This window comes from Leopardus geoffroyi, chromosome C1 (assembly GCF_018350155.1).
Source record: "Leopardus geoffroyi isolate Oge1 chromosome C1, O.geoffroyi_Oge1_pat1.0, whole genome shotgun sequence".
NCBI classification, from domain to species: domain Eukaryota; kingdom Metazoa; phylum Chordata; class Mammalia; order Carnivora; family Felidae; genus Leopardus; species Leopardus geoffroyi.
In genome coordinates, this window is record NC_059328.1 from 189,510,142 (window position 1) to 190,068,332 (window position 558,191).

Here is a 558,191-nt window from a genome sequence, read left to right on the forward strand (position 1 = left end):
GTCTTCCATTGAGGTCTTTCATCCATTTTGAGTTTATTTTTGTGTATGGTGTAAGAAAGTGGTCCAGGTTCATTCTTCTGCATGTCGCTGTCCAGTTTTCCCAGCACCTCTTGCTGAAGAGGCTGTCTTTATTCCATTGGCTATTCTTTCCTGCTTTGTCAAAGATTAGTTGGCCATACGTTTGTGGGTCCATTTCTGGATTCTCTATTCTGTTCCATTGATCTGAGTGTCTGTTCTTGTGCCAGTACCATACTGTCTTGATGATTACAGCTTTGTAATACAGCTTGAAGTCCGGGACTGTGATGCCTCCTGCTTTGGTTTCCTTTTTCAAGATTGCTTTGGCTATTCGGGGTCTTTTCTGGTTCCATATAAATTTTAGGATTGTTTGTTCTAGCTCTGTGAAGAATGCTGGTGTTATTTTGATAGGAATTGCACTGAACATGCAGATTGCTTTGGGCAGTATTGACATTTTAACAATACTTGTTCTTTCTATCCAGGAGCATGGAATCTTCTTCCTTTTTTTGTGTGTCTTCTTCAATTTCTTTCATAAGCTTTCTTTGGTTTTCAGTGTATATATTTTTCACCTCTTTGGTTAGATTTATTCCTATGTATTTCGACAACAGTTTTTTATTGAGCACTTAATGCATGCCAGGTCTTAAGCTAGGCACTGGGGATAGAGCAGTGAACAAAACAGACATGACATTATAAATGTGTTCTCTCTCCTCTGTGCTCCAACCCAGGAGAGAGAACCCTAAAGTTTCACATCCCAATGCTTAGCCTTCTAGCACTCAGAGCTCTCTAGGTCCTGGATGTGGAAGCAGCTCAAGAATCCTTTAAGTTAGTCGCTGAAAGGAACTTAGGAAGGAGCTTGTAGATGATCACATGACAACATAGAAGGCTTCAATTATAGGCTGTAGTGGGGGAAGAAGCACAAGGAACTGTTGAAGGTAAACCATTATTTGTGTATTTTTTAGCGTATGAGCAAGAGAAGAATCTAGGTGTCTTATCAAGGAAAACTCAACATTGATGCTAAATAGAAAGAATAATAGAACTTTCAGAGTGAGATGAAACAGTATTAAGAATTGGTTTGAGGGGCGCCTGGGTGGCGCAGTCGGTTAAGCGTCCGACTTCAGCCAGGTCACGATCTCGCGGTCCGTGAGTTCGAGCCCCGCGTCAGGCTCTGGACTGATGGCTCAGAGCCTGGAGCCTGTTTCCGATTCTGTGTCTCCCTCTCTCTCTGCCCCTCCCCCGTTCATGCTCTGTCTCTCTCTGTCCCAAAAATAAATAAACGTTGAAAAAAAAAATTAAAAAAAAAAAAAAAAGAATTGGTTTGACTAGGTTAAGGAAAAATATTTATTGTAGCCATTTGTGTGAATTGTTGCTTAATTATACGGCATCACTAGGTGTGTTCAACTTTCATGATTTGTTGCTTGCGTTGCAAGGTCTTCAGCTAATAGAGAATTGATTTTTAGAGGTTATAAAGACTTTGTAGAGATTATATGGCATAGCCTGCTCACAATTTTAATTTATTTTTTTTTTTTACACTTTTTTTGAGATACAGAGTGAGACCACAGGCGGGGTAGGGGCAGAGAGAGAAGGAGACACAGAATCTGAAGCAGCCTCCAGGCTCCGAGCAAGTGTTCAGCACAGAGCCCGATGCAGGGCTTGAACCCACACACCGTGAGATTATGACCTGAGCCGAGGTTGGTCACTTAACCTACTCAGCCACCCCGGCGCCCCAGTCTGCTCACAATTTTAGATTTTAGAGGGAGAAGCCTAGGGCTTCTGGAACTAGTAACATTATTGGGCTTTCACTTTGGGTTTTTCTCCTATCCTTCTGAAATGTGCTTAAGTATGCTGCTATTGTATTCATAGGATTTTATTAAGCTTTCAAAGAGGTGTAGCTTTAGAAGGAATTGGGAAACTTAAAAAAATTTTTTCTTGATACAGAACTTTTGAGGTAGATGCAAATGTGTTTTGAATGTTAAATTTACTTAGATTTAAAAATACATATCTTCAAGCAAAGTTGCCATGACAACCTTTCTTAATGTGTGTATAAATTTTATGTCTGTCTCTGAGGTTTTCATCTTTTCCAGTATAGGGTCTAATCACAAGAATCACTGTGGAGTATTTCTGTCTGCATGGTGCCCTGTGGGAATTATGTAATTTTGGAAAAGGCAAATCAAGCAATAGGGCAGTACTGTAGCACAGCATTCCCATCAAGATAAATGTCATCTTGTTCTCTCCATGATCAGAAATTGATCTGGTTTCAAACCCAAGGTGCAATTTTGGATTGAAGTAGAACAATGAGTCTGTTACGATTTTCTGTTTTTTCTAGAAGATTTATAGGAGGGCCTGAGAAGTTGGGAAATTCTGGAGCAAATCTCTTAGTTAACCCCCAGACTGATCTAGTCTCCCTGGGATCATCTAAATCTAAACCACAGTTGATATCATAGGTCAACTCAGAACCAGAAGAGACTTCTCTACAGTGGCCAGGCATGTGTATGCACAGAGACACCTCATAAGTTCCTTCTGGCCTGAACTCCAATCCAGCACTGCTAGACAGATACCATTATTAGACCTCCTTTTACCCCACTTCATATATCCTTGTCTGTCAAGCTCAATTTTGGACATTAGGGGCCAAGAGAAGAATAGTAAGATTTGGGGGACCCGAAGTTTAGGAGGAAGGAATTCTCACCCTTAATTCTGAAAATGTGGATTTATTAAGCAGTGGAAGAAGGGGGTAGTTTTTGTAACAACAACTATGACTTTTACTTAACTTAATTTTAACATAGATACCTGAAATTTTGAGATACTTGCTAAAGAGCTGTGTGTTTTGTATTGTAGTTTCTCTGTGGTGCAGTTTTTAAAAATTAATGTTTATAGTAATTTAAGAATCCCTGATGACAGCTAATTAACTAAATTGAGGTCAGAAGTATGATCTATTAATTTTTTAGCTTTGATTCACTTTAGTCTTAATAGGTTTGGTAATACTATGGTACATTAAAGAGAATCCATAGAAATTTTCTAATCCAATCCCCATATAGAAGGGGGAAATTTAAATTGAAGGATTATTTTATATGGGAATATGCTCAGGCTTATACTTTAAAAAAAAAACATGTTTTGATTTCCTTTTTTATTTCATCTTATTCTCTCAAGGAAGAATTATTTTTAAAAAAGGAAAAAGCCCCTAAGCAAAAAGAACTGGCTAAATTAGTGTACTATGTATTGATAACTGAGAGAAACAGGATAATAGTGTCCTAAAAACAAACAACACTTGAAAAGAGATGTCCCACAGTCCATTCTATGATGTCTATAAAGATTTTTTAGTTTGATTGTGGGAGGCATAATTAGGCCTGACTACAAAATTTGTGGGACCCAGTGCAAAATGAAAATACGAGGCCTTGGCTGGGGACAAAGTCAGTCTCCCCTCCTATGGACTTGCTCTTTGAAACTATGGTGGATGAGTGACCCCTAAGGGATCACCTAAGGAATTGAACTCTGCACCAGGATGCATTACTTACCTGGATCAGGGGTAGGCAAGACAGTCCTGATCAGTGAACATGCTGTAGTGTGTGGCCAGCCCAGGGCAGGAATGACTGCTTCTTTGCCCTGCTTCAAGATGCTCCAAACAAACTGCTTGTGGGACCCCAGACCTCCCCATGGGGGGGGGTGCACCCCAGGCCCCCACTGGAGGATGACCATGGCAAAAAGTGGGCCTCCCTCACCAACTCCTCTGCTAATGTAATCCTATTGCTGCCCTGAGCAAAAGATGGCACTGCTCACCAGCAAGGGTAGGGAGACAAAGGTCAGGTGGGGCCGAGGACACCAGGCAGCAGGGAGCTGGTCACTGAGAACCTGTCAGGGAGACAAGAAAGTAGTCTCCAAGCCCCAAGGCATGCTACATGATCCCAAGGGACTCCACTTACAAAACACGTATTGAAAAGTAAAATTTTTAAGAATTTCATGACAGTGCCCTCAAAGTATTATACTCCAAGCATATGGTCCTCTGAACAGTGGGATTCTGTGGGACTGCACTGTTTGCAACCCATGAAACCAGCCCTGGACACATCTGACCTTAACACGGCATGGTGCTGTGACTGTGATTTTTGAGAGCTATGCTTTCTGATTGTATGCTAGTTGTCCTTGCGAATACCCATTAATGTTTTATTTATTATTTATCATTGAGTGGTTTAAAATTCTGTTTTAAAATTATGTACACAACAGGCAATAAATAGATGCCAAACTTTAAAAAAGGCAATTTCGTAGTACGCATATATATTAAAGTTGCAAAAGTGTTCTAATACAGTAAAAATCTCATCTTGAACCTCCGTTTCACTGATGGAACTTTTACTTTTCCTGTATTTTAATCACTATTGCCAAAGATTTTTCAGCTTAAAGGTAAAATGGAAATTTTCTGTGAAATTGCATAAAATCCTAGGAAATATTTCAGTGATATGAGTCATTTACTTATTCATAGGGGTAGACATTTAGATAATAGAAGTAGCTAACAGAAATCTGTGAGAAATATATTGTTAATTCCTGTGGAGGAGGAAGGAAGAAATCCTGCTGATGTATTTTTAAGTGTAGTTAAATTCAGTGTTCCCTGCCATTTCAAAATATCAAAATTATTCTGTTCTGCGCCTTTCTTTCCAAGAGGCTACATAAAATTACTTTGACAAAATTATGAATAATTTTTCTTGCTGTTAACCTCTTTTACATTCCATTTCATGAACATAGCAATCAGTGGTCAAGAATATCCTTATTTTGGGGGCACCTGGGTGGCTCAGTTGGTTAAGCATCCGACTTCAGGTCAGGTCATGATCTAATGGCTCATGGGTTACAGTTCCGGGTCAGGCGCTGTGCTGACAGCTTGGAGCCTGGAGGCTGCTTTGGATTCCGTGTCTCCCTCTCTCTCTCTACCCCTACCCCACTCATGCTCTGCCTCTCTCTCTCTTAAAAATAAATAAAAACTAAAAAATTTTTCAAAAAGGGAATATCCTTATTCTTATCAACCTTGCATTGCATAAGTAAGACTTACTAATGCACTGTGGTATTTAATTAGCAATTTTGTCAAAGTATAACCTCTTTTTTTACATTACTAACACTGACAAGAAACAGATTGTTTTAATTTTTTTTTCTAACGTTTATTTATTTTTAAGACAGAGAGAGACAGAGCATGAACGGGGGAGGGTCAGAGAGAGGGAGACACAGAAGCTGAAACAGGCTCCAGGCTCCAAGCTGTCAGCACAGAGCCTGACGCGGGGCTCGAACTCACGGACCGTGAGATCATGACCTGGGCGGAAGTCAGCCGCTTAACCGACTGAGCCACCCAGGCGCCCCGAAACAGATTGTCTTAATAAAGTATTGGAAATCATACATACTGTAGATCAGTTAATATTCAGCAAAGAGGTTCTAATGGTATTAATGCATAATCAACTGGTACGTTTAAAACTGTTAGCAACTCATGTTATTAAATGAAGGTCAGTACTGTATAGTTTTCAGTAATAAAAACCCAGTTAGTACATTTTGAGGCTTGAAGTTTTATGAAATCTTTAACATAATTTAAACAAAAATGTGAACAAAAGTAAGTAATTTTAGAAATCAATTTTTGTGAACTGACTTGTAAGCTGCTGTGAAAAAACTATTACCTGTTTTATGTTTTAGCTCTGAAATTCAGTGTTTTTTGCAGGGCAGGATACATAAAGCCTATTTTAGTAAGGACTAAAGAACGGATGAATTTTTATTCTTTAAAAACATATACTTTTCAAGATAAACTGTCTACCCCGTGGTTTTACCTATACACAGAGATATATTACCATGAATAAATTTCAGGCTTATATTGTCCACTTTCACAGTTTAATGGAAAAAGTTATTTTCTCCTTAACTATAGAGAACAAAATGATGGTTACCAGAGGGGAGGTGGATGGGTGAAATAAGCGATGGGGATTAAGGAGTGCACTTCTGATGAACGCCTGGTGATTAAAATAAAAACTTAAAAAATATTTTTTCTCTTTTTATATTTCACAAGGAAAGTAGCTATTTTGTTGTCTCTGAAAGAAAACTGTTATATATTACTAAGTATTTAAGTAAAATCCCTCCAGGTTGTATTCTGGTATATGATATTCCTTGTCTTTATTAGAATAATTTCTTCTTAAAAATATTTTTCACTGGAATTGGATAGTATGAGAGGATTATTACTGATTTTGTTTGGTGCACTAAGGATATTATGATTACATAGCAAAATGTCCTTATTTTTTAGAGATATATACTAAAATAAAGGAGGGGTTAAATGTCATGTTATATATGCTTAACATTCTTCAATGTCATGTTATACTTAAAATTCTTTAGTAAAGGATACTATGAGAAAATAAGGTAAAATAGAAGCTATTGTTATATCTAATTAATGGGTATTTTGTATTCATTATACCATTCTCCATACTGTATATTTCTAATTTCCATAATAAGGAAACAAAAAATATGACTTTCAATAAAAATGAAACAAAGAATGTGTGAGATTGATGGGCAACATAGCTCCTGACTTTCTGAAAATGAGTTGTCTTTTTGTATTGTTTTGTTTTTTTACAAACTAATTTCAGACGATTAGTATTTCTTTCAATAATTTTAAAATTATATAATAAAATGTATACTCATACAAAATACTGTAGTACATTTTTAGCCATTAAATATCCCTGAAATTGAGACCAAAGTTCATATTACTAAAACTAAAAGTTTGTATCAATCACTACCACAGGGTTCAGATGAAAAGCTTTCCTAAAAATGTAAAGCTTAGGGGCACCTGGCTGGCTCAGTTGGTGGAACATGCTACTCTTGATCTCTAGGATGTAAGTTTAAGCCCCCTGTTGGGCATAGAGTCAGCTTAGAAAAAAATGTGAAGCTTAGATTCCAGTCATTTATCTTTTGACTGTATATACAGAACATTTTTTTCAAAGGTTTAAAATGCCCAAGTTATATGCACTTGGCATTAAAATTTCCTGATAGTCTTAAATGTAATTAAAACCCCAAAATGCATATAAATACTATGAACATATTAATCACCAATAATTTTTTTTCTTGTTTGGGGGTAAGGATGGGAACTCAATTAACCATGTAATTGTTTAAATAAACTCTGCTTGCAGAAAAAGCATTTGACAAAGTACAATATCCACTCATGATAAAAATCCTCAACAAAGTAGGTTTAGACGGAACATACCTCAGTATAATAAAGGCCATATGTGAAAAGCCCACAGCTAATATCATCCTCAATCGGGAAAAAGTGAGAGCTTTTTCCCTAAGGTCAGGGACAAGACAAGTATGTCCACTCTCACTTTTATTCAATATAGTAATGGAAGTCCTAGCCCCAACAATCAGACAACAAAAAGAAATAAAAGGCATCAAACTGGCAAGAAGAAGTAAAACTTTTGTTCCTTGCAGATGACATGATACTATATATAGGAAACCCTAAACTCCACCAAAAAACTACTAGAACCAATAAATGAATTCAGTCAAGTTGTAGGATACATCAACATACAGAAATCTGTTGCATTTCTTTTTTTTTTTTTTTTTTAATTTTTTTTTTCAACGTTTATTTATTTTTGGGACAGAGAGAGACAGAGCATGAACGGGGGAGGGGCAGAGAGAGAGGGAGACACAGAATCGGAAACAGGCTCCAGGCTCTGAGCCATCAGCCCAGAGGCTGACGCGGGGCTCGAACTCACGGACCGCGAGATCGTGACCTGGCTGAAGTTGGACGCTTAACCGACTGCGCCACCCAGGTGCCCCAGAAATCTGTTGCATTTCTGTATAACAATAATCAAACAGCAGAAAGAGAAATTAAGAAAACTCCCATTTACAATTGCACCTAAAACAGTAAGATACCTAGGAATAAACCTAACCGAAGAGGTGAAAGGCCTATACTCTGAAAACTATAAAACACTGATGAAAGAAACTGAAGATAAAACAAAGAAATGGAAAGACATTCCATGCTCATAGATTGGAAAAACAAATATTGTTAAAATGTCTATATTACTCAAAGCAATCTACACATTTAATACAATCCTTATCTAAACACCAACAGCATTTTTCATAGAGCTAGAACAAACAATCCTAGAACTTATACGGAAGCACAAAAGACTCTGAATAGCCAAAGCAACCTTGAAAAAGAAGAGCAAAACTAGAGGCATCACAATTCTGGACTTGAAGTTATATCACAAAGCTGTAGTAATCAAAACAGTATGGTACTGGCATAAAAATAGACACATAGATCAGTGGAACAGAATAGAAAATGCAGAAATGAGCCCATAATAATCTTTGACAAAACAGGAATGAATATCAAATGGGAAAAAGTATGTCTCCTCAGCAAATGGTGCTGGGAAAACCTGACAGCAACTTGGAAAACAATGAAACTGGACCTCTTTCTTACACTCTACACAAAAACAAATTTTAAATGGATTAAAGACCTAAATGTGAGACCTGAAACCATAAAAGTCCTAGAAGAGAACACAGGCAGTTACTTCTTTAACGTTGGCTATAGCAACTTCTTTCTAGATATGTCTCCTGAGGCAAGGAAAACAAAAGCAAAAATAAACCAGTGGGACTACATCAGAATAAAAGCCTTCTGCACAGTGAAGGAAACAATCAACAAACTGAAAAGGCACCTATAGAATGGGGGGCACCTGGGTGGCTCAGTCAGTTAAGCGTCCGACTCTTGTTTTTGGCTCAGGTTATGATCTCACAACTTTGTGGGTTCAAGCCCTGCTTGGGATTCTCTTCTTCCTCTCTCTCTGCCCCTCCCCGACTTGTGCTGTCTCTGTCTCTCTCAAAATAAATAAACTTAAAAAATAAAAGGCAACCTATGGAATGGGAGATTTGCCAATGACATGTGATAAAGGGTTAGTATCCAAAATACATAAAGAACTTATACAACTCAAAAAAACAAGTACAAGTAATTCAATTATAAAAGGGCAGAAGGCATGAATAGACATTTTTCAAAAAAGACATCCAGATGGCTAATAGCCACATGAAAAGATGCTCACCATCACTTATTATCAGAAAAATGCAAAACCAAACTACAATGATCACCTCATACTTGGCAGAATGGCTAAAATCAACACCACAAAAAACAGGTGTCGGCAATGATGGGGAGAAAGGAGAATCCTCTTGCACTGGTGGTGGGAATGCAAACTGGTGCAGTCACTCTGGAAAACAGTATGGAGTTTCCTCGGAAAGTTAAAAAGAGAACCACCCTACGATCCAGCAATCACACTACCGGGTATTTACCCCCCAAAATACAAAAACACTAATTTAAACGTATACATGTACCCCAATATTTATAGCAGCATTATCTACAATTGTCAAATTATGGAAACAGCCCAAGTGTCCATCAGTTGATGAATGGATAAACAAGATGTGGTGTATAGATATAGATACATATACATATACATGTATATAATGGAATATTCGCCATAAAAAATGAAATCTTGCCTTTCGCAATGACATGGATAGAGCATGAGAGTATTATGCTAAATTAACTAAGTCAGAGAAAGACAAATACCACATTAAATTCCACTCATATGTGGAATTTAAGACACAAAACAAGCAAAGGGAAAACAGAGAGACAGAGGCTAGCCAAGAAACAGACTCTTAACTATAGATGATGGGGATTAAAGAGTGCACTTGTTGTGATGAGCACGGGGTGATGTATGGAAGTGTCGATTACTATATTGTGGACCTGAAACTAATATTACACTGCAAGCAAACTGGAATTTAAATAAAAACCTAAAAAAGCCCTCTGTTTGTATTTCTCCTATGTACTGTGTAATATCTCTAACAGGAAACATAATTGCACAAAAAGGAATTCTTTTACATTTCATTGAAATATATATATTCCTTCACTGAAATATGTTATTACATATATAAAATATGTATACATATATATCCGACTTGGTATTGCCTGAAAAAATCATATGGCAGCCAGAAAACTAGTTTTGAGTTTCTCAAGGTAAAAAAGGAAAACATCATGGGGCACCTGGGTGGCTCAGTTGGTTATGCATCCGAGTTCAGCTCAGGTCATGATCTCACAGTTTGTGGGTTTCAGCCCTGCGTCTGGCTCTGTGCTGACAGCTCGGAGTCTAGAGTCTGCTTCAGATTCTGTATCTCCCTCTCTCTCTTCTCTCCCCCCACTCGTGCTCTCTCTCAAAAATAGATAAACATTAAAAAAAAAAAAAAGGAAAACATCACAAAAGTATCTTCATGAAGAAGGAAGACATTCTTATTTAATAGTTTCCAAGCATTTAATGTAAAAAGAGGAAAATGGACAATTATTACAGGAAATACTTTGTGCAGATAGGAAACAGCTGGTTTTATTCTTTAGGTGCCATAGATGCTACTCTTTAATAGATTTTAAAAATTTATGAGAAAATCCATTTACACTAAGTACTGATTGACATTCTTAATAATATTAAGGATACTAAAGCTGATAGGTTGATGCCATTTAAAAGAGAGAGGGGTGCGTTGGTGGCTCAGTCGGTTGGGTGTCTGACTCTTGATTTCTGCTCCAGTCGTGATCTTGAGGTTTCATGAGTTCCAGCCCCATTTCAGGCTCTGAGCTGGCAGCACAGAGTCTGCTTGGGATTCTCATTCTCCCTCTGTTTTCTGCCCCTCCCCCACTTGCACTGTCTAGTTCTCTCTCAAAATAAATAAATAAACTTAAAAAAAAGAAAATTTCAGGGCAAAGAGTTAATAGTGAAAACAATGGTTATGGTTAATTAGCATGTCAGTGGTGTGCAGAAAGAATCTGAGTGGAAAGTCTGGAGTGAATGGGTATGTCTCATAGATGTTGTAAGATGAGCAATGTAAACAGTTCCGTTAAACAACATTTATTTCTTTAATTTCTTAAGAAATTAACAAATCCTTAATTTCTTCACTTAAGGATACAGTTACTAGAATGATATACATCAGAGTAATTCCACATAGTATGTCTTTATTCCAGCAGAGGAATTTGACACTTTTTCACCAGTCTTATGACTACAATGATGAAATATTGAATAATTGTGAATCCCTTAAGGTCCATTTAGAACTGGCCAAATTTAAGGTACAGTCGTTCCCCCTATCCACAGTTTCACTTTCTGTGGTTTCAGTTACCAGACATCAACTGCAGTCGGGAAGGAGATGCCTATTCCTACATTGCAATGCCTACCTCATTCACTTCACTTCATCTCATCACATAGGCATCATCTCACATCATCTTAAGGTTGAGTACAGTATAACAAAATATTTTGAGAGAGACATAGCACATTCATATACCTTTTATTACAGTATAATTGTTCTATTGTTACTTGTTATTAATTTCTTACTGTGCCTAATTTATAAATTAAACTTTATCCTAGGTATGTCTGTATAGGAGAAAATAGTATATGTAGGGCTCAGTACTATTCAAGGTTTCAGGCATCCACTGGGGGTCTTGGAAAGCATTCCCTATGGTAACAGGGGACTACTGTATACTAACAGTAGTCTGAACAACTAAGCGAGGTTTATAAGGGTAAGCCATCAGGCTCCTCTTTTTTGCCTTGATTTGCTCAACATGAGGCTATGATGAACCCGAAAGTCTTGCTTATCAGATCTGTAGATGATGTAAAACAAGATTATTTATTTCCAGAGACGGTAATGAGGATTACAGTTTTGGCCAAAGCCAAGTTATAATTTATTGGTTATAGAGAACTGCAATTTGGGGCACCTGGGGGGCTCAATCTGTTAAGTGTCCAACTCTTATACCAGCTCCGGTCCTGATCTCAGAGTCCTGTGTTTAAGTCCTGTGTTGAGTTCCTGTGCTGGTGTGAAGCTTACGAAAGGGAGAGAGAGAGAGAGAGAGAGAGAGGGAGAGAGAGAGAGAAAAGAAAAGAAAGTAAAGAAAGAAAGAAAGAAAGAAAGAAAGGGAAAGAGAGAAAGAGGGAAGGAAGAAGGAAGGAAGGATTGCAATTCGATTTTTAAAAGAATCAACTGTATTTGGTATGAGTGGATTAATATGCAAAAAATCCAGGAATATTTAATGCTTAGTTTGAATCAGTGGGGTGCCTGGATGGCTCAGTAGATTAAGCATCTGACTCCTGATTTCAGCTCAGGTCATGACTCAGGGTTCGTGAGTTTGAGCCCTGCATCAGGCTCTGTACTGACAGTGCAGAGACTGCTTGAGATCCTTTCTCTCTGCCCCTTCCCTACACTCTCTCTCTCACTCCTAAAATAAATAAACATTTTTTTAAAAACATTGGGGCACCTGGGTGTCTCAGTGAGTTGAGTCCGATTTCGACTTGGGTCATGATCTTGTAGTTCATGAGTTCAAGCTCCACATCGGGCTAGCTGCTGTCAGCACAGAGCCTGCTTCAGATTCTCTGCCCCCCCCCCCCACCTCTGCCCCTCCCCTGCTTTCTCTCTCTCTCCTCTCTTAAAAATAATAAACGTTAAAAAAAAATCTATACTGCTTACTTTTAATCAAGCTGATGATAAAATTGCTTTAAAAATGTTACCTTGGGGGGCGCCTAGGCAGCTCAGTCGATTAAGCATCCAACTTCAGCTCAGGTCATGATCTCACAGTTCGTGGGTTCAAGCCCCAAGTCAGGCTCTGTGCTGACAGCGTGGAGCCTGGAGCCTGCTTCAGATTCTGTGTCTCCCTCTCTCTCTGTCCCTCCCCTGCTCACTCTCTGTCACTCTCTCTCTCAAAAATAAAAAAATGGGGGTGCCTGGATGGCTCAGTTGGTTAAGCATCTGACTTCGGCTCAGGTCACGATCTCACGGTTTGTGAGTTTGAGCCCCAAGTCGGGCTCTGTGCTGACAGTGCAGAGCCTGGAGCCTGCTTCTAGTCCTGTAATCTCCCTCTGCCCCTCCCCCACTCACATTCTATCTCTCTTTCAAAAATAAACATTAAAAAATAAAAATAAAATATAAAAATATTAAAAAAACATTTAAAAAATTTAAAAATGTAAGCTTGGGCAGTATTAATAAAAATATTTGCTCTAATTTTGGGAGATAATAGTTTCACTGGACTCTTCGAAAAGTAATCCATGTTTATTGTAGGAAAAGGATGAACAAAATCAAAAATTCTTATAATCCCACCACTCAGATAATATATATACACACGATACATATATTTTTATAGAACTTCTAGTTGTCTTCCTTTTTGCTTAAATTATCATGGTGGCAGCTGATATCTATCTAAATACTTGGATCCTTAGATTCTGCTGAGTGGTTTTTAAGTTTTTATTTTAATCCCAGTTAGTTAACACAGTGTTATCTTAGTTTTAGGTGTATAATACAGTGATTCAACAGTTCCGTATATCAACTGGTGCTCATCAGGACAAGTGCACTCCTTATTCCCCATCATCTATTTAATCTGTCCCCTCACCCACCACCCTTCTGGTAACGATGAGTTTGTTCCCTATAATTTAAAGACTCTGTTTCTTGGTTTGTATTTTTTTTTCCCTTGGCTGATTTATTTCTTAAATTCCACACATGAATAAAATCATGTAAAATCATATGCTATTTGTCTTTCTCTTATTTCACTTAGCATTATACTCTTTAGGTCTATCTATGTCATTGCAAATGGCAAGATTTCATTCTTTTTTTTTTTATGGTTTAATAATATCCCATTGCGTGTATGTTTGTATTACATCTTTATCCATTCATCAATTGATAGACACTGGGGTTGCTTCCCTATCTTGCCTATTGTAAATAATGCTGCTATAAACATCAGGTATACTATCCCTTTAAATTAGTGTTTTTGTACTTTTTGGGTACCAATACTACAATTACTGGATCATAAGGTAGTTCTATTTTTAACTTTTTGAGGAAACTCCATACTGCTTTCCCCAGTGGCTGCACCACTTGGCATGCCTACCAACGGTACAAAAAGGTTCCTTTTTTCCCACATCTTTGCCAACACCTGTTGTTTCTTGTGTTGTTGATTTTAGCCATTCTGAAAAGTGTGAGGCGATTCCTAATTGTCTGCTCAGTGTTAAAAGCTCCTTGCTTAGTGGTGATTCCCAGCTGCCAGAAATTACAATCATACACCTTCAGAGCCAGAAGGGCCATTTCATCAGCATTGCTTGGGCCAGAACTATAAATTGGGTCAGACCAACTGAATCAGAATCTCTGCGGGTGGGTGCTAGCAATCCTATTTTTTAAAAATTCTTTTTGGGGCGCCTGCGTGGCTCGGTCGGTTAAGCATCCGACTTCAGCTCAGGTCACGATCTCACGGTCCGTGAGTTCGAGCCCCGCGTCGGGCTCTGTGCTGACAGCTCAGAGCCTGGAGCCTGTTTCAGATTCTGTATCTCCCTCTCTCTCTGCCCCTCCCCTGTTCATGCTCTGTCTCTCTCTGTCTCAAAAATAAATAAACGTTAAAAAAAAAAATTAAAAAAAAATTCTTTTTAATGTTTATTTATTTTTAAGATAGAGAACACGCGAGCGAGCACAAGCACGAGCAGGGGAGGAGCGAAGAGAGAAGACAGAGGATCTCAAGTGGGCTATGTGCTTACAGCCCAAGGCAGGGCTTGAACTCACGAACCATGAGATCATGGCCTGAACCGAAGTTGGATGCTTAACTGAGCCACCCAGATGCCACAACAATCCTGTATTTTTTTTTTTAAATTCTTTAATGCTTATTTATTTTTGAGACAGGGAGAGACAGCATGAATGGGGGAGGGTCAGAGAGAGAGGGAGACACAGAATCTGAAACAGGCTCCAGGCTCTGAGCGGTCAGCACAGAGCCTGACGCGGGGCTCGAACTCAAGGACGGTGAGATCGTGACCTGAGCCGAAGTCGGATGCCTAACCGACTGAGCCACCCAGGTGCCCCCAACAATCCTGTATTTTAACAAGCCCCCAAAGTGATTCCAATCCATGCTGAAGTCTGAGAACAAGATACCTGAGTTAAAACCTTTGTTTTTTTCAGATAAAGAAGATCCAAAGAGGTTGTCACCAGTCAATTTAAGAAAGTACCAGTATTTTCAGGCAGTGATTCCTAGGATAACCATTATCCCTCAGGGAGATCTGTTTATTGGACTAATTGCTAAGAAGTATTTGAAAGAATGCTAGGTAGAAATAAGTATAATGGGGAAAGAGTCCGTTTACCACTTAACTCACCTGGTGGGCTTGTTACAGTTCAACACTTGCCTTTTGATTTACTCAGGTTTGAAACAAAAGTTTCATCCAATTTGTTTTATTCACTTGATTATTCATACTATTTTATTCCTTGAAGCAAGTTTATGTGTCATTTAAGTAACTATCCCATTCCATCACTACTGCTCTCTAATGAATCCCTAAAATGTGATGCTACAGCTTTCATTTTTAACAAGCTCCTTATACTTAAGTTTGAGAACCACTAATGCAAAAGATGTTTGGGGCACCTGGGTGGCTCAGTCAGTTAAGCATCGGACTCCACTTCAGCTCAGGTCACATCTCTCAGTTTGTGGGTTCCAGTCCCAAGTCTGGCTCTGTGCTGACAGTCTGGAGCCTGCTTGAGATTCTCTCTTTCTCTCCTCTCTCTCTACCCCCCCTGCTCATGCTTTGTCTCTCTCTCAAAATAAATAAAAAAAAATATGAAAAAAAATGTTTGAAGAGGTTATGTAAGAATAAAACTAGATAGACTGGACATTTTCAGTATTCTTTAATTTGGGTTCCACATCGAAAATTCAAAATAACTTGCTAATGTGTATGTCAAACACCCAATATAATAACACCAGAGATTGCTCCAAAAATTTGGAATGGCATAACATTCAAATGATTTTTCAAGGAAGTATAATATAGTTTGCCCCAGCATCTGGGAAAAAAAGGTGGCGGGGGAATCACCGTAGAAGGACAAAGATATCACAAAAAGCAAGAACGAGACCTGAAATAATGGATCCTGTTCTAAACTGCAAATGTAGTCAACCTTGATTTACCACGGTATAAATTAAGGTCATGGGCAACTCAGCAGTTGTCTAATATTTTAGGTGTTTAAAATTTTAGGTTTTTTAAAAGATTACATTGTGTGGAGTAGTCAAGATTTAGGAAAACATACAGTATGTGGGGAACAAGAACAGAGTAACTCCGAAAATCAAAATGATCTACCTTGAATTTTTGTAGCATTTAACGTTTTTCAAAGTGCTTTCACATATACTATTATCTTATCCCTGTAGCAGCCATGTGAGTAAGAAAATTATCATCAGCAAAACCATTTTCAGAACTTTAAATACTGGATCCACGAAGAAAAAAGGCGTGGAATTGAACCAGAGAAATGACAGAAAAGGATGTCAGTGAGGAAGAGAATCATGGAGAGGGCAAGCACAAAAAGCTGAGGTCCAGGCGACAGGGAATTGAGAGCCGAACGGAGACTAACCTGGCCGGGTGGGGGTGGGGGCGATAGCTTTAGTGGGCAACTAAGCGCAAAAAAGCCTGGGTGCAGGAAATACGGGATTATGAAACTGGAATTTACTTATCTGTACCAAAGAGGATGGATAAGGTCAAAGAAGAAGAGAAAAATGGAAAGCAAGGCGCACTTAAAGCTGCACGGAACTTTTGTGGGCTGCTATCCTTCAGTCCAGTGACCACGGAGTTCGGCCTCAGGTTGAGAATAACGCGAAGGGGAGTCGAAGAGGGCGCGGGCGGGAAGACAGCAGAGCCGGGTAGCGCGTTCACTCGGACCAACAAAAGCCGCCGGAGACACTTAACGAGCCACGCAACTTGCGGGGGCCGAAGGGTTAACCGCGCGCCCGACTCCCGCGCGCTTCCCGGCCCCCACTCCCGCGGTCGCTAGGAAACGCCGAAAGTGGGGGAGGGGCGGGCGGCGCGGCGGAGGGTGGGAATCTTTTTCGGGCGCCCGGGGGCGGAGGGAGGGGAGCGCGCGTGCGCGCGCCCGTCCGTCCGTCGCCGCGGTGACCGTCCTCGGAGTCCGTCGGCTCGCGCCCCGCCCCCGTTCTGCTGCCCCCTCCCCTGTCGCGCGCGGGGGGTGTTTCTCGCTCCTCGCGAGTTGCCGCCGCCGCGGTCGCCGCTGCTCCTCCTCTCCCAGTCTTGGGTTTCCCAGGCACTGCTGCCGCCGCTACCTCTGCGGTCTGTATGAGGAGGAGGAGGATGTGAAGATGGCGGAGCTGCAGATGCTGCTGGAGGAAGAAATCCCGGGGGGCCGCCGGGCCCTCTTCGACAGTTACACGAATCTGGAACGGGTGGCAGATTACTGCGAGAACAACTACATCCAGGTGTGAAGCATGTCCCGGCCTGGGCGCGTCGGGCCTCTGGTGGGCAGCGCGCGGGGGATCCCCGGGCCGGGGGCCGCGCTTGGGGGCGCAGGGCGCGCGGGGCTGGGGCCGCGGCGGGGACCCAGCCTAGCTAAGCCCTCGAGGGCGGGGGAGGGGGAGAATAGGGTGGGAGCTGGGTCTGGTGAATTGGTGAGAAACCTCCGGCTGGAGGAAATTGTAGCTTTAAAACATTTTAAAAAGCCATGAATCAGTCCTCGTTGCGGTGTATGTGTCGTGTCCCCGCCTCTTCGCTTCTTCTGCCCTCGGCCGCCCCCGCACTCGGTACCCGTCAGTGTTCGGGATGGCGGTGGAGGCGGAGAGTGTTTTTTTCTATTTGACAGAATCCTGCTCCCCCATATGGCAGGGGTGTGGGGGGGATTGATGGATCACCCCCTCCCCCAAGCTCTGGAGGATTTTTAAGGGGCTATGTTGTTGCAAAGTAAAGTGCCTCAGTTTTATATTCATGTAAATGCCTCAAGAGACTGGTATTTTTGTTTATTTTTTAGTTTCTAGCCGGGGTTACTGTAGAAGAGCAGTTGTCTGTTGGAAGTTATTGCCATTTTCCTCCTTATGGAGAACGAGAAGCTGCATGATAATGACCACCACCCCCCCTTCCCTCGACAATCCCGTTAGAATAGTTAATTTTCCTGTGGGAAAAAGAATTATAAGTATTTTTCAGCAAGGATTAGGAAATGATCCTCATGATTTAATTTTTCCCGAGATGGTTGGTTTGGTACAGAGACTCAGAGTGGTAACGCTCGCTGTGTGTATGTGTATGGAGGTGGGGTGTGTTGGGTGAGATGAGATGCAGCTGCGCCTGGATACAGCAAAAGATTCTGTGGATTAAAAAAAAAAAAATCCTTCTTGAAAAATTATTTGAAAGGGTAGGTTAAAACAGTTTGCAAATTAAGCGTCTTTTGTTTCTTTGTGGCTTATTCTGGAGTCACAGATTCTACCTCCATTTTTTCCCTTAACGTTTAAATTCTCTTGGGATAAAGGTGGAAATGGAAGAAGTGTGTTAAATTGTTCTTTCACTATGGTCTTCTCCCCCACCACCCCCCGCCCCGCTCCCACCTCCATCTCTCCAGGCATCCTTCTTAATATCAGTTATATTGGGAAGCATTCTTTAGTCTTAGTGTAAACTAAAAAAAAAAGGTGTTGGAATTTATAGGTTTATAAATTTTGTAAGGATCACGTGGTTAATCAAGGAGGTTATTGTGAGATTTTACTAAATTAGGTATATACTTAACTCTGTATTATCTTGTAGCAACGATTTGTATTGAAGAAGGAACCAGGCATAATCCAAGGCTTTTCCCTCCAAAGAGACTATTGAAACTAGTAGGAACAGAAAAAAAATGTGTCTTGGGTCAGAGATTCATGCAAAAAAACACAGTGGTCCGTATTTGGAGGGTGCTTCTTAAATACTGAGTGGGATAGAAAAGAGTCAAACATTAAGTTGTTCAGTGTTCAACTGCATGTATTCAAAAGTCTTGTATAGCTTGCCACTGTGTAAAGGTTGATGAAACACACCTAGTGTCTACAGAATTTCATAGTGTAGTTAGTAGGAGAGGCTGATCTGTGAGCAAATGAATAATGTAGTGTGTCAGTTTATACTCTAAGGGACTGAAGGTGGGGAGAAGGCCAGGAGGAAGATATGCTATTCAAAGGAATTCACTGTCTCTAGGAGAGGCAAATCTAAAGGACTGAAGTGGTAATTCCATTGACTGCAGCATATTATGGGAGTTATAGGTCAGAAGAGAAACTGAGAATGGAAAAGTGGGTAGCGGTTATTACCAGTAATAAAAAAATAAACAGATTTGTCTCTCTTTGGAACATAATTTTTATTATAATTTGAAGGTATAGTTTTTCTTAGATTACAATTGATACATGAAGGTAAAGTACATGGATTAATAAAACTGAGAGGTTAAAGGGATTAAGGGTTGTCATCTTTTTAAATATTTTATACTATTCTGTCATTACTGTCACCATTATCTGTTTTAGCAATAGGACTAATAATTTAGTGTGGTTTTTTTAAATGCATAGTATAGCTATTGATTAATGGAATTAGATTTAAAAATATTTTTTCAGTTTAACATCTAAAATAGATTTTACATGTTAGATTAGATTTTACCTCTTAGGTTATCATCTCTTTTATGTGGGTATAATATTGGTGTTTTTCTCTTACGAGATGACAGCTCTTACGTGATTTGTTTGTAGTAAAGTTGATAAATGGAACATGCTGATAGTGGATTTGTGCTGACCTAGCTGTACATTTGACCCAACTGGCTCTCCTTGTGACCAAAGAACTGACCAGCAGGGGTTTTGATGCTGCCTCTGACCCTGTAGAAAATGAAAATTAATTGGTTGTATATGATCACATAGTCAGTTTAGCCTTGTTTTAGCATTATATCCTAACTACTAGCTCAAGTTAACTAACCCAACACTTACTTTATTTTGTGGAAATGTAATTTTTGCCAGTAAAGTAGAAAAAGATAAATCTGTTGAATCATGTGTAACAAAGGGTAAGGGTCTTTGTTCAGTGTTCTTAAGTAGCTGGTTTTAAGCACAGGAATAGCCACATAACTAAGAGAAATAAGAATGCTCTAAATGTGGATTATATTTAGTGTGGAAATTGAGCAAAGGAAGGAAAATGATTTTGCTATCCTTCTGGAAACAACTGTATCGTGTTTAAATTGTTCCTAATAAAAATATCTTTCAGATACATTATCAGCATTAGGAGTGACCAGATACTGCCTGTGTTAACACCCACAATCTATAGGTAGAATGGCGTTGTAGACAACAGTGTTGTAGACAGCGGTTTTCCAGGATACTAATGCAGTTAATGTTAGAAATTTAAAAATCATCTTCAGTAAAAATTTAGATGGTTTTTGTTTTATTATTTCAACCTCTAGAAAAAGTGACAGTAAAAATATTTTTTCTAAAATGTGATGCTAAGAGGCACCTGGGTGGCTCAGTTGCCTAAGCGTCTCTTGATTTCTGCTCAGGTCATAATCTCACAGTTTTGGGAGTTCAAGCCCTGTGTCGGGCTCTTTGCTGACAGTAAAGGAGCCTAATTGTGATTCATTCTCTCTCTCCCTCTCTCTCTCTCTCTCTCTCTCTCTCCCTCTCCCTCTCCCTCCCTCTCTCCCCCTCTCCCCCTCTCCCTCTCCCTCTCCCTCTCCCTCTGTCTCTCTCTCAATCACTCTCTCTCTCCCTCTCCCTCCCTCTCTCTCTACTCGTCCCCACTCATGCTCTCCCTGTCTCAAAATAAATAAACTTAAAATTTTAAAAAAATTTGATGAAAAAAAATTACAACTAAAATTGCTGATATTTCCTGATTGATTTTAATTCTTCTCTGTGAAAAAGGACTTAGTAATTGTTAAGGACTTCTGTAAAGATACATGTAGGACCTGTGTTCTTTTTTTCATTTATTAATATAAACATTGATACCTAATCTAAAAAGTTTCCAGAAATTTTAAACAATGTTTTGATTGACTTGGAATCTACATTTTTACAAATAGAAGAATTTTATTTTACTATTTTTTTAATGTTTACTTTTGAAAGGAGTGTGAGTGGGGGAGGGGCAGAGAGAGAGGGAGACAGAATTTGAAGCAGGCTCCAAGCTCTGAGCTGTCAGCAAAGACATGACTTGGGGCTCGAACTCCTGAACCGTGAGATCACGACCTGAGCTGAAGTTGGACACTTAATTGGCTGAGCCACCAGGTGCCCCAAAAGAGGGCACCTATTTTATAATAGTAGGAGTTGCTTTAATGTTTGGTAGATGAAATAAATTTATAGTTGTTACTTTCCTAGAGTAACTCTGAAAAACCAACTTATTATTAACATTTTTCCTTTCGTTAGATAAAACAGTTAATTGGTTTTTTTTTTGTTTTGTTTTGTTTTTTTTTAGTTTTTTTTTGTTTGTTTTTTAGATACATAGTAAAATCCCGTTGTCCATTATTTGGAGTAAGAGCAAAATCATCCAGTAACATGGTTTTGCTCAGAAGAACAGAAATTAAAAATGTACCTAAAGGGGTGCCTGGCTGGCTTAGTCCATAAAGCATGCAACTCTTGATCTCAGGGTCATGTTGGATGTAGAGCTTGCTTGAAAAGATAATAAAATAAAAAATACTTTATAAAAAATTTTTACAAAATGTGCCTTAAATTTTATGTGAAATATATATATTTTTTGCTTTTGAGTAATAGAGATGTCATTAATGACTTCTGTTTTTTGTCTTTTTTAAACATTTTTTTTTAAGTTATTTATTTACCTTGAGAGAGTGAGAGAGTGTGTTCTGGGAGGAGCAGAGTGGAAAGGAGAGAGAGAATCTCAAGCATGCTCCATGCTGTCAGGGCAGAGCTCAACTCTGGGCTCCATCTCCCGTGAACCATAAGATCATGACCTGAACTGAAATTGAGACTCTGATGCTTAACCGACTGAGCCACCCAGGTGCCCTCGTTTTTTGTCTTTATCAAAAAGGATACTCCCAGAATTCATTAAAAATTGCATGAAAAGTTTATAAGGAGTTACAGTTTATTTATAATGCTAAGACATTTGTTTAACTTGACACAATACCTTCTGAGTGTACAGTCTTCTAGTCCTATGGCATTGTTTTCAAGTTTTGAAGGAGATTTTGTTATAATACAAAAAAATCTGATACATATAGTTCTTAATTTCTAAATATTCAAACTATTGTATTTACATTAATTTTCTATTGCTGTTGTGACAAATTGCTACAAATTTAGCAGTTTAAAACAACACAAACTTACCATTTTATAATTCTGGAGAATTGGGTTCTTTCTGGAGGCTCTGGGGGAGAATCGGTTTCCTTGCCTTTTCCAGCTTTCAGGGACTACCTGCATTCCTTAGCTCATGATCTTCTTTAAAATTCCAAGCCAGCAGTGGCATCACTGCAACCTCAGCTTCTGTTTTCACATCTCTGACTCTCTGCTTCCATCTTCACTTCCCCCTTCTCCCTCTGCTTCTGTTGTCACATTTTCTTTTCTGACTCTGACCATCTGCCTCTCTTTATAAAGACTCATGTGATTATATGTTGGGCCCATTCTGATAATCTTCCAATCTCAGGATCATTATCACACCTCCAGAATCCCTTTTTGCCATGTTAGGTAACATATTCACAGGTTCCAGGGATTAGGATGTGGTCATCTTTGCTGGGGGGTGAAGGTTGTGGGGGGGTGGGCGGTGGGGGGAGGAGGGAGGCACTATTCAGTTATAATATTTGAACATAGCTTTTCCTTCCTTTGGGTACCTAAGCCCAAAACCTTGGTACTGTCCTTGACTCTTATCTTTTGCATTGGATAACAAATGGCTCTGTCTTCACATGTCTGGATCTGACTACTACCACCTCTTCTGCTACCAACCTGGACCAAGATATGATTATCACTCAGTTAGATTATAGCAAAAGCCAGAGTGATCTTTTTTAAAAATCTAAATCAGGGGCGCCTGGGTGGCGCAGTCGGTTAAGCATCCAACTTCAGCCAGGTCACGATCTCGCGGTCCGTGAGTTCGAGCCCCGCGTCGGGCTCTGGGCTGATGGCTCAGAGCCTGGAGCCTGTTTCTGATTCTGTGTCTCCCTCACTCTCTGCCCCTCCCCCATTCATGCTCTGTCTCTCTCTGTCCCAAAAATAAATAAACGTTGAAAAAAAAATAAAATAAATAAAATAAAATAAAAAATCTAAATCAGATCATGTTCTGTTCAAAATACTGAGATTTTCTGTCTCATTCAGTTTAAGAACTAGAAATTAACATTGCCTACAAGATACAAATGATCTAGCTTTTAGTCTTGAATCCTCTCCTAATGTAATTGTCTTCTCTTTTGCTAATTGTGTTTCAGCCACATTGGCCTCTTTTTCTTTTCTTTCTTTTTTAATGTTTTATTTATTTTTGAGAAAGAGAGCACAAGTGGAGGAGGGACAGAGAGAGGGGGGTGAGCAGAGGATCCGAAGTGGGTTCTGTGCCGACAGCAGCAAGCCCAATGTGGGGCTCAAACTTGCCAACCATGAGGTTGAGCCACCCAGCTTCTCTGGCTCCTTTTCCTTGAACATAACAGGCATAGTTCTGCTTCCACATTTTTTTTTTAAACAAACTCTAGCCGTTTTTATTGAAAAATTTTGCATGATTTACTTTTCATTAGTCTGTGCTGTCCATGCTTCTAATGATATCAGAATCACCTGGATCACTGATAGCCAGTATGCATACTCTGTAGTATTTCCCACATACTGTGTCCAGTTCAATATTATTGCCATTGTAGTGGACACCAGTTTTGGCCACTATGATGTAGTGTCTGTTTCAGATTTCCTCAGGGGTGGGCAGTTGTGGCGAAGATGACCAATTTCACTTTGCCATGTCTGATCATTTTCAGAGTATGCTTCTATCCCAGCACATACTTTCCACTTTTCATTATGAGCTGGAGCCTAGAGTTCATCAACTCTAGCGACTTTTTCATCTTCTTTGTGGCCACCATCTTCCTGTCTTAGGTGCAGGATGGCCCCAACTAAGAGCAGACTCCAAGGTTGCTGGGTGCAAGAAAGGTACCTCAAGACTTTTTTATTTTGCATTTACTGTGCCCTCTACCGGGAGTATTCATCCCCCAGATAGTTGTATCACTGGATCTTTTTACCTTTTTCATGCCTTTGATCAAATGTCAACTTTTAAATTTTTTTAACTTAAAAAATATTACAAAATTGTTTTTTAATTCCAGTGTAATTAACATAGTGTTATATTAGTTTCAGATGTACATTATAGTGATTCCACAATTCTATATATTACTCACTGTTTTCATGGTGAGTGTACTCTTAATCCCCTTCACCTGTTTCACCTGAACATCCTCCTGGTAACCATCTGGTAACCATCAGTTCATCCTTTATATTTAAGAGTGGTTTTTTGTTTGCCTTTTTTCCTTTCTTTATTTGCTTTACTTCTTAAATTCACATTTAAGTTAGTGAATTTCACCTGTGAGTGAAATCATATATTTATCTTTCTTTGACTGACTTCACTTACCATTAGACCATCTAGTGCCACCCATGTTGTTGCAAATAGCAAGAATTTCATTCTTTTTTGTGGTTGAGTAATATTTTATTGAACACAAATACCACATCGTCTCCTTTTTTTAAAACTTGTTCTAACGTTTTTATTTATTTTTGAGAGTCAGAGCACGACTTGGGGAGGTGCAGAGAGAGAGGGAGACACAGAATGTGAAGCAGGCACCAGGCTCTGAGCTGTCAGCACAGAGCCTGATGTGGCGCTTGAACTCACGAATCATGATCATGACCTGAGCCATCCAGGTATCCCTTCTTTTTTTTTTTCATTTGAGCTCTATGCCCAGCGAGGGGCTCAAACTCACAACCCCAAGATCAAGGGTTGAATGCTTTAGTGACTGAGCTGGCAAGGTGCTCCATATCATGTTTTCTTTATCCATTCATCCATCAGTGGACACTTGGGTTGCTTTCATGATTTGGCTGTTGTAAGTAATTCTGCAATAAAGATACAGGTACATGTATTTTTTCAAATTAGTGTTTTGTATTCTTTGGGTAAATACCTAGTAGTGGGATTACTGGGTCATGTGGTAATTCTGTTTTTAATTTTTTGAAGAATTTCCATACTGTTTTCCACAGTGGCTGCACCAGTTTATGGTTCCACCAACACTGCACAAGGGTTCCCTTTTCTCCACACGTTGTTTCTTGTATTACTGATTTTTGTTATTCTGACAGGTATGAGGTGATTGTGGTTTTGATTTGCATTTCCCTGATGATTAGATCTGGAGCATCTCTTCATGTGTCTGTTGGCCATCTGTATATGTCTTATTTGGTGAAATGTCTGTTCACATCAAATGCTTAGTTTTTAATTGGATTATTTTTTTTTGGATGTTGATTTGTATAAGTTCTTTATATATTTTGGATATTAACCACTTACCACATAAATCAACAGAATACAACATCAGTATATAGAAATCTGTTGCATTTCTATATACCAGTAATGAAGAAGCAGAAAGAAAAATTAAGGAAACAATCCCATATACAATTACACCAAAAATAAAAAATATCTAAGAATAAACTTAACCAAGGAGGTGAAAGACCTGTACACCAAAAACTATAAAACATGATGAAAGAAACTGAAGATAACACAAACAAATGGAAAGGTATTCCATACTCCTGGATTGGAAGAACAAATATTGGTAAAATGTCTATACTATTCAAAGCAATCTACAGATTTAATGCAATCCCTATCAAAATACCAACAGCATTTTTCACAGACCTAGAGCAAACAATCCTAAAATTTATATGGAACCACAAAAGATCCTGAGTAGCCAAAGCAATCTTGAAAAAGAAAAACAAAACGAGGTATCACAATCTCAGATTTCAAGATATACTACAGAGCTGTCGTAACCGAAACAGTATGGTACTGGCACAAAAATAGACACGTAGGTCAATAGAAAACCCAGAAATCAACCCACAATTATATGGTCAATCTTTGACAAAGGAGGCAAAAATATGTAACGGGAAAAAGACAGTCTTGGGACACCTGGGTGGCTCAGTAGGTTAAGCATCTGACTCTTGATTTTGGCTCAGGTCATGATCTCACAGTTCACGGGGTAGATTGAACTCTGCATCAGATACTGTGCTGACAGCGCGGAGCCTGCTTGGGATTCTCCCTCTCCCTCCCTCCACCCCCCTCCACTTTCTCTTTCTTTCTCTGCCCTGCCCCCACTCCACTCACACACACTCTCTCAAATTAAATAAATACACATCAAAAAAAAAAGGAAAAAGTCTCTTCAATAAATGGTATTGGGAAAACTGGATAGCCACATGCCAAAGAATGAAATTGGACCATTTTATATTTTTACTGTTTATTTATTTATTTTTTATTTATTTTTTTATTTATTTATTTTTCAACGTTTATTTATTTTTGGGACAGAGAGAGACAGAGCATGAACGGGGGAGGGGCAGAGAGAGAGGGAGACACAGAATCGGAAACAGGCTCCAGGCTCTGAGCCATCAGCCCAGAGCCTGACGCGGGGCTCGAACTCATGGACCGCGAGATCGTGACCTGGCTGAAGTCGGACGCTTAACCGACTGCGCCACCCAGGCGCCCCTGTTTATTTATTTTTGAGACAGAGAGAGACAAAGCATGAGCAGGGAAGGGGCAGAGAGAGAGGGAGACACAGAATGTAAAGCAGGCTCCAGGTTCTGAGCAGTCAGCACAGAGCCCAACGCGGGGCTTGAACTCATGAACTGTGAGATCATGACCTGAGCCGAAGTCGGACGCTCAACCGATGGAGCCACCCAGGCGCCCCAGGACCATTTTCTTATACCATACACAAAAATAACTCAAAATGGATTAAAGACCTAAATGTGGGAGCTAAAACCATAAAAATCCTAGAAAAGAGCACAGACAGTAATTTTCTGACATTGGCCGCAGCAACATTTTTCTAGATATGTCTCCAAAGACAAGGGAAACAAAAGCAACAACAGCAAAAAGGAGAAAAAAAAAAAACAACTATTGGGAATACATCAAAATAAACAGCTTTTGCACAGCAAAGGAAACAAAACTGAAAAACAGCTTACTGGATGGGAGAAGATATTTGCAAATGATATATCCAATAAGTGGTTAGTATCCAAAATATATAACTTATGCAAATCAACATCCAAAAAAGAAATAATCCAATTAAAAACTAAGCAGTTGATGTGAACAGACATTTCTCCAAATAAGACATATACAGATGGCCAATAGATACATGAAGAGAGGCTCCAGATCTAATCATCAGGGAAATGCAAATCAAAACCACAATCACCTCATACCTGTCAGAATAACTAAAATCAGTAACACAAGAATTCATTTATCAGTTCTAGTAGTTTTTGGTGGAGTCTGTAGGGTTTTCTATGTATAGTATCCTGTCATCTGCAAATAGACTTTGACTTCTTTACTAATTTGGATGCCTTTTATTTCTTTTTTTTTGCTGATTGCTGTGGCTAGGACTTCCCAGTACCATGTTGAATAAAAGTGGTGAGAGTGGATAGCCTTGTCTTGTTACTGAATTTAGGGCAAAAACTCGCAGTTTTTCACAATTGATAATGATGTTAGCTGTGGGTTTTCACATAAGGACTTATTATTTTGAGGTGTGTTCCCTTTCAACCTACTTTGTTGGGGGTTTTATGATAAATGGATGTTGCACTTTCCCAAATGCTTTTTCTGCATCTGTTGAAATAATCATAGGTTTTTATCCTTTCTTGTTCATAGGATGTATCTCGTTGATTGATTTGCAAATATTGGACCACCCTGCATCCCAGGAATTAATCTCACTTGATTGTGGTGAATGATTTTTTTAAATGTATTGTTGGATTTGCTTTGTTAATATTTTGTTGAAGATTTTTGCATTTGTGTTCATCAGAGATACTGGCCTGTAATTGTCTTTTGTGTGTGTGTGTCTTTATGTGGTTTTGGTAAATTTGGAAGCTTTCATTGCTTTTTTAGCTTTTTTTTTTTTTTTTTTGCATAGTTTGAGAAGAATAAGTCTGTCTTTCTTTCTTTCTTTCTTTCTTTCTTTCTTTCTTTCTTTCTTTCTTTCTTTCTTTCTTTTTTTCCTTCTTTCTTAAATTTATATCCAAATTAGTTAGCCTGTAGTGCAACAGTGATTTCAGGAGTAGATTGCTTAATGCCTTTACCCATTTAGCCCATCCCCCCTCCCACAACCCCTCCAGCAACCCTCTGTTTGTTCTCCACATTTAAGAGTCTCTTATGTTTTGTCCCCCTCCCTGTTTTTATATTATTTTTGCTTGTCTTCCCTTGTATTCATCTGTTTTGTCTCTTAAATTCTACATATGAGTGAAGTCATATGATATTTGTCTTTATCTGACTGATTTTGCTTAGCATAATACCCTCCAGTTCCATCCATGTAGTTGCAAATGGCAAGATTTCATTATTTTTGATTGCTGGGTAATATTCCATTGCATATATAGACCACATCTTCTTAATCCATTCATCTGTCGATGGACATTCGGGCTCTTTCCATACTTTGGCTGTTGTTGATAGTGCTGCTATAAACATGGGGTGCATGTGTCCCTTCAAAACAGCACACCTGTATCCCTTGGATAAATGCCTAGTAGTGCAATTGCTGGGTCCTAGGGGAGTTCTATTTTTAGTTTTTTGAGGAACCTCCATACTGTTTTCCAGAGTGGCTGCACCAGCTTGCACTGCCACCAACAGTGCAAAAGAGATCCTCTTTGTCCGCATCCTCGCCAACATCTGTTGTTGCCTGAGTTGTTAATCTTAGCCATTCTGACAGGTGTAAGGTGGTATCTTGTTGTGGTTTTGATTTGTATTTCCCTGATGATGAGTGATGTTGAGCATTTTTTCATGTGTTGGTTGGCCATCTGGATGTCTTCTTTGGAGAAGTGTCTATTCAGGTCTTTTGCCCATTTCTTCACTGGATTATTTGTTTTTTGGGTGTTGAGTTTGATAAGTTCTTTGTAGATTTTGGATACTAACCCTTTATCTGATAGGTCATTTGCGAATATCTTCTCCCATTCTGTCAGTTGCCTTTTTGTTTTGCTGATTGTTTCCTTCGTTGTGCAGAAAGAAGCTTTTTATTTTGATAAGATCCCAGTAGTTCATTTTTGCTTTGGTTTCCCTTGCTTCCGGAGACGTGTTGAGTAAGAAGTTGCTGCGGGCAAGATCAAAGAGGTTTTTGCCTGCTTTCTCCTCGAGGATTTTGATGGCTTCCTGTCTTCCATTGAGGTCTTTCATCCATTTTGAGTTTATTTTTGTGTATGGTGTAAGAAAGTGGTCCAGGTTCATTCTTCTGCATGTCGCTGTCCAGTTTTCCCAGCACCTCTTGCTGAAGAGGCTGTCTTTATTCCATTGGCTATTCTTTCCTGCTTTGTCAAAGATTAGTTGGCCATACGTTTGTGGGTCCATTTCTGGGTTCTCTATTCTGTTCTATTGATCTGAGTGTTTTTGTGCCAATTAATTCTTTTTTAGATGTTTGGTGAAATTCACCTGTGAAGCCATTTGTCTGAGTGTTAGCTTTTGATGATTCCTTCTTGGTCTATTTAAAGTTATAACATACTTCTGCCCTTTGTTTACTCCCCTTTTTTCTTGTACTTTTCTTTCCATGCTTTATTTTTCTTCATATTGTTTACTGTTTAGCATATGGTGTATCTTATTTATTTATTTGCATATTTCTGTCCCCTGGCATATGAGCTTCATGAGAGCAGGGAGTCTTTTTCATTGTCAGCATCTGGAACAGTGCCTGGGACAAAACAGACATTCAATAAATGTTTGTTAAAAGAATAAATTAAGGGTTTTTCTCATAAGCAGTGGAAAATATCCTTTTGAAAGAAGTGAAATAAATTAGTTTCCCGAAATGGAAGAGTTTTTATATTTATGTACAGGTAAATGAAGTTGGTGAATACTTTTCATTTGTTCAGGGTATTTAGTATAGATGTGACCAACAGAATTGAAACTGGTTAATTTACGTGTGGCTAGTGCTTTAGAGTTTGTTCAGCAGTTCATTTACTTTCACTTAATGCATGGCTTATTCTATAGTGGATGCTTCTCAAATATTTGAGTGGATCTACAACTTTTTGGGCAGTGAGCAAGGAAGATACTCCTATTTATAAAAAATCAAGTAAGTAAGGGGCACCTGCATGGCTCAGTCAGTTAAGCATCCAACTTTGGCTCAGGTCATGATCTCTCAATTTGTGAGTTTGAGCCCCGCATCGGGCTCTGTGCTGACAGCTGAGAGCCTGGAGCCTGCTTCGGATTCTGTGTCTCCCACTCTTTCTCTGCCTCTCCTCCACTCGTGCTCTGTTTCTCTCTCAAAAATGAATAAATATTTTAAAAAATCAGTTAAGTAAAATCAAGCTTAGTTATGACTCTGCTAAACCAAAATTCTGTAAACATAGGAATTTTGTTCATTTTTTTTCCTGTGTCCCCTATGCTTTGTTGAGTAAAATGATTGAGATTATAACTCATACCATTAAAAAATTACATATATATGTATATATATTACATGTATAAAAAATTACATATTCTTTTTCATTTAAGAAGTACTTAGTGAAATAAGTCATACAGAGAAAGACAGATACCATATGTTTTCACTCTTATGTGGATCCTGAGAAACTTAACAGAAGACCATGGGGGGAGGGGAAGAAAAAAAATAGGTTAGAGAGGGAGGGAGCCAAAACATAAGAGACTCTTAAAAACTGAGAGCAAACTGAGGGTTGATGGGGGGTGGGAGGGAGGGGAGGGTGGGTGATGGGAATTGAGAAGGGTACCTGTTGGGATGAGCACTGGGTGTTGTATGGAAACCAATTTGACAATAAATTTCATATTAAAAAAAAAGAAGAAAAGAAATACTTACTGAGTATATGTCCATGCTGGGAAGTCATTGGTAACTCATGGAACAGTCTAATTCTGTTACCATTTAATTGCTATGAAGACCCTGTGTTCAGTAGAGTCTGAATTAATGGGGTTTGGACTAAATATAACATGGCACAGCTTTTCTTTTGTTGTGCTTGCTGTTATTTGGCTTTATCCATTTATCCATTGAAGAATTTGAATAGAGGCAAGGAGATGCATTGTTAAGAACTTCCAGAACCTACAAAACAATATGGAATAGGGGAAGCAACAAGGGATGCCTTTTTCAGTATGTACTACAAATCTTTTTCGGGAGATAATGCTTGAATAATGATCCCTTGTCTTTTCCTTTTTGTTTTTAATTTTTATTTGTTAAAATTTTTTTTTAATGTTTGTTTATTTTTGAGAGAGAGAGAGAGACAGAGAGAGAGAGAGAGACAGCCGGGGAGGGGCAGAGAGAGAGGGAGACACAGAATCCAAAGCAGGCTCCAGGCTCTGAGCTGTCGGCACAGAGCTGGACGTGGGGCTCGAACTCCCAAACCGTGAGATCATGACCTAAGCCAAAATCGGATGCTTAACCAACTGAACTACCCAGGTGCCCCTCCTCTTCTCCTTTAAAACATTTATTGTAGAAGAGCAGGGCAGGTTCAGAAAGAATTTGAATAACCTAGCTTAATATATAGTACTGTTTTTGAGAGAAGAAATTGAAATTTATTGACATTAAATTCATATGGTTTCTAGGTTTTTCATCATCTGCACATATGATTATGGTATAGTAATATGTATAATTATGAATTTTATTCATGGTTAATTCTACATATAACATAAATTTAATGTCGGCAATTTAGTTTGTGGTGTAGATGTATTATGTAATAATAAGGCATTGTACCCCAGCTTTTTCTTCTTTTGAAATGAATAAAGACTGGATCTCTTGGATTATTAACATGACTTTTTTTTTAAGTAGATTAAAGTCTCATTAATTCAGGGGTTCTTGGGTGGCTCAGTCAGTTAAGCATTCGAATTTGGCTCAGGTCTTGATCTTCTGGTTGGTGAGTTCAAGCCCCACGTGGGGTTCTGTGCTGACAGCTTGGAGCCTGGAGCCTGCTTCAGATTTTGTGTCTCCCTCTCTCTCTGCCCCTCTTTTGCTTGCACTCTTTCTTTCTCTTTCAGAAATAGTAAAAAAAATTTAAAAAGTCTGATTAATTAGTATTGGTTTAATATTATTTGATATTATACATAGGCTGTTTTGACATAAGATATGTGAATTAGATCAGGTCATTTTTTTTCTTCCAAATTTTTATTTAAATTCTAGTTAGTTAAAATATAGTTAAAATATAGTGTATCATTGGTTTCAGAAATAGAATTTGGTGATTCATCACTTACATGTAACACCCAGTGCTCATCATAACAAGTGCCTTTAATACCCATCGCTCAATTAGCCCATTCTCCACCTGCTGTCCTCTGTCAACCCTCAGTTTGTTCTCTATTGCTTACCTCTGTTTATTTTCCCCCCTTCCCATATGTTCATGTTTTGTTTCCTAAATTCCATGTATGAGTGAAATCATAAGGTATTTGTCTTTCTCTGACTGACTTATTTTGCTTAGCATAATACACTCTAGTTCCATTCATGTTGTTGCAAATGGCAAGATTTACTTTTTTGATAGGTGAGTAATATTCCATTGTGTGTGTTTGTGTGTGTGTGTGTGTACACATCTTTGTCCGTTCATCAGTCGATGGACATTTGAGCTCTTTCCATATTTTGGCTATTGTTGATAATGTTGCTGTAAACATCAGGATGCATGTGCCTCTTCAAATCCGTATTTATGTATCCTTTAGGTTAATACCTAGCAGTGCATTGCTGGATGGTAACGTAGTTCTATTTTTAACTTTCTGAGGAGCCTCCATACTGTTTTCCAAGTGGCTGCACCAGTTTGCATTCCCACCAACAGATGGATTCTCCGCATCGTTGCCAACATTTGTTCTTTCCTGTGTTGTTAATTTTAGCCATTCTGATAGGTATGAGGTGGTATCTCATTGTGGTTTTAATTAGTATTTCCCTGATAATGAGTGATGTTTGAGCATCTTTTCATGTGTCTGTTACCCATCTGGATGTCTTCTCTGGAAAAATGTCTTTTCATGTCTTCTGCCCATTTCTTAACTGGATTATTTGTATTTTGGGGGTAGAGTCTGGTGAGTTCTTTATAAACTTGGATACTAACCCTTTATCAGATATGTCATTTGCAAGTGTCTTCTCCCATTCTGTAGGCTGCCTTTTAGCTTTGTTGATTGTTTCTTTGCTATGCAGACTTTTTATCTTGAATTCCCAGTAGTTCAGTTTTACTTTTGTTTCTCTTGCCTCCTGAAACATAGTAAGAAGTTGCTTCAGCTAAGGTCGAAGAGGTTGCTGCCTGTGTTCTCTAGGATTTTGATGGTTTCGTGTCTCACATTTACGTCTTTTATCCATTTTGAAATTATTTTTGTGTATGGTGTAAGAAAATGGTCCAGTTTTATTCTTCTGTATGTTGCTGTCCAGTTTTCCCAACACTATTTGTTGAAGAGATTGTCTTTTTTCCATTGGATATTCTTTTCTGCTTTGTCGAAGATTAATTGCCAGTATAGTTGTGGGTCCATTTCTAGGTTTTCTATTCTGTTCTATTGTAAATCAGGTCATTTTTGGCTACTGCTTTAATCCTAGTCCCCTCTCTGCCTTTCCAAATGTAACAGTTGTCATCAGTTTGTTAAAACTCTATTTACCTGGGGTGCCTAGGTGGCTCAGTCGGTTAAATGTCCGACTTCGGCTCAGGTCATGATCTCATAGTTCATGAGTTCGAATCCCATGTCTGGCTCTGTGCTGACAGCTTAGAGCCTGGAGCCTGCTTCAAATTCTGTGTCTCTCTGTCTCTCTGTGCCTCCCCTGCTCATGCTCTCTTTCTCTCAAAAATAAATAAACATTAAAAAAAACACCCTTATATAACTCGGGTTTTTTTTGGTTTTGTTTTATTTTAAACAACATTGATGTCACATAGAACTCACCATTTTAACTATCTTAATTAAGTGTACAATTCATTGATTTTTTAATGTATTTACAGAGTTGTGCAACCATTACCAAATCTAATTTCAGAACATTTTCATCATCCCAGAGAAAACTTGTACCCATTAAACAGTCACTCCGCATTTCCCTGTGCCTTCACTCCCTGGTAACCATAAATCTACTTTCTGTCTCCATTGATTTGTCTGTTCTGGACATTTCATATTAATGGAAACGTAATATGTGGCCTTTTGTTTGTGGCTTATTTCACTTAGCATGATAATATTTTCAGCATGTACATGTTTCAGTACAGGCATACCCTGGAGGTATTGGGAGTTTGGTTACAATGCACTGCAATAAAGCAAGTCAAATGAAATTTTTGGTTTCCCAATATATATATAAGTTATTTTTACACTATGTTGTAGTCTGTTAAGTGTGTAGTAGCATTATGTCTAAAAAATTGTATATACTTTTTATTAAAAAAATATGTCATTGCTGGGGCACCTAGCTGGCTCAGTCGGTAGAGCATGTGACTCTTGATCTCAGGGTTATGAGTTCAGGCCCACATTGGGCTTAGAGATTACTTAAAAAAAACACCTTATTGCTAAAAAATGCTACCCATCATCTGAGTGTTCAGGGAGTCATAATTATTGGTCATAGATTACCATAAAAATATAATGCAAAGTTTGAAATATTGTGAGAATTAAAGTGTGACAGGGGCAGGAAGTGAGCAAATGCTGTTGGAAAAATGGCACCTATAGACTTGTTTGATGCAGAGTTGCTACAGAACTTTGAGTTTTTAAAAAACAGTATCTGCAAGGGGCGCCTGGGTGGCGCAGTCGGTTAAGCGTCCGACTTCAGCCAGGTCACGATCTCGCGGTCCGTGAGTTCGAGCCCCGCGTCAGGCTCTGGGCTGATGGCTCAGAGCCTGGAGCCTGTTTCCGATTCTGTGTCTCCCTCTCTCTCTGCCCCTCCCCCGTTCATGCTGTGTCTCTCTCTGTCCCAAAAATAAATAAACGTTGAAAAAAAAAAAAACAGTATCTGCAAAGCTCAGTAAAGTATGCTTGTACTTCATTCCTTTCTGTGGCCAAATAATATTTCATTATATGGATATACCACATTTTGTTTTATCCATGCATCAGTTGATGGATATTTGGGTTGTTTCCACCTTTTGGTTATGAATAATGTTGCGTGAACATTTGTGTATAAGTTTTTGTGTAAATGTATATTTTAAATTCTCCTAGGTGTATGTAGGAATGGAATTCCTGAGTTATATGGTAACTTTATTTTTAACTTTTTGATTGACTTTCAACTTTTTTTCTGTAGTGGTTGCACTATTTACATTTCTACCAATAGTGTATGAGAGTTCCAATTTGTCTACATCCTTGAGAATATTTATTATTTTCTGCTTAAAAGTTACAGTCATTGTTGTTGGTGTGAGGTGGTATGCCGTTGTGGTTTTGATTTATTTTTATTTAATCACTAATAATGTTGAGTGTCTTTCCATGTGCTTATTGACCATTCTTGGGAGAAATGTCTATTCACGTTCTTTTCTTTATTTTTAATTTGTTCACTTTTAATTGTGTTGTTTGCCTTTTTATTGTTGAGTTGTGAGAGTTCTTTATGTATTTTAGATAGCAGATCCTTACTAGATGTGTGATTTGCAAATATTTGTTTCCAGTTTGTTGGTTGACATTTCATTCTTTGTTCTTTAACTTTATTTTTTATTTTTTAAAATTTACATCCAAATTAGTTAGCATACAGTGAAGCAATGATTTCAGGAGTTGATTCCTTAATGCCCCTTACCCATTTAGCCCGTCCCCCCTCCCACAACCCCTCTAGCAACCCTCAGTTTGTTCTCCATATTTATGAGTCTCTTCTGTTTTGTCCCCCTCCCTGTTTTTATATTATTTTTGTTTTGCTTCCCTTATGTTCATCTGTTTTGTCTCTTAAAGTCCTCATATGAGTGAAGTCATATGATTTTTGTCTTTCTCTGACTGACTAATTTCACTTAGCATAATACCCACGTAGTTGCAAATGGCAAGATTTCATTATTTTTGATTGCCGAGTAATAATCCATTGCATATATATACCACATTTTCTTTATCCATTCATCCATCGAGGGACATTTGGGCTCTTTCCATACTTTGGCTATTGTTGATAGTGCTGCTATAAACATGGGGGTGCATGTGTCCCTTCAAAACAGCACACCTGTATCCCTTGGATAAATGCCTAGTAGTGCAATTGCTGGGTCCTAGGGGAGTTCTATTTTTAGTTTTTTGAGGAACCTCCATACTGTTTTCCAGAGTGGCTGCACCAGCTTGCACTGCCACCAACAGTGCAAAAGAGATCCTCTTTGTCCGCATCCTCGCCAACATCTGTTGTTGCCTGAGTTGTTAATCTTAGCCATTCTGACAGGTGTAAGGTGGTATCTTGTTGTGGTTTTGATTTGTATTTCCCTGATGATGAGTGATGTTGAGCATTTTTTCATGTGTTGGTTGGCCATCTGGATGTCTTCTTTGGAGAAGTGTCTATTCAGGTCTTTTGCCCATTTCTTCACTGGATTATTTGTTTTTTGGGTGTTGAGTTTGATAAGTTCTTTGTAGATTTTGGATACTAACCCTTTATCTGATAGGTCATTTGCGAATATCTTCTCCCATTCTGTCAGTTGCCTTTTTGTTTTGCTGATTGTTTCCTTCGTTGTGCAGAAAGAAGCTTTTTATTTTGATAAGATCCCAGTAGTTCATTTTTGCTTTGGTTTCCCTTGCTTCCGGAGACGTGTTGAGTAAGAAGTTGCTGCGGGCAAGATCAAAGAGGTTTTTGCCTGCTTTCTCCTCGAGGATTTTGATGGCTTCCTGTCTTCCATTGAGGTCTTTCATCCATTTTGAGTTTATTTTTGTGTATGGTGTAAGAAAGTGGTCCAGGTTCATTCTTCTGCATGTCGCTGTCCAGTTTTCCCAGCACCTCTTGCTGAAGAGGCTGTCTTTATTCCATTGGCTATTCTTTCCTGCTTTGTCAAAGATTAGTTGGCCATACGTTTGTGGGTCCGTTTCTGGGTTCTCTATTCTGTTCCATTGATCTGAGTGTCTGTTCTTGTGCCAGTACCATACTGTCATGATGATTAGGCTTTGTAGTGTAGCTTGAAGTCTGGGATTGTGATGCCTCCTGCTTTGGTTTCCTTTTTCAAGATTGCTTTGGCTATTCGGGGTCTTTTCTGGTTCCATATAAATTTTAGGATTGTTTGTTCTAGCTCTGTGAAGAATGCTGGTGTTACTTTGATAGAGATTGCATTGAATATGTAGATTGCTTTGGGTAGTATCGACCGACATTTTAACAATATTTGTTCTTCCTATCCAGGAGCATGGAATCTTTTTCCATTTTTTTGTGTCTTCTTCAGTTTCTTTCATAAGCTTTCTATAGTTTTCAGTGTATAGATTTTTCACCTCTTTGGTTAGATTTATTCCTAGGTATTTTATTGTCTTTTGTGCAGCTGTAAATGGGATAGATTCCTTGATTTCTCTTTCTGTCGCTTCATTGTTGGTACATAGGAATGCAACTGATTTTCTGTGCATTGATTTTATATCCTGCAACTTTGCTATATTCACGAATCAGTTCTAGCAATTTTTGGTGATATCTTTTGGGTTTTCCGTATCCAGTATCATGTCATCTGCGAGGAGTGAAAGTTTGACCTCCTCCTGGCCAGTTTGGATGCCTTTTATTTCTTTGTGTTGACTGACTGCAGAGGCTAAGACTTCCAATACTATGTTGGATAACAGTGGCGAGAGTGGACATCCCTGTCTTGTTCCTGACCTTAGGGGGAAAGCTCTCCCTCTTTCCCCATTGAGGATGATATTAGCGTTTGGGTCTTTCATATATGGCTTTTATGATCTTGAGGTATGCTCCTTCTATCCCTACTTTCTTGAGGGTTTTTATCAAGAAAGGATGCTGTATTTTGTCAAATGCTTCCTTGCATCTATTGAGAGGATCATGTGGTTCTTGTCCTTTCTTTTATCGATGTGATGAATCATGTTAATTGTTTTGCGGATATTGAACCAGCCCTGCATCTCAGGTATAAATCCCACTTGGTCGTGGTGGATAATTTTTTTAATGTAGTGTTGGATCCGGTTGGCTAATATCTTGTTGAGGATTTCTGCTTCCATGTTCATCAGGAAAATTGGTCTGTAGTTCTCCTTTTTAGTGGGGTCTCTGTCTGCTTTTGGAATCAAGGTAATGCTGGCTTCATAGAAAGAGCTTGGAAGTTTTCCTTCCATTTCTATTTTTTGGAACGCCTTCAAGAGAGTAGGTGTTAACTCTTCCTTAAATGTTTGGTAGAATTCCCCTGGAAAGCCATCTGGCCCTAGATTCTTGTTTTTTGGCAGATTTTTGATTACTGATTCGATTTCCTTACTGGTTATGGGTCTGTTCAAATTTGCGATTTCTTCCTGTTTCAGTTTTGGTAGTGTGTATGTTTCTAGGAATTTATCCATTTCTTCCAGATTACCCATTTTATTGGCATATAATTGCTCATAATATTCTCTTATTATGGTTTTTATTCCGGTTGTGTTGGTTGTGATCTCTCCTCTCTCATTCTTGATTTTATTTATTTGGGTCCTTTCCTTTTTCTTCTTGATTAAACTGCCTGGTGGTTTATCAATTTTGTTAATTCTTTCCAAGAACCAGCTTCTGGTTTCATTGATCTTTTCTACTGTTGTTTTTTTTTTTTGCTTTCGATGACATTAATTTCTGCTCTAATGTTTATTATTTCCTGTCTTCTGCTGGTTTTGGGTTTTGTTTGCTGTTCTTTTTCCAGCTCCTTAAGGCTTAAGGTTAGGTTGTGTATCTGAGATCTTTCTTCCTTCTTTAGGAAGGCCTGATTGCTATATACTTTCCTCTTATGGCCATCTTTGCTGCATCCCAGAGTTTTTGGGTTGTGGTGTTATAATTTTCATTGGCTCCATGACCTTTTTAATTTCCTCTTTAACTTCTTGGTTGGCCCATTCATTCTTCAGTAGGATGTTCTTTAGTCTCCAAGTATTTGTTACCTTTCCAAATTTTTTCTTGTGGTTGATTTCGAGTTTCATAGCGTTGTGGTCTGAAAATATGCACTGTATGATCTTGATCTTTTTGTACTTACTTAGGGCTTATTTGTGTTCCAGTATATGTTCTATTCTGGAGAACGTTCCCTGTGCACAGGAGAAGAATGTATATTCTGCTGCTTTAGGATGAAATGTTCTGATTATATCTGTTAAGTCCATCTGGTCCAGTGTGTCATTCAAAGCCATCATTTCCCTTTTTTGATTAGATGATCTGTCCAATGCTGTGAGTGGGGTGTTGAAGTCTCCTACTATTATGGTATTACTACTGATGAGTTTCTTTACATTTGTGATTAATTGATTTATATATTTGGGTACTCCCACATTTGGCACATAAATGTTTACAATTATTAGGTCTTCTTGGTGGATAGACCCCTTGATTATGATATGATGCCCTTCTACATCTCTTGATACAGTCTTTATTTTAATGTCTAGATTGTCTGATATAAGTATGGCTACTCTAGCTTTCTTTTGTTGACCACCACTTGTTTCTTTAAAAAATTTTTTTAATATTTGTTTATTTTTTATTTATTTATTAAAAAAAATTTTTTTTTCAACGTTTATTTATTTTTGAGACAGAGAGAGACAGAGCATGAACGGGGGAGGGGCAGAGAGAGAGGGAGACACAGAATCGGAAACAGGCTCCAGGCTCTGAGCCATCAGCCCAGAGCCCGACGCGGGGCTCGAACTCACGGACCGCGAGATCGTGACCTGGCTGAAGTCGGACGCTTAACCGACTGCGCCACCCAGGCGCCCCAATATTTGTTTATTTTTGAGAGAGAGAGACACACGCACAGTGTGAGCAGGGGAGAGACGGAAAGAGGAAGGCACAGAATTCAAGACAGGCTTCAGGCTCTGAGCTGTCAGCACAGAGCCTGATGCAGGTCTTTAATTCACCAACCGCGAGATCATGACCTGAGCCAAAGGTGGACACTTAACCGACTGAACCACCTAGGCGCCACAACACTTGTTGTTTTTTGAGTTTTTGATTTTAGCCATCCTGACAGGTGTGAGGTGATATCTCATTTTGGTTTTGATTTCCATTTCCCTGATATGAGTGATGTTGAGCATCTTCCTGTTTTTTTTTTTAAGATTTTATCTGTTTATTTATTTATTTTTAAATTTATTTATTTATTTTGAGAGAGAGAGAGCACCTGTGTGCTATGTGCACACAAATGGGAGGAACAGAGAGAAAGAGGGTCAGAGAGAATCCATACAGGCTCCAACTCAGCATGGAAGGACTCGATCTCACGACCGTGATATTGTGACCTGAGCTGAAATCAAGAGTTTGATGCTCAACTGACTGAGCCACCCAGGTACCCCTATAATAACTATTTTAGTGACTTTGTTGCTAATTTTAACATTTGTGCCAATTCTAGTTGGGTTTCAATTGATTTTTGTTCTTATTATCAATCATTTTCCTTTTTTTTTTTTTTTTGTCTGGTAACTTTTGATTGATTACCACTCATTGTGAGTGTTAATTTACAGGGTGCTTGATTTTTTTTTTTATTTTCCTATAAATGTTCTTGAGGTTTATTCTTTTAAAAAAATTTTTTTTAATGTTTATTTTTGAGAGAGAGAGAGAGAGAGAGACAGTCAGAGCGTGAGTAGGAGAGGGGCAGAGAGAGAGAGGGAGACACAGAATTGAAACAGGCTCCAGGCTCTAAGCTGTCAGCAGAGTCTGACGCAGGGCTCAAACCCTGAACCAGGAGATCATGGCCCAAGCTAAAGTTGGACACTGAGCCACCCAGGCACCCCTTAAGGTTTATTCTTGAATGCAGTTAGCTTACTTGGAAACCATTTGATCCTTTTGTGTTTTTTATGAAGTTGAAACCATTAAGAAAACGATTTTGTGCTTTATGTGTCTTTTTTTGGTGTGAGGAGTTCTCACTATCGTAATTATTCTAGGGCTAATTATTCCCCACTACTCAGAAAGGAAGACCCTCTAGTGTAACCAGTTCCCCATGAATTGGGAAGCTTTCCATTTTGGCTGAAGGAGCATGCATTATTTCCTATCTTGTGTGAGGACCAGGCATTCTTCTTTATAATCCTCTTGGCTGATTCTCTCCCCACTGTTGGGTAGTTTTCTCCTATGCATGTACTGATCAGTATTTTGCTGAATACTAAAGGGAGACCCTCTGGAACATCTCTGGATTTCTCTGTGTAACACTCTGTTACTTTTAACTTAAGAACTGTATTTACCTTGGTCTTCCCAGCTTCTTGCCTCTGTCTACTGAACTCCAACTTTTGCCAATAAATAAGTAAGTAAATAAGTAAGTAAATACCAATAATACCTGTTTAAACAGAATTCTTTTCTCCTTCCAATCCAGGATCCAGTTTGGGATTTCTTATTGCAGTTATTTGTCATGTCATTTTAATCTTTAAACTAGAACAATTCCTTAACTTTTCTTAACTTACGTGGACATTTTTGAAAGGTATATGCCAGTGTTTTGTTTTGTTTTGTTTTGTTTTTGATTGTCCCTCAACTGGTATTTCTCTGAATGTTTCCTTGTGATAACAGTCAGTTTATGCGTTTTTGTATATTTGGCAGGAAATAGTGATAATAAGTTCTCAGCACAGAGCATTATAATTAGGAGAGTATCATTATTGGGGATGTTAAATTTGACTACTTGTTTCAACTGGTGTTTGTCATGTTTCTGTTATGTAAAGTTACTTTTTTCCTTTTTTTAATGAGTAATATTCTCATGTTGATTTTCATATCCATTTATGATTTTTGCTTGAATCATTTATTGTTTTGGTAGTTGTAAAATAATGATTCTATAACTGTCATTCTTGATGTATTCATTTGATATTTGGATGTAGAAATGAATAGGGATTGCATTCCTGCTCTCACTGTGGTTTGTGCTAGCGAGAATAGTGTGGAAACATTAGTTTTTGTGGCAGTGTTGCTTGTCCAGTAACTAGATTCATGAGTATTGAGGGCTAAGATGTGGCACATTTATTTCTTGGATGATGCAATTTACTCGGCATTATGGATTCTAGGTACAGCAGTAATTATATGCCAATTTACTGATCATAGCATAATAAGGTGGTGTGTTTCTCAGATTGAGTTTCAGTGGTTACCTTCTGTTTATTCTCACATCTTTGTGTTAGCGATATATCTGTTCTGGGTGGGGCAATTCTGTAATTTTGTTATGGACATGGTATCTGGTGGTGCATACTAGAACTTATTCCTCTCGTGTTTCCTATTGTTTGGGAAACAATGCCTTGTAGAAATTTCTCAAAGTGAGTGTGGCACTGTTCTCCACTCCACCCCTGTATATATTGAAATATAACTGACATGTAACATTGTGTAAGTTTAATGTATACACTTGAAGATTTGATACATGTATATGTTGTGAAATGATTATCACAATAGGGTCACATCTCTGTCATGTCACATACTTGTTTTTGGGGGGGAGCGGCAGTGAGAACATTTAAGATTTACTCTTTTTTAAAGTTTTTATTTATGTATTTTGAGAGAGAGAGAGGAGAGAGGGAGGGGCAAAGAGAGAGAGGGGAGAGCGAGTCCCAAGCAGGCTTCACTCTATCAGCACAGTGCCTGATGTGGGGCTTGATCTCACAAACTGTGAGATTGTGACCTGAGCTGAAATCAAGAGTCAGGTTTAACTGAGCTATCCAGATACCCCAAGATTTACTCTTTTAGCAACCTTCAAGTATATGATATGGTATTTTAACTGTAGTCACCATGGTGTACATTAGATTGCCAGAACTTATTTCATTTTATAATTAGAAGTTTTTATCATTTGACCCAATATCTTACTATTTCTCCTACCCTGCAGCTTTTGGCAGCCACCATTCTATTCTATATTTCTACAAGTGTGGCTATTTTAGATTTCACATTTAAGTGAGATCATACAGTATTTATCTTTCTCTAACTTACTTCACTTAGCATAATGCCCTCCAGGCCCACCCATGTTGTTGGAAATGGCAGGAATTCCTTGTTTCTCATGGCTAAATGGTATTTGTGTGTGTGTGTGTGTGTGTGTGTGTGTGTTTGTGTGTGTGTGTGTGTGACATTTTCTTTATCCATTCATCTGTAGATGAACACTTAGATTATTTCCTTATCTTGGCTATTGTGGATAATGCTGCAGTGAACACATGAATACAGATACCTCTTGGAGATAGTAATTTCATTTTCTTTGGGTATATAAAATCCCATTCCTGGGTCATTTGGTAGTTCTATTTTTAACTTTTGAGGAACCTCCATCATATTTCCATAGTGGATGTACATTCCCATCAACAGTTTCTCCACATCTTTGCAAACACTGTTATGTTTTTTCTTTTTAATGATAGCCATTGTAGTAGGTGTGAGGTGCTATGTCGTTGTTGTTTTGATTTGCATTTTCCTGATGATTAGTGATGTTGAGCATCTCATTGTGTACCTTTTGGCCATTTGTATATTTTCTTCAGAAAAATATATATTCAATTTCTCTGCTCATTTTTTTTGCCCAGTTGTTTGTATTTTTTTTAAAGATTCATAATTTATTTTTTTAACTTAAAAAAAATTGTTTAATCTTAGAGCGTGCGCGCAAGCAGGGGAGGAATGGAGAGAGGGAGACACAGAATCTGAAGCAGGCTCCAGGTTCTGAGCTGTCAGCACAGAGCCCGATGTGGGGCTTGAACTCAAAAACTGCGAGATCATGATCTGAGCTGAAGTTGGTCACTTAACCTACTGAGCCACCTAGGCACCACAGTTGTTTGTATTTTTGCTCCTGATTTTTTGCTTTTGATTTGATTACTTACATATTTTGAATATTAACTCCTTACTGGATATATGATTTACAGATATTTTCTTTAATTCTGTACATTGCCGTTTCATTTTGTTGATGGTTTCTTTTCCTGTGAAGCTTTTATGTTGATGTAGTCTCACTTCTTCATTTTTACTTTTGTTGCTTGTGGTTTTTAGTGTCATATCCAAAAAGATAGTTGTGAAGATCCATGTCAAGGAGCTTTTTCCTTGTGTTTTCTTCTAGGAGTTTTATAGTTTCAAGTCTTATATTTAAGTTTTTAATCCATATTGAGTTAATTTTTGTGAGTGGTGTAAGATGGGATCCAATTTCGTTTTTCTATATGTGATTATCCAGTTCTCCCAGCACCATTTATTGAAGTGAGTGTCCTTTACACATTGAGTATTCTTGGCTCATTTGTCAAATACTGGTTGACTGTAGATGTGAAAATTTATTTTTAACTCTTGATTCTGTTCCGTTGGAGTGTCTATTTTTATGTCAGTGTCATAATGTTTTGATTATTACAGCTTTGTAACATAAAGTCAAGAAGTGTGATGCTTTCAGCTTTGATTCTTTTTTCTTAGGTTTGCTTTGGTTCTTTGGGGTCTTATATGATTTTACATGAATTTTAGGATTGTTTTTTCTATTTCTGTGAAAAATGTGGCACTATTTCTTATAACTGAATCCTGAGTCATACACCCTTGGTCCCTAAGAGGTTAATATTAAGACATTTGTCAATAGTCTCTGGGTGTGGAGAGAAACTGATGCATATCAGGTTGTTCTGTGCTACTGTTTATTATTTTTGTATTGAGGTATAACTGGCATATAATATTATGTTTTAGGTATACAACAAAATGCCTTGATATTTTTATATATTGGAAAATTATTACCACAGTAAATCTAACTAATAACATCCATCACTGTACATAGTTATGGAATTTATTTTTTCTTGTGATAAGAACTTTTAAGATCTATCCAGCAACTTTCAAGTATATCATACAGTATTATTAACTATGGTCACCATGCTGTACATTCCACCCTTGTAACGTATTTATGTGCTGTTTATTGACTCTAATATCTCTCTTGCCTTTGAATTAGAGTGTAGTAGCATCATTTTTTTTTTTTTTTTTTTTCTGTTTATAAGGCAGAGGTGGAGGAGCATGGTTGAAGGGCCTCTGATGATTTACCTGGCCTGCTGGGACTTCTATCTTGAATATTTATTTACATTTATGATCATGTATGCTTTAATATTTTTCCTTATTATGGACACCTTTTTTTGTAGGTAGAAAAGCATAAATATGAAAAGGGAAATCAGTCTGTAAATGATCGTTTCAGTATTTGTAATTATAAATTATTTCAGAATTGTAGAGAAAATACATAGGTTCTCAAAAGGACTTATTTTGTTAGATTTGAGTTTAATGTTTTCAGGTTTATGTTAATCCAGGCATAAATAAGCCAATTAAGAATTTAGATGTATTTCAGGGGCGCCTGGGTGGCTCAATTGGTTAATCCCTGGACTTCAGCTCAGGTCATGATCTCACAGTTTGTGGGTTTCAGCCCCATGTCAGGCTCTGTGCTGACAGCTCAGAGCCTGGAGCCTGCTTCGGATTCTGCGTCTCCTTCTTTCTCTCTGCCCCTTCTCGGCTCATATTCTCTCTCTCTCTCTCTCTCTCTCTCTCTCTCTCTCTCTCTCTCTCAAAAATAAATGAACGTTAAAAAATTTAAAAAAAAAGAATTTAGATGTATTTATTTCTATCAAAAAGAATGAAATCTTGCCATTTGCAATGATGTGGATGGCACCATAGTATATTATACTAAGTGGAATAAGTCAGAGGAAGATAAATACCATATGATTTCACTCAGATGTGGAATTTAAGAAGCAAAACAGATGAACATAGGGGAACAGAAGGAAAAAGAAAACAGGTAAAAACAGAGAGGGAGGCAAACCATAAGGGTCTCTTAACTGTAGAGATTAAACTGAGGATTGCTGGAGGGGAAATGGGTGGGTGGGATGGGCTAAATGGGTGATGAGCATTAAGGAGGGCACTTGCTGGGATGAGCACTGGGTGTTATATGTAAGTGATGAGTCACTAAATTCTACTCCTGAAACCAGTACTGTACTATATGTTAACTGACTTGAATCTAAACAAAATCTTGGAAGAAAAAAAATAATTTAGGTGTGTTTCTAATTTCCTGTGACTTGGAATGCCAAGTGTTACTGTTGTTTTGTTATTTTCCAGATGTTCTTTACATTAATGATAAAGCTTTGTGTTTAATCTTTGTTTAGAAAGAATCTTACCTAGAAGTGTAAAGTTACCATCTCACAATTGCAAATAAAGACTGACATGAATATTATTGTTCATAGAAAGGGAAGTTAGTCTTTAATGATTGTTCAAAAAAATTACACAGGGCCAGCAATTGCTTTTAAACAGTAAAAATATGTTGTAATGAGAAACTAAAGAATCATATAATTTTTTGTAAATATTTTCTTTTTTTAAGCATTGTTTTATTCTTAAAAGTTTTGTTTTATTTTAGTTTTTTTAAAAATTTTTCTTTTAACATTTATTCATTTTTGAAAGACAGAGAGAGACAGAGTGCAAATGGGGAAGGGGCAGAGAGAGGGGGAGACAAAGAATTTGAAGCAGACTCCAGGCTCTAAGCTGTCAGCACGGAGCCCGATGCGGGGCTCGAACTCACAGACCACAAGATCATGACCTGAGCTGAAGTCAGCCGCCCAACCAACTGAGCCACCCAGGTACCCCCTGTTTTATTTTAGTTGTTAATTTCGTCGCCCAACATAGGGTTCAACTCATGACCCTAAGATCAAGAATCACACGCTCTACCAACTGAGCCAGCCAGGTCCCCCTACATTTTCTTTTTTCAATAAGATTGCTTGTGATAAAAATTTGCTTCTATTGTAACCCTGTGTGGACTTTTCCAAACAAGACTTCAGAATATGTTCTTTCCCAACTACTTAAATATTTGAGAAATTTAGTGTTGCAGACATGCACAAACCAGAAAAGTCTGTAAAATGCTATTTTTGTGTTTGGCATCTTTTTCAAGTTTGTGCTAACAAAAAAGATACTGTATCTTTGTTGATTTTGTTGTGTCTTTGAAGGAGATAATTCTACTTGGGGACATAACGAACTACTAGTAAGCATGTTTGTATCACCATTGTGTGGGATATACCATGTTGCTGGCTGAATGAATACATCAACTGTAAGAAGGCAAATGAGGAGATGAGAAATACGTCTGCTATATTTTGGGTTTATCCATTACTGGAGCTGTATAATCATAAATACAGCACATATCTTCTTTTTGTAGTTCCTATGGTCTTTGACTCCTCTGTCTCCTTTTTATTGTCATTGGCTAAGCTATACACACACACACACATACATACATATATATATATATATATTTTTTTTTTTTACCTTCTAGATTAAGGGGATATAAACTTGTATTCTTTTTTCTTATCCTATCTTTTTGATTTAACATTTTGTTTTTGAGGGAAGTGACATTGACCTGTAAAGTAGGAAACAATGAGCTACCCTACTCTGGGGAGGGCAGGTTATAAATTAGTAAACTGCTGACAAGAAGGAGGACATGTATCATGAAATGTCATTTTTTCCTGTTTCTATTTTCTAGTCTTACAGTATTAGCTCTTATTTATTTAAAAAAAATTTTTTTTTAACGTTTATTCATTTTTGAGACAGAGAGAGACAGAGCATGAATGGGGGAGGGTCAGAGAGAGGGAGACACAGAATCTGAAACAGGCTCCAGGCTCTGAGCTGTCAGCAAAGGGCCCGACGCGGAGCTTGAACTCGCTGACCGCGAGACCATGACCTGAGCCGAAGTCGGCCGCCCAACCAACTGAGCCACCCAGGCGCCCCTATAAATTTTTTTTTAACGTTTATTTATTTTTGAGACAGAGAGAGACAGAGCATGAACGGGGGAGGGTCAGAGAGAGAGGGAGACACAGAACCCGAAACAGGCTCCAGGCTCCGAGCTGTCAGCACAGAGCCTGATGCAGGGCTTGAACTCACCGACCATGAGATCATGACCTGAGCCAAAGTCGGACGCTTAACCAACTGAGCCACCCAGACACCCCAGTGTTATCTTTTAAAATTGACCCCATAACCCCATACATGGAGCCCTTGGTTTTGCTACCTCACTTCATATGCTATAGTGGATTTTTAAATTTATTCAGTCATTCATTATTTACTAAACTTTAGTTCTATATTTTTTTTAATGTTTTTATTTATATTTGAGAGAGCGAGCAAGAGCATGAGTGAGGGAGGGGCAGAGAGAGAGAGAGAGAGAGAGAGAGAGAGAGAGGGAGGGAGAATTCGAAGGAGACTCGTGGCTCTGAGCTGTTGGCACAGGGCTTTGACACGGGGCTTCAACTCCAAGCTGTGAGATTATGACCTGATCTGAAGTCAGACGCCTAACTGACCAAGCCACCCAGGTGCCCCTGTTTTAATTTTGTTAAGCATTGCTTTACTTAGTAGTTGTTTTCCTCTTGAGTTTCAAATGGTCTTTTGGTCTTTAAATCATAATTAAGACATAGTGATTGCCCTGAGGTGTGCATTAGGTACTTTTATTGTTAGTTTGTTTAGAGCCATTGCATGTCCCTCAGAGAGTCATCATAAAAAGGTGAAAAAATGATGGGTTTGGTTTGTGGCTAAACCATGGAGGTGAGTTGAGTGGAAAGCTTTTTTTTTAGTATGAATATCATGAGATCTAAGCTTCAGTTCTATAGTCCTACATCTAGTAATTCTTCTTTTTTTCTTTTTTCATCTGTAAATGGAAAGGATGATATCCTGACTCTTATTTTATTCAAGTTTTGTTCATAGATCAAAGGTTTTTAACTAATATTTATTGTTTTGTGTGAGATTCTGGTGGCATAAGGAATTAAAAAGAAACTAATAAACTATGATTCTTGTTCTCATAATACATCTAGTCCTATAATCTCATAATGGAAATAGGATCCAATACACAACCATAGTATTCCTAAGTGGCATGATGAAATTACTTCCCAAGGAAAGATGCAGTGGGAAGTTGGAAAATAGTTGTATTCAGCAGACATTTATAGACCTTCACCTTGTGCTAGCCTTTCTGGTCAGTGAGAGAACAGACATAAGTAAGATAGTGGTCCCCGTTGTTAGAGTTGGGAATAGAAATTACATAAGGATTGGATTCTACTTTTGAAATACTTTAGATTTATTCTGAACAAACTGTATTATATAATATCTGTTACCACTCTTTGGTTTCAAACTGCATATTGTAGTTGCTTTTTTAGTCATTGGATGTTGGTAATGAATTTTTGGTTTGGCAGTTTGTTTAAAGCCTGACAGTTATGACAAGAACATTGACATATAGGAGTTATCATTTTGTAATATTTTCAGAATTCTGCAACTTGGATACTTTCTAGATACTTAGAATTTGGTATTAACCAGGTAATCATATATTAACATGAAAGGAAAATGATTTGAAAGAAGAAGCTTAGTAACTCTATCCTAAGTAAAAATAACGTCATTAAGGTTCAGTCTAGTACTTTTAAGTTTATTCATTCCTGGTGAGTAATAGTCTCCACATTAAGCATGAAAAGTTCTTTAAAACTCAATCATTATTTTAATTGGTATGAAGCATGCAGGATGTAATTAGCTTAAGAAGTAGTGGTAAAAATACGCATAATTTATATATATGCCTTTTATAGGATAAAGGGACTATGGAAGATTTTTTTTACATGCTTAATTATGAGTTATGTGTTGACAGGATAATTAAAAGTTGTATGTTAGTAGATTTATGAGACAGAATTTAATGATGGTGAAACTAAGTTACTGGAAACCTTTCCTCAATTTTTTTTTAACTCAACAATAATTTAATATTATTCCCTCCAGGTGAAGTAAGGAATTTCTTATAGTGTTAATTAAAAAAGTTAAAGAACTTTTTGTTTTCTGAACCATTTGGAAATAAGTTGCTGACTTGATGTCCTATTATTGCTAAACACTTGAGTGTGTTTTTCCTACAAACAAGAACATTTTTCTATTTAATCACAAAATAATCATCAAAATCAGGAAATAATATTGATATATTTTCATTATCAAGTCCTCATATCCATTGACGTTTTGCTGACTGTGCTAATAATGTTCGTTATTAAAAAAGAATACAGTTTAGAAATATGTTGTATTTAGTTGTGAATTTTAGCCTCCTTCAGTCTGAAACAGTTACTTGTTTCTTCATTTTTCTTTGCTTTTCATGGCCATAATACCTTTGAAAACTTTAGGCAGGGTTGTTTGTTTATTTGTTTAGTGTTCTTCAGCGTTTAATGTTTCCTCATGATTAGATTCAAGTTAAGCATTTTTGGTAAGAATGTCACAGAGGGGCACCTGGGTGGCTCAGTCAGTTAAGTGTCCGACTCTTGATTTCGGCTCAGGTCATGATCTCATGGCTTGTGTGTTCGAGACCTGTGTCAGCCTCTGTGCTGACAGCACAGAGCTTGCTTGGGATTCTCTCTCTCCCTCTCTTCCTCTCTCTCTCTCTCTCTCTCTCTCAAGATAAATAGACATTTAGAAAAATGTCACAGAAATGATGCTGTGTTATTTCCTTGCTTCCTGTCAAGTTTGTCTTGATTGCAGTTTGTCCTATTACTCATGATTCACTTTGTCTTGTTATTGAATATGTTTATTTGTTCACTTGACTGAACTTTGTTTCTGACAGGTTTCTCCACTGCTGAAGTTACTCTTGAAATGTTTCTCTGCAATTAAAAAGTACCTTGTGGGACGATGCTTTGATACAATGCATATGTCCCATTTTTCATATAGCTTTTAGCCTGTTTTATTCATAGGGTTAAAATCCATTTTTATCATTACTTATTTTAATGATCAAATTGTCCTGCATGTAGCCTTTTATATTACTTTTTATTTGAGGTGAAAACATCTTTTTTTATACCATATCTCTTTTGTTCATAATGTTTCAAATAGAGACACAGAATCTTAGCTTAAATTACTGCTTGTTTCAGAAATGTGTAAACCCTTAAACTGGTGTAGTGCCAACCAACAACATTACTGTAAAAGGTGTTTAGTTATAAAAATGATTTTCTGTAGTTACTGGAATTTTGTATTCTCTAAAAGTTCTTACAACTGAGAAGTGTCTCCACTCAAGCTATAGTAAGTTAGTGTGTCATGGGTCCCCATGACCATCCTCAGGTTTGACAGTTTGCTGGAAGGACTCACAGAACTCAGGAACATTGTTCACAGTTTTCGTTTATTATAGATTAAAATTAGCAAAGGAAAAAGGCATGTAACATGGAGTCCAGGAGGAAACAGATACGGACTTCCAATTTTCTTCTCCCAGTGGAGTTGTGACAGTGTATACTCTTCCAGCAATGACATGTGACAGCACATATGAAGTATTGCCACTAGAGAAGCTCGCCCAAGTCCTGGTGTGTGCTGTTTTTATTGGAGCTTAGCCATATAGATATGGAGCTCCCTTGTGGCTGACTCTAACTCTGGCTCCCTGGCTCCCACCCTGAGAGAGCTGACTGGTACAGCATGACCTAGGGCCCCTGGTGAACAAAATGGATTTCACCATAAGTCACATTGTTAGCATAACTAACAATGGCCCTGGGCCCCAGGTATACAGAGATACTCTTATCAGGCAAGATATTACAAGGACTTAATACCTTTTCTCCCAGAATCTGACGAAGGGCCAGTCCTTTCTTTGGAATGTGCAGGATTTGAACATTCTATGCCTGCTGCACAGTTGATCACCTCCAATAAAAATGAAGTAATTGTGTTTAAGGAAGGAAAAAAAAATCTCTCTACTGAATTCTTTGTAGTGCTAAATGTAATTTACAAAGAAGTGACTTATTTTAGGCACTTGTGAGATACCAAATGGACTATATTTTAGGGAAAACTTGCCCATCAGTGCAATAATAACTGTGTACACTGTATGTTAGCTAACTTGACAAAAATTATATTAAAAAAAAGAATCAGTGCAATAAAATAGAAAGGGTAGGCTTTAGGGAAGACACTATTCCAACCACTTTGATATCTGAGTGGAAGGGATCAGTAGTTGTTAACATCAGCGTCACAGAAGTTACGACGATATAATATTGGTACGTACTTAGGCTTTAGTTAACTGTGTGTAGTTGTATTCCATAATGTGGATTACTGCATGATCTTTTTTGAATATTATAGTTGACACGATGGTTTATTTCTCTGTAACCTTAGGACTAAAATGTTAAGAACTTAGAGAAATATATCGCTCTTTATATAGAAGTAACTATTTTTTCTTACGAATTACTAATTTACCTTCATGAAAAATCAAATTAAATTAAAAAAATGAAGCCAAAAGTCTTTAAGAATCCTACAGCTTTGAAGTTGACAGAATCATCGTAACCATGTAGTCCTGTATTTCCCAAACTAGCATTGCATAATGTGTACAAATATTTGTGTTGTAAAGTGGATACTGCAAAATGTGCCCCCTTTTAAACCTATAAGGCACAATATAATTTTAAATGTTCTGGGATGTCTTGCATTGAAGAAACCTTTTAACTTACCTAAATGTAGTGTTTCATGAAATATAATAGTCCTCAAAACTATTTTATGCATGCCCAACAGCTCTTAATAAATACTATAGCATAGTCTTAGAATTGCTGTTGTAGTTCATTTTTTTCTTTTTAGTATATGTGCTACCGAAGTGAGCAAGCACCATTTTCTTCTTTTTATAAACCTAGAAGCTTATATCCATAGAATTTGAACATTCTTTTGAAGTTCTCTATCCCTGGACCATAGCTTTTAGACTTTCATCTGAATTTGTATTTAAATATTTTAAATGGTTGCAGTCCAAATGTTTTACACTTCTTTGGTACTCAGAAGTTTGTCTGCTTCCCCTCCCCTCCCAACCCATACTTCCCACATGGCTTAAAACAAAAGTCTGTTTCTTGCTCTTAGAAGATCTGCTCTGAATTTAAGCATCTTCTATGGCTCTCCTGTCCAATAATAGTAGTCACTGGTCATTTATGGCTATTTAACTTTTTAGAGTCATTATCTATTTTACATACCATAAAATGCATCCACTTTAAAGTGTACAGTTTCGTAGGTTTTAGTATATTCATAAGATTGTGCGGCCATCACCACTATCTGATTCTGGAACATTTTCATCACTCCAAAAAGAAACCCCATACCCATTGTCAGTTACTTTCCTATCCCCCTCTCCCTCTGTCTTAGGGCAACCTTTGATCTTTCTCTCTATGGGTTTACCTGTTCTAGGCATTTCATATAAATGGAGTCCTACAATATATGATCTTTTGTGTCTAGCTTCTTCCACTTAATATGTTTTTAAGGTTCACCGTGTTGTATTAGTATATCATCCTTTTTTTTTTAAATAACAGCTTTATAGAGATATAATTCACATACCATGCAATTACTCATTTAACATATAAAATTTAGGGGCTCTTAGCATCTTTACAGATTTCTGCAGCCATAACTACAGTTAATTTTACAACATTTTCTTTACCTCAAAAGGCACCCTTTAGGTATCACCTTTTTCTTTAAGTTTATTTTTATTTATTTTGAGAGAGAGATAGAGAGCAAGAGGGGTAGGGGCAGAGAGAGAGGGAGACAGAATCCTAAGCAGGTTCCGTGTTGTCGGCACAGAGCCCAGTGTGGGGTTCGAACTCACAAACTGTGAGATCACAACTGAGCCAAAGTCAAGAGTCAGACGCTTAACTGACTGAGCCACCCGGGAGCCCATTTTTAATACAAAAATTTTAATGATATAATTGTGCTAATTTTGTTTAATCCTTTCTCTGTTGGATGTTTAGATGGTTTCCAATTATTTGTGTAACAGGATATTAAATGAGACTTTTCCTGTTGTCTTAGAGTTATAGTTCAGGCTCCAGAGGTGAGGACAATATTCAACAGTTATCTCCATATTTTAATAAAGGGTGTTAGATTACTCATATAGGATTTGTTGAAAGATGAAACTGCTTTTTAACCCCCCTTATTCTCTGTATATCCATGAATATACATATTTATGGATATATAGCCATTCTTTACATACATACATTACACACATATATGTAAATGAATGAAGATTTCTTTTAAGAGGGGCATAGAAATGCTGTGCTTCTCCTCATCTCCAAATAAGTCAAGAGAGTTTTATGAAAATCAGTCATGTCAGTTGGGGTTATCTGCTAAAATAACTGAGATTTCACCCCCAGCTTGAAGCTTACTAATTTGTAGAAATGCTTGAGCTGTGAAGTACAGGGAGAGAATTCTGGGTAGATCCTGACCCTAGTTGAATTGAGCATGGCATGGGAGTGGGCATGAAATTATTGCCTGACTTTCCTGAGAAAAGTCTGAAGGTTAGATCCATCCTGGAGTAGAGCAAGAGAAGACCTAGTACTTCTAGAGTTTTAGAGGGGCAAAAATGCTGATTTCTCTCCCCATGGACAAAATAAGTAGAGCAGAAGTTAGTTGGGATAGAGCTATCTTTTAAGGATCTTGCCCAAGAAAACTGCCTGCTGTGGGGAGTTATCCCTCTCAGAAAGAGGCTATGTGATTTGTGCCTTTTAAAAAAAAATTATTATTATTATTATTATTATTAAGAGAGAGTGCATGTATGAGTCAGGAAGAGGCAGAGGAAGAGAGAAAGAGAACCTTAAGCAGGCTCCACACTCAGCACAGAGCCCGACACGGGGCTTGAAAAACCAAGAGTCAGATGCTCAACTAACTGAGCCACACAGGTGCCCCCTGCCTTCTAAGCTAAGATCCAAGTATGGGAATTTGCCATAGAATGAATCACCTTCAGAGGATCTCTGAGGAACCCATAAAGTACTTCACACGAAAGAGGGTCAGAATTTGGTGTTACTCACGTAAGTCCTTGCACTTTTCCTTTCATTCCTCTTGTTTTCTTCTACCATGCTGCTTCTGATTCTGAAGAAATGAACTAGAAGTAGCATCATGAAGTGTGCAGGAAGAGTGGAAGAGCAAGGTAGAAGAATAATGAAAGAACATACATTGCTTTCTAATTCTGGTGTGTGCAATTTTCAGTTTAGGCTTGAGCTGAGGAATTAGAATGAAAATTGAATTTCTGATTTAGATTGAAATGATCCTTTTGAAGTTTGATAATGAAACTATTTTAATACCTGAAAATTACTACAAAAGCTATGAAATCTAGTGACATAATTTAGGAGCAGGAAAAGGAGACCCCAACATAGCATGGTTTGGAGAAAAGATTTAGTTAATTTATGATTCTACCCTGGAGTTCATTTTATTAAACTTGCTATTATAAATAACTGCAGAGAACATCTGTGAACAGAGTTTTTGTCCATATTTCTCTTTAATTCTTTATTATAGTTTCCCAGAAGTGGGTCAAAGAGTATGAACATTTTAAAGACATTCAGTACAGTCTTGCCAAATTGCTTTCCAGAGAGATTGTACCTCAAATACATCGTTAGCTAGTTGTGGATGGTTATCTGTCTTAATTTACCTTCACCAGGATTGATTGTTGTTTTTGAAATTTTTTGCTAGGTTAAAGCTGTAAAAAAGATGTATCTTTTGATTTACTTTGCTTCAATTACTGCTATAGTTAATAGCGAATATTTTATCAAGTTTTTGGTGGCTACTATGTGTTTCATCTTAATTTTAATAGTCTTCTGAGATAAATGGTAATCTCTTCATTTTAGAAGTGAGAAAATTGAGACTTAGAGTAGACATCTCAAAGTTTACTGTGCATACGAATCACCTAGGCATCTTGTTAAAACAGATTCTAAATCAGTAATTCTAGGATTTGGTCCAGGGTTCTGCATTTCAAACAAGTGGGTTCCATATGATGCTGTTGATCCTAGTCAGTACACTACGCTTGAGAGACAGATGCTTGGAAAAGTTTAAAACCTTGCTTATGGTGGCATAGCTAGTAAATGGTGGAGACAAAAATTTGTTGGATTACAGGCTTTAAGCATGAAACTGCTCTGCTAGTGAGGTTACACGTCTTTTTGTTTATTATGTTACTTTTTCTTTAATGAATTTCCTGTTCTATCCATTGCTCTACCTTTGTGTTGTTCTTAATGATTTTCTGTCGTAAGTCTATTGGTTGTAGGTTTTTTAAAAAGTAGACCTTGTTTTTAGACTAGTTTTAGGTTTACTGAAAAATGAAAGTATAGGGAGTTCCCATATACCCCTAATCCTCCCCCCCCCCCCCCCCCCCGCCGCCCTTGCCCTTATTATTGACGTCTCGCGTTAGTGTGGTAATTTGTTACAACTGATGAGCCAATGTCCATAATTATTATTCATTGAAGTTGACTAGGATTCATGCTTGGTATTATGTATTCTGTGGATTTTGACAAATTACAGTATCATAAAGAACAGTTTCACTGCCCTAAAATTCCCCTGTGCTCCCCTTGTTCATCTCTCCTTACCTCCCCAAACTGCCAGCAGTCTTTTTACTGTGTCCATAGTTTTGCCTTTTTTGGAATGTCTTATAGCTAGAATCATACAATGTGTAGCCTTTTCAGATTGATTACTTTCACTGAGCAATGTACATTTAAGGTTCCTCCAAGTCTTTTTATGGTTTAATAGCTCATTTCTTTTTATTGCTGAATAATATTCCATTGTATGATTTGTTTGTACAATTTGTTTATCCATTCACCTATTGAAGGACACTTTTGCTGCGTCCAAGTTTTGGTATTTGTGAACACAGCTGCTATAAACATCCTTGTGCAGGTTTTTGTGTAAACCTAAGTTTTCACCTCATTTGGGTAAATACCAAGGAGCATGGTTATTGCATCACATAGTAAAAGTATACTTAGTTTTGTAAGAAACTGCCATACTGTCTTCCATTCACCAGCAGTGAAAGAAAGTTCTTGTTCCACATTCTTTTCAGAATTTGGTGTTGTTGGTGTTTGGTATTTTAGCCATTCTAATAGGTGTGTAGTGGTATGTTATTGTTTAATTTATAGTTCCTGGTGACATGTTGAATCTTTTCATATGCTTATTAGCCATCTGTATATCCTCATTGGTGAAGTATCTGTTCAGATCTTTGCTTTTTTAAAAAAATTGATTGCTTACTATTCTTGAGTTTTGTTTTTAAGTAGGCTGTATACCCAACTGGGGTTTGAACTCATGACCCTGAGATCCAGAGTCATATGCTCTACCAACTGAGCCAGCTAGGTGCCCCTACTTATTCTTGAGTTTTAAGAGTTCTTTGTATATTTTGGATGCCAGGCTTTTATCAAATGTGTGTTTTGTAAATATTTTTTTCTCAATTTGTGGCTTATTTTTTTAACGTAACTGTCTTCTACAGAGTTGAAGTTTTAAATTTTCTGTCTCAAATTTGTCTTCAAATTTTTTTATTACTTTAATTTTTCTTTCTATACCATTGGGTATGGATTTTTGTTTATTTCCATTTTGAAACTTCATTTTATGATTTAAAACATTTTGTGGTATAACGCTTTTGAAGATCATGGTTGTCTTTTTGACCATTGCTTTATATTTAGCAAACTTTTTCCATCTAGAGATCAGATAACATAAAAGGGGCTGTCATTTTTTGAGCTCTTTCATTGTGCCAAGTTCTGTGCTAAATTCTTGGCATGCATGATCTCATTTAATCATCCATGTTTTTTACTGTCTGAAATAATTCTGTCATATCCTCATCTGTCTCTTCTTATATCCAAAATCTGTCTTTTTTATTCTTATATGATTACCCTGCTTCGTACTTCATAGATTAAAACCATTAGACTAAATCTCCTTCATCTTTCCGCCTTAAAATCTACAAACCTTATAGCTGCAGCAACTTTCTCCCTTTTCTCTTTTCCATTAATAGAACTGTTCTCCTTCTATCAAAGACCAATTGCTCCACTTGAGCTCTTTCTCAAATATTTTGTTCTTTTGCTTACACTCTCTTGCCTCTTCAACTGTTCCTGTCCCTTTGGATCATTTACCTCAGCATGCAAACATGCTCTGTTATCTCCCATCTTAAACTTTTTTTTAACCCTGTATTTTCTTCTAGCTGTGGTCCGTTTTCTATAATTCCCTGTATGAACAAACATTTTTCACAGACTTACCTACCTCTGCTTCCTTCACTTCTTAACATTCATTCTAATCTGGTTTCTATAGTACTGTTAAACAAAAATGACTTTTTTCAAATTCATCAAATGATTCCATATTGCCACAGCCATTCACTGGATATGACCTCATCTTTTCTGACTTCTCAGTAGCACTGACCATGTCTTCCTTCTTGAAACAGTCTCTTATCTTGGTTTCTGTGACATTGCAGTCTCAGGTGTTCTACCTCATTCGTCCTTTACAGATTGTTTACTTTCTCATTATCATAGTCTCTGAAGGTTGGGTTCTGAAGCATAGTTCCTAGTCATCATTTCTTCTCTTTATACTCTACATCTCATTCATATTTTCATTTTAATTATTTTTTGGGCACTTACTTTGTATTGCTTGCTGTTTCTAAGCAATAGTGGGGATTCAGGAGTACTCTGCATTTCCATGCTTTTAAATACAGTATACTTTACATTGTCTTTTAAATTTCTTGACTTCTGTCCCAAATAGGTTCCCACTTCCATTTGACTTTCTTAGAGACAACTTAGATTCAGCATGACTCTAGTAATTTGGAAGTGGGAATGGACTTAAGGATTTAGTCTTATATCCTTATAAAAGAGACTAGTGATAAATAGTAATCATGGAGGTGAGATCTTACATGCAATTATGAAATTCTTTTGATATTTGAATTTTGAATTTTGAAATTTTGAATTTGAAACTTTTGAGATAGTGAAGGCTTGTCAGTTTTAATTTGAGTTCTGTCTTGTAAATGACATGTGCTCATGTGTAGTAAACCATTTGTGTCTCCTTCAGTATTTTCTTGATATATTGTGGCTAAGTATGGTGTCAGCACTATAATGGTAAAGTTTCACTGGGAAGTAAAAGTAGTTTTTGTTGATTTCATAATCACAAATAGAAGAAATCAGTCACTGCTTGTTGATGTGGGAAGCATGTTCATGCTGGTGTTACTAAACACCCTTTCCTTGTAGCTAATGAAAGACCTTAGTAATGGCTAGATTTGGGAGATAGGAGTCTATTTTAATTCTAACTGAAAAAAATTTGGAAGAAGTAATCTGTACCCATTAAACAGTAGTCCCTCATTCCCCTCTCAGCACTGGTATCTCTACTATAATTTATCTGTATGAATATACCTATTCTAGTTACTTTATTTTTTAAAACTTTATTTATTTTGAGAGAGAGAAAGAATGTGAGCAGAAGAGGGGCAGAGAGAGAGAATCCCAAGCAGGCTCTGTGCTGCCAGAGCAGAGCCTGATGTGGGGCTCCAACCCACAAACTGTGAGATCATGACCTGAATTGAAGTCAGGAGTTGGATGCTTAACCAACTGAGCCACCCAGGCACCCCCTAAGTACTTTATATAAGTAGAATCATAACATTGGTCTTTCATGTCTTGCTTATTTCACTTAATGTTATGTTTTCAAGGTTCATCTATGTTGTAGCATGTACCAGAATTTCACTTGTTTTTAAGGTTCTGTTATATCCCATTGTTTAGTTCCACCAGATTTTATTTATCATTCATTTGTGGAGAGGTATTTAGGTTGTTTCTACCTTTTCACTGTTGTGAGTAATGCTGCCGTGGACTTTAGTGTATAAGTATCTTTTTCAGTATTTGCTTCAAATTTTTTGGGTGTATACCTAGAAGTGGGATTGCTGAATCATATTAGTAATTCTGTGTTTAACTCTTTGAGAAACTACCAAACTGTTTTCCATAGTCTCCATACCATTGTACATTCCTACCAACAATGCAAAGGGGTTCTAATTTCTTTGCTGCCAGCATTTGTTATTTTCTGTTATTTTTTTTTAAGTAATAGCCATTCTAATATATATAAAGTAGTGCCATATGGTTTTCACTTGTGTTTTTCTAAAGATGTAATGTTGAACATGTTTTCATGTGTTTTTTGGCCATTTGTATATCTTGGGAGAAATCTCTATCAAGTGTTTTACTCATTTAAAAAAATTAAAAAAGATTTTTTTAAATGTTTGTTTATTTTTGAGAGAAAGACAGAGCCAGAGTCGGGGAGGGGTAGAGGAAGAGGGAGACACAGAATCTGAAGCAGGCTCCAAGCTCCAAGCTGTCAGCACAGAGCCCGACGTGGGGCTTGAACCTATGAACTGTGAGATCATGACCCAAGCCAAAGTCAGACACTGAACTGACTGAGCCACCCAGGCGCCCCTAAAAAAAAAAATTGTTTAATGTTTATTTATTTTTTTTTTCAACGTTTTTATTTATTTTTTTGGGGACAGAGAGAGACAGAGCATGAACGGGGGAGGGGCAGAGAGAGAGGGAGACACAGAATCGGAAACAGGCTCCAGGCTCTGAGCCATCAGCCCAGAGCCTGACGCGGGGCTCGAACTCACAGACCGCGAGATCGTGACCTGGCTGAAGTCAGACGCTTAACCGACTGCGCCACCCAGGCGCCCCAAATGTTTATTTATTTTTGAAGGAGAGAGAGACAGAGTGTAGTGGGGGAGGGGCAGAGAGGGAGAAAGAGACAGAGACACAGAATCTGACGCAGGCTCCAGGCTCTGAGCTGTTAACACAGAACCTAACATGGGGGCTTGAACCCATAAGCCATGAAATCATGACCCTGAGCCAAAGTCGGGTGCTTAACCAACTGAGCCACCCAGGCACCCCAAAGTGTTTTACTTATTTTTTAATTGGGTTTCTTGTTTTTGTTGTTGTTGTTCAGTTGTAGGAGTTCTTTATATATTCTGGCTGTTGATCCCTTATCAAATATATGATTTACAAATATTTTCTCCTATTCTGTGGATTACCTTTTCACTGTCTTGATAGGGTCATTTGCACAGAAGTTTAAAACTTTGATGAAGTCCGTTTTATCTGCTTTTTCTTTTTTAAATTTTTTTTTTCAACGTTTATTTATTTTTGGGACAGAGAGAGACAGAGCATGAACGGGGGAGGGGCAGAGAGAGAGGGAGACACAGAATCGGAAACAGGCTCCAGGCTCTGAGCCATCAGCCCAGAGCCCGACGCGGGGCTCGAACTCACGGACCGCGAGATCGTGACCTGGCTGAAGTCGGACGCTTAACCGACTGCGCCACCCAGGCGCCCCTATCTGCTTTTTCTTTTGTTGCCTGTGCTTTTAATTTCATCTGTCACCTTTTAAAGTTTATTTATTTTGAGAGAGTGTGCACCCATGCACACAAGCAAATGAGGGTGGGGCAGAGAGAGAGGGAAAGAGAGAGAATCTCAAGTAGGCTTAGAACTGTCATCATGGAGCCTGACGGAAGGCTTGAACTCATAAGCCTTGAGATCATGACCTGAGCTGAAATCAGTAGTTGGTAGCTTAACTGACTGAGCCACCCAGGCACCCCATCCCTTTTTAAAATTTATGTTTGCTTAGTGTACATATGACATTATAACCACATTTAAAAATATTTCAAAAGGAAAAAGTTACCCTAATATTTTAAGTGATGTAAAAACTTCTCTTTTCCCCATTCTTGCTCTGTGAATGTTTTTACATAATTAAATGCATACTGTATATTTTGTTTGTACTCATTTACAGATTTTTTCCATGATTAATGAAAATATAATGTGTAACAATGAGATAGCAAATATAAATATTACATAATATAGCAAAATATTAACATTTTTAATGAGTGATAATAGATTTGCTTAATTTTATTTTTATTTATGTTTAAATATTTAGTTAGTTTTGGGAGAGTGCAAGCGGGGGAGGCTCAGAGAGAGGGGGCACAGAGGATCTAAAGTGGGCTGTGCGCTGACAGGCTGATAGCAGTGAGCCTAGTGTGGGGCTCGAATTCATGAACTTTGAGATCATGACCTGAGCTAAAGTTGGACACTCAAATCGACTGAGCCACCCAGGTGCCCCAAGTTTGCTTAATTTATTTTTGCACATTTAGTTCCCTTTTTTGTTGTTGTTTCTAACTAGGAGCTTATTTTTTAGTTAACCCTATTCCTAATATAGGAAAATATAACAGCCTTAGGGTCTAGCACAATTTTCTGGGCACCTGGGTGGCTCAGTCAGTTGAGCATCCTATTTCAGCTCAGGCAATGATTTCATGGGTTCGTGAGTTTGAGCTGGTGCAGAGGCTGCTTCAGATTCTGTTTCCCTCTCTGTCTGTCCCTCCCCCGCTCAATCTCTCTCAAAAATAAAATAAACATTGAAAAAAAGAATCTAGCACTTTTTACCATAAGTTCATACCATAATACTTACAGGTTCAGTATTACTTTAGCTTTCTTAAGAATATTTGGCATCCCGAGGTGCCTGAGTGTCTCAGTTGGCTAAGCGTCCAACTCTTGATTTTCGCTTAGGTTATAATCTCACAGTTTGTGGGATCAGGCCCCGTGTCGGGCACTGTGTGCTGACAGCGTGGAGCCAGATTGGGATTCTCTCCCTCCTCTCTGCCCTTCCCCTCACTCATGCGCGCACACTCTCTCTTAAAATAAACATTAAAAAAAAGCATTTGGCATCCTTGTCATGAGCTTCTCTTCATCTGCCAAAGGAAGATAATTACAAAGCAGATTTAAAACAGTGTGGGTATGTTTTTAAAAACTTTTTTCCCCTTGTTAATTACTTGGTAAAAATAGTGCTTTGTTTTTGTCATCCTTCCTCCATCCCCATCATTTGTATGGAATAGTTTCCCGTGTTCATGTCTGTTTTGTGTTATTTTTTTTTTTTTTGTAAATTGTCCATGTTTATTGAATTATGTTGTGTCTCACTGTGTCATGTATGACTTATTCTAGTTTGAATGCCGTACTGTCTTTTTTTTAGACTATATTCTCCATCCAAGAATCTGGAAGCAAAGCATGAATATATTCTTCCATAGGCATCATAGAAACTAATAGTTGAACAATTCTGAAGGCATAGTAGGTGTATATCTCCAATGTTTTGCACGTTCTTTTGGCAAAAACTTTCCAGTTGCGTGTAATGATTGTCATATATTTTAGAAGCTATTATTTGAATTTCAGTGGAATTTAGTGGTGGGTCTTTCTTTCAAATTTGGTTTAGTTATGAGATTTGTTGGAATGCAGAATTGGAAGCTCAGTATATAGGTATTATAAGAATACTCCCCTCTGCCACGTATTGAGTCAGATGCTGTGAGTCTGCCATGACCTAATTAGGTTAATTACACGTATGATATTTTACCTTCTTAACAGTTTGGTAAGAAGGAAAACGGCTACTATACCAATCTTAAATTCCAGCACATCCCAGTCTTAATGCAGGGGTGATAGTGAACTCATGATACGTTAATAATACCGAACTATATGTTTTCTGAACCAGGGACTCTTTTTCATGCCTCTTCGTCCTTGTTGAGGCTGTTTTCCCTAGTTGGAATAACTTCTCTCACCCTTGCTTGGTAGTAATAACTCCATTTTTGAGACTCTTTGGATGGTCGTCTAGGATAGTGTTCCTACTTGGATATCATTTGTATCCTTGAAAATTTTGTGTTGATATTTTGTTTGTTTGCTTTTCTCTGTATTGGACTGAAACTTCTTGAGTGCAGAGAACATGTATTCATTTTGATGTCCTGCTGCATAGTACGGTATATGTCATGTAATATGTGTTCAGTGAATAAGAGTTTATTAAAACGGGCACCTGGGTGGCCCAGTTGGTTAAGCATCTGACTCTTGATTTTGGCTCAGGTCATGATCATCATGGTGGTGAGATTGAACCCCATGTTGGACTCTGGGCTGTGCATTGAGCCTGCCTAAGATTTTCTCTCTCCCTCTCCCTCTCCCTCTGCTCCTCCCCTGCTTGAGCGCTCTCTCTCTCTCTCCAAAAAAACAAAAAACAAAAAAAAACAAAATTATTAAAATAAACTGATGGAATTAAATTATATCATGGAGGGTCTAGAAGGAATTGTTTAATACTTTAGATGGGCTAACACTGAATGAGAACTAAGTACCTATATTTTATCTAATCTGGTTGTAGTTTATACTCAGAGCAAAAATAATTGTATTATTTTCCAGGTAGTGTAAGGTACTGGACTAGACTAGGCAAGAGATTTAATGCTTGGGAATAGAAAGAAACTGACAGTAGATCTCCAGGGTGTTATCTGTAGAGGAAAACTGTCTCCTGCATGTTCCCACTCATGCTCTCTAAATATTGTCATTCTCTTCCTGCTCCCCTCCCCATTATCTATACAATATCTGCCAAATCTGTGGTTCTATTTAGTAGAAGTAGAAAGGAAAAATAAATAATGGTAGGAATCTGGTGGTAGTGATATTATAGTTTTGAGGTGCTCTAGAGGGGGTAAAGTTCTTACTCTTTTTATTTCCCAATACCAATCCCAGAACATCAAATTGAGAAGTAAGCGTAAATCTTCTTCTTAGGGGTACACAATAAGGCGTGAATAGCTTGGATGGTGCCAAACCATATGGAGATCCAGGAAATCTCCGTTATAGCAGTTTTTCTCCGTCCCCACTCCCCACCCCCACTGGGTGATAGAGGTAACCGTGATTCTCTGAAACCTTAAGGTAGATACAGCTCAACAAATAATATGTAACTTCCATGTGTAATGTGATATGAAGATATGTAAGGCATAGTACTTCCCCTCAAAGGGCTTACCACTAGGGGGCGTGGGAGTTTGGGTCAATGAAACATGCGCATATTATAAAACGTGTTCTAAGTCTGATGACCGAATGCTGTGGGAATGAGTTCTCAATAAGAAATGATGAGTATCACAATCAGGGATGGTTTCCTTGAAGAGGCAAGGGATGGGTTGTTGAAGTTGATGGGTTACAGGTAAAGTAAATAGGCTAAGGTAAGAAGCAATGATCTATGTTTTGAGAACCATAAATTTCATTAAGCTGTAATCTAAGGTCCGAGTAGGGTTGAATGGGAGATAAATTCTAGGCAATATTAAGGGAGGCTGTAAATGATAAATAGGGGAGTTTACATAGAAGTAGGTATAAAGAAGCTATGGGGGTTTCAGAACTGATTTAGGAAGATGAATTTTTAGGACAGTCGTCAGATTGTAAGATACTACAGCTGACCTGGAAACCTGTGTAAGTAGCACTAGAAAGGTAATGAGGACCTGAAGTAGATTGTAGGCAGTGGAATTGAAAGAAAGAATGTAAGACACAGATTGAATATAAGTATCTTGGCAACTAATTAGGTGTAGGATACAGAAAGTTGGAAAGTATGTTAGATCATGGAGTAATGGTGATAAGAAACAGAATTAAGAAGTCGTTTTGGGTAAGGTGATGAGTTATGGATATATTGAGCTGGCATAATATGCAAGATGAGATGCTATGTCAACTAAGATATGGATTTTGCAGAGATGTAAGGTAAGCTGTAAATAGATTTTAAAATTCTGTGCTTGAAATTGATAGCTGAGGAAGGAATAGTTTCTTTCTGGGGAGTGAAAGTACGATAAGAAGAGAAGTAGTTTGAAGACAGGTTTTGGGAAAATCTCCACGTATAAAGTAATTGGTATCATGAGGGAAACTAAAGACATAGCAAAGTTGGAAGGATTAATCATTGCATAATATGGACCTGCTAGGGAGGTTACTTTATTCTGTGTAAGAATCTGTCTTTGTAGGATTATTATACAGAGCATACATTGTAATGTTTTTCTGTAAACCTATGATAATTTCCTCTTTTCTAAAAGTCTTTTTCTTTTTTCTTAATCTCATTTAAGTAGGAACATTAAATAGCTGGGTTGAAGTGTTATTTATGCCTTTAGTACATAAATTATATAACCGTAATCTAGTCAGTACTTAAATATACTTATAGCAAAGGTCAGTCACAGGCATTTATTTATCAGACATTGCTGCTTAGGAACTGCAAAACAACCTCTGTTAAAGTACTATTCACTGTTTCTTTTATAGGAAATAAGATATTGTAGCTTCTTTGTAATTAATAGGTTTCTCTGTTAAAGGTAAAGTAGAAATTCTGATACCAATTTTTATTGAACATTTTATGGGGAAAAAATCTCAACTTTAGTAAATATGCTGGTGAAGTGATCACAAAAATCTCAAACTTAGAATATCAGTTCTTGTTATACTAGATTCTTATAAAACCTTAATGAATGTCCTTGGGTTGACTTATTCATAGTAGATGTGCAGCAACCTCGACCCTTTACAACTTCATTTTGGACTTAGAAATAATAATAAAAAATCTTTGAGCCCCAAATAACTGTTTTAGTAAGCATGCAAATGTATAATACATTTCAGAAAGTTTAACTAAAAAAATTGTTTTGGAACATTTATGCCTTACAGATATTCCTTAGAGTTGACTAGGGCAGAACACTTAAGTTTCTCTTCCTTTTTATTAATGCATGTGTTACAGTTAAAAAAAAAAAAAATAAAGTAATACCTCTGAGGCGCATGGGTGGCTCAGTCAGTTAAGTGTCCAACTCTTGATTTCAGCTCAGGTCATGATCTCACAGTTAACGGGTTCGAGCCCCAAATCGGCGTCCATGCTGACCACGTGGGGCCTGCTTGGGATTCTCTCTCTCCCTCTCCGTCTGCCCTTCCCTTGCTTGTTCTCTCTCTTAGAATAAATAAATAAACTTTAAAAAGTAATAGCTTTATTTTTTTCTGACACATAAAATTAATACTTGCCTGAAGTAATCTTTATGAAAAGACCCAAATAAATTATATTCCCAACATTCAGAGAAAACTTATGTTGATATTTTGGGGCTTATTTTTTTCTGACTCTTTTCTTATGCTCATTTTTACATACAGGCACCTACAGAATCAGGATGATTGTGTTAAAATTGCTTCATAACTGGCTCTTTTGCACTTATTTTGTAGATATATTTCCGTCTCAGTAATACATAGCAATACTGTTCTCATTACTGTATGAATGTACTATATAAATGTACTGTTTCATCAGTCTTATGTTTCTTTTCCTTCCCCACTAATTGTGTCATCAGTGAACACCCTATTTGTGCCTTTTTCATAATTGATTATTTTTCTGAGATAGATTTAGAGCTATAAAGGTAGTGGAATTTATATAAGCTTAGATCAGAATAGTGAAACCCTTGGAATAGAGGTATGTTTTTAGGGTAAATTATGACCTGATAAGCCAGAGAATAGTGTTTTATAGTGTCAGACTCAGGTGTGTCAGAATATGTTAGTTGATCATGCTGAAGTGTTTCCAGAATTGCTGTGTTGAAGGATTGGAGGGGTAGCTATATATTTGAAAATGTGTGTTCTTTAACATTCAAATTGAGTGGTGGAGGATCTGATAGAGAAGATGATGAGGATGGCCTCTCCCCCAAATATGGGGAGAATTAGGTAATAGGTTGGGGGTAGAATTAATGGCTAAGCCAAAATTAGAGGTGTCTGAATAAGTTCTGATTCCAGTATTGTAATCCCATGATTTAGAGGCCAAGACAGAATAAGCTTTTTACAAATTAAGAATGAAAAATATATACAGTTATTTGTATAGGGAGTTGTTTATATATAGGGTGTTTATCCTATGAAAACATTACTCATGTCTTCATTGTTAACCTGTTTTGGTTATCAGTGCAAAGTAATAATGATGTAAAAGTTTCCTGATATTTTTATTTGAAGATTAATAAGGGAGTAGAGTTTTTTTTACACATTTATTTAAGACTTGTCATAAAATGGTTTACCTGATTAAAAAGATACGTATAATACAAGTAATCTGTGGGAATTACTTTTTTTCTGAATCAGCTGTGTATACTATGTTAATTCATTATTTTCTTGGTTAAAAATCGACCTATGTGTTTGACATAATTGATAATTGTTTTCAACATGCCTTTTCCTCATACTATCATATTATGTTTATTTCACTGTACTTCTTAGTTTTTATTAACCTTGTTTAATTCACATTAGTAATTTATTTATATGTCTTCTCCCATAATAGATCCCTCAGAGCAGATACAATGTTTTAAAATTCCTTAGCTCTGAGAGCAGTGTCTTATATATATGATAGTTATGTTACATTGAATGATAGGTCAACATTTTTTTTTTTTTGTAACAGTGGCCATACAGTTCTCCTTCATTGTAGTGTTCATTTTCAGCATTTACTTCTATGTGTCATTTTTTGTTATTTTTGTTTCATAGAGTTTATGTAAACCAGATTTTTGTCTCTTCTAATGAAAATAGTTACTAAGCTGTCTGTGAATTTTGTACAAGAATGAGTATTATAGGTTAATGAGTTATTTCTAGTTAATTGAATGCAATCTTATTCTGTGGGACCAAGATCAGAAAAAAGTATTTATCTCCCTAGTCTACATGTGTTCTGGGGCTGTTATCTTAATGCTTACAGGACTGTATTTGCATTCTTTTTTCATAATTACATATGAACTGACATAGTAATTCTTAGGCTTAAGTAAAGATCAAACCCTTTTAAATGGAAAGAAAGAAATCTGACTGCCTGTATTGACTTGATTTATTTTGAAAAATAAATGTAATTTTTATGATAATGTTATTTAATGTTCAAACGTAAACTTAGATATAAGCCACTTAAAATTACAGCTGTCTTGTAACAAGACATAGTTATTAGTAACATATTTATTACTATAAATATGTAATAAATTTATAAACAAAACAAAATACTAAATTAATAAAATTTAAGTCAGGAACACTAATGTCATGGGTAATATTTTGCCAAAACTTAATAGTCCTTGAAATTTGAATATGTGGTGGGTTTATAGATTCTTTTTTCTAACTTTTTTTTTTTTTTAATGTTTATTTATTTTGGGAGAGTGAGGGAGAGAAAGAATCCCAAGCAGGCTCTACACTGTCAGCGCAGAGCCCAATGGGGGCTCAATCCTATGAACGACAAAACTATGACGAGCCAAAATTAAGAGTCAGACCCTCAATAGACTGAGCCACCCAGATGTCTCGGTTTACAGATTATTTTGAGCAGTATTACAGAGTGTACGATGGACTTCTCGGGGGTTCCTTGGAATGACTCAAGTCTCCTGGTTATTTAAGCCATTGCAAACCCTTTAAAAAACTTTAATTGCTTGTACAGCACAATGTAGTGTACACTTGGTCATCATTTGATGCAAATGCTTTATTTATATATTGTTTGCCTCTTTTATCTCATTAATTTGCTTTGCAATTAAAGTAGCATGACTTTGGCCTGACACAGTTGAGCCCCAAAGCAGAGCTGAATTTGCTTTGCGTCTTAGTTTTTCAGTAATTCCAGAGGATTTATATTATGTAATGTTAATATGTGAATTTTAAAATTTTGTAAATACATTATTGTGGAAATTTAAAGTCAAAAAATTATTAAAGACATTTGCTGATTTCTGGGGAATATCTGTGAACTTTCATTTGGGATACCGTGATTTAGTCTCTCTCATAGTTATTCTTAAATAGATGCTGTCTGACACCTTAAAAATCCTATAATCTGTGGCTCTTTATTGAATAATCTGCCTAGGTGTAGTATGAAAAATTTTGGCAAATGTCAGAATAGAGGAATTGGAGTTTTGTTACCTTCAACTGTAGGGTATCTGTTAAATTTTTAAAAATTAATTTATGGTATAATTTATAAGCATAATTCTAATTTTATATAAGTTTGATGACAGTATAATTTTTGTATCCTTTTAAAACTTTGTTGTTTTTAATTTTAATTTCAATACAGTTAACTAACATACAGTGTTAGTTTTAGGTGTATGGTACAGTGATTCAGCAATTCTATACATTGTCAGTGCTCATCATAAGAATACTCTTTAATCCCCATCACATATTTCACCCATCCCCCTACCCACCTCCCTTTGGCTACAGGAGAGTTCTCTATAGTTAAGAGTCTGTTTCAATTTTTACATCTTTTGTTGGCATTGACATTTGTGAAATTTGAAACAGATATGCCTGTGTTGAAAGTAGCTGACAACAGAGAATGATTTTGTGTTTGTTTTTAAGACTATTTTTTAGAGCAGTTTTAGGTCCACAGCAAAATTGAGAGGAAGGTATAGAGATTTCAACATCCGCCACGATATTGGTATATTTGTTACAATTGATGAACCTATCTTGACACATAATCACCCGAAGACCACAGTTTCACTTTAGAGTTCACTCTTGGTGTTTTGCATTCTGTGGGTTTTGACAAATGTGTAATGACATGTATCCCTTATGGTATCATACAGAGTATTTTCACTGCCCTAAAAATCCCCTGTGTTCCACCTATTCATCCCTTCTCTGACCAACCCCTGGCAAACCACTGTTGTTTTTACTGCCTTCATGGTCAGAGTCTTACCTTTTTCAGAATGTCTTATTGTTGGAATCATACAACATGTAGCCTTTTCAGATTCATCTTTTTTCATTTAGTAATAAGCATTTAGGGTTACTCCATGTCTTTTCAGTGCTTGCTAACTCATTTCTTTTTAGTGTGGTATGATGTACCACATCTTGATTGCTTCTAAGTTTGGCAATTATGAATAAAACTACTATAAACATTTCTGTATGGGTTTTTGTGTACACATAAGTTTCCATCTCCTTTGGGTAAATACCAAGAAGCTGGATTACTAGATCATCTGGTTAGAGTATGTTTAGTTTTGTAGGAAACCAACAACCTGTCTTCCAAAGTGGCTGTACCATTTTGCATTCCCACCAGCAGTGAATGAGAATTCCTGTTGTTCCACAGCCTCGTCAGTATTTGGTGTTATCAGTGTCCTGTACTTCAGACATTCTGATAGGTGTAATGGTATCTTGTTGTTGTTTTAATTTACATTTCCCTGATGGCATATGATGTGGAGCATCTTTTCATGGGCTTATTGCCATCTGTGTGTCTTCTATGATGAGGTGTGTGTGAAGGTCTTTGGTCCCTGTTTTAATTGATTTTTTTTTCCCCTATTGTTGACTTTGAAGAGTTGTTTTTATTTTGAGTAACAGTCCTTTATCAGTTGTGTCTTCTGTAGATATTTTCTTCCAGTCTGCGGTTTGTCTTCTCATTTCTCTTGACATTGTCTTGTGTAGAGCAGAAGTTTTTAATTTCAATGAAATCTAATTTATCCGTTATTTATTTCATGGATCTTGCCTTTGATTTTGTATTTAAGAGTCATTGACATACCCAAGGTCACCCGGATTTTCTCCTGTGTTATCTTCCAGGAGTTGCATAGTTTTGCAGTTTATGTTTAGGTCTATCATCCATTTTGAGTTAATTTTTTGTGAGGAGTATAAGCTCTGTGTGTGTGTGTGTGTGTGTGTGTGTGTGTGTGTGTGTGTGTATTTTATTTAAATGTCCAGTTGTTTCAGACCATTTGTTGAAAAGACCGTCTTCCCTCCATTGTATTGCCTTTGTTCCTTTGTTAAAGATAGTTAACTGTTTTTATGTGGTTCTATTTCTAGGCTGCTTTGTTCCATGAAACTTTTTTGTCCATTTTTAACCAGTACCATACTTGATTAGTATATCTGTCTTGATTACTATAGCTGTAGAGTGAATCTTGAAGTTGAGTAGTGTTAGTCTTCCCACTTTGTTGTTCTCCTTCAATACTGTATTGGCTATTCTGTGTCTTTTGCCTTTACATTTTAGAATCAGTTTGTTGATATACACAAAATAATATGCTGGTATTTTGGTTGGGGTTGCATTGACTCTGTATTTCAGATTGGGAAGAATGGGCATCTTGACAGTATTGAGTCTTCCTATCCATTTATTCAGTTCTTTGATTTTGTTTGTTGGAGTTTTGCCATGTTCCTTATATAGATCTCAGACATATTCTGTTAGATATGTACTTGAGTATTTTATATTTTTGGTTATTAATGTAAGTGATATTGTTTTTAATACCAAATTCCACTTGTTCATTGCTACTCTATTCATTGCTGGAAAGCTGTTGACTTTTTTATGTTAACCTTGTATCCTGCAACCTTGATGTAATCTTTTTATTAAGTTCCAAGAATTTTTTTGGTCAATTCTTTGGGATTTCTATATAGGTGATCATGTCATCTATGCCCTTTCCTTCTAAAGGGTTTCAGGAATAACTTTTTTCTTTTAATACATTAGAAACCATTTAGTTTTATTAAATATATAAAGTTCATACTTGGTCTAAATAAAGCACTTAAAGCACACCACTGTGTGCTCCTTGGTGAAAAAATAGATTACAAACAATCAAGAAACATTTTTGGGGATGCCTGGGTGGCCCAGTCAGTTAAGTGTCCGACTTCCGTGCAGGTCATGATCTCACGGTTAGTGGGTTTGAGCCCCACTTTGGGCTCTGACAGCTCAGAGCCTGGAGCCTGCTTCAGATTTCTCTCTCTCTCTCTCTCTCTCTCTCTTTCTCTCTCTCTCTGTCCCTCCCCCACTCACAGTCTCTCTCAAAAATAAATAAATGTTAAAAAAATAAAAGCATTTTTGTTCTCCTGATACAATCATCTGAGAGTTGTGCGTTCTTTGGTTTTCAAGACAGGCCAATTATTTAGTAAACATGAATGTACAATAAATGTATGCCCTTGTAGAAAAGTAAGCTATACTTTTCTCTGATGTATGTGAATATTCTTTCATTTCAATCACATCAGCTGACATTCCTGACTTCTATATATTCATGACTTCACTATTATGAGGATACATCAGGATTTTAAAGGACTCCCAACTTTTTTTCCTTAAAGAGCAATTGGTATAGCAATTTATTTATAAAATTCACAGTGTTCCTTTGCCTTACTTTAATGTAGAAGAATGATGCCCTAAATACATACTTCTTGTTGGTTTACATCAATGTTATATCAGCCACAAAAAGCATCTCTCATATATTTTACATTACAGGGTCTTCAGTCTTCTGTGGAAAAGTAGATATACACAAAGCCTACCTAGTATAAAAGGGTCTCATATCTTTGATCAATCAGCTACATGATTTCATATATTCACTAGGAACAAAGGCAGAGCATGAAATGATAATATTTGCTCTTCAAAAAATCTCAAATACTATCCAATATAAAAAGGTACATTGAAAATATTTGTTTGTCCAGATATCCATCCCCTTGATCCTTTGAGGCATACTATCAAATAAATTTTCCAAGTGTTTTAATTTTGAATTATTCTCTAGAGTTAATACTCTGATTTAGAGTAATTTCTGAAAAGTGTTAATGACTTGCTGCTTTTACTGTGAATTCAAGAAAAGTTGTTAATTGTTGTCATTGTGTTGAGCTTTTTATTTGTTAGGATGGAATAGTGTCTTTCAGGCTCCTTACGTGTATAATCAGAATCTAGAAGTCTGTATGGTGGGGTTTTTTTTAAGTATTTATCTTCTACCAGATTTAGTTTCAACTCTGTTGTTAATTCAAGTATTGATAAGAGTGAGATTACTGTGCTCTCTTCAGCAGCACATATACTAAATTTGGAACGATACAGAGAAGATTAGCGTGGCCCCTGCGCAAGGATGACATGCAAATTCATGAAGCATTCCATATTTTTTTTCACTCATATGAGGACTTTAAGAGACAAAACGGATGAACATAAGGGAAGGGAAACAAAAATAATATAAGAACAGGGAGGAGGACAAAACAGAAGAGACTCATAAATATGGAGAACAAACTGAGGGTTGCTAGAGGGGTTGTGTGTTGGGGGGGGATGGGCTAAATGGGTAAGGGGCACTAAGGAATCTACTCCTGAAATCATTGTTCCACTACATGCTAACTAATTTGGATGTAAATTTTAAAAAATAAAAAATAAAATTAAAAAAAGAGATTACTAAGGATTAAGATAGAAAAGAGAAAAAAAAGCTAATATAGTTATCTTTAACTCTTTGCGAGATAAACTGAGTATAATTTGATTATTTTGTTGACTGCTCCTTCTTCAAAAGAATTTTGCTCTCCCTGGAAAAACATATCTAGGGTTGTTAATTTTGACTCCTGTACTGTGTAGGAAAGAGAGGAGAGTGGAATGTAGTGAACTTTGCATAGCTAATGAGCACTCAAAGAGATAATGACAGCATATCATGATTTGTAGTTTTAGAAAGTGGTTTTACATTCATTATCTTATTTGGTATTCACACTACTTAGAATGGTTGATATAGAGGTTTATCTCTTTTGCTTTCTAATTGAGGAAATTGAGAAACTGTTAATCTTGTCCAAGTTGATACCTTGTAAAGTAAATAGTAGAGATGACATGAAAATAAAAGGTTTCTTGTTCAGAGGCTCATGTACTTTCTACTGAACTACAGTCTCTTTTCTTTTTTTATGTTAAAAATTTTTTTAACGTTTATTTATTTTTTGAGAGATAGAGAGAGACAGAGTGTGAGTGGGTGAGGGGTAGAGAGAGGGAGTTACAGATTCTGAAGCAGGCTCCATGCTCCAAGTTGTCAGCACAGAGCCTAGCGTGGCGCTGGAACTCATGAACCGTGAGATCATGAGCTGAGCTGAAGTCGGACACTTTAACCGACTGAGCCACCCAGGCACCCTAAACCAAAGTTTTCTATAGAAGATGGTGTCTAGCATTTAGCAACATGGCATATGTATCTTTACCATTGTTTTGCCTTGTGACCTTGGAAATAATGATTTAACCACTTTTTACTGTGTGCTCTGTTCTTCAACCAGAGTTTGATACTTGACAATTTATGTCCCATAGAGTTATAGCACTTAAAGTGATTGAGAAGAAAGATTTAATTATTTTAATTTTAATTTTTCATTATTTGCTGCAATTATTACCTATTTTTATTTACAGTGTCATTTTTACTTATCATTATAATTGTTTTATCATTATTATTACTTTAATGAGACATTACATTATACCCACATTTCACATTTAGAATGGAAGGAAAGAACAAATTCAGAAAACTAGAGAAATGGATGCTAGAATTTATACATTCACATCAGCTACTTTTCCAGACAGTGATCTTGAGAAGCTATGTACTTGCTGCCATTGCTCAAAATATCCAGTGTATCGGGGCACCTGGTGGCTCAGTCAGTTGAGCATCTGTCTTCGGCTCAGGTCATGATTTCATGGTTCATGAGTTCGAGTCCTGAGTCAGGCTCTGTGCTGACAGCTGGAAACCTGGAGTCTGCTTCAGATTCTGTGTCTCCCTCTCTCTCTGCCCCTTCCTTGCTCATGCTCTGTCTCTCTCAAATATAAATAAACATTAAAAAATTTTTTTTAAAAATCCAGTGGATCTCATTTTTAAAATAATGGCTATAGGATTTTATGCATCTATACAAAGATGTATCTATTCAACATGAAAATATTAACTCAGCCAACAGTTGTTGGGTTTACATGATACTGATAATTAACATTCAGAACATTTTTAACTAGTGTATGTAGATTCAGAAACAATGGATTTTATGAGCATTTTTGTAGAGTAGATTGATAGAATGAGTTATCTTTAAATTGATGATTGTTTTTTCCCCCTTTAGTCAGCAGATAAGCAGCGAGCTCTAGAAGAAACCAAAGCCTACACCACCCAGTCCTTAGCAAGTGTTGCGTATCTGATAAATACCTTGGCCAACAATGTCCTGCAGATGCTGGATATCCAAGCATCCCAGCTACGAAGGATGGAATCTTCAATCAATCATATTTCACAAGTGAGACCATACTGCTTTTCTATTTTGCCTATGAGGAACACTATAAACACAAGCAATCTGTATAATGCTGGCAGGCTTTATCATGTGAGTTAACTCACATGTATGATTTGCAAAATACAAATTCAGTATCAGGTTGTTTTTGATTCTTTTTGTGGAGCGATTCTCTATGAATTTGACAGGGAAGCAGATTTTAATACTTTTATTAAAATTCAGTAGTCATGTTAAAATAATCATCTTTGAGTGAAAATTTCTCTGGTTTCTTCCAACTTGTACTGAATTCCACATTTCTTTATCTTCAAAAAAAAATATTAATGTGATAGCCTAATCACTTCTTTACATTTTTTTTTCTGTTGGTAGGACTTTTGTTTAATCAGGATGGTACCGTATCTCAGTAAAGAAAATATTAATTTAAGTGAACTTATAAAATTATCTTTATATAGAACTTAAAAAAGTTTAATGTTATACTTTTTTCCATTGTAAAAGCCATTCCCTTAATATATAGAAAAATAAAAAAATGGAAAAACAAACCCTTTCACCACTGTTTAAACTTTTTACTTTTAATACTTTATTCCAATACATTTTTCCTATAAATAGTTTTAAAAACGTAGCTGTGATTATATTATGTATAGAATTTTGGATTTTGTTCTTACTAAGGATTTTGTAACTTACTATGACAACAGATATCTTCCCATGATGTTACAAGCTCTTCATAAACATTTTCAATGGCTGTATAATATTGCATGTGTATGTCACAGCTTTCGTAACCATTTCTGTATTTGGGGGCCATTTAAATAATACTGCAATGAAAAGCCAATTTGTAATTGCAAAATGAATTTTAAAAAACATTAAAAAGATAAAGGTTTTGATCTGCCTGCTTCTCTTTGATGAGATCTTTGGAGCTTTTCTAGTTTAGCTGTCTTGTTACTGAGTAGCAGAGTTCAAGATGCTTCTGAAATTGACTAATCCAACAAATTTTCAAAGTCTGAAGCTTAATTTGTGTAATTAAATAAAATAGAGTCCAGATAATCAAACCAGATATGAGAAGACTCACTTATATTTGCTATTTGAAAGTTCACCAAACTGATTTAGAGGGACTTCTTGTTATTTAATACTATTTAATCTTAAAAATGTATTTGCCACTGTAAGGTTTTCTTTACATCCCATATGAAATTCTGTAGACATTGTATAATTTACTGCTTGCTATATTGCTGTATCTCTTAAAGTAAAAAACAAACCCTCCCCCAAACCCCCCAAGAATTGGTGAGTTTTAGCGAGAAGTAAATTTTATTTGGAAGTGACCCCTTAGAAGAAATAATAATAATGAAATAGATGAACTTGGTTTTCTGTAAAAGGAGGGATATTGACAAATTACTAATCTGATAGAGAATTTTGGGGTTTACAATTAAGAATTTTAGAATTTCTGCATATTTGAAGTCTTAGCAAAGGAGCAAAAAAGACTATGAGAAGAAAAGTTCAAATGCAGAAGAGACATTAATAGAGTTTCTAAAAAGGATGAACGATTTGTTATTAGTTTGTGAAAGTAGAAGAGATTGTGAAGATAGATGATGACAATAAGTAAATAATAATGAAAGATAATCATCTGTTTTTTAAAAGTAATCTCTATACCCAACGTGGGGCTCAAACTTATGCCTCTGAGATCAAGAGTCAGATGCTCTACTGACTGAACCAACCAGGTGCCCTGATAATCATCCGTTTTTTGATTAGAATTCTGTACTACTTTGGTAGAGAAGGGTAGCAGTTTTTTTTTTAATTTTTAAAACATTTTTATTTTTTGGGAGAGAGAGAGAGAAAATGAGATGGAGAGGGGCAGAGCGAGAGGGAGACACAGAATCTGAAGCAGGCTCCAGGCTCTGAGCTGTCAGCACAGAGCCCAATGTGGGGCTCGAACCCATGAATGGTGAGATCATGACCTGAGCTGAAGTCAGCCGCCCAACTGACTGAGCCACCCAGGCACCTGAGAAGGGTAGCAGTCTTAAGGAGGAAGGTGAATAAGTCTACTCTAAGTTGTAATTATATGTATGAATTCAGTTAATGAGAACATTTTATTTTTGAGTGTCACATAAATCTACATATAATTAATAGTCTAATTAGTACTGTCTTTTAAAGCCATTTTAATGGAGTAAGTGAAAAATGGGAGAGATGAATGGATAGAGATTAGTAGGTCAGAAATAACAGGGGCCAGGGGCACCTTGGTGGCTCAGTCGGTTAAGCATCAGACTTCGGCTTAGGTCATGATCTCATGGTTCATGAGTTCGAGCCCCACATCGGGCTCTCTGGTATTAGCACAGAGCCTAGAGCCTGCTTTGGATCCTGTCTGCGCCCGCCTCCCCCACTGGTTCTGTCTGTCTTTCTGTCTCACTTTCTCTCAAATATATGTAAACTTAAAAAAAAAAAAAAAAAAGGGAAATAACAGGGGCCTGAGTCAGAGCTGTCAAGAATATGTTGACTCTTCTTCATTTGAAGTTGAACAATCCCTGGAAGGGTGAGGGATCTGCAGTTGTATAATACCTGTTAAGTCTATACAAAAGAGTATGCTGGGTGAGAGGTTGAATAGGAGAAATGGGCTGATGGAGGTTATAGCTAAGAAATAAGTAAATTTTAAAAATTATATATTTTTTAGTATTTGCCTTAAGGGTTGAAATAATTTTCAGTTATACTTAATGCACAGGTAGAGTCCTTTGTTTTAAAAGTCAATTGAGGGCACCTCTGTGGCTCGGTTGGTTGAGTGTCCAACTTTTGATTTCACCTCAGGTCATGATCTTGCAGTTTGTGAGTTTGAGCCCCGAAGCAGGCTCTGTACTGTCAGTGCAGAGCCTGCTTTGGATTCTCTGTCTCCTGGTTTCTCTTCCTCTCTCTCTCTCTCAAAAATAAATTAAATAAATAAATAAACATTAAAAAAGAAAAGTCAGTTGAACATCAGAGTTATTTGATACTCTTTAGACTGAAAGATTATAGTATGAGAAAACATTTTCTGTTTACAAAGCAAATACTTAGTAAATACTCTAAATACAAGGATTGGCAAACCTTTTCTGTAAAGGACCAGCTAGTCAATATTTTAGGCTTTGTGGGCCACATGTGTAGTATCAGTTTCGTGTTATTCTCTGTGTGCGTGTGTATTTAAACAACTATTTAAAAATGTAAAAAGCTATTCTAACTTGTAGGTCATATAAAAGCAGTCTGCAGGCCAGATTTAGCATGTAGGGTGTAGTTTTTGCAAGCCCTTGTTCTTAAATACTGTTATTTTCTAATGTTTGGTAATTATATTTATTATTATTATTATTATTATTATTATTATGCTTTATTAAGAATATTACTATGTTTTTAGAGGGAGCCAGAACGTTCTTATGATATCTTGAGATTAGATTTCCCTTTCCTTTCCTTTCCTTTCCTCTTTTCTTTTCTTTTTTTTCTTTTCTTTTCTTTTCTCTTTTCTCTTTTCTCTTTCTATCTTTCTTTCTTTTTTTTTTTTTTGGCAATTTGAGCAAAAGTATTAGGTTTAGAGAATTTGGAGAGAAGATTGGATTGAAGAAGGAAAGAAATGGAGGTTCAGTCAGGTCAAAGACCAGATCACATATTTATTGGAATGCTAGTAGGTATTAAGAGTTGTTTTGTAGGAATTGTCTGGTAGAGTGGTTCAGGACTAGGAGATACTAGATCTCTGATGTATTTGATTTCTTTCCTCATCAGTATCTTTTTTCTGTGTCATGGGTAGGAACCTTATCACTTTTCAGCCGCCTAGTGCTCTACCTCTTTTCTCCATATGTTTGGGAGTGGGGAGGGTCAGGGATCTAAGTTTTACTTTGATTCTTCTGCTGACTTGTGTGTCATTTGACTTGAACTTCAGTTTTCTCATCTGTAAAATGATAAGACTGATTAGATGATATCTGAGCTGTTTTCCATTTGGAATTCTTTATTCTTTTGAGGTTCCTACAAATGAACTTGATTTATATTTGCTTTTTTTCTTTCTATTCTGCTGGCTCTGCTAGTCACCTCAGTCTGTGCCCTGCTGACCTCAACCCTCCATCACTCTGATATAACTGAACTATTGCCTAAATTATTCTGAATTAGAATCTGCAGATGGGAATTCCATTGACTTAGCCAACTGAATGGCAGAGGTTTTAAAAAACAAAATAGAATTGATTACGAATATTTAGTATCAGACTTTTTTGTACTAAACATAGTATGAAGTAGTGCACTAATTTACACCACACTCACCATATCCATAAGAAGTATTAGGATAGGTTCTTGATGTAGATTACCTTAGGTAGTTTAAGGGTGGCAATTTAATTTTTATTTTTTATTTATTTTTTAAAGATTTTATTGTTAGGGCATCTGGGTGGCTCAGTCAGTTGAGCGTCTGACTTCAGCTCAGGTCATTATCTCACAGTTCATGAGTTTGAGCCCCACATTGGCTTGCTATCGTCAGCCTATCAACACAGAGCCCACTTTAGATCCTCTGCCCCCTCTCTCTGCCCCTCCCCCACTTGTGCTCTCTCAGAAATAAATATTTAAAAAAAATTTATTTTTAAGTAATCTCTACACCCATTGTGGGGCTCAAACTCACAACCCTGAGGTCAAGAGTCACATGTTCCACTGACTCAGCCAGCCAGGTGCCCCAAGGATGGCAATTAAAAAAAATTTTTTTAAACATTTATTTTTGAGGGACAGAGAGAGGCAGAGTATGAGTGGGGGAGGAGCAGAGAGAGAGGGAGACACAGAATCTGAAGCAGACTCCAGGCTCTGAACTGTCAGCACAGAGCCCGATGTTGGGCTCGAACCCACAAACTATGAGATCATGATCTGAGCCGAAGTCGGATGCTTAGCCGACTAAGCCACTCAGGCGCCTCCCAAGGGTGGCAATTTTAAAGAAATCCTATCTCTAGCTTTGTTGCTGTTATCTTATTTCTTTGGAAGCATATTATTTAAAAAGCTAACAAATTTTTAATTTTAAAACTGAGAGTAGGAGTTAAATTAACATTAAATATTTTTCAAAAATATATAGTTATCAGAACAAACATTTAATTTTACTGAATTACTTGTATAAACATACATAGCTACTTTTAAGTTAGTATAGCATTATGTGTAAGGATGAATGCTATTTACTGTGTCCTTGACTTTGTGTCCATTTCTGGTTAGTTAAAAAAAAAGGTTTATGAGAACATTATTCAAACTAAAATTCTTTTTTTTTAAACATATTTTTTAAGTTTACTTATTTCTTTTTGAGAGAGACAGAGACAGTGTGAGCAGGGGAGGGGCAGAGAGAGAGGGGGAGAGAGAGAATCTCAAGCAGGCTTCTCACTGCCAGCACAGAGCCTGACATGGGGCCAAACTCACAAACTGTGAGATGACCTGAGCGGAAACCAAGAGTTGGATGCTTAATGGACTGAGCCACCCAGGTCCCCCAAACTAAAATTCTTATAAGCTTATAAACTAAAAATTTTCCAAGCCAGGCCTGTCGCTTTTCTCAACTTAACCTAAAGAGTCAATACTGTCTACATTCAGTTCATCATGGCTTAAAGTGTATTTATTTTGAGACAGAGTGTGTGGTGTGAGTGTGAGGTGGGGGAGGGGCAGAGTGAGAGAGGCTACGAATCCCAAGCAGACCACACGCTGTCAATGCAGAGCTGGACTTGGGATTCTATCCCACGAACCATGAGGTAGTGACCTGAGCCGAAATCAAGAGGTGGACACTTAACCGACTCAGCCACCCAAGTGCCCCCTCATTATGGCTTAGAAGAAGATCAGGGGGTTCAAAGGCAACATAAAGAACTTAAAGAGTAGTGTTCTTCCCACTCTAAGAGCTGACTAGAATTTATTTGGCCAAGTGTTGAAGTAGTTAACAGAGAGTGAAGGAAATAGGAAGGAATGATTATTAAATGCTATGAGAAGGGAAGTAATTCTTCTCAAGGGCTAGATACTAAAAGGCGGTGGAAGTTCTAACCCCTCAGGAACTTACCATGGAAGGTAATTTTTAAAAATTTATTTATTTATTTTGAGAGAAAGAGAGAGTGTGCATGTGTGAGCAGGGGAGGGGCAGAGAGAGAGAGGGAGAGAGAGAATCCCACGCAGGCTCTGTGCTGTCAGCACACAGCCCAACTGGGAGTTTGAACTCATGAACTGTGAGATCATGACCTGAGTTGAAATCAAGAATTGGACATTTAACCAACTGAGCCACCCAGGAGTCCCAGGTAATTTTTTGTTTAAAAAACTTTGTAGCCTTGGGGTGTCTGTGTGCTCTGTCAGTTAAGCATCCAACTCGATCTCAGCTCAGGCCTTGATCTCAGGGTTGTGAGTTCAGGTCCCACACTGGGCTCCGTGCTGGGCATGAAGCCTACTTAAGAACAAACTTTATAGCCTTGTTTAAAAATTCGATTTTAAATTAAGGAGATCCTTTGAAAGGTTATCAATATGTAATTATTCATAGAAGATAGGGTTTATACAGTTTTTAAATTCTTACGTATAGTTTATATTGTTTTATAAAAAATGAATAAGTGAAGATTGCCATTTAGTAATAACTAATTTGTTTTATGAAAGATGAATAATTTAAAGCCTATTTGTCATTTAAATAATTAAATGCTTATTTGAAACATTAACTTATAATTAAAAAATTGAGACATATTAGAAAACACCCAGCTTAGTTGAGTTATTCCACCTAACTATTTGCAGATGTTTTCTCACACTGATGATCAGCTGAAGTAGTACTGTCCAGTACAGTCACCTTTTGATTATCTGTGTTAATGGGCCACAACAATGCATGGGTAATCCTAAAACAAAGTACTTTATACAGTACCTGCCTGATATCTGTTGTGGCCTGAGCATGTGTTTGGATCCATGAAGGAGATGTAGGAGTGGGTCTCAGGCTTGCAAGGGAGTTGGGAGCCATTATGGTTATCTGAGGGTGATAAGAGGTATCGTAGAGAGCTTGGGTTTGGCACTACTTGGCTAAAGTGTCATGGGGGAAGCCCACAGCATGTGAGACCAGACTTGGCAATAGCCATGAGAAGGATAGAGAAACAAATTAATAAGGATCTGTTAATAGGAATAGACCACACAGTTGCAGTGACATTATTTGGTGTATTTTTTGGTTAACAGGTAACAAACAATAGTAGTATTTATTAGAAGTTACTTGCATTAGTTTTGGTCATCTTTGCTAAACACATTTTTTACTTGCCACAGGTAAGTGCTATTATTGAGACCTCTACTAAATAAGACTAAATTTATTATCATGTAACCAACAACTCTAGAAGTGACAGGATAAATTTGAAATACTTTTTTTTCTATTAAAATTCTTCCTAAATATCAATGTTGAACTTGTACTTCCAAAATTTAACTTTAACACATTTTAGTTTTGTAATTTCAAAGAATATGAAAAGGCAAGGCAATGATGATTACTGAAGGCTATGAATTTGATTTAGGAAAAACAGAGTAGCCATATTTCTAATAAAAAAATATAAGAGCTTTAAACAAATTATTTTAAAACTAATAATTGGCTGTGAGTTGATGAATGTTGAAGCTGGATTTTAGGTATATAGAGGAGTGTTCATTCTCTTACTCCATCTAATTTGAATGTGATTTTCCCCAAGAGAAACCTTTGAAAAATTTGAAGTAGGTGATTGCTGAAAATTTCAGAATGTTATAGACCAAACTTTCTTCTCCTTCCTTATGGAGTAGATTTATTGTTCTCTGTTACTATTCAGATTCTAAATAAAATCATAGCTGTCTATTTTCTGAAGATATATTTGATTCACAAGAACTCCTACAGTTCAACCTAGTGTGGTAGTAGGATGGGAAGAATACAACTTATGCTCTTTGATTTTCTTAACCATATATTACTTTTATTACTGTATATGTTTTTAAAAAGTTAAGGACACCAAATATCTATACTTACCCAGTCGCTAGAGACATTAATCTTTTTTTTTTTTTTTTTAAGTTTTTTTTTTATTTTTTTTATTTTTATTTTTGGGACAGAGAGAGACAGAGCATGAACGGGGGAGGGGCAGAGAGAGAGGGAGACACAGAATCGGAAACAGGCTCCAGGCTCTGAGCCATCAGCCCAGAGCCCGACGCGGGGCTCGAACTCATGGACCGCGAGATCGTGACCTGGCTGAAGTCGGACGCTTAACCGACTGCGCCACCCAAGTGCCCCTAGAGACATTAATCTTAAGTCAACTCTTGTAACAAGTCTGGAAACAATTGATATTTGAGAGTGCATAATGTAAGGATAAGTGAATTAGTCTCTCCTCTAGATCATTGTTTCTCAATCCGGGTAGTTTTACACCTGCAGAGACATTTGGCACTGCAGACATTTTTGGTTGTCACAACTTGGGGTGCTCTTGGTATCTTCTGGGATGCTTCTTCACATTGTACAATACTCAGGACAGCTTCCCACAACAAAGAATGATCTGGTCCCAAATCTCAATAGTGTCTCTGTTGAGAAGCCCTGCTCTAGTTTTTCCCAGATGTAGGTATTCTTTTAAAATAGACAACTAGAATATTATATAGTGAAACTAAATTCTTTTGATTTCCCATGTATATATCCTGTTAAGAATTATGTTTTAGAGCATGCATTCAGTTTTTACTGGTAATTAATACAAGAAGCAACATTTTTCTCTTCAGAATTCCTTCAACCAAATCCTTTTAGAGTTTAGTCCTGGGAAAATTGTCCCTTCCTCATGAAGGGATATATTTCCTTGTAATTCATTGTACTTTGCCTTCTCTCCTAGGAAGATGTAAGAGCCCAATTTTATGTCCTTTTATAGCAACTAGCCCTTATTTAGGCTCATAGGTCTGAGATCTTTTTCTTTGCTATACTGGTTTTTGTTTTATCCTTAGCATAAAGGTTTGTGGGTTTGGGCTGTGTATATAAAGAGAACATAGAAGTAATATGTAGGGGCGCCTGGGTGGCGCAGTTGGTTAAGCGTCCGACTTCAGCCAGGTCACGATCTCGCGGTCCGTGAGTTCGAGCCCCGCGTCGGGCTCTGGGCTGATGGCTCAGGGCCTGGAGCCTGTTTCCGATTCTGTGTCTCCCTCTCTCTCTGCCCCTCCCCCGTTCATGCTCTGTCTCTCTCTGTCCCAAAAATAAATAAACGTTGAAAAAAAAAAAAAAAAAGAAGTAATATGTAAATGCCCCAGTCACCAGGTATGATCAAATGTTTTGAGTGCTTTTTTAAAAAAAAAGCCTCAATTTTTTCAAACAATTAAAAAAATGTGCTTACTATAAAATGTAACTATATCTTAGTGCAGATATGGAAAGTTGCTTCCCCATTTTTATTTTGTAGAGATTTATTCATATTTCCAGGATGAAAATTTGAAATTGAAGTTTCAGTTTGCAGTAAGCTTAGAATTCTACTATGGTTGCTTGGGTTTGCATTCTTATGGCTTCATTTTTGAATAGGATAATTATGTTTCTAAAAACAACATGGAGGGGCGCCTGGGTGGCGCAGTCGGTTAAGCGTCCGACTTCAGCCAGGTCACGATCTCACGGTCCATGAGTTCGAGCCCCGCGTCAGGCTCTGGACTGATGGCTCAGAGCCTGGAGCCTGTTTCCGATTCTGTGTCTCCCTCTCTCTCTGCCCCTCCCCCGTTCATGCTCTGTCTCTCTCTGTCCCAAAAATAAATAAACGTTGAAAAAAAAAAAAAAAAAAAAACCAACATGGAGGGGCTCAGTTGGTTAAGCATCTGACTCTTGATTTCGGCTCAGGTCATGATCTCACAGTTTGTGAGTTTCAGTCTGGCATTGGGCTCTCTGCTGGTGCCCCCCCCCCCCCAAACAAATAAACTTAAAAAAATAAAAAGTGGGGTGGAAACAATGTCTCAAGAAAATAACATTCTCTGATAAATTTTCCTTTATTGATGTGTTTAAGACCAGTTATATAAAAAATAGATACAAAAATGTGCCTATTTTCTTTGGTTTTTGTTTATTTTGAAGTGTACTTAATATATATGAAATCTTCTTAGCTCATATTTTTAATGATTTAGAATGTGACTCATTAAAAATTATTCAAAATGAGATTTTTATTTCTCTGAAGTTAAAAATAAGTAAATACCAACATTGTCACTAATACACTAATTTCTTTTTTTCTTATACAGCTCTACCAAGTAGTTGAAAAGGAAAGCAGATTTTGTCATTTTTACTTAACATGCTCAGAAAAAGCTCAAAGATTATTTTTGTTTTAAAAAGAAATACTTAAATGATAAAGTTACTACCTTGGCCAGTCTTTGATTCGATACTTTATTTAGATACTAGTTGTGAAGCTTACGGATCCTGTTGGCTTTTAATCTTTTGGCTGAGGGGCACCTGGGTGGCTCAGTTGGTTATGGTTGGTGACTTCAGTTCAGGTTATGATTTCATAGTTTGTGCATTTGAGCCCCACGTCAGGCTCTGTGCTGACAGCTCAGAGCCTGGAGCCTGCTTCAGATCTATGTCTTTCTCTCTCTCTGCCCTTCCCCTGCTTGCCCTCTGTCTCTCTGTCTCTCTCAAAAATAAACAGACATTAAAAAAAATTGTTTTTAAGTCTTTTCATTGAAATAAGAGGCTTTGAATTTGTTTCAAGTTTCCTTCATACCGTAGGTAGTTTAAGAGGATAGATAATCAGCTTTCATATTTCATAAAGTGATATTTAATACTGTCATATGGTTATCTTTTCTGTATTATTACAGATATTTTATTTTTTGTTTTTGAAAAACGTTTTGAAAGTGTTTTTTATTTTTGAAGTTTGTGTATTTATTTTGAGAGAGACAGAGACAGTGGGAGTGGGTGAGGGGCAGAGAGAGAGGGAGAAAGAATCCCAAGCAGGCTCTGCACTGACAGCACAAACTCTTGATTTCCACTCAGGTCATGATCTTGTGGTTTGTGGGTTTGAGCCCTGCATCAGGCTCTGTGCTGGGAGTGTGGAGCCTGCTTGGGATTCTCTCTCTCTCCCTCCCTCTCTGCTCCTCCCCAGCTCTCTCTCTCTCTCTCTCTCTTTTAACATAAATAAAAACACTTTAAAAAATTAAAAAATATAAAATAATTGCTCTTCATATGCCACTAAATTACAGCCTGCTGTTTGAAAATGCTGTTTAATAGTATTAATTAAATTAATAAGAAACATAGTATTATCTGTGTACAGAAATTCACCCTCTATTAGCAAATGGAAAAGTAAAAAAACACATCCTATGTGAACATTTAATAAACCCAATAAATTAATGAAATATTTTATGAGTATTGTGTCATAAAAAACAAATTTTTTTGTAAAAAAATGTTAACGTTTTATTTATATTTTAGGCCCTTCTTTTTTTTTTTTTTTTTTTTTAAACGTTTATTTATTTATTGAGAGAAGACACAGCATGAGCAGGGGAGGGGCAGAGAGAGAGGGAGTCACAGATTCTGAAGCAGACTCCATGTTCTGCGCTGTCATCACAGAGCCTGATGTGGGGCTCGAACTCACGAACTGCAAGATCATGACCTGAGCCGAAGTTGGACGCTCAACCTACTGAGCCACCCAGGCTCCTTTTTTTTTTTTTGTTTTTTTTTTGTTTTTTTTTTTTAATAAAAGCATTTTAACACCAATGGAAATTACACTAATAGGTTATTTTAAAATGTAACCATCTTAACCACTGGGGCTTTCTTGATTATTGTATTAGTATAAATATAAATGGGGTTTGGGAAAAAATTAGCATGCTTTAACCCAAGGATTGGCAAACTTTTTCTGTAAAGGCCCAGCTAATAAATATTTTAGGCTTTGCAGGCCATACAGTCTTTGTTACAACATTCATCTTTGCCCTTGTAATATGAAAACATGTAAGTGAGTAGAAGAGCAGTGGTCCAATAAAATTTTATGTATAGAAACTGAAATTTGAATTCTGTATAATTTTCACATGTCATTTTCACATGTCATGTCATGGCACTAATTTTCTTTAGACTTTTTAAAACCATTAAAACATGTAAATACCACTCCTGGGTTGTAAAAACAAAAAACTTCAGGTGGTAAAAAACTTAGTGGGCCAGATTTGGTCTGCCAGCCATGATTTGCCAGCCCTTGCTTTAGCCTAGAAATGGAGAAAGCCAGTAGGTCCAAAAAGGAGAAAATTTAGCCATTAGGGTTAAGAATATAAATAATGATGTTAAGTCACTGAGCACCTATATTTTGACTTTTCCGGTTATTAGAACTATACATTCTCGTGTTGCACTTACATTATATTTTTCAGACCGTTGATATTCATAAAGAGAAAGTTGCAAGAAGAGAGATTGGTATTTTGACTACCAATAAAAACACTTCAAGGACACATAAGATTATTGCTCCAGCCAATCTTGAACGACCAGTTCGTTATATTAGAAAACCTATTGACTATACAATTCTAGATGATATTGGACATGGAGTAAAGGTAAGTATAATTTTTGTCAGCCTTTTAGAAATAGCAGTCCATAATGAAACGCTTTAGAAAATGAAGCTTTTATCTTTTCTGGAGGCCCAAGTTTTGGCCCAGTTGTGGTTCTGAAGATTCCTTACTACTATAACTATTTTATCCTTCTTGCTTCTTCTTAGTGCTATGTTGTCAAGTTTTAAGCAGTCATCTGTAAATGAAATGCATTTATTTAAACAGTTATGATAATACATCATGTAGATTGGGCAAATAAGTGTGGTATAATTTCTGTAGTCTTTTAATGACTTAATATGACTGATTAAAAGATTACTTAGCATGTTATTAAAGTATTTACCTTACCTCAAGAATTTATCAGCAAGCTTCTGGCATTAGTTTTCAGAAAGAACATAGTAAACAAACATGTACTTTGAATTTTTCTAAAATAATTCTGTCTTAACATTTGGGTGAGAATAGTGTAGACAAAAGTAATATATGAATTAATATTTCTACCCATTTTGAATATGTAGCCATTATGTGTTTTGGCTATCTTTTAAAATGTATTAGAGTGCCTGCTGTATATATAAAATACCATGATCAAAACTGAAGTGCATATAAATTTCAATGAAATTGGTATTTATACTTAAACTATTTGGAGCATCAGCTAAGTATTAAGTAGCTTAAAGTTTACATCTTAATCATTGATTTGAAAGGCAGTGACTTATTAAATGTGACTTTGGATAAATATATACAATATACTTATAAGTGAAACTGTATAGTTTATGCAGTTGATTTATGTCTTTATATATAAGCAAATGTAAATTAAAAAAATACACTATACTAGTATGGCTAGAAATCAGTTAAGTCTAAATTTAATGTATATCTTGGTAAAAGAAAACATACAGTATAATTAAAAAAAATATTTTTCTTAGAATTTTAGTATAAGCATTATTATCTGGAATTTGATATTTAATTTTATAAAATACTTAAAATTTTATAATTTTGAGATTTTTTTTCAAGGCTAATAACTGCAAATAGAAAATTTTAGGATACTGCTGGAATCTACTTCCAAAAGGCACTTAGAATAAAGCATAATATTTGTGCTTGCCCATTTACATAATAAAAACATGATTTCCTTCCCACTCCAATTCTTACTTAATTCAAGTAAAATATTACTCTTTTGGGACTCTGTAGTCCTTCTTATTTGGACTTTCAGTGTTTAGGCGACACTAATGTGAAGAAATCTTTAATAATGTTTTTTGAATAAAGCAATGTCATATAATTTCATCAAAAAACCTTCCTGTTCATGACACATTCTGCTTTGACCACTCTTTCTATGATCTACTGAAACATTATTTTTTAATGCTGAATGCTTAACTTGTTTTTTCTTTGTTTTTTTCCTTTCTCTTCACATCCTGAAGTTCCAACTAACCTTTCAATGCTTTTTTTCCTTACCTCTTTTATTTGCTCCATTTATGCATTAAGTGGTTGCTTAGATTTAAGGTAAGAGATTCCAGGGCTGGATTTCCATTCTTTGTTCTTATGTAGAATATTACATATGGGGAGTGAAGAGATACTCGGCACTTGGCCTTCTAAAATCAACAAATAATTCCTCTTTTTAATATTTAAAACTTTTTGTCATGCAACTTTGTGGTGTGTCTTCATGTTCTGTGAGGGCAGATTTTTTTGTGTTGTTCACCACCTTGTCCTGTGCTCCTAGAACAGTGCCTGACACACACACTAGTGGCTTAGTAAATATTTTTGAATAAATGCTTATTTTGCAATGTTAATATGTTTTGTGAAAATAAAATGTAAGTTACCGTATCATAAAATGTCATTATGGAGTAAAATTAGCTGGATTTTTGTAAATGTAGAATTTATGTTATGGATTGGAGGGCCAACTAATGTGCTTCATTTAACCCTCCCCCTGTGTAATAGCCTTTTTATTCTATAAATGGTGTGCTTTATTATACACTTGTGGCCAGTATGTCATTATCTCTTGACTCTTAGTCAATGTAAAGAAAGTGAGAAGTGGAAAATATTCAGTGTTATGGGTTTTTTTTTAAGTTGCAGTATCATGTATTTTGCAAAAATCAAGATTAGTTTCTTTTTTTCCAATATTTCAATATAAACTCATTTTAAGAGTTTTTCTAGCTGAATATTAATTACATCAAAACATCAAAAGTTCATGATAATATTTAACAACAGGTTAAAAATTAGAGAAATATTTTGTTATGTGTTTCAGTAACAGTTTAGGTATTTTTTTCTTTTCTTTTCTTTTTTTTTTTTTTTTTTTACAGTTTTAGTATTTTGGAGAATTAATGGTAAAAGACATTCAAGTATATTCAAGAAGTCTTTTTAAATACAGTTACTAAAATCGTATTCACCAAACTAAGCATGCATTTCCTTTTTGTTCTTATTTTCTTAACTGACCCTTGTAATTTATTTTCAAATACATTTTCTTTCTAAACCCTGTTATTTGCCATGTCTTCAGTATTGAAAGTGATAACAGGAAGATAACTGAGATCTGAATCATTAACTTTTAACCACGGCCACTGACATTTCAACAGATCTGATAGAGAGATGTGACTAGAGGAGTTGAGGCAAATAGTACTTCTTGTGTTATTTGAATAGATGATGTTGGCTCCAAGCCCTCAGTCTTGCTGAGTGAAGGCATGTGGAATTGTGAGGAGATTGCTTTTGCATAACAAAGAACTACACCCAAAGCAGTGTGTAGTTGCTTGGCTCTTTTCCTGTAAATACTATATGCAGATTTTGGCTGTTGATGTTTTAAAGTGATTGAAGAGAACAGAAAGATTACCTGAATGAAACACAGAAGTGGACTAATTCTTTTCCTCGTAAGTTTAGACCAGCTTGCCTAAGCTGCTATCCCATGCTCATTTCCTCCAGATTCCTTCTTGACCTTCCTGGGTTCAGGATCTGTTCATGTGAGAGATAGACCAAAATGAGTGGGAAATGAGAGAAACTCCTAGAAAGCAAGGAAATATCACACTTGGATAAGATTCCTTAACATCTTTGCTCTTTGTACCAAAAACCTTCACTCTTTGGGTACTGTGGCTCTATATAGGTGTTGCTGTTATATCTGGGTGCAGTTTACTGAGCGAGAAGAGTACCCTGCATTCATCCTAGAAGCTACAATGCACCAACGTTCTGTCTTTTCTTCCTTCCTGTCCCCCTCCCCTCTTTTTTTTAAGCACATTGTTAATAATTTTTGGTGAACCAAAACAAAGTAGAGTGAAAAAAGTATTCAGCATATAACAAATTATTTCTCTTTTAGTGCTGGTATAAAAATAATTGGTTTTCAAAGGGTGATGAATGGAATAATATAATACATTAAGGTAGAAAATAGAATTTAAAAATGTTAAAGTTGGAAAGGACTGTGGATAATAAACCAGTTAAGTGGTTTTCCAGCTGAGCTTGGAGACCTGTGGGTTATATCAAGTGCCCTAGAAGTCTCCTGATGTTTGTTGGTAGGATTATCTGCTACTTTGATTTCCTCAGCTGTTCATGAGTTCTGTCTTTGCTCTTGTTGCTGTTAGACTTTTGATGCCTTTCAGACTCTAAACAAAGATAACACTTTGGGACCAAACACATGGGATTTGACTTAGAAGAATCCTCTGTACTAAAAGTTGAATTTTTAACATTTTGTACAGCGTGTTCTGATAGTGGTTAATTTAGGTTTTTTTCTTTAGTTGAGTGGGGAGAACAAGTTGTAGAGTTTAATTCATAAGACCTTTGAAAACAATGTCGTGATATTTGTACAACAAAAGGCATAAAAAACTAAATGGTGGAATGCCATATTGGAAGTGTTTTAGTATGTACCTGAGGCCATATAAAAGTGTAATTTACCTTGAACTATACATACTACTCCTCCTTGTATATTTAAATCCTGCTTTTTAAAAATGTTTATTAATACTGATATTTCTTTTTTTGGAGATTTCTATATAATTTGTAGACATTCCTTTTTGTTTAAAACATAGTCTTATTCTAAAATATTCTAAGTTCCTTAAAAGCAGAGAAATCATTTTATAGGCCTTTGTGTCTCATTCTGACCATGTCTCCCTTGTCTCCTATGTCTCCCGTGCCATGTCTCCCTTAATTTTCATATTCCTGGCATGCCTGGGTGGCTCAGTCAGTTAAGCATCCGACTTCGGCTCAGGCCATGATCTTGTGGTTTGTGGGTTCGAGCCCTGCGTTGGGCTCTGTGCTGACAGCTCGGAGCCTGGAGCCTGCTTCGGATTCTGTGTCTCTCTCTCTCTCTGCCCCTCCCATGCTCATGCTCTTTATCTCTTAATAACAAATAAATGTTAAAAATTAAAAAAGAAAATTTTTTCATATTCCATTGCCTACTAGTCTAGTAGATGAAAAGTGGTTGATAAATGAGGAATATACCACAGATAACCATTTTAGAATGTGTCTGGTACTATTCTGTCACAGCAGGTCATCTGTCAGTGGGAGATTTCTTCATAGCAGAAGTGTCCTTTGTGAACTAGAGATATCTGGCCAGCCAGCTTTATAAAAAATACTGAAGTTCACAGGGTTCTGAAAAAGCACTGAGATTTGTAATAAACATTGTATTTTGATATATCAAGGTTCAAGGAGTTATTGAATGTACCAAAAAAGCATAGAGCAGGAGAGTAGGAGCACTGTAGAAAAAATATTAAGGCCATAAGAATGAGCTTGGTGCTTGGTGCTAGTTGTAGAGATCTCCAAAGCCTGGGAGATAGGACCACTCTTTGAACATAAAAGAACTTTTCTACCTCCGGTATTACCTACATTCCTTAGTCACAGGCCAATGGCAAAGTATTTGAGCATTGTCACTTAAATGAAATAATTCTTCTGTTTTGAGGATTTCTTTTTGGTGGGAAGAAAAACGGGGAGAATGTTTCCTATTGTTTCCTCCTTATACCTAATACCTGCTTTACTTAGCTCTCAATGATGACTTTCCCCTTTATAGAATTAAAAAATGCCCACATAATTCGATGGTTAAAAGCTTCATTCTGATTTCCAAAAAAGACTTTGAAGTATAATGAACATGCACACTCATGATTCAGGACCATTAACTGCATGTTTATGAACCAGATGATAGTTCTGCTTATGTTTATAGTTTGTTTTTAAGTTTCATGTGGAATTGCTGTAATGAAGTAAGTGTAGCTCTGCTTTGTTTTCTTTGTCCTGAGTTTATGGTGCATTCTCGTTCTCCTGTCTCTCTTTCTCTCCCTCCCACCCCCCCAGCTGTCCACTTCTCCACACACAAAATTTAGTCCTGTGTTTTGCTGCTTGTGAGGAAGTGATGTCTCCCCCATAAACTTCCCTCAAAATAGTGTTTAGAACCATGATGGCTATCAAGTGAATTTTTTTAATCAAATTATTTTATATTTGAAATAAACTTTCTTTAATTATAATACAGATCCTGCCTGTGATAAACATGTTAAGTTTTTATTTGTTTTTTTTAACATTTCTTTATTATTGAGAGACAGAGCATGAGGATGGGAGGGGCAGAGAGAGAAGGAGACATAGAATCTGAAGCAGGCTCCAGGCTCTGAGCTGTTAGCACAGAGCCTGACATGGGGCTTGAACTCACAAACCGTGAGATCATGACCTGAGCCGGTCAGATGCTTAACTGACTGAGCCACACAGGCGCCCCGACACATTAAGTTTTGTTTGGCAGTTATTCCTATTCTTGCTCTTTTCCTCTAATTAGATGGCAGTATTTATACTCTGCATAGCATATTCATCGTTTTACTTAGCCTTTTTCACAAAGGAAAACCACCTTGAAGAAGTATTAAAAAACTCTTTTAGCTTCATATAAAGGTACAGTATCAATAAAGTATAAAATTACAGATTTTTTGGACATTCTACAGGGACTCTGGTTTCTTACATGATTTAAGTTACTTATCCAAACCCCATTAACCAAGCAGATACAATCATTTGATGATTCTACAGATCATGAAATGTATCAAGTTTTGTTTATGGAACTGTCCACTGGATTTTAATATATAGGTTGTTTATTTTATATATTTTTATAGATTAGAAGACTTCTAGAAGATACTGCAATTTAAATAAAAACACTTTATATGCCAAAACCTTGAATCAAAGTTGAAAAGCTGTTTTCAAGTATTTTAGCTATTCCATATATAGAATAAAAGTCTCTTTTACTTTTTCTACTGCTGCTCCTTTTCCTTCCCGTTTCTAGCAAATTGATGTAGTTTAGTGTTGGCTCACCTACTTCTCCCTCATCACTTAAAGTAACTTTGGGTTTTATGTTGTTTAAGGTTGAGCTTAAAGGACTTTGGTTATTACTATAAAAAATCTGATATCATAAATTAAGATTTACAGTTTGAAAAGCTACTGGTTATTTGTCCTATTACTCTTGAAATTTTACCTGAATGTGGATTGATGTTTTAAAAACTTCTGGCATTTTCATTTTAAGATATGATTAGTATACCCTCTGCTTATTAATGAGGGGGGAACAAGGATAAGTTAATCTGTCTTACTTGATAACTGGTTTGTTTTGTATTTATTAAAAGTAACACCAAAGGATTCCAGATAAACGTTTCACTTGAAAAAATATTGACATCTCAAAGGTATCATTTGTCATTAAAGATTGTTTTAACATCACACACAACTTATTCACTGGGCTTATTCATTTGCAGAGTTTGTTTCATGATATATTATTTCTTGCCTATTCAGGTAACAAGTAGTATTTCAGGATTTTTAAAAATTTCATTTAAGCCAGAGTAATTTTGGCAGCCTCAATACTCGGTATTTGGTTATGATTTGTTTTCTTAAAATTTATATTTTGAAATTATAGTTATAAATACATTCTGATTTCAGTGGTGTAATGTCTTGCAGTTTCATTTTATAAATAAAATTGAATACTCCAGACATAATCTTATTAGAAAAGTTAATATCTTTTTTTGAAGTGTTGGTAATCCACAATATTGGGGGCTTAAAATAGGGTCAGGTATGAACCTATATGTTGAACATATTTACTCTAACCCATTGGTAATCTCAGACAATTTGAGATTGCATTTGAACTATATTTGTGAATGACTTATCTTACCTCTTTAAGATATCCAGATTTCTAGGGCTTTCTATATGAATGCTGATATACTTCTTTGGTGGCATCATTTGTTTCCAGATTATGCTACTCTCTTTCTCTCATATTTTCAATTAGAGAGAGATGGAATAGTGAGGAGTGATGGCCCAGCTCTGATTTAGGACGATGTTACATCTTTCCCATAATCTTTATTTTCGGCCTGAGTGGGTCTAATTCCCATTGGAACTAGTACATTGCCTTTGGCCTCTGTATTGCTCATAATTGAATGGGATATCTCAGCCCTAACTTTCTAGTTCAGATGTTTAGGAACATGACTTAACTTCTGGCAGCTTTCAGGTAGGTGATTCCTTCATAAAAGAACGTTAAAGAAATCTGAATTGTAAGGCTGATCCACTATTTTAAAAACTGAAAATTTTTTGGTATATCATACAATTTGACTTTGTATTCTCTAGTTGCAATGGATCAAAACTATACTGCATATTGGAAACATGTATTTTTTATGATATACTTGCTATCTAAAAAACAAGGAATTGTTTAAAGGCATTATTGTTTTTGACCAAGTTTTTCTTTGTTAAAACTAAAGTTCTTATGGTTATCCTATTTAATTTCAATTAAATGTAGTATCAAATAGTCTAACCAGTGATCTGTTGGTGTGATGGCCTAATGGCAAATACAGTCTTTGCATACAAGTTTACAATCATTTGAAAATCTCATGTTAGGAAGAGTCCTTTGAGTACAACTGTAGAATAATAGTAGAGTAGAAATTGCATATGAAATGCATGGCCTCTAATTTTTTTTTCCTATTTAAACCTTCCCCTCCTTTGTTAAATAGCATAACATTATTTCCCAAAAGTGACATTTTGTTTCACTGCATACGAGTTGATTTTTCCTCCAAATTTTTTTAGGTGAGTACCCAGAATATGAAGATGGGTGGGCTGCCGCGTACAACACCTCCAACTCAGAAACCCCCCAGTCCCCCTATGTCAGGGAAAGGGACACTTGGGTAAGTATGTAATAATTGAAAACCACTTCATGTAGTGTTGTTGAAAACTAAACACTACATATGTTTAAACTATTTTTTAATATTTGAAACAACATTTTCTTCCCAAGGTTATCCTTTTTTCTGGGAAACATCTTTATAATTTTAAAAAGATTTTGTTTGAAAGTTATTTTTCTGTTGAATTTTAAATTTGAGGTAAAATCCTAGCCCAAGTTCATGGTTTATTATAAATTGTACTCTAATTTCAGAAATGTTTTAGAGTATTCTGATTGTGCTTATTTTAGACTATTCTTCTGGAGAACACTGTAAATTACAAAATTCTGTATGTCTTGTGTGGTTATGAGAATACTGAGCTTTAATTCTATCTCACAGAAGTGAGCTCTGGATTTGACTTTTGGCAGAAATGGCCATTTAATGTAAAAGCTTAACATTTTTCTTCTGTAGCATCATAATATAAACATTTGGTTTATCATGGAGATTTGTGATCAGGTGGACACAAAAGCCAGATGACTAAAATGGTGGTCCAGCTGTGCTCCTGCTCTGTGGTTTTGCATAGTCAGCCTCTTAGCAATTCAGTTTTTTCATCTGTAAAAGGGGGTAATATTTGTTCTCTATCAACTTTTCAGAGTCATTGTACCACAAATTGGATTTTTCAAAAAATGTGTAAGACAAAGACAAAATGCTTTGATACCCATTGGCTTGATGATACATGCTTAAAATTTTTTAAATTGACAATCTTGTTTTTGGCCCCCTCACCAAAAAAAAAAAAAAAAAAAACAGCAACAAAACCAACCAAACAAAAAAAACCATAACCAAAAAAACTGAAAAGAGAGAAAAGAAAAGGGAAAAAAGAAAATGACAAAAAAAACTAATTAGGACAGGACAAGATGAATTAGAATATAAAAGAAGATAATGTTGGTAGAGGAATTATAGTTAGGACAATGGGAAATAAAAGGATAAAAATTAATTCCGGCCAGGAATAGGATGCTTTTATTTGGGGTCAGCAAAACAAATTCTGCTTAGATTAGAGAGGAAAGCATCTAGTAGATCAAATAAGATTTAAACTTCAGTGTAGTATGTTTTTATTTATTTATTTATCTATTTATTTAATTTTTCTATTTTTTAAAATTTACATCCAAATTAGTTAGCATATAGTGCAACAATGATTTCAGGAGTAGGTTCCTTAGTGCCCTTACCCATTTAGCCCATCCTCCCTCCCAGAACCCTTCCAGTAACCCTCAGTTCTCATGTTTATGAGTCTCTTCTGTTTTGTTCCCCTCCCTGTTTTTATATTATTTTTGTTTCCCTTTCCTTATGTTCATCTGTTTTGTCTCTTAAAGTCCTCATATGAGTGAAGTCATATGATTTTTGTCTTTCTCTGACTAATTTCACTTAGCATAATACCTTCTAGTTCCGTCCACATAGTTGCAAATGTCAAGATTTCATTCTTTTTGATAGCCGAGTCATACTCCATTGTATATATATACCACATCTTCTTTATCCATTCATCCATTCTTTCCATACTTTGGCTATTGTTGATAGTGCTGCTATAAACATGGGGGGTGCATGTGTCCCTTCAAAACAGCACACCTGTATCCCTTGGATAAATGCTTAGTGGTGCAATTTCTGGGTCATAGGGTAGTTGTGTTTTTAGTTTTTTGAGGAACCTCCACACTGTTTTCCAGAGTGGCTACACCAGCTAGCATTCCCATTCACTGTAGTATGTTGATGACATGGTAGGCTGTAGTGGTGCAGATGTAAGAGTAGAGAGATCAAGAGGAAGTATTTGTTTTCCTGTGGAATGTCTATATTTCTATTATATGTAGTACCTAACAGATTTTGTTAGGTTTTAAGTCAAGATTGTTAGCAAGGTAACCCACTGTCCTCTTAGTAAAAGAAAACTTTCTGTTGCTCTCAAATTTTGAAGATGTATTCATATACCAGTATTTGTTTCCCTTGTGTATTAGCAAGGGCTCTGCAGGATCTTTGGAGACCAGAGTTGCTGAGCACTACAAACCAGTTGATGGTCACAGTGTGGCGTTTTTGCATAATCTTTGTCTAGCCATCATATTTTGTTCCTTTGGCCCTTATTTTTTACTTTGTATTTATCATTGCCTTCACTGTATTGTTCTCAGTCAGCAAGGGTTTTTGTCTGCGTGAAACAGAACATTTTTATTGTCTGGAAATGAGATGTTTGGAAATGAATCCGTATCTTATTTTTTTTTTATATTTACATTATAATTTCAGATGCCTAACCTTTTTAGTATTTTTTTTTTTAATTTTAGAAAGAGAGAGCACGAATGGGGGAGAGAGGCAGGGGGAGAGAGGGATCCTCAGCAGGCTTCACCTCAGCACAGAGCCCGACCCAGGGCTCAATCCCACAATGCTGGGATCATGATCTGAACCAAAATCAAGAGTCTGATGCTCAATTGACTGAGCCACCCAGGCACCCCTAAACTTTTTCGCATTTTATTTATTTTTTTAAATGTTTATTTTTGAGAGAGAGAGAGTGGGGCAGGACAGAAAGAGAGAGAGAGAGAGAGACACCCAGAATCCGAAGCAGGCTCTGAGCTGTCAATGTAGAGCATGATGCGGGGCTCGAACTCACAAACCATGAGATGATGACCTGAGTGGAAGTCCGACGCTTAACCTACTGAGCCACATAGGCACCCTACTTTGTAGTATTTTAAATCCACGTTCCTGATACTCCTTTTCCTTCCTTGGACGTACTATATCATCTAGTGCCCTTTACTTATTTTTACTTATTTTTTTATTTTTTAGAGAGAGAAGAGAGCAGGTGGGGGAGAGGGGCAGAGAGAGAGAGAGAGAGAGAGAGAGGGAGAGAGAATCTCCAGCCTCCACACTCAGTGCAGAGCCTGATGTGGGGCTCCATCCTACCACCCTGGGATCATGACCTGAGCTGAAATCAAGAGTCAGATGCTCAACCAACTGAGCCACCCAGGCACTACTGCTTATTTTTAATTATTAATGTGCATATGTGTTTATGCAAGATTTTGAGGGTAGTAGAGTGGACAGGGTCACTACAAAGTGATCTCACTGAAAATCTATCTGGGCTATTGAGTAGCCCAGGAAAACTGTATTTGAAGGAACCTTGGGACTCTGGGAGGAGTGAATTATTGAGAAATTTGTAAGGGAGTAACATCATTTCAGGAAAAGATAGCTTTTTAATTTTCACATCTTGAGATCCCAATTTTTATTCTTTAGAAACCAGAATTGTATCTGCAGAATGTCACTTTCATGTCAGTTGAGTATTTATCATTGTCATAAAGAATTTAGAAACTTAGAGATGAGAACTAATTTAATAATCATTAATATGCCATTGTGCATCCTATTTCGTATCATATTTCCTCTTTTTTTTAAATTTATTTTTGATGTTTTTATTTATTTTTGAGACAGAAAGCACGAGCTGGGGAGGGGCAGAGAGAGAGGGAGACGGGACCCAAACTGAAGCAGCCTCCGTGCTGACAGCAGAGAACCCAATGCGAGGCTCTAACTCATAAGCCGTGAGATCATGACCTGAGCTGAAGTCAGATGCTTAGCCAGTTGAGCCACCCAGGGGCTCCTCCTCTTACTTTTCTCATTCTCTTCCTTTTAAAGGAGATTTTGAGAAGAAGGAAATATATTAATAAAATCCAGTCTGTTTTGTACTTTACAGTCCAAAGCAAAATAAGTAAAAAGACTTAGGTGGTCTTTTTTTTTTTTTTTTTTCTCTCCCTTTTAAATGTTGAACACTGAGGAAGGTAAGAGGTAAAAGAGATCAAGGTAAAAGTTGAGTGAGGTGAGAAAGGAAGTGAGGGGAGAATGGAAGGAGAGGAGATTAACTTGTGTATTTCTATGTGTGGATGTGTAGTGCAAGTTCTATGTATTTACTATATAGAAAGGGAAATGACTTGTTAGAGTTGCTATTGATGATCACTGTGGGGGGTTGTGGAGCCAAATTATAGATTTATTTACCCTATCTTTGAATATCTTTGGTTAGGGAGAGAGGGGTGAGGAAGATAATTAGTGCATTCATGCAGTACAGTTGGGAAACTTTGGCATGGTACTAAAATAATTTGAACTCATTAAAAAAAAAAGTCTGGGAAACACTGGCTTACTTGGTGGGAGAATCTTTGTGCTCTCTGAGAATGAATGAACAAAATTGCATTAGTACAGGGAAATGAGGTTGGAGACTAAACAATAGCAATACTCATTGAAACCCTAATGACAAAGAAGTGATACTTAAGGAAAGACTGAAATTGGTAGCTGGGTTATGTGAAAACATTTTCCTGTCTCTGAATACAAATTGTATTTCACTACTGGCAACTCTTTGAATTTATTGTGCCGAAACTTGCTAATCACACAATACATACGCTCTTCTTTTTGTAGGCGGCACTCCCCCTATCGCACACTGGAGCCAGTGCGTCCTCCAGTGGTACCAAATGATTACGTACCTAGCCCAACCCGTAATATGGCTCCCTCGCAGCAGAGCCCTGTGAGGACAGCTTCTGTGAATCAAAGAAATCGAACTTACAGGTATTTTCTCTACCTCAGTGCAAAATGTGATGGTCATAGTACCATAATTTGTTCAGATTACTTCAGTTAAATCTCTCTCATTTTCCAAGCACTAAGTTCTTTTCCTCACTCTACTCCCCCAAACCTCATCTGATTCTACTTCTCTCTTCTCATGTTCTGATGAAGCTTTGAGGTCAGGAAGTTGAAAAACAGAAAAAAAACACATCTTAAAATACCGACTTCTCTACAAAATTAATAGTTTAGTTGACCTGGAAAAAGTTGTGGACCAGATATGGGAAAAAAAGTTATGGATCAGATGTGGGAAATTGCAAGTTGTTTTTTGGTGGAACTTTACAGATGAAAAACTATATGCAATAAAACATTAATATGGAATGGTATATCAGGATATTATTACAAATAAAATTAGTTTTTAATTATTAATCAAATAACCTGTTTAGGGAAACTTTTTATTATAAAACACGTTTCTTCAGACAATAAAGGAAAGTAATAGTATTTTTATATGTTGAACCCTATCACTTACCACTTATATATTTTTCCTTCTTTTTCAATTTCTTTAATAGATGCTTATTAAAAGATGGTCAAAGCAAGTTTCTTGAACTTAGTATTTTTCCTGTTTTAAGAAATTAATACTTGAAGTGGAAGATTTTTGAATGATCTTTATTTAGCTATGTGTTCATTTCAGCAAATTTTGGGAAATGCTGGCAGTATCTTCCTATATATAAATACTCATGCTTTGGTGGCTCTTACTTCTTCAGCAGCAGCGGGAGTAGTGGAGGGAGCCACCCGAGTAGTCGGAGCAGCAGTCGGGAGAACAGTGGCAGTGGGAGCGTGGGGGTTCCTATTGCTGTCCCGACTCCCTCTCCTCCCAGTGTCTTTCCAGGTAAAACACAAATGGTACTTCATCTTTACTTGTCTTTTTTCAATTTGAATTCAATGTATGATTTAACTATAGTGGGCTTTTTTCATAATCAGGATTTTGTTTTCTTTAGGACTCTAATGATGTTGGGAAATCTTTATGCATTTTTTATATGTTTATTTTGAGGGAGAGAGAGAAAGCATGTGTACATGTGCACAAGCGAGCAGGGGAGGGGCAAAGAGAGATAAGGAGAGAGAGAATCCCAAGCAAGCTCTGTGCTCAGTGTAGATCTCATGAATCGTGAGATCATGACCTAAGCTGAAATCAGGAGTTGGACACTTAACCGGCTGAGCCATCCACTTGTCCCTCTGCTCTTGTTATTTTTGACCAAGTGATTTCTGAGTTCATGTTCACATACTTCTCTGTCATTTAGCTTTATGCCTTTGGTGCTGTGGCTCAGTTGGTGCTTTGAGGTTTCACGTACCACCTGGATATGAGTTATATTCCAGCCAGTGTTATGACATTGCATGCCTTTGGACACAGTGGGTACTTAGTGTGAGAATCACATTCAGTGGCAGATTTTAAAGTAGTTTTGGCACTTAAGTTTAGTGGACTTAGGGAATTTAATACTGTCTGAAATACTACCTTTTTTTTCTGAAACAGAAAGATATGCTTGTTTAATGTGAAGACACCAAAGTTAAGCTTTATTTTAAAAGTATGACACAGAAGACATAAGGATAGAATATTTAAAAAAAAATTTTTTTTTAATGTTTATTTATTTTTGAGACAGAGAGAGATAGAGCATGAACGGGGGAGGGTCAGAGAGAGAGGGAGACGCAGAATCTGAAGCAAGCTCCAGGCTCTGAGCTGTCAGCACAGAGCCTGATGCGGGGATCGAACTCACGGACCGTGAGATCATGACCTGAGCCGAAGTCGGGCACTTAACCGACTGAGCCACCCAGGCGCCCCGAATATTTTGTATTTAATTTACTTATAATAGCAAATAGATAATACCTTTTTAAAAATCATAAAAAAAGATTTGTGTTTTCTAAATTCTTTTTTTTTTTTTTTTTTTTTTACCAAATAGGGTGTTTATATCTGAAATATATGTTTATTTTCTGATTTGTGTAATTCAAAATGGAATACTATTTTTCTAGTGTATTCTGTTTAGATTTGTATACTGTTTACAAAATATTATGCTAAAAATTACAATATAAAGAGAGCACTTTTCTTCCAGAGTAGTGGCTTTTAAGTAAAATGGAATGCTTGTTTCTAATGAGTTAAAAAATCTGTACATTACCCTGAACATTTTGAATTATTTGCTAATAATCCTTTAGTATAAGCTTAATTTTTTCTTTTTCTTTTTTTTTTTAACACTCTCTGTATTCTTTGGTTAGTGTTAAGCACTGGATATCTAACATTAGGTTCTCTAATGCCTTTTCTAATCCTGCCTAATGGGTCTGCCTCATTAATGCTGCCTCTTACTCCTCTTTCCCCTCAGCCCCTGCTGGCTCTGCTGGTACTCCTCCCCTTCCTGCTACTTCTGCATCTGCCCCTGCCCCTCTTGTTCCTGCTACTGTCCCTTCCTCCACTGCCCCAGACGCTGCTGCTGGGGGTGCCCAGACCCTTGCTGATGGCTTCACTTCTCCAACTCCCCCTGTTGTTTCTTCCACTCCCCCTACAGGTGAGTATGGCTTGTTCCTTGGCAGGCACATCCAGTCATCTGGCTCTTTTACATGGAACTCTGGCTTTATGACTTCTGTTTGTTTGTGCTCTATTTCTCTCTCTCTCTCTCTCTCTCTCTCTCTCTCTCTCTGTGTGTGTGTGTGTGTGTGTGTGTGTGTGTAAAATCTGAAGAGTAATGGACTAACTAGAAGATGGCATGTGACCACAAGAGTAAAATGTACTGAGGAAATCAGGGTAAAGTTGACATACATTTTTCCAGTAGAGTAACACAAATATACATTTTTTTATTGCTTGAATTTCACTTACTAGAGATTTGTGAATTTAGTATGGAGCCCTCTTCTGTACAGTTTCGAGAAGTTATCATTAGAATTATTGTTACAGATTACGTCTTTAAGAAAAGTCTATGAAAATAATTCTAAGGTATATTTTATAGGTAATATTTAACATATTGAATGTCTCTGTAAGTCTTTTAAAGTAGCACTGGAAACACATAGTAGACAATGGACTTTTTAAGAAATTCAGGCTTACTTAAGTGTTACTTAAAGTTGGCTGGTGTTTTAGTGTTTTAAAACTGCAACTTAAAATCTGTTTTGATGGGGAAGGGGAAAAGGTTCACTTTCTACAAAATATATTTGCAAAGTTAATAGTGATGCTGGTTAGTAAATAAATTCTTTATTATAAAAATGTATGTGTTTGGACGTGTATCACCTTAGCTTGCTAAATACTTCATAGAATATATATATTTAGCTCTTCTGCTATAACTAGATGGTTGTGTTAAAGGACACTTAGCTAAAATGGATTTTGGATGGCGTTTTATGGGATAACTTCTATAATAGCACTTTGTAAGAAAAGCTTCCATAGTGTACGAATGTAAACATGGACTGTACTTTGATCTATACACACCTCTATTAGGCAAGACTGTCTAGTTAAATCTAGGAATCTTACTATACTCCAACATCAATGCAGTAAAAAATACATCTTGAAGTTGGTTGTAGGCCCAGGAAGAATAAATCGCTCCCACCCAAGAGTGAATATTTTAGTAATAAAATCATAATTTAATAGTAGGTACTGGTTCAGAGTTTACCCTGAATAAACATTTGTTACATGACTGAATAATTATAGTTTTTCTTAACAAAAATCAAGGTAAATGCCTTAATAACATATCAATATAATCTTTTTAATACAGTTTTTGAATCACCAAGTACTTTTTTCTTTTCTTCTTATTAAGGTATAATTTACATACAGTAAAATTCACCCTTTTTAGCATGTATTTCTGTGACAGATGTACACAGTAATGTCACCACAACTTCAGTCAAGATGTGGAATAATACTGTCATCCTTGAATTTCCTTCATGCTCCCTTTGTGATCAGTCCTTCCCTTTCACTCCTAGCCCCTGGTAACCCTTTGATCTGTGTTTTTTTCGTTCTTTTTTCCCTCTAAAGTTTTGACTTTGTTAGCTTGTCATGTAAATGGGAATATATGGTATGTCGCCTTTTGGGTCCGTTTTTTTTGGCACCAGTGCATTTGAGATTTATCCATGTTGCTTCAAGTTTCATTATTTTATTACTGAGTAGCGTTGTATCCTTCGGAGGTACCATAGTTTGTTTATCCCTTGGATTATTTCCATTTTGGGGTTATTATGAATAAATTGCTGTAGGTACACACACACAGACTTGTGTGTGTGTCAGTTTTCAGTTCATTTGGGTAAACACCTAGGGATTAGGATTGTCGGGTTGTATAGTAAGTGAATGTTTAACTTCATAAGAAACTGTCAGATTGTTTTCCAAAGTGGCTAAATCATTTTATACCTCGACCAGCAGTGTGTTAGACTTCCAGTTGCTCTGCATACTTGTTAGCATTTGCTATTGTCACTTTGTCTTTAAAAAAAATTTTTTTTTAATGTTTGTTTATTTTTGGGAGAGAGAGAGTGCAAGTGGGGAGCGACAGAGAGAGAGGGAGACACAGAATCTGAAGCAGGTTCCAGGCTCTGCTGTCAGCACAGAGCTGGATGTGGGGCTCGAACCCACAAATCGTGAGACCATGACCTGAGCCGAAGTCAGATGCTGAACTGACTGAGTCACCCAGGCGCCACCCACCCCACACTGTTTTTAAACTATAGCCATTGTAATAGGTGTACAATAGTTTCTTGTGTGGTTTTGGTTTGCATTTCCCTAATGTCTAATGATGTAGACTATCTTTTCATTTGCTTCTTTGCCATCTGTTTATCTTCTTTGATGAAATGTCTGTTCAAATGTTTTGCTCCCCTCACACACCTTTTGAATAGGGTTGTTTGTTTTCTTACTGAATTCTTTCATTTGTTTTGTTTTGTTTTGTTTTGTTTTGTTTTGTTTTGAGAGAGAGTGAGTGTGTAGAAGTGGGAGAGGGGCAAAGGGAGAGAATCTTAAGCAGGCTCCACGCTCAGCACAGAGCCTAACACAGGACTCAATCTCATGACCCTGGGATCGTGACTAGTGCCCAAAATCAAGAGTTGGATGCTCAACCAACTGAGCTACACAGGCACCCCTTGAATTCTTTTTTTTTCTGAATAAAAGTCCTTTATCAATTTTATGATTTGGAAATACGTTCTTCCATTTATGACTAACTTTTCATTCTTGTAATGGTATCTTTTAAAGGGGGAGTTCTTCATTTTGATTGAGTCTAGTTCATTGATTTTTTTCTTCTATGAATTGTGCCATACTTTCAAACTTGTTAGCTTATGCAAGGTCATAAAGATTTTGTTCTGTTTTTCCTAAAAGTTTTTAGTTTTAGGTTTTATAGTTAGGTCTGTAAAATTAAACTGTAGCTTTGTTTGCTTTTTTAACCCAAGGCAAAATAAATGCTTTATTAATAGTATCAATAGATTGTCTTTTAGTAGTGTTTTTGAATTATTGATGACTTTTGTGAGATTTTAGACTGGATGTAATCTATAAAATTCATAATGTTGTCAATTATCAGGATGTTTTTAACTTGAAGATCATAGGTTTGTATTAGTTTGTTACAGATTAATTACTAAAATGCCAATAATGTATTTGTATCTGATGATTCAAATGACAAAACATACCTTTGAAGTAATAATTTATTAGTATATATGTTTTTACATTTTTTATTGTGGTTATATAGACTTGACAGTAGATTATGTTTAAAAAAATTTTTTTTTTAATTTTTGAGAGAGAGAGACAGAGTGCAGATGTGGGGAGGGGCAGAGAGAGGGAGACCCAGAATGCCAAGCAAGCTCCAGGCTCTGAGCTGTCAGCACAGACCCTGATGCAGGGCTTGAACTCATGAACTGTGAGATCATGACCTGAGCTGAAGTCGGAGGCTTAACCAACTGAGCTACCCAGGTGCCCCCTGGCAGTAGATTATGTTTAAGCTTGAATACTCCAGATTTTTATACAACAGAATTGATTTTTAGGTTTTGATGCTGTCGTATGTAAAATTAAATGATATAGCAGATCTTGAGTACTTTCAAAATATTCTTTATATGAGTTCATACGAAACCAAGTTTGATAAATTTTTGGAGTTCCTGAAGACCAGTTTTAGTCACGTAAATCCTTTTTACAATCATGGATAAGATGAAAAATTGCCAGAAGTGTTTTTCTTTCTTTTCTCCTCTCCCCTCTCTCTTCCTTCCTCCCTGCACTTTCTCCTCCTCTTCCCCTTTGTTTTTTATTTTTTAATGTTTGTTTATTATTTTTGAGAGAGAGCGTGAGCAAGGGAGGGGCAGAGAGAGACAGAGACACAGAATCTGAAGTAATCTCCAGGTTGCGAACTGCCAGCACAGAGCCCAGTGCAGGGCTCAAACCCAAGAACCAGGAGATCATGACCTGATCCAAAGTCAGACGCTCAACTGAGCCACACAAGTGCTCCTATCCTCTTCCCTTTATCTCTCCTCTCCTTCCCCTTTCATCCCCTCTCATGTCTCCCTTCCCTTCTTCTCTCCTCCTGTTTCCTCCCCTCCTTTCTTGTCTACTGGAGTGGTCTCTCCAGGGTGTTCTAGTGCTTTGCTTGCTCTGTTATAGTAGGTCTTCAGCTGAATGATGTTAAGTGGAAGTGGAGTCAAGAGAAAATTTAGGAGCTGAATTACATTAGGGACTTGGATAGATTATGAAAGAATGTCTTTAGTTAGCATTACCTGTTTAAGTATTCTCAGCACAGTTGAGTGAAATTGCTAATAAATATGTATAGGTTCAGAGATGGTATTACAAATAAGATATATTTTACCTTTTTGTGTCTTAGATTTATTCATAGTTGTAAATTGCTTAAGCTCTAATTAAGAAATTTATTTATTTATTTATTTATTTATTTATTTATTTATTTAGAAGGAGGGGCAGAAAGAGTTGGGGAGAGAGGGAATCCCATGCAGGCTTCTTGCTGTCAGCACAGAGCCCAATGTGATGCAGGGCTCCATCTCACAAACTTTGAGAACATGACCTGAGCTGAAATCAAGAGTCAGATGCTTAACCAGCTGAGCCACCCAGGCACCCCAACCTCTAATTTTAAGGCAAAATAATCTACCTTCGGAAATGGAGGGGTTTTTTTTTATTAAAATTTTTTTTTCAATATTTGTTTATTTTTGAGACAGACAGAGCATGAGTGGGGGAGGGGCAGAGAGAGAGGGAGACACAGAATCTGAAGCAGACTCTAGGCTCTGAGCTGTCAGCACAGAGCTGGACACGGGGCTCAGATGCGGGGCTTGAACTCAACTGCGAGATCATGACCTGAGCTGAAGTCAGATGCTCAACTGACTGAGCCACCCAAACACCCCTTTAATTTTTTTTAATGTTTATTTATTTTTGAGAGAGAGAGAGAGAGAGAGAGACAGAGCACAAGTGGGGGAGGGGCAGAGACAGGGAGACACAGAATCTGAAACAGGCCCCAGGCTCTGAGCTGTCACCACAGAGCCCTATGTGGGGTTCGAATTCAGGAATGGTGAGATCATGACCTGAGCCGAAGTTGGATGCTTAACCAACTGAGTCACCCAAGTGCCCCATGGAGGTTTTTGATTGAATAAAGACATATTTGATTTGGAATTATGTCACTTGACCTTTTGTGAAATACTTTGTATTCCTTTAAATGAATTGGCTTTGCTACCTTAAATTTATTGCTATTGTTATTATTACTATTATTGTTTTGGATAAGACTGTGTGTCAAACATTTTTTCTTTTTCTTTTCCAAATGTCATTTTTGTTTAGTTTTTAGTGGCCATTTTTGAGGGGTGGAGGAGGAAGTAAGCCACAGATTTTAGTTGTGATGATTTTGAAACCCTGTCAAATTATTAGTTTAATACAATTATAGTATTAATTAGTAATCTGTTTAGACCATAGCTTTTCCAAACCTAGTTTTATTTACCTACTTTCTTGCTTTTGCACTTTCTTTCTTTTTTAGTTTAATACAATTATAGTATTAATTAGTAATCTGTTTAGACCATAGCTTTTCCAAACCTAGTTTTATTTACCTACTTTCTTGCTTTTGCACTTTCTTTTTTAAAGTTTATTTATTTATTTTGAGAGAGAGCACAAGCTGGGGAGGGTCAGAGAGAGAGAGGGAGACACAGAATCCAAAGCAGGCTCCAGACTCTGAGCTGTCAGTGCAGAGCCCGATGTGGGGCTTGAACACACAAACCATAAGATCATGATGCGAGCCGAAGTTGGACACTTAACCGACTGAGCCACCCAGGCGCCCCTCTTGCTTTTGCACTTTGATATGTTAGCTGAGCAATAGCTGTGGCCTTGTATGATGTTTGTCAGATAGCAATTAAGTTAGCTAAGCATTGTTATTTTTAATCATGTTATTAAGATTCAGACAATAAAGCATTTGGTTGTCTGAGATAATTTTCTTTTAATGGCAAATTTATGCTCTATCCCTTTTCCAGGTCATCCTGTTCAGTTCTACAGCATGAATAGACCTGCCTCTCGCCATACTCCCCCAACAATAGGGGGCTCGTTGCCCTATAGACGCCCTCCTTCCATAACTTCACAAACAAGCCTTCAGAATCAGATGAATGGAGGACCTTTTTATAGCCAGAATCCAGGTTAGATTTTCTTTTGCATTTTATAGAATATTTAAAATTTCAATTACAGAAGAAAAGACCTTTAATTACAAATGACTAGCGCATGATAGGTGTTTAGTACTATTTGTTCAATGAATGGAAGAATGACTACAAGGTTGCTAATACTATATCATCCATTTCTTTTTTTTTTTTAATCAGTACACGATTTCCATATAAAGTAGAACTTAATTTTTCCAAACAATCTTTTTGATTGTGCTGGTGATTATTTGCTTTTAAAAATAATACCGTGGTGAACAGTATTTCCTTCTTATTTTATCAGATATCCTTGTTCTACGAATACCAAATAATGAAAATTGACTGTATATGAACATAGTTTATAAGTGGCATAGTAAAGGAGAGATGGTATTTTTGAAGCTGTTTTGTGCTAGGCAGTTATACTGTCGTATTCACGTCTCATACCAAACCTATGATGGGAAAGCTAGGACTTGGACAGATTGATCCAGATACTACAGTCAGTCTTTCATCATGCATCATGCATACAGAAAAAAATTAATCTGGCACATATTTAAAGTCATGCAAACATTATTTTTGCTTCTTCCCCAGAGAAGGTAAAAGCAAATACTAGACACTGTGACTATTGTGGACATGGTATATCAACTTACTGCGTTTTTCTGGATTTTTGCCAAGAGGCCAGTAAGTCTGTATATGATCACCTTTAATATTAAGGGACAACCCATTCCATTTTTGATAAGCCCTGAAACCAGTCGACCATGGCTACCTTATGGTGAAACCTCCTTATTCCTTGGGAGTTATGCAGAAGAAATTTGATCCTCTTTCTAGATAAATACAGTTTACTTATTTATTTTTAATGTTTATTTATTTTTGAGAGACAGAGAGAACACAAGCCAAGGAGGGGTAGAGAGAGAGGGAGACACAGAACACGAAGCAGGCTCCAGGCTCTGAGCTGTCAGCACAGAACCCAGTGAGGGGCTTGAACTCGCGAACCGTTGAGATCACGACCGGAGCTGAAGTCAGACGCTTAACCTAAGACTGAGCCACCTAGGTGCCCCTTGATAAATGCAGTTTAAAGAATGAATGCCTTTATATATTATCTCATTTGATTCCTCTAATCATGTGTTCATTTTCATCTGTATTTTATAGGTGAAGAAACTGAGGCTGAGGTGATGTCAGGTTAGGATTTGAACTTAGATCGTCTGCCTCTGAGTTCCATGTTCTTTCATACTATCCTACCTAACTTCGGACTTTAAAAAATCTTCCTCTTACTCTCGTAGTCTCTTTTTGGGAGGTAGGGGGTTGGAGGTGAGGAGGATCCCACAATGTGATATAAAGTGCTTGAGAGCCTGAGACCTCGTCAGTCTTTTATATAGTTTTATCCTGGGAATAGTGCTCAGTAGCTGTTGGATGTAGAATGAATTCCTGTTCCTTTACTCAAATCCTTTGACTCTTTTGGATCCCTCTTACAGATTAAACGCCATATTTACACTGTAGTGTGATGACCAACTGCCTGAGCTGAAATACACTCTTGCTGCTGTCCTTGATTACACTTAATGATTTTTTGCTGTGCCATTCTTTTAAACTCATTTTGAGCTTAATTTTGACAAATCTGCCTATCTTTTTCATACATTCTGATTTTAAATCATGTGTTCCAAACTCATTTTTATACCTAAATGCAGTTTTTATTTTTAAACTTTAGTTTGTTAGTAGATATGGCTTATTTCATAGTTGTGTTGAAGGTAAGGTCTTTCTCTGGCCCTCCTTGGAAGTCTAGACAAATACTGCTTATGGCCCATACACCCTTCCCTATGCTCAAGTAGAATTTTGAAAGAGTGGTGTCAGTCTAAAATGGCTGGTTCCCTAATGGAGCTGAGAGATACTTCACTGTTACAGTTGATGACCCATGTGTATATGATATTCAGGAAATAGGTACAAGGATATTTACTTCTTTTTGGGTACATATACACGTATAAAATATTGGTCTTATGAGAACTGTTGGTGGAATTTATTTGAAGGCTATTTGAGCACATACTTAAATGTGTTTTATGTACATATTTCAGTACTTTCTTTGTAAATCTGATCTTAACGAAAGTATGTGTTAAAGCAGAAAAATGCCCTACTCTCAGGAATAATTTTAATGAAAGTATTTTTCACACTCATGGATATAAAACGAATTGAGATTCTTGAGCCTTGAATATAATGTGTGAGATAATTCATTTATTTATTTTTTTTCTCCTGTATGCCTCTCTTTTAAGTTCTGGCTTTCATCTCTAGGGATTTGGTAACTGTTTAAAGAGGGTGACTGCAGCTTTGTTAGTTTGTTAATCATGGTGCTTTTTTGAATTAAAATTTATTTTTCCTGAATCATGTTCTTTGAAAAGCTTTTCTTTTTTTTTGCAAGAATCAATACTTTGCAAACCAGTGTCCTAAGGCTAGTAGGTGTTTCTTCTTTTTATTTGCTTTAGAAAATTATGTGTCTTGTATTATTCCCATGGGTCTTACCTTCATCCCTGTTTATTAATATTTAAAATGAAAAAACGTGTGTTGTGCTTTCTCAAGCAGCTAATTCCCTGATTTAACAAAAATGATCCCAGCTGTGTTTTTTATGAGCCTGTTTTTTTTACAATCAGAGGCTTAAAATGGATGTGGACTTCTGAAGGGATGAGCTGACAGGCTGGGATTCATGTGTCTCTAAATTCAATGTGATTTTCTGTGAGATGGAAATCTAGCAGCACTGTTACTGTAGTTGGTTTGAGTTGAAAAGGCAACCAAACATAGGAATTAAAATATGGAATTATGAGAACTGTTGGTGGAATTTATTTGAAGTGCCAAGTCCTAAGAGTACAATAATTGTTTTGTAATGATCCTAAGGGTACAGTAATTGTTTTCTAATGAGATTATTTCAGAAGCAATTTAATGAAAGGAACACTTTGATCAGGGCATAACTGAAATCCCTTTGGCTCTCATTGTTTCTTAAAAATGTAGTCAAAGAAATAGGAATACCAATGTATCATTCATCTTGTCAGCTGCAAAGAGAGTCACTGAAACAAATAGAGCTAACAAGTTAACAGTTTTTATTTTAAATATCAATATGAAGCACTTTGGTGGTAAATAAGTATGTGTGTGTTTGTACATTTACATATATAAACCTCGTTTGGTAAGTGTCTTAGTTTAGGCTGCTATAACAGAGACTGGGTGGTTTATAAACAACAGAAATTTATTTCTCATAGTTTTGGAAGCTGGAAGTCAGAGATCAGGGTGCTAACATGGTCAATGTCTCGAGTTCTCTTCTGGGTTGCACACTGCTATCTTCTTGTATCCTCACATGGTGGAAAAGAGAGGAAGTTCTCTAGGTCTCCTTTGTAAGGACACTAATTCCATTCATGAGGGCTCCACTCTCATGACCTAACTGCCTCCCAAAGTCCCACCTCCTAATACCATCACATTAGGATTTCAACCTATGAACTTAGGGGATACATAAATATTCAATCCATAACATTAAAGAATCAGTAATGTATTTAAGTACCAACACCTTTTTTAATAGATATCCTATATTATACTGCTCATATTTTCTTATAGCAAAGATTTAAAAAAAATCTAATTCATAAAGTGGAATGTTGGTTGCAAGAAATGTGACTATATATAGTTTGTATGAGGAATTTGTGAATGAGTATTGTGTTTTACACAGAGAAAATGCCAGGTTTTAACCACTGAATGTTATTAAAAACAACTAAAAAGAAACAATGAAAAAATTATATTGGGTTGGTGATATTGCAGAAGAGAAATCAATAACATATATTCACTAAATGATACTTACCATAAATTTCCAGAAGAATGCAGATGTGGTAGAGCTTTAGCAGAGTATGAATAAAGAGCAGTGGCAAGAAGCTATTTTCAAATCCTTATTTTAGGCAGTCTTTAGTGTTTGTTAGAGAATGCTTACTCTAAGAACGAAAAAGCAAGGGAACAACTGAACAGTGGTATGTATATTCTCAGATGACCAAGTAAGCCAGATAGGCCCTTTACACTGATTATTAATACAAGTTATGTTTTTAAACTGTTAATTTGCTACTTTCATTTGGCATAACATCTTGTGACTCTTTTGGTTCAAAAGGAATAACAACAATGATCCAGTTCTTTTAACCCTTCTGAGACTACAGAATTGATAATTATTTGGTAACCATATACTCTTCCATCAAAAAAGCCTCCTTACTGAGTATCATTAAGTTCACTTTTAAATACTCCTTGCTACTCATGTTTAGAAAATATTTCACTTTATAAAATGTTTACTTTTGAGAGAGAGAGAGAGCCAGAGAACGAGTGGGGGAGGGGCAGAGAGAGGGAGATGCAGAATCTGAAGCAGGCTCCAGGTTCTGAGCTGTCAGCACAGAGCCCAATACAGGGCTCAAATCCACAAACTGCAAGACCATGACCTGAGCTAAAATTGGATGCTTAACTGAGTGAGCCACCCAGGTGCTCAGAAAATATTTCACTCTTAAAATGAATTGTTTAAATCATTTCCCTCACTGCAATGTAAAATATAAGCAGCTAAACCTGAATGGGCTGTCAGATAAATACAACTTCTAAAGGTGGTATTCTTTAATGGTTTTAGTAGTAGTATTGAGGATGTTTGTTTTGTCTGCTTTTCTCAGAGTATTTATAAACCTGTAGAAATAAGATGTAAAATCCTAAGTGATTTTTCAAAACTTTTTTTTTATTTTTTAAAGTCCATTTATTTATTTTGAGAGAGAGAGAGAGAGAGAGCAAGCAGGGGAGGGGTAGAGAGAGTGGGAGAGAGAGAATCCCAAGCAGGCTCCACACTGTCAGTGCAGAGCCTGACATGGGGCTGGAACTCAGGAACCATGAGATCATGACCTGAGCAGAAACCAAGAGTTGGATGCTTAACTGACTGAGCCACCCAGGTGCCCCTCAGAACTCTTTGAACTGGATGTTTTAAAACAATAAGCCTCAAAGATTGTGCTACAAAGGATTTTATAAATAACCAGGAAGGTCATGCTTGGAAAGGCTATATATTTCATCAGCACAGACTCATAATGTAAATTTGGTTTGCTTGCAGAGCCTTTTAGTGTGTGTGTGTGTGTGTGTTTGTGTGTGTATTTGGTCCAGTCACTTGGTGAGGACATCTTCTCACATTAACATCATTAGTGTATATTGTGAACATAAAATTACTACATTTAGAGACCTTTTGGTGGTTATAGGGAAAGGGTGTTGTCATATGAGGAATCATCTTAGCTAAGTGTAATGAAAACAAATGTCTACTTACTCGCTGCCCTTCCCTGTTCACAAGATGCCTAGGACTAGACTGAATATTGCAAATAATTCTTCTCATCAGATTCCTGCTTAAATCTCCTAGAATGGTTGATTTTCTATTCAGCTCTAAGAAAGATAAATCTAGTTTAAAGTAGGATTTTCTGGTTCACAAGAGTTCTGGTCAGATAGTAGGGAGGAGGAAGATGGCGGCATAGGAGGACGCTGGGCTCACCACGTCCTGCTGATCACTTAGATTCCACCCACACCTGCCTAAATAACCCAGAAAACCGCCAGAAGACTAGCAGAACGGATTCTCCAGAGCCAAGCATAGACGAGAGGCCCACAGAAGAGGGTAGGAAGGGTGGAGAGGTGATGCATGCTACACGGACTGGCAGGAGGGAGCTGGGGCGGTGGAGGGGCAGCCCACCAGGCAAGGCAGAGCCCTCGAGTCTGGCTTGCAAAAGCGGAGGGGCCAGACTGCGTGAGTTCTGACAGCCAGTGGGACTTAACGTCTGGAATGTTATAAGTCAATAGCTCTGCTCTGAGAGCAGGAGGGCGAGAGGACACTGCAAAGGAGAGGTGTTGAGCCCCGGAAGACAGAGCTCAGCTCGGCGGGGAACAAAGACGCTGGCCAGCACCATCTCCCTCTCCCATCCCCCTGCTGAAATCCCAAAGGGAACCAGTTCCTGGCACTGAACTTGCTTGCACTGCACAAACACCCAACGCTTCTGTGGATCCATCCCTCCAATGGGTCTGCTTCCCTCCTGGTGCTGCAGGGCCCCTCCTGCAGGGGACCACCGAGGGCAAAGCGAGCTAAGCCTGTCCCTCCCGCCTCTGTGCACCTTGTAGATCCACCCCGGCTAATACACCAGATCCCATCAAAGCAGCACCACACGCCTGGCAGTGTGCAAGTAGCCCAGACAGGGGCCATACCACTCCACAGTGAGTCCTGCCCCTGGGAGAGGGGAAGATAAGGTACACACCAGTCTGACTGTGGCCCCAGCGGTGGGTTGGGGACAGACATTGGGTCTGACTGCGGCCCTGCCCGCCAACACAAGTTACTACAGACAGCACAGGGGAAGTGCCCTGCAGTTCCATGCCACCCCAGGAACCATCCAAAATGATGAAACGGAAGAATTCTCCTCAAAAGAAACTCCAGGAAGTAGCAACAGCTAACGAATTGATCAAAAACGATTTAAGCAATATAGCGGACCATGAATTTAGAATAATAGTCATAAAGTTAATCGCTGGGCTTGAGAAAAGTATAGAGGATAGCAGAGAATCTATTGCTATGGAGATCAAGGGACTAAGAAATAGTCATGAGGAGCTAAAAAATGCTATAAATGAGGTGCAAAATGGAGGCAACTACAGCTTGGATTGAAGAGGCAGAGGAGAGAATAGGTGAATTAGAAGATAAAATTATGGAAAAAGAGGAAGCTGAGAAAAAGCTAAAAAAATCCAGGAGTATGAGGGGAGAATTAGAAAACTAAGTGATGCAATCAAATGAAACAATATCCGTATAATAGGAATTCCAGAAGATAAAGAGAGAGAGAAAGGGGCTGAAGGTGTACTTGAACAAATCATAGCTGAGAACTTCCCTGATCTGGGGAAGGAAAAAGGTATTGAAATCCAAGAGGCACAGAGAGCTCCCTTCAGACGTAACTTGAATCGATCTTCTGCACGACATATCATAGTGAAACTGGCAAAATACAAGGATAAAGGGAAAATTCTGAAAGCAACTAGGGATAAACACGCTCTAACATATAAAGGGAGACTGGTAAGACTAGTGGCAGACCTATCTACTGAAACTTGGCAGGCCAGAAAGGAATGGCAGGAAATCTTCAATGTGACGAACAGAAAAAAATGCAGCCAATAATCCTTTATCCAGCAAGTCTGTCATTCAGAATAGAAGGAGAGATAAAGGTCTTCCCAAACAAAAACTGAAGGAATTCATCACCACTAAACCAGCCCTACAAGAGATCCTATGGGGGATTCTGTGAGTGAAATGTTGCAAGGACCACAAAGTACCAGAGAAATCACTACAAGCATGAAAACTACAGACATCACAATGACTCTAAACGCATATCTTTCAGTAATAACACTGAATATAAATGGACCAAATGCTCTAACCAAAAGACATAGGGTATCAGAATGGATAAAAAAAAAAAACAAGACCCATCTATTTGCTGTCTACAAGAGACTCATTTTAGACCTGAGGACGCCTTCAGATTGAAAGTGAGGGGATGGAGAACTATCTATCATGCTACTAGAAGTCAAAAGAAAGCTGGAGTAGCCATACTTATATCAGACAAAGTAGACTTTAAGTTAAAAGCTATAACAAGAGATGAAGAAGGGCATTATATAATAATTACAGGGTCTATCTATCAGGAAGAGCTAACAATTATAAATGTCTATGTGCCAAATACGGGAGCCCCCAAATATATAAAACAATTAATTACAAACATAAGCAACCTTATTGATAAGAATGTGGTAATTGCAGGGGATTCTAAATACTTCACTTACAGTAATGGATAGATCATTTAGACACAGGATCAATAAAGAAACAAGGGCCCTGAATGATACATTGGACCAGATGGACTTGACAGATATATTTATAACTCTGCATCCCAAAGCAACAGAATATACTTTCTTCTCGAGTGCACATGGAACATTCTCCAAGATAGATCACATACTGGGTCACAAAACAGCCCTTCATAAGTGTAAAAGAATTGAGATCATACCATGCATACTTTCAGACCACAATACTGTGAAACTTGAAATCAACCACAGGAAAAAGTCTGGAAAACCTCCAAAAGCATGGAGGTTAAAGAACACCCTACTAACGAATGAATGGGTCAACCAGGCAATTAGAGAAGAAATTAAAAAATACATGGAAACAAATGAAAATGAAGACACAACAATCCAAACGCTTTGGGATGCAGCAAAGGCAGTCCTGAGAGGAAAATACATTGCAATCCAGGCCTATCTCAAGAAACAAGAAAAATCCAAAATATAAAATCTAACAGCACACCTAAAGGAAATAGAAGCAGAACAGCAAAGACACCCCAAACCCAGCAGAAGAAGAGAAATAATAAAGATCAGAGCAGAAATAAACAATATAGAATCTAAAAAAAACTGTAGAGCAGATCAATGAAACCAAGAGTTGGTTTTTGGAAAAATAAACAAAATTGATAAACCTCGAGCCAGGCTTCTCAAAAAGAAAAGGGAGAGGACCCAAATAGATAAAATCATGAATGAAAATGGAATTATTACAACCAATCCCTCAGAAATACAAGCAATTACCAGGAAATACTATGAAAAATTATATGCCAACAAACTGGACAACCTGGAGGAAATGGACAAATTCCTAAGAGCCCACACACTTCCAAAACTCAAACAGGAAGAAATAGAAAACTTGAACAGACCCATAACCAGTGAAGAAATTGAATCAGTTATCAAAAATCTCCCAACAAATAGAGTCCAGGACCAGATGGCTTCCCAGGGGAATTCTACCAGACATTTAAAGCAGAGATAATACTTATCCTTCTCAAGCTGTTCCAAAAAATAGAAAGGGAAGGAAAACTTCCAGACTCATTCTATGAAGCCAACATTACTTTGATTCCTAAACCAGATAGAGACCCAGCAAAAAAAGAGAACTACAGGCCAATATCCCTGATGAATATGGATGCAAAAATTCTCAATAAGATACTAGCAAATTGAATTCAACAGCATATAAAAAGAATTATTCACCATGATCAAGTGGGATTCATTCTTGGGCTGCAGGGCTGGTTCAGCATTCGCAAATCAGTCAATGTGATACATCACGTTAATAAAAGATAACCATATGATCCTGTCAGTCGATGCAGAAAAAGCATTTGACAAAATTCAGCATCCTTTCTTAATAAAAACCCTCGAGAAAGTCGGGATAGAAGGAACATACTTAAACATCATAAAAGCCATTTATAAAAAGCCCACAGCTAATATCATCCTCAATGGGGAAAAACTGAGAGCTTTCCCCCTGAGGTCAGGAACACGACAGGGATGTCCACTCTCACCACTAATGTTTAACATAGTGTTGGGAGTGCTAGCATCAGCAATCAGACAACAAAAGGAAATCAAAGGCATCAAAATTGGCAAAGATGAAGTCAAGCTTTCACTTTTTGCAGATGACATGATATTATACATGGAAAACCCAATAGACTCCACCAAAGTCTGCTAGAACTGATACATGAATTCAGCAAAGTCGCAGGATACAAAATCAATGTACGTACAGAAATCAGTTGCATTCTTACATACTAATAATGAAGCAACAGAAAGACAAATATAGAAACTGATCCCATTCACAGTTGCACCCAGAAGCATAAAATACCTAGGGATAAGCCTAACCAAAGATGTAAAAGATCTGTATGCTGAAAACTATAGAAAGCTTATGAAGGAAATTGACGAAGATATAAAGAAATGGGAAAACATTCCATGCTTATGGATTAGAAGAAATATTGTTAAAATGTCAATACTACCCAAAGCAATCTACACATTCAATGCAATCCCAATCAACATTGCACCAGCATTCTTCTCGAAGCTAGAACAAGCACTCCTAAAATTCGTATGGAATCACAAAAGACCCCAAATAGCCAAAGTAATTTTGAAGAAGAAGACCAAAGCAGGAGGCATCACAATCCCAGACTTTAGCCTCTACTACAAAGCTGTCATCATCAAGACAGCATGGTATTGGCACAAAAACAGACACATCGACCAATGGAATAGAATAGAAACCCTAGAATTAGACCCATAAAAGTTTGGCCAACTAATCTTTGACAAAGCAGGAAAGAATATCCAATGGAAAAAAGACAGTCTCTTTAACAAATGGTGCTGGGAGAACTGGACAGCAACATGCAGATGGATGAAACTAGACCACTTTCTTACACCATTCACAAAAATAAACTCGAAATGGATAAAGGACCTGAATGTGAGACAGGAAACCGTCAAAACCCTAGAGGAGAAAGCAGGAGAAAACCTCTCTGACCTCAGCTGCAGCACTTTCTTACTTGACACATCCCTAAAGGCAAAGGAATAAAAGCAAAAATGAACTATTGGGACCTCATGAAGATAAAAAGCTTCTGCACAGCAAAGGAAACAAACAAGAAAACTAAAAGGCAACCAACAGAATGGGAAAAGATATTTGCAAATGACATATCGGACAAAGGGCTAGTATTCAAAATCTATGAAGAACTCACCAAACTCCACACCCGAGAAACAATCCAGTGAAGAAATGGGCAGAAGACATGAATAGACACCTGTCTAAAGAAGACATCCAGATGGCCAACAGGCACATGAGAAGATGCTCAATGTCGCTCCTCGTCAGGGAAATACAATTCAAAACCACACTCAGATACCACCTCACTCCAGTTAGAAGGGCTAAAATGAACAAATCAGGAGACTAGAGATGCTGGCGAGGATGTGGAGAAACGGGAACCCTCTTGCACTGTTGGTGGGAATGCAAACTGGTGCAGCTGCTCCAGAAAACAGTGTGGAGGTTCCTCAAAAAGTTAAAAATAGATCTACCCTATGACCCAGCAGTAGCACTGCTAGGAATTTACCTAAGGGATACAGGAGTGCTGATGCATAGGGGCACTTGTACCCCAATGTTTATAGCAGCACTCTCAACAATAGCCAAATGATGGAAAGAGCCTAAATGTCCATCAACTGATGAATAGACAAATTGTGGTTTGTACGTACAATGGAATGCTACTTGGCAATGAGAAAGGCTGAAATACGGCCTTTTGTAGCAACGTGGATGGAACTGGAGAGTGTTATGCTAAGTGAAATAAGTCATACAGAGAAAGACAGATACCATATGTTTTCACTCTTATGTGGATCCTGAGAAACTTAACAGAAGACCATGGGGGAGGGGAGGGAAAAAAAAAGGTTAGAGAATGAGGGAGCCAAAACATAAGAGACTCTTAAAAACTAAGAACAAATTGAGGGTTGATAGGGGGGGTGGGAGGGTGATGGGTATTGAGTAGGGCACCTGTTGGGATGAGCACTGGGTGTTGTATGGAAACCAGTTTGACAATAAATTTCATATTAAAAAAAAAAGAGTTCTGGTCAGATGAATTCTTAATTTGGTCCAGAAAGAAAATGCTGTGGTATCTGAATTAATTTAGACCATCACCTAAAAAGTTTTCCCTGGGGTGGGGGGTAGCATTTGGGGTTGCCTTTGTAAACTCCATTTGGAACTGAATTTTTTTTTTTTAACATGGACGGGCTTTGAAAAAAATCTAACTTGTTTTGCTGTAAAGTAATTCTGTTTTAGAAAGATTTGGGATTGGTTTTTACCTGGGGTGCTGTCAGTGGACTTCTTAAAACCAATATGGTTTCAGATTTTCACTTTCAGAACTAGCAAAAAAATAAATACTCATCTTAAAAAATAATAAACTCTACTTACAAAAGCAGTGTTCTGAGTTAAACACCTAATCATTCTTGTTTAGTACCAGCAGTTCATTTTTTTTTTTTTTTCAATTTGGATGAGAAACAATATCTGAAGTGGGAAATTTCCTGCTTTTCTGTTCTAGGAGAGGTTGGGACTGGTGCTAACAGAAGAGGAACATTTCATCTTATTTGATATGAACATATACCTGATTCTATTTTTCTAGAAGTGCCAGTTGCTGCCTGCTGTTCTTTCTCTTTTATCAGCTTTGTCTCTGCTATTTCTATGTTCATTATGTCATCTTCTCCTAAGTTTGGAAACATAGGGTATTGTGACCATATCAAATTGTTCCAAGTCTTTGCAAGTGGGAGACATACAACTTAAGGGTTTACTATCAAGAAGTATGACTTAAGGGAAAAACCTAATCAACAGGTGTCTTTTATAAAAAGAAAAGGTACCCATTTCTAGGGTTATTCTGCTCTGTCCCTTATATCTAGATATTCTTCAGGATTAATAACTTAGCTCTTGTCTGCATTATATATGTTCCTTAGTTACCCAGAAGTACCAAGTGGCACTTTTTTCACACTAAGTTCTCTCCTTTTCTTTTGTTTATGCAGCCTTGATTTTTTTTTTTTTTTTTTTTTTTTTTTTTTTTTTTTTTTTTTTGTGCCAGGTCCTGCATTAGGTTCTCTACGTGCATTAGTTTTTTGATTTTTTTAATCTTTGCAATCATTCTGTAAAGTAAACCACTCTTTTTCATTACATTAATGGATTAGGCTCAGAGAAGTTTTTACTTGGTGTTCCAACAACAAGGAAATGGTAAATCAGATATTTGACGTTGAATGACTTTAAAGTCCAGTCTCTTTCCACTAAGCAATCTTTCACCTAAGGTACTTCTCTATTTCATATCCAAACACTTTACTTTTCCAGGTTTGTATGTTCTCCCTGGGCCATTTTATGCTAGTCATATAGAAACATGTCCAGTCCTGTGAACTGGTCATGCTGTTTTATACCTCTAAGCCTTTGCCCGTCACTTGTTTTTCAGCTTCCTTTGATTCTCATTCTTGTCTGTGTATTGAACTCCTTTTTCTTCTAGTGCCTGTTCAGAGGTAATTTCTACGTGGCCTTCCTCACCACTACCCCATCCTGTACCCCCACCACCGTCACACTGCACCATCACTACTGCTGCCTCTCGCATAAACATTGTTGGGTTAAGGTTATTATTTTGTTTTATATTCCCAATTACAATGTGATCTCTTTGAGGGTAGTGACTCTTATTCATCTTCTTAGTTGTATTGGTCTTAACTGTAATTTGGAGTTAATAAAGGTGTTCTCTTTTTATAAAAAGATGTATACCATACTTAATACCCCTTCTGAAGGAAACTATAACTGTAGAATTAATCTTGGGCAATTGTTGGGCATGTATCTGGTTTATTTATATACGTTAAACGTTTGTTGAATGCTGACTAGTGCTAGGCGCTGTACCAGTGTTTGAGATAGAAGGAAAGACACCTTGGGTGGAGAGAATGATTTGAATGAGGCCAGTGTTTTTTTTTTTGTAGGAGTTGGGATTATGAAAAATTATAATGACTCAGACCTGTTAGAATGGTTTTGATACTCGTCTCCTAGCAAAGTGCTTACTGCTTACTAGAAAGTCAGTAAATATTTGTTTAGTTAATGAATGAAGAACTACTTAACTTTGTCTGTTAATGAAGCAATGAAAAGTATAAATTTAGGATGTTGGGATGTGATGTTTTTTTTTTCTTGTATTGATGAACATTAAACTTGTAACCTTTAAAATCCTGAAAAACAAATTATTCATGATAATCTGAAGATATTCTTTCTTCGAGAAGACATGTTAGCGATATGACCAGATCAGTTTGCCATTACATATTAGACTAGATCTGTATATAATAAATGCTTCCTGTTGCAAGTTTTGAAACATTCTTAAAACTCCCCCTAATACTTTGTATTTTTTGTGTTAATGTATTATCCCTTAAAAGAGGATCTTTTTGTAAAATATTTGTACATAGTGGTTTCCCTCCTTATATGTTTGTTTTATTGTATTATCCTTTCCTTTTAATGTAACTTGCCCTTACCCCTTATCCTCCACACCTTTTTTGTTTTTGCAGTATCTCTTGCTCCTCCTCCTCCCTCCATCCTACAGGTAACTCCTCAGTTACCTTTAATGGGATTTGTGGCCCGAGTCCAAGAAAATAGTAAGTTTATGTCTTCTTTATGCTGTAGATCAGATTATAGGCATAAAATGTCATTTATATATGATTGGCTGAATAGTCATTCATATCGCTAATACTTCAAATATTTGAATATTATGAACAAGTCACTGTGTGAGCAGCTAGTGTGAATGATAAAATAAGATGAAGTTCTCTACTTTCAGGTAACTTAAATCTGGTAGTGAAGATAATACAAAAGTAAAATAAAGCACGTATAAGAACAAAAACCACTTCTAACCAAGGAGATGCTCTTTAGTCATCAGATATCGCATCTTTTTCTCTGAGTTGCTCAAGCAAGTAGTAGCCTAGTTTTCTGTCACTGGAGTTGTAGGGTGTTATGGCCGGCTTGAGAATCTTCCCCAGTCTTGGGATTCTAGGTGTAAAAATGGCCATGCCATGGTAGGTCTCAGGGAAGCAAAATTATCAGTCTGTCTCCCAGGAGACCTCATAGATTGGCAGTGAATTTACACTGGCCTGTGGTCTCGTGTTGAGCAATGCAGGATCAAATAACTAATATTATTGACACATTCAGTCTTCTCCTAGGGAAGCATTAAGGAAGCTCAGGAGACTGATGTCTACAAAGCAGGAGGCCTATATCAATATTCAGTGAGGAATTGCTGGTAAAGAGACCAATGAATATAGTCTGTATGATAGGTGAATTCTCTTTTTGTCAGCAGTCTACACAAGGAGCCCACATCACAATTGTAAGGTTGCATGATGGGCATGGAATCTGAATGAGAGGCATTACATTAATGAAAGTTTTAATGCCATCAGTATGAAGGAGCCCAGTGTATGCATCTCATAACAGGGATGGTCTCACCAGTGGGGTAGAAATACTGGCACTCTGTTGCTTAGGACTCCTACTTCTTTGGAAATGGGCATTGCCAATTCTAGAATGTAAGCTCTTATGAGAGCAGGAATTTTTGGTTGTTCTGTTGGCTGGCTGTTTCCCCAGCACTTAGAGAAGCATCTGACACAGTCCTGGTATTTTTTGTTTTTGTTTTTGTTTTTTTGTGCTTCTATAGCTAACTAAATGCCCCCTTTTTATGAACACATTTCTTTGTTGTATTTTAACTGGCTATAATCCAGTCTTACTTGCCTGAGGGCTCAGTATCTCTTTCAGGTGCCTTTACACCTCTGTTTGCTAGCTTCTGAAAATAGTCTATTTAACTTCTGTTTATTGGAAGGTAAACCATGAGCAGCTCCAATGTTTATCATAGTGTGATTGCTTTTTGGAATAGTCTTTTCTTTCTTTCAATAGTAATATACATTTCTCACCTAAAAATGTATAAAAATAAGAAAACTTTGTATATGAGGTGAGCTGTGGCTGATTTTACAGACATAGCAGGACTTCTACATTCAAATGAATGTTGTTTTTTTCAAAACATTCACCTTGGAAAGATACATACCTGTCTTTGGAATTATCTTCATAGTTTTCAGGTATATTATTTTGAAAATACTCTGTGGTTAGCAGATACTTACTTAGTCTGTAATAAGATTGATGTTTGGAAACAGTCTGGAATTATTTGGAACCAGGTATCCTGGGCTAATTAGTGCAGCTATGATTCTATTATTCTTCTTAAAATCCTTCTATGGCACCCCATTACTCTTTGGATAGAATTCAAACTGTTGAAGGCCCTTCCTGCTTAATCCTCTTCAGCTTCCTCATGCCTCTTCCTGCTGAACTTTGGCTAGTTCTTTGAAGAGTTCCTACTTTATCTTTTTTTTTTTTTTTCTCCCCTTTACATCCGACATGAAATATCCACCTTCACTCCATCCTACCCTCTGGCCATTAACTCTTACTTATCCTTCAGATTCAGGAAGCCTTTCCTGACCCACGTAAGAGTTTTGGTCTGTTCCTCTGTTTTCCATAATGACTTAAAGCACTTACCACACTTGATTATATAAGTGATAATTTGGTTGTCTATGTCTCTATGACTTAAGCCTACTGCTCTATCCTAGTGCTGAGCATAGTAACTAGCCATAGTAAGCTTTCAGTTCATCTTTGTTGAATGAGTAATAATGAACCATGACTTCAAAGTTATCAAATTGATCTCTTCCCATAGTGTTTCTTTTAAGATCATAGGCATTGAAGTTCAAATTCTTGCTTTCCACTTATTTAGTATAGTAGTACTTAATCTTGGAAAGCCAGTTTCCACATCCATAAAATGAGGCTTAAAAACACCACCTCCCAAGGTAAAGATTAAATGAAATAAAGTGCTAGCTGAGTAATTAGAACATTTTAAGTAAAAAATGGTAGCTTATGTTACTCTCATTAACTCTGAGGCATTATAAGAAAAGGTAAAAAATGAGCAATGGCAGAATCTTTGAGTAATTTTGTAGTGTAATTTCTCAAGGTGATTGTTTTGAAAGACAGTATTCCTTTGGATCTTTGTTTTGTGTAATTGTTTAAAGTCAGTTTCTTTACCTTGTAAATGCAAATAGGTTATGTTGTTTATATTGTTGATTCTTACCCCAACCATATGCAATTTCTCATAAAATATATGCTAAATCACATTTCTATATTTTTTGTTTATTTAAAAAACCCATTAGTACTAAAAGAATTTTTTGTTTCTAGAGAGAGAGAGTGTGAGTGAGGGAGAGGGTCAGAGGGACACACAGAGAGAATCTTAAGCATGTTCCATGCTCAGCTTAGAGCTTGATGCAGGGCTCGATCTCACAACGCTGGGATCATGACCTGATCTGAAATCAAGAGTTGGACGTTCAACCAACTGAGCCACCCTGGCGCCCCCCTAAAGAATTACTTTTTTCTTTTTTTTAAACTCTAAGGATTTTTGAAGTTTATTCCTGAGAGAGAGTGTGCAAGTGCAGGAGGAGCAGAGAGAAAGGAGAGAGAATCCCAAGCAGGCTCTGCACCATCAGTGTGGAGCCCAACATGGGGCTTAAATTCATGAACTGTGAGATGACTTGAGTCATAATCAAGAGTAGAACCCTTAACTGACTGAGCTGCTCAGGCACCCCCAAGAATTACTTTTAATGAGGAAAGTTTTGAAGTGCATAAAGCAGATAGGTTGGGAGGTAGAGTGGCAGCAGGTGAAAGAATATTGGAATAGGACAGAATATGATAATGATATTATCATTATCCTGTGGCTAATGATGTGGCTTATCCTCACCAGACATCAGCAGTCTTCTCAAATCCATTTGATTGAATCAGTAGGCTTATATGAAAGATAGAAAATTAACAAGATCGCTTAGAGGATTTCACAGAAACAGTACTAATACCTCATAATAAAAATTAATACATAAAATTGCGTAGCTGATAAATGCAGCTTTACTCAGTTTTTGCTGAGCTGTGCTTATTTATGTACCAAGTATTTTGAAAGCTTTGAGTTCCCAGAGTTTGGAGATAATCTTTTAGATGTTATTATATGCCGATACCTGAGCAGTGGAAGCAGATCTCTACAAGGAGAGATTTTTAAATCACTCTTGGGTATTTAGCCTAAAGAAATTCTGGATCCTATATTAGTCTGAATTGTTAAAATTCTTTCTATATATAAAAAATAGCAAACACAAGCATCTTCATGGATGAAGTTATCCAGTCTTGTGATTTCCATCCCACTAAATTTGGTAAAATGCTATTAAAAAATTGAGAGGAATGCAGATTACAATATTTGATTATTCACTGGTGCATTCTAATTTATTATAAATTAAATATGGTTATAAATGTCCAAATTAGTAATATTTCTGATAACCACCACTCACTGGATATAATGTAAAGCCAAACTATATTGTATTTCTTTCTTTCTTTGAAAAAGAGGTTGATGTATTAGTATAAATAGGTTCCAGGAGGCTCTAATAATAATTGTTTTAGCTAAACTTTAACACCCATCAGCCCTGACCCAGAGAGAGGAGAAAGTCATGCTTGGAGATTTGAAACATTATAGTTGGTGGAGAGCCTTCCCTTACTCATTTTTTGAAAGAGCATTATTTTCAAGTCTAGATTTATATACCATGTACGTAGAAGCTTGGATAGGAAATATTGAACTTCACATAACATGTAGTTTTGTTATCAGCCTGATACATTCTTAGTTTCAGATACACCACCTCCACCACCACCTGTGGAAGAACCAGTTTTTGATGAATCCCCCCCTCCACCTCCTCCTCCAGAAGATTATGAAGAGGAAGAAGCAGCTGTGGTCGAGTATAGTGATCCTTATGCTGAAGAAGACCCACCGTGGGCTCCAAGGTCTTACTTGGAAAAGGGTAAGTTTCAGAGGGATATCTAGAGGGATGGGAAGAAACCTCTACATAGAAATGGAATTTACTGGTACTGAAGAGAATCTTACTTTCTACTGATAGGTAAACTTTTGCTTGTAATAATCTGTGCAACGTTCTTATTAATTTAGTTTACAAGGCTCATGATTTTTGAAAGCCACACTAGTAAAATTCTGTGACTATTTGATTTTATATTGTTTATTTATTGTTCTTACTGAACATGCTTTTTTATGAGTGGTTTCTTCAGTAAAACAAAAATTTTAAAAATAGGGCTTTAGTGGAATGCCTCAGGAAGAGGATAGTTTTTCTAAATTATTCGTTATTCCTACCCCCATGCTTTGAAGCACTCTTTTGTGGTATCTTCTATCAGATATTTTAGTTTAAGCATCTCCATATGAAACTTTCTTCCAAACAATAATGATTTCTTAGTTTCTTTGCAAAATAGTATTTGGCATTTCTTTTAGTAAAAAGTTCCTCTAAACATATTAGGTAATAGTAACATGACACTTCTGGGACACAGACTTCCAAATCTCACCAAGACTTATTAGCTCAGAAAAAATGTGTGCTATCTTGAAATTTTCTGTTAAGGAAATCAAAGCTACTGACTCACTGGTTTTAAAAACTGACCACATTAGAATCACCTGGGGAGCTGACATTAACAAATAATGGACTTCCAATTTGGCCAAGATAAAGCAACAGTAATCAGATTTACCTACCCTCCTAAAACAAGAATGAATCCAGAAAAAAAAAAGATAAAAAATAATGATTTTCAGACATTGGATAATAGGCAGTGGTAGACTATGAGAAGGAACTCAAACGAGGTAAACCTTTGATTGTCCTAGCTTGCTTTACTTGGGGAAGTTTCTGGGTCATAGTGCAAGGAGATGGAACCCATACAGAACCTGGAGATCTCACTGCATAGACAAGATAGAGATCAGAGTCTTAGGAGGCCACAGAGAAAAAGTAGTTACACAAAGACAGAAGACAGAGCCCCGGAGATCTGCAGAAGGGTCCCCTTAAGATTTTGGGATTGAATATTGATCTGTGCATGTGTGTGAAGAAACTACCTGAGATTGGAGAAAGAACAACCAAAAAGAAGTATGCAAAAAAATCATTCAAAATAACAAGCTTGGGAACAGTTCATGCTCCTGAACCAGCCAGAATAGACCATGTAATACACAAGGCATAGAGAAGAGGCCTCAAAACTCTGTCCCTCGGTGATGGGTCCAAATTAGCCCTAGACTAAAGGTTGTTGTGGATTGCCCCAATAAATGCTTGAATGCAGACCTTGAAAGCAATCCAACTGACTTCAGGTAACTTAATTGATCTCCAGAACAAAATCCAACATTGTTCAAAAAAGCAAAAAAAATCCAGTGCACCAAAAAGTAAGATTCACAGTGTCAGCATCCAATCAAAAATTATAAAATATATATAAAAAAAGGGGGGGGGCGGGAAAATGTAAGTCGTAACTAAAAAGTCAGTCAATAGAAACAAACCTAAAATGACTGAGCTGGAGGAATTAACAAAGGATGTTATATAGCTATTACAAAAAATATTACAAACGCCACATATGTCCAAGAAAGTAAAAGAAAACAAAAACATGAGATAGAAGTAGAATATCTTTACAAAAAGAGAGAAAACCATATAGAATTTCTTAGAGATGAAAAATCACAGTATCTGAGGTACTTCAGAAGAAAAAATCAGCAACTTTGATGATATGACAATAGAAACTATCCAAAATGAGACATGGAGAAAAACCAAAAACAGAGCAACAGATATGTGGGACAGTATGAAATAATCTTCATTTGCAGATATGATCTTATGTGTAGAAAATCCCCAAGGCAATCTACAAAAAAAGCTGGTATAACTAAAAGGCAAGCTTATTAGCAAGACTATAGGCTACAAAGTCAATGTGAAAAGTTAATTGGATTTTTATATACTAGCAACACATACTTGGAGATTGAGATTTACAAAACTGTACCTTTTGTAGTAACATCAAAAATATGAAATACTTAAGGATAACTTTAATAAAATATATGTAAGACCTATATAATGAAAACTATAAAACATGAAAAGAAATTAATAAGGGCCTTAAATAAATTGAGAGATACATTATGTTCTTTGATCATTATTGTTTAAAGACTGGCTTTCCCCAAATTGAGCTGGAAATTTAATGCAATTCCAATAAAAATTCCACCAGCCATTCTTATGGAAATTGACAAGGGGATTCTGATAGTTACATAGAAATGCAAGACATCTAGTAGAATCAAAACTGTTGTTTTTTTTTAAGACTAATGTTGGAAGATTTAAACTAAGGCTATAGTATTCAGGACAGTGTGGTGCTGATGTTAGTATAGAAATATAAATCAATAGAATATAGATCCACATATATTGTTTGACAAAGGTGCCAAGGTAATTCAGTGGAAAAGGATAGTGTTTTCAACAAATATGCTCTAACAGTTGAATATCCATCACCTGTGGAGCTTACAATAACAAATAGCAGACTTCCACTGCTGGCCAAGGTAGAGCAACAGTAATCAGATTTGCCCTACCTAAAAGTGAGGAATAAATCCAGGAAAAATTTTATGTATGGTAAAGTAAAGGTACAAAGCTAATGTTCATGTACTTTCTACCCTTACTTTACACAAAAATTCACTTGAAATGTATTATAGACCTAATGTAAAACCTAAACTATACAACTTCTGGAGAAAAATACAGGAGAAAATCTTTGTGTCCTGGGATTAGGAAAAAAAAAATGTATAGAGTGTATAAAAACATGAAGCTTAAAAGAAAAAATTGACAGACTGAATTTCATTAAACTTTTCTTCTTCAAAGACACTGGTAAAGAAAATGACAAGGCAAGCGTAGATTAGGAAGAATTTTCGCTAAATTACTCAGTAAGGAGGCAGACAACTTGAGAAAAAAAAATTTGAACACACTTCACCAGTTAGGTCCATGAATTGCAAATAAGCACATGAGAAGATGCTTAACATTATTAGTCACTAGGGAAATGCAAATTAAAGCTACAGTGAACCAAACTAAATACCGCTACACACCCTCTACAATGGCTGCAGTTAGAAACACTGGCAATACCAAGTGTTGGAGAAAGTGTGGTGAAACTGTAGCTCTTAAGCACTGCTAGTAAGAGTGCAGCATGTTTCAGCTACTTTGAGAAACAGTTGGCAGTTTATGAAGTTAGACATACACCTGCAAGCTGGTCTGTCAGTTCCTTCCTATTTACTTAAGAGGAGTGAAGATCTATGTTCACACAAAGACTTGAACTCAGATGTTCATAACTGCTTTATTCGTAATAGCTAAAACCTAGAAACAACCCATATATCTTTCAACTAGTGAATGGATAAACTACTTGTGAGATATCCATCCATTCAGTGGAATACTGTTCAGCAATGAAAAGAAACAGACTTACTGATACAAGCAACAACATGGATGGATTTCACACAATTATACTAATGAGAGAATCTAGACACTAAAGACTCATACTTCATGATTCCATTTAAATGAAATCTGGATCAGTAGTTTCCATGGTGAGGAAAATTACATAGGAGCAAAAGGAAACCTTGGGGTGATGGGCATGTTCTATATGATTGTGGTGGTGGTTATATATTTGTCATATATACAAGTGCATATATTTGGCAAAACTTATTTGTTGTATTTTGTGTCTGAATTAAACCTTAATAAAGCAGTTTTTAAGAAAAACAAATGAGCCCAAGGCACTACACTAGGGTGTGGCTTTGGGCATTGACATTTTACAAACTCCCTACCTAATTTTAATACTGTCCTAGTTAAGGGATGACAGTTTTCAGCTCTGAAGAACCAGCTCAGTTATTCCTTGAGAACGGCCAATGAAAGATTTTGCTTTCTAAAAACGTACTCCTCGGTGAACGTGTAAAACTCTGGAGAAATTTTAAGAGAGGAAAATTAGTTGTTTTCAGTCCAAGTAACCCTTTAAAGTTTAAAAGAATATGCCTGAATTGTTCCCAAAGATATTTTTCAAAGTTTGATTTAGCTGATAATTTCAGATCTTTTAAAACATGAAAATCAGTTAAGCTCTTTCTTACTCTTTCTGGCAAAACAAAAATAACCAACCATGCTTAGCTTGTGGTTGCTTTTTTTGTTTGAGTGTGCATCAATGTTAAGGCTACTGTCTAATGACTCATTTTGTTGTCTTAGACCTTAGGGCCTGGTTCTCAACCTGCCAGCATTTTAGAGTCATCTAGGCAGCATTTAATATGTCTGCACCTCCAGACCTATGAAATCAGAATCCATGGGCACAGAACCCAGGCATCAGAATTTTTTAGGGTTCTTCCAGGGTGGAGAACCACTGTCATAGGAGGTGGTTTATCTTAACCCTTGATTACTGCCCTTACCTGCCAAATGGAGATAATGTGTATATGTAAGTATCTTGATTTAACTTGGGTAAAGAACAGATGTTTTCTTTATTTTTTTTAAGGTTTATTTGTTTTTAGAGAGAGAGAGAGCATGTGCATGTGTGCAAGCAGGGGATGGGCAGAGAGAGGGAGAGAGAATCCCAGGCAGGCTCCCCCCCTCTCAGCACAGAGCTCAAAACGGGGCTCAATCCCACGACCCTCAGGAAATCATGACCTGAGCTGAAATCAAGAGTCAAACTTTGACTGAGGCACCCAGATGCCCTAAGAACAGATATTTTCATGTATTTATTATGTGCCTGACATAATGCAAGACTTATTACGTTAGTAAGGCAGTTAATCTCCCCATTTTGCAAACTAGGAAATTGAGGTTCAAAAATTATTTATATAACAGAAAATGTTAGTGTTTCAGAAAAGCCAGTATATCATAATAGCTATAAATGATAATAAAAGAAGCTAACATTTATATAGATAATGGTTACTTATCAACAAGGTCCTAGGGTACATATTGTATGTGCATTGTTTCATTTAATATGACAATATTACGTTGTTTTGAGGTGTTAGCACTATTGTAATTCCCATTATACATTTGAGTAAAAAGAAGCTTAGGAAAGTTAAGTATGTTCTGTAAATTTGTAAGTGCTAGAGCTGGGATTTGAACTAGGTGGTATAAACCTAGAGCCCTCATTCATTCATTCATTCATTCACTGATTTTAGAGAGAGAGAGAGAGTGGGGGAGAAGGGCAGAAGGAAAATCTTAAGCAGGCTCCATGCTGAGCATGACCTCAGCCAAAATCAAAGAGTCAGAAATCAGGAGTGCCTAGGTAGCTTAGTTGGTTGAGCATCTGGCTCTTGATTTTGGCGTAGGTCATGATCTCACAGTTTTGTGAGTTCAGGCCCCACGTCGGGCTCTGCACTGACAGTGTGGAACCTGCTTTGGATTCTCCCTCTCTCTCTGCCCCTCCCCTGCTCACACTTTCTAAATAAATGAACTAAAAAAAAAATAAAAGAGTTTGACACCCAACCGACTGCGCCACCCAGGCGCCCCAAGAGAGCCTACATTCTTAACCACTGTCCTTAGCTTGCTCTCAAACCTGGGATTGAGTTTTAGCTATACTATTTAATAGTGTTAAATTCTTCCTGGCAAACTTCAACCTGTTTGTCAGTGTCCTATTTTCTATTCCTTCCTTCTAACAAGCCATCTGTTCTTGTGTTCTTGTAACTTCTTGTTAGAAGTATAAACAGTGTATGGTAATTTATCAGATAATATTTCTGTCCTCACAAGACTATGACAGTCCCTTGTCTTGTTCATCTTTGTATCTCTAGAAATTAGCACGGATGCTCCATTAACAATTGTCAAAAAGTGAATAGTGCCATTAATTCTATCTGGGGATTCCAGAAGGCTGCTCAGGGAACATGGCTTTGTGGTGTGTCTCAGGCAAAGAAGAAAGATAGAAAGGGCCATCCAGGCAGAGGGAATCCTCTTGAGTGAAAGGGCAAGGTGGTTTGGGATATGGTGAGTAGTGTCACATGCAACATGGGTGGATGGCACGGAGAGGGTGGGGTAGGAGTGTAGGAAGAGAAGTACGTTGTAATTAGCGGTGGGAAGCCTTGAAATACCACCAGCCTGAGGTGTTTGCATTTTTTTTCTTTTAAAAAAATGTAATGGTGGAGGGAAATTGTGTAAGATTTTTAAGCAGATTAATAACTTCCCATGAAAGTTATATTTTAACTTTTTTGAAAAAAAGATAATCTGAGATAAGAAAACCAGGAATTTATACCTCCCTAAGCAACAGATTAGGGCGAGGCAGTGGTGCTGAAAATCTTGTTTACATAAATAAGTAGATGCAAATGGAAGTATTTTTATGTGGCACTGTCACTCATTTTTTAAACTCCTTCAGAGTTTATGTACCAAAAATCAAATAATGTTCTGTCTTTAAAAATTATGTTTGTGATCATGTGTCAGCTGATAACTCCAGTATAGTATTTTTTAAATTTTGTTAAAAGCAAAGGAAGGGGAACAACTTGCAAGCAGGTTGGGTTAATCAGTGGAGTAAGTCCTTTTTAATACCACACCAGATTCTTGAATTGTCCTTTTGGTACCCAGAGCTGTTTTGTACTTTAAGGTGGTCCACAACTGTACTTCTGTGAAGTAGGAGAAAGATAAATAGGAAATGAGAATTTTTATGACTGATGTCTGGTTGAAGGTATCATTTCTAGCAGATCAGATTTAGGAAGGAGTTTTTTTTTTAAATTCTAGTATAGTTGACATACAGTATTATATTAGCTTTAGGTGTAAGGAAGCAGTATGCTTTGAGAATCTAGAAAGTGTCTCTATAATTACCTGTCACTCATACTGTTTAGAAAATCTTCAGGTACAGCCAGCGATATGTGTGTTTGTGTGTGTGTGTGTGTGTGTGTGTGTGTGTGTGTAATGTTTATTTTTGAAGGAAAGAGGGACAGAGCACGAGCAAGGGAGGGGCAGAGAGAGAGAGGAAGACACAGAATCCAAAATGGGCTCCAGGCTCTGAACTGTCAGCGCAGAGCCTGACACGGGGCTCAAACTCACAAACCACGAGATCATGACCTGAGCTGAAGTTGGTTGCTTCACTGACTGAGCCACCCAGGCACCCCAGTGATATGTGTATTTTTAAAGACTGCTGCCCTAAGTAGGGCAGTGACTGTCATGATGGAGAAAAGTATTTGGATTTGAGGGACATAGGAGGTAGAATTAACAGGACTTGGGGGATATTCTCCTGCTAATTACTTGCAGTGGGTTTGCATTTCCAGAAGCATCAAGAATGTTATCAACTCAAAAAAACCACAATAAACAAAAACAAAAAACTAACAAAACCTAGGTTGACAAAGTACTAAGTACTCTACATATCTTACATTCTCTTACATTTAGTTAAACTTCTGTTGCATTTGTGTTTAGGTGTTTGGTTATGTTTTGAGAAATCCACACTATAAACTCTTCCTAGACTGGGGCGCCTGGGTGACTCAGGCATGAGTCCAAGCAATCCCTCTCTTTCTGCCCCTCCTTCTCTTTCTGCCCCTCCCCGCTCGCCATTCTCTCTCTCTCAAAAAAATAAACTTTAAAAAAAAAAATTAGGTTCCTCTTAGAGTCCTCCAAAGTATTTTCTGGCATCTGTAATAGATTACTATAATGGCAAATATTCAGAGATTAAGAAAGCCATTTAAATTTTACTAAAGCAGCCCAGAAACAAAAATTAACTAGGGTAAGTTGCATTACATCCTAAGTCCCTGTTGTAGTTTTGTTTTTCTATGTGAAGATTAAGGTTGTATGAAAAACTAATAGTCAGTATATACTTATCAGAATGATGGCCAGGTGGAGACTGGAGTTCTGCATGGTATAATGAAGATGCAGAGGATCTTTTTATAAAAAAGATAAATCTTTACATGGAGTTGAGCAAGTTACAGGGTATCCCAATTTAACTCTAACTTACTGAATTTCCTACAAGTTATATGTGTGAACAATGGGAATCTACTATATATATTCTTTCAAAACACATGCTGCCTTATGCCAATAGAAGTTCTAGGGAGTTTGAGAAAGAAGTAAATCTGCTATTCCCTTATTCTCTCTCAATTTCTCACTTGCCTTTTATGGTGCATCTCACTGCACTAGTATAATTCTCATGTTTAAAGATTTACACAATATGGTGCTTCAATACAAGCTCAACTGAAGTAGCAGCCATCTTTCCCGATTCTGGGATTGTGCATCTTTCTTCAATGAGGTATTTGTCCATAGGCTCTTGAAGGTAAGTTTGACTAAATGTGATTTTTTTTTTCTTTTCTTTCTTTCTTTTTTTTTTTTTTTTGCCATTTATGCTGTTTTGAACCTAACCTCTCCAAGATGGGATTCCACTGTATATAAACTGGGTATTAGGAAACAAATTTTTTAGTCTGTGTTTAGAAAGTTAACTGTTTGAAGTGCTGCAGAAGTTGGGAAAGGATGGATATTATTCATTTATTTGTCTTTCTAGGAATATTATTCTTTTCACATCCTATTTTTTTTTTCCCTCTAGTTGTGGCAATTTATGATTATACAAAAGACAAGGAAGATGAGCTGTCCTTTCAGGAAGGAGCCATTATTTATGTCATCAAGAAGAATGATGATGGTTGGTATGAGGGAGTTATGAATGGAGTGACTGGGCTCTTTCCCGGGAATTATGTTGAGTCTATCATGCATTATTCTGAGTAAAGCTCAGCAGGGCTATGCTTCCCTGAATAGTCAGGTCTTCCCAGATTATCAAAAGGCCCTGGGGCTTCCCCTCCAGTGAAATGAAGGAAAGATACAAATGACACAAACTACTTACGTTTTTTTGGTTTATTCCCCAGTATTAAAAAAGCAAGCTGAATCTGAACAAATGGGTCTTTCTGCCATTATTTGTACTATGCTGACCTGTTTGGATTAAAATAAAGTGACCATTTCTAAATATATCAGAGGTATAATAGCATAACTCTGTAAAACAAATCAGGTTAAGACTGATTCAGAAAAAATCTGGGATTTTTCTCAGGAATACTGTACACCCTTGGGATTTCTCCTCCTGCAGAATCTGTGGCATTGGATGCTCTTCAGTGCCTGTGCTAAAGGGTCAGCCTTGTGGTCTCGCGCCGTACCCGCACCCCACACTTTCTTCCACTTGTATGAGGAGAAGTGAACTAGTATTTAAATACCATACTTAACCATTTTTATAATTGTTTCGATGGCTTATTTCCTCTTAACACTGTAAATTCTGCATTCTCTCAGCACTTTGAGTGCACCAGATGAGTTAACGCTGCTGACTTGCATCCCTTCATGTTTTTCAGTTTGTAGATTGAGGATGATGAAATGAGTCCCCAAACATTCTGAGGGTGGTTAACAGTCGCTGGCTTGATTTTAATGTGCTGCTGCTGCATGAGACTGCATTGCCACTAATGGCTTGTGTACCCAGATGTGTGAAGTGTGGTAGCCCGGATCGTATACTGAAGTAGGCGCGTGAAGCTAGATGTGAGGTCCTGAGGTTCTGAAGAGATTGAACTGTAGAAACGTTCTGCTCAATAGGCATCCTAAACCCTTGCCTTAGGCATTCTTTCCAGGAGTAGAATCTTGGAGGTCAGACCAGTTATTTCGTTACTTCTTTCACTATTTAGAAAAAATTCTTTTTTGGAAAATAGCAGCTACTTTCAAGTCTCTTAACAGTCACTGGGAACAAAAGTCTTGCTACCGTCCTCTCTGTTGTTAATGGCCAGTGTTAGCTGCTGCTGAGTAGTTTACTCAATTCTAGGAAAGGGAAATACTCTCCCAGTTTTGTGTGACTGGCTTTAGTAGCTTCTGTTGGTGAGAATTTGAACCTTGTACCTCAGACTAAGAATCGTGGGATAAGAGGTGTAAGGGCAAATACTTATCTAATTACATTGCTAAAAATTAATGTAATGTTGAGAGAAACAATAACAAGTATTTCTTTCTGTCTGTACAAATTATAGCTTCAAATGCAGTGGAGTTTGTAAGGCAGGTGGATTTACTCATCTTCTTTAATCAGTATAAAAAATAGTGGAAACGTCCAGGAGGGCTTGCTGCTCAGCAGGTGGAAGCTGCGGCGATGACCCAGCTCACAGACCCAGCAGTGCTGTGGGTTTGTCCCAGTCCCAGGGACTTGGCCAGAAGAGCCTTTTGCCAGGTCATTTTCCGGTGCTGGGTGAAAGGGGAGAGGCAATAGCTGCATTTACTTCAAGTGAAGGCCTTTAACAGGATAGTAGAGGTCGAGAAATTTGAAAAATGAACAAGTGCGCACTAGTGTGTGAGGGAACTCGGTGTAAGCAAAAGTTAATATTCTGCTTACAAATCTGAGCACAGAACTTCATCCCCATTTAACTGAGACCCATATACAGAGTTCCCTTATCAAGACTTTTCGTTTTAAAGTTGTAGGGGTTTTCCTCCCACACACTGCAGGTTAGCTGTTTGCTTTTAGATTTCTTCAACACTTTGAATTTAGTGTTCATTAACTTGCCTCTGCTCCATGCTTTTGTTAGGTCATCTTGACATTCTTTACTCCCTGTTTTCCTTCAAAGTAATGGCCCTGAAGTGTCGTCTGAGCCTTCGGGTTCATTATGGACCTGGATAGATTAAACTTTTCTTAGTGTTGGTGGATAACTAGGAAACCTGTTTTGAAATTAGATGTTCCAGTTTTTACTTAAATAGCTTTGTGCTGAGAAAGCTTAGTGGATTTTTAAGGCAAGGAGGTATTTTGAAATCCAGTATAGTTCTCACAGCTCACACCTACAGAAGCAGAGAAGATAATTGTGCAAAACAGTTGGTGGTAGTCCGCTTGCCTGTTGGACCCCTTCTGGATTGTGGGGTGCAGAAGACACTGATGAAGTCCTTCATACTGAAGACCTGCAGCAGAGGGGGATCCATGGGTCAGCTTTTTCTTTATTATTTAGTACTAATCTGTGTGATTGTTTTAAAAAAACCTGTTGGATTTTCGGTATATTTTAAATTTTTGTACAGTTTTGAATTTTCTATATTGTCTTGGAAGGATGCTATGTAATGATGATAGGCCAGGCCTACACTAATTGGAGACTTTTAATGTATGTAATATTTCATAGATTGCATGCTATTAATAGTCTGTGAAGGTAGTATTTCTTGATTTATCGTAAGTTTCCCCCATTTATCTTTTTATAAACTACAAGATGGTAGTAGGAATTCCAAATGAATACAGAAATCTTACAGGATACATAATATTGTGGCAAAGATGATCCAAGTCTAAAATCTTGACTAGTAAGCAACCATTCTGACAGGATAGAGGGAATCTAATGGGAGAGGGGATTTTTTTCCTCCTCAAGTGCTTCTTTTTTTTTCCATTTAAAAAAAAAAAGTGACTTAAGCACCCCACCCCCTGCCCGTTGCTTTTGGTACTACTATTTAAAAGGCCATGGGGAAATTAATGAAAATACACTTTCTTGTTGACCTTATGACAGGGCAATAAATTTAAAAACCAAAATCTAGCCCCGAGAGATTCAGCCTGTATTGGGAGTAAATATGAGTCTTTTGAGATGTCTTGATCAGTATTTTCCATTCTTTTGGCTAGTTGCCTTCTATCTCCCTCAGGGGCACCTGCTGTTCCCATCTTAGGGTTGGCAAGGGCCTGCTACTTTTGCTGTATTCCTAAAAGTCACTAGGTGGGACATTCTTATCCCTCCCTTTCTTTCCCCCTCCTGCTGCTGTTTATTACCCAGCTAGAGAGAAGGTTTTGTGCATCTTTACAGTGATGTCTGTGATGCAGGTGTGCTCCTTAGCTGTCTTATGTTGATTACTGATGATTACTTAAAAGATTTTTCTGCTGGAGAGGCATCAAAATGATGGTAGTTTGCTTTTATCCTTTTGTGTTCATTTTCTTTTAGCAGGTACCTTTCTGCATTAAGAACTGTTCCTTTATTTTTATTACCTTTTCTCCTTGGTGGAGAGAGCATGACATGTTCTGAAGGCCACCTTGCCCTCTGAAAAGGGTTTGATGGAGGAATTGGCAGGTGACTGCCAAGTCTTCAAAAAGAAGGGATCTGAATCACTTCCCATCTGTTCACTTCTGAACGTCTTTGGCCAGGAACTCCTGACTGGTGTGAAGGTGATGATTTCCCTCACATGATTTACTTAGGATCATAGAATTTTAGAGCTAGAGGATAAAAAATTTTAGTTCATTTTCCATTTTAACTGAGGAGGTTAGACATTTCGTTTCAGATAACAGCTAGTTAACAGTGGTAGAGTTCCTCAACGCCTGGTACTCTTTCTACAACTGTCTTAATTGAATGTGCTGTTTCTTTAAAAACTGAGTTCTACTTGATGTCTTCAGGAAGATACTTGAAAAGATATGCTGTTTCGATAAATACCATCAGTATTCAAATTGTTTAAAGGAGTGTACTAAGTGCAACCTTAATTAGTGAAAATAATCATTTTAACCCTCTACTACACTCAGTACTATGTAGCAAAAATAGGTTCTATTATTTCAACACTGGCAGGAGCACAGCAAAAAGCCTTATTGAGAGAGCCTTATAAGACAGTTCTTAAATGGAGGCATTGTGCTCATAACCTGAAGTTTACTTTATGCTGATCTTTGTTCCTATTTCTTAAGAATTTCATAATTCTTAAAATTGACAATAGGGCCTAGCTATGTATAAATGATCCTTGCTAAATATCTTGAGGTTTTTTTGTAAAAAACACAAAAAGCTTATTTTCACATTAAAATGGTAATGTCTTTTGCAACTTCAGAATTCTATGGAAAAGCAGTTTTTCATACTTTGTGTCCATGCATCTTTCTTCTTAAAATGGTTTACAAAAAAGAATGTAAACACTTGTGATCTGGCCAGTTGTATTTTTAAGCTCCTGCAGAGAGGGTTGGTGTTCTGAGTTGAGTAGAAATCATGCAGGAAAACTTGAGGGAGCAGTCTGTTGCCAGTAATGTTTTTTGTGTGTGCCATTAAGCCACCTCCAGATGAGTGGGGGAACATTGACTTCTTAATTTCAAAAATTGTATTTGAAATTGTTGCTGTGTACTAAGAACTTGACCTAAATAAAATTCTACAAAGTCCAAATGTCTTGTGAATGTATTTATGCAAGTAACCAAAGAGGTTAAGTACTAACGTGAGTAAGCTGAAGTGTATCCTTCCGTGTTGCTCTAAATTGTTTTCTGATCACTTGCCCCCAAATACAATTCTCTTAATATAAAAAGAGGAGTTTTTTTTTGCCTTGGTTTGGCAAACACACAGTGTACATACCTTGACATGGCGACATGGCAGGCCAACACATAATGGTGATAGCAAAGCTTTAAAATAAAAAAGGTTGTACTTTAAGAAGAAAAATCTTAAAATTTATTATCACTACTTAATTGCTAATGTATTCAGTAGCCAAAGCTTTCTCATCTGTCAGTAAAAACTAAAGGTTAACGAGTTGAATGTATTTAATTTGTTCTTACCGCACAGCCTATTTATGGGTACCACCAACATGAACAGCGAAACCAAGTTCTTAATGATGTCAATCCACAAACAGTCAAGTCCCCATGTTTAAATGAAATCTATGTATTCTTTTTATTAAGAATTGGGTAAGCTGACATAATGAAAACACATAACTGAAAACAAATTTACACTGACTGTATGACTACTGTCCTAAGCCATTACAATATTTCACCGACAGTAACTGGTAGGAGTAATTTGGAAAATAACTTAATCCAGCAGAACAAAAAAAACATCGTCAGTAGTACTGAATATATCTCTCTCATATATATATATATATATCTCTATATATATCTATATATAGGTTTGCACAATCAGGGAGCAAGGCACATAATGAAATGAGAGCGTACATTTAAGCAGAAGAAAATAGCAACAAAGCTGAAAGAAAAATTGTAACTTCACCTTTACCGAGCTGTGCATAATCATAATGGTTTGAATAATGTCCTCTTATCAGGTACTTTATAATGCAGTTCTTTTTGCCGCCTTTTTCATGCTTTAAAAAACTATATTCCTACACTGTATCTATTTATTTATAACAAAGCTCCCACAGCCTGGATGTCAGTGTAAGCCTTGACTCCATTTTTTAAAGAAATGGGAAAACGAGCAATCCCAGTTAAATATAATGTGCAATTTTCCTTTGAAACAGTAAACAATGATTTTTACAATATTTAGCACAAGCTAATGATACCGTAATTGTACATTTCTATAAAAGGAGTTCACTAGTGGCTAATGATAAAATTAAGCAAAATCATTTGAAACATTCCAGTTAATGCTTATTTTCGAGGAGGGATTATTTACAAGTAGAGAAAAAATATATAGGAAGTAGGAATCATGAAAAGTGGCAGTTTTTGGTATTAGGTTACAATAAATCTAACAAACAATGGACAGTTCCCAAAATGCAAAGACTTTAAGTGCTGCAAGCATGTTCTGCCTAAGAAGAGGTTGAGGCTTCAACAATGATGAGCTTGGTCTTAATAGCCATCCGTAATCAATGTGGTCACTTCTGAACTTAGCTACCTTTTAATACGCAGTACTTGCCATCACCCTGACTCGACTTACTTCTCTAAATGTCTTTGGTAGAAAGTGGCCACTCTTCAGCTAGATGAAGCCATCTCTTGTGAGACAGACATTTTTTCTATTTCTGCACAAACTACAAATACTCATCTTCCTTCTCTTTCATTAGCACCTCAAAGTTTGCTTGTTGGATTTTTTTTTTTTTTTAAATGCTATTCCTCCAAAAGAGTTCAAGGCACTGGGGATTATAGCAGATAGTGTCTTCTCTTCAACAAACAAAGAGCAAATGAATTGGAGATGTTTTCCCTTATGTGTTTCTCAAGTATATTCTTTTTATTTAGCAAATTTACTCTACAGCTATATTTCAGGTTTCTTTTACATACAGACCTTCTGAGGGCACAAGAACAGAGCACTTGTTTAGTTGGAGAGACAGCCTGGTAAAGGTATAGAGATGTTCTTTTACTGAATGTTTAAAGGAAAATAAATCTTAAAAAATTGTGAGATATTGTATTGCATTTCTCTGTACATCAAATCTCAGCTTGTGAGTGATCACATATTCCTACAGGGTTCAGGATAACCCACTTTATATAAATAAGTGATGTCAATAAAACAAGACTCGAAGTGCCAAAAGATACTTGCAACCTGAAAGGGAGTTTTAGGACTAGACATCCTCTCATCAAGTGTGTAAGTCCAAATTATTATACCTACTTTACTTAAAGCAAGTAATTACCCCTGTAATCATACAGGGCCATAGAGGTTTAATTGGTCTAAACTTGAATAAAATGTGAGACATTCTATCAGTTATAATTTATTAGCTCTGAAGGTATATGAAAAAGCTTGTTAACATAAAACTAGGGAAAAAAGGTGACAAAGGGTTCTGTTGGTGGCTTGATAGTCAAATAAAACCAATCCATACCATTACCTGACACTTTTTTTCCAGGCTATTTTATAACCTTATATCCCTGACACAAGGTGATAAGCAGCTGTATTCCCCCAGAACAGCAGCTTCTCAAACTCTAACTGGATGCGCAGCTCCTATTAAATCTTGATCTCAGAGTTGTCACTCCACTGGAATTACTTATTCACGACCTCCCAATTTTGTTTAAACTTTGTTGATAAACTTGGCATTGTTTTTAGTGGCAAGTAAACTTACACAGAGAGAGGACTTCCGGGAAAGTTCACAGCCCTTAGCAGAGTATGCCATTGGTGGGCGGGAGCACCTTGATTTTAGAGGACTGTAAAACACCATCACATCTACATTACTTTGAAATTTTCTCATGAAAATCATTTTCCTGTAATTTTGAAACGTCATCTTTCTCATCTTAAAAAGTCCCCAAAATTAAAAACAAATTTACAGTTAAATGAGTACCTATGAAAACCTTAAGAATACTTAAAAATTACAGCAGCTAAAGAAGTAATGTATTTGAGTAGTAAAAGCCCAGCTGAATAAAACTGCAATACAGAATAGTCTAGCATTTGTATTATTACGTAGAACCTAGTGTAAGTTGTTTTATCAACAGAATAGGCTCTGCTGCCTTTCCAAGTTGGTGCCAAAACTTTAAGCCCAGGGTGGTCTAATTCTGAAATTATCTGTGGTAGAAGTTAAGGGGGTCACTAATTAACTGAGTCACTGGCTGAAATAGGCACCTGTTTGCACTGCCCTCAGCAGCACGATGAGCTCATCCATGCTGTTCATTTTTCAGCACAGCCAAGTCTCAGCTGTCCAGATTTTCTTCTCTGACCAGATGCAGCTATGTGGGGTTGGAAGAGCTGCTGAGCAGAAGGCAGTGGAAGAAGGCACAGTATTAGTGTCCTTTGGCAGCAGGTGTTCTCCACAAACACACCAGAGAAAAGTTACAAAAACAGAGTAGTGTCAAAAAACCAAACCAAAACAAAAAAGCCCACAGAACTACATCCCAACAAAAATCCAAATTTAAAAACACTCCACTAGGGAGTAAAACACTAGAAGTATAATCTAATTTTTTTTTTTTTTTTTATTCGTTTCACAAAAAACAAATGGGAAAGTTGATTAATAGCCTTCTCTGTCTTTGGAGATAGGTAAAAGAAAACAGCCTATTGTAGACTAGCCATTGGATTGGGGTAAGAATGACAGAGTTCTTCCTCAGGCCCTGCTCTCTTCTCCGTGCCATGAGCATTCTAAAGGATGGCTGCTCTTTCAGGAAAGTGATATGCTGGAAGCTTCAGTTCAAGATGACTATCAGGCAAGAAGGCCTAAGGAATCCTACAATGACTAAACAGAGGCTGTACCTTAGGGCTCAAATCATGGGTGAAGGAAGACTGAGGGCACATTATCGTCCCCCTCCCCCCCAAGCAAATCTGAAGTCCACCTATATACACATATACGTATACGTATACATATATATAAAGGCCACCATCACAACAAAAACCCTAGTGATGAATATGCCACTGGATTCATATTAATAACTTTACCCCACAAATAAGGGTGATCCTTAGAATATAAAGCTGCAGGCAGAACACAATGGGAAATTCCTTCTCTCGTGAGTTACAGTGGAGCGTGGCAATCTGTATTCAACCATTACCCAAACTGCTGTGCATGTTAAATTAATTAACGCAGATGTGTTAAAGGTCGCTTTAAAAGCCTAAGGATATCAAGCACACAGAACTTTGAGAACAAATGAAAAAGTCCAAAGTACCTTTTAAAGAAGCAGGGCTTTAAAAAATGCACAAAGGTACACATTGCTCTGTAAGCACATGAATATGCAGACCGATACCCTGGGGCCGTGGCAATGGTGAGGTGCCACTTCACATCCTCTATGGTGCCATACTTTTCTGGAGGTGGCTTTATAGGAATATCTTGTGTATACAGTACAACTTTTGCTTATTTTTGAATTATTTACTATCTCTGCCCCACTGCTATGGCATCACTTTTTCCTTATGGGACAATCCTTATTTTGCACTGGTAATCCGTATTCACAACAGGTAGAGACTTTCATTTACAAGATGTGCTCATTTATCACTGCTGGGATGGCTAGTTTTTATTGTGTAAGAGCAGCTCTGAGGTTGCATTTTATTTGTAATGGTCACTTTATCATCATAAACTGATGAGACAGTACATAGTTCACATACCAAGGAAAATTCACAGGACAAAAAAAAATTTTTGCCTAAGTATAATGTGAAGCATACAGGATTGTAGGGTGTGATGAGAGTGATAATTCTGTGTTATACCAAATTGCACATGCATATCATGTATTGTCACTTTGGACTACACTACTCCATCAGAACACCTGGTTAACCTGGACAAATCTCCACAACCAAGCTATGGCAAGCAAGAATCCTAGTGCACTCCAGTAGCTGAGGATGAAATTGTCAAAAAGCTCATTTATATTTTTCCCTCCCTGTAGGACAGTCCCATGCTTAAATGAACTACAACCTGATTAATGATACCTGCACAGGGGCCAGTTTTGTTCTTTCCTAATCACCCATCCTAGAGCAACACACAAAAAATACGCATTTCAGAAGGTAACTTTGTTTTTTGTAATGATGCACTATTTCGGACATGGGATGTGTATACTTGATATAGCAATTGTCTACAGATACCTACTATCAACGTCTACCTAAAGCACACACTACAACTGGTGGGACGGAGCATTCCAGGGGTACTGTGTCAGACATTCTCTCACAACAAATCAAAGCAAGGATCATGAAGCCAAGCTTGATGAGGCTTCGCAAAGCTTATGAAAAAGATTCCAACGGTACAAAAAGAACTACCCGGGATTATAGTACTAAATTATCCATGTATTGTAGGTGAAGAGCTTACCTGTGACAGAACACATCCTAGATACGGGTGGGATCATGGCAGCAATACTGCAACTAGAATGGTTTGGTTACATCATATATTTACTGCCTATGCACGAGCACGAACAGATATGGTGCCTGTGAAAACTTCCCCATACTGCACTATTTCTCCATCCGTGATGCTGACAGAGTTTCCTGATTTAAAGTGCCCCTTCATGTACAGTCATGAAGTGTCAGTCAAGCAGTTCGAACTTCAGCCAAATGGGGAAAAAACAAACACAAAAGCCCCATTGGTACACCAAACATTCTGTTGTCTTCTCAAATTGAGACACCAGCACATAATACATCTATTCCTTAAGATATAATACACAACGTGCACAGACAGGCTGTGCATGGACACTTATAAAATGCCTTCTAAATAAGTCATTATAAGTTTTTGGTCCAATCCACATGATAGATAATAGAAATCATAAGGGACAGGACACAATCCCCTTCCAGGCCTCTTCCACCCAAGATACACAAACCCATTTTCAGATTAGGAGAGAAAAGGAATAAATAGATTCACTCTCAGCTATATATATACATATACACATACATATATGTATACATATATATACATATACATACACACTATATGTGTATAGCTATGTGTGTCCACGCAAATGTACACACACATAGAGCTGGATACTACCTGAATAACAACATCATACTAGGAGGCTCTGAACACCAGAATTCATAGGTGATCAGGTGAGCTGATTGTAGAACTGATTACAGACACCATGAAAATAAAGTCCTATGGTAGCTACTACCAGTCTCTTGAGAGCTTGGTATTCTGGTCTCTCTTGGGGGGAGCGGGAGGGGGTCCTCTCCGCAACGTTGCATAGCCCGATATATGACTCCCCCCGTAACCAGCTTTCTGTTGATCAGAAAGCAGTTCAGGGGGGGGCGGGGGCAATGCCATATCATCCATGGTGGCTGTGGGTTCTGCTCTGGACATGCGGGAGGAGGAGAGTGAGCCATGCCGGGTGATGGACTTCCGTTGCAGTGTCCTGTTGAGGTCAGCTAGGAATCCAGGCTGGACACTAAGGCTGGATTTGGGAGAGGTGGGCACTTGTGGCACAACTGTGGCCATTGTTGGCTGCTCAGAGATCTCTGCTTGAGTGAGGCGGGTGCTGTCATTCCGTTTGGGTCGTGTGGGGGGAGGGGCCTTCTTCACGGATGTTTTGGACCATGGCTGGGGTTGAGGATTGACAACTGCCACTTTTGGAGAGGTGTTTCCCGAGAATACTGCCGGAATCTCTATGGGGGGCAGAGGAAGCTCTATTTCAGGTGGAGGAGGTGGAAAGTCAGAATCAGATGGAGGAGAAGGAAATTCTACCACGGAGTCTTTTCCACGTCCACTCAGAACGGATGCTTTTGCTGATACACATCCTTGTTGGAGAACTCCGGGAAGGTTAACTCCAGAAAGATTCAGTTTTCCAGGTTTGGGGGGTGCTGCCGGAGGGGGGCTCTCTTTGCTGGGAGACCCTGACGGTTCTGCTGGCGATGCGAACTTGCTCACTAGACTGTCTACGGAGGGTCTTTTGGGCTCAGGGTGCTCTGCGCAACCGCTGGACTTAATGCTGGAGTTTCGCTGTGGGGTTGGGGGAGGTTTCTTTGCCCCGGGGCTGGACGTCTTACTGGTCTTTTTGCCAGGAGATCCACTTTTGTCGGAGGCGGAGGCTGGAGAAGCTGTGGGTGTGGCTGGCAGTGGTGGTGGGGCTGAGGCCGGCGGTGGTGGTGGTGGTGGTGGTGGTGGTGGTGGTGGTGGAGGAAACACCAGGCTGCTCTCAGGTGGAGGAGGAGGGAAATCCGGAGAAGGGACAGGGATGGAGCTGGGCTGCCACTTAGGTTTTGCTTTTACAGCAGGAGGGGACTGAGGGGCCACATTTGCTGTGGGGGGCTTTAAGGGCTGTGACTCCACATGAGGAGGGGTTGGGGGGGGCGGAAACTGGCTGGCTATCTGCTTCACTACCGAGGGCACCGAGGGCACCGGAGATAGTGGGGAGGGAGGCGGTTTTACACAGAAGCTCTGCTGCTTGGGTAACGTGGGTGGCGGAATAGGGCCAGGAGGAGCAGGGGGAGAGGGTGGAATGTGGGAAACAGGAAAAGCTGGCTGCTTTTTTGCGGGGGGAGCCGGAGGAGCAGGTGTAGGTGGCACAGCTTGTGTCATGACAGGTGGCACGGTCTTGGTGCCGGTCGGTGGGGGCACAGTCACAAGGGGTTTGGGGGGTGCCTGGGGAGGGAGGGGTGCAGGGGCAGGAGGGGCAGGTGGTGGTGTGGGAGGAGCCACTTGAGTGGCATGCTGCACGTGATGAATCTTCAGCGGGGGAGGGGGAGGGGGAGGGCTGAACTGTGGGAGGCATGGGGTGCAGGGCACCGGTTTTAGCTGGGCCATAGCTGAGCCCGGGGTGGGGGGTGGGGGCGGAGGAGGGGGTGGGGGAACCACTCCATTGGGGGGCACCAGGATCTGAGGTTTTCCTGACTGTGGGGTGGAAGCCAGAGACTGTATCACTGAGGGTGGTGGAGGCTTGAATAGGGCTCCCGAGTGCTGAGAAGCGTTCTGCAGCCTGGTTATTGTGCTGTACTTGACAAACATCGTGGCTGCTGAGCCTGCAGAAGGTGCAGACTGGCTGGGCAGGGGAGGGGGAGGTGGGGGGGGGAGGGGGCGGGGGTGGGGGTGGGGGCGGGGGCGGGGGCGGCAGAGGTGGGGAAGGCTGTGAGGCGGTGTAGGGGGTGACCAGCTTGGGCTGTGGGGATAAAGGGGGCATAAGTGAAGTGTAGGGTCGATTCAGAGACTCCATTCTGGCCTAAAAGGAGTATAAAAGGGGTGGTGGGATGGGAGAGAGAAAACACAACAAACACAACAGTTACAGAGGTAAGCTTTGTGTAAAACTAAACAGCAAGGAATCTGGGTCATGCAAGAAAGGACTCAGCGGTGGGACATCACAAAGGCGAAAATCAGACTCCCTGGGCAGCAAGGCACAGCATTTGATCACCCAGCAATACTCTCAAACGGCAAGACTGCCTAACGATCTAGGAAAAAGGTCCTGCTGCAAAAGCTGTTGACGGGTGATGGGCGGCCTGATTTCTGAGCCCTGACTTTCTCACACCTGCCCTGAATGGGCACCCCCGTGGGTGGACCTCCGAGCACAGATCCCACCCGGACTGTGGCAAGTGGAGACGTGATGGGTCGAGTTCACCTTTCAGGCTGTGGCTGCATCCACATCAAGCAGATGCCATAACTGGGTTTAGGAGTGCTGGTGGAGGGCCTCCTGAGGAATGAGGATGGCTTTTTGATGCTAGCAAGCGGACACGTGAGAATATGAGAATGTTCAGCAGGCGTGCACAGTCACACAGGAATGAATGAGCTTGACACACACACTCGTGTTCGTGTGAGACATTTGCATCCAACATGCACAGAAGTCCAGCAATGCAGGTAAAGGGGGGGGCATTCTTTAAATTTGTGTTACTGGAAAATACATAAAGAAATGCTTCATAAACATTACAGCAAAAGATCATTAAAATACCATCACAGAAAAAGCCAGGAGAAAATGAGAGGAAACCTTTGAAAACTAGAGTAAAGAAGATATATCAAGAAATGGGAATGAGAGTTTGCCAACAACCTGCTGACCAGCCCATCTGGGCATCTCTGGCATTGCCTGAATTACCACATTTGGTCATCCATTTCACGGAGCCAACTCACACAAGAATGTGGTTCAAGTACTTTTGAAAAGAGCAAAAGAAGGACCCTTGGTTTATTAAGTTTGGGTACATCTTTTAGGTTCTTTGAACAAACTGTGAAGATCCAATATAAATCATTTGTTTCCAAATTATGAATGACATCTAATTAGCGTCAAAAATGCTTAGGTTAGTAGACTAGAAGGCTGAATTCTAATGCCCATTAGGACACTCACATGTTTCTTTAAAAACTGCACAAAATAAAAGCATTAGTCTGGGAGATTTGGTTACAGGAGTCACCCAGGTTAATGTGTTTCCAAAGAACAGTCCCTGACCTTAACTTGACCCTGTCTTGGCTGCTGCAGGGGTGCAGACCTTAGCTGTGCTGGCCTTCTCATTTGGCACCTGAGGCTGAGGTAACAGAAGAAACACAGGGGTGGGGGGTCAAGACAAACAGACTAGCACCCCTACACAGCAGGGTGCACGCTCCTGAAACTACTAAGGCGAACTATGCTGCTTCATCACACAGCATTTGGACCTTTGTTTTCCTTGGCCTTTCATTTCAAATGCACATGGAGAACACCATTAAAAATTTAGTAAGGGAGAAGACTTTTCTTTAGATACCTGAATTGTATAAATCTGCTTTTCTACATATATAAAATTATTAGTACCAGATAGGGCTGTTCCACCCAAATTGATTAAGTGGGGAAAGGTAGACCATAATTTCTTAAAAGTATGAACCCCTGATATGGGAGTTAAACAAACTGGCAGTGTTTTGAGAATTTAGGTCATTAGAACCAATTCTCAAATATTTATTTCTAAGACAAAGTGTTCCATCCCCACACTACCACTAATGCCTCTAAGAGCCTACTACTAAGAGCCTACTAATGCCTCTTCCTGAGGGCCAGTTTATCAACCACATAAATAAATAACTGGATAAATTAAGGGAAAATATCTGTTTAATTCACATTGGTGAATACACTTGTGTAAAGTGATTCAGACCAAAACAACAACAACAACAACAACAACAAGAAAAATCACAATGATTATTGGGTAAAAACACAACAGTCAGGCCAGGTGTGCCACTGGTCCTTCGGTGATGGTGTGGGCTCCTGCCTGCTCAGAGGGCAAGGACAGCTGGGACGCAACACTGCCCACAGAACTTCACAGGTAGTGTGATATGATGTCTTCTACTTGGGCTAAAGAACCTCTGTATTTCTGAATAGTCTTGCAATAATCATACTCGTCCTTCAGTGTCATTGAAAAAACTACCATACAAAGCTCAGGGATCCAAAATTTTAAGGGGATTCATCTGAATTTAGTCTTCCACATATACTAAAATTTGAGAGAATTCATCAATGTGCAGAGAAATGCCAAAAAAGCGTAAAGGAAAAGACGACAAAGGAGTCTAAATAAATTAAATTAATAACAAATAATGCACCACAAGCAGCTTCTCTGGAACAAAATTAGGGCACTGGCACTAAATGGCGTTACTCCATCCAAACTGATTAAGGGGTGAAAAAGAAGAAATTGTTATTTCTTAAAAATGTGAGCCACTGATAAAGTCGTTAAACTGCTAGTTTGAGATCTTAGGGCATTAGAGTCAAGTGACAGATACTCATTTTTGAGGAGAAGTCAAAGTAAGAATACTGAAATAGGGCCCAGAGAGTCCTAACCAAGGAATAAAAGAGCAACAAACTAAACCCATGAAACGTCAAACAGATTTCTTCCTATCAATGAACACAAGTGTGTTACCTACCTTGCTGGACTCTTCTAACTGAGTGCCCCGTTTCCAGGCTTCAGAGAAGATGGAGCTCACAATGCTCTGGGAGCGGACATGTCCTGCTGGCTGAGTGTCAGACACTCCACTGTCAGACTGGTTCGAATGGTTTGACTGAGACTCTTTAAAAGAGATTTTCAAATATAGGATCAAATAAGTCATTGTTGTGACAATGTGAATGTGCACACTTAGCTCTTTTACACAAGACAAGATGCTATGCCACAGTGCAACAAGTTACTTTTACTCAAACTCATTTCATATAAACACTGTCTGGACCTTCCACTAGAAAATTTTTATCTTAGGGCTAATAGGAAATCTTGATTCTTTTTAAATAGTTCACCATGACAGGCTGACCATTACAATGAAAGGTTCGTGTAACATTACTGGTATCCTGAAAACTTCTTGTAAGAACTCCTAGCAATTAAGAGAATCAGTAAACTACCAATAGAGGAGTTGAATTTTTTTTCCAATCACATCTTCATTACACCAAGACTCAATCTTTGTATACACCCCTGCTTCAGACCATCCTAGAGAGTTCTCACTTACAACTTCAGATCATACATGAAGTCTACTTCCTTTTTTGCCTGCAGTGACTAGTACTTAGGAACTACACCTGTGTGAGAAGTGTTTTCTAGGGATTCAGGTATTGGCACCACAAGGCAGCTAGCCACACTGCAGCCTGGCCTCCTGGTAAGGCAAGAACACCTCTTCGAGGGAGCTGGGTATGGTGAAGGGTACACTGCAATCTGACATCCAGGGAACTGGGGAGATTAAGTCACTGGACCCCAAGTCAGGCAAGATAACCATGCAGAAGGAAGCACCTAGCTCAATGATGGAGATTCAGGTGTTAAAGTAGTCCCATCCAATACTTGGTGAAGGGGGGGTTATTATCAGATTGCTTTATTAATCAAGTCCAGCCAAGGTAGCCAAAGAAGTACACAGATAACAGCCACAAACTCCTATGGATAAAGTCAGGACATATCCTCAAGGCAAAAATATAAGCTATGAGATAAAACCTACTCTGTTTTCTTCTTTCTCCACCATCTAATTGCTGAGTGTTTTTTAAGCTTTTAATTTTAATTCCAGTATATTAACATACAGTGTTAGTTTCAGGTGTCCAGTATAGTGATTCAACAATTCTACCCATTACTGAGTGCTCATCATGGTAAGTGTACTCTGTAATCCCCATCACCTATCTCACCCATCCCCCCGCTCCCCCACCCCTCCTCTCTGGTAACCAGCAGGTTTGTTCTCTATAGTTAAGAGTCTGTTTCTTAGTTTGAGTCTCTTTTTTCCTGTTCGTTTGTTTTGTCTCTTAAATTCCACATGAGTGAAATCATATGGTATTTGTCTTTCTCTGGCTTATTTCGCTTAGCCTAATGTTCTCATGCTGCATCCTTGTTCTTCCAAATGGCAAGATTTCATTTTTTATAACCAAATAATATTCCATTATGTGTGCGTGTGTGCGCGTGTGTATACCACATCTTCTTTATCCATTCATCTATCAATGGACTTTTGGGCTGCTTCCACCGTTTGGTTATTGTAAATAATGCTGCCATAAATATAGGGGTGCATATATCCTTTTGATCTAGTGTTTTTGTATTCTTTGGGTAAATATCCAGTAGTGTGATTCCTGGTTCTATTTTTAATTTTTTGAGGAACTTCCATACTGTTTTCCACAGTGGATGCACCAATTTGCATTCCCACCAACAATGCACAAGTGTTCCTTTTTCTCCATAACTTCACCAACACTTGTTTCTTGTGTAATTGCTGAATGTTTTTTAAAAAGTTGCAACTTCACTAGCGTATGTCCCTATTTAACTGCTATTCAGGACAACAGCCTGTAAGATAAGAGGCTGGAATATGTGAATCCTTGAGCTCTCTTCAGCATGAATGCACATGATTTTGCAATTTATATTTACAAGGCTGCATAATACTTAACACACTGTATAAGAAGGGATGATGCTGGACTAGGAAAAGACACCACACCATGTCATAAAATGTGTGGAAGAACCTGCATTAATGCTATATAAATTTAAAAAATATATATATTATGGCATCTGTTTTCTCAATCTTTCCCTGAATTTCTTTTTCTAAAATCTTACTTGTGACATATTCTTACCTTGTCTTTCTCAATCCATTGTCTCAAAAGTGTCTTCCCTTTTTAATAAACATTTTTACAAGAGTTTTAGATTTATAGAAGAGTTGCAAAGCTAGCAGAGTTCCTGCACACCTAGCACCCAATTTACCTCATTATTAAGTTGCTACATTACCCTGGTACATTTGCCACAATAAAGGAACCAACACGGATACGTCACTGTTAACTAAACTCCACAAGCTTTTTTTGGACTTCACTTATAGTTAGTTGTCATGTCTCCTATGACAGTTTCTCAGACTTCCTTTGTTTTTGATGACTTTGACAGTTTTGAGGAGTAACAGGTCACGTATTTTAGAGAATGTCTCTCAATTATTATTTTGTCTGATGTTTTTCTCTTGATTAGATTGAGTTATGAAATTTGGGGAAGAAGACCAAGAGAGGCAAAGTGCCAATTTCATCACATTATGTAAAGGGTACATGCTATCAACAGGACATATTACTGAAGACACTGACCTTGACAACTTGGCTGAGCTAGTTTTTGTCAGGTTTCTGCACTGTACAGTTACTCCCCTTCCCCCACACCTAACCATCCTCTTGGCAAGCAAGTCACTATGCCAACCCACACTTACGGGGGGAATTAAGCTCCATCTCCTTGAGGGAAGAGTGTCTGCACAAACCACTTAGAACTCTTCCATCCAGAAGATCTGTCTCTTCCCCATTTATTTATTCAAGAATTTATATCCATATGGACTGATGGCTGTTTATTTTATAATTTGGGTTATGATCTTAGTTATTTTGTTGTTCCAACTGTTACAGCTTTGGTCCCTGGACACTCTCTCAGGTGGCTCCTGTGTCCCTTTGCACAGACTAATCACTGTGTTTTTTGAGCACTTCCTTCATTACAAGCTGCTCCAGGCTCCTCTTATTCTCTGCCACAGCCCTAGAATCAGCCATCTGCCAAAGAGCCCTAGTTCTTTTGTTCTGGAAAATGGAATTAGAAAACCAAGATCTAGGCTCTCTGCATTTTCACTTCACTGCCACTGGGGTGTCACCACTCCTAGCCCTCTCTGTGGACAGTACTAGGAAATATATGTATGTATACTAACCGATGTGTATACACATTCTCATTTTGTTTCGTAGAGATGAAATAAAGTCATACAACTTTTTAGTCAAATACTTCTTTTTAAAAAGCCCGTATTTTGGGGCAAGTAGGTGGGTTAAGCGTCTGACACTTGGTTTCGGCTCAGGTCACTATCTCCCAGTTTCGTGAGTTTACTCCCACGAAAGGCTCTGCACTTGGCAGCATGGAGCCTGCTTGGGATTCTTTGTCTCCCTCTCCCTCCCTCCTACTTGCACTGTGTCTGTTTCTCTCAAAATAAATAAATAAACTTAAAATTTTATTTTAAGTACATAAAATAAAAGTCCATGTTTTTATTTTATCCTAAAGTAAAATAGATTCTGAAAAGTAGAATTTTCTTAAAGCATATACACATAGCCTGGTAAAAACACAGTAAAAGATTAATTCATATGTTGTACTAATAAATAATGAGAGGTTTTTTTTTTTCAAAGATCTCTTAAAGTCATTATTTCTTTCATAATATGTAAGAACAAATAAAAACATTCTGCTTTTAGAGGACATAGTTACTCATATTCATGAAATATTTTGAAGGGAAAAGAAGCATTTTTAGGTGTGATCACCACATACTTTAAGGATGTGGGATCTGAAAACAAGTACCTTTTGAGTATCATTGATTTTCTGTGAAAACTTTAGTTAAGTTTGATGACTTAAACAGCCTCCTTAACTGTGATACTGAACTAATTCTAGTTATTTCCACTCTGTTGAAATGTCAGGAATCCTCTGGGGAAGGAGGGAATTTCATCATGGATTCTCAGTATGGAGACTTTCTCCAAGGAACTTTTCTACCCCTGAGTATGAATCAACAGTTGTTTTTTGGCAGTATGATTTTTTTTTTTTCCATTTATTTACTTGAGCATAGGGGGTGGGGCAGAAAGAGGAAGAGAGAGAATCCCAAACAGGCTCCACACTGTCAGCATGGAGCCCGATGTGGGGCTTTAACTACGAAACCATGAAGTCATGGCTTGAGCTGAGATCTAAGAGTCACTCAACTGATGGAGCCACCCAGGTGCCCTACTATGACTGAGTTTTAAATAAACTTTACAAATATATAAAAACACTCCTGAATTTACAACTCTATACTGCTGTTCCATTTCAAATACATTTGTGATCTAGCCCATGATATTGTCCCCTCTAATCACCAAAAAATTTATTTTATAATTTAGACATTAGGTATAGCTCTGCTTTTAACAACCATGCTGAAATAACCAGGTCTGCCATCAGTTCATAGAGATATCTTCGTATTGGCAGTAAATAGTGCTTTCAGTGTTTCAAACTACCTGGGATGCTCGAAGAACTGGATCCTGATTTAATGCTGGAGCTGGATAAGGAAGTCCAATCATAAGCCGACTCTGTCCTCTTCAAGGCTTCTTGATAGTTCATGTAGAGCTGCTTCCCATACTAAACAGAAGGCAGTAAATGGTGACGTGAACTTTACTGGGTATGATACAGATGGGTGAGGTAAGACAGGGGGATGCATTTCTGTTTACTGATTCATAGTTTGCATTAAAATTAATACCTATAAATACTTCAAAAGTTATTTTATTACCAGTAAATTATAATCTACTCTTATTTTTCATTTTAATAAAGATACCAATAACTTAACACTTCATTCATATTCCTTATCAATATAAAGATTTTTTTTTTGTTATTCCTAAGGCAACTCTGATTTTATAGCTGTAATAAATTTTATTTTACTTAATGGGCAAAAATATTCCTTCATGTATTATGTATAATCTTCAAGATGTCCTTAAAATTTTTTTCAAGAACTTCCTTTTTTTAAAGAGTTTTAGATTCACAACAAAATTGAGAGGAAGGTACAGAAACTTCACATATGCCCCTGCTACTACCCATGCACCATCTCTCTTTTATCAACATTCTCCACCAGAGGGTGCATTTGTTTCCATCAATGAATCTACATTAACACCTTATAATCAAAGTCCATAGTTTACCTTAGGTTCACTCTGGGTGTTGTACATGCTATGGGGTTTGAAGAAATGTATAAAGACATGTATTCACCATTACAGTATTACACAGAGTATGAATATTTTCACTGACCTAAAAATCTGGTGTCCTGCTTATTCATCCCCCTACTCCCACCTTGAAGCAATTTAATCTTCAAAAACTTTCTTTGACTTAGGCTAAACTCTGCTACAGAAGAATCATGTAATGTGTTCTCCAGAGCCAAAATAAATCAGTCTGATGCTACACTTTTACCAGCAGTATGATTTCATGGATACCAACTGTTAAATGTCTATCTCCTCACCAAGGAAAGAAGACATTTCAAACATAAAACTCAGAAAACACTGACAAAATCATAAACATGAAATGATTAGAATTGTCATGACAATCAAAACCACATGAAACACCTCATCATATTCTATCATCAAACCAAAAACAAAACAGAAACAAAAACACCCTACCTTTGCAATGCGAATACCATTAACCCACTGATGCAGGGTCCTCACATCATCGCAACAAAGGTACTTGATATACTGAGATTTCTTCTGGATCTGTGGGTGCTGCAATATTAAAGGCAAAGTCTAATTCAGTCCCCTGGAGAACTAAAGAAAAACTCTATCAAAGCTGAAACATACCCTGACAAGTTATAGGCCATTAGAGTAATGTCCGAAAATAATTTAAACCTCTTATGTGGGCATAAGGCCAAATAAAATGGCCCATAAGTATTTTTACAAAATAAACTACAAAGAAACTTATGTTAAATTTTAGGTCAAGATATATGCAAGGTAAAAAATACCTTCATGTCATGGCTAATTCCCAAATACCTTCTGTATTTCAGAGAAACAGAGGCCATCAGGGTTAACAAATCAATATAACTCTTCATCTGTAAGACTATGAAAGGGAAAATTTTGATTTCACTTTGAACCCATTGGAATCATGAGTTCAGAAGACTCCAAATGAGAGCGTCTTCGGTAAAGCTTCTAGAGCTTCTGTGGAGGTGAACCAATGGGTGGAGTGGGTGAAGTGCAGGACACAGCACCTAAGACAGAAGTGGGTGCTCACACCTGGTGCAGTGGTGCCCCCTTTGTGGACTGAGCACTGCCCTGCACCCCTTCTACCCACCGCACGTACCCTCCAAGGAATGAGCAGCCTTTCAACTGCATCATCAGAATGAGTTTTCACAATCCAATGTACTTTTCAAGCTGTACTTGCAGCTAGGATGGGAGATGACTGACCAGACCAACTACGCAATGCAAGTGCTAGAATGGACTGAAGGAATTTTAACTCTACTGGGCCACAACCTGGAAAGAAAAGCCCCAAATCACACTGGTTCTGGATGTAATGGTTGTTAATTTATTACTTCTTTTTTCAGTTATTCTGAAAAAAACTTTGAAATGGCTATATTTTACCTGGGGAAATATTTACAATTATGTTCAATTATGAGAGGCTTTAAAGATTCTCTAACCACATTTGTTGTGGGAACCCATGAGATCAATAAAATAAGTTGGTTGAGCATCTGACTCTAAATTTTGGCTCAGGTCATGATTTCACGGTTGTGGGATCAAGCCCCCACAAAGGACTCTCCGCTAGGGATTCTCTTTCTCCCTTTCTCCCTTTCCCCCTCCCCCCATGCACATCAGTCTCTCTCTTCCTCTCTCTCTCTCAAAAGAAAAAAAAGATCCATCTCTCTGGTCTACAGTGTGAGGAATTTAAATCCATTTATTTTATTCTATGCATTGCTTTAGAAAGCTCAGCTCCTATAATAAAACATTTAATACCAAAACCAATTTAGTTACTAAAGGCTATAGTCAAAGTTTTAAACAATAAGTCCTCAGCAAAAAGACGTTAGCAAAACAATACTTAACAATTTTCTCTCCTAATTCTATAGGTTCCACGGCCTTCTCTTGGCATATATTTCCTCATCCTTATTAAATTACATTATAATAAACCACCATAGCAATCTTGAAAAAGTAAAGGAGGACAGGTAGAGGAGATGTATTTTCCATATAAGAAAGAAGAATTCTATCTCATTCATTCATGTAACAGAAATATTAAGAACTGTTAGCCAAATCTTTAAGTAGGTGTTGGGATATACTGTGAGCAAAACAGAAGAAGTCACAGTCCATGCAGAAGATAAAATGGGATGGGGCACTTGGGTGGCTCAGTCGGTTAGACGTCCAACTTCAGCTCAGGTCATGATCCCGCAGTTCATGAATCTGAGCCCCACATCGGGCTCGGTGCTTACAGCTCAAGAGCCTGGAACCTGCTTTGGATTCTGTGTCTCCCTCTCTCTCTGCCCTTCCCCCCTCACTCTGTCTCTGTCTCTCAAAAATGAACATTAACAACAAAAAAAAGATAAAATGGGATGACTTAAAAAGAGCTTTTTTCAGTATTGCCAGCTAGCTCTTGAAGAGTAGCTGTTCTCCATCTCCTGCTTCACTCAGGCACTGCCTACAGGACACGGTGTGGAAATCTGAACAAAGGTCTACAAGGTGGCACTTGGCCTTTACCACCACCCCCTCTGGTGATTCACAAACTGTTCTTGACCGATTCCTTCCATTTCCCGAGAGCAGGGCTACCTACCACGCATGGGCATTCAACTGCAGCAGTGGCCCTGCCTGAGCGTTTGTGTTCTACTCATTCTCTACATTAAGGGAGTATTTTTATCAATAAAATATCAGAGAAAATCAAAGAGAAACAATCCTCCATCCTCTCATTTCTCTAACCTGGGAATCCATATAACACCCTGAAGAATACTATGGATATGATTATTTGAGTATCTGCAGATTACCTGCTAGTTTAAAGTTCATTTTTGGACCTCATAACTTCTCTTTTTTAACTTCCCACGTAATAGAGACAATCCTTCTATAGCCTTCATTACGGTCACCCAGGCTCCGCAATAATACCTCAGGCAGTTGCCTGTTCCACCAAAATATTATTTTCTTAAAACTGGCATTTATTGGGGTGCCCGGGTGGGTCAGCTGATAGAGCATGGGACTCTTGATCAGGAGTCATGGGGCTCTTGAGCCCTATGTTGGGTGTAGAGATATAAAGTGGCATTTATTGAGCACTTAGTACATACCCGCCATTATGCTAAATATGTCACATATATTAATTAGTGCATTCCCTCCTCAGGAAAACCTGATGAGTTACATATTACTATCTTCACCAAATGAAGAGAAACTGAGGCTCAGTACTCCAAATTGCTCACATATTCATGCTTATTAGTGAAAGAACTAGGATTTGAAACCATGCCATCCATTCCAGGGCCTGTACCTTTAATTATAATGTCATACTTCTGTCTTATGTGGTGATATCTTCTTCCAAAAAATGATGCCTCTCTCCTCTTTTTCCCCCATTAACATTCCACCACTGTAAACATCACACAAGAGCTAGGAGCAAGTGTGGAGGAAACATTCTTTGTCAAAAACCAAAAGCTTAACATTTAGATTCTTAAAGATTGCAAAGAAAAAAAATATATATATATATAATCAAATTGTTTACTCTCTCTCTCAAAATAAAAATGAATACACTTAAAAAAAACAAAGGAAAAATGTGAGAATTAAATAAAAATATTTAAGAATACAGTAGGAAATTCCGGATTACTATTGTACTATCAGATTAATTTTCTGTTTATGCCAAAAATTCGATTGAGATAGGTAATTCTTTTTTTTTTTTTTAATGATTATTTATTTTTAAGAGAGACAGAAAGACAGCATGAATGGGGGAGGGTCAGAGAGAGGGAGACACAGAATCTGAAGCAGGCTCCAGGCTGTCAGCAGAGCCCGACACGAGGCTCGAACTCACAAACTGCGAGATCATGACCTGAACCAGCTGGATGCTTAACCGACTGAGCCACCCAGGTGCCCCGAGACAGGTAATTCTTAAAACTAAGTAAAAGTAATGCTCTAAAATCACAGTCCAAGTGCCAAAGGAAAACCAATGAATATATACTACCCATTTATTACTTTGGAAACACAAATAGGCTTGAAAATTAATTCTCTCACTAACATGTAAGAAGTTAAAAAACAAAATACATAACACTCAATCCTACTACTTCCACCATTATCATATAACATCTTTCTTTTAATAATGGTGTTTGAAGTTCATTTTCATATTCCACCTCTAAATATTAACCATTTTTTCCTTCTTACCTAACATACTAAAATAGATTACTTTGCCTCATTTCTTTAGGAATAAACATTTAGACCTGGGTAAGATGAGCTATATTCCAACAATTACCATGGTATATGTATTTTAGAAATGTAAGTTTCCTTTAAGTAACGTATATACACGCATACACATGTATCCAACATGTACGGAGCTCTTTCAGATAATAGATAACGTATGTCCTATTTATTCCCTCATTGTCATATTTCATGAGTAAACTCTTCCCATCATTTTTATTAATACCTTTAAAAAAACTAATTGCTGGGGCACCTGGGTAGCTCAGTTGGTTGAGCGTCCGACTTCAGCTCACGTCATGATCTCACAGCTTGTGAGTTCGAGCCCCACATCAGGCTCTGTGCTGACAGCTCGGAGCCTGGAGCCTCCTTCAGATTCTGTGCCTCCCCCTCTCTCTGCCCCAACCCACTTGCATTCTGTCTCTGTCTCTCTCAAAAATAAATAAACATTAAAAAAAAAAACAACAAAAAACTAATTACTAAGGGGCGCCTGGGTGGCTCATTCAGTTAAGCATTGGACTTCTGCTCAGGTCATAATCTCATGTTTCGTGGGTTTGAGCCCCACATCTGGCTCTGTGCTGACAGCTCGGAGGCTGGAGCCTGCCTTGGATTCGGTGTCTCCCTCTCTGCCCCTCCCTGCTCATACTCTGTGTCTTTCTCTCTTAAAAATAAATGAACATTAAAAAAATAAAAAAATAAACTAGTTACTAAACAATGTGCTTTATTACTTTCTACAAGTGTGTATTATATTTCCTGTATCCTGCATTTTACTGGAAGAACTGACTCAGTCATTATAGCCCAAAGGTGATAAGTAGAATCAGACCCTATAAATATTTACATTTGTGTAGATCCTGTGTGGCAGCATTTTTGGGTTTGTTAGAACTCATATGCCCAAGAATAAAAATACTTACATAGGCAAAATCTAGTACAGATTTTGCAGGAAAAAAAGGCAGGTCTTAAATACTAACAGTTGTGTCGTCTCAAGAACATTGATCCCTCTAAACCTCAGTTTCCATATCTGAAAAATGGGGACTCTAGAACAGATCTGTGTGACACTGTCATGCGGTGCTTCTAGCGCAGTGTCTGCTACCCTAGAGTTCTTCCATAAATGACAGCCATTATTTTTACTACTATTTGTGCCTAGCGGTATGGTTTATTTCAGTACCTTGAACATTTTTAGATATAAATAGGTAGGCAATATAAATATATGAATTCAGCTTAACCTACACTTCACTAAAAGCAAATATGAAGTACATAAATTACTATATAAGCTAGCGAACAACTCCTCTGAACAAAAATATTCCTGACCTAAGAATTCTGTGAGCTGCAAAAGGGATTAAAATAATAGTGGTCATAATTAATTCTGGCTGTAAGAGACACTGTTTGTTGCCTTCCTCACAGCTATCTCTTCTCCCCTACTTCTTTTCTGAAAGAGCCTCAATTTTGTTTGGAAGTCTGTCAATCCCTCATCTTAGGGTGTGCATTCTGATTAGGCTAAGCCAAAAATAAATGGAATTAACATAACCAAGGAAAGACCTGTACTACGAGAACTATAAAACACTGATAAAGAAATGGAAGATGACACAAAGAAATGGGAAGACAGTCCAATCTCATGGATTGGGAGAACAAATCTTACAACGCCCATATTACCCAAAGCAACCTATAGCTTTAATGCAATTGCTATCAAAATACTAACAGCATTTTTCATGTAACTAGAACAAATAATACTAAAATTTGTATGAAACCACAAAAGACCAAAAATAGCCAAAGCAATCTTGAAAAAGAACAATGAAGCTGGAAGTATCATAATCTCAGATTTGAAGATATACTACAAACCTGTAGTAATCAAACAGTATTACTGGCACAAATAAAGGACACATAGATCAATGGAACAGAATATAAAATTCAGAAAGAAACCCATGCTTATATGGTTAATTAATCTATGCCAAAAGAGGCAAGAATATACAATGGGGAAAAGACAGTCTTTTCAACAAATGGTGATGGGAAAACTGAACAGCTACATGTAAAAGAATGAAACTGGGCCACTTTCTTACACCATACACAATAATAAACTCAAAATGGATTAAAGACCTAAATGTGAGACCTGAAAACCATAAAACTCCTAAAAGAAAACACAGGCAGTAATCTCTTGGACATCAGCTCTAGCAACATATTTATGAGTATGTCTCCTCAGGCAAGGAAAATAAAAGAAAAAAAAATAAACCCTTGTGGCTAGTCGGTTAAGCATCCAACTTCAGCTCAGGTCATGATTTCACAGCTTGTGAGCTCAAGCCCCATGTCAGGCTCTGTGCTGACAGCTCAGAGCCTGAAGCCTGCTTCTAATTCTGTCTCCCTCTCTCTCTGCCCCTACCCCACAAAATGAATAAATGTTAAAAAAAATTATAAAAAAAAACAAACTATTGGGACCACACCAATATAAAAAGCTTCTGCACAGCAAAGGAAATCATCAACAAAAGGACAACCTACAAATGGGAGACGATATTTGCCAATGATGTGTCAAATAAGGGGTTAATATCCAAAGTATATAAAGAATTTACACAACTCAATACCCAAAAAGACAAATAATCTGATCAAAAAATGAGGAGAGGATCTGAACAGAACTTTTCCAAATAAGACATACATATGGCCAACAGACACAGAAGATGCTCAACATCACTCATCATCAGGGAAACGCAAATTAAAACCATAATGAGATATCACTTTACAACTGTGAGAATGGCTAAAATTGAAAACATATGATATAGCCAGTGTTAGGATATAGAGAAAAAGGAACCTTTGTGCACTGTTGGTGGGAATGCAAACTGGTGCAGCCACTATGGAAAACAGTACGGAATTTCCCCTCAAAATTAAAAATAGAATTACCATATGATACAGTAATTTTGCTACTGGGTATTTACCCAAAGAAAACAAAAACACTAATTCAAAAAAATACATGCACCCTTATGTTTACTGTAACAATATATACAATAGCCAAATTATGGAAGCAACCCAAATGTCCACTGATAGATGAATGGATAAATAAGACATGGTGTGTGTACACACACACACACACCCCCAGAGGAGTATTCCTCAGTCATAAAATAATGAGATCTTGCCATCTGCAACATGAATGAACGTAGAGAGTATAGTGCTAAGTGAAATAAGTCAGAGAAAGACAAACAGCATAGGATTTCACTCATATGTGAAATTTAAGAAACAAATGAACAAACAAAAAAAGACAAAAACAGGCTCTTAAATACATAGAACTGGTGGTTAAGGGGGCATGGGTGGGGGGACAGGAGAAATAAAGGGGATTAAGAGTACATTCTTCTTAATGAGCAAGAAGAAATGTATAAATTATTGAATTATATTGTACACCTGAAAGTATTAAAACACCATCTGATAATTGTGCTTCAACTTAAAAAATAATTAAAAAAAAAAGGTACGCATGTCCTCAGGCCAATGATTCTCAAGAGAAGGACTGTTGGTAGCTCCTGGGAAATATTTCCTCACTCTCAGACAAATACAGGGAGTAATAGTCCCTCTTCTGCTGCTGGATTTTTCTAGATCCACTGCATCATGGATCCATCATCCAGGTGATGCCTAGAACTACAGTGGTCATCTGTACCTGTGAAGTAAGCCAGCCTGAGGATAAGCTGATAAGGCAGAAGATGGAATAGGGAAAAAGGAAGAAATTTCGGTTCTTACAGCCCTGACTCCTTGAAATAACCAACTCTTACTGTCTTCATGTTATGAGACCCCTAAATAACTTTCACTTATATGGGGGTTATGTCTACTGATACTTACCTTATAAGAAATTAAAACTGAGAAAAATTAAAATACAAAAGTATACAAATATATGTTCCATTACCTAAGACAGCAAAATTATCATCACATGTCATGTAATCTCTTAGAAAACTCTACAATGCATTTGTGAGAGAATGAGAGTGTAAAAGACAAATAACATCTCAGCATTACCGGAATAGTAATTTTGACACCACAGGCCCCTTGACAGAGTTTCAGGGACTCCCAGGGAGCTTGGACTTTATTTTGAAAACTACTGGATTGAGCTACTTTGTAATGACTTTTAAAAAATTATTTGTTGCTATAACCTAAATGATACAGTCGTATTCTCCAGGAAAGGATTATTTAATAAAGGGGTACCATTACAATACAGTTAATTTTACCAAAGCAATGAAAACTCTACCCCCAAACTCAACTGACAATTCTCAGAGAAAAGAAAAATCAATGACATAAACATGTAGACATAAGTAGTTACCCAAGAGGTAACTAAGATGGAACCAATGAGGAAAACTTAAGTCATCTCCATAATTATCTTGAACTTTTATTTTTATTTTTTTAAATGTTTATTTATATTTGAGAGAGACAGACACACACACAGAGTGCAAGCAGGGGAGGGGCAGAGAGAGAGGGAGACACAAAATCTGAAGTAGGCTCCAGGCTCTGAGCTGTCAGCACAGAGCCCGACCTGGGGCTTGAACCCACGAGCTATGAGATCATGACCTGAGCTGAAGTTGGATGTTTAACCAACTGAGCTACCCAGGTGCCCCTATCTTGAATTTTTAAATGTTTTCTTTATCAGTGTTCCAAAGATTACTAAAAATGCACTAAAAATATCAGTTCTCAAAAGCACAGTTATAGTCTGTGTGAGAAGCTCAAAAGTTTGGATAAAAGAGGGAAGAAACTCACTAAAAACAGCTCAGACGGGTCATAATATATGCATTGGCTATCAGGGCTATGGTTTGCTGGAAAAAGTGACAAAAATCATTTCTGGACCAGATATGAGCCAGTCCACTTTGAAATTGGGCACACTGCCCCCTGATGGTTCTGCTGGGTAAATACAGGAAAAGAACTAAAACACAAAATACCTATTTCCCACTTTTGGCTTTGATCTAAGTTTCCTAAAATTAGCCTGCTTTTAGATAAAAATCTCAAATGTAAAATTTAAATATTTTGTATATTCTGACCCAAAGCTTATACAGTATCCATTTCTTAGCAACATCAATCTAATTAGGGCTATTGAGTTAGTGGTCAGCTGTGGTTTAAGCATATACTTCTTTTCCTTACCATCCTTCACTATTCTCTTCAAAACTTAAAGAGAAGGCAAAAATAGTATACTTAATAGAGATATAAACTATTCTAAAATGTCCAATAACTAGCTCTATGTCTAACATCAATTAAAATTCCTAAAAAGAGGGGTGCCTGGGTGGATCAGTTGGTTAAACATTCAACCTCAGCTCAGGTCATGATCTCGCGGTTCATGAGTTTGAGCCCTATGTCGGGCTCTGTGCTGACAGCTCAGAGTCTGGAGCCTGCTTCGGATCCTGTGTCCCCCTCTTTCTCTGCCCCCCCCCCCTCTCAAGAATAAACATTACATTTTTTTTTAATTCCTAAAAAGAGAAACATGCTTACCTTTAGCACCAGACAATAATCTGTGGGTGCTTTGTATTTGTTCCGATAGTCCTGTCCATAATAAACATTGACATGATCCAGTTGGAGAAAGCACACCAGTTCTCGAGAGACCTAAGATAAAAACACCCAAAAGACTGAATGAACAATAACGTATAAAGAAGCAAATATCATACTTGGTTAACAGTTTCTAGTGGAGAATAAAAACTTTGCTTAGTGGAAATAGTGATATTTTGTAGATAACAAGACAGTGAGATTCTCTATAAATGTTCCTTCTTTTATCCATAATGCAACAAAAAGGCAGTCCATTTCACTTACTGTCTGCCATTCACAATGAACACACTTACTTGGAAAGGGTGGCATTTTAAAGAGACTTTAAATATAATATGGTATATTAAATACAACATAGTATAACAGAGCTCTGGAAAAAAATGAATCGTGGAGTTCAGTGCTTGTAATGCATATCTCAAGTACAATGATTCTTAAGTCAGCGTTTCCTCACCTTAAATAGAGGCAACAAAATATACCTCTTAGGATGGTGGTTAAGACTGGATAAGATGATGCTGTAAAGAGTTTAAAACAGTGCTGGTCCTTAGTAAGCAGAGAAGTGACAGCTACCAAACGGGCCCTCAGCAGGAGCATATTATCCCAGTGAGGCTGAAATGCCTATAATCCCAAAAATCTATTCTCCCCAAACAATAACAAGCAAAACCTACTCTGACAGAAGTTCCACAAATACTAAATAACAGTATGATTTCAAATGTGACAAGATAATTGAGATGGGCCCAATGAATGACCAAAGTGTGACCACTTTCAGGGGTCTTTTTCTTTATAACAGATCAATAAACAAAGCAGTATCCTGTGTGTCCTACAAGAGTTGAAACCATCAGAGCCTGGATTCACCCTGTCAGCATACTCACTGCAGATTAAAATCAATTGCCATAATGAGGAAGCTCAAAAGCCAACAGAAGGGACACACCTTTGCTTTTCCTTTAGGGACATAGTAGATACCAGATGCTCGCAAGAGAAAATAACGCTTTTTCCAGGACTTTTTACCATCATCTTTCAGCCACAGTACTCCTTCAATTTCTGGTACAGTTACAGAACTTCCACAAAAACATTCCTAAAATAAGAAGATGATTTGGAAAGACATGTGATCTTTTGATTCTCAAAACTGTGTTTAGCCTGTAAAATCCATGATACTATAATTAAACCAAAATGGCTTTGTAGTAAAACCACATTGCTAATTTTACCTCAGTTAGAACATCCTATTCTAAACATCATGTAGATTTATTGTGAAATAACTATGGCTATCCCTATGAACTTTCACCTGACACTTAAAAAAAAAATTTTTTTTAAATGTTTATTTTTGAGATAAAGTGGGAGTGGGGGAGGGGCAGAGAGAGCGGGAAACACAGGATCTGAAGCAGGCTCCAGGCTTTAAGATGTCAGCACAGAGCCTGACATGGGGCTTAAACTCACAGTCCATGAGATCATGACCTGAGCCAAAGTTGAACGTTTAATTAACCGAGTGAGCCACCCAGGCACCCCCCCCTTTTTTTTTTTAACTTAGAGAGAGAGAGAGCGCGCACACGAGCGAGCATGGGTATGCAGGTGCGGGTGAGAGGGGCAGAGGGAGAGAAAGAATCTTAAGCAGGATCCATGCTCAGGGTGGAGCCTGACTCAGGGCTCCATCCTATGACTCTGAGATCATGACCTGAGTCAAAAATCAAGAGTCAGATGCTCAACCAACTGAGCCACCCAGGTGTCCTTACCTAACACTGTTTTGAACAAAGTAAGCTGAACTGTCAACTGAGCTGCATGTAACAGGATTTAAATGCATCTGTAAACAGCATTTACACTGTAACACTAAATTTAATAAATTAGTATAACACTAAATTTAATAAAAGTCTCAGAGCTAACATAAGCATTAGATTTTATTTTTTCTCCAAATTAACAACACATTTTGATTAGCTGTCAAACTAAATTTTAAAAGAAAGCAACCTGCTAAGTGATAAATTAAAATTCACAATTTATGGGGCGCCTGGGTGGCGCAGTCGGTTAAGCGTCTGACTTCAGCCAGGTCACGATCTCGCGGTCCGTGAGTTCGAGCCCCGCGTCGGGCTCTGGGCTGATGGCTCAGAGCCTGGAGCCTGTTTCCGATTCTGTGTCTCCCTCTCTCTCTGCCCCTCCCCCGTTCATGCTCTGTCTCTCTCTGTCCCAAAAAAAAAAAAAAAAAAATTCACAATTTAAAAATTATCAATTTATATGATTCTAAAACAAAGAGGTCATTTATTTTCTAAAGATTTAAAACTAGGTTGGAAGCAATGTAAACTCAAAATTATGAATTCTAATGTCTATATTAGATAAAAATGTAATTAAAAAATCAGTTATGTATTTGGTAAGAGAAAAATAGAAATCCTCACTAAATATTAACATAGAATATTTTGAACCTAAATTAATTTCTCTCTTCTCCAAGTACAGAGAAATCAGGAATTATAAAGAGGATTTTTTTTTTTTTAACGTTTATTTATTTTTGAGACAGAGAGAGACAGAGCATGAACGGGGGAGGGGCAGAGAGAGAGGGAGACACAGAATCCAAAGCAGGCTCCAGGCTCTGAGCCATCAGCCCAGAGCCTGACACAGGGCTCGAACTCACGGACCGCGAGATCGTGACCTGAGCTGAAGTCGGACGCTTAAATGACTGAGCCACCCAGGTGCCCTAAAGAGGATTTTTAATTGTAACTAGTATTACTATGAAAAGGTGAGTGTTGATCTTCATTTTCCTAATTGCCTTTTTGCTAACTAAGTTTATTCTGTTTTTTAAATATACTAACTTCTTTGATTTTAGTTCTCTAAAATCAGCAAAGGCCAAAAAACAAAAAACTGAATTATGTTTGAATTTATTTTATTAACATTGGGGCGTATGTATGTGTGTGTGTGTGCGTGTGTGTGTATGTATGTATATATGTGTACATCTTAAAAGATCATGATTTATAAAATTATTTGAATTATATAAAGGTAAGGCTTGAAGTATTCCATAAATAACTAAGTATATTCAAATTTCTCTTTGGGTAAATAGATAAAACACCACAGTCATGTCCTTCATTGACTAGCCTTTTTTCCCCACCTGTCTGCTTCTAACAGCTCATGACTCCTTTTTAGTCCACTGATATATTACTTGGCAAAATAACAGATTTTAAGAGGTTCTTCAGTGGCCTAACAGTCACATAGTTGAATTCTCCCCCTCAGGATATGGAGGAATATAGGCTTCTCTAGTTGCAAGTGCAATTATGAATATATAGCATTGATATACTCAACTTCAAAAAAGGTGCTTAGTATTTTAATATTTTAATGTGCAGGAAAAAAGACGGTGAGGGGAGTGAAGAGTCATACCTCCAACAGCACTTCTTTATTTCTATCTGCCATCTCAGCGGTTTCCTTTTTCCCCAGAAGATAATTCTGGAAAAATAAATAGATGAAAGTTAAGGAATAAACCCACCCTATTATTCCCTTGGAACAGGTGCATATATGATTTCTTCTAGAGATTTCGCAATTGTGTCTTCTTGTATAGAATGAGAAGAATACTGCTCTGAAAAGTAACTGGTGCATGAGCATCAGGGCTAAAATGCCTCCTCCTCCTCATTTTTCCCAATATCTTGAACTATTCCATAAACAGCCCTGCCCCAAATCCGGAGGTGATATCACATGTAACAGATGGCAAATGTTTTCAACAACTGATGAAAGGACCTGAAAGGTTTACAAATTTAGTAGAGTAAGGCAAATTTCCTTAAAATATGCTAAGCTTAAGTGATCCAGATACAAAAATTTTAATTTGTGTTCTGGCTTTAAGAGAAGAAAATCTCAATTCTCTGAGACTATCATTATATCATTTGCTTGACTCAACTAAAATCTGAATTCTAATTCTAAACTTTTTCATAATCACGTATAAAAGGATCTATTAATATTCCCAAATGTGTACTGTTCACTAAAAATATCTGGTAAAAATGTATCATGATTAAGCTGTCTGAAGGATAATTATTTAATACTTTTAACACTGCAACCATTTTTCATTACTTCCTTTTATAGTGGAGTTGTTTTCTCTTACCTACTGATTTTTATAAAATATTTGTGTTAGGAAGTATTAAACATTCTGAAATAAGCAAAGATGCCAAATAAATCAAGGTAACTTAAACTAGAAGGTAGAATCATTTATAATCAAGGTTATTGAGATATTTTAAAAAGTCAAAATAAAGTGTCAACTGGATAAATGGAGGAAGTAGAGAATTTAAATATGAAAGTACTTTTCTTTGATAGATGAGAAGCTCACCAAATAAACAGCTGAGTTCAACAGCTCTGGATTACAAAGACGAGAAACCTGGTATCTCCCTGGAGTTCCTTCTGATGCCCCAAAGGCTCACCCCATCTGGCTCTGTGAGACTGGTAGCCTCTTTGAGGCCTGACACCAGGGCCCCAGCAGACCTTCCACTTCAGCAGTAGTGAATGCTCCCATGAGGTTTTGCAACCACAATGCTCCAACCAGGTGGTTGTCAGTTTTTTGGTTTTTTTGTTTTAAACTCTATTAACTTAAAAGTAATAGAATAATGTAAGGTGAACATTTTAGAATCATGGCTTCTGTAAGTTATTCAGTCTCACCTGTGGGTTTTTGAAAAGTGCATATTTTTCTATACGTTCCATAAATATAAGCTTGTTTTGGCTATCTCTTGTCCAATTAAGAAGATTTTCAACCAAGTTTTCATGGTCTTCAAAGATTCTCTCTGTCCCAAGATAAAATATCAATATTTTGTTAGTATTCATCAGACCTGCATCAAAGGTATGCAACCTTGTGAAGTAATTCAGAGCGGAACCACACAATTTTAACTGACATTATAGTCCCTGGCCCTTAGGGATTATCTGGTCTTCCCTCTATTTTCATATAAGGAAATGTGCCCAGTGGTGTTAACTGATTTCAGCAAAGTCACACAGATGCTACATGGAAGAATTAGGACTAAAATCTAGGTCTTCTGACTTCTGCATCTTCCTCAGCCTTAAGCCTTTGCCATCCCACCCTTGAAAAAACAAACACCAAAATCCCCCAGCATGTTAGTTGCATTTCATAAATTCTTATATTAAGTATTCCCAATAGTATTTAGTTCTTATCATTTAAAAAATTTCCAAGATGTTTTCTTCTTTGGTCTATTGGTTTTAATTTTAAACAGATGTATTTTCTAATTTCCAAATTAGGAATCAAAGAACATGTCTTATATATTAACCCATGTTCAAGGAACACATCCTAGATATGGATTTTTTGAAATTTCCTTTCAGGTGCTTATGGACTGACATTTGAATCAGTTTTTGAAAATATTCCATCTCTGCTTGAAAAGAATGCACACTGTCCTGTTATTAGTGTTCTTAATATGTCTATTAGATCAAACTTATTTTTCAAATCTCCTATATCCTTTTTGTCTGCTTGATTATACTGATCACTGAAGAGATTCTTAGGTGAAAAAGTTCTGCTACAAAGGCTGACTTGTGAATTTCTCCTGGTAGTTCTGTCAACTTTTGCTTTATACATTGTAATGCCATTATTAGATTAACATTTAGAATGATTACATCTTCCTGGTGAAGATGTGTGGTTTCCTTTCCTAGTGATGCATTTTGCTTAGTCTATTTTGTCTGATCTTAACATAGTTATCTTTTTTTTTAGTGAGTATCTTTCACACTCCTTTTACTTTCAATCTTTCTGTGTCTTTAGGTAATAGGTCTTTGGCAAGCAGGTGCATTTTACATTTTGTTTATTCATCCTTAATAATCTTTACTGTTTAACTGAATAATTGACACTTCTTATAATTTGTTTTCACCATCTTATTCTGGGTACTTAGTAGTCCCTCGTTTTATTCATTCAACAAATACTGAGTGATCACATACTGTCTGAAGTATGTATGTTTGAAGCACTGTGCCATATATGATTAAATTAACAGTTTGTTAAGATACTGTAGCTAATTGTAATAGAGAAATATTACATGTGTGGGTCTTTAACCTATAACTCTGGATATATTCCAAAAACTAGCATCCAAACATTTTCTGTGTACCATGATGCCATATCTATAAACTCAAACCTAATTCTCTCAGAATAGTTATCAGCATTATTAGAATATATTTTATACATGTTAATAAACTAATAACTTATGGCTTAGTTTTGGGGGTGATGTATGTGTGTTCTGTGGCCAAAGAATAATTAAACTTTTATTTCTCTGGAAACTGCTGTGAAATATTTAAAGATACAAGAGGTAGGAAGAGCAATGCAAATACTTTTTAAAATAAAATATAAAGTTGAAATTGATTACTGATTCAATAATACCTAATAAAATAATAATTGCCAGGTTGCTATAATCACACAACTAATAATATAAAAAGAAAACTTTTTAAAGAGTCCATGATGGCATTAAAAATGAGGAATTTTTAAAATTAGAAAATACCACACATTACAAATCATAGAAAACTAAGATTTAGTACATCTAGCTAAAAATTAAAAAGATGTTTTATGTTTTCCCTGTTAAAAGTCAAATGCTCGTCTAAGGAATTTAGAACAGGGATGCCTCAGTGGCTCAGTCAGTTAAGCATAGGACTTTGGCTGAGGTCGTGATCTCATGGTTTGTCGGTTCGAGCCCCGCGTCAGGCTGTGCTGACAGCTCAGAGCCTGGAGCCTGCTTCAGATTCTGTGTCTCCCTCCCTCTCTTGCTCTCTGCCCCTCCCCCACTTGCACTCTGTCTCTCTCTCAAAAATAAACATTAAAAAAAAAAGGTAAGACTTGTTTTTAAAAAAATAAGGAACTCAGAACAAATGTGAATAGATATAATGATTTTTAACAAGTGTGTCTATGCAGTTACTTAAGGGAAAAAGTATTTTCTTACTTAAGAAAAAAAAAGTTTTAGCTGTAAGATCTGAAGTGAACTGGGAATGATCTTGCATTCAAAGAAATCTCAAAATACTTGATGAAAAAAAAGATAGTGTATGAAATCCAAAGTTATTATAGAAAAAAATATATATAGATGTCTCAAAGTGTTTTTGTTAACACGCAAGCTGTTAGAATTACATAGAAACGAAAAAGTCAGTAAAGCAATTATACTACTAACCCATTTGTAATTCAGAGATGGTTTCTACGAGTGACCAGTCTAAACTATAACCGCAGTGGGATTTGTCCATTAGGTTGTCCAGCACTTGTCTCACCGTCTGCCTCTCATCCACCATCATTGTTTTAGAACTATCGTCAGACATGTGAACTCTGATCACCAACTATAACAGGTAAAAGGAAATTAAAAACAAACCGAAAAATAGGCATTCTAGAAATTTCTTCCAATATCAAGCAATGTTCTGAGTAATGTTCTTAGTTAAATATAAATTAAAACACAAATAATGACTTTATTATGCAAGAAACTCTAAAATTAGGTATCAAATAACCTACCTAAACAAATTTAAAGCATTTTTAAGGTTATCAGAAGACAACTGTGTTTTAGAATTTAAAACAAAGTTATTTCTTTATAATACATTTTATCTCCAAAAATACATGCGGAAAATGTATTAGGAAGAAATACCCCTCTATCTCTCCGTACCTTAGAAGTATGGTATATAAGCAAGGCAATTCTTTATAAATCTGATTTTAAAAATCCCAAACCAGGAAAACACCCAAATATCACCTTTTTCACTTGAGCCTCTTTAATTTTCTCCAGGGCAACTCTGATCTTCTCAGCTTTCAATTTTGCTGCCTGTTCTTCCTGTGAACACAAAGCACTTCAGGTAAACTGATGCTAAAATAATGAGAATTTTTGAAAAGCCTTTTTATCTTAAGGATGTTTGCCAGCATTGAATTTTAGTAAGAATATAACTTCAGCCACTTACATAGAGCACATTTAAAAAATAACCCTACTCACTAAGTAAGATAGACATACAAAGAACATTTTTAAGATGAAGACTTGAAGATCTCTTATAAGACCAGATTCCACCTTCTAAAGGAAAAGCAATCTGTAATGTAGTAAATCTATCAATCTGAAGCAGATAAATTTCAGGTTCTGAGGTAGGAGAAACAGGAATGCATAATGTGCTGTGTATGGTCCTGCCAGTTTGTCACACCTGCACAATCCCTCAACTCTGAATTTACACTCGCCTCTGAAGTCCGGGCAATCTTCTGCATACTAATGTTTTGTTCTATTATACTAAAAATGTATCTTCATCATAAACAGCAAAAAAAAAAAAAAAAAAAAAAAAGTATCAGTTTATTTCTTTGCACTGACATAAAAGTCCCTAATAAAAAATACATGTGTGTTCCCATTAATATACCAATTCAGATAGAGAAGAATGCATTATACACTAGGTTTCATTCTACCTTAAAAAATATACAATATAACCAATGTCTTATGTCAGTTAAACTCAAATTTGTTTCTACTAACTCACTGATGAAATTTTTAAAATTTCAAATATAATTTTCCAAATATCTAATTTCTAGTAACTTCTTTATAAAATTTAGATAAGTAGTAATAAAATTATCGAGAACTACAACTACAGTTACACAGTTTAGTTTTTCCTAAAATAACATATAGTACTGTAATACTGGTACTTACTTGCACTTTCCAGCAATAGGCCATTGTATACTGTAGCCTTAATCTCCAGTTGAGAAAAACTCATATAAGTAAATCTTCACTTATGAAGGATTACTTTCTATTTCTAAGCTTTTGATTACTCTGGAAAATATCTAAGAAAAACATACACTACCATCTTATACATTCCTATATTTCATATAAGACTTAAAACAAAAGAAAACCCTGGTTATATCAGCCAACTTCACCTGGATTATGATTAAAAAATACAATCCATATGTTACTCTTCATGAAAAAGCTAAAGCTTCCAGAGTCAAAAACAAAAACGAACTTCATTTATAAGATTTACTCCCTGTTCTCCTAAATTGTTGTCTTTCTTGTTTCTGAACTGTTCTCTTTCCATTTCATAATCTAGGCTATCTTCCCTCATTTCAAGCTTAATAGTTACTACTCTGTAGAACAGAGAAGAAAATAGTGGTTAGAGAAGATACTGGGCTCCTTTGCCAGAAATCAGATCCTTTTCAATGAAAGGAGCCAGTGAATTAACATAATAACTGAGGCGTGGAAATACTATCTGTAAACCCAATTAGGGAACAAAGAACTTTATTTTAACAATGGAGGGGGTAAGATAAGACTTGATTCTTAGACTATTCTAGGTATATTCATTTGATTAAAGGATTAAATCCTGTACCCCCCCCCCACTTTATGCAAATAAACAACATAAAATATGTTGCCTGTGTATTTCACAGTAAGTTTCTTTTTTCTTTTTAATGCAGGCTATACAGTGAGAAAACTATGCTACTGTCATTAAAACTTAGTTTCTAGAATTCTGTGTCTTAGAGAAACAAACCATTATTAAATTACCAAACCCTGGGTTTCTAAGTACAGCACTACTCTAGAAAGGAATTTTGAATACTAGCATTTCTAGTGGTTTTTATGAAATCAGTTGACAGGTTTTTTTTGTTTTTTTTTTTTTGGGTGGGGGGAGAGGAAAGAAGGAAGCACGAGTCTTACAAATGTTTTCTCAATGGGATAATGATCTTATGTTCCTCATGGCTCATTTCCCACATCTTTGTATTAGTATGAATAGCTGTTACAGAGAAGAAACATTTATCAAGGCATATTTTCAAGTTTTACTTCATGTCTCTAAAAAGCAAATTTAAATCTCAAAGTCTGGTGAGGAAAGACTGATATGCAAAATCAATGCTTTGTGTATTTGTAATATAAACATGAACTTCCAAAAGGCCAAATACTTTTATAACATTATAATTATTCTGCAGAAGTTAAAAAAATTGTCTCCAAAGCCAAAAAACATTTTTAAAAGAAAAAGAATATTCAGGAGATAGACAAGCTACAGACTAGGAAAAAATATTTGCAAAATATTTATCAGACTTATCCGATAAAGGACTATTTATCTAAAATATACTAAGAACTCTTAAACTCAAGAAAATGAACCCAATAAATGGGTAAAAGACACAAACGAACAACTCACCAAAGAAGATACACACGTGGCTAATAAGCCTATGAAAAGATGCTCAATATCATATGTCTTTAGGGAACTGCAAATTAAGACGAGATACCACTACACAACCTATTAAAATGGCCCAAATCTAAAACACTGAAAACATCAAATGTTGGTAAAGTTGTGGATCAAAAGGAACTCACATACATTGCTGGTGGGAATGCAAAATGGTACAGCCACTTTGGTTGTTTCTTATAAAACTAAACATGCTCTCACAGTATGATCTAGTAATCATGCTCCTTAGTATCTACCCAAATAAGGTGAAATTTACCTCTACCCAAAAATCTGCACACAGATGTTTATAGCAGCATTATTTATAAATTTGCTAAAACTTGGAAGCAACCCAGATATCCTTCAGTAGGTAAATGGATAAACTGTGCTACATCCAGACAATGGAATATTAGTCAGTGCTAAAAACAAATGATCAAGCCATGAAAAGACATCAGGGAAACTTTAACGCATATTACTAAGCAAAAGAAGCCAATCTGAAAAGGCTGCACACTATATGATTCCACTTTCTTTTTTAAAATTTATTTATCTGAGAAAGAGAAAGAGAGTGGGCATGCGTGGGTCCAAGTCGGGGAGGGACAGAGAGAGAGTCCCAACCACACTCCGCACCGGCAGTGCAGAGCCTGATACAGGGCTCAAACTCACAAACCGTGAGATCATGACCTGAGCCGAAGTCAGGTGCTTAACCAACTGAGCCACCCAGGCACCCTGCACACTATGATTCCAACAACAGGACATTCTAAAAAAAGGCAAAACTATGGAGATAGTAAAAAGACGAGTGGTTGCCCAGGGTTGGGGAAGAGGGAGGGATAAGTGGAGTGAAGCTATTCTTCATGATACAATGTTAGATACATGTCACTATACATTTGTTCAAATCCAAGACTGACCTTGTTAATAAACTGGAGGGTTCCCAAGAGGGAACCCTACTGTAAACTATGGATTCTGGGTGATAATGATATGCCAACAAAGGTTCATCAGTTGTATCAAATGTACCATTCTGGTGGGGGATGTTGATCACTCTGTACCTTCCCCTCAATTTTACTGTGAATCTAAAAGTTCTCTACAAACATAAAGTTTATTTTAAAAAGGGAATATACAGGGGCGCCTGGGTGGCGCAGTCGGTTAAGCGTCCGACTTCAGCCAGGTCACGATCTCGTGGTCCGTGAGTTAGAGCCCCGTGTCAGGCTCTGGGCTGATGGCTCAGAGCCTGGAGCCTGTTTCCGATTCTGTGTCTCCCTCTCTCTCTGCCCCTCCCCCGTTCATGCTCTGTCTCTCTGTCCCAAAAATAAATAAACGTTGAAAAAATAAAAATAAATAAATAAATAAATAAATAGGAATATACAAATTTAAATACTGCATTCTGATACTGGTTATAAATATAAAGATAATATTTTCATATTCCCCTTTTAGTATAATATTATTTGCCAAATACAAAAGAACACAATCAGTGCTACCTTTTGAAGCACTGATTAAAAAAAAGTCATTCAATTGTAAGATTAGTTTCAATGAAGTTTTTGTTCCACAGGCTAACAGGAAAAATGCTGACACACCAGAAGAAAGAATTAATGAAACAAGAGATACAGTGCAACCATTTGACATATATTAAACCAATTAGATTTCCTAGTCATCAGTAAGAAACCATCTTTATGTAAAGCACCCTAGGTGGGACTATGTAGAAATTTTTTTTTTGTTGTTTCTTTATTTTTGAGAGAGAGAGAGAGAGACAGACAGACAGACAGACAGAGAGTGAGTGGAGGAAAGGCCAGAGAGAGAAGGAGACGCAGAATGCAAAGCAGACTCCAGGCTCTGAACTGTCAGCACAGAGCCCAATGCGGGGCTCCAACTCGTGGGGTCTTGAACTCATGAACCATGAGATCATGACCTGAGCCCAAGTCGGATGCTTAACCGACTGAGCCACCCGGATGCCCCTAGGTGGGGCTATTTTAACATCCAAATTCAGCCCTTCCATGTACTTAAAGTACTACTCTTGATCTGTTTTAAAACTATATCAAGTTCAAATTTAAGAACTATGTGCTTAATGTCAACCTAGGCAAATTTTAGTTTATTCTTCTCCAGTTTATTAACAAGGATGATCCTTGCTAGAAGCTTTTTGAAGAAACAACTGATCAAGATACCTCTTACTTTTAGATTTTAGAGTCTGAATATCATCACTGGAGCAAAATTGAAAATAAAAATATTTATATCAAATTGCAGGATCATAGCATTTTATGCTTCTTATGGATAACCTCTTCCTCGGAAAGGTTGATTTCACCTACATTATCATGTTGATCCTAACAACCTAGAAGAGGAAGAAATTGTTTTAAGTTCATAAAGTGTACAATAAAGATCACTCTTTGTTGATATGTTTAGATTATATAGTAAGAAGACATATGGCAGTTTATTTATAAACTGACTTCAATACAAAGAACAAAGCTTTATTCATCTCATGTTCTCTTCTTTTTGTTAATGCAGAAACCCTCAGGTCTTAAGCCTTCTCTGCCCCTTATCTTTTGACTATCCCTTTCTCCACATTGTTTGTCCCACAGCCATCCTAAACATAAGTAAAAGGTATCTCACACATACAACAACTTTCTCTCCTACCCTGTCTCTTAAAAGAGCAAAAGACAACCCATTTTCAACCTGAAAAACTCCTGTGGGGCTATCAATAACCATCAAATGCCAAGCCTCTTCAAATTTACATAAAGAACAAAACTCAGTGAAGATCTTCTGATTAAATGAAAGCCAATGCTGTGGTTACACAGTGTTGAAGCATTCTCTTTAGTGTAAAAATTAAAATCTCACAGAAAGAGTGACAGTTGCTAAGAGATGGCCAATGAATTCCTTCAACTAAGAAATTATTAAGGCTTTGATGGTTCAGAACAAATCCAACTGAAATTAAGGGGTTAAAAAGTGGTTAGCAGTTTCTTTGGGATCTAGCTTCACATTTTACAAAAAGTTATGTAAATTTAAAAAGATTCCAAGGAAACTTTGAGTGGTAAATAGCTCACTGCCTATGAAATGTTCTACTCTTTACTACTTAGAGCCCAAATAATAATAGTAACAACTAGTTTATTTCCTTGGAGAAATCAGGACATTTAACATTAACTGAACACCTAAAACTTGCCACACACTATGAGGCATTCTTGCACATAGTATCTCACTTAATTCTGAATTATACAAGGCCAATATCATTATTATATCCATTATACTGATTAACCAAGGCCCAGAAAGACTAATCTTTCTAAGATCATACCGGCAGTTACCAAATGACTAACTACTTGCTCTCTCCACTATAATGTTGTCACAGTTCCTTTTGTTCTTAAACGTTATAGCACAAACTTATGGGAAAGCAGTAAATAAAAACTGCTTGTGAAAAATGAAAAGACTTACAGTAATATAATAGCACTTTTGTAACTTCCCTGAAGCAAAGAAAATGGTGGTTAACATTATTAACCGTCCTTAGAAGTCACTAAAGGACCACTGTGTTATGTGACAGATGTTTGTTGAGACTATGCAGGCTTGGGTCTGAGTGCAGGGGAGAGAGTTCCTGCTCTCAAGGAGCTTACATTTAAGGAGATAAAACAATAAAGAAATAGATGTATGATAAGTCAGTCAGGGATAAGTCCTACGGAAAAAAATAAAGCAGGGTAAGGGAGTAAAGAGTGACAAAGACACATTGTTAGATGAGGAGGTCAAGGAAGGCATTTAGAATGGTACCCAGAGTTTTAAGGGCATCAGATCAACAATGTGTCCTTTGTCCACTGCTCCATTTATGGCAAAATAGTTCTGTGCTGGCACTAATGCCATTCTTAGAAGAAACTGGTTGGTATGGTTTTTGCAGAGGTTCCCGGCTCAGAACTGTATGTAGGATAGTTAGTTCGGTAATAGAGGTATAGGGACAACTGGATTTATGATGGAAAAACAAAACAAAACAAAACAAAACATTCCCTTTGCTGCCTTGGCTTAAGCACAGTGCCACTATGTTCATTCTACTGGGTGTCACAATGTCTTAGTTTGGAAAAGTGCATATGAGAGGTGGGTCGTAACTGGGGCATGATGCTTTTTTGGGTAAAGGGAACCAGACTGCCACAAAGGTGGCATGCAAGAGGTATAAATTCATTTTAGCTTCACAACAGCCAAATTCTGTGGTATTGAGGACACTAACATTGAGAAGCTCCTGCAGCATGGGTTATCTGGGGATTTCTACCACCTCCTTGACTCCATGCCCCATCCCAGCCTATGTGTTTAGGTTCTATGCTAATGAATCACATTCTTGCTCAAATTTCTTGTTGTATGTAAGCAGGGACATAGCTGGAGTCAGGTGTTGGCTATATAGACCAGCAGTTCCAACACCTAGGTAATGGGAGAAGGAGATAATCCGAGCAGAGATGGCTCTGATGCTGCAGTTGGTATCACTGTCTGTTGGGCAGAGGGAAATGAGAGTTACTGACTGGATAACTCTCCCTGAGATAGGAACTTTGTACTGTTCACTGCCAAAGCCCCAGGGTTGTGAACACAGCATGTATCTGTTGAATGAAGTTATTCTCTTCAACAGTTTGCCACTACATTTGGAAAAAAAAATACAAACTCTTTAAGCATGCTGTGAACAATCTGGTTCCTGCCTACTTCTCCAAACCCAAATCAAGACCACTCCTATCTACACTCAACTACTGTGGCTCCAGCAACATAGCCTTTTTTTCAACTTCTCAAACCTACCTAACTCTTCTCCCTGAGCCTATCTATATGTAACACTAACCTTCACCCTCAAGCTGGCTTCTTTTCATCCTTCAATGTTTAGGTTAAATGCTGCCCATTTAGAAGGGTCTTTTCTGATTTTACCATCTAAAGAAAAAGTATCCCTAATATTCTCCCTAGTACTCTCTATTGTTTCACCTTGCTTCCTCCATAGTATTTAACATAATTTAGAATTTGCTTCTATTTGCTTGTTAATATTTTTTTAATCTGTCTTCCTAAGTAGACTGTGAGCTCCTGAGGGTAGAGGGATATGTCCATTTTATACAAAGCTGTATCTCAGCCCCTAGCATAATACCTGACTCAACAAATATTTGTTCAATAAATAAACAACAGAAATGGTAAAATGTTACATCTGAGTGCAGTATACAAAATGGACTGGAGGAAAGAGAGGCAAGAATGAAGAGGCCAGTGCGGTAACCTGATAAGAGGTAAGCGCCTATTTTAGGGTGGTAGCAATGGTAATAAAATGGATGGGTGAGCCTAATCCTGCAATTTCTTCATTGTAGCTTTAAGATAGTAACTGAGAAGAAAGGCACTATCAATGGTAACGAGGGCTCACACTTGGGTAACCAGGACAGTGGCAGCATTCTGAACAGAACCAGAAATGTCACAAGAAGAAGGACATAAACTGTGAGGCCCCAGGGTAAGTGTGAGTAACAAAGCTAGAGATCTGTAGGAGTGGAGATGCTGGGAAAATGCTGGTAATCTTTAAGAAATGCGATAGCGATCTGGAAATATGTTGCTCTCAGGTAAAGAGATCTCATCTAGAACAGAGATCCTAGTTGAAGCTATGAGTGTGGATTCTGGGGAGACAGAGAGTAAACAGAGTAGGAGCTGAGGAAAGGAAAAAACTTTGCTATGGTTATAAAGTATAACGTGGCTATTATCTGCTTAGAATTCTACATTTCCCTACCATAAGCTGCTTCTACCCCATTCCTAGATCACTTTAAAGAGAAACTCAAGCGAGAGAAAGGATTTCACTGCGGACTCATGGGTCTTTGAGCTGCTCCTCTCAGAGAGATTTTAATTTTAACCTTATTACCCTCTTTCACAAGTTTATAAGGTTAAGTAATACATTTTAAAAAAAAACCCTCAGACATAATAACTTAACACACATTACCCATTATCACCACACATATTCCAAAGAAACTATAACCAAGTCTGAATTCTTGAATTCATTCTTGAACCATTCTTGAATTTAACAGTATTTAAATAAGATAATGAAATAAAAACATGACTTGAAAAGAGGTAAATCTATTCAGCTTCCCTATTCTGTTATTCCTTAGTTAATAAAGACAGTGGCTAAGGGATTTCTTTTTAAACCCACCACCGCCTCGCCTCCCCCCACCCTTTTTTTTAAAGGATTTTAAATTGATGTAAAATATCAGCCCAGTGAAAATCCAGTTGGACCAATTCAAACCATTCTGAAGGCAGAGAACTGAGAAATTAAAATTACAGCTTTCTCTTCCAATTTGATTAAACTAATGTAAATTAAAGATTCTGTTTATATAAATAAATGTTTTAATTAAACAAAGTGTTTATAATGCAAACAAGAATTAGAGAACAAAATTTGCTAAAGAAACTCAGAGCATGGATAACCACTAGTAATGAAAGTTAAAATTAAAGCAATGTTTTTTGGCTTTAAAATGAAATAAAATGTTAAACTAAATTGGTCAGGTCATTTACAAAAGTTAAAAACTAGTGAAAAATTATGGAAAATATTTTCCACTCTCAATATTTTCTGATATTGAGAGGAGAATATTAAGTCATTATATCTTAAGTCATTAAGATCAATAAATAATTACCTTCAGTAAGAGAAAAAATAACTCTACTAACAACAAAAGTGCTTAAATAAGAAAGTACAATCTGAGAGCACAATCAAAACTGGAAATTATATTCTACCTAAAAGGCAACAAATATTTACATGCAGGTGGAAAGAAGAAGTATCACCTTGGTCAGCAAATGAGAAGGTTTTCCTGCAATGTTTCTCAGAAGAAGGGAGGTTTCCCTGTCCAGATAGGAGTGCTTGTGCAGAAAAAGAGAGAAAAACAAAAAAGGCAATAGAAGTCAGCAGAGATTTTATGTGTTTAAAATATAAAGTAGACAAAGAATGATTCTCTATCATTAATCTCATGTTTCTTTCCTACAGTGAAATGTGTTCATAAGAAAACTTAAAAAAAAAAAAAAAAAAAAAAAAGAAGAAGAAAAGGATGGAGAGGCAGACACCATCTATGCCAGCAGGCATGCCCTACCTGACTCCTGGTGGTCCCTCACTCTGAGAAAATGGACCATGCACTGCACAGATCACAGAGCCAGTTGGTCTTCTTGGGCAATGTTTGTGAGTGCTGTGCACACGGCACAGATAAATAGGTGTTGAAGACCAATGACTAAATGTATTCCTTCCTCTTATTAAAGCCTATAGAGACCTATATAGCTTTAGGTAGTATATTCTTATGAAAATAGAACAAGTCTATATCATTTCCAAAACTCTGCAAGTATTTCTGATCAATTCAATGATAGCTACACCAAGAGAAAAAAATGTCCATAAATATTTTGCCTAGTGGATATCATCTGTTTTCAATAAAATCTTATCAATTCACTCATTATATCAACACTAATAGGACTATATTGCACAATAAAGGACTTACATAGCAAACAAATGACATAAACAAAATATTAACAGTATAGTTTCTTTACACTGATTAAATTCAAGCATTTAATATATTTTCATAAGAATGGTTTGTGAATAATGAAGTCCCTAACTATCCTTTTCCCCCTTAATAAGTTTTTAGTAACATATTCAACGTAAGTTCATGCAATTGTATTTGAACTCACAGAGTATAAATTATAGTTGTTTCCATATATATGTAATTCAAACTTGCCTGTCCCTAAATAATTCTGAATTAGAATTTATTTTTTAAAGCTATGTAGTTACTAACCACCATTTAAAACAATACATCGACCCTGCTGAGTGGAATTACAGAAAATACTCTATGATATTACATTTTATAAATATAACTGTATATAAAGTTATATTTTGTAATATATAAATATATATTTTATAAATATAACTGTATATCAAGTTATTCTTGAGAAAAAAATTCTTTGGAAAGAAATTTAAGTGAACGAGAGTAGCACCCACTCTCAGAAAATTGTCAGAGATAATAAAACACACTACTTCTAAGATTAATATTCTATTAAGATTAATCTTATATTAATTCTAATCTTAATTCTATTCTAAGATTAGAAACACTGTTACAGATAATATTAACTTAATCTTTGCTCATATCCACACTACACTGAGTTGAGTTTGCTATTTAATATTTGATTGTCTATATAATTTATGCTTTAATACAAGATGAACCTTATAAGCATACCTGCCCCTTTCACCCATTCCTGCAAAAACAAAAACAAACAAACAAACAAAAAAAAAAAAAACAAAGGAAAAAAAAAACTAAGGTTAAAAAAAATTGGGCATATTCATTAAGATTAGCACTAACAGGATCAAACAATAACAAGAACAGAGACAATTATCTCTAGGTCCTCATTTACCTAAATAGTATAATCCTCCTGAAGGAAAAGATTAGTTGGCTTATCCATAAAGACACAGGGCAAGAGAAATTTCTAAAATTGCAATTTAATTATTTAATTGTTGAGGTTAACAATCCACTAAGACCAAGGAGAAAACTGGGAAGGACAATTAAAAAGAGCAACTATAACTTTCACTGCTCTTCCATTCATTCATTTTTTGCTCACATGCAATGGCAACAAATGTATTTTATTTAATTTTTAAAAATTTATTTATTTATTTACTTATTATTTATTCATTCATGAGAGAGAGAGAGAGAGAGAGAGAGAGACCACACATGCAAGGGAGGGAGAAGGGCAGAGGAAGAGAGAAAGAATCCCAAGCAGGCTCCAGGTTCAGCATGGAGCCCGGTACAGGGCTCAGTCCCACAACCCTGGGATCATGACCTGAGATGAAATCAAAAGTCAGACACACAACCAGCTAAGCCACCCCAGGTGTCCCTGGAAACAAATGTATTCTTACACAATTATGTAAAATACACAGAAAACTATTTCTTAAAAACCTACTCCTATTTCCTTTATCTTATTCAAAGATTACTTTTTCAGAAAAAGATCCCTCAAATAAGTAGAATATCTATATTCAGAAAATTATATTTCAAATTAAATTTAAAAAATCTGCTTCGTGCCATCAAAATGAACTATTATTTGGTGAATATAATTCCAGACATTAAATTTGAGTTTAAACTTAAAAATCATACAGGATTTACTCAATTAGTCCTCAAACTCAAATCACCTCAAGACTTCAAATCACTAAAAAAGAAACCTGTGATCTAATCAGTGAGAAATAATGATACCTAAAGGTATTTGTTTAAAGACTCATAAATAGAAGTTATACATTTAAAAATATTAAAAGGTTTGGGGCACCTGGGTGGCGCAGTGGGTTAAGTTCCTGACTCTTGATTTCCACTCAGGTCATGATCTCACAGTTCATGAGATCCAGCCCCTGTCAGGCTCTACACTGTCAGCCTGGGATATTCTCTCTCTCTCTCTCTCTCTCTCTCTCTCTCTCTCTCTCTCCCCCTCTCTCTCCCCCTCTCTGTCCCTATCCCACTCGCATGCATGTTCTCTCTCTCAAAGTAAATAAACATTAAAAAAAGAAGAAAGTATTAAAAGGTTCAAACAGCCCAAAATAAAAGGGAGATAATCATTATATTATCATAGCTGGTGTACCAAAAATAATCCACATCCAAAAAATTAGACCACAAACAATATCAGAACATGATCATAAATTATTCTGTGCTTGGGACAGTCACATAGGTATTCACTGCTTACTCACTAGCTGGGAGGGAAGCCAGGCCGGCATGTTTCCTCTAAGTTTTAAGTATTTGTAGCACAAAAATGAAAACCTAGAAACCACAAGCAGCCAACTCCTTCCTTCAACAAATGCCTTACTTTATCTTCCCCTAATGGTGCCAGTCATGTGTTGCTCTACAATTCCTCAGAAAGTGGGCTAGGATGTCAGGAGAACTGGTTACTGGAGAAAAATGCAAGAGGGATGAGAAAAGTGGTATGCAGTTGGAGGACTGAGAAAAGCAAAGGCCACAGTGGTTTGTGCATGTCCTTAAATTAGTCTTCTGTCATGGCACACAGTGCTGGTAACAAAAATGCACATCACTTCATTTAAATAGGGCCTTCTTAGATTTTCTTTCATTCGCCACTAACAATACAAAGACAGTGGCTTATTTTCAATCCATTTCACTGGTTTATTAGCTTATTTTCTCTTTTCCATTTTCCCCTTTATTTTTTCAATTATTTATTAGGTTTCAACTTTGAGCCTGGAGCCATGTAAGGCACTGGAAATGCAAAGGTGATCAGGATAGGCATTCCGTTGCTCTCACAAAGCTGAGTCTAACAGGGAGATAAACTGGCAACTTTAATACAATATGTTAAGTGGTATGGAAGCAGGTAGGAGGTGGAGTATCTAATACAAAATTAGGGGCTCAGAAAGTATTTCTCAAAATGCTTAGAGTCCCGGAAGATGAGTAAGCAGCAGCTAGGGGTGTTGTGGGAGGTAGAAACAGAACAAATAGAGATATCAGAGGCTCTAGAAGGGGGCAGTACTACCTTCAGGAAGACATTTCAGAAAATGGGGATATTTGGACTGTCACAATGAAGAGGAGGAGGATGTTATTGGAATTTATTATGACGGAAACAGAAATGCTGGATGCCCTGAAGCATGGAACAATGTCACATAATAACGGTAAAAGTCCCACATCATACATGAACTTTTACTGTCTTTATATAGAAAATCATATAGATGGAAAATACTGTTCCTAATATTCTGAGCTTAGACCCCAACTCCGTTTTACATATAAATACAATATATTTCTGTGTAATTTTAATATTCAGTGACTCTTCCAAGAATGCTATTTACCTTGTGAAATAAATTGGGGGAAGCCTGCACTTTCTTTTGTCCAAAGTTTGCCAAGAGTTATTCATTACGTTGGAAAATCATTTCACCAATGGAAACCTAGCTTAAAGAGTTGCCAAACCAGAACGGACAGTATCACTGTGCACTCTGTCACATGCAAGTAAATGACAGGAGAGATTTGAAATTCCTTTTAACAGAATTAAGAACTAAATACTATTAATGAAAAGACATGAAATGCAAGGACTTCTCTGAGCTTCAGTAATAAAGACTTTTAAAATATTCCATATTACTATCTTATTTAAAATAGTTATAGCATAATGAGAAATCTATGCTGTAAAAATATCAACTATCAAAATAATTTTATTATTGCCTCATCCGATTTGTAAGATAGTGAATGGTTTTATCATAATTAGAAGACTCATTTGTAAAAATTTTATACTTCCCCATTTTCTTTTCTTTGAGCCTATAAGTAGCCTCAGCACATTATCCCTACTTCAGTTAAGGTTATTTTCCTTTTTCTATTACCAAATATAGGTATGTTTTGTCTGCAATTATTTGTCATAAAATGTTTTAGTTCTAGGCCCACCCATATTTCTCCTTTTTTCCTGTAAAAAATGACTTCTGATCTGCTCACCTTTCTTAAATCCAAATTATCAGTGGGTATATGATTATGTTATTATGTCTTTTAATACAGTGGTGGTCAAACATTTAAAAACTGAAATACATTATTATATTTTAAGTTACTTTTAGTTATTCTCCACCACGGGTATTAATTAGGGCATTAAATTTATTTTAAAAAGTAGGTATGTAGGTAGGGTATAGTATCTATGAATTTCACTTGGGATAAACATAGTGATCTATATTATGTGTTATAAAATGGGGGTACTGGGACTGGAAGGATTAAGAACTGAAACAAGTAGATGGCAATGCAAATATTACAGCAAGTGTCGATGATGCTTAAGAGTATAAGGGAGGGGCTGAAGGTGAGGTAAGAAAAGTGTTTTTCACTATGCAGGATATATCCCACTAGTGGATTATGAAATCAATTCACTGGGTTACTAGGTTATTACCAGGGAAGGGAAGGGGATGGAAAGAAATGGAAGGAGGGTCAGAGGGAATCTGATTCGGTTGGACAGGGGTCAGGAACTTGGCATCTTCTTGTTATTCATAGATGATTCTGAAGCAGAATGAATCAGAATATAATTGAATATAATACAATAATATAATATAACTGAATATAATACAAGCCACAAATAAAATTTAAAATTTTCTAGGGGTGCCTGGGTGGCTCAGTCGGTTGAGCGTCCGGCTCAGGTCATGATCTCACGGTCCGTGAGTTCGAGCCCCACATCAGGCTCTGTGCTGACAGCCTGGAGCCTGCTTCGGACTGTGTCTCCCTCTCTTTCTGACCCTCCCCCGTTCATGCTCTGTCTCTCTCTGTCCCAAAAATAAATAAACATTAAAAAAAAAATTAAAAAAAATTTTTCTAGTAACCACATTAAAAAAAAAGGAATGGTAAAATGAACATTAGTATCTTTTATTTAACTGAAAATATCCAAAATAATATAATTTCAAGAAGTAATCAATAAAAATATTAACATTTATATTTTTAATATTAAGTCTTTGAAATGCATGGTGTAATTTATTTTTATAGCACATCTCAATTTGGATTAAGCACATTTCAAGTGCTTAATAGCCACATGTAGCTAGGGGCTACCATAAGGAACAGCATAGCTCTTAAGCATCCAGCTTTGTCAACCACTGATCAGAGGGTACATTTTTGAAGAAAGAAATTGGGTTTTCAGTGAAGCATCAGTGTGGAAGAGTCACTCTACTTGACAACCCCATTCGGAAGAACAGCTACATTTGTCCATACCTTAAGAAATATACAAAAGCCCTTAGTTTCAGAGTAAGAAAGAAAGTATGTAGCTTTAGGTTCTGATACAAAATTTCTTTATATCAGATATCCTACCACCTATATAATCTTACCGTATTAACATTCAGTTGTACTGTTTCATGCAGTTGCTCATTTGTTTTCTGCTAGTTTAAGACTGGTTTAATTTTAATTCAAAAAATTTAGGTATATGACCAGTTTTCATCATCAGGAGTTCTAAAGAATGCATTCCTCTTCATTGCTATTTTAGCAGTCCCACGGACAGGTTTACAGAACTTACAGGTGTCAGCTCAGCCTGTTCTTCTGTGAAGTCAGTATGATGCTTGGCCTGCTTGCTGGGGCATCTCAGAGAAATAGCATGCTGTGAAAATGCAGGAAGGAAGAAAATGATAGGTAAAGGAGGTGGAAAAGGGCCAGTCTCATTATCATGCAGGAAGAGAAAAAGATCACTGAAATGAATCGTTGAAACAAAATAGTAATGAAAAGTTGCATGCATCTTTAATTATATTATGCAAAAATAAAAAAGAACCAGATGATCTAACCCTTGATAACTTAAGGATAACCTCACTACTTTTGAGACAGCAGAGCTCTATGGGAAGCTATGCACAGACACCAAGTCTAATACCAATTCCTGCTTCAACTGGGCCCTGACTGCTGTTTGGCAGTACTCTTGTTAGTCTTTTCCCCCCACTTCCTAAGTCATTCCCTCTAAAGCTCGTTCTAAGCAGTTTCCAAGTTGGTCAAGCTTCTAGTTTCACCCTTCCACCTCTTCGTGTGACTTCATTTCACCCCATTACTAAGAACATCACATCCCTCAGTGAGGATTTTCATCACTAAAATGTATCCTTGAACCATACCTCTTTCTCATCTTTTTCTCCATTTCTGTATGAATAAATATATATTAAGTATGTCCTAGATCCCATTCATTTCCCCTCATTCCCAGTCTCTGTATTCAACTAGTCCAGCTTATTGGGAGTGGGAAAGACAGAAAAATATTAATACTTCTAGGTACCCACCTCTTGTTAAACTAGTGTTTTCTCCTTTTCACTGCTAAATTTCCTGAATTCAGCTATAGTATACTACCCTTCACTTATCTCTCAATTTCCTGCAATCTAGCAACTATCTTTTTTCTCCAAAGTCTGCATCCTTTGAGTTGTAATGCATTCTACAATTCATTCTCAAAGTCATCAATGATCTTTTAACCAAGGATTTCTATCTTTCCTATCATAGCACTCACTACACTGTACTGAAACTGAAATTGGTTGTCTGTACTGGCACTTTCTCCTCACACTATAAATTATAACCTCCTAAGGACACTGTGTATTATGTTCACAGTTTTACCCCTTACAGCCTAGTGCAATGCCTAGGCACTCAAATATTTATGGCATGAATAAATGACTACTGCTTCTTGGATTTCCCACCACAAGCTTGTTCAGATCAAGACTGTTTCTGCAACAGATGTTGGCAAGGATGTGGAGAAACAGGAACCCTCCTGCACCACTGGCAGGAATGCAAACTGGTGCAGCCACTCTAGAAAACAGTGTGGAGATTCCTCAAAAAATTAAAATAGAATTACCCTACAACCAGCAATAGCACTACTAGGAATTTCTCCAAAGGACACAGGAGTGCTGATGCACAGGGACACATGTACCCCAATGTTTATAGCAGCACTATCAATAATAGCCAAAGTATGGAAAGAGCCCAAATGTCCATCAACTGATGGATGGATAAAGAAGATGTCGTATGTATATACAATGGAATACTACTTGGCAGTGAGAAAGAACGAAATCTTGCCATTTGCAACAACGTGGATAGAACTAGAGGATATTATGCTAAGTTAAATAAGTCATTCAGAGAAAGACAGGTATCATATGTTTTCATTCATATGTGGAATTTGAGAAACTTAACAGAAGACCATGGGGGAAGGAAAGGGAGAAAGATAGTTTCAAACAGAGAGGAAAGCAAAACATAAGAGATTCTTAAAAATACAGAGAACAAACTAAGGGTTGATTGGGGGTGCGGGGAGGAGGGAAAAATGGGTGATGGGCTTTGAGGAGAGCACTTGTTGGGAGGAGCACTGAGTGTTGTATGTAAGTGATGAATTATGGGAATCTACTCTTGAAGCCAAGACTACACTGTATATACACTGTATGTTAGCCAACTTGATAATAAATAATATTAAAAAAAAATCAGCCAACATGCATTTATTGAGGGGCATCTATAACTGTGCCCAGTACTGGTAAATATTCAGAAGTAAAATAAATGACTTTATTAAAAAAAACTGTTTTTTCTTTATTGAGGTATAATTGACAAAAAAAGGACTCAAGAAAAAAAAAAAAAAGACTTTTTTCTTTGCCCTGTCTACACTGTCTCATTAAACATATTCTCTAATGTGCCAATCACTCTATCATGGGAGGCCTATCAAATGTATATTGCCAATATCCTCATTCTTGGGAAATAAATAAAGACTGCAGTATTAAAGACTAAAGGGGCATGATAAATGCAATTGACTGCCAAATGGTATGGGGAAGCAACTGTATATATAAAAAAACAATAAAGCAAATGTTGCAAAATACCAAAAATTAGTGAATCTGAGTAATGAGTTCTTTGTACTATTCTTTCAAGTTTTCGAAAGTTTCCTATTATTTCAAAATAAAAAGTTTGTTCATTTGTTTATTTATTTTAATTTGCATCCAAGTTAGTTAGCATACAGAGCAATAATGATTTCAGGAGTAGAATCCAGTGATTCATCCCCTACATGTAACAAACACCCAGTACTCATCCTAACAAGTATCCTCCTTAATGTTCCTTGCCCATTTAGTGCATCCCCCCTACCAAAAACCCCTCCAGCAACCCTCAGTTTGTTCTCTGCCAAAATAAAAAGTTAAGAATCTATTCTCTGTAGACTCCATCTCACACAAACTCCCATCTGAAGTGTTCAACAAAAAGAGATGACTGACTATATACCATGTTAGTATGACGGAACATTAGTTATTAAAATTCAACACATTGAGGGGTGCCTTGGTGGCTCAGTCAGTTGGGTGTCTGACTTTGACTCGGGTCATGATCTCACGGTTTGTGGGTTCAAGCCCCACGTCAGACTTTGCACTGACAGCATGGAGCCTGCTTCACATTCTCTGTCTCCCTTTGTCTCTGCCCCTCCCCTGCTCTCGTTCTTTCTCTCTCTCTCAAAATTAAACATTAAAAAAATTTTTTTAATTCAACACATCCTCACCAAAAATGAATATATGTATGCAAAGTGACAACAGAAGTAGAAATAGTACATGTGCAAAGATTAAATGTCATTACATTAATACAGATGAAAGGGATCATGGAATGATATAGTTTATTTAATATTGGGTTCCACTTCCACAAAATATTCAAATACTTTACTACAAAAAATTATCTCCCCCAAATCTAGTTTTTACCTCAAAAATGAATCTGGGGGTCAATCAATTCAACACATCAATTTTGCTATAAAAATGTTCAATTCCAAAAACTTTTCTTAGCAAGCTATCAAATTTTCCATCTATCAATCAAAAACTCCAAAAATCTCTGCAAAGTTAGTAAAGTTAGTTATGAATCACCACTTTTTTGAACTGAATCTATAACATATTAAAATGAAGTGTCATTTACAAGCCAGAATCTTGTGCTGGTGTTGGAGTGGGGGGGGGGGGGGGGACGGCAGGTGCACAGAAAAGCATTGATCTCATATAGGAGCCAAACCATAATCAAGAAATGGCCTCACACCAAAGAACAAAACACTTCCTTTTGATAGCTAACACCTTAGATTACAACTGGAAAAAAGAAGTAGAAGTCAGTGGACACACATTAGGTTTCAATAAAACATTTACATTCATCCTTTACTGATGTGTGTGCATCTTTCACAAATATTAAAAATGAGCACAGCATTGATAGTAAAGAATGCAGACCCTAGGGCTGGAATAGTCATTCCAGTCTGAGCCTCTCAGCTTAGCCATTTACTGGCATTGTGACTCTAGGCTTACTATTTAACCTGTTTCCTCATGTGTTAAATAGAGTGATAATAGCATTTTCTCCAAAGGCTGTTGTAAGAAGTGAATACCATTACTATTTATTACAAATGTGGGAAACCACCAACCTTCATCTGAATTTCATTTATGGCTCAATTCATTTAAATTAGAGCTAGTTTAGAGTTGTTAAATTTTAACAATACATTCAGGAATATACTAAAACACCACAAGATGGGGATATTACTGCGTGAATCTCTTCACCCTTTTTCTTCCTCCACCCTTGTATTTCTGTCTCTTGGTCTGGGTCTAAGAGCACTGGTCATTTTGAGTTTATTTTTGTGAATGGTGTAAGAAAGTGGTCTAGTTTCATTCTTCTGTATGTTGCTGTCCAGTTCTCCCAGCACCATTTGTTAAAGAGACTGTCTTTTTTCCATTGGATATTCTTTCCTGCTTTGTCAAAGATCAGTTGGCCATACTTTTGTGAAATAAGTCATACAGAGAAAGACAGATACCATGTTTTCACTCTTATGTGGATCCTGAGAAACTTAACAGAAGACCATGTGGGAGGGGGAAAAAAGTTAGAGAGGGAGGGAGGCAAACCATAAGAGACTCTTAAAAAACTGAGAATAAACTGAGGGTTGATGGGGGGTGGGGAAAGTGGGTGATGCACATTGAGGAGGGCACCTGTTGGGATGAGCACTGGGTGTTGTATGGAAACCAATTTGACAACAAATTTCATATTTAAACAAAAAAATAGAGCACAGGCCAGTCTAGCCTTGTCTTGATTCTCCTTCAATTCTGTGATGAAGCAGCAAGGTATTGCAGTATGAGCTCTACAACCAGACTGTCTGGGTTCAAACCCTGGGGTAACTTATTTGGTCACTCTCTGCTTCAGTTCCTTCAGTTGTAAAAATGGAGGTAATGCTATCTATTCCATAAGACATTGTGCAGATTCAGTGTGTTAAGACATGGTAGGCACAATGCCCAATACAGAATAAACGCCCAATACAGTAGGGGCTATTATTTTCCTGTTTTTCACCCCTCTTCTCTCTATTCCTCTTTCACCAGCCATTATGTAACCAGTAAATGTCTGAATGCTTTAAAATTATTTCTTTTATATTTTATAGTCCTTATTCATTGAAAAAACAGATGAATCTATTTCTATTCTTGTTCAAAAAAGGTCCTTTACCAGCCCTCACAACACAAAACTAAAAAGAAAAACAAAACAGGCCTAAAATCAAATAGAGATGAAAAATCGCACAGATTACTAAGAAATACACAAAACAAGAATCAGGGTATACATGTAAATGTTGATTGGGGTGGTGTGTTTGAAAAGTGTGAGAACTAGACTTTCATCCTGGTTTTCAACAAATCTTCAGTTCTTTCATCTGGTACCTATTCTTTCTACTATTTATTAACCTCAGAAAGCCAGTGAAATTGGAATTAAACCCAAGTTGGTACATGTGAATAAATTTCAGTCAAATGTAGTAACACAGCCATCAGAATTTTAAGAGAAAAATAGCTGCAATAATTGAGAAATCAATTAATAATCCCTATCTTTTAGATATGCAGTCCTCTTAAAGTTTGAGAAAGCCTTGTGCTCTCAAGTTAATACTTCAGACCAAAAGGTTGTTTGCTAAGAATAACTCAGGACTTAAATTCCAGTGTGGTTCCCCACCTCCTTGTGCTACAATAAACACAATTGCTATTTTCTTTCCACTACCTCAAAATTTCTAATTAATTCTTTAAATAGTTCTAAAAAGTGAAGGAACTGGAAGAATTTATTGCACAGAACCTATGATATGCTATTGGCATATCGAGTTATAATGGTATATCAATGAAAGATTTCATCTAGGAAAGATTTCATTTACTGGATCAGATACTAAGAAATTTTTTCCTATCATAATATTTATAGTACAATCATCAAGTATTAGTAGGATTCAATAAAACGTTTTGAATCTGCCATAAACTACAATAATAATAGCTCTTAAAAGCATTTTCATTTTAAAAGTACAACTTCATGTATAAAGTTCCAAATTCAGAGGAATCATTAAAGTTTCAATCTCACCAAAAAATAAATATAAAGGAATGTTTTAGCATTAACCTTTTATCAGTGAACCCTATTCTATATAAAATTTATAACATGAAATTACCATTTAAATTTGCCAACTACTATCTAATTGAAAACTATTGTCTTATCAGTTAACATGAATAAAAGTGCCATAACAATGCCAGGAAATCAGCTGCAACATTTATTTCACATGGGTTAAGATACAAAGAGGCTACATTTGAATTTATTTCAACCACAATGGATTCCAGTTTAAAAATTTACTAGATGAATACCACTGGTAGACTTCATAAGAATTCTGACTGAAATTATTCTATGATCCATTTTTATGTTTATCCATGGAAAATATTTTATTTTAAAGCATTCTTTAACATTCAGGAAGTAATCGTTTTTTAACAATCAGCTTCAGTTTATTTTTAAGATACTGATAAAAACTGGGGGCAAATGTTATAGTTTCGTAATTCAAATATAGACTCCCCAGTTACTTGAACTACTTACTGTCTTCTTTGGAATAAATAAATAAGTAAACAAATACTAAGAAGGCTTAAATGAAATAAATAAATAAAGCACAGTATTTCAACAAAAGTTAGGAAAGAGAAAGGCAGGGAAAAAAAGACTTACTCTTCCAGATGTGAAAAGGTACTGTGCCTATCCTGGTTTCAGAGAGCAAGAGGGCAAAAAGATAAGCCATGGTATGGTTTCATTTTTAGATGGGCACTTTGACTACCCATGCCCCCAAGATAGAACAATACCAATCTCAGATTGATTCTTCTAACCTGGCTCAGATGTCTGGCAAAAAAGTAGGAGGCAGCATGACTGGCAAAGCGAGAGAAGGAGGGAGAGGTAATGGGAAAGCAAATCCTGCAGGCCATTGCATGGAGCTGGGGTTTAGAGTAAGATACAAAGTCTTTGGGTTCGAGAAGACGGGTAAAACCCGACCTACCTTTTAAGAGGATCACTCTGGCTTCTGTATGGATGGTATAATGTTAAGGGGAAGGTGAATATAGGAAGACTAGCTGGGAGGCTATTGCAAAAATCTACATCAAAATGATGTTGGCTTGGTGGCAGTGAGGGTCATGAGAAGTGATCAAATTCTGGATATATTCTGAAGGTAAAGGAAACAGAATTTGCTACGACTGGAATGGGGGGTGGAAAGAAAAGAAGTAGACTAAGACTCCAAGGATTTTGTTTGATGCACTAGAAGGACAGCAGAGCCACTGACTACGATGGAGAAAACTTTTCTCCCAGACTTTTAGTTTGGGAGAAAAGATCAGGATTTCAGTTTTAGATGAGTTAAATTTGAGCTACCAATTAGACGTCCAAATAGAGATACTGATTAGAGATAGGATGTATGAGCCTGGAGGTCAGGGTGGAGGTGCTGGCAAAAGACACTTGTATTTCTTTGAGTCTAAGATGACTTAATGCTGGTACTTTCTTGATCTTCATCAGGAACTGTCAAAAGAAAACTTCACACAGAATATATCTGCCACCTCACTGACAGTGAGTGACAAATGCCACCTGTTTCTAAAACATGGTCTCTCAACCTCGGTACAATTTTGGGTTAGATAATTCTTTGCTGTGGTGGCTGTCCTGTGTGTTGTAGGATTTTAGCCATACCCTTGGCTTCTACCCACTACGTGCTAGTAACACCCTTTTATCGGCGATAACCAAAAATGTCCCCACACACTGCTGAATGTCCCCTGGGGGGAGTGCAAAATAGCTCCCAGTTACCACTGTTTTAGAGGGATTAAAATATGGGGAACAGGTGCGTCTTAGATAAATGAAATAGGGTACTAAAATATGGGAGTTGTCAGTGCTTAAGCTCACAAGACTGGATTTGGATAGAAAAGTAGTCTGAGGACTGCACTTTGGGGTACTCCAATGTCAAGAGACCATAGACATGAGAAAGAGATTGTGAAGGAATGGTCAATGATATGCATCCACTCCTTCCCCAAATCAAACTAAAACAAAGATAAATGTTTTTTTTTTTCTGTTGCCTTTTAAAAATATATTTATTTTGAGAGAGAGAAAGAGAGCAAGTGAGCCCATGCGTGTGTGCACAGAGTATGAGCAGAACAGGGGCAGAGAGAGAGGGGGAGAGACAATCCCAAGCAACTCCACGGTCAGCTTGAGCCGGACATGGGGGCTCAAGCTCATGAACTGTGAGATCATGACCTGAGCCAAAATCAAGAGCTGGATGCTTAATTGACTGAGCCACCCAGGCACCCCTTGTGTTGCTTTCTAAAAAAAAAATTAACAAACTCACAAGACATGACAAAATTTTGGAAGCTAGAAAGCATTTGGCTGAGTGGTAATCAACTCATAGACCCAAGGAAAGCTGAATGTTGAGCCAGCACTGGAGAAAAGCACAGGAACAACCCAATGTACATCATGTAACCTTAAAAGTCTCCAGAAGCAACAGAAATGATCGTGGGAAGAAAAGCAGGAGGATTACTTGAAAGCATACTTAAGAAAGCAGTTAATTCCCAGATTCCTTCCTTTACTCGCCCACCAGCAGTGGTCTCAAGTTCAGACTGACAGTCACTTATAGGACCCAACAGACCATAGCTTGGCACCAAGTTTACTTAGTTCTGCAGAAAGACAAGCATGCTAGCATGAGACATGCTATCTTTAGAAGGAATTATACAGTCCCCCAGGAGCCTTTTGTGGACACACCATTGTAAAGGACAGAGATCATGTAGGTAAGTACAGAAATCACTCTGGCTTAGGGAAACTTCATACTCCACATGAATCAGCAGTACATTTTAACAGCCAATGAGTATAGGTTCTAGGATCCCTCAAGGGATGTATTTATGTTCACTTACAAAAGTGACACACTGCACACTGGGAAACAAAGGACTGTGTCTTTTCATAGGCTTCTATAGTTTACTCAGTCTTCCCAGTCCATATGCACTCACTAATCAGGAGTCGGTTTGCAATAAACAATATTACCTGGAAACATTCTGTATTTATTAGTCAAGTTTCTAGTTAAAAAAAAAAAATGCCAGGAGAAGGAAAACACCCAAGATTGTTTCCCATGAAAATAAGGGCTCAGACTTGCTATTAACCCTTTTCTACTTAAAGTGATTCTCGGGGCACCTGTGTGGCTCAGTCGGTTAAGCACCTAACTCTTGATTTTGGCTCCAGTCATGATCTCATGGTTCATGGGATCAAGCCCCATGTCAGGCTCTGTGCTGACAGTGTGGAGCCTGCTTGGCATCCTCTCTCTCTCTCTCTCTCTCTCTCTCTCTCTCTTTCTCTCTCTCTCTGCCCTGCCCCTGATCATGTGTGCGTGCGCGCTCTCTCTCTCAAAATAAATAAACTTAAAAAAAAAAAAAAAGTGATTCTTGAAGGGGAACTTTTGCCTTAAAGGGAACATATAGCAACGTCCGGAGATGTTTCTAGTTGTCACAACTGTCACAACTGAACTAGGCGTATGTACTCCTGGCACCTAGTGGATAGATGTCAGTGATGCTGCTGAATGTCCTACAATGCACAAGATAGCTCCCACAACAAAGAATTATCTAGCCCAAAATGTTAGTAGTGAACGTTGAGAAATCCTGACCTAAAGGGATTAGACAGAAGTTCACATACTGAACACTGAGGACCACCTCACATTGCAAGCCTTCTCAAATGGGCTGTTAATGCACTGGCAGCCAAGCATATGCCCTCCATGCAGGAGAATGGCAGAATCTTCTCTGGAGAAGCTCACCCACCTGAGAGAAAAGACCTAAGAATGATCCTACAGCAAAGACTGCAAAAGACAACAAAGAATTTTAAGATGATAGTAACAGAACACTAATTTTGTTTGAACCAAGAGACTTAATTAACTGGGGGAAAGTTTGGAGTTGAAATAGTGATAAACATACAAAAAAAACTGTATGTTTTTAAACTTAAAGACAAGTTTTAATTCCAGGTAAGCAAAATGTAATGTCCCAGAAAGGAAATGTAATAAAAGCACACAGAGCCTGGGGCACCTGGGTGGCTCAGTGGGTTAAGTGTCCGTCTCTTGATTTTGGCTCAGGTCATGATCTCATAGTTCCTGAGTTTGAGCCCCGCACTCAACGGGCTGTGCGCGGACACTGCAGAGCCTGCTTGGGATTCTCTGTCTCCCCCTCTCTCTCTCTACCCCTCTCTCACTTGCTCCCTATCTCTCCCAAAATTTTTTGAAAGAAAGAAAGAGAGAGAGAGAGAGAGAGAGAGAGAGAGAGAGAGAAAGAAAGAAAGAAAAGAAAGAAAGAAAGAAAGAAAGAAAGAAAGGGACAGGTATATAGAATTTAGCACCAAACTGCATGTATACAGTCATGATAATACAAACACTGAATAGTATCCCAACCAAAATACACTGGGAGGATAGGAAGGGAGAAGGGAGAGGAGCTGTCTAAAAAGGAATTGTCTAAATCCTAATCTTCCAGAACAAGAAGTCAGAAGATAGCACATATAACTATAATAAATCAAGAAATAGTAATAGAAGTATAGATTTAATGATATAGATGTAAATACCCTGAGAATCAGCTAAAAGAGCAGACAGTTCTAACCTCTGAGAGAATATAGCATGTTTGTACACATGTGTAGCAGTGTTTTCTGTAACAACCCTCACAGAACTATTGGGCTCTTTAAACTCCATGCATGCAAATGTAATTAAAATATTCTTTAAAAATTGTATTTGAGGGGCCCTGGGTGGCGCAGTCGGTTGGGCGTCCGACTTCAGCCAGGTCACGATCTCGCAGTCCGTGAGTTCGAGCCCCGCGTTGGGCTCTGGGCTGATGGCTCAGAGCCTGGAGCCTGTTTCCGATTCTGTGTCTCCCTCTCTCTCTGCCCCTCCCCCGTTCATGCTCTGTCTCTCTCTGTCCCAAAAATAAATAAACGTTGAAAAAAAAAAAAAAAACTTAAAAAAAAAAATTGTATTTGAGTGTAGGGACAATTTGATACATGGGTTTGGGATCTAGTAAGCCTCAAATGGTTTTCTTAATTTGAAGAACAGACTAGATCCATAAAAAAGTGCACTAAAACAAGTTCCAGATTTGTTAAACCACTTTTCTACCATCCAGGCAAGGCAAAAGAACAGGCTGATAGAGAAGGCTTCAAATCTTTCCCTGCTTTATTCCTGGTTTACTCACCAAACTTTATACTGAAGTCTTACATTAAACATGATACTACTGAACACAGGTATCCTTGCCTATGAATGCCACAAGGTCACATTTGAAGAGTTTGCTAGGAGAGGATTTTTCATTTTTCATTTTATTGTATGAATTTATATAATGAGTATATTTTTACAGATGAAACACAAAGATACTTAATGATTAGTTCATAACCTGACCACATACATCTTGACCCAACTCAAAATAACCTGATTAGAAAGAAGGAATATCAATATATAAAACAAAGAATAACCAAGAAAGCATAGCCCTAATAAAATATTGCTCATATTCCAAAGGGTAAATCTAAAAGACATAAATGATACATACTGTGGAGCTGGTGCTAAATATAATCCCCAAATACCCTAAGACAGAAATCAATTTTTAAGTTCTCTATATAATATACATACCACTTAAATGAGCTTCATTTTAAATAAGTCAAAGTTTATTTTTTAGATTGATATAATGTACATATTCTTTACAAGCAATAAAACCCAAGTTTATCTCCAAACCACCATGATCCATGCTTCTTTTATGCCGCACTGTGCCCAGAACAAGCTAGGTACATTAATGGGTACAAGGAGTTACTGATAGAAATTAATCTAATGAATTAAATCAATGGGGGGAAAATCAATAATGTTGAGTAATAGGTGTAAATTTTAAATTTCTCTGTGATTCTTTAAATCATGTTTGCCAAGATTTTACCTTAGTATTGACTATTCACAAATAGATTATTTTACCCTGTGGTAGAGAGCATTGTAAACAGAAACCAAATGGAAGGCTGGCTTTATTTTGCCCACAGTGATTTTCTTCTTTCTTGCTGTTTACCCTGTAATAATATTGCCTTCTTCTTGACAAAAATATTCAATAAAGAATTTACCTACACTAAACTCAACTTTTGCTAAACTCATTTTAACATATATCCATTTCTTACTCTTGCCCCAACACATCCAAAAAACTGTCTTTTAAAAATCCATTCACATATATTATCCCTTTTGATTCTCTGAACCACCATATGAGGAGTACACCCTGTGCTATTAGCTCCATTTTACTTAGGAGAAATTGATGTCCACAGAGGTTGAATAACTCATTTAAGGTCCTAATGGTAGTGAGTGGCAAAGATAACACTTGGAACCAAGTTTTCTGATTCCAAGTCCAGTGGCTTTTTTCACTACAGTACACTTACTCTTTGATAACAAAATAGAATACTGGAGGACTACAGTGGTGATAGGTATCTTTTTCATAAGTTGTTTTATAATAAACATACATTAAAAGCAACTATTATCAGCTTAACAACTATAACAGCTTTGCAAAATGTTATCAAATATAAATCACATTTCAAGTTTTTAAATCATGTGAAACAAATGATATTAATTCAAGGGCTTCAAACAGCCTAAGAATAAAATGAAGAAACTCTCTTAATTATTCTGACACTGCTGTATCTGGTAATATATTCCTTCTGTAGTCTGATTTGAAAACTTAGCTTAGAGGGATCCTTGACAAATTTTAAATGTAGAAAAAAAAAGATAGTTAATTAAAACTATGTTTAAAAAAATATAATTTCCTCCTTTTTTTTAGTACTAAAATACCAGGAAAAAAAGTTCCATCTACTTACCTCAGTAATTGGCTGCCCCTGATGTGTCAAATCCAGTTCTTGAGGGCGTGTTACTTTATCAATATCCAATGAGTCCATGCTGGACGTTGCAGAGGTGATGCTAGAACGAGAGGAGTTACTAATAGAGCGCACTTCAGCATCGCTCACTGTGCCTGCTGATGCTGTTCTTCTGTGCTGATTAGTTACTGACGGCTTAGTGTCTTCTAGTACAGATTGCTGAGCAGCCTCATCCATGCTCAAGGAAGCCTGCTCTAATTGTGCAGTGATGTCATCCAGGGAGTAGTTGGCATGTGACACTTTAGTTACTCTGTTAGACGAGGACGACAATCCTTTCAAAGTGCCATGTTTTGATGCATGTCGGCTAGCAGGTAATTTCTGAGTAGGTTTTGTTTCTGTGATTTGACGCTTACTATTTCCTGCACCAATACTGCTGAGCTCCTGCTCTATTGAGCAAAGATCGGCCATCAGGGCATCCAGATCCACAGTTTCTCCCTGATTCAGAGCTTCTGCAATAAACAATATACATGATGTGTCCAGATCACACTGAATGAGAATTTATACATTCTATTATAAATCTGCTAATGAATGCAGGGGAAGAAGCAAAGAAATGTATCCTATTGGGCCTAAAGCCTACCAAATATATATTTCTAAGAGTTTTTTGTTTTAAATTCACAGAGAAATTTTTAGAAGCAAATAGTCCATCTTTTAAGATTTATAGTAATCAGCAGAGAATAAAATTATGAGTTGAAAGATAAAAATAATGCAAAAATCATATACTGTCCCATGGTTTTAACCACATCCCCCATCCAACTTTTTACCGTAGGCTATATGCTGTTAATATGATCAGTGCCTTGGTAGAGCTGTTAATACCTGAAGAGTTGAGAGCATAGAAGGAAAAATACAAGGCCTAAAAAAATTGCAGATTACGATGTCAATTCCAAATATTATAAAGTTGATTAGGCAGAATACATTAAGTAAAGGCCAGAGGAGCTGATTTAAAAATTAACAGGTAATGTCACTGGACTTTATTTCAATGAAAATACAACAATGCAATTAAGTTTGTCATAGGGTCAACTTGAGTATATACCTGGTCAAATTATTAATCACTAGAAAACTATTTTAGTCATGTTCCAGTTCAGTTTGTTCTGTGATCATTTCAATTAGTAATAAAATGCACAAACCAAGAAATAAAGGAACTTACTGAAGTTATGCATGTACATTGAGCTATTCAGAACTGTAACTGCATTGCTTCCACATTATATAATTTAGTATGCTATTTTACATTTTATTTCCAATTACATCTTACCATTCAAGTTGTATATAGAGAAGCGATAAGAAAAATTGGCCATATTTGTTTCCTGACGAAGAGGAGATCTTTTTACTGGTTCCATGGGCTTGTCAGAATCTAAGCTCTTTAAAAAAGAAAGTTTAATAAGTTGTATTATTTTCAGGCTTCGATTATAAAAAAGATAAAGTTTGATTAGGTGAACTTTCATAGAAAGGTTAATAAAACCAAAATCTTTCTAGTCCTAAGGAAAAGTATAATTGTTTTTCATATTATTTTGGCTATAATTTTTTTTTCAATTGTTAGATACATGCTTACTTTAAGGCATTTAAGACCATCCTAGTTCAGAGTGAGTATCATTCCGAATACCTCAAGTGATGAACTCATTTTATATAAATTCATTATAATCTGAGCGTATGAATATGGACATGGAAAGATAAGAAATAGAAAGGAACAATGCAGGGAATTCTGTTATCTCTTTCCTCAAAGGGATTTGTTTTTGGTCCAGCATAGTCTCATTCTTGGTATGAAATACCCTGAAGATAAGGCAAAATTCTGGACTCAAAATGAGTGAAATCCAAGATCATTTTTTTCTTTGTATTTATTTTTATTAAAAACTTGGTTTTTTTAGTTTTAATTCTAGTTAATATACACTGTTATATTAGTTTCAGGTGTACAATATAGTGATTCCACAATTCTATACATTACTCAGTGCTCATTATACCAATCCCCTCCCCTTTGGTAACCATGAATTTGTTCTCTATAGTTTAGAATCTATATTTTGGTTTGTCTCTTTTTTTCGTTGGCCTTCTTTAGTGATATACTTGGATTCCTTTCTCTTTATTGTTTGCATATGTATTACTGGTTTTTTATTTATGGTTACCATTAGGTTTGTATATAACATTTTCTGTATATAGCAGTCTACATGAAGTTGATGGTCACCTAAGTTTGAACCCATTCTTTTTTTTTTTTAATTTTTTAATTTTTTTTAATGTTTATTTATTTTTGACAGAGAGAGCATGAGGGGGGAGGGGCAGAGAGAGAGGGAGACACAGAACCTGAAGCAAGCTCCAGGCTCTGAGCTGTCAGCACAGAGCCCGATGCGGGGCTCGAACTCACAGACTGCGAGATCATGACCTGAGCCGAAGTCGGACGCTCAACCGACTGAGCCACCCAGGTGCCCCTGAACCCATTCTTTACTCCTCTCCCCCTCATGTTTTAGGTATATGGTGTCATACTTTACATCCTTTTATTTTGTGAATCTCTTGACTTATTTTTATAAAAATACTTATTTTACTGCTTTTGTGCTTCCTACTTTTCTCACTCCTAACTTTTGGTCTTTCCACTCAGAGTCCCCTTTAACATTTCTGAGATTAATAAACAAATCCTCCTCTCCTTTACCCCAAGTGTTTTTCAAACTGTTGCTTCTATGCTCTATCTCAGTGGGGCTGTTTGTTGTGCTGCCTCTTCATGGGCAGTTTCCTCTAGCCCTTCTGGGTCTCCCAGAGCCAAGCCCCCCCCCCTGATTTTAAAGTTCTAAGTGTTAAGCTCCACTGATTATAAGAAGGGACATTCAGCCTCTCTGGTTTTCAAAGCCAAATGTATGGGGATATGTCTTCCTCATGCAGGGTCCCTCATGTGAGCATCTGCTTCTCTCCCCTCTCCACACCCAGGATGCCCCTCCCTCATGTCTCTGCCCTTCCTTCTCTCTTGGATGTGGCTTCTTCACTACATTTAGCTAAGGAGAGTTTGTTCTGCCAGTCTTTAGGTCATTTTCTGGGTCATTTACACTGATGTGGGTGTTACCTAGTTGTATCTATCAGACCAAGTGAGCTTAGGATCTTCCTACTCCACCATCTTCCCCAGAAGTTCTGAGACCTAAGATCTCAACAGAGAGTGGCTACAACTTCAAACAAGGATGGAATATCCTTTTTCTTCTCAAACTCTATTAAGAGGAGGACAAAATGTAATCCAGCTGTGATACTGCCTATAAGTCTAGAATTACACTGTACTTAAGGACAGTGTCTTGTAAGTTATCTTGCTAACTCTTTAAATGACACTTTTCCTCTCTAACCTTTCTACAATAAAGAATATAAGATGCTTACAACAGAGAAATTCAGGGGAAAGGTCAGTAGTTGGTGTCTACTTAAATAAATTTGCAAATATTAGGAATAGTCTTTTAAAACTTTAATTTCTATTTAAAATCAAATAGATTTCAAATACAAAAAGAATGCTGGATAGTCTTTTTGTAGAATCATGGAATTAGATTAGAATGGCGCCTTCTTTATTCACTTGTCTCAAGATAAAAGGAATCCATTCAGGTAGTGTCCAACCAGTTTTTAAAGCTATCATATGAAGGATTTCTATAACCATTCACTGCCTTATTTCAAAGTTTCACAAAACTGTCAGAAAATTCTTTCAACCTCAAACCCAGTTCTTCTGCAATTTAAGTCCTAATGCTTCTCTCAGTGGAAATGAAAAGTAACAGGTAGATAATATTTTCTGTAAAAGAACTTGAATATAATTGAGGACATATTAAGAGTCCATCTATTTACCAGTTCAAATAAACAGATACTTGTTATAATTATCTGCTGTGCCCACAGTGCTGGGGGAACAGGGGAAATAGTAAGAAATACTCCTTGACACCAAGAAATTGGTAACCAAGTAGTATGGTTTTTAACTCTTTTGGGGTGTTTGGGCAGGATGGGGGGAAGTATCATGAGAATTTTGTAAAAGCTATGTATGACCCTTCTTCCAAGAAAAGGCAAATACACAAAAATTTTTACAAATGATTTTAGAGGATTCACGAACCACTTAGAAGTCAAACTCAATTTAATATAAAGTTGAAAATCCCATTAACACAGTATGTATGATACAGGTGCACAGATGACACTTTGTAGTAAATTAAAATAATGAAACAAAAACTTGAGGTTTAAGCTGCTAATAAAGTACATAAACCATTTTTTGAAAATTTCTAAAGTGTTGAAAAGCAACTTGTTAGCAGTGAGCCACAGCATGCAGTGGTTTTAATTTTGTCTCTAAAGACACATTTATACAATAAAAAACCAAAAACAACAACAACAAAAAACAAAAACAACAATGGGGTGCCCAGTAGCTCAGTCAGTTAAGCATTTGACTTCCACTCAGGTCATGATCTCATGGTTCATGAGTTCAAGCCCTGCGTCAGGCTCTGTGCTGACAACTCAGAGCCTGGAGCCTGCTTCGAATTCTGTGTCCCTCTCTCGCTGCCCCTCCCTCGTTCACACTCTGTCTCTCTCAAAAATAAATAAACATTAAAAAAAATCTTATAAAACAAAACAGTCACAGCATTAGGTTAGGAGCCAACTTTTTTGGTGAGTGGCTCTTTACATTATATGGCAACAAATTTAGAACACTGGGAAGAATACAAGTACCAAACCAGTAGAAATGCCATTTGCAGTGAAACAGCATGGAGTTACTATTCCACCTTTAAAAAAAAAATGTTTTATTACCTATTTTTGAGAGAAAACGGGGGTGAGGGGCAGAGAGAGAGGAGGAAAGGATCCCAAGCAGGCTTCGTGCTGTCAGCACAGAGCCCAATGTGGGTCTTAAACTTACCAACTGTGAGATCATGACCTGAGCTGAAATCAGGAGTTGGATGCTTAACCAAATGAGCTACCCAGGCACCCCACTATTCCACCTTTTTTAAACCCAAGATCCAATAAAACAAGATGAAAAAGCTTTGCCACTATTTTAAAATGCAGCCAGGAATGAAGTTTTGTCAGTATTCTAGAATTATGTAATAGAAAATACTTGCATATGAAGACATTACTTATGTTGTAAAATATATTCATATTTACTAAGTTATGTAATAAGATTTGCTAAAATTTAGACTTTTAGATTTTAGGTTTTAAAACTTTTTTAGCTAGCAATCTCAATTTACAAAAGAGATTTTAAGTAATCCCTCTAGATGAACAGAACTTCTGCAACAAGTATTTTTTTGTTTTTAGACTTCTTAAAATAACCACAGAAGATAACACTGTGTTCTAGAGTTACCATTCATTGACTTTTGAATGTTTTGTACATTTTCCCTTTGTACCAGTATTTAAAAATGAAACCTATATCCATATCCTTATGTCCACACAGTAAACTTTTAGCACACAGTGATGACTAAAATCATCGAATAATTTTTCAAGTACTATTTCTAACCTGAGTGAGTTTGTCTAGCTCCCCTAGCCAGGCTCCAAACATTTTGTCCAGGTCCTGATCTTCCTTATCACTGTCTTCTTCAGCACCATGGTCAATTTCTTCATCTGATAGCTGCTCCATCTGAAATACAGATACAGTTTGGGTAGAATGAAGAGTAACAGGCTGAACTTGAAAAATTATGCAGTATCTCTTGTGATATATATTGCAACTTTCTGGAGTTAAATCTTCAAAACTAGAGATCACATTACACAAAGGAACTAGAAATCATTAATGGAGACAGGACTGACAAGTGAATAGGAATGAGCACTTAAGTCTCAAATTTTTAGGAAATTGTGAAAAAGCAAAATGTATCAGATTATGACCAGAATCACAAGTTAACAGTAATTCTAAAATTGCAGAGCCCTCCCATTAATCAGAGGATTTTATGGTAGTACGGTTTTCTCCACTAACTGATCCTATAACACTCCAAACACCACAGAGAAACAATTTCAGAAGACTTCAATCCAGCAAGTTATTATCTCACTTATTCTGTAAAAATCTGTTTAGATGCAAATAAGTATGTATCCTGCAAAACTTTAGTCCAAAAATCACCTCAGAGAAAAGACAAAACAAAATATTTTATCTAGGTTAGTTTGTTGAATTAGTTCCTCCTCCTATATTCTTTCTATCTTATTTTCTCATTAGTTACTACAAGATTGAAGGAACCAGATTGAAATTTTAAAAACTTTAGAAAACTGGAATTGAAAACTTTAAATTCCTATACAAAGTTTCCTATATGTATGACTTTTCAAGTGTAATTTCATGAAAGAAGAGATATTTTCCTTCTCCTTAATCATAGGATATCTGACATGGAACCTACACATTGTTTTGAGGAGGCAAAAAAGATTACACAAAACAAAGATCAATTACTGACCAGAACTTAAAGTTCTTAAAGTAATATTATCTGATTATTATATTTCAATATAAAGGCTCTGAAAAATCTTTTAAATTTTCAGTACAGTTAGCATACAGTGTTATATTTGTTTCAGGTGTACAACAGAGTGATTCAACAATTCCATATATTACCCAGTGCTCATCACAAGTACACTCCTTAATCTCCATTACCCATTTCACCCATCTCCCCATTCTGGTAACTATCATTTTGTTCTCTACAGTTAAGAGTCTGTTTCTTGGCTTGGCTCTCTCTCAGACATCTTTAGTAAAGATTACCTTTGCTTAAACCAACATATTCCAAATTAATTTGACCCCAAGTCCTTTACCTTCAACTTGGAGTAATACCTACTAACTTTCCCAGGGACACAATGAATATCATCATTTTATATTCCATACTCTTGACTCACATTTCTGAAATACTAATTTTGTTCCAGTGGATCTAGGCAATATTTGGAATACTGCCTGTCAGTTGGTTTAAACAATTCCTCAGAGATTAAAGATATCCTAATCTCAAATAAGAATTTGTACACATATTATACTTCCAAAGCAACAATCAACAAAACTGTGATCCTTAAAATGTGGTTGTATGCTATGTGAGGAATTTCATTGTCTAATGAAGTATCATGAAACTAAATTTTAAACCTTATTTTACTAGATAAAATTTTGCAGAGTCAAATAATGCTGCAAAATCAAATTGAACTTAGTTCTAAGGATGTGGAAAATCAGATCATATCCCATTTAATCACTTAAGGAAAATAATTTTCTTAAGCTTAATACTACAAAGGATCATAGCTTAGCAATATCTCTAATGTAAACTGATAACTCTCATTTCTTAATTTCACTACCTTAAACATGTATAAATCAGGACATTCTTTTTTTCTTAAGTTTATTTATTTTGAAAGAGAGAGAGAGAGAGCAAGAGCAAGAGAGAATTCCAAGTAGGCTCTGCGTTGTCAGCACAGAGACCGAGGTGGGGCTTGAACTCATGATCCATGAGATCAAGACGTGAGCAGAGATCAAGAGTCAGATGCTTAAAGGACTGAGCCACCCTGGCGCCCTGCCCCCCGACCAGGGCTTTCTGTCTTGACAAATGGAAAATACATCCACTAATTCCCCAATTCATACATTTGAGTCTTAAAGAAATTTGTTTTTATAATTCACTTGTGTTAATAGTTCAAGGATTTTTATTCATTAATGAATTACAGATCTATCTCAACAGAAAACTGATATCATACTTAATCACTAAATATACCCAGAAAGACATAAAATGTTTGTACAAAGAAAAACCTGACGAGGTAATTTAATTACTCAAATAACAGTTGCTAGCTTGAGAACATCTAGGGGTAGTAATACCCAGTCTTCATAATGAAGACCAAAAAGCAACAAAACTGGAATTTAAAAGTCAACTTCCTCTTCCTTCCTAATCTTAAAATTAAATACACTGGAATAACCCAGAAGCTAAAATATTCTAGCAGGAATTCTGCTTTGAGATAATGATTATGCCTGCACTTCCCTTCTGAGCACACACTGTAATTGCTCATAAGGAAAATGCTATACTGGAAAAAAATAGGAATATAATTTTGCAGAGCATATGTGAAATAGTTCAAAATGAATATAAGTATTTTAAAGTATCACAGAACTAAACAGAACTATAGCCACCACATCAAAGACTAGTGTGTTAATTTTGAGTTTTTTCCTATTACTCAAACTCAATAATTATTCAGATTTATTAAATCTTTTTAAATATTTTCATTAATAGTTTTACCTGGATTACTACAGATTAAAGTAGAGGAAAATATGGCTAGGGAGCAATATGGAAATTATGAAGCAACTATTTGACTTTTACTATTTATGTAACTTTTGCCAATTTTTTCCATTCTTGAATTTCTGTCACTACATGGGTTATTCTATAAAAATTAACTTAAGACACTTATCCAGAGACTTTTCCAAAAAAGATTTAGGTCCTAAAATATTTCTTAACATATCTACACCCTAAAATACCATTCTCCATTCTCTAGAAGCTTAAGTTGATCTTTACTCTCCTACACCCAGAAATGGCATCATTTCTAATTATTACACACACCAAATAGCACCCCCCACCCCAAAGTTGTCTTGGCTGTACTATTAAAGTCAGCAAATCTGGTACAGAAATTCATTCCTTATTACATATTGATACCTGTCTCCAATTAGATCGCAATTCTAAATCTGAATTTTCCCAACATAATGCCCCTACTGGAAATAACATCAGAAAATGCAAATAAAATAATACAACAGTCAACTGTCCCTCCAAAGATGAAAAAATTAAGGAAAAGAAAATAGAACTTATGACTCTTGTTTTTAAATTATAATGCATACTAGAATACTATTAAATTATCCTATGACTATTATATTAGGTACTTTGGGGGTGAGGGGAATATTCACTTTAATTCCCTGCTCCATTACATCTGAGGGAAATTATGTTCTGAAAAAATAAATGTACCCTAACACAAATGAAAAGGTTTATTCCCCAAAGGGCAGACTTGCTGAATATAAAATAAAATCCATAGTCACTGGCAGATCAAGAAAACCCTGAGTAATCCTGGACTTCAGGGACCTCTGTGACCTCTCTTCCCACTCTACCCTCCAACCACACAGTCCTGCCTGCTATTCCTTGGAGCAGGAAGTGGGGGGAGGGTGTAGATTCTGTTTTGAAGATAGATTGAGAGATGTCTAGTAAATACCCAACTGGAAAAAGTGAGGAAGGGTTAGGAGTCAGGTAATGAGAAGGTTTGGTTGCCTGATTATTTCAAAATCATACGTTTATTAGAGAATAATCACAGATTGCAGGTAATAATGAATGAACTAATATTTTAAGCTAACTTACATTTATTTTTTTCATGTAGTAAAAACAAAAATAATGGGGGAATGATCCACTGTTGCTTATATGCAGGTTGGGTTTCATTTTACAGATAACAGTCAATAATTGTGCTTCAATTATTACAGGTTAAAACTTACATATAGCAAGCTCTACTACACACAACAAAACAATTCATTTAGTATTCCTTAGTAAGAAACAATATTATTTCCACTAAATTTTCTATGAAGTTAATTATTTAAACATATTTTCCCTATTAGATTTCCTCTTGGGAGATATTTTGGTTTACTATTCAATTTTCTCACTGTGAGATAGAATGGTGATCTTTATCAAGAAGGCTGGGCTTAGAGTAGGATTTAAGAATTTGAATAAATATATTCCAGGTAGGACAAATTATAAAGAGCAAAGGAGAAAGCCTGTGTTTATAAAACTGTCATGACACTGACTCAAATAAAACAAGAGTTTGAAAAAGTGAGTTTTAAGAGGACTAAGGTCATATATATGACTTTGAAAGCCAAGTCTATTTTCCCCCCAGAAGGCAACCGTATTTTCAAACACAGAAGCAAAGGGGTAGGGGGAGAAATGGTATTTTACTCAGAAATGGTATTTTAACTGTGTAAAAGTTATTAGGAAGGGGCTAATATTTAGAGGACTACTGTGAATATTATGTACAGATAATTACACAAATGGAAATTGAAGTCCAAGTCGTATGTTTAGAGAGTGGCAAGAAAAATACATGGTATTAAACAAAGGTGCCTTATTTATTACTGAAACTTTTGTCCCTTTAACAATTCAAAAATAATTGTTTTTTTATTAAAAAATATATATATACATACATATGTATATATATACATACATACATATGTATGTATATATGTACTTAAAACCACATGAAAACTCCCAGAATGCAGCAGTACAAAGCTGCCACTACAGCATTTCTCCAGGTCTAACATGCTCAATGTTCCAAAGAGGCAAGAGAAGCTTTGATTTAATTTAATGTTTGCTGTACACCTGCTGTGTGCTAGACACTGGGGGAAGAGAGACGGACATGATAGCCTCTGTCTTTAAGGAATGTATAATCTAGTAGGGGGCAGACAAGGAAACCAACAATGATAAAACACAGTGTTAAGTACTACAACAGGGGTATGTTATGTGACTATAGTTTAATTTAGTTTGAGGAGACTGGAAAGCGATGACGCTTCAGTCCAGACCTGAAGAATGAATGTGCAAGGCAGAGAAGGGGAAGAGTGTTTTAGACAGAGGGACCACGATGTGCAAGCAAGAGCATAAAGCTGTGACAAAGTAAGACACGTTGAGAATTCTAAGCGACTTAACATTTTTGGAGCATAAGATATGTGGTGTAGACCCATGGAAAATGGGGCTGGAAAGGAATTATCGGCAAAATTATAAGCCATACCAGAGTTTGGACTTGATGCTGATTGGCAATCTATTTCCAGTTGTGGTCTCCTGATGACTTACATTAAAATTATCTGGGGTGCTTCTTTTAAAGTCCGTTTTAAGATGGTCTGTCTAATGTCTACTGAATACTAATTTCCAGGGTCCTAAGACATTTTTAACAAGTCATCCCACATATTCTTTATGCCTACTAAAGTCTGACAACTGCACAGTGTGTTGTGTTATAATTATAACTGGGTGGATTTGCAAGAGAAAAGTGATGCAGTTTCACACAATCACAATTTGGTTATAGGCAGAGCAACCTGGAATGAGTATTCTCAAAGCCCATAAATAATTTAGGCAATGAGAAGATCCCTTAATTAACATATCTCAATTACTCCTCCATTATACCACAGTTCCAAGCTTCTTCTGAGTTATTCATTGAGATAAAATTTTCATTTTTTATGTCCAGTTGTATTTCAGTAGCTCTATCACAAAAACAGTTTTTGAAAAACCTCCTATGCTGCTCTAATCTGATAAATAATTCCAAAGAAAAACAGGCATTAGATAAGCGAGGCTGTAAAAACTTCCAGGTTCAAGGAGTGCCCCCAACTGTGCAAGATACAACTCCTGCAAAATAAAAGCAGGAGGAAGGAAACTTAAATCAGACAAAAGAAACAATAAGAAAAAAACTCTGTTAAAATTAGCAAGGCACAAAAAGAGGAAGAAGACTCATCAAAAGCAGGAGAGAGGAAGCCACAGCAGAGAAGGAAGAGGGGAGAAACAGGACACAACATAATGTACATCAAGTGAGAACTGTGGGGAATGGAGGGCCATTAACTCCTCATGTGACTAGGGCATCCAGAGGTGTGCTTGATTCACTGCTTTCTTGATCTACAACTCCTCAACGTAGAACCTTTAGTTCTGCTGTGAACTAAATGTTACCATTTGTAAACTGCCCAAATGGAAACTGGGAATTTAACAAACTAACTGAATTTACACAAGCTCTTCACAGAATCAAGACATTGAATACCGTGTTGTATGTACAGCAACTTTTCCCTCTGGTTTTATCTTTTAATTTTGTACGGTCTTTTTTCCTTTTTTTAAGATACTGCTAAAAATTTTTATTTTTTTAAATGTTTATTTATTTTTGAGAGAGAGAGACAGAGTGCGCGTGGGGAAGGGGCAGACAGAGAGGGAGACACAATCTGAAGCAGGCTACAGGCTCTGAGCTGTCAGCACAGAGCCCGACATGGGACTCAAACTCATGGACCACAAGATCATGACCTGAGCCAAAGTTGGACACTTAACCTACTAAGCCACCCAGGCACCCCAAAAGTTTTATTTTTTAAGTTATCAAGCGTGTAAATTTTTTTTTAAAGTTTATTTATTTGAGAGTAGGGAGGGGCAGAGAGCAAGAATCCCAAACAGTCTCCGGACCGTCAGCACAGAGCCTGATGCAGGGCTGGAACCTGCAAACCATGAGATCATGACCTGAGCTGAAGTTGGACACTTAACTGACTGAGCCACCCAGGTGCCCCTCCTGGTGAATTCTTGCACTGTTCTGGTCAGTAAATTATTCACAACCCAAAAATCTCATAAATGTTTATGTACATTTTTAGTTTTATTTTATCATTCATTCTTTTCTGTAGTTATCACATTTAACATAGGTAGCTTAGTTTGGCATGAGAATAAGAACCTTAATTGATTACTCCCAAAATTTCATTTTTCTTTTATTTATATATTTATGTTCCATATACATACTATGTTTTTTCCTGAGGATTCTTTTCTATTATGAGCCTATTCTTATATAAACATCACTTTATACTTTATTAATTTATAAAGCAGATGAGTTTTTTCAAAAACTCAAAAGTTGCTTTTTATAAATCAGTCACTGAAGTTTTCTCTGTTAGGGTTAGTGGCCTTTAACAGAAATGGCCCAAATTTTACCTAAGGTCCAATACTTCAAATACTTTGCCTACAAACAGCATTATGCCAAGTACTATGCAAGATACAAAGAAAGCAAAAAATACATTCCACTATTTCAAAGAACATTAATCCTAACCATGGGAGAGATGGTAAATACTGAAGTATCTTGATTAAAAAATTCTCTAAAAATGAAGTTCCTATTGTAGGCCTGTGCATGAATCAAATCTAAAGGAAGTTATGGTCTCCTAAGTGTTGAAAGGGATCAAGAAAGAAGCAAGGTACTTGTTATTCGAAGGCTTCATGGGAGCAACCTGAGAAAACTGGCCACCAGGAAACTTGCATGCCACCTTGTCCTATGAGAGTGAGCTGACATCTGGATCTAAGTTTTGTAGTTTCCCATGGAACTAAACCTCCCAAATCAATAAGAGAGGTGTATTACTCTTGGTTGGCCAAGATGAATCCTTCCTTACCCAGGAGACAGAACCACTAAGGGAGGTGATTCACCCCTTATGCCTTCTCCTTTATTTATGTCTCAGTTTTTGACAACCCAAGATGTAACTAACACATCCTCTTCATTATTATGTACATTAACTCTAAGGTAACTAAAGATAATAAAAAGAAAAAAAAAACAGCATAAAACAAACAAGAAATTTTTTTAATAGTTGATAGCGATTATAATGTTTAAGAAAACTATAAATCAAATCAAAGGCAATATGCTAATTTAATGTTTTATTTATAAAGCACTTAAATGCACCCCTGGTAAAGGAATTCCTTTCACAAGATAATGAACCATATTCATTTCTTTATTTACATTGTATTTGTCATAATATTGGATACTGTTAATATACTAAACTCTAAACAGGAATACCTTATCTGAAGCGAAAAAAAAAATCTTAGTTCAATGGTCTCAAAGAAACCCCTAACATTCCTAATAAATAAGAAGTTCTAATGATCAATCTTATAATTACTAATTATATAGTACACCATAAACCATAATCTGAAATAACAGAATAAAAGCCCAATAAAACCAAAAAACAAGAACAAATAATAGTAATATTCTTTTGTTTATATTCCAGTTTTTGAAGTTCAAGAATTGTGAGAGAATAAATGTCTGTTGCTTTGACGCACCCAGTGTGTGATGAGTTGTTACAGCAGCCTTAGGAGACACATACAGTCACTATACATATCAGTAGAAATGGGGCTTACATGACTGCTGACAGAGATGTTCATGTTGCTTATTCTGCTCCATACCTGGGACTGTCCCTGCTACATACCAGTTATTTCTGGAGACAGCTGATATTGTGCATACACTCTCCGACTTCAACGAGAGGGAGAGTGCTAGACAGTTTAGAAGCCATTTGGACAGGATGAATCATCACTATGTTTGAACTCAAGGTTTCAAACAGACAGGTAAATATGGAATAGATAGAAATAAAGATAGACATGTTTATGTGTGTTTGTAGGTATGTCCACACAAAGGGCCTAATAGCAATAACATCCCAGTAGCAATTAGCATACTTAGCATCCAGGTTTTGGTTTCTAAATACACACTCTACCCAAAAAGTAACCAGGGGCCCTTGGATTAATGAGTCAAGAGTTGGGGCTGGAGGAAAAAACAAACAAACAAGATGAGAACCTAGAATATCTTCTGTGCCAGAAAGTGCTCAATAAAGATAGGGACATGTCTGTCATAAGGGCATAGAGGCCAGCCGGAAGGAGGTCCCTGGAGCCTAATATGGGACAATTTAAGCATTAAAATCAATTATGACAGGAAGAAGCTACATAGCCCATTAAATAAGAATCCATGAATCCATTCTGATACAAACAAACATATGGGAAAGAAAGCTCTTCTTCATAGAATGCCAATGAATTAATGTAGATGAAATGACAGATCACCATTTGTAACCATTGTAGTAACAACTGATTCAGGTAAGAATGATCAACAGATAACAACTGATTCAGGTAAGAATGATCAACAGGTGAAGATTTGAGAAGACTATTTACAAATTGTCAAAACTATCTCCCCACAAATTGCCTTAACCAAGTGATAAAAGTTAGCATCACTAATTGAGGCAAATTAATATCATATACTTTCTCAGAAATAACACACTGAGAAGATATATTACCATTTTGTGGTGTTCCTGACAAAATGCATTACCCGAATCAAATCGTAAGACATTTTACAAAATAACTGACCTAAAGTTGAAAAAATGTGAAGGTCAAGAACACAAAGAAAGCCTGAGGACATGTTCCAGATTAAAGGAAACCCAAAAAGACATGACAACTAAATGCAATGCTCAATCTTGGACGGGATCCCAGACCCTGAGAAAATACATAAATATAGGTATAAAGAACATTATTGGGACAATTGCTAAAATTTGACTACGGGCTGTGGATTAGATCACAGTATTGTATCAATGTTACATTTCCTGATTTTGATAACACTACTGCAGTTATGTAAGAATATCTTTGCCCTTAGGAAACACACTAAAGAATTTAGTCATAAATGTCTGCAACTTATTCTCAAATGGCTCAGAAAAAAAAATGTATGTGTGTATGTATGTGTGTAAATATGTATAAAGGGAGAGAGGAATAATAATTAGGCAAAAAGTAAACTACAGTTGTTTGTATAAGTCTTCTTATAATAACTTTTCTGTAAGTTTCAAATTATATCAAAATAAATTTAGAAAGAGAGAGAAGAGGGGTGCCTGGGTGGCTCAGTCAGTTAATTGTCTGACTTTGGCTCAGGTCATGATCTCATGGTTTGTGAGTTCGAGCCCCGCATCAGGCTCTGCGCTGACAGCTCAGAGCCTGGAGTCTGCTTAGGACTCTGTGTCTCCCTCTCTCTCTCTCTCTCTCTCTCTGCCCTTCCCCCACTCATTCTCTCTCTCCCTCTCTCTCTCTCTCTCTCTGAAAAATAAACACTAAAAAAAATTATAAGGGAGGGAGGAGGGGAGGGAGGGAGGGGAGATAAAGAAAAGTCTGCCCTCAGGAAATTGTAGTTCAGTTAGGAAAACACAGGATGTCAACTAATACATCATGTAAAATTCAGAAACAAACTTAAAGGAAAAAACCATATAAGCTGAAAAACATTTTTACCAAATAAAATAATGCAGCTTAAGGTCCCTGAAAAATAACTGCAAATTTCTCCAACACATGATTTTTATTACCGTATGCATGTGTTACCATTCCTAAACTGCATTTGCCTGGTTTACTCAGTTAACTTTTTTAGCTTATTTTGGTCATTATAAAATTAGTTTTACTTAATGCAAATAAAAGCTTACCACTTTAGAAAAACGCAAATAAAAGCTTATCACTTTAGAAAAATTTCTAAATAGAAAAATATCTATTTAGAAAAAATAGATAAATCTTTCACAGAAGCAAAGACTATCATTTCTAACCTTCGGATGAAAAATGAAGTAACTAGGGGTGCATGGATGGCTCAGTCGATTAAGCATCTAACTCTTGATTTTGGCCCAGGTCATTGGGCTCTGCACTGACAGCACAGAACCTGCTTGGATTCTCTCTCTCCCTCTCTCTTCCTCTGCCCCTTCTCTGCCCATGCATGTACTCTCACTCAAAATGAATAAACTTAAGAAAAATTGGTTGGGGTGCCTGGGTGGCTCAGTCTGTTGGGCATCTGACTTTGGCTCAGGTCATGATCTCACAACTTGTGAGTTCGAGCCCCATGTAGGGCTCTGTGCTGATAGCTCGGAGCCTGGAGCCTGCTTCGGATTCTGTGTTTCCCTCTCTCTGTCTGCCCCTCCTCCACTCATGCTCTGTCTCTCTCTGTCTCAAAAATAAATAAACATTAAAAAAATTAAAAAAAAAATTGGTTAATGTCATAGTATGTCAGGAATAAGTCAGAATGTGTTCTAAATCGAAGACTAATACACTTGACCCTTGAACAACACAGGTTGGACCCCAGTTTTATGCAGATATTTAAGATAAATATGGTACAGTACTATAAATATATTTTTCTTCCTTGTGATTTTAATAACATTTTATTTTCTCTAGCTTACTTTATGGTAAGGATACAGTAAATAATACATATACAAAATATGTGTTAATAAAGTGTTTATATTGGTAATAAGGTTTCTAGTCAACAGTAGGCTATTAGTTTCAGGGGAGTCAAAAGCTATACTTGGATTTTTGACTGCATGGGGGTCAGCACCCTTAGTCCCCACACTGTTCAAGGGTCAACTGTATTTAAACATTTTTTTTTTTTTTCGTTTTATTTATTTTTGGGACAGAGAGAGACAGAGCATGAACGGGGGAGGGGCAGAGAGAGAGGGAGACACAGAATCGGAAACAGGCTCCAGGCTCTGAGCCATCAGCCCAGAGAGCCCGACGCGGGGCTCGAACTCACGGACCGCGAGATCGTGACCTGGCTGAAGTCGGACGCTCAACCGACTGTGCCACCCAGGCGCCCCTGGGGTCAACTGTATTTAATCAAATAATAAGGCGTAAGCTAAATACAGACTTCAAGATGGTTTTTTAAGTTGCTTTGATATTAAAAATGTTGTTACTAAATGTGAGAACAAAGGGAGTGAAACACTTGTATCCTGCATTATTCATCAATATATTCCGTGACCTCCTGCCTGACATCTAGAATAGTAAGTGCCAGAATTGACCAAATATCCCCTCTTCAACAAAGCTGTCTGCTTCATTTCATCTCCCTCATAAATGTAAAAATCCTACGAAAGACATTTACAACACATTGCTGATAGAACATACATTCAATACAGTCCCCCATACAATCAGCCAATCCATCTAAATAAAAGTCACATCACTAAACTATAATTATCACAGAGCAATTCATCAGTGTCAGCACCAGGAGGCTCAACTATTTTTCTCAGCCTTTGCCCTCTTTCTTATTTTGATGACTACTATCTTGGTTCAGATCCACACTACACTGTCCTCACGTTATTCTACCAACTTCCTAACTGACCTCTCTTTTTTAATCCATCACTGTCAGACTAATCTTCCTTAAAAACTTTTTTCATGCCATGATTCTGATCAAACACCCACAAGGGTTTCCCATGACATTCTGAATTAAGTAAAACTTCATCAAATGATTTCACACCCTCTCTGACATGGCCTCAACCGAAATTTTCAACCTTATTTTCTACCTTTCATACTCAGTATTCTCAAAAAACAAGCATGCTTTCTTAACATAGCCTGTGTTCATGTTTTCAACCAGACTGCAACCTCGCAATCTGTCCAAAAAAAGGGGGGAAAATACATTTTTTTCTCTCCCTAAAATCCCACTGAAGTGACAGTAAACAATTGCAAAAGGGAATAAACTGAAAGGCAATGAAGGCTAGAGAAGGCAAAGGCATCCAACGATCAGAGATTCTGGCAAATTTTTGGAAGACAAAAACAGGAAGATACAGAAAGATGAACCAGAGCAGGAGCCCTCAAAGCAGGCATTTTTCACTCAACATTTATTCAACAAATATATATGAGCACACAGTGTGTGCCAAACACTGTTCTAGAAGCTCAGGTTATAGTTATAAATGTGACAAACAAGGGATCTGTTAACAATGAACTTGGATTCTAGTTAAGGTAGAGAAATATTAAACAACAAAAACAAAAAAATAAGACCCATGACAAGTATGGTGATAATTAGGTTACAATTATAGGGAAAGTGATGGGAGTAGCTTCTCTAGATTGGATACACAGAAAAGGTCTAATTAGTGATATTTAAACTAAGATATGAATGACAAAAAGATGTCAGACATGCACAAATCAGAGAGAAGAACATTCCAGGTACAGCACACAAATTTGGTGCGTCAGGAAACAGAAAGAAAGAATAGTCTGATAGGAAGAGAGAGCCAGATCATTCAAGGATTTGTAAACCAAGAAACAGAAGTTTGGATTTTATTCTAAGAAAGCCCTCTCGAGGTCAATGACAAGTCATTCCTCACAAAAAGCTGCAGCAGAGGTGAGGACCATTTTTGGAGGTAGACGATAAAATGCGCAAAGGGATAGAGGTGGGAAAAAGGATGCTCAGCAGGACAAGAACCAGTATTCCCCACACTGGCAAACCTAGGGAAATTCTGGCACTTGCTTCTGGGTTAACGAAGCTAGAAAAAACAGCTCTCTCAAGCCTAGTAGCAAGCCTAGGTAACCAATATAAATGCCAGAAGCAACCAGATGTAAAACAATAGGGAGTGGGTGGTCCTGAGAACCAGAAGGCACAACCTCAGCTAAAAACATTCAAAGTTTTAAAAAGTTTATTCTAAGGGCACCTGAGTGGTTCAGTCATTAAGCGGCTGGCTCTTGATTCTGGCTCAGGTCATGACTTCATGGTTTGCGATATCGAGCCCCACATCAGGCTCTGTGCGCTGACAATGTGGAGCCTGCTTGGGATTCTCTCTCTCCCTCTCTCTGCTCCTCCCCTGCTTGCTCTCTCTCAAAATGAAAATAAACTTTAAAAAAAATAAAAAGTTTATTCTAGAATTTGATGAAGTTGTTTAACCTTGTAAAAACATTAAAACTCAATGAATTTTATACTTTAAAAAAGTTAATGTTATATATGTGTATTATATCTCAATTTTTAAAAAAACTAAAAAAAATTTTAAGCACTGTGCTAAACAAAAAAGAGTTGGATGCTACTTTCTCTCAGACGCCCATAAACTTTGTACCTCTCTATGGCATTTACAGCAAATCAGCTTTATATTATGTGTACTTTGCCTTATCACCCTCCACACCCAACTAGGTTGCAGACTTCCGGAGAGAGATCATATGGTTCTCATTTGTCACCCCAGAGCCACTATCAAAGAAATATATTTTTCCTTCATCTGAATTTCAACTTTTTTCTGTTAAATATTTCTAATTTGATGGACTCCAAATAGAAGATGACATCTAATTTCAGAGGACTCAAAACTAAAGGTGCGCTCCTTTAAAAAAGAAAAAAAAAGTGGCTAATTTATCCAATTTTCTTTTTTTTTAATTTTTTTTAAATGTTTATTTATTTTTGAGACAGAGAGAGATAGAGCATGAACAGGGGAGGGTCAGAGAGAGGGAGACACAGAATCTGAAACAGGCTCCAGGCTCTGAGCTGTCAGCACAGAGCCTGACGCGGGGCTCAAACTCACGGACCGTGAGATCATGACCTGAGCCAAAGTTGGCCGCTTAACCAACTGAGCCACCCAGGCGCCCCTATCCAATTTTCAATAAATACTAAGTTTAAGGAACCAACACATTTATTTTTTATGTTTATTTATCTATTTTGAGAGAGACAGTGCATGCAAGCGAGAGCAGGGGAGGGACAGAGAGAAAGAAGAGAGAGAATCCCAAGCAGGTTCTGCACTATCAGCACAGAGCCTAAAACAGGGCTTGATCTCACAAATCATGAGGTCATGACCTCAGTGGAAATCAAGAGTCAGACACTTAACCAACTGAGTCACCCAGGTGCCCTGGAACCAACACTTAATTTAAAATTAATTTCGCTATCAACAGAAGAACGGTTTAAAAAAAAAAAAAAAAACTGAAGAAAATTCTACAATGCACTTTAGTTTTCACAAAATATTTTTATAATATTTCTATAAGGCTGTTTCTAGGGATATGATTTGATTCAATAGCTATATTAATAATATGACTCTCCTGGGGCACCTGGGTGGCTTAGTAGGTTAAGTGTCTGACTCTTGATTTTGGCTCAGGACACGATCCCACATGTTCGTGAGATCGAGCCCTGTGTCTGGTTCTGCACTGACAGTGCAGAGCCTGCTTAAGATTCTCTCTTTCTCTCAAAATAAATAAATAAAAAAATTTTTTTAAAAATGACCCTCTTAACAAGTAACAAACGAGTAATAGTAAGAGTTCCTGCACATGACAGAAACCTAATTGAAATTAATTTTATAAACAAAGAATATAATCAAATTCAAAGTTTAAAGAAATTTGTCAGTACATTTATCACACTGTATCTCTTCTCTCAACTTCATCTCTATTTCTCTCCTTTCCAAGGTTTCATTCCAAAATTCTGTACTCCTATTCTGCAACCTGCTTTAAATCTCCATTTCTTTCTTTTTTTTTCCTTCCTCTTTATAAAGAGAGAGTGCACGCACACACACAAGTGGGAGAGAGGGGCAGAGGGAGAATCCTAAGCAAGTTCCATGCTCAGCATGGAGCCTGATGTGGGATTTGATCCCACAAACCTGGGATCATGACCTGAGCTAAAATTAAAGTTGGACAATCAGCCAACTGAGACACCCAGGCGCCCCTGTATCTCCATTTCTTTAGATTCTCTCTTCTCATTCTGTCCCATCAATATTTTTGTCTCCATATCCCTGAAAGAAGCTACTCCCAATTCCTAAATTTCACAAATCACTAAAATAGATTTTTAGAATTAGCCAGAACACTGAATTCATACAACTGCTAAAATAGATTTTTAGAATTAGCCAGAACTCTAAATAAAAACTCAAGATTGGGGAGAAATCACTTTACTCGTAAATCCCACATATAGTAGTAGTAGTTCTTCCATCTTTGCATATCAGTATTTTATTCTGGCGGGAGTCACAAATCCAACCAGAGATGGCTCATTATTCCTGACATTAACCAGCCACAAATGGAAATGGGTAATATCTAATGGCCAAGAATTGCTTTGGGTGAAAAGATAGGGCAAATAGTTACTGAAATTTTCATTAAGAATTTGCAAAGGTGTCAAACAGCAAATGCTAAAACATCCTTTAAAATTTTTAACACAAATTCTGGTTAACAAGAAAACTCAAGTAGGTAAATATTTCATTTTTATGACCTAAGTCTGAATTAGTAAGGAGAGAACCTTCATTATCTTATACTAGTGAAAGGGTCTATTTAAAGAAAGTCTGCAAGATATTCCTAGCCTAAGTCATCTAAGACTAAATAAGGACTCAAGAGAGACTGGAAATTCTTATTCTGCCACTTAACTAACTACAACTTCAGGCTAAATCATTTAAATCCTTAGGTCTTATTTTCTTAATATGCAAAAGAAAAGATGGACTAGCAAATCCAAAAGTCTCACCCAACACCTCCCAACCAATTTTGGTTCTAATTTTTTAAATTTATTTACTTATTTTGAGAGAGAGACAGAGCCTGCATGAGTGGAGGAAGGGCAGAGAGAGAAGGATAGAGAAAATCCCAAGCAGGCTCCATGCCCAGCGCAGAACCCAATGCTGGGCTCAATCCCATGACCACGAGATCATGACCTGAGCCAAAATCAAGAGTCCAATGCTTAACTGACTAAGCTACTCTGGCACCCCTGAAGTTTTATTTTTTAATTACTGACTTTATACTCTAAATAGCCTTAGGAAACTCAGTGACTCCATCAAGTGTAATAACATTCATATTATAGTGATCTTACAAGAAGAAGAGAGAAAAGGGGGTAGAAAACTTATCAAAAAAGTAATGGCTGAAAACCTCCCTAACCTGGGGAAGGAAACAGATATTCAGATCCAGGAGGCCCAAGAACCCCCCACAAATTCAACCCAAGGAGATTCACACCAAAACACACAGTAATTAAAATGGCAAAAAGTAGTGACAAAAAAACTTTAAAAGCAGCAAGAGAGGGGTGCCTGGCTGGCTCAGTCAGAAGAGCATGTGACTCTTGACCTCGGGGGTCATGAGTTTGAGCCCCACACTGACAGTAGAGACTAAATAAATAAATCAGTAAGTAAATAAATAAGAAAAAAAAAAAAACTTTAAAAAAAGCAGCAAGAGAAAAGCAGACAATTACATAAAAGGGGAATCCCATAAGGCTATAAGCAGATTTTTCAGCAGAAACTTTGCAAGTCAGAAGGAAGTAGCATGATATATTCAAAGTGTTGAAAGGGAAAAAAGCTGCAGCCAAGAATACTCTATCCAACAAGGCTACCATTCAGAATGGGAGAGATAAAGAGTTTTCCACACAAACAAAAACTAAAGGAGTTCACAACCACTAAACCACCCTACAAGAAATATTAAAAGGGATTCTTTGAGTATAAAGGAAAGACCATAAGTGAAAGTATGAAAACAAAACAAAACAAAAAAACACAAAAGCAGTAAAAATAAGTATTTCTGTAAAAATCAGTCAAGGGATTCACAAAATAAAAGGATGTAAAGTATAACACCATATACCTAAAACATGAGGGGGAGAGGACTAAAGAATGGGTTCAAACTCAAGTGACCATCAACTTTATATGGACTACTATATCCATAAGATGTTATATATAAACCTAATGGTAACCACAAATTAAAAATCAGTGACAGATATGCAAAGAATAAAGAGAAGAGGATCAAAATATATCACTAAAGAAAGCCAACATACCATGAAACAGAGCAAGAGAAGGATCAGAGAAACTCTATAGAAACAACCACAAAACAAGTAGCAAATGGCAATAAAAATATATCTATAAGTAACTATCTTGAATGTAACTGGACTGAATGCTTCAATCAAAAGACATAGGGTGATAGAGTAGATAAAAAACAAGACCCAATTATATGCTGCCTATAAGAGACTCATTTTAGACCGAAAGACACATGCATTTTGAAAGTGAGAGGATGGGGAAACATTTATCAGGTAAATGGATGTCAAAAGAAAGCCAGAGTAGCAATACTTATATCAAACAAAACAGAATTTAAAACAAAGACTGTAACAAGAGTCAAAAAAGGACACTACATAAAATTAAAGGACACAATCCATCAACAGCATATAACAACTGTAAATATTTATGCACCCAACACAGAAGCACACAAATACATAAAACAGTAAATAATAATTAACTCTAATAAAATAATAGTAGGGGACTTTAAAACCCGACTTACATTAATGGACAGATCATCCAAATAGAAAATCAACAAGGGAACTGTGGACTAGATAGACTTAATAGACATATTCAGAACATCCCATCCTAAAACAGTAGAATACACATTTGTTTCAAGCGCACATAGAACATTCTCCGGAAGAGATAACATACTAGGCCACAAAACAAGTCACAACAAATTTTTAAAAGTTGCAGTCATACCATGCATCTTTTCTGAGCACACACTATGAAACCAGAAATCAACTACAAGAAAAATCTGGAAAGAGCACAAATACATGGGGATTAAATAACATGCTACTAAGCAATGAATGGGTCAACCCAGAAATCAAATAAGAAATACAAATTACATGGAAACAAGTCAAAATGAAAACACAATGGTCCAAACTCTTTGGGATGCAGCAAAAGTGGTTCTATGGGGGAAGTTATATCAATACAGGCCTATCTCAAGAAGTAAGAAAAATTTCAAATAAACAACCCTACACCTAAAGGAGCTAGAAAAAGAACAATAAAACCCAAAACCAGCAAAAGAAAGGAAATAATAAAGATTAGAGCAAAAATAAATGATATAGAAACTGAAGAACTAGAACAGATCAATGAAACCAGGAGCTGGTTCTTTGAAAAGATCAACAAAATTGATAAACCTCTAGCTAAACTCATAAAGAAAAAAAAATGAAGAAAGAAAGAAAAAAAAAGAGTTAATGAGAGGACCCAAATAAACAAAATCACTAAGAGAAGAAATAACACCACAGAAATGCAAACAATTGTAAGAGAATATTATGAAAATCTGTATGTCAATAAATTGGACAACTTAGAATAAATGGATAAATTCCTAGAAATATACAACCTACCAAAATGAAAGCAGGAAGAAATAGAAAATTTTAACAGACCAATTCCAGCAATGAAATTCATCCAGTAATCCAATCCAAGAACTCCCAACAAATATAAGCACCTTCACAGGCAAATTCTAACAAACATTTAAAGAAGAATTAATACCAATTCTGTTCAAACTATTTAAAAAAATAGAAGAGGAAATTCATTCTCTTCAAAATTCATTCTATGAAGGCAGTATCACCCTGATACCAAAAGCAGATAAAGATATCACAAAAAAAGAGAACTATGAGCCAATAACTCTCATGAATAAAGATGCAAAAATCCTCAACAAAACATTAGCAAACCAAATCAAATAATATGTTAAAAAAACTATTTTCCACGATCAAGTAGGACTTATTCCCAGGATGCAAGGGTGGTTCAATATTCGCAAAACAATCATTGTGATACATCACATCAACAAAAGAAAGGTAAAAACCATATGATCATTTCAACAGATGCAGAGAAAGCATTTGACAAAGTACAACATCCATTCATGATTACAAAAAAAAAAACAAAAAAAAAACAAAACAACCCTGCAAAGTAGGTCTAGAAGGAACATACCTAAACATAATAAAGGCCTTAATTGAAAAACCCATAGCCAACATCATACTCAACAGTGAAAAACTGAGAGCTCTTCCCCTTAAGTCAGAAACAAGAAGGGGTGCCTGGGTGGCTCAGTTGGCTAAGTGTCCGACCTTGGCTCAGGTCATGATCTCATGGTTCCTGAGTTCGAGCCCCGCATCGGGCTCTGTGCTGACAGCTCAGAGCCTGGATCCTGCTTTGGATTCTGTGTCTCCTTCTCTCTCTGACCTTCTCCTACTCATACCGTCTCTGTCTCTCAAAAATAAACATTGGAAAACAACAACAACAACAACTTTTATTCAACATAGAACTGGAAGTTCTAGCTGTAGCAATTAGACAACATAAAAGTAAAACCCACAATAAAGAAATCAAAGGCATCCAAACTGGTAAGGAAGAAGTAAAACTTCTCTTACTATTTACAGATGATATGATTTTATATATATAAATATATAAAACTCTGATGGGGCGTCTGGGTGGCTCAGTTGGTTGGGTGTCCGACTTCGGCTCAGGTCATGGTCTCACAGCTTGTGAGTTCGAGCCCCACGTCAGGCTCTGCGCCGTCCTGCTTCGGATTCTGTGTCTCCCTCTCTCTCTCTACCTCTCCCCCACTCATGCTCTGTCTCTCTCTGTCTCAAAAATAAATAAACATTAAAAAAAATTTTTTTAAAAAGAAAACTCTGATGACTTCACCCAAAAACTATTTACAACTGATAAATGAATTCAGTAAGTTGCAGGATACAAAATCAATATACAGAAATCTGTGGCATTCCTATACACTAATAATGAGGCAGCAAAAAGTAAAATTAAGAAAATAATCCCATTCACAATTGCACCAAAAATGATAAAATATCTACAAATAAACGTAACCAAAGAAGTAAAAGACCTGAAATCTGAAAATTATAAAACACATGACAGAAATGAAGACAACACTAAGAAATGGAAAGACATTTCATGCTCATAGGTTAGGAGAACAAGTGTTGTTAAAATGTCTATACTACCCAAAGCAAATCTACAGATATAATTCCATCTCTATCAAAATACCAACAGCATTTTTCACAAAACTAGAACAATCCTAAAATTTGCATGGAATCACAAAAGACCCCAAACAGCCAAAGCAATCTTGAAAAAGAAAAACAAAACCAGAGGTATCACAATTCCAGACTTCAAGTTATATTACAAAGCAGTAGTAATTAAAACAGTACTGGCATAAAAACAGACATACAGGTCAATGGAATAGAACAGAAAAACCAGAAATAAACCCACAACTATACTGTCAATTAATCTTCAACAAAACAGGAAGAATATCCATTGGGAAAAAGAACATCTCTTCAACAAATGGTGTTGGGAAAACTGGATGGCTACATGCAAAAGAATGAAACTGGAGCACTTTCTTACACCATGCACAAAAATAAACTCAAAATGGATTAAAGACCTAAATAGGAGACCTGAAACCTGAAAACAGAGCACAGGCAGGAATTTTTCTGATGTCAGTCACAGCAACATCTTTCTAGATATGTCTCCTGAGGCAAGGGAAATAAAGGCAAAAATAAACTACTGGGACTATCTCAAAATGTGAAGTTTCTGCACCGTGACAGAAACAATCAACCAAACTAAATGGCAGAAGGTATCTACAAATGACACATCTGATAAAGGGCTACTATCCAAAACGTATAAGGAACTGATACAACTTAACACACACACACACACACACACACACACACAAATCCAATTAAAAAATGGGCAGACGACATGAACAGACATTTCTCCAGATGACATCCAGATGGCCAAAGGACACATGAAAGGATGCTCAACATCACTCATCATCAGGGAAATGCAGAAGAAAACTACAATGAGGTATCACCTCACACCTGTCTGAATGGCTAAATTCAAAAACATAAGAAACAACTGTCTGGCAAGGACATGGAGAAAAAGGAACCCTCTTGCACTGTTGGTGGGAATGTAAATCCAGTAATTGCACGATTGGGTATTTATCCCCCAAATACAAAAACACTGGATACATGCACCCCTATATTTATTATAGTGTCATTTACAATAGCCAAACTATGGAAGCAACCCAAATGACTACTGACTGTTGAATGGATAAGGAAGATATAGTATAAACACACAATGGAATATTATTCAGCCATAAAAAAGAACAAAATATTGCCATTTGGATAAATGGCAACATGGACAGAGCTAGAGAGTATTTTGCTATGTGAAATAAGTCAGTCAGAGAAAGTCAAATACCATAAGATCTCACTAGTATGTGGAATTTAGGAAACAAAACAAATGAGGCATTCCAAGTGAATTCACAGGTTAGCTTTCCTTTTCGGTTAAAAATACAACCAGAGTTGGGTTCCTCTATAATAAAACATACCAATTTAGGACAACTGTTACCTACATGCTTCTCTCTCAGAAGACAAGAAAGAACAAAGTTTAAATTACTATTTGAGAATATTGACAATTCTAGGTTCAAATAGAATTAACTCTGCTTATTTGTACAAAAAAATAGTAATGTTTCACTTCAGATTAGTACTCTTTGACAAGAAATAATACTGTTCATTCAATAAATGTGTAATGAAATACTACTATGAAGTTGGGCACTGTACTGGTAAGTTACAGGGAATACAGCTATATAAAGAGTAAAATAGGGTCCCTCCCCTCAGGCAATTTTATTAAAGTCTCCAACAACAAAACAGAACTTTTATACCGTTTATACTTTTTACTTTTAAAATGAATGCACCTACTACATGGTACAATATTTTAAATTTGAAATGTTTTTATATTACACACACACACAAGCACGTGGTGGGGGAGTTTAAAGACAAATTTTGTAAGGACACATTCAGCATTTTCAGAATAAATAATCTCTACTCTTTTGTTATAACCATTCACCAACTAGCTGATAACTGTATTTTTACTCTACTATACATGATTACAAAAAATTAAATATGTTTCCCCAAAAAACGTACTGGAAGTAAAATCAGTCAGGGGTTGTTAGCCAAATAATCATCCAAATTATCTATACAGATGTCATAACATAGGAGTTAGTGTATTTTAGTCAATTCTCCAGGATGAAACAGGTTTATAGCTAGGACAGCTAATGTATCTTTAGAGAAAACACTTTTATACCACTGTAAATAAACATAAGCAACAATGCCATTATTCAAAACTCTTTAAAAGCTTTGGTCTGTGATCAGAAAAAATTTCTTTAACAGACCTTTGAAAGAACACAACTTCCATGGATGAAAAATTTCATTGAATATACTGCAGAACCTCATACTCCTTATCCTGATAACTATATTTCCAGAAACAAACTAAAAAAAAATACCCAGACCAGAAGTGGGGGAGGATGTGGAACAAGAGGAACATTTTTGGTAGGTACATACATTCCTCATCACTTCAGAGAGCCATTTGGAGATTACATATCTAAAGATCCTGCAATAATACCTCTAAGTGTCCAAGTACTTAAGAGACAAATGTCAGGAAAAATGTACAAAAAAATTCACCACAGCATTCAAAAGGTGAATGGAAAAACTGGCTCATTCTGAGAAAAATATGAACCAGATCTAGAAGAATCAGCCTGAATATTGTAAAGCCATCTAGTTGAAAAAAAAAAATGAAAATTTTAGGAGGCAAATATAGTTTATGGCTTGTATGTAATTCAAAAGCACAGAACAGCAATAAACAAAATTTTATGGATATGTGTATTAAATGCACTAAAACACGAAGCAGAACAACACAAACTGTTATCCAGGAGAAGATTTCTGCTGTACCCATTGTATCTCTTCAAATAAGTTATTTGAAGAAAATAAAAACTGATTACTACAGTTGATGAGTATATGCAGATGTCTATCATGTTTTACACTTTTATTTAAAATGTTTTAGGGGCACGTGGCTGGCTCAGTTGGAAGAGCACGTGGCTCTTGATCTTAGGGTGGTGAGTTCGAGCTCCACTCTGTAGATTACTTGAAGTTAAAAAATAAAATTCTTCAAAATTAAAAACTAATTAATTAATTTATTAATTAATTTCTTTATTTCCACTTCCACCACAGGTATAATCATACTTCTATAGTGACAGGTTGCCTGGAGACAGAGGGGAAGAGAGATACGACTTGCAAAGAGTTATGAGGAAACTGGGGGACGATGGAAATGTTTACTATCTTGATTGCAGTGATGGTTTCATGTGTGTATGAAAACACATCAAATTGTATACCTTAGTGTGTAGTTTATTTATGGAAATTATATCTCAATAAAGTAAAAGAAAAATTTTTCAAGAAACAAGCAAACCAAAAAACTTTAGGGCAGAATTAGAGTCAAGGTAGTGGCTAGCCATGAGGGGCAGGGGTATAGAGAAGCAGATGTGGGGTAGGGGGCTTCTGGCACACCTGTGTTTTTCTTTTTTTCATCTCTGTACTGGTTACAGAAAAACAGTCAAGTTGTAAAAGTGTACACTTATGATATGTGTACTTTTCTGTATATTTTTCTTCAATACTGTTTTTACTTCTATTTAAGTGTTTATTTTTGAGAGAGAGAGAGAGAAAGAGAGAGAATGAGGCAGAAGATAGAGGGAGACAGAGAATCCCAAGCAGGCTCCCCACTGAAACTCAGAGCCTGACGTGGGACTCAAACTCACGAACTGTGAGATCATGAACTGAGCCAAAACCAAAATTTGGAGGCTTAACCGACTGCGCCACCCAGGCATCCCTCAATACAAAGTTTTTAAAAGAGGATATAACATCTACCTATGACCTAGCAATCTGACTCCTTTATCCAAGAGAAATGAAACATCTGTCCACAAAAAGACCTGTACAAACATATTCATAGCAGTTGTCTTCACAATGGTCCCAAACTGGAAATAGCCCAGGTGTCCATTAATAGGAAACTAGATAAACAATCTATGGTACACACTGCTTGTAAAATTGAATATTACTCCACAATAAAAAGAAACAAACTACTAACGCAAGCAATAACATGCATGTGTCTAAAAACATCATGCTGGGTGCAAGAAGTCAGGGATAAAAGAGTACATATGCACAATCAACTAATAGAAAGTTATAGAAAAGGCAAAATTTACCTATGGTTGTAGTTGCTTCTAGGAGAAGTAACTACCTAGGATAGGGAGAAGTAGAGAGAGAGTGGGGGAAGGTAAAGGGTAGTCATAGAAATGTTTTAGATCTCACTAGAAATGTTAGGAAAAAAATGCTCACTATGAATATGGAAAAATTATGTCTATCAAAACTAGTGAATAACTAAATTAAGTGTTTAACTGGTACCTTTAATTCACCTTCAATAATCCTCAAAAGCATAATGCAAAATCCAAATTTAAGTTTCTGAAAAAAGTCTATAATTTCAATCGCGGTGAAGAATGAATTTTCTTTAGGTCTCCCTTTGCTGTGAAGTCTCACTTTACATATTTTTCTTCTATAAACATCATTTCCCAAACATTAAGAAAATGAGAATATCTTGTCCCAAGTACTTTTGTTTGTCTTTCTTTTTTATTTTGAAAGAGAGAGAGAGTGAGTGAATGGGGGCAGGACAGGGGCAAAGAGAGAGGGAGAGAGAGAATCCTCCTGCACTGACTGTGCAGAGCCCAACGTGGGGATCCATCTCAGGAATTGGGAGATCGTGACTTAAGCTGAAATCAAGAGATGGATGCTTAACCAACTGAGCCACCCCGGTGTCCCCTAAGTGCTTTATTTTTAAGATGGATTCATATAATAATATTATACACTACGAAATGGAACTCTTCTGAAAGGTCCATTAACAATAATAATTCAGTAAGACTGTATAGTGGTTTCTAAAATGGAGGTGACTCTACCCCAGGAGGTAGGAGTGATGATCTAAGAAGAACGTATTAGGAGCTCTTTTTGTATTTAATCTGTATCATACGTATGTATTTTAAGTATAATATAAGGTAATAGAATATATAGATTTCCTTAACACACAAAATGACACTGGCATCTTCATTATGGCCACCAATCAATCACACCTGATATAAAGTAATCCAAGTATTCTGGTACTAAGTGATTCTAAGTACTCTGAGACAGTGATAGTATTTGCTAGATTCTTTTTCAATAATGAAATAAAGAACACGACTTTTTGGAATGTGCTACAAGAAATGGGTTCAGAGAAGATACAGTTTCAACAGTAAACGATTTCCTTAATAGAAACAGTATTTTATGGAAAAACTATTATATAATCCTTCATGAAGCAGCTGTTTTGATTTCAACAAAAGAAAGTTGGGGGCAGGAAGTAAGATTTAATTTCAAAAGCAACTACTGCCAGCAAAAGACAAGCTGAAGCAAGAAGATTGTCAAGTGTTATAATATTTTACTGATGTAGTTGAGGAGTGACCATCGTAGTTTATATCAAACAGGTTTATTAGTTGTTTCATGGCAAAGTATTTAAAAAGAGGTGTCAAAAAGTTAAGCATTTATTTTTTTACAAAGAGTCTAAATTTGCGGACTTTCTGTGGTGACTATAGTAGCATACCACCTAGCCACTGTTTTCAACAGCAAAAACAAAAAATTGGTTAATCTGTACCTTAAAAATCAATGAGACATTTTAAAACTCAGTAAGAAAATATGTTTTCCAAAAGAAAACAAGGTGTGTCATCTTGAATCATTCACATATCCTAAAAACAGAGAAACCATTTTCTAAGTCTTTCAATGCTTTCCAGGGTTTTCTATGGATTTTGAACACATTTATTAAAAATATATCAGTGCAAATCCTCACACTGGAAAAGCAAACTTTACTAGCTAAATCTGCAAAAGTGATGGATGGAAATTAAACAATGGGTATCTCCAGTAAGAAAGCACAGCCAAATATATACTTATTCTTTTTGGGTATATGTCCCTATATAAGCTGCCTTCTAGTTAAGACAAGCATTAAAACCAAGTACCAAATTAAACAGATTTCAGATGCAGACTTTGGAATTTCTGTATTACCAAGTAGTAAACCCAAGATTTTTTCAAACATAATGCAGCAGAGTCATTGCTCCTGCTTTAAAAAATATGTATTTATTTTAAAATTGTAAACAAAAAGGTTTTGTAGCCATTACTAACATTTATAAAGTACTCCACTCATAGATAAGGGGATCATGATTCCCTTCACTAGTCTCTAAAACCATTTGTTACAATATAAAATAAACTAATCAATAAAGAATTATTCTTTATAAATAAAGTAAACACTATTAGACATTATTAGATTTTAGTGAATCCTTTCAGGAGATGTAACCAACTGTAAATAATTCTTCAAATAATAGTTTTCATTAAAAACTTTACTCAATTTCTATTCTACTTAAGGGACTGAGGTATTTCAGATGAGTAAAAGCAGGGCCAATAATCCAAAATTCAGGGGAATTTAAGACAGTACAATTATCTACAACACAAAGCAAATCAAGTAAGGTCTACAGAAATGAAGAAGAAAGCAATTCTGCTTGGTGTCTAACAGCTTCACAAAGAAGGTGTATGAAGCTGGGTCACAAAGGGTAAGTGAGATTTTGACTGGAAAAAAATAGAACAAAGCATGTCTGAGAACCATGGATAGAGGCATGAACAACCTGGGGTAAGAAAAGAATATACTGTATATAGTTGTTTTGCTGTACTCACTTAGCTAACACTTTTCTTCACATATCAAATTTAACAAGATTCTTTTAAAGGTATTTTCCAAAAAAGCATCTACCTCTTAAGAACCGTTACAAAATTGGTTTACTGCAATTCTACAATATTTAGGCCTATCTAAAATGTTTACAGTTCCAATTATCTCCAGATAAACTATTCTTCACCAGGGGGCTTAAATTTTAAGTGTCACACAATGACAAGACACCATTATGGACCTCCCAACCTTTTCTTCTCATGTAAAGGGATGACTTACTTGTCCTTTCTTTTCTAAATCTAATCCCTCCCCTTTTTCAAATCCCAGTACCATGTGCTTTCTTCTTGGACTCTGCTCCCGTGATTACATTCTCTACTGATTCCTTGTATCCTGCACTTAAACTGGCATCCTCTCTGTTTTAGAGGGGTGAATACCTAGCTCTTCTGACTTCTCCATTACATCTAGCTCTGCCCAACGAAGAAAAACAATATGTATTTTATTAGCAGCAAAATATATACTGTTTTAAAAGCCGGGGCGCCTGGGTGGCGCAGTCGGTTAAACGTCCGACTTCAGCCAGGTCACGATCTCGCGGTCCGTGAGTTCGAGCCCCGTATCAGGCTCTGGGCTGATGGCTCAGAGCCTGGAGCCTGTTTCCGATTCTGTGTCTCCCTCTGTCTCTGCCCCTCCCCCGTTCATGCTCTGTCTCTCTCTGTCCCAAATAAATAAATAAACGTTGAAAAAAAAAAATTTAAAAGCCAATCTGTAAATCAAGAGTGATGTATTTTAAGACATCTGCCCCAACATGTGGTAAATTACATCTTAACGTAACAGCAGTAAGAGCATGGGATGAAGCTTTAGAGAACATGTAATTTGGGGGTTTTCTAATATTTCCCAATAAAACTTTCCCAGATGAAATTTTTTTATTTAAATCCAAGTTAGTTAACATAGTGTAATGATTTCCGGAATAGAATTCAGTGATTCATCACTCACAAAAAACACCCAGGGCCCATCCTAACAAGTGTCCTCCTTAACGTCCCTTGCCCATTTAGCCCATCCTCCCGACCCAAAACCCCTCCACCAACCCTTAGTTTATTACCCGTATTTAAGAGTCTCTTATGGTTTGTCTCCCTCCATTTTTACATTACTTTGCTTCCCTTCCTCTACGTTCATCTGTTTTGTTTCTTAAATTCCACATATGAGTGGAATCATATTTGTCTTTCTCTTACTGACTTATTTCACTTAGCATAATACACTCTAGTTCTATCCATGTTGTTGCAAATGGCAAGATTTCATTCTTTTCAATCGCTGAGTAATATTCCATTATATATATACCACATCTTCTTTATCTATTCATCAGTCGATGGACATTTGGGCTTTTTTCTTACTTTGACTATTGTTGATACTGCTGCTATAAACACTGGGGTGCATGTCTAGATGAAATCTTTTTTACTTTATTTTTTTTCTTAAATGTTTATTTATATTTGAGAGAGAGAGAGAGAGAGACTGTGTATGAGTGGAGAGGGGCAGAGGGAGTCAGAGACAGAATCGGAAGCAAGCTCCAGGCTCACAGCTGTCAGCACAGAGCCTGACACAGAGGGGCAACTCATGAGCAGTGAGATCATGACCTGAGCCAGAGTCAGACCCTTAACCAACTGAGCCACCCAGGCACCCCTGAAATCTTTTTGTTTTTTTAAATGTTTGTTTATTTTTGAGAGAGAGAGAAAAATAGAGTGTGAGTAGGGGAGGGGCAGAGAGAGGGAGACAGAATGCAAAACAGGTTCCAGGCTCTGAGCTGTTAGCACAGAGACTGATGGCGGGGCACAAACTGTGAGATCATGACCTGAGCAGAAGTTGGACACTTAACCGACTGAGCCACCCAGGTGCCCCTCCAGATGAAATCTTTATACAGCATCTCAGATACGTAAAACTGACACAAGTGCTGCTAATACTATTCTATGTTCAAATATATTAATTTATTACCAACTCAAAGAGACAAGTTAAGGATTAAGTATGTTATAGTCTTATAACAATCTAAGCAAACCATTTATTACTGTAAAGTTTTGTTTTGATTTCACCCAGATAAGTAATTCCAAGTAGGTAGCAGCTTTTGTAGTCTCAGGATATGATTCAGTTAAATTGAAAAAAAAAAAAAAATTTTGTAAGTTTTTTCTTTCAAAATTGGTTTTGAATATGTTGTTATAGTTTTTTTTTTTTTTCAATGTTTATTTATTTTTGGGACAGAGAGAGACAGAGCATGAACAGGGGAGGGTCAGAGAGAGGGAGACACAGAATCGGAAACAGGCTCCAGGCTCTGAGCCATCAACCCAGAGCCTGACGCGGGGCTCGAACTCACGGACCGCGAGATCGTGACCTGGCTGAAGTCGGACGCTTAACCGACTGCGCCACCCAGGCGCCCCCATATAGTTCTCAATTTGTTAAAAAAAATTTTTTTTACCATGCAACAAAACCTTTATTAACATTTTGAATAGCTATCGAAAAAAACATCAATTCAGCTTTAATGAAACTGGTAATATCTAAACCTAGAGTGGGGCAAATGGCTAGAACGCAGAGTAATGCCATCATTGGGTATATAAATTCAAGACTGAAGAATTAACAGCCACCCCTCAGATGGAGAACCAGGTGCAGGGTTGATCCTTTCTGGGTGCTGTAATCAGAAAGAGTGCGGCTATCTTCCAGCAGCTTTGCCTGCAAAAAGGTGAGCCTCTGCTGGTCAGGGCAGATCCCTTCTTTATCTTGGATCTTAGCTTTCACATTCTCAATGGTGTCACTGGGCTCCACCTCCAGAGTGATGGTCTTGACAGTCAGGGTCTTCGCAAACAACTGCATACCACGCCTCAGATGCAGGGCAGGGTACAGGGTCGACCCTTTCAGGATATTGTAATCAAAAAGAGCCTGGTCATCTTCCAGATGCTTGCCTGTAATAATGAGCCTCTTTATCCTGGATCTTTTTCTATGGTGTCACTGGATTCCACTTCCAAGGCAATAGTCTTGCCGGTCAAAGTCTTAGTGAAGATTTGCATTTTGACCTGCTAGCGAATGCAAAAACACTAAATCCAATCACAATGAGTCACCTCCACACCAACACACAAACACCCAAACACCCGACAATGCCAGCCACTTGTGAACTAAATTTTTTTGTGTATGTATGTGAGGGTTGCTGAGTCCTTTCAATGGAGAAAAAACAGTCCTTTCACCAAATGGTGCTGTAAACTGGATATACACATGTGAAAGGATGTGGTTGGACCCATATCTAACACCACACATAAATATTAACTAAACATAAAAGCTTAAACTATAAAACTGTTAGAAAAAAACATATGGGAAAACCTTCATGGCATTGGATTTGGCAATGATTTCTTGGACATGACACCAAAAGCATCAGCACCAAAAGAAAAAAAAAAGATAAAGTGGACTTCATTAAAATGAAAAACTTGTGTACATTAAAGGATACCATCAACAGAGTGAAAAGACAACCCATGGCAATGGGTTGTAAGTCACTGTAAATCATGGATCTGATGTGAAATTAATACCCAGAATATATAAGGAATTCCTACAACTCAACAACAACAATAAAAACCCAATTTTTAAAAATGGGCAAAGGATTTGGATAGACATTTCTACAAAGATACACAAATGGTCAATAAGGACTTGAAAAGATGCTCAATATCACTAATCATTAGAAAAATGTAAATCAAAACCACAATAAGATGCCACTTCACACTCATTAGGATGGCTATGATAAAACAAAACAAAACCCTGAAAACAGCAAGTGTTGCTGAAGATGTGGAGAAGCCAGAACCATTGTACGCTGCTAGTAGGAGTATAAAATGCTACAGCCACTGTGGAAAACAGCATGGAGGTTCCTCAAGAATCAAACATACAATTACCATAAGATCCTGCAATTCTACTTCAGGGTATATACCCAAGAGAACTGTGGTGTGTGTGTGTGTGTGTGTGTGTGTCTGTGTGTGTGTGTGTGTGTGTGTGTATACACACACTTAAAAAAAGAATGAAATTCCGATTCATGGTATACAATGAACTTTGAAGACATTATGTTAAGTGAAATAAGCCAAATACAAAAGAACAAATATTGTAGGATTCCATTTACATAAAGTCCCTAGAGAAGTCAAGTTCATAAAAACAGTAAGTAGAAAAGTAACTACCAGGGACTGGGGGGGGGGGGGGGTACAGAGTTATTATTTAATGAGTAATTTCAGTTTGGAATGATGAAAAAGTTCTGAAGATAGTGATAATGGTTGTACAACTTTGTGAATGTACTTAATACCACTGAAATGTACAATTAAAAATAGTTAAAATGGTAATTTTATGTTGTATATTTTACAATAAAAAATTTGTGTGTGTTATTTATTTTATTATGGTGGCAGTATAAAAATGTAGTTAAGAAAACAAGCTTAAGAATTATGTTGAATGGTTTCACACCCAGCTCTGTCATTTTATACTTCTGTAGTCTAAGCCTGTTTGCTCAGACTGTAACAGAATCTACTTCATAGAATTATGGCAAGAATTAAATAAATTTTATATGTAAAGCATTAAAAATAAGGCATGTCATTTAGTAGTCACTTTTTATCATTGTAGGTTTAAAATACATTTTTAATGAGATTTAAGTGAAACATCCACAGAGCCCTTGAAGGTCCTCCTCAAAATTCCAGAGTTCAGTAAAACACACACTGAAAACCAGTGATCTAATCCAAATTTCTCATTTTACAGGTAAAGGAATTAAAATCCAAGATAAGAGGTTAGCCTAGGTCACATATCTTGTTTTGCTAATATTAATTATTCTAAAATAAGAGTTTGAGATGAACAATGTTGACATTCAAATACTTCAGAACCAAAGCAAAGCCATGAGATTCTATAGACTCTATGAATAGTGTGATACCATCCACCATGCTAATCTAAAAAATACAGTAATTATGTATGGGGTGAAAACCAAAAGGTAGCAAAACCAAAAGGAAAGTCATCTTAATTATTCTCAAAGACATGCTTAAAAACACTTCTTCAGAAAATAGTGTTAAAACATTAGTGAAAACCAAATTATATTGACCAAGAGTATGAGGCACACCCAATATGTGCACACTACTCCACTCCTGTTAGCCACTTACTATACAATCTTAGTGAGACCTCTCAATCTGAAAAATCAGCTGCTTTTTCTACCAAATGGAGCTAATATGCACCACGAGGAAACATCTACAAATAATTCTTTATTAAATTCAAACAGAAGAGGGGCGCCTGGGTGGCACAGTCGGTTAAGCGTCCGACTTCAGCCAGGTCACGATCTCGCGGTCCGTGAGTTCGAGCCCCGCGTCGGGCTCTGGGCTGATGGCTCAGAGCCTGGAGCCTGTTTCCGATTCTGTGTCTCCCTCTCTCTCTGCCCCTCCCCCGTTCATGCTCTGTCTCTCTCTGTCCCAAAAAAAAATAAATAAATAAACGTTGAAAAAAAATTTTTTTTTAAAGAAAATAAAATAAATTCAAACAGAAGAGAGCAGCAGTCCAAATTACACAAAATTTCTAATCCAAAAACTCATGTATTAAAGCTTTGTTGACATTTTTGTACTTCTTTGGATAGGGCTAGATCTGGTTTCTGGGAAATTCGCAACACAAAAAGCAAAATAACAGAGACAATCTTTGAAGGTCAGACTCAACAAGAGCGGAAAAGGCTTTTGAGCGTCTCTATTTTGCCCTTCCCCCATTGGTCTTACTCCTCAATTGGGCTGTCAAAGGACAGTGCCACCTCTGCTTGGAATGTCCTCCCCATCTACATCAGCTGAAATTCTACCCATTGTTAAAGGTTCCACTTAAATGCCACAGCTTCCATGAATTTTCCCCCAGTGCTCCCAATCTAGAAATGATCTCTCTCTCCTCTTTGCTCCCACATTTTGCAGCTCTACTTCAACATTTTATTATATAATGCATTGCATTACAATTATCTACCTTAACTTCTTCCCCCACCTTACCCTCAGGTAAATCTCAAGAGCAGTAGGCTAAGGAAGAAAGGAATCAACATTTGCTAACACCTCAGAGCCTTGCAAGGTGCTAGGCATTTGGCATACATTATCTCATTCAATCTCTTTGACAACCACCTGGGGAGATAAACTGGTGGTGTTATTCCCATTTTACTGATAGAAAAGTACTGCTGAGAGTTAACAGTTTTGCCGTCACACTACTAGACAATTCCAGGTTTATGGAGCCTCTGGTTTCCCTGGCTTCAAAAAGCTCTTTCCATCAAGCTGTGCTGCAGGTCTTGTCCACTTTGTGTGTCTCTCACTCTAACAGACAAGAAGGTATTCCACAAAGATTCGCTGAATTTAATATTCCTCTGAACTCACTACCACCCTTTTAACAATCCGTTCACGCTCTATCCCTAGCCCATTACCTTTACGGTTCCTATACAGATTTTACATACACACAGGCAGCTCTCCAGATCTTCAAAAGAAATGCTGCAGACATATCAACCCTTATGGGGAGGTTAAGTGAAGAACCTTTCAGTTCTCCCAGACTTCCCCAACTGCTCTTCCCACAAAATAGAAGAAACCTCCCCCACACGAGACACATTTGATGCGATGCTTATACCCTTCCAAAAAGCTCTTATTTCATACTCAGCAACGTCTTCGTGCTTACAAGCAGTAAAGGCTTATGCGGTTCCCAGTTCACACTGTGGGGACACCCTAAGACACTGTCTGAATAAGAAAACCGCATCTTACAGACTCTTGAAATGAAGGCATCCTAATAGTATTACTCTGCCTCCCTCTCCTCCTTACCGTCCCCCGCCCCCCCCCCCCCCAACGAACTGCAGTTTGGATTTCCGGCGGGAATGCACACGGACACAGCAACATGAGAGGGGGCTCAAAAGCAAGAGCGCAATTACTTAGCCTGCTTAATTAGAAACAAGACGCAGAAGGCGCCCCGCATTTCTGTATCTCTGCAATGAATTCATGTATGGAAGGTGGGGGCCACCGAAGCCCGAGGAATCCCAGACATGGAATCACTGGATTCTGCGGCGAGTCGGGGAAGAGTCCTTTCCTCCTCGCGGTCCCGGGCCACCAGCCCCCCGCACTGGGTCCAACCCCAACCGCACCCTCCAGGCGGTCCTGTATCTCATTGTCTCCCTCCGTCGCTGCCCCCTGGGGCGCAGGGGGCAGCCCAGGCCCCAACGACCCCCACCCACCCACCCGCCGCCGCCGCCTAGCCGGGCGTGGTCCCACGAGCCCGGCCCGGCAGCGACCCCGCCCCAGGCTCGGCTGCCCGCACCGCGCCCGGACGGCTGGGCCGCGCCAGGCGCCGGGAAAATGGAGGCGGGAGCAGAGGCAGCGCCTCACAGCCCGCGCCCGGCCGGCTCCCTCCGCCCGCCCCGAGGGTGAGGCTAAACACTCACCGCGGCAGCTGCTCGATCCTCCAGCGGCCCCGGGCTGGCCAGCCGCCGCTCGCGCTGCTCGCGCTGCTCCCGCCGCCACCCCGCCGCCTCCTAAGGCGCGGCGCTCCTTCCCCGGAGACGCCGTGAGCGCCCGCAGCTCTCGCGCCGCGCGCACCGTGACTGACTGACTGACCGACCGGGCGGGGCGGGAGCGCGCAGCAGGCGGGGCGGCCGCAGCGCCCAGCGGTGGCCGATCCCAGTGGGGCCGCGTCCGGCCGAGGCGCAGAAGGCGGAGCTGAGTGCCGGGGAGCGGACGGGCGGACCGACTCACGCCCCGCCGCTAGCTGCCCCCGCCCGCCGCCAACCACTCACTTCCGGCGCAGGCGGCCGCGCCCGCCCCTCCCGGGCGTCCGTCCGCCGCCCGCGCCCCCCGCCCGCGCCCCCCGCGCCCCCCGCCCGCGCCCCCTCGCCGGCCCTGCTCACCCTCCCTGCAGGCGCCGGACCGCACCCAGCCGGGGCTGTGCTCCGTGCTCCGCCTTTCCTCCGCGCGCGCCTGTGAACCGCCTCCAGGAACCAGTGAATCACAGAATGAATGAGCGAGGAAGGAAAATCCCGGTGCCGTCCCACCCCCTGCTCGCCTTTCGTTGGACGCAGGCCCAGTGGCCTAGGTCCCAGGGCCGTGAGACACACGGAAGCTTCGAGCAGATCTGTCAAAGGACCTGTATGCATGCACCTTTATGTCATCCACGTATCCAAACACCCCAGCAACGCATCAGATGTCTTAGGTGCTTAAAGGACCATAGTCGTAACAGTCTGTGAGGCATTTTTTTAGGAAAACCCATTTTGGCCGACAACTCTGTATTTTCATGCACTGTATTGAGAAGCTTTTAGAAATTGGACATTTCAATGATTTTTAGTTACTTTTTACCTTTGAAATGTGCTTATCTTGCGTTCTGAAGTTTTGTCACCACCCCCACCCCCCTTACTGAAATTGTTTAGGAATAAGGTGTTGGCATTTTTCTGGATTACCAAGCTCTAAATTCCTCAGATACTGCTCATTTTGATACAGGCTTGACTTACTCAGACTTTTAAGGTTTAATCTTAAGTTTTTATATCTTTATTTTGACCTCCTAAAGTTCATCAAAGAGAGAAGAAAATAGAATTAAATTATTTTTGCCTGGCTACATGCAAAGTAAGTTTGTTGACAGCATTAAAACAATTGACCGATTGGAAATAGTTGTAGTGAACATTCCTTTTTCATGCCTTCCCATCTGCTTGCTAAGTATGAGTATCTGCATCTTGAATTTTCACAGATGAAGGATTGACTATACCATTTCTGACACCTGGGCTCCCTTTCTAAGAACCAGAGTGTTCATTTCTCTGTCTTGGGGCCATATCCTGGTTTGGTTAATTACATTCCATTTTTTTCATATATTCTTGAGGACTTTCACGTGGTTTCAGGCTTTTTGCACAATCTGTTCCAAACTGGTGCACAATCCGTTCAAACTGGTATTTAGAACCATACAATACAGTTACTAGTTGCATTTCACGCTTGAGATATTTGTACTTTAGAAACATAACTGCACTTTTGCATTTCAAGTTTGTAGGTGCTTTAATATTCTTCTGTAGAATAACGTAATCTTATAAATGAAGATGGTGCTGCTGACCGGTTCCTTGCCTTCTGTTCCTTTCTGTGGAATTCATCATTTATTACCCCTAATTATAATTATTTTAGTAAGTTATGATCTTGCCTAATGAATGTAATACAACAGTTTATTTTTATATCTTCCATAATACTAGCATAGTACCTTGTACAATAAATATTTTTAAATTAACAAGTGTAAACCTTTTGATAAGTGATAACTCATATGTATCTGTCTACAGCCTTTCATCCCATTTCCCTTGTGGCCAGGTTTGTTGAGATTATGCACACCTGAGTGCCAGACCTAATAAATTTCTTTTGTCATCAAACGCTATTACCAGGCTGAGAGATACTATACAAGGAAGATATTCACTTCACTGAACTTCCTTTAAAAAATAGATCATTGAGTGCTTTTTAGATAGCTTTTTCCTCCCAGTGCTTAGGTTGGTCAAGGTTAAGAAAGAAAGATAGAAAGAAAGACAGAAAGAAAGAAAGAAAAAGAAAAAGAAAGAAACACACTTTCAGCCATTGAGAAAAGTAAGCAAGTTCTTAACATTTAAACCATAAAACCATTCATTTATTAAACAAGGGTTTATTGAGCTCTAACAAATGCAAGAAAGTCATGGCAGGGTGGCTCTTGCCCTCAAAAAGAACACAGTCTAATGGGTAAAGGATGCAAGGAAGTCACTATCGTAGAGTCCATTCCCAGCTCAGGAAAGCCTTCCAGTGGAGGCGATTCTTGAACTGAATGTTCAGTGACAGGGAGGAGCTAACCTGTTAAGGAAGAAACGAGCTGGCATTCCAGACAAAGGCAACAATGCCTGTGCAGGAATGGAGGCACCAAACAGCACAATGCTTTGGAGGCTCTGCAAGCAGTTCCATTTTGTCCAGACAAGCAGAGAGAAGGGTCAAAGAGGAGGGAGGAAAAGGTAGAAGGGCTTCTTTAAAACAGGGGAGGGGGAGGGGGCTCATGTGTTAAACCCAGGAGTTTGAACTTGATACTCCAGGAAATATAATAAATAATAAAATCTTTGGAGATTTTAAACCCCAGAACACCTGAGTTTGTGTTTTGGAGACCAGGGAGACCAGACTGGGGCAAGAGTAAATTAGAAGGTGATGGCAACAACCGGGACAAGATATGCTGCAGGTGAAGTGGGCAGGATGGACTAGATGGGAGAAATACTAAGGAGAGAGACTCCATAGGATTTGATGTGTAATTGGATATGAGGGAGTGAAAGAGAAGGAGAGAGCTAGGATGATCCTCAGGGTTTTGGTTTGGAAGCCAGACTGGAATGTAGTAGCCATCTCTGTGAAGTAGGGACCCCGGAAGGAAGAGCAGGTTTCAGGGGACAGGCTGAATACCTATAGGAGAAAGACACCAGGTATATGGTACATCAAAGGATCTTAGTCTGTCATTTCCGAAAGTGTGTTGTTTGGAACTCGAGTTCCACACGATTTTAGTAGGTAGGATTCTAAAAACATAAAATTGTCCTTTAATCGAATAAGTGAAAAAATGTTAGGTTAAAATTTCGTGGGTTTTTTAACTAGAGTGGTTTTCAGGAGTTTTAATATGTTAATGTTCACTGTGAATTTTTTAAGAGATACATGTTACATGCAGCATTTCCCGAATGTATTCAACCTTGAACTGCTTTTTTCAGTGGAACATCTCATAAAACATGTGTTTCACACAACACACTTGGGGAAATGCTGACCTAAGCCAGATTTTTGGCTTAGAGTAGAGAAAACTGTAGCCCCAAGAGAAGTGACTTGCCTAAAGTTAAATAGCTATTATTAGAAGACATTGGACTAGAATCCACATCTTCTGACCCCACTCACATGCTCTTTCTGCTATAATTTCTAAAGCTATGATAATTTTTAATGATTACCACCTTATATAAGGTAAAAATGTTTGTACATTGGAAAAGTGGGACCAATTACTACCTTAGTATGATCTTTCTGATAATTTAGCAGGAGCCTTGTAAAATTAAATCACCTAACTAAATAGGACATCCATCTAGTTGCCCTAGCCCTGAGGTATCTTTAAATAAAGAAACTTTCAGGAATGAATAGAAACATAAAAACTCTCCCCAGAAATTTTAGTGTTGATTTTCCCCCTTCATCTTGAAGAAAGGACAGGTTCCAAAATGTGCTGAGACTATGAAAATCCACACCAGGTTTTGACTTCCTCTCTGGCACAATTCCCCTGCTTCTGAAGACGCTAATAGCTAATGGATGGGAAGATTTTCGTATCCTAAATTCATAGTCCTTTTCCCCAGAGGAGAAGTTTTAGTACTTCCTATTCTTAGAGAAAGGAGACAAATTATTTGTTCCCAAGAGACTTCTTGGGACAATAGGACACATTCTTTTTAAGAGTAGCTTTTATACACGTTACCTTTAAAATTAGTCACCACAGTCTTATGTTTTAGTAATTTAAACAAACTATTTCATTTCTAGATGCTATCTTCATTTTTAGTAGGCACACCAAGGACCATCCCATGTAGTGTAAATATGTTGAGTGAATGACTAATTATTTACTTAAAGAAATCTGTAGTCATAAGTGAAAAGAACACTACTTATTTATCAATTTATCAAAACTATTTCTTTAGTGTCTACCATGTCTCCAGCTCTGTTGAATCATTTTAAGCAGTACTAGAGAAATACAAGAAGTAGTCTCTGATTTAAAAAAGTGATCTCACCCATTGTTGGAAAGGCCGGGGGGAAAAAAACAACACAACTCATTCTCATATCCTGTATGTGGGAATGTAAATTGTTACAAACTTATTCTGGAGGGCAATTTAGCAATAGACATTAAAATACCTTAAACAGTTTATCTCTTTGACCAAGCAATTTCTCTTCTACGAATTTATTCCAAGGAGTAAGACCAAAACGTTAGCTAGGATATTGTGAAATGATGGCAAATATCATAAATTCCCTAAATGTCTAGCAATGAGGTTAAGAAAATGATGATTTTTAGAAGAATAGTTTTTGATATGAAGAGATATGCACAATATGTTGATTAATAAAAAATTACAAACATGGATAATATGAATTCATGAAAAAAACATATTACATAGGAGAAATGTAGAAAATACCACAAGAAGACAAAAATGTTTATTGCTGAGTGGTATAAGATTACGGTACTTTATTTCTTTATCTTTTAATGAATTTGTATTCTTTAATTAGAAATTAAAATGAATGAACTAAGTTAATATTTATGAAGGTAAATAAATCTCTGAAACAAAATGTTGAGGAAAGTAACACACAGAGCATAAAATATTTAACAGAAAATAAAGTTAATTTTAATATAAAAAGGCATCTCTGCATTCAAGAAACTGTTGGTGAGGCGAGAACCAATGAACTAACCTGAGAACAACTAAAAACTCAGCTCTGATACAGATTGTGAATACAATAGGAGTTAAGAGAAGAGAGAAATTGGGGCACCTAGGGAGTTGAGTCAGTTAAGCTTCCAACTCTTGATGGAAGCTCTTCCAACTCTTCCAACTCTTCATGTCATGATCTCGCCTTTTGTGAGTCTGAGCACAGAGCCTGCTTGGGATTCTCTGTCTACTTCTCTCTCTGCCCTTGCCCTGCTCGTTCTTTATCTCTCCAAAAAAATTAAGAGAAAAGAAAAGAAAAGAAAAGAAAAGAAAAGAAAAGAAAAGAAAAGAAAAAGAAAAAGAAAAAGAAAAAGAAAAAGAAAAAGAGAAGAGAAATTGAATGGGACTGGAGCAGATTAAGATGACTTCCTGAAAGAAGTGAGACGTAGCTCGCACTAGGAATCTGAATGCCAAGGGGAGAAACAGGGTCAGGGGTAGTAATATAAGGTGAGGCAAGAGCCTTGCACAGCCCATGCTAATGTTACCCCTCCCAGTTGAACATTAACAACTGCGGAACACTTGATCTTTGCCTATAACAGTATGTTTGTTTCTTTCTCACAAGTGGGATTTACATGTAATATGAATATGTAATAAGTAGAGTATTACATATTCTTTGTAATTTTTTAAAACGTTATATTAGATTTTTTTTTTAATTTTTTTTAACGTTTATTTTTGAGACAGGGAGAGACAGAACATGAATAGGGGAGGGTCAGAGAGAGGGAGACACAGAATCTGAAGCAGGTTCCAGGCTCTGAGCTGTCAGCACGGAGCCCGATGCAGCGCTCGAACTCACAGACTGCGAGATCATGACCTGAGCTGAAGTCGGCCGCTTAACCGACTGAGCCACCCAGGCGCCCCTAGATTTTTTTTTTTTTTTTTTTTTTTTACACATAGCCCTTCTACAGGAGGGGACATGCTATCTGCAAAATCTGTAGAACTGGACATTTCCAGATATTTATTTAGAACAAACAACAGCTGTTATGCAAGAGCAGTTACCACAACCTGCACTCTTATGAGTGTTCTGTCATCCACAATCAGACCATGTGGAAATTCAACCAATCAGAACGCAGCAATTCTCTGATTATGCACATGTTACAGACTGCTACTTTTGATCCAGCTTTCTAGTTCAATAACTAAATTACTAGCAGTAGTATTAGCTACACATGCTAACTGAAAGAGTGACTAGTGTTTAGTGCTTAATAATAAACTATAAAGGCTATGCCCATCTCAAAAATGTCTGCAACGGGAAAGAACAGGGCATCACATGACTTTCCATCAAGTATCCCTTTAGTGTGGGTTATTGCCAGGTCTACAGTTGCCACTGTAAACAGGGAAAACATTCTAGAAGCAGGGAGGGGTGGTTAGGGCAGAAGAAGGATGCAGTTCAGTCCATGACAGCTGCCCAGTAAATATGTATTGAATTGAAGGAACTTATCTAAGGTGAGAAATCAAGGCTGAAGAAATAAATACACACATACCTCCTAGCCACAGAGACTGGCAACATCGTAATTGAAGACTGGGGTGGAGGTGGGGGTGAAGGACAGGAAACACACATGCACATATACATATATGTATATATTATATATAATACATGGTTTATTGATATGATCACACATGATATATTCAATTATAGTGCAAGATAGGTTTACTATGTTGTTCCTCATAACCAAAGAATTCACTGTGCAAAATAGCAATGGACATAGTGCATTAATGCAGTCTTTCCATTGACCCCTGCACATTCATTTATGATTCTTTGCTTCAGAGGATTTGTGTCTCAGATTGCCTTTGAATAAATGTATATTTTGGGGCACTTGGGTGGCTCAGTCGTTTAAGCCTCTGATTTTGGCTCAGGTCATGATCTCACGGCTTATGAGTTTGAGCCCTGCGTCAGGCTCTGTGCTGACAGCTCAGAGCCTGGAGCCTGCTTTGGATTCTGTGTCTCCCTCTCTCTCTGCTCCTCCCCCGCTTGCTCTCTCTCTCTCTCTCTCTCTCTCTCAAAAATAAGCATTAAAACAAAATTTTTAAATAGAAAAATGTATATCTTTAGCTTACCCTAGAAGAAGTAATCAAGAGTGTTCAATCTGTAAAAAAAAATAAAATATTATGTAGGTTTCCAGACTTAATGGTCAAAATGCATATATGCAGTATATAGACAAAATATGCATTTTGGAACAATTAGAAGTGTTATTTTACCGAAAACATTTTTAGATTCTTCTATTATATATTTATCACTTACCACTTTATTCCTTTGTAATTCCTCTAGGGGATTGATGATTGAGTTAAGAAAAGGCTCTCTCCCTTTGTTGCCTCATGGTCATATCTGCATGATTCTTTGAACTGCTTAGGGAAAAATCATTTGAAAAATATGTCATGGAAAAACAAGGTAAACAGATGACTGGCTGATCACTGATCACTAGAACTTTTGTTCAGTTATGTGCTTTGAAGCAAGGCTATGCCAAATAATATGACATCACCTAAGGTGCTATCACTGAGTCCCATCCGTCATGCTCTTCAAATGTCCCTAATTTTCCCTTCTTCATGGTCCACGCCACTGCTATACCTCTCAAGATCTTCAGTATCTCTAACTAGAGTTTTGCAAAAGTCTGCGGGCTTATCTCCCACTAGCCTCTCCCTTCTCCTTTTGATAATGCCCTGCAATAATATTCCTAACCAATCTCTGGTTCTACCAGGACCACTTTCACTGTGTCGTTTTTTCTGTTAAAAACAAGCCAAAAATACAGTCTTTTTATTTTGGAGAACTATACATCACAAAACATCAAGTAAAGTACAGGATGATCCTGATTTTGTTGAAATCAAAAACTCCAAACCCACATATATATGCATACATACATATATACATACATAAATGACACAAGTTACAGTTATTATCTTATAGTGCTGGAGGTCAGAAGTCCAAAATCAGTCTCAGCTGGCTAAAATTGAGGTGTTGACAGAGTTGCATTTCTTCTGGAAGCTCTGGGAAGAATCTGTTTCTTAGCTTCTAGAGGCTGCCTGTATTCCTTGGCTCATGGCTGCATTCTTCATTTACAAAGCCAGGAGCATAACATCTTCTAATCTCTCTTAGTGTCTGACTCTGACCCTCCTGCCTCCCTCTTTTAAGCACCATTGTGATTAATTTGGTACCATCCAGATTATTCATAATAATCTTTCCATCTCAAAATCCTTAACTTTATTTATTTGTGCCATCTCTCTTTTTTTCTTGATGAGTCAGGCTAAAGGTTTATCAATTTTGTTTATCTTTTCAAAGAACCAGGTCCTGGTTTCACTGAAATTTTCTATTTCATTTATTTCTCTATTTCATTTATATCTACTTTAATATTACTTTTTTCCTTCTTTCTACTAGCTTTGGGCTTTGTATATTCTTCTTTTTCTAGCTCTTTTAGGTATAAGGTTAGATTGTTTGTTTCAAGACCTCTCATTACATCTGAAAAAAATCACTTTTGCTATGTAAAGTAACATATCCATAGGTTACAGGAATTAGAACATAGATATCTTTTGAGGGGAGGAGCATTATTCTGTCTACCACACCCAAACATTAGATACATAAAAATTTGCATGAAAAATTAAGAAGTTTGCTATCTCTAGATTAAGAACTTCAGGTGATTTTAATTTTTACTCCTTTGTGTTTGATCAATATTCCTACTTTTCAAAATGCTCTTGCATTACTTGTTTATTCATATAATGACAACAATGAAAAAACTCAATGTCATTATAGAGGACATCTGCTATTTTCTCCGCCCTGTCCTCTTCTCTTTTTCTGGAGACAGTATTTTTCTTTTGGATCTACTCCTAATCCAGCCTCCAACCTCAGCTGTGTGGTTCTAAGAACAGCTGGCAATCATGGTGCCTCTTTACCGGTTACGTAGCTGGATTCTCGCACAGAGTTGTGACACGGAGGCTTTTGTTTCCAGGAAACAACTTTATTCCTGCCAGCACTGCTCAGTTGGGTCCATGCCCAAAGAACTGAACCCCAAAAGCCACCTGGCATAGTTTTTAATATATTTTTTTGCTTCTTTGTCTCCCATATATGGCAACACACAAATATGCAGTCTGATTAAGTGGTTTTATGTTACGAGGTTGTGAGGGATGTTGTCACATATGCCTATAGCCTTGAGGTTTTTTCTTTTCTTAGGGGGGGACCCTACCACGGTTATAGATGAGAACATGTGATCCACACTGGGGTGACCAGGGACATTCCCAGCATTTCTTTCTTTCTTTCTTTTAACCAGAATTAGGGGAAAAAGTCTTCTTCTCTGATGGGGCACTCATGAAAAGGCAAACTAGAAAATGTTGGTGACCATGTTTTTTTTTTCTTTTTTTTAACGTATATTTATTTTTGAAAGAGAGTGAGGCTGAGCATGAGTGGGGGGGGGGGGGCGGGTTGTGCAGAGAGAGGGAGATACAATCTGAAGCAGGCTCCAGGCTCTGAGCTGCCAGCACAGAGCCCGACCCGGGGCTCAAACTCAGGAACCACAAGATCATGACCTTAACTCAGGTGGGATGCTTAACTGACTGAGCCACCCAGGAACCCTGGTGATCATGGTTCTAATATCATTGAAAACATGAGAGCAAAGCAGAGACGAGGAAAACAGAGAGGGAGAATCCCAGTGGTATTTTGCATGCATGGTTGCAATTGTCTAATGAACTGCTCGCTATATTCCTCTCCTTCCCTAGGTTTGGATATATAAACCAATAGACTCCTCTTTCTACCCAAACTGGCTCTTACTATAATTTGCAACCAAAGAGTCAGGTTAAAATAGTTAGATATGTTTTTAAGCCCATAGCTATTCCCTGTTGCTTATTACTTACTGTCTCAAATTAGCTCCCCTGACTGGCTTCAAAGCTATTTACCACCCCCTCCTTCTCTGCCCCCACTTCTCAACATTGTTGCACTCTGGCTGGCCTTCTCATCTTTCTTCACTCACTTTACGGCCTTTGCTTTTGTGGCTTTGCTCTTGTTCCAGTCTGGACTGTTTTCTCCTCCCCTCCCTGCCCTTGCATCCAAATCCTGACCAACCTTCCCGGCCGCCTCTAGGACACTCCAGGAAATATCCACCAAATCAGCCACAGAAATATCTCTTCTCCATATATTTATAATACGTAAGGTCTGTATCATGCACTCAATACCTATGTCCACTTTTTATGATTTGATAAACCCCATGAGGACGAAAACCATACCATGTTTTAAAAATTGCCCTCATATGGGGCGCCTGGGTGGCGCAGTCGGTTAAGCGTCCGACTTCAGCCAGGTCACGATCTCGCGGTCCGTGAGTTGGAGCCCCGCGTCAGGCTCTGGGCTGATGGCTCAGAGCCTGGAGCCTGTTTCCGATTCTGTGTCTCCCTCTCTCTCTGCCCCTCCCCCGTTCATGCTCTGTCTCTCTCTGTCCCCCCAAAAAATAAATAAACGTTGAAAAAAAAATTGTCCTCATAGAACACATTGCTCATGTTGATTGAATTACATGTTAAGTCAAAGCTCAGAAATATTAAGGTGTAGTTCTTTTTGGATGAAAGCATAGGCCATTGTGAATATTTATAAGTTAGAAATGGTCTGGTCCACTGAAGACAGTTTCATGATACTAAATTGTCATCCTTATATTAGCATGTTTTCTCATTATTTCCACAGAAATAATTTAAGAATGGGAAGTAAGACCTAATGGGAAAAGATGAAGAAACCAGAATCAGTTAGCCATGAGGGAAAAAAATGGAAGTGAACCTAACAATAATGTTAACATTTGTGAAAATTTGCTATACAGAAGAGAGGGCTCTTCTCCCTAGGAACTGAGATTGAGTCAGGGAATCAACATACAATCACATGATGAAATATAGGTGTGCCTAGATAAATTTATCACCATAAGAGTATCAAACAATTAAATGAATTCTGAACTTTGTATTATGTAGTTCTATGGTAGTTCTGAAAAAAAAAAATTGGGAGGAGTAGGGAGAATGGCTTAATGGTGATTTTATCTAAAGGTAAGAAGTTGAATAAAATGACCACAAAAAATTTTTACTAACTGTAAGGATATATTTTATAAAAATTTAGTATTATACAGAGGAGGGAAAAAATTTGAATTACATTTAAATGTTATAGCTATGTATGCAGATGCGTTTGTTGTTTTCTCCACAAAAGGAGAATGTCTTGTTCTAAATACATGCAGGGATAAGTTAAAAACTTTGCCTGATCTATTCATCTGCTTTCTTCCAAGGAGAAACTTAATTATGTTCAGATATAACCCAATTTCTGGCTTTGAAATTATTTCTGCCTTTTTTACTTCAAGTATAAAGGTACATTTTAAATCCAAATCAGGTATGAAAACCATTTAAGTGTATTCTCTACCTTGACAATGACACCTTTCTCACAATAATTCTAACAGCACAAAACAGCTCAATTCTATGTAGTACTGTCCATCAGGACCAGTAGAGCACCAATGATATATCTATTACCAGCCTAAAAAGTGGTCTCAGGGGAGGGGGGGATGAGTAGGTGGAGCACAGGGCATCTTTAGGGCAGTAAAACTATTCTGTATGATACTATAATGGTGGATAGGTGTCATTATACATTTGTCAAAACCCATGGGATGTTTACAAAGAGTGGTCCCTAATGGAAACCATGGGCTTTAGTTAACAATAATGTATCAATATTGCCTCATCAGTTGTAAAACATACTGCACTAATGCAAGATATTAGTAATAGGAAGACTTGGGAGGGGAACAAGGCATGGAAGGTGGTACGGGGAAATGTATGAGAATTCTGTAGATTCCACTCAAATTCTCTGTAAACCTAAAACTACTCTAAAAAAAATAGCCTAATTTTTAAAAAGTGGATTCCAAGTACCTGAATGAGTCCTTAATTAGAGAAAGAAAGTAAGCATAAAATAGCTATCTTTTGTTAAGAATATTACGTATAGCCAATATATATCTGTAATAAATGGTCTGCCCAATCTTTTAAACAGCCAGGAAAATCCTGTTGCTGTAATGATCAGAGTCTCATTGAAAATAAATTAAATTTGAAGCCATGAACATTCGTGTGTGTGTGTGGTTCTGCTTATTCACTATGAACCAAAATTAGGGAGAATACCTGATTGTTGTCCCTATGAAACCAAAAGCACTTGTGACAAAATTTTCCCTTTCCTTTTCTACCCCCCCAATAATGCAGTATTTCAGCCCTAATTTCAGACAGTCAGGGGAGGAAACTATGTTGGTATCAATGCTGGTCCATCGTGGGTCTAAAGTAGTTAATATGTTCATTTGCTGTTCTTGTCATTACACTGTATTTTTAAAATTAAATTAAATTAAATTTTATTTTATTTTGTTTTATTTTATTTTATTTTATTTTATTTTATTTTATTTTATAAGATTTATTTATTTATTTTGAGAGAGAGAGAGAGAGAGAGACAGAAAGAGATTGAGAGCTGGACAGGGGCAGAGAGAGAGGGGGAGAGAAAATCCCAAGCAGGCTCTCACTGTCAGTGCAGAGCCCACTGTGGGGCTGGAACTCACAAACCATGAGATCATGATCTGAGCTGAAGTCAGATGCTTAGCCGACTGAGCACCCAAGCACCCCAAATTAGTTTTTTTAAAGATTTTGTTTTTAAGTAATCTCTACACACAACGTGGGGCTTGAACTCACAACCCTAAGATCAAGAGTCACACGATCCACCAACTGAGCCAGCCAAGTGCCCCTACACTGTATTGTAAAACTTGAACAGATAATGAGGATAGCAGTCCTCTAGAAAGAATGATTCCTTTCAAAACGCTTGCCCTTATGGACTTTACAGATCAGTGCGGAATCTGGACATTATTATTAAAGGCAAGTAAAAGGGTCCTATGGGAACACATCATGGGGCATATGCTTAGGGAATAAGTGGTGTCTGTGAGCCCAGGGAATGAAGGGCAGAGAGGAATTAACTGATTGAATGAAGGAATGGGGAGGTTTGAGCAATGAAATAGGACCATATATCCAAATGCACACTGGTCCACTAAATGCTTCGTATATATTTGAAGATCACATTCTCAAATGAACACATCTAGTTCTTACCTGTGGTTCACCACCGTTTCTAGAGAATATCAGTTGTCAGGAAAAGGGACTACTACCCTTTTTCAATAAGGAAAAGAGGTATGTTTTCCGTTTTATGCTTTTTTTAAGCATTTGTATTCAGTTGTTCTGGCTATGAATCTTAATCCTCAACTGCTAATTTGCAAAAAACACCACATTTCTTTGTTTTCTGGAATTAATTTTGACCCGCAATCTCCCCTCCCACAATGTAGGCAAGAAATTCAAGCTCAGTTGTTCCTGGCACTCCCCTGCCCTGTTGCTCCCCATCCTTTGCCAAGCAAGTACGAGGCTTCACATAGCCTCAAAGCACTGGGGAGGTCCCTTCTGTCATCCACCCACTCTGCGTTCCGTGGAGGTGCCCACTGACATAGTTCTCAGAGTCTCTCAGATCCATGACTCTTGTGGCTTTCATTCAACCATCGGGTACAGGCATCTTTGATGAGCTAGAAATATTTGGCCCCTTCTTCAGGCTACTACCAGGGAAGAGATGGCAGGAAAGGAAGGGTGCACAGAAATGTCTAATTTTCCTCAAGGCACAACCTTTTTCCCTTACATGCATACTCAGTTCTCTTTTCCCTCCAGGGAATCTAGCATAGATTTCTGAAGGGGGAAGAGGTGGGCAGTTTTGGCATTTGGAAATAAAACCAAGTAGGGAAGTATCTTGTAGGCAACTTCTGCTTTCTTTCCTGTGACATATTTAATACTCCCCTGAGGCAAAGAAGCACGTGGCCTACTACCTTCCTGAATTTAGGATGAGAAAGAGAAAAATATACAAGGACGCCATAAATAGATGTCTCAAAATCCTCATCCTCCCACACTGTCAGATTGCCCAAGCTTGCTTCGCTGAATGAGAATCTTCTGCCTGAAGTCTTAATGCGAAAGGGTCAACTACTAATAAGCTACATGGTATCTGCCCTCTTCTACAAATTCAGTTGAAGTTCTGATGAGAAGGAAAAGTCTAAGATCAGAGATATGAGGAAAACGGGTGTATGGAATTCTTTCCTTGGTTGATATTTATTAATACAAGATTAATTCCAGTATGTAAAATGTTCAAAGCATGAGCACCTATAATATGGATCAATTGATAAAGTTGAAAAATTTCAGTAGTGACTTTGTCCTTTGAGAGCCTGATTCTCGCATTAAAAATATCAATGAGAGGGGTGCCTGGCTGGTTCAGTTTGTGGAGTATGTGGCTCTTAATCTTGGGATTTTGAGTTTGAGCCCCACATTGGGTGTAGAGGTTACTTAAAAATAAAATTTAAAAAAAAAATATTGATGAGAATGTAATTTAGATAGTTAACAATTTATACTGTAAGAAGAATCCCCAGGTGATTTTTGGCAAATCCTCTCACATGTATTTATGTTTAACTCATTCATTGATTTTTTTTCCTCCTAAAATAATTTGGTAAAGAGTGAGGCAAGTCACTACCAGTAGTTTCTTCTATGATATATATTGGCAATGTCTGTAATAACTTTTGCTGTGTAATTACTATTTTTCTTTTTTAGAAATGTAGAAATTAACAGAGGGAAACATAGGAGTTTCCATTTTGTCTGGAGATTTCCTATGCTCTGCTCCTCTGCTCCAGTTTTGGAGACACTTATGCACGTGATAGCAATGCTAAGTAAAAGTTATAATTAGAATATCATGGTAACGTAGGATGAGATACATCTTTGCAGTGCTTTGCTGTTGCCACAACAAATAATGGGAAACCACAAGGGCCTTTTATGCATTTTTCTATTGAGGGAATGTCCGTGTAGAATATTTGTCAAAACTGTGAAAGATTTTTTTTCCTAAATGTTTTTACTATATTTCCTATTTACATTTTAAGCTTCTATTTGTATGACAAAAACTTTCTTTCTCTTAATTATTATCCAAAGGGAACATGATCTTTAATTAAATATCAGTGTTTGTTTGAACTGTTCCTCAATTAGATCATATTTCCTTAAACTTATTCTAGAGGAGAAGATATGTACATCTGCCACTGATTATCCATGTCTATATATCATGGTTCACAGAATCAGGGACATTAAAACTGCATGCGTGGAAGGCCAACAAAAAAAGTTACTAGCTCTCAGTGTAATATGAGGATGTGTGTCTGATTCTTTCCTTAAGGCTCCAGAAAGGGAGAAAAATCTTTTTCCTCCAGCATTCTCTAAACAGCATAGCAATTGAAAAACAAATCATCTACATGTAAATTTTTTTATCACATAGAAATGTGTACTCCTACAGTTTCATATAGAACGAAGAATTATCACAGAACATTCCTTCTGGATGTTTGCCTTGTCTAAACTGCCATTCGAATCTGTGTTTATCGGGTAGACCTGGACATTCATTCCTTTAGAAAAACTTTTGTTAGGGCTTGCCATGTGTCAGGTACATTCCTAGAAACATAAGATCAAAGGCAATCTAGGACTGAAAAGCTGAATTGTCTCCAAGGATCAGTATTGGAGCTCAGCCCTCCTGAATAGCTTGACTTGAGGGGTGGAGATGGGGGGCTCACAGTACGTGACCAAGCTCTGGACATGGAGTGGGTGCTTTGAGGTCAGCCAAGGCGATGGGAAGCTCTCCAGTCAATCTCCTGAGAGTAATAGCCACGAATCATGTCAGAGCAATGAGTAGAACCCCAGGCAGGGGTTAGCAGTAGGGAGGCCTGGAAGCTGGTGGCACTACCCTTGTTATAGATCTGGGACTTGCAGGTTCTGGTTCCCAGGAGGACAAAAACAAGGTGGATCCTAAGGCTAGAATAACTGGAGTGGCAACATACTCTTGCTTGTTACCCAAAAGCCTCTCCACTTCCCTCCCTGGCAGTTGGGGGTAGCCATTCACTTGCATTCAATTGCATCCAATTCTAATGCAAGACATATTAAAGGATGTCTGTTGGGAGTAAGGGGAAATTTTTGGGGAAATATTTTGCTTTCCTGAGAAATAGGAATAAGCATTATTGGCAAGAACCTTTTCTTTTTGTTTTCCAGCCTTGAATGTAAGCATGCTGCATGCTGCATCAGTACATAGTGATCAAAGACAATGCTAAGGATGGTGGAGAAAAGAGAATAAGGTTAGCTAGGTCTTTGACACTGTGCAGCCACAATCCTAGCTCTGGATGCCACACCTCCAGGCTTCTTGTAATTAAAAAAACAAAACAAAACAAAACAAACCGCACCTGTTTGGTTAAGCCACCTTCGGGAATTCTGTTGCCTACAGTCAAATACATTCTTAATTGAAATAGAAACCAAGATAGAAACTCCATGGAAAATAAGGGATAGAGGTGAGGATTTAGCTATTGAGATAGGAGTAAGAGATGGGAGATAGGTTATAGGGAACTAGGTCAAAACTCAGTGATTTACAACAAGAGAATGTATTCAGACAGAGCATAACTGGCAGAAAGATAGTTTTCAGGCTTCTTATCCTCTGTGCACAGAAACAGGATTGCACTCAGAACCTATGAGAGGACAATGGGTGTAGTTTAGGGCATGGAGAATTTGGGGGGGCAGAGAAGACAGAGAAGTATCAAAGTCTTGTCTTTCATCATCAAATTCTTCTTAAAATTTCATCCTATTGTTTAAAAGCATCAAAATAATGTCCCTCATCATATAAACCAAAGAAGCAAACACAATTTTTCTGGAGTTCTTGGAAAGTCACATGTTCCCCCCCTGCCATTAATAAGTTGGTTACAGTGTCTATTAAAGACAAATTGATCTAAATTACAAAAACGAGAGTCAAGAGATCTTATAGGACTAACACCTATGAAGACTTTTCTCAGTCTGAAAAAGTATAACAATAATATAAATGTAGTGTTTTATTAGCAAATAAAGCATCACATTTAAAGATGGCTAAAACCTTTATTAATCAAAGGTAGAGGAGCACCTGGGTGGCACAGCCGGTTAAGCATCTAACTCCTGATTTTGGCTCAGATCATGATCTCACAGTATATGAGTTCGAGCCCCGTGTGGGGATCAGCGCTGCCGGCATGGAGCCTGCTTGGGATTCTCTCTCTTCTCTCTGCCCTTCTCCCCCTCTCTCTCACACTCTCAAAAATAAATAAATAAAAACTTCTTTAAAAAGTAGGAGCAATATAGAAGGTGTTAGATGTAGGAAAATAAGTTTTGTCATCTGAATGTATAATTAAATTCTACCTCGAATTAAAGAAAACATTCTGGGAATCCATGATGGAGTCTTGGGAAAAGAAGGGAAGAAGTAAGTTTAGGGTTAAGAGGTGAGGAGATAGCTGTGCTGGAGAGACTAGGAAGTTCTAGGAGACAGAAGGGCCTTGAAGACAGACTGGGCTCCACCCAGGACATTAGTGGTGAAAAGGAGATTCTTGCTCCTCTGATCCTATTATCCTCTGGGAATAGAATTCTGGGAGCCAGAGTCTAACATCCTTTCCCAGGAGAGGAGAAAGCCATTTATTTAAGTGGGAAGAAAGTAGTCATTGCTGACATTTTCCTATCCTTTTATTGGTGGGCAAGAAAGTGGCTAGGAAATTGTACCAGACACAGTTTTGCAGGTGGGAACAGAGCGGTAGCATCTAAGGTAAGGCCAGGCATGGGGTGAGGTAGCAGGAAGCGGGTTATCTAAGGTCAGGCCAGGTGTGGGTTACCCGAGGTCAGGCTAGTGATAGTTTTAGAATTTAACTGTGGGTTGGGGCAGATGTCTTTTCCCTAGACTTTCAATATTCCAAGTATCAGTTTCAGGCCTACCGCAATAAAGCTCTGGTCTGCTGGGTTACACAGCACTTCATCCAGAAAGAGTTTGATCCACTGAATATGTCCTAGGGTGTGAATTGTCTCTAACAAAGTATAAGGTTCTACTGAGGTCTCAATTCTAGAAAGCCTGACCTCACTATTGACTTTGCACCCATGCAGGGCCCTTTTCCCTTTCAAAAGCTCTTACTCTTCAATTTCGGACTTGATTCCTCCAACTGTGTCTCCAATAGCCCACTGACCAAATGGTTGACCTTTCTGAGAAATCTGATCAGGAACTTGAATAAACAGGGAGGTCCCAGCTTCTGACCTGATTTGAAGCTGCATAGATGTGAACCCCTTTCTCAGGGAGATTGAGTAAGTTGGTTTAGGAACCTTGTCCCCCACCTATCAAGGGAATTCTTCTCAGTTGAAAACTGCTGTTTCTTCAAGGCCAGGGAGAAGGATTCAGCCCAATGGGGACTCTGACACACTTAAAGTATGGGGAAAAAATGAATTCTTCATTCAGAGGGGGCATAGGTGATTCCAGCGTCTCCCTGACCCAACAAAGACCTCTTTACCCACTTGATTATGCTTGACATTCCTTTCCTTGACAAATCCTTTTATGGACAATTAGAATATAAGACAAGCGCCTAGTTGAAGAGATACATTGACTGAAACTCATTCATACCAAGGTAATAAACCAGTTAATCAGTAAGCTTAAGTGACTGATTTGGGGGAAGCTACTGGGTCCTTGAAGTGGGTGATGAGGTGGAGAGAAGCCTCCATTGAGCAGCAAGACTCAAATGAGTCTTTTCTAAAAAGAGGGAGACGAGGACTCTAAAGGAAAATGTCATTTATTCCACTCAAGAATATTGCTTTTGAATTACACAATGCACACTTCTCGTTTTTTTTTTTTTTTTTAATTTTTTTTTTCAACGTTTATTTATTTTTGGGACAGAGAGAGACAGAGCATGAACGGGGGAGGGGCAGAGAGAGAGGGAGACACAGAATTGGAAACAGGCTCCAGGCTCTGAGCCATCAGCCCAGAGCCTGACGCGGGGCTCGAACTCCCGGACCGCGAGATCGTGACCTGGCTGAAGTCGGCCGCTTAACCGACTGCGCCACCCAGGCGCCCCCACACTTCTCGTTTTATAGAAGGATTTGCATGTGGGGAGGAGGATTTAAAATGTCCAACTTCACTACAAAGCAGTCTAATTCTAGAAAAGGTAGTTTCAGGTTTCCATAGTAAGCTACTATTTATTATTATTTACCATTTCTATTAATTAGAATAATAATGATAATACAAATGTACATACGACCACAGGTTACTTATACAGAAATACTGAGAATGTGCGAATTCACATGATTCACCCAAATTGTTGGTTCAACCCATTTTTCAAATAGGAAGAAGTTGAAATCCTATTATCCCTCCTCATATTTGTGATATCCTGTCTCCATTTACTTATATTTCTTTTTTTTAATGTTTATTTATTTTTGAGAGAGAGAGAGACAGAGAGAGAGAAACAGAGTGTGAGCTGGGAAGAGGCAGAGAGAGAGAGGGAGACACAGAATCCGAAGCAGGCTCCAGGCTCTGAGCTGTCAGCACTGAGCCCAATGTGGGGCTCAAACTCATGAACTGTGAGATCATGACATGAGCCGAAGTTGGATGCTTAACCAACTGAGCCACCCAGGCGCCCCTTTTTACTTTTACTTCTTAGGAACTCACCTCTAATGTCAACTCAGGGCTTTTACTTTCCATTTCAATCCCTGAATAAATGATTTTCTAAATATTGCTTACAGTATTTATTTTATCAGGAAATTATTGCATTATGAATCTGCATTGTGAATTTGACGTGCAAGCCAAAAGCAGAAGTTTGAATAAGTGAGTGTTCCATATGAATTAAGTTGGAATTTGGCTGACATTATTTTTCTTACTGTACATTCAATATATGCTGTAGGCATCGTATAAAATAATAAGTTTTTATAGCCAGGAGGAAGTGTTGGAGGCCATTTTTGTCAGTGTTGAATATTTTATTTTATTTTAATTAAGGTTTTAAATTCAATTCCAGTATAGTAACATGCAGTGTTATATTAGTTGCAGGTGTACAATATAGTGATTCAGCAATTCTATACATTACTCGGTGCTCGTTATGATAAGTGTACTCTAATCCCCTTCACCTACTTCACCCATCCTTCCACCCACCTCCCCTCTGGTAAACACCAGTTTTCTCTCTGTAGTTAAGAGTCTGTTTCTTGCTTTTCTCTCTCCGTTTTGTTTCCTTTGCTCATTTGTTTTGTTTCTTAAATTCCACACGAGTGAAATCGTATGGTATTTATCATTCTCTGACTGACTTATTTCACTTAACATTATACTCTCCAGTTCCATCCATGTTGTTGTCAACGTTGAATATTTCTTTAAAGTCTCAATAAGAATTCTGTGGTTCTTGGATCATTTTAAATCACATTTAAAAGTCAGATATATGGAAATTAAGGACGTGACAAAGTAAAAAGGAAAAATTATGAGAAAAGAGAATCCTAAAATAATTGTATAGTATTTTTGCAATTAAAGTACTTTCAGAGTACTGAAGAGAATAACAATTTGATTTTGTGAGAGGTCTGAAATTAAGATTAAACATGTTTCAAAAACTCTTTTCAAGTGCTGTAGCAGAGATGTCCAGTTGTACTGACAAAATCTGTTCCATAGCTGTTGTTGGACATAGCCACTGAGCCAGGCTCTGGATTTCCCAGTCTCCCTTGCACCTAAGTGTGGCCATGTGATAGTTTTGGCCAATGGAATGCGAGCAGGAATGACTTTTGTCACTTCTAGGCCAAGGCTTAAGAAGCAGGCATAACTTTCTACTGCAATCTCCTCTTCTGTTTCCTCTTTATCCTCCTCCATCCAGCTGGAGGCACATGACGGTGGGGGCCTGATGGAGGTGGGGCCACAAATAAATTGAACCTTGATTCCCAAGTCACCATCTGGAAGAAAGCTGCCTGCCAACCAGAAGTACTACATGAGCAAGAAGTAGGCTTCAAAGTGTGTAACAGCTATAAGGCAACAGAAATTTATTTGTACAGCAACTAGTGTTTCTCCAGCAATGTAAATACCCTTATTACTGTCATTTACTGGAAATTTCCAATAAGAGATTCTGCTGGGCTTACTTTAATGAATAGATGAGATTCACTTGCAATTAACAGACCATTTGGACATAGATTTTTTTTTAACTGTGATAAAAAAGCACATAACATGAATTTAACCACAGAGAAAAATTTAAGTGTACCTTGTAGTATTGCTAATTATATATACACATCATTGTACATCAAATCTCTAGAACTTTTTTGCTTTGTATGACTGAAACTTTATACCCACTGTACAACATCTGGACACATTTTTAAAGTCTTTAATAACTGCTTATGTTCTTCAGGAGGTAAACTGTTTTCTTGAAGTCTTAATTTCAGTACAAGCTACGTATAACATTTAACATTGCATAGCTCTTGCTATGTGCCAGGCAATGTTTTGTTTTTTAATTTTTAAAAAATGTTTATTTCTGAGACAGAAAGAGACAGAGCATGAGTGGGGGAGGGGCAGTGAGAGAGGGAGGCACAGAATCTGAAACAGGTTCCAGGCTCCGAGCTGTCAGCACAGACCCCAACGCCGGGTTCGAACTCACAAACCATGAGATCATGACCTGAGCCGAAGTCGGTCACTCAACCGACTGAGCCACCCAGGCGCCCCTGCCAGGCACTGTTTTAAATGCCTTTTATATATTATCTCAATCTGACCCCCAAAAATATACCAGACCTCTATTGCTGGAAAAATAAAACTGTTTTGAGGGGCAAAACTCCCCCCCTTTTAAAAAGTTTATTTGTTTGTTTAAATAAATAAACTTAAAATGAGAGAGAGAGAAACAGAGAGAGAGTGCACACTGGTGTTAGCAGGAAGGGGCAGAGAGAGAGAGAGAGAGGGAGAGAAAGAATCCCAAGCGGGCTTCATGCTGTGCTGCTCCATTCCATGAACCCATGAGATCATGACCGGAGGTGAAATCAAGAGTCAGACACTTGACGACTGAACCACCTAGGTGCCCCAAAATACTCCACCCCTTTTTTAAAAACTTAAAAAAAAATGCTTATTTTTGAGAGAGAGACAGAGTGCAAGTAGGGGAGGGGCAGAGAGAGAAGGAGACACAGAATCTGAAGCAGGTTCCAGGCTCTGAGGTGTCAGCACAGAGCCTGACACGGATCTCAAACCTATGAACCATGAGATCATGACTTGAGATGAAGTTGGACGCCTAACCAACTGAGCCACCCAGGTGCCCCAAAAAACTCCCTTTTAATATCAAACCTAGGACTGATTATTACATATTTTAAATTAATGAATCTGAAATAATGAAATTTAGTATAAAGGAGGATATTTAAAATATTTACAAGATGATTTATTATAAATATAACGTTCATTAAAATAGATGCACAAAAAAGACATGTTTCTGATATTTCTAGTTATTTTGCTGTTTGTGGTGGTAACTGCATTGGTTTTTCTTGCTGAGTTGCTTTTCTTAGCCTGGACTGCCACAGTAGATTCATGTTTTTGCCCTAGACTTAGGCATCTATTAAAAGAGTTGGTGAATGGAGCGATTATAACCCAGGATCAATTTTCATCCAGAAAGCAAACCAACCCCTTGGACCTTGGACCTGATGGACCTTCAGCTAGAATAGGAGTTCTATCCTCTGCCATGGTGACTCCAGCACTACTTTCTAGAGTGGTAAATAAACACAGAAAAATGCCAGGCTTGCCCTTACCTACAAGAAATAAATCATTACAGACATTCAGAGCACACTCCAAATCATACAGAAATGCTTACTCTAAATGCACCATCACTGCTGTTCAACTTGGTCACATTTTCTAAACCAATAGTGTGGGGTGGGGAACCTTAAACTCCCTAGTTTAAATTTAGATCAAGCTCCCGTATAAAATTCCCATACTCACTCTTTATTTTAACCTCCCAGAGTAATACTCTTTTTAATCCTTTGCTGTCTTTCCTGCTTATCTGCTTTCATTTTTTTTTTTTTCTTATATCCTAATCTACTTTATAAAACCTGTTCAGGCTCTATCAAGGCTAATTCTTTAGTCTCTTCTTGGTGTTCAGCAATCACCTTTCTTTTGGTCCCAACAGCTGAGATCCCAAAGCCCTCACTCACACATTCTTTCCTACACTTATATTTGGGAACAACTCTTGATCAGGTCTGAGGCAATTTAAAGAGCCCCAGGCCAGTATCCGGAAAACTCAGCCTCAAGCCCCCTTTCTGCTGATGCCATTTGAACATTCTCCCTGTATTTATTCATCATCTATCCCCCTGCCATTCATTCCCTTCCATGTGTCCGGCACAGCGTAAAACAACAAAGACCCAACAAATACTGAGACACAGTCTTTATCTTGAGAGTCTTTCAGTCTGGAAGTAGACAGACAAGTTAACCAGCAATTGCAGTAGTGTTAAGTGCTGTGACATGGCCATGTACAGGACACTGTGGGAACCTCTGGGAGAGGCATCAACCTCTAGAAGAGAGCATAGGGTGGGTACAGAAGAGGGTTTCAGAAAAGCTTCCCAGAAGAGTTGATTTCTTTTTTTTTTTCAATTTTTTTAACGTTTATTTATTTTTGAGACAGAGAGAGACAGAGCATGAACAGGGGAGGGGCAGAGAGAGAGGGAGACACAGAATCTGAAACAGGCTCCAGGCTCTGAGCTGTCAGCACAGAGCCCGACGCGGGGCTCGAACTCACGGACTGTGAGATCATGACCTGAGCCGAAGTCGGACGCTTAACCGACCAAGCCACCCAGGCGCCCCTAGAGTTGATTTCTGTACAAAGATCTGAAGGATGAGTAGGAGTTACTCAAGTACATAGGGAAAAATGTGTGTGTGTGTGTGTGTGTGTGTGTGTGTGAGAGAGAGAGAGAGAGAGAGAGGGAGGGAGGCTGGAGGATAACCAGAGCACAGCATGTTTCAGGAATGCTAAGTAGCCCTGTTTGGCACTATAACATAGGAGTTAAGATCATGATCTCAAAGCCAGACCACATGGGTTTGAATTCTGACTGCTGCTATGTAACCTTGGGCAAGATACTTAATCTTTTTTGCCCCAGTTTCCTCATTTATAAGATAGGAATAACAATAGAAACTCTTATAGGATTGCGATGAAAAATAATAAACTTAATATGTACAATTACTTACAATGGTGCCTAATAATAGCATATTACATATATGCATATGTATATATGTATGCATATATATACATATATATAGCATATATACAATGGTGCCTATTAATAGCATAATAATAAGGGTTTGCTATTATTTAGCTATAGTATCCAATAAAAAATAGGGAGTGGCCAAAGAAAACTCTTGTGTGCCAAGAATTAGGACTTTAAAACCATTCACTGAATCCCTATTGCCTTCAGGATAAACAGGGAAATTATGCATCGTATTGCTGCTTTAAATATGTCACTTTGCTGCAGTGTAGACATCTGCCTGAAGTCGTTGAGCCTGGAGGAAGTTCTGCTTTACCTAGCTCCCTTGAAGAGAAGATGGTGAGCTTCTTGTTCCATCCCCTCTTCCACTGAGCAGCTGCTGGGAAAGGTGATGCCTGGGGAGCAGGATGGACTGGGAAAACAATGAGTTCATATGTGGTCTTTGAAGTGCTTGTGGATGCAAGTGTAAACATCTCTTAAGTAGCTGGATATTTAGGTCGAAAGACAAGATTTGGAAGTAGTCAGCATGAAGAGGCTACTTGAAAGCCTAGAAGTAGAGTTAAGATTATCCAGGGAGGCTGAGTAGATGGATAAAAAGAGAGGTTCCAAGAATCCTGAGAATGAAAGATAGGAAGAAAAGAACACTTGAAGGATATCGAGAAGGAGTAACTGGAGAGGCAGGAGAAAATCCAGCAGCATGCAGTGTCATACAAGCCTAAAGGGGAAATCACTTCAGGAGGCAGGAGTGATCACCAGTGTCAAATGCTGCTAAGAAGTGCATAAGATAAGAACGCAAAACAGTCCATTTGTGATAGGGTGAACTTTGGCAAGAGGAGTTTTAGTGGAATGTTTGGCAGAAGCCAGCTAGCAATGGGCTCAGGGTAAATGGGAGGTGAGGGAGAAAGGAGAGGAATAGAATTCAGGATGGAAGATACAAGAGGACAGTGAGTTTGGGAAGCTAGTGAATTCAAGAAATTTAGAGGTGAAAAGGAAGGCCTGGAGCATGATAAGTACAGGTACCTGTGGAGGTGAAGGGTGAACTGTTTAAATGCTGGTGGTAAAGAACCAGCTGAGAAAGAAGAGGAAAAAGGGTGAAAACTGGAGACAGGTGAGTTGGGAGCAGGTGGGGGGGATAGGAGGAAGGACCCTTCTTGCACTGGGCAGGAGAAGAAGAACAGGGATGAGTATGAAGGCAGAAAGTCGGGGAACTGAAGCTGAGGGAATTTTTTAATTATCTCCACTGTCTTGGGAAGCAGGAGGCTAAGTCTCTGGTTCAGAGGGAGTGATTCAGGGATAGAGTAGAAGGGTTGAGGAGAGCGAGAAAAATGGGAAACAGTGAGAGGATACCCTGGAAGAACATGTAGGCCTATTGATATCCTAGTTTGTTTTTTTTTTTTTCTGGAGACCTTGTTTTTTCCCCAGTGGTCTAACACAGTAGAGAAAAGAGGACTGACATTGTATTAGATAAATAGATTTGAAATGAAAGGCATCTGAGCAAAAGAATTCTTAGGATTGGCTGAAGTGATGAACTGTGGATGGAAATATAGAAGGCAGAGTGTAGGAGGGATTTACATGGGGCACGGAGGGGAACATGTAATCAAATAACAAGGATGTTAGTGCCTTGTAATGGTGTCCTCTTGAGTAGTGCACAGCCTACACAGCCTTTTGTGGCAGCCTTCCATGATAGGCATGATGAGATTAACATTCACAAGATCTCCAAAATAAAGGAAAGAGGCAAGAGGGGAAAGAGGGGCTTTGATTTTTAAGAAGGTGCTAATCATGACCTAAACTGACTATCCACTAAAGAGACCCAAGCCCAAACAATATAGATTAGTTTGTTCCCAAGACCCTTTTTGTGCATTGGATACAGCAATGGTTCTGGATGCCCTAAGCCCTAAGGTGGAGTAGAGTGATTGGAGGAATTCTAAATTTTGGTCCTAGTAGCAGGGATGTCCCCTTGTGAATTGCATTATATTTATAGCATAATATGATATACATTAATATAATATGAGAAGTATAATATGTAATACATATAATATAATATAATACAACATATAATGCTACATAAGTACATAACACTTATAGTTATTAGGCCCTAACTAGTTCCCTTTTGTCAACATTCTTGACTTGTTACTTGAACCTCTCTGGGGTTGGAATCTACCTTTTTCACTACGGCTCTTAGGCTTAAACTTCTGGTCCTTGGCCCTAGTCCCTATAGAAATTTGTGCTTGCTAAGACCTCTCTGTTTCTGATGGCCATCAACCTCCATCTCTGCTTCTGCCTGTTCCTGGATGCCTTGGATGCTTGGGTTCTTCTTTCTTTTTCTTTTATTTATTTTTTTATGTTTATTTATTTTTGAGAGTGGGGGGAGGGGCAGGGAGAGAATCCCAAGCAGGCTCTACACTGCCAGCACAGAGCCCAACTTGGGGCCCAAACTCATGAACTGTGAGACCATGACCTGAGCTGAAGTCAGACGCCCAACTGACTAAGCTATCCAGGTACCGGGGTTCTTATTTTCTGGCCCTCACCTGCACCTACATGGAATCTTCCTGACACTAATCTAGTCCTTGTTAGTCCAATGCCTAACCTAGAACAGTCCCAGAGCTCCTGGTCCACAAGAGTGTGTCCGATGGGACACTGCATCCTAGATTTTCTGGTGCTTTTTGATCTGGTCCATCTCACACCAACTGACCTTCAGTTACATTGTTCTATTCCTGTCTCTGAACTTTTTCAAAATATCACTCCTATACCTAGAATACTTTTATCCTCTTTTGTGGTATCTTTCTGCCACTATTAGGTTTGGGGATTTTATTTTAAACGTTTCTTTTTGAAACCATATTCCATAGAACACTGGTGTGTGAAGGGAAGTTAAAAGAATTCTGTAAAAAGAAATGAGTGATTTCTGTGGGCAAATGTTTAAGAAGTACTTGGATAAATAAAATTAGATTCTTTACTTCTCAGGTACCTCTCAGAACACTTATTAAGCTAATATGCATTGAAAATTCTCTATAGGAATCTATCTGTAGAACATTCCAGTAGAGCCCACTTTTATGGTATACTTCTTAACATCTTTTGGGACTTTTGAGTAGCACAGCTTGGAACTGTTTTAGAAGTTAAAAAGGACACTATTTAATTATAAATCATGTATTCATTTAATTATTTTTCGTTCATCCAGTCAAGCCTTATAGAAAGCCTACGATCTCAGGCATGATGTTATTATACTACAGACAGTAGGGTGATTATATATTAGAGACATTATGATAATTAACCTCTGAGGAACTCACCAACAGATGTAAGCTTGGTCATGTTCTCTGAAACTAATCCCCTTAGTGATAACTGATCTTAAATATGTTTTACTGCTGACTGACCTCATGCAAAATTTGTTATTTCTAATATTTTTTAACATTTTGAAGCAGTTGGTATAGAGAACTTAGAGTCAGAAGGTCTGCTTTAAGTAGCCCTTACCTTCTTGGGCTTAATTTTATCTGTTAAATGAGGATGATAATTGTCTATTTGGTAAGGTTGTAGTTAGGGTTAAGTCAGCTCATATATATGGAAGTTATTTTTAAAGGGGCATAAAAATATAATTCACTTTTTCAGAAGGGATAAATTATTAAAGAAAAAAAAAACTATGGAAGAAAACCATGTTGGCAGCATTAATAGATACTTGAAGCATTACAATCAGATGTTCAAATTTATTTTTCATTTTTTAGAAAATACTTCTTAGGCAGAGAACGCAATGTTGGTCTAAATCTAAATAACAAAACAATTTTACATTTTTCAAATTTAACTTTTTAAGAAGCTATAGGGTAGGGGCGACGGTGTGGCTCAGTTGATTGAACATCCGACTCTTGATTTTGGCTCAGGTCATGATCTTGCAGTTCATGAGATCAAGCCCCGCATCGGACTCCGAGCTGACAGAACAAAGCCTGCTTGGGATTCTGTCTCTGTCCCTCCCCTGCTTGTGCATGCATGTGCATGCTCTCTCTAAATCAATCAATCAACTAATCAATCAACCTTAAAAAGAAGAAGAAGAAGAAGAAGAAGAAGAAGAAGAAGAAGATGATGATATAGGGCACTATTAAGTTTCTGCTCTCTCTCCCAAATTAGCATTACAATTTTATTTGCAATCCAAACTTTGTTTGGGGGGAGTGGTAAATTTTTCTCCAACTAAGATATGCATTTAGTTGGGCAGGAGATATATTAAACAAACAAAAACTTTTCAGTGTTTATTTCAAGAAAAGGCTGTTTGTAAGAATCAGATCATTTTTATGTGTATTGGGCACTAAACTGTTTACTGGAATCAATTTAATTGCCCTATGTGAATCCTAATTTGAAAGTCAAGTGTGATAGAAAAAGAGGAAAATGGTGAGAAGAATGTAACCATCTGAGTTAATGAATCTATTTTTTCATGGAAAGGGAACTCATGCACATTGTTTTAGAAAGACAGTGTTCTCAGGACACCTGGGTGGCTCAGTTGGTTAAGCGTCAGACTCAGCTCAAGTCATGATCGCGCAGGTTCATGAGTTCAAGCCTTGTGTCGGGCTCTGTGCTGACAGCTCAAAGCCTGGAGCCGGCTTCCGATTCTGCGTCTCCCTCTCTCTCTGTCCCTCCCCTGCTCACACTCTGTCTCTGTCTCTCGCTTTCAAAACTAAACATTAAAAAAAAAAAAAAAAAAAAAAAAAAAAAAAAGAAGAAGAAGGAAAGGCAGTGTTCTCACCAAACACACTGTTCTGTGTTCCTTAAACCCAGAGAAACCACTAGGGGATCTACCCTATGGCAGCGCTCTATTTGAATTATTAGTCAACAAATTTCAGCACAATGGAAACTGTAAAGAATATAAAAAGACCTAGAAAGTTTCTTAGCTATTCCACCTCTGAGATAAATGGCTCCTTTTAAGGCAAGTATCTTGTTGCTATTTCTTACGTGACAAATTAAACCATGTGTGTTTTTAAGTCCAGGGACTTTATTAATGTGGAAAGATATGAAAGAATTGCCTAAGGTAAAAGTCATAACGCTACTGATTTATTGCAATTAGCTAATTTGACTAACTCTTTTACCGTGAAAGGAAGAGAAACTCCCTGTGAGCTGGAGAGGACCTGAGAGATCATCTTTTTACTGGTGAAGAATCTTGGGTAATTTTTGCTAATTCAGAATGATGGGGATTGTATAACACCATACTTGGAGGCATCATTTCTTATTGTAAACATGGAAAAATAATTGCTTTAGACACGCTTTGTTTGATGTATGGAGAGCCAACCATTTTTTTGTGTATATAATTCTAACTACAATAAAGAGCACTGTCAATATGTAGTCATCTTTTTTGCAAGTAAAAGAATTCTTTATCCTTCATTGGAAAAAATACCTTTCCCCTGCTCTGTCTGTTTCTTTTCTTTTTTTTAAATGTTTATTTATTTATTTTTTATTTTTGAGACAGAGACAGAGCATGAACTGGGGAGGGTCAAAGAGAGGGAGACACAGAATCTGAAGCAGGCTCTAGGCTCTGAGCTGTCAGCACAGAGCCCGATGTGGAGATTGAACTCACTGACTGTGAGATCATGACTTGAGCCGAAGTTGGATGCTTAACCGACTGAGCCACCCAGGCGCCCCATCTTTTTTTCTTTTCTTTTTTCCTTTCTTTTTTCTTTTCTTTTCTTCCTTTTCTTTTCTTTTATCTTCTTTCTTTCTTTCTTTCTTTCTTTCTTTCTTTCTTTCTTTCTCAGTTGTTTCTTGTGACATTGTTCTAAACATCTGAATTTAAAATTGTATCTTAGGGAATGAAAATACTTCTATTTTTTCCAAATAATGAAATTGACTCAGAAAAATAGCACTGGCACTAGTTGGAAATGTAACTAGTTACAAAATCATACATAATTTGTACAACCTTGAGGTTTGGAGCTGCTTACGGAAACTCATGCCATCAAACCCTCCAACTCAATCAAATTCAGCTTTGTTAACATCGGCGCTGGCTGTGTAGCCTCTGTGTACACAGGCAAGAAATAAAAGGAAGCACTACTACTAGACAGCAGTGCTACCTATAATTCCCATCATTGGAGATTTACTCCTTTGAAATAAAATATTCTAGGAGCGGTGGATAAAAATCCAGAAGCCTCCGGAAGAAGTGCAACACTGGACCATTGTCTGCTATTAGCACCTTGGGGATAAGCAATTCATTCATTTTTGGGAAACATTAGGACAGCTAAGAAACAGAGGTCACTGATGTAGAACACTGGCCGGGGGACGAAGGGCGTCAAAACTCTGATTACTGCTCTGCTGGTAACTAGCTGTATGACTTTGAGCACATCACTACCCCCCTCTCCTAGCCTCTAGCCTCTCTTTCCATAGTGGTAGAATTAAGGTATTGTTCAGCACCAAATTCTACAACTGTACTAAGGAAAGGAAGGTGGAGTGAAGTGGAACCAGGCTAGTGAAACAATGAGTCTTGTCCCATCCTGATATTTCTGTCTCTGCAAAGTGAGAGAACTGGAAGGCCAGGTCCGAAGCAGCTTTCCAATACTTTCTCAACTCTTCGCGCCTATCTTGAGTTGTCTCAGGTGAACAGTGGCTTCTAATCAGGGAGCGAGGGCCCAGTGGTCAGATTTGCTTCACTTTGAGTCCTACCCAGACTGGCTCACACTCAGCTTTTAAATTCTTTTTTTTTTTTTTTAGCATGGTTGTGAACCCACTCCTTAACGACTACTCACTTTGAGTGCACAATAACCCAAAACGACTCCAGTTTTTTCTGCCCTATTGAACTCTAAGTCCCTGAGTGGTTTCTATTCAGAGTGGTTCAAAATTGCTCTTTATTATTTTCTTAAATGTTTATTCATGTTTGAGAGGGAGAGAGACAGAGTGAGAGTGGGGGAAGGGCAGAGAGCGAGGGAGACACAGGATCCAAAGCGGGCTCCAGGCTTGGAGCTGTCAGCACGCACAGAGCCCGCCGTGGGGCTCAAAGTCACACAACGGGAGATCATGACCAGAGTGGAGCCCAGCCCAAGTTAGACGCTTAACCGACTGAGTCACCCAGGAGCCCCCATAATTTACATTTGAAAACAAAATTGGTTTTGGTAAACTCTTTCCTGGGTAGCTGAAAAGAATTGACAATTTTTATCCTTTCTTTTGTGTTTGTGTGATTTTGTTTTTTTATTATGCCTTGTCAAGTGGCCTGCCTGGATATGAGCAAACCCAGATGGGCATGAATGAATCCAGGGCAATGAGTATGTGAGTGTGGAGTGTGTCCAGGCCTGGGTGCCTATAAATTTAGACATGCCTGGATTTATGTATAGGCTAAGTTTGGGAAACCCCTTGTAAGAATGTGAGTGTAGACATTCAGGGCCATGGTTATGGCCTGTGACATGCAAATGTCTTGTTCAGCCAAGTCTAGATGTGAGATTAGACATGTCAGAGCCTCCTTTGTCTTTAACAATGCTTTTTTCCTGTATTATATCTTGTATACTGTATCACTGTAAAAGAATAAAACCTATTCCCCTAATCCAGTCAAGAATTCAGATATATTAGGGCACCTGGGTGGCTCAGTTGGTTAAGTGTCCGACTTCGGCTCAGGTCATGATCTCGCGTTGTGTGAGTTTGAGCCCCCCCCCCCGTCGGTCTCTGTGCTGACAAGTCTGAGCCTGGAGCCTGCTTCGGATCCTGTGTCTCCCTCGCTCTCTGCCCTTCCACCACTCGCACTCTCTCTCTCTCTCTCTCTCAAAAATATAAATAAATAAATAAATAAATACATACATAATACATACATAAATACATACATAAATAGAATGCACCATCGGGTGCCTGGGTGGCTTGGTCAGTTGAGCATGTGACTTTGGCTCAGGTCATGATCTCATGGTTTGTGAGTTTGAGCCCCTGGTCGGGCTCTGTGCTAACAGCTCAGATCCTGGAGCCTGCTTCCGGTTCTGTGTCTCCCTCTCTCTCTGCCCCCCCCCCCCCCACCTCACTCACACTCTCTCTTTCTCTCTCTCTCCCTCAAAAACAAACATTAAAGAGAGTGTGATGAGTTTACTAAGTCAAGGCTGATTCTGATTCACTCAGGATTCCTTTCAATGGTAGAGCCGGTTTATCTGACAACTCCCCTTAAAAAAAAAAAAAAAAAGCTATGCAACCTCTTACAAAATCCAGATCCTGTGTTCTTTCTGATTTTTGAAAAACATCAGGTAAATGTGAGTTAAATGTCTTTTCTCACACATCATCTCGTGTTTAGAGAGAGGTCAACTCTGTCATTCTTCTCTTCCTTCTTGTCCGTTCTCTGATGTGCTCTATGGGAGAAAAAAACCCATATCCAGAACCTGTATTGGAATGGAGTTGTTGCTTCTGATCAAGGCAGCAATAGGATAAAACAGATTTGCAGGGCTTGAAGATCTTTACACCCAAGATACTCCCATTCTTTTTCGATTTAAAAAGTAATAAGTGAATAAGGTAAATAATACAAATAGGTGAAGAAGATCTACAAGGACCCTTCCAGAAGTCTTCAATGCATATAGACATACACACATGTATTTTCTGTCTCTCTCCATCTTTCTTCCTTTCCTTCTTTTTCTTTTCTTTCCTTTTCTTTCTTTTCTTTTCCTTCCTTCCTTCCTCCCTCTGTTCCTCCCTCCCTCTCCCTCTCTTCCTTTTTCCCTTCCTCCCCTCCTACCCATCCTCCTTCTCTTTCTCTCTCTCTTTTTTGGTGGAAACCAAGAGAGAAACACTGGGTATCTCAGTGTCTCCCACCAGAACTTGTATGTATGTATGTATTTATTTATTTCTTCTTCTCCCCCAGCTTTATTGAGATATAATTGCCATGCAACATTGTGTAAGTTTAAGGTGTACAACATAATTGATATATGTACATATTGTGAAATGATTACCATAATAAGTTTAAATAATACATCCATTACTTCCCATAGTTATAACTTTTGTGTGTTTGGTGATAAAATCTACCCTTCCTTTCTTTCTTTCTTTCTTTCTTTCTTTCTTTCTTTCTTTCTTCATTCCTTCTTTCATCTTCTCCTTCTTTTTATATAAATGAACTCATACTATTCATCCACTTCTGTTTTTTTTCTTTTTCCCCCTACGGTCATATAATATTTCATTGGCTGTGCTGTAACTTACTGAACCAGTCCCCAACTGATAAACATTTTAACTCTACGTTTTTACTTGTTAGTTGGATGAGTCAACATAGATAAAGAACTCTCACTTTTTAGAAAATCTGCTTCATAAGATTAACCCTGGGTGAAACACATATCTTCAGAGCAGAGATTTCTTTTTGTGTTTCTTGACAAGTAGTAGGCACAATCCCTGCAGGCAAAGCTTTTTTATGTTGTGAAATCAGCATGATACCTGGTATAGTCGCTTGTATTACATATGCTTGGTATTTGTTAATTGGTGATAATGACAGTGTTTCATTTTAGAGGAAAGAAGTAAGTTACTGAGAGATCAAGCTGCAGGACTGTGAGGATGGTGAGAGTAGGCCAAAAGCCAACCCTTGACTGTTGAACTTGGTCTTTATTCATTAACTGTTTCTCATTATTGCAAGGACAGTTATTACCATTACAATAAAATAGCTTGTTTTGAGCTAGGAGGTATAAATAAAGACTGGGAGATTGATAAATCTCAAGACACAAAAAAATCTAAAACACAAGAGATGAAAAGAGGTCCCTGTTAGTGTAAAAAATAAATTATTATTTTTAGTAGTAGTATTGTGATGCCCCAAATGAAATAAAATGATAAAAATTACAGTGTATTAATTTATATACTGAAAATAATTGAAAACAGTGCCTCACAGTATTATTCCCCAGGATGAGCAAAAACTACAATTTTATGCAAGATAATTCTGTATTCTCAAGCACCTCTTCTATAATTCCAGGAAGATGTGATTTATGGTATAGTGAGCAATACCGATGACCACATTTCTCTTGTGGGCTGCAGCCAATGCCCAGCCTCACCTTCCTCTTCACTAAGACATGCAGCAGACATCAATCATCATTACTGCACAGTCTGTCTGCATCCCTAATTAGGAAATAACACACAGTAGAGCTTAGCAGCAGAGTATGCAGTATGATGCATTTAAAAAAAATTGTCTGTGGCAAAAAGCAATCCCAAATAAATTGCTTGTGTACTGTGAGCCCAGGACACCACAAGGTCTTAGGAAGCCAAAAGCCAGTTGTCTGGTAAAATTTCAAGAATCTAATTGAACATATTCTGCTTGCCAAGGCAATTTGTAATTGTGTTTTTGAGTACAAATAAGGATATTTTCAGGACTATTTCTCATATTTTTATGGTAGCTTTCCAGGTTAATTTACCTTGCCATGGTTGCCTCATGCTGTTTCCTTGGCTGTTTATTTGGCATTTGATGAAATTTGCTGTTGCTGACTCTAGCTCAATGAGAGATTATTACTGGATGGGAAAATTGCATGATTTGTGTCTTGTCATTGATTTGCTGCTTTGTTGTTTCATCCTATTGTCGTGATTCATCTTGGCTATTTCTGGGCAAGAGAATGGTGGAAATTATTCTGACTTAAGGAAGATAAAGGCATTTGAAACTGTATCAGGGAAGGGAAAGGGAACTAATATTTACTGAGGACCTACTGGGTTCTAAGCAGTACTCCAGGAACATTTTCTTCTTTTATCCTCCTAATATACCTGTTAGGTCTTTATTATTATCTCTACTTTACAAATGGAAAAACTGAAATTCAGATTACATAATTGCTTAATGTCACACAGCTTGCACAGTGGAGCCATGATTGGAAACCAAGTTTGTCTAACTCCTATAACTCTGCTTCTTCAAACAATAATAGTACCTTATATGTATACACAGCTCTATCATTTATAAAGCACTTTCCCATAAGTTATCATCTTAATTTTCCCAACAGCTCCATGAGGTATACACTATTATAAAACTTTATAGATGAGAATGATGAAGCTCAAGAAGGCTATGACTTACCCAAGGTCAAACACATAATAGATGAAAGGGCTAGGACTTGGTGACTTATGAATATAAGGTCATCACTTTCTCCATGATGATGAGAGAGCGAGGGGCAAGCTGATGGCAAAGGCTAACAGCACCTCCCCACCCCACCCCATGGGATATATGTGGTATTCCACAGACACTCCTGGCTGCCCAAGAACAGGGGAAAGGAAGGAAAGCAAATGGTTGACTGATAGAGATCACAGTCATGCAAGACAGGAGTCTTCTTCGGTTTATGGATAACTTAGTAAACTGCAAGAAAAAGACAATCTTATCCATAGCCTAATCTCCAGAAACATATAGACTCTGTTTCCTGGAGCCCTAATATCACCCTCATCAAGATGTAAAGGGATTTAAGTGACAAGTTCTTGAAACAGGCAGAGTGACCTTCTTCTAGGAGGTGACTTCTAAGTGTCATCTGCCTCAATGATGACACTTTGGTAGGGGCAAAAGGGAATCTTGGCTTAACATTATCCTGACCCCACCCCCACCCCCACCCCTCAGCCCCAGGATCCTGTGAGTCTCCTTAAACACATAAAAATTCCTTTGCAAACCTCCTTTGTCTTTAACCCCCAAGTATATGTTGGCAATTATACTCCAAGCATATGGCCCCTGATATACATCTGAAGGGTCTCATGACCGAAGTTTTACTAAACAGTAATAAATGATGTTTTCTTAACAACAGCTTGCCCCTAAAGGTCCTGGAAACCTTGCTTCCAACATTCCTTAGAGGCTTACACTGTCCCCAACCCCCTCCCAACCTGAAGGTATATAATCAGTCACTCTTCACAACCCCAGTGCAGCACTTCCTGCCCAGGGGCTTGTCCTGTACTTTAATAAAATCACCTTTTTGCACCAAAGACATCTTCAAGAATTCTTTCTTGGCTGTCAGCTCCAAACCCCACCATTACTCCTAAACCCCATCAATGACACTACTGAAGCCTTTGAGGAAATCAATTCCTGCTTAGAAGAATGCAAATTGCCTTGCACCAAGTTATGTGTTTATCTATTTCTTTCCATATCCCATACACTTGGAAAAATAACTTGTGAGAAACACAGCTTAAGACATAGATGTTGGTATACAGTGAAAGGCAAGGTAAAAAGACCAAGGAATGTATTAGTGAATTAGAAACCAGGCCAACAATACACACTTGTGGTTGAACATAAAAGTAGCAGAAGTTAGATTTGAGGTCATGTACAAACTGGGGCATCTTGTTGTAGTGTTGATGATGCAATTAGATGGTTTTCAGCCATATTTAATAACGGACTCTTGCCCAAGAAAACAACTCATTAAAAAGTTGGAGTGGAGTGGGGGAGAAGTTGGGGGAGCAAGAGGAATTTTCTTTACTTCTTCTTAATTACACTTTCTAACTCCCCACTCCCTTCTCTTTGAATTCCCCACCCTCCCCAAAACATTTACCTAATAAAAACGGTGGCACCAGGATATAAATGACTGGTATGCTTACCTTTTCAAAAAGAAGCCTATTAACACAACTGGACTTCCAAGGGGTAGAATGTCCCCTGAGAGGGTTTTTTGAGTAGGGGCAGTTTCTGTTGCTCTATGATTACTTCTGGCAGCCACATCCCCAAACTTGCCCATATTCCCCTCAAAATACTCTTTGAACATGCTTTCAGCAACACATATTTATCAGATACAATTTGTGGCGGACACTGCCAAATGTTGGGGATATGTTAGTGAGAAAATACGCACACTCTCTTACAGAATATAAGCTCCAAGAAGGCAGGGTATATAGTATATGGACTTAGCATCATTCTATGCCAGCCACAACCCCATTCCCACTTTAGCAAATGACTGTGTGCTCCCTTGGGCTCAGTAAAAACAGAGAACTAATAGAATGTGGATGGGTTATGGGTTCACGGATGGAACCATTGAAGCCATGAATAGAGTATTGGCAATAGATACTGTGTTGCAGTGTTTCTTTCTCTTTTCCTCCCTTTCTCCCTTTCTTCCTACCTTTCCTTCCTTCTTTTTCTTATTACCACTCAAATTATTCTTTTTTTAAAATTAGTTTTTAATGTTTATTTATTTTTGAGAGAGAGAGAGAGAGAGAGAGAGAGAAAGAGAGAGACAGAGCACAAGCAGGGGGAGGGCAGAGAGAGAGGGGGACACAGAATCTGAAGCAGGCTCCAGGCTCCGAGCTGTCAGCACAGAGCCCGACGCGGGGCTCAAACTCACAAACTATGAGATCATGACCTGAGCCAAAGTCGGTTACCCAACCAACTGAGCCACCCAGGCGCCCCCCACTCAAATTATTCTTAAATGCTGAAATGGACTTACAGAAATTAGGCTGTAATTAGGCTGGTCATTAGGGATGACCATTTTGGGTCTAGTCACACAGCATAGACCTTGCGCACTTACTAGCTGTGTGCCTCTGAGGTTCATTTGCTCCATCTGCCAAGTGAGGACAGTTAATAGCTACCTTAAAGTAGGTACTACATGTACATAATAAGTGCTCAGGAAATGGAGCTGTTATAATCACTGCTAGTTAAATTTAGAACTCTTCATTAAGTAATTCATTACCTTTATAATATTGGAGATATTTTCTTTATAATAATGTAGGCATTATTTGTGGAAAGATGATATTTATAATAATAATTCTGCAATTCCCAATTGCAATGTATTAGTTGCTGGACTTTTATTTAGCACATTCATAGCTTAGGTTGTTTTGGTCATTCTAGGTAGGTTCTTTATATACCTAAGCAGTTGAAAAGCCAACACACATTTGTAACACATATAATACTTGCACGTATAGGTTTACATGATGCAGGAAACTGTGTGTACTTCCCCTTTGGTCTTTGATAATTTTTTTCCCTTCATGACACAGAATAACGTGACCAAATGGTATGGCTTGGCTGTGTTCTCTCAAGTACCCTGTGGAGTCCATTGTGTCAGCTTAATGCCTCAAGTTCAAGTGCAGCTAAAGTTCCAGTGCTTAAGTACCAGCTTTGGAGAGTGCCTGCAGAGATGCAAAGCATCCATGTTGGCGGCCCTAATTCATTAAACTTTTGGCCTGATTTAGAAAAACAGAGAGATCCTATGGTACCCAAACCAAATTAAATTGTATTGTATCACGAGAAATAACTAAAATTTGTGAACCATTCTCCAATGACTACGTAGCCATGTGGTGTGTTTGAAGGTTTTGCTGAGTCCTTTGGCTCTCAGATCCAATGTTCTGGCTCCCACCAAAGTTAGTTTTCATTAGAAGGATGCATTCTTATTAACTGCATACTTTATTTAAAAGACAATATGCTTAGGGGCTCCTGGGTCACTCAGCTGTTTAAGCATCCGACTCGATTTTGGCTCAGGTCGTGATTTCACGGTTTGGTGAGTTTGAGCCCCATGTCGTAGGGCCCTGCATGCTAACAGCATGCAGTCTGCTTGGGAGTCTCCCTCTCTCTTTGCTCCTCACCTGCTCAGGCTCATGCTCTCCTGTCTCTCTCAAAATAAGTAAATAAACTTAAAAAAAAAAGACAATATGCATAAATGAAAGAAAAAAAAGCCCAACTATTTTTTCTATTTGCCTTGTATAGTTTTCTGGGGCAACACGATAAGTGTAACTATATAGTAAATATGTCTAAGCACAAACACTCTAAGTGTTTTTTCCATTCCCGGTAAGATTATACATTTACTCTAATAATGCTGCTATTGTTCAATATATGTTTAGAATCGACTTCAGGGCCTCTAGCATTTTCTTTGGAATATGCTCAGTTGTGGAAAATCTTCATCTTTTGAAGATGGATGTGAGTTTCAAAAAAAAGAAAATCACCAATGGTCATTTGGATCCAGGTCTGGGCAATCGAGCTGCATAATTCCACTTGTTAAAAGAAAACAAAATGTGATAAATATGAAAAAAACCTGACAAAAGATTGTGGTAAATGGTGCATATAAATCAACTTTAATTCAAAAGAGTTCTAAAATCACTGTAGGCAATGCCAACATTATTGGAATTACATTGCCTTCCAAGGTGACTGCTTTAAAAATCTAACTTTTGATTCTTTTGTAAAAATTTAGTCTTGTAACTTACTGGTGATACTTCATGCCAATGTAGCCTGACTTAGAAGGAAATTCCAAGTACTCAGGGACTGTGCTTTCAACAATTAAGATACATTTTTACTCAAGTTCTTAGTATGATGCCAAGCATTTTATGGCAGTTGAATCAATAGTAGATGATGATGATGGCTGGCTTTGATACCAGTGGAGTTGATAATGTAAGAAGACATGGCAAGACATGAGTGGCCATGAGCTGGCTTCTTCAGGACTGCTGGCATTGCCTTAGAATAGAAGGAGGAACATTGCTACTTACTGCTAGTGTTTTGTTCTTTTTACATGGCAGCTTATAAAACCTGTGCCTTATGCTTGCTTCTAACACAGCTTACGGAAAATGTGTAGTGAAGCCACTGTATGCTGAAGAACAACCACTGAAAATGGAGACATTTGGCACAAAGCAACCTTGGAGTGGCTCATTTTCATGAGAGGTCTTGCTAATCATATCAGTGACCATGAACCCAGAGGGAGACTCATAGATTGTTGACCTGCAAAGTACAATCCACTGACAGTTTTCCAATATCATTTATACCTTGGGAAACATTGGCATTTTTATTCCAAGGGATATTAATGGATTTCTATATTCAAAAATTTATAGCATATGCTCAGGGCACCTGGGTGGCTCAGTTGATTAAGCTTCTGACTCTTGATTTCAGCTCAGCTCACGAGCTCATGGTGGTGAGCTCAAGACCTGTGTCAGGCTCCGTGCTGGGCATAAAGCCTGTTCAAGATTCTCTTTCTCCCTCTCTCTCTGCCCCTCCACTGCTCTCACTCTCATGCTCTCTCTTTCTCAAAAAAGATTATAGCATATATTCTAAATATACAAGAAAAGAATTCTCTGTGGATTTTTCCCTGAGGGAGTTTACACATTAGCAGAGGAAATCAAATTAGGCAGAAATAATAAAAAAAAAAATGCAGAATAGAAAGTAATGAAAATTATTTGAGAGGTACAGGTAAAATGAAATAAGTGGTTGGAAGAAGGAGAGTCAAGGAATATTCTGTGGAGGAAGAAAGATTTGATCTGAGATTTGAGAGTGAGACCAGAAAATAGCACATTAAATATGTAGAAGTAGGGGCGCCTGGGTGGCGCAGTCGGTTAAGCGTCCGACTTCAGCCAGGTCACGATCTCGCGGTCCGTGAGTTCGAGACCCGCGTCGGGCTCTGGGCTGATGGCTCAGAGCCTGGAGCCTGTTTCCGATTCTGTGTCTCCCTCTCTCTCTGCTCCTCCCCCGTTCATGCTCTGTCTCTCTCTGTCCCAAAAATAAATAAACGTTGAAAAAAAAAAAAATATGTAGAAGTAAAAATCCATGAGATGGTACGTGGAAAGGGTGAGTTGTTTAGCTGGCTGGAATGTGGGAGTGTGAAGAAGGAGGGGCTGGAAATAGGTAGAAGCAGATGAGATTTAGATTGTAGGAAGTGGGGAGGAGTAAACAGATGGGTGGTACCATGTGACCTTTGCTTCACTAAAAACAATCTGGCTGTACTGTTTCAGGGAGAGATCTCTTTCACCTAATGTTCAACAATTGGCTAATATTAAAAGATTAGCTTGAGATGTTGTCAACCATATTAGATGTGAACCAAACATGAGGTGTAAATGTATCTTTAATTCTGTGGTTGTAACATTTCTGACTGACTTAGTAAATTAAACTTTTCACACATGAATGGTGCTGGTGTAAATGTGTTAGCTTTATACTGTCCAGTAGCTGGACATAAAAAAAGTTAACTGTTGAGCTTGATAAAGTGCACTCAAAAATGCAAGTTCAGGTATGAATTGCCTATTTTTTTTTTTTTTTTTTTTTTTTTTATAAAATGACGAGTCTGGAAAAATCCTTAGGGCAGAGGTAGGACTCTATTCGAATAATTTACCTGTTTATAGACCTTTAAGCAAGAGGAGGAATGATTTGTTCAAATTTTCTTAAACCTCTGTCTGCTTCAGAGTGCAGGTTGGTGCAAGCTTCTTTTTAGTTCCTCAGGCTACAATAAACCCAACATGGGCTCTCTTCTTATTGGTGGATACAAAGCCATGTATCTGGCATTGGAATGCAGGTCCGGATATCAGACAGCTTGACCATGTTACCTTCCATTATTCTGCTTATTCTGTTTTCAAACAAAACAAAACCAACTCCTAAACCTGAAACTTGTGATCTGTGCTCAGTTAACACCAAACTAGGAGTCAGTGAAGCGATCAGCACGAGTACGTGGGCATCATTACAATGCTGAGTCACTCTCAGAGGTTCGTGCTTTCACTGAATTAAAGTTGCAATGTATTGAGTGTAGCTTTTAACAACACAACGCTCTCATAACCAAGTGTGGGAGTAATAATAGAACAAGCAAATTAGAGGGAACTGGGGAAGGGATTCCACTACTGAGGAAGCAAACCAAGGGAATTGCTTTTACATGACATGTGGATTTGGTTCCCCACACGTTCTGGTGTCCCTTCCAGATACAGATTTTTTTTTTTTCATGTGTAACAGATGACTGAAAATGTGGACTGCACACATAATAAATTCAGTGCGTGAAGAACTCTGTATTTTAGGATAGTGCTTAGAATGTGTTTTTTGATACTTTTCTTCAGAGTACTGAGATTAAGTATAATTTTATCTCAGTGCTGTTGACTGTAGATGACAAAGGACAGTGGAAGATGTAGATAAAATGTATCAATGAATGTTCAATTTTACTTTGTCAATGAAATATGCCTACTATGTGCCAGATTCTGCTAGACTCTGCAGGGTGTACAAAGTTAAGGAAAGCACAGTCTTTTTCTCAGGAGATAGGGAACATAAGATAAATGTACAGTTAACTAAATTACTAGGGAGGATATGCTAAATGTCATGAATGAGCTTATAACCAGCATGCCAGGGTAGCTTGGAGCAGAAGAATGCCCAGGAAAAGTTAAAGGGAAGCAATAGGTGTGAATCTCCAAGAATCTGGGTGTCTAGGAAGATGGTGGCCCCATTCATGGAAATATGGAAGTCAGAAGGAAAAGTAGATTGCCTATGAATGTGTTGAGTTTGAGAAAGGAGGGAAACAAGAGAATTTGAGAATAAGGATGTGTATGGACGTGCAGGTATAATAACAATAGAATTTGTGGAGGAGGTAAGATCACCAAAAAAAAAAAAAAAAAAAAAACAAAAACCCACAAAACATAGGGAAGGAAAAAAAACTGCTGGAAACTTTTAGGGAAAACCCATTTTCAAAGGACAAAAGAAAGAGGAGGCAGTGGCATTCAGATTCTGAAAGAATGGTCTGAAGCAGTAGGAGAGCCTGGAGAATGAAGCATGTTGAAATTTAAAAGAGGGTTTCAGGAAGAAGGTGAACAACACTCAGGATTGCCAATTGAGGGCTCTAGGAGGATGCAGACGCAAATGGTGTTGAGTGATTACAAGGTGATGGATGCCTTTTAAGAGGGAGGTTTTGGTAGAATGGCAGGAGCAGAAGCCAGATTAAGTATTAAAAGTATGCGGAAGCATATAAAACAAATTACACAAAGATCACACATTTTCCTGTTAGGGCAACTACTCTGCCTTTAATGTCAGGGAAATAATGCAATAGTAAAGGAAATAATTTTACAATAGATTAAGCATTAAAAAAACCCCACATTTGGTAAGGTTATCTCAATCTTTCTCACACATGCCAGTGTGAACCCTTTGTTGAGATAATCGAGTGGCTTGTCTTCCATATTATTCACACTTGCTAATACTATGAATGGAAATTACATATAGATAGCTATGCCCTGAAGTGGGAGATGTCTGGATTAGGTGATGGAAAATAGCAGAGAAGGTACACTTCAAAAGGCTTAGCATGTGAAGGCTACTTTAGTCATTGATTTTTCTCTGTCTTGGAGTGTTGATTTCTCCTCCAGACTTCTGTGCTTCTCTTTGGATCCCAAGTTTTTTTTCTTTAATGGTGTTTTGAGTGGTTGCACACTAAACAACAAGACTATGGTTACCGAATTACACTGCAAACATCCCTTTTGCCTTCTTCAGTAGGATTAACCAGCTGGATTTATGGAAACAACAATAAGATTGCAACAACAGTATCTTTTATCTTTATATTGCTTTTCATTTCTCAAGCCGTATTTGCATATGGCTCCTATTTGACCTCAAATCAGTTCTATGGGGGATAAACCTAGTTTATTTATTTATTTATTTATCTATCTATCTATCTACTTATTTTTAATTTACACCCAAGTTAGTTAGCATATAGTGCAATAATGTTTTCAGGAGTAAATTCCAGTGACTTCCCCCCATGTATAACACCCAGTGCTCATCCCAACAAGTGTCTTCCTTAATGCCTCTTACCCATTTAGCCCATCCCCCCCCCCCAGCCCCTCCAGCAACCCTCAGTTTGTTCTCTGTATTTAAGAGTCTCTTATTAAACCCAGTTCTTTTATTTATTTATTTATTTATTTATTTTTAATTTTTTTTTTCAACGTTTATTTATTTTTGGGACAGAGAGAGACAGAGCATGAACGGGGGAGGGGCAGAGAGAGAGGGAGACACAGAATCGGAAACAGGCTCCAGGCTCTGAGCCATCAGCCCAGAGCCCGACGCGGGGCTCGAACTCACGGACCGCGAGATCGTGACCTGGCTGAAGTCGGACGCTTAACCGACTGCGCCACCCAGGCGCCCCAAACCCAGTTCTTTTAGATGGAAATGAAAGGGCAGAGGGAATATATGATTTATAGGGAATAGGATGAGGTGATTTGATTTTATCTCACTCCTGAAGAGCCTTTCCCCCTTTCCGTTGGATAATCCTTCTATAAAATCCATTATAGTTAATGGATGATAGTTAAAGGTATTTAGAGTTAAAGAAGGGGTACTCAGGGGGTTGAAGATGAAAGGGGTGAAGTTACAGAGAAAGATAATCACTCATCCATGAATTCTTTTGTCCATTTATTGACCTCACTATGTGCCAGGTGTTGTGTGAAGTCTGGGATATAGAGTTGTTTTGGTGAAGGACAGAATATTCTTTTCAGAGGACAGAAACTTGCTGTTGGAGAAGAGTTTGGTGGCAATTGGTGGCAGGAAGAGTGGAGAAGGAAAGGAAAAGCCAACGGTGAAATTCCTGGACAACGTATGGAGTAGGCTGCTATGGCCAATTTCTTCCATCAGGAATCTTTCCAAGCCTCAGGAAGAAGGTTGGTTGCAGATGGAAGATTGGAGAATTCTCAGGTAGATCTTTGAGTTGAAACACTGCTGGACTTCAGTAAATGGTTGGGGAAATGTGCTGGATTATTCTGCACCAGTAAGACTTCACAATAGCTTTGAAGAGAGAAAGTCAAGAGCAGCTTCTAATCCGAAACCATGAGAAAATTTAAGAATGGATCAAAATATCTTTTCTATCATATTCCTTTAGTGAGCATTGGCATATTTTCAAAAAATCTAAACATGCCGAGACTGGAGGGTCATGTTTCAACTAGTATGTTGATTTAATTCTTACTCAAGAGAGAAAATAGACACTCGGATCATCAACCCCAGTTTTTGTGGAATCAGATTTTTTTTCCTCTCTCTGAAAGCTCTTATATAAGAATTGTCTAGAATTAAATGACAGGTAACAAGTTCATAGCCCAGAAGGAACATTGTGTCTCTGGGCTATCAAAACACTGATCACCCATCCAGCCATTTAGCAGGGGTTCCCTGGAAACTTTCCAGCTTCTAATGAACAGTCAAAATATGTGAATGGGAAGACTAGATTTGGCAAGCTGTCTGATGACAGAACGCGGATGTGTATCCTGTGATTTGGCAGAAATGTGGTTATGTTGACTGTGTTGACAGTTGACAGAGTCTAGGACAGAATGCCATTGAGCAACTACTCTGAAGTTGGGCATGTTTTTTTCCTGGTAGAGGGAGGGGTGTTGGTGGTAGTGATTGCATATTCTTCGCTGGTAAGAACGACATAGCCTCTGTAGAGTTCACAACTTCAGCTGGCTCCACTCATGGCTGATGAAGCAAGCTAGAATGGCAAGTTCTATTGGTGGTTATCTGAGCCAGTCTGCACAGGTCTCTGATTGCTGTGAGTCAGCATGTGTGAGGTTCCATGGACAGTAAGGAACCAGAAATACTGGTTTCTACCAACTGCTGGACTCCTAGGGACTGGTGTGACTAACTGACTGTAACAGGAGCTTCAAATCCTTTCTTGGAGGAGGCAGCGTTTATAAATAAATAGAAGACAAATACAACAGACTCAAACTGAAATTTGTGGCTTTTGTTTGATGTGGTGAATGTATTTGACCTAGCCCAAGAGAGAAAACTGGAGTCTCTACATATATGCAATCTCTGTTCAACATCATCTAAAAGGATCCTGTACAGTGCTGAAACTTATAATCATGTGATTAATAGACTGATAATTACAGTGTTCTGCAAATGAGAATGTGAAATGATAGTGAGTGGGGAAGAATAGAATATTCAGCATTTTAATAAAACAAAATAAGAACACAATAATAGTCATTAGAGTATTAAGTACTTATTGCATTTGTTTCTAAATTCTGTTTTTAGTTGCAAATAATCTAGCATTTATTATTCCTTTTATTATCCCATTTATTAATCTAGCAATTATTCCTTCATTTTCCCCTCTGCTCAAAACTAAAAATTTACTTACAAAAATAGCCAAAGCTCTTCACAATTAATCCCTCTTACTTTTAAAAATAAGGGAAGCAACAACAGCTGAGTAGAATACATTTTTTCACATTTCAAGCAATCTTCATTTAAAAGGTATACACAAAGGCATACGTATTTGTTTTTCACCCCTTTTTGGAATTATAAGCAGATTGATCGCTCTGGGGCCTGGATTGGTGCTATTTATTTCCCAGGCTGATACAGCAGAGTTCATAGTTCCTGATTCCGGGGATTAGGAATACAAAAGCTGATCTGTGGGGAGAAGGAGAGTTTTCTGGAGACACGTGCAGCTGCTGCAGGCCAAGCCAGTACATTAGCCAATCCAACAACAGCACTGACGTTTGCTCTCAGTTTTTCACTTCTGGACAGGGAGGCAGATGCTGCCAAAAGGGCTCCTCATTCTTACCTGAAGGCTGAGAAGGGTAAAGCCAGGGGGTCTGATGATCCATGATCGTTTCCCTTCCAGCGGCCTTTTCCCCTGGCACGTTAGTTGTCGGGATCTTGAGTAATCATGAATTTAACCCGTAAGGCACCTGGATCCTACTTTATCCAAACCGTAAGAGACTCTTAAAAACTGAGAATAAACTGAGGGTTGATGGAGGGTGGGAGGGAGGGGAAAGTGGGTGATGGGCATTGAGGAGGGCACCTGTTGGGATGAGCACTGGGTGTTGTATGGAAACCAATTTGACAATAAATTTCATATTAAAAAAAATAAAAAATAAATAAACCTAAGTAAGTAAGCCTGTCTTCCTTTGCTGCTGCCTGCCCTCTGCCCCCTTTTTATGGGGGTAGGAACATTGAGATTTAAGTGGGTGATTTTTCTCTCTGTGAACTGAATTCCATTTTTAGAATGGGTTCCATAGAAATAAGAATTAAACATTGTTTTGCTATTCCCAATACATTTTGTACTATTAATTGGTCTAGCCATTTCAGAATTTAAAACAGTGAATGTTCAATTAAATTTGCATAAGGGATATTCTTCTCGGGAAACTAGAAAAAAGAGAAAATTTAAATCCATTTAGATTCATTTATATCACCAATATGCATAAATGACAATAGGCATGCCGTAATCCTTACACTTAGCTTATCTGATGTTTCATGAAGCTGTCAACTAATCTGTATATCATCCAGATGTCTTGCTCACCAAATTTCAGAGTTGGATCTGTGAATATTTGCAATTTTTTTTTTTTAATGTAGCATACATTACCGGTTGTCTCAAAGTATTTCAGTAAACATGTAAGAGTCTTTCAGGGCGCATGGGTGGCTCAGTCGGTTGAGTGTCTGACTTCAGCCCAGGTCGTGATCCCGCACCTCGTGGATTCGACCCAGCATCAAGCTCTGTGCTGACGGGCTCAGAGCCTAGAGGCTGCTTCAGATTCTGTGTCTCCCTCTCTTTCTCTCTCTGCCCCTCCCCCACTCTATCTCCCCAAAATAAATAACTTTAAAGAAATGATTTAAAAAACCTAAGAGTCTTTCATTATATATAGAAAGCTAGAATAATCTAGGTGTGGAAGCTGATGATGGGAGGGGACTCAACCAAGTTTCTGTCTCCGGTCTTGCCAGTGCCAGGCCAGAGGAGCACAGACAGATCATGAACTTCCTCTGGGTAAGTGTCACAGAAAAACAGGGAGAATCTGCAAGCTGGGCCAGGAGGTATTACTATGTGGAGATATTAAACACAGTCACCAATTAAGGACTTATGATAAAAACAAGTGTTTAGGGAACAATTACATCTTTATAGACTCCAATAGGACATTTTGATAGGTTTCCCAACTTTTCCACTTCCCACTTAAAGAGGGCTGCATCTCTGGCTGGGATGGCCGCCTCCCTGAATTTCAGAAGTGCTAAAATAACAAGCAGTGTCTGGCTGGGTGATTTTCCACATTCACCCTGTTTAAAGGAAGAAGCTTGTTCTACCGTAAACACTTATGGGAACTGTTTGCTTTGGATGGGCTTGGTCCACATGGGCTGAGGAAGGCCTTCTTGCTTTGGTTTCTTGCCAAGGTAGAAATTTGATGCCAAAGGCTTCCTAGTCATGTAGAGGCGTCCTCTGATTTGAATAAGTTTGGTCTGAAGAAAGTGTGTTGGAGAGCCTAGAGTTATAGCAGTGGCTTGAAATAGTAAGCTTCTACTAACCTAGCATGGTTGTTGTATCTTGGATTGAATATTTCTTGAAACTGCTTTTGCCTTACCAATGGTTCAGAAAGGCTTTACCCTGAGACTATACTGTACCTCTATAGAAACTTCTGGGATTCATATATTACCTTATATCTATTAAACCTAGGGGATAAGCATTCTGGGTGATTTAGCACAGTCATGAACATACATAGAGTCCATGGACTCCAAGTGGGTATATACAGGCAAGTTGGGTGTAGCTGGTGTAGAAGCGAGTATTACATTCTAGTCATTCCATTACTTGCTGTACTCAGGGTGGATGATTTGTAAGAGTTGTGATTCGAGGCACAGGCTCTACAGATAAGCTGCCTTGAGTTTGAACGCTGCCTCTACCAATTATTTGGCATGCGACTGGACAAACTGTCTAAGTTCACCATGCCTCTTTCTTCACCTCTGTAAAATGAGGATTGTCATAGGGTCTCAATAAGTTAACATATGTGGAGCGCTTAAGATAAAAGCCAAAGCCAAGGTAAGGGCTCAGTAAATTTCGTTTTCTCCTTCTCTTGAAATCACAAATGATGCCGATTGATTACTTACTCATTGTCTAGCTTTATGGTTCTGGTTGGAGAGGGAATTATAGGAGAATGAGAAATATGTGGATGTACCATCTGGTCTACCTTCACACCCATACGTACCCATTATCGGTGCACAAAAGCAAAATAGGGCCCATTGAATGCTCAAACATATATGAAGACTGTTCTCAGAAGTCATTTTTCTGGCTTGTGTGTTATTAGGCAGATCAGTTCTGGTTTTAATTTTGTTCTGTCCTTTGATAGTTGAATTCAAGCCATGCTCCCTGTAGCTTAATCTTACCCCGTGGTTGCTGTGTGCCAGTCTGATAAGACTACTTAACAATGACCTATGGGAACTGTCATTTTCATACACAAAAATAGCGGTTGACCAAATCTATATATTCTCTCAGGTGTGGCTACACACTCTAAAATACCACATAGCAAGTGGGAGGTGTGGCATTTACAAGTAGCAGATTATTGTATAAACACTTCCTGTGCCCCAGCCTGCTCTGACTTCAACTGCTTTTTTAAGCCACTGATCCACAGCTCTTGTTACGAACCATAACCCCGGCACCTCTCCCATGCAGCTCCACTAGCCACTCCCTGTCTTGGATCCTGGCTGCCTTCTGTCACAGTCTTGTAGATCACATTATTTGAATCCAGTGTTCCCTTGTGGTTCACTCTGTTAGGGACCTTGCAGCACCCCCCCGCCCCCTCCCCGGCCTGTGGAATAAAAGGTTAGAAACATGGAATTTGAACCTGAGTGACTAGGTTAAAATTCTTGCTCTGCCACTTCCTATTTGTGAGAACTTGGACAAGCTTCTTAATATTTCTACGCCTAGTTTCCATATTTGTAAAATGGGGAGCATCCTTGGGCCCACTTCATAGGGTTGCGGTTGTGGTAGGAGTCAATATTTATGAAATATGTTGGAGAATGCCTGAAATGTATAGTAAGTGCATGTAGATGTTTGGTTAAATAAATAAGTGCAGTGATAGTAAGACACACAGGGCACTATAGGAGCAGCTAGTCCTTAGCAAGATTAACATTTTGTTTCCATTCAGCTGTGTCCCAGGGTTGAGAACCTCTTCCTCCTCAGAGAGAACAGAGAAAAGAAAACAAGCCAGACCAGAGTTTGCCTGTTGAGTATCAGGACCACTCTTAGTGCAGGTCAGCCTGTCCTGATCTTTTGCTTTATTTCCAGAAATGAGCCTTTGCCCTGATCCTTGGACCAAACCTCTACCTTGTATCTTTTTTTTTTTTTTTTTAATTTAAGTTTTTATCTTAACTCCAGTTCCTTGTAACTTTATTGTGGTGACTGAGTCTTTGTCTTATTTTCCTGCATCCTTAGTCTCTGCCTTAGTTTCTGGTCAAGCCCTCAGTTCTTCTAGAGCAGAGGTTCTGCCTTGAACTTGACCGTCTGTACTTGAACTCCATTCTCCACCAAGGGTTCCAGCTCCCAGCTGCCAGACCTCTTGCTGCCTGGATCTCTAGTACTTGTTCTAGGATTCCCCATTGCTTTATTTCTTCCACTTGCTCAGCCATTCACCCATTATTTTACTCTCCTGACACTATGCCCTGCCCACATGGCTGGTCCCTCCTTAAGGCCTGTTTTGAAAGCATTTACCTGACCTTCAGAAACAGGTGTTTAGTGTCTGGTCTTATCTCACTGGAGGGCTGTTCTGTCCCTGCTCAATCTTCCCTACTGATAGAAAGAAGGTGGGAAGGGCTGAGACATTCTCTGTGTTGCTCACGAAGTGACTTACATAGTTTAGGTTCTGGTTCAAAGGGATTTTTGGAGTGTGTGTATTAGGAGGTATCTGTAATTAAAGTGCATTGGTGTAGGTGTACTTAGGAGTGCATTGCTGTATATAAAGTTTGCTACTTGGGACTTTCTCTTCTTGATGCCCAAGTTAAGGAAATTTCTTTGCTAATTTATCTCTCTGAAAAGCCAGTCTTGCTCAATACCAGTCATGTATATTGTCCCACTACTCATCAATTAATGAAGTCATAATACTGCAGTTTTGATTTTTCACTTCAGTCCTTTCTACATGTTTTTCATTCTTAGTGTTTACATACATGTTCAATATTTCAGGAAACCATGGGTTTCTCCCACCGTTTTCTCCACCGTTCCCATTTTTTGCTCCCTCAGACTTTTTAAAACCTTGAATACAGTTTAAATGTCAGCCAAAATAATTTCTTTCCATGAACTCACTTCTGCTGAACATGGCCGCTTTCTTCTTGAATAAGACAATCTAATCATCTCCATTAAGATAATAACCTCAAAGCCCCATTACTGATGAGGGTGGTGTGAAAGTGAGGCAATAGTGAAAGGGAAATAGAGGGCATAGTATAATCCCCTGCTTTTAGCACCATAACCTAATTTTCATTAGGCCCCATGTAGCTGCCTAATTTCCATTAGGCACCTGCTGATTTCTTGTAGCCCCACATGCAGAAGACAATCTCATTTTCCCTTCAGTTCTATTTGGTACTTAGATTTAACTGAAAACTTAATTATAAGTGTTAGAAGTTATATGCAAAGTATTTCTCATTTGTGAATTATTTTATTATCAAATTTTTATGGTGTGCATTTATTTTCTTGGTTGAAATAACTTTCATTTTAAATAGCATCTGACATTTGCAAGGGTTTTAAAGCACATTCACGTGTGTTATCTCATTAATTCTCCCAACAGCCCTGTGAGGTAGGTGGAACATATTATTCCTATTCTACAGATGAGGAAATAGTAGTGCAGAGAAAGACTGGAGGAGGGTAAACTAGAAGGTGTGTTTGGGACAGCAGTGCATCGGAAGGGGAGCCTCAGGATATGGAGTGCTGCTTATAGCTCTGGCACTGTTGATTACTAACTGTGTGTCTCTGGGCAAGTCACTTAATCTTTCCATCCCTCAGTTTCTTTGTCTGGAAAGAGGGACTTTGAGACTCCATAGACTTTCTTCCAGTTCTACATCTGGATAACATTTGTTTATCTATCTATTCATTCATTCATTCATTCATTTATTCTTATTATTTTTTATTTTAGAGAGAGAAAGAGAGAGCAGGGAAAAGGGGTAGAGGGAGAGAGAGAATCTTAAGAGGCTCCATGCTCAGCACAGAGCCCAATGCAGGGTTCCATCCCATGACCCTGGGATCATAACCTGAACTGAAATCAAGAGTTGGACGCTCAACTCACTGAGCCACCCAGGTACCCCTGGATGATGTTTGTTTAAACAGGTATGTTCATATTTACCTCCTCTACTCAACCTCTGACAAGTGAGGAATATGAACACACATATGCACACACACAACAGACAATCAAGGTACTTCTTTGGACCTAGAGTTGAGGCAAAGCAGTCCCAAAGTGAAGGATGTTGCTGACTGGGATCCCGAGCAAGGGAACTGGGAATGTAGGAAAAGATGATTTGTTTTTGAAAAGGTGTAATATTCATTGTAGGGAGTTTTGAGGTGGCGACTTGTGCCCGGGATGGTGTTTGATCCACTTCAGAGCCCACCTGGATGAGAGGATTGGAGAAGGTTGGAAAGTATGTCTCTTTAGGGGAAAAACAAACTGAACATCAGTTACAAAGTTTCACTCCATGATGGTTAATAGAAACAGGGTAACCGTCAAACTTTGTCAAAGATGATTTTTTTAGAGTAGTTTTCAGTTCACAGCAAAACTGAGAGGAAGTTACAAGGATTTTCCATATAACTTCTGCCCCTATACATGCATAGACTCCTTCAATATCAATGTAACTACTAGAATTTTGGAAAAACTTCCATAAAATCTTGAAGTATAACTGCTTCCATAAATGTAAAACTATGAAATGCCTTTTGAAAAACAATGGATTTATTATTAATCATTGCATAAGAATCTTGTGGTAACATTTTGGGAAGAGGAAGCCTTTCTCTTCCTCTCCTTATGTTAGTTACAATGTTATGGCACTAACAGTCAATAAAGGATGTGACCACAAGAGTATCTGTTTTGTAACACAACTAATAATCTTGAAGGATTTCAATTGTGCTTTGTAACGTGTTTGTTTCGTGTGCCTATGTGTTTTCATATTTTTATCAGCTTAGAGGCTTTTACTGATCATATAATGCAAGTCACTGGTATTAGGTAGAGCCATCATCTTCTCTTGATCAGCAGTAATTGCTGACAGAAGAATTTCATGGCAGCATAGTTGGAATACTTCTTCATTGAATCGAAAATGAAGTAAATTCATTGTGGGCAAGGAGCCTGCCTGTGTCATTCACCTGTGTCACCTGAGCGCCCAGGAATAGTAGACCCTAAATAAAATTGTAGATGCATAAAACATATTCCTCCCAAAACTGTAACAATGTTTGTAATTATCAACAGTGGAAACAGTTGCATGATGCTACAAGATGAGTAAATTAAGAGACAACCTTGTTGTGTGAGGTTAAGCTATGGCTTCATGTTGTACCTTCAATCACGATATTTAGTGCATGTCATTCCTTTATTTCTATGATCACAAAGTAGTGAAGTGCCCCTGGTTTTTGAATAGACAGTGATAGTTTCTGTAGCTGTGTTATCAGGGATTTCTATTTCTACTAAAAATTTTGCAAAGCTAATAGCCCATGTAGGGTTTGGCGAGGATGCTATATGCATTCTGATTACTCCTAGAGCCTGGAAATAGAACTCAGCATGAAATTACTAAATGGACTTTCCTGTGGTCTCAGGAACTCTGAGCATGATAGGGAACAAGTACCTCCACATTGAGAGGAGCTAGACCAACTTCAGGGGTTGCTAAGAGATGCCCTAAAAATTAAAAAGAAAAAAACCCCCTGTTTTTAACATTTATTTATTATTGAGAGACAGAGAGACACAGAGTGTGAGCAGGGGAGGAGTAGAGAGAGGGGGAGACACAGAAACTGAAGTAGGCTCCAGGCTCTGAGCTGTCGGCACAGAGCCTGACGTGGGGCTCGAACTCAAGAACTGTGAGATCATGACCTGAGCCCAAGTCGGTTGCCCAACCAACTGAGCCACCCAGGTGCCCCCCTAAACAGTTTTTATTGTCCCTCATCCAACTCCAATAAGCATTCTTGGAAGAATTTTTTTTAGAAATAACAACTTTATTGAGATAAGATTCACGTCCCATCAAATTCACCCTTTTAAAGTATACAATTCAATGGTTTCTAGCATACTTACAGAGTCGTGTGACAATTACAACTATCTAGTTTTAGAACATTTTTTCTCACCTGCAAAGAACCCTGTACTCATTAGTGGTCACTTAACTTCTCTCCTTTTCCTGGCCCCTGGCAATCACGAATCTGCTTTCTGTTTCTATTGATTTGCCTATTCTGGATTCTGGACACTTCATTTCAATGGATTCATACTATACGTGGCCTTTTGTGTCTGGCTTCTTTTGCACAGCATTATGTTTTCAAGGTTTATCCATGTTGTAGCATGTTTCAGAGTGTCACTTTTTTATGGCTGAATAATAGCTGATTGCATGTGTATTCCACATTTTATCCATTGATAATGGACATTTGGTTGTTTCCACTTTTTGATTGTTATGAATAATGCTACTATGAACATTCATGTGCACATTGTTGTGTAGTCTCAGGAGAATAGAACCTCTGTTCCCTGGAGTTTGTGAGCACACAGTATGAAGTCTGTTCCCTGACTAGACATGAAGCTGGCTGGAGCTGCCCTTCAGAGTAAAGAGAAAAGAAGAAATTGTAGTAGGAGTAAGCTACAATTCCACGGTAGCAGGGTAAAGATTGTGTTTTATAGGGACTAGAGTAACACCATGGAGAGTGTAACTAACTTGAAAAGACCTTGACCAAGAATACTGTCTGTGTATGGGATTACTGCCTGAGCAAGAGCTAAGGGAGAATCATTAATGGTCAGCAGGTTAGTCTATTCTATACTTGAGGAAACAGAAATGTGTTGGAGAACCCCAGTGGGTAGTGTTTTTCTAAAGAACACACATACTTTTCCCACAGGAGAGTCAGGAGAGTCACGGAGGACACCAATGGCCAAATAAAGTAGCACCAGCTAAATAAACGAAGACCTCTTTGCTGCATTACTTCTCCTTTCTCCTCCACCCCTCAACTGGGAGGAACAACAAACAAGATTGAGGTGTGGTTGGAATAAGGACTGTATTCCACTTCCCCATTGCAGTTTACTGGAATTCATTAGGACCTGACGTAGAATATAGGGGAAGGGAAGATTTGAAGAAGAGGAAAGAGAGAAGTTTGGGTATTAGAGAAGACTGAACCTGTGCGACACCTTGAAATATGACTGTTAGAAAAATAGAAAGCACCTAGAAAAGTTACATATTTTCCCTAAGATATTGTCTGGGGTCAGGAAAACGATCTGGCAGAGCATGTTTGAAGCACAAGAATGGGGGGAAAAGAAACTAAACCTATTTCCTGTTTGCAGTCTACAGAGTCCAGCCTGATTAATGGGCCCCAGAATTGTGCTAAAGATGGTGTAGTGGCTGGTGGTATTCAGTACAGGGGCTGTCAATCAAAGGACCTTGCCACCCCCACGACAAAGGTAGGTGCCTAAGCAGGCTGACCAATTTGAATGTCCTACTTCCAGGTGACAGTGATGGGTCCAGAGATGAGTACATGACCCAAGCAGGGCCAAGCAGAGTCCTTGTCTAGAGAGGGGTAGGAATTTTGGTAGTCTATTTCCTCCCGAGACCATGAACTGTAAGCTGCTGTAAGAACTGTTGCTTCTAGGGTCAACTTTCCCTCCATGTGGAGAGTGCTTGCTGGAGAATGAAGCCAATCCAGAGGGAAGTGATTGAGAGACAGACTGTCTGATTCATGATGCACTGTTTGATGAAAAATGTTAAAAAAAATTCCTGCACTATTGGGACATAGAGTTAATTATACCCCTTAATTCTTGGCATAAATCACCTCTAGTCACCACCTCTCATTTTATTTATTAAAAAAAATTTTTTTAACGTTTATTTATTTTTGAGACAGAGAGAGACAGAGCATGAACGAGGGAGGGGCAGAGAGAGAGGGAGACACAGAATCGGAAGCAGCCTCCAGGCTCGGAGACGTCAGCCCAGAGCCCAACGTGGGGCTCGAACTCACGGACCGCAAGATCGTGACCTGAGCTGAAGTCGGACGCTTAACCGACTGAGCCACCCAGGCGCCCCGCACCTCCCATTTTAAAAATTATTGCTCCCTCTCATCCCCCATTCCCTCTCACATTCTCTTTCCACTACAGGCACCCGCTTAAATGCGTTTTATGTTTTTCAGAGGCATATGCATGTTGAAGAATATGTATTGACATGGTTTTGTGTATATGTATCCTTAATATAAATAAGTGGCATTATATTATAGACTTCACTAAGTCCTCCACTACCCCCCCTCCCTTTTTAAGACCCAATACTGTGTTTTTACGTTCTAACAGCATTACTGTATGTAACTCATTGACTTGACTGTGGCTTGGGCTCCTTGGTTGACTCAGTCTCTTTCATAACCACACACAGTCCTGCTCAGCATATCTTCATGCATGCCTGGGGATATACCTAGGATTGGAATTTCTGGACATTTCAGTTACCACATAAACCAATAAATCATTTTTTTTTTTTTTGGCTTAAACCATGTGGCAATGGGTTTATGCCACTTGCAAGCAAAGGACCCCTACCTAATGTTTGTGCATTGGAGGTGAGGGGCATCTTGTCCCCTCTGCCTGGCCTCCTCTAATCCCCTTCAAGGAAGCCAAGAGTAAAGCAGCATTTATGATGTCCTTCCACTGCTCTCCACTCATGCTTTTAGACCCACTAACTGGCTTTTTTTCTCCTTTGGGAAAACTCTCATCACTTCCCAGTTCACGTGATGGATAACGTGAATCTATACGTGTTGTTTTACTGAAAAAGTATTTTAATTAAAAAAAATCCATATTAAATGCTCCGAACATAGAAAGATGCTTTCAAACTTTGGAACCACAATTATGTTTGGGACTCTCTAGAAACGGAAATGTCTATTAATGCTAAAAATACCTTACTAGATCAATCATCTTAATAATAAAATCTTATTAAAACAATGTTTTCTCACCACAGGAATGTAAGTTATGAGACCTTGGTTAGGGAGATTTCCTTCTGTGGTACACAGATCTTTCTCCAAATGTTTTTGTTTATGGAACATTTTGGGACTTCTCAGAATTTTTCCTGTCACACACTGCTGCAGAAACTCCCATTCATGACACAAAGGTCAGTTGAAGTAGTGAAGAATAACGAAACAGCATTCTATTCCTTGACAATGAGTTAATATTAATAAGGCGAAGTTCAATAGGGATAAATTCAAGGGATGTAAATATAAAAGTATTCATCAATGTGAACCCTAACACTGAACGGGTTCAGGACGAGGTAGACCTGGTTTGACAGCACCTCATGTAAAAAAAGACACAGAGGTGTTAAGTGACCCTAACTTAGTTGGAAGAGGCTGTTAGAAGCACCGTGCAATCTGAGGCAGCAGTAATCGAAGTGGTGTACTGAGTTCAGCCTGGGAGTCAAGGGAGGAATCACTCCCTTCTGTTTTGCTGGTTTTGCCATCTCTGGAGGATTAGTCTGAGCACCAGGCTTAAAAGAGACAACGACAACTGGGAAGCTTCAGGGTAAGGACAACTGGCATGGAAAAGAAATCTAGAAACTATCCCGTCAGCAAACACCAAGGTCATACCAGCTGTTTAACTTCACTTTGCTCCAAGTAGCATGTCAGTTGAGTAGAGATGCTGGGACTAGAACACTGGTCTCCTGGCCTGTGTTTAGTGCCCTTTCAATTACCTTGTGTCACTGAAAACTTAAGGCTCCATGTGGCGGTCTTGTGGGAGGCAAACCTAGGACCGATGGAGTTAGTGAACCAGAAAGCAATACGTGTAACATAAAGAAGACTAAACATTCTTTTTTTTTTTTTTTCAATGTTTATTTATTTTTGGGACAGAGAGAGACAGAGCATGAACAGGGGAGGGTCAGAGAGAGAGGGAGACACAGAATCAGAAACAGGCTCCAGGCTCTGAGCCATCAGCCCAGAGCCCGACGCGGGGCTCGAACTCAGGGACCGCGAGATCGTGACCTGGCTGAAGTCGGACGCTTAACCGACTGCGCCACCCAGGCGCCCCAAAGAAGACTAAACAAACAAACACCCAGCAAGTGCTCTCCAACAATGGAAGGGGTGGTCCCCAAAGTTGTGGTGAACTTTGTCATGGATATTCTTCCAGTAGAGATTTGATAATAGCCCTTCAGGGATATTGTAGCAAGAACCCCTGTATGGAAAAAGACATTGGACGATCCTCTTTGTTTTCATAACTGTTACTTTATATATTGGGCTGGGAAGAAAATAATCATATAAATATTCTGGCAACCTGCTATGTTTTCATCTGTCAGTTTGCTAACCAGAGCTGAGATCTGAAAATAAAATTCCGTTTGAAAAAATATTTTTCGAGCTGGTGGCAGTTAATGACTCATTGATATATTTATGTCAATCTTATTTCTGTTTATCCACTGATCAGAAGTACATTGGTGTTGATGTCTCTCACACTTCAGCCATTTCCCTTAACACAGAGTTATACACAGAGACCAAAAAATAAAAGAATAATCATGAAAAATCAGGCTCTGGGAATGGAATTGCCCGGGTACAGGGCTAAAACCAAGTCACCTCACAGGCTCACAAAGTCTGGTGTTTATGCAGCCTCAAGGATCTTTATTTTTACTGTGTGTCTGAAGCTCATGACATGATCAAGGTTAGTAACTATGGAGACTGGAGTGATTTATTTACCACTGAGGAGGTATAGCACTGACACGATCAGAACCGTCTTTCTTATGCAAACATAGAATCTGCCTATCCTTTATTAAGGCGATCCGTGGAAAAAAGACGAATGAATGGAACTGAAGAATCTGAGGAAATATTTTAAACAAAGGCGCATGAGAGCAAAAGGGAGAAAGAAAGGGCTTGGAGAATTATGGGGACTGACGTTCCTTCTCACCTCCATGGTTCTGCTTGTCCAGTTTTTTTTTGTAATGCCTTTCTCCATCCAGAATGGTGACCTTCTCCTAGCTTACCCCACCTTCTACACAAAACCTTCTCTATAAAAATAGCCAACATTTATTTCTCCCTTCTGTGACTGGCATATATCAGACAGCTTCTGTGCCATGCCTATTGCAGTGGATTACATTAGACTGAACATATATTTTTTTAAATTTACATCCAAGTTAGTTAACATATAGTGCAACAATGATTTCAGTAGATTCCTTAGTGCCCCTTACCCATTTAGCCCATCCCCCCTCCCACAACCCCTCCCGTAACCCTCAGTTTGTTCTCCATATTTATGAGTCTTTTCTGTTTTGTCCCCCTCCCTGTTTTTATATTATTTTTGTTTCCCTTCCCTTGTGTTCATCTGGTTTGTCTCTAAAAGTCCTCATATGAGTGAAGTCATCTGATTTTTGTCTTTCTCTGACTGACTCATTTCACTTAGCATAATACCCTCCAGTTCCATCCACGTAGTTGCAAATGGCAAGATTTCATTCTTTTTGATTGCTGAGTAATACTCCATTTATACCACATCTTTTTTTAATCCATTCATCCATTGATTGACATCTGGGCTTTTTCCATACTTTGGCTATTGTTGATAGTGCTGCTACAAACATTGGAGTACAAGTACCCCTTCGAAACAGCACACCTGTATCCCTTGGATAAATGCCCAGTAGCGCATTTGCTGGGTCGTAGGGTAATTCTATTTTTAACTTTTTGGGGAACCTCAATACTGTTTTCCAGAGTGGCTGCACCAGTTTGCATTCCCACCAACAGTGCAAAAGAGATCCTCTTTGTCTGCATCCTCACCAACATCTGTTGTCTGAGTTGTTAATGTTAGCCATTCTGACAGGTGTGAGGTGGTATCTCATTCTGGTTTTGATTTGTACTTCCCTGATGATGAGTGATGTTGAGCATTTTTTTCATGTGTCTGTTGGCCATCTGGATGCTTCTAGACTGAATATTTTTATTGTTCCCAGGGTTGCCTCACAGGCATTTTGTGCTCTGCTCAAGAGTGTCTGGCCAATAGGTTAAGTAGGGACTGAAATCCAGCCCTATTCCTTTCTCCATGCCAATAGCCCATCTAGAGGAAGGATTTTCAGATTCTCATGAAACATCAAATGGACCAGCGGTGGCCCTGATTGTCCCCTAAGTATATTCCTTGTGTTTGCCATATCTCCCCGAAGAGTTTGTATGCCCCTTGAGGGCAAGGGGCCTATCAGATCTACTTCTGCATTTCTCATAGGGCCTGGCCTTAGACAAGTGCTCTTTCATGTGACTAGAACAGAGACAAGAAATAGAAGGAGGCCTTAACTTAGGAAGTGAAGCTAGGGAAGATGGCCTAAAACAGAGAGAGAAGGGAGAAGTCCTGGGGAAAGAAATCAGAAGCAAAAGCATTTGCAAATGCAGAGACCATTTTTTGATCTTGCTTCTTTTCTTACGTTTCAAGGATGCATTGGTTTTCCATGGCATTTCTGGCTTTCAATGTCTAGTTCTGGCCAACGGCTTCTGAGCACATGAGTGGGAGCTCCTCACAGAGCTTGCTGGGGCTCTGTTCTCCGTGTCTGTGTCTTACTGGTTGCCAGGGCTAGACTGGAGATCAGTGATGAGGCCAGGGCTCAGCACAGTTTTGGAGTTACAAATGGGATGCGAGAGAGGTCTGTGGGCAATAGCCTGACACATTGCAGTGGATTCTATGGGAAAACCCCCAGGAAAATCCTTCCCGTCCCAAATGACATCTCTTTTCCCGTTTCAGAATGAAGTTATCCTTTGTCATCACTCAGCTGTGATTTTTGCAAACCAGGTTTTCAGGGGGCACTTACCTCAGATTCCTATGTCTGAGTCAGGCCTGGCTGACTTTCTTACATTTAATTTCACTCTTCTCAGAGTTGATGTAAATTGTGCACATGACTTAAGAAGAAATCACAGGCTGGGGGCACCTGGGTGTCTCAGTCAGTTAAGCATTTGACTCTTGATTTAGGCTCAGCTCATGATCTCACGGTTCATGGGCTCAAGCTGTGCATGGGAGCTCTGCACTGACAGTGTGGAGCCTGCTTGGGATTCCTTCTCTCCCTCTCTCTGCCCCTCTCCTGCTCATGCTCTCTCTCTCTCTCCAAATAAATGAATAAACATTAAAAGAAGAAGAAGGAGAAATCACAGGCTGCCTCATTGTTTCCTCCCTGAAACTTCTCCTACCTCAAACCCCAAACCGAAAATACCATCGACTCACCACTCTTGAGGAAGCCACAGGAGGAGCCAGAGCATGCCTGAGGAGTGATTGACATCAAATACCAGTTGCAAAAAGAAAGGAAAAAAGCTCATCAAAAGTATGGAACACTAAGAATTGCTTTATTTTTAGGCAGTAAGAAAATGAGAACCACTTACTGCAGGCAAGCCTCATCAGCTGGGATGGGTTTTGGATGTTCAGAGGAAGCAGAAAGGACTGTTGTCATTCTCAGGAGTAATGGAGTCCCCTCCCTCTCTGATATATGCATAGACCTTGTTAGCTAATGTCTTTCACATCTGGGCAGAAGTAACACAAATAAAACTATGGCATGATGCAGCATGAACAGACTAAACAGTAAAAAGAAGGCTTAGCATGAAAACTCTGTATCCTCAAATAGACCCATTTTGTTTAAATAAGCCCTGATGTCCATAAACAACAAAATGAAGAGCCCTTGAAGTAGATGTTGCGAAAACTCCCTACTGCCTACGCATTAGCAACAACCCAAGACTTTTCCTTTGCGGCGTGAGATGGCAAAGGTACTTTTCCTCTTCGTAGGCCTGGACAAAGGAACCTCTGAGACTTTGGACAAATCCCTCGATGTCTCCAAAGTCCAGTTAACTTATCTGTGAAATGGGGGTTAAAGTGATATCATATGGGGTTACTGTGAAGAATAAATGCCATGATCCATGTAAAACAGGCATTGAGTGCAATGCCTGGGAGATAGAGCTCAATAAGCACTTCTTGTCATTATGGTCTAGCTCAGTGGTGAGGCACACAGACTCCAGTGCTAGCATGTCCGTCTTCCCCAATGTTGGAATTCTCTCTTTTTAAAAATTTGTGTTACTAGAAAACCCTCAACTCACAAAACCTGTAGGGCACCATTCTCTCTCTCCTGGGGTCTTGAGCAGGAACACATCCAATGGTGACAAAGTGGTAGAACCAGAAACTTTAACTGTGCAAGAGCCCTGATAACTCCTGCCTGCCCCCTCCCAGATTAACCCTGGGGGCTCAGGGATGCCCTCGAGGATCTGGGTGTCCAGTTGAAGTGCCAGTGCCTCAGCTGAGACCAGGTTCTTGAGGAAAACACCCAGAGGCTCAGAGAGAATTCTAGGCTATAGAGCAGAGCAGAAGTCCCAGCTCCATTTGCTAACCAACCTGACCTTTGGTGAATTCCACAGTCTGGGAGATTCAAGGCTTGGAAAGTCACCCAGGGCTGTGTAAACTGAAGAGAACTTCCAGCCTGGGATTACATCCAGAGGTAGAGACACTAGCTTTATTTTATTTTATCTTATTTTATTTTATTTATTTATTTTTTTAAGCAGTGGTAGGAGGGTGATAGTGTCTAGATTTTCTCAGCTAAATTGCATTGTCAACATATAGCTTCTATTTGCTATTGCTTTCCTATATACATCCAATCTTAGGGGCACCTGGGTCAGTTAAGCATCCAACTTTGACTTGGATCATGATCTCACAGTTTGTGGGTTCGAGCCCCACATCAGGCTCTGTGTTGACAGCTCAGAGCCTGAAGCCTGCTTCAGATTCTGTCTCTCTCTCTCTCTCTCTCTCTCTGTCCCTCCCCTGCTCATGCTCTGCCTCTCTCTCTCAAAAATAAATAAACATTAAAAAAACTTAAAAAACCCAATCTTAAAAACCTCTGAGTCTTTCTGTTAGTGATCTGTAGGAAAGCCAGCACTAGCCAGGAGGGGAAATCCAGCACAAGAAAATGAGAGTCAGTTCTGGGCAGCACTGTAAATATGCAGGAATGTTAATTGACCCTTAATGAGAACTTACTATGTGGTGGGAATGCAAACTGGTGAAGCCACTCTGGAAAACAGTGTGGAGGTTCCTCAGAAAGCTAAAGATAGAACTATCCTACAACCCAGCAATTGCACTGCTAGGTATTTGTCCAAAGGATACAAAAATACTGATTCAAAGATAAAAGAACTTACTTTGTGTCAGTCAATGTGTTCCATATACTGTATCTCTTTGAATCCTTATGAGAGCTCTAGGAAGTAAGTATAATAATTACCCCCATTTTATGAATGAGGATGTTGAGATTCAGAGGGGTTAAAATGGGTCACACTGATGATGGTGTGATAAGAGTCTGGAATCAAACCCCATTCTGAGTGATTTCAAAGCCTGTGCACTGGGCCAAATGTTTCCAATTGTCTCTTTCTGACCCTCTTCTTTTCTACATTTCTTCTATTCCTTATTCCGTCCTTTCCAAAACCTCCACCAGAAAAGGCATTTGCCATAGACATTTGAGTCTTCATTGAGTGAATTTAAATCAATGTGTCACAATTCCGGAGAGATAGTCTCATTTTAATATCATTCACCAATTCTAAAAATAAAGGCTTTATTTCATTGAAGGGGTTTGGGACATTCATTATTCAGTAGGCAGGGATATGTTTTTGGAACACTACTCCTAAAATAATATACTTTTTGCTCTAGGGCTGGCCATACTGCTAATAATAGTAATAACAACAATTATAATAGCAATGATTGCAACAGCCATTAGAATGGCACACGCTGAGTTATGGTGTGCTATCCCTTTATGTAAATCATTTCATTCAAGCCTCACCACAATCCTTATAGGTGGGCCTTGTTATACTTATCAATTTACAGATGAAGAGACTAAGGCTTAGAGAGGTTAGGTAACTTGTTCAGGATAATACAGTTAGTAAGTGTTAAAAAGCTGGGATCTGGGGCGCCTGGGTGGCGCAGTCGGTTAAGCGTCCGACTTCAGCCAGGTCACGATCTCACGGTCCGTGAGTTCGAGCCCCGCATCAGGCTCTGGGCTGATGGCTCGGAGCCTGGAGCCTGTTTCCGATTCTATGTCTCCCTCTCTCTCTGCCCCTCCCCCGTTCATGCTCTGTCTCTCTCTGTCCCAAAAATAAATAAACGTTGAAAAAAAAAATTAAAAAAAAAAAAAAGCTGGGATCTGACCCCAGGTGTGTGTGTCTTCAGAGACTGGGCATGAACTCACCCTCTGTGCCATGCTGGAGAAAGCTAAGCTTTGGGGGGACCCTTTGGAACTAAGCCAGAGGTTCTCCTTACCTTCTTTCTTTCTGCAGATTACCCTCCCTTCTTGCACAGATGGCCATATAACATGAGATTAGGTGGCAGGGGTGCCTTGATGAAGTCTCCATTTCATAGAAGCAGCACTGGAATGATTCTGTTTCTGGCATCCCAGTGCAAAGACTACTGAGTCTCACCATCACTGGAGCATTAGCTTAGCCACATTCTACACTCTTAGTTCTGTACCTTGTCTCAGTGGGGTGATAGTCCCAGGCTCTTTTTCCATCTACCTGGGGATTTATGCTAAATACATTTTCCAAGGAGAAGTAGGCCAAGGGCTGTCTTTTGCACACGTTCAACTTAATGACCGCAAACTGGAGTTGAAATGGTTTGTGGTCCCAGGGATTTCATAGGATAATCAGTCTTCTCTGTTTCAGGTCAAGCCCCCAAGACTAATACTCAAAATATACTTGAAACAATTATTCATGCTTTCCTGGAAGGAAAGAGTCTATGAAGTATAGAGAAAGCCTGAAGACCATGCTAAGTGTTACACCACCTCTTGTGATATTCCCTATGGGTTCCATTGAAAGGCTCAGAAAAGGTTCATGCATAATATACATTTGCTGTATCACTTACATACTCTCCATCTTTGGTTTTGTCTATTTGATTCTATATATGTGATTCTTCTGTGGAAGACAGGAAAGCAAGTGGGAAGGTAAGCTCACAAGAAATGTTGAATGTGCATAGAAAGTGAGCCAGCAGCTTTTGAGATATTGGTGAGATTCTTAGGATGTTATCCTTGGATGGTAATGTAGATAAGGAACAAGGAAATAGCTTGGGAGACAGGCAGAATTCATGAGATGTGTTAAATATAGATAATAAGTTAACAGTCTATAAAACATGTTAAGGAAAGAATAAATGAAATATATGATACAAAAAGGTATGAATGTTACTTATAGATGGAGAAAGGGATGGAGAGATCAAGTCATGATTGTGCCACCTCTGGGCTGACAGCTGTATCATCCCTAGATGGCTACCCATTGGTGACACCCATTTTGGTCCCACGTCCTCTGCACAAAAAATGAACATAAAACCCAGAACTGCTCACTAGGCTAATTGGGAAGCCATACCTATGGCCAGGTGAACTTGCCCCTGGATCTCTTTGATGGAGCAAGTTGTGTCATTATCCCAGGGTACCTTCTGTCTGTTGGACCATTGCTGCACCTTCATCATTGGTCCTCATCATCACACTGTGGGTGGGATTGGCTGATGTAGAGGAGAGAGGGAGAGGAAGAGAAAAGTAGAGACAAAAGAAGAGAGAGAAGAGATAAGAGTGTGGTCCTTCCACCCACTTGTACCTTATTCCAAGTGTGTTCAACTCGTTCCCTCTGTTTCTCATGGTGCATTTTAAGTAGACTTAGTAACCATGCAATTGGAGAATATTCAATTTTGAGGCTTTGAGCCTCTCTGTCTTGTGGCCTCAGGGATGGTTTGCTTTGGTGGTGCTCTCAGAGGTAAACTCCCACATCCCTATCAGATTGTTACCATTTGGATCTTTTCACTCACATTATCTGTTTCCTTGGATAAGACGCCAGGGGTAGATACTTCTACTCCATCAGAGGGCCTGGGAAAGAGCTATGCCAACAGAGTTTGGAATAGAAGCAAAACCCATTTTGGAGAGCTCCAATGTATGTTAAAAAAAGAAAGTAGTCACATAAATGTGTTGTATCACATCCTGAATACAGTCTTGGGCCCTCTGCCAAGGTTGTCACTAAATGTTTTTTATGAATTTGATTTTTTTTTCATTAGGAAAATTACCAAACCTCTGAGTTACCAGAGGCACAAAAGAAGGACAACATGGGCCCCCTGTCATTCATTCAGAGGACATTTGGGAGGAAGGAAGAACGGTGGTTTGTAAAAATGGATCCATATATAACAAATGATTTTAATAACTGAGTGACTTAGCATCTCACGTTGAGTGACCTCCTCAATATATTATTTATACCTTTTGTGTTTTTTCTAATATAACATCTTTTTTTAAAAATCTGCTTACAGTATTCTGTTGTTCATGTATTGTGTTTTAACCACAAACTTTTTGCCACTATCAGTCACATGGCTCTAAAATGAAATATAGATTATAAAAGGAAACACTTCCCACACATTTATGAAATGGTTTCCAGCTGGTCTTAAAAGTGTCTCTGATTCCCCCTGGATGTAAGTGTTTATCTGCTAATGCTTAGCACTTGGGACTTTCCCTGTTCGGTTTCCAAAGTAGGAACATGGAGATAAAGGGAATGTTTTAAGAGATTAGTATTTGAGAAACATAAAATTGGATGAAATAAATATTGCACGTATATAAGCAGAAAATTTTAAGCACTATATAGTGAAATTATGCTTCTTCTCAAAACAGACAAACAAACCTAAAGCAACAACAAACTCATCATGTCAGAGAATACAAGACTTGGTTGTTTTGTGATCAGGAGGAAGAAGTGTATTCACAAGGGTTAAGATTATTGTGTGTGTGATGAAGTCCCAAATAATAGGTCAATTCCTGCAGAGGACCCTAGGTCCTTGGATGGAATCCCTGTGGAAAATTGTATTTGGCAAAGAGAAAAGGACCTATCAGGTCCCCTGGGCCCACTGCTCTGCTGTGTTAGTGGCTCTGAAGGTTTTTCATGCTGCCACAGGCACTTGGGCCTTGGAGATGACTCCTTGATGGCTTGCTAACAGGAAAAGAGTTAGTGAGTCATCGCTTGCAGGCAACTTTAGGGACCAGGGAGACCCTTGCCTCTGAACTTACGGGTTTAGATAAATGTACATTTTCTTTTTCGTTACACAACTTGGCCTTCCTGCCTGTGGTAATAGGCTTTTTATCAGTTACAGGGCCCATTTAAGTCAATCCAACTTTGGACTTCAATGAGATAAATGGTGGCATCTTTCAGGGGTATAGTGGAGAAATCACCCTCAAAATGATAAAGCATTGAGGTGCAAAGTAATAAAGTCCAGAAGAATGCTCCACGTGATAACTTTGTTTCTAAAAGTCCTCTAACTTCAATGCATCCATCAATCATGAGCCCTTTTTTCCTTCATTTTAGCTGTCTCTGGCCAAAATGGGTGGGGTGAGTCTCTTTGGACAACAGTAGGCAGTTTCTCCCTAGTTAATGGGCAAAGTAGCAAGATTTATGTCAGGAAGCCTTGCTGGAAAGAATGAAGTGGCCTCCCAGAGCCACCTAATTCCTTAGCAACAACTTTCCAGTTGAAGTCAGGGTGGCCCTTCCCAAACAGGATTCCCTCAGAACAGTAGTAGTTGCTTAAACTGGTAATGTTTTTGATTGTTTTTTAACCATTGTGTATGGTAAAAAAAAAAAAGTGTAAAAAATCCTGGGTTGAACACATTTCAAGGAATTACTCTTCTGCAGGGCATTAAAATATTTAATGCATTAGTATGAATCACATGTCTTGGAATTAATGGTCTACAGAACACAGTCTGCAAACACTGAAGAAAGGAGGTGACCTGTGGAGAAGTGGTCCATACCAGGCATCACTGACTTCTTGACTGCCAGAGGTTAGACAGTGCCAGTAGACATCCCCAGGTGTGACTGGGGGATTGGTGTGAGAAGGAGAAAAGGAAGCAAGATACAACAGAGGCAGCGAGGTGGTAGACATGCTCAGTGACTTATATTTCCAACTCCTATGTGTGTAGGATTGGGGGCCCTTTTGGGTAAGAATCATTCCCACTACTCTTGCTATAGAGTAAAACTGACTTGATCTTTCCAGGCGAGGATGGTGTTGAATGACACAACTCTCGGTATTTTTGTCAGGTTGGGTTCCCTCTCCAACATGGCATCTCTTTCTCCAGTTATGTGTACGTTATAAAAATGTGTGTATTATAGAATTTCCATGTTTTATTTTGGTCAGGAACTTAAGTTATCTCAAGGATAGTACATGGAGTCATAGATACTCAAGAGTAAATCCATAGCAGGTGTTCACTGAGAAGAGAAATAAGACAAATAAAGATATTCTGAGGCCAAGGAGATGGTGTGTGAAGTGAGCAAAAGTGATGGGAGGCTTTTGAAGGCAGAGATGGTGAAGAAAAGGCCACACCAGAAAGGGGGAGCCAATAGCGTAGGGAGGCCAAGAACGAAACTCATTTCAAGTTTTTCTGGAGGTAGAATCCAGCAAAACAGTTTGTGTCAAGTAACATTAGAGAGTGGACCCTAAAAGTAGTTCATTATTATTATGAATGATGGGAAAAATGCAAAAGAGTGCATAGTAGACAATAAAAATTCCTCTTTCATACCTCTAGAGATAGCCATTTTTAACTTGCAATATGTTTCCATATGTACGTATATGATTATGGTCATTATGTAACTACACATATTTTATGTGATTAAAATCACATATATAATTTAATATTCTGCATTTGGATTTAATACTTAATATATGTACTTTATTTTTCTAATGTTTATTCATCTAAAATTTTTTTAAAAATGTTTATTTATTTTTGAGAGAGAGAGACAGAGCATGAGCATGGGAGGGGCAGAGAGAGAGAGAGGGAGACATAGAATCTGAAGCAGGCTGCAGGCTCTGAGCTGTCAGCACAGAGCCTGATGCAGGGCTTGAACTCACAAACTACGAGATCATGACCTGAGCTGAAGTCGGAAGTTTAACCTACTGAGCCACCCAGGTGCCCTTAACGTTTACTTACTTTTGAGAGAGAGAGCACGCATGAGAGTAAGGGAGGGGCAGAGAGAGAAGGAGACAGAGGATCTGAAGTGGGTTCTGTGCTGACAGCAGACAGCCCCATGTGGGGCTTGAACTCATGAACTGCGAAATCATGACTTGAGCCGAAGTCGGATGCTTAACCTACTGAGCCACCCAGGTGCCCAATACTTAATGTATGTACTTTAAAGCACAAACTACAGTACTTTCACATAGTTACATAGTTATTTTCCTGTTAACTGATATTTATATTACTTCCAATTTTTCATTATTATAAAAAATAAACATGTAAATGACACACTGAAAAGATAGGGCTCATAGGAAATAACCAGAAGGTAACTTTATTTTTGTCTCTCAAAATTTGGACTTTAAAAAATTTATTCAGTGAGGGAAATTATTCCCTTGACCCTGAATGAAAACTTTGGGCAGCTCCATGACTTTTCTGATCACAATGTCCTACAATTGCTTTAAGTCTCATTATCTCCATTCAGAAAGTAAAATATACAGTCTGGAATAAGAAGCCACATTATCTAGGGGCATGTGGGTGGCTCAGTTGGTTGAGTGCCTGGCTCTTGATTTTGGCTCAGGTCATGACCCCATGGTCTGGGATTGAGCCCCACATCAGGGTCTTGAAATTCTCTCTCTCCCTCTGCTCTTCTCCTCCCCTTGTGCCCTCTCTCTTTCTCTCTAAAATAATAATAAAAAGTCCACATTCTAATCTTCATTTAAAGGTGAGACCCGTCCTATTGCAGGCAGGCAGTGGCAAGTTGTGGTCAGTTTTTTCTTGCTGACCACCTTCCCTCCTCAGTGGCTACTCTTTCTGACTCAGGGCAGGAGGAGGAATGAGGGGCAGGGGGATGGGATGGGAAAGTTCTTATGCTCAGAAGATGAGCTGGCAGCTTACGGCTCACTCCTTCCCTGGGGTGCTCTCCCTTGGTGGAGAGGTGATCCCCTTGGGTTGGTCGCTCTCCCTGCGGCCCCTTGTCTTCCAGCCACCCACTCAGCACAGACTTTCTCTGTCAGGGTTCTATCATTGGCACCCAGGTGGTTGTGCACAGCATCCTTTTAACATGGCCTTTTGTATACAGTCTTGCTAGGAGTTCTGCACCTGCGTCCCACCACGCACACATCCCTGATCCATTGTATTACTTCCCATTGTATTACTTCCCAGTCACTACAACTCTCTCAAATGTGAGTTAGGAACCAGTGCCTTGTGCCCTGAACTGCATGACACTCATACCAAGCTTGTTAAATGGTCCTCTTGAATTCCTCTCCTGGGGCCTGAAGTAAAGGGAACATACCACCTCTCTCTTTGGTGGGGAAGAGGGACCCAGGACACAATTCCTCTCAAGACACTCTTCCAAAACCCTCTTTCTCCTTTCTCTCAGCCCTTTTTTCATCTCCATCGTAAGTCAGAAATTTTAAAGTCTTGTACAACTAATTTTCAGCTAAATCCTTGGGGAATTTTGCATTTGGATTCATACCTCCTTTGGAATGCAGCAACTGTTGTATCTTTGTGCTTCAGTTGAAGCATCAGTTTTAATTCCCATTACAGAGAGAGATGTTTGTAGGTACACTTCTGAATTTCTCTTAGGATGGTAATTTGCCTTAGGATGGCTTTCCAGAAGGGGAACACTAGCTCAAAGGATTTGGAAAAAGTATTTTCATTCTAAATGCCTGGTTGTTTTCGTCAACCGTGAGACTGAGGGGGAATAGCTGGGTCTAACTCACGGATGAAACAGGTTGTTATGGGCAAGCTAGACCCTGTGTTAAGTGGTGCCAGGGTGGGTATTGGAATTCTCCTATGTACCTATAATTTGCTTACCTGTTTAGTGTCAGTAGTGTGATGTTCTTCTAAGAAACTCCCAGTGCAGGAACAGTTAAAAAGGGACAAGGCCCACGTTTGCAATGGAAATAGGAGACGCATAGATGTCACTGATATTGAAATAATAATAGTGAACATTTCCATAGCACTGAACGTGTGCCGGGCCCTGTTTTAGCTACATTAACATATGTTAATTGATTTAGAGCTCACATCAACTTCATGAAGAGGTACTATTATTATTCCCACTTTATAGATGAAAAGGCTGAGGCACAGGGAGGTTAAGTAACTGACTCAGCTGCTAAGTGGCACAGCTGAACATTGAAGCCGTTGGGGTGCATAGTGTGTGTCTATCTAACCATTGAAAAGAACTGCCTCTGACACTGAACAAAGCACCATTTGTTAGGATTATCCTCAGAGGTTTTGTTACTCTTCCACGAAAAAGACCGGTAACATTCTCAGAACTAACCTGATTTCCAGCGGTGAGAAGCCGGAATGCGCAAAATGCAGACTGTCGTCTAGTTGGCTGGGCACCAGCTCCATTCTGGTGGTAGCTGGCTTTGTTCGAACTCCTTTGATGAGGAAGGTGGGACACACAGCACGGTTGTGTGTGGTGCACACTGGATGCTCAGTAGAGGGTTATTGTGTGCCTGAATGACACCGAGTCTACTTAGACAATGACACAAATGCCTGCTTTTGCCTTTGTTTTCTATCTCGTCACCATCTTTAATCGTCACAGCAACAGTGTGAGCTAACATGACTGCCTCTGTATCACAAATGCAGAAGCTGAAGTCTAGATTAAGGAAGGGCTTTAGCTTCTCCAAGGTGGTGCGTGTAGCCATCAAAAATGCAGTTTCCAGACCACATCAGTTATGCTCCCTTGTTCACCTAATACCTGTCACTTATGTGCTATGATCTGTCACAAGAGTAACATTAAGTATTAGCTGATGAATGCTCTCTTAAAATAGTCCACTTAAAAGACCCAACTAATGTATCCCCGTTTAGATTCCTCAAACTCAGTCTTGCTATTAAAATATTTCCCTGTGTCTCCAAACCGATTGTTCAGATCCCTTTCATTAAAATTAAACAAGAATAATTTCTACATAATTTGGAACACGGTGGGCTTTGTTACAAAATCCCCATACTAGCATTTTCCTTACATGGCATATTTAAAAATGAAATATCCCATTCCATTATATCCTCTTTCTGCATACAAGCCCAGCAGCCCATGGAGACATGTCCTGCTTCCAGCATTGCAAGAACAAATGCCCTGACCTGGAGTCAGAGGACCTGAGTCCTAGTGCTATCCTATTCCTCTACCAGAGTGGGAGAGTATTTTAACTGCTCTTGACTTTAATTGTCTCCTACATGAGATGAAGAGGTGTGACAGGTCGAGGAAGGTTTTGGTTGTGCCCATCACTAATCTGCTAGGAATTCTTCCCTGCTTACTCTCATTACAGCTCTCGAGCAGATTCTATGGCTGCATTGGAGATGGCATGTAAAGTGAAAGTAGTCACTGTCTTGGTAAATATGAACACTTAGCTCCCACACAGTCCTACACCTAACACTTGTGGTCTGGGATAAAAGTGCAAATGGAGGGAACATACTTTATGTCTAAATATTTAAAATTTATACATCAAGCTAACAAACTGTTAAATAATGTATGTTTTCCCTTTCTGCTTTGAAAAATATAGCTTTATTATAATCTGGAATTCTCTTACTCCTCAGAGTTCCATGTTGGAATGCGGCAGTATGGGGAGATGAGCCACTGGCCATGGCTTATCACTTTCCATCCAATACCTGCAGTCAAATTATGAAGGGCCTTATGTACAAGTGTGTGGTCACCCTAACCTGCATGTCTAAGTTCTGCTCACGCTGCTGGAAACAGCTGTCCCCCGGTCATCTCTCAGGCTTAGATGTGAGCACCCTGGTGGTGGGCAAGGATTTGGGCAAGAGGATTCTACAAGTCTCGGCAAGCTATTTGGGCAAGTATGCTTGGGTCCTGCAGGCTCCTCACCCTGAAAAAAGAGGCATCACTGAAGAGGGCCAGAGTGCAAGATTCTCTAGAGTGCAAGGTTCCTCTGACCTGATTGTTCTTCTCTAGCCACCATCAAGGGTGCTCATTCTTTTCGCCAGTGGTCATTTGTGACGATAAATGCTGATTACCCCCAAATTTATATTTCCACAGAAATCAAGGGTGTAGAGAGTTTCACAAGGTCAGAGTGTTCAACAGCATCACAGGCAGCAAAGAAGTCCAGTAAGCCAATGCCTGGAACGTGTCCATTGGGATGGGGAATATGGAGGTCATTGGTGGCATCAGGTAGAACAGGTTCCGATTTAAGAAAGTTGAAAGGCATTGAGAGATGAGGAAAAGGAAGTAGAGGGTGAAGAGTGTAATGCATTTTTCCAGGGAAGGGATGTTTATTAAGGTTCCATGTTAGGCATTTCACATATTCTTATTTAATTCTCATGATAATCCCATAAAAAAGTGCCACTATCCTCATTTTACAAATGATATGTCTACTTGCCTGTAAATGATGTGAATTTCTATTTGAATGCCAAGTATCTAAAACTAGACAATGCGTAAACAGAAAGTCAGATAATACAGAGAAATTAAAAGGCAAGTCAGTAAGCAGTATAGCCTTCATAGCTGCCTTTAGTATCTAGACAATATTTTATTATACCTTGCCTGTCTCCTTTGTTTAATCTTGGCTCAGGGCCCATCTGTTTTATCATTTGACAGGATTTAAAGTGCTATTTCTAACCTTTGCCAGTAAAAATATTCAAATCACATGGTTTAAAGAATAATTCATTTCAGATTGTCTCTCTGTGGGGAGGCAGATCTGATGAACTGGAAAAACTGCACTGTGAATTAGAACCATGAATTCTGGTTCTGGTTCTTGCCATTGACAAACTACAGGATTTAGACAAGATAAGATAAAACAATCCCTTGAGTTTCCTACCTCTAAAACAGAGATAACGATATCTGCTTTCCTTATAGGACTGATGCTCTACAGATGGCAAAATCTGGTGTTTTTGAGTCAGAGGAATTCAGAGCCACCTAATCATGTCATGCCTCAGGCAGTGTGGACTTGAAACGGGTTTACAAATATTTGTAGCCAAACACGTTTTGTTTCGTTTTATTTTATTTTATTTTATTTTATTTTATTTATTGTTAGTGTCATCTCATTATTTTTTAAAACTATAACTTATTGTCAAATTGGCTTCCATACAACACCCAGTGCTCATCCCAACAGGTGCCCTCCTCAATGCCCATCACCCACTTTCCCTTCTCCCCTACCCCCCATCAACCCTCAGTTTGTTATCTGTATTTAGGAATCTCTTATGGTTTGCCTCCCTCCCTCTCTGTTTGTAACTTTTTTTTCCCCTTCCCCTCCTCCATGGTCTTCTGTCAAGTTTCTCAAGATCCACATATGGGTGAAAACATATAGTATCTGTCTTTCTCTGACTGACTTATTTCACTTAGCATAATACCCTCCAGTTCCATCCATGTTGCTGCAAATGGCCAGATTTCATTATTTCTCAATGCCAAGTAGTATTCCATTGTATATATAAACCACATCTTCTTTATCCATTCATCAGTTGTTGAACATTTAGGCTCTATCTGTAATTTTAGCCAAACAGGTTTTAGAAGAGAGTGGAGTTTATCTGATTTTAGAAAGGAAAAACAGTGCCCATATTGCATATTCCCTAGACCCCCACTGAGGTCTAGGGAATACCCTATAATCTCACACATGAATATTTCATTAGCAAATCATGACTGTTCACATAATGAGAGAGAGACAACCTTGTTTTCATTTAGGTCAGTACAGTAGACTGAACAATAGCTACCCAAAGATATGAGGTCCTAATCCTTGGAACCTATAAATGCACCCTTATAAGGAAAATGGATCTTGGTAGATATGTTGAGTTAAGGATTTTGACATGAGACATTATCCTGGATTATCTGGGTGGGCCCTAAATACATCAAATGTATCCTTATAAGATGAAGACACAGGGAGATTTGATACACATGGAAGAGGAGAGGACCACAGAGGCAGAGATCGGAGTGATGCAGTCACAGGTCAAGGGATGATGGCAGTCACCAGAAACTGGAAGAGGCAAGAAGAAGATTCTTCCCTAGAGCCATAGGAGGGAGTACAGCCTTGCTCATGCCTCAATTTTGGCTTGGTAAAACATATTTTGAAAAACTCTGGCCTCCAGAACTGTGAGAGAATAAACTTCTGTTGCTTTAAGCTACCAAGTTTGTGGTGACTTGTTAGAGCAGCCACAGGAAACTAATACAGTCAGAGTTATGAGTTATGAAAAAAAGGCTACATTTTCAGTTTTTTGCATGTGGGTGTTGGCAATAGATTGTGGACCTATGTCTAGGATGGGTACCCAAGTATCTTTCAAAGTGATTGTTATGCCTGAAACTAATATAACACTGAAGATTAACTATATTGGGATTAAAAACAAAAAAGGTGGTTTTTATTCTCTCTTGTTCATTCACAGTCACTCAGAATTGTGGGGCAGTTGCCTGGACCTGCCACGAGCATTGCTCACCCTGACAGAAGCAATACTGAGTGACACCAAAAGACATTGAGGTGTGTCGGGGGAGGAGGGCAGGGTGGGCTTATCCTATAGTAAAGTCGGAGCTGGGGCAGCAAGGTGTTTTACTGAAGGTGCACAGCAATGCCTTGCCATGGATCAGGCAAATGGCTGGCTTCAGGGATTCAGGGAGTAGCAGTGTGTCTCCACAGGTAGGTGATTCTCAAGAGCCCAGGTAAATAAGCACAGGTAAGAGAGTATGAGTCTCAGGTATCAGGTGAGGTCAAAACAAGGGCTAGGACATCAAGGGATATTGGTAGCAAATAGGTTACTCTAAGAGAAACTTGAAAAAATAGCGATGATGCAGAAGCTCAGTTGTATCACTGTGTGTGTGTGTGTGTGTGTGTGTGTGTGTGAGAGAGAGAGAGAGAGAGAGAGAGAGAGACAGAGACAGACAGACAGGCTGACTGGCTAGGGTACTTAGATGAGAGAGGTTCTTTATTAGAGAACATCTTGAAGTGGAGAGGGAATGATGACTTGGGATGTACACGGGGCTCTACCAACGTCCTGAGCCAGACTGGCGGCAAAGAAAACTCAAGGGAATCCCACAGGGGTGACTTGGGCAGCAGAGCAGGAGCCTAGGTTAGCACTGAAGCACTTGTCATGGGCCAGAATAACCCGGAGATTGATCAATACTCAAACCGGCGGGGAGCAGTGCTGAGACCCCAGAGTACTTCCAGTGCTGGACCTGGAAACTGGGATGAGCAGGGTATGACTGGGCTCAGCAATAGAGCCCTAGGCCAATGAAGGAAAAAATCTCTGGGGTAGGCGGCAGGACGGAGACAACAGCTGCTGATGTTGTCAACATCGTTGTCTTTGTTTTTGGTTTAAATTCAACTTCCTGATGATAAAATGGTCCTTGTATCATAATGCAACCATTAGTCTATGATGAAATGACTTGAGATCTCCATTTTAAAACTCATTAAGTTTATCTGAAGGCTATGTAAGAAGTTATGATCTAACCTGAATGGCCAAAACAGGGCCTGGTTAAGTAAACTACAGGCATCTGTGCAACCAAACATTTTCTAGCCATCAAAATTATATTTATAGACAGTTTCTAAAGGCCTGGGAAAATGTTTATCTTATAATGCTGTGTGAGAAAGGCAGGATACAAGATTGTTTATAGAGTAGGGAAAAACAAAATAAAAACTGCATGAAAAACAATTAGTAGCCAATCCATCAAAATATATTAATATAATGATAGCTTCTGGATAGTAGGGCTAAGAGTATTTTTCAAAACATCAGCCCTCTAGTTTTTTATTTTCCAAATCATCTGTGCATCCCCTTCTTTCTTAGTTGTTTTGGTGTTTTATATATATATCTAGTGTCATGGGAAGGATCCAATAAACTCCTTTCTGAAAGAGCTTACACTTAACTTTCCTTAATTCAAAGCATTTTGTGTTTCATAGTCACTAATATCTACAAATAAAAATGGCATTGTACTAACAGTTTAAATTATACAAACTCTAGATACAAAAAAAAAAAAAAAAAAAAAAGCAACAACAACAACAACAACAAAATCTACCCCCCTCACCTCACCCCTGTCAAGTCTAAGAAGAAACGAACTTCTTTTTTAGTTCTCCCATAAAGCCAAGCCGGCAAGATTTGGGCTGTGGGAAAGCACTTGGAGAATCGTAATGTGGCACAATATGGCATGAATTTGCCATTTAAACACTTTTGCTGCAGGAAGAGGCTGCTTTCAGAGGTGGGTGTGGAAGAGGAGAAACTGTCTCTTCTGTTCTAGCCGGCAGATTTCCTCCAGGGAGTGAACACTTCAAGGTTCTTCTCAGGCATTATCTCTTCCAGGATGTCCTCCCTTCACCCCACTCTAGGGTGAGTGTCCTCCCTGCTTCCTCAACACCCTGTGTGTGCCTCTGTCACTGTACTTCTCGCATGACATCATTTCCCCGACAAGGCTGCATGAGGGTCTCAGGGTGGGAGATACTGTTTCACTTATGGTGGTCTTCAAAGTGCCTAGCAGATCCCCTAGCAGAGAGTAGGTGCTGAATAAGTATGTGTTAAATGAACTGGGAGATTCTCCAAAATTGTGAAAGAAACTGTATTAGCTCCCTAGGGCTGCCATGACAAAGCACGGCGGCTGGGTGGCTTAAAATGACAGAAATGTATTCTCTCACAGTTCTGGGAGCCAGAAGTCTGAAGTCAAGGTTTTAGTAAAGTTGGTCCTTCCTGAGCCTCTGAGGGAGGGTCTGTTCCATGCCTGTCTCACAGCCTCTGGTGTTTGCTGGCCATCCTGGGTGTTTTTTTTGACTTGCAGCTGTATCATCCAGTCTCTGCTCTGTCTTCACATGGTGTCTTCCATCTCTGTGTGTGTGTGTGTGTGTGACTCTTCTGTGTACGGTGTCCCTGTGTTCAAATTTCCCTCTTTCTTATGAGGACACCAATCATATTGGATTCAGTAGGACTCTAATTCAGTATGACCTCATCTTAGCTTGATTACATTTGCAAAGGCCCTATTTCCAAATAAGTCACATTTATAGGTGCTGGGGCTGGGACTTGAACATGTCTTTTTGGGGGACACGATTCCACCCACAACTGAAATGATAGGGAACCAGCTGGTGCAGCCAGCATAATACAATGACCAGGCAGAGAGGGCACCTGAGACGCTACTAGCCCTAGGCAGCTGGGAGCAGGGGGCTGGGTCAGCCTGTGATCCATAAAGCACAACTGGGCAGGAAATGGAGAGCCAAGCAGGTGGGTGCTAAAAACGAGGAAGGAAGAAACCGAGTTTCAGAAATTGGGCAACGTTGCCAGGCATAGGGAACAGGAATTTGGGGTTCGTGACACAGAAGAGCAATTTGCTGAGATCTGCTCCCATCTTGTCTTAGACGGTTCCTCATGTGATATCTGATGGTCTCTGGCTCATGGCACCTACTTAGCATCTGACTCCAGATGTATATCAGGAGTTTTGGCACCGAATGAAGTAGGTAAGAAAAAAAGTCAAGCATTTTTCTCTTCCGACTTGTAAAAGGAAGAAAATGTGTTGGCTCTGAGTATCATAACAGCATCTACGGGAGACACAGTGAACTACACTCTACCGTTGTCCTAATCATGCATTTCCTGGAAAATAAAGCCCATAAACTGGTAGCATATTTGACACAGATGAAATTCTCATACGTGGCTATATGGTAAATTTTACGTGCAAAAGAAGACATGTTGTCATTTCTCTCCGAAAGTAGAATTTAAAAAATGTTTACCATTCATTGTAAAGAGCAATTAATAATAACAAAATTGGAAATTATCCCAGTAAATGAATACCTCGATGTGGAATGGTTCCATAAGCTATTCATTTTTGAGAGTCATTGTTTTTCCTCTGAAATCTCAAATGAACTGTTGGCTCTTTAACCTGAGGAGGATATAGGACAGAATCTTGACATTTCCATGATAAGAGACCTCAACCCTTATGCTTGTTATGTCTTAGTCTACATTTCTTGTCCAAGAATATCCAAACTTGGGACAGCTGGGTGGCTCAGTCCGTTGAGAGACTGACTTCAGCTTCAGCTCAGGTCATGTTCAGGAGTTTGAGCCCCACATCGGGCTTGCTGCTGTCAGTGCAAAGAGCCTGCTTCAAGATCCTCGGTCCCCTTTTATTCTGACCCTTCTCCCTCCCTCCCCCTCCCCCACATTCTCTTTCTTTATCTCTCTCTCAAAAATAAAAATAAACATTAAGAAAAAAAGAGAATATCCAAACTTAAGATTTTCAGTCTTGAGTATCAGAAAGTGAAAGGAAAAACTAATGAGTTAAAATGTTCTTGCTTTGATTAGGACCATGTCATTTGAGTTTTGTGTAGTTGAAGTAAACATATTACAAATCAAGGAGAAAGGCAAAGAGGAGGTGGCATGCTGGAAGGCTGATCCCAAAGAAGGGGGAGCCCTAGGATCGAGATCTACCAGAATTTCAGGAAAGACCATTTACTTCCTTGACTCCTCAACGGGAGACTGAGAACTGGGCCTTGTCATGTGCTGCAGTGGTTTTCAGTTACCTCACGCATGCTTTGAGCCTGTTTTGATAACCAAGCACATCTTTTGCAACCCAGGCAAAAAGGAAATATTTGTTCTACTGAAGGAGCTGGACTAGATCTGAGCATTCCAGCCTCAAACGTAATTAAGACTCAAGAAGTTCTCTTCTTGAGCCAGAGTTCAAAAGAAGTTTATACTGACTTCACAATTGGCTCCAAACAAAAGTTTCAGCACCCTTTTATTTAAGGTATTAACTTACTTGACCCCTAGTTTGTATGTGACACTGGTTGAGGAGAAAGGGGCAACATGAAAACATATTTTAAAAATCTGGTTTTGAACTATGCCTGGTATGCAAAAATATTTAATTCTTCAAAACTTGGCATTTAGAGAAGAGGGTGGATTTAAACAGAGGATGACCAGCTGGCTAATTACATGTTGCCAACATTTCCCTCTGGCTACTTACTGGATGAGTCCTGTTTATGTCAAAGGCTGACTCTGTCCTTTATCCTCTTTCATGGCCAAAAAATGGAATGCCATGCATTTCACTTAAGATGAAATGTTCTGGCGAAACCCAAAGCAACAAAGCCTGCATCACTTTCTTGGTGGGCCGGACAAGGCAGGTGATAGCAGAGAAGCAGTTGTGGGGAGGTTTCATGACAGGCTATACATTATAAACAGCTAAGATTCCAGTTGATCATCCTCTCTGTGTTCTTAAGATGCTGTGAAGCCAGAAGCTACTGACAACACATTCAAAGTGAGGTTTTCCAGCATGAGAGCAGAAATGGACTTCTTGAAGCCCCACCTGCCTAGCTGAGTCCTACAGATTAATTGAGGGTTGCAGAGTATGAACTAGGAGTGGCTTCTACTCATTGCATGATTTCTAAAAAATGGGCCTCCAGGGACCTCTGCAGTGGGTTGCTCAAAGAGTCAAGTAGAAAACTGGTAGAGTCTTGAAGAGAATGAGGGATAGAGATAGAGGGGAAATGAAGGTATGTGTGAGGGCTGCATGCTAGGTGTATCACCCAAGTCCATCCAGAAGAGGCTTATCCAAGAGGCAGACTCTGGTAGGAATTGCAAACTCAAATACCTCCAGGCAGGGACTAGAGGAAAATACAAATGTTAGAGTAAGACCATAAGGAATGGTGGGGACTGTGTTGAACTGCAGAACACATATCTGGTATAAAGGATTTTATTTTATTTTATTTTTTATTTTATTTATTTATTTATTTATTTTACATTTATTTATTTTTGAGAGACAGAGAGAGACAGAGCACAAGTGGAGGAGGGGCAGAGAGAAGGAGACACAGAATCCGAAGCAGGCTCCAGGCTCCAAGTTGATAGCACAGAGCCCGACCCGGGGCTCGAATTCATAAACCGTGATATCATGACCTGAGCCGAAGTCGGACGCTTAACCGACTGAGCCACCCAGGTGCCCCTGGTATAAAGGATTTTAAATAAATTAAAAATAAATTAAAACACCATGCTGACCAGACAAAACATATCTGTGAGCTGTATTGTGCTCAAGGGCCATCAATCTGTGACCCCCCTATCTTGTGAGAGCTCAACATTGAGGGTCTGAATTTTTGGGCTGTGCTTATTTGTTAACAGTGTCTTGAAAACTGCTTTACATGAGGGAAAGCTATTGTCTAAACTTTCTGTCATGATCTAAGATTATGTAAATTTCTTTTTTTTCTGTTCTTCCTCTATTGTCATGAAATGAAGGACATGTCTTTGGAAGGAAGATGTCCATCTTGGAAATTGTCAAGGGTCCTGCCCTTCATTTCCTCAATGAATAGCTGGGGGCAAACACTGAGAATCCTCCTTCATTGCTCACTCCAGCCTCAGGGGTTATCAGCACACCCCTCCCGAATCCCAGGCACACTGGGCTCGCTTTTACTATGTCCTCCCCAAAGCCCAGTGGCACTGTGAAGGAAGCAAGCCATCATAACAGTGAATTTTAAGTCGGTTTTGTGAATAGGTCTGGACGTTTTTGTTGATTAGAAGGAGAGATTATTTTGTTGCTTTGTATAAATAAATCAAATAAATTCCTCTTCAAGTGGGTACCTCTATGGGTGGGAGCCTGAATAAGATTTACAGTTGGGATAGTAATATTGAGCCAGGGATGCAACTATGGCTTTTTAGATCCTCTAGGGCTCTAGCAACTTATTTTTTGACCTGTCACCTGAGAATTTCTCTTTAAACTCATTAGGGATATTAGTTTAAAGTAGGTTTAATATATGCTATATATTCCTTGAGCATATCCAAGGCTAAATATTATGGTAGTTCCATGCTACTGGCCTTACCTTACCCGTGTTACTATTGCAGAGTATCTCAGGGTCCATTGTGGTCAGGCTGGAGTTTCCCTGCACACCTTTCCTCTGGTTAGACTATAGCCTTCAGGATCTTCTGCTACAGTTACACATAAACATGCATACCCTATGCTGCCAGAGCAAAAAGAGCACTACTGAATAGTTACTAACTACTTGGTGTGTATCTAGTAGTTGTATGTGAAAAGTGAAATAGAAACATGTATCAGACGGGTGATACAAAGGAGAGGGCCATCAGTCTAGTAGAGGGTTGGAAAAGTAGATCGGAGTCAGCTACGGGAAGTTTTGCTAGCTGAACTGAGGAGGTCAGACATTTTCCTACATTCAGGGAGCCCTTGAAAGTTTTTGAGCAGAGAAGTAAAATGTGGAAGAGGCTTTTTAGAAAGCTTGACTTGGCAGACATTCCAAGGTGGTTCAGAGGAGGGACAGACTATAGGCTTGGAAATCAATGATAATAAATCCAAGCATTAAACCATCTAGAGACGCATAATAGTGACAATGGAATACAGAGTTATGAGGATGAATAGCTAACATTAACTGTGTGTTCTCCATGTGCCAGCTACTGTTTTAAGTGCTTTATAACATTAATTAATATTTGCAACAACACTTTGAGGTGGGTATTATTAAATATCACTGTTTTTAAGAGAGGGAAACTGAGTCCCAGAACTGTAAAGAAAGTTGCTCAGTGTTACCTGGTTAGGAAGTATCTGAGCTGGGATGCAAATCGGGGTGGTCTGGCTGCAAGCCCTCCCCTTCCACCATGTTCTACACCGCGTTTCAGCAATTTGTAGCTGAGTCTCTTGGTCCTTGGCCTTCCCCTGCAATTGTGGCCAGGCTGGGACCCAGCCTGGGACCATTGGTATGACTCTGTCTCATTGTCTATTATGTTTGTTCACAGACCTCTACCTCAGACGGCACACTTGCCCAGCTGTTGACTTTGAGACCCTGCAAACACTTGCCAATGCTTGCATCGATTTCAAAGGAGACCTGTGAGCAAAGAATGGGAGATAGGGCATAAATACTATACAAATATCTCCCATGACTGCTCGTCACAGAGGGAGGAAAGAAATTCAGATCATTCTGCCCTGTTGCTTTCCATTAGATGTTAATGATGTTACCTTCCTGTCCTCCTTGACCTTGGTTCGGTAGTTTAGGATGCATTTATTTCCAAAATGGGAGTTTTAGAACTTACTTGCTGTTAAGTTTGGTGTTTTACTAGCATGCTTCAGTTACCATCAGATGAGAAAAATCTTTTGTGAACCCAAACTAGCTATGTTTTTCTCAAAGCTACTGTGGAAGATCCCTAAACATTTTGAGCCTGTAGATATTGCAGGCCAATGCAGCCTTGTAAGAACAAAACCAAGAATAGAGGTTTGTCATTTAAGTTTCCTCTAACACTACTCTTACAAATTAAAAGCCTGATGCACAGTCAACCAGAAGGTGGCCTAATTACATCATGTTTAAATTAAGGTAATTCCACATAGGCTGCGTAGAACAATATATATTTTTCTCATTATGAAACTTTTCTGTATAGAGATAGCCATTAACTCAGCGAAAGTTAATTTTGGCAAAGGCTCTACATTTACATAGTGTTGCTTTTTAAAATACTACCTTATAATAAACACTACAGTATTAAAGGAATTCTGTTGTAGAAAAGCAGATAATACTTAGTTGTCGACCTAAACTATTTACAAATGATCGTTATCGTATCATACAATGGAGGAACTTACATATTTGATTTGACATCAATTTCAACGGACGCTGATTGAGGACTTGCATATTATTACTAAATCCATATGGTGTAGTTTTATCGCCAGGTTGGGTTCTCTGTGCTGAATTGTATCAAGAATAAGTTGTTTACTGTTTTTGCAGGATGCCCTCTGGTCAGGCCTACCTAGCTACACTCTGCTGCGTCAGCAGATCAACCTATTGATTAACTGTTGAGTCTATTTTTAAGTTTAAACTTTGACCAGGCAGTTATTGGAATAGATTTATTTTTGCAAACAAGCAGATTGCAGAGGCAAGCGGGCTTAGAAGGACTATTGAGAAATCTTGAAAACAGTTTGTTTAGAAAGTTAAACAAATGTCTTTATTCCATAAGATAAACATCTAAATCTGAGTGGCTGCAAACAGAGGTCCTTTAATGTTGAAATTTAGAGATGCATTGATAAACTTGTCAGTTTTCTATAAAAATATGTTACTGAGATACGTAAGGGTAAAGTTACTAGGAAACTCATGAAACAAGTTTTAAAATTTTTCAGTGATTCTTATTTGATTTAGTATGAGTCCAGCTTTAGTCAGAATTGGTAATAAAAAGTAGGACATTTATTTTTTAACAGTAGAGAAAGTTCATCAAATCCTTGAGGAAAAGTTTAACATTTGGGTCACTCTTCCTAATAATATTGGGTTTGTAGAACTGATATCGATCGAGAACTAAGAATTCTATTTCTGCTTAGGAGCTTTAAAAATTGATTCTGTGAAATCAGTTTTTAAAAGCCAACCTTCCCCAAATCTACATTTCTTATTTAATTTTACTTTATATTATTTTACTGTATTTTATTTAATATTTTTCCCATAGAACTGAGAGCTTTTTTCTGCTTTAACAATAAAATTCCTTAAAATGGGTTTTGGGCTGATGACACGTTAAAAACAATCTTTTTAAAAATTTAAAACCATATAACATGCAAATGCCTTACAATAAAAGATTTGGATGACATTTTTTGGAAGCATATTTCATTAATTAATTAAGTTTTTAAGGAAGCTCTATGCCCAACGTGGGGCTCAAGCCCATGACCCCAAGATCAAGAGTCATAGGCTCTACCATCTAAGCCAGCCTGGCACTCCTTAGGTGGTATTGTGTGAAAGAGCCCCTGCTTCCCCCTTCCCCTTACTGGCTCTGGCTGCAGTTCTGTGCATGGCTCCAATCTTCTTTCTAGGTGTTTATACACACTGGCACAGAGACACTTGACTTTTGAGTTTTCCCCTAACATTTTAATTTTATTTTCATAAAATTAAATTTACTGATAAAGCAGTAACAGACCTAACAGGACAAATGATGTTTTGCTCCTCCAAATAGTTAGTAGTAAATTAACAGTTGAAACAACCGCTTAAGCACAGGTATCCCATTAGGGACTCTTTTCTCTGGCCTTATTACTCTTGGTCACAGTTGGGTAATTCTTTTTTAGTGTCCAGGGGAACATAAGAGATATGCTACACTCTGTCAGGACCATTCAGCAATTTGTTTCTGTCTTACGTTATTACTTTTATGATCAGAAAGAACAGGGCAGGGGCGCCTGGGTGGCGCAGTCGGTTAAGCGTCCGACTTCAGCCAGGTCACGATCTCGCGGTCCGTGAGTTCGAGCCCCGCGTCGGGCTCTGGGCTGATGGCTCAGAGCCTGGAGCCTGTTTCCGATTCTGTGTCTCCCTCTCTCTCTGCCCCTCCCCCGTTCATGCTCTGTCTCTCTCTGTCCCAAAAATAAATAAACGTTTAAAAAAAAAAAAAAAAAAAAGAAAGAACAGGGCACTTGAAAGCCTCACTGAGGGTCGCCAGAAACAGATTCTGATGACCCTCAACCATGCCCTCTCTTCTTTCCCTCTCTTTCTGTCTTGTCCTCTCTTTGATTTTCATCCTTTTTCCTTTTCCTAGGTCTGTTAGGCACCCATGACTGTTGTTCACTTTTGGGATAAAGCATACATATACTTTACACGTGAAATTACATTTGCCGAGTGTGTCACACCCAAGTGTCAATGAGCACTGATTTCCTGGCATTCTGGCACAGCAAATCCTGCAGTCAAAGAGACCCAGGTTTGAATCCAACAATCGCTTGCTCTGTGGTCATAATAAAGTACTTAATCTATACCTAATTCAGGTTCCTCTTCAATAAAATGGGGATAATAAGATCTGCTTCATATGGCTGTTGTGAGGAAACAGCAAAATAATGTATGTAAGATTGCCTAGCATAATCTCTCAGTAAACAGTGATTATTATCCCCATAGTGTCAGCACTTGCCTAGGGAGAGTGTGAGGGAGATAGAGAAAATTTCAGTAGATCTTGATCAGTGTCTTAGCTTCTGGGAAGGCACTTTTAGCATTTGCAAAAGGTTTCATTGAAGAAGTGGAGAGAGTAAGGATCAAAGGTAAAATGACCTGGAAAATCCATTGGATAAGATATTTTGAATTAGACAAAGTTCAAATGGGTAAGTACAAACAGTATACAGGACAAAATCAAAATGCTACCATGCCAGATGGGGAAAGGTGGACTTGAACTCACTATGGCAGCCATGATAGAATTGGTTAACTGTTGTTTACTTATAAAGCCAATAAGATAGTGGGATGCATGAAAGGCAGGAAGTGGCCTGTCAGCTCTTCCCAGCACTGGTTGACCCCAACTGTGGCTACATTGTGCCTCCCCTTGAAGGAGGATATGGGGGGCTGGCAGAACTCCAGAGAAGAGCAAAAATGTAATTAAGGCTTGGAAAATAAGGGCTAAGAGGAAAGGCCAAAGAGCTGTGGGGTTATTTAGTTTAGAGAATAAAGGTCTAACAGATTTGACAAGTCATTATAAGAAAGACATTGGTTGTTTTCCATCTCCACAAATAACAGGACAAGAAGAAAGAAGCTTACATTGCACTTTAGACGGTTTTGGGGTGGAGAATTATTAACTAGGAGACTTTCAAGGCTCTTTTTTTGCAACTGGGGGAAAAAGGATTAATGTGCAGTTGTGGGTGTGTCTACCCATTCACATTTACCTACAAAGGAAGAATGAAGGTGGTATTCAAATATTAACTTTTCAATTATTTTGAAAACAAACCAGGTGCTTATTGTTTGAAATCATTTAGTTGTTTAAGTCTATTTATTCATTTTTGAGAGAGAGAGAGAGAGAGAGAGCTGCATGAGAATGAGGGAGGGGCAAAGGGAGAGGGAGAGAGAGAACCTTAAGGAGGCGCCATGCCCAGTGTGGAGCCTGACGTGGGGCTCGATCCCACAACCCTGGGATCATGACCTGAGCCGAAATCAAGAAAGAGTTGCGTGCTCAACTGACTGACTCACCCAGGTGCCCCATATATTATTATTATTATTATTTTATTTTATTTTATTTTATTTAGAGAGCTGGAGAGTGGGAGTGAGGGGGAGGGGCAGAGGGACAGAGAGTGAGAATCTCAAGCAGGCCCCATGTTCAGCATGTAGCCCGACACAGGGCTCAATCCCATGTCCCTGGGATCATGAATAGAGCCGAAATCAAGAGCTTGTCACTAAACTGACTGAGCCACCCAGGCACCCCAAAATCATTTAGTTGTTTACTATTTAAATCCAGTTACTAACAAAAAGTTAGTTTGAGGGTATAGACACAAATAATACAGGTTTAGGATTTTCTGAAACAAAACTCTGCCCCATTAGAATGGTTTTGGCCAACACCGGCTAAAATGCTCTTTGAGGCTACATTTATTTATGTAACCTCAGAAGTAACTGCATTTGACTGCGACATTTAGGGAGAATTTGATGAACTCTAGTGCTGGTGTCCATATCATTGCACAGTGACACTATAATGAAGGGTTCTCTGCCTTTCATTTATCCTCTGAGGATAGGGATGGAGAAGGTGGGGCTCTGCAAGCATTTCAACTCAGGATGTGGTGGTGTCCAAGTTAGAGGGAGAGGAGCACATTTGCTTCGGTAAATATGTGGTCCGTCAATGCTTCCTGCTATCTTCCAATTTAGGTGACTGGTGGCCAACTTCAGTTTGGATGCTTCCTTGGCTCCTAAGTAAGGCCACCCTTGGTGAGGATTTCAAAAACTAAAAATAGCTTCACTTGTCATATTTCTCTTCTTCTTTCCATCTACCATTCTTTCTGTTATCTTGTCTGTTATTCATTTTGAATTGTATCAGTAATATAGAACAATATATTTTGGGATCTTTCCATATTAGTATATACAATCTACTTCCATCATTTTAATGACTGCTTGTTTATTCTTTCATATGGATATAACTGTCATTTATTTTTGCCATCATTTAAAAATATTTAAGCTGAATGATCATGGTGAAAGTCAGAATAATAATGACTTCTGGAGGGCAGTGATTAGAGGTGGCAGGTGGAAACATTCTGGGGGCCTGTAAATATTCTCCATCTAGGTCTGAGTGGTGATTACATGGGTGCATATACATATAAAAATTGTCTCGTTTTTGTACTTCACAGACTTTATTATATGTAAATTATATTTTAACAACAAAGTTTCAAAAAGTGATGAAAGTCATTATACTTTAAAAATATTATGAAGTATTAAATTATATTTCTGAAGAAATAAGTCAGGGATATAGAAAAGGAGAGTTGGGAAGAATAAGAGATAGCATTTATTAAGTACCTTCTTTCTTCTAAGCACATTATGCAATTTCTCATTTAATTTTTCAACAACTCTTTGAAGTGGGTATTCTTATTCTACTTTGTAGATGAAGAATCAGACTCAAAAAGGGTAAGTAAAGAGCCCAAGTTCACATGTACTTGACAAGTAGCAGAGTCAGGATTTGAACTGAGATCGTTAAGGCTCAAGTTCTGAATGTGATTCTAAGGGAGAGGCTGTTCAATCGAAGCAGGCAAAGCTCAGCAGCAGCAGAGTGCACTGCCCAGGCTTATGCTCTGGGCAAGCGGCAGATCCTCTGAGCTAGCCCACTGCTTTTTTTTGTGCAACACCTTCCTTTTTGTTGGACAAAGTTATTCTTTTCTATATCGTGGAAGAAAATGTGTTAGGTGAGGATTTACTAGAACCTTCTAGAAAACTTCTACTGTCAAAGATGAAAACATTTAACGTTTAGGAAAGGGTAAACTAAACTACTTGAGAGTCTGAGAACTTTCTTTTCATTTTGGTCCTGGGAAAACTTGGAAATTATATGCTTTTGTAGAAAATGATTTGGTTTTTAACCTCAGAAATGTGTATGAGAGTTAAGGATTTTCCTGTTTTGGAACTTGTGGATGATATATCATTTATTTAAAGATGATAAGAATAGTTTAAATGACAAAGAAGAGGATCTGGGACAATTTTGGAAAATTCATTTAAAAGCATAGATTGCATGAACTTCTATATTTTGGTTACAGAGACTGGCTCTCTCTTTTCTGGTTATTTTCCCTTAATTTAATTCATTAGACTTTTTTTAATTTTTAAATTTTTTATTTATTTTTGAGAGAGAGAGAGAGAAAGAGAGAGAGAGAAGGGGAGGGGCAGAGAGAGAGAGAGAGACAGAGCTTGAGCATGGGCAGGATGGAGAGAGAGGGAGACACAGAATTTGAAGCAGGCTCCAGACTCTGAGCTGTCAGCACAGAGCCTGACACTGGGCTCAAACCCACCAAATGTGAGATCATGACCTGAGCCGAAGTTGGATGCCCAACTGACTGAGCCACCCAGACACCCCTAATTCATTAGACTTTAAAAAATCTTCTTTTTTAAAAAATAATTTTCATTATTAAAAACAACTTTTCCCCTTCATTCTCCTCTGCTTGATAATTTTCTTCCACTTCCCATTTACCAACGTTATATATGTTTTTATTATGTCTCAGCACTTGACATGAGGTTGTGTATATCGAATCTACTTAACTGTATTTTAGAGATTGGTAATTGTACTCTTTTAGTAATGAGAGAGTGCAGCAAGAACACATACTCCTCACATAATCAGTTCATTCCCATAATTGGAATAAATTCTATTCTTAAATGTTATCTATTAAGAACCATAAAACTTTTAAATCCTCAAGAGTACATTTGCTAGAGTTGTAAATAATAGAATCTTAGATTGTTAGGCATGAAAGAGGTCTAATTTTATATAGGAGGAAACAACAGCCCAGGGATCTTTGGTGCAAATTGGTTTCTTTTATCAGGCAGCAATCTGACTTATATAACTTAAAGTAAATGATATCATTTCTTTACAGTATTGATTAAATGAGTTTTTTGATGCATGCTTCCTTACTTAATTTGGTTTTGCAGGTGTGCATTATATACTGCATGCAAAGTTGAAAATGCCTTTTGGACCCTCTAGTCATTTAGTTTATAAACATAGAATCACTAGTAAAGAAAAAAAGGAAACAACAAAGGTACAGCTTATTTGGGCTCTTTGGCATGAAAGTCGGTTACAAGTCAGAAGAGTCACCTCAAAAAGACCCTTGAGGTTAGTGTTATGCCTAGAATGGACATGAACAAAAGCATAGACCTATATTTTCCCTGCTAGAATAGAAATTATGTGCTAAATAGAATCCTTGGCTCTTTTTGACCCTCTCTCTGCATTGAAGAACAAGATAGCCAAGTCCAACCACGTCTGCTAACTTTAACGTGGTAATGGTTTTCTGATGATGACAAGTCCACAAAGCAAATTCAAACCTATGACTTGACAGAGACAAGGTTTTGTTCAAGATGAGTTACAACTACTTCAGTAGAAATGTGTTTTGAAATATTATCTTTGGAATGTATCATTTTATGACATGTAAGTCTAAAAGGAAATACATCCCTCTTCCCCAAATAATTTTCTTGTTTTTCTTTTCTGATTACAAAAATAATAGGTTGATGCAGAAAATCCAAGCAACACGGAAAAGTATTAAAAAAATAAAGTCATCTTGGCTCCCAAGAAATGTTAAAATTTTGGTATCTCTCTATGTATTTATTTTATCTTGGCTCCCAAGAAATGTTAAAATTTTGGTATCTCTCTATGTATTTATTTTATCTTGGCTCCCAAGAAATGTTAAAATTTTGGTATCTATGTATTTATTTTATCCACCTCTGTGTGTATATATTTATAAAAATGATATCATACTCTAGTATACTTTGTTGTTTACTCAACTACCTGTCATGGAGATTTTCTTTCCTTTAATGAATACTGAATTCTTTTTAATAGCTTCATAGCAGCCCGTCATATGGATGTATCACAATTTAACCAATCCCCAACTGATGGACATTGGGTTGTTTCCAGTTTATTAGTATAACAAACAAGTACTTAATTAACATTCTTACGTATGTATCTTAAACTCAAGAACTTATCAGTAAAGCAGATAAATTCCTAGAAGTCTGGTCCCTGTAACTGGCTTGCTTTCCTAAAACAGTTCTTTTTAATTTTACCCATTTTCATTGCTGCAACAACATTTGAGAGTATAGAAGATTTTTCAATCCACTGACTTGAAAGTCTTCAAATATTCAAAATTAATATTTATTACTTTTGGCAAACAAATGTCAAATGTTCTTAATGACTAAATTAAAACATGTGCTATTACTGATTAGTAGGCAAGACAAATCTTTCCAACTGTTTGACAAGCCATCAGGAAAAATAATCCCTTCTTCCTCCATGATCTTATACAATACTTTCTGTATACCCCTTCTGAAGTACTTATTTGATTTTGAGTCATGTTCTTAGGTGTCTTTCCAGTTAAAATGTTAGCTCCCTATGGGCAGGATCTGTACCATAACCTTGAAGAGATCTTATGAAGCATGTCTGTCCCTCAGGATTCTTTGTAGATGAATTTACAGTCACATTTTCCACTTGCTTCTCCCCCATTTAGCAGCTTCCACTTCCTCTTTTTCCTTGGGTTTTGAAATATAAGTATAATATTTGCCCAGGACAAACAGACTCAGGGCTTGGGAGGCCGCATTGTGTAATGGATGTTAACTTGGCCTGGTTTAGCTCTTGGCTCTCTGATTTATGAGTTCTATGACACTGGGCAAATTGCTTAACTCCTCTGAATCCTAGTTTTCTTCTCTGTAAAATGGAGATAATGTGTTCTACTTCAAAAAGCGTTGTACAGATTAAAGGAGATCGTGTTTTAAAGACTTCAGCAAGGTGCCTAGGGTAACGCTTGATAAAAAGTAGCTCTAGCCATTATTATTTCCTCAAGAGTACAGATATACTTAAAAAAAAAAAAAAGCCATTGGCTATTTCTTGCCTTCCACTCCAGTGGACACATCAACTTCTGGATTGGAGACCATGAGAAATTCAAAGTTAACGGAGATTAGGTCTGAGATTTGTGACAAAATCAATCTGGAACAGATGTCCATTGATAAAATTTATGTGTTTTGTTTTTAAATGGTTATTTATTTTGAAAGAGAGAGAGAGCACACGAGCAGGGGAGGGGCACAGAGAGAGGGGAACAGAAGATCTGAAGTGGGCTCTATGCTGACAGCAGAAAGCCTGATGTAGGGCTTGAACTCAGGAACTGTGAGATCATGACCAAAGTCAGACACTTAACCAACTGAGCCACCCAGGTGCCCCCCAGATTTATGTTTTTAAAACTGACAGAGGTGCTTAGAGTATTGAAATAAAGAAAGAATAGGACTGGGCTAGGTATTAACCATAGGAATATTTTATTAGGATACAAAATAACTTTGGGCAGTCTCTAACCTAAAGCACTACATTATACAACTCTAGGGAATTTAAAAAGAAAAGAAAAGAAAATGTAAAAGTTGAACTATGGTGACCTTTGTTCTTTCCTAACTAGCAACCAAACTTTCAGGATGACAACCTGCTTTTGCCTTTTTTGCCCTAGGACCATTATTGGTATTTACCAGGTTTGCCTTACTGTACTTGAGCGTATGTGGCTGAACTTATTTTCCATGTAACAGTTGAGTCTTAAAAATGTGGGATCATCTCGTGGATCTGCTCACTAAATTTTGGTCAGGTTTCTGCATCCATTGCAGGAGGTGGCTCTGGGAAAATGCTGAGTCACTTGTGTGTCACATTTCCAATACTGCTTCCCTCCGCATGGATCTCTTCTACATAAAGCCAGTTATAAACAGCAAGTGCACTTCTAAAAATCTATGGAGCAAAAGACAGCAACATCTTCTGGAGTTAAGCAGAATTCACATTTGGGTGAAAGTGAGCTCTCTTTCACAGGCAGAGTTTTTAAAAAGATGAGCAAAATGCAGACTTCCTGAGACCAAGTAAATATCCTTTTCTACGGAAGCAGACACTTCTTCCTCTTCCTCTAAGGAAGCCAGATCCTGATTCTTTTTTGTTGTTGTTGTGGTTGTTCAAGACTTAGCAGAAACACTATGCGTTATTTGATAAAGGATTATTACAACACAATTTCTATCAGGGTGAAGTGCTTCACTTGACTTTTGGCCAGCTAAGCTCACGGTCATTTAGCGCTTCTGTAACGTCCGACACGGTCACACGCCTCTATGTGTATGCATTCTGTATTCTTTTAGGAAGCATTTTTTAAATGTCGTTTTAATGGAATCTCATTAGAAGCAGCGGTTGGACTTTGCATGTGACCACATTTGTTTTCCCTGGTGTGGATGGACATTCAGATAGTCTATAAGCCCTTTTGAGTGATGGTACCACCCACCTGTGAGGCCAAAGCGGTTGTAAAATCAGTTTGGTGTACAGAAGGTCTTTTGGTTCTTTTGTCAAAGGAAACCTATAATTGTAAAACTCCTCCTTGATTTCATTGTTTACATAGACATAATAATGTTCCCTTGTCTTTTTTCTGGTTATGTGGTATGTGGTCATTCTCGATGTTTTGAAGAAGTTAAGTAAGACCCTTAAGTAAACATCTTAGGGAAATAGCTAAGATCTAAAGCTGGCAACACTTGGTATTTTCGTCTATTAAAAAAAAAGGACAAAGATTTTTTTTTCAGAAGCCTTCACCCTCTCCCCCCACCTCGACCCCCGCCACCCCCCCCCCCCCCCGCACCGTCTCTAGTATATCGTTGTGGACTTTTGCCCCAGAAGACTATGTCTCCACATAAAAGTTATGTAATCCTTACTTCCCGAATGGGAACCACCTGAATACTTAGAAATAACAGTGGCCTCCCACGTGGACAGGCACCTTGGCTGCTGTGTGACTGGAGTCCTGCAGCGCAACAGGGGGCCTGCGGGAAGGGACAGGGGAGGAATCCTCTGTAGCAAGCACAGCTGTGTAGCAGGGCTTTGATCCCACAGCGAGGCTGACTCCAGTCACCTCAGTCTCCTTCAGCCACCTGACTGGGCGGGTGTGCTGCCACTGCTTCTAAAGACTTCTCTCCTTTTTGCTTAGGTTGGTTGTGGGATGAGGATAGAAGATGGGAAGTCAAAGGAACAACAAAGTATTTGTTTGTTCCTCCATTCATTGATTACAAATGCAAACATTTACGAAGTGCTCCTTATGGCCCAGGCACTGTGCTCAATGTTTTACATACATCGTCTCTCTTAATTCTTACACTAACCAACAAGCAGGCAAATTGCAACCTTCATTTAGCAGTTGAGGAGACCGAACCTTTGCAGAGGTTAAGAAACTTGCCCAAGGTCACACCATAGTGAGAGGCAAAGCTGGGACTCTAACCTGATGTGATGCCAAGGCTGTGCTCTTAACCACTGTGCTATACTGCCTCCCTGTGTTGGAACATCTTTTATCTCTTATCCACAGCAGGGTGGGAGAGAAGTAGAAGATAAGAAACCTGCCAGATGCTAGATGCCGGGGGGGGGGGGGGGGGGGGGCGGGGAGGGGATACTATTATATATTTGTCATTATATTAGCATATTATTATAGTAAGGCATGTTAAAGTGTTATGTTTATACAAACAACTAGGAAACTTAAATAGGCTCCGGCAAACATAATGCAAGCTGTTTGATCTCTAAAATATGATTATAATGATCTCTTTCTGTTGGGCTCCGTCTCCGGTTTTCTGAAGTGATCTTTTGTTTTGCATGAACAGTTGTTGCTTGAGCAATATGCCAGCTGTAGGGGAACAATTCATGACTCTACCCCCTGCCCCCGTCTTTCTTGCCTCCCCACCACCTCTGATCCTCCCAAGTGCTATTATTTTGAATTTATATGATTGACAGAGATGAGACATTTATTTCTTTTACAAAATTTATTGAAGCAAAAGCATTGCCAAAAGAGGTCCCAGCATGGTATCTGGTTCAGACACAGCCCTTCAGGGGAGAAAACGGCTGCCAATACAATTTAGTTGGAAGGTGGAGAGGCTGAAAGAGGAGGAATACTTTGGGGAATTTTGAGCACTCTGTTCTCAGAGTCTCCTATTTTGGGCACCCTGAGGGATAGTTCCATCTCAAAGCACAAATTAAAGTAAGAAGAACTTCTGAGATTACATAATGTCCTCTGATAGAGACATCAGATTTAGGGTTGGTCTAATTTACTTTGACTACTCACTTCTGAAAATTGCCTCTGGGATATAGAATCACCCTTAACTTGAGCCTCTCCCCCATTCCATATTCTGTGTCAAGGAGTATGCCCAGATAACCCAAATCAGATAACCATACAGATAGCCAAAATCTATATGTATTCCCCAGGTCTTCCTTACAAGTATAAAGCTTTTTGTCACAGTGGAGGGACTCTGTCTTCTGTGTTTGTAGTACACTTTCAAGTGCTAGAATTACTGGCAACAGAAATGAAGGGCTTCAAAGAACCAAAACTACAGCACCATTTCCATGATGATAGAACAATATCTCTTGTTGTCCATAAAAGTAACCACAGCAAGGGCACAGCTTATGTGCTTGTCTTTTTGCACGATGCCTGTGTTTGAGAATAGCCGTTTGTGGGCTTTTCTTTGATGCCTTTTATGTTCCTGAAACAAAGCGTTTACATGGTTCAGAAAGCATACAATCTTTCTTCCTTGTTGACCTATTATACCACATCTTTTACTCTTTGCAAGACGAATCCCGACAGATCTCAGCAGCACTGTGTCTACTCAGTTGTAGCAAAGATCAATTGTACAAAATTCGGTAAAAGATTCAAATGCTGCAGTGCCATAGCATATTGTTTAAAAACTACCGTCTGATGTACCTGAAAAGTAGATCAGGACAAAAGAAAGAGCAGAATGAGAAAACAGAAATGCATCCGAGGGTGCTTGCCCGGATGGCCTGCACAGGCACCTGAAGGCAGACCTTTAGACTTCTCCTTGCAAGGGTGACAATAGTAGATTGCTTTGTGTTTTAGTGACACTCGGAGTCTGCTTTTGGGAACATAGGGACATGAGGTAGCTTGATGAAGCCTGGATAATGAGCCAAAAATTTCAATGGATTCTTATAGTTTGATGATTTAGAGGTAGATACACTGGAAAGTAGCACGAAAATATATATGCTTAAAAGCTGGCACTTGTTTGGCATTAAAAGATTAGGTTGGCAAATGCCTGCCACGCATTTAGGGAAGCTTATGGTATTATCACTCCATGTTGGGAATTACCCAAGTGATTTGAGGGAGATTAGGTAAGTTTATTTTATTCTTATGCACATGAATTTAAGAATTTGGCTGGGAAACTTTCCCTTTTTCTTAAGGCAAATGTCTAAAGTTGATCCCTTTTAAATACTACAGAATTCATTTTCCTCAACTTTCTTAGTATCATAGCCAAATGAAATACTGAGTAGTTTTGAGAAATGGATCTGAAAGAGGGAGGAGGAATAAAACCCAACAAATTCCATTCAGAGTTAGCCTGTGCTTAATGCTTACATGCAGTGTGGCTAGGGCAAAGCTACCTGGTTCAAATATTTGTGAATTGTCTACCATGTACCAAATTTCTATTCTAGGCTCTGGGGATAAAACTGTGAGCAAGATAGATAAGTTTCTGCTGTCACTGATCTTAACTTAGTGGGAGAGGCAAATGATAAATAGGTAAGCATACAACTAAATACATAACATTTCAGATAGAGAGGCGTAGAGAACGATAGGGTGGGAAGGGAGCCATGAGTGTTAATTCATAATGAGTATTTCGGGAAGTTTTTCTGATAAGGTCATATTTGAACAGAGGACTGATGAGCCAGGTAGGTATCTACGGCAACCATGTTCCAGGCTGGAGAACGTGAAAGGCAAAGAACTTGCAGCAAGCTCCCGTTCTGACTCTGGGTTCATCCATGTGACTTGCTTTGGCCCGTGGAATGTCAGCAAACACAATGACAAGCAGTGACTTGAAAAGCACGTGTGTTTCTTCTTGCTGTCTTGCATGATTGGACCTATTTTCTTTTTCAGGTCTGCCTTGTCACGAGAACATGCCCAGGTTAACCTGCTCGAGATGTATGAGAAGCATGTGGAGAAGAACCAAGGCCATATTAAACCAGCCGATGGTCAGTCAACTCCTAAACGCCTGACAATGTTCACCTAAGAGCAGCTGAAGTGCGTTCCCAATGTATGCCTTTGATTATAGGCACGTAAGTGACCCAAGTTGAGACCAGGGAAGCCACCTGCTGACCCGCAGACTTACGAGGGATAATAAACGTCTATTGCTTTAAGCCACAGAGTTTTGGGATGATTTGTTATGCAGGGCCACCGTGGCAATACATAACTGATATAGGCACTCAAGGTTCTTTGCAGTATGGCTTTGTCCACCTCTTTACCCTCCCAATGCGCTTTCAGTTCCAGCAACTGATTTACCTGAAATTCCTGAAATGAGACATGGCTTATCATGAATTTCCACATGCTATTCTCATTTCTGAGATGCGCTTTATGCCTGTCTTTGCCTTGGCAACTCTCCTTCTTTTAAGGCTCAAGTCATGTGCTGCTGTTCTGGAAAATCATCCTGATGCCCGATGCTGGGTTAAGTGCTCCTTCCCTGTGGCTGTATGAGCATCTCGAGTACAGAAAGGCACACCCATGATTACAATTTACTATACTACGTGTTCTCTCTCCCCTATGAGCAGACGCTGCCCAGAGTCAGAGACTGTGTATTCCCCATATCCTGAATATAATGTTTGGCGTAGAATAGACTCTCTCCACACACTCGTAAGCTTATTAAAGAAACTTATTTACCTTAATAAATAACAGACTTCTAAGTCTCACAAAGAAAGGAGGAATACTAAGAGAACAGGGAAGGCTTCATAGCAGAGGTAGAAATTGAAATGCTCTTTTAGATTTAATAGGTGGAGAGGGTTTGGGAGGTGGAGAACATTTCAGGCAGAAGTGAGAGCCATGAACAGTGGCATAGTGTTATGCTGGTGGTTGAAGCATGCAGTATTATTGTAGCAGAGGATTCAGAAGGAGGTACAATAAGAGGCAGGGCCATTTTGTGGGGATTTGAACAGCACATTAAAGTTTCTGGGCTTCATTTTGCAGCAGAATTACACCATAAGAACCATATTTAAATGGGTTACTTTGGAAGCAGTATATAGGGTGTTTTAGGGGTCAGAAGAAAAAGAGACTGCATATGTGGAACTATCTACACGTGGCATTTGGGACAATTCAGACAAAAGGCAATGGTGAGCGTGGGAATGTGTAAAAATATATACAATATAGTAACTAAATGTGGGAGTTGGGAAAGGAGAGCTAACCGAAGATGACTCCTAGATTTCCCTCCTAGTATCTGGGAAAAAAATAACAGGCTTAACAGGAACATTAAATCCAGTTTGAACACACTGGATTTGAAATGTACATAGGTGGAGATCTCTAGCAAGCAGAGAGAAATGTGGACTCGGCTGAGATAAGAGCTGGCACATTTGGGGATCTTTTGTCCAGAAAGGATTGTTGGAAGAACAAAGCCCAGGGAGATGAGAAGTTCAAGGGCTGATCTACACATAATGTCTTTATTCAGAGGACAATAAGAGAAAGTGGGGCATGCAAAGAAGACAGATAGAGTAGAAAGTAGAATCAGATAGATTAGATGGTGCACAGTGAAAAGAGTCTAAGAATGGAATGAGGTACCAGTTTCAGATAGAAAGAAAAGCTGGTGGGAATGAGGACTGGGAAGGGGCTAGTGGATTTGATCATCAGCAGAATGTTGACATCTTTAGGAAAAGAATGTTTTGGCCTATGGTTATGGATCAAATTGCAAGGATCGAGTTGGGATAAATGAGAAATGGAGGCAGAGAGGGTAGAAGTCCAAGAAATTTGATAAAGGGAAGAAAAAGAGAGATGAAATAGTAGCTGAGGGTTGAGAAAAGACATTTTTATGATTTGGACCTTTGTATTGATAAATGGGTGGGGTAGGGTGGGGCTGGAATAAAGGATGGCTCAACAGCTCACAGAGGAAATGGAAAAAAGTAGAATTGAAAACTACATAAGGGGAGATTTGCCTTTAGTAGAGGAAATTGTACTTCTTTTCCCAAGACAGGACATAGAAGAGGAGCATTTATCCTTCACCATTATGGGAACAACCATGTGTTCACATAGTCTGTATTTGGGCCACACTCACAGTGACAAAATATCACATTAGGTGATCAGAAACAAGACTAAGGGCAAACAAGGCTGTTGCAGGGAGGTAGACATTCTGTTGAGTGGCTTTCATGTCATTTGCCAGGAAGTGAACTGTCCATTCCCTGCCCCACCCTTTACCTCCTTTCTTTCTGCCTTTGCCCAGAAGTTGATGGTGTTCTGTAAGGACAGCCTGGGGAATTGATGGGCCCCTCAAAAGGAGGGCTGCTTTGATCTCTGCTCAACCCTGATCTCTTGGGTCATGTCTCTCTCTCTCTCTCTCTCTCTCTCTCTCTCTTTGGTCAGGGGAAAGGCCGTGTCTCTTTTTGTGGATTCCCAGTTCATGGTGTGCCTGGATAAGGAAGAAAGGCTGTCCCTGTACTTTCGACTGTGCAGTGCTTGGCTGCATGTCCCAGTTCAGATTCCAACACACCCTATATTGAAGAGGAAGCTTTCAAGTCTGAACTTTGGGCAACAGAGAATGAAAGCATTTTCCTTCTGAACTGTCTGTGCTTTACAAACACCTCAAGGGAAATACTTCTCATACTGGGGCCCTAATAAAGAACATAAGAAAAAAAAATTATTTTACCTTTCTGACCCTTTGTCCTTCTCCTGCACTCACCCAACAAATCCTAAACCCTAGATCAATCCAATATCTGACTAGACATTGTTATCATTTTGCTTTAAACATGTGCTACTATGTCTAGGTGTGTTCCTTATAAGATACCTGTGGCTGCATTTTGTTTTGTTTTTAATCCAATCTGAGAATACCTGTTAAAAAATTTTAAAAAATGTTTTATTTATTTTTGAGAGATAGAGAGACAGAGTACGTGTGGGGGAGGGGCAAAGAGAGGAGACACAGAATCCGAAGCAGGCTCCAGGCTCCAAGCTGTCAGTGCAGAGCCCAACTCGGGACTCGAACTCATGAACCACGGGATCATGACCTGAGGCAGTCTGACGCTTAACACACTGAGCCATACAGGTGCCCTGAGAATACCTATTAAAAAAATTTTTTTTAATGTTTATTATTGAGAGACAGAGACAGAGCATGAACGTGGGAGGGGCAGAGAGAGGGGGAGACACAGAATCCAAAGCAGGCTCCGGGCTCTTAGCTGTCAGCACAGAGCTCGACGTGGGGCTTGAACTCACAAACTACAAGATCATGACCTGAGCCGAAGTCGGACACATAACCGACTGAGCCACCCAGGCACCCAAGAATACCTATTTTTAAATTGGGGAGTGTAGGGGCGCCTGGGTGGCTTGGTCGGTTAAGCGTCCGACTTCAGCTCAGGTCATTATCTCACGGTCCGTGAGTTCAAGCCCCGCGTCGGGCTCTGTGCTGACCCCTCAGAGCCTGGAGCCTGTTTCAGATTCTGTGTCTCCCTCTCTCTCTGCCCCTCCCTGTTCATGTTCTGTCTCTTTCTGTCTCAAAAATAAATAAACGTTAAAAAAAATTTTTTTTTAAAAATAAATTGGGGAGTGTAACTTGTTTATGTTTACTGTGATTACTGACCTATTTGAGCATATTTATATCACCTTTTGGGGAGATTTTTTTAAATTTTTTTTTTCAACGTTTATTTTTATTTTTGGGACAGAGAGAGACAGAGCATGAACGGGGGAGGGGCAGAGAGAGAGGGAGACACAGAATCGGAAACAGGCTCCAAGCTCCGAGCCATCAGCCCAGAGCCCGACGCGGGGCTCGAACTCACGGACCGCGAGATCGTGACCTGGCTGAAGTCGGACGCTCAACCGACTGCGCCACCCAGGCGCCCCTGGGGAGATTTTATAATACTTTCCCCCCCCCCCCACTTTTTTAGCATCAATTAATTTTTCTTTAGAAGAATCTATATATATATCTATTTTCTTTAGAAGAAATATATATTTCGCATTTTTTAATGGTTACTTTTACATTTTTAACACATCTACGTTAACTCAACGAGGTCTAACATTAATAAACATTTCTATTTTCTCTCAGAACAATATAATATAGCATGTTTAAAATCTGACAACCCCATCCCTTATTTCATGTATTGGTTTCTAGAATTTTAGTTCAACTTTGTTTTTATTTCCCGCGAAACGGTAACTTTACAACTTGATACATTTTCACAAAGGGAATTAACTCATGTCACAACCCCCCAGATCAAGAAAGAGAATATTGCTAGAAATCTAGTAGCCCTATTTGTGCCTCTTCTCAGTCACTACCCCTCTGAAAAGTAATCGTTATCCTAATTTCTATCATCATTAGTTAGTTTCATTTGTTTTAAATTTTACACGGACTCTTGGCTTCTTTCTTTGAATATTATTTTTATGAGATTCATCCATGTTATTGGGTGTGGTAGTAGTTTGTTCCCATTGCTGTAAAATATTCCATCGTATGAATACACATATCTTATTCGTCTAGTCTTCTGTTGATGGACATTTAGGTTGTCTTTAGTTTGTCTAGTCCACTATGGGGGCAACTGGGTGGCTCGGTTGGTTAGGGGCCCAGCTCTTGAATTCTGCTCAGGTCATGATCTCACGGTTGGCAAGATCAAGCCCTGCGCTGAGCTCCATGCTGACAGCGCGGAGCCTGCTTGGGATTTTCTCTCCCTCTCTCTCTGCCCTTCCCCCCTTCTCAAAATAAATTTAAAAAACTTAAAAAACACACAAATAGTTCACTATGAACATCTTGTATATTTCTTTTACATCTGTTTCTGGCTACATGCTCTGAGTATATGTTCATAGGTGCTCATTTCTGCTGCACACGTGGAGAGATGTCATCAAATATGCAATTCATACTTTCACCAATAATATGTGAGACTTCTAGTTGCTTCACTTTCTCACCAATACTTGGTACTGATAGTCTTCTAAATTTTAGCCATTCTGGAGTCCGTGTAATTTATTTTCATTTATTTGTTATTTCTTGATGATTAATGAGGCTGATCACCTTTTCTTCTGTTTATTGGTCATTTGGATATATGTTAAAATTCTTTCTGAGGTTTGTACTTGATTATGAGCTCATTTCTAGGTCAGATTTGCTTTTTCACTGTGGAGCCCTATGTGATTTAGGTCGTGAATGTGCACTCTAGAGTGTCTTGTGGATGTGTATTACTGAGATGTTCTGTACTTGATTCCGGTGGGACTCTGTTAGACTTTTGGCTTGGGATTCTAGCACGTGTGGGTAGTACGAATTTGAACCTCTCACCCAGAAGGGGAATATGCTTGGTGTAACAATTTCTTATAAGGAGAGTTTTTCTGTTTGCATCCCAAGATTGAGATAAACAGCACGTTTTATCGCTCCTTCTTCGGAATGCTAGCCAGAGATTTTCTAGATTAGCACCGTCTAAAAGAACATCCAGTGATGATGGAAGTGTTCTTTATTCCATGCCTTCCAACATGTTAGCCACTGGCCATAGGCAGTTATTAAGTACTTGAAATGTGTGACCTAGGAATTAAATTTTGAATATTTATTTATTTATTTATTTTTAAATGTTTTTTTTTATTTTTTAGAGAAAGGCACAAAGAGAGGGAGATGGAGAATCTGAAGCAGGCTCTGCACTGTCAGTGCACAGCCTGACTCAGGGCTTGAACCCATGAACTGTGAGATCATGACCTGAACTGAAGTCAGACACTTAACCAACTGAGCCCCCCAGGCACCCCAAGTTTTATTTAATTTAAATTTAATAGTCGCATTCAGTTAATAGCTACCATACTCGATAGTGTGATTCTAGACCAATTTTCATAGACTGAGCCACCCATTAAGGATGTTGGATATATGCAGTGTCTCTGTCAACTCCCCTCCGTGTGTGGGCTTTAGACCATGTCTCCTGTCCTCACTCTGCCGAACCTGGTCCCAGCATTTAAGCTCTGAACGCTTGGACTGTAGTGGCATCAGTTGGAGTTGTCTTTACTTTTCTTCTCTGATTAAGCACAACTATGTACAGTATTACGTATTTTTGCAACATTGTATTTGAGTGTTCATAATGGAGAAGGGATAAATGTTAACTCAGTCTGAAGCTCTGGTTCTCATGTAACTTCTCAAGCTATTTATCTTCTGTTACCATCACCCTATGGAAACTTTCACTGCTAATAGCACTCCACAGCATTATATTTAATGGTTTAATCCTATCCTACATGCCCTGAGGAAAGCTTTGGCTTTGTTAACCACTGATTTCTTAAAGCAATCTCTTCTCTGGCTTCTCCCAAAACACCACAGTTTTCTTTATACCTGTATTGGTTCTCCTTTTCAGGCTCCTAGGATTTCTCTTCTTCTACTTTCTAAGTTGAAATATAATTAACATACAGTGTTGTCTTAGTTTCAGATGTATAAGATAATGATTCAACAATTTTATACATTACTCAGTGTAGGACTTCTCTTCTTATGCTTACCTCCTTCCTATTACCTAGAGGAATCAGTCCCCAGTCTTACTTCTTTTCTTGTCTTTTCTTTCTTCCTTCCTTCCTTTCTTTCTTTCTTTCCTATATACATCTTCCCATGACGACTTCTTTCAAATTTATGGCTTCAATAATATTTTATAAGCTTATGACTCCCAAATTTATTGCCATTTTTGAAATATTAGCTGCTGTATCTCAGTTTTTCCTTTTCCCCAGTGATTTACCACTCATCCTTGCAAAAACAAAAACAAATCCAAATGTAGTAGAATTTTCTAGGCTCACAGGGCCCAAGAGGAAGTGACAAGACTCCAGTGAAGAAATAGCTGCCCAGTGTATATAGGCAGACATGACTGGGACTTTTGACTCAGTGCTCCCCTGATTTGTCACCAATATAATTGTAAGGGCTTATAGAATTATGGGAGCCTGGCATTACGAGGAATCGTAGAGATCTTCTTTGGTTTATTTTTCAGGTGAGTAGTAAGTGGCACCCAGGTCATCCAGAGATGCTCTACCTGAAGTTATCTTAGGACCAATGAAGTGCGACTCCTTCCCTCAGTTTGAGTAAGTTTAACTTAAGGAAACTAGGAGAAATCCCTGTTTCTAGATGGCGTAATAACCGATAGGAAGTTCAGCAGATTCTAGTTATATCAGTTGTTAGAAATGGCATTGTATAACACTCTTATGTTACAAATAAAATGGCAGAAAACATACTTAAAAATATACACTTATATACTTAAAAATCCTCAATATTTTCTTTTAGTAATCATTTAAGTGTGTGTGTGTGTGTGTGTGTGTGTGTGTGTGTGCATGCGTGTGTGTGTGTGTGAAAGTTACTACAAAGAGAAACTTTGAAATTTCTGTTCTCTAATCACGTGTCTACTTCAGCCAATGTTTACGGCGGCAACATTATTCCTCATTATTCCTCCTCTTTTCCTGTTTCCTCCAAGGGTCATGTGAAAAACTGTATATAATTCAAAAGAGATATTTCTATAGTGAGAAAAAAACCCTCATATTTAAATCAATTCAAGCCTCTTCCTGACATCTAGGCTGTATCTAGGACACATCTGGACATTGAAAACATCCAAATTTGACTGAGTTTTCCAATTTTCAGCAGAACATTTGGTAAATAAAAGAATAAGAAACTTATAATAACATTTAAAAAAAAGGCAACAGCATTTCAGTGGGGCTTATTCCCATATAGTACAGCCTTTATCTCTTGTCGTTTGTCAGACTTGCCCCACATTGGTGGAGAAGGCTCACATTCACAGGGTGTGGTTTTTGAGGTTGCCACATGGCCTTGCCATGACTTAAAATATCTCTCTCTGGCTGCCACATGGCCTAGGGAAGCACCAAACACAAGACTCATTGACCTCAGAACTTGGTGCCTTATGACTGAAGGCTTTTCCAGGATACTCCCTAAATTTCTATTTCTAAGTATCTGGAGCACTTCAAGCCTTAAACCATCATCTTGATCGTCTCTTCCTCCCTTTAGTAAAGCTGAGGGTAAAAATTAATTTGGGGCACAGAAGGTGAATGCTGATGTTCCTTGTTCCCCTGATAACACTAATCCTTACTCTCCAGAAGAAAGTATCCCTTCTTCAGCCTAATCCTTTGGAAATTACTTGAGTAAGAGGTAGGAGAAACCCATGGGGAAGCTATTCTGGGGAAGCTATTCTACATATAGTCCCAGTCCTTGGGGTACCTGCAGTGTACAATTCAGGTCCAATTCTCTACTGTGTGGATGCATAGAGGGCAATTTACTTCAAGTTATTAAATGATATGTGTTTAAAATTTTGGAAAAAAAAATCATCTTGAAGGAAAAGGCAAAGAACATTCTTAAGGGAAAGGAATTGTTTTTTCTCTATATGGAAAGGAAAAATGAGATAAATTGGTTTAAAAAGAGAAAAATAAATATATTGCAAGGGAAACTTTTTTCATCAAACATTTTTGAGCGCCTATTATGTGCCAGAGATAGTTCTAGGCTCTAGAGATATAATAGTCAGTGGACTATACAGACATCTACTTTGGCCTCACGGACTTCCTGCTGCAATGGAAGTGTGTGGCAGGAGATGTATCCTAGTGTGTGTGTGTGAAGAGGGGTCAGGGGAGATTTCTCTCAAGACCTGAAGCCAAGACCTGAAAGGAGTTAGATGGACAAAGTCTCCAATTTAGTTTGGTTTCATTTTCAACAATCCTGTTACAAAACAAAACAAAACAAAACAACAAAACAAAACAAAACAAAACTTCAGTTCAAATTTATTTTTTTCTACCCTTCATGGTTGCCTGATGGAGATACAATTTTGATTTCAATAGGAGAAATTGGATTGCTACCTCTCTCTCTTCCCCTTTCAGGGATATATATTATTTCTTACATCTCACTGTACTGTATCATTTTTACATGTTGGTCTCCCCTTCTGAATTGTGAGTCTCTTAGGGTCAGGGACTATGTCTTAACAGTCTCTGTTTAGGCACAAAACAGTTCTATGATGAGCAAATAAAGAAATTAAGGGGCACCTGGTTGGCTCCATCGGTTAAGCAGCTGATTCTTGATTTCGGCTCGGGGCATGATCTCACGGTTTGTGAGTTCAAGCCCTGTGTCCGGCTCTACGCTGACAGCATGAAACCTGCTTGGGCTTCACTCTCTTTCTCTCTCTCTCTCTGCCTTTCCCCCCACTCATGCTCACTCTCTCTCAAAAATAAACAAACACTAAAAAAAGCAATCAAGATGGATGAATAAAAAAAATAGGTGTGGTTGCGGCATCATTTTGCACGGAAAAAAAAATATATCAAAATGTCCTTTGTCCTATCCAATTTATTCAACCCTCAACAAATTTACTGAACATCTCTATGTGCAGGCCCTATGTTTGTCATAGGAACGTGAGCAAAACAAACATGGTGTTGGTTCTTGTGGGGTGTACGGTCTGACGGAGGAAAACAGGCTTCATATACATTCTCACTCAAGTATCTAATTCCTAACTCTACCAAAGGGGACAAAGTAGGTAGAAATACTGAAATAAAAGATTTTAGCACAAAATAGCAGGAAAATTTAAAGTGTTGTTAGAGTTTTGGATATCTGTAAGAAATGTAACTCCTATTTTCTTCCTCTCTCCCCTTCTATATTCCTGTAATAATGAAGTTTGTAAACTCAAGATGCGTAATTTCTATATAGGGAAAAGGGCATACATTAATACTTATTCTAGATATTTCAGCTGCTTGGCTTGGTTCCGTTGCTAATGGCAAAACCCAACTTTTGGTAAACACCAGTCTGATTTTCCCTGAAGTTGTTTCCCAATGGTCTTGATATTTAGTGAGTCAGAACCTTGTTTTGCATGGAAGTTTTGGAGATCACAAAATTACCAACCTCTAAATCAGGGTGTACATTCTTCCATATTGAGCTTATGAAAGGATAAATAGTTACAGAGATAGACAAGAGGAGCAGTAGTCATTTGTACTGCTCTCCAAATGTCAGGAAGACTACTCTTAGAAGCTTAAGAAATAATTATACATGACACAGCATATTTTTATTTCTGGCTTCAGATCTAAGAAAATAACTTAAAATAACTTCAGTATTAGAAGGTGAACATTGGAGGAGCAGAGTGACCTCTTTAATATAGTAGGACAACACGCTACTATTAAGTTGATGTTTCATAGCTCCTTGTGAAAATTGTGGATATGAATTAGGGGAAAAAAAATCAGCATTCTTTTCTTTTCTGTTTTTTTCTCGTTTGCCTTTTTTTCTTCCCTTTTCTCTCCCCTGAATACTATCATGTAGACCTCCAAGTTGTGTTGCTAATATTAATAATTCTTGCACATATGCTTTTGACAGTAAATAGATATGGAGCTGAAAAGGCACATGTAGTGGTATGATAATACTGGAGAATACTTTTCACAGGTATTTTATTTCTCCCGTAAAGGAAACTGATAATAATTTGAAAAGGAAAGGCTTATTTGATACTGTTGCTTAATATTGTACTATTCTTTTTTAAATGTTTATTTATTTTTGGGAGAGAGAGAGAAAGAGAGTGAGCGAGCAGGGGAAGAGCAGAGAAAGAGGGGGACCGAGGATCTGAAGCAGGCTCTGCATTGACAGCAGCGAGCCCAATGTAGGGCTCGAACTCACGAACTGCGAGATCATGACCTGAGCCAAAGTTGGATGCCCAACTGATTGGACACTCAACCAGGTGCCCCAATATTATACTACTCTTGATGAAAATACGAACTTTAGTTTAGCCTGGTATCAAATTACTTAGCATTTTAATAAAAATATGAGAGTTGAATTGGTAGAATAAGGATAGCCAATTCAGAAAGATGGAATAAAAGAAAAACATAAAAGCGTGAAACACCACTGACAGCTCCACAGCTAAAGCAGTCCACTTCCCCAAACCCATAAGCCCTGTGTTCACCTTGTCAGCCACAGAGAACAGACAATCAAGGATTGTGTAACAGAAGCAGAGAGTAGAATGGGGGTTACCAGGGTGGGGAGGTAGGGGAAGTGGGGAGATGTTGGTCAAAGGGTACAAAGTTGCAGTTATGTGGGATGACTAAGTCTAGAGATGCAATGTATAACATTACGACTATAGTTAATAATACTGTATTGGATACTGAAATTTTTCTATGAGAATAGATTTCAGGTGCTCTGGAAACACACAAAGAAGGTGGATGATATGTTAATTAGCTTGACGGAAGCGATAATTTCACTATGTGTATGTATGTCAAATCATTATGCTGTACACCTTAAATGTATACAATTTTTATTTAAAAATGTATATATATAGGATGCACTTCATATGTCCTAAATCATGCAGTTTCAACAGTGTGATAACTTTCCCAAGGAGGTAACAACTGGTTTGTGTGTGTGTGTGTGTGTGTGTGTGCGTGTAGAATAGTAGTCTTTAGAGGATAAGCATATGCACAGTATATAAAAAGACGTAAAGTATATCTATGATACTAATTCTCATAAGATAGGGAGTAAATAGAAAAAATGTCTAAAAATGTTCCGTAGGGGGAGGATGATAATGAGAATAAATGGTTGAGAAATTGCCCTTGATGTTATCTTCATGATGTGTAGAGGAGATAATTTACTTCCATGTGAAACTACTTAAAGAATTTGATATTTATGTTAGCGCATTAACTAGGAAACAGCCACGATGGGATGAAGCCTGAATGGTAGCATGTTTAATAAATGATGGAAGAGCCTGAGGCAAACTGATAGGCTTCTCAATAGCCTTATTATAAATCTAACAAACCTGGGCTCAAATATGCTCTATTTTGGAAATAATGAAGTGGTAGGAAGTAAATCCCCTTTTGCTTATTTATAGAATCTTATGGACAGAATCTATAGTTTCCACATGTACAGTAGACATTGTCTAATCTGACCTCCACTAAATTTACTTGCCAGATTAACAGAGGTTCTCCATACTCTCTGTAATAATCTCTGGCTGAGGTCCATGGTCCAGGGTAAAAGGCTACTCACTATTATATTCCACACTTCTGTTCTCCCCAGCTGATTATATGCTCACTAAGAGTCAGCCTGGTTCATTCCCAAACCTGCTAATACCACTTGCGTTTATTACTATATTTAGTTTTTATTTAATGAAATAGCAGGGAAGCCTATGAAAGCAAAAAGAAAGAGGATTATTGTTTGCACAAACACCAAGTTGAATACATTAGAAAGAGCCAATAAAGGGAGTCTCAAATTTAAATTGAGAACAGTCAAAGTAGTTGTGTGCTTGATCCCAGCCATGTTCAAGTACAAGTACAGAAAATGTAGAGCTTTGGATTGAATTAGACTTGGGGTTTTTCCAGAGGAATATAAAGGAGGGAGAGAAGGCAGGTCTAGGGAGTTAGTGAGTCAGTGAGTATAGGAATGGATCTTGTCTTTAAGCTGGATAAGGAGGAAAATGAGAAGGGAGGAGAAAAAGGATGGCAGTCCTGGTCGACTGGAGGGGTTTGAGGTAATGGAATCATCCGAAATATTGGAGATTGTAATTGATTGGAGAATATAATGCTTGAAGTTGAGATCACGAGGGATGCAGTCAATGGTAATGACAAGATAGGATTGGTGGATGAAGTGTTGTAGAGGGCAACTCAATATGAGTGAATAAAAAGGTTATGGGATATCACATTATATTGGAAGGATGTTGAAATCACCAAGAATGACTTCAGGAATAAGGCTGGGGAGAGACAGTGAAATGGCTCAAGCAATAAAGAAGAAACATGCAATTCAGTAAGCGGCAAGTCAATAAGTGCCAGAGGTGCTCAGAGAACAGAGAACACTGTGGTCTGCTATGCTGGGCAAAGTGTTGTGAAGCAATGGGGTTAACCTGGGTGTTGACGGTTGAAAAGTCAGGTTGGGGTAGACAGAGAGGACCAGAAGGTCTTTCAGGTGTGGGTCATAGAATGAGCAAAGGACAAATGGCAGAAAAGAGCCTGGTGTATTTTTGAGGTCAGTGAGTTTACCGGGTGCGGTGGCTTCGGATTCAGAAAGTTTGGAATGCCGGACTGAGGATTTTTGTTTTTGTGCTTTTTGCTTTTTCTGCAGAAAAGTAACTATTGGTTGGCTATTGTCTTCTCTCTGAGTTCTGATCTTGACTGATGCTATCTTGTGAGCCAGAATTCATTCTTGCATTGAAGTTTAAGGTGGTGAGAAATTGCCTACGCTTGTAAACACAGGTGAATAGGCAAACATATTGAAACATAAAAGGGCAAATGGAAATAAGTTAGAGAGTTAGAAAACAAAAATTGAGCCTATGCCCAAGTTTACGTAGAGGCTACATTTGCAGAAGCTTGTGCCTTGTAAACCTCAGATTCTTTATCTTTGAACCCTGATCTTAGAGTTCTTTATCTTACGATGTCACTTCTTCACTTTTGTGATTTTTTTCCATAGAACTAAAAGTAAACTAAGTTAATTCTACCACCCCCACTTCCCTTTGACTTTCCATTCACTATTTTTATGAAGCACAATAACAATCTACTGATTTGAGAGGAGATATTATACCATACAGAGAATGTGTATGTGGAGACCGTCTGACCAGGGTCTTCTCTTCCTTTAGCTAGAACAACATTTAAAGCTAAGTTATCAGAAAGTTTCTAGGTGATATAAAATCAGAATAAGGTAATTTTTTTTAGTGACATCAGGCTATGCAATGCCCAATGATTTCTGTTACTCTTCACCACTTATTCCAATCGGGGTCCTGGGGGCAAAGAGATCGTGTACTCAAAGGTTTCGTTGAAGAGACTTTAACGAAGGGATTCTTTACAGGGGTGCAGGCAGCATAAAGGGTGCTAACAAAGATGATGAGGCACCCAGGGAACTAGCAATGTTGGGGTTCTGTTACTGTTCCTAGGCCTGAAGGGACACAGAGAGCAAGTGGTATTAGAGAACCCAGCACAAGTGTAGCCACAGGAAGGGTGGCCAACAAGAGCTGTGGCCACAAGCAGAGGATTGCAGCCCCTGCCCAAACCTCACCAGTTGGGGAAAGAGCAGACAGAATAAACACTCTGGTCTCACTTTCCCCACCCTCAGACTTCTCCAATATCTGGAACCCAAGTGGAATCCAGAAGGCAAGGGAGTTCAGATGATGCAGCGAAAGTGGCTAGCCTCTCAAGGTCCAGCAAAGAAGAGAAAAGTCAAGACTAGATCTGGAGAGGAAAAAAGAAGAACAACCAGCACTCTACTCTTTCAACTCTTCAATTCTCCAGAGTTTCATGTGTTTTCAGTTTCTCCCAAGAGCAACACTTTAAGATTCTGAAAAATTAGGGGCGCCTGAGTGGCTTAGTCGGTTGAGCATCGGGCTCTTGACTTCAGCTCAGGTCATGATCTCACAGTTTGTGAATTCGAGCCCCGCATTGGGCTCTGTGCTGACAGTGTAGAGCCTGCTTGGGATTCTCTCTCCCTCTCTTTCTGCCCCTTCCCTGCTTGCATACTTTCTCTAAATAAATAAACTAAAAAAAAAAAAAAAAAGATTCTGAAAAATTAAAAATATAAAAAAAATTATTTTTGTCATTAAATTAGGTTTAGGGTTTTAAAGAGGGATCAGTAAATAGAACATATTAGGAAATAGGCCAAGTGAATGGCAGGTGGAAGCCAAAATACCATGTTTGTGATTGCTTAAGTTATGTTGGAGGGAACAGCTTAGTGTGAGGACCCGTGAATCTACCAAGTGAGCCCAAAATTCATTGGTCTTCTCTGGCACCAAACCCTGTGGGGGAAAACCTGTTTCTGGAGGAAAGCAGAGAATGCCAGCTTCCTGTGGGCAATCTGCCTCCCTTTCCCAAAGGAAGAAGAGGAGGAAAGAGTAGGTCTACCCACCAGGGCAGCTGGAGGCTTCAAGTCTAGCATGTGCCTCTTGAGGCCAGCTCCTTCTCAAGAGGAAGATGGATGAGACTAGGCTGCACATGCCTACTTATTGTCCCCACATTTACCAGGCAGAGAATTTTCTCCACTGCCTGCCAGCAGGGTGAGTTAAGAATGTTGGAGGGAACTGCCTTTTGTTGACCACATTTTCTCATTAACCAGTTCATTCAACTTACACACAACTTTCAGGAACTGGGCACCCTAGAGATGCTGAGAATGCAAAGATGAATAGGATGTGATTTATCCCTGGAAGGTAATCAGAAGAGCAGCTAGCAGTTATTGAAGATGTACCTTAAGGCGGGATGTGTTTTTCGTTCATTTGTCGTGAAAGATTCATGGCCATCGTATCAGACTGATACCATTGCTAAATTTATTTTATAGATGAAGAAACGGAGGCATGGCAAGCTTTAGGGACTTGTTCCAAGTCACAGAAATTAGTAGAAGAGATGGGATTCAAATATAGGCCATTTGGTCCAGGAGCTAGTGTTCTTAACCCCTTTCCATGTCACAGGCCAGTGCTGGAGACAGGTCTGTGCACAACTAGTCACAGTGTCACGAATGAGGTAAGTGCTACTGGAGAGATGTACAATGTGCTAAGAGAGCAGAGGAAGGAGTGACTAAACAGGCCTGAGTGCATGACACCTGTGCAGTTTCCCTTGTCCATTGCCAGAAATTGACATAGTGGAGTCTTTTTAGGGCATGCTTTATTATTACTATCCATGGATTCAGATACAGAGCTCAATTTATGTTGTCCTTCTGCTTCTCCCAAGCACAACAGCACTTAAAATAATTTCTTCCTGACATCTTGGATCCCTTCCAAGGTTCTGTTCCAACTTTTGGACAAGGCAGAAACAGGAAGAGGATGTCCTAATGTTCCCTGACTAGAGATTTGAGTTGGAATTTGGAATAGTTTTGTGATTAAAATCATTGCTAAGACTCTATTGTCCTGCACTATACATATGTGTGTATGTATACACACACATAGTTTATATATAAACTATATATAGTTTATAAATCACTAAAATCTTCTGTAAGTTTGAATTTCTATACCTTTGTGTGTATCAACTATATTATATACAGTTTATAAATCACTAAAATCTTCTGTAAGATTGAATTTCTATACCTTTATACTTTATAAGTCTTATGTTACATGATGATGATTTTTTTTTTATAATGTGGGATTTTCTCACCTCAAACACTTTTTTTGGCTATGACTTTATCATAAGTTAGTAGTAACATATCACAAACTCTCCTAACAACACAAAACAAATTCACTTTTCTATATCATCACTCTAGGTAGGAATTATTTCAATTTGGCCCCTTTTAATGAATCATTTCACAGATTATCTTTAAGATATTGAACATCCATATCTTTGGTTTTTTTAATCATTTGATACTAGAGTAAATATCATTAAGTTTATATGACCAGACCGCACACTATAAACTGGTGCTGTTGTCTGCCTCTAAGAGATGGTCCATTCATGTCAGGATATTAAGTACATCCTGCATTTTGGTGTAAACACCAGGTGGGATTCTAATCCATTCAGCACAGAGCCCCTCACTCTTTCCTTCTTGATGAATGAAAATCTCTGGGAAGTCCCTGCTCAGGAATTCTCTATACCTTTTGAAGTCCATAATCTCACTCCAAAATGACTCAAGAAGAGGGCTGGGTCAATTCCCCCCAAGCCTCCTTTATTCACAGCCTATTTCTATTCTTCAGAAACTCACAGAAAAAAGCCCAGGTTAACATGTATCCCTTCTTGTACTAGGTTACTCTTTCAGGGTTGCAAGGTAGGAGAAATCCTCCCTCCTGTCCAAAGTTAAAATCGCCTGGGAGCTTTGTGCCCCTGACTCATTCCTACCTTATTTTCCTTCTAGGGCTGTCGAGAAGCCATTGTGAGACAAAGTGATCCTCACAACCATGGGATAACCTTTGGGTGAAAGTAGTCTTTGGTTTATAGAATAAATGATGACAATACTCAGAACCAACTAGAGCAGAGGAGTTTCCCAGGTGGGGGTACAGCCCTGCTTTCTGATCTGGCCAGACATCACCACACAAAGCGTACAGGTGCTGGGGCTCTACTCTCATGGCCTTTCCTTCCTTACCACTGGTGTACCATGCTGGCATGGGTGGTCTGACAAATGGGCCAGTTCTGGAGGGGGGCACAGTACAGTAGCTTTGCAGAAAAAGAGGCTGTGTCTTCTGATGATTTAACCATCACCAAAGGAGTAATATGAAAATTGACAATTGTAGAAAACCACAGGCTGCCTGTTGGTATTGGTTCTTCCCTCCCTCCCCCCCCCCCATAGTAACAGAATCCCTAACACTGGGATTCTGGGAACAGCCTTGAAAGCTCTGCTGCTCATATGACTAAGTTTCGGCCAATGGGATATAAGCAGAAGTGGTGTTATTTCTGGGTTACGCCCATTATGGGGAAGGGCAGGCCCTCTCTTTCTTCGACCTACTTTCTGGTTGGCTGGGATGTTGGTGTGAAGGTATCCATCCTGGACCACGTGGGTTCAAGGATGCAGAACTACACAATAGAAGGCATCTGGGCCCCTGAGCTTTGAGCTGCCATACCAGTCCTGGACTGCTTACTCCCAGACCGTTAGCTGAGAGAGGAAAAACCATCGATTGTGTTTAAACCACTATTATTTTGTGTCTCTGTCAAAGCAGTCAAGACTTGATCCTAAATCAGTGTGACTTTGGATTTCAGCAGAATAGAGTCAGTTTTAGTTGAGAACATTGCTTTGTTATTGCAATTCATCTGTTTCAACAGGTAGCGTGACTCTTCTCAGAGCTCTATAGCTTTCATGTAGGGTGTTGCCTTTTGGGGTGTACATAGAAAAAGAAAGCCCTGTGAAATTGGGCCTCTGCTAAAATAGAGTAGAGATCTGGAATTTTTATTTAGACTCAGAAATCCTGCCCAGAACTGTCACTTACTCCAAACGCTGCCATATTTCTCTGGCACTCCCCATGATTGATGTCTATAAGAGCAGGAGTACTTTCTCAGACACAACTATAGTGTTTAAATTTGTTGCTAGGACATCCATGGAATTTCCATATTCTATCCCAGGAAAGAAATCTAATTTTTCTTTGCTGCTACGTTCTTCTTTAGCCAGAAATACAAGGAAACCGCTGTTTGCTGTAGCGTTTTGGCAGAACTCTGAAGCGTGGCCTGGATCTGGGAACCCACGATCCAAGAATAAGGCACCATTTACGTACAAAATTATTGAATTTGGGTAGAAACTAGGCTCAGCTATGCTTGTGAAGCCACTGTCTTGCAGGGTCAAAAAGAGCTTATTTTTCAAGTAAGTGTGTTTCACTGTTTACTGGCGACTACCAAAATAATTATTTCCTGTGTGGGTCACTGGGAGTGAGGTAATTCCAAAGAAAATGTTCCATTGTGCTTACTGGGCTGGGCAGTGCTACAACTCCAGACATTCCCTTAAAGCAGCAGTAACCATGTTGAATGATAAAGTCTTGTTCATATACCCTTAGGAGGGAGATTCATTTTCTAATTAATATTTGCAGGACCTTGAAAGAGATGGCAAGTATAAATGTACACACACACACACACACACACACACACACACACACACAAGAACATATCTCTGGTGCCCTTATGCTGATTCATTTAAGTAGTTTTATAGATGTTTTACAAAGAGAATGTCTATATGAACCAAGATAATGCTCTCTACTCCTTTCTTTTTTAAAATTTATTTTTTATTTTTGAAAGAGAGAGCATAAGTAGGGGAGGGGAAGAGAGAGAGGGACAGAGGATCGATCCCAAGTAGGCTCCACTGATAGCAGAGAGCCTGACACGGGGCTTGAACCCGTGAACCATGAGATCATGACCTGAGCTGAAGTCAGATGCTCAACTGACAGAGCCACCCATGTAGCCCATCTGCTCCTTTCTATGTAAAAGTTGAAACTTACTTTGTAAAGTAGTTAATGGTTTACCTGTCTTGAGGGCATGCTTCATTTGCCTGTGTCTTCCTAGCCCACATTAACAGGCCCATCACTGAGTGCAATGCTCATTAGTCATCTGTGGATGAATGTATGGCTTGTAAAGGAAGTGAATTTCAGGGAGGGGACTACTATTCTAAAACTGATGTCCCTGGAACTATGACACTGAGATAAGAGAGTTTTTCAGAAGGAGTTCCTGGCCAGCTAGAATTGGCGTATTCCTAAGGCACCAAAATCTATGGTTCCAGAGATTAAACAATTCTGTACTTCCTACTACCATATTCCCCGGGTTGAGAGAAGTAAGGCATGGAATTATCCACACCAGTTGTTAGATACTGGCATAACAGGTACAGTGAACTGTGGCAGCCAGATCAATAGGTGATAGACAATCGAACTAGGCTGGATGGACTGCTACTAAATTTTTTGTTGAGTTCCTATTATGTGCTGAGATACAGAGGTGAAGAAGCCAGATGTGGTCCTTGCCCTTAAGAAGTTTAGCTTCTAATGGAAGAGATGGACAAAAGTACAAATATATAAAATAACTATAAACTGTGGGCATTTAAACAAGTAAGCTGGATATTGAGGTAGGGAAAAAAAGAAGTACCTAATTTAAATATGGGAGCCAGAAATGACTGTCAGGAGGAGAAGCAAGCCTCCAGAAGAGCCAAGGGGAAGAAGATTCCAGGAGAAAGCTCAAGTGAAGTCCTGCTGCCTAGAAGAAACTGGCGTTTCAGAGGATTAAAAACAACACTCATGGGTCTGCAGCAGAGGGAGGGAGGGAGGGAAGGAGTGTGCTCTAACTGACAGAAATTCTCCAAGCATTTTTTGATTTACTGTCAAGGACAGACTATCAAATGGAAGATGTGGAGTGCTTGCAGTGGTCAGGGGGCTTGATGTTATCATGCAGAGCAGGAGGTCTGAGCCTGAGTGTGGTCCTTTCACTGTATATTGAAAGTCTCAGCACTGTATGTCTCACCCTGTTGAGGGACAGTGAGTAGAATGGAATGTTGGAATTCATCTAAAATGCAGGAGAAAAACAAGCACAGGTGGAACGGTCGAGCTTGTGATTCTGGCCCAGTATCAGGCCCACATGAGAAAACCATGGTTGGGAGTGGCCATCTGTGCCTGGTCAGGCATGGAATTGGAGGCTGAAGAGCATACTGATACTGAGGTCTCTAATGTTATTCACACTTTCTGCTCCTTGACCTTTCAGGATGTAAGACATCTGGGATGTGTCCTTTATGAATGTCATTAAGATGCTGCCAGATTCCAGCTGAGGCTGAAGAGCATGTGTGTGTGTGTGTGTGTGCGCGCACTTGTGTGCACCCCACAGGTTGGTGGATGGGCTGCTGACGGCAGCCAGATGCACTGGCTTGTTCTGGGATTGTTAACCAGGAGTCTGATGTAATCTCAGGCAGGAGAGAAATTACATCTTCGTTTTCACTAACCCCTGAAACTTAGCATTGCAACAATATACTTAGGCCACAAATCACAGTAATTTTAGCAGTACTCATGACTTTGTCATCAGTAGAAATCACATGATTATGAGAGGGGTTTTTAGGCTTTCGGACCACCAATGGGTCCTTGACACAAAAAAGTTAAGAACTGTCAGATGTCAGGGACACAGTCTCGACAGTTGGATGTAATAGGAATGTTGGGGACAGAATGTCCACACGTCCTCTTGCATATCAAGCCATGTGAAGTAAGTACTAAGGCAAGACTTACTCATCAACCCCATGTTTGTGCAAATTCATACATATTTTTATTCAGCTTGTGGATCAATTCAGAGACTGAGTTTCTGAGAAATAAAAAGAGAGGGATTGATCAAGGGAGACTTAGAGAGAGAGAAAGAGAGAGAGGAGGGAAAGTGCCCACCATCTTGGGTACAAAGACTGCATTTCCATCAACGTTTCTTAAGTAGATGGCTGGAAAAAAGCAGACATAATCTTGCACCTCCGACCTCCTGGAGGAAGGCCATTCAGTCAGCCTGAGTCTTCCCCATTTCCTCAGGCTGTAGACCCAGGGTCCTCAGAGGTGACACCGCAAGAGTGCACAGTGCAGATTGTTAGCCAGTCTGCCACCTCCCCGGCTTGGCCACTCAACAGGTGCTATTTTTAGGAAGTCTAATTTCTCAGCAGGGACATAACACCAAAAGCCCTGAGAAGTCAGCCTGGTTTCCCAAAAGTCTGAGGTGGCACCCAGAGAGAAGAAATCCTTTCATGCCCCTCTGCTGAAATTAAAATATTTCTATTTCTGCACCCTGAGGCGATGGAGACAAAAAGGAAAAGGAGATGTTTGTTCACTTTTTCAGAGATTTCAGAAACCGGATTTAAAGCTTACGAGGCCATTCACTCACTCCCAGCCTCCGCCCTCCACCCCACAAACTGAATGATGGTTTCTGAACGTGCCTCTTCTGTTGATTCGTGGTCTAGTGGAAGCTCTTTCTAAAGGGACGGTTTAATGAGATGATGGTTTAATTGAGAAGAGCAAGGAATCAGAGAATTCAACTCTCCCAGGATCAGTCTCAGAGCAGCAACAGAGCGGTTCAGTTCTTTTCTGCTACTAGTAGTCTTCTCATCTGTAAAATGAACCAGTAGCCAGGGCTCCTCCCCATGGCTTCTATGAGATAATGTGTGTGAATTGAAAGGTGCCTGGTCAATGGTCACTAATCTGGAACTGCTTTCACTTCCGTTTCCCTAGATGAATGTGCCAATCTCAAAGAAGTGCCCTCCTTTTTAATTAATGCTAGGTATTAGATTATGATCTAGGCCTATTTCCTATCACCTCTTTCCTTTTCGCCCTACAAATTATCCCATCTTACCTCTTCAGTCTTTCTGCAGTATCTTCCTTGCTGGATCATGAAAACATGCTTACCTCTCTGTATCTTCTACCTTAAACAGACCCTCCTCCTGACCTCACATCTCCCTCTGGCTCCTGCTGCCTCCTGTCCGCATGATTGGGACCCATCTGCCTGCAGAGAACAGTGTTCTGCTCTGGCCCCAGTGATAGCTTAGTGGTAAAGACTCTGCTCCTGTAGGTGGGGTCTCTGGTTTTCTAGCAATGACCTAACTTGGCGGGGTGGGGGTGGGGGGGTAAGTCTGCCTAATTCTGGGGAGCCTGTTGTAGCTGCCCATCTTAGCCACATTCTTACCAGTGATATTTGCGTCTTCACCAAAGCCTGACTCCTTTGTCTTTTTCAGTCTTACTTGATTTAAAACCGTATTAGCAAGTAGAAGGGAATAATTTGTTAACCTCCTCCAACCCCAACAATGTAAAAATGCCAAGATTTAAGGGACAGATGGGGGAAGAGTAGCCTGCAATCTGATCTGTGTTCATGGCTTTACTATAATCCCAGTCAGGGAGCCACAGAGAGCCATTCCTATCCTTCCCCTGGCCCTTCCCATGCTCCTACTGAAATCCTGGTCACCACCGTGATTCAGGCAGCTGATATCAATCAGTTGGAACTGATGTAAGAAATTAAACCTATCTGACAGCCTGGATCTAGCATGCTTATGTTCCCAAACCTATGTCAGCAGCCCAGACCTGCATGCTGACCCATATTGTTCTCAGTGCAAAGAGCAAACTTCTTACCATGGCATGACTGCCCTGAATGCCTGTCACCTCTCTTGCCTTTCCACAGTGTTCTTTCTGCTCCAGCCACACTGAGCTTCTTATGGTTCCTTAAACAAGCCATGAACTTTCAGGGTTTTTCCTAGAAGGAAGTTCCCATTCTTCTCCATTGCTGATTGGGCCAATTTTGCTTATCCTCCAAACTGTAGCATCCCTGCCCAGAGAATTTTCTCTAAGCAAGTTAGGGGCTTCTTCTTCAGTGTTTCTTCCAGACTTGAGTCTCACCTGGACTCTCAGCATGTAGAACAAGGCCTTCTCTATTGTGGGCACCAAACATGGGTTTATTGGGTGAACACGTGCCTTTTCAAGGTCACTACAGACTTCCTAGTGTTGTTTGTTCTGTTTTGAAGCCCACTAAATAATTCCCATTTCTGTACAAAAGTCCTATTTGGCATAGCAAAGCTGGATAAACTTCACACAATGAACAGCAGCATGAGAAATCAGAATCATTTAGGTTCTTGACATGGATGAGATTTCCCTATGTTTCTAATATTGATTCTGGCCCCTCAATGAAGAGAATGATGAGTTAGCTTTTAGTCACTTCAAATCTGAGCAGCCTAATATATCTATGTATCTATATCATCTATATCTATATCTAATCACCTATCATATAACAGAAACTAAACAAACCAGTTTAGTTTGAAATTTTCCTCAAGACCGTGTATGAAAGACATACACACTATGGTGTAAATGGATGTTTCTGGATGGATTCTTCCTTTTTTTTTTTTAAGTTTATTTATTTATTTATTTTGAGAGAGAGAAAGTGTGAGTTGGGGAGGGGCAGGGAGAGAGAATCCCAAGCAGGCTCTGCACTGAGTGCAGAGCCCGATGTGGGGCTTGAATTCCTGAACCGTGAGATCATGACCCAAGTTGAAGTTGGACGCTTAATTGACCGAGCCACCCAGGTGACTTGGATGGATTCATAAATACTACATTTGTCTGGACCTTGCCTCAGACCATAGCCTTGCTCTAAACAATTCTATATATTACTCAGTGCTACCAAGAGAAGTGTAGTCACCATCTGTCACCATATAACATTCTTGATCCCTTACTGTTGGGCTTCTTGTTATAGTCTTTTCTTCTCATGTTTCCTTTTTCCCTTCCATAATTTCTAGGAGAAAACATAAAATCTTCATTTTTATCATCAGTACATATGGAAGGTTAGTAAATGTGTGTGAGTGTATAAGATGTGGGGGTATAGTGACTTAGAAGGGAAAATCCTGCTTTTTCTAAAACTTAAAGGAAAAAATAGAACTTAAAAACTTGGAGTTCTTTTAGCTTATTTCTATATCTGGCACATAGGAAATACTTAATAAACATTTGCTACAATTGTTCTTTTAATTTTAATATTATTAGTATAATAGGATCCAGTACTTGAAAGCAGGTTGTTTTTACACCAAAGCATGTGTAGGGAATATACTCTCCTGGCCCTACACTCTCCATAGGAAGTAGAGATTGTATATATTCTCTGGAGTTCATCCAAGCTACTTTTGGGACAAACAGGATCATGTATTTGGAACAGAGGTCAACAGCTGCTACTCCTCTGTGGCATTCCGGAGATGTGGACAGATGTATTCAGATTGACCTTCCCTATTCTGTGAGTGTGGGAACCAGTGGGAAGGGGTAGGGGGAGGGGAGATACTGTAGCAGGGAGGGTGGGAAGGTTCCCTTGGGGCCCAGTAATATGAGAGACCACTGAAAATAATGTTGAAGTGAATAGCTCTATTTCCTGGAGTTTCTGGGCTAAAAACACGTTAGGGGGATGAAGGCCCTTAAATTTTTTCTAAAATGAGGAAAACCAGGCATGACAGTTTTCCCAAGGCCAGGACAAGAGTGCACTTCCTGAAGAGGTCAGAGGTTTCCTCCTTACCATTCCACTGATTGCACAGTAGGGAATAGAAGAGGGTCAAAACAGGTTTAATACAAGATGTGGAGTGAAATACATTCCTTACTTTGCTCTCCCAACCCCAGTCATATTTAATTAACATTCCTGTTACCAGGAAATATCCAAATATCCCAGTGGCTTCAAAAACTTAAAAATTCAGCCTGACTCAAGGTCCTTGGTACCTTTATGTAATGCCAGAAATAAGGCAGACAGCTGGTCTTCTATAAGACTGAAAGAATGTGGCTTCATGAGGCTGTTAGATTTTCTGAATAATAGGATTTGAGAAAAGCACAGTAGACTTCCCTCCTAATAATACCTTTAGGTCCTAAAACCTGTAAATTTACATGGTCGTAATGGGTTAGCCAGAATCTGGTTGTTGGTAATCTTTCTCAATCTTTCATGATGGTGATCGATATTTTCTGTACTCGCCACTCTTCTTTTTCCCCCAGATTACCAAGTGAATGAACCTGTTTTCATGAAAACACCTTTTCCTAAAGCTGAGATTAGCATTGCCTAAGCTCACCATGTATCTTTGCTGATGGGACACAGATTCCTGGTCTCGTCAGGGTGGATTCCTTTACTGACGATGTCAAAACTCTACACACATTATTTCTTCCTCTCGACTGGGTCAGCAGAAAAGTAATGAGAACCACACACTCCTGATTGAAGAAAGACTTTGCAAGTCACAGAGAATTGTCACTGAATCTTTTTTTTTTAGGTATAATTAACATACAATGTTATATTAGTTTCAGGTGTACAATATACTGATTCAACAATTTTATGTATTAGTGCTACCAAGATAAGTGTAGTCACCATTGTCACCATATAACATCATTATTGTACTATTGACTATATTCTTTATGCTGTGCTTTTCATCTCTGTGACTTATTTATTTTATAACTGGAAGTTCGTATGTCTTAATCTCCTTTATCTATTCATTCATCTCCATTCACCTCCCTTTGGGCAATTACCAGTTTGTTCTTCCTGTTTAAGAGTCTTTTTGTCTCTTTCTTTGCTTCTTTATGAAGTTGGTGCTAAAGGTCAGATGTGCCTATAAAAAGATACATTTTTCTCTAAAATCCTTGCTCCTAAACACTGCACTATCAATTACATATTCAAGCTGCTGTTGACCAGGGTTATGTCTGCTTCTACCATGATGTATGGATCCAGACCAAATGGAGCTTATCCCTGGTTTGCTACTTACTGTGTGATTGTGGGTAAATTACTTAAATTCTCTAAGTTTCTGCTTCCTTATCTATAAAATGGAGATATTAATAGTACCCACCTACTAGGGTTGTTGTGGAGATTAGATGAGATAATGTATGTGTAATGCTTAGCTACTAGCAGGAAGTCTCCAGGAAATGTTAGCTCCAGCTTTTTTTATTTTTTTAAATGTTTATTTTTGAAAGAGAGAGAGAGAGAAAGAGAGAGAGAGGGAGAGAGAGAGAAAGCTGGTGAGGGGCAGAGAGAGGGAAACAAGGAATCCAAAGCAGGCTCCAGGCTCTGAGCTGTCAGCACAGAGCCCGATGCAGGGCTTCAACTCACGGACCATGAGATCATGACCTGAACTGAAGTCGGATGCTCAACTGAGTCACCCAGGCACCCCTGTTAGCTCCAGCTTTTACCACTTGGAGTGGTAGACCTGCCTCTCTAAGTGCTCAAAAGGTTTTTAGGTAGTTGGTTTCGGCTATTTTTTACCATATTTTTCATGTAATCCTTGATAAAACCTCCTAGATGGTTCTTGCAAAAAGATCTTTTTGTAATAGCTGTTTACTCAGTGGGATTAGTCAACAAATAAGGCAGTTATTTTTTTGTTTTTCCTTTTTTTAGGCGTAATGTTTTTCAAGATTTGGTCCTGCTGGCTTGTGCTAACATGCATGACTTTCTTAATGTCATTGTTGTCTATTTTTTTTAAGTTTTTCATACCAACAGCTGAGGTGATAGTACACAGATCAGAGAGAAAATCTCAGGCTTCATTATTTTCCCACAATCACCATGTGAGCATTTGAACCTCTGTAAGTCAGAGTTTTGGGGAGAATTAGAAACTAAAATGAAAGGCAAGTTTCTTGCTGGAATTTAGATCAAAGAAGATAATATCCTGGTAGGCTTGCTCTATATGAGTTAGAGAGAGCCACAGGGCTTCTCATCGTTGTTTGGGTTGACAACTATAATTCTTTATATTCTTCAGTAATACTTTGTAGTTTATACTGGTATATGTTACTATTAAAGCATTGTGCATCAAGGAAGAATACTATGCTAATTTCTTTTTTTAAACATTATTATTTTTTTTAATGTTTTTTTTTTTTTTTAATTTTTGAGAGAGAGAGAGACAATGAGAGAGAGAGAGAGAGAGAGGGAAGGGGAGACAAAGGATCTGAAGGACTGGCCCTATGCTGAGAGCATAGAGCCTGATGTGGGGCTTGGGCTCATGAACCCTGAGATTATGACCTAATCATGACCAAATCGTGATCTGAGCTGGAGTTGGAGGCTTAACCACTGAACCACCCAGGCGCCCCTATGCTCATTTCTAAAATAAGAGTTCTGGTGGCGTTCATGCTATGAAGTAAAATCAATCCACATAAATATACCGAACATACATTCAATGGTCCATTTTGGTTGATCCAACAAACATCTATTCAGCCTATTATAAATGTGGTGAAGTGGAGATTCATGAAATCTGATTTCTATCCTGATGGTGGGAAGAGTTACACATTATGTGAGATATAAGCAGCTTATTGAGTGAGGTATTTTCATCTCCATTTTACACATGAGGAATTCAGACTGTGAATTTTTAGGATTGTGTAGCTACAAAGTGGCCCAACTGAGGTATTTGACCCCTAAACTCACAGGACTTCAAATCTTAGCCATTGGAATTCAAGATGTGTGATTTTCTCCCTATTCCTACCATTTCTCCAATACCAGCTGAATGTCTTACAGTTCAATTCAGTTCTGACACTGTTTAGTTAGTGTCAGATCCTACAAATTAAGGACTCAGTCCCAGGAGACTTCCTTCACTTCAGATGCCAATTCCAAGTCTCAAGTTGTCCATTTGTACTTCTGTCTGGCTTGCCTATAAACTGGGTTTCTACGACTCCTTACTTAGGGTCAATAATTTGCTAGAACAGCTCACAGAACTCAGGAAAACACTTACTTACCAGTTTATTATGTAATAAAGGATATGACAGAGGATGCAAATGAATAGCCAGATGAAGAGATATATAAGGTGAGGCCTGGATTCTAAGTTCTGGAGATTCTGTCTCTGTGGATTTAGGGTGCATCACCCTCCTTGCTTGTGATATGTTTACCAGCTCCGAAGCTCCTTGAACCCTGAATTTCAGGGATATTTACAAAGGCTTCATCATATATGCATAACCAGTCATTAACTCAATCTCTAACTGTTCTTCCCTCCCCAGAGGATAGGGGCTAAGCTTCTAATCATAGCTTGATCTTTCTGGTGAACTGCCCCCATCCTAAAACTATCCAGGAACCTACCAAAAGTTGCCTCCTTAGAATATAAGATGCTCCTATCACCCAGGAAATTCCACAGGATTTAGGAGCTGTGTGTCAGAAACTAGGGTCAACGACCCAAATATTAAAACAGAAGATGCTCCTAGCAACTTCATTGATTAGGAAATCACAAGAGTTTTAGGAGCTATTGCCAGGAGCCAAGGACAAAGACCAAAATATATATTACATCACAATCTTACATGCTCTGAGATTCTTTTCTTCCCCCCAGGCTCTTACCCCTAGCCTTAGTTCCTATTAGGTTTCAAATAGCCTATAGAATTTGGAAACTTGTATTATATTTTTTTCTACAAGCCATGTAGTTGGGACTTCAGTATACTTGTTGATTGAGTAAGGTCATTTGTTTCATCATGTTGCATATGTCCTTGCATTTCAAGAGCATGTGCGGATTTAAGGAATCTGGAGTTTCTCCAGAAAAGTACATGTGCTGTTTTATGAAACACAGTTGGATTTATATATCCCCAGTGCCGTCTTGGCCCACTAGCTCCTTTCCTCTCCATACTCCAGTCACACAGGCTCTAATAAGACATCTTCCTAAATATGCCTTGCAATGGAAACGTAACATGCATTCCCTATTCTTTGGTCCTGAAGGAATTTACAACACTGGGGAGGGTTGAAAGCAGGGAGTCAGTAAAGTGCCGTGGTTAAGGAATAGCGGTTCAAGTTTGAAAGATCTAGTTTCGAATCCTGGCTGCACTGCTTCCTGACACTTCCTAACCCTCTCTCAGGGTCAGTCTTCTCATCTGTGTAATGGGGATAATAATAGCCTCTTCCTTATAGTTTGTGTGAGTATTGAATGAGATCAGGCATGTAAGCTGCTTGGTACGTTAGCGCTTGCTACTATTATTGGAAATGCGCTAGAGTCTCAGTACTGTACCCATGTACTGCAATTGGGTCCCTTATTTGACCTCTATCATTTCTACTTCTTAGTATATGTGAATGCTTTTGAATTTCAGGAGGAAATGTGAAAGGATTCTAATAAAATGATTTACTTTTTTTGTGTGATACATGTTGAAAACAAGAAGTCAAAGTTTGTGTTTCTTTTTATTCTAAAGAATGAAAACCAAATAAAGTTGGTCAAGTAATAAAATCAAGTACATTTAATTACTTGATTAAGTCATCTATCCTCTCTGGGCTTTAGTCTCCTTTTCAAAATAAAGGTATTAGACCAGATAACTGCACTATTTCTTTCCACTTAATTTGATTCTATTAAACACTACCGTAGATACAATATTAACTAGATGCTATACCGTCATCCTTGGTATACTTGAAGATAGTTATTAACTCACATCTTAGCCTTTGTTATCAGTCATTGGAAAGTTTGGGTGGTCTTCGTTTCTACTATACATATTTTTAACCCTGGTAATGAGTTTCAGAGCCTCAAATTCTAGATCTGTGTAGTCTGGTGGCTCCAGAATAGGGGTTATCTTTTAGAGAAGGGTACCTTGCCTTCTATCACTGCTCCTGGAAAGACATCAGGCCCTAGGTAAGATCTAGAGGGTCAGAGCCAGGAATACTGGGTCAAATTCTGGAAGTGAATTTTCTCCAGGACTGGGGACATGACTTCATCATTTACTTTTAGTTCAGAAGTGTAAGTGAACCACTGCCAAATTGTTCCAAAGTGCAGAGAAATATGTCAGTACAAAAGGGTCACCAAGATCTGTTTGTGAGAAAATTGAAATGAGGACAAAGAGGGTCTGTCCGGAGACAAAATACTTTTGATCTGTCATTTACCAGATGAGGAGGAAGAGACATGAAGACTTTTTCCACTTGTAGCTAGATCATCAAAGATGTTCACAGTAGCATTTCAAAATAGCAAAAAGTTGGTAAGAACATTAAGGGATTTTTTTTAATGTTCTTTTATTTTTGAGAGACTGAGAGAGACAGAGCCTGAGCAGGGGAGGGGCAGAGAAAGAAGGAGACACAGAATCTGAAGCAGGCTCCAGGCCCTGAGCTGTCAGCACAGAGCCCGATGCAGGGCTTGAACCCACAAACGGTGAGATCATGACCTGAGCAGAAGTTGGACACTTAACTGACGGAGCCACCCAGGCATCCCGAACGTTAAGGGATTTTTAAATAATTTATGATATAATTATAGGACGGGATATTATATATCAATTAAAAATGATGTTTATAAAGAATACTTACATGTCATGGGAAAATGATTATGGTATAACAGATAATAGTATATATCTGTTGAAAATATAAATAAAACATAATATTAAATACATAAAACTCTTAATAGAAAAACCTATGGAAGGCAGTGGGCCAGAATATTAACATTGTTTATATCAGGGTGGTAAGATTATGGATGAGTTTTGTTTTAATAATTATTTTTAATAATTAAAAAGGTAAAATGAATCTTTTAATAAATTTTATATATGAAATATGTCCTTTCACAGAATAAAAAGCAGGACAGGTTATCTTAAAAAAATACATAACACCCCAAATTAGGGTAGTCATATAAAGCTTAGATTATCAGGAAAGGAGGAGAAAAATTACGAGAAAGGTCTTGAGAAAGCCAGTGAGTGCAAGATCTTGACCTGGATGGCCAGATGAGGAGAGCAGTGTTGGCTCCACCAGTGGGCTGGCCGTATATGCAGAAGGCCTGGCCAGCAGCAGAGGGTTGCGGAAGCATGGTGACTGGTCTTGGGGAGACTTCTAGAGAGCCTGTGTTCATGCCTCTTACTTAACCTTTAATGGTTCCTTGAGGAACCTAGGGAGATTCAAAGGGGCTTTTTGTTACACTAGTGTCATATGTGAAACTTTTTGACTTTCCCGCTGCTCAGGGAACCCTTTCCAGATATTCACTGGGCTGGCACCTGCATGTGGGGTGTGTTCCTCAAAGTTCCTGGAAGGGAGTTGGGGGAGGCTTGGTATAAACTAAGGCTTGTGTGCTGAATGCTCCACAGAGCTGCCTATGTCTAACACAAAAGTTCAATTCTTAATATTTATAACTCCTCCCAACACTGATAGGGATGTTTCCCAAACCCTGTAATTCTTGTTGTTGTCTTTTGGACACACTCTCTACTCATGCTATAAAAAAATCTCTCTGCTGCGGTTGGTTCTCTTCCTCTTTTGAGAATACTTTGTTTGTCTTCCCTTCAATTCTTGGTGGGTTTCAAGCACCTATTCCACAAGCTCTGATACCTGTGTACAGAAAATAATTCGCATCAGCCCATCATAGAGTACCTGACATTCTTTTTCAATGACAAGAAAAGCTTGTCTTTAAAAGAAGAGGAAAAGTCTAAAGTCATCAAAACTATGTAATATCCTGTGTGAAATGTTGCAGTCATGATGCCTTGTGGTTTAAGTCCCTTGATCATGTGCCCTGAGTTGGTGGTGGCTGTGGATGACGGAGACACTCAGACTCTGGCAGGTGCATCTTCAGCTGCCCTCACAGTTTGGGCTCCTCGGGGAGGAGGGGCTGGAGCCCTGGCCCACCGTTAGCACAATGATCCTCAGGCTGCTTCTGGCTCTCAACTTCTTCCCCTCGATTCAAGTAACAGGTAAAGAATTTTGATTTCTTTCCTCCTCTCAGTTTTTCTTTTGAAGTTTTCGATGGACTTGGCTCATCTTAAATTTCAGACAACTTATGAAATGTAGTTTTTCAACTATTTGAAACGTAGTTTTGCTCTAATATGGCAACCTGTTATTTAGGAACTCATTGATTCTCAATCTACAGTATAATATTTTAAGAAACATTCTTTGGAATTAAGTAAGATTTATTTAGCTAGTAGTTGACAATGTTTCAGGGAGCTCTAAAAATTGTGCTTTGAAAAAAAATTAAGACAATTACTATAAGAGGGTTGGTTCTGAAAGCTCTGCATTTAGACCACTAGGGTTCATATCACAGATCCATTTCTTACTAGCTGAGCTTAGGCTAGTATGTAAACTGTATGAGTCTCAGTTTTCATGTCCATAAAATGGGGATACTAGTAACCTCATCTCAAGGTCACTGTGGGGATAAAATGAAAAAAATCTGTGTGAAATGCTTAGCACAGTCAGTGCTTGGCTTGCAAGATGAATGTTAGTCGTAGTTCCTATGTCTACTCAAATTGAATTCAGTGTGTCAGAATGAATTCTGGCGTCATTGCAGAAGGTGGCACGATCCAAAATCCAAATGCTAATGGAGAATTAGTTTCTTTTACAATTGGCTGAAATCTGTTACCTTAGATTAAAATCCTTTAAATTCCCAATGATGATGATGAAGATGATACACTTAGTGCTATTATAATGGAACTCCTTTTCAGATGAAGAGATCAAGGGGTAGGGATGTTAATTTGTCCGAGGATATACAGATATGAGTTGTTGGTTCAGGGTCTGAACCACCTTAATCTGACTCTTCAGCTCTTGACGATTATACTATTCTGCCTGATGTGATGTGGTTTACGATTTCATAGCTCCAGATATATCCAGGGTTAAATTATCTTTGAAAATCACAATTCCAAACAGAAAGAGCTTGTTGCTTTGGTGGGCTGGGGACGGGTATTCGGATCGTTCTCAGAATTTGAAAAATGTCCCGCTTGGCTCAGGATTTGTACTGATTAGTGAGCACATCTAAATAGGATAATTATTTTTCCTTTAAGGTATGTTGACTAGCCAGTATCTTCAATGTTCTTTCTCATTTATTTTGGTGGTGTGGAGACTGCATTATTTGATGTTGTTCTTAACATCATGTGCATGAACTCCAAAGGGTATAATTTCCCAACCTGCACAAGTGAAATAGTTACATATACACCCATCTATTCCATTGCCTTTTGTGCCAGTGAGCACATTTACAAACTGTGTGTATTTATAAAACGTGCCGATACAACGAAAGACATAAGCTGGTGATGAGCTAGGTTATGCCCCAGTATCTGGTGCCAAGCATTTAAAACTACCAAATATATTTTAAAAGAATTTAAAAAAATTCTTTTAGAAAAAGGTCTTTAAACTATTTTTAAGGGATCTTTAAAATTTATTTTTAAAGATATTTAAAATTTCTCAATTTGTTACACAGTCAAGGATAGACAGAAAGGAAAGACAAGCCTCATTCTCACTGAAACTAGTTAAGTATTTGTACACAAAATACTCTCCTGATGTGCTTTGTGGACAACCATCTGTCATCAACTCACTGAATCTCTTTTGAAGATATTTTTTGTAAGATGCAAAGCTTTATATTTTTCCTTTAGAACATTTATTGAAAGAGGAGTAGCTAAAACTGTCATTAAGGATATACACATGTGGGACCTCTGTTTTCTACTTGGAGATATATCTGCATTTCAAATGCCAACTCACCCCCATAATAACTTTTAAGATTTGATACTGGGTGGCTGTCTAATGAAGTAGGGGTAGAAATGCTTTGAAATGCTTCTTCCAGTAAGAAAACTTATGAGAAAAAATAACTACAACATAAAAAGATGCATGATCCATTCTAATCAAGGATGCAAAACCTGCCATATGCTTTTTGCCTCTCTGTATTTGCCTCCCATAAAGAAATTATAGATAAAATAATTCTCTTGTCACACTGTAACTGTCCTCCCTAGGATTGAGAGAGATTACTGGTATGTCTGTGTTGAAGCATGTGTGTGTGTGTGTGTGTGTGTGAAGAACTGTTCTTTTCCACTATTTAAAAAATTTGAACTCACTGGCTCACAGCATAGCTTAAAATGTTTATTCTATGAAGGTTAAACCTAACCTGATTCTTCATGATTTTAATGACACTGGAGAAAGATCTTTACAGATAACTTAAAAAAAAATATAACTTAGGAAGCATGAGGAAACCTTAACTTAGACAAATCCTTTAAGAAAGTTACATGTTTCCTACCAGATTTGGGCAACTGTGCAGTTGAGATCTACAAATTGAGAGGATTTTGTTGGACTTTCAAATAGAGTCCAACTTAGAATTGCAGTTCTTGAAAGGGAACCAAGTTGTGATTGATGGTAGAAGGAATGTGCATATCGTAGATGGCATTGATCATAGATTTTTCAGCCAGTATTGGTTATTTTTCACCAAGGCTAATCATCCAGCATGAAGATAAAAATCAGGAAAACACCACTTATTTTTCTATGTGAGGATTTCTTTTCATCTTTCCCCAAACCTCCACAAATAAACTGTCCAAATGTCCAGTTTGAACACAGTGGATTTCTCCAATGCTTTTGCACTTTCCTTGGCACTTCTTTTTATGAGAGAGGCATAGAAGGCAGGAGGAACATGATTTTTAAAAAAAAAATCATCAGTGAAGCAAGGTAATTAAAGACTTCATTTTTAGTTCAGCAAATGACCCCTCTGAGGTCATTGTCCACAAGAAGTAATTGACCTCTCACAGGAAAGTGTTGCTGTGAGGCTGGGCTTAGGAAAGATAAGATAGAGAGATGAGCCTTGAAAATGCTATATAATCGGCAGATTGCTGTATCTCATGACATCCACTATACTGTAGCCCGTTTTTCTAACTGTTAAAGAATCTACTGGGTGTTTTGTCATCTCAAGTAAATTTGATGGACATTTCAAATGTACAGACATTGCTTAAGAATTTATTTTACTCTACTCCCACACATATGATAGGATTATTACTTTTTATTTTTTTAAAGACAACCATCCAGACAGGACTTTTATAGCAAGGACCATAAAACCAATATCAATATATCAATACCAAGGAATAGAATGAGTCATTTTCACAGACTGATTAGAAAGAGAAATCAATCTGTGATTGTAACTCTGAAGCTCTCACATTAAAACCCTTTTTTATGGATGGGAGGTGGGGATCTTGCTGTCTCTTCTTTAGACTTAGACTGTCTTCCCTTTTAATGTCTTCATTTTATTTTCCTGAGTGGAGAAATGCCACACGATTACCATTCAGCTTTTACCACATGTGGTTATTTTCCTCCAAGTAGTTCCTGTATGCAGTGTGCTGACGTTTACAAAATGAAAATTTTTATGCCACCAATATCCTAGAAGACAATTCCATTGTGGTTTATCATCTCTAAAACAATAGCTCTTTATTAACTAGTACGGGCATTGATAAGGATACACGATTGCAAACTTTCTCGTCTACAAATTGGAGGGCGGGCAATCTTTCGAAGCAGTTATTTTACACAGGTCACTTAAAAGGATAAAATCTTTCATTTTCCCCTTTCATCTCGGTTAAAGTTTTGCTCACCTTTTTCTTCAAGAAATTTGTTACTTATGTAACTTCATAGAGGCTGGTACTTTTCTCCTTAGTAGATGGTTTAGCTGAACTCTTGGAAAAAATGACATCTGGGTGGTTTTGTGACTAACTGAAGGGGTCTCTGGTTGTTGAAGATGTGTTAAGGAATCTATGTCTCTTTTATGGTCATTTCTTGACTCTTTTGGTCTTAACATGGTGTTGTCATAAAAAAAAAAAAAAAAAAAAAAGGTACCCAGAGCTTTCAGTCTGAGAATCGTTGCATAAGAATTGGTCTGTGAAGCCGGAGAGAAGGCAATCCAGGCCCCAGGGAGAAGTGATTGCAAAGTAGGGGTCAAACTTCTTGCTTGCCACTCTCATTTTGATGATTCTGAACATTAGAAGAGAGGAACACTGGATGGAGTCAAGGGCTCCTTGGTTACTTGTTAGATGATGTGAAAAAGAGAGTTTAGACTTCTTTGGCCTAGTATTTCAATACTCACGTCATAGGCATCTTGATTTAGTCTGTGTGTCACCATACATGTTACGTGTGTTTATATTTTCATTGCTGGATGGAAACCTGCACTGTGGTGGAGAATTTCTTAATTATGAGCTGCAACTTTATCTGTGCATCGCCATTACCGTCATCTTGTTCATTTGTCATCATCTTCATTATCTGCGGGACTTCAGCTGTCAAGGTAACTGGGTTAATGGTTCCTGATGGTGTCATAAATGTCACCCACTCATAATTCACTCTGACCTCTGATCTAATCAGGACCCCTTTTCTGCAGTATCTAGGTCAACTTTGTGGCTCATGATTCACCATGTAATGTATTGATTATAGCAGGAACTCCTGTTCACCCACTCATTCACACAAGAATCTGAATTATTGACATATCTTGCATTTTAACAGTGACATAGATTCCCTTGTTAGGAACTGAGGTGGGTGGGTCTTTTCTTTTCTTTTCTTTTCCTTTTTTTCTTTTCTTTCTTTTTTGTTGTTTTTACTTGCTGAGATGGTAGAGGTTGTAGTCTTCATTGTTTAATTAAGAACACTTGTCAGATGCTGAAGTGGCAGAATATCACTGTCGCTAGATCTGCAGCTTTCATGTGATGTGATGACTTTCTTTGATATTGAACACTACTAAAAAAGAGGGGACATAATTTAAGACCAGCTTTAGGAACATTGGGTCCAGGAGGGTTCTGTTTCTGATCCACAGACTCTGTCCCATAGAAACTGGGAGAGAATGGGCACGTATAAGAAGGCTGTTTCCTTTCACGTTGGAGCTCCTGGGAGGACTAAAACCAGGTTGTTACTAGGTTTCTGTTCTGTAAAGTGCCTGCTTTTTCTTGTGCTTTAGCAAGACAGGTCTTCATTCATGTACTCATTCTATAGGTATTTATTAATATCTTCTATGTGCTATTCTAGGTTCTGTGACTGATATAAAATTCCAGTTTGAGTTTCAATGAAGTACAAATGAGAATTGTGAAATCTTTCTAGAATTTTTTTCTTTCAATTTAGTATCATTGAGAATAATTTTCTGTTCACAGTAATTTATTTTATGCCAAACAGTTACAAACAGAATTCTCCATGCAAGTGGTGGATTCGACCACAGATACTTAGAGATGGGCAAGAACTTAGACATCTCTCCAGCTATAGAAAAGCAAGTTGTGTTGATGGTTCCTAGACGATGCTCATAGAAAGGTGACTTTGCAACGTGTCCTGGCATTTTTGGATGATCTTAGACTGGATCCATCTCACTTATCCAATCTATTTTCTTTCATTCCCTAATATAGGATCCTCAAACCCAATATTGCAGCTTTCTTCATAGTCGCACCTACCTGAACTCTGTGTTTATGCCCTTTCTGATGCTGCATCCCTCCTGGAACTCTCTCTCTCTCTCTTTCCATCCATCCAAATCCTACTCATCTTTCACTTTAGAATATAGTGCAAGATTCACCTCCTTTGAGGAAGTTCTCCTTGGGCATCCAGCCTGTGTTATGGACTTGTAAGAAGAGTCCCAATGGGAACGTAACTCAATCTAACAAATATTTAGTAAACCTCTGTTATTTTTTTAATCTCTGTTGGAGTCTGAAGGAATATAAAAAGAGGAAAAGCATTATAAAGACTTACTTAGCACACAAGAGCTGCTTGTGTAATTAACCAAGTTCTCTCTGACTTTATGATCCAGTTGAGAAGACTATACATGACAGGATATGGCAGCTGGAAACAGATAACTAACTCGGGGCAACTTCCTCATGCTGTTTGGTGCCTTAATGATTTTGCATATATTATTCTTGTAATCTGAAGTGTCCCTTACACCTCTCACCTGAAGAAGCCTTCTCTGAGACCCTAAATGGCAAAGTGAGGGACTTCTTTCCTTCTCAGTTTCCCAAAACTGTTATTATGCATTTATACATCTTTTTATCTGTTTTTTTTTCTCCTAGACTGTGAGCTCTTTGCAGGAAGAATCATGTCTTATTCATCCTGATAACTTAACAACACACTGAAGTTATAACTTATTTCAGCACAGTGCTGGAAGCATTACAGGTGTTCAACAAATACCTGAAGAAGGAAATGAATGAGTTACTACTAAAATGAAGAAGCATAACATAAATATGATAGTAAGATTAATGCAGAATATAAGCATTTATGGAGAGGTGGGAATTGAAGTGGGTATTAAAAAATAGGATTTGAATGGATGATGTTATTCATAAAATTGCTAGCTAATACTTATTTAGCACTTATAATGTGCCAGACACTGCTCTACCCGGTTTTCCCTATATTAAATCACTTATTCTTCCCTGAAATCCTTTGAAACAGTTACTATGATTATCTTATCTATAAGATGGGGACACTGAAGCATGGAGCAAATAGAGTGACTTGCCTGTGCTCACACAGCTAATAAGTGAGTAAATCCAGACACTCTTGCTCTGGGCTTCATATTCTTACCAATTCCATGTTACTTCAGGAGGGAGAAGCAATACAAATAAAGAAATTAAACAAGGCATACTGTTCCGTGTTCTTGGAACAAAGGGCCAGTCTGAATGTGTGGAGGCTTGGAAAGTTAGGGTAGAATCAGGTCAAACCAAGGATTGAATACTGATAACCCAAGTTCAGACTTCATTTTCAAGGCCTTGTGAAGCAGCTGGAAAGTTTTTGGAAGGAGGATGGTCTAGAATGCCTACAGATTAATGGTAAGGAGATCATGTTGTAACACTCTGCACTTTGCCAGGAGAAGGGGTAGGTTAGAATTTGGGTAGCAAAGGTGGGAACAGAAAGAAACAACTATTCTGCGAAATGATTGAAAAGTAGAAATTCCAGGATTTAGTGCCTGAAAGAGAGGGAGGGATTAAGAGTGATGCCAAGGTTTTTGGCTTAACAGGGGAATGGTGGTATCACCACCTGAGATGAAGGTGTTGCTGTGCAGCTGAGTTTGGGAGCCAAATAGTGTTTAGTTTTAGACACACTGAGTTTGAAGTAAGGGCCTGAGATGGCAGAAAAGTGTCCAGTACAAACCTGAAGCTATGGGAGTTGGGTAAGAAAACATCTAGGAATCCCCATCTTTGGAGTAAAGCTGATGTCATGAGAATGGATGGCCACTAGAAAGGAGAGAGTATAACTATAGAAAAGCAGAGTTGAATCTTACCTGGAAAACAGCTCTGGTTAGGAGTTGGCTAACAAAGATGATGAGCCAGTGAAGGAGACATGGAATGTGTTTGGAGAAATAAGAAAAGAATAAGGCTCGATAGAACACCACTAAAGCCAAAGGAGGAAAGAATTTCAAAAAGAGATAGTGCTTAATAGCATTAATTGTATAAGGGGAGAAGTGAATAGTGACTTGGGGAGGTATTGGTTTTGGCTCAAAGGAGGCCAGTTGGAATTTTGGAGCTTAGAATGGTGGGGAAGCAAGGTAACACTTCAAAAGGTCAAGAAAAAGTGGAGGGGAACAAAATAGAGATAGTGGAAAGAGAGGAAATTGCTAGATTAGAGACAATTGGGAGCTTATATCACCTATAATGTCTACCATTTTTTCATATATGGTAGGTATGTAATAAATGCTTGCAAAATGAATGACCTCATTACGTTTGACATGTGGAAGAAGCCGAATGCTGTTCTTGAGGGAGGGAGTGAATAAGTGAATGTGCAGTGGTGAAGGGGTGGAGGGGAAAGAAGACCACTGAGAAATACAAGAGGAAGAGGGAGAAAAATAAAGGAGAATGGAAGCAGTTTTCTCCAGATGGGGAGGGAGATTTGGGGCACAGAGGATGGGAGTATTAGAGAAAGGAGGATAAATGTCTAAGAGGAATGAGGAAGAAAAGAAGAGATTTATAGGGGCAGAGATATGTATGTTAGTATGGAGCTAGGGTAGATGAATGATTCCATGCTGGCATACCTGACATTAAAAACTTTTATTAAATGTGTGTGTGTGTGTCTGTGTGTGTGTATATATATACATATATATATATATATATATATATATATATATATATATATAAAATTCTTTCAGAACAGACCTTGGTGTTAAACCTGTATCAACAAGAGCTACTGGATAGTACATACCTTGACTTTGAAGGCTTAGCCCATTTGTATTTTAAATTTGCTTGAGCCTTCAAAAATGAACAATATGGCTAGACTTGGCCTCAGCTCATGCCTGAGATAAGAGGGTCACAAGGTTCAGAACAACCTTGCCCAACATCATGGGCAGGGCTCCAATTTCCAGTCAGGGAAGTTAATCTCAGAATCTCCATGTGTTTTTCAGAACAAGGATGTAGCTGCTTGCCCTTGGCTTTGTGGAGGACATGTCTGTTATTCTACAACCCCCCTCCCCCTTATTTTCTCCAAACTTAAAAGCGAAAGTCACTGATTCCTCAAGGAAAGGGGATGTGATTAGGAGTTTTAGTCTGTTGAATTGTGACAAAACTTTTCTAGGCCCTCATTTCCTTGTCTGATATGTGAGGAGGTTGGATTTGAAGACATCTCAGGTCTATTTCTAGTTTAAAAATGCTTCTTACATGGAATAAGAAATGCTGGCTTTTATCTGCCCTCATGAGGCAACTCAGCCACCAGCCCCTTTGTGGATGCTCTTATGATCTGAGAGAGAAAATACAAAGAATTGCAGAGCAGACATCTCTGAAATTGCTTGGAGAGACTGCAAGCCAGGACATTAAGTACTAAGATGCTTAGAAATTATGGCAGGACTTGGTCTTTGCTCCCTCTCTTCCACCTTCCTGTGTAATGTTAAGGTTCAACATAGTAATTATTTTCAAACTTCCAGGTCATGACATTTGCCTAGAAGATTGTGTATGTGCCAAGGTGGCCTCGAGGAGGCTCTTTGGAGATGTAAGATTGAATTATCATCATACTGTTTATGTAGAAAGCTGTGAAGTACTGGTTACCTACCATTTGGACTACAGGTAACTACTGTAGTAGTAGTAGGTAATTACTACTAGGGTAATAAAATTGGATATTTGGGAGTGGTCTGGCAGCGTTTGTATAAGTTAAGGTGCTCTTCCTGGTTGGCCTCTTAGATTTTCCTTCTAGCATTTGGAGCTGAGAGGACAATTGAGGACTTCTGAATTGTAGGGCTGGGTCACATCACACTCATTTATGTCACTTTGTGCTTAGGAAGCTTCAGTCCTGGAGCGCTCACACTCTGCACTCCTGGGCAGCGTCCGAATGGGGATGGATGATAGGGATGGCTACGACAGTGCAGGCAATGGCTTTGGGCAGCCTTAACATTAACTGTTATCTTCATACAGAGGACATCCTGATGTATGTGTTTATCTCCGACTTTCTTGAGCTCTGGTCCGGCACATCTAATTCCTGGACCTTTCCTTCAGGATGCCTTACCCACCTCTCAAACCCAGTGTATCTAAAACTGAACGCTACGGCTTTTTTTTTTCAAACAAATTTCCGCTCTTCACTTACCAAATTTTGTTAACAATGCCTCCACTGCCACCCTCCCCCTCCCCACAAACTCTGTGTCCTTTCTGATTCTTGTTCACCATCAGTGAGCACAACCAAGCGCCAACTCCACGTCAGTCCTTTCCATCCAGCCCCCTCCGCAGCTCTGGCCCCATGAGCTCACATCAGAGCTACTGCAACAGCCTCCTGATTGGTCTCTGCCTCCCCTCCACCCTCCTCCAGCTAGTGTACCCCGCACGGCGGCGGCACTTACCACACCGTTCTCAACTCAGCTGTCTTCAATACCTCCCGTTGCCTTTCTAGTAAAATCCAGATGCCTTTTCTTGGCATTGAAACCTCTCTATGATTGCTATCAGCCATCTTTACCTATTTCCCCTTTATGTAAAAGGAATGCTCTGCTGGTCACCAATGAACCTTTATGCTAAAAGTCATTCCCTTGATCTTAGTCTGTCTAAATTTGCCCCAGACTTCATGGCCCGGCTAAAGGTCAGTCTGTCTGCACAGAAGCCTCTAGAATCATCTCATCTGGAAATAAGGCCTTTTTCATGCGACTGTCCATGACAGGGCTCCTGCACCACACGTGGCTTTGGAGTATAGCTAATTGTGCATTTGCCTTAGGATTTCACCTAGAAGAAAGAGGCTGAGTCTTTTACATCTCCCAGGAACCTAGGACATTTTGTTCTATTACTTATTTGCTGAATAAATGCATGACTTTGTCATGGCAGAAGTCAGAATACCAAAGAACAATTTTCTGACACATTGAAATTTCTTTTCAGAAAGTACTCATTGATCGTTTTGATAATTTTTCTCTCTTCAGAATTAATGACTAGGTGCTCAGATGGGACTTTTTGCTACTGAACTACTTGACCTCTGAGTTACTTTCCGACAATTGCATGGAGCACAATAGTTTTTCAAAAGGACAAGAACAAATGTCCTCTATGCTAGAGTGTCCAGCCTGTCTATAAAAAGATGAGGGTGAAACATGGAGCTTAGATTGGTGCTGGTTAACAGCAGCTTGTTGAGTAAATTTATTAATTAGGTTTCTATTTCTATTTTTATTGCTACCTGTAATCATTGTACTTGTTTGAACTAAGGAATCTGGATTTTGTATACAAATCATCCTTTTGATACGAGTAAATATGCTTGACAGAACTGATGGTTGTACACACACAGTCTTGGGCAGGGCTGGTCCCGTGGCCTGTTTCTCTGAAAAAAGTCATTGCATCTGTCATGGTGGCCTCCTCTTCATGATTCTCTTTCCTTCTGGTTCTGGTAGGCTTACCCTGCCCATGCCCTTTTAGACCTAAGGGTGGTCATAATTGCTGCCATGAGCCAGTTTCTAGCATTTGCCTTGTGGTTCCACACTTTTGACAACAGTCCTTTTATAAATAAGCCTTCCTCCTATTGCCCAATTTTCATCGTGCCATTTGTTTTCCGCAGGGATCCTGAATGAGGCGCTCTCTCTCTCTCTCCACATACATACATATGGCTGGCTTTGAAAATACAACATGCTTTTTCAAAGCTCTTTTTTTTTGGAGGAGCTTTCCTTAAATCTTTATTCCTTGTGAAAATGGGGAAATTTTCAAGACAACAGTCATTAGAAAACTAGATGGAACAACCACAACGTGATTTTGAAAATGTAATGTGTATTTTTTTTTTTTTTTTCATTTTAACATGAATTTCAGAGAGTCTGGAGCCATTCAAGGTATGCTAGGTCATTCCTAGCTTTGTTTTTAGCTCAAAGAAGATGACAAAATTCTGATAAGTGTTTTGTACTCCTCTTTCTCACATTTGTATGAGGCAAAGCCACCAGCTAGAGTTATCAGAGTCACAGACAGAGGAAAGAGCCACTTTCCTCCCAGAAAGCACAGTGTGTCTTACAGTTCCCTGAGCAAACACTGGATTGGCCTGTGAGCAAGCCTGCCCTTAATGGAGCCTAAAATGGAGCAAGTGGTCAGATGGCCACGTGTTAAAGAGTATCCTAGGCCTGAAGAGGAAATATACTCAGAGGAAAGTTACAGTAACTTCACCAGCTCTGTGGTCAGGAGGGAGGTGCCGTACCCCAAGGAAATCAGCGTCACCTTCATACTGCGTTCGCAAACACCACAGAGCAAGATAGTTGAAAATAGAAAGCTTTCATTTTCTTGGGTTCCTGCCTGACACGTTAAATTCTGTTCAGTCAGAATTTTAAAAAAGGAAACAACGTGATTAGGATCTTACGATCTGATTTTTAAACTGCAAAAAAAAAAAAAAACAAAAACAAAAAAAAAAAACCCCTCTGATTGTGATGTGCAGAGATGGAACCCAATAAAGTTCTTGAGAGGTTCTGAAAGAAAATCACATTGCCAATTAAAGATGTATTATATTTCTACTTACTGCTTCCTTAACGTCTCAATGCAAATACCAGTCTTGAGTGCTGTCTACTCTACTCTCTAGTTCACTAGCCCTAGGTGCTATTCTGTTTCTCTGTGGTGCTATAAGGAAAAGGAAAGATGGCATATCATAAATTAAACATGATACATATATGTAATTCACAGGTGTCCTGAAGAATTTGCCCAGTAAGGTTTGAACTGAAAAGTGACTATGTTTCAACTAATGTTCATGTTCAAAGTGTTTTGTGCAAGCGCATTACAGGTAAAAAAAGTTTGAAAACACACTTTTTCTAGGGGTGCCTGGGTGGCTCAGTCGGTTAAGTGCCTGGCTTCAGCTCAGGTCATGATCTCACAGTCTGTGAGTTTGAGCTTCCAATAGGGCTCTGTGTTGACAGGTAAGCCTGGAGCCTGCTTTGGATTCTGTGTTTCCCTTTCTTTTTGTCCCTTCTCCACTCATGCTTTGTCTCTTTCTGTCTCTGAAAAAAGAATAAACCTTAAAAAAACCCCAAAAAACCAAACACACTTTTTCTAAATATGACCATGAATCACCAGAAATCACGTGAATCTGCTGAATGCACAAAGTTGGTTTTCTATTCATTCATGATTTAAAGCATTATTTCTAGAAACATAAATAAATAATCTTAGCTGTTCCACTATTTGTGTGACCTTGTTTAAAAAGTCACTTACTTTTTTCATTTTCAGTTATCTCTTCTATAAAATAAAGGGTTGGCTTGGATTATTTCCAACATTCCTTCCAGCTGAGCACTTTTTGCATGATGGTACTCCAGCAAAATGGTGGAGAAAATTGAATTTAATTTGGTTTTATCTTGATCTCACTCCATTTATTCCCCTACTCAATTGTGTTTTCCTCCCTAATTCTCACTTCTCGTACCATCCAACTATCCAGTCCTGCTTTCAGATGATCTAGGATCACTCACCGAAATTGTGTTGAAAGTTTTACACAACGCAACCCAGAGGGAAAAGAACAATACATTACAAGTCATGAAGCATGAGCCACGTCCTTAAGGTCACTTGTCCTAAAACTTGGGCAACTTATTTGGCCTCTTTAACCTCAGTTTCCCTATCTATAAAATGGGCATAAAAATGGCTGTCCTATATGTTTACTTCAGAGGTTTATATGGAGTTCATATGAGATAAAATAGGAAAAAGCATTTTGTAGTCTATGACTGTAGGCCACAATTACTAATTGAAGTCAATATGTTCCCTACATGGCATTTTAGGATTCATCTTCTTTTGAAATCCAAGCATTAACTGAGCTGGTGAGAAGGGTCCTTCCAGGGTCAGGGTTCCTTCTCTGGTGCTTGGAACCACACCTTAGAGACGGTTATCCGGTTCACCTGTGCAGAGAGTTGACAGCTATTAATGTAGTAATTGACCCATTTACAATAGGGAAAAAGGGAAAGGTTTTTGTTTTTGCTTGTTTTGTTTTTTTGTAACCAGTTCTCATGGAAGCACATGTAACTTCCAATTTTCCAAAAGTCAGCTGTATCACAAGATTCACAGATTATCTATGGGAAATCTTTTAGTTCTCACTGCCTTGCTTATAAGGAACAGATAAGTACATTTTCGCCTCCAATCTTATTCTTCATGTTGCCTGTTGTTAAGAAGGAGTTGTGAGGGAGAGAGGTTTGAGGTTATAGCTTCCTGTCCCCACACCTTTAGCTGATTTGGCTGCTAGGAAAGGCTTTGAAAGCAAAGCACTAAATTCATCATCAAAACAACTTGTCAATTCAGTTAGAGAAATGTCAGTCAAGCGAATCTTTTGAAACCAGAAGCAAATACAATTGTTGAATTTACAGTATTTTTCTTTTAACGTAGTAGGTTTGACCTAGGTGGACCTTGCCTAAGCACTCGCAAGAAGGAAACCAAATATCCACAGGGAAAGGCTTGGTCTGCTAAGACCAAATTAACCTGACAAGGATGCTTTTCACTCCTAGCATGAACTAAAGAGCAAAAAGGAATCAAATAAATGTTAGTATGGGGAAGCTAGATATTTCTCTAGTTTTTTTGTGAGTCTAGGTATGTTCTTAAATTTTACAATGTGTTCTTAAATTATTTGAAGTACTGTGTGGATCCCCTGAAACTCAGAGAACCAAAATACGTATCAAAGTCCAGTGTCATTTGTTGTTTCCGTTATTGGTTGCTATGACTTATCCATGTTATTGCCCCACGCCCCTAGAGTAAGGGGTGTGCATTTTTACAGTGCTCCATTTTAAGAAAAAATAAGAGGAATCAGAATTAAGGTGTCTACTCTAAGTTGTAATGATCACATATATTCAATATCACTTAGAGGAATTGGTTATCTTTTTCTACCACCAAAAGTGAATTTCCTTCATTTAGTGTCTCTTTAAAGCAGATGTAGATTTTGAAGTCCTATGAGATGGTTTCACACTTAGGCTTCTCTGAATGATTGACATGAACCAAGGTGGAACCAAGGGCTATCAGGATATAAATGTTGAAAACAAGAAGTTCTATCAGCCAATCCTTAACTTGGGTTGAACCCTAAGCTAGAAATCATAGCCACATGCTCACACATATTTGGCAAACCACTTGAAGCATAGCATCTAATTTTAAAATTATGTGATGACATGGAAGACAGAGAAAAGTAAACATTGACAAATACATTGGACGTCTCTTTCATCAAATGGCCACATAATCAATATTTTTCAAGCTTTTTCCTGACATAGTATTAGTACAGGGAGTCACACACAAAAGGATTATTCCTTCCCTCTTGCAGTTGTTGGATGTGCCATCAACCGAGAGAATACCGAATATGTAACAGCCAGCCAAGACACTGGGATCTTGGATTGCTTTTCCCTGAGAAATTTCTCAATTTGTAGTGCTGAGGTAGAATATGTTCAGGAGATATCCCAGCAGTCTTAAACATGCTGAGGTTTGACTTTGGAGTCTCCACGATAAACAGAAGGAAAATATCACTATATTATGCTTTGTGAAGGAAAATCAGTTTCAGGAGAGGAAGACTACCACTTCTCCTTTGTGAAAACAGAAAACACCAAACAAAGTTCCAGGCAGTCAACTGTGTTCCCAGGAACCTTGGAGGTAACTCACATTTTCTTTGCAGTGATCTCTTAGGCTGGAAGAACGTCTTTTCATAGCCCAGATGTATAAACTTTACCTCAGTTTCTGAGCATAATGAGTGAAGAAGAGATGTAGGCAAAACAGTATTACTTACTTGGTTGGTCTGTGGGCCTGAGGACAATCATTTTTAACTCCTTCTTCTCCCTCACTCACCACATCTAAGCCAATGCTGAGTTCTGCCAATTTTTTTAAACTGTTCCATCTTTATTAGAAAAGAAACCAGAAAAAGGGAGTGGGGCAAGCCCAACCCTAAATGACCCCTCCACTATGACACAGGCAAAGCCCGGCTCATCCGGGCATCAAGGTGTGGACACGGCCACCTAGACTGGGCGTGGACATGGTTATACAAAGTCAACGTCTCATAGAAAAGGTTGAGTTCTGCCAATTTTAACCTGTAAATATTTCTTGAGTTCATCCACTTCTTTGTAATTGTAGTTCAGGCCCTTATCACCTCTTGCCTAGACTACTATGATTGTATCCTAATGGTCTCCATGTTTTCTTACTTGTGCCCTTCAAATTTACCTTCCATATTTTTCTTTTTTATTTATTTTTGAGACAGAGAGAGACAGAGCACGAACGGGGGAGGGTCAGAGAGAGAGGGAGACACAGAATCCGAAACAGGCTCCAGGCTCTGAGTGGTCAGCACAGAGCCCGACGCAGGGCTCGAACTCACGGACCACGAGATCGTGACCTGAGCCGAAGTCGGCTGCTTAACCGACTGAGCCACCCAGGCGCCCCTCCATATTTTTTATAAAATGAAATCACCTTTCTGCTTACGATGCTTCAATAGGTCCTCATCACCTGCAAGAGAGAGCCCAAGCTATGAACTCTGCTTGTTTGCCAATCTTGTCTTTTACAAGTCATGGTCCAGCAAAATTGAGGTAGCTATAATTCTCTACCTCTGCCATACTCTTTCTCACCTCCTTATCTCCTCTGCCTAGACTCTTCTTTTTCTCTCTTTTTCTTATATTCCCTGCAGTCCACTACTTCATGCCCCATGTCCTACCACATAGTCTCCTACTTCACCCCACCCCTGACACAAAGTCTCATCTTAGCTAGGCTTTTACTTAATAAATTTGTTGAATAAGTGTATGCATACGTCAACACTTAGGTCAGCACTCACTTTCAGAAATCCTGAGCTGGTTCTCCAGTCACACCCAGAAACACTGTGCAGATCACTGTGCCAGTATTTTCAAAGTAGCCGTTTGTTTACGTATCTTTCTTTCCCATCAGGCTGTAAGCTGCCCAAGGATAGAAACTGCACCCTGTTCATCTTTGGGAAATGAAATTTTCTCTTCTGTGTGCATCTCGGGAAGGTGTCATATTCTGAGTTACACAGGAATATTAAGCAAACTACTCTTCCTTCTTCTGTCTCCCTTCCTCTCTCTACCTCACTGTGGGTGCTGGGAGAAGGAAGCCAAAGTGGCTAACCTTCCAGGGTTTCTCTCTAGATTTTCTTGGTTTATCTCTTATTCTCCCTTTTATTACCTTGGCAAAGAAGTCCTGTTGTCATCTTTTTCCTTATAGCAGCTCTTGAAGGCAGAGCAGGAAGAATTTGACTGTCTCTTAAAACAGAATCCAAATAATTAGAGAAACAACCCCTGGAGGGCTCAGTAAGCGGAAATACCAATAGCTAACCTGTACTCCTTGAAAAGGAGGGGAGATGCTGGCATTTCTTGCTGGGTTTGGTTCTTCTAGTCAGAAATGGCTCAATGATTCTTTCTAGGTAAGCAAAGTATAAAACCAAACAAAATAAAACAAAACAAAACACAAGTTGCATTTCCCTATCGTAACAGGTTGAACTTTTTGATTCCTTACATGTGCTTTTCAGTGCTTTTAGGGAGTGTTTGAATGAATCATAAATGAAGCTCAGTTGTTGAGACACACATTTTGAATAAGGATTTAGTGAGATGGTAATCAGACCTAGCTGCTGATAACAATGATACAGTCAGATTACCATCTTTCACTTATTGATTATTTAATGAGATCCTATTATTCACATGGTACCATACAAAGAAACATAAAAGGTTGTCCTTGCTCAAAGAAGACATGGAAACTAGAAGTCTAGAGGAAATACACACAAGTCAAAAGCTTGAAGCATATGAAACAGGAGGTGCTCAAAATGTAGAACCTGACCAAATGATACAGATAGTAATCGTTTTGAGACCTGAGAAGGGAGATATTCTAGGCCATGAAATTAGTTAACAAAGTATGGAGAGAGCAATGCTCACACAGTACGTTGCTGAGATGTTGACTTAAATAGTCTGGCTAATGGAGGCTTGGGTTTGAGGAAATGAAGTTGGAAAAGCCCGTGGAGGCCTATGAGTTGAGGATAAGAAATGAGTTTTCAACTGTAAGGTTCTGTAACCACTGAAAATTAGAATCTCCTGAGAAACTGAAAGTACTGATGTTTGGATCCTGTACACAGAGATTCTGATTGAACAGGCCTGGGAATCAAGGGTTTTTAAAACTTCAGGTGATTCTAATATGCTGTCAGCTTAAGAAATCTGTTACACGATAGTGATTTTCAACCCTAACTAAATATTAGAATCAAAGGGGGGAATTTTTATGGCAATACTAAAGATGATCCATAGAACGGGAAAAATATTTGCAAATCACATATCTGATAAGGAACTTGCATCAAAAATATGTAAAGAACTCTGATGATTCAACAATAAAAAGGCAACCCAGTTAAGTAGGCAAATAATCTGAATAAACATTTCTCTAAAAAGGATATACAACTGCTAATAAGCACATAAAAATGCTCAACGTCATAGTCATTTGAGAAATGCATATCAAACCACAATAAGATACGGTTTCATATCCACTAGAATGGCTATAATAAAAAAGATGAACAATAACAAATGTTGGCAAGAATGTGGAGAAATCAGAGCCCTCATACACTGCTGGTAGATATGTAAAATACTGCAGTTGCTTTGGAAAATATTTTGTCAGTTCCTCATAAAGTTAAACAGAGTTAAACCATATGACCTAGCAATTCCCCTCCTGGTATACACCCAAGAGAACTGAAAACATGTCCACACAAAAATGTGCACACGAACATTCATAGCAGCATTATTCATAATAACGAAGAAGTGAAAGCAAATGATGAATAGAAAAAAATTGGTATATCCACACAGCAGGATATTATTTGGCCATGAAAAGGAATAAAGTTCTGATACATTTTACAACATAGATGAACCTTGAAAACATTATGCTAAATGAAAGAAACCAGACAAAAAAGGCCACATTTTGTATGATCCCATATATGTGAAATGCTCAGAATAAGCACATCCATGGAGATTGAAAACAGTTTAGTGATTGCCAGGGGCTAGAGGGAAGGAAGAATGGAGAGTCATTGCTAATGAGCATGGGATTTCTTTTTTGGGGTAAGAAAAATACAATATTCTGGAATCAGATTGTGGCAATCCATTCATAATTTGTGAGTATAGTAAAAAAACCACTGCCAAAGGGAAAGGAGGTGGGGGTGGTGGGCAAAATGGGTGAAAGGGACTGGGAGATATGGCTTCCAACTGTGGAATGAGTAAGTCATGGGAATAAATGGTACAGCACAGGGAAAACAGTCAATGATATTATAATATGGTTGTATGGTGATAAGATAATAGCTACACTTGTAGTGAGCATAGCATAAAGTATAAACTCGTTGAATCACTATGTTGCACAACTGAAACTAATGTAACGTTGTGTGTCAACTATAAACAAAGAAAACAAAATGAAACACAACCACTGAATTGTATACATTACATACTTTATTATAAAGTACAATTATAATATACTTTATAAGTATAATTGTATACTTTTTTTTTGTAAAAAAAAAAAAGAGTGGCTTTATGGTACATGACTTGTATCCCAATAAGTTGTTTTAAAAAATGAAAATAGATAATACAAATCCCTTCTCCCATCCAGCATAGACAAATTTCATCAGAATTTCTGGAAATGGGACCTGGATAGGTTTTTGTTCTTGTTTTTTAAGTTCTTGGTGTACAACTAGTGTTTAGAACTATATAGGTGATGAAAAGCTTTTAGTGATTTAGTTCTATGCATCTTCCTTCTTCCCAAAGCAAAAACAAAACACCTGAGCACTTGAATTCAAATCCAGGCTAAACTGTAGGTTTTATTTTAATAGATTTTTATTCTATTTGGCTCTTCAGTATGTGTGTGTGGGATGTTGCTTCAAATAACCTTAAAAAATATTTTTTAATGTTTGTTTATTTTTGAGAGAGAGAACGAGCATGAACAGCAGAGGGGCAGAGAGAGAGAGAGGGAAACACAGAATCCAAAGCAGGCTTCAGGTTCTGGGCTATCAGCACAGACCCTGATGTCAGCCTTGAACTCATGGACCATGAGATCATGACCTGAGCCAAAGTTGGACGCTTAACCAACTGAGCCACCCAGGCACCCCTAACATTTTGTTTAAAGAAAATGAAAATAGGTAGACAATTATTAGCATACCCCAAAATAATGGCGAAAATGTTTGGTTCTTATTAAAGTTTGAGTCAGAGACACAAAGCAATTCATTGTTTTAGAATAATGGAAAATTTAGAGAACTTTGCAAAGTTGATTCTTAATGCTTAAGGGGTCTATTTCTCAGGTTATTGTAGTTTACTTGGGTTTTTTAGTCTTAGCTTTGCTCATCATCTGTTTAGTGATTTAGACAAATCATCTATTATTTCTAGGCCTTAAACAGTCATTATATATATATATTGTTGTGTTCCAGGCAATGGGGATATAGTGGGAAATAAGATGGGATGGATATGGTCTCTTCTACCTGTAGGTTATAACCCCTAGCTTCAGGTTCTTTGCTTTAAAAGTGAAAAGATTGAACTAGATGGTCTCCAGATTCTTTGATCATTTACTGGAATAGCATAAAGGTAGAAAAATGGCAAAGAGGGGGAACTCGTGTATATCTCTTCTATCTTCTGTGGTTTAAGGGAACAAATACGTGAAGTTCTCGAGAAGGCTTCTCTCAGAATATGCTATGGAAGGTAAGTTAAACTCCTTGGGTTATGTTTTCTCTTACTCTTTATCCTACTTCATCCTTCTTACTCTTCATCCCAATAAAGTCAAATGGCTCAAAACATTTTAATTCCTTCACAAAAACCTGCATCGCAACTTAAAGACACATCTATTTGCGTATCTATGTCAGGTGTTATAAGCCATGTCTAAGTATCCCACTCAATCAGGAAAATAACAAAATTAAACATGATTAACATCTTTGGAATCTTAGTCAAGATTCAAAAATTCCAAACGCATAGCTGTGGTGCTCAATGCCAAAAGGAGGCCACCTTCTGCCCTCCAAGTGAAAACATTCTCCATTGTCCCATTCTAAGAAGGATGGAAATAATATAAAAATGTAAACTTTTAAACTCTCAGTGTATTGTCTTCCGAAGAGTTCCTGCATCTTCTTCTGCCAAGAGAAAGCCTTTGCTGGAGATCTGTTTATTTTGTTCATTAATATATCTTGATTTCAGGGGGATAAAAAAGTCCTCATGAACTTGTTCTAAGCAAATGATTTTTCCTCCTTCAGAAAACAAGATTTTGGTGAAGCAGTTGCCCAGGCTTGTGGTGTACAACAATGAGGTCAACCTTAGCTGCAAGTACACTCACAACCTCTTCTCAAAGGAGTTCCGGGCATCCCTTTATAAGGGAGTAGATAGTGCTGTGGAAGTCTGCGTTGTCAATGGAAATTACTCCCATCAGCCTCAGTTCTACTCAAGTACAGGATTCGACTGTGATGGGAAATTGGGCAATGAAACAGTGACATTCTACCTCCGAAATTTGTTTGTTAACCAAACGGATATTTACTTCTGCAAAATTGAAGTCATGTATCCACCTCCTTACATAGACAATGAGAAGAGCAATGGGACCATTATCCACGTGAAAGGTAACACGCAACTCTACCCGTGCACCACTCTAAAGTAATGGTTTTCAATGGCAGTCTTGAAAACTAGGTCATGATCAGTGACTTCCCAAAGAGGAAGTCTGCACATTCTAAGCTAGTGATATTTTGCATATTTTGATTCATCTCCCATTCTTCCATAATGTTCAGAAGGAAGGAAATGTACTCAAGTGCCATTCCCATGTCATTTAACCCACTCTATTCTATTTTTCAGAGAAACATCTTTGTCCAGCTCAGCTGTCTCCTGAATCTTCCAAGCCATTTTGGGCACTGGTGGTGGTTGGTGGAATCCTAGGTTTCTATAGCTTGCTAGCAACATTGGCTCTTGGTGCTTGCTGGGTAAGAGAAGCAACACTGCTTTTGTGTACCTTTTCCACTACACATGTAATCTGAACATGTTCAAGAACTGTGCCTGTGTGGTTTATTTTCTGTTTAGCATGTGATTGTTACTATTATTGCTATTATTTCCCTGCTAGATTTGAGTAGGCTCTCTTTTAGCTTTCAACTGTATTGGAGATGAAAACCTAATGTGAATTCTAGTTTTTAGAAGGCATTAATTAGGTGGCCAGGCAGAATAAGAAGCTAAATGGGTACATTGCGGGTGATGGTTGGGAGTCTTAGGGCCAGGTACTTTTCTTCTCCCCATTTTGCAATATCATTATGACACGTAAAATAGCTTTAATATACACATATGTATAAGAATCTAAGCAACTTGGGAATCTAGGCAATGAAACCAATGAACAATTTTGGTTCAGGGTCAAAAATTGTGAGAAATTTGGCTACTGAAATTATGCATTCTGCATTCAAACCTAGCAAAGAAACTAGGTCTGTTTATCTGAGTCATATTTTTATCTCCTCTGAAGCAGTTGAATTTTGTGAGGCCAAGTATGGTTGCTGTCATTATGAAACTATAATGGGAGTTAGACTTTTCTGAGCTCTCAGCATTGAATTAGAGTTTACCAACTTGTGCAAATGTTCAAGTAACAAACTTGGCATATTTTTCTTTACCTTCTTCAAAATTGAAGTTTTGAACATATCTTGATGACTGTATCTACTGTTAAATTGGGACTCCCTTACCAAAGGGTCTTTCCCCTTACTCAGAAACCTCCCATTCTCATGTACATGGTGTGGGACAGAGTATCTCCTGCTTTGATTCCATGTTGTCTTTGAATTTTTTTCTTTAAGTCAGACGCATGTATGAGTCATGTCTTCAATAAGAAATGTTACTCCTCAAGGACAAAGGACTATTTCTCTTGATATTCACCATCCATCTGGTATTAAGCATATTTAATGCTTAATGAGTGCTTGTCAGATTGTTGAATTGATAACCCCCATAAAGGTCTTTAAGGCATATTCCACACATTTAACTAATCTACACATGGGTCAGTGAAAACCGTGACAAGTGGAATCATCCTATTTACTATAGCATTGTTATAGCGCTGGGGTGGTGGTGGTAGGTGGAGGTGAGGAGGGCATCCCCGGGTTCATGGTCATGTCAATGATAGATGCAGCCCGAGATCCTTTTAAACTTCGTTGGCCTATTACCAAAGTTTGCCTCTCCATCCTTCCCATTCCCCACATGCGTTGTGAGAGATTCTAAGGGCAGATGGACATTTGCTAAGCTGCCTGTTGCCTAATCTGTACCTTCTGCAGGGTAGGGAACAAAGTGGCTACTTTTTCCTGGAAATCCTTTATACTAGATATCAAGTTGATATTTACCTGTCTTGCCTTCTCTAAGTTGCCCAACCCTGAGAGCTTTTTATGTAGAGAAAATTGCCTAAATTCTTCCTCTGATGTCAGTTGAGTCCCTCATCTTTCTGGATCTTGGTGTTTTCATACAAGGTACCTTCCCACTTTTGAACCTCTGTGGTACTTGCCAATGATTTAGAATGTAGAACCTTAGTCCTTATTTTTATCCCTTAGGAATTTCAATGTCTTAATCTAAAATATAGGTGCAGCGGCTTTTTGGGTACATCTCCAAGACAGGTGCTCCCCTGTAATATGCTGACTTAGGTCAATGTAATTTACCAGCTTCCCAGGAGGTAGTTTTGAGAATTACTTTAACTTTCAGTGGTCAGAAGGGTGCTGCTCATCATTTAAAACTTATTGTAAATACGCATTAGAATATCAGTTACTATTATCAGGCACTAATTCCAGGCTCAGTGACTGGGACTGCCCAGAGGAACAAAGCCTGCTTCTCCTTTTCAGTGAATTTAAACAGTTTACTTTCAAATTGGAAACATCATAGATGCTATGGGCTTTTCTTTAGTAGCACTACTTGCTTTGTTTTGATAAAACTTATTTTAGTCTCATTCTAGTTCATAGGTTCCCCGTGAATTAGGAAGAGCCAGTTGTTGGCATAATCTTATCTTCTGTGGTCTCTTGTAGTCAGGTTGTCCAATAAGAACTCTTTATTTGCATCGCAACCTAGATCTTTATACTCTCTGACCAAAAGGGTGTGAAATAAATATATATGTATATTTTGTAGAATAATATAGTATTTTTACCTTTGGCTCATCTTTCTTGCTGCTGTTACTATCTAAGCAACCACCAACTTGCTAAGCTAGACAGGGCATTAGGGATCCATAGAGTTCAGCCATTTCCTGGGTCCTATTCTGGGATCCTATTTTTGACTGGTCTACATTGTGCCTTGGTGTAGCTGCTGTTTTCCCGGAACTTCCTGAGTGCTTGTGATGTGCTACCGTAGGCAGTTGTAGGTTGAGTGGGTTTCTGGGAGCAGCTGCACATTCTATCTCTGTTCTTGACCTGTTGCTGACATTTGAATAAATAAAGAGCTATCCTCTGCCAGGCTGCTGCAGAACAGCACCTGTTACTGTCACTCAATCCACCATTCACTCAGCTGAATGGTAAAACCTATTCTCTTTCTTAAAGGAGCCTTTTAAAAAACATAGTCTTCTCCACTATCAATCACAATGTAGGGAACGTAGATAGTATGTGGATAGGTAGTATCTGCCTTTAAATTCAGTGTGTTCTTGAAGACTGTGTCTTTAAGTGAACTGTCTTTTGTCTTGCCGTTGTTTTGAGGAAATAAGGAGGTAAGAGTGGGAGTGGAGGAAGGGCAAGGGAAGATAGATTGTGAAGTCGCACATCTTTAGCAGACACAGCGGATTGGTGAAGGGGCAGAATAGATGACCCAGTCACACAGACACATAAGGCAAATACTCCCCACACATATAGGCATGTGCTAGATGCAGCTGGACACTACGGGTTCTGTATGGTGTTCCCAGCCATGCACGTGTCATTTCCATCCCACTTTTATGTTTATGGCTAAGTGGACTAAGTCCACTATATGATAACAGCATGAGGGTAAGCATGGGAGCCAACTGAGCAGATCTTTCATAGTCCTTGTGCAACCTGGAGAGCCTCAGACTCAAGACATCTTCATTATTGGGGCCAGCTATAGGTTTATTTGGGTGTCTGAAGGCAAAGGCTGCCATTGGGAGTCTGGCAAGGGAAGTCCTCAGAGCTGCAGTAAGAGCTAAAATTCTTGCCAGGGTATCATTAGCAGCCTTCCACATTTATTTGGGGGCAGACGTTTCCTTGCCCTTACTCCTGCCGTGTCATAACCTTGTGCCCAAGAGAACTCTAGTCTTTCATTTATAGAAAGGATGTAGAGCCAAGATGTTTGAAGAGCAACTTCCCTCACCCACTTGGTTTCCATGGCTACTTCTCTTGAATGAATCTCCCAATTATGTCTGTTTAATGTTATGGTCTTCTTAGTTTCAGCTGGATCATTCATCCATCATTCAAATCCCAAATCACCAAAGCTGAATTTGTAACCTTCTCTTACAAATCTACTTCTCCTACTGTCTTGTCTTATATCTATGGATGGAGCAGCATCCTTCCAGGCTCCCAGGCTCAAATCATCAGTCATCTCTGGGTATGAGCAAAAAGGAAGGGACAAGCAATCCAATAATATTCATTCTAAATTTGGTCACATATTTTGTATCCATTACTTCCCTTTCACTCCATTCATTTTCATGATCAGACTCCTTCGATCATGATTTATCAGTCTTGGCACTATTGACATTTTGGGCTGGATAATTCTTTGTTGTAGGGGGCTGCCCTGTGCATCAGAGGGTATTCAGCAGCATCTCTGGCCTCTACCCACTAGGTGCTATAGCATTCTTCCTAGATGTGACAACCCAAAATATCTTCAGACATTGTCAAATGTCCCCTGGAACAGGGGATAGGGAGCTGGTTGTGTCAAGAATGAGGCTTAGGTCGTCTGGTTTGGGCAACCGTATATATGGTAATATCACCCGCTGAGATCAGAAACAATGAGAGAGGACCAGACTTTAGGGGAGGCTCTTGAGTTTCCTTTTGGACATGTTGAGTTTTAAGTGCCTTTGAAGTCTAGGTCAGAGATATAAATTTGGGTGAATAGTTGCAAATGGGGATGAGATTGCCTAGAGAGAGAGAGGAAGGAGTGAGTAGAAGTCTATGGGGAACTCACATTGAATGACTACTTAAAGAAGGATGAGCTTGCAAGGGAGGCAGGCAAGGAGTAGCCAGACAGGTAGGATGAAAACCAGAATGGTACCATCTCACAGAAGGCAAATGGAAGAGTGTTTCAAAAAGGAGAGAATAATCATTAGTGTAGAATGTGGCTGAGAATTCAAATGATGAGAACTGAAAACATGTTAGCTGTATTTGGTAATGTGGGAGTATTTTTCCAACCTTCAACACTTGCTCCTGCCCATTTGACAACGAAGGTATGAATGGCTCATGGAGGAGTGCATGGAAATAGGCCAGGGCAGAAGTCACTTGCTTATGTATTTATTCAAGTGTTCATTCCATTCACATGCAACGTATCTACTTATGCACCAGGCCTAGGTGCCAAGAAATAGACATTTTTTTTTTTTCATAATAGAGAATTCTGCATTCAGAAATCTGGGTAGCTTTCTATTTTTAGAATTTTTATGGGACTTTTATCAAATATGTAAATTTTACCATCACGTTGGTTCAGAAAAGATGCTCCTAATGCCCAGTCAAAACTTTGCTAAGATTTATGCCAAGTATGCTCTTGCTCTGGGTTTAGGATTGCCCCTACTTTCTTCCCTTACCCCTGATAGAAAGGGGAAGAAGGAGCAGAGTCTGAGGAACAGAGATGAAGGACACTATTGTCTTTACAGAAATGTACGTGCATATAAAAGAATAGGAATGTAAGTAGTTGTCTAGAACCATAACTCTCCACTAATTTGGACTCCACTGCTATGAATTTTATGATCATTTCAGAATCTAAGGTCCTCTTGGATTACTTAAGGAAAAACAGCTTGTTAACCAAATGACTAACGTAAGAAGATTGCAGTGGAGAAGCTCAACCTTTTCACAGGAGGAAGGGCCTTAAAGAGTATTTACATATCAACAAAGGATACGTTAATTAGATATGCTTTTGGAATTCAGATCAAATGATTGTGTTAAGAGTAACATGGGTACATTTATCTAAAATGTGTTGTTTGATTCCGATTTTGCAAGTTAATTTGGAAGAGTCCAAAGTAATTAGGTTTGATTAGTCACTATCCAGGTCCAAGGTGCTCAATGAAGTCAGGTGTATTCAGCTTCATTTGACAGTCTATGTTCTGAATAGTTGCTCCCAAGTCTTAGAGCTCCTCCCATGATGTGTCTTTCTGTGCCCCCGCCCCCTTCACAGTGATGTTTCTCTTTTCTGCAGATGAAGACCAAGAGGAGTAGGATCCTTCAGAGTGACTATATGAACATGACCCCCCGGAGGCCAGGGCCCACCCGAAGGCACTACCAACCCTACGCCCCAGCACGCGACTTTGCGGCATACCGTTCCTGACACGGACGCCTATCCAGATGCAAGCCGGCTGGCAGCGCTTCACCTGCTCAACACAACTGCTCTGGATAGGAAAAAACTGCCTCGTCTTCAGCCGGCCACCAGCTCCCATTAGGGGCTCCTATTAGGCCAAAGATGCCAATGTTTCTTGAATGACTAGACCAAATAACATTATTTTGAGGCTCTGAAATGAAGTTAAAGAATATTGCTGTGGCAGGCTCTATCTTGTAGTGCCATGACCCAAATTTCAACTTACCATGTATTTATTGACTTGATCAAGAGGTTACAGTAGAGAACAAAAAGCCAGTGGATTCTGTTAGCCTTGAAATCTGTTTTCCATTTCACTTCTTTTTCATCTCACTCACCTGAACACTGTGGCCAAGTGGAGTGTGATATGGAAGGACTTTTTAGGTGGAGAAGAAAGGTTACAAAACCATTCCTTTTGGTTAAAGAGGGGTTTAGGGTGGGGGTAGGTAAGGGTGGGGGAGGGGGGAGACTTCATATTTTTAAAATCATTAAAACACTGTCTCTCATTCATGAAATGAGCCACTAGTTCCTATTTAATACCTTTGGTTAAGAAAGATATAGACATTGTGTTTTTTGTTTTTTTGTTTTTTTGAATTCTGGTCATATTTAGTCCTTTGGACCAGTGGAATACCTTCAAAGCAATTTGAAGCGGTCTTGCTCTTCTTACTCCCTGCAATGGGAATTCAATGTGGTATTGACAATATGATTTGAAAAGAATAAAGCAGTCCCCCCAAACCACAGAAGAATGTGTCAGGAAATGAAACCACCCGATGTCAAAATTATTTGAATACTATGAAGTGTTATTTCTTTAGCAGATCATTCCAGTCACATCATAGAGGGGGCTTTTCTGTTCCATATATTTCAGATTTGCTGGGTTGGTCTCTTTGTTATCTGTGCAGAAATCTAAAGTGGGATGCTGAAAGCGTATCCACAGCAGCAATGATACTGTGAAAAAGGGGTGTTAGTACTCATTAGGGTATATGGAGGATGAGTCCCAAGATGCTTCTTCTAAAGGAGGAGAATAGAAGGGAATGATGGGACTCTTGCCAGTGTGCTCAGGGAGTGGCTCGCATCTGGTGGAAGATTTCCAGAAGACAACAGGCAAAAGGAAATGTGGCAAGAACGCCTTTACAAGACTTTATGTGCTTTAGGGCTCAGCGCTCCAGAACTCTGTGGGTTCAGCTGTGTGTTTACCCTGGAGGTCCAATGACATGGAAAAGTATTTTGGAGTATGTCTTTTGAGTCCACATCAAAGTTCTCAAGATACTCAACAAAGCCTGACCCTGTAAAGCCTGACCTTGTAATGAGCACAGATATTTTTCTGCCTCCGGTTTGGCTCAAATGGAGTATGTCTGGGGACCTTGAAGAAGAGCTTTACTGCTGCCCTTACAATTTGTTCAGTGCCTCGATTTATTCAGACGTTAGAGGAGTCTAGGTTGTAGAAGCAGATGAAATAGATCTTGTCCAAGTCCCATTACTAGTTGGCCTCAGGCAAGTTGCTGACTTTCTAAGACTCTGGCTTTTCAACTATAAAATGGAGGTAATGATCATAATGTACTGGACCAGTGATGTACTGCTCTGTCCCTATACTATAATCTCCATCAGGGCATGGCCCAAATTTGTCTTTTTTTCATGCTTGTCCCTGATGCGTAGTACCATACCTGACAAATAATGTTAGCTATTATTATTATTGCCATATAAATTTTGTATAAAGATTAAACTGGGAAATGCCCCAAGAAGGGGAAGAATATTGTAACACAAATTTAAACCCACTACCCAGGGATAAGGTGCTATAAAATTTGAGAATCTCTTAACTTCTGCCATTTTCCTGTTTTGGAATATTTTAGCTTGTAATGAAATGTACAGCATTCTGCCCCCCACTTTTATGTATAGAAAGAAGTCTTCTTTAATTTTTTTTTTTTTTGTGTGTGTGTGATGTGGGGAGGGATAGGAATCCTATGATTCCAGACAGAAAATATTGTACTTCAGTTGACTTTGAAATGGGCTTCCATTCCATGAATATAATTAACCCAAAGAAGGTCAAACTCGCTAGTACTTGGGTGACAAAAACTCCTGAATTTTTACTGGCATGTGTGCTGCATTGCCAGCCTCTTGGCACACAGAGTTCTTTAATCCAAGTGACTGGATTGGATTTGAAAATGATAGAGCTAGAGAATTTTTAGAAAGGGCAATGTCAAAACATAAATTTCAAAAATGGAAAGATTTGATCTTTGGTAAAAAAATGGTTTTATTTTCTGATGGGAAAAATAGGTCTACTAAAGATGAATCACACTTTAGATTTCTCTTACTCACTCTGAACAGAGCCAAAGTAGAAATGTTAACAGGGAAGTCCATTTTCATTATTAGTATGAGCCAAGAAATGGTTTAAAAACAGTGGTTGGAGCAATGCTTTTACAGTTTCACATAAGGTAATTATGAAGAAAATAATGTCATTTGCTGCTATTATTGTAAGAGTCTCATAGTTAAGAGTATTTCTATAATTTTTGATTGTGAACTCACTTATGTTGGACTAAGCATGCCAGTTTAAAGAGACCAAGTGTACATTATGTTCTGTGTACTCAGTGGTAAAATTACTGAACTGTCACGTACCTGTTTTTAAATTTATGCTTTAGTATTTGTCTTTCAAAGCAGGTATGCTTCAGTTTTGGCCATGAATCTGGAGAAAACTTGCTATTTAAAAATGGTGTGGGATAAATCTTTTAAAGTAAATCTCCAGTTTAGCTTTTTAAAAAAACCCCAAACTTTCAGATAGTAGTTTTATTTCAAGCAAGGTACACTCCTGGTTTGTTTACTTGGCTTTAGTCACAATTTCTCATCAGACCAATGGTTTAGATCTTTGAGATGTCAGGCTGTGCATTTTGTGTGATGTGACTGTTCTACGAGAGACATCAAACTTTAGTCTTGACCCCATCAGTCCCTTGGGTTAACTAACGGATCCACTAGTTATCATGGCTAATTTAATGGGGATGTTGATGGTTAAATGGATGTTACATCCCTTATTTCAGCTTTTTGCTCTGCTGGATAAGAGCCACAGCCCACCTGGGGACTGACCCCAAAGTGTTAAATTCAAATACATTCTGGAGGTTAGAGATGGTGGCAGTGATGGACCCAGAACTAGGGTCATCACTGCTGTAGACCTGTAACTGACCCAAGTCAAGGACAGTGGCAAGGATTTTCTCAAGTCCTGGGCTGAGTGACTTCTCACTCTAAGCACATTTGAGGCTCAGGAAATCTCTCCTAGAGGTATATGCATACTTTCCAACACATTTCTCCTCAAACATCACAGACATGTTTCCATCTCGGGGCTTTTACACATACTCTTTCCTTTGTCTGGAATGTTCTCTTCTGGGTATCTATCTGGCTTGCTCCCTCATTTCCTTCAGGCCTCTGCTCAAATGTTACTTTCTGCCCTAGTTAATACCCCCACTTGCCCCACCAACCCTATATACTTTCCTTGCTTGCCTTGTTACCATAGCATTTCACCATCTCTTATGCAAGATTTTTAAAAACTTATTTATTTGTTTATTGTTTGTTTCCCCAAAGTAGAATGTAAGATTCATGAGGGATGGAACTTTGCTTTGTTTATTGCCATATCCCCAGTGCCTAGAAAAGTACCTGGCATGAAATGTATATTTATTGATTAAATGAATGAACTGCATACACCTTATGTATTAATGGTCAGCTTAAATGTACTAATCATACTCTGAGAATGAGAGAATCAGTTCTGTTTTCTACTTTTCTATTAATAAGTTCAAAAATCCATTTTATCAGTGAAACAGGAGGTAAAACATATATAATACACAGCCGAACTTGATGAAAGAAAACCTGATAGATAGAAGTTCATTCACATTTTAGAAATTTTTGTGCAGTGATGAAAACCAATACTGTTAGAATCATCTTAAAAGGTCATGCTAAATAAGCCACAGACAAGAGTAAGTTGCTTTTCCATTGAAGTTCCCAAATTTACTCTTAACAGAGTATCGACCATGTTTTAAACATGACTTTAGACTGAGACTTCTAACACTGTTGCCTTGGTAGTTAAAATCCCATCTCACTATGAACTGCTACTCATTTCTCTCTCTTTTTTTTTTTTTTTTTTTTTTGACCCCAGCAAATTCTATAAATGCCTTGCCTGGCTATGATTCAAAAAGAGCTCACAGATGAGAATGCTGGGGATAGATAATTTCAGCTTCTTTATCTGTCATGCTCATAACTGAACACTCTAATGGCTTGTAACAGTTTAAAAATAAAAGACCAACAACAAACAAAATTGTGGCACTTTTAGTAAATTGAAAATTCAAATCAGGTATGTTAATCACCACACACACACACACGCACACACACACACGGCTATCATCTTGCAGGTAGGGGAAGGCCCTTGAAAAAGAGACACAGAGCTTGTCTGATAATTTACATAGCGGCTCCTATTTATTTCATTGCAAACTCTTCTTTGAAGGTGGCCTGAAGTCAGATAGGTGTACCATGAGTTCTTCTCCAAAGTGACTCTTCTTTGTTGAAGCGGAGCTCATTAAATTTAATAAAGGTAAACTTGAAAAAGATGAGTTTATATGCATCCTCCTACTCCAAAAAAACCCTGAACTTAGCTAATCACTCATGAATTCCATTGGACAAACCAATTCAATCAGAAAGGGACAAGACTGGTAAAAATCAGCCATTAAATGAATCTGCTCAATAAGTGCTCCTTTATTGGGCTAATAAAAATAGTGTAACCTAGTTATGTAAAAAGGTTCTAGCACCTTGAAACCCAAGTTCAAAGTGAAATCAAATGCAAACTTAATAACTTTAACAGATCTCCCACCATGTTCTAACTACATAACTATTGAGTGATATAATTGCTCACAGCCCTGAATTACCTTTTTTTCTCTAGTCTGATAAAAAATATGGATTTTTTTTTAAGCAGTACCCTTTCTCCTCTCTCATCTTGCCTGTAACAGAGATAATGGATGAGTGAGAAAAATCAAAGAAACTTCTAGATCCATCATAATGGAGGCCAAGCCACCACACCAGCAGCAGCAACTGGAATGGTCTGAGAGTCATTACTAGACCCTTGTTTGGTTGGTAACTTATTTGTGTCTCCTAAGTTGAGGCACTGCCTCACTCTTGACTTTTCGTCAGTGGTACTCAGAAGTTTGGTTCTTAAGGAACAAATCGGCATGAGTGGATCTCTCCACTTTCTCTGATGGCATCCCAAATGAATGGATGCTTTCCCTTAGAAGATTCACAGGCTCTCACAACTTAGAAACCCAGACCACTGTCCAGAGCAGAATGTAGTACACTTTCGCGCTATTTCTTTTGTTCTTTTCAGGGTGTGTGGACACTTGGGCTCCATACTTGAAAAATGCTTGGGATGAAATACAGGTGATCCAAGAATATTTTGACTTTTCTAAGCTGACCTCATTATTGAGACTACTCAAAAGGCCAGAATGTATGCTCTCCAAAGACCAGCTTCGTATCCTGTTTGCCTGATTAAATTGTGAAAGGTGTTGGAGTGCCAGGAATTCAAGGGGACGAAAAGTCACAGAAGGGTGAATTTATCCTAGAGTAGGGGTGGACTAGATTCTCCTTACATTGCATCTTGATAGTGCTGTCTTGATGACAGATTTAAACACTCCTCTGGCTCCAAAGAACAAGTTGTGAGAGCTGGGTGGAAATGTCAGTTGAAACAGAAGAGCAGCAAACAGCTTTGTTTTCCTATAGTTGTGGTTTTACTTGGTGATGATGACACATGAAGATGAAAATGTGCAGCATGAACTCCAGTTGTTATCTGAGTGAGCATCTCTGCCAACACTGAAGGATATGTGTGGGTGTCACCTGCAAGCAAAGAGAGAGAGAAAGAAAAAGAGGCCCTGTTTCGGAAAGAAGAGCCAGTTAATCAAAGATCAACAAGTGGTGATGTTTATTTCATGAGCTTTATCTTTGATTTCCTTCCCCTCGTTAATCTTCAAGTCTCAATTTTGTCTCTGGACTAAATATATAAGTGTCTGGTGATTGAGGAAGGGGTGGAAAGGTGGGCTTGAATGGGGATCATGGCCATTACTATAGTCATTTGGTCATTTTTTCGTCTCCTGGGCACAGATTAACAATTGATATGTTAGCTTCTAAATGGTATGTTAGCTTTTAACTTTTGAGAACCTGTGGCATATTATGCAAGGACAGACAAACTTGAGATTGCTGTTGGGGACCCTTTTTCACTCCCAACCCTGTGCAACTCTTGTTTCACTTGTTTTATGCTTCTTCCTCCTTCGTTCCTATTCATTCGTTCAATAACTATTCAACGAGCACCTGCTCAGCTCTAAGAAATGGGGTAGATACTGGGTATGTGGCAGTGAGCAACATGGACATTATTATCTCCACACTTACTAAATGTAAGAGGTAGACTTTATATAGCCCTTTTCCTTCTTCTTTAAATACGCTCCTCCTCTTGGTAACCATTTAGTCTTAATTATGGGCTCAGACCTTCATGTGGCTGTTTGATAACCTCTGTTCTGTTGGTTTGCTTGAAATCTATTTCTTTGAGATGTTCTTATTTGACATTTCTAGTACCTTTAATGTCTTAGATGAGGTATTGATAAACTTTTTCTGGAAAGGGCCAGATAGTAAATATTTTAGGCTTTGCAACCACATGGTCTCTTGCAGCTATTCAACTCTGCCACTGTAGTGCAAAAGCAGCCATAGACAATATGTAAACAAATGAGCATGTCTGCATTCCAATAAACCTTTATTTGTAGACATTGATACTTGAATATCATGTAACTTTCATATGTTACACAATATGAGTATTCTTTTGATTTTTTTTCCCAACCACATATACATGTAAAATCCATTCTTAGCTCATGGGCTGTTCAAAAGCAGGCTGTGGGCTGCATTTGGCCTGCAGGCTGCAGTTTGCTGACTTAGACCCACGCCACAATTTTAGTTACAATTATGTCTTTGAGTTCCAGTCACCATCTGCATTTTTAGGGCTGGAAGCAATCAGTTTGGATGTGTAAAAAGGCTTCTTGGAAGTGGTGAATGTTAAGCATCTGTTTTGAAAGAAGGACATGGATCATGCAAGAAGGAAGAAGAAACTTCGTCTGAGGGAAAGTCATTTTAGGTAGAAGAAATGGGAAATTAAAAGTAAAGATGAGGAGAAGCTGTTTGAATGATGATGCAGTCCCCTGTACATTATTGCTAAAAGCCTAAAAATCTTAGGAATTGTGGTTACTCTTCTCTCAAGTCCAGTTTGCCTTTTCTCCTCTTTTCTAAGCATCAAATCCTTAAAGCAAATTTTGAGTCACAGCAGGTAGGGGCCAAAAAATATGGCCTTGTTTAGTGTAACGAACAGGACCACTTTCACGGTGAACTCTTCCACACGTAGCACAATCCAATCCAACATGGGGTAGGTGCAGCAGAGATCAGAAGCAGCTGTCTCAGAATTGGCCCCCTACTTTCTGCCCATCATCCATGATTTCAATCTGCACTTGGCTGCCATTTTATAGGTGACCAAGAGTGACCACCCCCTGGAATCCAAACTTTCACAGGGAAGTGGTAAAATCAGTTTTACTTACATAAGGAGGACATTGACCTGGCCCTTACCATTCTCTCATCTCCATTCATGTCTCTTGTCTACAGCTGCTGGTTACACCCAAGGTACGAACAGTCTCTGGAAGCAGTCCAGCATATGTGGGCACCCCAAGTCTTACACCCATCTGGGCAATTTAAAATTAGAGCCAAATGTAGCATTTAGTCTGATCTGTCCAGCCAAGATGAGGAAATTGCCTCTAAAAGGTCAGATGATTAAGATCACTGTGCCAATAGTCTAGGATGTCAGTAATGAATAAAGATTCTGGCAGAATGAATTTATCCTGACTTTGTATATGGCATTCAAGTTCTGGGTCTACATGAACAGCCTCAGGAATTCCAAGATTTTTCTTTTCCGTCATGTAGGCCCACTGTGTATATTTATGTGTTGTGTGCCCTGCACAGGGCCCCTAGCCAAAGGGGGGTGAAGGGGGCTGAAATCCCTTTGGGTCCCCTTAAGCTACTCACCTGCGAGAGCTATGTCCACCTGCAGAGAGTGCCTTTCTCTACTGCCCACACATATGGACTGCTGAGGTCCTGACAGAATGCTTGCCTTTCTGCTACTTGGTGACTGAATTCCTTAGAGAATAAATTAGGTCCTCATTCTCAAAACAGAAATTATCTAGGATGAGCAAGAGTTAACAATCAACCAAAAAAGTGGAATTGTTCTTAATACCATAAAAATTTCTCTCTTGGGTCCCTTCTTTATTCTTTTCTGCACTATTTATTTATTTATTTATTTTTCTGCACAATTTAATTCAGTTGGGTGGTTTTCTCTGAAATACTTCTTGGTGGGGGGAGGGTGGTTTAGGAGTAATGTGAGAAGAAACTTCCTGGCTCAGATCTCAGAGGAAAAAAACCTGTGCCCTGGAGAACACCAGGTTTGGAGTTCTTTCCTGGGCTGTCCTTGGAACTTTTCTGTTAATGCCAGAATGTATTCTTATTTTGTAGTTCTCAGTACATGAGGGGCTTGGACTAAATAACTTCAAGTCTGATATCTATAATAGGTATGGTATAATCATATTCCCGATTATAACTCTACCAAAATAATCGTCCCCAAATAAATTCATTGCTTTGGGTTTTTGCCCATCACCACATTCCTATTTTATAGCTATAAATATTTTATGTTTGATATTTTTCAGTAAGGATTATTTGAATAAATCTGTAATTTCCTATAACTCTTAAATTCAATAATTTATCATAAAGGTTTCCATTACTTTCTCTTAAGAAAATCATGAATTTTATTCATACATTTTAGGTCAGAAATCTTGAAAACTTTTTGGAACTTATGGATTTCTTGTGTGAATTTAATCTTAAAAGCACCTTCATGTTATAACACAAGAAACTATTACATCATTTTTAGAGTTTATCATTTTCCAAATAATAAACTTCTTGATGACATAAAGTTTACATTATTTAGTCTTCCATGGTGAACTATTATCTTGAATATGATACGTGCTCAGCACATCTTTTTTTTGTTGTTGTTAACATTTTGTTTTAATTTAATTTAATTTAATTTAATTTAATTTTAAAGAGAGAGAGAGAGAGCGAGAGAGAGCGAGAGCGAGTGAGAGCATGCCTGTGCAGCAGATGGCTGGGTAGGGCGGGGGGGGGGGTGGGGGGGGAGAGAGAGAGAGAGAGAGAGAGAGAGAGAGAGAGAGAGAATCCCAAGTAGGCTCAGCGCTATCAGCACAGAGCCCAATGTGGGGCTTAAACTCACAAACCATGAAATCATGACCTGAGCCAAAAGCAAGAGTCAGATGCTTAACTGACTGAACCACATAGGTACCCCACTCAGCACATCTTAATTGGATGAATAAATGGATGGATGAATGAGCATCTGTCATTTGATAAATATCTGCAAGCTGTTTTGGCCTTTGACAGATTAGATGAACTAGCTACTGTGAAAAGACTTGGGAAAATTGAGGACTACTGATAAAGATTTAGAATTTCATAAATTGTCGAAATGTATTCTATTAATATATACATTTTCAGACATTGTTTAGACATTCAGAAGCAAAACCCATTTCCCCTTCCTTGGCAACAAACAGAACTCCAATTGTGTTCATGTATCTACCCCCATTGTGCTTCTGGGGCGTTCCAGGGAGTGGGTAATAATTGGTTTAAGCCGGAATAGTGGTCCTATCTTCTCATTAGTGACTGTTTTAAGCATGGACATGTGACAACATTCTGAACTAGAGCCAAGGCAGTGTGTTCTAAGAGGTCTCTGGGAAATTTTTTCCTGGCTCTTTAAAAGAGGTCGGTGGAAATAAACAGTCTCTTTCCTGCTACAGAGTGTTGTGTCTGTAAGTGGCATCTGGAACAGTCATTTTAGGACTGTGAGAAGAGGAGAGTTAACCCAAAAAGAACACGCAGAGATACACAGAGTGGGAAGAGAGGAGGAACCTGTGTTCTGATGACATCGTTGAGCTGTAGAATGAACCAACATTGAAGCTGTTCTTCCTTCAACTTCTTGTCATGTGAAACAATAAATAACTTTATCATTTAAGGCATTTGAGTTGGCTTTTCTGTTACATGAAGCTTAAAGCATTTAACTAGTAACTCCTTTATGCTTATTGATGTTCATAAACACTCAGATTATATTACTTGGTATACACAGAACTTGACTCACTGGTATCTTGTTTTGTTGACATGCTCAGTAATTAGTCTCTGGTAACCGTGAATAACTAAATGTTATGCTAGATGTATACTTACGACAGTATTCATACCTGCTGACATGGGAAACTTGGGAAACTTGCTGCCTTGAACACACTGCCTATTGGGGTGTTGTAGATTGCAGAATAGCTGAAGATACAAGAAACTCACAAGAGATCAGTAAGACTTAACTGATAAGAAGGAGCACCTCCTACAAGGAGTCTGGGGAACTTATAGTCATATATTTTTATTTTATTTATTTTATTTTATTTTATTTTACTTTTTTAATCTACTCCCAAATTAGTTAGCATATAGTGCAACAATGATTTCAGGAGTAGATTCCTTAATGCCCCTTACCCATTTAGCCCATCGCCCCTCCCACAACCCCTCCAGTAACCCTGTATGTTCTCCATATTTAAGAGTCTCTTTTATTTTGTCCTCCTCCCTGTTTTTATATTATTTTTGCTTGAATTAAATATATATGTGAAATACAAGAACACTGGTTTGCTTCCTTATAGTGTAGAACACTACATACCAGTAAAATCTAGCTGACTAGTCTCTGTGTTTGTTTGTTTGTTTCTCTTTTTTACCTGTTTAACTGAAGTTTCTGACACATTCTCTTTTTTAATTTTTTTTAACATTTATTCATTTTTGAAAGACAGAGCATGAGCGAGGGAGGGGCAGAGAGAGAGGGAGACACAGAATCCAAAGCAGGCTCCAGGCTCCGAGCTGTAAGCACAGAGCCCAGCACAGGACTCAAACTCACAGACCGGAAGATCATGACCTGAGCTGAAGTCAGATGCTTAACCGACTGAGCCACCCAGGTACCCCTACACTTTCTTTCTTTCTCTTTCTCTTTCTTTTCTTTTCTTTCTTTCTTTCTTTCTTTCTTTCTTCTTTCTTTCTTTCTCTATAATTTCTCTATAATTTCTCTATAATTTCTTTCTTTCTCTCTTTCTTTCTTTCTCTATAATTTCTCTATAATTTCTTTCTTTCTCTATAATTTCTATATAATTTATTGTCAAGTTAGCTAACATACAGTGTATACAGTGTGCTCTTGGCTTCGTGAATAGATTCCTATGATTCATCACTTATATACAATACCCAGTGCTCATCCCAACAAGTGCCCTCCTCAATGCCCATCACCCATTTTCTCCTTCTCCCCACCCCCCCATCAACCCTCAGTTTGTTCTCTTTATCTAAGAGTCTCTTATGTTTTGTCTCCCTCTCTGAAACTATTTTTAATGCTCCTTAAACTCCAGGGACCAATAAGAGAGAGAGGTCATAGTAGGTGTAAAACAATAAATATTTAAAAATATCTTAAATTTAAAAATTCAAAATGTACTTTATTAAAAATATAATTAAAAAATTACATTGTTGATTTAGACCAGCAGCTTAAAATTAAAAAACAAAACAAAACAAAAACCTCTCCCATTTTTCTTCTACTGAAATCCTACCAAAAGGTCAAAGTAGGTTTGCTTAGTAGGCTTAGCCCCGATTACTTCAGTATCTCTTAGTTTCTGCAGTGGCTACTCAGGTAACACCAATCTTCCTTGGGATGACACATTAACTTCTAGAGTAGCTTTGGGATTTCCTGGAGGAAGCCTTGTGTCATGTGAAGAGAATGCAAACAGCACACATATGTTCAGTATAGTGATAGACACTGAGAAGGACAGAGAGGTTTAACACATAGTCCTGATCTCAGAAATTTACTATCTGGTTGGGTAAATAGAAGAGATTTACATAAACAGTATATGCTAAGCTCCAACTAAATGTTATACAATTCAAATTCAGAGGTGAAAGATCATGGTGGACTGGAATTTCAGATCTGGCTCTGGACTGGAATGAATGTTACTGTATATATATCTTTTCAAACTTGTGTGAAGTAGAATTGCTTTGAGGGGGAGTATTTGCACTTTCAATTTTTAGAAATATTGTCAATTTGCTTTGCATAGAGATCATACTGATATATATTCCCATCAGCCTTGTACGAGAGAGCCTGTTATCCTATTTATTACCAATAACACAGTTTTATCACAGTTTGATCTTTGCCAATTTGGTAGCTTAAAATGGTATCTCATCACTGAGTTAATTTGCATTTCCTTTTTTGTGAATCAGATTCAGTATCTTTTCATATGGTTAAGAGTCGTTCATATCTCATTTTTTGTGAACTATCTACTCACATTTTTTGTCCATTTTGTTTTCAGCTGTACTATTGCCTTTTAATGTAGGACCTTTTTAAGGAAACTAGCTTTTTGCTTGTAACTCCTTCATTTTAGTGATGAGCAGATGCAAGCTCCTCATCAATATCTGCGAAATACTCATTTTGCACCTGCACTGAACTTGGCACCGAAGTTAGATATAGCCCCTGTCCTCAGGAAGCTTCCGGGTTGTGGGAGACACAGTACCAGTCCCATGGTTTTTTGGTCTATTATAGATAAGGCATAGGGAGTTATTGGATCTCAAGGGTGTGTCACCATCTACGCATGGGAGGAGTTGGGGAGACTCAGGGAAGTATTCGTGGAACACGTGACACCAGCTGAATCTTAAAGGACAAGGGAGACTTAACCAGATCACAGAGAAGAGATTTACATTTCAGGTAGAGAGACCAGCTTGTGCAAAAACACAAGCATGGTGCCTTTGAGGAGTTCAGCATATGATTTCAGAGTGGCGGGAGAGCAGGTTGATACGGGAGAATGTAAGAGATGAGACTAGCAGTGTGGCTGACTTCATATTATGACAGACCCATGCCAAGAAATTTGGAGTTTATCCCAAGGGCATTGGAAAGCTAATAAAAAATATATATATTTTAAATCTTCATTTTAAATTATTATAATTTATAATTAATAACCTTACCTTATGGAAAGCCACAAAATAAACACTAAAAGTCTTCCTCATCCTTGTTCCCTCTGCTATGTACTAGTCTTCATTTTTTTACAGTTTCTATTTATTTTCATAACCCTAAATATGTGTATATTCATATTTCTTGATTTATTAAACTTAACAGTACTTAAATACTTTCCACAGTGAAAGATGAAGATCTAGCTCATTTACACTAACTCCTACCCTCCCAACTTTCTGGAAGAGTTTTAAGCACAGGAGACCCAATTAGATTTGCATTTTAGAAAGGTAATTTTGCTAGTGTGTGAAGGGTGGTTTGGTAGCTGCTATAGTAACTGGAACAAGAATGTGGGATGGAGGGAGGGGTTAGTGGAAGGTGCTTGGGAAAGTTAAGATGGTGGCTGACTAGGAGTTTTTGGAGGGAGGGAGAGAGTTGCTCTCTGGGTGCTGACTGGTGCTACAGCAGGTGGTACTTGCAATCTAAGACACGGATGTAGGAGGAGACAGTGATTTTTAGCAGGGAAGGAAGATAATGAATTTCACTTTGGATATGTTGAGTTGGAAATGTTTCTGGGACTCCAGGAAGAGATGCCTTCTGAGTCAGCTGGCCATAGAATTGTGGCACTCAAGAGTCAGACCTGGGCTAGTAGACAGATTTTTGAGTCAGGCATCAATCCACAGTTTATTCGTTTTCTCATTTGTTCCTTCAACACATATTTGTTGAGTGTCTTCTATGAGCTACATGCTGGGTATAAAATAATGACAGCAGACAAATTTCCTCCTCCTGGAACTTTCAAAAAGGTGGAAGATAAACAATAACACATAAACTTACAAAAATATGCATACAGTCTGAGGTAGGCGCTATGAAGAAAAGAATAAGGCTTATGAGCTAGAATAACAGCATAAAACAAATTTAGACTGGGGGGACAAGGGGAGAAATTATGCATAGGTAAGTCATCTCTATACCTAGACCTGGAGAGTGCCAAGCATTAAGGGGGTCTTGAACAGAGGGCCTTTTAAAGTTGAAGTCATGGGCAGGCCAAGCCCTAATCTTCGTGGAGCTCAAGATAAAGTACTAAATACCTAAACATCATAAATCAAGGCAACAAAGTGTCAATAAATATGTTCTATTCCCCGACTGAGATGAATTTCATGATGACAAAATATAAAAATAAGTGTGAAGACAGAGCAAACTATGGACTACAGCTGAATTCTGCTATTATCACATATGGCTGGTCTTCCATTAGTGGGTTGAGGTGTCTGAATGAGCAATAAAATTAAGACACATATCGTGCTCTGTTTTTTGAACTAGGTGCTGGTTATTTGCTCTGAAAACTCACTGAGCTGTACATGTATGATTTGTGTACTTTCTGTATTGTTACACTGCAGCAAAGAGTTTTAAGAATTTGTCATATACTTATGTCATAATTCTATTTTTCTTGTTTTTATTTCAGCACAAATCATATGTGTTATAATCAAGACTTTAAACACAATTTGTGTATAACTGACTGTAATGTTGAATGAGACAACTTATCTGTGTTCACTGTAATTCTTTGTCTCAATTGAGATGATGCCTTGATCTCAGATGGTCAGAATATAGTCTGTAGAGAAATTTGTTATAGGATTACTTATAGGTGAATCTTCTTCATATCCATTTCTTTATATTTTATTAAAATGCCACTTTTGTTGTATTTTGCACACGTAGTTTCTCTTCATTTGGAAAAATAGTTTACTCTAAAATAAAAAGTGCTTTCAATTTATTTTAAAAAGAAAATATCCATGTTTATATCTATTTATTTTTTATAATAAATAACAAGGAATAGTCCATAACAAATAACTGTAGCCAGAACAAGTACAGAAGTAACTTCATTTTCTAACAAAACCACAATTTGTTTTTTATTTGAGGATCTTCTGTTATTTCACTTCATTCTTCTAATGGATTCTCTGTCTTGTCTAAGCTAAGTCTAATTGCTTTAACAGTATTTAGTTGACATTCCCATCATGTACTCAAAAGCAGTTGTAAGGTCAAATTTGCTATCTGTTCCATGAGGATTTCTGTCTTTTGACAGGTCCATAAAATATTGTGTATAATCTTTGAATTTTTTCAAAGAAAGTTCACTCTCAGCATATTTGAAGCCATATCTCATATAGTGCCAAATACAAACAATGAATCATATGTGACCTCTGTATTTTGGGCCAAAAATTCTGACTTATCTACATTTTTCTTTCCAACCATGTTAGTGTCATTCTCATAGGCTTTCTTTTGACAATTGGAAAAATTTATTAAAATAAAATTGTTTTAGGGTCTCCCGGGTGGCGCAGTCAGTTGGGCGTCCATCTCTTGATTTCAGCTCGGGTCATGATCCCAGGGTCATGGGATCAAGCCCCCCATCAGACTCCATGCTGTCAGCATGGATTCTCTCGCTCTTCCTCTGCCTCTCTCTTGTTAGCCTGTGTGCACAAACACACATGCACACGTGCCTGTGCACTCCCTCCCTCCAAAAAATAAAATAAAATAAAATAAAATAAAATAAAATAAAATAAAATAAAATAAAATTGTTTTATTAATTTCTTTTGAAGATTTGAGTAAATGGTATTACTATTTTTATAAAGGTTACATACTTTGCAATTCTACCATGTAATGCCCATTTAGTTGCCCTTGTAAATGTGGTGGATATGAAGATGTGCGGTCCAGATCCCCTGCAGAATCAACGCTTCATTTCTGAGCTGCTAGAGTGCTTGCTTCAGATGACACCTTCTCTAGGAATTGCTCTCTGCTTTACCCAGAGTTATGCCTTCTCCCTTAGAACAGACTTTGTTCAATGGTGGGTCAATTTGGAGGTGCCACCATTGGGACAACTCAGCAGGGCTAACTATCCCTTTTCCAGAACTTCTAGTAGAATTGACTGAGGCTTTTGTTTAACTGTAACTGCATCACAGTTCAATTTCTTCCTGTGCCCAATCCATAGTCCACATGAGGGTTCACTTTTGGTGTTGTACATTTCATGGGTTTTGACAAATATATAGCGATGTGTGTTCATCATTATAATATACAGAATAGTTCAGACTGCTAAAAAAAATTCCCTGAGTTCTACCATCATCCTTTTCTTCCTCAAGGTCTTGATTATTTGCCTATTTTTGAGCTAAAGATAGTTACTTCATACATTTCAATGTAAAGAAGAGAAATGATTACATTTACTCTAAAAGAGAAGAAAATTTGAAGTCTGACAGCATGGTCAGCAGTGTTCATTAGGTAAGATAAGTGATGAAATCAGCTCTTCGGATTTAGAAACTGGGGCCTTGGTAAGACTAGTTGCAGTTAAAAAGTGGGGCTGGAAGTGAAGTTCTAGCAGGAAAAATTGTTATCAGATAGTGAAAAATGGGAGGTCAAGAGAGTGAATTTCTGGCAAGAAGTTTCCTTCTGAAGAGAAGCTTCTTGACATCTGAGCTCCTTTATTGGTCTGGGAACTCCTTGATGGTATCTCCAAAGTTCAGCACACTATGTAGTAACTGGTCCATGACAGTCTCTCAAATGTTTGTTGATTAGAGAGCAAGAGGAAAGGAAAGTTTTGTTGTTGTAAGAAGGCAAAAATTTAAGCTGCTTAAGGAAAGAGGGCAGCTAGTAGAAAGAGAGAAATGAGAGCTGAAAGGATAAGAGAGAAAGTCATGGATGATGAAAGATCCTTACCGAAATGGGGTGGTAGTGCCGGGGATGGGGACCAAGGGTTGGCTAGAGCCCTGAATCTTGGCCTGGAGAGTGATTCTGGTTGCCTTTTACAATACATATCTGTACAGCATGCCTTGAGCATCCATTATTTTTAGAGTGTGGGGAAAGGCCATTTCAACCATCTATTCCTGATTTTTTGCTGCACTATGCACTAAATAGAAAGAAATGGACTGAGTGGGATTTGTTTTCTGCAAAGCAAGCTCTTCAATTCTTCTCTTAGTGCAAAATGCACAGGATGACTTGATTTCAGAAAGGCAAATACAAATCATCAGAGCTTGCACTGTATTCTTTTTATGTGTGGACAGAGCAATTCCCTACATGGGATCAATTGGTTCTCTGAAGATTGTTGCCTATACCTACAAATAGCACCCAAAGGTACTCCTGTTTTCATTCTGTTATCTAATGATATATAACAAACCCTCCCAAACTTAATGGCATGAAACAACAACAGTACAATAAAAAAAAATAATAATAATAAAAATAAATCTTATGGTTTTAAAGTCGACTGACTCAGCTTGCTGATCCTCACTTTGGTCTCTGGAGCTTCTTGAAAACCTGAAAACCTCCAGGCTTTCCAAAACTTCCCAAGGCTTTCCATTTTGAAAGCTTCTCATGTAGTCTGTCAGCTGATGGTGCCTGGCTAGGAATTCCAGGGGTGCTATTAGCCAGAGGCTGTTGGCCTACATGGAATTTTCTATATGGCTAATATTCCTAATAGTATGGCAGCTGGGGGCCAAGGGCAAGGATCCCTTGAGAGATTCAGCGGAAACAGTTTGCCTTAGAAGTTAGAGCAACCCATTTTCAAAGGGAGGAGAATTAAACTCTAACTCAAGATGGGAGGAGGGGCAAAGAATTTTAAAATAGCCATATCCCAAATCCCAAATCAACAACAATGTAGTGAAACAAAGCATGGCAAAGTGGAAAGGGTATAATATTTGGAATTAGGAGACTTGACTTGGTGAATAATTTGCTATATACGATCACTTTAATATTCTATATTAAAATGTATATTCTCTTTTTTTAAAATGTAGTGTTTTTTAAAATGTATATTCTTTTTTTTTAAAATGTAGTGTTTTTTTTTTAAATGTATATTCTCTTTTTTTAAAGTGTAGTGTTTTTTTTTGAGAGACAGAGAGAGAGAGAGAGCAGGGGAGGGGCAGAGGAAGAGGGAGAGAGAGAATCTTAAGCAGGCTCCATGCTCAGCATGGAGCCCCACTCAGGGCTCAATCCCATGACCATGACATCATGACCTGAGCCAAAATCAAGAGTCGGGGGCTCAACTGATTGAGCCACCCAGGTGCCCTAACATTCTATATTCTCTTACGCTTGGAAATGAAGATGTCAGAAGATAATGTCAGTATTTGTTGGGAATCCTTCATCTGCATTGAGAATATCTGTAGTCTATATTACTTCTAAATTCCTTCTAAATATCTTATATATATGTGTGTAGCTTTCATATGTTGGCATTCAAGGAGCTAATAGTTGGGGTGCCTGGGTGGCTCATTCATTTGAGATACTAACTCTTGATTCTTGATTTTGGTTCATATCATGATCCCAGGGTCCTGGGATCTCACCCCACTTTGGGATTCTGCACTGAGTGTGGAGCCTCTTCCCTTTTCCCTTGCTTGCACACGTTCTCTCCCTCTCTCTAAAAAACAAAAATTAAAAAAAAAAGCTAATAGTTGAATTTTCTATAATAATGTATGGCCAATGTCTAAAGAATGCTTAAAACACCAAGCACTGTAGCACATGCATTGTATACACGGTTTTATCCAATCTTCACAACTTTTCTATGTGATTGCCTTTATTATTATTTTGTTCATTTTAGATGCAATGAAACTAAGGCTTTGAGAATTTAAGTGTGTTGTCAAAATTCAAACTCAGAGAATTTATTTCCAGAGCCACATTCTTAATCACTCTGCTTTACATGTTTCTTTCAACTTATTGCAACTCATTGGTGTCCGTGACTTGTGGTAAACTGCAATTGTTCTTAGATGTGAATCTGAAACTTTCCTCTATGAGGTTCATCTGTGGAGGCAAGTCACTTACCTAGAGAACGAACTATGCTAAGAATTGCTTGGATATTGCAGGTTCCCAAGTGCTTAGCACTGCCAGCGTCTTCACATTTTTGCTAGCAATTAGATAGTCAAATTCTTTCAACCTTCTCTGAACAAGACTATGGGGCTTGGGGATAGGGTATGCATGTGTATGTAGGAGGGCTAATGAGTGCATTCTGACCTGGGGCTGAATTTTTATTTTCTTTTCCTATTTATCTGAATCCACAGCCTCCTCTATCAGTCATTAATATAGCTCTTGCTACCATCCAGCCTCAGTCTCTTCCTCCTTGGGCAGTTGGCAACAACAATAAGGACACACTTTGTAATTCTTGGAAGACTTTCCAAAGATGGAATGGGCTGATGCGGCGGGCAAGGAGTTTCTCATCTCTGAAGTTAAGACAGCTGGATGATCATTTGTCGAGTATGTAGGAATTAAATAAGTAAGTAAATGAATAAGACCATAGCTATTATTTGTTTAGTGCTAGGCACAATGTTAAGCATCTTAAGTATATAACTTCCCATCTTCATGATAGCCCCGAACACTGTCTATTTTCAGCATTTTTCAGCTGAGGGAATGGAGACCAAGGACAATTAAGTAACTTGTCTAAGGCCATGTGATAAGAAATGGCAAGGCCAACTATTTCATCCAGCTTCAAAGCTTCCTCTCTTTCCACTAGTGCTCATGTTAATTTCACTATGGGTTATGTGCTTAAACCATCCTGACCTTAAGATCTCTTCTAATTCAGAGATTCTACAAGTCTGTGAACTTTTGTGTCAAAGCATGGTAGTAAAGGGGTATGAAATAATACTGTATGAGGCTTCCTTCCCACTTGTTTTTCTCTTCTTCATAACTTGGTGGGGGGAAGGGGATAGTCCAGAAATTGAAGTGATTAATACATCTCCATAACTCTTTTAACAAACAAGTGAATACAGTGGTTTTCACACTCAAATCAAACCCAAGATTGTTTTCTGACTGTAGATGGGTCTTTGCAGAATGTAGTCATTTATAAATTAGGTGGAGCTTGTGCCTGGCTGCCCTTGCTGGAATGGAGAGAATGAGCCATGATGGTCTGTAGGAGTGTGGGGGTCATACTGGGGGAGGTGTGGGCAATCTTTTGAAAGACAATACCACAGTCAGAGATATGTTACACCTGGGTGGCCTCTGGGTGTTTGGGAAGGATTACAAGTATTACATATAATACAAAAGGAAAAAAGAGGGGTAGGGTCTGGCCCAAGAACTTATGATCTGACTCATACAGGCATGAAAACATTTGAGAGAAGAGGAAGATGTGTGCTTCAGTCAGATATGAATGCACACATATAGGATAGCAAATGTGTGCTTTGAGAGCATACTGGAACTTTATCATGCCCCCAGTAAGGAATTGAGTGCCACTTGAGCTATGCTAAGGCCTAATATGTGCTGGATGAAAAAACTTACTATGCATTCTGTCTTTATATTAGCATGCAAACCAATGCCTTTAAACCCCATATCATAGAGCATAGGCATCTAAACTACTATACAACTTGAAACTACCATGTAGTTTCATGTTGGGTCTTGAAAATCTATAGTAAAAGGACCTACAATTAAGTCTTCATATCATAGTATTATTTCACAAGACAGAATAATTAAATATAAATTATGATGATTATTTACCTTTATGAAAACTTGCTATATAGGTCAGGAAGGGGTAAGTATCACTACAGTATAATTCATGTTTTTGTTGTTTTGGATCCCTGTTAATACTTTATTCCCTTGCATTCCTATCTGCTATTCTATATTACATAAAATGGGCTTACTCATGTAGTCTTTGCTCCGACAAAACATTGTTTTGGAAAATCTGTTATTCTCCACATATTAACAGATATTCAACATAACAAAAAAATAGAGAGTGTGTTCTAAGAATAAGGTAACAAAAATATGAGTATGGAAATGGAAAACAATGGGCAAAAGGTAAAGTTGTGCTTGTTAAAGATAGGATTTTGCAAAAAGGAAGCAGAAAGGTGGTCAAAAAATTTGGGGAAACACCACAGATAATATTCCCTTCAGAAAGTCACCATATATGTTAGCATATTAAAGGTTTTGAGAAGCCTTGTAATTAAAAAATGGATTTACCTTTTTGACAAATTGAAGTATAGTTGACACACTATGTTACATTAGTTTCAAGTGTATAACATAGTGATTTGACCACTCTGTATGTCGTGCTAATGATCACCAAAAACTGATTTACCTTTTCGACAAATGTTTCCCAACTAATTGTGATCCTTTTGGTTATTTTTAAATATACAATATCTATTAATAACTCATGGAACTAGTGTTCTACATCACATCTTGGGATGCTAGTTTAGGATTCTCTTTGTTTCTACTTTTGGCCTCTACAGAAGTTTGCTAATATTTGTCTTACCTGGTTTGGAGTTGAGAATTAAAACACCAATACTAATACTAAAGATCTAGAGCACAATTCGGCTTATAAAATGCTGTCACATATACTTTCTCCATTGATCTTCATGGCAACACTCTGAGGTAGACATATCGTTCCATTTTTCTAGATGAAGAAAGTAAGGCATGGAGGGTTTAAGTAGTTGTTATGGTAGAACATGTACAAGAGAAAGGAGTTGAACCTTAGTCTTCTGCCTCTAAATGACAAACCCATACTGACCACACGATTACAAATTTTGAAAATGAATCTATATACTTGATTGAGTATATGTAACTGGATGGGACGAAAGGAAAGAGAAGTGTGCAACTGTATAAACATCAGTGAAGGTCCTAGTCTTTCTCTGGACAACCAGCACTCCCTGCTGGAGCAGATGTGTGGATGTGGGGAGCTTTCCTGTTCTCTTTAGACCAATATTTTGCTCCAGAAGATTGATCTAAAAGAAGACCAGTCTTTTAAGGAGAGACAAGTAGCCTAGGCTACTCTTTAAGTTCAGACCAAAGGGTGCAGAATCCACCCATCTTCAATATCTTCAATGGACGCTGGAAAAAATAGTTTATTTTGTTTATTGACATGGATTCCATAATGACTCCATGTTTATCATGATTTGGATTTTTCAGTTAAAAATTTTTTAACTAAACACTTTAATCATTGGGAGGAAAGGACACAAAAAGCACCACTACTGAAGTGTAGAATATTTTATCCCCGTATTTGGTAACTGGATCGCGGATCAAACAAGGGCAATAAAACTTTTAACTCCCAGAAGGATTTCTAAATAGTCACATCCAAAAGTTTTTAACAAGAATTCTTAATGGCATGTGAAATTCAAAATTTCACAATACTGTTCTCAAAATCAAGGGTTTCATCTCTAATACATATGCATGTGCCTCCATGTGTGTGCATGTGTGAATGTGTCTGTACAGCCATATGAAGCACAATACAGTTAGATTACAAGATCTTCATGGGAAACCTCGTTTTAAGGTCAGTTATTGAATTCAAGTGTAGGAGATCTTTTCACAGTATGAATCAAGAAATAATCTTGAAAAGGAAAAAAAAAAGACTTATAAAGAATGGAGGGGAGAAATGTGCCCAGGGGAACAATGTGCCCAGAAGCCATACTTTTCTCGTGACTCAAGTAAGGAGATATCTAAAAATATAATATTTATAGATACAGAAAACATTTTTATAGAGATCTTTTGTAGGCGACCATTTGCAGATAATATTCCAGAGTATATTTCCCTGTCAGAGCTTTCCTGTATTTTCAACATTTGCATGGATGTATGTAAAAATGTATAGGAGCATAATGAGCTACACCAATAGAGTCATAGTTAATGAAGCAAGTGGTTGAATTAGGAAGTATATGTTAAAATAGAAGTTCTAGAAGGCAAAGAAATTGGTAATATGTTGTAAACGTGTTGCTATTAGATTTGGTGCAAGAATGGGATATGGATCAACATAGCCCATTGATACGAATGTGATCAGAGGATCAAGACAGAAGACTATAGTTGGGACTAGAATCCTGAGGGTTTCATTAATAATCTTTCCTAGGATTTAATTCAGCAAATCAATCAATGTGATACATCACATTAATAGAAGAAAGGATAAGAACCACATGCTCCTTTCAATAGATGTAGAAACAGCATTTGACAAGTATAACATCCTTTCTTAATACAATTCCAAAGTAGGGATAGGAGGAATATACCTCAGCATCATAGAGGCCATATAAAAAAGACCCACAGCTAATGTCATCCTCAATGGAGAAAAACTGACAGCCTTTCTCCTATGGTCAGGAACAAGACAAGGATATCTACTCTCACCATTACTATTTAACATAGTACTGGAAGTCTTAGCCTCAGCAATCAGACAACAAAAAGAAATAACAGGCATCCAAATTGGCAATGAAGAAGTCAAGCTTTCACTATTTGCAGATGATATGATAACTCTATATAGAAAACCTGAAAGACTATACAAAAAAAAATTGCTAGAATTAATACATGAATTCAGCAAAGTTGCAGGATATAAAATCAACATACAGAAATTGGTTGCATTTCTATGCACCGATAATTAAGCAGCAGAAAAAGAAACCAAGGAATTGATCTCATTTGCAATTGCACCAAAAACAATTAAATACCTTGGAATAAACCTAACCAAAGAGGTAAAGGATCTGTACTCTGAAAACTATAGAACACTTAAGAAAGAAAGAGGACAAAAAGAAATGGAAAGCATTCCATGCTCATGGATTGGAGGAACCAATAGTGTTAAAATGTCTATACTATCCAAAGCAATCAACAAATTTAATGCAATCCACATCAAAATACCACCAGTATTTTTCACAGAGCTAGAACAAACAATCCTAAAATTTGTATGGAACCACAAAAGACCATGAATATCCAAAGCAAACCTGAAAAAGAAAAACAAAACTGGAGACATCACAATTCTGGACTTCAAGCAATATTAGAAAGCTGTAGTGATCAAGACAGTATGGTACTGGCCCCCAAACAGACACATAGACCAATGGAACAGAACAGAAAACCCAGAAATGGACCCACACATACATGGTCAACTAATTTTTGACAAAGCAGGAAAGAACCATCCCTTGGGAAAAAGTCTCTCCAACAAATGGTACTGGGAAAACTGGAGAGCTACAGGCAAAATGAATGAAACCGGACCACTTTCTTACACTAAATACATACATACATACATTCCTGGAAACATACAATTGCTAACAAGGAGATTGAATGAGTAATCAAAAGCCTCCTAACAACAAAAGTTTAGGACCAGAAAACTTCACTGGTAAATTCTACCAAACATTCAAAGATGATTTAATATCTGTCCTTCTTAAGATATTCCAAAGAACTGAAAAGGAGGCAAGGCTTCCAAACTCGGGTTACAAGGGCCAGAATTGCCTTGATACCATAACCATCGAAGACACCACAAGAAAAGTTATAGTCCAATATCCCTGATGAACATAGATGCAAAAATCTTCCACAAAATATTAGCAAACTGAATTTGACAATTCGCTAAAATAATTCAGTAATAATGAACAATAATCTTATTACTAAAAGGATCATAGACCATGTTTATTCTACGGGTGCAGAGATGGTCCAACATCTGCAAATCAATCTATATGATGAAGGATAAAAATTGTATGAATATTATCACCTCAATAGACACAGAAACAGCATTTGACAAAGTCCAACATCCATTTATGAAAAATACTCTCATCAAAGTGGGTACAGAGAGAACGTTGCTCAACATAATAAAGGTCATATATGACTAACTCACAGCTGACATCATACTCAATGGTAGAAAGCTGAAAGCTTTGCCTCTACGACCAGGAACAAGATAAGGATGCCCACTCTTGCTACCTTTATTTAGCATAGTATTGGGAGTGCTAGCCATGGAAAGAAAAAGAAATAAAAGGTGTCCAAATAGGTAAGAACGAAGTAAAACTGTCACTATTTGTAGATGACATGATACTATATATAGAAAACCCCCAAGGTTCTACCAAAAAGCTGTTGGATGAATTCACTAAAGTTGCAGGATACAACATCATCATACAGAAATCTGTTGCATGTCTACAGACTTACAATTAACTATCAGAAAGAGAAATTAGGAAAATAATCCCATTTACAGTTACACCAAAAAGAATAAAACACCTGGGAAGATACCAGTGGTTGCTAAAAGGGCTTCTGAGATGCTGGTAATGTTCTCTTTTTTGATCTAGGTGTTAGTTACACATGTACATTCATTAAGTGACAATTCATTGAATTATTAATTCGCTTATGATGTGTCACTTTCCTATAGGTACATAATTAATAAAGAAACAATTTAACATTAATAAAGATACATACAAAGTTTTGAATTAAAGTATAAACAAATGAATTGCACTAGTACCAGGTTGGGGAGGCAAGCTAATTAATGGTAGATGTGGTATCAGACAAACTCTGAAATTTTAGCATTTTAACACAGTAAACATTTATTTCTCACTTATGCAAAGTCTGATGCAAGTTGTGAAGTCTACCTTCACCTGGAATCTACCTTCATCTTCCAAGTTCACTGCGGTAGAGAAGAGAGCAATGGAGGGGGACACTGTCTTTTAACTGCCTCAGTCAGGAGTGACACATGCCATTTCCATTCTCAGAAATATAAACTGGCTTCAGCTGAACTGCAAAGGACACTGGGAAGTATAGGAAAGTAAGTGGGATAATTGGTGAATACTAAGTGTGCCATCACTGGCTAACAGAAATTGCCTTGCAAATACTTTGGTGTTTTTTGTTAACTACAAGTTTAACTTATACCTCACACGTATGTATGATGTGTTTGCTAAGCATAAAGCAACTTTGGAAAGCATTGGTACAAATCTACTCAGGAAAATAAGGAGGTAGTTTTCTTCCATCAGAGCCAGGTCACATTCGAAAAATTGTATTCAGATGGTACAAAAATTGTGTCATCTCTTAAGAGGGCCGCTGACCAGCAAGTACATGTCCAGAGATGGGTAACTACAAAAATGCATTAGCCTTGATAGACTAGGATATATTGCAGTGATGAATAAACCTTCGTCTTAACTGTTTACTACAATAAAGGTTTATCTCCTACTTGTGTCACAGTCTGGCAGGTGTCTGACAGGTAGCTTTCTACCCCATGGTTTCCAGCTTCTTCCATCTCTGGCTTCCATGTCTCCTAGGTTTCCCATGTTGAGCTCTGTGCTGACAGCTCAGAACCTGAAACCTGCTTCAGATTTGTGTCTCCTTCTCTCTCTGCCCCTCCCCTGCTCATGCTCTGTCTCTGTCTGTCTCTCAGAAATAAATAAACATTAAAAAATTTTAAAGATAAGGAAACCAAGTCTCAGAGAGATTAAGCAACTTGCCCAACGACACACAGATGGTAAGGGACAGACAGAGCTAGGATTTGAATTCTGGTCTTTCTGAACCCAAAGCCTGTGCACTTAAACCCTATGCCACACTGCCCTCGGGGAATTTGTATCAGGTAGTGTGGATAGCAGTTCAACAGGAATATTTCAAAGAAGATTTTGTCATTGTGTCTGAATTAGACAGACACGGAAGGTATTTCACGGCAAATGTATAAAAAAACTTTTGGGAACATTGACCGTCTCTGTTGAGTAACTAATGCTTTTGTGTGGAAGGGAGTTGAAGCAGCAGAAGAAACATACAGGGAGGCAGATTTAAACAAAACCCATTGCTGGTGCAACTTGAACTTTGCCGTAAGTATGGTTGCCCTAAGTAATGAATAGCATCGGGAGGTATGGGGGATAAAAATGACCCCATGGTGTTATTTCTTATGCCTGAAGGTCCAGCCAGCGTCAAAGTAAATCTTGATATAGCCACTGCCAGAAAAGTTGTGCTTTCACTGGTCGCTCAACATCTCCCTCTGCAGGGCTTGGAGATACAGATCCTTTCTATTGTGTAGGCTGTAGTAATTTTAGTTCACACTCAGCCCTACATAGGAGTAGGCTCTGACAGCCTTAGTAATTTTGTCAAGTAGCCATAGAGACACTGTGCTGCTCCAGAAATTCATAGCCCACAAAGGGAGAATGGGTTCTGAAGGCATTGGAAATGCATCGTAACTTCCTGTCTCTGGCTTGTATTAGTAAAAATAGATGTGCAAAACGAATACAACTGGACCCAAGCATCCAATCCAAGTAAGAGACTCAACTGGACAGAATAGAGTACTACTAGTTCTTCATCTTATAACAAGCAAGATTTTAATTTTGACCCAAGTGCCCTTTCAGGAATTGCCATGTGCCAAGAACCGTATACAAGAAAATGTACACTCACTAGTTTGCAAAAGTTTATACCCTAAGTGGTTCAGAGGTCACCACAGAGCACAACAGTACAATATGTCATTTAAATGTAAATAAAATAGAGTTCACCTACAAGGAGGAGAAAGAATAAATGTATTTAGACCACACAGTCAAACAGATTATCACATTTGGGCGAGAAAATGGCTGTAAGATTTCCAGTTGCTAAAGTTATAAGAGAAACACAGTACTATATACTTTTAATTTTCTGACAACAGGAAGCAAATAAATCCATCAGCATATAGTTTTTTTTTTCCCTTTGAAACTGCATGAAATCACAAATAAATATCATGGGGTCTTGTATGAAACAAAGATTTATGGAGTGAATAGAATCTTAACTTCAGTAGCATAAAGGATACTGAAACAAACCCTCAAATGATTCTTGAACCTGTAAAGACAGAAGGAATAATTTTAAGAAGCAACAATGAAGTCAATTTTGTAACAGACTGTTGATAAGGGGAAAACATTGTTTTTCCAGGGTTTAAGTTTATAAAGAGATAGAATGTGAGGCTCTATACCAGAGATTCTCAAGCGTTAGTGAATCACCTTGGGATCTTGATAAAAAGGTGGATTCATAGGTCCTTTTCACTAAGGAGCTTTGGATTCAGTAGGTCGGGGGCAAGACCCAGAAATCTACATTTTTAACCTCACTCCACCAAGTGTTTGAGGTAGAGGTTGTCCTTGGATCTGATTTTGAGACACACAGATGGTGTAAGTGGGTTTGGGGCAGGTGCTGGATCAAGAGCTATTTACAATTTGTGGGAAATTAACTGGAGGCACTTCACAGCCTACGTGGAGCTGAGGCTCATTTGGAAAGGGAAAGTGTCAAGGTCTAATGAAGACCAGGCTCAATCTGAGATGCTTTGCATACACTGACTCATTTAAAGAAGTGAGGAGCCACAGGCAGTATTTCTCTTTACAACACATTAGATATCTATTTAAAGTCTCTGCCACAAATTGCTTAGAGCAAAAAGTCTACCATATCATAATAGTTACAGAATTATGTGAGCTTGGTGTTATGTCCAAGAGTCCCAAGAATATTTATATCCTCAAATGGTTTCACTTTTTTTGTTGTTGCTCACAGTTATGAAACACAGAAGTTTATAGGCTGTGTCCCCATGAAAATAATTCACACTTTGAAGTTTTTTCTACATCTGAGCAATCTAAACACAACAGTGGTCATCATGAACTGGAGGGGTACATGGGTGATGGTGATGGCAAGGGAATCGGGGTCAAGATCAGAGAGTTCCTTCAACATTTCCCATTGCTGCCACCGCAGGCAGTATCCAGGTTTTGAAAGCAGAAACAAAAGAGAGACAAAACTCCACCTCACTCCTTGGGTCTAAGAGTGGTTAGCTTTTGGGGGGTTGTGTTGATACACACCCCTATTTGTGATGGAGTGCAGGTTAGAGAGCATGTGTAGGAGAGGGAAAAATCCATGACTACTGCTCAGTCTAATCCATGCCTCAGCAATGGTGGTACAACAGGAAACCTTTGATGGTCCCCTCAAGAGAGTTCCCCATCACGAATCTTATTTGTAAAGCTTTCATTATACCAGAGAACAGGACATTGTCCTTGGGACAAAGTTATGGAAAATAAGGAAAAGTCCAGTCTTCTGGATTCAGACCAATCAAAGACTAGACAATGGCAATGTATATTCAATACTACCTTCAAACCAAGTTGAAAAGTTAAAGTGTTATCAGACATTTGTCTTTATAATACGAAACAATTAATTGAACCACTTTTTCTTCCCCTCCATTAAATGGCTGATTAAACATCTGTTTCATCTCAACACTCTGATTTTCATTATTTATTGTTTAACATTTAGCCCTGATAATACTATCACTTTCAAGTGCTAAGAATATGTTTAAGCCAACTAAAATAAATCCATTATGTTTTATTTAAGGGATTTTTCTCTGCTTGTCTTTTAGTCTTCTAAAAAGCAGACAGCCAACTTATTAGCTCATCTATTTTGGCACAATAAAACAATGAATAGTTTTAAAAACTTGGAAAATGTAAGACTTCAGAGAAATCACAACAATATCCAGTTTATAATGCTGTTTATGTACTTTCTATGGGATGTATAGGTCCTCCTGTGGAAGGATTTCCTCATTCTGAATCCCCCAAGGTCTCTCTGACTGATTTCCCTCTTCCTCTGGCACTGTGTGTGTTTAAAAAATAATGGCCAGGAGAAAAATAACCATCTTTCTGCTGCTTTGGAGACACACATGCAGTCCCATACAATTTCTATTCCTTCTTCCTCATAAGGGAGGAGATGAAGAACTGAGTGTAAGCACATCATCAAAATTGCACAGTAAGTGGTCAGGAGTCTTCGAATGGCACTAAAAGAGGCTGAGTTACTAGAGGAGGAAAGCACAGCTGGAAGCTAGCTATTGCATCATCTGGCCTTCCTCTGCTGAACAAAGAAAATTATTCTGTAAAGTATTTACAGATGCTCTTATTTCGAGTGCCATAATGCATTTGTTTCAATGGAGGTTTTCAATCTGCAACTTTGAAATTTCCCTTATTATGGAAAACCCCATAACAATTCATTGTACCCTGGAGTATATTTGAGGGAAAATAGTTGAATCTTAAAGCTAAACTAGCAATTTGGATAACCTCGAAGGCTGATTTTTCTGGGATGTTTCCATTTTATATTACAACACGGAAGTTCTGCCTTTATTTCAAAAGAGAAGGCTTTAGAAAAGGCTTTCTGTAGCCATGAAACTAGTCATGCTGTGTAATTTTCAATCTGTGTTGAACACTATGGTGTGAGTATTCAAACTGATATTCTTAGAACTGTGAATTTGTTCGGGAAAGCCAAGATCAAGATGGGCTTCTAAATGCAATTGTCATTTATTAGGCTTTTAGCTTATTAGGTTGAAGCTTCCTTCAAAAATCCTATTTAAAATTTGTTTAATGTTTACCATTTATTTTTGAGAGGGGGAGGAGGGGCAGAGAGAGAGAGGGAGACACAGAATCCAAAGCAGTCTCCAGGCTCTGAGCTGTCAGTGCAGCTTGAACACACTAACCGTGAGACCATGACCTGAGCTGAAGTCAGATGCCTGACCAACTGAGCCACCCAGGCGCCCCTCAAAAATCCCATTTTACACAGAGCAGCAGAGACAGGTGGCAAAAATCTAAATATTCTCATGTTTAATGTAAAGATTAGTGGTGAATACACTGCTGGTTATTTTATGACCATGAATCATTTGCTCAAGAAATAATTTCACATTTAATAAGGGAAAAGAGGAGGTTCTCTATGAGTCAGTTCAAATAATGGATGTGCCACTGTCACCCTTCTCTCTAATGTAGGAAAGTAGCTTGTGGAAAGAAGAGACACACAAATTGTTTTAGCAGGCCAAGAACATAATGAAAATGTGCAAAAGGAGAAGGTTCACTTGACTGAAGTCACTTGTGTCTTTCTGATACAGAATCTTGGGGGAATTTCTCTGTGTATCTCCTGGTCTCTACCTGACAGACCAAAATAAACAGGAATAACAAGAAGAAGTTTTCAGATATTTTCGTTTAGTATTGACTTTCCAGTTTCTCAGAATTGCTGGCCAGTGGTATTCCCCCCATATGATGATTCATCTCACCAACGCTCTCATGTGTCTTTAGCTTCATTTCTTATTAGAGTAAGTGCTGAATAAAATATATGTTGCATTGGAGTTGGGTTTAATTAATCAACCAACAATGACTTATTATCTTAGAACTGTCCTGTGCTAGGTCCTGTGTTGGGATCATATGGAAGTGCAAGCTATGATCCTTTTCAATAAGGAATTTAGATTTTTACATTTGTCATTAGGGTCTTTCCAGCCAAGGACCAAGGCTCTAGCCAAGTCAATTCATTTTTTGTCCATCCACAGGATTTAAATTCCTTCCTCTGGGAAGTTGCCTGTGCTATCCACCTAGAATGCCTTCCCCATGTAATTCTGGCAATTCACATACTTCAAGAACATTTCAAAATTGAATTCTTTCAAAAAGGTGAAACTCACCCCACTTTGAGTTTTCTGTGTCACCTCTGCAACTATGTATGGCACTTTCCACTTTGTGTGCTCCTTATGAATTCTTTGAACATGGAGATCATAATCTATTCATTTTTGTGTCCCCAGTATAAAAAATAAGCCTATTAAGAAAACCCATAAAAATGATAATGATATACGTTTATTTTCGGTGAAAGGACTGATCAAAAAACCTAGCTTGTCATTATTGGAAATAGAAATATGAATCTCTTAAGAATATCATGTACCCTGATCTCCTGATCACCTTTCCCACATAATGGTATCTTTTGCTTGAGGAGATAATGACAAGAAGCCTCTGAAAACTTGGTAATATTTTTAAACAAATTTGTTTTTGTTTTTAACAAAAACAGATTCATATATTACTCATGTATATGAATATAATGATCAGCAGTATCTTTTACAGATGCTACATAAAGATAAAAGTGGCAATCCCCGTATCAATGGGTGTGCCCATTGACATAATTCCCTAAGCTCCTTAGGAGTTTTCTGCCCTCTGACTGGGAAATGCAGGTTTAAAATGTTAATTGTTTGACTGAGTTTGGAGTTGTAGAGTGCAAGTTTAGACTAACTTGTAACAAGACAAATGCCACGTCTTATAAATAAATAAAATATTTATCTTATAAATATATATATAAGATAAAGATATATATAAAAATATATATCTTATAAATAAAATAATCTTTTAACTTGAAATTTAGGGTCCAGATTTTGTTTCCTTATTTTCTTCTTCATTTTCTTTCTCCATCCCTCTCTCCTTTTCTCCCTCTCCCTCCTTCCCTCTCTCCTTTCCTTCTTATTTGCTGAACTAGATGACTTGACCCTTTAAATGATGTATCAAGCCCAGTTCATTTCGGCCTATACTAAAGGCAGATTTGAACCTTGTAATCAATAAGAATCATTAAAGTAATTAGTAAACAAGTTTACCATGTGTTAGGCTTTACTGCATTATTTCATTTAGCCCTCAGATCTCGAGGAGGTAGCTCCTCCTCTTCCTCTTTTCCTTCTTCTTCCTCCTTTTTCCTTTTAAATATTAGTCTGAATCCAGATTTCCTTATCTTCATCATGCGGTTTGACCTTCAGCCTGTAGATTTAGCAGTTGTTAAAAAGCAAAAATCAATCCAGTTCCTATTTTGTTCCCAAGCTGCTAACAATAAGGCCTGGGAAACCTTTTCTGGCTGACAATTATTCCAAACCAGCTTTTCCCCTACACTGGCTGGCAGAAGCAGGGAGGCAGCTGGGGCTCCCTTGATTGCCAGAGCAAGGAGGGCTCTGGGGCAAATGGAGCTCTTGGGTACATTTCCCTCCTGGGCTGGGCTGCTTTTCTGCTTCTCCTCTTATTGTCATTGAGTGCGTGTTTACTTTGGTCTTGATATGCTTCTCTTAACAAACTTGGAACTCCTTCCACAGCACAGAGGTAAATAAATCTTCCTTCCCTCCTTCCTTCCTTTCAAGACATTGAAAGCACGAGTGGGGGAGGGGCAGAGAGAGAAGGAGACAAAATCCCAAGCTGGTTCCATGCTGTGGGTGCAGAGCCTGACATGGGGCTTGGACTCCTGAAACCCTGAGATCATGAACTGAGCCGAAATCAAGAGTGGACGCTTCACCACCTGAGTCACCCAGGAGTCCCTCCACAGAGGTAATTTCAAAAGTATGTTTAGGTGGCCATGTCTGGGGTTTATTCTAGGGACAAAGGTTCTGATTTCTAAACATATGTTCTATACACAGCATTTAAAGTTATCATCTTGACAATGACCCTGTGGCCGAGGTGTATGAGCAGCTGAGCTCAAACTGTGCCGGATCCCACCTATGGCTCTTTATGAGGTACAAAAATAATTTTTTATGAATCACAGGGCAAGTCAGTGAATAATGTTTTGACACCATTCTTAGGATCTTTACTATAACTATAATAACAAGTTTCACAGGGCAGTTCTTTATAACATGTTTTAATATCGGACTATGGCACAATGCTAAGACTTGCATCAGTAAAATTAACTCTACGAGGGGCAAAACACAGTGTGCAACTTTCAGATGGTTTGATTTAATTTGAGGATAAATTTTTAGTGTGTTCAGTGCAGTGAAGAGGTCTTTCACAAATATTACTTCTTGAACAGCTGTGAATCCCAGGTTACGTGGGTAAGTAAAGATATTTTATGTTAGCCATTTCCTTTAAGGCAGTGAGGAACCAGAGAAACTCACTGAGGGTCTATATCTAAATAGATAGTCATTCCCTTCTCTAAACATGTGTGAGGGGAGAATACTGGTTTGTATAAAGAGCTTCTACATTTTCTTTTAAGACAGTTTGGGCTAGGGGCGCCTGGGTGGCGCAGTCGGTTGAGCGTCCGACTTCAGGCAGGTCACGATCTCGCGGTCCGTGAGTATGAGTCCCGCGTCAGGCTCTGCGCTGATGGCTCAGAGCCTGGAGCTTGTTTCCGATTCTGTGTCTCCCTCTCTCTCTGCCCCTCCCCCGTTCATGCTCTGTCTCTCTGTCCCAAAAATAAATAAAACGTTGAAAAAAAAAATTAAAAAAAAAAAAAAAAAAAAGACAGTTTGGGCTCAATTCCAGCACACAGAAGAATAGATAATTACAGAAATAAAAGAAAAACACAAACCCCAAAGTCGTTCATTCAGCTTGATTAAAATTCAGCTGAAATCAGAAATTGGAAATATTTAGTAAGTAACAGGACCCTTGAAATAATGAAGAACTGTTGATATAGGTGCTTTGGGAATACAAAATATTGAGTTGGCTTCTTAACATCTTGTTTTGAAAGATAAAGTATGTTAGAAAATATGTGCCTATCAGCACCATAAAATTTGGGTTAATTTAATTCCTATTTTGTTTCTTAGCATTATGTTGAGTTTCTATTTCTCTTTAATAGAAGTAAATAATTTTCCTAAAATATTGAGATTTTAATGGTTTCAAGGATTGCTGGCTTATAATTTTGAGGGTTTGAATACTTGAAATAAAAAATTATATTCATAGAATCCTCAATGAAGAAAACTGTTAAGTAGAAAACTTTATTTTCCATAGGAAGTTTTATTCATTAACTGTGAAGAGATTTTTATTGCACCAATTGTCGCTTACCCCTTTTTTCACAGCAACAGAGTTTTTAGCTGAGTAGAGGGATACCTAGAATATAGCTATGTGACTAAATTATGGTCAATAGGATGTAAGCAGAAGTAATTTGTAAACTTGTGGAAATATTCTCAAAGGGCAAGAATATGCCCTACTTTTCTTCTTCTTTTGTGGAGTCTGGAATGTGGATGGAATGGCAAATTGTCTTGGACAATGCAGTGCAAAAACAGAAGGACCTGGGATTCTGACACCATAGAGAGGGTCATACCTGCCTAAGACCTTTTATATTCACACTTCATTTATATGAGACATAAATAAATAGCTATTTTATTACAGCTACTATTATTTTGGGATCATTTGAATGCTGAAAATCCTAACTGATAAACCAGCTTTGTGCTAACAGATCTGCTGACTCTGACCTCATTGATCAAGTTCTAACTCACTCAAACAAAATAAGACTTGTCATATCATCTTATAATTAGGAACGTGGAGCACCTGGGTGGCTTAGTTGGTTGAGCATCCGACTTCGGCTCAGGTCATGATCTGGCAGTCTGTGGGTTCGAGCCCCATGTCGGGCTCTGTGTTGACAGCCTCAAGCCTGGAGCCTGCTTTGGATTCTGTTGTCTCCCTCTATCTCGGCCTTTCCCCCACTCATGCTCTGTCTTTCAAAAATAAACAAACATTAAAAAAATTTAAGAAAACTTAGAAATGTACCAAAATATATGTCTAGTATAAAGAAGCTATTTTATGAGTTGAAGAAGAAATTATAGAAACATAATATAGAGTCTCAATTTTCTGAGACAACTGCCAAGCCCCCAAAGGTATGTGCTTTAGACCCAGAGCTATCCAATAGAACTTTCTGCAATGATGGAAATATGCTATATCTGTGCTGCCTGTGCTGCTTGATTTTGTAGCCACTTGCTACATGTAGCTATTGAGCACTTTAAACATGACTAGAATAACTGATAGATTGGACTTTTAATTGTATATAATTTAAATTAATTTAGATTTAAATAGCCAGAGGCTTAGATCATGACCATAATGATTTTAGTTCTCAAAACTTTTAAAGCTTAATAGTGTACAGAGAATATCTCTCTTTGAGACTTTCAACTTTCTAGAGAAATCTCCAATATAAATGGATTACAAAATATACACTTAGATGTCCTGACTTGACTTGCTTTATAAGATTGTTAGCCATAAGACCATTAAATATTAGAGAAGGGGTCATCTACCAAATATGATGTTTTTGATATAGTTGATATTGAGCTACATTGGAACAGTAATTAGAAGCAGGGCCAATGATGTACTGAGGTCTTTCCTGGATAATGACAGTAAAACCAAGTAATTAGCTGAAGGAAAATGCTTCCTTTTTCGTCTTCTCTGGTGGGAATGGCATGCGTGCAGCTTAGCCAAAAGTGGCAATATGCATAGTAGTTAAATCACAGATGAAATTAGACCAAGATTCCGGTCTCAGTTCAACTAACTCACTGTGTGGTCTTGGGCAAGTTGCCTAATTATCATTTTTGGATCATCATCTGTACAATGAAGAAAGCTATGGAGCTGTGAGGCTGAAATGAGATGATACTCATTAAGAACTTGGTGCAGCACCAGGATCAGAGGAAACATGCTGAACCTTACAGAAAGATAGGTCACAATCTAGGTCTAGAACCAAAGGGTGGAAATGAAAAGGATGAACAAAGGAGAAATTCTCCAAAGGAGACAGACTTAGCCACCAATGGAAATGCATAGATCTTGCAAATGCTTTGGGGTACTTCCCTGTGGAGGCAGAAATAGAATTTATGAAAGTTAGAAGAGTATCACATAATTAACATATGTTCAAATAGACAAAACGTGACTCAATAAAGGCAATGTGTTAGGAAATAAATATGAGATCTACTTTTCCAGCAAGTTGAATCAGAACCAGAAATTTCTGTCATATAGAGCCAGAAAATTAAAAGCAGCCTCATGATTTTGGCAAAGATAAAGGTGGATCAAGTTTACTTTATTTATTTGTTTATTTATTTCCCTGAAAACCAGAAGATATTAAAGGTCAAAACCAATGCATATGGAAAATTGGATGTTCTCTAGTCCATGTCTCTTACAGGCACATAATTAATTAGAAAATCAATACACCCAGTATGCACTAATCCACATTTAGGGAAACTATCTCTTTTGGTTTGTATTGAGGTGGTGCTGTAGGATGAGAAGGCTCATGTTAGAAATGAACAAATTGACTATTCTCATTTTCTAATATTTTTGGTGCTGAAGTATTTGACTAGTCATTTGCTATTTTCTTAGGTATATCGGAGGAAAAAACAGAAGTGAGTTACAAGTAAATGAATTATGATCTTAATAAAAGTACACAAATCTAAGAAAATTATGTGGACCAAATAAAAATTTTACCAAATAACCTCTGATAACCTTTGTCAGATTGCTTTATCCAGTTTCAACCTAATATTTTATTATCATAATATTTTGTATATTCTTGCACTAAAGCCAATGATATCCTAGAGGACGTTATTACAAAATCATATGATTCTCATCCTAAAATAAAAATATGAGCAAAAAAAAAAGTCATCTGAAATTTTGGATTTTCTTATTTTTGTGATCTAATCTGGCTGCATTTCAGGAGAGGACTGTTGGTCATTCCAGGGATTATAGTCACTGGAAGATAGGAGTGAGTGTAGGGTAGGGTAGGATTTAAAGGGATACCGATGAGAAACTGGTGTTACTTAGAATTGGCTGAAACCATAGCTACTCGTGTAGTATGCCATCCTGGATTTGAATGAAGGTGATCTGGTTTGAGGTATAGCTGTTTAACCTGTTCCTAGATATAGGGGAGTTTTCTGGCATTGTGGATCCAGCAGGGTTTTTGGTTATAAGCATCAGAAATTAGCCCCAGCTAACTTAAATGAAAAATAAATTGGCAGACAACCCACAAAATCAATAGAAGGTCTAAAAAATTGGGCTTAGGCTTGGAAAATAGACAGGAACCAAGAGAGACTTGGCTGCAGTAAACATGGCCAGAGTCTCACCACCTCTTAATGCCACCCTCACTGGACTCATGATGCTGGCACTGTCACCACGTACAACTTCTCAGCCATCCCTAGATCTTTGTGTTGCCAGCAAAATTTAAATTCTCTGATAAAAGCATCTGATTGGTAGAACCTGCACCCTTTAATTTGTCTTTCATGGCTGAGTTGAGTATATTCAGTTCTTTTAGTTTCACTTCAAGATATAGACAGTAGGGGATTATCTCCCAGAGGAAAGTTGTTCAGATAAAAAAAAAAAAAAAGATAAATATCCATGATACTTTCTGGACCATATATACCTTGGAGTTGGATTTACTGGTTCCTTGAATGAACAGGACTGCTCTTGGAGGAGGTGGAGTTGGACATGGTGGGTTTGGGATGGGGCCACCCAAAGGAGGAATACATATCTGTGACAACTATAAATGTTTTCAGAACTTACATAATCAAGATATATCTTAAACATGGCATAGGGGATGCTGGGGAGATGATGTCTGAGAAAGCCCACCTTATTGCTGATAGCTCCAAGCTAAAACTTCTCCTGGGTTAACTGGGAGCTAGGGCTTGGAGGCCAAGCTTCCATTCCCCCTACCACTCTAAAGCCAGATAAAGCCCAGAGAAAGCCTGGGGATAGTTTGAAAGCTACAGTTCCTGGGGAGGGCTTGGCCCACGGACACCCCCAAGCACTCAGGGAGAAGGTTGACATTAGCCAGCATGAGTGTGCCTGTCTTTTTGTTCCCCAGGAAGACAAAGGCTGTTTTTCTCCCACAGAGAAGGTAGGCATCCTCTCAATTTCTCAGAAAGGGATTGAAAACCTTTTCATCAATGCAATGGACCACACAGTCAGAGACCCCTCTGCTTTCACCACTCTCAAGATTCTAGTGCTACAGTATCCTCAAGGACAAAGGAAAATAACACTATATCTCAAGGGCCAGCAGCCATCGAGAAGAGTAAATAAAAGAATCACAGCAGACTTAAACAAAATCTGAGGAATTTGCTAAAGGAAAGACTTTAAGCAAACAATAAATAAACTAAAGACTTCAAGAAAGGAAAATATATTCAGGAGAGAGACTCCTGGGTGGCTCAGTAGGTTAAGCAATGGACTCTTGATTTTGGCTCAGGTCATGATCTCTCGGCGCATGGGATGGAGTCCCACTCTGGGCTCTTGCTGACAGCATGGAGCCTGCTTGGGATTCTCTCTCTCCCTCTCTTCTGCCCCTCCCCTGCATGCACGCTCTTTCTGTTGAAATAAATAAATAAACTCTAAAAAACCTAAAAAAAAAAAAGATGTTCAGGGGAGAAAACAGTGGTAATGTAGGAATCTTTATATATATATATATATATATATATATATATATATATATAGCAATATATATATACATATATATATACACATATATATGTAGTTCAATAAAAGTGGATAATCATAAACTATCTGAATGTGTTTAACCTAAGAGGAAACTAATATGGAGGAAGGTTGAAATTAATGAAACAGAAATTTTAAAATGACACAGAGACTAAATAATTCTGAAAATTGGTTCTTTGTAAAAGTTGGTAAAATAGATAAGTTCATGAAGATTTGATTAAGGAAAAAAGAGAGCAGAAATATGTGAAATTGGAAATGAGACAGGAAGCATAACCACAGAAATGTACGAGATTGAAAGAATTGCAAGATAATGCCAAATAACTCAAGTGCAACACATTTGGAAACTTAGAAGAAATAATTTTCTAGAAAAATAGAATTACCCAAATTAATTCAAAATTAATTGGGAAACTTGATTAGACTAATTACTATAGAGTTATGATACAAATCAACTGTGCTTGCTAAAACTATAAATTCCTACAACTGATTGTATCCCAGATCTGATGAACCAGAATCTCAAGTCTATTATTAGGTCAGAGTCCAATAATTTCTGTATTTATCAAGAGCCTGCACTGATTTCTATTATCAATGAACTTAGGAAATGCTGCCATAGAAGATTTAGGCTAGGGAATTGTAGGCCTACAATTTACAAAAAGGCTTTAGGATGGGATGTTTTTATAGCTGAGTTCTATTTAGCCTTTAAATAACAGGTATTTTCAGGGCACCTGAGTAGCTTAGTCCAGTAAGCATCTGACTTCAGCTCAGGTCATGATCTCACGGTTCGTGGGTTTGAGCCCTGCATCAGGCTCTGTGCTGACAGCTCAGAGCCTGGAACCTGCTTCAGATTCTGTGTCTCCCTCTCTCTCTGCCCCTCCCCTGCTCATGCTCTATCTCTGTCTCCCCAAAATAAGTAAATGTTAAAAATTAAAAAAATAAATAAATAACAGGCATTTTCAGTATTATATAACTATTCCAGACCATAGAAAATGATGGAAAAATTCTTATGATGTCAACATAATGTTAATACCAAAACTTGATATAGTACAAGCAATGTAATAAAATAGCACATAGAACCCAGCAGTGTATCACAATAATAACACACTATCACCATATAAAATTTATTTTATGAGTACGAGGGTGATTATTTCAATAATAAATTGAAAGAGAAAAAAATATGATATCAATAAGTGCTGAAAAGACATTTGATAACATTGGTTCCTAATAAAAACTACAAGCAAAATAGGAATAAAATGAGATTATTTAAATATAACAATTTCTGTTTTCTAAGAATTAATAGCAACTATAATTACAAGTAGCAAACAATGCTAAAATCCTACTATAAATCTGATAATTTATGAATATTTACATATATGTATATGCACAAATTTGCTTGTATATTGCTGTATGTATGTGAAAAATACAGAGGGGTGAGCCTTAATGTTAACATGAGCTGTAAAGTTGGAAATTGAGTCAGGGTGAATGGAGAGTGGATGGGATGAGGGACAGAAGCAAGTTAAAAAAAAAAAAAAAGCAAAAGCAAACAAAAAAACTTTCCTAAAATGGTCCAATGTGTAAAATGTAATGCTATTTATGTAAAAATAAATGTGTGTGTATTTACCTATAAACAAATATTCAAGCAAATGAATATTTTTAAGCAAATCCCAAATGCCATATGATTTCATCTGGAAGTATTTCAGTAAGAATCTCCAACATGTATCTTTGTGTATGCTGTGCCAATATCATGAACCAGGAAAAAGGAAAACGTGGAAGGATGCACACTGGGTTGCTAGTCTTGGCACCTCAGGGGGTGGAAGTGGAGAGATAGGGGCAGGAGGGATATAATTAGCTTTGTTTTCATATGCTTTGGAACTGTGTTGTTTCACTTGTTGCATTAAACATGGAAAAAACATGGAAAAACATGGAAAACTTTGATTCTTAGTTGGCTTTAGAATCAAAAAGACTTTCGTGAAATCTGCCATCTTTTCTCTCATACTCAAGGTAGGAAGCTTGAACAGTTGTGAATATGAAATAGTTGAGTAGAAAAATATTAGTGAGGAAACCAATGGATTTTTACCAAATGGTTTTTACCAAACCTGTTAAAGTTAAGATAATATTCAATGGTCAGAGAAAGACCACAAAGCTGTCAGGGAAAGAGCTTATGGATTTTAGGATGAAGAATCATATCTAAGAATAGTTTACATATATTTATTTGTATGTATAGAAATAATCATGTAATCATGAGTCATGTAATACATGAGTATGATATATACATATAGTAAGACTACACCTAAGGAAATAAATCTAAATCTAAATTTTGAAATTTTTTTGCATTAAATACTTTCAATCCTCAATTTTGCATTAAATGATTTCAGTTTTTTGCATTAAATGCCTAAATTCTCCAGTTGATGGACATATAGACTATTTTCCAAATGACGCTGTAGTAGTTATCTTTTTTTATGTTGTTATTCAAAATGATGCTTAAGAAGAGTATATAATAGCTAAAACCTTTTAAAGTTAAGTAAGAGAAACAAAAAAAGCCTAGGCAGGAAGGAAATCTAGCACACTACTGCTAACAATGCTTGTCTTTCAAAAATGATACCATATATATTCATAAAAAGTTATTCCATTTTGTTTTGTCAGACTTTCTGTAATTAGCATGTATTTTTATAATGAAAAAAGAAATCAAAAAACTTAACACCTTTTCTAATTCAAGTTGAAAAGTTTTTGACACAAAATATTTGTAAGCATATTGTGGAGGTTGTTAGAGTCATTCTTTCACCCTTTGTGGCATTACACAGTTGGTGAAACATTACAGAAAGGCAGAAATACATATGTTTTTAGTAAGGGTCAAAAAACAACTATAAGAAATTGCAGACAGGAAAATATGACAATACTGTGATATTAGTATTTTGGATCCACTATCAGGAAAATACCAGCCTGGCAGGAAGTATTAAAGAGAAGCAAAAAAAAAAAAAAAAAAAAAAAAGATATTATTTGTGACCCAGTATGACAAAAATAGAAGCATTACTGGGCCAGCTCTAGAGCATCCCAATTCCCCTTTCATTTAATTAGTTAATTTCACTTATTCATTGTCATTTATTCATTCATACAAAAATATTAATTCATTCAAATATCATATACTAAATTAGACAAGTTAACCTCTCGGAATGGCGGTTTTCTCATGTGTAAAATAGAGATCTTATGGATTACTGCCTAAAGCGTATCTCTGAAGGCTAGGGATAATGAACGTGAAGGTCCTGGCATATAACACGTACTAAAATAATAGAATCTGTTGTTGTCATTATCATTCTTATTAGGTGCCTAGCTTAGTGCTAACTACTCCTGACAGAAGGTTTCACAACCATTTTACTAAGAAGGCATCAGAGTGTATTAGATACTATTTGTAATTAACAGTGTACAGAACTGTGTATTATATCCCACAAAGTAGATTCAGTATTTGTCTACAGTTTTTGCAGTAATTTTTATTGTCTGTGTCAAATCCTTAATTGAAAGATGCCTTTAGTCCCTGTATCAGGGCCGCGTGACTGCCACTAGACAGGCCCAGTGGTAGATGAAAACTTTTTGCTGGCAGAGGAATCACTTCCTACCCACACTAGAAGTGATGTTGTGGACCTCTCCAATCCCTCCAGATTCTGTTGTTGGTTTCTTGCTAGGAACTGCTAGGGGGCAGTTGTTCTATGAGCACCTGGTAATAGCAAACATGTGTCCCAGTGGCTAATGCATCCCATGGCCACTTGGAATAGTAACAAGAGCCTCCAGATGGAAGGATACTGCAAATGAGATTGTATATAGTTAAAAGGACATTTGGAAGTCTGGGAATACACATGTATTTTATGTAATTCCAAATCCAATTTAGATGGACACTATGACCTTCAGGCAACTAATAAGAGAAGGCAACTCAGATGTATGTTCCCATCAGGTGCTAACTCTTAATAGCTGGAGTAGTGGTTACAGTGAGTGCCCAGCATGGTCGGCTGTCAATCATAGGGACTATCATTTCTGTTGTTGCTAGCATAATAATCATCATTATCAAGCCCTGTGGTGATTAGCTGAGAGCTCTACCAAGAAAGAACTTGCCCAGACCTCATTCTGTTTAACTTCATGATATACTTAGTGTAAGGGAGGCTGCTTTTCTGGTTATAAAATCTGGTCTAGGTAGTAAAGGATTGTAATATATAGAGACATCTGCTTTTTACCCCAAAATACAAGTGTTGGCAGCTCTTTTTCTGTCCTAGAAATCATAATGCTTTGTTTAAAAAATTTTTATGTTTATTTATTATTTTTGAGAGGCAGAGCATGTGTGGGGGAGAAACAGAGAGAGAGACACAGAAGCAAGCTCCAGACTCTAAGCTGTCAGCACAGAGCCCAAAGCGGGGCTTGAACCCATGAACCACAAGAGCATGGCCTGAGTTGAAGTCGGTTAGCCGACTGAGCCACCCAGGTGCCCTGAAATCATAATGCTTTAGAACAGCTTTTCTTAATGCTCATCCCTCTCTTACTCTCGGATACACATGAGTGCTACATACCCCGGTGAATGTATTCAGATTTGATTAAAACCCAGAAGACTGGTGAAGTAAAGCACTACAGTAATTTATAAGTGCCACACTATACATAGTTCACCAGAACAGACAGCTGTTTTAGTTTGGGTCCTCTCTGAAGCAGAGGCCGAGACAAGGATCAGGGTGTGAGTTATTTGGGAGAGAGTTCTTTCAAACAAGAGTGAAGGAATGGAAAGAGTGAGGCAGAGAGGGAGGAAAAGCTAACATAAGTGTGTATTATTGAGGTTGTTGCTTTAAGCAATGGGGTCTAGATTCTCTCAGAACTTTGGAAAAGCAGACAGAAGCCTCTCAGAAGCATCCGTCTGAAGGACTGTGTCCAGTCACCCATAGTGGAGAATTTCCTGGGAGCTTAACTGCCCTGAAATTCTGGGGTTATATCTGCACCTAGCTGGAGTGGGATTCAGAGATGGCTATGGGGTAAAACAAAAACAGAAACAAACAAATCAGGGGTGTAAAGACCTCCAAAAATCTGCTCTTCTTTATGAGCAATAAAAACTGTCAAAATCAACCTTTTTTAGAACTCCGGAAATTAATTAAAGGTTTGCAATAATCCAAGGAGTATTTACTCAGGAAAAAATAGCTGAATCTCAGTAAGAACAGTAAGTCTTGTAGCATTTCAAGGCTGGCCACAAAACTTAAGAGGAAAAACTGGTGAATTGGGAGGTTTTGAAAAGCTCTGATATATTCCAACAAATCTGGAAGGCCACATGCTTGTACAGGACCATGCACATACTCAAGAAAGGCCTGGAAGGCGTTGCTATCCCACATAAGCAAATAAAAGGGAAAATGAATGAATGGAAGTGGTGCGATTTATAATGATCACCTTGAATTGCCTACAGTTAATTTTCAAACACGATTCTAAATTTTGTATTCTAAATACACTGCTAAGCTTAGCTTTTAAAATTCGTTAACGATTTTTTTCTTTATAACACATCTTAACCACAGAAAGCAACCTAGATGGTGGGAACATGGTAGAGAGCCACCGTTTACGTGATCATCTATCGCAGTGGATCCCAAGTTTTAGTAGCATAGGAGTTACTTAAGCTATTTAAACTGTTGATTTTGGGGCGCCTGGGTGGCGCAGTCGGTTAAGCGTCCGACTTCAGCCAGGTCACGATCTCGCGGTCGGTGAGTTCGAGCCCCGCGTCGGGCTCTGGGCTGATGGCTCAGAGCCTGGAGCCTGTTTCCACTTCTGTGTCTCCCTCTCTCTCTGCCCCTCCCCCGTTCATGCTCTGTCTCTCTCTGTCCCAAAAATAAATAAACGTTGAAAAAAAAATTAAAAAAAAAATAAACTGTTGATTTTGGATTTCTCCTGCTCTGTAAACTCCCCCTGCTCTCTTCGTCCCCCACTAAGGAGTGTGTGACTCAATAGGGGGGAGGGTCCTGAGTGTCTGCATTGCCAAAAAGCATCCCAGGTGATTCTGATGCAGGCAGTCTGTGGATTCCAGTTGAAGAAACAATGGTCTTGTCTAACTCATGAGTTTTATAGATGAGATAAATGAGACACAGAAAGGGGAAATGACTTCCAGGTCACACCATGGAGGTAGAGGAATAGAGTGACAGTCTAATTTCGAGTCTCGTTACTTGTGGTTTTGTGTGTTTTCCAAGATATTACAGTTCTTATATATTTGGGTTAGGATAGCCCTGCGGTCACTGGTCAGATGTGCCCAGCGAGGCAGTGGACCATGTATGAGGGAATATTAAACCTGCCACATACCAGCCCATGGCTTGGGCAATCTGAATATGTGCTACAATTTTTTAAAATGTTTTATTTAATTTTGAGAGAGAGAGAGAGTAAGTGCGAGTGAGTGGGGGAGGGACAGAGAGAGAGAGGGGGACAGAGGCTCTGAATTGGGCTCTGTGCCGACAGCAGCAAGCCCAATTTGGGGTTTGAACTCACAGACTTCGAGATTGTGACCTGAGCCAAAGTCTGACGCTCAACCGAGTGAGCCACCCAGGCGTCCCTGAATTTGTGCTACTATTGCACATTAAAAGCATCTTATGCAGAGCATCAGAATGTGAGCAATGCCACTATGGCCACCATGAGAGGACCAGTGAATGCAATGATGTATTTGAAAGTACTTAGAGATTTCAGAGTGTGGTGACCCAAGGACCCGTTAATACTAATTGCTTCTTACTCTAGAGCTACACAGTGCTAAGCATTCACATATTCTCAGACATGTGGATCACTGATTTAAGTGTTCCGTTTCCTGCTGGCATCTGACATCATGAAACCACAACTGTAGAGAATTCCAATTCACAGTTATAAATAAACTTGGCTGCAAAGATCAGAGACAACAGAAGCTATGAGACAGAGTGTTATGCACACTTTTCTAGGATAAAAGATCAGTCTTGAAACTATTTTATTGTAATTTGATATCACTGGGCTGGTGTCAGTTGGGGAACAAGGAACAAAGGAAAGCCTCCCATGCAAAGGCATGGTACCATAGGAAAATATGGTGCACTGGGAAGCTGGGAGTGATAGGGAATTTGGAGTGGCTTGGTGAGAGAGAGAGAGAGAGAGAGAAAGAGAGAGAGAGAGAGAGAGAGAGAGACTGGTGGGTGGATAGGGAGGGGCATGAACACTGATCATTGAGGTCAGAGTAAGAGGCAGGATCCAGATCGCTAAAGGCCTCAAATGATATTTTAAGGAGGTTGGACATCATCTTATTGACAACAGGATCCACAGGAGGATTTCAAGTGACAAACTGCAGTTTAGAAAGATGTATGGTTGGTGTATGGAGGGAAGCTCAAGAGGGGGTTCAGGAATAAAGACTGATTAGAAATGGTAAGAACCTGAGCTAGGTTAGTGGTTAGCAGCTCTTCCCATGCTTGAAGATGACCAACTTCAGTTTCTGTTACTGAGTCAGTCTTCAGGAGGCCCAATCCTGTGAATTTTTTGCCTACTGCCTTTATCCTTCTTTCTTTTTTTAATGTTTATTTATTTATTTATTTATTTTGAGAGAGAGCGTGTGTGAGAGAGAGGGAGGGAAAGAGAGAGAGAGAATCCCAGTCTCTGCACTGTCAGTGCCTGATGGGAGGCTCGAACTCACAAACCATGAGATAATGACCTGAGTTGAAATCAAGAGTCAGATGCTTAACCAACTGAGCCACTCAGGTGCTCCATTACCTTTTTATTTCTTAGGAGACATTCCAATAATCTGATTCGTGGACCAAATTTCAGAGATACAAGCTTGAATGAGGGGAATAACTGTAACAAGAAAAAGTGGTTAAAGAGATGGGAGGAGGAGATCAGAAAAGGAGAAGGGGAGAGGAAGAATGGAAAGATATATGAACATGTAAAACTTAGAAGAAGACTCATCACGAAGCTGCAAAATTATCTTACAAGGATTGCTTTAAGAAAAACACCCAGAATTTCAAAGTGGATATCTTCTGTAGTGATTAAATTTATTTCTAAATGCATTTTTAAAGAGCTTATTAAAATTAATGAATTATCTCATAGTGATCTCATGCATATAGATCATGCCAAAGAGGTAAAAGGTTATTGAGTTGCACAAAGGAAGCTGATCAGTGTCTTGCGGTTTGACAATATGCATTCTGAGTAGGAGCCAGAACCTAACTTCACATCTCAGAGGAGCTAAAATTTTCTGAGAAGGGGATGAAAAATGTGCACTCACTGGGGTTGGTGGAGGAGGCTAGGGCTGGAAGCCAGGTTACCAAATCACTGTCTGGAGCAAGTGGGCAGATGTAAAAAGTGGGAGGAATGTTCAGACCACACCGTTTCCTAGTGAAAATGCTAATGCAAACTTGTAACCATAGCAACACAATAGCCCTATTAAAACAAACAAAAAAAACCTCAGTGTCAATTGCACTTAATGGTCACGTAAAAAACAATCTTCCTCTTTTTACTTTTTACTGACAAGTAAAATTTTGTATTCAGTTTTGTTTCCTTTCTATCCATCAGATTGACAATACTTTGTTAGAAGACTGCAATTTCTTGATAATCCTTTCTCGCACAGAGGCAAAAGTTTTCGAAATATAATCTGCCTGGTAATTTTGGATTGAATGTCAGACATTGTGAATATCACCTTGTTGGGTGCTGGTTATTTTTATATTCCTATAAATATTCTTGATGCTTGCTCTGAGCTCAATTACTTGCATTCCTTTGAAGCTTGCTTTTAAGCCTTGTTAGATGGGACCAGAGCAGCTTCTAGTCAAGGGCTGATTTTTCCCTAACTACTGATTCTTCTACCCAATGGGCTGTGAAATAGGAAACTTTCCACCCAGGTTGGTGGAAGCAGGAACTATTTCCAGTCTTAGGTAAGCAACCAGTATTTTTTTTCCCCACTAATTCTTTCCCTGGCCTCAGGTAGTTTCCTTACATGTTTATACTGATCACTTTCTACCTGAACATTCCAGGGAGATTCTCTCAGATCTCTAAAGCTCTTTCTGTGGAGCTCTCACCTGTGAAACTCTAGCTGCCTTGGCATCCCTGAGTTCTAGCTCCAACTCCACAACTTGGGGAGCCCTCCTCCCTGCACTGCCTCTTGGAAACTCTTTCTAGGCAATAAGCTGGGATGATCACAGAGCTCTCCTTGTTTCCTTCCCTTCCTCAGGGATCACTATCCTGTGCTGCCTGGTGTCCAATATCTGAAAACTGTAGACTCATATATTTTGCCCATTTATTTTTATTTTTTATTTTTTTCCAAAAGGGAGCATTAGTTAGGTTCTTGTTACTCTACTTTGCCTGCAGTAAAATCCTCCAATTTTATGGCTTCTGAATGTGTTTGATGAATAATATATTTGGAGAACAGAATAAATTACATCTTGAATGATGAATTAAAGCTTCTTAATGGTTTAGGATAGCTTAATAAAATTTACAACATTTTCAAGTGTCAAAACATAATTCTCATGATTTTATATTTGTAATTTCCATATAAATACTTAGTGAGCAAGTATCAAAGTTTGATTTCTCATTAATGAAGTAACTAGAAAGATGATAAAGCCAGTTAGGAAACTGAAACACAGAGAAAGTAAGTGATGTATTAGAAGGGAAAGAGAAAGAGAGAGAGAGCAAGAGAAATCAAGAGAGAATATAAATGGAAAATTATGCTGGAATAGGATTGATAAATTGGATACAAAACTGGTTCATGTCCCATAGGTAAATAAAATCATAACCTTTGGGATTATCTTCTCAGATGAATAGAAATAATTTTTATTTCTATTATACAAAAACTCATTTATATAGTATTCATTTTCACAAATTAACATCTAACCTTTACAGACTTAGACATATCTTTAAAATGTCTCATGTCTTAAAAGGTGATCCTTGGGTGGGCTTAAGTCCATGTTTTAGGGAGGCATTGAATTGACACAGTCATCTTTTGTGACTCATTTCCAAGTTTTGGAAATCTTCATAACATAAATATCACCTTATAAGTCAATGAGATCTGCCATTACCTAGCTGGTCACTCGGGGTCTATGTTTGCTCATTTAAAAAAAAAAAATAAACTACAGTAGTGTTTTAAAACTGCAGTTACATGTTAGAATCACTTGGGAGAGCTTTTAAAAATTACCAAGACCAGTGATATTCCAATATATGTATATTACATATGTGTGTATATGTATACTACATTTTCTTTATCCATTCATCTATGGATGGACCTAGAGGGTATAATGAATGCTAAGTGAAATAAGTCAATCAGAGAAAAAAAAATATCATATGATTTCATTCATATGTAGAATTTAAGAAAAAAAAACCCAAATGAATAAAGAAAAAAAAAATAGACTCTTAAATACAGATCGCAAATAGGTGGTCGCCAGAGAGTAGGTAAGCAGGGGGATGGGTGAAATAGATAAAAGGGATTAAGAGTACACTTATCTTGAAGAGCACCAAATAATGTATAGAATTGTTGAATCATTATATTTTATACCTTAAACTAATATAACACTATATGTTAATTATACTTCAATAAGAAGAAACACAAAACACCACCAAAGCCAGGGTCTCTTACTAGACCAATTAAATTAGGGTGAGGTCAGAGCGTTGTTAATTGTTTAAAAGTCCTCTGGTTATTCTAGCGTGCAGCCAGGGTTGAAAACTACTGGTTTAGACTGCGTTTCTCAGACTTCTTTCCATAATAATGCTCTGTAATTCTATGGCTTGAAATATAGGCAACCTGCTTTTACGCTGAAGAAAGTAGACATAAATATAAACTCTGGTAGCTTTCTTGCACTACCAGCGACGTGGAAATGATTTAGGGCTGCCAGTATTCATTCCATGGTGTGGAAGCAATGGGAAAGGCCAGGGGTGGGATAGCTGAATGACCGGTCTTTGTGTTCCAATTAGATATAGTCAGCTGGAGAGAGATAGGAATGTCTACAGACAATTTCTTTAAAGAAAAGAAAAGAAAAGAAAAGTCAAAATTCATTATGTGTCCCTGCTTCTCTACTGTTGAGCTCATCCATATTCCCAGAACAGGTATTCTTTTACACAGTTATTATGGGAGATTGCATTTCTGATCTAAGACTGTGTATCAATAAATTAAGGCTGTGACCAATACTATCCATAAAAAGAAAATAATGGAACAAGTATAAGCCTTTAACATGATTTCAAATAATGAAATTCTACTTCAAATTCTATTCTTTCATGCTTGTTACCACTGAAAAGTATTTTGGGTAGGTTTTTTTTAATTGAAAAGGATTTTTTTCATTTTAACGGTTTTTATTTAAAGCCGTATATAAGATTACTTTAGTACTGCATCTTCTCAATTGTTTCTTCCCTTTAGTTGCCCTTTTTCTTTCCTGCTTGATGAGATTTGCCTTTACCTTCAAGGATCTTTTTGTGGTCTTTGTCCAGTTTTAGTCTAGTGATAACCACCTTGCTAGGATGATGCCCACATGGACAGGCATGCCATTTGCCTTCGCTCACCGTACTCATTCAAGGTAGATGATGTATTTCTTCCAGTAAACCTGGACTACTTTGCCAATTTGCTGACCTTTGTAGTGGCCTCACACAACCTGTACTTCATCATCCTTTCGGGTGGGCATGGAATGAACCTCGTACTTCTGTCTCAGCTCTTTGGAGAGAGAGGAAGACTTCTTGCGAATGTGGGAAGATGCATTGAAATGCCTTTTGTGGTTCTTGCTCTGGTCAGAAGTCACAAAGGGATTGAACTTCATTTTGGCTGCTGGCGCTTTAGCGATGGCAACAAAAAGGAAGGGCAAAAAACAATTTTTGAAAGCAAGGGCTTTTGATACTCTTCACCCTAAACCTACTATTTATGAGAAATACAAAGTAAATGTAACTAGCCAGCCAAAAATTAAAAGTTGCTTACCTTAATAAGAGGGTTTTTATTTTAAATCATGAATTAATGTTGAATATTTTCCAATGGTTTTGGGCATCTTTCTCAATAATTATATGACTTATTTTCTTCTATCTGTTAACGTAGTAAGTAATATTAATAGATATCTGAATATTAAACTGTTTTTACTTCTGGGATTAAACCCTACTTGGTCATGATGGGTTATTATTTTAATATACTATTTGATTCTATTTCCTCCCTGACACTTTTAATGATAACAATCTTCTTTCCTTTATGGTGAAACATCCTTGTGAGTTGCATAGGAATGGGATTAATTTTCATAGCAATTTGACAAATTAGAAAACTCAGACACAAATGTGGTAAATGACTTATTAGCCAAGAACAAATGGTAAATTAGTGACAAAATCTGTACTTAAATGTTTGATGCCTAATTTATGGCCTAAGAACTCTTCCCCGTTACTCTCCTCTAGTAAATTTATGTTTTCATCAAGCAGATTTCCCAATCATGAAGTATTTCAGATAACCTCACAATATTTCACATTACCTTAGAATACTATCTTGAAAGATTTTCAATTCTAGATAAATCATTCACACTGTTTAAAATCCTAATTCTTAATGCTTTTTCTTCTGCTCCACAGTAACAGTTCTTATAACTACATTTAACAATCATGGGGCTTAGGGAAGAATGTGGGGTAGATGTGGGAGGAGATGAGAACAAGAGAGGAAAGGTGTATGGTTGAGCCACTGGCTGAGTTAGAGAACCCACCTAGATGAGTAGATTTGAGGGTAAGCCTGAATGGATGGGTTTAGAGAGGCTTGGACACATTAGTTTGAATTTCCAGGTATGAAATCTACAAGGCAGTTGAAAATGTAGTTCTGAAAACCCTGAAGAGAGGTTGGGCTGGTTATGTACAATTGGTAGTGATTGGCATAGAGGTGGTACCAGAGTTTTGGGAAAGGATGAACCCAAGGAGAGTATGAGGAGAAAGGATAAAGGAAAATGGAAGGCCAACATTTCTGTGAATAGAGAAAGAGGAACCAAGAAGAAAAAAAGAAAGAAGGGTCACAGGGGCTCCTCGGTGGCTCAGTCAGTTAAGTGTCTGACTCTTGATTTCTGCTCAGGTCATGATCTCGCGGTTCGTGGGATGGAGCCCCACGTCGGGCTCTGCACTGACAGCGTGAAGCCTACTTGGGATTCTCTCTCTCTGTCAGATTCTCCTTTACAGCCCTCAGGAGGAACCAACCATGACAGTACCTTCATTTTAGACTTCTAACCTCCAGAGGGTGAGACAATAAATGTCTGTCATGTAAGCCACCTGGTCTGTGACAACTTTGTTATGGTAACCCTCACGAACTAATACAGTAGGTGTCTACTAATTAGATGGGGTGGTCAGGGAAGACCTCTCTTTGGAGGTAATATTTAAGCTGAGGTCTAACTAAAGGCAAGAGCCAACCCTGTGCATGTGCACCCCTGCGCACGTGCATGCTCTCTCTCTCAAAATAAATAAACTTAAAAAGAAGAAGAAGAAGAAGAAGAAGAAGAAGAAGAAGAAGAAGAAGAGTCAGAGAGTTGGAGAAAAACAGGAGTGGGCAGTATCCTGAAAGCCAAGGAAAGAGAGATTCTCCTCCTTTCTCACCCCAACCTTTTCTTCTCCCAGGCTTTCCCATCTCAGTAAATAGCTCACCATTCACCCAGCTGCTCAAGTAAGCAAACAGATACCTTTCTGATTACCTCCCCCCCCACCAACCTCCTTCCACCAGAAAGTCTTATCAATTCAGCTCCTAATTACATATGAATATCTGCACTTCTTTTTCTTCCACAGGCACCCCACGACTCCTAGATGCTAACACCTCTCCCCTAGACAACCGCAACAGATTTCTGAGTGGCCTCCCTGGTTCTGATCTTATTCTCCTTCTACCTAGACCATTCTCCATGTAGCAGACAGAACGCTTTTACAAAAGCATGAATAAGATCATGTCATTCCTCTGATTAAAACCCTCCAATGGTTTCTCATTGTACTTTGACTATGATCCAAACTTTATCTTGACCTAAGTGGACCCACATTTGAACCCTGTCCAGTTCTCTGACCCCATCTGCACATTCTGCCACTACAGCTCACTAAATCCAGCCACACCAAAGTCTTTTCTCTGTTCTTTAAACATACCAAGTCCATTCTCCCTCTGGGCCATTGGATTTACTTATCCCTTTGTCTAAAGTGCTCTGCCCCAGACCTATGCAAGGCTGGCTCTTGCCTTTAGTTAGGCCTCAGCTTAAATATTACCTCCAAAGAGAGGTCTTCCCTGACCACCCCATCTAATTAGACACCTACTGTATTAGTTTGTGAGGGCTGCCATAACAAAGTTGTCACAGACCAGGTGGCTTACATGACAGACATTTATTGTCTCACCCTCTGGAGGTTAGAAGTCTAAAATGAAGGTACTATCATGGTTGGTTCCTCCTGAGGGCTGTGAAGGACAATCTGATCCTTGGCTTTTGTGGGGCTGTCTTCTTCTTGTGTCTCATCGCATCATCTCCCTCTTTGTGTATCTCTGTGTCCAAATGTCCCCTTTACATAAGAACGCCATCATATTGGATTACCACCCTAATGATGTCCAACTTGATTACCTCCATAAGGACGATTTCTAAATAGTCACACTCTGAGGTACTGGGGGTTAGGACTCCAACATCTGAAAGGACACAATTCAACCCACATTGCCAACACCAGTGGTCATCACATCGCACCATTTCATTTCCTTCATGATTTTTGTCTGTATCTGAAATTACATTATTCATTAAAATTTTTTTAATGTTTATTTTTGAAGGAGAGAGAGACAGAGCGTGAGCAGGGGGAGGGGCAGAGAGAGAGGGAGACAGAATCTGAAGCAAGCTCCAGTCTCTGAGCTGTCAGCACAGCCTGACGCAGGGCTCGAACTCACGAGCTGTGAGATCATTACCTAAGCCGGAGTTGGACGCTTAACTGACTAAGCCACCCAGGCACCCCTACATTATTCATTTTTTTTTGCTCACATTGTGTTATTTGTCTCTGAAAGCTCCACAGAACATGAATCTTGCCTGTCTTTGCAGCAGACTCTGCTGGTGCCCCTGACATATCCCCTGTTGCCATAGATACCAACAGCTTCTCACTGCAAGCTTCCACAACGTTCTGTCTGAGGCTTTTCCTCAAGCATGCTGGTCCTCTTGTGAGGCAGGCTGGAGGAGCCGAGAAGTTACTGACAGATGGGAGGTGACAGAATATTTCCTTTCCTCTGCCCCGTGTCAGGGACAGTGATGAAGTTTCCATTCTGCTGTCTCTGAGAGGTCCAAAGCAGGACTGAGCCAAATTATCCTTCCTGCTCATGAATGTAGCTATATTGGCTTTTTCTCCTCTGTTTACTTCCTCACTCCCCTACCAGTGTTTCCAGAATCTCTTTCCAAATAAACGACTTACACTGAACTTCTGTCTCTGGGTCTGCTTCCTGGGGAAACACAACCTAAGGCAGACTTTATCACTGTATCCCTGGCACCTAAGCTCTACATAATACAACATTTATGGTTAATGCTCAATAAGTCATGATGAATTAATCAATAGAGGGTGGTGGTAATAGACAGCATAAAATGCTTTTGAAAGAAGTCCTGGAGAAGAGAACTTAAAAAAAAATGTCCATTTGGTAATTGTGATCCTGGAGCCATGCTAGAAGAGCTTGTTAGAACAGTAGTAGGGAGCAAGTCTGATTTTGGTGGGTAATATGAGGTGAGAAAGGTAGGGGCAGCTGACAGGAAAGAGTCAACTTCATACAACAGCAGGGTGGGAGACAGTTTGTTTTCTATTTTTTTTTGGATGACAATAATTTGAGCATATTTGAGGCTGATTCAATGGAAAAGGAGAGAATGATGACAGAAGTGAGAAGGGGGACACTGAAGGGTCAGAATTGTAGGTTATAAATTAGAGGCTGAGTTAGTGAGTACAGGTGGAGGAGTGGGAATGCGCACACAGAGGCCTCTGGTCTTCCAAGAAAAGTAGGTAAGAACTGGTAAACAGAGATATCAACATCCATACACATATACAGTAATATATTCTTTTTTTCTCCCCGATTTCAAAAGTGACAGGTGTTCATCACAGAACATTTAGAACAATAACATATATTAAGTACTTACAATATTTTCAGGCGATGGTCTATGGGCTTTACAAGTGTTAACTCATTTACTCCGCAACCTATCATATGAAGCAGGTACTGTTTCTATCTCTACATTATAGAGGAGAGAGATTGAATCAATCGCCCAAGGTCACAAGACTGGTAAGTAGCAGACCAGGATGTGAGCCTACCTTGTCTAGTTCCACAGTCATCCTGTACCAAATGCAAAGAAAAGCCCAGAAGGAAAACTTATCCATCAGAGAAAATAAATAAAAATGTGTGAAACTTAGATATAGAAATCCCCAGGAGTTTATTGTCATTTGCTTCTCTTTTCTCAGGGAAGTGGGTGGGGACTCTGAAGCAGGGAGGTGGAAGTAAGTAGAACTCAATAATAGTAACAGTTTGAAGATGTTTCTTCTGGAAAAGGAGAAAGGAACTGATGAGGAATTTTGAACAGCACTAAAGAGTCAGCTTGAGATTATAAATACTAAATTGGGGGAAGGTAAATCAGCATGGTTCAGAGATTTTTCTCAGGGGCATTGGACTGGTGGTTGGGGTAGATTTTTCCAGGGGAGGTCCACAGAAGGCCCAGAGAAATTGACGGTCTTGAAGAGAGTGTGGTTAAAAGACTTGGATCTTTTGGCTCCTTGAAGGCAGACCTTGGGACAGATATTCGGAAGCAAGGAGTTTACGGGGAGACAATTGTAGGAAAGATGCTGATAGGGGAGGGCAGGGAGCGTGACAGGGGAGGGAAAGACACCAATAAAGGGTGTGCTCTGCAATCAACAGGAGCTTCATCCTGCTGGGGGACTCTGGGAGCCAGTGTGGAAATACATCTCAGAGTTATCTCCCCTGAGGGGATTCCCACTAGCCATTGGTTAGGACTGCTCCAGGGGTAATCATGCTCTCTCAGCATGAGCTGAGAGCTTCCACACGTGGAGATACAGAAGACTCTGATGGCCAGAGAAAGGCTTCAGTCAAAGAGATGTTGGCTGTTGGAAGTCTGGGAAAATAAGGCCCGAGGGGATAATGACCAGGCATCAAGAGTGTCTGCTACAGATGGACCGTGGATTTGCAGTTGATCAGGGAGGTAGCAAACCTACAAGGAGCCTAGAAGAACAGTCTGGGACGAACATCTTTTTGGAAATTATTTTAAATAGGTAATATTGGCACACAGGACAAAAGTGTGAAAAGAATATGCAGTGAAAAGTAAATCTTTTCGCCATCCATTTCTGTCTCCTACCATTGCTGGTGTTCTGAATATCCTTTTAGAGATAGTAGGGTACTATGCGTGTGTATGCATTACAGGTATATATATATTATACACATATATTTATATTATAGCTATACTATACATAAGCTGGGTACAGTTAATATATGTATCATTTATTTTTATGTAAACTACCCCACACAAGTGGTAGCATATAATACACTTTGCCTCTTTCACAAGTATATCTTGGGCAATTTTTCATATTATATATATTTAATATGTATTTATTTATTTATTGAGAGAAAGAGGGTGAGGGGCAGATAGAGAAAGAGAGAATCCCAAGCAGGCTCTATGCCATTAGCATGGAGCCCAATGCAGGAATCAAATTCATGAACCATGAGATCATGACCTGAGTCAAAATCAAGCATTGGATGTTTAACCAACTGGGAACTTTTCATATTGTTGCATATAGATTTGCCTCAATTTTTTAAATAGCTGCATGGCATTCAATTTAATGGATGCATCACACTTAATGAGTCTTTTTCTGAAATAATTATTCTTATACATGTGTGTTATTTAGCACACTCTAGTAATCTATAGGATAAATATCTAGGAACAGCACTGCTTGGTCAAAGGGCATGTGCATCTAAAATATTGACAGATAGGGCTGAATTTCCTAGAACCAATGTACACACCCTTGGGATTGACTGTCATAATCAGGCCAAAGAGCAGAAGCACAGGAATAGGGAGTGAAAAGGGAGGGGCAGTTGGATAATGAAATGTCAGATATCAAGATTCTGGTGTAGTGGTTCCCTCTCCTGCCAAGGTCCAGGGTGTAGCCATACCAGGAAGTTGTTGGTGTGGAGTGCTGTGTAGGTGAGGGTCAATGAAGCAGAAGTCAACGAAATCTGAGGTGTTGGAATAACTCACCCAGATGACAAGCCAGTCAGTCTATCCTGGTGTTTGTCATGATATGAAATTGTGAAATACAGTTACAGAAACCTTCACCTTCCCTTTAAATCTAGCAAGGAAAAGATGCCAGATGCCTAACAGTCCTTTCTACTCTGTGGAGCAGAAAACTCTTCCCACTTGAGCTAAGGGAGAAGTATATCCATCAACATGGCTGCCCCAGGGGACAGGCAGTGATGTCTCTATTTTTTATAATGGCATCTGAGGCACTGGGACTGGCAGGGTTGTTTTCCTGAATCCTCCAACTTCACATGAATATCTGTTAGGCCTGTGGATCACTCATTTTCCAACATCACCGGTCTTCCAGTGTTGCTGAAATTGCCAGACCAACCATGGCCTGGCACCCCTTTCTTGGTAATATAACCAATAGCAACGATAACAACAATAGAGATTAATGTGCTGAATCAGTTAGGATTTGTAGTTTAAACACTGGTTTAAACCAAAGACGAGTCCTCTTTTCTCTCAGATAACAGAATCCAGGGATAAGCATTCCACAAAAGGAGTGGCAATTCTACAACGCCAGTGTTGTGTCAGACTTCTTTCCTCTCTGCCTCTTCAGTGCTGACTTCTATCTCATAGTTTCTAGATGCCTGCTGGAATTCTAGCCATCGTGCCCATGTCCCATGCTGGAAGAAGGAAGAAAGGGTCAAAGGTAAAAGGGAGCATGCCAGATGAATCGGCATTCTCCACCCTTATCTTTTAATGAACTTTCCCACAAGCCCCACTTAGTGATGGAACTTAAATCTCATTGCACAGAGTAGTCACATGGTCGCCCTTATCTCAGTTGTGGTCATCACAATCCATTGGCATTTAATTTAAGTACATTTCCAGGGTTGTGTAACCATCGCCATCATCCATTTCCAGAATATCATCATCTGAAATAGAAACTATAAACCCACTAAACAATCACCTCTCCATTCCCGTCTCCCCTCAGCCACCGTTAACTTCTATTTTACTTCCTGTCTGTATGAATTTGCATATTTTAGGTGCTTCATATAAGTGATCATACAATATTTGTCCTTTTGTGACATGCTCACTCAACTTAGCATGATGTTTTCAAGGTTCATCCATATTGTAGCATGTGTCAGTATTTCATTCCTTTTTATGGCGGAATGATATTCTGTAGAATGGGTATACCACACTTTATCTATTTGTCTATTGATTGTGGGTTGTGTCTTAGTCTGGTAGGGTTGCTATAACAAAACACCAGTTTTAGTGACTGGAAATGCCAGGATAGTCTAGTTCTGCTAGAAGCCTTCTTCTGGGCTGTAGAAGGAAACTTCTTGCTCTGCCCTCATATTATGGGAGGGGTGAGGGATCTCTGTGGGGCCTCTTTTTAGAGGGACACTAATCCTATTCATGAGGACTCCACCCTCATGACCTAATCACTTCCCAAAGGTCCCATCTCTTAATACTATCACATTGGGCATTGGGATTTCAACATATGGTTAGGGAGACACAGGCATTGAGACCATTGAGGCTGCTTCTAGCATGTGGCTGTTTTAAATAATGCTGTTATGAACATTGGTATATGGATATCTGTTTGAGTTCCTGCTTTCAATTCTTCTAGGTAGGCACCTAGGACTTGCTGGATCACGTGGTAATTCTATGTTTAACTTAAAAAAAAAATTTAACGTTTACTTATTTTTGAGACAGAGAGAGGACAGAGCATGAACAGGGGAGGGACAGAAAGAGAGGGAGACACAGAATCTGAAATGGGCTCCAGGCTCTGAGCTGTCAGCACAGAGCCCAACGCGGGGCTCGAACTCACGGACCGTGAGATCATGACCTGAGCTGAAGTCGGACGCTTAACCGACTGAGCCACCCAGGCGCCCCTATGTTTAACTTTTAAAATGAGGAGCCCACAAATGCATTTTGCATTTTGTATTTTATTTAGTTTTTATAAACTTGCAGTTGTTGAAACCACACATTGAAATTCTGATAGAGAGGAGCCTCATACTCTGGATCCAGCCAGTTAATGCTGCCCACTGAGCAGGGTACTTCTGAGTAACTTACGCTAAAGTGAGCTGGATGGAATAATCTCCATTTTGGAAATGGGAAACAAATAAGAAAGGCTAAGCCACTCTTCTCTTGGTAATGAGAGCTCCACTAACTTTCCCTAGCTCTGCCCCTAGGAGGCTTCACCAAGTGCTTGTGGGCAGCCTTAATGGGTTTATACTAGATTCCCTTGATCCAGGATGAACTTGTGAACACCACACAGTGGAGTTCCAGGCGGGAACTATTTCCACCCCGATGCTTGACCTCAAGCCAACCTGTCACAAATTTATCAAGGAGAGGGAAGATGAACTTAGTTCATTGCATGATCTAGTAATAGTTCTAAACATGCACTAGTATAGTGGGTAAGGATATGGCCTCAAGGCTAGATGGCTTATGTTCAGATCCCAGTTCTACAATCCATTGGTTGTGTGATCTTCACTATAGTTATTTAACTTCTCTGTGCCTCAGCTTCCTCATATGTAAACTGAGGATTAATAATAGTGCTTTGCTTTTGCATATGGTTGTTGTGAGGGTCACCTGAGTTAACACAGTTAAGAAGTATTTTAGAAAGATGCCTGAACTCTGGAAAGGCTCTGTGAGTGGCAGAAACTTTAGCGGTATTGACATGATTATACCCTGGAAGTATAAATTCTATAAACCATAATAGTTATTAGCAAACTAACTATAGATTACCACTGTATCACTGGTCATGAAGAAAAAAAAAAAAGAACAAAATTAGGAGGACACACATGAACAAAGCATAGAGAGTCACAGCTAGATGGGTTGAAAAAGTCACTCTTCACTGTGTTTGGTCTGATGTTACAAGCCTGGAAAATGCCAACCACTTGGTCTCTTAAATTTGTTTCTCACTTCCAAATTGGAGATAATTGCATCATTGCGAAGATTTACTGAGGCAAAGATAGGGCTTTATAAGTTATTATCAGTAAACAAATATAAACACTTAAATTAACAACGTGAAGTAGCCCTTCAGCTACAACTCCCATTGTCCAAATGCTTTTGTGACCGGGGAGGTTGTGGAAAATATGGAGTAGGTTCAGAGGCCAAGGTCAGACATGAGTAAAAGGTGGAGCTTCTATGTGGTGCACTGGACCCGATTAGTATCTGCCCACTGAGGATGTGGAGAGGATGAACTGCACCAGAGTCTGAGGAATTTGGGCTCATTTTTATACACAGGTGATTTGAAAATACCAGAAGGAGTTCTTGAAGAAAATGGTGAAATCTGAGCCCCCGCCCATGAATATCCAATGTACTGGAGAAAGAAGCTGCACACCCAGTGTGTGGTTGTAGCAAAGATGGGGGACGGATCGGAGGCTCTCTAGCCTTGAGGCAGCTTGGTTATCAGGTCTGAAAGATTCTGTGATGTAATCTGCAACTAGGTGTTTATTTAGCAGTCACCTTGCGCCATCTATGGGTCGGGATGTTTCCTTGCAACTTTGACTGTAAGCCCTTGTGGCACCTTCAGATACAATGTGATTTCATTTTTGTGAAAGCCTTGTTTCATTTTTTGGTTTCCTTGTTTTTGTTTTGGATAGATTTAACACTTTCTGTGACTATCAGGAATCCTCTCTCTGGAACAAGGGAGAAATTTTGCCTTGAGATGTAGACATGCATGAAGAAGGACCTGGACGTCTGGATTTCATTTGGTAATGTGTTTCGAATAGCCAGGAAATCCTCTCCTCTACGTTAAATGACCAGGACGTCATTAAAAAAAAACCAAAAAACAAAAAACCTGTGAGGCTTGCATTTTCCCACAGTTTTCTGGGAAAGGGGATGGGCCAGACATTGGAGTTATTTCTACTTTCTATTGTCCCAGCGTTTTTTTCTTCGCGCCAGTTGGTATAGGGAAGGCCACTGATGGAACAAAGGAAAGTTCAAGCGTTGTGAAAGGAAGGAAGGCAAGGGAAATCAGGGAGGACTCTTTGGAGATGAAGTGGGTTCTGGATTTTAGAGAAAATGAGAGCCACAGGAAAGGAGGAGACCACCTGTCCCCTGTGTCTGCAGTTCAAGACAGCCTCACGTAGAAAGAGGAACTAGTTTCTCATGAAGTTGCCTCATATCAAGCTTTTTTCCCCCTTAAGTCTCCATTTCTACGGCACCTGCCTGTTTCTGTGCTGAGTTCCCTTGTCCTCTCCCTGGTCCAACCATGCCGGTGCTCTCTCTTAGTTTCTGGAAAACGTCATGCTCTCCATCACTAGGGGCTTTTGCATCTGCTGCTGCCTCTACTTGAAACCCTCTGTATCTTGGTAAGTCCTCTTCATCCTATAGACTTTAGCTTCACAGTCACTTCCTGAAGGAGGCCTTGCCTGATCCCCTTGGACATGCATGCCACATACTGACTGCATTCTGACCTCTCCTTTGGAACTAACATCACTCTTGTAGGGCTACAGGTCCAACGGTTGTCTTCTGTATTGCAATCAGGAGATCCTGTCTATATCCCCATTGGCCAATAAGAGGACACATGGAGGGATCAGGAGGGAGAAATAGCAAAATTGTACATGTTCCATTATTAAGTTTTCTTTGGAGGTCTAATTTATTTTATTATTTTAAAAAGTTTTTATTTTATTCTTTAATTTTTATTATTTTTAGAGAAATAGAGTACATACAAGCAGGGGAGAGGGACAAAGAGAGAGAGAGAACCTCAAGCCTCCATGCCAAGCATGGAGCCTGATGCGGGGCTCAATGCTATGACCCTGGGATTGTGACCTAAGCTGAAATCAAGAGTTGGGTGTTCAACTGACTGAACCAGGTGGTTTATTTTAGAAAACAAGCAAAAGGTAATAAAGTACCCAATCACCAATTCATGGTAGGGTTGGGGGTGAGCATGTTGTACGTACCATTTTCTCAGCACAGCAATGGGGCAGGCCCCTGTTTTCTGACTCCCCTCTGGTCCTGTGGGGAGAAGGGGAAACACTCTAGGGTAGAAGTTGTTTTTATTCCTGTCCTTGAGGATAGATGTAGCATAATGATCCTGCAGAGAGGCCTCTAATTGGAGCATGATAAGACCACCAGATTCAGGAAGGGAGAGAACTTTTCTCCATCAATAATTGAGAAAAGCCATTTCCCAGAGTTCAGAGAAGAAGTGGAAAAATTATGTCCATAATGCAATCCTTTGAAATATGTACTAAATATATGTAATAAACTGTAAATCAATTACAAAGAGGACTGTGCTGGGGCTTGAATGTATTGAGCCCAACTGTAGAGCCAAGCATTTTGAACTGGAGAGAAATAAGAAGAGAAGGGGCCAAGTGATCCAGCTCTATGCTTCTTTTTTGTTTTGTTGTGAATACAATAAAATCTTGTTATATTCAAAATTATATATATGTGTGTATCTATATCTATCTATCTATCTATCTATCTATCTACATACATACATACATGCCTTTGAAGGTGAGACAGAGAAATGGTGTCCTATGAGGTGATTTTGGCTGCAGTATTTATAGTGAATTGGAGAGGTCAGTCCAGGCAAAAGGGGTGACTGGTAGGATTAGAACCAAATACATGAAGCAGTGTCTAGATGACCTGGGGCTTAGAGACTGTGGGGTATTCAGGGTCCCCAGTGGGGTTGCCCAGATGTCAGGGGCACCTGGCTCAGCAGTTAGTGTCAAGATGGTCCTTGAAAACTGTTCCCAGTTTTGCAAGCAACTGTTGCCTCACCTGTCCTGAAGACATGTGACTATCCTGTCAGCATAATTTGAGGCTCATGAGAGAATGGCTTTGCATTGCCAGTGGGAAATACCTGGTTTTGCAAAAGTGGGACAAAAATAAGAGTTGGAGTTTACATGCAGTCCTGGTCATTTGACTTCTGGTTGGCTGAAGAGATATAGAATACCGAGGGGGAGGGCAGGAAACTACATCTTGATGGTTGTACCTTGGCAATAGTGTGTTTCCTGAGTAATGAGGTCAAGGCATAAGGAGGCTCACTGACACCCCTTTAAGTTTTAGAAAATCCACATAGGCTCAGAAGGAGTTGCTTATGCTATACCCACAGAGTTGACTAAGATCTTTTGAATCCAGTCTGACCAACCCCATTATCCTGATTTTGACAAGGGAAAACCCCAAGTGTTGGATTTAGGAATATGTGTTGAGTTTCTACTGTCCATACAACATTTCATGGGTCCTTTCATTGTTCTAAAGCCCTCCTTTGCTAATAAATCAAGATCTGATCCTTCAAAATTTCTTCTGAAGAACCCATCCTTTGGGGGAATCCCTGAGGAAGTAGTAAAAGAATTCTTTTTTTTTTTTTTTTTTTAATTTTTTTTTCAACGTTTATTTATTTTGGGGACAGAGAGAGACAGAGCATGAACGGGGGAGGGGCAGAGAGAGAGGGAAACACAGAATAGGAATCAGGCTCCAGGCTCTGAGCCATCAGCCCAGAGCCCGACGCGGGGCTCGAACTCACGGACCGCGAGATTGTGACCTGGCTGAAGTCGGACGCTTAACCGACTGCGCCACCCAGGCGCCCCAGTAGTAAAAGAATTCTGACCTGTCAGGAGAGTCTGGGTTCCACTCTCAGCCTCACCATGAGCTGTCTCCATGAGCAAGCCACTTCACCCTTCTGGAGCCCAATTTCCTCACCATATGATGAAGGAGCTAATGTTCCTTTCATGTCTAACATTCTGTAATTCTGTGTTCTAGTAACTGGATGGAGTGATGCAGCTTGGTTCTAGAAAACAAATAGAGGCATCCTTCCTGTAACACACTGACTCTATCCTCCCAAAATTCATATGTTGAAGCATTAAACCACAGTGTGATTCTATTGGAGACACAGCCTTTAGGGAGTTATTTAAGGTTAAATGAGGTCAAAAGTGTGGGGTCCTAATCCAATAGGACTACTGTTCTTATAAGAAGAGAAAGACACCAGAGGAAAGGCCATGTGAAGACATGGTGAGAAGGTGGCTATCTGCAACCCAAGAAGATAGCTCTTCCCAGATACCAACCCTGCAGGGCCCTTGATCTTCCAGTCTCTGGGACTGTGAGAAAATAATTTTCTGTTGTAAGCTTCCCAGCCTATGTCATTCTGTTATGGTGGCTCAAGCAGACTAAACTATTTCCTTACCCCTCAAGAGCTAGATTATGATTTATTGGTCTGTGGCTTCTGGGTGAGGCTGCATTTAACTTTTTCCATCGACAAAGGAAGAGCAAAATAAACTTGACGCTGGAAAAGAAGGCATTCCTCTGCTGGAACACTTATAGGCCATGTCTGTTAAGGCCCTAGTGATCAAGTCTTTCTCATGGTAGAGTCATGGATGTCTCTGGGGTATTTTCTCTGACACCGACCAGTTCTCTGACACACCACCTGGATATCCAGCAGTTCAACTCAATTGTGACATTATCTACCTGGAGTTAGCATCATATCCCCCAACTTAAAGGACTGGCCTCACATCAGATGCCAGTGGCAAGTCCCAGGCCCCCTGTACTTCTGATCAACTAGCTATAGATCTGGGGTTCTTAGGACCCCCTCCTGAGGTATGGAAGTTTGCAAGAGTGGCTCACAGAACTCAGGAAAACTTTACTTAGGTTTACTGGTTTATTATTATAAAGGCTACAACTAAGGCACAGCAAAATGGAAGTGATACAGGGCAGGTATTGAGGGGGTGTGGCACAGATTCCATGCCCTCTTCAGGCACTCAATTTTCTCAGCATTTGAGTGTAGTTACCAACACTGAAGCTCTCCCAACCTCATTGTTCAAAAGTTTTTATAACCCAATTTCCAGTCCCTCCCTCTTCTTCCCCAAGGTCAGTGGGTGGGGCTGAATGTTTCAGTCCACTGATCCTTTGTTCTTTGTGATGATGAGCTCCAAGCTGAGGCTATCTAAGGGTCTTACCTTAAGTCACCTTATTAGAATAAACTCAGGTGTGACTGAAAGGGGCTCATTATGACACCTCTATCAGGAAATTCCAAGGTTTTTAGAAGCTCCATGCCAGGAACCAGGGATAAAGACCAAATACATTTCTTATTATACTACAAATCCAGCATGAAACGCATATAATCTTGGGAGGTCCCCTTGTAGTTGTTGTTGAGCCTGTGGAGCTACTTTCTGAGCTAAAATTGAGCATGGAAATCTGAAAAAGATGTAACTTGACTCAAGGTTTTGTCTGCAACCTCTGCCAAAATATCTTGGTTGTACAGCAGTGGATGGAGTGGGCAGCTGTGGGGGCAAGTGGACTGCAGGATTTCCAGAAAGGAAGGTCTATACTGTGATCCCAAAGACCTAGATCACAAGACAAAGAACACGGAGGTGTGGAGAGTTGGGCTGGTAGGTGTTCTCTTCCTTGGGTGTTCCCTATTTGGGGTTTGGCAGCAGGTGGACAGTGAGTCATCTCTCAGGACCACGTGTTGCAAGGACCCACAGAGGAGAAACAGGAGCAGGCAAGCAGCCAAAAAAAAAAAAAAAAAAAAAAAAACACCCAAAAAAACAAAAAAACAAAACAAACAAAAACAAAACAGGGCACCAAATATAGAGAAGGGGAGTCCCTGTGAAGAGTCTGAGGGATCTGAAGACCCAGAGTAACAGCTATGTCAGTGTCCATGGTGGACTTGATCTGGACCCTGAGATTTCTGTGGGTCAGCAGCAGATCTTGTTCAGGCTTTCTTGGTGTGACAAGATGTTGACATTACTCAGTGGGATGGAGAATGCAGGGCCAAGGGACAGCTGTAGGTTCCTGTGACCACACTGTTCCTGGTCCTGCTGTGAGCATTATGCATGTGTGCTTGGATAGCCCCAGATCTGCCCAGCCAGACATACTCCCAGGGCCTGTGGTGAAATCTTATTTATTCTCATTCTTGGTATTGGAAGTATGTTTAATTTGGAAAACGACATTGAAATCTGACTTCATATTGTCCTCTCAAAGCAGCGGGTGAAGCAAAATGATTTCCTTCTCTTTTGTCCGTCATTGACATATCTACACTAGAGTTCATAATGTCATTCCAAAGGCATTTGCTGAGAATCTTGGAGGTAAAGGATCTTTCTGAACCCTCATAGAAATAAATATTTTTAAAGAGTAGATACATATTGGGGCGCCTGTGTGGCTCAGTCGGTTTAGTGTCCGACTCTGCTCAGGTCATGATCTCGTGGTTCTTGAGTTTGAGCCCTGTGTCGGGCTCTATGCTGATAGCTTACAGCCTGGAGCCTGCTTCAGGTTCTGTCTCCCTCTCTCTCTCCCTCCCCCATTCATGCCCTCTCTCTCTCTCAGCAATAAATAAACATTAAAAAAAAAGGGTAGGTACATCTTAACGTTTTCTATTCTTGAAAGTTCATAATCTATGGGCCAGATGGAGATTTTTCTATATCCAGAATACGTGATTTTTCAGAACATCTGAAATTTTATTATATGAGTACATACAAGAGTGCATAAATATATTTCATCCATGTAAGACAATAAGCTCTTTTTATGCACTTTATAAGCATTTTTTTAAAAACAAGATTATTTTGCTAATGAAACATATTATAGGAAGTATTAAAAGAATGTAACACTTGGAATTAATTGGAGTACTGTATGATCATCTAACATGATATTTCTATAAACGTAGAGATGTTGAAACCTGCAATCTAATTAATTTCTGAATCCTTGACATATCTCACTTCATCCAAATGATTTATTTTATTTTTTAATGCTCATTTTATTTTTGAGGGAGGGAGAGAGAGAGAGAGAGGGAGTGGGAACGGGGGAAGGGCAGAGAGAGAGGAAGACACAGAATCTGAAGCAGGTCCCAGGTTCTGAGCTGCCAGCACAGAGCCCGATGCGAGGCTTGAAGCCACGAACCGTGAGATCATGACCCGAGCTGGATGCTTAACTGACTGAGCCACCCAGGTTCCCCATCTAAATGTTTTCTTTAAGAGAGTTTTGTTTTTCTTTTTCCCTTTTTAGAACCCTACATTATTGGTACTCTATACAGGATACATCCTTGCTAAAATTTTGTTGGATATGTTTCTTTAAAAGAAAGTAGGCTGAGCCATTTATTTGAATATCCCTGGAATTACCCTAACAGAATTGGGAGGCTTATTTAAAACAGACCCAAGACGACCGAAGGGAGCACAGATTTTTAATTTGTGGTTTTAAGTATTCACAGTTCCTGGGTGCCTATTGCTTCCTCTCTCTCGACAGTTCCGCATTCAGTACAGTGCAGTTCATTGCTTTGATCTGTTTTCTTTCACACTCCACTAAACACGCGGCTATGTGAGCTGAGGTATTCAAAGCCCCCCGCAGGTGGCCAGCTCTCTGGTGGTGGGTCTGAAGAGAAGGAGATATTATTACTGGCCTAAGACTCCCTAGAGGTGGGAACAGCCCCGCTCCAGCTTTCTGAACCTTTTTATTTTCCCCTTCGGTGCTCAGAATCTGTCGGAGATTCTGTCTCAGCTGTAGGCAGCACAGACTCCAGCCGATTTTACCCCATTTATTAAAATGACATTGGGTGGCTGGGAGGGTTCCTGGCGGAGTTGGAGAACTAGCCAGGCATGGAGCTACAGTAGCAGAGCGCAATACCTGCCATCACACCACACAGTGCGCTGGGCCGGGAGGGGTGTGGGGGGGGTGTGGGGGGGGAATGCCATTGCCCCTGCCCCTGACAGGTGCTGAACTCTGGTCGCAGACGCGATAGCACTTCTGCTCCAGGTGCATGCGACCACTGCTGCCATGGAAATACCATCTTGCTGCCGCTGGGCCACCTCCAGAGAGGGTCTCGGCGTGGCTGCTTCTCTGTATCACTAGCACCTGATTCACACTCTGGAGTGGGTGCTTCTGATTGGTGGATGCTGATCCTGCGCCCCTACCTGCAAGGGATGCTGGAAGAGATGCCTGGAAAGGCAGTATCTGGCGTGTCCGTTTTTATAGTAGCAAGTGGGCTCTGCCTCCCCTGAAAAACTCGTAAGGAAGTCCTCAAATACAGAGGGGACATTCAAATGGTAGGCAGCCAGAAGAAGTGACAACTGTCCGTGATATGAACTAAATTAAAATACACTACCCACCCCCCCGCCCCACCCCCCGCCCCAGGGAAGATAAAAACCTTGCTATACACAGATTCTTAAAAAACAATCCAAGACAAAACCTGCCCAAAGTGACCATGATAGCAAGGAGAGAGTGGTTTGTCCTTACCTTTGAAAATCTTCACTACAGTGAAAATTATTTCAAATGTAATTGTTTAAAGTTCACTGGGAACTTTCAGTTTCATCTAAATATTTTCTTTAAGGGAGTTTTGTTTTTCTTTTGCTCTTTTTAGAACTCTACATTTTTGGTATGCTATGATATTGGATTGGAGTGGGTTACAAATATTTTCCATTCATGGAGACCTCTAATTTGTATGTAGGAGTTATGTTTCTAGAAACTTCCAAACCAGAGAGCTTCAGTCCTTAAAACCCCTGTGGGAATAATTGGGTTTTCTGTAACTCAATTTAGCCAACATCTCCTCGGATTTTGTAAGAAATCAGAATTAGAGCCAAATGGGCCACTTCTACTTAGAAAACAAAACAAAACAAAAGCTGTCATATCTCATTTGATTTGTACTGTGTCACTTTGGCACTGAAGGTTTCCAGTTCATTTACGGTCACTCTTACATAGAGGTACAGTCTCAGAGTACAGGGCATGTGGCATAATGGTGAGAAAAGGAGAGAGTGATGTGGTGGGAAGAGTGAGAAGCCAGGCAATGGAGTTTCCTGAATCGTGTTGGACAAGCCATTTTATTTTCCAGAGAGCACCCTCTCCGCCCAGACCCTGCTGACCTTGGTCCAGTTATTTCAGACAGTTCAAAATAGTCAACATTGCTACAACAAATGAATCGGGAATTGTTCTAATATGATTTCCACCTTCCCATTGGCAATAGCAAGTCTTGATCAAGGGCAAATAGAGAGTAGGTCAATGAGGTAGAAGAAAATTATGCATGTACTTAACTTACATCATTGTTTAATTAGCCAATTAGTTAATTCATTCTGTAACCATTTACTAAGATCTTATTACATACTAAGTGCTGTACTAACTGATTTACATTTATTACTTCATTTAATAGTCCCTGTGACAACCCTGTTTTATAAAGTAGATCTAATTCCTTCCTCTATTTGAGAGATAAGAAAATTGAGGCTCAAAGAGCTTAAAAAGCTTTTGAATTTGGTCAGAATTTTATAGAATAAGGCAGAACAGCACATCTTCCAATCATGCATTCTTTTGAACTTTTGAACTTTTTAGGTCATCATCACTGCATTCCTAGAATGAGATCTTCTTTCATGGTGAGTGTATCTCTGTCTCATACACTGCACAAACTGGGAGGCGAGGGAAAGTTCTCATGGGCAGATTGAGAAAAGTGGTCTCATTCATGTAAGGAATTTGTGTCCCATGTCAGGCACAGCTAAACACTGCCCTGGGAAAGCATGACATCGCCACACAAATTGGAAGCAGGGTAGGGGCACCTTGGTGGCTCAGTGGGCTAAGCATCGACTCTGGACTCAGGTCATGATCCCAGGGCCAGGGGGTTGAGCCCTGCATTGGGCTCCGTGCTGAGCATGGAGCCTGCTTAAGAGTCTCTCTCTCTCTAATAAAAAAATAAATGAGTAAATAAATAAAATTGGAGGCAGGGGAAGGTATTGCTTGGAAGGACCCCTTGGTGGTGGGAGCATTAGTGGCGGGGGAGAGGGTTGTACAAACAAAGCACACAACTGCCTCCACTCCCACTTCCTTCAGTGCTGTAACTAGAGGCAGGCCTTTGGTCAGAACATCGACAGGTTAAAGCCCGTGTGTGGGCCTGCATATGTGGCTCAAACGCTAGAGTCAATTGTTGGTGGTCTATAGTCTTTTTCTATTGCTGCCATAACAAATTAACACATATTTAGCAAATTAATACTCATCTATTATTTTACAATCCTATGGGTCAGGGGTCCAGGCACACACGGCTCAGCTGGTTGTGTTCTAGATTTCACGAGGCCAAAATCAAGGTGTGGGAAGGCTGGTATTTCTTTCTGGAGGCTCTGGGGATGAATCTGCTTATAAGCTCATTTAGGTTGTTGACAAAATTCATTCCATGTGACTATAGGAATGAAGTTCTATTTGCTTGCTGGCTGTTGGCCAGGTATCATTCTTCGCCTCTAGAGGCTACCCACATTCCTTGGCTCATGGCCTCCTTTCATCCATTTTCAAAGCTGATTGCATCAGGTTGAGTCCTTCTCATGCTTTTAATCTCTCTGATTTTCACCTTCTGCTTCATTCTCTTCTACTTTCAGATGGAGAAAGTTCTCTGCCTTTAAGGGCTTATGTGGCTAGATAATACAGGCTAATCTCCCTATTTAAGGTCTGTACTTTAATTCTATCTGCAAAGTCCCTTCTGCCATGTAACATAACAAATTCAGAGGATCCAAGGACTGGAGTGTGAATATCTCTGCAGGCTATTCTGCCTTACCACAAGGATTGCTGGTAGTCCTAAAACACTGAGCTCATCCTGTATCTGATATGAGTGAGCTTCACCCCAAATCAGCATCTTAGCACCATTCTGGGGGGCCCAGTGTTGCATGAACCCATGAAAGAAATACTCCACCAGCAGGAGCAATCCATTTGTCAGGCTACCCTCTTGGAATGAGGCCTGGCCATGGGGCCAAGAGCTCTTTGTGTCATGCGGTCCACTTCCCACATGGGTAGAGGGATTGGGGTAGAGAGTTAGTATATTGGTGAACATCCCCAAAGGAGATGCAACAGAAACGAGGGCCAACAAAGTTCCCTGTTTGGGCTCCTGCCTGGATGGTGCTTGATTCTGGTTGTTCCCAGACATTGGAAGGGAACTCAAAGGAGGCATTCCAAAATATAAGGATCCCTTGAGATGGGTCAGGTTCGAAGGGCAAGGCAGCACTGCTTCCAGCAACTAACCTGACCAAAGCTTAGCTTTCTTAGCCTTTATGTAATATCTCAGTAGAGTGTAGTTCAGTGCCCTGTTAGGGTTTTCCCTGATTAGGCAGTGGCATGTGGCAGCACAGAGGTTTCATTTCAGCCAGCCTTGGTTCAAATTCCAGATATACTGCATATTGGCTGGATGACCTTGGACAAGATACTTAATCCCATGAGTCATAGTCTTTTCACCTGTATAGTAACATGAAGGCAACTATAGTGAACATTGGCACACAAAGGAATGACAGATATCATAGCTGCTTTACACTCCTATCTGCTTATTTCCACCACTAACACTGTGATGATCAAGGGAGATGGCATTTGTAAAAACACTTGGAATACAATAAGCATTCCATAACTTTCAACAACAAACATTAACTGAGCCTAGTGGTAGGCTGACAAATGTTTAACAACTGGCTCTCTGGGGGAGGAGAGGAGGAGGACTTGAAACATTTGTCAATTTCCATGGTGCACATACTCCCACGATGGCTAATTTTGCGCTACCAACATGGTGTCACTCATCAAGGAGTTGTGAAGTGATGCTGATAGTTGAGTCGCCTGGGAACGTGGGAGCCAGCTCTAGCACCCACCGGTTGGGCTCTTATTGTGTGCCAGGCACAGTGTTCATGCTGGAGACAGTCAGTGATGGAAATGATGGAGCTCATAGTTTTCTTCTTTGTTCTCTTCCCCTTTCCCAACCCAAAGTACAGTCCTCCAAAATACTTTGTAAATAAGTAGTTCTAGGTAGAGAAGCATGAACCCAGTAACCTCTCAAGGTGTCTCTCAGTTCTTGGCTGAACCAGTAGAGGAAGTGTTATTTCTGGCTTCTTTGCAAGCCATCAGTCTTGTTTCCATAGAGCTGAGTGGGGTATGATTAAGGCCAGAAATGCTGCTCCTCTCATTGGTTTGGGGTTTGGGGTTTGGGGTTTGGTGGAGACATTTCATTTCCTGGAGGCCCACTCAGCAACACTAGGAGGGGAAGGTGCTGGCTCATCCATTCATTGTTGTGGGGACTGAATGGCCCTGTGAGAACTGGAGTCATTTCCCAGTTGTATGGTGTCACACCCCCTAGCCATGCCCATGCTTCATTCTCCTGGGGCACTTCAAGGATGCCAGGAATTCCATTATGATTAGCATCTGGTAGTCTTAATAGGAAAGCAATGTAACTGTTTCAAAGTGGGAAAGATATTTTCTGAAGGTTGTAGAAGGAAGCAGTTTGAAAAATGTCTATGTGGAGTACTTGGAAATGTGTAAACTGGTAAAACGAGAGACCAAGGAGAAGTAGGTTGTCTCTACCTCACCATCTTGAGTCACTGAACTCATATACTGTAAGTTGCATTATACCATTTCTCAGAAGCCAATCTCTTTTCTCAGGTTAAGTTTCCATGTAAGGTGGTGATATTGGGGGGGGGGGGGGAAGCACAATGCAAGCACTGTTGTTACTAGTGTTTTAAAGGGGGCCATTAAAAATAAGGTTAACATCTGCCCTGCTTAATACTACAACCAACTGAAAGGTAATATAAAAGCTGAGATCATGATGGTTTTCTTTGGTGTGTGTATCAACTTACCACAAAGTGTACTTGGGATATTTGAGATTTTATTTATTCATTGTTTTTCGCAGGCCTGGAAAATTAAAATATGTATTCATGCTAAATACCCAAGTTTTAGAGTAAAGGACAAACTGTCAGAATTTCAGAATGGCTCTACAATATAAATAAAAAGAACAAAGTAAGACTCAAAGATGGTACAAAGTAGAAAAACAACTGCAGTTTATTTTTGGAGCAGCATGGGTATGGGTGGGGGTGCTTTCATTTCACTAACGCATAGGTGCCAGGTGGCTCATTTTTAAGTTTTTCCATTCTAGACGACTCTAATTGATTACTCATGTGTCGAGGAATTAGCATTGTTAGTTTCCAGAAGAACTTTTACATTTATTATAGAATAAAATATCTTCTTCCAGGTTGCAGCGTTTGGGTTCAATATAGCAAATGTGTGATAAGAACTGGATCAATATTTTGCTCTATTTAAAAATATTTCACCCACTTTTTTTGAAGTATTATACAATTACAATATGAGGGCAAACATTTATTGAGTGCTTTCTGTATAGATATTATTACTTTTTGTTTCTGTTATGAAACTTTAAGGATAACAAGGCATTCTAGAAGTTGGTCTGTGCTGACAAGATCTGGGAACAGGAAAACATGGAGTTGTGAGGTCAATGAATAGTGTAAATTCAACTGAGAAAAATCAAGTTAAAATGCCAAAATGTGATTTTATGAGGATATGGTTATAGCCTTGAATGCTAGAGTAGGATGCTTGTATTTTAAAATCATCAATGAATTTATTTTGCCTGAAAAATTAAAGGTAATGATGGTGTGATATGATCAGAAGTATATTTTGTAGATATATATGGACATATATAAAGGGGGTATTGGGACAAAGGGAGGATAAACACATGATTTAGAACTGGGATCATCAGAAAAAGTACAGGAAGCCCAGTTAAATTTAAATTTCAGAGGAGCAATGAATATTTTTTAAGTATAGGTATGTCCCAGGCAATGTTTGGGAAATACTAAAATAGTATATGTACTTTACCTGAAATTCATACTTAATTGGGTACCCTATATTTTTTGTTTGCTAAATCTGGCAACCCTATTTAGGAGGCTATTATAATAGTCCAAGTAAGAAGTAACAAAGGCTAACTTGGGCAGTGCAAAAAGAAGCTGATAGAAGGGTATGGATGTGAAAGAACTGGAAAGGAAAGACTGATGTGGCTTGCAATACTATAATGTGGTAAGATGAGCCAAGATCCAAAAGACTAATTTTCTTATAGAATATTCAGATATTTTAAGGAAAGAGAATTGGCCAACTTCACATAAAATAGTGATTCTGCAAATTGATAGCCTTGATTAGTACAGTGACACAAACATTAAAAGACATTATTGCAACTTTAAATTAAGTTGAATTAAAAACTTAATAAAAGTTATAGTCTTTGAAGAATAATTAACATTTTTGTAGATGTGTCACACAGTTTAAATATTTTATTAATAGCATTGGGGATATAAGTCTGCTTTTTCATAACCCAGATAAATGAAAGCTCATGGCTCTTATTCTCCCAAGGCATTTAAAGTTGTACCCTAAATCAAACAACAGCTGTGTGTTTCATTTCTGCTGAGCCTTTGAAATGAATCTGTTATCAAGCTGGGCAAAATAACTTGTGTCTCATATCCACCAGTAGGATTAAAGGGTGTTTTACAAAATCCTACATCAAAAATATTAAACAATATTCTCATGTTATTTTAGCACAGTAAACTGGGCCATTATATATTTTAAGCCTTCAATTTCTAGATATACCTATTATTAAACATAAATAGGCATATATCCTATTTCAAGATGGTAGAATAAATCAGAAATTATAAAGATGTCCCTTGAGACCCTTTACACTCTTGTAAAGTCCATTGACATTTTTCAATAAATATTTATTGGGTACCTTTTGTGGACTTAGTTTCTACCAATTATGAGGAAGACAGATCCTCTTTGTCTTAAAGGACAAATAAATTATGGAGTAACTAACTTGGAACAGAAGCTTCAGAAAAAAAGCCTTGTTTCTCTTTTTTCTGTTACCCCTACCCCTGTCTGCTGTGGTGCTGCAGTAGCCACCTGTATCTGCCAGGGTCCAGTTAGGGGACAGAAACCACACTATTTTTTTTTAATATATGAAATTTATTGTCAAATTGGTTTCCATACAACACCCAGTGCTCATCCCAAAAGATGCCCTCTTCATTACCCATCACCCACCCTCCCCTCCCTCCCACCCCCCATCAGCCCTCAGTTTGTTCTCAGTTTTTAAGAGTCTCTTATGCTTTGGCTCTCTCCCACTCTAATCTCTCTCTCTCTCTCTCTCTCTCTCTCTTTTTTTTCTTCCTTCCCCTCCCCCATGGGTTCCTGTTAAGTTTCTCAGGATCCACATAAGAGTGAAAACATATGGTATCTGTGTTTCTCTGTATGGCTTATTTCACTTAGCATAACACTCTCCAGTTCCAACCATGTTGTTACAAAGGGCCATATTTCATTCTTTCTTATTGCCACGTAGTACTCCATTGTGTATATAAACCACAGTTTCTTTATCCATTCATCAGTGGATGGACATTTAGGCTCTTTCCATCATTTGGCTATTGTTGAGAGTGCTGCTATAAACATTGGGGTACAAGTGCCCCTATGCATCAGTACTCCTGTATCCCTTGGGTCAATTCCTAGCAGTGCTATTGCTGGGTCATAGGGTAGGTCTATTTTTAATATTTTGAGGAACTTCCACACTGTTTTCCAGAGCGGCTGCACCAGTTTGCATTCCCACCAACAGTGCAAGAGGGTTCCCGTTTCTCCACATCCTCGCCAGCATCTCTAGTCTCCTGATTTGTTCATTTTGGCCACTCTGAAAAAACCACACTATTTGAGCAGAGAGAATTTAACATAAGGAGTCTACCAGGCCTAGTGATGTGAACTAGGTAAACGAGAAGCACAAAGAGAACTCCAATGTGCCAAGGAGATAGCAACTGCAACTACCACCCAGGGCAGGATGAACAAGATGAAGAGGTTAGAATCACTAAAGCTTAGGTACTTACAGAAGGACCCTTATTTGTCTGGGACCCAGACCTCTGAGGAGGGGTCTCCAGTTGGTTACTGCTGGTATCTCTGAGGAGTAGGGGTGAGAGCAGTGGAGCTGGCTCTGCAAGTGTTGGAAAAAAATTCAAAGTGGATTCAGCTGATGCTAATGGAAGAAACTGCAGCTGCAAAAGCAAAGTGAATCTTGGGTGATGTTCACACAAACACGGAGCAGACAGGAAAAACCAAGTCCCTTCTTCCTGCTTCAGCCTTGCAGTCTCCTTTAACACCTTCTATTGACAGAGCCCTGCACGGATCCCATTGTTGAATGTAGAAATGTTTGCAGACTCTCAGCCTCAGCATCACGTTGGGTAGTATAGAAGAGTCGATGTGAGATGAGAGACCATAACTTAATGGCCAGCACGCCTCTTAAATGCTTCTCTCGAATCACCTCTTGCTTTTTCCAATGGGAGCTCTGTCCTGCACTGGAGTGTGATCTTTCCAAAGCTCTTCAAAGTTTCTTACCATCTCAAAATAAAGGCAAAAATTTCTACTATGACCCATAAACTCTGCATCAGTTGGCTCCTAGACCTCTTTGTTGCCTTGTTGGTCTCCCTTCCAGTCCTAGAATGTGCCGTGTTCTTTCCCCCTCCTGGGCTTTTGTCCATACTACTCCCTGTACCTGGAATGTTCCTCCCTTCCTCTTTGCGGAGTTTAGTCCTGTTCAATATTGAGATCTCAGCTCAGGAATAATTACTCTCTTTAGGAGAGACTCCTTTGCTCCCTAAACTAGATGATGCTTTTCTGTTAAATGCTTCCAGGGCTTCCTTGCTTTTTAATGATTTTAAATGGCATTGTTGTATTTAACTAATGTTTGTTCCCTTACTATATTGTGAGCAACACAAGTTAGGGATAATGTCTGTTTTGCTGACCACTATTTTCTCAGTGTCTACAAGGCGTCTGGCATATAGTAGGTATTCGACAAATATTTACCGCATGACTGAGTGAAATTCTTTTGTGAAGAGGAAGGATTTATGTTCACACTTGAGGATGCCATTGTCATAGTTACTGTCATTTTATTATAAAGAAAAACTGTTGGTAAGGAGCACTCTGAAAACATGTTGGTTTTTCAGGGTCCAGGTTCAAGGCACTGAGTCCCGAATAGTGGAAGACTTTTCTTTTGCAGCTCATTCCAAGGTCCAGTTTCCCAGGGCTTTTTTATTTCCTAGATTGGCCTATTTCTAAATGAGGTCACCTTTATCCATGGGATTGATTACAGACAACAGAACATAATAGGCCAGCATTGTTATAGATAATGCACATACAGTGGTATATGTATGTGGGTAAGTGTGTGTTTGTGTATTTATTATTCCTTTCTGAATCCCAAAATTAAAGGGCAGATTGCTTGCTTGCTTGTTTACTTAGTTAATTTAAATCTTTCTCAGAGTTTAGGTCACTCAGGCTTTAGTAACACACAAGTTGGATTGTAATCTTAGAGTTCTGATTGCATGCCACCAGGCCCAGGGCAGTTTACTTTAGCATGAAATGAAACTGGGTCTGTATAGCCTTCATTTTCAAGGTCCCAGCAACAGATTTTCTGCATGCCTCTCTTCATACAAAACACTGCTCCATGAGAATAAGGGCAAGTGTGCAGACCCAGCATCATCCAAGTTCATTCTTAGAAAAGAGACATTTCTTCAAAGGAAACATGGTCTGCTTACCCTACAGACAACCTTTCACATTCTCAGAAGAGCAGTGTGTGACATTATCTGGTATGACATTATCTCAGATATGTGTATTTATGATTAGGGTCTTTGTTCTATAAATGAAAAGCCTACTTGAACAATTTTATGGTCTGTATCAAAGATTTGAGTCTCCACCTCGCAAGACAGAAAAGTGCTTACAACCTTGAAATGGTGGTTCCAGTTTGTTTACCCTTCCCATCAATGCCTCAAAGATGTGAAGACTGAGTTACGGTCAGGGCTTAGGTTTAAAGTACCATGAGTAACACATCCCCCCACAGTCTCTGCAGAAAGAAAGTTTCTTACAAGCACATTTATCCATTCAGTCATCCACTCATTCAACACCCATTTACTGAGTGTTTACTATGTATGAGGCGTTGTTTTGGGCACAGAAACTATTGAGTTGATAAGGAGAGAAGATCATAAATAAATAAGATAATGTCAGGTAATGATGAGAACCATGCTGAAAATAGAGTGATTTGTGGCCCTTCATTAAGATAGGTGCCGTTGATATCATTGATGACACCAATACTTAAGAGGAAATCTGAATGATAAGAAGGAACCAATCTTACCAAGATATGGGGGAAGAGTCCTTCAGGCAGAGGGGACAGAATGTGCTAAAACCCTCATGTGGGAATGAATATGGCTCAGCATGCATACAGCGTAGGGAGTGGGAGGCCTGGGAAGAAGAACCCAACCCAGAGATTACGGCAAAAAGGTGACTTCCCTCTCCTACACTCTGTATCACTTTGCCTTTACCCTTTGCTGGAGTTATTGCATTTTCTGTTATGTCCAGTCATGATTTCTGCTTAGGTTCAGCTGGATCATCCAGTTGCTTTACTACTATACACTGTCAGTTAAACTTCAAATATATTTTCAGAAAATGATAATACAGTTCTAAGCTCAATCTTGAAATATTTTGTAAGGTAGCTACTACATTATACACTTGGGATATTGGAAAATAAGATTAAAACTAGCTATGGGACCACGTATTCTGCTCAATACCCGCCACCACCCCTTGCCCAACTTTAATAGAATTATTTCATTTATAAACGTTATAAAAACCTAAATAACAATGAGATATAACTACATGTCTTTTACAATGATTAAAAAAAAGTGCTAATGGTACCAAGTGGTGGTGAAGAGGCAAAGCAACAGGGACTTTCATACATTGCTGGTGGGAAAGCCAAATGGTTCAGCCAGTTTGAGAGCACCTTATGAAGAGAACATACACTTTCCATATGAGCCAGCAAATCCTACACCTGGGTATTTACCATAGAGAAATGAAAACTTATGTTCACACAAAAATCTGTACTTAAATGTTCATAGCAGCTCTATTCATAGCCACTTAAAAATAGAAACAACCTAAATATCCTTCAGTGGGTAAATGGGTAAATTATGATACATCCATCCAATGGAATACCACTTAGCAATAAAAAGGAACAAATGTTCATACACACAACCTGGATGAATCTAAAAAGCATTATGTTAAGTGAAAGAGGCCAGTCTTAAAAAGTTACATAGTGTATGATGCCATTTATTTGGCATTCTCCAAAAGACAAAACTATAGTCCTAGAGCAAGTGGGTGCCAGTGATCAGGGCTGAAGAAAGGCATGAAAATAAAAGATAGCATGAGAGAGTTTTTTGGGATGGTGGAATTGTTCTGTACTCTGATGATAGTCGTGGTCTATATATGTGTAAAAACTCATAGAATTGAACACGAAGTAGAAAAAGAGTAGATTTTATTGTGTGTTAATTTAGAAAATCAGATTAAAATAAAAACCTAAGCAACAATCATTAAGTATGTTGGTGTGTCTGAGAAAGAAAGCACAAATCTTTTAATTGATAGGCAACAGAGAAAAATCTTAAAATCTTGGTTGTAATCATTTCTGCATATAGTAAGTTGTTAATCTTCCCAAGCAGAAAGGTCATCACATTGATGTGAATTCAGAAAGTACTATTTACCCTACAGCCAAAAAATTCTTATCTATTAATGAAATATAATCAGATTCACATAAATTAAAAAATTACAACATAGTCAAACTTGGACCAGTTCAATTGACTAGCACATGCTATACGGTGTTAAGTAAAGGTACTTCAAGGAATAAAAAACAAGTAAGATTTATCTTGGCTCCCAAGTAGCTTGTGATCTCATAGGGAGATGACAAGAAGACAAATAACAGCAATACAAGGCAGTTTAGGAAGTCAATGAAATAAGGATGCTAAGAGAAGCACAAAGTACAAAGTATCCCTGGAGTTGAAAGAAGAGGTCATATCAGATTGGGGATCAGAAGTCCAACTGAACTGTTGATTTACTGATCTTATTTTCTGTAGCCCACCCTTGGGAGAAAGAGGTAAACAATAAGTTCATGTCAGAGATTTTATTAAAAAAATAAAAAAGAATTATTCATACGGTATCTTTGAGTCATTATGGAGTAAACCCTATCTCCAGGGAAGATTATTTTTTATGGAATATCTAGTGGGTCTAAAACACTTTGGGAAATTTTGGGAAATTAAGGCTCAGACAACTTTCAAAAGTAGTTTTCTGAACATTTTGATCCTGGTGAGTATCAGGAAATAGAGAAGAGGTTTGGGCTAATGCTGAGGATAGATCTTCACCAGAGGAAGGGAAAGGGAAAGTGGGTCACTGACCCAAAGATGGGAGAGAATGGTCTCAAGAGGAACTAGGCTCTCATGCCAACTTCAGCTCCATTTTGGGACATGGACTGCAGGTTGCTAATTCTCTACTAGATTTTACAGCCCATAAGAATAAATTCACATGGTTATTAAGCCTTCATCAAAGCTGCTCAATGACTTCCCAGCTTACCCTAGAACCGAAGAGCCTGGGTTGGGATGATTCTCAGAGGTCATCTAAGAATCTACACCAATGTCCCTTTAATTCAGATATTGTTTTATATCCTGATGAATGAGCATCCTGCCTTTGCTTAACGTACCCAGTGGTATTATCTGTTTTTTGAGGAGGCAGCTCATCTCATTGTTGGATAGCTCTGGTTATTAATACAAAGAATGCTTTCTAAATTGAATTCTTCCACCCTATCTTTTACCCGTTGGGCCTCATTACACCCTCAGAGCCTTCATGGATGTCTTATATGCTATGGGGAATTACTTCATTTTTTGAACCTTAGTTCTACAAAACCAGGACAGTAATAACTACTCTGGTTATTCTGGTTACTCTGTGAGGAGTAATGAGATAATATACATTATTCATCTGGCATGGCAGCTGGTATAGTAGACATTCAATATATTTTAGTTTCTTCTCCCTCTATGGACATAATCGACTTTCAAATAGTCATTATTAGGTGTCCGTGTTTTCTCTCTATAATAAAATATTTCCTTGTTTATTCGTTTACCCATTCATTCATTCATTCATTCATTCATGTGTTCATTTTACAAATATTTGTTGAACAGCTACTTTATGAAAGCCCCAATGTAGGCACTGAAGGTACAGTGGGGAGCAGAACAGACAGTGCTCCTCCTTATCCTACTCTCATGGGCGTCTTAAGACAGGCAAACAAATGATATTAATTGAGTGCTGTAAGTTCTGTACCAGGTGTGTCATGGAGAAGGAAGGAAGAACTTTTCCAGGTTGGAGAGTGTATTAATTTTTTAAGGTTTTAACAAACTACCACATAAACTTTGCAGCTTAAAACAACAGAAACGGATTCTTTCATAGTTCTGGAGGCTAGAAATCCAGCTGGGCTGCTCTCCTTCTAGGGATCATAAGGGAGAATCGGTTCTTTGTATCTTCCAGCTTCTGGCAACTGCCCTGGCATTCCTGGGTTTGTGGCTACATCACTCCAACATCTTCCTTTATCGTCATGTGGCTGGGTCCTCTGTGTTATCTCCCTTTGTCTCTCTTATAAGGACACTTGTATGCCCACATGGACAATCTAAGGTAATATTCTTATCATCATAAGATCCTTAATTACATCTGCAAAGACCCTTTTTCCAAATAAGGAAATTCCAGGGATTAGGACATAATATCTTTGGGTGGCCATTATTCAACCTACTATGGAGGGGTAAGGATGAAGGAAGGCTTCTTAGAATAAAGCAATGTCTAAACCAAGACATAAAAGATAAGTAGAAGTTCTTCAGATGGAGAGATGCCAAGAGTGGTCCAAAAGGTTCCACAAAGAAGAAACTGTGTGGTAAAGGTCTAGAAGTGACAGGGGATGGTGATTCTGAGAATGCGAGTGGAGTGTGGTTATAACTGGAGAACACAGTAGGTGTGCATGCATATTTGGAGGAAGGCTGGAGAGAGGAGGGGTAATAGGGGAGTCTGGAGACACAAAAACACTCGGTAGAGGGGCCTTGATGGCCGTGCTTAAGTTTTTGGATTTTGTCAATGTAATGGAGATTCTAGAAGGGGTTTAAGAAGTCTTCTCGCATGATCATATTTGTGCCAGCCTCTGGAGGAGAGGTGAGTGGCATGAACAGATGCTGCCGCAGACATTGCTGCCCCTTCTATCATGATTCCAGACGCACCACAATCCTTGTTCAGAAATCAGACCTCATTTACCACTGTTGTTGTGGTTCCTACTCATCCTTGAAAGAGGTGAAGTGACAGGGTCACAGAATACTAGGACAGTCCACTATTATTTGGTTTCCAAAAAGCCATAGGATTCTAAGCTTGACTGTAGAAGAGAAGCTTACTCAAAGATTCCATAAATGACACTTCTCTATGTCTATGTCAGCCCCTTGCCAGCATCATACCAAAGACAGGGGTGAGAAGCAGGGGTGGAGAGAAGGCTACTCAATGAGACAAACAAAATAGGAACTTCCCAGTATGTTTTCTGCCCTTTTTAATCGGAAGTATGGTCTAAGTGAACACACACACACACACACACACACACACACATACACACTCACTCACTCAAAGGCATATGTAAAATTGGAGTTAGGTTAAAATTTTATTAGAGGACCTTGGGAAGGATCCTTCTGTCACAAGTCTGTCTCAAATGCTTGGTTGTTCTCAAAACCAGTAGAGGTGTTAAGCCTGGGTGTTTCTGTTGGATTATATACATTGGCCCGTCTTATGGCTAAGAATCCATAAATGCCAAATTCTTTACTTTGGATCGCTTAGACCTAGAAGCAGACCTTTATATATTCCTCTCAAAATAGGACAGGGTTTCCATAGGGTGGGGGTTACAAATATTAAGAAAAAGTGAAAATATGCTTGTAATATGCTGTAGTTTGGCAAAATGGTGATTCTCATACTGGGATCTCTCCACTCCATTGCAGACATAACCCCTGGATCATTTTTAAGTGTGCAGATTCTCATGACTCACTTCAGTCAAATGAATTCAGATTTCTTGGGGCAGGGCTCAGGAGTGTGAATTTTTAACAAGGTCTTCAGGAAAGTATAATGCTCATAAAAGCTTGAGAACATCTCTATGAAAGCTCAAGGAAAAGGAGAAACAAAGGAATGAGCAATAGTCCTGATGAAGAAGGAGGGAGGAAAGGCCACCTGTCAGCGAGCTCAGACAGAAAAGGAATCCATTATGTAAATTTTAGTATAAATGTGTGGGGGATAAGCTTAGGAATCCCCCGGGCCTACACCAATGGGTTAACAAGGCACAAAGAAACACAAAGTCCTAAAATGCTCACACCCAAGTTTGGATAACCAGATTGGCACTCCAAGAATAGGGAGGCACCAAGGTGCCAAGAATAGGGAAGTGCAAAGGCACCCCAAAATAGGGAGGGGGTGCTGAACCCCCAAAAATATATAGAGAGAGGCAAAGGCCTGAAATAGAATAGGCGCAAAGGTGCCCAATACATAGGAATAACAAGATTAGATACTTAGGGTGAAAGCACCCCAAGTTTAGTACTACAGCAGAAAGCTGCTTTCATAGGAGAATAGGGCCAGGGCAGTAAATTGGTGAACTGGACTTTGGACCACTGCACTGCAGGCAAAGCAGCCCAGAGCAGAGATGGTTAACAAAAGAAAAGGTGTCTTGTTAACCCTGAGGTTATTCCCCCTGTCTGTCTCATCCCCTAGGCTGGCAAAGATAAACAGGCACGGCGCCTCCTGTCTGCCGTTAACAGCCATCTACCCATCTGCCCAGCGCCTGGAATTTGTTTTATATTGACCCAAACCCCAAACACTGTGTATCTTCAAAATCCCCTTTTCCCCCTCACATCCACAAGTTAATGTCCCTAGTTTCTTTGTCTCTTTGTACATGTCCATCACGTTTGCAAGCCTTCTGATCTGAATAAATACAGGGCAAGGACCCTTATTTGGGGCTCTTGTCTTTTCCCCAGACATTAGCCATCTCCCTTTTTAATCCTGTGTCCGCTCTTTTGCTAGACAAAAGAGAACTTTAGACTTAGAGTCTACGACATAAATGACCATCATAAAATACAGCAAATAATGCTGTAGATGAATATATGTTGACACAAAAATATGTTTATAATATACTGTCAAATGCAAAATAGTATGCATGGGTTAATTCCATTTAATATGTATAAATGCATAGAAAAATATCTCAAATCCAATCATCTTAAGAATATTGAGTTAACAGTGGTGAGCAAGACTAATAGAGTCCTTTGTCCACAGTCTAGTATGTATACATCTATCATAGTGTTAGCATACTATTTATTGGGATATAGGAATTTCTAGTTTATATGTGGTTATCATGCATTGTTTTTATAATAAAAATGAATATACATTGCCTTGATTTTATAAATCATGTTCTAGGCTGGTACATAAATTTTTAACAGAGTGTTTTTCTGCCCTCATCTTCTTTCAGTTTTGTCTTCTTCTTTTTTTCAATCATGATCTACTCTTTCTTTTCTATATCTGACTTATCAGCCATATTCCAGCAGCTTTATGTGAAGAAAAATCAAGTTCATTTCATTTACTGCCCACATACTATGTATGTGCATATAAATATCTGGTTGCATAAGTATTATTTATGACATCTTTCCTATAGTCTCTTCTCCTCTATGGTGCTTTTTTTTTTTTTTTCCCTAGCTCAGACTACCTGCTACACAAATGAGTAATAATTCTTGATAAAGAGGGTAGGAGTCAGGGGCGATACATCTCAGTGTATTTCAGGTAGGTCTGTAGAGTGTGAGCACTCCCTCCAGTTTTATGTTCAACTTGAACTAGACCCTCTTCTAGGACTAAACAAGGCTGGACAGGAACTAACAGTAATCAAGTGACTTTAGCAGGGAAACACCTTCAACTCAACTGTCCTGGCTGGGAGGGGCCATAGAGAAAAGGGGAGAAAGAGGAATTATGTCAGGCAGACCTTCTTCCTTCCCCTTCCCACCTGACATGACTTGGTTTAAAGATTCTCTTTTGTTTCATAGACATAGTATCAAAAATCCTGAATTTTACAAGCTATAGAAAGACTGAATAGGTGCATTTCTTTTCAATTAAACTTTATTGGAGCCTGAAACCTGAGGAAGCCTATTGGACAAAAATTCAGTTACTCCAGATGATACAAATCAAGAAATGAAAAACACATTTTCTTTCCTTTTTCCTTCTTTCTGGCTTAGCAAAACCACTGAAATTCTAGGTTACCATGTTGTAATATGTTTTCAACATATTTTCAGCTCACAAATAAATGCCTTTGATTGCTTTTCTTCCAGTAGACCCAGTTCCTCCTGCATTTCTAATGCTAAGTCAAGCATATAATAAATTTTAGGTTTCTTCTGGACCCGTGTGAGGGCTTAAAACTGTGGGACAATGTAGGTGGAAAGGGGGTGGTGTTTCTTCTTGGAGCCTCCCTCCCATACTCCATGCTCACTGTTCTGGGAATGAGAGAGAACATTGCTGAGATGTTCTCTGTGTGACCAGGTTGTGTGCATGTATGTGTTCACGGGAGTTACAACTTCACTTCAGGGTTGCTTTCACCTGTAAAAAGGTTGTGATGCGGGCATCTTGAGAATATCGTTCTATTATTGTCGAATTCATTTCTCAGTCCAAACTATTGAAAGTCCCTTTCCGTGGACATCTGGAACCCATTTGGGATCTTCTCCTTATGCATATTGGAGGCTCAGCAAGTGCTGTCAACTCTAATGCACTTTGGAAACTGCAAATTCATGAGAGCAGCTGTGATCCTTAATAACATTCCTTCCAGCTTCCTAGTGAAAGTAGGGCTGTGTCCAGACCAAGATGGAAAGTTCTGATTTGGCATCCACATGCTTTTTCAATTTGACATTCCAGATCTAGATTTTTAAGAAGTCTAGGTGCATGACTGTTAGAATACTTGTTGTGATTTTTGATACCTGTATGGAACCTCCAAATCATGTGAACTCAGACTAATTACTCTTTTGGAAAGGTTTGATTGTTGCCATTTAAAAGCCACCATAATAGAAGTCAGCCTGATAGGGTGGATGGACACCTGAATGTGTTGATTGATCAAAGAAAAGAAATGCAAAGAGGACACAACAGGAGAAAAAAAAAAAGAATATAAAGATATGTTACTTTACCCCCCTCTCCTCTCAGAGATAATCTTGAAGCATTTTATGTGTTCATTACATACACACTCATCATTCAAAATGCTGATGACATTAAGACAAAAGTGATATGATCTCTGCCTTTAAGGAATAGAATATGGGGAGAAGACCTGAAAATTATGAAAGCCAGTGGAGCATTGTGGATGCTGATAGAAGTATCTATAAGGTACAGCAGTGGCAAAAGCAATGGTAAATCTTTTGGGGTAGAAATAAGGGAAGAGGGAAAATGTATTCATGGGAAAAGTAGGCACTTGCCAGGCTAATGAAAAGGTAGGGCAGCCCAGGCAGAAGGGGGTTACATAAGGAAAATCAAAGTTTCAAAGATTCTGGTAGGTTCAGTGGATTCTTCAGACCAAAGAGCAGGGTGCAAAAGGACAGAAGATTCAAGAGCAGGCAGCAACTTCAGAGAAGTTGGATCTCCATCCTCCTGGCCATTCTGGGCAAAATTATTGAACATTTCCCAGATGCCAGCACCCCAGGTTGCTGTTGCTCTTTAATCAGTTAATGCTCAGTTTTATGACCAAAAACTAACTAAAAAAACAGACTAAAATAATGCAAAAATGTTCACATTTATGAAATTAGCAGATATAGCAAAAAAAAAGCTAGAAGTGCCAGAAAAGCTGCAGGATTTGTATCTTTATGATGGGAATACAACGCAATACATTTGGTTAGTACTTTATATACGTATATCAAACGCCATAAAGCTTGTTGACTCAAGATCCCGTTCCTGGCAATTAATCTTAAAGAATAAAACTAACCTGTAATTTTAAGACAAAATCTAGGATTTAGTTTTTTTGCTTAAGTTTAGGAATGTGAATGACTGTTACATCACCCTTGAAGTGGAGATCATAAAAATTATGTCTTGCTATTTGGGGGAAGTTTCAAGGAAGCCTACACGTGAGTGCATGGAGTTTGAATCAGAACTACCTGCGTGGAAATAAGTAACCCAGACCAAGGAAATAACATTAAAAGTAGTCTTTCTTTGGTAAAACACTTAAGATTCAGCAGAAGCAAATGAGAAACTGCTTGATGGGGACGTCTTCGCACCTGAAAACCCTGGGATGCCAATAGTAAAAAATTTCAGTGAAGATGAGCTCAGGTAAAACAAACAAACAAAAAATCACACAATTCTAGGCTTCAAGACCTTCAACTACAAGGAGCATAATTGATGAAGGTTCTTACATTCTGTACTCTGAATCTATCACTCTTCCTAAAGCCATGCTTCCCAAGGGCAACTCCCAGCCAATGACTGAGTGTATTAGAGATACTGGGGCAGGCCACTTCTTGAAAGACACAGGACCTTTGATAGCTCTCTTCAGAGTGCAGATTTCCCAGAGGTTTTTCTGAACCCCCACCCCCCTTCAGACTATGGAACCATTGGGAAAGCTTCCATTCAGCCTTCCTTCCCTCTCTTCTTTACTCATGGTTAAGGTTGCATAATAGTCTGATGGTTCTCCCAGCATTCTCCAGCTCCTAAGTTGTATTAATGGCCTGCAGGAAGATATAGGCAGACTGAGGACTGTTAGGAAGCAGTATTGCTAAGTGTGAGAGTCAGAGAATTTCTGTGGTAGCTCTCAAAGAGGCCTTTATCCCTTGCAGTAGAGGAACAGATATAGCTAAGAGGCAGACTGAGACCTAATCATTAGAGTCTCAGAGCCAGAGACATTTGAATGTTCAGCCAAGGCAGGTCTATTCAGGGATCTGGTGCGGAAATGTACAATACTGAAATGTGGGATAAAGATATCTGGATGATGCCTCAAGGATGTTGACTCTGCAACTTTCCCAAACCTCTGGGCTTGCAGAGGTGGCCCACCTTCCCTAATAAGGGCTAGTAGTTCTATGGTGCTGGAATATGCTGTAGAAACATCACCTCCATTACAGATGCCACCTTCAGGACCATCCTCATCTCCTCTCCTTTGGGTTAAGCCATTAACTAGGATTAAGCCCCAGTGTACTCCTTTGGGTTAAGCCATTAACTAGGATTAAGCCCCAGTGTACTATGGCTGAGGTTATGCTGGGCCTGGTAAGTAAAGAGGCTCAATAGCCAAAGAACTGCAATAATTAGTCACCATATATTTGCAGGAGTCAGGAGAATTCTCCTGGGATTGGATTTTGAGGAGCCTTGATAAAGGGGCTGGAATATAAGGTGGGATAAGATAGAATTAATTGACTTAAGAGCACTTTCTTGAGGCAGGGGATTTAATACCCTACTGAAGTTGTTAAGGGATATGGCAAACTCACTGTTGGGGTGCCTCTTAGAAGACTGGATAATGCAGTGCCCCAAACTCATGAAGTAGAAATACCTGAGTTGCCCTGGCACATGGAAAGGAAGGAATAAAAAAAAAAAAAAAAAAACAGGAGGTCAGCATGCTGGAGTGGATATATTCTGTGAGACCAGAAGAACCATCAGAGGATGCTATTCCATCAGAGAGACCAGAGAATAGCCAAGGCTATGATATACTAGGAGAGGGGCATCAACATCTCAGTGGTTGCCTCCTCTGTATACCAGAGATTATGGTAAAAGAGGGAGTCACAGTGCTGGGCTTATTGACATACTTAGGGGTGATGGAGCCCTGGAAAGCTATGCAACTGCAAGAAAAACAAAGGCAACAGCGGAGGATGAGGAAACTGAGGAAAATTACCACCATAAAAGGTCACAATCCCTTGCTCAATTCCTCAAATGATCTAATTTTCAGATCTGGAACCTGCTGACTGAAGAGATGACCAGGTGCTTAGGAAGATGGACCCATTAGCACCATGGCAAGAATATACTAGGACAATTCCTTCAGTTCTTTCCTTGAGAGACTAGGACCACTTACTCAAATGGGGGAAGGGGAATAACCAGACATATTGAGAATTAATGGGCACAGAGTCTGAGATGACATCAATATTTGGAGTCCCAAAGTGTCATCATGGCATCCTTTGTTAGAGTGAGAGCCTATGGAAGCCAAGGGATAAATAGAATCCTGGAGGATTGCAAAATTGGAGTTGATATACTTGGAAATTGGAGAAACCCTCCATAGGGGATTTATGGTCTGTGGAATGAGTTATCTTTGCAAGGCCATGTAGAAATCTTAAAATTTCCCAACCTTCTTCTTCCCCATCCAAGATAGTAGACCCCCAAAATATTATATCTTGGGGTGAAGGAATGGTGGAGATTAGTGCCATCATGAAAGATATAAAGAATGCAGATCTAAATGTCTCCATTTAATTCACCAGTCTAGCGCCTTCAGAAACTGGCCAATAGTTCTATAGACTACTATGGCAGTAGCAGCCCCAAGTACAGCTGCAGTACCAGATAAGGAGTCATTCCTAGAGCAGACTGTAAGGGCTGAGGCTCAAGGTAGGCAGCCATTGTTTTGATAAACACATTCTTTTTCATTCTAATTAGAAAAGAGGGTCGGAAACAGTTTGCATTCTCATGGGGTGGAAAATAATATTCACTTGCAATTTAGCCTCAGTTCTATGTTTTTCTCACCCGCTGATATGGTGTAGTCTGAAGAGGCCTTGACTACCTGGGCATCCCACAAAACATCACACTGATTTATTTCATAGATGACATCATGATATCATGATGACATCATGACAAGTTGAACAAGAGGTGACTAGTATGCAGGGCTTTGGTAAACCATGTATGCTCTAGTGGGTATGAAGATTCAGGGTCAGGCACTTCAGTGAAGATTTTAGGGGTCCAGTACTCAGGGGCATGCTGGAATAGCTCCTTGAAAGTGAAAGACAAATTGCTGTATCTTGTATTTTCTATCACACGAACACAAAAGAAAATGAAAAAAAGAAAGAAAGAAAGAAACAGCATTTGGTAGGACTCTTTGAGTTCTAGAGGCAACTCACCCCACATCTAGGGATATTGCTCTTACCCCTGTATCAGGGATATGGAAAGCTGCTAGCTTCGAGTGCAGCTCAGTGCAGAGAAGTATACTATATCACATCTAGAATGTGGTGCAATCGGCCCTGCCACTTGTGTCATATCACTCAGGAGACCCTGTGGTGGAGAAGGGAACACTGGTGGGAAAAGATGCAGTATGGAGTTTATTCCACACTCTAGCAGGAGAACCATAATGCAGACCTCTGGGATTCTGAAGTAAGGCCATGGCATTTGCAGCATTACCTTTTGAAAAATAGAGAAACAGTTCTTGGCTTGTTACTGGACCCAAGTAGACATAGGACAGTTTACCGTGGGACTCTAAGTGACTGTGCATCTGGAACGGCCAACAAGGAGCAGGGTTCTACTAGAGCCACCAGATTATAAAGTCACATGGCCCCAAATCAGTCTATTACAAGATGGAAATGGTATACCTGGGATTGAGCCTAAGAAGAGCTGGAGGCCATGAGTAAGCTGCATGATCAGATGGCTCAGATCCCATGTCATCCACCACGTTCATACCAGTGCCTCTCTCCCAGCTTGTACCTATTGCCAAATGAGTTGCTTATGGGTGGCTCTGCCTGTACTTGCGTGCAAGCTGAATGTTGACAGTGGCTGCTTTATAGCTTCATTTAGTATGACCCTGGAAGACAGTGGGGGGAAAGAATCTTTCCAGTGGACTGATCTGAACGCTTTCCTTCATCTTGTGGAAAGTAAAGTGGCCTGAAGTGAGAATATGGATCCTGGGAGGTGGCCGATGGCCTGGACATCTGATAAAGGACTTAGAAAAAAAGGATTGGGAGATTGGAGAAAAGGAAGTCTGGGGTAGAGTCTTGAGGCTAAACATTTGGAAGTGGGCACAAAGCACAAAACTTTTGTTTCATACATTAATGCCCATCAGAAAGCATTCACCATGGAAGAAGAGGCACTGAACAACTAAGAGGATACAATTATTTGGGCAGTTGACATTAGCCAGCCTTCATCATTGGTGGAAGAAATGGAGGCAACATATTCGTCCAGTAGTATGGACTTCTTACCAGTGCAGATAGCTAATGCTATCTATGAATGTCCAAATTATTAGCAACACCATGCCTCCCATATGGCACTATTCCTTTAGAAGACCAACTGGCTACTTGGGGGCAAGTTGACCACATTGAAACTTTTCCATCCCAGACAGGCCAGTGGTTCCTTCTCACAGAACAGATACCTGTTCTTAGGAAGACTTGCTTTATCTGCCTGTAAAGCTTCCTATCAACACTACTATCCAGGGACTTCTAGCATGCCTGATCTACATGCAGAGTATTCATTCTGAATATCATGTGACCAGGGGATCCACTTCACATCGAAGGAGGTGTTGGAATGTACTCAGGTCCATTGGTTGTATCACATATCGTACCCAGATGCTGTCAGTCTCATAGACTGCGGTAATGTCCTTTGAAAGCAACAGAAGTGCCAGCTTGGAAAAAACACTCTGGGAGGATGGAGTGACTTCCTTTAGTATGCAATGCATTTACTAAATCAGAGACTCCTATTTGGTGCTGTGTACCCAGTAGAAAGGGAACATGAGTCAAAGAATGAAGGGGTGGAAGAGGAAGTGAGCCCATTTACCACCACTCCCATTGACCCATTAGAAGATTTTGTGCTTTCGGTCTCTGCTACTGATAAGGAACACTTTCTTGCTAGAAGACACAGAAAGACTCCCCAAGAACTACAGATTATGGCTGCCATGAGGATGCCTCAGAGTCCTCTGTCCCAGGATCAGCAGGCAAAAAGAAGTTTCACCACACTGGTAGAGGTAATTGACAATGATCACAGGAGGAGATAAGGCTGCTTCTACACAATGGGACAGGGAGGATTACATGTGGCACACAGATGATCTACTTGGATGTTTCCTGGTACTCTTGACCTATTTTAACTATGAACAAACATGTGTAGCTACCCAGAACTGTGAAGGATATGATTTTCAAGGGCTCAGATAATCAGAAATGAAGGTTTGGGTCACATCAGGAGGTAACTCACCCACGTCTACTGAAGTGATAGCTAAGAATGTGGGGAAGGAATTTAGAATGAAGACTGGGGGAGGGAGAGGAGGAAGACTCGTTATGGTCTTGAGGTCAATTGCAATGATGAGGGTTGTTGTTCATCCATTAACTTCCCTCTTTTGAGTTTTCCCTCAGGAAGAAAGGCTCATAGGAAAAGTGGAAGAGAAGCTGCCCGAATCTAAGTGGAAAAGTGGATCCATGTGGCACAAAGGGTGGATTATGAAAATAAACCTCACAAATCCCCTCCTGTAAGGAGGGTAATGGACCAAAGACCCAAGCTGGGGCACTCTGACATCCATAGCCCTGTTTATACTGAGGTATTGCCTCCCATGGGCTGCTCCTAGCCAATAACTCTGAGTGGCAAAAATTCTAAAGCAAGCCTGTTCCAGATGGTTCACCTTGGCTCAAGGACCACTGACACTCTTGCCAAACCTCTCCTAGACTGTATAGGGGTCTAGCATGCTTCCACCCAACCTTCCCTCCCACTCTCCTTCCCTTAAGGGCCAGCTTTGCATAAATATCTGATGGTTCTTCCAGCTTTCCCCATCTCCCTCCCCATTTTCTTCCATAGATACTTCTCCTAATAAGACCTTTGCATGCTTAATCCCATTTTGGTAAAAAATGTCAATAGTTCTGAAGTTGAGAAACTTTGGCTTACAGAGATAATAACAGCAGGAGCTGCGTATCAATATTAGCTCAACTACTTTGTGATTCCCTGAAGATAGAGCTCCTGAGGATTGGGCCAGATGGCAGATGCTGCACCAAGAAAAATGATATTTCTGAGAAGCAGTTGGACTAAGATTAACAGTATTCTGCTTCCAAGGGGTTTGGTCAGAACTGACTTTCTCTGAGAAACCATGGTCTTTTTTTTTTTTTTTTTTTTTTTTTTAATTTTTTTTTTTTTCAACGTTTATTTATTTTTGGGACAGAGAGAGACAGAGCATGAACGGGGGAGGGGCAGAGAGAGAGGGAGACACAGAATCGGAAACAGGCTCCAGGCTCTGAGCCATCAGCCCAGAGCCCGACGCGGGGCTCGAACTCACGGACCGCGAGATCGTGACCTGGCTGAAGCCGGACGCTTAACCGACTGCGCCACCCAGGCGCCCCTGAGAAACCATGGTCTTAACAACCCTTGTCCACTCTGGCTTCCCTCCTTCCTTCCTCCCTTTCTTCTTTCGTTGTTTCATTCCTTAATCCCCATACCCCTTCTCTCTTCTCTTTCCTTTTCTCCCCTTCTCTCTTTTCTGGCCCCAGTGACTTTTTGGCTCTTGCCTTAATATTGTATAGTTAGTAAATGACAATGATTACTCAATAGTTCCATCATGAAAACACAATTCTCATGCGAGCAGTTTACAATGACTTTTAGTTTGAAATTTCTCATGGTTCGGTTTCGGATAAAAGGTGAATGTTCTTGGAAAGTTTGAACTTAATCAGAAAAGTTATTTTAGAATTATGATCTTAGGGTAATTGCTGGGCTTTTAGATCTGGAAATATTTTCTTACCAGTTATTGTCCACTGATTGCAAGGAGATTTGGGTTAATAAATTTATCACTTAATAATTTTTTCCTCCTCTTCAGTTCTTACGCATTTGCACATATTCAGTTTCACTTCTACGGTTAGCACTGCACCCCCAAATTAAAGCCGATTTTAGTCCAACGTCAGGTTCTAACTGGGTCAGGTTTGCTAAGAATCAAGCCCACTTTTGTCAATTCTTTTCATAAAATTGGTCTGGGTTTCAAGAACATAATGAAACCAGAATGTGGGGGAGTTTAGAATATAGTCTGGTCTCAATTTGTCTGCTCTTTGAAAACCACGGTCTGGTTTCAACCCAACTAAACTTGGATAGTTTAATTTAAAAAAAGTAGTGACTAGAAAATCCCATCAATCCATGGAGCACAATAGCACTCTTCTAAGGACACTAAACCCAGAAGAAAAGGAAGCATGGAAGTTTTCTTGTTAGGTTTGCCAATAAAGTGATAGATATTCTAAAATAATGTTTCAGAATTTATGAGTGATAGCCTCTTCAGAAAGTGATCTTGGGTATCCAGTCAGCCCTATTTATGTCTCATATCTCTATATTGATCAGTTTTCTTCATCTGTGTTCCCAAATGTCTTACCTCACCTGCAGGCCCTGTTTTTCCTAACTGAAGTTTTAAGGGTTTTAAAATTCTCAGTCCTTCACTGAATGAGGCTTGCATTAGTCACTATCCAAGACTTAGATCCAATGAAGTTCTGACCATGGGACTGTCACTTTGGAAAATGGCCACTGGGCTCCTGCCATACTCAGGTAAGGCTTAGATTTCCTCTAAGTCCCTTTGTCTGCATCTCAGAGGACTGAGTTTCTGCTTTGAGACTTTTGAGTGTCTTGCTCTGTCTTGCCCTTCCCCTGGGGCCAGAAACCCTGACCTGATCTCCATCTTTGTATCTTGGGGCCTGGGGCTCATCAGTATGTGGACAGGCTTTCTGAATAAAGAAGTATCAGGCTACTATCTGCCTGGAGTCCTACTTTTTGTGCTCTACTCACTGTGTACAATCTCTTTTCTGTGGGCTCCAGTGCTGTTACTTAAATTGTGCCCTGTGAAGGTTTGGCATAACTCACCATCTAGTCCCCCAGGGGCCTGAAGTTCAGCTGCAGTTCTGCAGTAGTGATGGCTCATGAGAGAATCAGCCTTCCTCCCCATGTTACACTTGCTTTTTGTGGCCATGGAGTAGGGTCATGACTCCCACTCGAATCTAAGATGTTCATCCCTGTTCCAGTGCTGCCACCATTACTGAAAATGTTCTCGGTATTTGAAGGCCTGTATATAGCACAATCCTTCCAACATCTTCAAAGGTAACACTTATTATATGAATAATAATTTGACATTCCCTCCCACCGACAACAATTTCCTCATTATCTGAGGGATGTTGGTGGTTAAAACACCAAGATATGACCATACAGTAACAAGACACTGCGTTTTTTCCCCTCCATAAAAATGAGAATAATTCCAAAAGTGGCATCCCAGGGATTTTCTGAACAATGACAGTATCACTGGAAAAATATAACCTTCCAAGACGACATATTTGAAGGGCTGCAGTCATTTGAGTTTACAATTTTAGATAAAGCGATTGAACCTTTTATCACTGAAAGTTTTTGTTTTGTTTTGCTTTTTAACTATAATGAGTTGTGGGAAGCCAGTCAGCCTTACATTTCCTTGGAATTCTCTTTGTGACATAGTGGAGCATCGCCTTGAATGTAGGGCCCCAAGAAGAACTTCTCTTTCTCTTGCTTCCTTCTGCCAGGGAAGAGGCTGGCATGGTTAGGAGCCTTCAACTGGACTCCCATAGCACATCAAAAGATACTTTTAAGTAGGAATTCTGACATAGAGGAATTGGCCAGATAATTTTAAAAATGCTTAGGGTTAGTTCTTGAATTTTCTGTCTTTGTATGCTAAGTATCGTGTCTAATTTATATTACTGAATATCTGATTCTGACAGATTTTCCCCATGACACCTGAAGTCCATGTTCAACTGAGAGTGATCTGTTTGAATGACCTGCATGGTATGTCTTGAATGATTTCTGTCAAGTTGGAAACCAAGGACATACACTTAGAGAGTGCAAAGTCTGCAGATGATATGAAGCCAGGCCTAACCACCTGCCTGTGAGGATCACTTTCTCTTTTTCACAAACAATCAGAGGGCAAGAGATGGACCTTAAAGTTCTGATTCCCATATTCAAGATCTCAGTATATTAGGGCCTGGATAACTTAGACTACTTCCTCTTCTAAAATTTACCGCACTAATGTCTTTCTCCTATACTGGTCACACAATCCATTTATTCGCATGTCCAATTAACCATATCCAACACATTACTTACATTTGGGAAAAGGAGTGTGTTTCTGAACGTATACGATGTTTTTCACAATGTTCTAGGAAAATTAACACAAGAAGTGCTTTCAGAGTATTGTGATGCCAATGCGGTCACAAAAGTAGAGAAGCTGATGCTACAATACGTTGTGCTGGTGAAATTGCTTCTTTGGTTGATATTTCAGAAACCAGAGTTCTTGTATAAACTCATCTTGTATTTCAAATCTCTGCATGAATCTCCTTTCAATTTTTTCCCCCAAAATAGGAATGTTCAAGTTCTGATGAATGGGTATATGCTTAGTGTTCTATAAACAATAAAGACTTTAATTTATATGGCTTGTAATATCTTATTTTTCTAGTCACAAATAATACATATACATTCAGAAAGATGGAAAATAGAGGTAAGATGAGAGAATAAAAATTCTATAATCACTGGTAGCATGTTGCTGTATATAATTCTGCATGTATTTTCACTTTATTTTTACAAAATGAATCATATTCTAAATACAGTTTTCTAACCTGCTTTTTCCATTTACATATCATGAAGGGAAAATATGCTTTTAATTAAAAATTATTTAGGGCTGAAAGTTAGAGTTTCTTTCTAATTGAGCCTCCTCATTTTCACAGATGAGAAAATTAAACTAGTGAGATTATATAATTAAAGTGATTTCCATTTAGGTAGCATTAGAACCACATCTATAATTCAAAACTCTTAAATCCCATGTCACCATTTTATGCATTTTACTCCTTATTTGCTACAACCAACCCTGAAACAATAAATCAGAATTAGAGAGTGTGAGAAAATCATATCTTCCCCTGATATGTTTTAGCTGGGCTAAATGTTTGCTGGAAAACACAGTGGTAAAGGTCAATTGTTTCAGAATTTATTGAAAATATCTTATAGAAAACAATTTGTAGATTTTACTAATTAGTTTTCAATCTTTAAAGCTTCAAATTGAAATCCGGGTACCGGAACAACACAGGGCTTGAGGCAGTGAATCTAGGTGACATCCCAAACTGCTAGAAGTCTATAAAAAAATTATTGTCTAACCAGTGTCATAGAAATATGGCTAAATCTAAGTAAGAGTTTCCTGACTTTTAAGTTGGTGACTTAAAAAAAAAAACATTTATGCTGCAGTAATTTGAGTTAAAGACTTTTAAAACCGGTTCTATGAGTCTTATCAATCACAATCATTTTATTTGCTAAATTTAGTACTAGAATGACATTATCTGCACATTCTTTGTATAAAAACATCTAGCAGAGCATCTTTTTAGGGGCTTTGTGATTTCAAGAGGTTTTTGGAATTTTATGAAAGTTCCACCCACAATCAAAACCAATGTTCTCTTATGGTTGATTAATTCTGTCAGATGGGTCGGAATTGATATTTCTTTGAATATATGCAAATTATCCTTCATTTAAAGTTTCTGCTTTGTCTTTTTTTTCTCTGCTCCATTTGCTTCTCATTTCTCTTATTCTTTCTTCTCATTTTCCTCTTTACTTCCATTCTCTTAAATTAAAAAATCTTGTGGATTTCCCTTCCAGTTTATTTTTTTGATATAGGAGATATTGAAGTCCTTGAATATATTCAGATTTACAAAGGCCATTGACTTACATAGACAGTTTATGATGCTAATTAAAAGAAGGCCTGCATATCTAGACAGAGTCAGAGGATTTGCAAGTAATTTGTTTTCTCAAATACGAACAGTGGTTCCAAGTGATAAGAAAAAAAATTACATTTGCTCAATATATTTATCACCACAAACTTGGTTCCTGAATTTGTCTTACAAATCAGGGTAATAAATTCCAGTAGCAAAGATTTAATTTTGAAAAATCATAACTTCCTTTAACTTTCTTGTAGCATCATGAATTAAAAATTTCTAACAACCTCATATGTTCTTCAGTACACATTGTCTATCTTATCCAAAAGGTAAAATGCAGGGGATACAGTTGACTGATGTTTCTTGACCTGCTTATGTTTTGGGAGGACAGGAAACAAATGTTTGTGGTATATTCTACTTGTCAGTATTTTTTAACCAGATAACACAAATGACCAGAACTGCAAAGTTTGCATGTAGGGTAAGAACTGTATGTAATCAGAATAAACTCAAATAATGTTGAGAAATAACAAAAACGATAAGCAATGGATTCCTCAGGATTTTAAAGTCAGTGTCATTTCTGTAACAGGATTCTCTTAGATGGGCATGGAAGCTGGGGTCTATGTATGTGCCAGACAAAGACTGCAGACCCTGGGTTTTCATTTCAATGCATTACTCTTACTGCCTTCAGCAGGCCCTGATGTGCTCATGTAAGTGCAATTATTCAGTTTCCTGCTCATGGATGAAGCTCTGGGACAGAGATTTTCCTCTTAGAGCATAATCCATGGTATGGGGCCTGCTAAGGAAAGCTGCTAAATGCAACCAGCTGCTCTCAAATTATATTCTCCTAAAACATGCTTGAATCATATAGTTCACTGAGCCAAAATTTCCTACATGGCCTCTCTCCATCTCATTTAGTTATTCCACAACTGAGTAACCTGTTAGAAAACTGTGCCCAGGGAAAGGCAAAGCCAAATGATCCATATCTCAGATTCTTGCTGGTTATGATTCAGTGTGGTGTGTGGTCAGAATTGTAGATGATGAGGAAAAACAAGAACGTTTCTCCCTTGCCTCAGCCAGTCAATGATGCATTTACCAGTTCATTCTTTTTACACTTGGAGTGTAGTCAACTTGGCTATAGATTTTGTCCAGATTACATTCAGAGAAGAGCAAAACGTATGGTCAACACATATCGTAAGACCAGTGGTGTGCTTTCTAAGATGGTTAATGCCAATTGAATCCATCATCATAACCATATTGTATATGTATATATGTGTGGTAAAGGACACATAAAATTACCATTTTAAACATTTAAAAGTATATAATTCGGGGGTATTTAATACATTCATTATGTTGTGCAACCATCACCACTACCTAATTCAAGAATGTTTTCATCACCCCCAAAAGAAATCCTGTACCATCAAATAGCCACTTTCCATTCCCCCCTCCCCACAATACCTGGCAGTCAATGGTCTGCTTTCTGTCTCTAAGGACTTGCCTATTCTGGGTATTTCATATAAATGGACCATACAATATGTGGCCTTTTGTGTCTGGCTTCTTTCACACAGCATGATGTTTTCAAGGTTTATCCGTATTCAAGCATGCATCAGTACTTCATTTCTTTTTATGGCTGTATAATATTCTATTGAGTGGATGTAGCACATTTTCTTTATCCATTTGTTAGTTGATGGTCACTTGGGTTTTTTCCATCTTTTGTCTGTTGTTTTTGGTATTGCCGTAAGACCATAATTTTCAATTTTTACTCAAAATCTGACTTGCTGATTTGTGTTTGTCAGTACCTAAAACCTATGAGGAAGTTTGTTGGGGCTGGGCTTCAAGTTGTAAACTTGCAGGAAATTAAAACCAGAAGTCATGTTAGTTTAAGAGGTCTTGGGAAGATGGTGGATGATAGTGAAGGCATAGTGAGAAGAGGCTTTAAGTTAAGGACTTTGGGGCCTCATTGTGGTTCTGCCACCAATAGGCTATGCATGTAATTTGGGGTAGATCACTTCACCTCCCCGGGTCTTTCTTTCGTCCTCTGTAAAATGGGAGAGCAAAACTAACGTTTCTTCTAGGATTCAATGCCTGTAATAGGCTGTGCAAATACACTGTGCTCCTTATTATGTAATACACATTTCTCCACCATCAGAGCTGCTAATGCTCACGCTGCAAAGGAGCAAAGACACTCCTTTTCTATGCTTAAGGTGTGAACATAAAAGTTTCCTATGAACTGGAGGTGTGAAGGAGGTCATTGCCTGAAATCATTCAAATGCTACGATGGCAGCAGGGCTAGAAATAACACAGCTCAAAATGTGAAAACAGTGATTGCCTCTGTAACCAAGAAACTGAAATAAGTTCTTGAAGCTCAGATTATACAGGCCACCAATATCATTAGAGAAATGGATTCCATCAAATGTTTGGTACTTCCAATGTTACTCTTTAGAGAGAGCTTGTAACTCTTTGAGGTTGGGTGGTTATTCAGCATTAAAGACAATTTTCAGTCACACTCTGAGCTTGCACTAGGACAAGAAAACATTAGTGACTTGTGACATTTCTGCTTTTGTAAAATGGAAATAATCCTGGGCTATCTCAGCTTGCTCCAAATGGGAATCGGGTGTACTCTGAGCTTATCATTCAGGTGGGGTGAGCTGGGGTGCATCATAGGTCGAATACAAGACTATTTACCCTTCCCTTTTTATTTTTTCTTTTTATTTCTTCTTGATGATAAAGCAATAAGATCTACATGCACAGGGATAAACCCTAAATGTGTGATATTGGGCAAGTCAATTAACTTTCAACATCAGTTCTCTGATCCGTAAAATAAAGAGGTTACCTATTTTGAAAATGTCTATTCCTGGCTTTTGATAAAGTCCCTCACCCAAATTATTCATGGTTGGCTATGTTGCAACAGGGGTGAAGGATTAAGACTAAAACCCAATCCAAATTTAATCTTATTTTTAGGTGTGAGAAGTTAAGGAGATTGAGGGAAAATCAGAGATGATAATGGCTAAATAAGAAATATAATAAGAGACCATTATATATAAATGGAGATAAGATATTCAAAAAGATTTAATCATATAAAGTAAGGAGCTTAGGCAATTGGAACATAGATTCTTCCTACAAATGACTTTGTCATTTATTCATTCAAAAATATTTGTTTTCATCTCTACGTAAGTGAAGCTCTGACAGATAGGATTAACCTTCAACTGAAGTGGTTTCAGCATTTCATTTTGTCATTAAGATCAGCAAATAAAACTTTGCTTCCCTGACAACCCTTTTCACTTTACCCTCAGCAAGGTGACAATGTAGACTGAAAGGACAGCAGTAATCTATTCTATTTCCCCACAAAGGGGCTGTCAGAAGGTCCACAGCTCAGAAACATCCATTTTTACCTGACTTTATGATGTAGATTACAGCTCCCTAGGGACTGAAAATTAATCTACCACATTTATTTAAGTGAGTTCTTGCCCAGCCCATATTTTCACCCTTTAATGGTAATGAAGCTAAAATTTCTTTCCAGTCACTTTGCATATCGTTTCCTTTCTCTTAGCTCTCTTTCGAAGTGAGATGATTGATAGGTCCTTCTTTAGCAATCACTTGAGTAGATGATTTTCTTTTTCCTTTGAAGTCAATTTTGAAAGGAGTTGTACTGTGATGAGCTAATTAGCACAAAAACAGAGTATATAACCTTAATTAGGCATGATAATAGGCTCAACGTAATGGGATGTCCTGAAACTGCAGGCTATGCAAATATTAGACTTTTCATTCCTCCCATTACATCTGAAACCATCAAGCAAAGGATGTTTTGCAGTATGTACCGCAGTCAATGCCAGGTGCACATCTTTCAACAAAAGGTTGGTTTTGGGGTAAGCTAGTTGGGGAAAGGATAATAGGAGGAGGGTTAGGGAAAAAAAAAAAAGCTTAATAAAACTGAAAAGCCCAATTAATCTCAGAATCAGCTTTATAAATTCAGAGGAGTTTTATAATTAAGTAAAATAATGCAGTTACCCTACTCAAACTATATCTCATCTGGAATTCTGAAGACACCCACTGTAGGCATCACTTGAAATTATGCAAATCTTGAGAGATCTTTCAAATCCAGTAACCACTAAGAGTACTACAAAACCAGTCTGGGGTTTACTCAAACTAGTAGGATACAGGAAGATAGTGAGGAAATGAAATCACAGTGAATCCCCGAGCCCTAATTTTAGCCAATTATTTTCATTTCCTCTACCACCAACCTTTTTTGTTGTTGTTGTTGGAGTGGTAAAAGTAAATAACAAAACCGACTTTCCCCTTTCTACCCTGAAATGAAAATATCCAAGGATGTAGTACCCCCAGACATTTGAGTATTCAACCACTGAATAACTGAGAGCTTACAATATCCTTAGGTTATGTCTAATGTGAGTTATAATAAGCTATTTGGTTTCAGATACTGATGGGAACACCGATAGCAGAAATTTAGTAAGTATGTGAGTATTAGAATAGTCAGTCCCTGGTTTAAGTCTGATGTACCACTCATTCATCAGAGATGATAATGAAAGGGTTTATATAAAGCTGAAGTTTGTAACCCATAGTTTTCTCCGTATTTAACCTATAAGCTAACATTTACTGAGCACATACTATAGTCTAGGCAGAGTTTTCAACATTTTATTGGCATAGTCTCACTGAATCATCACAATAACCCTATACGATAGCTACCATAATTGGCTATATTTATTTTACAGATGAGGAAGCTCAGGATCAAAGAAGTTCAAAAACTGTACCTAAGATCACACATCATGCAGTAGAGTTAGGATTTGAACTCCAGTCATACTCTTCACCACTGTGCTGGGCTTGTTAGTATCTGTCAGTCCCCTGATTGAATCCTTACTTACTAGCCCTTTTCCCAGAGCTGGAAATGAGATGCCAGAAACATAAAATGGGTTGAGACCTAAATTGAAATGCAGAAATTCTCTATCACCTATTATGTACAAAGGAGGCCCTAGTTAGATGCTAGGGTGAATGTGTGAGTGCCATGGAAATAGAATTTGATATAGGTGAGATAGAAGAATTGCACAGAATTGACTGTAATAAATATGTTATTATTGTACATGAGATAATAGGGAAAAAGTAAGTACTGGATGGGAATGAGACCAGAATTTAAATCCAGTTTTTGCTGCTTATCAGCTGTGGGACTAAAGCAACCAGGGACTCTACAGCAAACAGGTGGTTCAAATGAGAGATTCAGCAAAAGGACTATTTTAAGAGGTATTAGGAGGGTCAGGAATAGAAGATGTTAATGCACACAGATGCTAGCAACCCTGGAAGGTGGTCCACTCCCAATACTGAAAGGACCGGGGAAAGAAATAGTGAGAATTGGCTCATAGAAGGGGCAGGCGGTACTCAACAAAAGCTGTAGCTGTGCAGAGCTACTGTTACTGCCAGAGATAAGGTCCTGAATCTGGGAGAGAGAAGAAATATCCTGATCTCTGCCCTCCTTCCTTTGGATCTTCTTTAGGTGCTTCCCATCTGCTGGTCCCTCCCAGAAGCCAATCTGCCAGGGAACCCAGTTGTCCCTGTGGGTCTGCCTCCCAGGTGGAAAATGGATGTAAGGAAGGGGGGTGGAGAATAACCTTGGGCAAGTCACTTCCTTTCTCTAAATTTCAGTCTGCTTATCTGTGGTATAGTGCCTTCCATAGTAATAGTGGTCCTATAATTTTTGCGTTAAGCTTTTTATTTTGAAAAACATCAATCTTGCAAAGAATTTTTAAGAATGTATCATGAACACACAGATATACTCTTCACTTAGCTTCACCAATTGTTAATATTTTGTCTCTGTTGTTTTATTCTTTTTCTCTCTGGGCTAACACAAACATACACCCGTATTTTTGTTGAGCCATTTGAGGGTTATTTACTGACATCCTGAGACTTTATCCCTGCTTGCTTAAGCAAACATCATATAAAAACAATGTTTCCCTACAAAACCCCAGTTAAATGATCACACTCAGCAAATTTAACATTAATACAATCCTATTGTCAAATATAGTCTAAATTCAAATTTCCCCAAGTGTCTCTATAACGTGCTATGTAGTTATTATTTTTAAATCAAGGATCACACATTGGATTTTATCATCATGTCTCCTTAGTCTCCTTTAAGCTAGAACAATTTTCAAGGTTTTTTCTTCTTAAAATCTTTCACGATATTGACATTTTTGAAGAAGCAAAGGCCCATTTTGAAGGCCAGTTGTTTTGCAGAATGATCCCAATATGGATTTGCCTAATTGTTTTTTCACGATTAGATTCGATTTAACCCATTTTGGCAATACTACTACAGATGTGTCGTGTTCTTCTCAGTGCGTTATATCTGGAGTCACATGATGTCAAAATGTATCATCATGGGTGATCTTTAGTTTGATCACTTGGTTAAAGCAGTATCTGCTAGATTTATCCATTATCTTTTCCCCTTTGTAATTATCAAATAATCTATGGGATGATACATGGGAAAAGAATATATCTTTTTCACCAACATTCTTTTTATCTAGTGTTTTTCAAAACAATCGAATTTTCTTGCTATTGCAGAAATAGTTTCATGAAAGTATAATTAGGGAACCTGGTAAGCTTCTTTGAAAGTTCCTATAACAACCTTCAAGTCTTCTTATATTAAACTGTTTTCACTCCTTTATCTATTCATTTAACAAATGTTTATAGAGCGTTCACCTGAAAACTTGCCTGTGAAATTTTCATCAGTGGCTTCATGGTTGCCTAAACTAATGTCTTAACTCAGATCATTCTCCTGTGCTCCAGACCATATTAGCAATCGTTTTGGAGTCTTTCCCCCTTACATTCTGTAGATAAACTCAAGGTACCCAAATGGAACTCATCATCTTCATTTCCTGATCTGCTTATGTTCCCTATTCCCGGAAATTGTACCTCTGTTTTCTCAATGAGCTTTCTTGAATGTCCAGATACCATAGTAGTTCTTTTATACATGCTATATGCATTATCTCATTTAATCCTTACAACAACCTTGAGTTGTAGTCACTATTTTCTGGAAGACATTGGGCTCTGAGCCCCAGATCAACAGCTAGCAAGCCTTCATACTAGGATTCAAATCTAGTTCTCTTGGACATTAGAACCTTTTCTTTAGTGCAGTGATTAACAGCATTTCCCACTTCAGATCCTGGCTCTACCACTGAGTATGGGGGATTGGATAAATTCAAGTCTCAGTGCCTTGGTTTTGTCTTTTATAAATTGAGAAAACCTATGATCCCTGCCTTGTTTTGAGACTTGAATGAGATAAAATTGACAAACATTTGAACTGTCACAGTATGACAGTGCCTCTTAAGCCATAAATTTGGTGTTCTCTACGCATTCACTGCCTTTGGAATAGTCCTCTTAGGAACCTGTCACCACTGCTGTCACTGCCTTACTTTACACCAGGAATCGGCAAACCATGGTCTGCAGGCCAAATCCAGCCTCCACCTGTTTTTGTAAATAATGTTCTATTTTTTTTTAAATTAGGGTGTAATTGATATTGTGAATAATGTTTTATTGGAACATAGCCATGCCCTTTCATTTATGTATTTTCTGTGGCTATTTTCACCCTATAACAGTGGAGTTGAGTAGTGGCAACAGGGACCATATGACTTGCAAAGCCTAATATATTTACTGTCAGTCTTTTTACAGAAGAAGTTTGTCAATTCCTGGTTGCCTGGGGTATCGCAATAGCCTCCTTCTTGGTTTTCCTGGTTACATCTTACTTCTTCTTGAACTTATCCTCCCCATCCTTTCTCCCGTGCAAGTGGGAATTCCCCTAAAATGTGAACTCAGCCATGCCAATTTGCTCCTTTTTGGTGCATTCGCCCTCAGTGCTAAGAGCATCAGCTTCCACCTACTGTGGGTTCCCATACTTGTCTTGTCCTCTGGCCATAATGAGTGCTTTACGCCCTTTCCAATCTTGGCACATATTGTTCTTTTTGTTTCAATACCCAGCCCTTGCTCTTGTCCTCAATAATAAGCTCAGGTTTTACTTTCCCTGAGAAGCCCTTTCTGACTTCCACAGGCTGAACCAACGGCTTCTGCTCCTCTATGGCTGTGCAAGATACTTCAATTCCAGCATTTCTCTATTCTGTCATGATCATGGGTGTAACTATCTCCCACTCCTTCTGCTGTGTCTCCTCTCAAGGGCAGGAACATACAATTTTCACTTTTGTATCTTCAGTGACCTATCTGGGATCTGGCCCCTAGTAAAAGCCCATTAGGTTGCTCTTGCCTGTTGGCATCTCAGCTGGGTTGGAAGGCTTATATAAGGTGGTAGGGGAGTACAGAAAAAGGCCTCAGGAGAGGCTGTCATGTTGGTTAACTCCTGGATGATGCGAAGGAAGATTAGATATTGGGAGAAAATAGGCATTGGAACCGCATAAAGTTGATGAGACCCAAAAGAGGTGTTTTGGAGAAAGGACAAATGGAAGAAGGGGTCACGTGTGGGAATGCTGGAAGACAGGCTCACAAGAGAGGCATTAGGTCCATATTCTATAAAGCCTCCTCTGCTGTGCTGAGCTGTATGGACAATGGGAAACCGTGAAGGGCTGGAATAGGCAAACATATTCATGCTGTAACTGTCTGTTTGCATGTCAATCTCCTAGAAGTCCCTTAAGGCATTAATTGTGATTTGTCTGGTCCCCATTCAATCTAAGTGCACATACCATATAACTGGCATAGGTTTTCAATAAATGTCTCTTTTGTTATTGAAGTATATGAAAACTCATCAGTTTTAAGGTAGGTGGCCCCAATGTTTAGTGTTCTCTCATAGGGATGAACACTTGAACTGTTTACAGCTTTCATACATTTAGGAACTTCAGTCATATTTAACCTTAGTTCTTGGATTTTATACTTGAAAAATTCTCTTTAGAAAAAAAATGTCCATCTTCTTATGGAAGAATCTCTTGGATCATTTTGGCTGATGTTTGCTGGAATGTCTCCAACTCTATTTTGTCTTTGTTAAGGCTTTCAAGAGTACCCGAATTCTTTCCTAATTTGCAAACCAGAAGCAAAATCATTCATTTCTTGTGATTTTGGTATTTTCTCTCAACAAAATGCTCAATGGAGCTTGGAGAAATAAACTCTTATTTGTAAACTTGCCAGAGATGGTGAATACAGAGCTTTTATTAATAATGTCTACAGACTACTGCTGTCATTGGGTCAAGGGCTCAGAACCAGCAGCTTCATAGTTTTGGAGATGTGAATGAAGTGAATTGGGTGGTAAAAGATGCCTAGATAATTGGACATAATTGGGACTTAGGGAGACTCCTGCACTCCAGGAAATTCTCCAAGTCTCCACTTATCCTCAAAGTGAGCAAGAAGCTTCAGTTTCAAATTGAGTGCATTTTCCATCCATGGATTGGCTTGTTTTGTTCAGTTTTACTTTGAGTGTTTGAGGTTATCTTTTCGACGTAACAGCTAAACCCACGACTTCCTTTCTCGTAAAACCAAAACAAAAAGGCTTTCTATTCAGGTGCCTCTTGTGTGTGCACATGTATAGTACATACCTGGGATCAAAGCCAACTATATAAAGTCCTTGATTCTGTGTGGGTTCAAACACATTTCAAAGCTTCAGGATCCTGAAAGGTTTCACTCTGCTTCCTGAAGACCTGAACACTGCTCCCATAAAGCCATGGCTTGCTTTGGATTCCGGAGGCATGGGGCTCAGCTGGACCTGGCTTCTAGGACCTGGCCCTGCACTGCTCTGTTTTCTCTTCTCTTTATCCCCGTCTTCTCCAAAGGTGAGTGAGGCTTTTGGAGCATGAAGGTGGAGGAGGTGTTTCTCCCACCTGGGTTTCATTTCTTTCAGCAGTCAAGGGCAGTGATTTATAACAAAGCCAGAAGCTAAAGGTAAAACTCCAAACTCCTGGCTTGGATAACTCTGTATTCCAAGACAGCAAAGGGGACAGCTGGCAGCCGCAAAGGAGCAGAGATACAGCTCATAGCAGAGTCCCAGGCACTGACTAGGAGCTTAATAGATACATCTGAGTTGGTTTGGGAGACAAGCAATTTCATACACTTCTGTGTGATTGGAAGAAATTACTGTAAAGTTAAGTGAGTTAAGAGGAAAGATCTCCACAGTCCTTAATATATTTGAGCTTGGAATCAGGGTGAGCTCAAGATTTTCCTTTTTCAAAAACATTGATTTAAGCAAAACATATCAAGTTTCTTTCCTACCCAATTTGAGATTTTAAGATTCTCGAATTCACTTTTATAAATGAATCGACTTATTTAAAATTTAAGCCTTCTTTACTCAATTCAAAGTCTTAAGGTCTTCAGTCAATTCTATAAACTAGTTAGCTAATTATTTAAAAAATGAAAGCAGTTTGAAACCATAACATACACACACACACACACACACACACACAAAGAGAAAGAAAGAAATAAAAGGAAGAAGAGAAGAAAGAACACCATCAGTCTGTTTAGCCTAAGATACTTAATTGCCACCTGACCTATCTGTGGATTTCAGATGCAGATTCCCCAGTTTTCAGATGAAATAAAGCTCTTTACAGGTTGATTCTAGGTTTGCTACATATAAAATGATGAGCATTCTCACTGAATTTCAACCTTATCTCTCTCTAGACCATATCAGTTAAGAAACCATGTGGTTTGTACGATATATCTTGGATGCTCAGAGGTATTCCATAATTAAATTATTACCAACAATATTATAAGAAATATTTATATACATTTTCTTATTCTACATGTTTTGAACATGTAAAGATTAAATACTCTTAGAAGTAATTACCTTTACTTTGTAGAAAACTTATCTCCACCTGTTACTGAGATTCTCCCACTGAAAAATCGAGTGTGACCAGATTTACTGGTGATAATTGGGAATTTGCCTGGGGGTTGGGGGGCGGGCAGGAAACTTGGTCTTTAGGCTTAGCATCAATACAACAAAGATTATTGGGTGCTCATATGGGCAGATTATAATGGCCGCTCCTAGGAGTTATAAGCCAAAGGCGGAAGCTGCAAATTAGTGCGCAAAAAAACTTTAATACGGGATAGAACTTGATTAAATACTGTGACGGATTTATAACAGTGCAAAAGATGCTCAGAGGATGTTCAGGGGCTGCTCTGATAGACTGAGATGAGGGTTGGGGAAGAAGACTGTTATCTAGCCAGCCAGGGCTGCTGGATTAATTCTGGCAAGGGATGCTACCATGTTGTTCTCTCTTGTGAGGACAGACGTTGTCCAGTTCAGGTACTTGGGAGAAAGGACTAGTGATAGAGCGATTTCTATAGAGTCACTTATACATAGGAAGAGGTGTCCTGGAAACTCAGACTGGAGTGATAGGTTGGGATTAGATCATAGAGGACATAAATGCCACTTATTTCATTTGTTTTTGCAGTCAATGGTATGCAAGGCATCAAAGTGTTTGAGCAGAATTAATTAGTGGCATGGTTCATCCAAGTGTTGAGTGTCACTTGTATGATCGACTGGAGAGGGGCTGAGTTAGTTGCAGGAAGGTAGTTTGACATGAAGCTAAAGTTTTTTTAGATGATGCAAGCCTTTTTGAATGGAGAGCTGGCTTCCTTTATCCTGTAGAAGCCAGAGGGAGAAAGAACAAAGGAGCACGAGAGTGTTCAAGTGGAGGAGAGAGTGGCGGAAGAGGTGGTGGTGGCGGCAGGGGAAGCCCACAGAAGTTAATAGCAGGGTTGCCTCAACCTAGAGAGGAAACGACCCGGTGCCCTCTGCTCTGTGGCTTCCTTCATCTAGCAGCGTCCCTCCTTCTGATAATAATGCTAGGAAAGGTGACGTCCGGTGCAGTGACCTGGGGCTCAGCCTCTCTGGCCAGGTAAATATAGGCAGAGGTTTGTGACGTATGCATTGAGAGGTAAGGTGAAATTCTGTACGTCAACCTCCAAAATTTCCCCTACTGCTCATTAAAGTTCCTGTAGTTCTGTGATAACCATAGAATATCAGAGGTGGAAGGCACTCTGTTCTCATCTGACCTAATCCTCTCTTAGTACATGTGAAGGAAAATGAAGGCTACAGGGAAGGCATGACTCACCCCAAATCAAGTATATTTCATGGTAGGGCCTGGCCTTCAGTTTGTCACATCAACGTTCTTCCTGCTACAACCAACTGCCTTCAAGAAACTCTGTTCTGTAAGGAAACACCTTCATGGAGATGGGCTGGAAGTCAGCTGAGTGATGGAGGGGATGGATGGGGAGAGAAGGGAAGGGATGAAGAGTATTGGCTGAAGGGAGGGAAGGACTGGAAGGTGAAGCTGGAGAGTGTCCATCAAAGATCCACTTCCCTCAGCGAGAGATTTGGCCCGAGCCTGGTCGCGGGTGAGCAGGAGTTCACTGAGTTCCCTCTAATTTTCCCTTGTTAGGGATGCATGTGGCCCAGCCTGCAGTGGTGCTGGCCAGCAGCCGAGGTGTCGCCAGCTTCGTGTGTGAATACGGGTCTTCAGGCAATGCCGCCGAAGTCCGAGTGACTGTGCTGAGGCAGACTGGCAGCCAGATGACTGAAGTCTGTGCTGCGACATACACAGTGGAGAATGAGTTGGCCTTCCTAGATGATTCCACCTGCACTGGCATCTCCAGCGGAAACAAAGTGAACCTCACCATCCAAGGGTTGAGGGCCATGGACACGGGACTCTACATCTGCAAGGTGGAGCTCATGTACCCACCACCCTACTATGCAGGCATGGGCAATGGAACCCAGATTTATGTCATCGGTGAGCAAAACCTTATCACTAAGCTTACACCTTTTGCATCGCTGTCTTCTTTGCATGAAAACAGTTTTGTTCCTCAACTTCAGGTGGTTCATTTTTAGGATTATGGAAATTCTCTTTAAGAGTTCTTTGGCATACTGCATGGGAGTCTGGTTAATGGGTGGTGACCCAAACAGCGTTCTGACTAAAACTAAAATGGGGTGGGGATAGTGTTTTCTTCTACTGGAGGTTGGGGCACTTACTCTGGAGTGATAAGCACGGTGAAATTTGACTTTGGGCCTTTGATAGGACATTCCTGTAGAAGTGGCCCCCAGCAGTCAGACTTACTTAGGGGTGGACACCAAGGTCTGGAAGCTCTTTTTTTCACTAATGGGGGGGGGGGGGGGAGTAGGGCCCTTAAGTTTAAAGAGAGTCTCAAGGAAGCTGTGCTTTGTCTTCTGTTGCAGATCCTGAACCTTGCCCAGATTCTGACTTCCTCCTCTGGATCCTCGCAGCAGTCAGTTCAGGATTGTTTTTTTACAGCTTCCTTATCACAGCTGTTTCTTTGAGCAAAATGGTGAGTGCAATGCTGACAACACAACACTTCTGGTGGGGATGCCTCCAGCGATAGCAACTGACCGAATGATGCTGTTGAGTTCGGTTTTCTGGAGATGAAGCAATAAATGCAGAACAGTGGTAAAGGAAGGGCAGTGGTAAAGAACACGCTAGAACCCTTGGCATTGGCCTTTGAGGTTTCAGGATGACTAACATTTTAGATGAGTGTGTTTGACATTGAATGTTTGTGTGCTTCTGAACAGGGTTTCAGTTTGAGTAACCATTTGAACAACACGGGGCAGCTGTTTTGCACTTTATCTTCAAGACAATTGTACTTAAAAACCCTGAAATGTAAGATTAAGTTGGACAAAATGCTGCTATAGAAGACCACTGGATGGATTTTAGTCTCCCCTTCATGTCACTCCGCTTCACCTGGAAGCCATCCCTTGGTGCCACCCTGCTTGTGCCTTCCTTGTCCAAGCTGTAGCTGTCCACCCAATACCTGTCCAGGGCTCCCTGTTATCCAGTCTGCTCAAATGGAGAGTCTTGCCCTCCCCTCTAGCCCAGTGAATGAGAATACAAGGTTTTATTTATTGCAGTGTTGGTGGAAGAGATGGAAATATGGAATCAGGCCTCCTATCGGGATTTCTTTTTGGTGGTTCCTTTCATCTACCTCTGTCTATGGCTTGCTTTTGTCAACACAAACTTCTTCCCTGCTTCTCTTTCTCTCCCTGGCTTCCTGTCTTCCCCTCCCTCTCCTTCTCTCCCTCCCCTTACCCCTCACTGGATTCCAAGATCCTCTACTCAACCTGTTCAATTGCTGTAGATTCTTCTTACCTCATTTTCTAGAAACTGCCACATGGACACAGAATCTCAATTTACGGAGGTGATAAAAAATGGGCACTAATGTGGGCAAAAAGTTATCAAGAGTATATGAGGAGTGGATACGAGAAATACAGCTCTTGAACAGAGTAACTGAAGTTTATTATCTTATCAAGCTCCTCCCCTCACAGATAAGATGTGGTCGATCACCATAGGCATTTTGGGTGTCCTTTTTAAAGCTTTCTCAAAGTCTCTTACTCCTCTCTTGCAGTCAGGGAAAATGATTGCCATTTTACATCAATAGCACAGAGTTATTTACCTAAAGTGAGTTGTAATAGCTGAATCAAGAAAATCTTCTGGGGCTTATAATTCTGTATGTGGTGAACATTCATTTTTCAACAGGGTAGGGACTCAGTATTTGGTGAGTCCTATTATGTCTAGAAATGGCTTCTGTATTTCTCAATAATAATTACTGTTTCTTTTTTGCATTTGGCAGCTAAAGAAAAGAAGCCCTCTTACTACAGGGGTCTATGTGAAAATGCCCCCAACAGAGCCAGAATGTGAAAAGCAATTTCAGCCTTATTTCATTCCCATCAATTGACACACCGTTATGAAGAAGGAAGAACATTGTCTAATTTCTAAGAGCTGAGGCAATTCTAACTTTTTGCTATCCAGCTATGTTGCTTATTTGTGTATTTTGGGGGGGATTCATCTCTCTTTAATATAAAGCTGGATGCAAAATCCAGATGAAGTGTACTACAATTTGAAGCAAAGGTGCAGGAAAACAGAGCCAGGATGTTTCTGTCACATCAGATCCAATTTTAGTAAAAGCATCACTCGGGAGCAATATAGGGATGCAGTCTTATGTTGTAGGTGAAGGATATGGGTTAGGGGGTGGTGCTGTCCAAAGAATACAAAGGAAGAGAGTTAGGGAGAGGACGATATTGTACACGCTTTGTATTTACACATGAGAAGTTTATAGCTGAAGTAATGTTTTCAAGTTAAAGTTTTATGCTGTTATTTTTCTTAAATGTGGAATTACATGAAGACTTTAAAAATACTCACATGGCTATATTTTAGCCAGTGATTCCAAAGGTTGTATTGTACCAATATGTATTTTTTTTTATTTGATAGTATTGTGCATGGGGGCCACATGTGCTTTTGTGTATTTGCTGATGGTTTTAATATAAACACTATATGGCAGTGTCTTCCCACCATGGGTTCAGGGGAAGTTTTATGGAGGGGCTCAGGACACTAATACACCAGGTAGAATACAAAGTCACTTGGTAACTGGCTTGGAAACTGGCTGAGGTCATAACTGATTCTTATAGACACGTTGAGCTGAATTGGTGTTGACATGGGCTTTGGGCTTTTATGTTAGCTCCTTTCAAAGGTTTGCAAGGGAGTCCAGACTGGTGTATCTGATGTAACTCAATAGAACACCAACCTCAAGAAAATGGCTCACTCCAGGGGTCTTGTAGGTATGAACTTCAAGGAAGCTCTAGTTTCACAAGGGCCCCAATTCCTAACACATGGTTCATGCCATGGACAGAAAAAAGCAGCAGGTGGCAGAACGGGGTGATGAAAGTTTCTAAAAACTAACACTGTTGGTGTTTTTTAACTCATTATTTTCCATGAAAATGCAACAACATGTATAATATTTTTAATTAAATAAAAATCTGTGGTGGTCATTTTCCAGAGTTGTCTTTATCTTCCTTATATTTGAATATTGTGCTTCAGGGTTTTTTTAATGATTTTATTTTTGAGAGAGAGAGAGAGAGAGAGAGCGAGCGCGCGCAAGCATGAGCATGGGAGGGGCAGAGAGAGAGGGAGACATAGAATCTGAAGCAGGCTCCAGGCTCTGAGCTGTCAGCACAGAGCTCGACGTGGGGCTGGAACTCACGAACTGTGAGATCATGACCAGAGCCGAAGTCAGACGCTCAACAAACTGAGCCACCCAGATGCCCTGTTTGAGTTTGTTTTTAATTGATCCATTCAGCTGTCAGTGAAGTCTCCATTATTAGGAATATTGGGAACAAATTGATAAAAAGGCAAATAATGCTTCATGAGTCAGCTGTCCATCAGCCATTATCTACAAGCCATTTTTGGAAGGAACTCCTCCTCTGTCCTTTTGGCTTCTTTACAACTATTTGAGATACAAAGGGGTTAGTGCAGATACAGCAGCGTTTATAAGTCACACAGCATTCTCTTTAGCATAAGTTCTCCATCTCCCCTTTCTTGCCCACGCACGACTTCCTCAGCGTGGCTCCTACGGTTGCCATGGCAACTCCTCTGTTGTCTATTGTGTTCCTTGCAGCCATTTTGATCTGCTTCCAAAGTAAATGGAGCTTTTTCTTGTGGCTTCCAAATGGACTATTTCACAAATGTGGGGAAAACATACCTGTGGTCCCGTGTTTTGCTATCAGCTGGCAGACGGGGGCCTGACCCACTGAGCACTCTGTGATTCTTGGTTAACCAATATGTGGCCTCAGTCTGCTTGGTTTCCTCTCAAGGTTTCTTATTCTTGACCTCTATATCCTGTTATTGTCTTGTGAAATGATTGTCAGTGTGGCCAGGGACCACCTGTAACTGAATCAACTGGGTCACTTAGTAAAAATGTTAATTCAAGTGCTTAACCTCAGATGCATTGAATCAGAAGCTTTGGGTGATAGGACCAGGAGTGTGCTCTCCCAGCAAGCTCCCCAGTGCTTCTTATACTCATCAAATTTTGACAATCACTGTGCAGGCAGCCCCCTCACCCTCTTGCTACCCATAGCGCGCGCTCTCTCTCTCCCTTTTTTCAGCAGGTGCTAACAAACAAATGGGACAGCACATATGAGAATTTCACAAAGATTTTAAAAATAAAAATGAATTTGTCTTTCAACATATGTAGTCACAATTACCTAGAAAGAGCTCCTACTGGGTCAAAGACTGTACTTCTTGCCCTCTTAGGCTTCGATTGGAAGCCATGGAGAAACACACAATTTAGAAGCCCCAGTGGAGAGAGTGATACTATTTCTACTTCTTTAAATGTCTTTAGAGAGAAAATTCTTTTCCATCTTTGATGGCAAATTTAAATGACAAAGGGCCTTAGATGAAGGACCTCTCAGGTATCTTTCAGACAACATTAGACCATGGACTACTTTATATAAGCTTAATACCTGAAATTCTGCCATTAGCTATTGAGTTAAACATCGCCCTCTCTATTCAGTATTAACTTAAAAAAAAAAATCTTCCTTAACTCAAAAAAGTTTCTTTTGAGGCAGAGGAAAAGGGCAAGAAAGACTGGGACGTGGGCTTCCACTGGAAGGGGAGATAGAAAATATAGAGGTTTTTGGGCATCAAATGAAGCCCTCTTCTGATCCCCGTTTTTTTTTCTGAGGATAGATCCTTTACCTGCAATAATCAGAGAGATTCATTGCCCCCAAATCAGAGGACCAACTTTTTCATGGCATGTCAAACGTCATCACTATTTCCAACTCTGGCATCAGGGTCCTGGGGAAGCCCAAAGACCCCACTCATCTCAATAGGGCTTGGTTCACTATGGAGAGGAAGGCTGGGGACCATAACGCTTTTCCCTTGAACCACTGCTCCCAGGTAGGAATGTGGATGACAAAGGGAATATGCTGGAGCTACCAGCGCTGCCTGGATCAGCCCCTACTCCAGCATCTCCCGGAACATACCTCTGCTCCCCTCCCTTCTTCCAACATGACACTCTCCTTTCTGCTACTTCTTATTTCCCTATTTCTCACCCCCAAATATCTTTAGCCCTCATTTTCACATCCAAAAAGATTCATTTCGAATTCTTCATCCAGCATCAGATTTGCTGACACGTCAAGCCCACGTTGATCTCTCCCCTTCTGTTTCACAGCTATACTTGGTTTCATCTCTAATAATTTCAAGTGTGCATGTCTTTTCTCCCTAGCTTCAGTGGGAACGTCTCCAAAATAGGAAACAACACAGCTTCAGGCACCCAGAAGACACTCAAGTCGACATATTGAAAAGTTGGGACGCTGGGGCGCCTGGGTGGCGCAGTCGGTTAAGCGTCCGACTTCAGCCAGGTCGCGATCTCGCGGTCCGTGAGTTCGAGCCCCGCGTCGGGCTCTGGGCTGATGGCTCAGAGCCTGGAGCCTGTTTCCGATTCTGTGTCTCTCTCTCTCTCTGCCCCTCCCCCGTTCATGCTCTGTCTCTCTCTGTCCCAAAAATAAATAAACGTTGAAAAGAAAATTTAAAAAAAAAAAAAAAAAAAAAAAAAGTTGGGAAGCTAGGACATCTGGGACTATGAGAGGACAACTGCCTTCCATGTTTTCTTGGTCTCAGTCTAATCTCTTTCCCATTTGACCAGAAGAATTGTGTGTGGGTCAGTCTATCACTTGGCTTCAACCTTGAAGACTCTGGAGTGTGAGCTCCAGCTGCTGGCTGCTCTGCTTCAAAAATTTCACTTTTATCTCAATCCAGCCTTCCAATAATTTCTTCTTTTTTTTTTTTCTTTTGAGAGGGGAAAGGAGATGAGTCTCGTTGTTACTGCCTTTCTTTTTTAAACTGTAGGTTGTTGCTAGAACAGACTATATTTTTATACTGTGTCTGAGCCTTCTTCCACCCTCACAGTTGATACACAACTTACTTGGGACAGAACTTGCAAAATGTTGATGTCACTGTGCTGTTAATTGGAGCAAAGCCAGCTAAAAAGCTTAAGAAGTTATACATTTAAGTTGTTGTTTTGGCAGGTCTCAAAGCAAAAGAGAAAATGGCTTTCTCTGGAAAGTTATTCCCATTGCCTCACTTCTCTTTTGCACCTGCTGCCCTGGGGTCCTTGTTTTATGTATTCTTTATTTTGTCTTATCTTAGGCCAACTGTTTCTGTTCACACCAGAAGGATGACACATTCTATTAATGGAGAGAGAGGAAAGGTTTTTTTCCTTTTTCCTTGATGTGACTTTGGCTGCAGGCTGGGATAGGAGTTTATAGGTAGATTTGCCAGATTCAGCCAACCCCCCCCACCAAACAAAAAGCCACAAACCCCAAAAACAGGATGCTTTATGTTTGATCTGACAACCCTATCAGCAGGAAAGTTAATACCTCTAATGTGGTGTGAATAAAACGTGCTGGAGACCTTCCGCAGAAGTTTCTGGGCAGGAACAACCTGAGAATGACTGCTTTTTCAATTCTAACACTCTGCCTCTCCTGTTCCCATTCCTGGGCATGTGTGGGACTGCTACTTAGTGTTGTTGGGGGCAACAAAGAGGGGGCAGCTATTAGTTTTCCAAATGTTTTTCTTAGAAGAATTCAACCCACTCTGGTCTATATGGTCAGAAGTCCAACATTCAGACCCTTCTTGGAAATCTTTGCTTTCCTGGGTACACTCTATTACAGGTACTCTTGTATTTGTTGTGTTTGGTAATTATTTGGAGCATTTAGGAAAAAAATGAGGATTGAGGTGCCTCAGACCCAGAGCTTCTCATTTATAAGATTGGAGACAAGACCTAGGGATTTTAGTTATCCAGCAAGTCTTGGCATCATACTTTCAGCAGTCCTGGTCTAACTCAGGATCCTACCGTAACAGATGATTAAGATTGGAGAAGGGACTTGGGGAATTATCTTTACGTTTCAGAAGAAAATGAGGCTCAGAGACATTAGCAACCTTGTTCTCCAAGTCCCCGGGGGAAGACAGGGTTTGAACCAGGCTGAGAATCAGGTCTCTAGGTTTTCACATCAAGGCTGTGCATTGGGTGACACTATGAACCTTTCTGCCCAGGGGCTGTGTTTTTCAGGCTTTGGAGTGTCACTATCACCATTCCAGCCTGCCCCCAGAAAACCTGCTTTTCCTCCCACCTCCACCCCAGCTGCTCTGGTAAGCCTCTTTGTGATCGTTACTGCTGTTTCCCATCTTGGCTGTATCTTTTCTAGCTCTCCCTTAACTTTCCAGGGCAGTAGCAACAGAGTCTCAGGTGATGCAGCCTGTCCTCAGCAAAGCTACAGAAGAATGCAGCAGAGGCAAACAGAAAGCACACCACTGCCAAGATTCTGCCAGCAAAGCCAACAGTATGCTGAGAAAGCTTCCAAATTCTGCGGGAAGTCATGTAACAGCCCAGTGAAAGGATACGTGCTCTTTTTATCACACGCAATCAGGTCGCCATAGCAACCAACAGTGTTTTAAAAACACGATATTAGTCCTACAAAAGAATCTTATCTAGCCGAACAACAAGAGGAGGCTCTCTCCGGGAGGAATTGTAGGAAACATATTTCAGGAGGCAATTTCGCATTTTAGAAAGCAACACAAATGATTTCTCATGAACAGCACTTTTCTGAGGATGTTTCCTTCCTCTTAGTGCTTCACCTTGACGATATTTTAGCCTGTGCTGCAGTCATCCCACTGTTAGCTCATTTTTTTTTTCAACTTGTTGAAAATAAATCTTGCTTTCCTTCTTTGCAGTTAACTTGCAACTCAGACAAGGTCTCGAGTTTCCTATGAACATCTTTTTCTGTCCCTGGCACATCGAAGTGACCTCTAACCAAGACTGGACATTGAAGACAGGAAACTTGGGTTTGTGAAGAAAGAGCCGCATTCTCTAGTATTGCTCTCCTGTAGAGGAAGCTGCCATGGTGGCTATACTTCATGAGGTCCTTATTCTGAATGAAGAGGGAAAAGAAACCAACTTGTGAAGCCATTAACACCACGTGGGTATACACTGGCCTAAGTAATTCTCATGACATCTCTGCAGAGGAGGGACTGCCAGCATTCTCATTTTACAGATGAGAAAACTGAGGTTCACAAAGGTTTTATTACTTCATGATGTTTTTACCAAAGGCGCATAACTAGTAAGCAGCAGAGTCAGGATTAGAAATGATGGTGAATTCCAAAGCCCACTTTCTTTTCCAACAACCGTTATCTTAATTCTGGGGGTTGACTGTGAAAGGAAGACGGCAACACGGAACGTAAATGGGGATTGGAGTGCTAGGGAAGTATAAAGCGTGTATCATGGGGTCTACAAATGGGTGTCAGAATAAGTAAATATGCTGGACAAATATTTGAAAAGATTTTTTGAAGGTACTTATTATAAGATTGGCTCTAGCAGCTAAGTTGTAACCAGAGAGAGGAAAACAGGAAATCGAAGACATTTAACAGTGGACTGCTGGTTCGAATCCACAATTGTAGCAGTAGCTGATTTCCCGTTCACTGGCACTGAAGTTAAGTATGACAACATTGCTGGCTGATCGCAGGTGTTATAGCTTCTCACTGGGAGATGAGGGAAAACGGAAACCATTTTTTACAACCAGTGGGGAGGGCTGATCTTCATGTAACTGTGGTGTGCTCCCTGAAAATGGGATCATTCCGCGTTGAAAACAGGCTGGTAACAGAAGACAATGACCAGTGGAAGTCAGTAGGACCCACCCTGCATGTATCTCTATGACCCGTGGAATGGGGCTGGTTTGTGAAAGAATAATAATCAGTCCGGAGCAGAAGGGAAGGTTGGGGGTGAGAGTAAAGAGAAGCGAGAGTCTCTGAGTTGAAGGTGAGGGGTGCTGGAAAATAGCAACAAGTCCTTTTGAGGTAAAAAAAAAAAAAAAAATAGAGAACAAAGGCAGAAGACAGGGGCCTGAGGATCCCCTCCAGAGGGCAAACAAAGTGGACCAGTATTCTGGGATCAAAATTATAGAGCCTGGCCCAAGGCCACAGGCCACATGGAAGAGTGAGAGAAACCCATGTCAGAACAAGGGCACTATCCAGGCAAGGTCGTGACAGAGGTAGGTGCGTAATTTCTACCAGAAGTTGATGTGTGGGAGCACCTGGGCCCAGAAACAGAAAAAGGCTTTCCCTGCCAAGAATGGGCATTAAAGGCAATGGTTCCACTTTGGATGGACGGTGGTGGAGGCAGATGTGTGCGGTGTGGGAGTGAGTACTGCACAGGGGTAAAAGCTCGTTGTGAGAGAGCAGCAAGGGCTATCACAAAGGAACTGCTAAGTACTTTGAGCCTGCACAAAGCTAAGTAGCACGGATTGTAGTCGTGCCAATTTGAGCGTTTATAGTGTTTGTAATCTGTGCTTGAGAAGATGGTTCAAGGAAGGCGTGAGAAATGTTTTCAAGATGTGAAGGGCTATCATATGTAGATAGAATTAAATTTGCTTTGTGGGCTTCCTAGAGCACTCAGCCCCAGTGTTTCACAGGGGCACATGGTAGAAAAGGGGATTGGCATGATTTTTCTTCCTATATGTAGACATGGGTTCAGCCCAGGGAGAGTACATTTTATTGGGTCATATTGCAGATTGGCTCAAGGCAGGCCCGCTGAGTCCTCATCAACATCAGCTGGTGGGGAAGGGGAAGGCCAGGAGATTGGGTGGGGCAGGGCATTGAGGAAATAGACCCGGTTGAGGAACTAGCCCCTGCTGGGCAGGCAGCTCTCCTATGGGCTGCATCTGAGACCTGAGATGGGTTCAGGCTTCATTCAGGCAGGCGTCACTGTCCATAGACGCTACCTTGGCAGGTGAGCGCCATGGCACGAAGTGATATGGTAGGAAATACCCAAAGCCAGATGGTCATTGCTCTTCTGGAGGGTCAGTTGCTTCACATTAAGACGCCTCCAGCTATTCGGGGGCACAGAGATTAGGATACCATGCTCGGGGTGGGGGCTAGGAAGGGTGTCAGGAAGAATTGGCATGCTGGGCAATTAAATGGAGGCCAGAGTCCAGTTGAACTTCATTAGTCAAGGAGGACCCTATTTTCCTGGAGATCTTGCCTAGAGTTATGGCCATAGACTAGCTCTGGGATTAACCTGTAGGCCGTTGATCCCAGGTACCACCTCAGAATCCTTTTCAGTACAGTTCTCTGGGAAATTATATTCATGACAGATGGCATTCAAGATGTTATTGATAACCCCAGGGATTGTAGCCTCCTCTTCTGCCTTTTCCAAGACACAGCTCCAGTGTTCCTTCCTCTAAGAGCCTTCCTAAACCTTCACACTGGTTACCCTCACCATACTAGTCCTTCCCTCATTTAGCTTTCACCCCTCTGCAGTATCGTTTGGGTCTTCTCTAGATTGAGCTCACTTGTGGGCAATGGGGGAGTCCCTCTTACATTTGTCTACCTAGACTTTAAATTTTTTTTTTTCAACGTTTATTTATTTTTTGGGGGGACAGAGAGAGACAGAGCATGAACGGGGGAGGGGCAGAGAGAGAGGGAGACACAGAATCGGAAACAGGCTCCAGGCTCTGAGCCATCAGCCCAGAGCCTGACGCGGGGCTCGAACTCACGGACCGCGAGATCGTGACCTGGCTGAAGTCGGACGCTTAACCGACTGCGCCACCCAGGCGCCCCTGTCTACCTAGACTTTAGATAGGAAGATATGACTTCAAGTTTTGTTAAATAACTTGCCCAAGATCTCATCACAGTAAGTGGCAGAGGGATTTGAGTTCAAGTGAGTTCAAGGTGTGCCTTTCAGCACCTTGGCACTGGCTTAGGTAGGAGGGGAACAAGGCTGCATTTGTGAGCATAGAGAGACATACGAAGAATTCCCTGGCTACCCTGGAAGCAGAGTCCCCAATTCCCCCCTTAAGAAATGCATCTTCTTTGGTGCACTATATACACTGGGAGCAAAGTAGCATGGATGAATTTGACTTTTGACAACCACCCTAGCACCTTTATTCAGTCGCAGCTGAGCTATCTCTTACTTGGCTGTCTAACATACAAATTTGTGCAAATTAGATGTATTTATGCCTAGTGAAACTGAATTATTTTATAATCATACTCTCTGGAAAAAAAAGAGTCAATGGAAATTTTTAATAAAAAAGAATGCGGTAGAAGCACAATTTAAGTCATGAATTGGAAAACATGTGGCAAAATCTTTATCCACTAGACTGCGACCATCTGTGGAAATTCATAGGTATTAAATTAGATACACACTGGTTTTTCTGTTTGCAGAACCTAACAGAAACCTAATTGAAAACCACACAGCAACATCGTAAAACCAAATGTGATGTCTATTCCCTTCAAGGTCAAAATGCACGCGCAATGTAAAGAAAATAATTTGCTTTGTCCTTGAGCAAAAGACCGCTCTGTTAGAAAAATGCAGTATTTAATAAAAATCCTGAGATAGTTAAGAAAGGAAATATAATCACCCACCGTGAGTCTAACTTAAATTCAAAAGTGGTGATAATAGACACAAAGGTGTAACGGACAAGGTTAGCCTTACTTTGCTTATATTCTATTATTTGAATGTTTTCCTGTGCATAGATTTATAGTTCTGTGTTCAATTCCTTAAAAATACTGGTCACTGGTTTTCCCACAGAACCGTGAAGACGAATGCAGAAAAATTACTTCATTTGAGAAGAGAGCGTGTGTTTCCTGGCCTGAGGGCAGGAGGCTGGCCAAGGTGACCCCCTGGGGTCCCGTGGGGTGAAGTACCACATCTGTACTTTGGAACCCTGTTCCTAAGGAAATATCTCTGGAGCCATGAAAAGCAAATTGTCAAGGGCAAGGGGACCAGCAGTCCTTGTTTAGAGAGCTGGGAGACCTGGGATCTGTTGTTGGCTGTGTCCCAGCAGGTTAGCATTTCTGGGGTATGTGCTGTTTGATAGTCACCAGGTCACTCTGCTGATTGCTCCAGCCCCAGCTGAACCCTCATCCCTGGAACTTATTCTTGTGCTGTTTTGTATCTATATAATTTTTGATGTAATTGTTGTTTGACTCTCAAAATTAAGTTTTCATACGTTAATATTACTTTCTCTCCAAATACATAATGAATTCCCTCAGGGACTTCTTTCACTTTCTAGAGGCCATGTGCAGGAGAGGTTAAAGCATGAGCTCTGCCATCAGGCAATTGGGGATAGTCCTGTTCAATACCATACGTCTCTGTTCCCTCATCTATAGAATGAGGTTGCAGATGAAAAACGTTGGTATATATAAAGGGCTTAGAATGGACTTGGCATAAGCTAAACACTGTGTTATGTACTAATATACATAGCAAGTGTATTGCTACAGAATACTTTTATTATCTCTTCGTGACCCCCCAAAATACTTGGTAGAGTGCCTGGCACAGGAAAGTTCTGTTTCTCCAGTTTGTTTTCTTTTATCTTTCATTTCCCCTTCAGCAAATATTAGGTAAATGGAGCCTTGGCAATAAGACATACACTGGTTCAAATGGAGATGCTCTTTTTAATGTAGATGTTGGGTGATCGAATTCACTATATCCACTGGTTATTCTTCTCCAAATCTAATCTCTATGCTTCCTGCCCTGCTGGAAGAAGGGGAGAAGCTGACCTGAATGGACCACATCACCTGTCTTCCTCTGTTGTTCCCTTTTCCTTAAGCCCTAGGGAAAGTAAAGAATTTTTGCTGTTGCTGGGATCTCAGTATCTGCTGTTTTCCCTGAACCCTGTCCACAACTCTGTAAATAGTCCCTTTATTCCAGTTTCTTTAGGTGAACTATATCCTTGGAAATGTCTCCTTGCATCCAGATCTCTGTTTCCTCCCTTATAGCATAAGGGGGTTGGGCGGACTTGCTATGTCCAAGGTCCCTTCGGTCTGAAAGCCTACAGAACTATCATTAGAATCCAGAGTAACCTTGATAAACTGCAGAGGTTTTCAGATACAAACAAGATGAATTGCAATTAAGAACAAGTGTAGAGAAGCACGCTTGGGGGAAAAATAAATGGTAGAAATGCCAGGTGATTAATGCCTGGCTGTGTGAGAGTACATGAGCAAAAAGACTCAGGGATGAGTAAGTAGTACATGATGTGGCTCAAATTGAGTAAATCTGGGGGATATTCACAGAGCGTGATCTGTAGGAAGTGCAAGGCAATCCGTGAGAGTAGCTTGTCACTGCACAAATCAGAGCTGGGTGCTGTGATTTGATTTGGCTCAATAACTTAAAAGATAGGAACTTAAGAGAGACGCAAAGTTAGATTGGAAATGGAAAATGGCTCAGACAAAGATCAATTGCTTTTTTTCTTTCTTCTTTCCTCCCTTTGTTAAGAGCCTAAGGGTAGAATTAAGGAGCAGTCCTCATTCATATGGAAGGACATCTCAAGTCCCTGTGTCCTGGACGTGAACTATGTTGAGCAAGTTGCATCTTGGCTAATTATGAGTATAATCCCAGACATAAATTACAATTGTCAGGGATTTGAGGTCATTTGTGGGTTTCTCAGTGCTGGTGTCAGGGTCTTGAAATATTTTCTTTCCACTCTGCCCGTTTTTTCAACCGTAACAGGTTGGACATTGAACAGTGACTGGCGAAGAGTAGGTTTTCAATGAATATCTCCAGTGGAATGAGTACCTGATTGAATACGAAAAAGGAGCCAAACACTGAAAAAACTTAAGATCAATATAAAGAGAAACCCTCAAGAGGTTGGAGGGCATTTGCTTGCTAGGTAAGAAGCTGTCATCTACTTCCCAGGGAGTGATATAAGAATAAATTGTATTCTGGAATTCTGCATATTTTAAGAACAAACCTCAAGCACAAAATTCCATTAACCCATTCCTCAAGTGGCTGGAAGCGGACCTGTGTCAAGGTACATGGGAGTAGGCAGAAGCCCACAGGCCTCCTTGGTGGATGACTTGGGGAGGAGGAGTATGTCATCCATAGAGGGACAACTTAGCGCCATGTCTGGGTGTTTCCCAAATGTTGTTTCAAAGCAGAATATTCAGTTATTTTAGAGAAGAACCCTTTAAGTAGGTCTGTTCTGCATTTTGATGTTACACTCTTTCAGTTCCTTTTGGGTGGTAAAGACCTGAGTATAGTGCTTATTTCTAAAGCATGTTCTTTTAAAATGGTCAGCTTGCATGGGTATTGAGGAGGGCACCCGTTGGGATGAGCACTGGGTGTTGTATGGAAGCCAATTTGCCAATAAATTTCCTACTAAAAAAATAAATTAAAAAAAATAAAAATTGTCATCTTGGTTTCACGATGGGTTCACAAGGAGAAATTGAAAAGGTAACAGGGTCTAGGGAGGAAATACTGCTAGACAATAAAGATGACTAGCCCTGAGTCCCAGAGACAGTACTATTTGGTTGCCTGTTTCATGCAAGTCATTTAACTTCTCTGAGTGTGAATTTTCTCAATACCTTCCATTTGAGGAATACATTTCTGTTTTAAAAGCATTTTCATGTACAATGCTGAAATGTAGCAGTGAGAGGAAATGGCAGTTCTTTGGACCATCATTACTGCCCTAAGAAGTAGGTGATGCCAGGCTGCTTGACTTATTTAGATGAGAAAGTCAAGGCTTAGAGATGTTAATTAACTGAGTTTAGCGACAGAGTCATATTAGGCCCAGAACTTCTTACAGAATGTTTTTACTGTTCAGTCTCTTTTCAGCTTTATTTTATTATGGCACTACTTCTGGATATATTTGTAAAAGAACATAAATGTTAATATAATTATTGTCCTGTACGATTGAAAACAAGCAAGTAAAACGTATTCAACACAGGCTGTTTTCCTAGTACCTTCTTACTAGAATGTTAGTTTTTATTATTGACCGAAAGGAAAGTCATGTGATTTTTAAAATAATGCCCTTCTTTCCTCCTCCTTCCCTGCCCCTAAACCTCAGAGCTCTGCTTTTGGAAAGAACTCAATACATAAGCTCCACAACCCATTAGACTCTCAACAAATTAGACCGCACACTTGGAACAGTAAGAATGGGTTTGGTGAGGTGTGCTCATCAAGAGAGGAAAGAAGCACAATTCATTTCTGAATTGGTTATCAAATTCTTCTTGTAAGTGACACCATTGAAACTGCCAATTGGCTTTGCAACCTGCTGAGTTTATATTTCTACATCTGTGAAAGCTCAGCAAATGAGCCCTTCTCAGCAAAGCAAGAGGGTTTCGCCAGCAAGAAATTTGATGAGGTGTTGTACCGTGTGGCCAACCATTTCTCAAGAGACCTCTTTCTGTTTCACCCTATTGAATTCCTTTATGATTGACAGGCAGCTTTACTCATTACTCAGATTTTCCTTCACGTTATCTCCTTAGCAAATCTGGTCACCGGTAGATTTTTAAAAATACAGTCACATTACTATTATGGAATCATTCAACACTAGTGCTTGAAGAGACTCAAATCATTTAGCTAAAGTCCCTTCTCTCATTCTGTTTTCCCATGTAGAACTCTTATCAGGTGAACCCAACAATCCTCTGTTTATGTTGAAAGACCCCATCAGGAAGTGCTCTTCGAATTCTTTCCATAGTACCATTCCAAATCTTAGCCCTCCAGCACCACAAAATGATGCCTTAACTTAAATGAGAAGGTGTACTAAAAACTGTGATAAAAATATTCATTTCCTCTGAACAGGAGGATTTTGCTTATCATTTTTAGCATAATGGAGATGAACAGAAGCATGATTCTGACTTCTATAAAGGTGAGGCATTGTGTGAAGGTCTATCAATGTTTGAGGAATAAAGAATAGGAGCTCATCCACTTTGCCCCAGCCTTGGGGTAATGATCTTCTACTCTTTTGGTAACTACACCTTTCCTAAAGATGTTCTGAGGAGTATGATGTGTTTAATATTTGTGTAAGGGGCAAAGAGCATTCAGAAAAAAATGTTATATGCTTACTTTTTTTTTCGTCTGGGTGTTTTCCTTCCTTCCAGACATTATAAGTCTGTTTCAAAGACACACTTCTAATAACAGAACAGCTACAGCTAAATGAATAAACACATTGTCCATCTAAGAGAACACCATTCAGACTGCTGAAAACAGAGCCAAGTTAAACAATAGGTGCACAGAACCAGTAGAGTGGCATTTTGCCACTTAATGAATTACAAGAAACAGATGTGAGCTGTTTTTTTTTTTTTTTTCTTACAGGGATGCATAGCCTGAACTTGGCCCATTTGTTAAGAATTAATGAAAGGACTTCAGATTCGTGATTCAGACAAAAACCATGAATTCATTTGTGTATACACATGCATTTGATGATCCCATCATATGATTTTATGGCTTTTCTCATTCAGAGACCCATGTATAATTGGAGATACCTAATGCTTTTGCTAGGCTGGGGGTGGGAAAATGAGGAATTTGTTTAGTACCTCTTGTTGTCACCATATTATGCCATAATATCATTCTCCACACATGGAATTTACTAGTCATTTTTGTCTTACAACATAGTATAGTGGGAGTCTGTCCTAAAAATAATTTCTAACTGGGAATTACAGCATCCTTGCTATAGAAATCTACTGCAGTCATAACCCTTGGTTGTCTGTTTGGCCTCAAGTCCTAGTAGAAGGGAAGAGGGCAAAGACAGAAGAGAGGAGATGACCACGGGGTCAGTTCTGTTGAGATTTAGCTATACTTTCAGACTCCCTGGAACAGCTTCTGTCAGCAAAGCTATACCCGAAAAATCTTCTTTAGCCACATCCTCACTGATAATCATCTAGTTGAAGAGCCCCAAGCTGTCTATGTCCAGCTGCAGAGTCAGCATTTTCTCCCATTGCTGGTAGGTTGGCAGAGAGGACTTTCACAGACTGAGAATGGAGGGATGGCTTCTGGGTCAATGGGGTATGCTTAGATTCAATTGTTATAGCTATGAGTTTCCTGTTGGTGGATGAAGAAACAGTGAGCGAGGTGGGTGATTACAAAGGCTGCCCAAGAAACTTCAGGGAAAATGACAGTGAACTCATAAAACTAAGAGAAGACCCTGACCAAGAACACGTAATTAACCTACAGGTTCTAGAATAATCATGATTATAGCCATTGAAAATGACATTTCTACGATATTGGCAAGTGGTATTTTTGTGTTTGCATATGTTTAAGAAAAACCATGAGAGTCTTCGGGGATAATAATTTACAAATATTTAGTGCTGGCTATGCACCAAAACTGTTCTGAAACTTCAACATTGAATTTATTTATTTTCATAAGATGAGGTAGGAACTGTTATTACTTTCACTTGGAAAATCAGAATTGGGGAGGTGACATCACGTAGACAGCTAAGATCTGAGTGATTGTGTGGGCATTTAGGGAAAGGGGAGTATTTCAAAGACAGGACAACCAATTTCAAATGACCTAACTAAACCTGTGGAAGAGAATCTAGGCTAGGTAGGCTGAGGGCATTCCTATCCTTGCCCCATAACCTATTTTCAGATTTCTGACTTGTTAGAAAATCTTGGGTCCGTAACTTCTCCTTTTCAAGTTGGGGTTCGAAACTTAGAGACAGGAGGTTCTTGTCAGACATTTAGTTTCTGCACACCCTTTGCGTTCTACTAGGAGTGGAGTGAATAGTCAAAGTTCATCTCACTCTTTCATTCTTTTTGCTCTGGGTTTAATGTATACCACTAAAATCATCTGTGCAGGGGGCTAAACGTAGCTAGGACTTAAAACTTCAGTAAGGAAGGCATTCACATCAGTGTTGATGTTGAAATAAGACCCAGTATCACAACCTTGCCATTTGATTGAGTGTTAAAATCATGTCTCCCCTGTTTTCTTGAGTTATACTTCAGATTCCAAGTCCCATTAAAAACATGTTTTTTAAAACAAAGAAAGCAACAAAACAGGATTCATGGGTGGTGAGTTGGTACTTTTAAGTAGTGACTGTTAGAGATTTGAAACGTGAAACCATTTCACTTTCATACAAGAAGAGATGTAGAAGCTTTTGTTTGGAAGTATGTCTTAGCCAGGGGGGGAGAATCTTCTGCAGCAAGACAGAATCCAATATGGCTGCCATTCAGAAGATGTCTGATGCCTTTGCTAGATTTTATCCTGAACTTCCAGTAGGGAGGTGGTTACTATTCAGCTATTTATTTCTCAAAATACATAACTCCCCTTCCACATTATCCGAAGGGAGAGGTTGAAGAATACTTTTGGCAATGTGAACTATAATGTTAAAAATAATGAAGACCTAAGGCTCTTGAAAGGCTATTTTCAATTTCAGTTAGCACCTGGCCATGCTTGGTTATAGCACAGCTGCCAAGGGTGAACTTCTCACTCCAAAACACAGCATCCCAGATTTCACAGTAGTCCTAGAGCTTCAAAGCTGTTAATGCCTTTAGTTCCTGTAAGACCCCATATAGCAACTATCTGCTTCCCAGGTCAGTTCCCTGGTGGAAATGATTGAATTCTTGCAGGCTAGATCTTTGGAGTAATCTGAGGAAATGGATCTGGAAAAAGCTATTATTCAGGGCCTAATCTTAGGTCACATTTTACTAATTTGAATAGTCTCCTTTCTGTATTCAAACTAGCACAAGAAAATAAAGGAAAGGAGATGTATTAGTGCTTCATTATGTATGTTGGTTATTTAGATGACCAGATAGCCAGCAAGAAATATTCATAGAGGCTCCTATATGACATGAACTGCTCCAGGTGCTTTAAAGGATGCCTAGTTTGCAAGAAATACTTAATTAATAATAATTGGACTCCCCAATATTTTGGTTAATTCCTACTGGAGGTACTCATACAAGGCAATGTAATGTAACATTCTATGGATGTAGAGCCAAGATAATGTATATTTCAGTTCATTTTATTCATTTTAGTAACTCAATTTCGGATTTTGATTTTTGACTGCAAGCTTCATTCTGCTAGGCTAGTGGAAAGAACTATTAACCTCAGTCCTTTCTGGGGTTTCCCCATCTCTCCCCAGGATTGTGTCATACTTTTGTATCTTGCAGTGTTAAGACATGGGGTAAGCTGTCGTCAGATCCTCCCACACCTCTCCAATTCCATTATTTATGTCTTCTTCAACCTTTAGGGATAGTGGCTCTAAGCCACTCTCAGGCTCAGCTTGGGGCAGGGGTGCCTTGGATGAGGCTGTCTCCAGTCCCTTTGGCATGTGTGCATCCTATAGCCATTCCCTTCCTTCTCTGAGGTCTTGCTGTTTTCCAGGCACTGGCAAAAGAGAGTGAAGTATAGGTGCTCTCTGCTTTCTGCTCTACCTCTTTCTCCCCCAGATCCCTGGGGGAGTCTCTTTGGGAGGGAGGAGAATCCTCTGTTCAGGCTCCTTTGATAGCTTCTCTTTCCCTGGGGACTTTCGTTGGAAAAGGGGAGAGAGACTAATGGGAATAGTTCTGCCTTTTTCTCTGACACATTCTAAGTGTTTAGGATTGGATGGCTCCAATAGAATAGTGAGCAATGATTAAATGGCCTGTGGGGCAACTGGAATGTAGGATACTTTTTGAGGGGAAATGGACAAGTAGAAAGAGGGGAGGTAACATTTCTCTGAAGTCATTTTTCCTCCTACTTTGTGAAGATAGCACTAATACTCTGAGTCAGTGGTTCATAGAAAGATTGTTGGAGATCATATAGTTGTATCATTTAATTCTCTAAAGGATGGAAAACTCATAAAATTTGCCCCCAATTGTCTAGTCCATATTTAGTTCCATGGCAAGAATGGAACTAAACTCAAGCCATTGGGTCCTTTGTGTTCTCTAGAACATTCTTATATATTACAAAGCTATTCAACAATTAGGTTATTCTAAGGATAAGAACAAACTGAAAAAGCACATTTTCATCAATGCCAATGCAACACTATTTTAGTGGGTTTCAAGACAAAACCCTTTGCCAATATAACCATTCCTGGCAGTTTATTTCCAGGAACTGAAGATGTCATCTAAGGACTTGGCGTGCACACAGTGAATCACCATTATATTCTCAGGCTCGGAAGTCCAGGCCAGCTGCATGGCCAGATGGCTCACTGGTCCCAGTGGGCCTATCCTTCTGGCCTGAGAACTAGAAGCAGAACAGAGAGAGAGAGAGAGAGAGAGAGAGATGGAGAGAAAGAGAAATTATAGTCAGTGGCTGCTGCAACTCCAGCTGTTGATGTGATTCCAGACATGAGCACAATGATGATCTGGTTGCCAAAAGAATAACACGTGTTCTGGTCAGAAAGACAACTGCCAAGGATCTGATGATTTGCTTCAATAAATGTCTTGTGTCATGAGTACCCAGAAGATGAGTGAAACTCAGTTGGATTTTTTTCTTCAGTGTTATTCTAAGGGATAGATTTTGTGATTTTGTGAGTTTGCTACTCAAAGTATGGTTCACGGACCAGCAGCATTGGTGTCACTTGGCATTAGAAATGTAGAATGTTGGGCTCCACTCCAAACCCAGTGACTCGGATTCTACATTTTCAACAAGATCCCCTGGAGATTTGCATGCACCTTAAGGTTAAGAGCACTGAAGGCAGACAGAGTCAAGTTGTAGGACTGGGTCAATAGGATTGGGTTGCAAATCTGGCTGTGGACAGCATTGAGGGATGTAAAGAAGACCAGATTGAAAGATGAGACCTGGTTCTAGACCCTATTCTGCCACTTTCCCTTAGTGTGATCCTGGGGGAAATCACTCCCTTTCTGTAAGCACTGATTTCCTTTTCTTTAAAATGGAAGAATAACATCTGATTTGTTTACCTCAGGATTGTGGTAAAGATGAAATGAGATACTACACCAAGAAAATGATCTGTAAAGTAGGATGCACTTTTCAAGTGCAAAAGGATGAAAATTTTTGTACTTGCTCAGATATAGCTAAAATAGAATTTGGGCTCTTTGACTTTTGAAATGAGTCATAGGACATTTAAGTCAATTATGATGAAAACATATGTGACCAGCAAGAGCAGCCCATGAATCAAGGAAACATCTCTGAGCCACTTTCCTCAGATGAACATAGAGTTCTGACTCATAAAAATGGATACAGTAAGGCACTGTTTATAAAGTTAGCAGTGGTTCTTGGACCCAAGGTGTTCACTACAACCACTTGGGAGATCTTGTAAAAAACTCTTGTTGCTTGGGTTCCAACTCAGACCAATTGAATCAGAAACACCAGGGCTGGGATGCAGGCATTATGTTTTAAAAGCTTCCCAGGTGATTCTGATGTGTAGCCAGGGTTCAGAACCATAGATAAAGTTCTCATTAGAACAAGTTGCTCTGTGAAATTGAACATTTCTTGTCATGGCTAACTGTGGAATAAAACTAGGACAGGAAAATAGTTCTGTATTTCTTCCTGTTTCCAGACTTCTCGTAAAGGAATTCATTTTAAAATGTGAACTTGGAGAACTGAGGAAGAAGCTAATGATCTCATTTTACAGCACCAGAAACTGAATATAAGACGTTCTTTGGGTTGTCTGTTATGATGTGATGTGGTCAAGTTGGGCATCACAGTTCCGGGTTACTAGGCTTTATCACTGATAAAGAAGGATGCTGAGAACTAAGGAATGGGCACTTAAACCAGAGGAAGCCCAGCAAAAAAGAAAATGTGGTTAGGAAAAGACTGAGGACTGTGAACTAGGAAGGAAGACCCGCTTAAAGATTACCCAGCATTATCTGCGATGGCCACCATAAGTTACTTTGGAGCCACGTAAACCTTCTGAGGCCTTGTGTCTCTGCTCTGGGTCACTGAGGACATAGACTCTCAATACATCATTCGCGTTTCTTCACTCCAGGGACCACCTCTTTTCTGAGTGGAGCTTAGCTTAGCCGAGGATGTGACTGGCCTTTCTGACATCATTCCCAAGGAATGTGGTCAGAAAGACCATTTTTTTAGTATAAGCCAGTTCCTTAAGATGGAAGTGGTTTGCTAAGAGGAGGAACCAGAGTACAATGGTTAGATACTCTCTAACACCTAAATTTCGTTGTCTTCTGAAGCATGAGACATGGTGACATTGGCTTTATGAAGCGCCATTCCCTGTCTCATGTGTACAGAGAGATTTACTTCAGTTTCCTTTTCCTGAACAGCCTTTGCCTACCCCTCCAAATGCCTACTGAGGCCGCGACCTACTTGGCCATCCTTTGTCAGTTAGCATTAGCTTGTCTTTCTGGTGAGGACCTCATCTCTTCACCCATCATCTGAACCTTGCTGGCCAAGAATCACATACTTCATCTTGTCCCTTTAACAGCTGGTGCTGGCTCACGGCACCAAACATACTAGACTTAGACCATCCAAAACAGAGGCAGGACATACATCCTTTCCTGCTAAGGGTTATTAATTTAGCCTCTCTCACAAATCTTTTCTTATGGGAATATCTGTCACTGGATATCATGAAAACCAATGGGATTTGGGAGAGACATTTCTTTCAAAGTTGTCCTTAATGGAGCAAAAGAGAGCCATAGCTTAATTCTTCTCTGTACCTTTTACTTAGAAAAAAGAAAAAAAATTAATAGATTAGCAGCTATTTTGAGGATTGTTTTAAAATGTAGAATATCATTAGCATTAGATTGCTTACATATGTTCATAGTAACTGCTAATAATAGGAAAAAAATGAAACAAATGTCTTTTTAAGTTTCCTGTATTTTGCATCCTCTTCTCTCCCCTTTCCCAATTTTTTTTTTTTTAATTTTTTTTCAATGTTTATTTATTTTTGGGACAGAGAGAGACAGAGCATGAATGGGGGAGGGGCAGAGAGAGAGGGAGACACAGAATTGGAAACAGGCTCCAGGCTCTGAGCCATCAGCCCAGAGCCTGACGCGGGGCTCGAACTCACGGACCGCGAGATCGTGACCTGGCTGAAGTCGGACGCTTAACCGACTGCGCCACCCAGGCGCCCCACCCCTTTTCCCAATTTTGAAGAAACGTATGATGGTACCTGGAAGGGACAAAGCCTCTAAACTCAGACAGCCTTATCTCCCAGCCAGGCTTCTAAGTTAAAGACATTTTGATTTAATTATGAGTCTCATTTGCTTTTCTTATATAAAAGACAGAGAAGATAATTATGCCTACCAACCAATGTTATTGTGAGGTTTCAATGTAGTAATATCTTTGGCCTCATCAGTAGTTCTAAGAGTTTTAAGCAATCACAATACAAGCGATTCTTTTCTCATATATAATTTGAGCAATCATGTCTCCAAATATCAGAGCATTTAATTCTTATTTAAAAACACTACAAAACCCTTATTCCCTGAGGTTAAAATAGATATACTATATATATATTATAAAATATATATACTATATATATATATCAGTAATATTGTCTGGAAAGCCATTAACCAAAATTCCTAACCCCACCCCCACCCTGCCTTACTATTTCTCTTCCCTTTGCTTAGGGCCTGCAGTTTGCTCCTGCTGGTCCCCAAGCTGTGTGACAGTTACGGTGGTGGAGAGACTGCTCCAGAAGGGTGAATCTAGAGAGGCTAACTCTGCTAAGCTGAGAATAATTCAGTTCCTGGACAACAGCCTAGACAGTAAACAAATACTGGGCATTTCTACTTCTGTGTCTTTCATTTAATTTATAGCCCAGTTCTAAATATGTTGCTTCTAGTCTTTTACCCCTTGCCACAATTCTGAAGGAGGTCAGGAAAACAACATGCCATTTCTGGGGCCTCAAGAATCAAATACCCTTTCTCCCTTTTCTGGATCTGTCAGAAGGTAGAGAGATGAATTCTTAGGTGTGGGGTGGGGGATCACATGCACCCTTTGGGGAGGTTTCCAGGTACATTATTTGGTAGGAAGGTTTTCAGCCTGGAAGGGTGTAACCAGATTTGATCTCCAAAGTGTGGTAATTAACCAACCTCTCTTTAATTTTTTAAAAACAGGATATTGTTGCTCAGGTGTGTTACATTTGTGGTCTTATTGGGCGTTCTCCCTAGTATCGGTACTGGCACAAGCCATAGAAATAATGGCTAAACCTCCTTCCTGCCTCCGGTTGGACTCTAGGCTATGTAAGCCATTTGATGGCCTAAAAATTCAGTAAAGATGCAGTCCAGGCAGTGGAACTGCAAAATGTACTTTTCCTAAAAATAATCCCTGTTCACCACCCAAAAGTTTCAGAGGAAATTGTACTTAAGGTCGTGAAATAGAACCTTCATTTTCATGGGGCCACTCTTGATTTCTTTAAATAGTGAGTTCCTCATCGGTCTTTCACTTCCCATTAGAAAGTGCTGACGTTGCTTCTACTCTTTTGCAAACTTATTACTCTGTGTGACTTATGTAGGGCTCCTTATTTTTTTCTTCCTATTATTTTGATTTTTGAACATTTACAAGGTATTAGGTGTCAACACCCATTACCACCAACTAGAGGCCTTTAGTCTTTTCATAGTGGGACTCCGAGATCTTTATAACCATTAACAGAGAGCTCTGTGGTTTGCCGAAATTCCAATCAGTAAGTAAAAGCTCCTCTTCCATTGTATTTTCTATTATGGCTTTTTTCCCTCCTCATTCCACTACACTTGTGAGCACAGGACTTTGGGGGAATGAAAATGGCTCCTTTTCATCAAAACTTGGCGGCTCTTGCTTTCAAGAAAGACCACAAAGATATAATGCTATTCTCATAAAACTCTCTGCCTTTCTAAAATCCTCCTTATGATTTAAGAGTAAATTTCTCTAAGCCATATCTTACCTTTTTATTCTTTTTCTCCATTTCATTCTTAAATGTCAGGATTTACATTTCAAATTCTGCTGTAAATGAGGTTATTATTTTAGCTTTAGTTTATCCACCTTCTTACCCAGCTCCAAATGAATGGGCTCAGAAAGGAGGCCTTGGTACGTCCTCTTCCCCTGGCACCACAATCCTCCATAGCTTCTGGGCCAGGGGCAGTTGTCAAATATAGATGTGTTGGGAGCTATATGGGCACCTTTGCCTCCCTTTTACCCAGACCCAGAAATCTCAGAAAGTCAGCGATGACAGATTGTGATGGTTTATTTTATGTTACTTTGATTGGGCCGCAGCGTGCCCAGATAATTTGCTCAAACATCCAGGTGTGAATGTGAGGGTGTTTCTAGATTCGATTAACATTTAAATTGGTAAACTGAGAAAAGAAGATTGCCCTCCCTAAAGTGAGACCTTTTCAATCAGTTTAAGAGCTGAATAGAACAAAAAGACTGACCCTCCTGCCAGTAAGAAGGAACTTTTCCTGCCTGATTGCCTCCAAACTGGAATGTTGGTTTTTTTCCAGCCTTCAGATTGAACTGAAACATTGACTCTTCCTTGCTTTCAAGCCTGCAAGCATTCGGACTGGAACCGTACATTGACTTTTTTGGGTCTTCAGCTTCCTGACTACTTGTCAGCCTCCGTAATGGGATAAGTCAGTTCATTATAATCTCAATATTTCTCTTTCAACCTCTCTTTTTCTCAATCTCGCTCTCAATCTTCCTCCCTCCAACAATTTCTCATCCTATTGGTTGTATTTCTCTGTAGAACACTGACCAATACACAGATGTAGTGATTTTATGTCTGGGTATAACAAAATCTCTTGCTGTTCAAAAGAGAAAATCTTGATTTCTAGGTTTTCATGATAAGCACTGTTAGGAGACTCTATCTCCTATGATCCAAAGACCTTGGATCATATATTTTTGTGTGTAGACTTGGATTTGAGACCTGGTTTCTAATTGCATCTCTGCCACCAAGTAGTTGTGTGATTAGGGACAAACTAGTTCTCTCTGGGTTCCATTTTCTCATCTACTGTAGGAAGGAATTAAAGCATATTATCCCTACTATCTCTTTCGCCTCCAAAGTCCTATGGTTTTCAAAACTAAAGTAATTAATACTCATTCAGATCATCTTCATAAATTGAAATCTGAGAGAGGGTTGAAGAGAATAAAGGGAAAGACAGGACATCTAGGGAGCTGGGGAAACATCTTCCATCTTATCTCTTCAAGTATTCTCTTTGTTGCTCCTCTCATCTGCTCTGAAGTCATTACCACCTGGATCCATTAGAATTTAGGCTTTGGGCTATAGGTAATTGAAATAATGATTTGGATTGGTGTAAACAGTGACAAAAGTTATTATCCTACATGGCAGTAAGTTCAGAGGCAGGATGGACTCTAGGCACAGTGCAGTTAGGATCTGATTTCACTTCCCTTGGCCCCCGGTTCTCCCTTCTCTGTGTTGATTCATATGGCAAGATAGCTGCAGTCGTTTCTTGGTGGTGGTAGAGATGAGACTTCTCTCAAGAACCCTCAACAGATTTTCCCCTGTATCTCATTGGTTAGAATTGGCCGTACTGTCTTCGAAAGCAGCTACTGAAGGGGAATGAAATCATTTGACAGGCTAGACAAGGGATTGGCAAACTATAACTTACGAGTTAAATCCAGCCTGTGGCCTATTTTTATATGACCCATGGTCTAAAAAGGGTTTGTACATTTTATTTTTTTTTATTTTTTATTTTTTTTATATGCTAACTAATTTGGATCTAAATTAAAAAAAGGGGGTTTCTACATTTTAAAAGGGTTACAAAAAACAAAAACAAAGAAGAATGTGTGAGAGGGATTTATGTAGCTGAAAACCCTAAATTATTTACTATCTGGCCATTTAAAGTGAGTGTTTGCTAACCCCTAGCTTAGATGAATCAAGATCTACCTCTAGAGCTGCAAATGGGGTCAATTGTCCCCTGAGTTGCATGAGTAAGAGGTTGGACATCTGAACAAAATTGAGTCCTGTTAGAAGAAGGGCGAAATGGATGTCGGTTGTGTGGGCAGTCAACTGGGTCCACAATATTCCCTCTTCTCAGCTCCACTCCTCTTAGATGTGGGAGGTAGGTATACACTGTCAAACTGAAGCACTGGCAACGATCTGTCAAATACAAACTCAGGAGATGCCATTTCTGAGAATTAAGTTCCCAAGTGGGAAGAAGTATTTTCTCTCCTGCATGTTCTGCTTTCTCTGTTTTTAAACACATTTTCAGGTAATGGTCAGCTCTTGTTTTTCTTGGTGGAGATCTGAACAGAGTATTTTCAGGACCTAGACACGGGGTGCCTGGGTGGCTCAGCTGGTTGAGCGTCTGGCTCTTGATCTTGGCTCAGATCGTGATCTTGCGGTTTGTGGGATTGAGCCCTCCATCAGCCTCTGTGCTGTCAGAGCAGAGCCTGTTTGGGATTCTTTCTCTCCTCTTCTCTGTGCCCCTTCCCCCTCAGAATAAAAAAAAAAAAAAAAAAAAAGAACCTAGACCCAGATACATTCTCTCACACACTCACTCACACATGTACACACACTGAAACATGCACATACGAAGAGATACCCATCCTGAGTCACTCACTCAGATAGCACTAAATGAACATTTAAGAAATTAAACTTGTGCACGTGATTTGTACAGGGAAAGGCTAATTGCAGTTCCTGGTTAAGTTTTGGGTAAGCACAGGTTGTTAAATATATCCAGAAGCAAAGAAGACCCTGTAAACACCCTTTGCAAGTGCTGGTCTTTGAGCATTGTTTATGACCCTAACAGAGCTTGTATTGGGAATTAGAATTCACAGACATGAAGAGCTGAATACTAATAAGCGTTCATTTTCTTTAAGCCCGTTATTGACTTTGGCATAGCATTCTGTATTCTGCAGGTCTATAAATTCTTAAAACCAACTGAGGACACCGTCATCACAGCCTCTGCATAGCTGGCCAAGAATAGTGAGAGTGAAATACAGCCTGGCTGTGCCACCAGAAATTCATAGCTGAAATTTATTCTGCATGTGCTCAGCATGCCGAGCAAGGATATGGTTTTCCTTGCCCTCTGTTAAGACTTTCAAGGGGAAAGTAAACAGTAAAGCACTTTAAAGAGATTATTTATAAAGCAAAGCACCTTTAGTTATTTGTTCATTCATTCAATATTTTTTTCCTGCACTGATATAGGACAGATCCAGTTCTAGGCTCTGTCAATGTCGTAGGAAAGAAGCAGGGAAGGATTCCTACCCTCATAGAGTTTACATTCTAGTAGTCTGGAAGTACAATTTGGGAGTTGTAGTATCTGTGTAATATTTAAAGCATGAGACTGGATAAGATCACCAAGGAGCGAATGTAGATAGAAAAGAGATTTGTAGGGACAGAGGCATAGTAGCAACACATGGTAGGATAGATGAAGAAGACACTGAGAAAGAGCAGCCTGTGGGATGGAGGAAAGCCAGGAGAGTGAGCTATTATGCAAACTAAGTGGAATGTTTCAAAGAGGAGAAAATATACAGATGCATCAGATGCTGACAGGTTGAGTACAATGAGGGCTGAGACATAACCAGAGAATTTCATCATGGAGGTTATTGTTGATCCTGGCAAAAGCAATTTTGGTGCAAGGGTGGGGAGAAGGGACTTGACTGGAGTGTGTTCAAGAAAGAGTGAGAAGAAAAATAAATGGCCAGGGTGGGGGTGTAGGTGGAAAGCCCTCTAAAAGCAGTGTTCTGTAAGGGAGATTTCTTATCTGGTCTTTTTGTTCATTTGCTTTTCAATACCCAAATCGTGGATAGAAATGAAAGCTGTAAGCTGATAGATAAAAATATTAGCCTCCAACAATTTCAAAGTTTTTTTTTTTTTAACTTGGAATTGTAGACAAAGATTGTATTAATTAGGATACTAGTTTGGCTGCTATAATAAAGGCCAAAATAGCAGTGGAACAAGATAGAAACCTATTTCTCTATTACTTAATGGTCTGAGTGAAAAGATTCAGTGAGGTCAGGGACCTGGGGTCCCTTTTTTCTGCCATGCTGGACACATGGCTTCCATCTTGTGGTCTGTGATGGCTGCTGTAACTTCCACCATGATTTCCACATTCCAACAAGCAGGAATAGGGAAGAGAGAAGAGTATACTGCTATCTTTTTAAAGGTATGACCTGTAAGTTGCATGTCACCTTTTCTAATTTCCTATTGGCCAGAATCTAGTCATATGCCATGCCTACGTGCAAGGATGGCTGAGAAGTGTAGGCTTTAGCTGTGTAGTTTTGTGCCTAGATAAATCTTTCTATTACTAAAAAAGAAAAAGGAAGAAGGGGTGTGTGCCGGGGCGGGGTGGGGGGTGGGAGCGGGGGTTGGGTGGGAAAGATTGATTGAAAAACAACAGACCTGTGACTAGGAATGAAAACTTTAAACATTTTTTTCCTGTATAGTTAACTTCAGCATAATTATATTCAACAAACAATGAATAGTCAACAGTGGGGTTTTAATATTAAACTTCAAGTTTTCTCCATTAGGAATTAGCCATCAAGTCATGATGCTCATTTTCTGTGCTACAACAGTTATATCCTTAGGTCTAGCTTGCATTGTGTATCTACCTATTATATAAAATTCTTAGTTTCTGAAAATACATTTGTTTAGAGTATAGTCTACAAAATTCCTGCTGATAGTTATTTAATAAGGCACGACTTCTCTATTTTTCTATAATATCTTGAGATCTTTCTGTTACTTCTGTCCATTGTTTCTTACATCAGTATCTTTCTAAATAACACTTCTTAACTCATTTTATGATGCCAGTATTACCCTAATACCAAAACCAGATAAAGATATTACAGAAAACTACAGACCAATTTGTCCTATAAATACAGGAGATCAACAAAATACTGGCAAAGAGAATCCACCAGCATGTAAGAAGGTTTATACACCAGAATGAAATGGGATTTGTCCCAAGAATACAAAGTTGGTTCAACATACAAAAATCTATCAACGTAACGCACTATATTAATGGAATAAAAGATGGTCTCAGTAATTGCAGAAAAAGCATTTGACAAAAACCTAACATTCTTTCATGATAAAAACACTCAACAACAAAGTAGTAATAAAAGGGAACTTCTTCAACCTGAAAAATTATCTACAAAAAACCCTAGCTAACGTGATACTTAATAGTGAAAGACTGAAAGCTTTTCTCTTCAGAACAGGAACAAGACAAGGATGTCTTTTCTAGCCCCTTCCAATCAACATCGTACTAGAGGTTTTAGTCAGGGAAATTAAGCAAGAAAGAGAAATAAAAGCACCCAGATTGGGAAGAAAGAAAGAAAACTCACTGGCATAGGACATGACCATATATACAGTAAAACCTAAAGAATCCACAAAAAACAATTAGTCTTAATACACAAGTTCAGTGGGGTTGAAGAATACAAGAGCAATATGTGAAAATGGATTGTATCTACTCGAAACAAGATGGAGGTGGGTAGTTTGCCTCTTTTGGAAAATACAATCACTTTCTGATAGGGGCTCAAACTAAGAAGGCTCTGAAGTTGCACATGCCAGGTGTTTGCTACATAAGTGCTATGAAACTACCCTGTGCTTGCAGTATCTTGGGCTTTTCTGTTCAATTTCATGTTCACAATGGAGTCGTCTAGTGGTTTTCAAATGCCAGGGCCTACAAGGAGGAGTGTTTTTCTTTGACAAAGTTTCATTTGTCTGCAGTGAGATGAGAAAAACACAAGTGATGTAGTGCACTTTTAATTCCATTTAAAGAACTGTCATTATTTTGCGAATGTATACTCTTCCTTACATTTCAGTGTCAAATATGCTTACTTTGTATGACTTTGTTATGGTAGCTTACAGTAGGATCTTTGTTGTTTTAAAGTGTATTTAAACTTAATGTTATTACTTGGATAAGTGAAAAGCTAACAAAGTTCCCTGCTAATTGATCAATTTAGCTTTGAACATTTACTTTGTGAAACTCAAGAGTCTGGGAACCACAGGTGGATGCTACACTAGCTTATCTTTATCCTTCCTGGACTCCTCTTCCTTTTTCTCTTCATCTTTTTAGTTACTCTAACAGGTTTTTCTCCTCAATTATTTTGTCTGTTATGAACTAGAAAATCCTTGAAGGATTTGAGGTTGCTTAACTTGGAGTCTTTTTTTTTATTCTTTTTTTTTTTTTTTTTTTTAGTATTTATTTATTATTTTGAGAGAGAGACAGAGTGCGAGTCGGGGAGGGCCAGCGAGAGGAAGACACAGAATCTGAAGCAGGCTCCAGGCTCTGAGCTGTCAGTATAAACTCCCATGTGGGGCTCACGGACCTCGAGATCATGACCTGAGCCGGACTCGGACCCTTAACCGACTGAGCCACCCAGGCGATGCTTAGCTTGGAGTGTTAATATCATTCCTCAGAAATAGAGAAATTGTAATGCAGAAGGCATGGACCTTAAATATTTTTAGACAATAAAATAGGAAGAATTGGGTTAAAACTGTTGATCACATGGTTGAGCAATACAAAGGAATTCGTGAAATGGGGCCATTATTAGCCTTGGAACAGCCTAACAAGTTCCAGCTTGGAGTTTTTGTCCCTTTGGAACGCTGGCCACGTCAGTTCACATCTGCCCAAGTCTCGGACACTGAAGCTGGACCTGGTAACCCCTAAAGAATCATTCCAGCTATTTGATTACAAAACATTTTGATGACCTATGCAAAATTTCTGTATGATTTTTACATTATAAAATACATAACTTTCCAGTTCTTTATGTAAGTTCTACAAATCAGCACTGACCCACAGGCTTAAGAAATGTGCTTTGGCCAATGAAGTGACAAAAACAACCAAGCAAACAAAAACAAAAAACAAAAAAGTACTCATAGTTTGAACTACTTCATTTTTAATGTTCTAGTGACTTCACTTATTTCATGATTACCTCATTCATAAAGATAAAAGCTGGTAAACCTTCTGCAGGCAAGCCAATAAATTTTTGGAGAGCCTGGAGTGTTCTTTCAGTGAAAGAAATATTGCTACGCTACAAAGTTATGTATTTTTTCAACACTGGACTTAGAATCACAGAAATGTTTCCCTTACTCTGAATGGCACTCTGCTTTGCATTTTTTTTTTTTTAACTAAAAAATGTTCTTCAACTCTCTATTATTCATGCAGGAAAGGAACATAGACCCACAAAGGTTAACCATCTTGCCTAAAGCAAGGCAATTAGGTTTAGAAGCCAGATTTCCCGATTCCTACCTAATTGTTTTTTTTCCACAACATCGCATTGTCTTTCTCAGGATTTCTGCTCTGAAAAAGTAGACTGTAAAGGGAAAGATTTAAGCAGGGTGAGAGAAATTATGGCTTTTCATTTTTGATGGATGCTCTGATTTAGTTTGCAGAAAGGGAGCCCTGGCACTGTACATTTCAACAAGCGGTGTTATTTGATCAAACCGGACTGTGTTCACAGATCTGTGGGGTGTTGAAGCCTGGGGGACTTCGGAGATTGTCCAGTCTAGGAGCTTCCAAATGATTCAAAGCTGCGGAACTCTTTCTTTAAATAAAGCCTTCCATAAAAACCCACCATAAGAAGCAGTTCCGAGTGAAACTTCTCTCACTGAGGTAGGGGCAAAATTTGCGATCTGTCCCTGGTACCCATGTTGCCCCCCTGGTGCCCCTGTTGGAACATTGTGCTCTGTGGTGAGCCATTTCAAGACCAAAGGCCTGGTCTTTGCTCTCATTTTGCCTCTGAGGAAATTGAAGACATACCTTTGCTTTCTTAAGTTATGTCCTCAAGTAAATTCTTTTTTTTTTTTCTTTTTTTTTGGTTTTTTAATGTTTATTTATTTTTGAGAGAGAGAGACAGAGACAGAGCATGAGTGGGGGAGAGACAGAGAGAGACGGAGATGCAGAATCCAAAGCAGGCTCCGGGCTCTGAGCTGTCAGCACAAAGTTCGATGTGGGGCTTGAACTCATGAACTGTGAGATCGTGACTTGAGCTGAGTCAGACGTTTAACTGACTGAGCCCCCCAGGTGCCCCTGGCCTCAAGTAAATTCTTAAGAAAGGGTGTGTGGAAGGCACAAATTTGATCCCGTGCAAGTTTGGAAATGTTTTTCTTTTGCCCTCACATTTGATTAAGGATATGTGAGTTGAAAATTTTGCTTCAGAACTTCAAAAGTGTATCTTCGTTGGCACAGGAGTCTGATGCCATCTGATTTTCTCATTTCTTATGTGGGAAATATATTTTTTCCCTCTCTCTAAACAGAATCTGATTTTAATTTTTAAAATTTCTTAGCTACATTTGGCCTTTACTATCTGTAATTATTTGTATTACGTGTAACACACAAATATAAGTGTGTGTATGCGCATGAATATGTGCATTCTTTATTACCCTTAACATGTTAGCATTCCAAGTAGTCCTTACTTTTTGGATCTTATCTCACCTATATGTTTCTGCAGAGAAATTATTCACTCCCATAGCAGCCAGTGTTGTTAATCCCTCCCCTTTTTCTAGAGATGAGAGGTCCCTGCTGTTACTGTCCTAGAACCCACTTTAAAAAGCTACCTGGACTTTTTAAATGATCTATAGGTTCAGAGATAAAGGAAGGGCAGATGCTATGAAAACAGAATGATCTAGAGCTAATTTTGAAGCTAGATTCTTAGCAAGATCAATTCTTCCTATTCCCATGTGGCTGTAATGGTAATTTTATGTGTCAACTTGGCTGGACCATAGGGTGTGGAATATTGGACAAACATTATTTTGGGTGTGCCTGTGAGGGTGTTTTTGGATGAATTAACATTTAAATTGCTAAACCAGGTAAAGCAGATTACTGTCCCTGATGTGAGACTCAGTCAGTCACTTGACCTGAATGGAACAAAAGGGCTGACCTTCCCCTGAGTAAGAGAGAATTCCTCCTGCCTGACTGCTTTTGAATTAGGACATCTGCTTCTTCCTGACTTCAGACTTGAATTAAAACATCTTCCTGGGTATAGAGACTGCTGGCCTTCAGACTAGAATTACACTGTCAGCTCTCCTGGTTCTCAGGTCTTTGGACTTGGGCTAAAGCTATACCATTAGCTCTCCTGGATCTCCAGCTTGTTGACTGTAGATCTTGGGGCTCGTCAACCTTTATTGTTGCATGAGCCAATTCCATATAATGTGTACACATACATATATTGCATGCACGTGTGCGCGCGCACACACACACACACACTCTATTGGTTCTGTTTATATGGAGAACACTGACTGATGAGGGAGCAGAGGGCAAGCTGACACCATGCAACCCCCACCCCCACCGGGATATGTGGGATGTTCCTCAGGCACCCCTGACTGCCCAAGAACAAAAGGAAGGGAAAAACAAATTGTTAACTGATAGAGATCACAGTCATGAAGGTCATGAGTCTCCATCAGTTTACAAATGTCTTGGTAAATTACATGAAAAAGGCAATCTTATCAAGACCCCAGCCTCCAGAAACTCATAGACTCAGTCTCCTGGAGCACTAATATCACCCTCTCCTCCCTAGAGATGTGAGAACAAAGGCAAGAAAGAAATGGTAGGTAAAATTAAATTTCCTTGTAACCTGCAGACCATTGACAGGCAGATAGGCAGAGTGAAACATTCCTCCAGGTACTCCCTACTGTCTTCATGTCGATGCCTTACTGGAGGGAAAAATAATCTTAGCTTGACAATAGCTAGACCTCCAGTATTTCATGAGTCTTCTTCAGCATATGAAGTCTTTTGGAAACCTCCTTTTGCTTGTACCTCTGAAATACTTAAGTATAAACCTAATAAAATATGTTTAAGAACTATGTTTAAGATCTATCTAGTTTTTTAACTACAAAATTCTGATGAACAAAATTAAGGAAGAAATAGCAAGTCTTTTTTAGTGTTTATTTATTTAGAGAGATTATGAGGGAGGGGCAGAGAAAGAGGGAAAGAGAATCCCAAGCAGGCTCCACACTGTGAGTGCAGAGCTCTATGTGGGGCTTGATCTTAGGACCATGAGATCATGACCTGAGCCAAAATCAAGAGTTGGATACATAACTGACTGAGCCACCCAGGCACCCCAAGAACTAACTAAATAAAGAGATATTCATTGATAGACTCAATATTGTCAATATACCAGTTCTTCCTAACCTTGATCTATAGATTCAATCATATCCCAATGAATAGCTCAGAAAGTTATTTTGTGAATATGGACAAACTGGTCCCAGAGTTTATATGGAGAAGCAAAAGATGTAAAATAGCCAACTCAGTATTGAAGGAGAAGAACAAAGTTGGAGGACTGACAATACCTGACTTTAAGACTTATAAAGCCAGAATAATCAGGACAGTGTCTTATTGCTGAAAGAATAAACAAATAGATCAAGGAAGCAAAATAGAGAGCCGAGAAATAGACCCATATAAATGTAGTTACTTGGTTTTTGGCAAAGGAGCAAAGGCAATATAATGGAACAAAGATAATTTCTTCTATAAATTATGTTGGCACAACTGGTCATCCATAGGAAAAAAAAAGTGAATCTAGACACAGATCATCAACTCTTCACAAAAACTAACTCAAATGGTAAACAGACCTAAGCGTTAAACCCAAAACTTTATAAAACTTTTTTTTGGTATATTGAAAATATTTTTTTTATATACTAAATGTAATTTATTGTCACATTGGTTCCCATACAACACCCAGTGCTCATCCCAACAAGTGCTCTCTTCAATGCCCATCACCAACTTTCCCCTCCCCCCCACCCCCATCAACCCTCAGTGGGTTGTCAGTATTTAAGAGTCTCTTATGGTTTGCCTCCCTCCCTCTCTGTAACTTTTTTTTCTCCCTTCCCCTCCCCATGGTCTTCTGTTAAGCTTCTCAGGATCCACATGAGTGAAAACATATGGTACCTGTCTTTCTCTGCCTGACTTATTTCACTTAGCATAATACCCTCCAGTTCCATCCATATTGCTACAAATGGCCAGATTTCATTCTTTCTCATTGCCACATAGTATTCTGTCGTATATATACAGCACATCTTCTTTATCCATTTGTCAGTTGATGGACATTAAGGCTCTTTCCATAATTTGGCTATTGTTGAAAGTGCTGCTATAAACATTGGGGTACAAGTGCCCCTATGCATCAGCACTCCTGTATCCCTTGGGTCAATTCCTAGCAGTGCTATTACTGGGTCATAGGGTAGATCTATTTTTAATTTTTTGAGGAACCTCCACACTGTTGCATTCCACCAACAATCCAAGAGGGTTCCTGTTTCTCCACATCCTCTCCAGCATCTATAGCCTCCTGATTTGTTCATTTTAGCCACTCTGACCCGTGTGAGGTGGTATCTCAGTGCGGTTTTGATTTGTATTTCCCTGATGAGGAGCGATGTTGAAACTCTTAAAAGATAACAGGAGAGAAACCTAGATGGTTTTTGGGTATGGCAGTAACTTTTTAGATAACACATCAAAGGCATGATTCATGAAAGAAATAATTGATAAGGTAGAATTCATTAAAGTTAAAAACATCTGCTCTGTGAAAGACAATGTCAAGGGAATGAGGGGACAAGCCATGAACTGGGAGAGATTATTTGCAAAAAACACATCTGATAAAGAACTATTATCAAAAATATACAAAGAATTCTTAAAACTCAACAAGAAAACAGCCTGATTTTAAAAACGTGCAAAGACTTGTACAGACACCTCACCAAAGAAAATACACAGATGGGAAATAAACATGAAAAGATGCTCCACATCATATGTCGTCAGGACATTGCAAATTCAAACAGCAATGAGATACCATCACACACCTATTAGAATGGGCAAAATATGCAACACTGGCAACACCAAATGCTAGCAACAACGTGGAGCAACTCTTACTCTTTGCTGATGGACATGCAGAATGGTACCACCACTTTGGAAGACAGGTCGACATTTTCATATAAAACTAGACATAGGTATACCATATAAACCAGCAATTGGACTCCTTGGTATTTACCCAAATGAATTGAAAACCAATGTCTACACAAGAGCCTGCACATAGATATTTATAGCAGTTTTATGTATGCTTGCCAAAACATGAAAGCAACCAAGATGTCTTTCAGTAAGTGAATGAACAAACTGGTACATCTAAATAATGGAAGATTATTCACTGTTAAAAAGAAATGAATTATTAAGCCATGAAAAGATATGAAAGAAACTTAAATGAGTATTACAAAGTAAAAGACGCCCATCTGAAAGGGCTACATACTACATGATTTCAACAATATGACATTGGAAAAGGAAAAACTATGGAGACAGTAAAAAGGTTACTAGTGGCTAGGGTTATGAGAGGGGGGTAATGAATAGGCATAGCACAGAGGATTTATAGGGCCTTGAAACTATTCTACATGATTCTATGATGATAGATACGTGTCATTATGTATTTGTCAAACTGCATAGAAAGTATAGCACCAAGAGTGAATCCTATTATAAACTACGAACTTTAGGTGATAATGATATGTCAGTGTAGGTTTGTCAACTATAACAAGTGTATCGCTCTGGTGTGAGATTTTGATAGTAGGGGAGGTTGTGCATTCATGGGGACATGGGGTATATGGAAACTTTCTTTACTTTCCACTCAATTCTCTTGTGAACTTGAAAAACTACTCTAAAATATAAGGTGTATTAATAAAAAATATGTGTAAAGAAATATATTTGGTATAATATGAGAATTTTAGTGATTATTCACATTTTAGTATGAATTAGTTTTGGGGGGTCTTTTTTCTTCTACCAAGGGGGAAAGTAAGCTTTGATAATGAGTAAGAAAATAAAGATGATGGTAATTTTAAGACTTAGAGAAACATAATAGCGTCGAACCTTGGAAGGTTAGAAATTAGTAGGTGGTAGGTAGTAGAGGAATGCACCAGTGTTAATTATTTTCTAGTTAAAAATTGCTATCTAGGTTTGTTCCTATGTTGTATGAAGTCATTGTTATGTTTACATGTTTGTTTTTCTTTTATAACTCGATTACTTGCGTGTGTCATTTTGTGTCTTCCTTTTCAAGGCTCTCACCCCTTAATTCCTTTTCTTGTCTTATTGCATAAACCAGAACTTCTAGAATAATGTTGAGTAACCATAGAATGATAGTTGAATCCCTGGCCTACTGTCTGACTTTAATTTGAATGTATACAGAATTTTAATCTTAAATGTAATGCTCACTTTTGATTTCTGTGAATAATCCAGGATTAGAAAGATACATCCATAACAGTAAAGCATACTAATACATTAGAAATGGCTATTGAATCTTGTCAAATTTTAATTAAATTATTTCATTTTTAGTTTTTATAACTTTTGTTTAAATTTCTTAAATATTTTTATATATACACATGCATAATTTTCATAGATGTTAAGTGTGTGATGTCTGTACTTTTTACATTTTTACCACACTTTCTGCTATAACTTAGATTAACAACCTAACATGTATCCTTTTTTTTTTCCAAAATGATATAATTCTTTACACATGTTAATTGCGTGCACTCTTTTGGGTTTGGCTTTTCTTATTCAATAATATTTCAGTGGAAATGCCTCCAAGTTAAACAGATGTTACATTTTAGTCTTGCCTCTGGTATTTATTAATTGCATGTCCTTGGGTAGGTTAAGTAACCTTTCTGGCACAGATTTTCCCACCTAAACATGAGGATAATTATTCTTTTCTCTAAGGACTATTGTGAGAACCAAATTATATCATATATATAGCTCTAAACCAGTGTTACTTGATTTCATGCCCAGTACAGGGAGAGCAATCCCTTTTCCTTTTTTGGCAGTCATGACCTTTGGTCCAGGAATATGTAACTCAGCAAATGCCTGAGCACCTGCTGAGGGGCCATGAGGGAACCCTGCTTTGGTTCAGAGCAACAGTTTGGGAGCCCCATTTGTCTGCTTCTGAATCCATGCACCAACACTTTGTAGTTACGTTCATTACCTTGGACAGGCTTCTTAGCCTCTCTGTGCATCAGTCGCCTCATCTTCAAAATGGACATAATAACAGTACCTGTTACACCTATCATGGGTGTAAATGACATGATGCATGTGGCGCACTTGGAAGAGTGACAAGCACACTGAAATAGGGACAGGCAAGTAAGGTCTGGGCGTGGGTCTCGAAGTCAATAGGCTTATCTTTGCCATTTGCTGGCTGTGTGACTTTGGGGGTTATCGTGAGCTGTTTAATCCCCATCTTCATCTGGAAAATGAGGATACTAACACCCACCTTAAAGCATTGTTTGAGAGAAATATAAGGTAAGGAGTGGTCAGTGGTGGCAGCCTGTGCATTGTGTATTCAGTGCAGGATGCTTCCCTCCACCCTCGCTGCATATGGTCCAGCCTATGACTGCATGTGCTTTGGTCACCCGAGAATTCTAATCATCCTTCATAGTTCTCACAATTCCAGACTTGGACCTGCCAGTGAACTTCCAGAGGGCATGCTCTCCATGAGTTGGCGCATGCCTGTGTCCTGACTGTTCTCTTCAAGTGTTCCATGAGCTATCCCGGGGGTGCTGGGGTCATGGTCTGTTCTCAGTAGCCTTTGTTTCCTTGTTTTGTTTCCTTCCCGCGTGTGCAAACATGCATTTTGTTTTAAATTTCTAGAATTTTCAAGGGCACGTTTATCTTTCTCTGTACATTACAGATTTACTGCTGGTCAGGCAAGCACAGGAGGGACACTATGAAGTGCGTTTGTGGTTAGAAAACAGAGAAATTGGACCAAGATGAGCCTTGCAGAGGCATATTGATATCAACTGGCTTTCTTGCCTTCATTGAATGTTGCAATTCTCCAAGGACATCTCACTTTCCTTCTCAGAGCTCTGAGGGGAAGCTCTCCCACCATCCCCCAAAGCAAAGCAAGACAAAAAGTGCATGGGTTTTCAGGGAGTCATCTCTTTCAACAGAATGATTCAAGAGAAGGTATCACTACATGGATTTGCCCATCTCTTCATGCTGAGATTTGCTTGCTTCTGTTAGCAATACAGGGATTTACTGAGTTATCTTTATGAGCCTATACTGCAAACTGTTAAAAAAAACCAACAAACAAAAAAACCCCACCCCCAAACCTTTCCTCTTATACTGCATTGCACACAGGCCTATGGAATTGGTGGGTGTTTTTTATTTTGTGAGTTAAGTATGATTCCGCAGCACCCCCTAGTGTCTATATTTGGAAACTGAGATGTAAATGATTCTTGCAACTTCAAAGCAGGAGACCTATAGAAATACATATTCGCATATTCTTTCTTTTTAGTACCTAATAATATGAGCCACCCTGATACTCCCAAGTATGTTTAATTATATACAACTCTTTAATCACCTCATTACCTTGATTTTTCTTTGGGCAATCCAACTGAACAAATAGAAACAACCGGACCTCTCTGCTTTGGCCTCAGGCGTCACTGGAATGTTTCATCTGGGCCACACTTCTGTCTGTCTCCACTGAAGCAGCACAGCACCAAGAAGAGGTGCCCAGTTCTACTCTTTCATTAAAGAAGATTCTGCCATTCAGCCACTGGAGTGAGTAGCGATGAACACAATGGATTCTGTATTCGACCACAGGCAGCTCCATTTTGGTATCACTTTCTGTGCTATGGATGCCACTTTTTTACTGCTTGTAAAAGGAATGATCCTAGCTAACTACAAACAGGTCAAGTGGTTCGGTTTCTCCCTCAGACATTCTATAAGGTAACATTAGAGTTACCTTATGCATTCCTTACATAGGTGATTAGGTTTCCCATACTTGGAACCTAACTACTCTTGCACTTTGTCCTAAAGGGATACCATTTTTCTTCCTTTGGTAACTGAGAAGACACACCAGGGTCATCATCCATTATCATAAACCTGATGGATAGGATCTCTATAGTATAGTACTGGCTTTTACAAAATTATTAAACCTTAACAAGCTGATAAAACGAAACACTTATGCAGTTGAGCCAACTGGAGAGTATAGAAGTATAATGGGAAAAAAGAGCGGACTATGTGAATCCCAGCCTCTGCCAGTTGGCATTTTCTTAAGGCTCTCAGTTTTTGTATTTGTAACATGGAACTGCCACGAGCATCACATGAGATAACGTGTGTTAAGTTCTTAGCACGGTGTAGAAACTTAAATACATGTCAATTCTCCCATTTGGTGTTATATAGAAAAGGAGAGAATTAAAACAGAGTTTACAGTTGGTGAAGCTTGAGTTGTGGATTTGAATTAACTGATGCTGTGGCTTTTAAAAAAGGTCATGCTTACAGGCCTGGACTCTGGAATTCTCTCCCTGGGTTCAGATTCTGGATCTGCCACTTAACAAGCTGAAGGACATTGTACAACCTACAACCTCTTTGTCGCTCAGGTCCCTTGGTTGCAAGGCGGGGATAATAGAGCAGCATCTACCTTATCAGATTTCGTAGGGATTACATTATTTAATACAAGTAAGTGTTCACAAAAGAATCTGGCATAGAATAAGCTCTCAACGAACATTAGTTGTTATCAGTATCAAAAAGCGAAATACGTCAAAAGAGCCTAGAAAATCTAGATGATTAAATCCATACATTTCTGCTATGAACATGCTCTTTTAGTAAGTCACATATTTATTTTCTTATGTATGGTGTCAACCAGCACTGCCCAATAGAACAATATTGTGGGCCACTTATATAATTACAATTTTTGTAGTAGCCACGTTAAATAAAAGTCAGAAGGAATAAGCCACAGTACCATCACATACTCCTTGATGGGATGCACGGAAAAGGACAATTCTCATCTGCAATTTTCTTGCCCTAAAGCAATAGCCTCAACCCAATCATGAGAAAACATCAGATACACCTAAACTGTGGGGGATTCTGCAAAATAAAATATAAGTACTCTTCAACAGCATCAGGATCATGAAGGACAGGAAAACACTGAGGAAAATGTGACAGGTTGGAGGAGACTAAAGGAATATGACAACTAAATTCTCTATGGTGCCTTGGATTGGGTCCTGGAAACGAAGCAAAACAAAACAAAATCAGTAAGACAAAGTGGTGGAATGTGAGTATATTTGTAGTTAATCATATTGGATCGATGTTAATTTTCTGGTTTTGACAAGGGATACAGGAGTGCTGATGCATAGGGGCACTTGTACCCCAATGTTTATAGCAGCACTCTCAACAATAGCCAAATTATGGAAAGAGCCTAAATGTCCATCAACTGATGAATGGATAAAGAAGCTGTGGTTTATATACACAATGGAGTACTACGTGGCAATGAAAAAGAATGAAATACGGCCCTTTGTAGCAACGTGGATGGAACTGGAGAGTGTGATGCTAAGTGAAATAAGCCATACAGGGAAAGACAGATACCATATGTGTTCACTTTTATGTGGATCCTGAGAAACTTAACAGGAACCCATGGGCGGGGGGGGGGGGGGGGGGGGAATAAAAAGAGGTTAGAGTGGGAGAGAGACAAAGCATAAGAGACTCTTAAAAACTGAGAACAAACTCAGGGTTGATGGGGGGTGGGAGGGAGGGAGGGGAGGGTGGGTGATGGGTATTGAGGGCATCTTTTGGGATGAGCACTGGGTGTTGTATGGAAACCAATTTGACAATAAATTTCATATATTAAAAATTTTTTTTCTGGTTTTGAGAATTACACTATGGTTGTGTGAGATATTAACTTGAGAGGAAGCTAGGTGAGGATTTTATGGGAACTCTATACAGCTGTGCAACTTCTCTGTGAGGCTAAAACTGGCTCAAATATTTTAAAAATTAGAAAGAAACAAGCAAACTTAGGTTTAATGTCTTATTAAACCCAATACATCCAAAACGTTATTTCAACACATAATCAGTATAAAATTATCCATGAGGTTTTATGGGTTTTTTTTGTTTTTTTGTTTTTTGATTTTTTGCACAGTCTTAAAAACTCTGCTGTGCATTTTACCCCATCAACACATCTCAGTGTTTACTAGCCATTTTTAAGTATTCAGTAGCCACGTGTATCTGTAGGCTGCTATACTGGACAGCGCAGGAATAGATGCAGTGATAGGATGTCATTCAGGGGCTCAGTGACTCCTTGGCAGCCTTTCTCTGGGGTGACACCTCTTCCAGCTCTGGTCTTAGGCTTTGCCCTGAGAGCCTCCAGAGGTGATTAGTCCCTAGAAGGGGGCTCAGGTTAACTAAGTCTGGTAACATTGTTATCTGGTCTAATGAGAAAACGTATACTTTGTAAAGAGCATGGTCTTTTCTAAGGAATGAAATGCTCATAGCCCCAGTGCTCTCTAAAGCATGGAATGGATACCACTAGTCTTAACAGGTATCAGAAAATAATGACTTTGGGTGGTATTTCGACATTGAGTAACATTGATTCACAAAGTGAGAATATATTTTCCCATTTCAATTTTCACTTTTTTGGATTACATCAAAGAACAAATCTCATAGTTCTCTATATCTTTAGCACATTACTAACATTTGTTCATCTTAAACTCTTTCTTTCTGGCTAGAATTTAATGCATTATTTGTTCCATTTTATTATTATTATTATTATTATTATTATTATTATTATTATTGTCATTGCCTTTTATTCTTGGCAAGTAATACTGCCTTTCCATTTAATTACTGATATGAAAATTTTTAAGGTTTTTTTTTTTTTTAAAACAAAAGGCTTCCTTTTAATATTTTATTTATTTAGTCATTCATCTCTGCCCAACATGTCTTAAACTCAGGACCCCAAGAGTCACATGCTCTTCCAACTGAGGCAGACAGGCGCCCCTCTTTAAGTTTTAAATAAAAACATAGAAGGACAAATTTAGTAAAAACACAAATATTAAGATAGATAATCACAGCCCAAGTGGCATTGGGAAATAACAAAAACAGAAACAGAAGCAAAACCCAAGAACAACAACAACAAAATCATCCTGTGACTACAAGAATGCTTCAAATTTGGGGAACTTGTAGATCAAGCCTCTGTTTCCGTGGCACCCCCTTTTGTAGAAGCCTCTCAGAAAATACTTAAGCTTAGAAAGGCAGAATGGGGTGCTCTCAATAAATCAGTTCCCTTGTTAAACCCTTCCCTAGAAAGAGGAGTTTCCTTCTCACAGTCTTCTCTCCCTCTGGCTAGTATCTCTTCTTTCCTCTTTTACTTTCTCATCCCCCAAGTCCTTTCTCTGTCCCATCTCAGTGTTTTCTCTTTCTTCTCCTATTCATTGGCCAAAGTTCCCTCCTCATCCACCAATGACTGCTGCCTCTGCCTTTATGTGTTCTGCCATCTGACCAATCAGGGTGCTACATTTTACATTTCATGCTTTCTAGCTTCCTCTGATGTCTTCAGAAGAAAACTTCTGTACACAAAGGACTCTCCTTGGACATTCTGAATCCCTTTAAGGCTACTTTAACAATTTCTGGGTTCAAATTCTGGACAACTGTAGGGTGCTATTGTTATCTGTAGAGAGTAACCCCCCCCCCCCGCCCCCCACCAAGATGCTTTCACTCTTGACTTCCCTTGGACACAACATGTGGGTTTTCCAGGCTGTAGTGCACACTAGTTTGTTTTATGCACTGCTGGGACAGCACAATGGAACTTCTAGAATTTGGCTTGGATAACTTATGTCCTCGAAGGATTGGTATTATTACATTAAATTCTGGGAATTAAGGAAATTAGGGAAAGCACCACCAACATGAAACTAAACATATCCAACGGGATCGTCAATTTGGAAACTAATTAGGGGAAAGTAATTACTATTTTCCTCTCTCCCACCATAATCACGGATGGAGTTTGATAGGAAGGAAAGAGGCAAGGAAATTTTTCCTACTATGAGACAATATGAGAAAACGCTCCCCCCCAGACCTGAAAATAATGTCGAGTGTTGCATTTAGCATCTTTGACATTTCTCCTTTCTCATGTGTCACATTAGTTGTCTTCTCCCTACATTCAGCTTTTGAACACACATAATATGGAATACCTTTAACTTTTTGTTAAATCTTACAGGCCAGAGTAGAGAAAGTTTAAAGTAATTAAAAAAAAAAAAAAAAGATAAACAACTCCTGCATCTTCAAAACAAAAGCCCACTGAGAAAGCTGGTGCCACATAAACCACACCACCACCAAAGGCCCAGCTCAGAGGCCCTAAAACACAGCCTGCGGTATTGACCAGCTAACCACGCGGGCCACTGCGGAGAGGTGTGAATACGTGGGGAGAGTCACGTGTTGTTTCTCTGCTGCTTTAACACCGACGGCAGCTAACACTTACCTAGCAAATAGAACATGTTCCATACCAGTGGGAGTACTTGACTTGTGAAAACTTGCTCAATTCCCCCAAGAAGCTAACGAGGCAGGTATTGCCATGGTCTTCATGTTACAGGCGAGAAAACTGAACTCAGAAGTTTAGGCACTTGCCTGTGGGCCTGCAGCTTAGGAAGTCGGTGACCTTTGGGCTGAAGCCCAGAAGATGGCTCCAGAAGCCCAGCGCTCAACCTCTGCACCAGGAGCAGCCCTCTCTGAGTGAGGTACTGTGGCTTCCATGGAGTTTGTCGCCAAGAGTCTGTGAAGGGAATCCAGTTTTCCCGTTTGGGAATCCAGTTGTATTCCTCAGGAAAAATTACTAGGCACTGGGGGCAATATATACCACATTTAAGAAGGAGACAAAACTTCTAATTTTATATGTTTGAAGGAAAAACTTGCTCATACACACTATTGTTCTCATGAAGCCTCACTGAAGTAAATAAAAATGAACAGCTCTGGAACATGAAACTAAAATGAGACAGGATGAAACAAATGACTCCATCAACAGGGCTTCTGTCACATATGACATTCCATTTTTGAGGCTGAGATCTTTAAAGCCTTAGCAATTTAGTTTTGATTTTCTTTGAGTTTGTTTTTTAATCAGCCCCAAACCTACTTGATGCTTTTACATGTATTTTTAAGGCAATGTTCCCAGGCACAAATTTCAAAGGGGAATTCTATTGCTTTTTTTTTTTTTTAAATCAAGTATAGCTGGCATACAATATCCTATTAGTTTCAGGTGTACATCATAGTGATTCAATATTTTTATACATTACAAAATGATCCCCATGATAAGTGTAGTTACCATCTGTTGGTATACAAAGTTATTACAATATTATTGAATACATCTCCTATACTGTACATTACATCCCCATGACTTATTACTTTTTAATAATTGCAATAGAAGCAGGAGGTATCCTGGTAGTATTTATGCCTACAGAGAGAGAAACAAATAAATGTGATTGCCTGGGGCTCTTTCTTTGCTTTGTTCTCAGTTGCTGTTTCGACCTCCCTTCTTCATCTCGGGCACTAACCACCCACAAACTGAAAAGACCACTAATTCTTAGCAAGCAAATCCTGCAAATTAAGAGGGTTGGGTTAGGTCAGGGTATGGGCGTAAGGAGACCCAGCAGTCACAGAGAAGGCACTATGTGCCTTTGTAACCTTTGTTGGAGTAGCAACACCTAGGGGTTGGGTAGGCAACTGACCTCTACAATCCAAGAATCTTATCTTACCTTATTTTATTATTTTATTGCTTACTAGTCACATCAATTGAATTCTCACATCAGCCCAACCATGGGGTTAATTCCCTCAAATGGCTGGCAAATAAATACACAGACAATTTTATTGCCCCAAATGCTGGATCTGATGGCATACATTGATGAATAGATGGGCAACAAAATGGCTTGCCCTAGGGTTTATATCTAGAAGTTGCAGCTTCATAATGCTAAAACAATGGATTGACTTTTTGTTTTTTGGGTTTTTTGTTTTTTGTTTATTTTTTTGGTCTTGTGGATAGGGCTTTTTTTTAATACCCCCCAGAAGATAAGTCTTTACTTTAGGAGCCTTGGGTATATTAGTTTTCTAGGGCTGTCATAACAAATTGCTGTGGTCTGTGTGGCTTAAACAACAGAAATTTCTCACAATTTTGGAGACTAGAAGTACAAGATCTACGTGTTGGCAGGATTGGTTTCATTTAAAGGTCATGAGGGAAGGATGTGTTCCAGGCTTCTCTCCTTGGCTGATAGATGGTTGTTTTGTTCTATGTTTTCACACAGTCTTTCCTTTCTTCCCATCTGTCCTAATCTCCTCTTCTTTTAAGGACACCAGTCATTTTGGATTAGGGCTCACCCACCTGACCTCATTTTACCTTAATTACTTCTTTAAAAGTTGTATCTCCAAATAGAGTCACTTTCTGAGGCATTGGAGGTAGGACTTCAACATATACATTTTGGGGGAGACACAGTTCAGCTCCTAACTATGGGTAACCTCATTTGTTCTAGGCTGATAGAGAGGTTTAGCTCTAGAGCTAGATTTCAAAATTACAAGTTGAAAAAGTCTATCTTTGGTACACAGTCTTTCCCCCGCCGGGATATTGTCTTCATGCTGATGTCACCATCTTCTTTATCCTTTACAGACTCTGTGCCTCACTGTTCTATCTTCCTCTATCATAAATGCTCTCTCAAGAGAGAATCTGATATCAGTCATGTATATAGAGGAGCAATTTTAACTTAGGGCAATTTACAGGCTATGTCTTCCCCATAATAGTGTAATGAAATGCTTTGTCTCCATTTAAAGGAAATTCACCCAGTAGTTTGTAGATCGATAGGTGAGGGGGCAAGTGAGATGAAGGACTTTTCCTTGCCCCACCCCTGAAATAACAAGATGTAACCAGACACGAAATTCATCTCTTTACAAAATTGATCCTTGGGATCAATCCACTGTCCCCCCCCCCCCCAAAAAAAAAAAAAGGGAAATAGGCAGTAAACACAGGTAGGAGTAACTGAGAAAAGATGAATAAAGAGACTATTTGTAAAGGTGTGAGCAGAGTTAAGGAAAGCCAGTAAGGGATGGATAGATATCCCAGGGCAAGCAACAACAAGCCATTACCACCTCTAGATCTGAAGGTCAAGGAGAGGGAATGTTTATCAGAACTGAGACAGAGCTATAGCAGTAGCTACTAGATGAGCTGTTGCTATGAGAAGGCTCCAGGACAGAAGTTACAGTTTTAAAAGGAGGACAGAAGTTATGGTTTTAAAAGGAGGTAGCTTAGGGAATAGTGAACCTCACTTTCCTCCTGCCCTACCATCTCTTGCCAGAGCTTCGCCAGCTGAAAGCAAATGGAAACCAGAGGTTGAGGAAGTGGATGTGGTCTGTGAGGGCAGCCTCCCAAAGCACAGGGCAGGGTGGGCACAGTCCTTGCCACTCCATGTGATTCACCTCTTGGGAACGGTCCAACAGTGAGAACTAACTTTGGGCTCCTGTTTTCTCCTCCTCTGTTTTTAATGATGAAATGATTTAAAAAAGGCTTCCGTTTATCACTGTCAGTTATTTAGTCTAAAAGTCTTGTTATACATCCTTCTGCAATGAGTTTTCACACTGTGCCTTGAACACTTAATTTATCAGCAGTATAAGATGAAGGAAGCATTTACCTCTCTTTGCAGACTTCCGCTGTTTTTGTCTGTTCAATATTCCTTTTCCTCCTTTCCGGTAACAGCACCTTGATTTTCCTTTAGGGGCCATTTTCCTCAGACCCTTAGTTAATGTGGTTGGCGTAGGGCTGACCTGGCTTCTGGACTCCAGGGCTAAGCACACGAGCAGGCCCAGCCAATCACAGCCCTGCATGTCCTTTGTCACGGGGATTATTATTATTATCATTTTTAAAAGGCATGTGCTCTGTCAGTGCATCAAACTCATGACTTCTGTTAGTGCTATCTACTCTTTACAAGCTGCCACTTTTGTAAAGCTGGCAGGAGGTAAGCCCAGAGTTCTTTAAGGTCAGGATGAAGCCAATACAGAAAAGAGCAGAAAGGAGATACAAATGAAGACAGAGCCCTGGATCTAGCTGTACCCGAAGTTCTCTTAAACTTACTTTTAATTTCATGAACCATTATTCCTTTTCTTTCCTTAGGCCAATTTGGGTTTCTGTCACTTGTAATAGAAATGCCTGACTAATACCTTCTCTGTGATCTTAAAAATCAATATTGCTTTATATTGGTTTCTATACATATTGTTTATCATCCAATGGTCTGGGTTTAGTCCTGTGCTTCACTGTTATATTACAGGGATCGTGGATAAGCACTGTTGAAAGTACTTCCAGCAGCAGAAAAGTAAAATGCTGTGCAAGCTGTCAGCTGGCATGTTTTGTGGGAATAGAGCCACCTACCCATTGTGAAGAATATCACTTGTTTGATGAAATACTGCAAAATGAAGACATGGGCCATCCACAGGAATATGTAACATTAATTTTTAGTTTTTTAAAAAATTTTTTAATGTTTTTATTTATTTTTGGGAGAGAGAGAGACACAGAGACAGAGACAGAGCATGAGCAGAGGAGGGGCAGAGAGAGAGGGAGACACAGAATCTGAAGCAGTCTCCAGGCTCTCAGGTATCAGCACAGAGCCCGACGTGGGGCTCGAACTCACGAACTGTGAGATCATGACCTGAGTTCAAGTCGGATGCTTAACCGACTGAGCCACTCAGGCACCCCAATTTTTAGTTTTTTTTTAATACGATAGCAACCAGCCTACTGAAGCAATGAACATATAGCACATTTAGAAGTTGCTTATTTCTTATTGATCTTCAAGTTACATTAACCTTATTCCAAAGCCTCCTTCCCTCAGTCTGGGAAGGAGCAGAATATTTCCTATTATGCTTTCTATTTGTTTGATATTATTTTCTTTCTGACCATACATATGTTTTAGCTATTTCCAGAGCAAGTTTTCTTTTTCTGTTCTTTCTTTCTTTTTTTTAGAGAGAGAGCGCAAGTGGGGTAGATGGGCAGAGGGAGAGAGAGACACAATCTCAAGCAGGTTCCACACTCAGCGCGGAGCCGGCTGCAGGGCTTGATCCTACGACCCTGGATCATGACCTGAGACAAAATCAAGAGTTGGATGCTCAACCACCTGAGCCACCCGGGCGTCCCTCCGGGGCAAGTTTTCAAAGCTGGAATAGGTATGTACTCTGTTTGTACTCCTCACATTACTGTTTAGGCTTTATCTGTTCAACACTAAACAATTAAAATAATATAATCCAATCTTTCGGATGATTCTAATGGCTATAAAGAAGATAAAACAACATCTAGATGGTTGGAGTTTGTGTAGACATAGCTTCCCTTATAATGGTGGATACACATCTGCGTATGGGTTTGGGGTCTACTGGAGCTTCAACAGGGGCCCTGGTCTGTTTGGAAATATATGAAAAAAGTGGAGTAGGAACAGGCTTCCTGGGAAGATACCACTTGATTGGGAGACTGCGTGATGTGCTGTAAGAGTTCTGGTATTTATCATCAAATTGCCCTTAGAAGGCTGTATCAGTATTCACTCCTACCAGCTGTGGATAACAGTGCCCGTTACTTATTTCCTGCACTAAAGCTGAATATTAGGTTTTGTTTAAAATCTTTTAGGTATCATTTAATATCCTTTATTTTTATTTATTTATTTTTTAATTATTGAATGTTTATTTATTTTTGAGACAGAGAGAGACAGAGCATGAATGGGGGAGGGTCAGAGAGAGAGGGAGACACAGAATCCGAAGCAGGCTCCAGGCTCCGAGCGGTCAGCACAGAGCCCGATGCGGGGCTCGAACTCACGGACCATGAGATCATGACCCGAGCTGAAGTCGGACGCTTAACCGACTGAGCCACCCAGGTGCCCCCGTTTAATATCCTTTAAATATCACTTAAATATCTTTGCCAACTTGGTAGGACAGAAATGTATGTCATGCTTTCCATTTCATTTCTGTCTGTTTACTAGTGAGCTTGAACTTTTTCTTTCTTTTAAAAAAAATTTTTTTAAGTTTATTTTTGAGAGAGAGAGAGAGAGAGCGAGCGCATGAGCAGGAGAGGGGCAGAGAGAGAGAGGGAGACAAAGAATCTGAAGCAGGCTCCAGACTCTGAGCTGTCAGCACAGAGCCCAATGCAGGGCTGAAACTCACGAACTGTCAGGTCATGACCTGAGCCAAAGTCGGACACTTAATCAATTGAGCCACCCAGGTGCCCCTTGAACTTTTTTTTTCTTAATGTGGGTTTGAACTTTTGCCTTTCTTCTTTTGTGAATTGCCTACTCAGGCCCTTTATCTACTTTTTAAAGTTAGAGTGTTCTTATAACGACATGTAAGAAGTTTTATATATTGATCATATTGGCCTTTTGCTGTCAGAGTTACAAATATCTTTTCTGCTTTCACCATTTGACCTTTATTTTTAGATTTTTGATGCATGAAAATTTGTGAGTTTTTATAAATTGTATTTATCAAGGTTTTTCCTTTATGTCATTTTCCCTTTGTTTTTAGACTTAAAATACTTTCTTCACCCTGAGATTAAGCACATAGTCGTGTATATATGTTTCCAAAAATATCTTTTTTTTTTCTTAACACGGTTGTTGATTTAAAAAAAAGATATAAAAGATAGTACACATGAGGAAAATATCCAAGAAATAACCAGGAAGGAATTTATCCTTCTATCTAAGCAGTTAAGATATACTTTTCTCATCCAAATTTTCTCCAAATTCCTTTTATGATTTTTTAAAATTTGATTTTGATTCAGGAATTTTGCCATTTCATATGAGGTTAGAGCCCTACTCTAATTTTTAAAAATAGTTGGCTAATTATTCCTATGTAATAAAAATACATATTTCCTCCACTGCCTTGAAATTTATGTGTCTATCATTTTTTAAATTCCTGTGTTGTGTGGATTTGCTTCTGGATTTTATATTCAGTTTAGCTAATTCTTACACCCATTCTTGGGGCTCAACCACTTTGACACTTCACATTATAGTCTGTTAATTGTTTTGGTTATTTTCAACTTCCCCCCCCCCCCCAAAAGATTCTAAAATCATTTGGTAAAAAATTTGAAACTTGAAAAATCCAGTGGGTTTTTTGTTGGAAAAACATTATAAATTTATTTAGAGAAACGGATACTTTAATCAGATGGAGTCTTCCCAATCAGAAACATTGTGTGCCTCTCCATGTGTTCACACCTTTTGTTATGTCCCTTGGTAAATTTCATAGCTTTGATATAGACATGTATACTTGTTGTTTTCCCCTTATAGTTTTCTAACTACTCATTTTTTCCCTGTCATAGAGAAAGTTACTGGCTTTTCTTGGATTTATTTTGTTTGTGGCTACCTGACTAAACTTATTAATCATAAGACCTTTTCGGTTCATTCTCTTGGATTTTCTTGGTAATCAACTACATAAAAACAAATATCTGATAACTGTTTCTCCTCTTTTAAAAAAATGTATAGCACTTGCTTCTTTTAAATATCTTTCTGAATAATGAAAAACAGTGGGGGTAGTACCTTCCTCCAACCCTTAGAGGGTCCCTTCATAACTAAGCATGATTCTGTCTAGTGATATGAGGTAGAAACTTTTCATCAGGTTAAGAAGCATCCTTCTAGTTATGATACATTAGTAGAGTTTTTAAAATCATGCACGGATGCTGCATTTATTGAAGGTCTTTTCAGCATCCATTGAGATGATTGTATATTTTTCCCCTTTAAGTTTGTGAGATATAGATTTAATATTATGCAATTCTTGCATTTTTGGGAGTAAATCCTATTTGGTACATTATTCCCTTAATAAGCCATTGAATTGGATCTAAAAAATGTTTTATTTATTTTTGAAGGAGGGAGGGAGAGAGAGAGGGAGAGAGAGAAAGGGAGAGAGGGGGAGGGAGAAGGAGAGGGAGTGAGGAAGAGGGAGAGGGAGAGAGGGAGAGGGAGAGAGGGAGAGAGAGAGGGAGAGAGAGAGGGAGAGAGAGAGGGAGAGAGAGAGGGAGAAGAGAGAGAGATAAAGAATGGGGAGGGGCAGGAGGAGAGGGAGATACAGAATCTGAAACAGGCTCCAGGCTATGAGCTGTCAGCACATGAGCAGGGAGATCATGACCTGAGCCAAAGTCAGACGCCTAACCTACTGAGCCACCCAGGCATCCCCAAATTAGATTTTTTAGCTTAATTAATATATTCATAAATGAGACTGGTCTGTGGATCTTCTTTGGGTTAACTTTGTTATTTTTTAGCATTGTCAGTTTTGCAAAATAAGCTAACATGTTTTCAGTCTTTACTTCTAGTGGTCCAGATTGAAGCACTCACTTGTAGAATATTTTGGGTTTAGCCCTTTTGTTTGGGCTAGTTTCTTGGTTCCATTTTTATTTTCTTCCAAGGTTATTAGTCTGTTCAGTTTCCTATTTGTTTCAATTTTCTAGATCTCAGAAAATTAGCAATTACAACCATATTGTGAAAACGGTACATGGTACTGGATGTTCTATTTTCTTCAAAATTAAAAAAAAAAATCTTGGTGTTTGGGTGGCTCAGTCTGTTAAGTGTCTGACTCTTGATCTTGGCTCAGGTCATGATCTCATGGTTTGTCAGTATGAACCCCATGTCAGGCTCTGTGCTGGCAGCGTGGGGCCTGCTTGGGATATTGTCTCTCCCTCTCTCTGCCCCTTGCTGTGCTCGTGTGTGGTCACATTCTCTCTCTCCCAAAATAAATAAAGAAACTTAAAAAAATCTCATCAGGATCTGTGTTTTCTTCGAACATTGTGCTTATATATTATCTTTCCCTCAAAGATAGTCTTGCTCCAGTTAATGATTTTTAAAATAAAAACATATCTTTTGTTATGTATAATTTGTTTCCTAATTCAGTATTTTTTGTTTGTAAATATATATTAATTCTATGTCTCTACTTTTTAAAGGCTTAAGTTTTTCTTTTGTATCTCTTGATCTAAATGATTAACTCATTAGTATTATTTCATTCTTAATAAAATACTAAAGTTATATGATTATATTTTTGCCAGGTATAGCTTTGGTCATATCTAATATGTTTTGGTAAGTTGTGTTTTGTCATGTTTCCTAAGTTGTCTACAATTACATTTTACTATTCACTCTTTGGCCAAAGAGTTATTGTAGAGAGTGATTTTTGAAATTTTTAAGCAGACATAGTTTTAACACTTAAACTTTTCTTACTAATTTTTAATTTCATAGTGATCAAAGAAAGTGTACATCTTCTGCCCTTGAATTATATTGAGGGTTTCTTTGAGTGAATCAATAACAATAATTTTTTGTAAATATTCCAGATGTGTTGGAAAAGCAGATATATTCTCTAATAGACTAAAAGTTTAATATATATCTAATAAAACAACGTTTATAATTTGTTACTCAACTTTTATCTTTAAACTTTTTGCCTATTTGAACTCTCAAAGACTAAGCATAATCTCTTAGCTATTCTGTTTCTATTAATTTTCCATATATTTCTAGCAGTTTTCATT

General features: G+C 38.8%; 5 protein-coding genes, 1 long non-coding RNA gene, 1 other non-coding gene and 2 pseudogenes across 60 annotated transcripts; 5 read left to right on the forward strand and 4 right to left on the reverse strand.

Moving 5' to 3' along the window:
• The first annotated feature begins 16,861 nt into the window (after positions 1-16,861).
• Positions 16,862-139,711, forward strand: ABI2 (abl interactor 2). Of its 50 annotated transcripts, XM_045480840.1 has the most exons (14): positions 16,877-17,221; positions 74,835-75,002; positions 87,213-87,389; positions 88,851-88,868; positions 95,355-95,452; positions 99,839-99,985; positions 100,741-100,865; positions 102,343-102,525; positions 108,401-108,559; positions 109,700-109,729; positions 122,384-122,470; positions 126,536-126,709; positions 135,174-135,266; positions 135,666-139,711. In XM_045480840.1, exons 1-14 carry the CDS (start codon positions 17,105-17,107, stop codon positions 135,737-135,739), a joined length of 1,650 nt encoding a protein of 549 aa, XP_045336796.1. In that variant the 5' UTR covers positions 16,877-17,104; the 3' UTR covers positions 135,740-139,711. The 50 variants fall into 50 exon arrangements, with proteins under 50 accessions (XP_045336816.1, XP_045336846.1, XP_045336796.1 ...); XM_045480836.1 differs by having other exon boundaries at positions 135,174-139,711; XM_045480839.1 differs by having other exon boundaries at positions 126,542-126,709; positions 135,174-139,711.
• LOC123599344 lies at positions 22,951-23,902 on the reverse strand (annotated as a pseudogene).
• On the forward strand, positions 72,794-72,900 carry LOC123600105. Its single transcript, XR_006713484.1, has one exon. It is a non-coding gene; the product is annotated as a U6 spliceosomal RNA (small nuclear RNA).
• A 472-nt stretch (positions 139,712-140,183) lies between the features above and the next one.
• Positions 140,184-240,939, reverse strand: RAPH1 (Ras association (RalGDS/AF-6) and pleckstrin homology domains 1). Its single transcript, XM_045480835.1, is given in 15 exon segments — positions 140,184-147,625; positions 147,627-147,773; positions 150,404-150,546; positions 154,938-155,058; positions 156,081-156,179; positions 165,237-165,347; positions 166,213-166,356; positions 168,630-168,695; positions 169,890-170,011; positions 172,370-172,529; positions 172,931-173,008; positions 200,780-201,285; positions 202,086-202,191; positions 206,253-206,372; positions 240,610-240,939. Coding segments are annotated over 14 exon segments (3,819 nt in total). The 5' UTR covers positions 240,610-240,939; the 3' UTR covers positions 140,184-145,729.
• On the reverse strand, positions 235,644-236,797 carry LOC123599343 (ubiquitin-like). Its single transcript, XM_045480891.1, is given in 3 exon segments — positions 235,644-236,148; positions 236,150-236,167; positions 236,169-236,797. Coding segments are annotated over 3 exon segments (429 nt in total). The 5' UTR covers positions 236,240-236,797; the 3' UTR covers positions 235,644-235,808.
• Positions 240,940-367,800: 126,861 nt separating the features above from the next.
• Positions 367,801-395,086, forward strand: CD28 (CD28 molecule). The gene is made up of 4 exons (XM_045480893.1): positions 367,801-367,978; positions 388,566-388,922; positions 389,152-389,276; positions 394,633-395,086. Exons 1-4 carry the CDS (start codon positions 367,822-367,824, stop codon positions 394,759-394,761), a joined length of 768 nt encoding a protein of 255 aa, XP_045336849.1. The 5' UTR covers positions 367,801-367,821; the 3' UTR covers positions 394,762-395,086.
• A 166-nt stretch (positions 395,087-395,252) lies between these two features.
• On the forward strand, positions 395,253-404,896 carry LOC123599346. Its single transcript, XR_006713104.1, has 2 exons — positions 395,253-403,394; positions 404,682-404,896. It is a non-coding gene; the product is annotated as an uncharacterized LOC123599346 (long non-coding RNA).
• A 39,809-nt stretch (positions 404,897-444,705) lies between these two features.
• On the reverse strand, positions 444,706-446,336 carry LOC123596931 (annotated as a pseudogene).
• Positions 446,337-485,763: 39,427 nt separating this feature from the next.
• Positions 485,764-507,432, forward strand: CTLA4 (cytotoxic T-lymphocyte associated protein 4). 5 transcript variants are annotated; one of them, XM_045480894.1, is made up of 9 exons: positions 485,764-485,976; positions 489,701-489,764; positions 492,255-492,375; positions 497,166-497,255; positions 501,296-501,429; positions 502,271-502,325; positions 504,034-504,381; positions 504,825-504,934; positions 506,231-507,432. In XM_045480894.1, the coding sequence occupies exons 2-9, from the start codon at positions 489,753-489,755 to the stop codon at positions 506,333-506,335; spliced, it is 975 nt and encodes a 324-aa protein (XP_045336850.1). In that variant the 5' UTR covers positions 485,764-485,976; positions 489,701-489,752; the 3' UTR covers positions 506,336-507,432. The 5 variants fall into 5 exon arrangements, with proteins under 5 accessions (XP_045336850.1, XP_045336854.1, XP_045336851.1 ...); XM_045480895.1 differs by having other exon boundaries at positions 485,918-485,976; positions 489,701-489,864; XM_045480897.1 differs by lacking the exon at positions 502,271-502,325 and having other exon boundaries at positions 485,918-485,976; positions 489,701-489,864.
• Positions 507,433-558,191: the final 50,759 nt, after the last annotated feature.

What these genes read in the sequence shown, in the direction of transcription:
- CTLA4 (XM_045480894.1), top strand. An exon ending in CTCCCAGGTGGAAAATGGAT is followed by an intron (nt 497,256 to 501,295) that starts GTAAGGAAGGGG and finishes TGCTTCCTGAAG; the next exon opens with ACCTGAACACTGCTCCCATA. An exon ending in TATCCCCGTCTTCTCCAAAG is followed by an intron (nt 501,430 to 502,270) that starts GTGAGTGAGGCT and finishes ATCTCTCTCTAG; the next exon opens with ACCATATCAGTTAAGAAACC.
- ABI2 (XM_045480836.1), top strand. Translation starts at nt 17,105, where the DNA reads ATGGCGGAGCTGCAGATGCTGCTGGAGGAAGAAATCCCGGGGGGCCGC. An exon ending in GGCCCGAGTCCAAGAAAATA is followed by an intron (nt 122,471 to 126,535) that starts GTAAGTTTATGT and finishes ATACATTCTTAG; the next exon opens with TTTCAGATACACCACCTCCA. An exon ending in AAGGTCTTACTTGGAAAAGG is followed by an intron (nt 126,710 to 135,173) that starts GTAAGTTTCAGA and finishes TTTTCCCTCTAG; the next exon opens with TTGTGGCAATTTATGATTAT.
- CD28 (XM_045480893.1), top strand. Translation starts at nt 367,822, where the DNA reads ATGACGGAGACACTCAGACTCTGGCAGGTGCATCTTCAGCTGCCCTCA. An exon ending in CCCCTCGATTCAAGTAACAG is followed by an intron (nt 367,979 to 388,565) that starts GTAAAGAATTTT and finishes TTCCTCCTTCAG; the next exon opens with AAAACAAGATTTTGGTGAAG. An exon ending in GACCATTATCCACGTGAAAG is followed by an intron (nt 388,923 to 389,151) that starts GTAACACGCAAC and finishes TCTATTTTTCAG; the next exon opens with AGAAACATCTTTGTCCAGCT.